Below are 576716 nucleotides of genomic sequence, written 5' to 3'. Positions count from 1 at the left end.
CTCAACATTCAGAAAACTAAGATGATGGCATGGCATCTAGTCCCATCACTGCATGGCATATAGATGGGGAAACAATGGAAACAAAGAAAGACTTTATTTTCTTGGGCTCCAAATCACTGCAGATGGTGACTGCAGCCATGAAATTAAAAGACACTTGCTCCTTGGAAGAAAAGCTATGACCAACCTAGACAACATATTAAAAAGCAGAGACATTACCAACAAAGATTTGTCTGGTCCAAGCTATGGTTTTTCCAATAGTCGTGTATGGATGTGAGAGTTGGACTATAAAGAAAGCTGAGTGCCAAAGAATTGATGCTTTTGAACTGTGGTGTTGGAGAAGACTCTTGAGAGTCCCTTGGACTGCAAGGAGATCTAACCAGTCCATTCGAAAAGACAGCAGTCCTGAATATTCACTGGAAGGACTGATGTTGAAGCTGAAACTCCAATACTTTGGCCACCTGATGTGAAGAACTGACTCATTGGAAAAGACCCTGATGCTGGGAAAGACTGAATGCAGGAGGAGAAGGGGATGATAGAGGATGAGATGGTTAGATGGCAGCACCGATTTGAAAGACATGAGTCTGAGCAAGCTCCAGGAGTTGGTGATGGATAGAGAAGCCTGGCATGCTGCAGTCCATGGGATCACAAAGAGCTGGACCTGACTGAGCGACTAAATTGAACTGACCCATTAAGGCAAGAGTTTCTGGTTGTTTTGCTCCCCACTATCTTCCCAGAACCTAGAAAACTACTCAGAATATAGTAGGCACTCACTAAATGTTTAGTGAATGGAGGACTGGATGCTACTGTGAGGTTAATCAATTTACTTTAAATATCAGCTGATAATATATGAAACAGTTTACATTCACAATGGTTTTAGGTAACACTGTCAAGATAAAATATAGATTAAAACACTCAAACCATAATGGCAATAGTCAATGTTTTATTGATCAAAGGTTGTTTTGTTTTTGTTCTTGTTTTTGTGGAATCTTAGTTCCCTAAGCAGGGACTGAACCTGGGTCACAGCAGTTGAAGTGTCAAGTCCTAAACACTGGACCACCAGGAAATTCCCTGATGAAAGTTGTTTTTTTTTTAATTGATATCCACTTTATCTGTTTGTCAGAAGTTACTGAGTGGTGGGCAGAAAGGGGGAAGAAGTATAAATGAAATAGGAGTGGCAGATGGTGACACTTGTTGAAACTGCATGGTAGGTACTTGGAAGTCCATTATACCATTTATGTTGTATAGGTTTGAAATGTTCCGTATTCAAAGATCTTCTACAAAACTATATTGAAGATGAAGAGGCACAAACTACTACATATAAAATAAACAAGCTACAAGGATATATTGTACAGAACAGGGAAAATAGCCAATATTTTGTAACTATAAAATATGGAAGTGAAAGTCACTCTGTCGTGTCCAACTCTTTGTGACTCCATGGACTATATGGTCCATGGAACTCTCCAGGCCAGAATACTGGAGTGGCTGTTCCCTCCTCCAGGGGATCTTTCCAACCCAGGGATCAAACCCAGGTCTCCCTTACTACAAGTGGATTCTTTACCAGCTGAGCTACCAGGAAAGCATAAAATGTGGAACATAACCTTTAAAAACTGTGAATCAGTATATACCTGAAATTTATATAACATTGTAAATCAGCTACACTACAATTTTTAAAAACTTGTATTGAAGCTTGTTTTCAAGTTGAACTGAAAAATAAGGAAAACGAAGCTTATCAATTTTCATGGTAGCCTGTGAGTTATTTGATATTTTAATGTCTTTCTCTACATTCACATTTTTAAACTCTGTGCTTTCCCCAGAAATTCTGCTCAGGAACACAGCCACCAGAAGTCACAGAATTCCCCCAAGTGAACTTTAAAGGTTTTCCTATCTTGATCGAGGTCGTGAAGCCAGGCAGGTATGAGACCAAACTGTGTAGAGCACCATGTCTGGGAAGGAGGATGCAGATCACAGCCTTTGGAGGCAGTCAAGGGATGCCCCTCCCAGGAGGGGTGAAAGCAGGTAACGGCACATTGTACACACCTGCAGCAACCTCCCCTGTTGCCTAGAACAGGACAATAGGCCTGATTACAGACCCAGCTGCGGCAAGCCAGTCCTCCCTCCTCCTGACTCATCTCTCTAAAATACAGCCAATCTACGACTCCAGGAATAGCTAAAACCCTTTACAAATAATGCTGGATCTGGCGATGAAAAAAACTTTTGAAGGCTAAAACAGTCCTGAAACAAAGAAACATCAGTTCTGCGTTTTTATACCCCTTTTTAGATCTCTAAAACCCTCAAAATTCAAAAGACACATAATTTTATACAAGAAATGATGTCTGTCTTACAGTATGGTGATCATTCAACCTTGATGATGCACGTTTTAAATTATTTCAGCATACGAAATATTTTTTCACGGGCTGGGAAAGTTCATTCTAATCTCATAGTCAGAGAAAGACCTATACCTTCTGAAACAGCATGGAAGAATATAACTACAGCTCTCACCTCCTCGAATATGACCAACTGAATTTTGAAGAGAGATTAGAGCTTCATGATTCTGCTCTGACATTCTGACCTCTAATCCATTTGCCCACCACAGTTCACCAATTCACTGAAGCCCTAACTTGAGGAAAAACAGAATACCATAGTTAGGTTCATTTAAACTCCTGACTGCTTGGCCAGTTATTACCTAGCGGGTACCTGATATGAAATTTTCCAAAGAAACTATTTAAAGTAGAGGTTTTAAAGATTGGTGACTAGCAACAGTAATAATGAGTTCGGCTATGTCTATTATCCACCTTATATATTTGTTACAAATAGTTGCAGGAAAATAATTTCAAAATGCCAAGAAGACATTATTTCATTTAAAGGCTTCTGTCACCACCTAACACCCATCAGGATGACTACTATCCAAAACATAGAAAATAACAAGATTTGTTGACAATATGGAGAAACTAGGATACTTCTGCTCTGTTAAGCGTATAAAATGACGTAGCCATTATGGAAAACAGTAGAGCAGTTCTTCCAAAAGTTAAGAACCCAATTACCATGCAATTACTGGATCAAGTATTACATGCCAAAAAGAAATGAAACAGTCTTGAAGAGATATCTATACACTCATGCTTACAGCAGCATTATTCTCAATAACCAAAAGGTGGCAGCAACCCAAGGGATCATCAACAGATGAATGGATAGACAAAATGTAGTATATACATGCAATGGAATATGATTTGACCTTAAAAAGGAAGGAAATTCTGACACATGTTATAATACAAATGAATCTTGAGGACTGTATATTAAGTGAACTAAGCCAGTTACAATAATAATAATGATAATGTATGATTCCACTTATATGGGTCACATAGAGCAGACAAATTTATAGAGACAGAAAGTAAAATGTGACTGCCAGAGGCTGGCAGAGAGGCGAGTTGTTGTTTAGTGGGTGTAGAGTGTCAGTTTTAAGAGATGAAAAGACTTCTGGAGACTGGTTGCACAACATAATACACTTAACTACTGAAAAGTATGCTTTAAAATGGATGTGATGGTCAATTTTATGTTGCATGCATTTTACCACAATTTTTTAAATCAAGAAAAAAAAAAGGCTTTTGTCTATCTAGTAGAACAAAGACTTTCTCCTCCTGGTTTCTGGAGTCTTGAAATCATTACTGACACTAGATGTACAGGTAGCCATGCTGTGACACAGCTTTCAGATGAATTGCTCCAAGGCTGCAGTGTAAATCACCTGGAATCACTGGAGCAGGGCTGCAGATGGCACTGAAGAAATCATGGTGGATAGAGCTTGATGAGGTGCAACCTTGAGAGACAGGGAGACTGTGTTTGGCTGCGTCCAATACCATAAAAGGCACCAGACAGAAAAAGTCCAAATCAGAGCTTTCAACTATCTTGGCAATTGATTACATACTCTATCAGCAAGGTCCATCATATCGACTGTACCACTCAGGGCAGGCAAATATGAGACTGTGGACCCAATTTTAGATTAAACAAATGCATCAGTGTTTATAGCTGGATCACCCCTTCCTGCCACTCACCCACCCCTCACACTCCTTACACACAGATTTACTAAACAGCAACTGTAACCAACTGCTGGGATACAACTGCGGCATTCTGGTGCCAGAAGAGCTTCCAGAGATAATCTGTCTCAAAGCAACCTCAATCACTTGGTATTAGCTGTCTTGAATGTGATGCTGGGAAGGTTCTAAAGTTACATCTGGGCTCAGTCGGAAACTATGACTTGATGACCCAGATCATTCAGAGAGGCTGAAACAGAACTGGGAATAAAACTACCTGTCCAGAACCTGTTCTGTTGAAAAGCAACTCCTCATGGATGAAGAAGCAAGTTGGTAAGCCATAAAATGGAATCTGCTTTACACACCCCTTCTAGGTTCCAGCTCACAGAACACGAAAGGACTTGAATGGGAGGAGAGAGGGGGGTAGTTTTGGAGTATCTTCTTCAATATAACTGTGCTTGAGTACTGGTGAGAGAACAGATCTGATATCAGTTTTCCATTATAGCCAGAAGTGGAAGCATGTTTTATTTTCAATAAATTATCCTACTACTGGATGGTACCAAAAACGAAAAGGCTCACCCATAATGTTATCATCTTAATATATTCATGCTGTTCATGGGGTTCTCAAGGCAAGGACACTGAAGTGGTTTGCCATTCCCTTCTCCAGTGGATCACGTATTAATATATTCAACTTAGTATTTTGGTATTTTCTTAAATTATTTTCTCCTATGCTTTTTTATATCATTATAATAATAGTGTAAATATAATTTTATATCCAGCAAGAACTCTAAGGGAAAATGTACAAAATTTTAAAGTGTAAATCCCTTTAGAATTCTTTAGTAAGTGATATGAGGATTCAAATAGTCAGATGTAATTTGTGGCACCAAAGAACTTATGATCTACTTAAGGAGACCAAAAAAATGTATAACATTTAAATATTCTTCAGCTCAATGATGAAGCCTATTCTCTATAATTTCTTGACTTCAAAACAAAAAAAAATATTTTTTTTTCATAAACAAATGGCCAAAGGGGACTTTAAACCTAAAAACTGAATAACTGAACAAAATGAACATCACAGGGCAATTTCAGGAATTTTGCTTAAGCTTCCTTTCTTCAAAGAAACATCTATAAAAACTGCTTTCCTCCATCTTTCATTTATTATTTCCTCCCAGTAGTAAATATGCTACACGTGCTTGTGGGCCAGCCAGCCAGCTTTTGGCTGACCTATATATCAGTTAATTTAAGATCAAGCCACCAAGGTAGTAAGCAGACCACAATGTCTGCTTCTGATGAGCTGTTATCCTGTGAAGCCAATGTGCTAAGGATAGGATTTCACAGTAGGGATTTTCCACATCCATGTTGTAGAAGAAATTATCTGTGGTGTAATAGATTTTTTTGCCAGACCAACTGAGTCAGCACTTTGTAGTGTCAATCCCTCTCCCCTCTAAGGTTTTAGATTCATGCTTATTCTGGAATCGACGCAGGCCAGCATGATGCCTTAGAAGTCATTCTTCAGACCAGAGAGGGCCAGGAGGGGCTCATGACATTTCTCACTCTTTTGCAGCCAGACCTGATGGGCAGCTGTCTTTAAAGGAGTTTCTCCCTTCAGGGTAAATTGCTTAGCCAACAAATCTGTGAAACACATCATGTGTATTATAACCTGACTTGTATGTACGAGTCTAAGGATTTCTCAAAAGCAAAGTGTAAAATCATGAAAAATGTTATTCATCCTTCTTTTGAATAAAGTGACTTGGCTACTTCTATTTGTATACCCAAGCCAAAATTTCTTTATAAATAAAGCATGGTGTGATATGAAGTTTATGTTTCAAAGGAAAAATCATTAATAATACTTTGAGTTTTATAATATCCATTCTATCCAACATAAATAAATGAACAAGCCCATAAAGAAAAATAAGTAATTTAACATGAAGCAGGGGGATGTTTCAGGTAAGTCAGATGTTGGCAGGGTAGTAACGTCTTTTATTCTTTTTTGGTACAATTCCTAGATTTCTTTAAAGTGCATGTAAATTAGCCTTTTGACACTTACATGTTCCCAGATATTTATAAACTCCCAAATCAGAACTGTTTTTGATACCTACTGGTTCTCTTCCAAATCATGTTTCATCAAGAGGCACACATTTCTGAGGCAGACCGTCACATCACTCAAGTCTTTCCCTCTCAATGACCGTTTTCACACACACACCTATTACAGATGAAAATTAGCAGAGAGAAACAAAGCTTTAAAACCACATTAAAACACAGGAGTCAGGCAGTCTTCTAGGCTCACCAGAAAGCAAACACTGAGCTGCCACCTACTATCCTTTACCCAACCTCAAATCACAGCTTTTCAAAACTGCAGTAAAATGCATATCATGGACCTTGAGATCCAAGAGAAACCACTGAAAACTGCAAATATCAAATCCTTGAAGGATAAAGATCGAGTGGTATTGGCTAGCTGATAATGATGCAAAGCTCACAGCGCCGTATATAAATATTCTTGGGAAGGCTTAAAAAGACATCAGAGGACTCCGATAGCATAAAATGGAGACATTTAACATTCAGAAAACAACATCATGGAATTACTAAAATGTTCACTTTAGAAGATGGCTGGTATAAGTGTAGAGGATCAACCAAACAAGCTGCATGCGTGTGTGTGTGAGTGTGTGTGAGTGTGTGTGTGTGTGTGTGTGTGTGTGTGTGTGTGTGTGTGTGTGTGTGTGTGTGTGTGTGTGTGTGTGTGTGTGTGTGTGTGTGTGTGTGTGTGTGCACGCGTGTGTGTGTGTGCTCAGTCATATCTGACTCTTTGTAGCTCCATGAACTGTAGCCCACCAGGCTCCTCTGTCCGTGAGAGTCTCCAGGCAAGAACACTGGAGTGGGTTGCTTCTCCACTCCAGAAGGTTCTCTCCAAGGGATCTTCCCAATCCAGGGACAGAACCCACATCTCCCAGGTCTCTGCATTGGCAGGCAGCATTCTTTACCACCAAGCCATCTGGGAATCCCAAACAAGCCTTAGAGGGTCTAAATCAAATAGATTCTTCCTTGTGCCGGTTGTATTAATACCTTCAAGGGATCACTGGAAGGTAGGTGGTCTACTGCACATTAGTATACTTACAAGAGCAAGTGTCCCTTTTATTCTACCCATATCTATAGTAGATTTATTTCTTTAAGTAAATATTTTTCTAAATATGACATTTGAGGTGCTTTTAAGGTCACTTTATGACTACAACACCCAAGAAAACACATTCCATTTTTTCCTAAGGTCATAAAAGAAACTAGAATAGAAAAGTGCAGAAAGGTGACAGCAATTATCATTTATTACACCAATAAATAAGCTTTGGTTTCCACAACCAAAATTAGAATTGAAGCCTAGAAAAAGCCTGAGCAATGACAAAGGAAAATGCGTTTCTCTTTTTCCCATTCTTTTAAGATTTCCAAAGGATCACTAACATGATCCAAGTAAACCACAGAAGGAAATGGGTGGCAAATGACAGTCATAGGATTACAGTACAGTAATACTAGCACTGAGAATTTAATGAAATGAAATTCTAGTCCCATAGATAGTAACAATATAGCAACAATATAGCAACTGCTAAGGTGTGGTATTAAACAGGCTTTCTTCACCGGCTCAAAGAGTCAGCCAAATGCCTGAATCCGACAAACTTGTTTTCAACCTAGAATGCATTAAATCTTTAAACATCCAAAGACAAAGAGAAAAAAGGTCTTCCAGTGTAGACTGAAAAAAAAAAATCTCTACACTTGAAATGCAAGAGAAGGGAAGCCTTCTTCGCCAATGTTTGCAGACTAGAATATTTTGAAGAAATATCTAAGGGTGCCCAAGCTTTAAAAGAGTGAGAAAGCCTTTTGCACTCACCCTGCCACCCTTTGCATTTGACATCTGTCAAGTATCAAGGAAGGAAGAACAAAAGCAAAAGAGAGAGAGAAAGAACACAACCCAGCAATCTGTTCAGGCTTTGCCTGTGTTTCTCATGGATCAGAATGTGCACAGAGATCCCTGTCTTTCTCCATGTGGTCAAGAATTGAGTAAATAAAGGGGAAAAGGGGGTTTTGAACATGCACTTAAAGAGGAGGGTTTTTTTTCTTTAAGACTTGGGGATTTCTGTGTGATGGTTGTTTTGTTGTTAAAAAGCAAGAGGTCTAATACTGAATTTCCTGATGTTTCTGTCACAATTCACACCATCCAAGGACCGGTCTTGGGGCCTTAGCTTTGCATCTATAATGAAGAAAGAGATCACCTCTGTCTTCAATCTCAGTTCTAAAAGGCCTTCAACCTGTACACAGGAAAGACCCTTTCAAGTCTAGATTTTACTATCGTTTCTCCTTCTGAGTCAAAACCATTGCTTGCATTCACATCCTCAGCCTCCTTACAAAAGTAACATGCAATTCATTTCTGATTCTCAGAAGTGAAATATACTAGGTAGGAAATTACACACTAGGATTACACGGGCAATTAACCAGCTTTGTCAATTGAAGTAGTGACAGCTGTTAATCATATCTTTTAATTCTTTTCTATTTTTTAATCTGTTATTATTACTCTTATAACAATTTTCTGATCTCTTTGCTTTCTCTCAATCTTTTTCTCCTTCAGAAAATCCTCAGTGAACTCTTCCTGACCTTCTTTTATGTTGAGTAATTTTCCCCCTGGAAACACTCGCTTCATTTCATTTCAGCCCTCTAGTTTCCTCATTCTAGCTCCCTCTGCTGATTGCAACCAATTTGTTTTCAAAGGTCCAGGCAGCTATCAAAGGAAAGCACTAACTCACACGCCTGCTCTGTAACCTCCAATGATGGTAGAAAAGAATATGTTTTTTGGTCAAACATGAGGACATTTTTCAGACCATATGGTCCACCCTTTTATTAAAATGAAAACTGAGTTGTTTTTTTTTTTTAAAGACTCCACTGAAAACAAGTGTACTGTATGATTTTAACATTCCTTCCATAACTAACCTTTATCACAAGACATCTGCAGGGACCTATTGACTTCCTGCTCTGATTTTAAGTCACTGACAAATCACATGATTATTATTAATACCATCACTATGCTGTGAAAATTCTGGACAGAAGGAGTGGGTTCAATAGCAGTTCTATTAGTTAGGGTTTCTAGTGGAAACAAAAGAATCCCCTCTGGCTAACTGAAGCAGAAAGGAGATTTTATTAAAGAATATTAGGTAACTTACAAAATCAGGGAGAGACTACAGGCTCAGGTTCCAGGAAAATGCCCCAAACAATGCCACAGAGCTAGCCTAAGGAGGACTTGACTTTACTGTCCCTGCACACCACCTCCAGTACAAATGCTATTTCTTGCCACCTATGCCACACCTGAAAGTCAGCTGCCCCCACGGCCTGGCAAACCAGAGAATGAAAATCAGCACTGTTCTCTTTCCTCCTGCTCTAGCAAATGAAAGCCTCACACAGACATTCTCACTGGAAGCCGAGCATCCCACACTTACTTTAAACGCAAAGAACACTGAGATTCATCATCAATTTCCCCAAATATGCAAAGGCTATTCAAAGGTAAATGAGCAGCCAAAGATCTCACAAATGGGGACTTCAGTTGCTAAATGAAAAGCAGAATTCCAGGCCCCTCTGGCTCCATCCCCCCTGGTCTTGCCCATTTTACTGCAGCACATTACACTCATAAATGACACGTTTCTGCAGTGAACAGAGAGAAATAAACATTCTCTCTATCCACACACATCCAGAGCAATAGTGGAATGTAGTAAGTCCTTAGCCAGACTTATTCCAACAACAACGAATGCTTACATATTTGCTTATGTTCAATCCAACAAATAACCGTCAAGTACTAGTTATATCTCGAGGTTGTTCTGGGTGCTGAGGGAACATAAAAAGATGAGTAAAATACGGTCCAACCCTCAAGGAATTTATAGCTTGGGAAGAGCAGAAAGATTTGGAGAATAAATGGAATACACCTTGACAAATACCACACAATAAAAAATATGTGCAATCTGTCAAGGGAAAAAGAGGAACAAGCAACTAACTGTACCTTGAATTAGAATGCTGGGGAGGTGGGCTAACAATCTTCGACTTACAAGTGCAAAAGAGTTTCACAGATGAGGAGAAAGGACTGTTCAAGCAGAGAACCTAGCGAGAGCTAAAGCGTCTCAGCATTCAGCAACGCCAGGCATGCTTCCAAGCAATCTACATGCAGTAACTCATTTAACCCACTCAACAAACCAACGATGCAGCTACTATTAACAGTCCTGTTTCCCGCAGAGTCGAATGCGGGTGTCCTGATGCCAGCATCCAAGCTGCTCTCCTGCAGTCGCCCAAGTACAGATACTGAGGTGTACAAGAGTACAGCGCATTCAACGTACAGCTGAAATGTGCTGTCGTCACTGCATATAATGGTTTGGGGGTAAAGAAAAGACTGAAAGATAAAGTTATCATTAACGGCCTTAAATTTAAATAGTTTGCTTAATCAGCAAGAGTTCCGATCAATGTGGCTTATCTTTGCCAGGACAACAGCAGTGAGTGGGGAGGGTAACCTTTTTTTTTTTTTTTTTAATATTTTCAAAACTGACAATAGAAAAAGTGGAAGCTGTGAAAAGCAGAGTGAGTCTTGCTCTGTGCTACAGTGGTTCCCAGATAAACTTTGGGGCCTGAGTGTGCCTGGTGAAAAGAGGCTTCCCTCCACCTCTAACAAACAGTGTTGATGCCCAAGGTGGCTTGGCTTGGGTAGGCACCTCTGTTCATCTTCATCCCTCACACCATATCCCTGGGACCATGATCACTTCAGAGGGAAGCACAGTAAATATTCTATTGAAGCCAAGTTCAGAAACCTTGTCACTTGAGGCACAGAAAATTAAGCCAAGCTACTTTTTTGAAAACCTCCCCAAACAGAATAACAATAATAGGAAAGAAGGATCAGCTGGTTTACTTATGCGACTCGTCCATCCCTGACGTCTGTGATCCTGTGATATGATTCCAATTTGCCTTCATGGAGGGCTGTCTGCTGAGCTAATTGTATGCACCCCTTTGTGCTCGCCTCTTATGTTTATTTCATTACAATATTTACAAAAGGACTTGAGAAATAAGTCACTATGCAAATGGAAGTATGAATACACGATTCAGAGGAATATTAAAATTCATTAACCTTATTTACATTCAAACTATTATCATGTATATTTGAGCACAGGGCACCTGCCAGAATAGATGTGAAGCCACATCAGCGTCCATTGAATAATCCATTCACTGCTTTATTTACCCGTCAAGTAAAGTAAAAACTTCCTCATCTTGGACACATTCAAAACCACAACCAAGCTGATTTAAATTTAATACAAATTTATTCATTAGCAGTTCTTATTTCTAGAGAAGTCTAAAACAAATTTCAAGTTGTCCTTTGGCATTTGGAGGCTCTATTTCCTTAAAGAATTTTTCTCATCTTTGTTAATTTTGAAGTGCTATGATTCTCTTATCATCCACTAGGAAATGAAGGAGACCAAGCTCATCATTTAAAAGACTGACAAGAAAAGACATATATGCATGACACCATCCCTCGCCTCCCCCACCCCCACCCCCACCCCAGTTCTATAAGAAAAGTAAGAATATAAAAGGAAGACAATCAAGTTGGTGGCTTGGTATTAGTTAGGCAAAGCAATCAGCTGGTTGGAATTTCCATTTTTTCAGTCATTTATTTGACACTATCTTGATCTAATTAGTGTATGGGCTCAAGTGACAAGTCAAAACAGTGAGCAGAGACACTGTGATGTTTAATGCCCTCTGTGGCAGTGGGAACTGAATGTGCCTCAGACAGTCTGCTTGGTTTCAGGTTACGTAGCAGAGAACACAACAGGAAAAACATGTAATGTTCAGGTTATACAGCAGAGAACACAACAGGAAAGATGTATAATGTATAACCACTGTCTGCTAGGGTAAATCCAATTAGAGGGCAGTTTTTCTGTTCTACCAATACCTTCATGGGTTTGTGAATCCAAGTTGGCAAGTGGGAGTTGATGAGAGATCAACACAACAGAGAGGTAATATTCTGAAGATCCAAAGGAGCTAATGAGAAGGGAAGAAGCTGAGTGCTGTAGGAGGCGAGGGTCAAAGAACAGCCCCAAAGCCAGTACAGCTGAAAAGAAACAACAGCAATTTCTAATAGGCCATTATTAACTGGTTTCTCGTGGGGTATTTAACATAAATACTTTCTCACCACTCTTATCTTCAGTAAAGTCTGCATGATCATAAGTGCTTTTTGTGTGAATGGATACTTAGGAGGAGTGTTTAGATTTCTATCTAAGTCAATGTGGGGCAGCCAAGAATCAGCATAAGAACCTGGAACCTAGAAGCAGAGGGCTCAGTGCGAGCAACAGGCCTGGAGAACATGTGGCATCTAAGAGCTGCCGCATAATCAATAATCGATCATAATCACATAATCAAGTCACGGAAATGGCACGTTTGAGCAGTGGCTCTCAAACTCTAACTTGCATCTGAATCACCTAGTGGACTTGTTAAAACAAATCCCTATGCTCACACCTGAGATTTTCATTCAGTAGGTCTGGGGTGGGCCCGAAGCTTGTATTTCTATCAAGTTCCCAGGTAATGCTGATGCTCTTGGAAGGGGGACCACACTTTGGGAACAATTCTCTCTAGCTCTAGAGATGGCAGGCACCCTCAGCTGACATCATATTGGCAATTATCACCTGAAAGCCCTACTAACCATAAGGCTGTAATTCTTAGTTCTTGATACATATTAGTATCACTAGGAAGATTTTTTTACATATCAATAATAATACCTAGGCCCACCCCACTAGTTAAAGCAAAATTCTCAGAGGTGGGAAACGAGGCCTTGATATTTTTTAAACGCTCTCCAGAAGCTGCCTGTAATGCCAAGATTGGGAGGTACCACCATAAGGTAACAATCAAAGGCAGAATCCTAGTAAGCAGAATCATGCTTTCTGGCACATGGAACTCTGATGTGGAGAATGGACAATAGGACACACTGGCTGGAGTGGACGAGCCCAGACTGTGAAAAGAAAGACAGCATTTAAAGAACCACATCACAGCCTCTCACTCAAAGGCACAAGAATAGCAGGCAATCAAAAGCAGAAGAGACTTTTTTAAGCCTGGAGATTAACATGGGTCAAAATAAAAATAGAAAGCTTAAGAAAACCTTTGGAAATAGCACCTATACCATAGATATCTACAGTGTCAACTATAGATGAAATAGTCTACAAGCCTTTGCACTAGAACTGTTCAAAAAAGAAGGTTAATCTCCTTAGCTAACTCTCTATACAGTTCTAACAACCATCAGCCTAACACCGTGCATACAAACTGAAAAGTGGGAGCTGAAGAGAGATAAACACAGTGGGGAGAATGTAACTGAAGATTCAAAGGAGTGAATAATTATGTGTGTGGTGGGGCAGAAACAGGGCATGGGGGTGTACCTGCTGATGTGTATTGTGTGTGTGTGTGTGTGTGTGTGTGTGTGTGTGAGAGAGAGAGAGAGAGAGAGAGTTTGTGTATCCCAGGAGAGTTGGAGCTAAGACCTAAGAACACCTAACTTCCAAAATTAGATGGCACCACCCCCTACCTTCCATCTAGTCACAACCTTTGATGGGCATGGAACCCATGAACCTCCTGTAAAGAACATGGGTTATGTGCACACTTTAAGGTCCAGACTCACAGACTAGTGCACCCACTTCAGAAAAAGAACCCACATTGGCTAAACAGTGTGGCTCTCCATAGAGCAGAACCTTCAGGAAAATATAATGGGAGAGGGATGAGAGGAGACACCTAGCCACCAAAATGACAGACTTCACAGAAGAATGCAAGCATCTTGGGAAAGTGATGGTTCTAGGTACCAAAGGAGGCTTTATTTGAATCACTTTATAGGCAAATTTTGAAAAGCAAATAATTATTGCATCAAGATTTTTATACATTATTTTTATACATTATTTTTAGCACAGGAACATTGTAATCAGGCAAAAATCATATCAGAAGCCAAACTATAAAGCAGGAAAAGACAGAACTGCTCCAAAGGGAAAAGGGGCCAGCCCTTCCCCCATACTGGTCACCTTCCCCGCTACTGTCCCTGAGAGTCCCTGCAGAACACACTTTGAAAACCACTGGATAACACATTTGGTATCATTAATCTGAATTTTTCACTCAGAAAACTGATCTTGCTCTATATAAGATAAAAAGGGAACTGTGAAGTGAAGATAAAATAAGAGCTTTTACTTTTCTTATTCTTAAATTTAAAGGAGAGGGAACTGTGGTTATTTTCACTGAACACTGGCAAATAAGGGGTTAGACTACTCTTTGGCTTCAAAGTCACGAGAGGTGCCAGGGGAAGAACCTCCAGCAGAGCTTAGCCCAGTTCAGAGAGCAGTTCTGGGGTCAACGTTTAGAAGGGCTGCCTTGTCAGAAAGCTAGTTAATGTGTCCTTGTGCACAAGCCTCCAGGGTCAAGTAAGTCACCACCCTACACCCTAGGCTTTTCCTCTCTGTGTATTTATTTTCTTAAGGTCAAAAGAAGGTCAACTCAGAAGTATCTTTATGCCTGTACATCGGAGTCAACATGCCTGTAAGCAGGTGTGGCATAAACTCTTTTACAGCTGGTTAGCTTCTTTATTAGATTTAAAACCTTGTATCACCAACCAATGTCTATAAAATAGAAGGTGTAGCAATGAAGGGAGACACGATAAAAAAGACCGCATTCAAGTCAGTCCTAATGAGGTGGATGAACCTAGAGCCTACTATGGGGTGAAGTAAGTCACTAAGATAAGGACAAATAGTGTATACTCATGCATGTGTATGTAATCCAGAAAGACGGTACTGATGAACCCATGTGCAGGGCAGCAAAGGAGATGCAGACATAGAGAACAGACTTTTAAACACAGTGGGGGAAGGAGACGATGGGACAAACTGGGAGAACAGTACAGAAACATACATTACCATAGGTAAAAGGGTGTGACACGGGGAGCTCAACGGAGTGCTCTGTGACAACCTAGAGGGGTGGATGGGGTAGGAGATGGGAGGGAAGTTCAAGAGGGAAGGGACGTATGTTGACCTGTGGTTGATTCATGTTGACGTATGGCAGAAATTAACACAATATTGTAAGGCAATAACCCTCCAATAATAATAATAACAGAAAAAAAAACCTTACATCACCAACCAGCAGGTCTCTGTAAAACAGGAGGTGGAGCAATGAAGGAAGATACCTGGGAACAGGAATCCATGCAGGGAGTACATCTGGCCCAGGAGATGGGTAAAATCTGAGCTAGAGATGCCCACCTGGAGCTATCTTGATACCCTGAACATCCCTGCCTCCCTCACTCTTCTCTAGCATTTTTTAAATTAAACCTTTAGTCTAACTCTACTCATTTTCCCCACTTAATGGTTTCCTCTTCTCTCTACTCCAAACACCATTTTCCATTATCTGGACTCCACAGTTTCAAAATGCTATGTCCTACCTAGGCATGTCCAATAGTGAAAATATTTCCAGATCCTGGGCAAGCTGGGACACTTTCCCTCACTTACTTTTCTTAGTCATGCTTTCCCTGCCATGCACTATTAAGGGTTGTACTCTCTCAGCAGTGAGAGTTAAAATATTTAATGATGCAAATAGTATGGGCACCCATGGTCCTACTGAATGTCAGCCCATTGGGTTTCCCTGGTGGCTCAGAGGTTAAAGCGCCTGCCTGCAATACGGGAGACCTGGGTTCGATCCCTGGGTCAGGAAGATTCCCTGGAGAAGGAAATGGCAACCCACTCCAGTATTCTTGCCTGGAGAATTCCATGGACAGAGGAGCCTGGTGGGCTACAGTCCATGGGGTCGCAAAGAGTCGGACATGACTGAGTGACTTCACTTTCACTTTCACTATAGTCTTTGATGTAAACACTCTGAATCCTCAACAGAATGATAATATTCTAGATTCCAGGATATAGGGTAAAATGAAAGTTTACTACTATATCTGTAGCTGTACTAGAGTTAAAGAGATCCAAGAAGACTTGTTCTCTTTTAAATACATCATTATAGAAGGATGTTATAATAAGGATTCAATATATATTAAGTAGTATTCACTACTCTCTTTTTAGCTGAGTTCATATTATTCAGATGTACCTCACAATTTGCCTTGATTCATGGACCTAACATTCCAGGTTCCTATGCAATATTGCTCTTTACAGCATCGGACCTTGCTTCAATCACCAGTCACATCCACAACTGGGCATTGTTTTTGCTTTGGCTCTATCCCTTCATTCTTTCTGGAGTTACTTCTCCTTTGATCTCCAGTAGCATATTGGGCACCTACCGACCTGGGGAGCTCCTCTTTCAGCCTCTTGAGAAACCTGTATGCAGGTCAGGAAGCAACAGTTAGAACTGGACATGGAACAACAGACTGGTTCCAAATAGGAAAAGGAGTACGTCAAGGCTATATATTGTCACCCTGCTTATTTAACTTATATGCAGAGTACCTCATTATAAACACTGGGCTGGAAGAAACACAAGCTGGAATCAAGATTGCCGGGAGAAATATCAATAACCTCAGATATGCAGATGACACCACCCTTATGGCAGAGAGTGAAGAGGAACTAAAAAGCCTCTTGATAAAAGTGAGAGGAGAGTGAAAAAGTTGGCTTAAAGCTTAACACTCAGAAAACTAAGATCATGGCATCTGGTCCCATCACCTCATGGGAAATAGATGGGGAGACAGTGGAAACAGTGTCAGACTTCATTTTTTGGGGCTCCAAAATCACTGCAGATGGTGACTGCAGCCATGAAATTGAAAGACGCTTACTCCTTGGAAGGAAAGTTATGACCAACCTAGACAGAATATTAAAAAGCAGAGACATGATTTTGCTAACAAAGGTCCATCTGGTCAAGGCTATGGTTTTTCCAGTGGTCATGCATGGATGTGAGAGTTGGACTGTGAAGAAAGCTGAGCGCCGAAAAATTGATGCTTTTGAACGGTGGTGTTGGACAAGACTCGAGAGTCCCTTGGACTGCAAGGAGATCCAACCAATCCATCCTAAAGGAGATAAGTCCTGGATGTTCATTGGAAGGACTGATGCTGAAGCTGAAACTCCAGTACTTTGGCCACCTCATGCAAAGAGTTGACTCATTGGAAAAGACCCTGATGCTGGGAGGGATTGGGGGCAGGAGGAGAAGGGGACGACAGAGGATGAGATGGCTGAATGGCATCACCGACTCGATGGACATGAGTTTGAGTAAACTCCAGGAGTTGGAGATGGACAGGGAGGCCTGGCGTGCTGCGATTCATGGGGTTGCAAAGAGTCAGATACGACTGAGCGACTGAACTGAACTGAACCTCACAATACCTACAAATACTCATAAACACACACCCAAAAAATTCCTATGATAAAATCAGATATTAATTTTATTCCTAAAAGTCAAATGTCCTAATCAAAAGGTTGACCAGTTTCCACAGACCATCTGTCCCACTCAGGCACTTACTCTTTTCTAACAGAAGCTGTTCTAGCATCAAATTCCTCTTTAACATGTACCTGCTTCCGTCTTCTGGAACAAAGAATTATACTATCGTCACGAAGAAAGGAAGGCTGAAGATATTCCCTTCCAGAATAAATTAAATCAGATTTATTTTAAAGGGTGCTTCATTTTTAAGGACTTTTCATGAAGGAAGAAATAGATCACTAATTTTGCCAGCTTTTAGCATAAGTAAATACACAAAGCTCCCTAAATATTATTTCCCTTTTAAGTGTGTGCTGAATTTAATTGTAGAGTTAACCTTTTGTAAAGTGTCTAAACCAGCAAATCTTCTTAGCTAGCCAGAAGGACCTATTTTCTATGCTGCTCCTCTTGTTAACTTAGAGACAAGAGTCAATTCGTTAAATGCTCACATTCTGGATTATTAGTGGCAAATCCCTTTTTTTAACTTTGAAGAGTCCTTTTAGATTAAAAAAAAAAACTTTAGCATGACTTTGAGTGCTCTTGTCATAGTAAAGATGAATAAAAAGAGGTCAGTTGCTTCAGAGTGAGTCTCCTCTCAGTAAGATAGATTAACTCGGGTTTAGAAACACGATATTAGAGGTTTCACTTAGGGCTCCTACATCTTACATGACATTGATTTAGAAAGCAGAATGCCAACTTCTTAATTTACCATCACAGGATATTCCCTCTGAAGATGGTCGCCAGGAGACCAAGTCACAAATCAGAAAGATGTTAATGACCCTAGAATGGGGAGCGGGGAAGGGGTTGGAATGGGACAGTCTTAGTAAGCCTAATGTATGGAGGTTAAAGTATGAAAATTAAGGTCACCGTGACTCTCAATCTTTAGCTTGCAGCAGAATCACCTAGAGGGCTTATTAAAAACACAGATTGCTAGACACAACCGACCCCAGCCCCAGTATTTCCAAATCAGTGAGTCCGCAATAGGAGCCAGGAATTTATACTTTTACAACTTCTCAGGTGATGCCAACACTAATCGCAAGCCCACAGTCAAGGGAACTGGATGAATCACCCTTGTCCATTGACATATTTGACTGTATAACCAGTATTGATATTTAGAACTAAGTCCATCCTCCCTTGAACAATGGTGAATTCATGAATTTTTACTCTCTCAATCAAGAATTCTTTTTCAGTCAACTATGGGACAGTTAAAGCCCATGTCACAATTCTCAAAAATGGAGTTTGTGCTACTTGTGCTTTACATTAAAGCCTTCCTGATGAAATTATTGGAAACATGCTCTTCTCTCATTTAAAAAGCATGTTTACAACAGACCTCTTAAATGTGCTGCTTGGGTCAGTTAATTCCATGCACTGAGCAATGGTTATTAACATCTACTTCAGTCTTCAGCATTTTACTAATTTCAAGGTCTGAAGATACCACCTGGGTTGGGAAGGATTACATTCATCTGAAAGTAACAAAAAGCTTGCTTTATAGAAGCCCTGACCACAAGTTTATTTTTTGCACATAATAAGAAGTCCAAATTAAAGTAGCCCAGTGCTGCTGCAGCTTTCCAAATCTGCTGTCAGCGACCCAGACTCACGCTTCCTGCTCTGCCATCCCTTGTATGTTAGATTTCGTCCACCTGCTTATTGCTTCATTGTAAAAAGATGGATGCTGCATCCTCAGCCGCAGTGTCATTATTCCAGGTCAAAAAAATAACAAAGTAAGGAAGAAACGAGAGTACCTATGTCAGAAACTGAAAAGCTTGCCAAGAAACCCAATTTAAACTTCCTGGGCTGGCACTATGAAAAATGACCGGCTCTAGTTGTTCAGAAAGGTGATCATTTTAGCTGGATACATAACCAGGCCTTTTTCCACAGAACTGGCATTCCATTCAAAAAGGTGAAGGGAAGAGCTCATTTAACAACGTAGGCTCCACTGCTGTTTTTTGAATACAGCATCCCCATCACAGACCCCAGCTCTCAGGATGTCAGGACAGGCCTGGGAATCCTCAACCTAAGCACACCATCACCAGACCAGGTCATAGAGCAAACAGGCAAGCACCCTTTTCTTCTTCTGTAAGAACTGCAAATTCCTTCAAATCATTAGCATGAAATATCAGTGTCACCACTGAGGCCCAAAGTGGTAGAGATTTGTAAACATATCTATGAATTAAGGTATTTTCCCATCAAACATTTCCACAGCAGCCCAAGGGCTCACCCTCCACGCAGGCAGGGTCCAGAGAAGGCATTTCAGTATTCCCGTGATACGCTGTGCGCCGGGGCACTGCAGTGGATACAGGCAGTTGGAAAACTGAGTAAGACATCATCCCTGACCTCAGGGAACTTAGAGATTAATTTGAGAATGACCAGAGTAGGAAGGAAGCGGGAGGACACACTGGATCTTATTCCTTTTACATTCATTTCTTCTCCCACTAGTGGCTCAGACAGTAAAGAATCTGCCTGCAATGCAGGAAACCCAAGAGATGCAGGTTCAGTACCTGGGTCCGGAAGATCCCCTGAAGAAGGGAATGGCAACCCACTCCAGTATTCTTGCTTGGAGAATCCCACAGACAGAGGAGCGTGGTGAGCTACAGTCCATAGGGTCGCAAAGAGTCGGACATGACTGAACAACTAATACTCACTTTCACTTCCACTACATAGGGAAGGCTGATTTCTCTGTGTAAGGGAACCAAAAGGTGGTACATCTGAGTCATGATGAAACAGCATTCCTGGCTCACCACAGCAGATTCACTGTCTGACTGTCATGTCTCTTTTATTCCCAAAAAAAACACTATCCTCCAAACCCAGTCTGGCATGATGATTCAAAGAATAAGCCCTGCGGTAAATGCCCAGCTCCGTACACTTAATGCATGAAGCTTGAGCAAATGCTTAACCTCTGCACCTTAGTCGCTTCATCTGAATATGAGCAGGATGATAACAGAGTTGATTTCAGAGGATCTATCTTAGGTTTCAAATGTATGGATACAGAACTGTGCTCAACAGAGACACACTAGAGGTGCATTAACTGGGACTTGTAAATAGCATCACATGGGAGAAGCGAGGACTTGCTCTGCACACAGTACTCTGTACTTATACTCTGCCTCAGGCAGTGTCTGGACCTTTTTTATAAAAAGCTCCCCAGATTTTTGCTCAAGAATTTTCCCTGAAGGATCTGTTCCCCATCCTAAGGCCTTGTCTAGAATCAGCCTCAATGGCATCAACGCATTTGTTTTCCTAACCAGAAGCCAGGGGATGGCTTCTCTTGTTTTTAACAATAAAAAGAGTCCACGTGACCCAGTGGACTGGGTCCCTCTCTTTAGGGGAGAGTTTCAGATACAAAGCAACTGAAGTAGAAACTTGCCTTTACTAGAATTCTTTTGACCACCCGAGTTTCATTTCCCCATGTGCTCAAACAAGGCCAGATAAGCCACTGAGTCAAACTGGCAGAAGCTAAAACATAAAGAGTATTGTTTTCATCTTACACTGGCATCTAAATTTAGACCTCCTCAACCAGGCTGTCCCACGTGGATCTGGCTTTCATACCCAGAGGTTTGGGATTTGGCTGCAGCTAATTCCAGAAGGCTGAGGGGAAGTTTGGGAGGCTCATCTACCATCATCAACCAGGGCCACGCAGGTCCAGCACTCATCAGCTCCCTAAGACATCACTAGCTCCCCAAGCAGGGATGATTTTCACAGTCCAGGGTAGCCCAAGATACAAACCAGAGACAATTTTCTGTGAGACTAACATATAAGAGTCCCTGCCTGCCAGCATTTCATGAAATGTTAGTCCCTTCCTTTCACCTTTCTGAGGCCAGGGTGGTGCACTCCTCTTCTCTTTAAAATGCCCACAGGACTAACCCTGCATCTTGAACACTGTGGGTATTCAACAAATATTTGCCATGTATATAAATGACTGATAATCCGACGGCCACCTCGGGTGCCATAGCTGTTGGCCGGTTATCTGAGTGAGATCTACCTTATTACAGTCCATTCCAAAACAGGATTAGAAACAGCCTCCACGGGCACACACAGGACCACGGCCAGGAGAATCTTGGCCCAGACTTCAGCATTCAGCATCACTGGGACCTCGCCTTGGAAGCCCGACAGAGAATCCCCACCAAGAGTGGTGCCAAGCCATTGTCTGATGAGGCCCTCAAGGATGCAGAAAGAAGGACTGCCAGGTTGGCTCAGCTGTTTGGATCTCATCAAACCACCCCCTCCTTGATTTGTCAGGTTAATCACAGCTGCCTAGATTCTCCTAAAATGGGAAAATTAAAGCACTGTAGCACTGCTCCATTATCCCATTAGGGATACACCCTATTCCCATTTCCATTCCAGCAGACAGACAGAAATGCTCATTCATCACCTTTAAAAAGTGGTAATTAAGGCCCGGACACTCATCTCAAGTTTTCTCTTTACCTTGAGAACAACTGCAAAACTGAAATTCCTAGCTATCACCTTGACAGAATTCCCTCCAAGCTTAGGAGGGTTCAGTGACTTGCCTTCTTCCAAAATCAGAACAGTGGTCTTTCTGATTCTCCTTTCTGGACCCTTTACCTTCACTTAGGCACATACTTCTCAGCCCTCGCGCACCTCATGGAGGCTTCCACATGGCTGTTTGGTGCCTAGATAGACATTTGACATTCATTTCAGCAGCTCAGAATCCAAACCCTTCCTATGGTTGGTATATTCCTATCTGAAGATTAAAATTCTCGGTACTTGCTTTCCTAATGTTATCTATAACTAGGTTCAAGCTTGTAACCAATCCAAAAGAGATCCATTCACACCAGACGAGACTCAGGATCTAGGGGGACTCAATCAGGAAAGGACAGAGCATTCCCCTCTCCCTCCCTCTCCCTCCCTTTCCCTCTCTCCCTCTGTCTGTCTGTCTCTCTCTCTCTCCTTCTCCCTCTCTCCTAGATACACACGTGTGCACGCACAATAGAAACCAGATTGAATCCTTGACAACAGTGAGGTCAGCACTTGTGCTCAGATGCTTAGTTTTGTCCAACTCTATGCAACCCCTGGACTGTAGCTCACCAGAGCCTCTGTCCATAGGGTTTTCCAGGCAAGGAAAAGGGTGACGTTTCCTCCTTCAAGGGATCTTCCTGACCCAGGGATCGAACCTGTGCCTCTTACTGGCCTCTTACTTGTCTCCTGCCTCGGTGAGCAGATTCTTTACCACTAGCACAACCTGGTTGTAATAAAAGCAATTTCCTGGTACAGAAGTGGTACAAACGTTTACATCTATGGCTTGGTGGCAGCTGAAGACCAGTTCTGGCTGCTCATTCTGGCAGATTTGCCTGTGGCATGGCATGATAGCCCTCCCAAGGATTCTATAATTTGCACCTACTATATCTTTTTGATAAACTCTTTTTCTGTTTAATCACTCAATATCTAGTGTTTGCAACAGAGAACTCTAATACAATAAATTCTCTAAACTGATGCTTTTCCCCAAAATCTCTCATGCTAGTGCTCATCTTGGACCCCTTATGGGTTGAATCTAAATCTTGATTCAGGGTACAACTTTCAGACACCCATTGAGCATACTGAGATGGTTCGAGTGAAGCCCAAACTCACCCAGCCAGTGAGTAGAAGAGGTGGAGCTGAGAGCTGGATCTGGGTTTTCTGACTCCAAACAAATATTTTTCTATATAGTTCTATTTCTCTCAGCACAAATAAACAAATCCCTCTCGAACTGTCAACCCAGCTCAAGTAAGTGTTGTATTTTATATTTTCTAGAAGCAATTTTAATGTTATATTAAAAGTATGAGCTGAGCAACTCATCCTTGCCCACTAAAAGACAAAAATTGTTGTTTCTCATTGTTACACAATGTAGATCACTGCTAATAACACAGCTTTACAGGCCACTCAAGGCAAAGCTTGTGCTAAATCTACAAAACCTTTTTCCTACTCACAGCTAATTGACTACTCAGCAGTGTGCATCTCTGCCCCCAATCACGGAGTTGTACTCTTTCCTAGAATCAGCTGTGTTTGTCCTGAAACCTATTTATGAAAATTGTACTTGCTATTGCAATTTCATAATTTAATAAAATATTGGGGAAAACCAATTAACTATTCATCTAAAAAGAATTTATTGTTTCAAAGGATTCAATAGGGACAAACTTGTGAGGAGGTTTATAACCATAAAAATACAGAAAACCATAGAGGTATAGAAAGATTTTCTTCCCAGAATGCTTTCCAACTATATTGGAAAGTTTGAATTGAAGTTCTCAATCTAGAGACACTGACACCAGGAATCATGGAAGATGCAAAATGGACCTGGTTTATGTAAAGCAGAAAAGCAAGTATTCCAATCAGCTAAACAGGACTTAACAAATGCCCTGAACCCATATAAAAACATTGAATAATGAATACTTATATGCCTGTTTTAAAGTACATTTAAATAAATTGTGTACATTATCATGAATCCTCTTTTTTGACTTTCCATTTTTAGCTGATTTTGTTGATTAACTAACCGTCTCCTGGGTCCAGTCACACCAGACAGAAGATCAGCTACTGTAATTCCACAATATTTGTGGTCCTTCTCCAGGCAGAGGAACCTACCTGTTCTGGATGATACAGTTACAGTCCTATGTTGTTTGATTCTCTGTTGCCTATGCCTTGATTCTGTTGCCTATGTTGTTTGATTCTATGTTGCCTATGTCAGGATGCTGTTGATTGAATGTTTCCAAACTATTTTTACTGGACAAGCCATCTTCCATGAGCTTCCTCTTGTCCATAAGACAGGGAACTAGGAGTCAAAGACCTGCAGGATCCTTCCCAGGGACTAAGATCTCTTAAAGAAATAACTGTTATGGTTTGTCCTATGCAGGAAGACAGCTCTGAGACAACAGTGGGTGATGCCAAGTTTACATCCAAATATACCAGGTTATAATTTAGAATTTGAAAAGGGTGGCAACATTTATGATCCTCTAGAGATAACCTGTCTTCCCAGGTGGTGCAGTGTTAAAGAATCTGCCTGCCAATGCAGGAGACCCAAGAGATGCAGGTTCAATACCTGGGTTGGGAAGATCCCCTGGAGAACGGAATGACAACCCACTCCAGTATTCTTGCCTGGGAAATCCCATGGACAGAGGAACTTGGCAGGCTATAGTCCACAGGGTCACAGAAGAATCGGACGCAACAGTGACTGAGCACTGCATAGACAAGAACAGAGATTGAGTAGGAGCATGCTCAGCTTTCCTTCTAGTGATCACTGGTCATGAAAGCACAGGATAACCAAAATCTTCTTCCAACATAATAATCCATTCACTCTTTCTTATTCAAAAGTTACTAATTAAGCACCTACTGTTATGCATTAATTTTTGTGTCCTCCTCAAAACTCCTATGTTGAAATCTAACCCCTTATGTGATGGTATTTGGAGGTGGGGCCTTTGAGAGGCAATGAGGTTGAAATGCTGTCATCATGGAACCCCTATGATGATATTCATGCCCTTATAAGAAGAGGAAGAGATATAAGAGCCCCCTCTCTGTCTCTGTGAACACATACCAAGGAAAGGCCATGTGAGCACATAGTGAGAAGGAAGCTGTCTGCAAGACAGACAGCAAGCCCTCACCAGACACAGAATCTGAAGACACCTTAATCTTGTACTTCTCAACCTCCAAACTATGAGAAATCAATTTCTGTTCTTTAAGCCACCAAATCTATGGTATTTTTTTATAGCAGTCTGAGCAAACTAAAGCACCTATTCAGTGCCAAAAACTACCCTAGACATTAGGGATGCAAGAGCAAATAAAACAAAATCCTGCTCTCATGGAGGTTAGATTCTAATGGAATCATTTCTCCTCCCACCAGTCTGTCTGCGAGCTCCTGGAGGGTACAAAGTGTATCTAAATCATCATTTTATTTCTAGCACTTAGCACAATGGCTGGCCGAAAGTAAATGTTTAAATAAAATTGAATCAAACTGAAGCTAACTTTCTGAGAATGAGATCTCACCAAACTTGGTAGTTATTTTTCTATCACGCTAGAACCTCTTCGGACTGTTCTTATTTCTCCAAATTTGATTTGATTGATATAACAACCTTGTTTGAATTATGCCTCCTCAACTGCACATAGACAATCCTATCTCTCAAGGGGGATTTTTTTCCTGCCAAAAACAGACTTCACTTCAGGAAATTGAATTTCAAAAGATTACATCATGGCTTCCAAAACAATTTTTAAATATGTCATGTTTACATACAGGAAACTTAGATCAGGAGAGCCAGCTCCAAAGTAAGCAGTGGAAACAGTCAAGATCAAGATATATAACAAGGGAATTCTGTCCAATCATAGTATAAAAAGAATAAATGTCAAATCTCCACAAACTGTATATAAACATTCTGTATGTATATGCAGGTATCCACATTAGTCATTTTGTCTTCTTTTCACAACAACCACTGTTGAAGCTTAATATTTAACATGCTACCACTAATTTTTATTTTTCTAGTTTATAGATATTTTTAATATGGAAATTTTGATTCAGCAAATATTTGAAGGCCTACTTTTTGCCAGGCATTGTGCTAGGGACTCTGAATGGGTTTAGGATATGTCATCATCCAGTTCTCACACTGATTTCTCTGAAGACACATATAGACATTGTCTTTTAAGTTCGTTTCTACAGGCAACTTCCCATGGCTTACAAGAAGAAAGTTCCCATGTAATTCTGGGTACTTGCTTCCCTATCACTCCTAAAAGAAAATTATTCTCTTGAAACAGTAGAAGAAAATTCAATCTGATCATCTGCATGAAATCTAATAGTCTGTTTGGGGATGTTGTCTTCCAGACAATTGTGTCATGTGCTTGTGAAAGTGAAAAAACAGCGCCCAGCAAGGCAAAACCTGTCTCTGAAGGTTCTGGTCTACCATCGCCTTGTCCTTTTAGGCTCCTAGGCAACTCACCTAGAGGAATAAAGACAAACTTCTCCACATTCTTGCGTGCTTACAGAGTAATAAGCAAAGCAAACTGCAATTTTAACAACAGTAGTATGAGTGCTGTTCTTCTTAATGTTGGTCTCAAAAAATAAATAAATAAGGTAGGCCTACAGGAGGTGGTGGGCTTCCCAGATGGCTCAGTGGTAAAGAATCTACCTGCCAAGCAAGAGACACAGGTTTGAGCCCTGAAGATCTCTTGGAGAAGGAAATAGCAACCCACTCCAGTATTCTTACCTGGGAAATCGCATGAACAGGGGAGCCTAACTGGCTACAGTCTATGAGTTCACAAAGAGCCAGACATGACTTAGTGACTAAAGAACAACACAAGAAGTGATACAACACCAAACATCCAACTGACAAACTGTCATCTAGAGTAGATCATCCAGATCTTCCCAAAACACACAAAACAAGACATATCTTCAAGAACTTCTTCAAATAGATGCTGATACAGCCCTAGCAGCAGTAAATCCCAAGGCCCAGGAGATGACTGGGAAGGTGTGGGGATTCTACGTTTCTCTAATTGCCATAATAATCATCAAGAAGATAAATGGAGAAAAATGCAATACATTTATTAGAAAAACCAATGGCACTGTGGTTTCCAGTCTGTGGACAAGGAGGCCTGGCGTGCTGCAGTCCATGCAGTTGCAAAGAGTCGGACACGACTGAGTGACTGAACTGAACTGAACTGAACGATACTGTGTCTCACAATAAACTCTTAGACATGGATGTCTGCTTACCTGAGCCTTAAAATGGCTCATCCAGCTTGAACCCTTTCAGAAACAAAACAGCAGAGAGTAAAACTCACTCATGTCCTGCAGACAGCTGCCAGCCCGTCCCTCATGGCCCTCACTACAGGATGCTAACTATATGGACAAAGAGAAAGTAAATGACATTTAGTTGAATGCTTTTTTAAAAAAAATTAAAGGGGCTTTCCTATTGTGCCATCTTTCCTCCCCACATGCTCGGCTCCTCTGGATGGAGCTATGTTATATAACTGCACTTATAAAGAGAGGATAATTCGCTGGACCCCAAGGAGTTACTGGAATACTGAGAGAATATGTCACGAGATGGACTCCAAAAGAGGAGCATCTGGTTGCCCCAAGTATAATGCTCATGGCAGAGAAATCACTGTAAATACCTTTAACAGAGACCAAATGTGTCCACTTCAATCCAGTATTTTATCACACACCAAGGGAATTTATCGGGGTGAAGGGAGAGAGGGAGAGTGAAGTCATTTTAGCAGGGCATGGTTCATAACTCTTTTATTAGGATCAACAGGTCAGGGATTTTAATAGCTGTAAGATGGAAAGTTAAAATCACTGTTATCCAGCTCCATTTAAAGAATGAAAACAGAGAAAACTGAGAAAGAAGAAAACGAGTCCCTCCGAAGCTGGGAGAAGAGGAGGGATTGTATTTAAAAGGTGATTTGGAGAATTAGAGGGGAAGGTTGTATGCACTTTTTTCGCTTAATCAAAATATGCTTTGGTGGGGGAAACAAATTTACCTAAAATTTCCCAAGGTGTACAATAGTCTGATCCTGATGAATTCGGGATTTTCTTACCCTGTCTCCAAGGAAATGAACCGAAGACTTTAGTCTTAGGAGAATTAGTTTGTAATAGCAGAAGTGAAATAATACACTTTTTCATAGGCGGACTACAATTATCAAATATACTGGTTTGCTGCAAATTAACAAAAACACAATGAACAGTTGGTAAGTCAAGTACATGTCTATACACAAACTGCCTGCATAATTAAGAATTATTTATTTTATTTAAATAGCAGTAAGCAGCCACAGGGCATGGATAAAGGATATTTTAGTGTACTATAAGGTACACCTCACTCTGATTCTGAGGAGGTTGGAGAAATATCATACAAAAAAGTCAACTGACTGAGTTCTGGGGAAACTTAATCTCAAAGGGAAATTCAGGCATTCCGTGAAGAGCCCAGAGGATCAACTAAATCTCTGGCATTTTTCCTTGTCAGGAGGGCAGAAAAAGTAACCATGTGCCACTGCCACTGAAGACCTTGCCCAACATCCTGGCATCACTTGATTTGGAAAATTATTCTGAACTTGGACATGAAATTTGACCACAACAACCACTTCACTCTCCTTCCTACTTCCTCAAGTGAGTCTGTTTTAACTGCTCTGAATCCACTCTCCAGAGAAGTCATTACCTATTAGATGTCTTTTGGACCAAGCTGAATGTTCTTCTACTTAAATGCTGCATAAGTGGAATAATAAGAAAGAAGGCCTGGCATATGGACCAAAACTGAGACTTCTCTCTGATTCCATCTTCCAAACTATTCTTTTCAGATCTAATTGTGCGCAGGCAATTTGAATCAGAAATAGCTTCAGTGTTTCCCCCACTGCAGCCCCACCATTCTCATAATGAAAGAGCTAACTGCCATCTTCATCAGCACATTGAAGCACGAAAACAAGCCAAACCTCACTGCAGATGATTGATTCAGCCACTAAAGGCATCAAAATCCTATAATAGAGCTGTCTGAACAATATCAAACGCCCACAGAGATGTGGTGGGGAAAGAACTCAGACCTAGCTCCTCAAAAACAAACCCTGTTTAATTGGAATCACCAGCCTCCTCGCCTTTGTCTTGCCCTCTCACCCACTACCATCATAAAGTCCCACCTTTGCCTTGCCCAGCTAGAGGAATTGTTTGATTTAATAAAGGACCAATACCTTGACCAGCGTGCTCCGGATACTTTCTATTCTTGAACACATATCTCCCAACATCTTTTGACTCTCTGGCAGCTGTCTTTGGTCTCTACACCAAACCTACATTTGTTGAATGACAATTACCAAACCTCAATTTGTTGAATGTCAATTCAGCAAGGCTCTCTGACCTCCACTACATCTGACATTTTTCCCTCTGAGTCATCTCGCTCCATTCATTGCACATGTCAACTATCATTCATCCCTTTGGCTATAGCCACAGAAAGCCAGGTCCTTCCAAACCCGAAGCCATCATCTTGAGCTGACTGCAGTGGTATAAACTGCTGCCCAGCATCCACTCATTTCCACCCATCCCTCCTCCTCCTCTTTGAGGTGTCAGTCAAAAGTAGGAACCTGTTTAGTGCCTGCATGTTTCTACTTACAATAAAGTAATCACAGTGACTGTTGTTAAGCCAGTCTTAGCCACATAGTTACAACTAGGTTTTGATGATGCGTCTTCGTCTAAGAATGCCAGTCTCAAGTGTGTTCTTATCACCTTGGAATGGGTATAAGGAGAGATTACTGCTGTCTTTGTTTAGTCACTAAGTTGACTCTTTTGTGACGCCATGGACAGCAGCCTACCAGGTTCCTCCATCCGTGGAATTTCCCAGGCAAGATTACTGGAGGGGCTGCCATTTCCTTCTCCAGAGCATCTTCCCAACACAGGGATCCAACCCACGCCTCCTGTGTCTCCTACATTGGCAGGCGGATTCTTTACCACTGAGCCGCCTGTGAAGCCCCAGGAAAGATTGGGGGGTGACAGAAATGTTCTATAAATCAGTTAGGGTAGTGGTTACCTAAATGTATACATTTATCAACAAACTACTTAAAACTGACACATTTTAGTATACACAAAGTTTACTTCAAAAAGGGCATTGTAAAAAAAAAAAAAAAAAACTATAAACAGATAAGTAGGTAGATAGATGATTGATAGATAAGTAGATAAAATGAAGTAAAACCAAACATCTGAGTGACAAACCATTCCCAATTTCCTAATTGTTAGAATTAGAATTTCCCAAACTGAACACAGTTTGGAATTTTTCTTTCATTCAGAAACTGTTAACGCAAAACTCTAAGAGGCCAGCATGTCATCTAAATCCGGCCAAGTGTTTGGTCAGACAGCGTGAGTTATTATCTCGACACAGCTTTAGGGAAAACTAGCAACCTAATTTCTCCTATATATACATTGCTGGAGGCAAGAAACTTGGTTTCACATGAGAATTTCCCAGAATCAGCCTCCACCACAATTCTCACTTTCAGTGGCTAGGGAGGGATTCCAAACCAAGGGGCAGGAAGTCAAAAGCCATGTGAAGAAAATTCTCAAATATAATGTTTATGGAGGAAACTAACATTTGTTTTCTTCATGTGCAAGGATAACCAAGGTGAGAGCCAAGCTCAGCTGCTCCTTATAAATCAGAATAACCCTTTCACTTTTACATAACAAAGCAGAGAAAGCAGAAAGGACAAGGCTGCAGGGTGGTGCTCTTATCCAGTGGGAATACTAAAAGGAATGGCAATGTTGACACAATGTGCAAGGTATATAAATCACATGGATTAGAAGTAACAAGGCACACAATTAAATGTAATATTGGGAAAGCATGATTCTTCTTTGACAAGGTTGAATTGTTCAATGTAAATCCTGGGAAGAACCAATATGAATGAGGAGGAAATAAAGAAGATCTGGAATGGAGTAGAGTATCTGAATATCAGATGTTACAGAGTAAAGGAAAAACACCATAAAATACTGTGTGTGTGATCAACCCTTGATTATCCACATTAGCAGTATATAGGAATGCACATAAATTTCAAAAGAGTAGGTGACTAAGAAATAATTTTTAATTTTAGAGGGCAGTCACACACAGGGACTCCTACATACACACAAACACACACATTTTACATTTCTCTGGTCTTAACATTCTTCACATCCCATCCTATTGTTCACAGTATGCATTCCCGCTGAAGTGGAAGAAGCCAGGCAACAAAAGATATGTGCACATTTTCCATGAGAATTTCACTGTATTCTTAGGATGGATGTTGACAAATGACTTTAAAGTAGCTCAAAGAGAAAGACATCATTCCTTGAAAATACTGCTCCTTTGCTCACATGAGCTAATATAACATTTATTTTTATTTAACAAGCTGGCAGCTTTCCAGCTATAAATTACAAAGTATTTCTAAACCCGTTGCAGTAAGGCATCATCAAGGCATTTCTTGACCATTCAGAGTGACTATTGCCTAACCTATAGAGTCATGAGAATCAATCTGATCAAGTACACTGTGTCCTTTCAACAATTAAAAAAAAAAAAACAACTACACTTGTTAATGTCATCATTTAAATACAACTTAAATACCCCAAACATTCACATGGAAATATACACCTGTCTTCCTAGACACACTTAGCTACCTAATTTATGTACCCATATCATAATGTATAAGTACCAATACACACCAGGCACGGTACAGAGCACTCTAAAGACATCAACTCACAACAATTCCATGATGTAGGTATTGTTACATTATCATGTAACAGAGAACTGTAGTTTACAGAGGGTAAGCACTGGGCAGAAAGTCACATGGCTATTAAGTGATGAAGCCAGGGTTCAGACTCAGGTCTTCCTAGCATCAACAAGACAAATCTTTAAAGATAACATTCCTTCTTGATCTTGCAAGGGCCAAGATGACACTTAGATCTGGAGTGTGTAAACTGTCAATAATACATCATTTAATGTACAACCCTCTGTCTCAAAACACTTCTATTAGGTTGGTACAAAAGCAATTGTGGTTTTTGCATTGTTGAAAGTTTCCATTTGATATTGAAATACATTCTTAAATAAGTGTGGTTATGTTATACATCATTTTAATGTGCATTTCTCACTTTATGTTTTTTTGCTAATGACATTACTTGCTGCTTATTTTATATTTATTTTAGACTATGGAAAAGATTAGACAAAAAGCACATTTGAGTGATTTTCTTATTCAAGTTCAAAATGGGTCTTAAAGTAGCAGAGACAACTGGCAACATCAACAATGCATTTGGTCCAGGAACTGCTAATGAACATACAGTGCAGTGGTGGTTCAAGAAGTTTAGAAAAGGAAACCAGAGCCTTGAAGACAAGGAGATAGTGACAGGATCCCAAAGCATGGATTTTTATGCTCCTGGAAGAAACAAACTTACTTCTTGTTGGCAAAAACATGTTGGTTATGAAGAAGGAATTCATAGGGCCTGGACTCCATCTTAGGCCTGTTCATGCTGATCGTGCTCGGCCATCTCTCCAATGGACTCTCAACTCTGTGTTTAGTGCCTATGGAAACGACAACAGAAGGATAAGACCCCCTCCAGACAGGGGAATCTTGAAGATCATATCCAGGTTACTCATCACCTAAGAGAACACATTCAATAATCACCCCTTCCTCCAGACAAGCCATAAACTTCTCTTTTTTTCCCATTTATTTTTATTAGTTGGAGGCTAATTACTTTACAATATTGTAGTGGTTTTTGCCATACATTGACATGAATCAGCCATGGATTTACATATGTTCCCCATCCCGATCCCCCCTCCTGCCTCCATCCCCACCCCATCCCTCTGGATCTTCCCAGTGCTTATTGATTATTGGTTAATTGTTTAACTGTCTGAGCACATGGCACATGAGTGATGGGGTTATTTGGGATTGTATTTACCCTTCCTTAGTTTATGTAAGTCTCAAGGAATTTGAGGTGGTGGGTTCAGACCGTTGCACAGCGGGTATAAAAGATTTTCACAAATGCTGGTCAGGGTCCTTAGCTAAGAGAAGACTCTGCCTTGGGCCTGCTGGTGTAATAAACTGCGCTATTACTTGCAGTAATAAGTGCACTATCTGCATTGTCCTTCTGAGTGAGTTTGTTTCCCAGAACGCGTGTCTACAACAGTTGTAACAGCTCCTATTTTGATTGCTAAAGATGTGTTTGAACCTAGTTATAATGATTTAAAATTCACGGTCCAAAGCTGCAACTGCATGAACCTAACAGAACTGTGCCTTAACTTCTAATGGGCAGAATAGTTCTTAGAGCTTCCTGAGATGCTGTTCCCAGACTGTAACCTCAATCTGGCTTGAGCAAAATTTTCCATTTCTTTCTAAGATCGACTGATGAAGTTTTCATGGACAAGAGCAATTTTTTGTTAGAGAAGCTGGTACATCAAAGTGATGAAGAACACAAACCAAGTAGCCAGACCACCTGGCTTCAAATTTCATCTCTGTCACTTACTAGCCTCCTAAGGAGGCTAGTAAGTGTGGCCTTGAGAGAGTTACTCGACTTGTCTTACTTAACTTGTTTAACTTAACTTACTTGTCTGTGCCTAGCTGCTTCTTTTGTAAAATGGGGATAACACTACTTAACATATCATGTTTCTTTATGAGGGTTACATTTATGTGTGATACTGGCATTGTGAGGATCTTTTTTTAAAGGTCTTTGTCTTTTCAAGAATTGTTTAGAGAAAAATATTTATGAGGCTAAGATAGGGGAGTTGGAGGGTTATAAACAAAAAAAAAAAAACTGATCATGATGGAATAATAGTTAAAAATGAAATATGAGTATGTGGGGGTTCATATACTCTCTATACACAGATACTCCTGTTTGTGTTTGGAATTATCCATAATAAAAACATTTTTTAAGTATTTTATGTAAAACATTCAAAATTACACCTGGAACACGGTAAGAACCAGATAACAGTTGGTATTATTACAGCTAGAACTGCATTTTCAAGGACTTATATGAATTTATTTTAATTCTATTTACATTTAGCCTCTTTTTTTTAATCTCCAGTACATAAGGAAGAGGAAGCATAAGCAGTATCTCTAATTGGCTTAGAAGAAAAGGCAAATGAAGCCATCCAAGGAACTGTCATCAAAAACAATGAAAGAATATTATTCAGATAAGTGTTGAGGTGACAAATTTGATTTAGTGTCCAGCTCCTAAAAGATTCCAAGTCATGAGGGGAAAAAAGCTTAAAATAGAGATTTCTATACATAATCTAAGTGGCACTGTATAGTAGAAAGAGGATAGGATGTGAAATCAAATAAAAATAATAGTAATAACAATACTAGCCCTCATGTACTAAGGAGGCATTTTGTGTGAGGTACTGTCACAAGTGGTCGACATGTATCACATCATTTAATCCTCTCAACTGTTGAACATATGAAGTGGGCATAACAACGTGCATGCATGCTCGAGCTCGGTTGTATCAGACTCTTTGCAACCCTCTAGACTTTAGCCCACCAGCCTCCTATGTCCATGGGATTTCCCAGGTGAGAACACTGGAGTAGGTTGCCATTCTCTTCTCCAGAGGTTCTTCCCAACCCAGGGATCAAACCTGCATCTCTTGGGTCTCCTGCATTACAGGTAGATTCTTTACCACTGAGCCATCGAGGAAGTTATCTCCATTTTGGAAGTATGAAAACTTTAGCTGAAATACGGTATCTAAGACCTGTCACATAAGACTGTGACTGCTGCAATATTTTTCATCCCCAAACATAACTGGCTCAGGGACTGAATTCCAAAGTATTTACCAGGCTGACAAATGAATGGCAGGCCCATCATCACTCAACCAGCTAGTTAACGGAGGAGCCAACACACTCAAGTCAACAGCAAGCTGACTCTAGAGCCCCTACTCACAATCACATCACTGTAGAAGACCCAGGTTCAAGTCCCCCTCCATCTCAGTTTATACTCTTAGGCAAGTCACCTCACTTTTAACCTGAGTCATTTCTATTGCTCCACATTTCCTGCTTCTTTTTGTCTAAAGCGACAGGTGGCACCCTTTGCAAACCTCAGCAGCTCCGAGTATTAACAACAGCCAGGAGGAAGCAGGAAATCAGTTAGTCAGTTCAGTCTCTCAGTCATGTCTGACTCTTTGCAATCCCATGGACTGCAGCACCCAGGCCTCCCTGTCCATTGTCAACTCCCAGTGTTTACTCAAACTCGTGTCCATTGAGTCTGTGATGCCATCCAACCATCTCATTCTCTGTCGTCCCCTTCTCCTCCTACCTTCAATCTTTCCCAGCATCAGGTCTTTTCAAATGAGTCAGTTCTTCACATTAGGGGGCCGAAGTATTGGGAGTTTCAGATTCAGCATCAGTCCTTCCAATGAATATTCAGCACTGATTTCCTTCAGGATGGACTGGTTGGATCTCCTTGCAGTCCAAGGGACTCTCAACAGTCTTCTCCAACACCACCATTCAAAAGCATCAATTCTTCAGTGCTCAGATTTCTTTTCAGTCCAAATCTCACATCCATACATGACTACTGGAAAAACCATAGCTTTGACTAGATGGACCTTTGTTGGCAAAGTAATGTCTCTGCTTTTTAATATGCTGTCTAGGTTGGTCATCACTTTTCTTCCAAGGAGCAAACATCTTTTAATTTCATGGCTGCAGTCACCATCTGGAGTGATTTGAAGTCCAGGAAAAAAAAGTCTGTCAATGTTTCCACTGTTTCCCTATTTATTTACCATGAAGTGATGGGACCGGATGACATGATCTTGGTTTTCTGAATGTTGAGCTTTAAGCCAACTTTTGCACTCTCCTCTTTCACTTTCATCAAGAGGCTCTTTAGTTCTTCTTCACTTTCTGCCGTAAGGGTGGTGTCATCTGCATATCTGAGGTTATTGATATTTCTCACAGCAATCTTGATTCCAGCTTGTGCTTCATTCAGTCCAGCATTTCTCATGATGTACTCACATATAAGTTAAATAAGCAGGGTGACAATATACAGCCTTGACATACTCCTTTCCCAATTTGGAACCAGTCTGTTGTTCCATGTCCAGTTCTAACTGTTGCTTTCTGACCTGCATACAGATTTCTCAGGAGGCAGGTCAGGTAGTCTGGTATTCCCATCTCTTTCAGAATTTTCCACAGTTTGTTATGATCCACACAGTCAAAGGCTTTGGCGTACTCAATGAAGTCGAAGTTTTTTCTGGAATTCTCTTGCTTTTTCTATGATCCCCAATGAATACTGGCAATTTGATCTCTAGTTCCTCTGCCTTTTCTAAATCCAGCTTGAACATCTGGAAGTTCACGGTTCACAAACTGTTGAAGCCTGGCTTGGAGAATTTTGAGCATTACTTTGCCAGTGTGTGAGATGAGTGCAATTGTGCGGTAGTTTGAGCATTCTTTAGCATTGCCTTTCTTTGGGGCTAGAATTAAAACTGACCTTTTCCAGTCTATGGCCACTGCTGAGTTTTCCAAATTTGCGGGCATATTGATTGCAGCACTTTCACAGCATCATCTTTTCGGATTTGAAGCTCAACTGGAATTCCATCACCTCCACTCTCTTTGTTCGTAGTGATGCTTCCTAAGGCCCACTTGACTTCTGAGTCTTAACAGTCAGGATGAAGCAGGAAAGATCTCAACAAACCCCAGATCTCCATGTGGTTGTTGTTAGATATTGCCAGTGCTGCTTGTCAACACACAGCTAATGCAGTAGCTGTCAACCCTGACTGATCTTACATTCATCAAGGGAGCTTTTAAACATTACTAATGCCCAGCCCCACTCTCAGACCAATTAAATCAGAATCTCCACAGATAGACTCTGTGCAGTGGAGTTTTGTTTTTTTTTTAATGTTCCCTAGATGACTCTCCTGAATCCAGTGCTGAGATGTGCTGAACTCTAAGGTGGAAGACACACAGCGTTAGCAGGGAGATTTAATGTAGAAGCTAAATAACCTAAATATTGAAGGAAACACTCCAAAACAGTTTCTTCTACTTCTGTTTATTTGGAAAATTAGAACTTCCCTGGTGGCTCAACAGTGCAAAATCTGCCTGCCAATGCAGAGATGCAGGTTCAATCCCTACGTGGGGAAGACCCCCTGGAGAAGGAAATGGCAACCAACTCCAGCAATCTTGCCTGGAAAACCCCATGGACAGAAGAACCTGGAGGTCTACAGTCTATGAGATCACAAAAAGTCGGTCACGACTTAGTAACTAACCAACACCACCAAGATTAAATAGGTTAGTGTATTCTTCATAAATTTACAAGATAGGCACGCATACATATGTATACATACATATATACAAACATATATGTGATGAGATTTAGCAATGAAACAACAACAGCAACACCTAAATGTTAGAATATTATTCATAAGTTTACAAGATAAGTATGCATACATTTGTACATAGGCACAAACATATATGTGATGAATACGACTGTGTGAGTGCATTACTGTTACACAACTACAGTCCTGTATTCTATGCATCAGGTTTTTGGATAAAAGTAACATCAAAATATCAGTAATACACCCATTCTACCACCATACACATATACACACTTCATGCTAATATTCTGTAAGGCTGGAACCTCACCTTCCCGTCTTTCTAAGATTAAAGAGCATAGGTATTTCAGCTGCTGACAAATGAAAATGTCTTGACTCAAGTATAGTCACATTTGAACCAAGGAAATGAATGCCTTAAAACTCTGCTGGGTTTTCTCTTTTCATTTAAATTAGAACATTTTAATTTTAACTTCTGTTTGATTTTTATATAGGCATATGTTCAATACTTTTTCATGTGTCACACAAAGAACTTAATGTGCACAACCGAAAAGGGGGGAAGGCCAACGTACTAAGATATTTAATATAAATTGAACATTCTTTCCACGATTTTCTGGATGACTTACCTCCATAAATTACACCCTTTGCACTATGCCATTTGTTTCCCCCAACTGTTTCTATATGGTACAATAATTACAGGGTCTGTTGAATTCAAAAGGGTTATTGAAAGAGCAAATATAAGGAAATGTAAAGAAAAGCTGCAGTTTGGTCTCTGGTGGTACATAAATAAAGATAAGTGAACAGGAATTTCCTGGAAAGGAAGGAAGACATCACGATTCTGTTCAGGCTACATTTCACACAAAGCTCTGTATTGGAAGACATGCACCTGTGTGCTCAGTCGCTGAGTCACGTCCAACTCTTTGCGACCCCACAGACTGCAGCCCACCAGGTTCTTCTGTCCATGGGATCCTCCAGGCAAGAACCCTGGACTGGGTTGCCATGCCCTCCTTCAGGGGACCTTCCCAACTCAGGGATCAAACCTGCATCTCTTACGTCTCCTGCATTGGCAGGCAGGTTCTTTACCCCTAGCACCACCTGGGAAACCCCAGACAGGCACCTAAGCCACCTTAAAAACAGTGTATGTTTCTCATGCCAGGTTTTCCTTATATAAGCAATAAAGAACCACAAAACAATAGGAAAGTCTGCTTGAATACCATTCTGATAGCATATAAGAACAAATGAACAATATATATATAAAACTTGAAGATAAAAATAAATGAGATTGGATAGATTGCCCTCATGGACCTGTGAGCTATTTGAATGTGAGTACACCCTTTACAATACTTCCAGTTTTGTCTTAATATCTTAGATGTTTAAAGCTGAAGTGGCTGATAAAATTGATCAAGTCCAAAAGCCAGCTATGGTTTGGTTCAGTCGCTAAGTCATGTCCAACTCTTTCTGTGACCCCACAGACTATAGTCCACCAGGCTCCTCTGTCCAGGGAATTTACCAGGCAAGAATACTGGAGTGGGTTGCCATTTCCTTCTTCAGGGGATCTTCCCCACATAGGGATCAAACCTACAGCTCCTGCATTGGCAGGTGGATTCTTTACCACTGAGAAGTCCTGACAGGAGAACCTGAGAAGTCCTGACAGGAGGTGCCAACAAAACCTCAGTAAGCGATATGCACAGCTTCAGCTTCTGCATCACTCTCTGACCGCCACTGGGAAGCCGAGGGGTGGATGCTGCTGCATACATACTTCCCTGCGCTCCGCACATACTGTGCCTTCAAGGTTGCCTCTGGTGTTCTTTTTCCTATATCAAAACATGGCATGCAGAAGTCGGGGAAGATGAGAAAGTAGGGGGAAAAAAACCACGCTATGGTTTTACCTGGACCTCAGCTCCCCTGTGAAGAATCCAGTGTACTCCAAACGCATTTATGCGGAAATTCTAAATAGAATCCTGATAGAATAAGAACTAAAATTATCTTATTGCCAAACAAAAGGCTTCTGCATTGAAATGTGACAGCTCGTTGCTCACGCAGCTTGTTGCCAGAAGGATACATACCGTTTCCAGCAGAAAATTGGTTTCGGGAACTCACCCAACAGCTCAGACACAAAATAAACTTCCCTGGCTCTTTGCAACAGGCCAAGGCCATTGGGATTCACCCCTAACACGTTCAACAGAGCCTTGAATCTCCTTCAGATTTAAAAACCCAAGCTAGCTAAACCAGATTATGCCTCAAATGTCAAAGACTGGCATTGCGTTCTGGGGCATTTCAATTTCTTCAGTGATTTTATTCCATAGAATTGTTCATGACTACAGACAGCATGCCTTAATTAAGCCCCAGTAGAAATGAATTTAAGCTCTCACCTGAGAAAATATATTCCACCATTACTCAAGAATGTGGTTTGCCACTGCAGGAATCATTCAGCGCTATTAAATACACAGGCTTTCCAAAAGTTGTCATTTTTGCCTTCAGAAAAGCACATGACCCTCCTAATTAGTTAGCATTTGAATATGGATAAAGAAATTCATGATTTGGTGGTGTTTCCAAAGATAGACTCTAAAATTTATTTCTTGTTTGTTTGTTTTTTAAAATTGCACTGCAGATGCAAACTTAGCAATCATGAAGCCTACTCTGCTCATTTTGGGGCTTCCCAGATGGCACCGTGGTAAAGAATCCACCTACAATGCAAAAGGCGCAATAGATGCAAGTTCGATCCCAGAGTTGGGAAGATCCCCTGGAATGGGAAATAGCAACCCAATCCAGTTTCTTGCCTGGGAAATCACATGGACAGAGGAGCCTGGTGGGCTACAGTCCATAAAGTCACAAAGAGTCTGACACAACTGAGCTCATAGTCTGCTCAGCTTACTGATTAGAAAAAAGGAGACCCGGAGGGGCCAACTGATCTGTTCAAATCATGCAGCCACCAAGGGCAGAACCAGAGCCCTAGTCTAACTTCCCTGTTTCCTTATGCTTCTGTTCAAAGGAATAGAGAAAGTATATGAAAAAAATAGAAAGTCTAAACTATGCAGATTCTCCCCAAAAGACAATATGCCCTTGCAGGTGACTCCCTGGGGCCTATCAAAAGTTGCCAAAGATTCCAGTCACTTTTCCATCTGAAAGGAAGGAAAAAGCCCTAAAGAACAAATGGAAAAATCATGAGAGAGTCCTGCTCAAGTCCCAGCCCCCCATAAAACTCTTAAGGGGTTTTTTTTGTTTTTTTTAGTTTTATATGCATGTATTATTTTAAAGAAAAATCTGAAACATAAAATCCAAACAGATAAATCAAAAGGCATGGTTAAAACTTTACAAAAACAGAATGTCTGTTTCACTAAGCTCTTTACTATGTTTTCTCTGAAATAATGACCTCCCTTATGATTAAGAATATTCTATTCAGGTGCAATCTTCAGGGCCATTTTTACTGCATTAGGCAACATATGCCTCTGTACTGTTTACTCCACTGAATTTAACTTTACTTTCTCACTGTAATTAGGAGCAAACACAAAGTATGAGATACCCAAGACTGCAGCAAGCTGGTGCCTGCTCACAGCAACTCACAAGAAGCTGTTATAGGCACCTCTTTACAACTCTACATTCAGTGGTTTAAGGAACAAGACAGCTAATCCTGGGTGGACCAACATAACGCGGGGCACAGAGAAGGCATGCAGAACTTGTGTCAGGCAAAACAAGGCATAAGACCTTGTTTAGGTTCCACCAGTTGCTTAGAATATAAACTTTTAAACCACAAAGAAAAGGCCCCAAGGCCTTGGTAGGATTCCATGTAACCTGAACCCTAGGGCCTGAGCAGCTAAACTCCTTGCAAAGGAAAAGAAAAGAACAGGGTATTGCACTTTGCAATGGAAGTGTAGGGAAGTCATCCCAATGACTCAAGTTCTGTGCCAGGCACAGAAATCATGGCCGAAGCAACGTGCCAGAAACACCATGCAGTGAAACACGGCAGCCAGGAATGCCCTGGGCAGCGGATGGCCGAGCCCAGTGACCCCAAGCACAGCCATAAAAGAGAGGTGACTGAGGCAGGCTCACTGTCACCCAAAAGCAAGAAAGCCCAGGGGAATATGTGGGAGAGAACAACTGGTAGGATCAACAAAGAAAAGATGACACATCTGTACCCTTTGGGCTGGTGTCATCAGGAGACACATCTGTTAAGTGGAGCATAAAGGATGGGAAGACGCTAAAGGGAAGCTGCGCTTTGGCCTAATTGTCCCAGACCTGTCCCCTCACATCCAAGTTCCCTGCAGCCTGAATGAGCTCATCCAAAGACTTAATGACAGCAAATAGTCAAATCAAAAACATGCATGTCCATCACCCACGTGGGGGGTCACTAGTCACTGAGACTGTCTGTGTACAGGAGTAAATCATCAGGCTCACAGCATGCTAATGACAATATTAAATGAGGTCCATTATGTCACTCTAGTAAAGAGTGAAAAAGGATTTTTAATTAGCAGAGTTCTGATAAATTCTATAGTACAACCTCAGTCAGTGCTTATGTGGAGAATAGGACATTTAGGGTCCATCTAGTGTCATTATATTCCCTATGGACTCCTTGGTGATCTTTATCCACCCAAGTCACCATAAGGGTGATATGAACCTATTGAACCTGACCATGGCCCATTTGTTATCCGTTGCTAAACATTACTAGTCTTGCATTAATTAAGGACACAGCATGTGAGTTATGTAGCATCCAATCTATAGGCAAACCATTCCATTCTGTCCTAAAGCTGCTATAACTTTCCAAAATTCAGAGGATGCACACAAACAAGAATAGGTTAAAATCACAACTGCTATTTACCTGACTTTCCCAACTGAGCCAGACAATAATAGACACGTGTGTGTGTGTAACAAATTTGAATATCAATTTCATTCATGCAACCAAACATTTCTTTTCTTATTACCCAATTCCTGAGGTATGAATAAGAGCTTAACTGAGAATAGAACTTGTTTATCTTCTCATTATTGATAGCTTTGGCTCCATTTACATCACTGGCGTTAATGAAAATATTTAGGACAGGAAACATGTTTAAATTTTATGAGATTTATTGGTCCAGTGTTATTTAAAAATTATTACCTAATACATTTCGTGTTGTGTTAATGGTGAAATATTTTGGCATTAAGAACAAAAGAAACTTTGCCTAAGGCTTTTCTCATTTGCAAAATGAACTAAAAAACAAAGCCCAACATTCTTCTTATTCCATTATCCCATTACAGGCTCAATAGGCCAATAAAAAGTATCCAGCTGGGTACATAGACTGCGATCCAACAGTAATTTATTCAGTTAAAATTCTTCCAATTAATCACCTCACCTCAACAATTTCCAACTCTTAGTTCATTTTGTCCCAGATAGACCCAGCCTAAATGACTGTTTTGGAAGAAAGTAACTGTTTCACAGGTCAATCAAGAAATTTCCCCTAGAAGATAAAAGGCAAGCAGATTGAATATGGAAATTTACCCAATTCCAAGAGAATCTGTTGTGTCCTGCAATAATTTGGTCTTACATCTGTGCCCCACCTAGGCCGGATCGGTCACCCAGTCATAGTACAAAACACCAAAATTTCAAACAATTTGCAAATACACTAGAGTTCACTACAGGTAGATTTTTTTTTTTTTTTACAGAACATTTTTACATTTTTTTCAATAATACATGTTCACTGTAGACAATTCAGAAAGCATAAGCAGGCAAAAAAATTACACCACCCATATTTTCTTTTTTTTTTTTTTCCATTTATTTTTATTAGTTGGAGGCTAATTACTTTACAACATTGCAGTGGTTTTTGTCATACACTGAAATGAATTAGCCATGGATTTACATGTATTCCCCATCCCGGTCCTCCCTCCCACCTCCCTCTCCACCCCATCCCTCTGGGTCTTTCCAGTGCACCAGGCCCGCCATATTTTCTTTTTATTATATTTCTAAGAGAGGTTTTATGAATGTTTTGCTCTGTAATTTTTCAGTCCTCTGTGTGTGTGTGTGTGTGTGTGTGTGTAAGATTCTAGAGATTTGAGTCTCAGAATACCTTGCCCACATTACTTGCTTTAGCCACATATATTCACTGATCTCCATCACACTAAGACCATATCTGGTCTCTATCTAAGAAAGTCTTGAGCTTAGAATCCTAAGTTTTGAGTTCATGATCTTCACTGTTTCTCATGGCCATAACTGTTACTGAAATTTTTGCCTAGATTATGTCCCCTTTACTCCTTATCCACTCCAAAGTTGGAGTCAACATTTTGAATCTGCCAGTCCTGCTGGCAGTCCTGCTGGGCTTGCCTGCCCTGCTGGACCCTTGGCGCTCCCAGGCAGGCCCTTTAGATAGCAGCCTTTGCCTTCTATTCACCCTCCTCTCTGGTCTCCAAGCTCCAGCACCACCAGGCTTCCTGCCTACATTCTCTGTCACTCATACCTGCATGGCACTGTCTCTCACTAGATCTCTCAACACTGCAGACTTCTGCGTTGGACCTTCCCCAATGGATCTACCTAAACTTCCAGTGTCAGCCCTATTGGTCTGACACATGCTTCACTAAAAGAAACCCACTTCTGACTCCTGGTATGTGTAGACAGTCTATTAAGGACTCTTTATTCAATGCTTGAAACCTGAAGAGATTTGTTACCCCTTTTTTCTGAGATCAGAATGAAATCACTTTTGTAGACCAGTATTTTACCAGCATGATCAATAATGCTAAATTTTATGCAGTTGTAAAACAAGTATAATTTCCATTCTCGAAAGAAAAGCACAGATACACATAGCTTATCACTTCACCTCAGACAGGAAAGACTGCTGCATGATTTATTAGTTCAGGGAGTTGTGATAATATTATTCAATGTCAATGATGTTGTAAAAACTCACTGGACTTGGAAATAACATAATGTTCATTAAGACACTTTCAACCTTGCTCTGACTTTGACCCTTTTGGTCTTATATGAGTCCATCTTCCATCTGCATTTCCAACTCTAATACCAACAGGTGCCACTAGAGAAGTTTGTATTTTTGTTTAGGAAAAAAATCAGTATATAATATAAACTTAACCATGACTATCTAAGAGCTTGCATTGCTGGTTGAATATTGCTATTTTCAGCTCACAATATATTTTTTGTTATAAAAAATCTAGGAAGTCCAACTTTGGACCTCTTAACAGTTCTCATTTCTTCTCATCTACTCTGCTACATTCTTCAGAATGCCCAAAGCAGTAACTGGGCAAGAGAAAACAAGTCTGGTTTTCTCTTCTCCCTGCAACAACTCTCCACTTTAAAAATAAACACCCAGTGCATGCACATGCACACACACACACTCACACCATGGACTAAAATTTAGATCATAAACTAGTCAATGAAAACCTAGCTAGCTGTAAAAGAAAAACAGCCTGGGAGTGGATATAAACATATGTTATTTCAGAAGACAAAATATAAAACAAGCTGGGAAACAACACCGGAGAAAAAGAAGAAAAAACATGTTTGGGACATCACCCTCCCCACTCCCTACTATAATCTCAAGGGAAGAGTAGGTGCCAGAGAGAATCTCCACAGAAATGTGAGTGATTCTGGACAGGAAGAATGGTTGACCATCTGTCTGGTGAGCAACAGACCCAGCAGGATGCTTGACAAGGCATCAACAGAGAGAAGGAAGGTCAGACAGGGCTGGGCAATCATCACTTCTGGTTTCCCAAGTGGAGTGGAGGTTTTGAGGCTTCTTGTGAACTTCAAGTAGGTACCTGGAAGTATCTGGTGAAATGATTCTGCTTGCTAGCCCCAGATGAGGCCTGCCAGAAGAATGAAAAAAAAAAAAATTAAAAGGAGAGGAAGGGAAGCAATGCTGTCTCCATAGGATCCTCTGCAATAGGCTATAAAGGGTACCAGTTGGACATCAAAGATCATCTATAATAATATAACACACAAGAGTCAATGTTGGATGTCATCCATGTCTCCAGAGTTGACAACGAACATCAACAGCATTAGCATCTGGGTAAGAAATGAGATTCAGGGAGTGGACAGCCTTTATGTTGCCTCACATACAGCATCCCCATAAACAAACTCCCTCTCTTCCTTCCACTGCCAGGTGATGGAACCTAGAGCCCAAAGAACTAGAAGCAAGACTGCAAGTCAGAGAAAGAGAAGACAGGGAGAAGGAGCTGTGAACAGCTAAATGAAAGATAGTATCACACAAATTTGACTGAACATTTACCCTAAAGCAAGATTTAAATTTTAGTTGACAAGAATACGTGAATTTGTGACAAGATTGTTATTCCACTGCCAAGTGAAAACAGCGACTTTAAAAGAAATCAAGTTATACTAAAGATATGGAGCTTTGATTTTTCCCACCTAATTGGTAATCATCTGTATAACTTCTGATGTCATGTACAAATAGAAATCAAAAGGAAGAACTGAGAACTGAGAAATTAGATGATGAATAGGATGAGATCACAATGACACACCAGGGAGAGTGTATTAGTCTGGTTTGAGACTGATTTTCTAGATCCAAGGTGAGGTCAAGAGCCGATTCTTCTTTGTCTAAGGAATTACACCCCTACACAGGACAGACTTTCAAAGCAAAGTAAAAGGACAAGCAGCATTTAATGCCTCTGCCCAACTTCTCAAATACAATGGGAAACAAAGGGAGTACCTCTAGCCAAATAGGGGAGGAACAGATCTTTCTCAACATTCCAGGCAAGACATCACAACGGTTTGGAGGTCACATTAAGGGAACAGACACAGTTTGGCAGCCACAAGTCCTCAGGAAAACTGGGTTCTTTATCATAAATCCAGTCAAAAAGAAGCCCATCAACAGGACCAGCAGACACCAGGGAGAATCACTGGTCAACTATGTATGTACTGCCTTCAGTTCAGTTTAGTTCAGTCACTCAGTTGTGTCCAACTCTTTGCAAACCCATGGACTGCAGCATGTCAGACCTCCCTGTCCATCTCCAACTCCCAGCGTTTACTCAAACTCAATGTCCACTGAGTCAGTGATGCCATCCAACCATCTCATCCTCTGTCGTCACCTTCTCCTCCTGCCTTCAATCTTTTCAAATGAGGGTCTTTTCAAATGAGTCAGTTCTTCACATCAGGTGGCCAAAGTATTGGAGTTTCAGTTTCAACATCAGTCCTTCCAATGAATATTCAGGACTGATTTCCTTTAGGATGGACTGGTTGGATCTTCTTGCAGTCCAAGGGTCTCTCAAGAGTCTTCTCCAACACCACAGTTCAAAAGCATCAATTCTTCGGCTCTCAGCTTTCTTTAAAGTCCACACTCACTCTCACATCCATACGTAGACAACTGGAAAAACCATAGCTTTGACTAGACAGACCTTTGTTTGTCTCCGCTTTTTAATATGATGTCTAGGTTGGTCATAACTTTTCTTCCCAGGAGCAGCGTCTTTTAATTTCATGGCTGCAGTCACCATCTGCAATGATTTTAAAGCCCCCCAAAATAAAGTCTTTCTCTGTTTCTATTGTTTCCTCATCTATTTGCCATGAAGTGATGGGACCAGATGCCATGATCTTAGTTTTCTGAATGCTGAATACTACCTAACAGGGCTCAGAGACTGGGCAACAGGCACCCTTGCAATAAAGCGATTGAGTTTAATCTGACTTCTTGAGTGGCCAGGTGTATTTTACATTTTTCAAAATCTGGAGTAGCCAGGCAAAGTTTTTAAATTAAAAACTCCTCAATCTTGCTTCAAAAATCAAAGTGAAATTTTTTAAGCAAACTTGCACCAGTCAACTTTATATTTAAGGTCTATGGAAGTCTATTACAACATAGGGAATGATCTGGAAATCAGAGAAAGGAAATCTCAATTGCTAGTAGAATTTATTTGGAAGGGTCTCAACCCCATGGAGGGCTGTCTAAGGGATCCCTAATTAAGATTCCTTGCACTGTCTGCCTAATTTCTTAATCTCATAGTACCAAAGCACTGTTGAGGATATAGGGTTATTTGTGCTGATAGATGTTTATATACAGAAAAAAGACATTTTAAAATTTCTTGTAATTTATTTATAAAAATATGTCTACCACTAACAAATCCCAGTTGACATATCAAAATGCAAAAATTAATATGTAGTCAGGCCTGTGGTCTGAACAAAGAAAAATAGGCTGTAAAGATATTGGCAAGTCAAACAAATATCTAAATAAGTAATCTTAATATCTGTATTACTTGTATGGCTCTCTAATTATACTTACAAAAGGGATGAAAGATAACAAATTATTTAATCCTATTTTCAAATGACTTAGAATCTTTATCTCCATTGTAACTTGCCAAAATTTCTAAGAAGATATCTAACTACACTCCACTTGGCCTCATTTAATTTTGAATAAATGTGTTTACCACCATGATTATAACTTTGAAAATACTGTTTTATAAATATTTTATCAACAAGAAGTTTTAGCACTCCCCAACCCACTGACTACAACAAGAAAGAACAAAACTAAAACCGTCTTCTTCCAGTTGGACAGAAGAAAAAATTTCCATACATATCCACATATTTTGACAAATGTGGGGAATTTATCTTGACTCATTCTGAATGGAAGCTTCTAAGTTCCAATTGTGAGAGACCTGTGAAAAACATTAGTTATCAAGCTTTTAGGATTAAAACTCAACCTGTTTCTTAATGTGTGATAACAATCTTTAAAATCTATAGATGATTCAGCTAATGTACATGGAAAAGCTAATGCAAGGTTAGATTAAAAGGTTGTTTGGTAGAGATTAGATGTACTTTTCTCCTATAATTAATAGCTTTAAAAAACAGTCATATCGTGCTCGCTTCAGCAGCACATATACTAAAAAAACAATCATACCATCCTACTCTGTCACACACATATAAAAGCATCAGCAATTATCTTTACCTCAGTTTGCATTTTAGGATTTAAAATTACTTGAACCTCCTCAGAGTGTTAACTTAAGAGAAAAATGAGAAAGGGGCATTATGACTTTCTTTAAAGGATAATACCTGTCTCTGCCCTACACTGAATTCTTTGAGCCCAATTTCAAAAACAGTAAATGGTACATGAGCACACAGACAGCCTTATGGCTGTAAATCACTTCCTACCCTGGGAAACTGAGGGGAAAGGAAGACAATGGTTCGGAAGAAAAGCACTAAAATAAAATAAAATTTTATGCCTGTTGAAGGGGTTTTTCAATCATTTCCAGAAATAACTGACAAAATAATGCTTCTAAATGTTTAAGCCAAATTAAATTGCTTACAAATCATGGTTGCCATGGTTTCAGATGCCCAGAATATGGTGTGTGGACTAAACACTGCCTTGCAACAAAAATGCCTGTGCATTAAGTACAAGACTCAAAAAAAAACCTAATTACAGTGTTCTCAGGCATTTGAAATCTTTCAAAAATAACAGTAATAATGATTAATAACAATTCTTCTGAAGTGTCAGCCTATCTTACCTGTTAGTATGACAGCCATCACTCATCTGAGTTCGCAGGCTTATCCTCACATTAAAAAGTAAACCCTCCATAGATGTCTAGGAGGGAACTAAACAGCGTTATGTTACTGTTGAAGAAAGTCACAGCCAGTCTCTGACCCTACAGGTAATCAACGCTCGATAAGAAACCCTCGATTTGCTTATAGTTTAAAGTTACTTTCCCAAGAGAATGTCTAGCTTCATGGTGGATTTAAAAAAAAATTTTGTCACTAAAACAGATCTCTATTTTCTCTTCCTTTATTTCCTCCATCCCACTCCAATACGGAGTTTTGGGGGACTTAAAATCCAACAGTTGATATGTCAACATTTATTGAGCAACACTATATTCAGACACTGGCTATAGTCCAAAAAGAGGTAGAGACCCTGGAAATGAGTAAGTTTATGGGACAGGTAGTTAGCATAAGATACATTAAATTTTGAGGTGCCCTGAGCATTCGAGCTGGATATACGAGTCCAGAGCTAACAGGACAAGTGGAGGCTAATGCATTGGAAGGCATCCTCCATTATTTAAAACTGCACACATGAGACTAGGATGAAGGAAGAAAAAAAGCAGTGAATCAAAGGCAGAACTCTGAGAAACATCCATGCTAAATGAGGTGAACAAAGAAAGAAAACCACAGAAAGGCTTATGACAGAAATGTCAAAAACTGTGAAGAGTGAGATTTTACCCAACTTGCTGCTGCTGCTGCTGCTGCTAAGTCGCTTCAGTCGTGTCCGACTCTGTGCGACCCTGTAGACGGCAGCCCACCAGGCTCCCCCGTCCCTGGGATTCTCCAGGCAAGAACACTGGAGTGGGTTGCCATTTCCTTCTCCAATGCATGAAAGTGAAAAGTGAAAGTGAAGTCACTCAGTCGTGTCCAAGTCTCAGCGACCCTGTGGACTGCAGCCCACCAGGCTCCTCCGTCCACAGAATTTTCCAGGCAAGAGCACTGGAGTGGGGTGCCAGTGCCTTCTCTGACCCAACTTGCAGGCGAACTTATTTCACAGTTGCTGGCAGAAGACAGGAGACTCCTGGATCAGGGATAAAGGACTTCATTACTGATAATTGCTGTGGCCAGAGTATCAGCATTTTCTTACACTGGTCCCCCAAGTACCAATTTCCACAAGATAGTGTATAGTACATCTCCTCTGCCTCTCCTAGGCAAAAAGTTAAAGAAAAGAAAAGGTCTGGTGAACTGGTAGGGAAAAGTCATTACAGACAGCAAAGCTAGAAAAACTGACCAAAAGGTGTAAGACTTTAGTCCAAAGGCTGGTCCAAGGTGACCAGAGTCACTTCCTGCCATGGACCAGAACTATGACATCCACCAAGCAAAATGGATTTCCTATATCTGTCAGTCGCTTAGGCAGACCACCACTGGGTTCAGCTCACTGAGAACAAAATCAAACCATTATAGGAAAACACCCTAGGTTTAGTTATAGCGACATCAATAATAGTGAGAAATCCTACCCAGGGACATTAAAACCCTTTTTCCGTCATTTGCTCACCATATCCCCAAGCCACAAGTACAATGATACATTGTCAGTACACAGAAACAAAAATGATCAAGCTGAAAAATCACACTTACGTGTTGAGGAGAGCTAGTCATCAGGTGCTCAGTCCAGCGGGGCAAATCACTGCCATGGTGACCACTGGCATAACCTTTCTTAAGCAAGGAGTCCTCTGGAAAAGTGCTTACAACATTTGCTTGGGGACTTCAAATATGTTTTAACCCCGTAAGTATCCTTAATGACTTAAGCATATGTGTTTTGTGCTTCACTAAGGAAGTTAAGATCTCTAGACATAGGTTTATGAGTTTGGGGCAACTCAAAGGCCTTTCCTTGTTGCAAAATATGACACTTCCAAGGAGATCTAATGATGCAAAATATAGCACTTCTATGAAGATCTAAACTGTAGTTTTAAAAAAATAAACAGATGACTAGCAGGAGAATCTAATTTGGGGTCATAAAAATGTATATTTTGTGTAATTATGTATGCATTTTTAATGACATGAATTGTACATAGTGTCTTATTAAACTATATTACAATTATTAAGACAACAAAAATCACTCAAATACTGTTCGGATTTGTCTCTATACAAATACGTGGTATATAAAGAAATCATACATAGTTTCATACCGTCTGTGAAAAAAACTAGTCACACATATATCCATTTTTAACAGTACCTTCTATCACCCAACACTTCAATTATGGGATTTTTTAAAAAATTCATAGAAGTCTTTCAATATCCTTTTATGCCCATGCTTCATAACCGATGTAATAGTCTCTCAAAACCCAGATCAGGATCTGCCCTGACATCACACCTCACTCACTGCTGCTGGCGCTGCTAACTCACTTCAGTCGTGTCTGACTCTGTGCGACCCCACAGACGGCAGCCCACCGGCTCCCCTGTCCCTGGGATTCTCCAGGCAAGAACCCTGGACTGGGTTGCCATTTCCTTCTCCCACTCCCACCCTAATAGAGCTTGTCACACTCTCCAGAAGTGATCACAAGTTTGCCTACTGTTATTTATACAAGGCTATATGGTAATTTATTTACTCAAGCATTTGTCTTCCCCACTATCTTCCCAGCAGGTTGGGACTCTTCCTTCAGCATCTTTGAAGGGGATGGGAGAGTGAGTACCGAATCATTTCCAAACCTAATAAGGCAAGTAAAGAAATTCCAGTGGAAAAGAGCCCTGCCATCAGAAAGGAAGCTTTTAATGAAGTTTTTTCTCCAACAGTAAATCATTGCTCCCTCTTGTCCCGTCTTCTTCTAAATATGCTTTTTTTCTAATTAATTTGTATGGGATTGAATATCTCCTGAGTGTCAGCAATAAGCATGAGATAAGCATTAGATACTATAACTATCCCCAAACGAAGTAGATTAGAAGCTTAGGAATGGAACCAGTGACTTTGAAAATACAGTGAGACCATCGACAAACTTGGTCACACAGGCTGCTGGGCAATCTGGGCCACAGAATTAGTAGTCAGTCCAGAGCTCCCAGAATCAGGCAGGGAGGCCTCCTGTGTGTATCTCAAAGTCATTTCAGAGGCTTTGAAAAAAGACTGTAAAATCCAATAACCCATAGAAACACAGGAGGCAAGGATGGAAAAATCTTAGCAAGTCATGATGGTCTTTGCTAATCAATCGAGAAAGAAAAAGCTTTATCAATTCTTACTATCATTTCTTACTAATCATTCAATTCTTCTTAATATATATAAATTCTTACTAGTCATTCTATTGGATGTTCCTTGGAATCTAAAAAAAAAAAAAGTGAAAGTCAAGGTGCTTGCTGATAAGTAACAAAATTAAAATGTGGAACAAGACCTCACCTAAGAAACAAAATAATTTGCAGCAACATGAATGAACCTAGAGATTATTGTACTAAGTGAAGTAAGAAAAAGACAAATATTATATGATATCACATATATGTGGAAGCTAAAAAATAATACAAATGAACTATTTACAAATAGAAACGGATTCACAGACATAGAAAACAAATTTATGGTTACCAAAGAATGGGTGGGGAGGTACAAATTAGGAGTATGGGATTAACAGATACACAACAAGTAAAATAGATAAACAACAGGGATTTATGTAGAGCACAGGGAACAATATTCAAAGTTGACTATATTCAAAAAGACTATATATATATATGGACTTATTGTCCATATATATACGGACATCTTTCACATGAGAGAAAGACAAAGTTTGTGTAAGAAAGTCTGAAAAGTCTAACACATTTGAAACAATTTTTCAAGCTGTAGTCACAGCATGTGCAAGGCCACATGTGCTGCTGCTGTGGAAATGTTTTTATACACCCTGTTTGTTGTTGTTTTACATTCACTTTAAAACTCCAAGGAAAGCCGGGGTAGGGATTAATGGTTCATAATAAATTTTACAAGCTTGGGCAGTGAAGAAAACTCCAGAGTGTTATGAGGTGTTAAATAAATTGAATTGGCTAAACTTTCTGCCCCATTGTCATGATGGCCTTTACACTTCTCACAATGTGGAGACAATTAGGTGTTAGCCTGGCTTGGAAAGATAAATGTCCAGCTCCCAGACAAGAGTGTTGATTTAGCATGTGTTGTGTGGCCACAGAATTCTTGTTCTAATCAATTCTGGCTTTGATGTTTGCAAAAAAAAATGCATATGAGTACGGATAAAGAAGCGAGACAGACAAAATGATGGCAAAACTTAATTCAAAATGCAAATATTTTCATTTTCTCCCTTATTATTGAAGTTTTCCTGCAGGGATAGTCATAAAAGGACCCCAGGGGCTGAACAGAACTGGTACAGCTGTTTTCAAATATTACTAAAAGCCAGTCTTCTATGCATTTTAGATGCAAGCTCAAAATGGATGCATAATTTTTATGCAAAACTCTTTGCCTATTTCGCTATAAAACTTGGTTTACCCAGGCTGCTCCCCTGTTCATTATCCAGTCTCCTTATCAACTCGTAACCGCATGCATCATGGAGAGGTCTACAGTAACAACCGAAACAGCAGGCATCCTTCGTGCGTGGGGTTATTCCAGCCCCATCCAAGTCAGTTTGTTAAGACAACACCATTAGCATTCTCATGGAATGGAGCCTAACACATCTGTGAATACCACTATAAAGTTTCTCTCCTACTGAAAAAAGAGAATAGAAGGATTAAAGCAACCCAGAACTTCTATTTTCATGGGAAGGGAAAGAAGCAGGACTTGTTTGGACTTCTTTTTTCATCACAATATATTTCTGGTCAAAATTCTGTCCACAAAGAATTAACTTTTTAAATGATTATTTAGTATAACTTTGTTTATAAAAAATAATAGATAAGATTTCTCTGGTGGTCCAGTGATTAAGATGCCATGCTTCCAATGCAGGGGGTGCAGATTCAATCCTCAGTCAGGGAACTAAGATTCCATATGTGGCATGATGTAGCAGAAAAATAAATAGCAATAATAGAAAAGAATAAATCAACCAAGTAAATGTAAGACTTATTTTGGGAGTAGACCCTCCCAAAATGGTTAAAGAAAACACAAATAACAACATTAATATAGCATCAAGAGATATAATACAAAATGTATATTTAAAATATTTTTAATTTCAAGATAAATGGTACAACTTCATATCTATAAACTGGAAAATCAGACAAAATGGGTGATTACAAAATACAAATTAACTAAACTGACTCAAGAAGACTTCTTAAATTTATATGAATTCATAAACCTAGAAGAAAAAAATTTTAAGTACTAAAAACTCTGCCCTCATAGTAAAGGTACCAAGATGTTTTTATAAGAAAGCATTACCAAATCCTCAAAGAACAGGTAATTTCTATGCCAAATGAACCAAGCAGCATTCTTCCCAGGAACAGAAGAATGGTCAACATTAGAAAATCTACTGATACACATCACTACATTAAGAGATTAAAGGAGGAAAAAAATATAGAAGTTTCTTTAAAAGTATTTGACAAATTTACCATTAGTTCTCAATTAAAAAAAAAACTCATTAAGCAAGGAATAGAAGGAAATGACCCGAATTTGATAAAAGACCTCTACCAGCAACCTATAGAAAATCTTATACTTAATTACAAAACTTAATAGTTATAAGACAAGTACTTCTACCACTGATATTTTTCTACACTGTTAATGACTTATGAGTCCTTGTTTTGAGCATACAATAATTCATATGACTGAAGGTGTACAGTTGGTCATGAGGAGCACAGATGGAGAAACTAGTTAGAAAATTCAAATAAGAAATGTATATTTTTAATATTCAAAATTTAGTATCTAAACCTTTTCAGGGTTGTTTTCTCTTTATAAGCCTGCTAAAGAAGCTCTAACTTCTCTAAATAGAATTCTCTGCTATAAAGTTATCTAAAAATTAAAGAAAATACATTTTCTTACATATACTGCTTGACAGGAATATGAGTCAGATGATAATCAGTACAGTAAGAAGCATTTTAGTGCCTCAAGTTCCATAGGAGCTCAGGTTAACTACACCATAAATTCATCTCAACAGACCTAATTCGAGGGAAATGGCATTACAGTAAGTGAACGGAACATAAGCTTCACAGGCACTGTGCCTTCCACGGAGTGGTTTTCATTGCTAACTGAGAATGCTGACTACATTTATTTTAATTAAAGTCTGTGACTTGTGTATAAGTAGAAGAACATTTCTTCAGTACATCAGTTTTACCTGCTTGGGATCTATACCAAAGGATATAAGGCTAGAAGAAAGACACCTAGACTATTCTATGTCTTTGTGACACAGCACCTCTGAAATAAGTATTACAAAAATATATATACAAGGTAAACATTAGCAATACTGGGTTATGACCCAAAGTATAAAATTATTACATATGAGTCAATACTGATATAAATTATTGAACAAAATTATTGAAAAAATAAATGAAAGGAAAAAAGATAAACTATAGATAAGAATGTCAAATAATTTATGTAGATACTCCATCCATAGGGAAGTGTAGCATAACTCTCACCCTAGAAGTGTGGGCTGCACTTAGTGACTTTGCAACTAGTAATAAAAGGGGGTAAGAGTAATTTTACAGTGGAGAAACCTGATAGATAAACAGTACTTCAGTTAGGTGATCAAGGTCAACATTAACAGTGAGGTCAAATTGATGGCATGCATCCTTGAAATGATAAGAATGATACTTTATCTACATGGTCTTCCTCCCAAAAACCTAAAATCACAGTCTAATCATAATAAAAATATCAGACAAATTCCAACTGAGGACCATTCTATAAAATACTTGTCAGTACTCCTCAAAACTGTCAAGGTTATAAAAAATTAAGAAAGTTTGTAAAGTTTTCATAGTCAATGAGCCTGAGATGTTTTGTCTAAAAGTTATGTGGTGTCTTGGATGGGATCCCAGAGTAGGAAAAGGATATTAGGTCAAAACTAAGGAGATGAGAATAAAGTGTGGACTTTAGATGATAACAATAATATATCAATATTGGTTCATGAATTGTGGCAAATGTACAATACTAATTAATGTAGGGTGTTAATAATAGGGCAAACTGGATGTAGAGAAATGAGAACTCTACTGTCTCCACAATTTTCCATAAATCTGAAACTATCCTAAATTTAAATATTTATTTAAAAACAACAATAAAGTACAGAGCAGTGATCTGTCCTCCTTTTTTATTTATTTCTCCAACAGCTCCCAGAAAGTGAAATGATAAAGTATAGCTTTGGCATTCACAAAATTAATATTCATTAAACACCTGATTAATAAATTAGCTGGGTAGAGAATTTTACTTTGGAGATGATTTTTCCATTGAACACAAATCTCCCTTATCTTCTAGCTTCCAGCATTGCTACTTTAATACTGATGTCATTCCAATTTCTAAATTTTTTTATCTCTAACATTTGTAGAGTACTCTTATTGTCCCTGGGTTCCTGAGATTTCATGATGCTGTGGTATTTTGCTGCAATTACAATGGATCCTTCAAACAAAAAATTCATCCCTTTCCATTCTAGGTTGTATATTATTCTGTTGATTTCCTCCCCTTCATTTTCTCTGTTCTCTCCACCTAAGGACACCTATTATTTTAGGTTTTCGATTTTCTTATCTGTTACCCATATTTTACCTTATTTTTCTTGTTTTCCATTTTCTTTTTCCTCTACTTTCTGAGATGTTTCCCCAACTTGATATTCCACCATTCTTTGAGTTTTTCCAAGAACTCTTTTTATTTTGTTTCTTTATTGTTTTTGTTGTTCTTTTTAAAAAATTACTTATCCTATTTTTGCTTCCTGTATGATATTCCTATTCTCCAATATTTTAATTGATGTGTTTTGAGAAGTTATCTTCTCCCTGAGTAGTCTGATGTCTCATGTTTGTGTCTGTCTTTCATGAAAGAGGGCTTCCTCTGATGCCTGGTAATTGTACATGTCTGCACATATTTAAGACTGGAGAGTCCAAAGTTAAAACTGGAATATTTTTCAGACTTTTTTAAAAAAGGAAATCCTGTTATATGCTACAATATGGATTCAGCTTTAGGACACTATGGTAAGTGAATTAAACCAGTCACAAAAAGATAAGAACTGTATGATTCCGCTGATATGAGGTATCTAAAGCAGTCAAACCCAGAAGCAGAAGAATGATGGCTGCTAGGGGCTAGGAGGAGAGGGAAGTGGGGAGTTGTTCAATACATACAGTTTTGCAAGATGAAAAAGTTCTGGAGGTCTACTGTACACCAATGTGAATGTACTTAATGCTACTAAGCTGTATAGTTAAAAATGACTAAGATGGCAAATTTTATGTTACCCGTTTTTTTTAACCACAATTTAAAATAACTTTTCTTAAATGTTGGTTAGAAACTCTGAGCACAAAGGTGGGACTGGTTTTCCATGGGCTTCAGGTCCAAGTGGTAAAACAACTTATTTCAGTGAAGAATCCCTGGTGTTAATGTCACAAGAGCTTTCTTCTCAGAGACCCACAGCCTGCTCAGATTCCAAAGAATGATTGCCCAAATTCCTCTTTTACAAAAAGGTTTGGGGCTGGCTGCCAGCTTTCTGCGAGGTGTGTAGGGAAAGACAGTCAATGATTTCAGCGTTGGGTGTGCAAACTTTAACTCCTTCCTCCCACTTTCAGGATACTAAGTCACCTGTCCTCAGTTGTGCTTGGGGACCTCCAGTGACTTTCCACGTTACCCTCTCCAGAGAATACATCTTCAGTCTTCCAGAATGTGAGAAGAGCAAGTCATCATATAGGTCTATGGTGTTGGGATATCAACCTGGCAACTGAACTGGGAGCTTCAAAATCAGACTACTTTCCTTGAACTTACATGTGGGTATTAGCTCTAATTTTTGAGCTTCAGAGACACAATGGTGCAAATCCATCTGTTACTCAACTTTACTGCTGACTTGAAATTCGGTTATCCCAAGTCTGCTTAGTTAATTCCCACTTTTCCATCTACTTACCAACTTCTCAAAGTTTGCTGTTCACTACTCTCCTGTTCTCTTATCTTTGTGTGTTTATGCTTTTAAAAAAAAGTTACTGTTGTTTTAAACAGGTTTGCTGTTTGCCAAGCAAGTGATGGCTATTGTATATATACAATCCACTATCTTCACCTAGAAAAAAATGGCTTGTTTTCTCCAGTTTCAGATTCAATTTCCTGTGTTGGGGTGATATAGTGAAAAGAGTAGAAGATTTAGATTAACCCTAGCCAGATTTTGAGTCTGACACTTTCTTCTTGTTATGTGAGTGCAAGTTAACTAACTTTTTATTCTCAGTTTTTCTGTTTATAAAATAAAGCTGACAGTTACAGGTTCATTTTGAGGATAATATGAAAAACATATGAAAAGCATATGTCAAATAATATACATAATACACATGTGAAAGATCAGACTTGCTTATAAATATTAATTTTCCTTCTTTGTCCAAGATTAGTTGTTCAATTGACCTTCCACTAGCAACTGTAACATTTTAATGGGACTTGGTTTCTATAATGACACCTCCAATCACTTACCAGCCATCCTCTCCAATCTGAGGTCCTCTCTTGATTCAGTTTTAGTTGGATCTACGTCTCATTTGGATGCTATGCCATTTAGCTGGAGTAGGGCAAATTTTAATTTTCTAAATTTTTATAAAAATGAGTGCATTATTTTTTAATCCTCTATTAAATCTGCTTTTACATTAATATGACATTATATTTTCAAAATTTCCCTTAAAAAATAAAATAAGCTTACATTAGGTATCAGGATCTGGAAGACCATGTATAACTTTAACTGTCTAAGGAGCCCACAGTGTTGTTCATTTCCTTGGGGGTGGAGAGCAGCTGGTTACTGGCCACCACATAATTACATTTTCTCCCAACCCACACAGTGATAACAAAACAAAACCATCTGCAGCAAAAGCATGCCAACATTTTACAATGAACTGGGACTAAGCATGACTCCATTTAGATGATCAACAGATTCAAAAAACAGCAGATTTGATTTAATTATTAATTAAATTTACAAATTTTTTTTAAGCACCTGTTATGTTCCAGGATTTGTCCCAGGTACTTGGGATACAGGATTCATAGTAACAGATTTAAATAAAGAATTCTTGCCCTCATAGAGTTTATATTCTAGTAAAGTAGAGAGAGAAAATGTAGTTAAAAAATAAATTATAAAGTATATTTTTTAGTAGAATAGGGAAAGGAGGATCAGAAGAACTATTGGAAGAGAGGTTGCAATTTAAATATAGGAACACCTCATTTTGTTGCACTTTGCTTTACTGCACTTCTCAGATATTGCATTTTCTACAAATTGAGGGTATGTGAACAACCTCCATCAAGCAAGTCCATTGGCACCATTTTTCCAAAAGAATTTGCTCACTTTGTGTCTCTGTCACATTTTGGTGATTCCTGCAACATTTCAAACATTTCAAATATCCTCACTTCCCAGGTGGCGCTACTGGTAAAGAATCTACCTGCCAATGCAGGAGATGCAGAAGGCTTGGGTTCGATCCCTGGGTCAAGGAAATTCCTTGGAGAAGGGAATGGCAACCCACTCCAGTATTCTTCCCTGTAAAATCCCATGGACAGAGGAGCCTCGTATTAGGGATTCCCTGGTGATTCAGAGGGTAAAGAATCCACCTGCAATGCAGGAGACACAGGAGACATGTAGGTTTGATCCCTGAGTCAAGGAAGATCCCCTGGAGGAGGGAATGGTTACCTACTCCAGTATTCTTGCCTGAAAAATCCCATGGACAGAGGAGCCTGGTGGGCTACAGTACAAAGGGTCACAAAGAATCAGACACAACTGAGAGACTAAGCATATATACACACATTATTATCAAATTTGTTACAGTGACTTGTGATCAGTGATCTTTAACATTACTATCGCAGAAAGATTACAACTTACTAGGCTCAGATGATGGTTAGCATCTCTTAGTAATAAAATACTTCTTAATTAAGGTATATACATTGTTTTTTAGACACAATGCTATTACACACTTTATAATAGACTACAGTATAGCATAAGTGTAACTTCTATACGCACTGGGAAACCAAAAGGTTCTTGTGACCCACTTCACTGCAATATTCACTTTTTTACAGGAGTCTGGAACCCACAATATCTCAAAGGTAGGGCTATACATTAAACATTTCTAATATATTCGAGGGATCACCACCAAATCAGTTACAGTTGTTTGGCTACAAGTAACAGAAACCAGCTCTAAACAAAAAATGAATGTGTTAAATGTATATCCGAGAATACACAAGATTGACAGTAAGACTGGAGAAACAAGCTGGAAAAGGTCAAGAATCAGGGCAGTTCCAAAGTAAGTGGATTTAATCAACATTCTTACCACAATACCATCACTGGAATGAACAATCTACCATCTTACAACATTTCTGCATTGGTCCAATCAATACTGGAAGCTTCACAAGGATCTGATTAATCTAGCTAGTAACACATGCCTACTCCTAGTGGGTAGATAATTTTCCAAAGGCAAGAAAATTTCTAGAGGAAGAGAGAATTCTTCAAAAGGAAATTAATTATATACTCTAAGATTCCAAATATATGATATTCTGGGAAAAGGCAAACAATGGAACAGTAAAAAGATCAATGGTTGCCAGGGCTTAGTGGGAGCAGGAGAGGGAAGGATGAAGAGGCAGATGGCAGAGAAAATACTATGGCACCATAATGATGCATGCATGCTATTATTACACATTTGTCCAAACCTGCTGAACGTACAACACTAAGAGTTAACTGTAATGTATAATGTAGCCTATGGACTTTGGGGTGATTACAGTGTATCAATGCAGGTTTATCAACTGTAATAAAATTACTCCTGTGGTGGGCAATGTTGGTAATGAGGGAGTCTATGCATATGTGGGGGCAAGGAATAGACAGGAAATCTCTGTAAACTCCCCTAATTCTGCTGAGAACCTAAAACTGCTATAAGAAATAAACCTTTAATTAAAAAAAAAATTAGCATGCTTATGCTAAAACAGGGGAAATGGGTGATGGGGAACCAAAACCCAAAATATGTCTACTACCACTAGTGCCCGCTCCTGAATTTCTACACAAAAGCAACAATCTGGTTGAAAGGAGACAATAGGGTATTTTTTTAATTTTACTTTATTTTTGACTGTGCTGGGTCTTCGTTGCTACAAGAGGGCTTTCTTTAGCTGCGGCAAGTGGGGGCTACTCTCTAGTTGCGGTGGACAAGCTTCTCATTGCACTGGCTTCTCTCGTTGCAGAGCTCAGGTTCTAGGCATACAGGCTTCAGTAGTTGTGGCACACGGTCTTAGTGGGATCTTCCTGGATCAAGGATCAAACCCATGTCCCCTTCATTGGCAGCTGGATTCTTACCCATTGCACCACCAGGGACGCCCAATAGCGTATTTTTTTTTTTTTTAATGCTGCATTTCACTAGCCATCTCACAGCTTTGACTTAGATTCTAACTCCATGTGGGTAATTTGAAGGGTTGCTTAAAATTACTGGCTAATTTAAGCTTCTCCAAGGCACAGCTGGGCCCCCTCTACTGACCACAACCCCAAAGACACTCCCTGGTTTGCTATAGTTTCTTTGACCTTATTCTGGAATCTCCAGTAGGATTAACCAGAGAGGTCACCACTAGAAAAATAACACAACAATGGCATTTAGAAATAAACCACAAACTGCATCCTAGACTGAACAACGATTAGCCAGTTGGATTACTCTTTAGGTATTTTTTATTATGCATGAAAGATGTCAAAACTTCTCAAAAGAGGACTCTGTTCCACGAAAGCAACAGCATAGATTTTAATCCCCACATAAAAGCAGACAAAACAACTACACACATGATAAAAAAAAAACCCCACAGACAATATTTATAACAAAGTGTTTTTACTTATCATACTGGCACTGGTTGTATTAGTATTACTATTCTGAGATATGCGTGTAATAAAGTATAAAACAAGCCAGTAATGAAAGTACATTGTAATTTTCTCACCTCTTAAGTCCTTGACAACCATGATTCCGAATGTCAAAGGAGATAAAGATTTAATATATGAGAATATAAGTAAAAATTTTGTATTTTCAAATTGGAATTGGAAGTAATAGTATGAACTCATGAGGCTTTTAATCTTTAAATATATATAGTATGTACTTAGCTATACCTGGCGGTTCAGAAAGAACCCACCTGCAATGCAAGAGATACAGGTTTGATCCCTGGGTTGGGAAGATCCTCTGGAGAAGAGAATGGTGACCCACTCCAGTATACTTGCCTGGGAAATGCCAAGGACAGAGGAGCCCGGTGGGCTACAGCCCATGGGGTTGCAAAAGAACCAGACACAACTTAGTGACTAAATAACAAATGACAATATATTAACATATAATATATATAACATATTAATATGTAGACAATCTAGATTAAACATATATTCATAGATATATTGTGTGTGTGCGTATTGTTACATTTAATTTTTAGCACTATTAGTCAGCTGAAAAGGTCTAAAAATACTGACCAACCCAGAAATGATAAGCAAACCTATTACATAAATGTGGTCTTGAAATTCTACTTCCTATAAGAGAAATCAAGGCTTCATGGAGAAATGGTTGATTCCAGGTTAGGAGCAAGAAATGTACCAGGTGAGGCTGGAAAATTTTGTCACCAATAGTAAGGAAGTTACCAATGACTCCTAGGATCATGTCAAAAGAACCTGGAAAACAACCTGAAGACGCTCCCAAAAAGCAGAGTACTTAATAATTATTGGATGTATAAATGCACTAGGTTTTCATATGTGTATAGATATATTTCTGGGCTTTTAATTTTGTTCCAATTATCAGTTGATCCTTGTCCTAATAATTTGTTTTAATTACTATATTAATTATAATAATATAATTAATTACAAATAATTGTGTCATTATTATTCCTTAAAATTTTCTTGACTCAGGATCACAAGTTTCATGGAAAAAAACACTATTGATATTTTCATTTTAATTTCATTGATTACAAATTACTTTAGAGACAGTTGTTATATGGCATTGGGTAATCTCACCCACGGGGCTTCCCTGGTGCCTCAGACAGTAAAGAATATGCCGGCAATGGGAGACCCAGGATCGATCCCTGGGTTGGGAAGATCCCCAGGAGAAGGAATAGCAACCCATTCCAATATTCTTGCCTGGAGAACTCCACGGACAGAGGAGTCCGACCGGCCACAGCCCAAGGGGTCATAAAGAGTCGGACATGACTGAGCAACTAACATTTTCACTTTCAACCTCATCCATAAACAGAGAATGCTTCTAATTTATCTAAATATTCTTTCATATTGTTAATAAAATTTTATAATTTTAGAAATAAAATCTTACACAATTTTTCTTAAAGTTATTCTTGGTTCCTTATCACTGCTGTTGCCACTGTATGTAAGATCAATATTCTAATTACATTTTCTAATTGCTTTTTGTCTCTGAATAAAATACCATTAACCATTCCATAATTTTATTGTAGCTAGTAACTTATTGAATTTTCTTATTGGTTCTAATTTTCTTGGATTATCTAGATAGATGATCATATAGCCTATGAATGCCAGCCATTTTGTTTCTTGTTTTCCAGTTCTTATACCTGTTATATTTCTTTCTTATGGCATATAACAGCAGCAGTCTCAGTATAATGTTTATATAGCAATCACTATTATTACCTAATAGTAATACCTCTACTAATTGGTTTTTCCAATGCATTTGTATTTTATTTACATATGGATAAGATCTTATATGAAATGTATACATAATAAGATTCAAGGATGAGTTTAAGTTGGAATGCTCTAAACTATAAGCAGCCTGTCTTTATCTAAATGTCAAAACCAAGCATCTACCACTAATATCTGGAAGTGCTTGAATGAGCCATTTGATGTCAAATAATTAACTATTTGTAGATCACAGCTCTTCTGACATGAACTGCAGTTTATCAAAGTACAAAAGTTCTGAAATATGTAGTTCTTTGAGATGCAAAAGAAAACATTCTTCAGTCATCCTAAATAAATCCCAAATAAGCAACATGGCTGACGGGCAGAGTGTAGTCTGTTTTCTTTTCAAATGTATCACCACCATGCATGATACTTGCCGTGCATTTGACATGCTTTTTCAGCTTAGGAGGAGCTCCTGGTTTGCAATTACATCTTATCTGATGTTAATGTCTTTTATTCCTGGAGTAAAATTAACTTACATATGATGCATTGGATCATGATAAGCAGTTGCAAGTTTTGTTTGCTTATATTTTATTTTTTATTTTTATATCTCTGTTCATAATTTTGCTTTCTTATATTATCCTTGTATATTTTACTTTATTATCAGTTATACAAATATCATAAAATGAGAATAGAAAATTTCTCTTTATTTATTACAATAATCTGTACACAGGTAATCTGTTTCTTGAGGGTTGTTAGAATTTACCCTTAAACCATCTGTGTATATTTTTCTACATGGGGTGATTTTATTTTACTCAATGTTGTTAATGAAACTTGTTCTGTTCTAGTATTCTATTTCTTCTTTACTCCAATTTGAAAACATTTATTTTATTTTATTTTTTTAGAAAATTGTTTCTTTAATTTAAGGTGTCAAATGCACTGGAGAAAACTGTTCATGATAATCTCTAATACTTGTTTAAATCCTTTTACCATCAGTAGTTTCCATCTCTCTAATGTTTTATTCTGCACTCTCTCTTCTGAGTGATATACATCATTTAGTAATCTTAGCAATGATACAGGAGAATTAAATTATGAGTCTTTCTCTGAAAATGTCTTTATTTCACCCTATCTCTTGAATGAAAATTTAGTTTGTCATAGGATTCTCAGTTGATAGTTTTTCTCAGCCCTTTAAATATACTGTTCATTATCTTGGGCTTCTATTTCTGGTAGTGTAAAATCTGTTGCCAGTCTAGCTATTGTTCCTTTGTAAGTAATCTCTTTTCTTTCAGGTTGTTTTGTGGGTTTTTCTCTTCTTTTTTGGCAAATTTACAATAACATCTCTAGTTGAAAGAAAGGAATTTAAAAATTAGGAACATGGAAGAGCTATATTCAACTAAAACAAAAGCAGAAAAATTTACAGAACTAATGAAAGGCATTTTCCTTAGATCAGAGAAATATAACATCACAACAGAATAGTTGAAAATATATCTACTACAAAGAATATTCAAAATATATACATATATCTAAAAATGAACATAAATTTTAAAAAGAATTTAGCAAGGTCACAAGATACAAAATCAATATTTCTAAATCAATTTTATTTTTATATGGAAACAGTGACAGATTTCATTTTCTTGGACTCCAAAATCACTGTGGATGGTGAATGCAGCCATGAAATTAAAAGACACTTGCTCCTTGGAAGAAAAACTATGAAAAACCTAGACAGCGTATTAAAAAGCAGAGACAAGGTCCATATAGTCCAAGCTATGGTTTTCCAGTAATCATGTATGGATGTGAGATTTGGACCATAAAGAAGGCTGAGCACTGAAGAATTGATGCTTTCGAACTATGGTGCTGGAGAAGACTCATGAGAGTCCCTTGGACAGCAAGGAGATCAAACCAGTCAATCCTGAAGAAAACCAACCCGAACATTCATTGGAAGGACTGATACTGAAGCTGAAGCTCCAATACTTTGGCCACCTGATATGAAGAGCCAACTCATCAGAAAAGACCTTGACACTGGTAAAAATTGAGGGCAAGAGGAGAAGGGGGCAATATTAGATGAGATGGTTGGATGGCATCACTGGCTCAGTGGACATGAGTTTGAGCAAACTCCAGGAGATAGTGAAGGACAGGGAAGCCTGGTATGCTGCAGTTCAAGGGGTCGCAAAGAGTCGAATACAACAGTGACTGAACAACAATGAGCAAAAAAAAAAATCAGAAAATAAACATTTTAAAAAGATGATAACACTAGCATCAAAAAAAAAAATCAAATGCCTAAAACTAAATCTAATAACAGAGAGGTAAGACCTCCATGCAAAAAGTACCATGGGCATGCTTTAGAGTATTTGATATCATAAAGATGTCAATTCTCTCCAAATTGATCTATAGATTACATGCAATCCCAATCAAAATGCTACCACTTAGGTGTAGGCTTGTTGTTGTTCAGTCTCTCAGTTGTAGGCTAGGAGTAGGCTAGAGGGTAATTAACTTGATTATAAAATAGCCAAAACCATCTTCAAGAAGAGGAACAAAATTGGAGGACTTCATTACCCGATATCAAGACATATTACAAAGCTACATAAAATAAAATGTTATTGGTACAAGAACAGACAAATAGACCAGTGGAAAAAAATTGAGTCCAGAAATAGACCTAGAAACTTGTAATACTGTGGAGAAGAAGTGATCTTTTCGATAAATGGTTCGAGATCAATTGTTGGAGGTGGGGGGGTAAATGTCAATGCCTACCACATACCACATATATATAAATACCCATTCCAAATGAATCGTAGACCTAATGTGAAAGGCAAAGCACTAAACCCCCAGAAGATTACACAGGAAAATGTGTTTCTGATCTTAGGTCAGGCTAGGATATTTTTCAAAGGAACATAAAAAGCACTAAGTAGTAAAAAAAGATCAATAAGCTAGACTTAATTTTATTTTATAATTTTTATTCATTTAAGTACACCATTAAGAAAGTAAAAAGACCAGCAAACTTGGGAATTAATTATTATTATTACTATTGCTTTGTCTTTGTATTTCAGTCCCTATTTCCCATGTTCTGCTTTACATAGTTAAATTTTTATCTGTTTTTTTTATAACTATGTCAAGCAAAAAAGACCTAATCAGACTCTTAATCAAATTTAGAGTTATGTCTGGAATCACTTGGACATAAAAAAAAAAGATACATGTTCATTAAACATGTGTGAGAAGAATCCAGAGAACACAGCAAACATACAGACTACAATGCTTAAAAACAGCCAACACTGAAGCATAAGATACTAAGTTGAGTAACCGTCTGAAAAAAATATCATATATATATATTGAAATTCTTTGAATAGAGAAAATAAACTGAAGCTTTCAACATGAACCATAAATCAAAAGTTATAAAGATAAATTATATATATAATAAAGGCACTGGTTTGTGATGGGGCTGCTTCTCATGTGGGCAAACCCTATGAATTCTGCTCCAAGATGAGTAACAGCGAGGATTTATTTATTTGATGATGATTAAAGATGTTCCCCAGCTGAGACAACTCTACCAGTTAGTAAAAAAAAAAATTTCAAAGACAGACACTTCACATTGTTGCATCTTTTGTAAAAAGTAGTTAACTTATTATTCTAACCTTCCATAAGCTATAGAGATGCAGTTAGCTGTATCATATTTTGTTCACAGGGCATAAATCAAACAACAGTAGTTACTGCTAAGAGCCAAATTCTTTATTTTGCTATGTCAAGTGTTTCATAAATTTTACTGAAAATGATACCCCAAGATAAAAGGCTCTGGTTAAAATTAATTTTTATTTAATATCCATCCTAATTATTTCAAATGTAGAAACAACATGCTGGTATTTCATTATGGTCAATATTTATATTCCTTGAAGGCCTAGGTACTTCTGGCTAAAAACAAATGTGAAACAGCTCTATAATTTGAGACTTTAAGATAGAGAAAAATGAATTGACTGAAATTAATCAAACAACTTTATAAAATATATATATTCCCTATACATCCCATTTAGATATATTCCATATACCTATACTCTCTATATATGGTTTATATATTCAGGAATCAATTACTATGTAAACAATTACACTTGTCTATACAGGCCAACAGTCTTCTATACCACCTTGGGAAATCTGAGCAAAAATTTCTTCCAGGTAAAGTGCAACTATTAAATGGCCTTGAAGTAAATCAATATGTTCCTTTCTACTTACCCTCTCTTCCATAGCAACAGAAGCAAGAAACAAAATAAGCCTATTTAATGTGCAAAAGATGTACCTTGCTTTTAAATGTTTCTAGTCTAGAAGAGAAGCCATTTTTATTTCAGCACCTTCAAGTCTTTAAACATTTTCTTACCCTACTCTATGTCAGTTTATATTCTTCATATATCAGGGTTGCCAATTACCCTGAATGAACATAAACATACCCTAGTTATTTAAAGTAAAGATAAAAGCAAATACCTTCAGGCCAGACTGCCTAGATTCAAATCCTAGCTTCATCACTGGCCAGTCATTTAATGTCATATGCCTTAGAACACTCATCAATAAAATGAAGGCAATAATAACAATTAATAATAATATCTTTCTCCTAGGTTTGTTATTGCAAACTAACCCAAGCCAAACTGGCCATTCCACAATCATCAGGTTCTTTTGGTAAACGATGAAAACCTCCTTGAAAGAGACTCCACAATTCGAAGTAAAGGGGAGGGCTTCCCTGGTGACTCAGGTAAAGAATCCACCTGCCAATGCAGAAGATACTGCTTTGATACCTGATCCAGGAAGAGTCCACATGCATGGAACAACTAAGGCCATGAGCCAGAACTACTGAGCCTGTGCTCTAGAGCCGGGAAGCTACAACTACCGAGCCCACGGGCCACAACTACTGAAGCCGTGCGGCCCGAGAGCCCGAGCTGTGCAACCAACACAATGAGAAGCCTGCACACCTCCCCTCGCCACAGCTAGAGAAAAGCTCATGCAGCAACGGAGACCCAACACAGCCAAAAAAAAAAAAAAAAAACGTAAAGAGGAGCACCTTCCCCTTCTCCACAATTTCCTCCTTGGTGGAATATTAAAAAAAAAGAATTCTTAGGCACAATTCTACCAAATGCCCCAGCAATTACTAGCAAGCAAACACAAGGATAATCACATAATCTACTGTTTTAAGTTTGAGAAAGCCCCACTCTGTGTTCCAGCCCTCCAACGTTCCCCTTGCATAAAAGGCTCACTCTGAGGCCAGAGCAACAGAGTTCTGATGGCAGGACATAACCTGCTCAGGAAAGGTAACAAAGCCCTCCATAAACCAAAGGAGTACCACAGTACCACACAGAGCTAAGTCACCTTGGGACAGAGCATGCACTCTGCACGTATGCCAGTTTATCAAAATGTGGAGAAAGTTCGGTTATAAAGATTATGAACTACAGATCTTAACATGCAAATGAAGAAAAAGAGCTTTACAGTGGGTTATGGAACAGATCCATACAGAATCCTCTATTGTTTATTCAGTAAATACTAAGTTGAGGTCTATTTTTATTATATTCTAAATGAAAGTTTCTGAAAGTCATGGACCTACCAAAGAGAACTTCAAATGAGGCAGGGTAAATATTTACTTGACATTACCATGTCCTTAGCACCATGCTAAGAGTGATTCAATATACAAAAGAAATATGATATTTTTCCTACTTTCAAAGGGCTTATAATCAAAATGAAGCAAAGAAACACAAGTGAAGTAATAGCAAAAGACTAATATTCTATGTATAAACATGTATACAAAATTTGTGTGCAAAATTTACAAATGCTTTTGAAAACCATGAAGAAAGAAGGTGAGGTTTTTCAGGGGAAGTCTCAGGCAAAAGGCAAAATCTGAGCAACAACCTTAAAGAATAGTAGGATTTAGACGGATTGAGGAGCAGACGTTCCCAAATCTGGATTTGATGTTGGAAGAAGTAGGATGATGTCTCACTGGAGCGATTTCAGTTGGGAGGCTCGATATGAATGGGTACATGGTAAGCTGAATAATGACTCACTGAAGAGGATCATGACCTAATCGCTCAAATCTGGAACAAGTCACCAAACATCATAAAAAGGACTTTGCATACGTGACTATGTTAAGGAACTTGAGGTAGGGAGATTATCCTGAATTTTCCAGCTGGGCCCAATGTAATCACGGGGTCCTTATAAGAGGGATGCGAGAGAGTCAGAGCGAGGGACACAGAGACGACAAAGTGCAGAGTGACGTGGCACCATGGGCTAAGGAGTGAGCACAGTCAAGCCTTTAATTTTAGCCCCATAAGACACACTTTGGATTTCTCACCTCCAGACTTACAACAGTCTGTGCTGTTTTAAGCCACTGAATTGGTGAAAATTCATTATAGCAGCTGGAGAAGGAAATGGCAACCCACTCCAGTACTCTTGCCTGGAAAATCCCATGGACGGAGGAGCCTGGTAGGCTACAGTCCATGCAGTCATGAAGAGTCCAACACGACTGAGCGACTTCACTTTCACTTTTCACTTTCATGCATTGGAGAAGGACACGGCAACCCACTCCAGTGTTCTTGCCTGGAGAATCCCAGGGACGGGGAGCCTGGTGGGCTGCCATCTGTGGGGTCACACAGAGTTGGACACGACTGAAGTGACTTAGCAGCAGCAGCAGGATTACAGCAGCAATAGGAAACTAACACAGGGTAAATGTGATGAGAGCCTGAGCTCAAGAACTTCTGGATTTCCCTGGTTGTGCAGTGGTTAAGACTACATACTTCCAATGTAGGGGGTGTGGGTTCAATCCTTGGTTGGGAAACTAAGATCCCACATGCTGTCAAGCATGGCCAAAAAACAAAAATCAGGCTAGTTACAAGATTTTTTCCCTAGGTAATGCAGAAGAGACTCACTAACTGAGAATGAATTGTCAAGGTCCTGTCCCATCAGACAAATCTGCAGTTCTTTAGGTCTATCTTCTCTCTCAAGGACTGCATTAATGATTTGTCCAGAGACCTCTATTTCCACAATAAAGCTGTTATCTCAAGCTTACTTGCTGCCAGAAAACTCAAAATCCTGATAAGAACCAACTAAAAGCCCATATACATTTAGAACTTGAAATCCTGTTTACATGCTTTGGGAAGCTCTTTATTCTTTTAGAGAATTCAGCAGAGTCTCTCACTGAGGGGAAATTATGCATGCAGTCCATAATTATGCAAGAGACTTCAAACATGTGACCTAAAAATTTAAGTCCAAAATTACACAATGAGAAGATTTAATTTGCCTTTCACTTACATTCTGTCATAGTCTAAATTTAAAGAGTCAAAATTTTAGCTACACAAAAATACAAAAATGGAACAGATTTTCATAGCTGAGCCCAAAACTTCAAAAAGACACCATATCATACGTAAAATGTGGAGATGTTTGCAAATATCTTTATATAAGATGTGTTATACAATGTGACTTGTTTTCCTGATTACCATAATTACCAAGCCTAGGAAAATATAAACACAAAAACGTAATAGCACCAGAGAAAATGGACGGTTGGTTTCGGTTACAGCTTCTAGATTGGTAGTCTTACCAATCACTTCCAGTGTGCAATCCAACTTTAATGGTACAAATAACATGACAAATCTTTCTTCCCATTTGACCTAGACCCACCAAGAAAGAGACCCAAATCTAAATTTAAAGTGAAGGGGACTAGGCAGCACCTTCTAGAGAACACTGGATCTCACTAGGATAGAATCAGTGTTTTTGAATGGCAGTTTTTAGGTGCTCTAGAACTCAAACAACTTAACTCACTGAACCCTACGGTACCATGTTACAAGTTTCAGTTAAACCTTGAAACCTGGGAAAAAGTAAATGCTGACCAGGAGGAGGTTGCTGAGTTGTGATACGACAACTCAGGATCACTGAGCGCAGAACTGAACATCTTTATGCTCCTTTACTTAACCCACAACTACTCCTTGAACAATTCTGAGGCATCCTGAAGTGATTAAATGATAGTTTACGTGTAAACTCCTTAGCACAGTGCTTGATACAGAGTAAGTGTTCAATAAATAACAGCAATGTGGAATATGATAATGACAGCGATTACTGGCATGAAGATAGAGGGTTGTGTCTGAGCCTGAATAAACTAGACTCCCCTACAACCCACCTCCAAGAGAAAAAGCCTTCAGCCTAAAGGGAAAACTTCCATAATGGCCTTTGGTCGCTGGAACACAACTGAGCTCTTTCCTAAGCTACCTGGCTGCCTTAAATACCATGATGGTTCTGTCACTACTGTTTCAGGACTTGAGAGCTGGTCCAGTACTATATGGCACAGGGAACTCTGCTCAGTGTTGTGTGGTGGCCTGAATGGGAGGAGAGTTTGGGAGAGAAAGGATACATATGGCTGAGTCCTTCTGCTGTCCACCTCAAACTATCAGAAATTGTTAATTGGTCCAATGGGCTTCCCTGGTGGCTCAGCTGGGAAAGAGTCAGCCTGAGATGCAGGAGACCAGGCTCCATCCCTGGGTTGGGAAGATCCCTTGGAGGAAGAAAAGGCAACACACTCCAGTATTCTTGTCTGGAGAATCCCCATGGACAGAGGAGCCTGGCCAGCTGCAGTCCATTGGGTCTCACAGAGTCGGACACAACTGAGGGACTAACACTGCACTTCTATTCCAATATAAAATTATATTTAAAAAAAAGAAAAAAACAGAGTTGGCCCAGGAGAAGCTACCAATTCAACCCTAAAAGGCTGCAAGAACTAACAGGCTTACTTTCTCATCTCTCTCATGTTCACCATAACCCAATATGTGTGATAAATTCAAAGATGCATGATCCAGATCACTCTTCAAGAGAGAACTTTCTCCTGATCTGTGATCAGCAGACAGTCTCCAACTGTTAGCTCTTTCACAGTCTGCCTGCACTCACGAGAGCTCTCTTACTGTAGATAATGCCTATACTGTGACTGAGCAAAGAGGGGATATAAAAGTTTGACCCTTTTGGCCCAACACAGGACAACTCTGCATCAATTAGCCTCGAGTTGGCCAAGGTTTTATCAGGTCTGCATCAAAGTCCAAATATTTTCTCTGCCCCTGCTCATTTCCTTCCTCAGGTGTTAATCCCTAATATGTTTCTGCAGCCCAAACTGACTTTCATTGTATAGAAGGTACCATAAGAGGAGAAAGGAGAGGATGAAATAAAAGAAGACTGTCAGATTCCCAAAGTTGTATAGGCAAGAAACAGGCCAATAAAACTACTCATCTGCAAATACACGCTATCCCTCATGAAGATGGATGACTCCAACGGGAGAGCTTCAAGTCCAGAGGGTGGAGCTGCGAACCGCAGAGAATTATTCCCAGGCCTTGAAACCTAATTTCATGGATGGATGAATCTGCATGGATGTATTTCGAAGTTGCCTGGGACTGGTGACTCCTTTATTCCTTCCATTTTCTCCCCTTTTGAACCGGAATGTTTATATCTATCCCATGCCTATCCCACCATTGTTTTGGGGGAGCAGGTATTAATAATCTGTTTTTCCAATTTCACAGATTCACAAATGGAGATGAATTGTATGGCATGACTACCCAGAACCTCATCCATAACTGATGAGATTTAGGACTTCTGAGCTGATGAGATTTATATGAGGTTTTTGGACTTGGAGTTGATCTGCAATGGGTTAACACTTTTGGAGGTGCTAGTGAATGTATTTAACATGTGGGACAGAAGTATAAATTTGAAGGGGATAGATGGTAGACCATGATAGAACAGTGGCCCCCAAAGATGTCCCTCCTAGTCCCCAAAATCTACAAATATAAGAAGAAAAGTCACTCTGTAAGGACGATTATGCTAAGGATCTTAAAAGGGAGAAATGTCTGGACAGACCCATCACAGAGCTCACAGCAGCAACAGAAACTAATACAAGTGCCCACCCAGGACACTTTGGAAAAATTAGCTGGATCTAAGAGCTTTATGTTAAATAGTAGCATGAGATCAACTGATTTCTGAATGTGAATCACATTTTTTTTAATAGAACTGACTTTAATCAGTAAAGCATTAAAATTTAACATAACACTCTGGGTACATAATATTAATTAACAGATCGTATCCGAATAAAGTGTCTGCATATATCTGAGACTGTAGTTTCTAACTCCAAGCCAATTATTGGCACCTTGCCAGCACCATATTACCTCTAGAAAATGGCCAATTACAAACCTGGATATCTCTACCAAGAGGATTGGAATCTCGTGTCCAAGTGCAAAAAGGAATCAGAAGTCTGTTCAACAGAGAATCACTGTCAAATCTTTCCAAGAAAATGGAGGAACAATTTACCTTCCTGTCCAATCCAGAATACCAAATCGAATGGGGAAAAAAAGAAAGTGAAAAAAAAGCAAGTAACTTTCCTTTTTCTAATAGTGTAGGAGAGGGACCTGGCATTTGTTTGGATTTTCTTTTCATTCTGAGCAGAAGGTCCTGGCAATAAACATCTGGAAGTTTGCCCGTTATGAACTGTTTGGTTTCTTTTCCCCTGTTTCATGAGGCCATGGTGATATTATACTCTTGGAATTCCTCCTTTCATCTGCTTCCTTTCCCCTGACAGTTCATAAAGGATGGCCACACTGGGAATGAAAGCTAAGCAGTTACTCTTAAAATATCAAGAGAATTTAGGCTCTGTACACCAGAAAGATAATTTTTTTCTAAGTTGTAGTAGTTTCAATTTTCTGGGGCAGCACCCAAACTCCCATGTGGTCCTATAAGATCTGATCTAATAACTCCAAGGAAAAAGGTCCACTAACCTGACACAAAAATTGCATATAGGCTTTTTTGTGCTGTTATTCTTAATAAAAACGGTTGTCATGTATTGGTTTTATACAAAGGGCTAAATTCTCTTTGCACACTCTCTATATATACTCTTGTTTAACTCTCCCCAGAACATTTTAGATATTACTGCCTTTGCTTTATACATAAGAAACGAGTTTTAAAAACTTAACAAATGTGTGCTGATCTCTACTGTTAAGAGGACATAGATGCAGGATTAGAACACTGGCCTAACTAAGCCAAGGATCCACAGGCTTAACCATTATTTACCTACTGCTTCCCTTCATTTCTGCATGAGAAGCAAGCAGTAAGCTTAGGATTTAAAATATTCAACAGGATAATGTTTTATTACATTAATTTGATAGAAAAAGTTCTTCATAATTCCTGCTAACCCCTGACCCTTCTCTGCATCTGGAGCTCTAAAAAATTTGGGCACGTTTATGCCATATGCAATTGTTATTGAAGATTATGTGCTGGTCTTCCTATCAGACCAGACAGACACCACAGGCTTCATGGGAGAGATATTAGATACTGTGATATTTTCTTAAGATGGCGGCCTGCGCGCATCTCTCTCGTCTGAGTATGTCCCAGGGTCCCCAGATTTATAAGGGTTTTGAAAGGACAAAGTACATGTGCTTTTGTCCCCAAACAGAGCCTGTGAAAGTGGCAAGTGTCCTAGAGAAGTCTGTCAGAAACTTCCATGACGAACATGGCGTAGGATAAATAGAACCAAAGTGGCCAATCAGGGTGAGAAAGCCGGAGATGGAGACGACAACCTCTGGGTCCTTCCCTCATTCCAAGAGGTCTGGCCACCCTGAGGAGAGGCAGCTCTGGAGGGACCCTGCGAGAGTTTGTCCAACAACGTGACTGTCATCTAGAGGACAAACTGACAGGAGAGAAGATGGAAGCTGTCTTTCAGGATGTCTGACTACAGAGGTGGCAACCAAAGCCAGCCCCCGCCTCCCCATCACCACCTCCCACTTACTGACTTTCACTCAGCAATTCTATTGGATTTAGACCCTGCTGTGCAGATGGAGGTAGGAAAATCCAAAACTAAGTTTATCTTGAACTGTTTGTCTCAGCACAATATGAGATTATACTCAGTTGAATGACATTTAGTTTCTGATATCTAATAGACAGGGGATTCCCCAGTGGTTCAGCGATAAAAGAATCCACCTGCAATGCAGATCATGGGGGTTTGATTCCTGGGTCGGGAAGATCCTCTGGAGAAGGAAATAGCAACCCACTCCAGTATTCTTGCCTGGAGAATCCCATGGACAGAGGAGCCTGGTGGGCTATAGTTCATGGGATTACAAAAGAGTCAGACACAATTTAGTGACTAAACAACAACAACAACAATAGAATGGAAACTCAAAATATAAATTAAATTATGAAGGGTATAAGGAAGGAAAAAGATAATTTCCCCTCTACCCTTCTGAGCTCCTAGTTGAGATCTCTGTAATAAAAGACAGACTAACAGGAGAAAAACAAATAGACATATGTACTCATATATACCTGGGAGATATCAGGGAAAAGTGAGTAGTAACTCCCTGAGATGGCTTAAAATTCAAGATTAAAAGCCCACCTTAATTGGGAAAGGGGAAGGGGCACGTGAACCTCCTGGGACAGAGTAAATTGATTTTTAAGCAAGATGAATGGGCCCTTGAAGAACAGATAGGACGTATAAAAGTTCAAGATAAAGTTTGTCTGGGTGTGGTGCCACACTGTGGTAAAAGTGGGTTTTCCTCAGTCGATGAAACTCTCAGGGAGGGGATTTATGACAGTTGAGTTCCTTTGGGAGGATTGGTCTTTAGGCAGAAAAGGGGAGTTAGGAGAAAGCCTCTCCCTGCATTTGCTGCTTTTAAAGTGCCTAGAGCTCAAAATAATCAATAAACCAAAGCAGCGTATTCTGAGGTAGATTGTCCTAAACTCCTACAGTCACAGTTTGGAGTGAAGTATTCTGCTACCCTGCAGGGGAAAAGATGAGATTTTCTTATACACATGAGCTTGTAACCTAAGAAAGATGCCTTAGTCAAAAATGATCATCAATTAGATCGTAAATATAAATTGTGAGAAAATAACATCTGCGTTTTTTATTTTTACTTTTAATGAAAAGTTTCAAACTACTCACAAAAGTAGAATAATATAATGAACTCCAGTTCCAGAAATTATCAAGATACTGTCAATCTTATTTCATCTATTATTACACACACACATACATGCACACATACTTTGCTGTGGAATATTTTATAATGAATCATAGACATCACATAATTTCAAGCAAAAACTTCTGCACGTATCTTTAGTAGGATTTAAAAAGAATTTTTTAGCATTACCAAGATACCATTATCACACCTAGTAAAATTAACAATAGTTCCCTAATGTAACATTTATACCTGTTCAAATTCCCCTAGTTGGCCCACAAACATCTTTTTCAGGCTGGTTTTATTGAATCAGGACCCAAACAAGGTCCACAGGCTGCATTCAGATAATAGGTCTCTTAAGTTCCTTTTAATGTGTAAAAATTTACTCTCTAAAATCTGTCATTTTTAATTTTCAAATATACAAGTACACATCTCTGGACTGAGATGAGCACTAAATTCACAAGCTTACAGGCTGATCTAAATGTGGGCTGGAGTTGCGCTCTGGCTCCAAGACAAACAATTCATCAGAAAGGGATCTGGCGCCCTCTAATGCTTTTTTCAAATTATAACTGTTTCTGATTCTCAAACCAATTAAGAAACAGAAAAATAATCCTGATGATGGAACTATTGTTCCATGCTGTTCAGCTTTGTAGCTGCATGTTTCTTATATCATACTACTATAAGAAAGGAATTATTTCTTCCTTTTGATAATGAAAGTTAAGTTACTAAATGCCAAGTACAGAGTCAATTCCTCATGATATTTTCTGTCATGGAAGATCATAGTTCATCATTCAAAGTAACATTACCATTTACATTACCATTTACAAAGTAACATTTACAGAAGAATATCTTGCTGCTATTTCCCAGATACCCCATTGTTTTAACAGCACCTTTCTTTCAAACTGCTATTGTTTTGTTCTATACATTACTGTATTTGAAGGGTTCATAGATGTTTCTCTAAAAGATATAAGACATAGATGTCTTATAGTTGTTTTTGAGGTTGCATAGGATGATGAAATATATAACAGAAGAAAGAGATACAATGAAAGAAAAACAGATTATAACAATCCTTAGAATTGGGAGATAGTAGCAAGCAGCACCAGAAGAGATATAGATGTTATTTATCAACATGTGCTAAATCAATATATTTGAAAATAATAATTGATTATACAGTGCTATAATTGATTTTTTTTAAAAAGGGCAAGAAAAGATACACCTAATCAAGTAAGACTTGTTTGCCTTGAATAATGTTCACATCTATGAGTTAAGTATATGGATAAGCATGCATTTGCTGCTAAAACATTAAGCTTTAAACATATTTTTGTTTATGTTTAAAAACTGTCATTGTTCTGCCATAAGCCACTCTTTAAAATGCATTCCTGAAAGAAGAGTGTAAAGCTGAATTAAAGTGAAAAAGAAGCAAAGCATAAATTATACCCATTCTCTAGCATTGAAACATGTATATTACCATGTGTAAAATAGATAACCAGTGCAAGTTCCATGCATAAAGCAGGGCACTCAAAACCGGTGCTCTGGGACAACCCAGAGGGATGGGATGGGGAGTGAGGTAGGAGGGGGATTCAGTATAGGGGAACACATATACACTCGAGGCTGATTCATGTTGATGTATGGCAAAAACCAGAACAATATTGTAAAGTAATTAGCCTTCAATTAAAATAAATAAATTATACCCATTCTCTTAAATACCAGTTGAACAACCCCCACCCCTCAACAAAGTCCTTCATATAGAAATTCTCAGAGTAGCAGTAACTTAACTATTCAAGGCAGGTCTCTTAAACATGTGAGAAATCTTTTCAACTGTGTCAAGCGAATGCCAAATTTAGGAAAACACTGCCACCTTCGAATTGTTCACAAAAAGCTAAGGTTCAACAACAAAATCCAATATAATTTTGATTAAACACGAATTCAATCTCCAGCCCAGCTCAAACCTGACTTGACTGCAGGCAATGTTGATTTATTCCTCACTCTCCAATGAAGCCTCAGGTTTTATTCTAGGAATGATAGAAACAGGACCAATAGATAATGTTTTTAGTGTTTTCATCACTCTCTATCAGGATGACCTTGGTTTCAACTGGATAGCTCAGATCTTGGGGAAATGGATGAGTGTCTGATTGTTTTATTTTTGCAATTACATGTTGAAGGGAATGAGAGCAAGACAGTGGACAGTCCCACTACAGTTCATTCTGAGGCCAGAATGAGGAATTTCCTCCACAGCTGGGTTCAAAGCAGAGACACAGGACTGAGGATAGTGGAAGGCTGCCCATGGTGGAGGGTTAAGTTGCACAGTCATATATCTGGGTTACCTTCCCACTCTAGGCCACTCCCCCACTGTCCCACCCAAGTAAATCTCAATGAATGACAAGAAAGTGACATCCCCCAGGTTGCTTCCAGCCCAATGAAGACCAGCAAGAGGGCCAGCACTGACCCCATGGAAACTAGGAGAGCCTGGTCCTTCCAGAAGGACCACTTCTGACTCATCCTCCTGACACAATGGGCACATCTCAAAAAAGAGCTGTCCAGACTATCAGTTCTCATTATCGGGGGTAGTTCTGTCCCATTAAGCTGCCCTAAACACTGAAACAACTGATGTTAGTGAACCATAAGGAGCTTCAGTCGTGTCTGACTCTTTGGGACCCCCAGGGACTGCAGACAGCCAGGCTACTCTGCCCACGGGATTCTCCAGGTAAGAATACTGGAGTGGTTGCCATGCCCTCCTCCAGGGGATCTTCCCAACCCGGGGATCAAACATGCATCTCCTCTGGCTCCTGCACTATAGGAGCATTCTTTACACTAAGCCACCTGGGAAGCCCGACTGAACCTTGACTTCCAGGCAAACACAGGGTTAGATTCCTGGTCACAAGGCCTTCATCAACACATCAACACAGAACCTTGTTTTACACGAGCTTCTGCTGAAAGCCACCTAGTTTCATATATGCTATTGATTCATTAACACTGAATTCGTATCCAGTATTTAAGTCATGCCTGAATGAAGTTTATCAACCACACGCCTTTTCTCAGTCAAGTCCACGGCAGCCTTCTGACATCGACGGACACTACACGGCACTGCAGCCACTTTAAAGGGCAAAATCACCCCCAAAGAGCACAGACACGTGAAAACCATGGCACTGAATACCATACAGAAGACACCTGCCGACAGTGACAGAGCTGAAATGGAAAACCTGTGCGCTACCGTGTCCCCGCCCAGCTGGGAACAGGCCAGCCGGGCCACTCAAACTTTGTGAGCTTGCGTGCAAGTTCAGGAATGGGGGTTGCACATACATTTTATGGCATGGACGAATTTGTAAATACAGAATCCACGAATAATGACAACGGACTGTGTTGTCTGAGAAGAGCAAGCTTCGTTCCTAAAGAAGCATCTCCCCAGGAGCTGGCCTACCTTGGAGCGAAGTGAAGACCGCCGAGTATAACACCAGCCAGCCTTCCTTTTTCACCTGCAGAAACTGCTACGGGGCCAGTGACGGGCACTGCTCTTAACCACCTGGATGACAAGGGTCGCTCTTACAAAAGAATGTGGATCAAAATTGGGCCCTCAGGAGAAGACATGGCGGCTCTCACGCATGCGCCCTCGAAAGAATGCGCCTACACGCTGAAACAGACATTGCATCAGTGCCTGATTGACTGGAGACGGAGAACTATCTGCAGACCAGTGAGCATACCCCCAAGAAACTCTCCTCATCATCAAGGACTCCTTGCCCTAAACCCTCAACATGTTCTGTCATTTGCTATAGCTGGCATTTCCTGAATTGCAGTTCCTCGGCTATGCCCAAATAAATTCCATTTCTGGTGATGTGAGTTTGCCTCAGTTTACCTCTTTATTTAGGCTGACATAATGAAATAACAGACCTCTATGGATAACTCATTAATTAACCAGGATGAATTCCTCTGGCAAACTGGACGGGCTTACCAGTTGGCTTTGTTTCAGGTCTGACCCTCCTGGTTGAGAAAGTATCCCTGGGATTGTAGAATCATAGACAGTAAGGACCCCAGAAAAAAGAAGAAAGGCCTTCTCACAACGGAAAATAATAATAATAAGGATTAGAGTCATTCATTTAAATAATTTTAAAGAGTTCCATTTTATACCCCATGTGATGGGACAGAATAGATGTTTAAAAAGGTTGTAAGCAAGATTTTCCCGGTGGCTCAGTGGTAAACAATCCTCCTGCCAATGCAGGAGACACGAGTTCCATCCTTGGTCCAGGAAGACCCCACGTGCCTTGGAGAAACTAAGCGTATGGGTCACAAGTACTGAGTCGGGGTTCTGGAGCCAGAGAACCACAACGGTTGAGCTCAGGTGCTGCAACTCCTGAAGCCAGAGTGCCCTAAAGCAGTGAGCTCTGCTTGCAATGAGAAGCCGGTGCACTGCAGTGAAGATAACCCCTGCTCGCAGAAACTAGAGAAAAGCACGCACAGCAAAAGCCTGTGCAGCAGCAAAGACCCAGCACAGTCCAAAATAAACAAATGCTAAAAAATATTTTAAAGGGGGCCTAAAGCAGTTTGCTATGTATACTGGTTGATGACATACAGCCAACAGCAGACTTAGATGCCAGCACTCCCTCTTCACATGCCCACTTCCCCAATCACAAAAAGAAAAACAAAATCCGAAGGGACAATTTGAGAACTACCAGAATCTATTAGCTGGTCCAAGGCCCCTGGAGGCTAAAAGCTGCAGAAAGTCACGTCCCTTAACAGAGCTCAGCTCTCTTACGGGGTGAGAGGTGGAGTCGCCTATTGTCATCAGCCTGAACAGAAACCACTTCCTCTTTCCCTGGGGCTTGGAAAATATTGAGACATTCTGATATTCCCTCCCAAGATTATGCTGTGAAACAATGAATCCTGATTCAGTTATACATTTGTACCTATGGGGAGACAAAAGAGGGCGTTCTCTTTTATAAGAGATATTTTGTAACATCAAGCAGTGCCTTCACATGCTGCTGTTTAGTCACTAAGTCAAGTTTGCCTCTTTGGGACCCCATTTACTGCAGACAGCCAGGCTCCTCTGTCCATGGGATTTCCCAGGCAAGAATACTGGAGTGGGATGCCGATTCCTTCTCCAGGGGATCTTCCCAACCCAGGGATCAAACCCATGTCTCCTGCATGAGCAGGCAGATTCTTTACCACTGAGCCACCTGGGAAGTTGTTCCTTCCCATGTTCCTCCTATTATAGATAAAGGCTTGAAGCAAAAGCAGATATAAAGAAAACTATTCAAATCATCTTATTATATTTATTCTGAACCAAGGCAAATTCTTTCCTCTGAGTGACAGTTATGACAGAAATGGCGCTCATTTACTACAGGGAGCCAAGCCTGGGTTGGAAATTTCAATGTATCAGGTCAAAACCTTATGAGGTCAGAGTTATTATTCCCATTTTGTAGATGTGAAAACTGAAGGCCCAAAGTCATCAGTCAGTAAGTAGCATTGCTAAAATGCGATCTTGGACTATCAAGCTGACCATGCTCTCAGTCTCTGTACTTTTGATTACCACATAGGCAGTGTTCTTCTGACACAGTGCTACTTGTAAGTGATGCTTACTAGCTCTAGCTTATAAAAAGAAAACAAAGAAAAATTTATTCATTTCTGAACATTAGACATTTAAAAAACAGAGAATATTAGTTAATATATGACAAAATACTAATCTTTTATGAGCGTTAAGTAGGCTGTACCTATCAGAAAACACATGCTGTAAATGGATAAGGAGGACATAAGATTAAATGTTGCAATGAAATTGCAGGGTAGGACAATTAACACCAGCCAGACAGTTGAAGGCTCCCAAATTTCACTAATCGCTGTAGACACATTAATCTTGTAGTGCCTTACAGGGCGGATTGAGGGCGTGGGGGTAGGCAGAGCAGAGCCAGAAAGGCCAGTTAGAATATTATAATGGCTCAAGTATGAGCTCATTCCAGTAGAGCCATTGAGAATGGAAAAAAGGGAAAAAATGCAAGTGATGGTATGGAGATAGAATCCAAAATGCCTGGTGAGGGAAGGGAATTGTGAGCTTTTCAGTCTAAGAGGTGCCTTGCCAGGGAGAAAGAAGGTGAGTGAGCTGTCTTATTTGGTTGACATTTTTTATAAACCTCAAACATCTATCTTCACCAGGAGCAAGTTGTTCCTCCCAATCTTCATATACGTCCCTGGAAAAGGCTACCATTTTTACATTTTATCTTTTTATTCTCAAGAAATTATTTATTTTAAACAAATTTCTCCAACAACAAAAAGAACCTTTTTTATATTTTATGTCCCTCTACTCACCCCCTCCCTAAAAGTCCCTACTCCTTAACTTAATCTTCTCATAATATCTGAATCAGTGAGATATTTGTTAGACTAATTTCCTCCCATCCTTAATCCATAGAAAATCAAAAGGAGGTATTAATATTCTACTCATATTGCTTTCCTCAGAAATATGTTAACTGTGGGATGTTCTTAATGTACTTACACAAGTAAGTGAATCTTCATAACTTCTCCAGTGAGCTCCTAGAGCTGGCAACAGCCAGATACCAGCATAGAAAGACCTAGTGAATCTTCATAACTATCAAATTAAGTCACAAGCAATCTTTGTCTTACTGGTGAAACCTAGTCAGGAGCTAGGCAAACGGAGAGAATTCAGGGAACATGCCTAGTGCTTTCCTGCCAGGGCAATAACTGGCCAACCTGCTTGAGTTTGTCTTGCTAGAATTTCCTACACGAAAGGAAATGATACTAGAATTGAGGACACATCCTAAAGAGAGCATTAGAGATATTAGCTTGATGATATTGGCAAATAGGAAAACTATGTAAAAGACAGAAAATTCCAATGAACACACGTTTATAAGACATTTATTTCAGTACAAAATCCTGTACTAAATTCTGTGAGGAACACAGAAATTGTTCATATATTTCATAATTTGTGGAATGCCTGCTTTGTGCCAGGCACTCTGTTATAAACAGGGGATAGATAAAGTAGAAAAAAGACAAAAATTTCTGCCCTTGGAAATTCCCTGGTGGTCCAGTGGACGACTCCTTGCTTCCTCTGCAGGGGTCACAGGTTCAATCCCTGGTCAGCGAACTAAGAATCACGTGCCATGGCCAAGAAGAAAAATCTTATAAGAAAAACTTATAAAAAATTTCTAATCCTAATTTCCCACGTAGTGGGAAAGTGAGACAAGAAACCAACAAAAAGTACAGTGAAATCCTATCACAGAGACAAGGGTATAGTGTATACAACAGGGTCCCACACAGAGAGTCAGTGCAAGGATCAGGAGTTTTTTGAAGGAAAGCCGTGTGTGTTGGTTTGTGGAGCTGCCGTCACAAATTACCACAAAGCTGGTGGCTTACAACAACGGAAGTGTATTCTCTCACGGTTCTGGAGGCTGAAAGCCTAAAATCAAAGTATCGGCAGGATCACGCTCAATCTGAAGGCTCCAGAGAAGGCATCTTCCTCGCCTCTCCCCGTCCCTGCCGTTCCCTGCCGTCCTTGGCCTTCCTCATAGCTGTGTCCCTCCACCCTCTGCCTTTGTCTTCACAAGAGCATGTTCCCCGTTTCCTCTGAGTCTCTCCCCTGAGTATCCTCTCCCCTTCTTACCAGAACACCAGTCACTGGGCTAACTGACCACATCTCCAAAGACCCTGTTTGCAAATAAGGTCACATGCTGAAGTTCCAAGAGGACATGAATTTTGAGGAAATAGTACTCAACCCTCTAAACCAGGCAAGAAACGACCTAGACCTGATCTAAGGTGGTAGCTACATGAATGGAACGGAGAAGAAACCCAGAATGACTCTTTGTTTTCCAGTTTGGGTAACACGTTGCTGCCAGCTCTAAGATGAGGTATCCCAAGCAGAGGGAGCTGTTCTTGGTCTTACCAAGTTCTTAAGATGATAACCACTACTTTTTTCTTTTTTTTTTTTGGCTGTGCTGCGTGGCTTAGGAAAGTGCTTTAGTTAGCCAACTAGGGATTGAATGCACGCTGTCATCAATGAAATCGTGGAGCCCTAATCACCGGACTGCCAGTGAATTTGCTACTACTATTCTTGACCATCTCTTGCTTAACATGTTTTCTAAAACTCAAGGACCCTGCAAAATAGGTATTATTTTCAGATTACAACTGAGAACACTGAAGCTAGAAGAATGAGGAACTTTTCCAGAACCACTCAGTTTGGAGGAGGTAAAAGATAAAAGGGAAAGGGTGAGTGAAGAATATGGAAAAGTTCCCACTTGAGTTTCCTAAGCCAATATTCATACCAGGAAATGGTCCTAGAGTAATGACATTTTGACAGGACAGTTACATTCCTTAAACTACTGTCTTTGGGGAGCTCCATACCTTGTCACTAACAAGGTTTAGATCGAGAAATTCTCAAGGCAAATTTGACATTTCCTTCCCTTTACTCCTTTATATATGTGAGTTTTCTACAGAGGAATGAAAGAATCTTGTCCCTAAGTTAGAAGTTGTATATAATAACTAAAGCTGTCAAAATTCAGTCATCCTTCTCATTTTGAAGTATGATTTTATATGTAAAAGCATTTTTAAGAGCCATCCAGTTAGTTCCTATATAGGTTATTAGTGGAAATTGAGAGATGCTCTGTTCTCAGAAAGGCAGTAACATAAAAGCAATACAAAATGCACTGTCTGTCCAAGGTTTATTTGTATTTTTAATTTCTGAATAGTAACATGCTTATATATTGACAGTGTACTCAGAACTTTAACTTCTGAATGGCTAAATGTAGTTAAAATTCTACAAATTAAAATTCCATATATTAAATTAAAATTTCTTATATGAAAAAGCACAAATATTCCACGATTTGTAAATAGGCATTATTTGGAAAAATGAAAATATTGGAGTAAAATCTTTACTGATGATTTGGCAGTGTTTGCATTCCTATATTTTATCCAATAAATGACCTCTTTTACAAAGCATTAAAAAAGAAATTCAGCCATCCCTAAACTTGGCATTCATCTACCAAACCAAGTACTGTCCTGTTCTCCCATCTCATCCCTCCATTGGACTAACATCCATACATAGGCTCTCATCCATAAGCTCTGGGAGCTTCTCCTGACACTCACTGAAGAAAATTACTCAAAACACGAGAGAAGGCAAAAAATAATTTTGTGACCTTTAATGCCATGCTAGACAAGCTCTAATAAGCCCATTTGTTGGTCATCTCTTTTGAGGAATATAAGTTCGTTTCACTTAATATCACAATTGATCAGGGCAATGACATTTTACAAGTCTGTAAAATTAGAAGTTTAGCTTCTTAAAAAACTGCTAAGGTGTGGTTATTTTCTGTTTAGCTGAGAAAACAACCTTCCAAGTCAGGTTTATGGCATTGACAAGTTTTGTTTCTAATTTAGCAATTTTTTTACTAACGTGCTTTCTCCTGCTGACTTTTAAATTTCATTTCTTATGTTCTTTTTGAATCAGTTTTGTCATTATGCTCATTTGCTCCTCAATAATAATGTAGATAAAACTTTAACACACTTTTTCCATGAAAATTATGCTAAAAATTAGGAAATGACTAACATATCATACGTAAGAACTGACTCTCCAACTCTACCCCAAGAGCTTCTGTGTGTGTTTAGCAAGCACTGCTGTAATGGCGTGTTTACTTTCTTTCTCTGCCAGGCTACATGTTGAATTCTTTTTTTTTTTTTACATGTTGAATTCTAAAGAGTCAGTGAACATTTCTGTTAACGTCACACTGTTGTCTCCAGAACCCAGAGGACTAGCACAACAAAAATCCCGGAGTTTCTTACTCAAATGTTTCAGAGTCCTTTCTCCTACTCTTTTCCTTTGTTCATCAAGAGCTGAAACTCACACATCTTCTTTTTTAATTTGATAATGGCTCTTATCACCATCTGCAGCCTCTTTGAAAAGTACCAACTTACTATCTAATTAAATGACAGGTTTTTCTCCCAATGGCAGACACATAAGAGGGTTTAGGCTTGACAACAGAACAGAATCCACATTATCTTCCTAGGTATCAGTAACTTTCAAAAATAAATTTTAATAACAATCACTACTACCATTTTGAAGATTAAAGAGTCAGTTTTTATTAAGGATAGAAATTGGTTACACAAGCATATTATAAGGAGAGTGTCACTAAATGAACTCTAAAATGGGCATCAATATGTAAAACAGCTGAAATAATAATCTTCTCAAAGAGAAGATGCAATGTGCATACCTGTAAACCAGTTAGCAGCAGTCTATCCAATCAAGGAAGGATCATCACTCTGACCCAGCTCTTTGCTGAAAGACTATTCTATTGGTGTTAAACTTGTGGTAATAATGAAAACCTGTGCAGGTATCCAATATAACTGCACGGTTATCAATTTATTAACTCAGCTTTAAATTCATCCTCTATGCCTGCTCAGAAACACATCTGGGCCCTTTAAATATTTTCCCCTTGTAGCTGACAACATGCTAGGCTTTCTCAGTAGAGGGCGCTGGAGAGGCATTGAGGGGAAAAAGTCTTGTTCCTACTTCAGTGGATTAAATTGGCAGGCTCTTCAGAATCCAGCGTCCCCCCATACCTACCCAGCTTCTTCAGCACAGGCAGCTTCTCCAACTTTAGGCCCTTGAAGCACGGGCGGCTGCTCCCGCGTCCAGCACCCCCACCCGGCACAGAAGGCCTCCCCCAACTCAGCAGCTGTAGTACACAGCGGCCAGCAGGAACCCCCTCAGGCATGTTGTAAGGGCGGGTCCCTGGTCAGACACTGTGAACAGGCTCTTCCAGTACCCTAGAGGATGGATTTCTAGCAAGATCCCCTGGCACAAACCCTCCAGCGAAGTCTGGATTTCAGTTCTGGGGTGCGTGGTGGCTAGGAGGAGGTTCTTCATTGGGTGCTCTATCTAAACTCCTTATATCTGCTATTCCTATATCTGGTAGAGATTTCTCTATTTCTTATAAGGCAGTCCCTCATTATTCCAATTCCCTGTCATTGCTAACAATTCTTTATCTTAAACTTTCCCTGTTCAAATTACTGTATGCCTCCTCTCTCAGGATCAGACCTAGACTGAGACAATACCCCCAAAAGCAAAATGAAAATCAAACACCTTTTTAAAGATACCTTATTGGGTACTTAATATAAACAGGAGTTTTCCATGACAAAAAGTTTAGCTGTACAGAAATGAAATAAGACATTTAAAGAAATGGAGATAATTTACATAGTTGGGATTTAGGTAGCTAAGAAAAAGGAAAGCTCATAGATTTGTCTTAAGCTTTTCTACTGCTACAAACAGTTCAAATCATCATAATCATGTTTGTTTATATTGAGATGAGCAAGATGTATGTTTTATAATCCTGGGAGGGTCTCTGCAGTGCCCCAGATACTGATAACTGGCTTAATGCTAAATTAAATGCAGGACAGTCACAGACAACCCAATGACTTACAAGTTTTACTTCCCTTCTTCAGTAAAAAACTTTCAAATCCTTCTGTCATCTTTAAGGAAACATTTCTCAATTGTTTAAGTAGCATTCAGAAGACTATGAAAGGGATAACGGTTCACTAACCAAGAGCATGGGCAAGTTACATTACATCAATGGGCACCGGTTTCCTCATCTGAGAAAGGGGGATAAAGACAGCTCCTACCTCACAGGGTTCCTGTCAGGACTGAATGAGTAAAGATATGCAATGCACTTAAACTTATGCCTAGCAAATAAGTGTTTGCTATTATTCGATCGTCCACGATCCTATTGCTGAAATGCTATTACTTTTACAATTAAAATAGACACTACATAATTTCAACAAGAGAATCAACATTTTATATAAGCACTTAAGCTAAGTAAGCGGCAGGAAAAATGTCCTGTATGTCCAGTATCGTTATACCAATATGGGATTTAGTCAAGTAGTGACCACCTACATCAGAAATACTTACCATCTAAGTAGCTTCTCAGGCAAGTTTTGCTAACATTTTAATTCTATTTCCAGTAAACATAAACTTTATAAATGTTAAGCTTATGTAACTTTATAAATGTATAAATATTGTCAATGGCATAATAATATTCAAACTTCTTATATGTTAGAATGAAGGCTCTGTTTAAAATTTATTTATTTTTAATTGAAGAATAATTGCTTTACAATATTGTGTTGGTTTCTGCCATATAACAACATGAATCAGCCACGGGTATATTCATGCCCCCTCCCTCTTGAACCTCCCTCCCACCTCCCACCCCTCGAGGTTGTCACAGAGCCCCAGTTTGAGTTCACTGAAGGCTATTTTTTTCCTAAGAATTTGGGGTTGCAGAAAAAGTGAGGCTTCCTCAAAGTTTAGTGAGTTTTTTAAGTTTTATACCTTAGATATTATCTTTGGGTTTAACTCTTACTGATGGACAGCTACAGAACTTCAGACAATGGTTTTTACCTTCCCAAATCCTAGTCTCTTCTGTAGCATGAGAATGGCAATGCCTATGGTGAAAGATGGTCACAAGAATTAAATGAGGTAGGCAGTTCCCTGCCAGTTCAGTGGTTAGGACTCGGCATTTCCACTGCAGCGGGCCCAGGTTTGATCCCTGGTTGGGGAACTAAGATCCCATAAGCTGTGCGATACTGCCAAAAAAAAAATTAAATGAGATAATGTGTGTCATGCGGGCATCACACATGACATCACCACTGCTCAGTAAGGGAAGGAATCAGTCAGCCCTTCTTGTTACTACTGCTGAGGATTTTATTACCTAACTTTTTGCCTTATGAATTCCATGACCTCTTTTTTAAACAAGTATGTGTCAGAAGGAGGTCCTATAACATCAATGTGTGTCTTATAGAAATTAACCAGAACCTGAAGGTAACTCGAACTTAGCTGCTCACATGCCAACTTAATATTTTTTTTCTCTTTATCTTCCTTTCCTTCTAAAATAAATGTCTCCTTTCTAAGCTCAAAGTGAAGAGCATGTGAATATTTCTCAATGAACTCTTTCACCTGTTTTTCATTGTTTGGCTGAGAACCACCTTGAGCATTCTTTATACAAAGTGTGGTAACTTCACCATCCACTGTCTCTTGACATAGAACATGAAATTTTCTCAGTGTGCTTTCATAAACTTTTCTCTTCTTTTTCAGGTAAAGGAAAGTATCTGTGTCAAGAACAAGACTTTCTCCTTTTTTCATAGTCTCAGGTGTCAACGACCTGGGTGGCTTTAAAGAGTGACTACTTCTCCGTGTACTTCCCCTGGGGCTCTGTCTATTCCTATTTTTTTCTAAAAGAAAACTTGCTTTTAATAGCAAAAATTCTTTGAGCTTCTCGATAGCCAGAAATGTTCCTTGAACGGAGATTCTTCCATTGGCTTCCAGAGGACTTAAGCATAACGTTGGGATTTCCCTTTTCAGGTCCATTACCAGACTTTCTAGATGGATTTGACTCCGAAAAACAGAAAGATCAAGAACAGCCGTTACAGAGCTGAAGACCTAAAATTAAACAGAGAAGTTAAAACAGCACCACCTAGGGGAAAGATTGCATAAATACATTCTTGTTTTGCCACTTTCTGTCTGCCCAGGAGCCGCCCTAGCCAGGCCTCCAAAGCCTCACAGTTTGGCCTCTTATCCCATAGCTGCTCATTAAAGGGGCCCCACAACCTATCAAGGCAACAGTTTTTGATTTTGGGGTTCACAGTTCCTCACTGGATTCCCCCAGATAGAGTTGATTAAATATTATTTAGAGGCAGAATGTTTTTTTGAATCCAAGTTTTAAGCAGAACGCAGATCAACTGTTCCAGTGGTGCTCCATGGATAGGGGTCCCTGGAGAAAGCCCTCCCTCCTCGTGAGAAGTTCATTGGATGGTTGCAGAGAACCCTACCTTTGTTACAGAATAGTTTTAAATCAGTGCTTTGAATTTTATTTTCCTCTTATTTCCTCCTTACTTGTGTCTTCAAAGCTCCTTTTTAATGTTCATCCAAATTGGTTTTTTACCCCACAAAATAAGTTTTTAGGTAGATGCCAGACATCATCCATGACAGTATAAGAGCTCACTGTCACTTTAAAAGTATCAAGAGCATCATAGAAAAACAGGAAAACAGAACAAGTAATAACCAAAAACCTTTCAGGACACAGGTTTGGCCTTTAACACTGACCCAGGTTAAGGAGCTTGCACTTTCTTTTCTAGAAGTCATGGGGGGAGGTGCTCTGTGCCTTCCGTGTAGGAGACACTTGGCAGAAAACATGGGATCTAGACGATTGGCATGCCTGCAGCCATCACACCTACCTTTTCACTGAAATGGGAGACTGTGAGTTGAGCAGATCCAACCATGTCTGCTAGACAGTGTTTCTTTTTTCTGACGACATTCTCTGCAACTAAGTGGAAGAGGGGCCATCAGAAAGGTTTGTGGCACAATACAGTAATAATTATTTTAATTAATAGTAATGGAGATGTTCAGTTCTTTTAAAATACCTAAGATTTTTTCCCGCTTTTCCTCTAAATTCAGCATTTAAATCCTTTTTCCTTCTAGTTTAACATATTAAAATTTATACATAATACATACATACATATATATATAAATCACATGTATGTTATGTATGTTACATACATAACACCTAAAAGTAAATCCCCCACCACTCTGTTCATTATAGTCATGAGGAGACTTCACCTTTCTGAATCCAGGGTATCACACTATCCCAGCTGGTTTTCCTGATTCACTGTCTGACCTGGTCAGTCCCCTTCACTAATTGTCCTTCCCTCCCCCTTCTCTCAAGGCATTGACATGCACCATCCATGAATCTAGAGGCGTGAACAGCTCCACAGACCCAACTTTCTCACCTATGTCAGGTATAAGCCAGGAAGAGAATGGCTCAATGTGACCTCAGATCCAAGCCATATTTCCCCAGTCCAACTTTCCCATTAATAAAGCAGTACTTATCTTGTTCATGAGATTATGGATAGCTTCTGTGGGGCTTTTTTCTGTATTTTACAAGTTTTCTACAATAAAGTGTATCACCTTTATCTCATGATATAGATGGATTTAAAATACAGAAAACAAGAAGTCTTTAAGACTTTTCCAGTTACTGACAACTCTATCATAAGGCACTTTCACATATATTCTAATGCACTATTGGCCACTTTTATATTCAAGAATAGAATTACTATTTTTTAAATTTAAACTTTACCAATCCCATGAACTATTTTGTTGTTGTTGTTCTTGTCGCTGCTATTGTTTAGTCACTAAGCTGTGTCCTTCTCTTTGTGACTCCATGAACTCCAGCACACCAGGCTTCCCTGTCCTTCACTATCTCAGAGTTTGCTTAGACTCATATCCATCAAGTCGGTGATGCTATCCAACCATCTCATGAATTACTCTACTGAAGTTCAATCTTTAATTTCATTCCAGAAGTATTTCTAAGGTTATAAAAATTTGATTTGGAAATACCTGTTTTTTCTTTGAATGTTACATAGGCAGCTCCCTTAGTTCTTGTTGGATATGTCACATCTTCAACAACTCCACCCCCATTATCAGTATCTTCAAAGTGAATCTTCACTAATGTGGTCAGTAACTGGTCATTAAGACCAATTGGAAGACCAGCAACTACAATTGTTCTTTCAGAAGCTCTGGATTCCTTAACATTCAAAACTGATGCCTGTGAAAGAAACAATAGGACACTTTTTAACTATATGATTCTACTTAATATAGGCAATATTACACATCAGTGGGAAAGGTCATTTTATTTAATAGTCTTTATTTAATAAAGGCCCTCTTGGAACTGATCAGATACCTGAAAAGAAAAATATCAAGGATAGGAGCCTGGCCTCACACCATATACCAGCATAAATGCTATACAAATTTTAGAGTTAAAATGTAAAAAGTAAACCCTTTTTTTTACAAAATGGAAAACATTGGTTAATATTTGTCAGATGTTAGAAAGACCTAAAAATTATTGTAATCACGAAGGAAAATTAAAAGAGAGTTTTCTAAATTAAAATTTTTTTAAAAGTCAAACTAATCACAAAATGTGGTAGTTTGGAGTTGACTGTATGTATCCTTGAATGTAGAGTTGAAAGAACATAAGACAGTAAGAAATACATTCTCTCTCTCTTCTTTTTTTTTTGGTCAAAACTAGGGGAAAGTCACCATAAAAAAATAAATAAATGAAACCCTAGCAATAATTTTGGGACTGCAGTGGAGTAAACCCTACCTTTCAGCACACATCTGAGATACAACCCAACCGCTGAGAGCACACGCTATTGCAGACCATGGAACCCTGGGCACAGAAGATCAGCTGCAAGCAGATCCTTCCCTGAGCTCACTCTCTGTTCAGTTCAGTTCAGTTCAGTTCAGTTCAGTCGCTCAGTCATGTCTGACTCTTTGCGACCCCATGGACCACAGCACGCCAGGCCTCCCTGTCCATCACCAACTCCCGGAGTCCACCCAAACCCATGTCCAGTGAGTCGGTGACGCCATCCAACCATCTCATCCTCTGTCATCCCCTTCTCCTCCTGCCCTCAATCTTTCCCAACATCAGGGTCTTTGCTAGTGAGTCAGTTCTTTGCATCAGGTGGCCAAAGTATTGGAGTTTCAACTTCAACATCAGTCCTTACAATGAACACCCAGGACTGATCTCCTCTAGGATGGACTCGTTGGATCTCCTTGCAGTCCAAGGGACTCTTGAGAGTCTTCTCCAACAGTTCAAAAGCATCAATTCTTTTGCGCTCAGCTTTCTTTATAGTCCAACTCTCACATCCATACATGACTACTGGAAAAACCATAGCCTTGACGAGACGGACCTTTGTGACAAAGTAATCTCTCTGCTTTTTAAGATGCTGTCTAGGTTGGCCATAACTTTCCTTCCAAGGTGTAAGTGTCTTTCCATTTAATGGCTGCAATCACCATCTGCAGTGATTTTGGAGCCCAAAAAACTGTCAGCCACTGTTTCCACTGTTTCCCCATCTATTTGCCACAAAGTGATGGGACTGGATGCCATGATCTTAGTTTTCTGAATGTTGAGCTTTAAGCCAACCTTTTCACTCTCCTCTTTCACTTTCATCAAGAAGCTCTTTAGTTCTTCTTCACTTTCTGCCATAAGGGTGGTGTCATCTGCATATCTAAGGTTATTGATATTTCTCCTGGCAATCTTGATTCCATCTTGTGCTTCTTCCAGCCCAGCGTTTCTCATGATGTATTCTGCGTATAAGTTAAATAAGCAATATACAGCCTTGACATACTCCGTTTCCTATTTGGAACCAGTCTGTTGTTCCATGTTCAGTTCAAACTGTTGCTTTCTGACCTGCATACAGGTTTCTCAAGAGGCAGGTCAGGTGGTCTGGTATTCCCATCTCTTTCAGAATTTTCCACAGTTTATTGTGATGCTCACAGTCAAAGGCTTTGGCATAGTCAATAAAGCTGAAGTAAATGTTTTTCTGGAATTCTCTTGCTTTTTCAATGATCCAACAGTTGTTGGCAATTTGATCTCTGGTTCCTCTGCTTTTTCTAAAACCAGCTTGAACATCTGGAAGTTCACGGTTCACGTATTGCTGAAGCCTGGATTGGAGAATTTTGAGCATTACTTTACTAGCATATGAGATGAGTTCAATTGTGCGGTAGTTTGAGCATTCTTTGACATTGCCTTTCTTAGGGAGTGGAATGAAAACTGACCTTTTCCAGTCCTGTGGCCACTGCTGAGTTGTCCAAATTTGCTAGCATATTGAGTGTAGCACTTTCACAGCATCATCTTTCAGGATTTGAAATAGCTCAACCGGAATTCCATCACCTCCACTAGCTTTGTTCATAGTGATGCTTCCTAAGGCCCACTTGACTTCACATTCCAGGATGTCTGGCTCTAGGTGAGTGATCACACCATCGTGATTATCTGGGTCGTGAAGATCTTTTTGTATAGTTCTTCTATGTATTCTTGCCACCTCTTTTTAATATCTTCTGCTTCTGTTAGGTCCATACCATTTCTGTCCTTTATTGAGCCCATCTTTGCATGAAATGTCCCCTTGGTATCTCTAATTTTCTTGAAGAGATCTCTAGTTTTTCCCATTCTATTGTTTTTCTCTATTTTTTTGCACTGATCACTGAGGAAGGCTTTCTTATCTCTCCTTGCTAGTCTTTGGAACTCTGCAATCAAATGAGTGTATCTTTCCTTTTCTCCTTTGCTTTTGGCTTCTCTTCTTTTCACAGCTATTTGTAAGGCCTCCTCAGACAGCCATTTTGCTTTTTTGCATTTCTTTTTCTTGGGGATGGTCTTGATCCCTGTCTCCTATACAATGTCACGAACCTCTGTCCATAGTTCATCAGGCACTCTGTCATCAGATCTAGTCCCTTAAATTTATTTCTCACTTCCACTTGGGAAGCCCATGATTATAATACACTCTCTGTTAACTTCTTATATTAATGTTTTAATTTATTCCCCAGCTCATTTAGAGAACTGGACCTATAAACTTCTCCCAATGCTTGTATAGGTAGTCCAGCCTGATTACACCAGAGCTCAGATATAATTTATTCCTAAATTATCCCCAAGGAGGACAGGATGTCTCATGGGTCCAAGTCATGGTTGACTGATCACAAAGATGTTTTGGTTTTCAGTTCAGAGGACTCTGTAAACTCAGAGTCAGACTTTACTGGCAATAGGGAAACTGCTTCTGATCTCCCCGATAAAGAAAACAGTCTAAGCACACATACAGTGTCCTATCCCAAGAGTACATTAAAATGAAAATGAAAATAGAATAAAAAAGAAAATAAATCCAGTTAAGGGGAGCAATCAGCAGCACAGGAGAGATTCCAACAAATTTCTTGAAGATGGAAAGACATAAAAGTATGTGGAAGGATATGACAGGGGAAACCCAGAGTAAGGAAGTGGAGGCTGCAATGGAAAGGGGACAACCTTCTTGGCAGAACCTCAGAAATTAAAAAAGGGATCAAAACCAGAATGATTAGTTGAAAAGCTAGCAGCAAGACAAAACTAAATGAACATTCTAGGGAGAATCTGACCAGCTAGTATGGGCAAACACCCCTCCCACCCTTTCTGGTATTTGAAAAAGCCCAAGCCTAAAGATCATCAGAAAATTAAAGCATGACATATTTGGAATAAATTACAGACTATAAATAAAGACTCTATTTGACACAGCTGTTAGGAATATTTTTTTGTAACTAGAAAAAGGAAAAATACACATGACATTGGACCAAAAGGAGAAAAAGTAATTCAGAATCTATTAGACCCTGCTGTAAACAATATTTACTGTTTGCATAATCATATGAACACTCTCATAAACTTTTAGATGAATTCTGTAAAAATCTTCAAAATTACTGAAGACTTAAATATGATTACAGAATAAAATGGAATCATTCAACCCTATCAATAGAAGAATAAAGACAAAACTAACAAAAGTTGAGAAAAAAAAAAAATCTGTACTTCTATTACAGAAGATCATGTAAATACTATCAAAATCTAAGTGTATTATGAAAGAAACAAAAATAGTCCATAGGGGAATTTAAAATACTATTAAAACTTCCAAACTTGGAAGAGGGGAAAAATCAAGAGTTCACTTCAGTGAAATCCTCATTTATCACAACAGGAATTCAATAGGAAATGACTAAAGTCAATGATAACTGATCTCTCAGTATCTCCTTTGATATTTCAACTGGTAGTTATTAAAATAGGGTGGCAAAAATGTACCTGCATTTCTTAGAATACATAATATCTTGTCAATCAGTTGACCAATTAACTAATCCAGTATTAACTAAACATGTGTTCTATCCCTGGCAATATGTTGGGTACCAAAGATTATACACACAAGTTATAAAACACCCGTTACCCTGAAATTGTTCCACCATAAACATAAAAATTTACTGAACATTTATTATGTGTGGGGCACCAGGATAGGCTTTAGGATTACCAACACACACACAAAGGGGACCTCCCTTATGGGTGAGGAGGCAGACACACATATAAATCATTTTAGCAGTGCTTGGTAGGCACAAAGAGAGGAAGGTCTTCTTCTTTACAAGAACAGACCAACACCCCAAAATGAGAAGGATACAAGACCATTCACAAGAAAATGCTAAAACACACAATAGAAGCCATTCGGAATTAGGAAGCAAGATTAATGCTGGCTAAAGCAGTCAAAGAAGGCTTCATGAAAGAGACCTTGACGGCTGAGGTCAAATTTTAATTAATGGTCAAATTTAATTAAAAATGCAAAAAGAGTTCACAGCAAAACAAAGGGACAGAGGAGTGGAGGATGCAAATAGCTTCTGTTGAGACAAAGAAAGCAAAGGTCCTTCGTGTCTCCTAAGAGGGAAATTCATAAGTGACTCTTTGTTATGGTAGGTACTTTCAATGGAACAAAACAGTTTCTTAAAATACTTGGGGACAACTAGATTGCACAGGAGACAGTAAAAATATAAAAATGTGTTCCTCCATCCTAGCCCCAAGTGTAAGATGTAATTATCTCAAAATAGTTCTAGAAGAGGAAAAAAAAAATGACAGACTATTCAGACATTCAGGGAATCTTGTTTCATATAAGATTTGTCTTGACTCAATATGCATCTGGCTCTAACAGCCCGTGGTTAAAGTGGCTAATGAATAAGCATACTTTTTGTCCTTCATCAATATCAAAGAAAAACTTTCAATCAATTTAAATTCACAGAATCTTACTTCCTCGCCACTACCTTCAGCAATACTAGTGTTATATTTCTTTATTCAAATGTCTAAAATTTATCTTTGAAATCAAAAGACGGCTATTCATCTCTTTCATCCACATTAAGAAGAAAAAGAGAGGTCTTGGAGATAGCCCTTTCAATAGTTATCACATGGAGATACAGTTTTTTTGAGATAAGAGCAACTTTCTGAGCAGGAGGTATCATGGTGATGGCATTTTCCCTGTATCAGTGATACGTTTTAAGAGACTTTTGACCATCCTATCAGAAAGCAAAAAGATATAAAGAAAAACTGAATTTATTTTTGTAAGGAAAGCACTAGGCAGAGATAATTAAATTTATCCACTTTGTTGACTTACATTCCTTTTCTTAAAATTGGTTTCATTCAGGTTTCCTTTACCGCCCCCGGTAAACAAAATCACACTTGAAACTCAGAACTGCTTTGGCGTTTCTCACCTGAAAGGGAAGGGCCCTGACACTGTTTTCAGGCGCTTGATGGAAACAAGGCGCCTGCCTGCTTAGTCGCTCAGGTTTGTCTCGCTGTGTGGGACCCCCCTGGACTGCAGACCTCCAGGCTCCTTTCTGTCTATGGGATTTCCCAGGCGAGAATACTGGAGTAGGTTGCCATGGCCTCCTCCAGGGGATTTCCCCACCCGATGGAAAGAACACGGAAGGCTAAAATCTTAAATTTGCTAACGGTTCTTGCTAGGCATCAGAGATGGTGACGACACAAAGCCCTTTGTGTCTAGAGAAAGAACTAAGGCCACAAGAGAAAGGAATTCCCCTGAGACACCAGGCTGCTTTCCCAACTTGTGTCCTTGGCTCCAACCCTTCGGGCCGGCCCTTTAACAAAGGAAAACGGTGGCCTCCATTTCTAGGCAATTCTCTCCGCTCCTGTTCCCCAAAGCGTGGGAGGACAACAGTTAGCCCTAACACGGCCGCTCCTGGACCAAACGGCTGTGTCCCGGCCGGCCGGCTGCGGTCAATTTCAGGAGCGCGCGAACTGCCCCCGGGCAGGTGCGGACAGGCTGGGCTGGGTTTGCCTCTGGGGTCCTCCTCGCCCCTCCCCCGGTCACCCCTCACTCGCCCGTCCTCCGGATCTTGGGGGACCGGATGACGGCACGGGGACCACTCCGCCCTGCAAAACCCAAAACAAAAGCAACTTGCCATGGCGGAGGAGAGACTCGCCTTCGGCGGCCGGCGGGGCCCAGAGCTGGGGGAGCCTGGGCTGGCGGGCAGGTTTTGGTTTCGGTTTTCTGTTCCCGCTCTCTTGGAGACCGCCCCTCCACCCCACCCCGCGGTTCTGCGATTTGGGGCCCTCGGGCGGGGAGCCGGGACCTAGGACAGCGGCTGTCAGGATGCCCCCGGTAGTTTTACAACTTTTGAAACCAAGCTGGAGAGCGGCCAGAGGATTCCCCGGCCGGAGTGCGGGGATTTTCCCCGGGGCTGTGTCCTGTGCGCAGTAGAATCTGAATGATCCTTCTTTACGCCCTTATCTCCCTAGCCCTGTTCTCCCCACGCCACGCTTGTTTCTCTTCTTGTCACCTATCCAGGGCCAGTAGCCAGGTGCTCAGGGCGCAGGATGGACGGCTCACTGTCCCTGCCAAAAAAGAGCTGACCACCCTGTCCACCCTGTGCTCAGATTCCTCAGCCAGACACCTATTGGGACACAGGGTATCTATATACATAGCTTCAGAGTCAAAGAGAGCATGAGTAAGAAAAGCAGGTGGCTGACTAGTATGCAGAAATCCAGTTCCACGACTAAGAAATACAGGCTGAAATCAGAACAGGATCGCTTTCTCTGAGGATTAGATTGGCAAAAATTAAAAAGTGTTGGTAATACCCATTGTTGCCCAATGTGGGGAAGCATCAGTGTTGTTGCAAGCCTAGACAAGGTACAAACATTTCTAAGGATTTTGGCCCCTCTCAAAAATGTAAAGTGCAAAAAAAAGAAAAAAAAAGTAAAAATGTATATATCAGAATTAGCAACTCCATTTTCAGAATTGAACTAAAGTTACAGTACACAAGAATAACTAAGATATTGTACAGAAATTTTAACTGTGCATTGCTTGTAATGCAATTTTTTTTTCAGACACTGGAATCCACCCAGTTTAACCAAGAATATAACTATTTATTATATGGCCAATGGCACATTTAGTGAGCCAGGCCTATGGCTATGAAGATTTTAAAACAATGAGGTAAATCTATGTGTAATTCCCTAATTTATATTTTATATTCAGATCCCTACACTTAAAAGCCCACTCTAATGTCTGATAAGCATGTAAAATTTAGTGAGAACTTCCTCCCGTTCTTCACTCTTGGTAAACTGTACTAGCACCCACCAAGGAGCTTAAATTCAAGACTCACTTGTCTTCCTTAATCCCTCTTTTCCTAGCTCGGTTAGTACATCCCATTAACTGCACACTCTCCAACTTTATTTCTACCACCCAAATCAACCCAGCCTTTAGGCCTTGTTCCCCTTCAATTCATTCTGGATACCACACCCAGTAAGATATTTTTTAAATGTACATCAGCTTTGATCACTGTTCCAACACTTCATTGTTTTTCCATTGCACTTTTTGAATAAGATTTACATCCCCACCAAGGGGGGTTTCCCCGGCCCTGCTTCTGCCTCTTGGCCTTGTCGGCTCCTCCCTGATATTCACTTAACTGCCTCACTTTCTTTGGAGCCTTAGCTCCAATGAGCCCTCTTCAGAGAGACTCTGATCATCGAGTCTGAATTTGTCCCCCTAGTTATTATTCCATCTTAATAGCACTCACCTGTTTCTAAAAGTATCTTCATACCTTTGCTTCTTTTTTCTTAACCTGTCACCTGCACCAACACAATACATAGTAGGGTAGTAGGAAGGGGGACCCCTTCAGGGCAGGAGAGTGGGCTTTTGTCTAACACTCAGAAATGAACTGTCCGAGGAGACACACGTGCTGACAGAAGAAGAGATTTTATTGGGAAGGGGCAATGGGGTAGAGAGTGAGAGGGTAAGGGAATCCAGGAAAATTGCTCTGCCATGTGACTGACAGTGTCAGGTTTTATGGTGATGGGATTAGTTTCCAGGCTCTCTGGCCAATCATTCTGACTCAGGGTCCTTCCCTGTGTGATGTGCATTGCTCAGCCAAGATGAAATCCAGCAAGAAAGATTCTGGGAGATTGGTAGGACATACGGGCTGGCATCTCCTCTCTCCTTTTGGCCTTTCCTGAATTCTTCCGGTGGGTAGTAGCTTGTTAGTTAAGATAACTCAAGCAAGGGCTTACTATCAGGCCTGGCCAGGGTGGGCAGTTTTGCTCAATGGTTTCCCTAACAGTAATACTGCTCACCAATATTCTATTTGTCCTCAATTTCATGTGGAGGGACTAGCCTTCTCCCTTTGATGGTAGACATGGTCATATGATTCATTCAGCCAAGAAATGTAAGGAGAATTGATATGTCTCATATTTGGATGGGAGAATTTCACTGCGAGTTTCCAATGCTGTCTTTGCCTTGGTGCTCATAGAAGCATGTATTGAAAGGAACATGTGTCAGTGAGCCAACACATAGAACACAGCTGCCTGAGCCCATGACAAAATTTACATGATTATGAAATAACTTTGATGTTTAAAACCACTGAAATTTTTTTTCAGCAGTATCACCTAGCATACTCTGACTAATATATCCAAGCCACTAGAATAAAAGAACACCATGAAAATATCTGGAAATCACACACCTGGTAAGGGATTTGTGTTCAGAATACACAAAGAACCCTTACAACTCAAAAATAAGATAACCTACTTTAAAACGGACAAAAATTGAATAGACATTTTGTCAAAGAAGATACATGAATGGCTAATATGCACATGAAAATGTGCTCAACATCATTAGTCATTAAAGAAACACAACTTAAAACAATGAAATATCACTCCATACTGACTGTAATCAAAAAGACAGATAACAGCAAATGTCAAGAATGTGGAGAAATGAGAACTCTCATGCATTGCTGGTGGGGAAGTAAAATGTTACAGCCATCTTTTAATATAGTTGATCAGTTTTTCAAAAGTTAAGCATAAATTTACCATGTGACCAAGAAAATTCACTCCTGAATAATCCCCCAAGAGAAATGAAAACATGCAAACACTTATAAGCAAAAATTCATAACATTATACATAATAGCCAAGAAGCAGAAATAACCTAAATGGCCATCAATTGCTTAATAGATAAATAAAATGCTTTATGTTGAGATATATATATATACACACACAAGGTAATACTGCTTGGAAATAAAAAGGAATGAAATACTGATACATGCTATAACAAGGATGAAGCTCAAAAAAATCCTGCTAAGTACAAAAAAACTATACACATAATGCCACACTTAACCAGAAAAGACAAATATGTGAAGAGAGAAAGTAGAAAAGCAGTGCCTTGGGCTGGAGGTGGAAACAAAGATTAACTGTAGATGGACGTGAACACCATAATCCAAGTTGGGATCCTTCCTTTCCAGGAAATAATGAGAGATCTCAGAACAGAGTCAATAATGCAGGGCCAACTCACCTGTGGAATCAAACCTGGCCTAGACTGACCCTTAACATCATATGTGCCAACTATTCCAACATGTATGTGCTTATAGCATTCTGGATGCACTACCCTGCAAAATGACTCCTTGGTATATTGAATATTCCAAGCTGAAGGAAATGGGAGGTACTAGAAGGACTTTCTGAACTTCTCTCGAAGCAGGTCATAAAATCCTCACGTGAGAGGTGCTCTCCCCGTACCCATGGGAAAGGAACTTCCTGATCTCCAAAGACAGAGAGACACAAAGAGGAATCTGAGTGAATAGGCTTCACTAATCTCCCCTCCTTTTACTACACTTAGCTGATGTTGTTTATTCGCTAAGTCCTGTCTGACTCTTTATGACCCCATGAACTTAGCCTGCCAGGCTACTCTGTTCATGGGATTTTCCAGGCAAGAATACTGGAGTGGGTTGCCATTCCTTCTCTAAGGGATCTTCCCCACCCAGGGATCGAACCCTTGTCTCCTACACTGGCAGGCAGATTCTTTACTGCTGAGCCAGTGGGAAAGCACACTTAGCTGATAATCTGTATCCTATCATTGTTCTCGTTCTACAACATCACTCTTCAACTCTAGCAAGGCGACACTCAGGTGTAACCATTTCTTCTGGTCTTAATTTCCTTATGAAGGTTCCCATGTCACATAAAACTGATATTAGATAAATGTGTATAGTTTTCTTCTATTAATCTGTCTTTGTCCATTTAATTTCCATATCCAGCCAGGCACCCTAAGAGGCTTAAGGAAAACTTGTTTCTCCACCACTGTGCCAGACTGTCTCTGAGGAAGCATGATTCCAAATGTGGCCAAATAATTCTGGCAGTTTATTACTAAAACTACATCCAAAAGAGAAACGTTTAACCTCTTATAGGCCCAGTTAGAAAGCCTCCTGTCTCACTACACTTTTTTCTGTCTCACAGCTTAAGTAAAATCAAATTGATTGACATTTTTCTGAATGTCATTTTTCTGTGATACCAGAAAAACAAAAACAAAGCCTATTGCTAGATATGTCACCTGTATCTTGATAATTACTTACCTTCATAAGATGTGGTATTCACTGTAAAGATTTCCAAAGATAGGATAGAAAGAAAATTATTTTTAAAGGTGTAGCAGTCAGTGCTGAAATGCAGCAGTGGGATAGTCCTTTGCTGCTCAATTTATACAAGTATAGACTGATGCCTACCTTTTCAGAAAGCAATTGTAGCCATAAATTAAGATCCTTAAAAGTTAACTTAAAAGCCATAAGTTAAGATCCTCAACATATCAGCCTAATAAGTATCACCTTATTAGGTGATAAGGTCAGCACTGCAGAAAAATATTGTGTAACAAGATATACAAGGGTTTATGTACAATTTACCACTTCTAAGTGTGAAAAAAATGGAAACAATCTTAATGTAAAACAATTGGGGAAATAATAGCATAGGATATATTCAGAAGATAAATGTAACATGATTAAAAAATGAAAAACTAGAAAAGAGGACATAAAAATATTTTCCATTATCCATGAGGGTAAACTTTTAATGATTTTTTATCATCTTCATTATACTTTGTGTATTTTTCAACAATAAGTGTCCTTTTCAAGTATCAACTAGATATCATTAATGCTATTCACTATACAGTTTTGGCTTTCTGCCTTCCAAGCATATGATGGGATTGAATATCCAAGTTCCTTTACAGTTGGGTGGAGCCATATATGTAGCTCTAGTTCAGTTGTGAATGGAAGGAACATATTTGGACCAAGAATTTCATTGTCAGTTCCAGACTCTTCAAAACTCTTTTTCTCTGGCATTGCATCCAGCAATAAAGTTGGTGGTCACTGAGTGTCCACCATGGGCATTCCTTTCGTTGACCCATCTGGACATGTAGCATGAACAGTAAGTGAATTTTTGTTGTTTTAGGTCTCTAAAACTTAGAGATAATTTATCACATCATCACATATTGTAACACAATTAATACAGAAATTAGCATTCTGAAGTGGAGTATTGCTCTGTGTGTGTGTGTGTGTGTGTTTGTGCACGCGCTCTGGTGTTCAGTCATGTCCTACTCTTTGCAGCCCCATGGACTGTAGCCCAACAGGCTTCTCTGTCCATGGGATTTTCCAGGCAATAATACTGGACTGGGTTGACATTTCCTCCTCCAAAGGATTTGTAGGGGGAAAAAAAGAAAAAGACAATCCACAACACAATCTAAAACACTTGGCTTTGGCTCAGAGTCCAAGCGGCAGATGATTAAAAAATAGAGATTAGGATGGTAGTCCATATTATGTAGTGGGAAAACATTTGGTAAAACCATGGAAGGCAGATAATGTACCTATTAGCTTGCAGTTTTGTTTTGTTTTTTAAACACAGTGTGAAAACCAGAATTAGTAGCTTATGTCTCAGTGAGTTTAACAAAGTAATGTAAGAAAGAAATGAGCTTTAGAAAGAATTGGCCAGTTTGAAAGCAAGAAAAATAGGGAGTAAAGTCCAAAACTATGGGAATTTGCAGAGTTGCACATACAATCCTTTTCATTCTTAAATGATAAAACTGAAAAGACCTTCGAGTAAAAAAGGCTGATTAGATCTTCTGCAAGGATAAAATCAGTGATCAAATCAAGGTTTAAATCTGAACAAGTTAGGGTCCCTCAGAGTAAAAATGGCAATTAAGGTTGTGGAATTCAATAAACACTTTCAATTAGACAAACTAATTCAGGGAAAAGAAACTATAAGTGGCCTGATAGACTCAAATCAAGTGAAGACAGGGAGAGAAGAAGGGAGCCAAAAAAGTAGAGAATTATAGCTACTCTAAAAAAAAAAAAAAGGGCTTCCTTTGCAGCCCAGCTGGTAAAGAATCTGCCTGCAATGCAGGAGACCCCGTTTCGCTTCCTGGGTCAGAAAGTACCCCGGAGAAGGGATAGGCTATCCACTCCAGTATTCTTGGCCTTCCTTGATGGCTCAGACAGCAAAGAATCTTCCTGCAATGAGGGAGACCTGAGTTCCAATCCCTGGGTTGGAAGGGTCCCCTGGAGGAAGGCATGGAAACCCACTCCAATATTCTTGCCTGTAGAATCCCCATGGACAGAGGGGGTGTCAAAGAGTCGGACACAACTGAGCACAGCTGAAAACAGAAGTCTAAGAAAACAAAACCTAAACCAAAGTTATGGCTGTTAGCATATGTAAGCTGACCAGACTCTAGTCTATTTTAATAGAGAAAAAGCCTATTAAGTTTTTTAAATATACCAGCTAACCAGCCACTGGCCCAGGTAAAGAAACTATGACTGTTCATAACTTTAAAAACTTGGTCCCAAACATTTATCATAGAAAGTGTACCAAGTGAGGAAGCTTTTCATCCTCCAAGAAAAATATATTATGAATGTCCATTCTAGATATGGCCCAGGAGAATAATGGAAAAAGAAGAAGGTCCAGGACCTATGAGAACAATAAGCAAGAGAAGAATTTCCAGGGAGTCACAGCCGCATCAAAAACCCCATAGGATTTCACAATGGCTCTGCCCCAGTGACGGCTTTGTACTTCCCATTCTTTCTTTTCCAAATGCAAGAGAGCAGTTATCTTATTCTGGTCCTACTATTGTCTGTGTGGGGGGCTCTCCAGATAAAGAGGAGTAACATTCAGACTTGATATAGAAATTTCCACATATCACCAAGAGTTTTTGCACCTTGAGTTTGATGTTACGATTGGGTGAAATTTGAGGATTTTTGACCTTGGAGATGGGGTGAGTGTATTTTGTGTGTGAAGAAGAGTGATCCAAATATTGATGACCAGTAGGACAGCACAGACTACCCTTATTAGTATTCTGGGCTCAGCTAGATCTGGTTCTTCTCATTTTTATAAGACAAAATTTTCTAGTCCCCTTATGTTTTAGTGAGGCCACGTGACTTCCTGGTCAGAGAGATGTGAGAGGAAATAACACAGGTCACTTTCGGGTCACAGCATTTAATTTCTGGTGCAAGACTTTCCAGACTTCAGCTTCCCCACCTTGATGATTCTGGAAGCATGCCTCAAGATGGGGCCTGAAGTGATCAGGACAGAGTCCCTTACCAATCTCTGCTGGATATTTAGCCTGAGTGAGAATTATACTTTTATTCTGCTAGGTCTCCAAGACTTGGAAGGTTGTGTTATCTGAGTGTGACCTAGCCTCTCCTGACTGATAAATCTACCAACAGCAAAATGCACATGTAACGTCACATACCTGTCTTTTCCTGACATATACTGACAAAATCTTTTCACACATTAGTAAGTGGTGCTAGCTGACTCTGGATGCACAATTGAAGGATTCTTCACATTATATGCAATATATTAAATAGTCAATACAGTATTTTTTGGTAAATTTTTAAAGAAAACTTTCCTCTTGTAAAATCTCTAAAACTCTGGAAATAAGCAAGTGCGTCAATGCTTGATTTCCGAGTTTCAGTCAGATCACACTAGGTGGAATGGTGAAAGAACCCAAAGGAAAAGTATAATTTTCTAGAATAAGTAACATATCAAAACGATTGTGAAAATTTAAAATGAAATGAAATTATCCATTGTACTGCCTAAAGAAGGCCCCCAGAGGAACAAAAGTGACAGTGTCCAACTTTGTTGTAAATATTAGAAAAAATTTATTTCTGATTGGCAGTCTGCTACAGACTCAAAATGACACCCTCTGTGCTATGAGACTGTGTCAGTCAAAATTAAATGAGGTTCTTTAAATTCTTCTTAATATTTTGGGAAGCTTGAAATAATCTTACTATTTCCAAAGAACAACCGACAAAATGAGAGATCTTATTTCCCCTAATGGTGAACACAGAGATCTATCATAAATTGCCCAGTTTTTAGGTACCATTTCTTATTCCAAAGAGAAATATCAGAGTAATGAATATTTCTGATGTTACTATAACAACTTTAAGGGCTTTCCCAATGGCTCAGCGGTAAGGGATCCACCAGCAATGCAGGAGACACTGGTTCCATCCTTGGGTCAAGAAGATCCCCTGGTGGAGGAAATGGCAACCCACTGTAGTAATCTTGCCTGGAAAATTCCATGGTCAGAGAATCCTGGTGGACTACAGTCCACAGGGTCACAAAAGAGTCAAACATGACTGAGCACACACACAATAACAACTTTAAAACCTAAAAATAAAATATCAGAAGCAAAACTAATATGTTTTCTCTTTAGTTTTCCCTTTTGTTTATTTTAGATGGCAGGCAGCATTGGATTGGTTTAGGTTTATAATCTTTTCTAAAAGCATTTCATTTCTGCCATCATTTTAATATGAATTTAATTCTGCTGTTGGCTCTTCATGAAACATATTAGGATTAAAACTGTCCAAATATTCTTTATCAAAGCGAATTTTACCTTCTTTGTTAGGAACCTTGAATTTTCCCATTTAATTTCTGCAAGTTAAAAACAGCATGATGCTAATAAACTCAGTCTCTCTCCAACTAAATTTTAAGCCCCTAACCGGTAGGTATGGTGCAGACATTCATTCCCAGCATCTCCCAAGATGTGTGATGAGTCACTAGCTTTGCACTTAACTCTCTCTTTATTCCAAGGTTTTCAATCCGTTAAACTGACTCCTTATATTATAAGTGTAAAAGAAAATTCCAGTATTTACAAGTTCAATTTGGAAGGGGGATGTCTTGAAAAGAATCAGGGGACACTTGGCATTCTGGGTGAAAGTTCAAGAGATAGGCCACACTCAGCTCTGAGAAAGACTTTGGGGCTATGGGATGAAATGCTGGACAAAGTGGAAACGTATTGCTCTTGAAGTTCCTTGAGAAGTCAGTAAAGTCTACAGAAATTACAAACTGCTAAATGCAACATTTCTTGGGGGAAATGTTAAGAGTCAAGTCTGCATGCCGGTGGACCTACAGCCAAAACAGACTGGAGCCCACAAGATTATGACAGAAGGGGCCAACATGGCGGGCGGACAACTGGATGACTTGCGGTTCTTTTCAACAGACATGGCATCCAGCCACAAAATCTATGAACGAAACTGTTTTAATACTGTTACTGCATTTGTAAACATGCAGCACAGTTGGAAACAAAGAATTTAAAAACACAGAAATATATTTTCTAAGAATGAACGAACACTGAAGAATTACATTTTTCGTTTTTTTTTTAAGGAAAGGGACTTTCATTTTTGTCAAGCACCGACAGGAAGTTGGGTTCAGGAGCTCTAATTTTCATAGATTCCATCAGTCTCTTCTTCAAAGTAGGCTGTGTGAGGCTGCCCGAGGGAACATTTGACCACCTCAACTTCCCCACCTCCATTCTTCTCCCGCTGAAAGTGAATGCTAACGAAATCCTCTACAGCTTCTTCATCTGTCGTCTGAAGGTCTTTCAGTCCAGTCAGAAGCACTGTCCTCTTAGTCACTCCTGAAAATACCTAAGGAGGAACACACAAAAATAAAAGATAAATAGCAATTTTCTAAGAACTTTGAATTGAAAAACTTTACATTTGTAAGCTCTGCTCAATATGTTGGACATTATCCTAAGAGAGACAAGGGGCCCCAGGAAGATTTTTCAAGGAAGAGAATATCAGTTAGACATTGAGTTTCAGAAAGATAACTCTGGCAGAATTGTGACAAGTGGAGGAAAAGAAGGCAACTCTATGGACAGAGGGACCAGTTAGAGAAGTAGTGAGAAGTGGAAGTGAAAAAATTGAGTGATTAAATGGATGTTGAAGGTGAAGCTAAACCAAGAGTTAGGCATGAGTTCTAGTTTTCAGGATGGCAGACTAGGTAGATCATGATGACCTTTTGAGGAACAGAAAACATAACCTTGCTATTAGGAACAGAAAAAAGCAGCAGGTTTGGAGTAAAGATAATGAATTCAGAGAAAATAAGAAGGGAAAACCATTTTTAATGCCCGATGATAGTAGATATATGAGAAAAATGTAGTTATGTCTTCACATACAAAAATATTGTGCCATAGTCTGAGTAATTTCAGTTTTTAAAAAGTGAATAATAAATTAAATAAGGTACAGTTTTACATTAAAAAGTATTTTTTTAAAGTATTCTTAAAATAGAAAAATTCATCCTGTACAAGCAGATATGAAGAAACTATTTTGATATCCCTCATTAATAAGATTCAAATGAAAACAGAATCATAACTTTATATTTCTGTGGGGGTGGGGAGTCAAGCAATTAGCTTCCAAAATGAAAGAAAAGAGATGACTTTACCTGAAACTTTTTCAAGTGTGTTTCTGTATATGGAGAAACTGTAACTCTATGGCAGTTTTGATTTATATAAAGAGGATAGTCTTTCATTTTCAAAATCCTGTCAGCAACTAGAAATAAATTTTTTAAAATTATTTTCTTCTTTATTATAGACATTTTCTTCTTTGTCATAAACATTTTTAACCAAAGGTAAAACTTCCTTCAAATAGAATGTCAAAGTAAACAGTGACTTGAGTGATTAATTTTTAAGAAACTCTAAAGTCCCTTTTAAACAATTCACAGTACATAGTTTTGAAAAACATAAGACCAAATGATAATGAGACTTAGATAGCTCCATCTATCTTAAACTGTCAGTCAATGGACAGTGTGCTACAAAGGCCTCAGATAGACCCACCTTGAGCTACATAAAATGGGATAACCATCTGCAAAAGGTAACCCAGCCACCCTAACAAAATCCAGTATTTCCCAATCTTTCAAGAAGTATACGTGAAAAATACAATTAGAATACTGTCTCTCTATCTTTATGTGAGAGATTTATGGAAAATTACTATATTACTATGATATATATAAAATTACTCTAACTGATACATGACATTCAGTAAACCTCTGTAACGATGTTAATCAAAGGAGGGGAGGGGTGCTGAATGTCATCCAGAAAACATGAATGCAGGTAAAAAAAATTCATCGGTTTTCTCCAACATAAAAAATAATCAGAATTATTTTTAGCAGCATTTTTCTCCTAGATGGGAAACAGCTAATGTGTCAAGATTGCATAAAGTTTAACAGAAACAGTTCTTAAGAATATCTGATCACTTATTTTCTCCTCTCACCAGTCCACCTTGATTCAGCCAGGTGGTACAGTGATTAAGACTGTAGACCCTTGCTGGTGAGAACATGGAGGAATTGGTACCCTGATATATTGCAGGTAGGAATGCAATGGTACAGTCACTGTGGAACGCAGTATAGCAGTTCCTCAAACATTAAATATAGAATTACCATATTACCTAGCAATTCCAGAAAGATTTTGAAAAACATTCACCTAACCATAACTACATAACAGGACAAAGGGAAGTTTGGAAATTTAAGGAAATGTCTCAATTTTTATTAAATTAATGTTCTCTATTATTTCAATTTTATTTAAAAAGCATGTATTTTTTTATTATGAAAAAAACCTAATCGGGCAATGGCTTTTAATTATGCGGTTGGATTTCTATCATATGTAATAAACCCAGGAGGAGCCCTAAGAACTAACCAGAGCAAGAGACTTTTTTTATTGAAAATTACTTGACTTTGGACACAGTGGGGGAAGGAGAGGGTGGGAGGAACTGAGACAGTAGCACTGAAATATGTAAAATAGATAGCGAGTGGGACGTTAACACAGGGAGCTCAACGTGGTGCTCTGTGGCAGCCTTCGGGGGATGGGGTAGGGGATTGATGGGAGGTTCAAGAGGGAGGGAACATATGTATACTTATGGCTGATTCACACTGTTATATGGCAGAAGCCAACACAATATTGCAAAGCAATTATCTCCAATTAAAAATAAATTAATAAAAAAGAAAGTCACTTGAACATATTAACAGAAGCAGCTGGAGAATCTTTTATTTTTAATCATAATAATGTAAACCTCCCTAAGATGATTTGATAAAAGTCCATTTCTACTGAAAAAGGGAACAGCTCTTCTCTCCATTACCCCCTTTTTCTTCCTGGAACGATTCCCTCCATCTAAGAGACCCTTGTCAATGGTCAAAAGAGAGATGGAAGAGACAGTTTTATATATATATATATACACACACACACATATAGATACATATGTGTGAAAGTGGTGAAAGTGAAAGTCACTCAGTTGAGTCCGACTCTTTGTGACCCCATGGACTGTATAGTCCATGGAATTCTCCAGGCCAGAATACTGGAGTGAGTAGCCTTTTCCTTCTACAGGGGATCTTCCTGACCCAGGGATTGAATCCAGGTCTCCCGCATTGCAGGCAGATTCTTTACCAGCTGAGTCACAAGGGAAGCCCTATATATCTGTGTGTGTGTATATATATATATATAAAATAAGCTTCCCTTGTGGCTCAGCTGGTAAAGAATCTGCCTGCAATGCGGGAGACTGGGGTTCAATCCCTGGGTCGGGAAGATCCCCTGGAGAAGGGAAAGGCTAACCATCCCAGTATTCTTGACTGGAGAATTCCATAGACAGAGGAGCCTGGCGGGCTACAGCCCATGGAGTCGCAAAATTTCTCTGCCACACACCCACGGTGTGATCTTGGGTAAACTATTTATCTTGCATGTGTCTTAGCTGCCTCATCATTAAAATGAATAAAACACCTACATTCAGAGTTGTGCTATGGATCAGAGGAGATATATGTATAAAACACCCGGCTCCATGCCTGGCAGGTGATAGGAAGGCACTAACATGGAGGGACTTGTTATTTCTAATCTTATTCTTAATAGTATTCAGGAAAATCAATTTCAGGACACTACCATTTTATAAGGTTGAAAAACCCCTGGTTGTTATGCTACCTAATAAATTCCAAATAAAAGAAGTAGAAAAAGAAATATTTTCAGACCTGGCAAAGCATAATTTAAACGCTAGAGGACTGTTTAACTCTCTGAGTGCCGGAATACCTCCACTTTCCACAAAGGCGATGAGGGCGCTCCGGGTCTGCTTGTCATATTCCACGTACTCCACTTCTCCGCCTCCGTTGCGAGACTTAGAGAAACTCAATTCTAGCTTGTCTCTCATCTGACTTTCTGGCAGTTCATCAGGAATGTCAGTAACGTTGATTTTCATTTTAGACACTGCTACGTGAACCTGGGAAATTGTTTCATGTTCAGGAATATGGATGAGAAGTGTCTGTGCTTAATAGCATTCTAAAAAGCTTTGATCACCGTGTTACCTGGAATTTGACTCCTGAATGTAACGGAACTGGGTTGGCCATCAGCATCACATTTTCATTCTGTACCTGCACATGATGGCGTTCCATTCTGATCACATTTTGGGCAACTGAAAAATAATTTGGTAAGTATTAATCTCCAATATTTCAATACATTTTTACACATGTGGCTTAACAAAAAATAATCCTGAATAGTTTAACTTTTCTTTAATTTTTTTTATTTAAAAAAATTTTTTGGTGTTTATTTATTTTTGGCGATGCTGAGTGGGGCTTACTGTCTAGTCATGGTACATTGGCTCTAGAGTGTGGGCTCGGTAGCTGTGGTGCTACCGACTTAGTTGCCCCATGGCATGTGGGGATCTTAGTTTCCAAACTAGGGACCAAAGCTGCATCCCCTGCATTGGCAGGCAGGTTCTCAACCACAGGACCACCAGGGAAGTCCCCGAATTTTCTTTAATTTTCAGGGATCTTATTTTTACATTTTTCTTAGGATTTCTACATGATAACAGTGTTACCACCATACTAGGATATATTAATGTCAAAATACATCTGCAAAAAATTACAATGGAGAAATTGAGTTCTAGATTCATCTCTTAAGAGATAGCTTGATGATTCTTTAGAAATTCAGTACAGTCAACACCCTTCCTTTCCACTGTTGACAGACTCATCAGAGAATTCCCTCAGTACATTAAAGCACAGCCAGAAATTTCTTCCAGGTTGAGTAAGCTGGGAAGACTTTTGTAGCTCAGTGTCATTCTGACAATTAATCTTATTTATCATTTCACACTTCTTCTTAATATGTTACAAGCACCATAAAAACAAATCTTTGTTCTTATCTCTGTCTTTCCCAAAGAATACATATTAAAGACCACATAGACTTAACTACCAAAGAGGGAGCCTTCATTTTTTTTTGGAAGGTGGGTCATGTTTAACAAAGAATTCTACTTTCACTAAAACACTCTTGAGTTCATTCATTGAAAAGTCAACAGCCTTGATAAAAACTGACCACAAAACTATCAAATCTAATTTATCCATGCAAATAGGCTCAGTAATATAATTTTGCCAAAAATCATTAGAAATCCAACAGCAACTATATGTCAGTTTAAAATGCATGTGGGTATGTGTTTTTTATAACTGTGTGACATGAGTTTAAAATATTTTACTCATTGATATTGGAGCTGTTTATTCTAATATGTCATGAAGACAAAAGATGCCCAATCCTGGGCTTATAAACTTCACATGTGTTTATGACAACCAGACAGCACACCATAGCCAGAGAAAGAGAGAAACAGGGCTGGAAAACAGGGCGTTGTCATGTGGGAATTCAGATGCCTTGTATCATGATATGACTCTAGAACGTGAATTATAGCGTTTTTGTTGTTGTTAATGACAACCGGCAACAATAACAGAGGATGCCAACTGTAAGTAATACTTAGATGATGACCTTTCCCTCCCAATCCCCCCTCTCCCTCGCCCCCCAAACCTCCAACATCTGGTGATCTGACGCAGTGAGAGGCACTACTGTGTTTCAACCCTTGTGACTCTGACTGTCAAAAGCCAACTCCCACTGATTTGTGTAGGAACCCAAAGTTGTCCCAGAGGAGCAGGACATCAGAGTCATGCCAAGGGTGGGAGCAGTGACACAGCTATCTCTGAAGAGAATCTTATTCTCAGCATCCCCAGGTAATATCTATGTGGGTTCCCAACTTCCCAAATCCTCACTTCCATCTTTCAGTTATATCCCAGTGACCACTGCCAACGGCCAACAGGGCTCCTGACCTCACCCTCCATCCACAGCTACGGGGGTGGAGCCAGGGCGGACAAAGTGTGTGCATACAGTGACCTGCCAGAATGCCTTTCTATTTACTTTCAGGCTACAGTAACTAACCAAGCATCAGGAGACATGACTTATAATCCTGGACTCCCAGTACCTGAGCACTGGAAGGGTTTGTGAAGACTATCTGATCCCACTCATCACTTAACAAACATGAGAACAGAGGCCCAGATGGTGGCCTGCTCAGAGGAATAATGGTCCAGGAGAAAGTACAAGGGTACTCGGGGTTTGGTTCTCAGCTCAGCAGTTTATCACCTGTATGGACCTTGTGCAAGTAAGCTTTTGTTTCCTTAGCTGAAAAATTTCTTAACATGGAGCAATAATGACAACTAACATTTATTAAGTGTTTATTATGTATCAGATACTGTGCTGAATATTTTTTCAACACTTCTCATTTGATATTCAAAGCAACCCCATGAGGTAGGCACTGTCACAAAGCCTGCCATAAAAACTTGAGATTTATAAAGAACCCAACCCAAACTACACTTCTGTAAAGAGGCAAAGGTGGGGACTTTCCTGGCAGGCCAGCGGCTGCACCTCTTTGTTCCCAATGCAGGGAGCCCAGGGTCGGTTCTGGTCAGGAAACTAGATCCCACAAGCCACAACTAAGACCTGGTGCAGTCAAACAAATAAATAAAAATATTGGGACTTCTCTGGTGGTCCAGTGGTTAAGAATCTGCCTTCCAATGCAGGGGACATGCGTTGGACTCCCTGTTGGGGAACTAAGATCCCACATGCTGCGGGGCAACTAAGCCTACATACCACAACAAAGATCCCGAGTGATGCAACTAAGACCCGACACAGTCAATAAATAAATAAAGTGCTGTTTTGGTTTGATTAAAAAAAAAAAAGAGGCAAAGCTGGCATTCAAAGCCAGATTCTCCTCATTAAGGTGTCCCCAGCTCTCAAGAGGGTTCCACACCATGGTAAACATCAGGTCCCACTCCAAATCTTTGACTCCAGAACACTTTTCATTCTCATGCCTTATGCACTTAGGTAAACCACTTAAACATCTGAGAATCTGGTTTCTTAATGATGTAAATAGTATCTCTATCTTAATACTTTTATAGAGTCATGTGAGTATAAAATGAGATCATGTCTGTCAGAACTCTCTGCTTTGCTACCTTGAAACATTATTACTAGTAGTATCATTTGCAGGTATCAGGAGTAGTATAAAAACGCTGGTATTGGACATCACAACACGGGTTTGATTTCTAGAGCACTCACTTTCTATGCTAGTGATCATGTTCAAACCACTCAACATTTCAGAATCTTGTTTTCTGGTCTGTAAAACAGGGATAATCATATCTACCTTGGGGCACCCCTATGAGGATGAGAGGAAATGATATATATATAAATTGTAAAGCAATGGCCAAATATCTACAAAAACTCTTTGGAAGTCCCAGTGCTTTCTTAAGGTAACATGGTCAAGCTTTTCAACATTAGTCATACCTTCTTCTTTTTCAAAGGTAATAAGTGCTTGTCCTTTTTGCAGCTCATAAGGGACTTTTGAGCTCACTTGACATGAATAGGAGATATTTGAAAACTCGCTGTCACTCTCAGGATTCTCCATGGATGTGAACTTTATCTTTGTTTCAGGAATATCCTCATTAATCTAATTCAAACAGAAAGGTTTGATTAAAATCAACACAAGAAGTAACTTAAGTCATTCCAATGATAATGTGATCTGATCATCCAGTAATTCATTCTCTACTGACTTCAGAACCCCATAGAATACTGAGTGTGGTCTTATTTAATATCACTAGTAATTGCTTCTTCCCAGAAAAGTACTCAGTAATCTAGTCAAATGCTGATCCTTTAATATTATTTCACAGATGAAATTTTAAGTATATAGTCTCTCACTTTTTCTAATCAATGTTTAAATTGGTCAATATTGTGTGTTATTTGGTTCTTAAGCCTACATCATTTCTGCAGAAAAGTATCTTCTAAACAACTATGCCAATAATAGGCTGTTTCACAAAGGAATCATTGCACAGTATCTTTGGTCTCATTGCAAAGAGGTATGAAATAGACGTGGTGCATACTGCAGTTACTTTGACAGCAAACTCAGGTAATGTCATCCAAAGAGAAACTCCTAAATTCAGTTCAGTGACTTAAAATTTATCAAATTTCAATTCCCCCTTCCTCAACACCTGTCCATCAACTTTTTAACCATTCCCACAACTTACGTTTATAAAAATGTGAAGGGATACCACTATCAAGATTTGTAAAAAAAAAAAGAAAAGAAGTCTGGAGGATAAAGTTAAGTGGTTATACTTAGGTGCTGAAAATCACTAGGATGAACAGGTTTTTGTTGTTTAGTCTCTAAGTCATGTCTGACTTTTTTTGCAACCCCTTGGACTACAGCCCACCAGACTCCTCAGTCCATGGGATTTCCCAAGCAAGCTTGGGAAATACTGGAGTAGGTTGCCATTTCCTTCTCCAGGGGATCTTCCTGATCCAGGGACCAAATTCATGTTTCCTGCACTGGTAGGTGACTCTTTACTACTGAGCTGCCAGGGAAGCCCTGAACAGACAGTACAATCACACATAAATGCACAAATGAGTCAGGTGTTTTCATTTCTATTTCTCATGGTTATTTTACATGTTGCAAGAAGAAGTGTTATCACGAAGAGATTAGAAACAGCCAATGAGTCATTTGGTCTAATCTGACATTTTTTCCATAATCTGACATGTCACTTCGGTAGAATTTCTGACTACGATAAGTCTGATTTCAAAACAATCTGCAGTATGAAAAGGCAGTGTTTCCCAGTAACAGAGAAACATCCAGTATATCCAGAAGTGTCAAGAGCTTTCCCCAGTGAGAGTTAGACTGCCTGCTTCTAGTCCTGAGTGCACCATGGCAGGGAGCAATGCACTCATGGTCCCTAGACCCCAGTTTTCAGTCCTCTGTGAAGTGGATCAACTGAGCTGGCTGGGTTCCCAAGGCCCTTTGGGTTGTAGGATTAAGTAATTCTAGCTCCATAAAAATTATGCAGGATCTTAACAGAGACTTCTCTAAACCTCACAAACACAAGAAACCTCACTAACATTCTACCCCCAACTTCAGAAATAAAAAGTGATAATGCTTTAAAGTGAGTATTTTAACAATCTGGGTTTTGATGAAGAAAAAAGGAGTGAGAGCTGTCTAATTCAAACAAAGGAAAAATTAAGAAAGAATTTAAATGATAAAGATACTCTTCCAATTTTTTTTTTAAACCATGAAACTCAGTTAAATTATTACTTGGATGAGGAGAGCAATGAAAGAACTCAGCAAAAAGACCAAGAATTTGATCCAAAAGTGACTGATAATGACCATCACTGGGGGCTGTGTGTGTTGCATTAATGTGCACGTGAATATTAAAACATGCATTAGCATAAACGTGTGAGTGAGTGAGTGAGTGTGTGAAGTCGCTCCGTCGTGTCCGACTCTTTGCAACCCTATGGGCTGTAGCCTGCCAGGCTCCTCCGTCCATGGGATTCTCCAGGCAAGAATACTGGAGTAGGTTACCATGTCCTTCTCCAGAGGATCTTGTGGACCCAGGGATTGAACTCAGCTCTCCAGCATTGCGGGCAGACTCTTTACCATCTGAGCCACCAGGGAATCCCAGCATAAATATATAGCAAGATGAAATTTTATGGAGGGATCATGCACCTGTGACCAGCACCCAGATCAATCATCAGAACAAGACCAACAACTCAGAAGCCCTCTGGGGTTCCCTTCCAGTTTCTACCTGCCTCTAACAGTAAGCACCATACTAACTTCTAACACTGTGATTCTGTGCTCTACTTAAGTCAAAGCATATGGTATGCCCTCTTTTTCCTTTTTCAGTTCAACACTGTGTCTATGAAATTCATCCATATTATTGCATACAGTTATTGCCTGCTCATTTTCATTGCTGTGTAGTATTCCATTATGTGAATACACCCCAATTTATAAATTCATTCTACTATAGAGGGAGAGTTGAGTTGTTTTCAGTTTGGAACTATTGCAAACAGTGGTGACATGAATGATCATAGTGTCTTAGAAATGACTTCTGTATCATTAAATTTCTTTTTCTGAAGAAAAAAAATAGCATCTGTTAAAAATGAGATACAAAAATAATTAAAGGGGTACCTGGGAGGTCCTGGCGGTCTCCTGTAACTCAGCTTCAAGTTTTTGGATCTCCTCCTTTAACTGAATATTTTCCTTTGTAATCTCACTAATTAATTTCTAAAAAATAAAATAACAGTCCAAATTTAAAGAGCCCCAGCCTCATTTTTCCAAATGAGTTAAAGAAGCAAAATTTCTCTCTCCGAACAAGGCAAAGAAAGACATTAGATAGTCTCAGAATAAATATGATCACATGAATAAACATTTGTTATACATCATTATGTGTTGATTTTCCTACCACTGCCAAGGATTATTATCTCTATCATACAAACAAGGAAACCACTTTGCATGCAGGACCAAAGTCACAGAAATGTTTATAGTAGAGCAAGGATTGAGACCCATGTCTTCTGAATCCTAGCTCAGTGCTCTACCAACTCGTTCCTAGCTATTTGTGACTCCAATATGAATTTTAAATTGCACCATAATTGTGGACATATGTTAATCTGGGGCAATTAAAGATTTTTTTTTTCCCACAGTATAGCTCAGGTAGTTTACAGCATAGCCTCCATTCCATCTTGGGTCTGATCATATAATTGTTAACAAAACTCTTAACTTCTAAGTGCAAGTCAAAGAAATGAGAGGAAGTGAAAAAGCAGTTAATGTGAGTTATGTAAGAGAAAGAATAGAAATGTGATTCTTCTTGTCAGTCTTGAATACTAGAAGTAAAAAAAAAAAAAAAAAAACTGAAAACCCTAATATTCTCCCAAATTCAAGTTAATGTTGGACAAAGACATATGAAACATGCCTCACTGCAAAACCAATAGATGTAAGTCAATTTTTAATAGTACTCAGTAATTTTTCCTTTTTACCTGGTTTTGTTTATCTTTCATAACTTCTTCAGTTTGCTCACATTCCTTAAGAACTTGTTCTTTGTTATCTTCATCAGCTGCCATGACTCCCTAATTATTACAAAAAATAAATAATTCACAAACTAGTACAGCCACTATGGAGAACAGTGTGGAGATTCCTTAAAGAACTGGAAATAGAACTGCCATATGACCCAGCAATCCCACTGCTGGGCATACACATTGAGGAAACCAGAATTGAAAGAGACACGTGTACCCCAATGTTCATCGCAGCACTGTTTACAATAGCCAGGACATGGAAGCAACCTAGATGCCCATCAACAGATGAATGGACAAGGAAGGTGTGGTACATATACACCATGGAATATTACTCAGCTATTGAAAAGAATGCATTTTAATCAGTTCTAATGAAGTGGATGAAACTGGAGCCTATTATACAGAGTGAAGTAAGTCAGAAAGAAAAACATCAATACAGTACATTAATGCATATATGTGGAATTTAGAAAGATGGTAACAATGACCCTATAAGTGAGACAGCAAAAGAGACACAGATGTAAAGAACAGACTTTTGCACTCTGTGGGAGAAGGCGAGGGTGGGATGATTTGAGAGAATAGCATTGAAACATGTATATTATCACATGTGAAACAAATCACCAGTCCAGGTTGGATGCATGAGACAGGGCGCTCAGGGTTGGTGCACTGGGATGACCCTGAGGCATGGGATGGGGAGGGAGGTGGGAAGAGGGGTTCAGGATGGGGAACCCAGGTACACCCATGGCTGATTCATGTCAATGTATGGCAAAAACCACCACAATACTGTAAAGTAATGAGCCACCAATTAAAATAAATAAATAAATACTTCAAAAATGGTACATACACACAAAGTCAAGAGGAAAAAATATCTTTTACCCTTTTATGGATAAAACATCTCTTCTTTGCTATATCTTTTCCCCTACCACCAAAGTCTTTACTATCATGTGAATTATATTCAAACAAATTCTGTACTTTAAATAACTTTCATATCTATAAATATTTAAAAGATTCTAAAAATCCCTTGCATTTTAATACCATAATAGAACATAATAGGTATTAACATTCCTTTGTAGTTCTCATCTCAATCATGATATGACGCTCCATTTTAAAAGACAATTATTTTAGTCCTCTAGACTTTTTCCAAAGGCTTTAATTTAAATATTTAATTCTCCTTATTATACTCCAAGAATGTAATGGAGTGAAAATATCTCCAAACACCTTTCCTCTATGATAACAGAGGTTTTCACAAAACTTCCCCTGAGTTCATGCACTTGAACATGAAGAAAAAAATTCATATTCATTTCTAACAATCTCTGATGGAAATGGCATTCTCTTCAAATATGAATATAGGCAAGAAGTCACATGGTATTTGTAGCACCTGTGACAAAGGTCACCAGGGCATATATGCCTCAAGGACTGAAGCCCTTGTGCCCTAGAATCCATGCTCTGCAACAAGAGAAGCCAGCACAGTGAGAAGCCCAAGCACGGCAACTAGACAGGAGCCCTCACCACACCTAGAGCAGAGCCCTCAGCAACGAAGACCCAGCGCAGCCAGAAATTAAGTAATTAACTATCTTTTAAAACATCACCAGGGTGGCAGATAGTTTCATAAAATAGTTTAACTCTCCTGAAACATTGCTTGTGCTTAACTCTGCTTCAAAATTATGACAGCTATTAAACTCATGACCATAATAATACAGTCTTATAATAAACTGTAGTATGCTGGTAAAGTGGAAAGTGAAGTACAGTGTTAGTCGCTCAGTTGTGTCTGACTCTGCGACCCCATGGACTGTAGCCCACCAGGCTCCTCTGTCCATGGGGTTCTCCAGGCAAGAATACTGGAGAGGGTTGCCATGCCCTTCTCCAGGGGATATTCCTGACCCAGGGATCAAACCCCAGCCTACTGGGTCTCCTGCATTGGCAGGAGGGTTCTTTACCACTAGCGCCACCTGGGAAGGTATCAGTATACTGGTATGCATCACTAAATTAAAAATTTGCTTTTTAAATAACACTGATAATTATATTTCAATATAATTGGTTTCCTTTATAATTCTCTATATTTTGTTTTAAACGACTTCAAAAATTTTTTCAGAAAAGCTCATAGACTTTATCAGACTGGCATCAAAAGAGTAAGAACTCCTACCTGCATATGAATTTACCGAAATGAAGAAGTCCTAGGTCAAATATGACACAAGGAATATCAGAATTATTTTTACTGTTTTAGAAGCATATTAATAATGTGTCTATTAACACAATCTTCCAAGATTTCAACTGATTAAATTCTCACTATCCCTATAGAACAAACAGAAAAGAAAGGTATTGCTCTTTAAAAATACAATAGAAGATTAGCAAAAAATTAATTATGGCTTAGTTTACTCAGTGTGAACCCAAGCAGTGTCCAAAAAATGGGTCATATGGTAATTCTACTTTCAATATTTTGAGGATTCTCCATAACTGTTTTCCATAGTGAATGCACCAATTTACATTCACACCAAGAGTGCACAAGGGTTCCCTTTTCTCCACATCCTCACAGCATTTGTCAACTTTTGTCTTTTTTATGATGGCCATTTCAACAGATGTAAGGTGTTATCTCACTGGGATTTCAATTTACATTTTACTAGGGATTAGTGATGTTGAGCATCTTTTCATGTTCCTATCAATCTTTCATATATCTTCTTTGGAGAAATGTCTTTTTAAGTCCTTTTGCCCAGTTTTTAGTTATTTGATATTTTGGTATTGAGTTTCATGAGTTCTTTATATATTTTGGATATTAACTCCTTATCAGATATACTGAGGCTTCCCCTGTGGCTCAGCGGGTAAAGAATCTACCTGCAATGAGGAGACACAGGAGACACAGTTTTGATCCCTGATTGAGAAGATCTCTTGGAGAAGGAAATGGCAGCCCACTCCAATGGACTGGATTTTCCTGTCTGAAAAATCCCATGCACTGAGGAGCCTGGCGGGCTACAGTCCAAAGGGTGGCAAACAGTCTGACATGACTAAGCACTGTACATTCACATACATCAGATATATGATTTGGAAATATTTTTTTCCATTCCATAGGCTGTCTTTTTACTTTGTTTATGGTTTCTTTTGCTGCACAGAAACTGTTTAGTTTAATATGGTCCTGTAACTTCACAGCTTCACTTCTGGAAATATATCTAAAGGAAAAGAAAATTCTAACTTGAAAAGATTTCTATATCCCGTGTTCATTGCAGCATTATTTAAAATAGCCAAGACATGGAAATAACCTACGTGTCCATCAGTGGATGAATGAATAGATAAACAAATTGTGGTGTGTGTGTGTGTGTGTGTGTGTGTGTGTGTGTGTGTGTAGTAATTATATACATTGTGATATTATTCAGCCATAAAAAAATGAGGAAATTCTACCATTTGCAACAACACTGATGGACCTTGAAGGCATGATGTTAAGTCAGACAGAAAAAGACAAATATTCTATGATCTCACATATAGTTTAAAAAAAAAAAAAGAAACCAAATAAAACTCATAGAAGAAGAAGATCAGATTTGTGCTTACCAGAGGTAGAGGGTGGTATGGAGGGTGATTTGGAGGAAAGTGGTCAAAAACTACAAACTTCCAGTTATAAGATAAACAAGTAATAGGTATATAATATACATCATGATGACTGTAGCTAACACTGCTATGATACAAAAGGAAGTTGTTAAGAGAGTAAATCCTGAGTTCTTATCACAAGGAGAAATTTTTTTCTGTCTTTTCTTCTTATTGTATCTATATTACAAGACGGATGTTAGCTGAACCTAATATGGTAATCATTTCATAATATGTGCAAGTCAAGCCATCATGATATAAACTTATACAGTGGTGTATGTCAATTATTTTTCACTAACATCAGAAAAAAAGCAGCAGCAGCAGCGGTCATGAAGCACCTAGATCTTGACTTCTAATCTATTTTCCAATGAAAGGATCTCCTTTGAGCAAAAAGGAGCCCTCAAAAGGGCAGGAATACACAAGATGAGCACAGAGCTCCCAGTGGCCAAAAGTACATAAACACGATTTATCAAATAAGTAAATATGTGGAGGACAACAGGAGCCAGGTTCTTCATTGTCAGAGAAGGTGACTGTAAATATGGAAAGGGGAAAAAAATAGAATTAATGCTATGAAATGGAACTGGAGATATCAGTATAATCTCATGATTTCTGATGGATTGATAGGAAAGTATCGAAATTTAAATATAGGTATAAGTGTGCATATGTGTGATATTTCCCAGGTCTGTCTGTAAAAGGGCCTGGAAACAAAGACAATAGCAATGAGCACATTTAGCATCCAGAATTTGGTTTTTAATACAATTCTCAGCTACCAGGAACCAAGTCTATTCAGAGAAACGGCCGCTTCTAGAACTGGGACAGGAAAAGTATAAGACAAGCGTCTTATACAGATGGCAAAAAAACACATGAAAAGATGCTCAACATCACTCATTATCAGAGAAATGCAAATAAAAACCACAATGAAGTACCATTACACACCAGTCAGGATGGCTGCTATCCAAAAGTCTACAAGCAATAAATGCTGGAGAGGGTGTGGAGAAAAGGGAACCCTCTTACACTGTTGGTGGGAATGCAAATTAGTACAGCTACTACGGAAAACAGTGTGGAGATTTCTTAAAAAGCTGGAAATAGAACTGCCATATGACCCAGCAATCCCACTTCTGGGCATACACACCGAGGAAACCAGATCTGAAAGAGACACGTGCACCCCAATGTTCATCGCAGCACTGTTTATAATAGCCAGGACATGGAAGCAACCTAGACGCCCATCAGCAGACGAATGGATAAGGAAGCTGTGGTACATATACACCATGGAATATTACTCAGCCATTAAACAGAATTCATTTGAATCCGTTCTAATAAGATGGATGAAACTGGAGCCCATTATACAGAGCGAAGTAAGCCAGAAAGATAAAGACCATTACAGTATACTAACACATATATATGGAATTTAGAAAGATGGTAACGATAACCCTATATGCAAAACAGAAAAAGAGACACAGATGTATAGAACAGACTTGTGGACTCTGTGGGAGAAGGCGAGGGTGGGATGTTTCAAGAGAACAGCATCGAAACATGTATATTATCTAGGGTGAAACAGATCACCAGCCCAGGTTGGATGCATGAGACAAGCGCTCGGGCCTGGTGCACTGGGAAGACCCAGAGGGATCGGGTGGAGAGGGAGGTGGGAGGGGACTGGGACGGGGAATACATGTAAATCCATGGCTAATTCATTTCAATGTATGACAAAAACCACTGCAATGTTGTAAAGTAAATAGCCTCCAACTAATAAAAATAAATGGGAAAAAAAAAAAAGACAAGCGTCTTGTGATGCTAGAAAGCAAGAAGTGCTCAAAGAATGATGAGAATATGTCACAAGAACAGAGTCCAGCTTGAGGGGGTTCTTACTGGAAAAATTTGGGAATCGATTAAGCAGAGAAATAAATAATGACAGTAATAATTAAATCCATTTAGTACTAAAGCAGATAGATAAATTGTATTTTCATGACAAAAGGACCATTTAAGTAGCTTAAAATACTTACCCATAAATATTGCTAACCAAATTCCAGGGCAATCTCAATCACTTAGTTGTTTTGAGTACTCACCAGTCCTGGCATTGACCACCCCTGAGGGAGATCAACAACTTCAGTAGGCATAACTATCAGCTTGCCCTTTTGCATTGAACATGTCAAGCTGATCTTAAAGAATATAAGCACCACAAGGGCAGTGATTTTTGTTTTGTTCTTGAAAGTATGTCCTACTTCATCCAGAACTATACTGGAACAATACCAAAAGAATGCTAGGGACATGGTTTGTATTCAAGAAATGATATTTTTAAATTGTGTTAAAGTTTCCTTACACTGAGCAACCTGTTCTTGAACTTCACATAAGTAAAATAATTTAGCATGTATCCTTTTATATGTACTAGAGTTTTGGAGATTTGTTCATGTTATTGCATGTATTAGTAGCTTATTCCTTTTTACTGCTGTGTAGTATTCCCTACATGGATAGTTCACACTTGGTTCATCCATCCTCCTGTTGGTGGGTATTTGGTTGTTTCCAGTTTGGGGTCACTATGAAGAAAAACAAAAACAAACAAAAGAAATACTTCCCCAAAAAACACTTATTAATTTCACAGGGGAAAAGAGCAAATTTGAGTGAAGAAGCCAGGCAGACGCCACCATAATGAAATAGTCAAAGTAAATAATGAGATACATCAAAATTATCTGACATATGATAGGCCCACCAAGAACACAGCAAGACTTCTGTGATATTCCTGCCAAAGATGCATAAACTGAATCTAAGAATGAGGAAACAGGAGACACACTGGCCTGTTCTCTTCAAAAGTGGTAAGCACATGAAAGCCAAGGAAAGACTGAGAAACTGTCCCAGACAGGAGGCTAAAGATACATCGTAACTAAACACCATGCATAATTCTTAACTCTGTTTGTTATACACGATCTTTGTGTTATACACTATATAATAGGGACAATGGGCAAAATTCAAATTAGATCGAAGGATTAGATGGCATTAATGTACCAATATTAATTTTCTGATCTTGATCGCTGTATTGTAGTTATGTAAAGAACACCTTTATTTTTAAAAGGAAATAAATACTCAAGACTTCCAGATTAATGGGTCATGATAGCTACATTCAAATAACTCGGGAAAAAGAAAAGTTGTTACTTGTAACTTTTCTGTAAGTTTGAAAGGGCTTAAAAAAATTTTTTAAGATACATATTAGAAGTTCTTATTGCATCAACAACTGCAGAGACTTTACAAGGGTATTCATCCCAGATCTTACACAATTTAACCCCAACTAGTCTTATTTAGACTAGATCTCCTGGACCAAGTTCCTTAACCATACTGAACACTCTAAGGGTTTCTCTTCTCCCTCCTGTCCCTCAATGTCACAACCTCCCTCCCCTACCAACCTTAATTTCCACTTAATGAAATCCTACTGTTCTTCAGTGTCCATCCCAAATTCCCCCCCAAGTTCCTGAAGTCTTTCTGATTCCCCCAAATGATGTTGCTTCTTCCCCAGTACCTCTTTGGGGAGCTTTACTTGGTTACTTATGTCATTTTCCATGACAAGATGGTCATGACCTTGAGGCCAAGGACTACATTCCCTCTTCCTTGTACCCATTCAGAGCACCAGTTCACAAATGGAAAACGCTTAATGTTTATAGGACTGCCTGGTATCTTGACTCAGGTATTTGTTCAGCTCTGGACACCTAGGGCATGCGATGTTCTATGCAATGTTCTCATTACACTTCCAGAAAGCAGAAACTGCAACATTCTTTAACTGCTTTTTAAAGTTTACTCTTAAATGCTTGTAATAAAAGCTTGCAATAATACATTTAGCCCATATAAATGGTCTACTACATAATATTCCATAAGAACTTGTTACAGCATATCTAGTATCTAGATACTTTCCCTCCTTGAGGAATGGGATGTAGAGTAATAGCTTTCCTTTTATGCACTCAAAAGGTAGGCAGAATAATGGCCTTTTTCAAGAGGTCCACATCCTAACCCCCATAATCTGTGAAAATGTTAGATTATGCTGCAAAGGAGAACTAAGGTTATGAACTTATGACCCTTATCACCCTTATGAATTAAGGGTGCTAATTTAGAGCTGACTTTAAAATATAAAGCTCTTCCTGGATTATTGGTGGGGAACAATGTAATCATCAGGGTCCTTCTTCAAAGTGAAAGAGGAAGGCAGAAGAGCAGAATCAGAGTGAGACGTGACAAGGGAAGAATAATCAGAGAGATGCAATGCTGCTGGTTTTGAGGATGGAGAAAGGACACCACTGAGCCAAAGGAGATGAGCAATCTACAGAAGCAGAAAAAATGAGAAAACAGGTTCACACCCTTAGCCTCCAGAAAGGCAGGCACAGCAGCTGACATCTTGATTTTAACCTAGTAACTCCCACCCAGACTTATACTGAAATTTTTTTTTTTTTTTTTTTTTTTGTAATTTGGCCAGGTTGCAGGGCATGTAGGACCTTAGTCTCTCCACCAGGGATCAAACCCACGACCTCTGCAATGGAAACACAAAGTCTAACCACTGGACGGCCAGGGAAATCCCCGTACATAATTTTAAGATATTTTGTAGCTTTTAAGGTTTTACTGAGTCCATGGTAATTTATTATGGCAGCAAATGAAAAAAAAAACAGTACAAATCACCTCCACCTGTTCACCACCTATTTCCCTAACATTCACTGTGGTGCCAGGACTGATAGAGACAAATCTTCCCATAGGCATGTCTGGCAGCAAAAACAAAGGAAATGAGGCAAAGAAAGGAAAAAAGGAGGTGGAGACGCACAGACACGATTGCTTCTTGTTGTTTTTTAATTTACGCGTGTCGCATAGATAGGGAAACATCACATTCTGTTTTTGGACGTCTCTTTAAATAAAACCCCTGTATGTTCTGAAAAATCAGGCAGGACTGCCAAACCCTGCACCTGCCAAGAGACTAAATCTCCTTAAGGAATCTGTTTTTCTAAGAACTTTCTCCAGAGAGACTACAGGAACAGTGGGGAAACACAAACCACTCTAAGTTTCAATTTCCTAAACGAAGCAAAGCAAAGGAGACGGGGTCAGAGGCCTGGACTGCAGGCAGAAGGCCCCGCGGGACGCGGGCAGGCGCGCCCCCTCGGCGGTAGGTGGTCCCCACGATCTCCGCAGCGGGCGGCGCAGGAGGGCGGCGCAGGGGATGCGGGCGCAGAGCCAACGGCCCCCCACTCTCCGCCAGGCGTTCCCACCAACCCTCAACCCCCACCGGAGAGCCCCGGCCCCGTGGAGCCCGTCTTGCCACCCGCGGCCTCTCCAGCCCGGGCCCAACGAGAAGCGGGAATGGCAGCGAGGGAAGGGGTCGCCCACTCACCCGCCTCGCCCGGCCGAGCGCCGCGCCCAGGTTCACGGAAACCTCGCCGGCGGCGCGGGTAGTCGCTGGAACCCTCGGGGCCTGGCTGGGGCTCCCTTGTCCGGAAGCGCCTTCAGCCTTTTCCAAATGGCTCGCCCGTTTGCTTCTTTCAAGAAAATAGAACAGTTTGCTTCCTTTAAAAAAAAAAAAAAAAAAGACAGAATAAAAGAAGGAGAAAGCTACCAAATGATGATTTTCTTTCAGTCTAGTCACTGGTAGAATACCATACCCGGTTCTCCAATGATTATTCACAAACAAGTTAAACCTATTTTCACTTTCGATTTTTAAAATGTGTTGGTTTCGTTTTTGTTTGGAGGAAATTTACTCCCAAAGTATTGCTGAAGTCTCCAAAAACACTCGTTTTAGGACATGTTTTAAAAACCACTCCTTCGGATGTGTATCACAGGACGTGTTTTTTGGAAAAATGGACAGAAACCAAATAAAGCCAAGTAGCAGTCTCTCTTCAGACGGTAACTCTCACTGTAATCTGTTGGTCACTATAACCTTAATCTACAAATCCTCACAGCCAGCACAAGGTCTACTTTTGTGTATTTCTTTTGTAACTTCGCAGGAAATTGGAAAAGTGTGGTGTTCAACTGATTTCTGTGATCCATGTCCCTTGAAACTTTTCTTACAATCTTTGGTATTATTGTGAAGCTTGTAAACAAATACTTCACTAGGTGTGATCTTTTTCTTTGAAATGGAAAACATCTGGTTTATTTTAAAAATGGCAGTGTTTCTGAATCCTGCGTAGAGAACCACCCCACAGCTGCACTTACTGTAAATAGGTCAGGGAGCAGATGCATGAAAATGACTTCCAGATAGAAATTCTAGTTAATAGTGCTGTATAGTCATATGTAAAACTGACATATAATCTGATAAAAGATTAACCAAAATCAATTCCTTTATATCAGGAATATTGATGGCAATCTAGTTCACGTTGGACTTCCTAACTGAAAAAAATAAAGTGGTGTGTAGACACTTGTACTCATCAACCCAGTCAAAACAGCAACAAAACGCTACCTGGTACAGCTTGAGAATTACTTCTGGTCTCCCTTAGAATTTTATTTTTTTATTTTATTTTTGGCTGCACCGTGAAGCTTGTGGGATATTAGTTCCCTGACCAGGAACTGAACATGGGACCACAGCAGTGAAAGCACCGAGACCTAACCCCTGAACCACCAGGAAAATTCCATCCCTTAAAATTTTAGAGAACATGAACTCTAGAAATTATTCAGTTCAAACCTCATTTCTTCTTCTATCTTATTTTTTTTTTATATAAGAAGATACTAAGCAACAGGACCATGACCACAATGGGACTCATCTAAGATTGACTCCAATATTGTTAAAGGACAAAGGATACAGATAGGAGGGAAGCCATTGGGCCACCCACACGCTGATGCTGAGCCATGGGTAACAGTCTGAACTCAACTCAGCTTCAGATTCAGGACTCTGCAAAGCACTGAGGTTCTGAAGCTAAATAGTCAGATCCCAAATATATTATTGTTAATAGTCATAATTGCGAAGATCTACTGAAAACACCTAAGCATTTTATAAACCTTTTCTGATTTGCCAACAGCAATATGAAATAAGTATTATCCCCATTTTGCAGATGAGGAAACTTAATATGCTGATCCAAATGTAGGCAATGAATCTGTGATGACATTAATATCTTTCTCTATTCTCAACCATGAAATCAAACTCTACATTGTGTTCTACGGGGCATGAAAAAAGAAGGAATTCTATGGGCACGTATGATTAGGAAATGCTGCATACTGGATTCACACTTGGGAGTTCATAATGCACATCCGCACATTAAGAGTTTTGAAAAATATTGCAGAGAAAAATTAAAGCATACATTTAAAAATTTAACTTGAATCTTGAATTTATCAAACTAACTTGACCTTTAAATTCTTTTTTATTTTTCAAGAAACAGCTATTTAAATCTTGAAAAGTTTCTAGTGGGGCAGTTTGAACTATGCTTTACTAATGATGGGGTCCAGGACTTGATTCCTCAAAATATGGCACCTTGGATATTGACTAATTTAAGCGGAAGGAGTTTGAGAAAACAATAGAAGCTCTAAGACAGTTACTCTGACCTTCTCCCCACTACTATCTTTCAAAGAACCTCCTGTAAGAGGTGCTGTCTCTATACCTGTAGGAAATGAGCATTCTTTCTCCAGAGACAAATGCACCCGGAGAAGAATCCTAACAAATCGGCTTTGCTAAGTTTTCCCCAGTTTACTTTGATTACCTCATATCCTCTAACCTATTATACTCTTCCTTGATTATCCTCTCTTCATCAAACCTAGCATAAAAATACTCAGGTCTAACTATTTCTGTGGGTCTTCATTGCTATTTTTTTTTTTTTTTTTGGCCATGCCACACAGCATGCAGAATCGTAGTTCCCGGACTGGGGATGGAACCTGCGTCCCCTGCAGTGGAAGTATAGAGTCCTAACTACAGAATGGCCAGGGAATTCCCATGAGTCTTCATTTCCTTTTGAAGACTTCTATGTCATGTAAAACTTACCTTAAATAAATTTGTGTGCTTTTCTCTTGCTCATCTGTCTTTGTCAATTTCATTTTTTAGACCTAGCCAGGATCCTATGAAGGTCAAGGAAAACTTCTTCCTTCTATCTATCTCCCTACCTGTCTACCTACTTGTATATCTGACCATGTCATGTAAATCTACACCGCCATGATGTGAGATGTATATTGTGTTAGAGATTTATCTCCCCACCAGATAGCAATGAACTTCTCCCAGGCTTCCCTGTAAATGCACCACCTCACCCCCACCCCCGCACAAACACATCACTGTTACCTTCTGTAGCACGTGTGCTATGAAGTGTGATACTAGGAGTAGGAGAATGCAAAGGAGAAAGCAGTCCCTTCTACCTCAAGGAGTCAGGGAATGTTCTCTCCACAGAAGACGTGAAGATTGAGCTGTCTCTTAAAGGCAGAAGCGACTTAGCACACACAAACACTCAAAGGCAAGAGGAAGTGAACTGAGACCAAAGTTCAGGTGAAAAAATCCCCAAAGAAAGAAACAACTCGGGAGGCACCAAGAGTTTAGTGGGTATACAAACCATGAAAAAACCACTTGATACCTCTTATGTTATGCTCTTTCTTTTAGAAAAGGTCTAGCACACCAAATTTATACTGCTGTTGCCATGATTTTGGTAATCCTGTTTGCAGTTCATGCTTGGGAAGTTGGAACATTTGTACCGTGCATGCCCAGCACTGTGCAGGGTACTGAGTGATACAAAGGAATTGTTATTGTTTAGTCGCTAAGTCGTCTCTGACTCTTTGTGATCCCACAAACTGTAGCCTGCCAGGCTCTTCTGCCCATGGGATTTCCTAGGCAAGAATATTGGAGTGGGGCGTTTCCGCCCCCGAAACCGTGCTGGTCCTGCAGCTCTGCAGCAAGCTGCAGAGTCAGGGTTCTGTTCTGCAGGATGGGGATTGTTAAAGTTGTCCAAAACAAGGCCTACTTCAAGGGATACAAAGTGAAATTCAGAAGACAGCAATAGGGCAAAACTGACTACTATGCTTGGAAACAACTGGTAATCCAAGATAAAAATAAGTACAACACACCTAAATACAGAATGATCGCTCATGTAACAAACAGAGATATTATTTGTCAGATTTCTTATGCCTGCCTAGAAGGAGATATGATAGTTTGTGCAGCTTATGCTCATGAACTCCCAAAACATGGTGTGAAGTTTGGCCTGACAAATCATGCTGCAGCACATTGTACTAGCCTGCTGCTGGCCCGCAGGCTTATTAATAGGTTTGGTATGGACAAAATTTATGAAGGCCAAGTCAAGGTGACTGGAGATAAATACAATGTGGAAAGCATTGATGGTCAACCTGGTGCCTTCACTTGTTACCTAGATGCAGGACTTGCCAGAACTACTACCAGGAATAAAGTTTTTGAGGCCCTAAAGGGAGCTGTCAATGGAGGCTTGTCTATCCCTCACAGTACAAATGGGTCCCCGGTTATGACTCAGAAAGCAAAGAATTCAGTGCTGAGGTACACCAAAAGCACATCATGGGGCAGAAAGCTGTAGATTACATGCATTACCTGATTGAAGAAGATGAGGATGCTTATAAGAAACAATTCTCTCAGTACATAACGAACATAACTCCAGACATGTTGGAGGAGATGTGTAAGAAAGCTCATACTGCAATACAAGAGAATCCAGTGTATGAGAAGAAGCCTAAGAAAGAAGTTAAAAAGAAGAGGTAGAACCGTCCCAAAATGTCACTTGCCCAGAAGAAAGATTGGGTAGCTTAGAAAAAGGCAAGCTCCCTTAGAGCTTGGGAATGGGCTGCCAAGAGTTAAACCAAACCACAATTTTCTGTCAAGATTTTTCAGATAAACACAATAATAAACTTACTGAACAAGCAGCAGAAAAAAAAAGAATATTGGAGTGGGTTGCCATTTCCTCTCCAAGGGATCTTCTCACCCAGGGACTGAACCCGAGTCTCCTGTATTGGATTCTTTACCACTGAGCTACTGGGGAAACTCACAAAGGAATTAGGTAACATCATGCTGGTTCTCAAGAGGTTTGGATTGAAATATCTAGAGTAAAGGAATGTTGCTAAGAAGGTAGATTTCAAATGCTCTCACCACAAAGAGAAAACGATAATTATATGACATGAGGGAAGTATTATCTATGGTAATCATTTGATCCTATATAAATGTAACAAATCAATACTTTGTATGCCTTGTTCATCTTAAACTCACACAACATTATCTGTCAATTGTATCTCAACAAAGCTGTAAAAAAAAAAATAAGTAAAATAGTAGACAACAGGCTTTTTACAAAGTAAAAGAAAATGAATATTCTATCCCTTACTATCAGGCAGGGCTTCCCTGGAGGTTCAGTTGGTAAAGAATCTGCCACAGGAAAAAAAAAGAATCTACCGCAATACTGTACAGTATTCTTGGGCTTCCCAATGCCGGAGACCTGGGTTCGATCCCTGGGTTAGGAAGATCCCCTGGAGAAAGGGATGGTTACCCACTCCAATATTCTGGCCTGGAGGATTCCATGGACTGAAGATAGTCCATGGGTCAAAAGAGTTGGACACAACTGAGCGACTTTCACTCACTCACTATCAGGCAGGCAGTACTATATAAAGAGCATACTTTTGGTATGAATTGTTGGTTTGAATACTAATTTCAAGTTACTGAAGTTTCCCAGCCTCATTTTTCTCCTCTGTAGAATGAAACTGTTGTAAATTAGATACTGATACTTGTCAAAGGCTAAACACAGTGCATTACCCAGGAGAAGTGCTCAATTAGCTTGACACTGGTAGCCCAGGTAGCTGTTACTATCTTTTTTTTTTGGGCCGCACTTCACCACGAGGGATCTTAGTTCCCCACCTGGGATCAAACCATGCCCTGGCAGTGAAATTGCAGAGTCCTAACCACTGGACAACCAGAGAATTCCTTGCTGTTACTATCTTATTTCTTTTGTGTCACCTGTTGCTGCTGCTGCTGCTAAGGTGCTTCAGTCGTGTCCAATTCCAATTCTGTGAGACCCCATAGACTGCAGCCCACCACCAGGCTCCCCTATCCCTGGGATTCTCCAGGTAAGAACACTGGAGTGGGTTGCCATTTCCTTCTCCAATGCATGAAAGTGAAAAGTGAAAGTGAAGTTGCTCAGTCATGTCTGACTCTTCGTGACTCCATGGACTGCAGCCTACTAGGCTCCTCTGTCCATGGGATTTTCTAGGCAAGAGTACTGGAGTGGGGTGCCATTGCCTTCTCCGTGCAATGTAAATACTTATCTCTAACTAGTAGTTAGATACAAAAATAGGAGTCAAATACTCTGGGCCCAATGTTATAACCCCTTTGAATAGGTTTTCATGTTAGTGTATGAAAGTTTGACTAAGTGAATAAAATATTGTGAGACTGATCAAGCATTTAGAAACAGAAGTTAATCCAAGTAAAATAACAATAATAATATTAAAAAAAAAAAGGGCATTACCTTCTTAAATCATGCCTGGGCCACTGACTTATCATATAAACATAAATGATCAGTCAGAAAGTTCTGTTTTTTGTTAAAGTATTTAGACAATAAAGCTACTGTCTTTGGAAAATGCTGAAAAGAACAAGTAATTGTTTTGCTCATGAAATAGATGCTCAGAAATAAACACTGATCCTTAATATCCAAGCCTGTAAGATATCAAGCAGTAAACCTCAATATTATATTATGGAAATTATTTTAAGGGAATATGAGAATATTGCTGACATTTTCCTATTTTGCTTACAAACCGAATACTGCTTCTGACAGAATTCTCTCAGGGTGAAGTGATAGAGGATAAATCCAACCATTTGGCTTGAACTTAAGATCACAGGGGAGGAAAAGTTTAAAGAACCTTGAGATTTTCAGAGCGTTTAAAAAGAACATAGCTTTGGAATGATGGAAAAATCAAGATATTATATTCTAAATTAATTATCACCAAAAATCTCAAATGAGAAAGAATAGGGCAAAGCATCCAATGCAGCTTCTCAGGGAGTTCAGTAGTTAAGAGAATGTGCATAAACATAGTGAAAACAACTAAAGAAATATGATAAGAAATTTAATTTGCTTGACTATCTGTGATTTTTGATTTGGGAATTTATAGTATGTTTTTCCCTGAGAAGCTGTATGAGAGGTTCTAAAAATTGTCACGTAGCAAGATTTGGGCTGGTGTTTGAATAAGTTGTTTCTGATTATTCCCCTGGCTTGAATATTTCTCTACAAGAGGTGTCAAGTCATGGCAACAAGGAAATTCACCAATCTATTCAGAGCATTAAAAATATATCGGGCAAAGAGCTCAACGTTCTAAGTTAAACTTGTTTTCTATTTGGTCTTAGTGTACCCAGTTATACGTAGGGGCATAATTTCCACTAAGATATATCTCAGTGTGGTATATGATTTCTGTTGAATCATGTCTCAAAGTCACAAAAAAGAAAATGTGTCTGTGGGTAAGAGAATGCCCTATATACCAGGACTTCTCAAACTTTAATGCCCATCCGAATCGGCTGGGGATCTTGTTAACATGCAAATCCTGATACCACAGGTATGGGGTGGAGGTTCTTCATTTGAACCTTGCCTGGTGATGCTGATGGTGCCATGCCTTAGCCTATTCTTTGAGCAGCAAGGCTGTAGGCTAACCAGTTCACTGAAGAACAAAGAAGGAGTGGAAGGGGCACTCCATGGCACTCTTGACTGTGTGGCTCAGCCAGGGAGCACAGACCTCTTCCTGTCTGCCAGCCTGTTGGCCTAGGTTCATGGGTAGAAAGCAAGGCATTTCCTGGTGTCCATGGTGGACAGGACAACAGCAGTTCCTGTCTTTCACGCCATCTATTTCAGAGGACAAAGTCTCCTTGTGTGCCGTTAGGCTGCCATTACAGCTACTGTGAAATGGAAAGGAAGGAATAAGCCATGAGGGTGAATGGGTCAAAATGATGCAAAAGTGGAAAGAAGAAGTAAGGAGAAGCCAGAAAAAAAGAACGGGACTAGTGTATCCAGGGATCCTGAAAGGATATTCTTTTCTTTTTCATTAAGTTATTCATTTCAATTCATTCTAAATAGTTTGCCCTGATGTCCACTGTAACAAGATAGAATGACTTCACACACAGGGCTCATTTTAATAACAAAATATCTGCATGGGGTAGTTTGATGATGTTGGACACATAAAGCCAGAGGTAATTCATCCCTCTAAATGCTTGAACTCCTCCAGAGAAATTATAAAGGAAAAACATCTTCATCTCCAATGAAAACAAAACAAAGAAGTGTCCTTCAGATCTGCTTGGTGACTTTATGAATTGGAATAGAAACATTATTGCCTTTGGGAGGTTGACCTCAGCTGTTTTTCAATCATTTGAAGAATAAGAACTCTAATTTTGGTGCCAATACTCAAAGTGAAGCTTTCTCAGGTGAATGAACAACAACTGGTAGATTGGCTTGTCGTGGAAATTGCACCACCTTAAAATCTCCAAGAGAACTAGGCATAGTCTCTGCTCTGACCCTTACCAGCTCTGTGAATCTGGGCATATGCGATGGATCTAACACAAAATAGGTGCTCAAAAAAATGTGAGTTCTGATCATGTTTCCTTGAATTTTCTTAGGTTTTGTTTCCTCAAGTTTAAAATTAAGATAATAACGTCTACCTAACAATTATAAGGTGTTTGGTGAGCTAATGTACATAAAAATGCTTTTTGAATAGTACATGTAAAAATAGTATTATTAATATTGGATTTTGAGTTGATTTTCAGAGGTAATTGTGAAACAAGAGGTAATTGTGAGATATAAGGTGACTGGAGATGGGAGAAATAACTAGAAAATTTAAATAAAATTTAGAATCTCATGGGGTCACCAAGGCAATGACTATAACCGCAGTGGTTGTTCATTGTACTTCTCCTGGTGTTCCAGAAATGTGCAATGCCTGCTGGGGAGGAACTCTAGACAGCCAAGATTTGCTTGATTGCTGGTCTAGATTAGATAGAACAAGTAAGAACAAGTCAGTCAAATAACAAGTTCAAGATTCATTCATATTCTTACTGTTTCTCCCAACTATTTTTTCATGTTACCTTATGAACTTTACATAAGACAGATAAATAATTATTGAGTGGTATTTTATGTGTGTGTGAGCTCTAGTCTCTATTCTACTGGGTCCCTGCTGGCTCAGATGGTAAAGAATCTGCCTGCAATGCAGGAGAACCCAGTTCAATCCCTGGGTCAAAAAGATGCCCTGGAGAAGGAAATGGCAACCCACTCCAGTATTCTTGCCTGGAGAATCCCATGGACAGAGGAGCCTGGCAGGCTACAGTCCATGGAGATCACAAAGAGTCAGACACAACTGAGGGACTAGTACACACACACACACACACACACACACACACACACACTGTCCTACTACCCTGATGATACCCCAAGCAGAGATACAGTTTTCCATGCTTTTCTTTACCGGCTCCTTTCTGTGGCCACTAACCTCATCTGCCCTCTCCTAGGGACACTGCAGATGGTCCAGGTTTCTTAAGACTTCACTTCAAATATTCTACCCAGTTTCATTCTGTGCCATAGCCATTGTCTCTTTTTCTTCACACCTCCTTGTATTTTGCAGATGTTGAGAACAGACATGTGGACACAGTGGGGAAGGAGAGGGTGGGATGAATGGGGAGATTGGGATTGACACATACACTCTACCATGTGTAAAATAGATAGATAGCAGGAACCTGCTATATAGCATGGGGACCTCTGTGATGACCTAGATGGGTGGGATGGGAGTGGTGGGAGGGAGATCCAAAAGGGAGGGGATTTTTCATGATGGCTAATTTACATCTAGAATTTATTTGCTAATGATTCCTTCGCCCTTTCATCCTACACACCCCTGCAAGATTATTCTTCTAAAAGTTCTGCTGTCATCATGTCATTCCACACCTTAAGCATTTTCAAGTGACATCTAATATATATAGCTCATACCCCAGAGCTCAAGACCCAGCCTCCCCCCCCATGCTCCCAGGCCCAAACTGTTTCCTCATCAAGCTGGCTACAGCTCATCTTTTCAACTTTAGCGTTCATTCATTCTTCTTCTCTGTATCCAACCAAATTAGTCAGCTATCCTCCAACTCCAGAATAGTCTTATCAATCAACTGGCTTTGTTTCTTTCACCATTTCCCTTTCCTGAGATATTTTCTGTTTCCTTTCAGTGATTTCAGTCATACGATGGTACACATGAACTTCTAACAAACACATATCATACCTTAAATGTAGTGATATGTAAGATATCAATAGCTGAACCCCTAGGAAAGCTCTAGCCAGAAGGCTGGAATGGTGTCTAGAAGATCTTTCGAGGCCAGGCATCAATCCTACAGTTACTGGATCCTAGAAGGAGGAGGGAGGAGGGAAATTGTTGGGAATTCCTGGTAGAGATACGGCCAAGGCAGTAGAGGCACTGGGGTGGGCTTGGGGGGAGACTGCAACCAATGACACAGAAATATTTCGTTATTTAACATCTGAGATGAAAACACCCAGGGCGCAGTGGCTGAACACGTGTCAGGCTTTGCTGTTGCATCTCCAAGCTCAACTTAAGTTCCTGCGCAACAACCCCAGAGGCAATGATCCCACCCCCTCTAAATTATTTTAGCATGTTTTACCCATACCACTGGAGAATCCCATGGACAGAGGAGCCCGGCAGGTTACAGTCCATGGGGTTGCAAGAATCAGACATGACTTAGTGACTAAATCCCCACCACCCATGCCACTTAATAGGTAGTCATAATTCATAGCCTTGCATTGTTCATTCTCTTTTGAGGGTAATCTTTTCCAAAACAAGAGTTACACTGTAACTCTGTCTCTCCCTAAATGTCAAATATTTCTTTGCCTTTTTTAGGCAATCACTTATCCTATATTTATTAATAAAAAGTGACCAAATGAGAAACTGGGGTATATATACACCATAATGTGGTCATTTCAAATGACTTCATTTATGAAGTGAGGGAGTTACCGACATCTTTAAGACTCTGAGAAGAGCTAGACACTTTCTTCTCAGAAATACCCACACAAAATTGCACATACAATTTCAGGCATCTCATATATCCCCTAAGGTCATTCAGAGGTTCCTGGGAGCCCATAGAATCTAGGTTAAGGACTGTGATTTAAAAAGAATGTTATAGAACCAGAACACGAACCTAAAGAATTAACTGGATTTTGTTTTGGTTTTGCGTCTTATAAGTACATTTATTCACACCATGAAGGAAACGGCCCTTATACAGGGGTACAAATGTTTCATGTTCCTGTCTTACAGAACTTGCTTACATTTACAGCCAGACCACATTTCACCCAATGTACACTCCAAGTAAAGCTGGTTAATGATGACTGTGAGCAGGCCTCGGACCTGAAGCTTTCAAAACTCAATTTCTTTTATTAGCACTCTTGATTTTATAAACAGTGAAGCCCATCAACCCTGTTCCTACCCAAATCTCTTGGTAAACTTGAGTCTAGTGGGGTTTCATCACGGATCCAAACCTTTTTTTTCAGTTGGAGGATAATTGCTTTATGATGATGTGTTGGTTTCTGCTGCATAACCACACGAATTTGCCATAATTATATATATATATGTCCCTTCCCTGAAAGCCTCCCTCCGCACTTCCGTTTCATCCTGCTAGGTCATCACAGAGCCCTAGGCTGGGCTCCCCGGGTTACCCAGAAGCTCTCCACTAGCTAGCTGTTTTACCCACAGGAGTGTCATACATGCCAATGCCACTTTCTCAATTCACCCTACCCTCTCTTTCCCCGACTGTGTCCACATGTCTGTTCTCTATGTCTGCATCTCCATTCCTTCCCTGAAAGTAGGTTCATCAGTACTATTTTTAATAAGGTTTTGAAGCATCTTGGAGCAGGACACATGGCTCAGGCCACAACAAGGCCCTACAACTACTAAAGACTTAACTTGGATGCTCCCTTGGTAAGCCAGTGAGAGATATTTAGACAAGCTCATCCTAGGTCACCTCTGGGATCACAGTATCTCAGTGCCGATCTCCTTGCCTCTACCTGGGAGGCAGAAGAGCAGCAGGACCCACATGCTTGTCGTAATGGTCCAGTCTCCCCTGGGAATGTGATACTGCTGACTATGGTTTCAGCTAAAGTGCACACATTGCCAGCTATACTTGTAGATGTCAGATAACAAATGCCAGTAACAATCTGGAGTGGGACCATCTTTGGTTGAATTCATTAACAGGTACCACTGGCCAAAGTATATCTAACTATGGAGGAAAGGAACATAGCAAAGGGCAAGATCAACTTTGTTTTAGATAGAATTTTGTTCAGCAGGAAAAGCAAACGTGGCACATAAACTAAAACATGGATGTGAAGTATAAAACAGTGAGATCATCGTCACTAGAACTCTGTACGGAATTGACTCCCACCGAGTTACGCGCCATGACTCAAAGAGATGGGACTTCCATCAACTCCCCAAGGTAGTTAACTTGCCTCTTGTAATAAATTTCTTTCTTTCTGTAAGAAGAGCACTTATTTATAAGGGAGCTCCCTGCTATGGTAGAGACATGAAAGTCTAGAAAAATTATACTTCCTCATATTTCACACTGATTCCCTTTACTTCTTGAAAAAAGTAGAAAATCTATATACTATTAATATTAATCTTTGGATTGTTTTTGGAGCTCACTAGTAGTATGAAGACATTATTAATAGATGTGGATAGTGAAGAGAACTCCAGAAGATAATAATATGGAAAAACAGGGCAGCAAATGGCAATTAAAATTAGAGCCAATCAGAAGGGATTAATTGAGAGACTGAGATTGATGTGCATACACTCTCTCTCTCTCAGTCGTGTTCAACTCTTTGCAGCCTCATGGACTGTAGCCCACCAGGCTCCTCTGTCCATAGCACTTTCCAGGCAAGAACACTGGAGCAGGTTGCCATTTCCTACTCCAGAGGGTCTACCCGACCTAGGGGTTGAAACTGTGTCTCTTGCATTTCCTGCATTGACAGGTGGATTCTTTACAACCAGTGCCACCTGGCAAGCCCATATACACACTACTATATAGAGAATAGATAATTAATAAGAATATATTGAACAGCATAGGGAACTCTATTCAACACTCTGTAATAACTTACGCAGGAATAGAATCTTAAAAAGAGTGGATATATGTGTATGTACAACTGACTCACTTTGCTGTACAGTGGAAACTAGCACAACATTATATATCAACTATGCTCTGATTTTAAAAATCATTAAATAACAATATTATGATCAACTAAAAAAATTAAAATTAAAATAAGTTTTAATTCACACACACACACACAAGATGTCCATCAACAGATGAATGGATAAAGAAGATGTGGTACATAAGTACAATGGAATACTTCTCGGCCATAAAAAAGAATGAAACAATGCCATTTGCAGCAATGTGGATGGAACTAAAGATGATCATACTAAGTGAAGTAAATCAGAAAGAGGAAGACAAATACCATACAATATCATTTATATGTGGAATCTAAAATATAACAAATGGACTTAACTATGAAATAGAAACAGATTCACAGACAGAGAAAACAGGTTTGTGGTTGCCAAAGGGAGAGGGGATGCAGAACGGATAGAGTGGGAGTTTGGAATTAGCAGATGTAAACTATTATATATAGAATTGATAACAACAAAATCCTACCATATAGCACAGGGAACTGTACTTAATATCCTGTGATAAACCACAACGGAAAATAAAAAAGAATGTTTATGCATGTGTAACTAAGTCACTTTACTGTATGGCAGAAATTATCACAACATTGTAAATCAACTACATTTTGACCAAAAAAAAAAAAAAAATTAGAGCTAATCTTTGGCTTTTTTGGCCAAAGACCAAAGTAATGTTACTGAGAGACACAAAAAAACAGTAGATATTTTCCAAGAACTCTTTGGAGAATTACATCAGTTCTCTGGACACATGTCAAGGAGAAGGTATGCAATAAAACAGGCTGTGACTCAGTGCAGCCCTGGTCTTCATCCACTTTGACAACTGTGATGGGATATGGAAGTGTCTGAAAAGGAGAAAATGAATTCCTCTATGTCATTCTGTATAGTGCAAACACTGTGATGACAGTGTGAGCTCAAGACGATCTCAGGTGGTTGAGGGAATGAGCATCATGAGAAGTAATTCCCCTGATCTTGTGCAGCTAATTCAACATGCTGTCAAAACCAAGCTACAAGAAGCAAGGAGTCATGGTGAGAAGGGTGGGATGGTGGGGAGAGGGGGAGGCAGAGTCACTTGACTGTCTTCTGCTGTTTCTTGATTTATGGCAGTCCCTGTGCAACGAGTGAAACATGCAACTTCTCTCCAACAATCTGTCTTGGTTATTGGGCACAGGGTTGAAGTAGTTACTAAGCCTACTGTTTTAGCACTCTTGTCTATTCTCTCCACCAAACGGCCATCTGGCCATTATCAGAAGAGTGACTAAGGGCTTGCCTTGTGCACAGAAGCAACCTGGGAATACTTGTTGAATAAGGTAATATGAATCAACTCATGGCCTTGACCACACTCTTTACCTATTTACACCACAGCCCTGGCCCTAAGATGACCTGCTTCCTGGGAGAACAGCAGCTATGTCTGAGAATAAAAAACAACTCAAAGAATTTTAGGCTGCCAAAATCTGGAAATGTTGGGAAACTTTCAAGTGAAATAATAGGAAAAGGCCTTAACTATGGGTTATAGGATTACTATTAGAAAATGTCTGGTAAGATGAATGGACAAATAAAATGCAGTAAATATGTACAATGGTGTTATCATTTTAAACAGGAAATAAATTCTGACATAAACTACAACATGGATGAACCTTGAAGGCATTATTCAAGGTGAAATAAGCTAGTCAAAAATGAATAAATATTGTATGATTCAACTTATATGAGGTACTGAGAGTAGTCAAATCCATAGAGACAGAAAATATAATCATGGTTGCCAGGTGCTGGGGGATGGGAGAAATGGAGAGTTTGATATAGCATTTCAGTTTGGGATGATAAAAAGGCTCGGAGATGGATGGTGATGATTACACAACAGTGTGGATGTACTTGATGCCACTGAAATGTAAGCTTAATATGGTTACTGGTAAATTCTACTTGGGCTTCCCTGGTGGCTCAGTGGTAAAGAATCTGCTTGCCAAAGCAGGAAGTGGGTTTGATCCCTGGGTTGGGAAGAACCCCTGGAGAAGGAAATGGCAACCCACTCCAGTATTCTTGCCTGGGAAATCCCGCAGACAGAGGAGCCTCCACCAGGACTACAGTCCATGAAGTTGCAAAGAGTCAGACGTGACTTAGCGACTAAACAACAACAACAACAAAATTCTATTTACCACAATTAAAAATAAAAATCGTAGTCCCATTTGCATGTTAGTTTTGTATAACATTGTAAAATGATGTGAGTAAAATCAATCACTGTTGTACTGTTTCCAGATTAATGGGGTAAAAAGAAGACTTATTTGTGTATCTGGCATTAAATTTCTCATGTATCTGGGAAGTGAGCTCAAGTTATTTCATACGGGAATTCAAGAAAGAGGAGACTCAGAATCCTGAAAGGACTTGATCATTCCATGAAAAAGTAAATGAAAGAGGAAGAGAAGACAAAAGAGGAAGAAGGAAGAAGAAGAGGAAGAAAATGACTCCTGACCTTGGCACTTTCATACAAATTCACTCCCACAAGCTTCCATCCACACTATGTTCCCAGCTTTGGATCCAAGATATAAATGCAACCAAGTTGAAATATGACATTCCAATCTAATTTCCCAGAACTCCCTTATACTAGTTTCTTCAGCCATTTCAGTCTGGTTAGCCTTAGAAATTCCTGTCTCCTCTCTTCATTCACAGAATCTCAGAGGTGGAGAATTCAGAGGTCATGTGGTCCAACTGTTAGACAGATGCTTGAATCTTCTCTACACAATTGTTCCTTCAGTAGGGCTGGCATCCTACTCAGTTGATCTTTCACTCATTTTTTTTAAGTTGGGCTCATAGACTGTTCTTACAAAAGAACTACTTTCAGGACAAAAAGAAATAAGCACACTCTAAGCTAAAAGTCAAGTTTTTATTACTTACTAATTTTATCTTAAAAGAATATTAAAATCCAATTACAAAACATTATGCCTATAGTGATCCCATTTTTGTCCCCTCCCAAATGTTGTCTGTGTATACCTAGTAAAAAGTCCCCACAGAAATATACAGTTTCTGTGCAAGTAAAATCATGGGTATTTGTTTATTTGTATCCTGTAATTTTTATTCAATTGAGGTTTATTATATTTTCAATAAAGAAGAAGAAAGTGTCTAAAAAAATATCTATAAAGTGTGTTTATTCATGTAAGTGAAAAGAATTGAAGTGGTGATTAGCTCATATAATGATACAATATTTGCAACACAATAAAAAACAAGAATTAACTTTGAAATGTACCTGGGAGAACTGAGTCTAATCAAACAAATGGAGTGAAGGAATTGGTGATGGCCTTCTGTTTCCAAGGACAGAGAGATTAGTATTCATAGGATCAAAACTAAACCATAATACATAAATTTGATGTTGAAGATAACACAATACAAAGGACTGAGGCATTATCTGAGACAATTGTCATTTTTCTCTTTGCTTGATTCTCCACCCCACTCCTTTATTCAATACATGTTGAACCTTAGGGTTTATCTTATATCACACCTGTTGTTAAGCCTTGAGTAAGAATTCAAAGATGACTAAGACACAATCCTTGCTCTCAAGGTACTCACACTTTTCCTATTTGGCTGGAAAAGTGCTCCAGTAGGCAACTTGATGCTGTCTTCGGAGACGTTTTCAGAAATACTTTGGTTAGGGGCTTTCCTAGTGGTCCAGTGGCTAACACTCCTCACTCCCAATGCAGGGAGCCCAGGTTCAATTCCTGGTCAGAGAACTAGATCCCACATGCTGCAGCTAAGAGTTCTCATGTTGCAACTAAAGTTCCACATGTGGCAACAAAGATTGAAGATCTCCTGTGCCCAAATTAAGACCTGGTGCAATCAAATAAATGTTAAAAAAGGAAAAAACTTTGGTTTACCATGTCCCATTGTCTCTGCACACCTCACAGTTACCTACAGGAAAAGCCCAGGAGCTCTTTCTGTGTTGGTATCTTCAACTTCTGATGTTACTGGTGTGGGCAGATCCTATGTACCTACGGCTGACCTGTTTTGGTGAGCTTTGGCCTGGACTTATTCAATATTTGTGCTTTTTTAATTTAATTGTTTTTAACACCAGAAACATTTTGTATTGGGGGTATAGCTGATTAACAATGTTGTGATAGTTTCAGGGGAACAATGAAGGGACTCAGCCAAACATATACATGTATCCATTCTCCCCCAAACTTCCCTTCCATCCCGGCTGTCACATAACATTGAGCAGAGCTTCATGCGCTATACAATAGGTCTTTGTTAATTATCCATTTTAAATACAGCAGTGTATATATGACCTTGCCAAAGGCCCTAACTATGCCTTCCCTCCTGCAACCATGAGGTTCATTTTCTATGTCTGTGAATCATTTTGCAAGTCAGCTTGTTTGTATCATTTCTTTTTAGATTCCACAATAAGGGATGTCATATGATATTTCTCCTTCACTGTCTGTAAGTCAGACAGAGAGGGGAAATTATTAAATATTTTTAACCTGGGCACTCTCTTCCTCAAGGAAAGACTCAGTATTTCCAGGGATGCCCTCTCTCCAAGGACACACACTTCTCCACCTTGATTTTCTGTTCAATAGCCATAAGCAAGATCTTTGAATCTTCTCCTACACCCTTTCCTCTCATGATGAATATAAGTAAGAGCTAGTAAGAAAGGTGAATAAAAGACTTAGATTCAATCAAATTACACTTGAAAGCTCTTATCCTCTCATCTGTTCATCAAATTCAGGAGCAAACCTCCAAACCAAAATATTCCCAAGTCAGCACACTTCTTCCCCTTCTTTAGAGCTACTACCACTGTCCATGGCACCATCCCATTTCTCTCTCTGGATATCTGCAGGGCCTCCTTACATGACTTCCTGTTTTCCTTTGTAACCCACCATGAGTTATTTTTTTAATAGATTCCAAAGGGATATTGCTAAAGCGTAGATTAAATCATGGCTTGCATGTTTGCTAAGTTGCCTCTGTCCAACTCTGCAATCCTATGGACTGTAGCCTGCCAGGCTCCCCTGTCCATGGGATTCTCCAGGCAAGAATACTGGAGTTGGTTGCCATGCCCTCCTCCAGGGGATCTTCCTAACCTAGCAATGGAATCCGCATCTCTTATGTCTCCTCCATTGGCAGGTAGGTGCTTTACCACTAGCACCACCTAGGACATCTCCTGCTTAACAACCAATAGCTTCCTATTGCATGTAGACTAGACTCCACTGCTGAAGTGACTTCCATAACCACACAGTACTGGTCATTGCCTGCTTTTCCCCTGTCATTCAACTCCATCACCGTGGTCTCCTTTCTGTCCCTGGAGTAGAGGCCAAGTTCATAATTGCCCCAGAGCATATTTTCCAGCCTTTCAATCTATCTGGCACACTTGGCCATTGATCTTTGCCTGATGCTTTCTTCACCTCATTCAGATCTAAGCTTTAATTTCACTTCCCCAGAGATGCCTTTCCTGACTTTCTTTTCTGGAAGCTTCCCAGTCTTTCTCTATCATATCACCTTACTTTGTTTCTGCAAAGCATTTATCATTATTTGATAATTTTCTCATTTATTTATTTATTACTTTATTAATCTGTTACTGTATCTAGAATATAAGTTCCACAAAAGCAGTAACTTTTTATGTCTTATTTGTTACTGTTTTGGGATTGCTGTCTGGCACAAAGTAGACGTGAAACAAGTAAGTGCTGAATAAAGTTGCTAAATGTGTAAGAGAAAATGATCATAGATTTGGTGAACTTAATATTATACCCATTACACAGGCTCATTCATTCACTCACTTATTCAAACAATTTATTGAATTAATTATATACCAGGTAGTATTTCAGAAAACAAAGACAAATATAACCAAATTCTTACCTTCCTGGATACTTAGAATTCCTATACTCAAAACTGAGGAATATAACCAAGAAAAGATTTATAATATCATGTCCTAAGTATTATATTAAAAACGTGCATAGAATGATTGGGCATGTGGGCGCTTCGATGGTGAGTGGGCTTTCTCTAGTTGCAGAGCCCAGGTTCCACAGCACTCTAGTTGAGGCATGAGGTTTAGTTGCCCTTTAGAAGGCGGGAATCTTAGTTCCCTTGCCAGGGATTGAACCCATATCCCTGGCATTGGAAGGCAGATCCTTAACCACTGGATCACCAGGGAGATCCAATCATCTGGAAGAATGAATTCACCAAATGTGTTTCAGAGAGAAGAGACAAAAGACAGAGAGTTGAGAAAAAGAATGGCACCTTTGGGCACGGTGGAAATATAGGTTACTATCAAATTGTAGAGTTTAAACTTTATTCTGGAGGATTTTAAGAAAGGGAGGACACTCTCTGACTTGCATGTAAAAAGACTACTCTTGTATCAGAGTAACAAATTAATACAAGGCAGAAATGTGGCAGAACACAGGTCAGAGGATGACAACTAGACTAAAGTAGGGGCTGAGAGAATGGAGAGGAAAGGATAGATTTCAGTGATATTTAGGGAGCAGAAATAGTGGAACTTGGGGATCAATTAGAGCTTTTCAGGTTATGAGGTCTATGAGGATGCAGGATTGATAAACACAACTATATCTGCTGGCACAAAGTATCTAAGTTCATAATAAATAAACAGATACATGAATTAGAAAAGGCAAAGTCTAAAGTCAGTCCCAGTTTCCAGTGTGGGCATCTGATGTTACTGATACCATTACCAATATACGGGCATGCTTAGAAAGAGGAAGATAAATTCAGGTGGAAATACTGGGTGTGTGGCACTTGCTAGCAAGTTTCAGGCTGTCCACATTTCCTCTGCATTCTGCTTGCAGATAAAATGGTTCCTTTTTTTAGTTCCTCTCTGTTTTATGACTCCTTCTTATCCCAAGCTAAAAGAAGCCATTTGGCACCTTTAGTGTTGTCATCAGCCATCTCCAGTTTACTAGGAAGAAGTTGACCATGTCACTAATTTTTCCACTGCGACATGATATCAGTTTCCTTTTTTGAAGACTTCCAGCCTCCACTGATAGTCTCCCTGCCATCTCGTTAGCCTCAGCCTGCTGCCTGATTCTCAAACCAGTATTTTAAGGTTTTGTCGTAAGACCAGCCCTACTCCTGTTTCAGTTATCTATTGCTCTATACATAGAGCAAAACACCCTATGCCGCCCAATTATTGTTTGAAACAACAATAATTTATTGAAAGAAAGAAATTGTAGTCACTCAATCAAGTCCGATTCTTTGCAATCCTATGGACTGTAGCCCACCAGGCTCCTCTGTCCATGGGATTTTCCAGGCAAGAATACTGGCATGACATGCCACTTCCGTCTCCAGGGGACCTTCCAGACCCAGGGATTGAACTTGGACCTCCCACATTGCAGGCAGACTCTTTACCTTCTGAGCCATCAGGGAATCCCTAATAATTTATTATTTCTTATAATTTCGCTGTTTGGCATGCTGGATGCTTTTGCTGGTCTCACCTGAACTATGGGCTTGCTGGTCATGTGACTCTTTCGAAGCAGAAGCCAGGCTGGCCTGGAAAGTCCAAGAAGATCTCACCACATTTCTGAGAATATCGTGCTGTCTGCCGACAAGGGAGCTCTGATTTTTCCCTACGCAATCCCACATTCTCCACTACGCTAATCTGGCTGTCTTCACAGTATGATGTTCAAGGCTAACCAGGTCCCAGACAGTGAAGAAAGAGACTCATTTCCTGAGGAAGTGAATGCAAGGTCATATTACACAGGGACATAGAAATGGAGAGACATGATTCATTGAAGGTCATTAGTATAATAATCTATCGCACTCATTCACCCCTGCATCTGTCATGATTGAGAAGCTGACCGCAGCAGCCAGCACCAACACAACACTGCTCTTGCTTAGTTTGATGCCAGTAAAAGGGATGATCTGTGTCCTGCCTGTTTTATTAAGTAACTATTTCTGTGCCAGTCTCATATGATGCATCTGATTGGTGTGATTTCCATACTCACCCAGCAGAAAGGACGCTGGAAATTATGATTTTGGATTCCGCATTAATATGGCAAGATTTCTACCATAGCTAACCATCAAAATATGAAGAATGTTTTCAAAAATTCCAGTTAGTCACAAATAACAGGTATTTTTCTCTCTAGTCGCAAAGTTGTGTCTGACTCTTGCAACCCCATGCAATTTAGCCTGCCAGGCTCCTCTGTCCATGGGATTCTCCAGGCAAGAATACTGGAGTGGGTTGCCATTTCCTTCTCCAGGGGATCTACCAACCCAGGAATCGAACCCAGGTCTCCTACATTGCAGCCAGATTTTCTACCAACTGAGATATAAGGGAAGCCCTAACAGATATCTGCTATCTACCAAATCCTTCAGTAAAGTATAAAAACATTTTATGACTTTAAGTGACGATGTTGTAGGAAATAAAGGAAAAGAGCTCTAAGTGGGATTGAGGCTTATCACATGCTTGCTGCTGCTGCTGCTGCTAAGTCACTTCAGTCTTGTCCAACCCTGTGCAACCCCATAGACAGCAGCCCACCAGGCTCCCCCGTCCCTGAGATTCTCCAGGCAAGAACACTGGAGTGGGTTGCCATTTCCTTCTCCAATGCATGAAAGTGTAAAGTGAAAGTGAAGTCGCTGAGTTGTGCTCTAAGCAACCCCATGGACTGAAGCCTACCAGGCTCCTCTGTCCATGGGATTTTCCAGGCGAGAGTACTAGAGTGGGGTGCCATTGCCTTCTCCTTATCACACGCTTAACTGATGCTTAAAGAGAGCAAGAGCAAATAGCATGTTGTAGAAAGTCTGTGCCCAAAACACCCAGAAAATGGCAACAAGCTGAGTCATGGTTCACATGTAACTTGGGGGAGCAGAGAGAATACAAGATTTCAGGCCAACATTTCTAGAGAAAAGTGACTCATGTTAAAAAGTAATTTTTGTAAAGGATACAGTCATAATTCTCAAAATATAAAATGAACACATATTTCATTGGAACTCATTAATTAACTAGAAATGCAGTAAAATGCTAAAAAAGAAAAACAAATAGGGAGTTCCCTGGCAGTCCAGTGGTTAGGCCTTGGTGCTTTAACTGCCATGGGCCCAGGTTCCATCCCTGGTCGGGGAACTGAGATCCCACAAGATATAGAGTATCAGGAATGCTGAAATTAATTAACTAATAAACACAAAACTGACCAATATCCACAGGACAATAATTGTATCTCCATTGGACAACTTTACTTACATATGTATCGATGAGAATAAGTTACATTACTGTCAGCTTTATTTAATTTACAAGGTTGTGAAATAGCTCACAGATAATGAAACACAAGGACATCTATAAAGTCCGTTAGAGTAGAGAATCAGTTAGTCACTCAGTTCAGTCACTCAGTCCTGTCCAACTCTTTGAGAACCCATGGACTGCTGCAAAGCAGGCTTGCCTGTCCATCACCAACTCCCAGAGCCTACTCAAACTCATGTCCATTGACTTGGTGATGCCATCCAACTATCTCATCTTCTGTCATCTCCTGCTCCTCCTGCCCTCAATCTTTCCCAGCATCAGGGTCTTTTCAGATGAGTCAGCCCTTCACATCAGGTGGCCAAAGGGTTGGAGTTTCACCTTCAGCATCAGTCCTTTCAATGAATATTCAGGATTGATTTCCTTTAGGATGGACTGGTTGGATCTCCTTGCAGTCCAAGAGACTCTCAAGAGTCTTCTGCAACACCATAGTTCAAAAGCATCAATTTCTCATCGCTCAGCATTTTTTATAGTCCAACTCTCACATCCATACATGACTACCGAAAAAACCATAGCCTTGACTAGATGGACCTTTGTTGGCAAAGTAATGTGCTGTCTAGGTTGGTCATAGCTTTTCTTCCAAGGAGTAAGCGTCTTTTAATTTCAAGGCTACAGTCACCATCTGCAATGATTTTGGAGACCCCCAAAATAAAGTCTGTCACTGTTTCATTGTTTCCCCAGCTATTTGCCATGAAGTGTTGGGACCAGATGCCATGATCTTAGTTTTCTGAATGTTGAGTTTTAAGCCAACTTTTTCACTCTCCTCTTTCACTTTCATCAAGAGGCTCTTTAGTTCTTCTTCACTTTCTGCCATAAGGGAGGTGTCATCTGCATATCTGAGGTTATTGATATTTCTCCCAGCAATCTTGATTCCACTTTGTGCTTCATCCAGCCCGGCATTTTTGCCTGATGTACTCTGCATATAAGTTAAATAAGCAGGGTGACAATATACAGCCTTGATGTACTCCTTTCCCGATTTGGAACCAGTCTGTTGTTCCATGTCCAGTTCTAACTATTGCTTCTTGACCTGCATACAGATTTCTCAGGAGGCAGGTCAGGTGATCTGGTAGTCCCATCTCTTTCAGAATTTTCCACAGTGTATTGTGATCCACACAGTCAAAGTCTTTGGTGTAGTCAATAAAGCAGAAGTAGATGTTTTTCTGGAACTCTCTTGCTTTTTCGATGATCCAACAGATGTTGGCAATTTGATCTCTGGTTCCTCTGCCTTTTCTAAAACCAGCTTGAACATTTAGAAGTTCATAGTTCACATATTGTTGAAGTCTGGCTTGGAGAATTTTGAGTATTACTTTGCTAGCATGTGAGATGAGTGAAATTGTGTAGTAGTTTGAACATTTTTTGGCATTGCCTTTCTTTGGGATTGGAATGAAAACTGACCTTTTCCAATCCTATGGCCACTGCTGAGTTTTCCAAATTTACTAGCATATTGAGTTCAGCACTTTCACCAGCATCGTCTTTTAGTATTTGAAATAGCTAAACTGGAATTCCATCACTAGCTTTGTTTGTAGTGATGCTTCCTAAGGCCCACTTGACTTCACATTCCAGGATATCTGGATCTAGGTGAGTGATCACACCATCATGATTATCTGGGTCATGAAGATCATTTTTGTATAGTTCTTCTGTGTATTCTTGCCACCTCTTCTTAATATCTTCTGCTTCTGTTAGGTCCATACCATTTCTGTCCTTTTTTTGTGCCCATCTTTGCATGAAATGTTCCCCTGGTATCTCTAATTTTCTTGACGAGATCTCTAGTCTTTCCCATTCTATTATTTTCCTCTATTTCTTTGCATTGATCACTGAGGAAGGCTTTCTTATCTCTCCTTGCTCTTCTTTGGAACTCTGCATCCAAATGGGTATATCTTTCCTTTTCTCCTTTGTCTTTCACTTCTCTTCTTTTCTCAGCTATTTTTAATGCCTCCTCAGACAACCATTTTGCCTTTTTGCATTTCTTTTTCTTGGGGATGGTCTTGATCCCTGCCTCCTCTACAGTGTCATGAACCTCTGTCCATAGTTCTTCAGGCACTCTGTCTATCAGATCTAATCCCTTGAATCTATTTGTCACTTCTACTGTATAATTGTAAGGGATTTGATTTAGGTCATATCTGAATGGTCTAGTGGTTTTCCCCACTTTCTTCAGTTTAAGTCTGAATTTGGCAATATGGAGTTCTTGATCTGAGCCACAGTCAGCTCTTGGTCTTGTTTTTGCTGACTGTATAGAGCTTCTCCATCTTTGGTTGCAAAGAAAATAATCAATCCAATTTCTGTATTGACCATGTGGTGATGTCTATGTGTAGAGTCTTCTCTTGTGTTGTTGGAAGAGGGTGTTTGTTATGACCAGTGTGTTCTCTTGGCAAAATTCTGTTAGCCTTTGACCTGCTTCATTTTGTACTCCAAAGCCAAATTGGCCTGTTACCCCAGGTAGCTCTTGATTTCCTACCTTTGCATTCCAGTCTCCTATAATGAAAAGGACATCTTTTTTGGGTGTTAGTTTTATAATGTTTTGTAGATCTTCATAGACTCATTTGACTTCAGCTTCTTCAGCATTATCGGTCAGGGCAATGTGATTGCCCATTATGGGTCAGGACGTAGATTACTGTGATATTGAATGGTTGCCTTGGAAACAAACAGAGATCATTCTGTTGTTTTTGAGACTGCATCCAAGTACTGCATTTTAGACTCTTTTGTTGACTATGATGGCTACTCCATTTCTTCTAAGGGATTCTTGTGCACAGTAGTAGATACAATGGTCATCTGAATTAAATTCACCATTCCAGTCCATTTCAGTTCACTGATTCCTAAAATGTCGATGTTCACTCTTGCCATCTCCTGTTTGACCACTTCCAATTTGCCTTGATTCTGGACCTATCATTCCAGGTTCCTATGATGTATTGTTCTTTACAGTATTGGACTTGACTTCCATCACCCGTCATATCCACAACTGAGAATTGTTTTTGCTTTGGACCGGTCTCTTCAATCTTTCTGGAGTTATTTCTCTACTGATCTCTCGTAGCATATTGGACACCTACTGACCTGGGGAGTTCATTTTTCTGCGTCATATCTACTTGCCTTTTCATACTGTTCATGGGGTTCTCAAGGCACGAATACTTAAGTGGTTTGCCGTTCCCTTCTCCAGTGGACCACATTTGTCAGAACTCTCCACCATGACCCGTCCATCTTGGGTGGCCCTACATGGCATGGCTCATAGTTTCATTGAGCTAGACAAGGCTGTGGTACAAGTAAAGAGCACAATGTACAATACTTAATTTTCCACTGAAAATGGTACCAGTAAACTTTTGCTCACTTTAAAGTCTTTCACATTATTTTTGGATCTTTTAAGGGAGAGAAAACCTGATTCTTGAGCTATGTAATTCCACATTTGCCTGTATTTCCACAAACATATTAAGGAAAAAAAAAAACAGAAATTTCTATTTCAAATTAAAATTTACAAAGTCTTGAGAGACACTTGCTTCTACTCTACTGATGAGAACAAGGTATTATCTACAAAACCATAGTTTAAAAAAAAAAATCAGAACACCTGAAATGAATACAATGTATGTCAATTACATGTCAATTTATATATATATATATCAGAGAACTAATAACACCCCCCAAAAAAATCCCTTAGGTTAACTAAATTATAGAAAGTAATAAGCCCATTCTAGAAGAGATGAGACTCACAGCTGCTTTCATTACTAGCAGACCAGAGAGAGAAGGAGAAAATCATAGATTAGACTGATGCAGTCAACTAGACTAGCAGCCTAACAGAGGAAGCCATTTGTTTACTTCAGTCTCAACTGAAGTCTCCACTCAAAACCTTTGGCATACAATAAAAATTTATTTATAAGACATATAAAGAAGCAAGATGTGACCTAATTTTGAGAGAGAATGTAGTCAAGAGAGCAAACCTAAAATTGAAACTATAGACCAGAGACAGGAACTTTAAGGTAACTATGTTAAAAATGTTCAGTGATTTGGTGGACAAATTAGATAATATGCATGAATAATGTATAATTTCTTTAGAGATGGAACCTACCAAAAAGAACTCATTGTAAATATCTGAAACAAAAAAACAAGAAATATCAATTTGACAAGCTCAACAGAAGTCTGCACAGAACAGAGGAAAGAATCAACTCAAATACAGGTGAAAACACAGAAAGAAAAAAAGAAAACAAAATGCAACAGTGAATCCAAGAGTTGGAGCAACAAATGGTCTAACATATATTATATGTACTGTATCCCCATAAAGAAAGGAGAAAGAATGGGGAAAAGAAGCATGTGAGGAGACAGTGGTCACGAATTTTCTAAGGAGTATCTGAGTTGGTAAACATGTGGAGGTTCAGGGAAAAAACCCTGGGAAGAGCTTGGAAGTTCCTTGCACCTTCTCACAAACTTTGTCCTATGTATATCTATCATCTGGCTATTTCTGAGTTATATCCTTTTAAAATAAACTGGACCTAATTGCATTGACAATGATTAGCTATGGAGACAAAACTCCCCTAACTTGGCCGGAAGGATTGCTTTCGAGCAGCATTGCACTCCTTAGCACATCTTTCTTTGCACTTCCTGCCAGAATTCTTGGCTCAGGTTTTGCACTAAAGCACAAGAACAGCATGACCAGGAACACTTTGAGAAAACAAAGAACCTAGCTGCCAACCTTATTCAGAACCGCATTTTCCAACCTGTGAATGCTGAAGTTATTTCATGGGTTCCTTGCATCCATTCAGGCACCAAGTCCTGTCTACATTAGAACAATAATACATCTAACATATCTAAAGAAAGTAACTGCAAAAGAAAATACAGTATATGATTCCATTTAAATGACATTCCCAAATAGGCAAAACTTATCTGTGATGAAAGAAATTAGAACAATGCTTACCTCGGGTTGTTCGAAGGGTATTGTCTGGAAAGGAGCAACAGGAAAAGTTTTGAGAGCTGGAAGTGTTCTATGTCTTATTTAATCAAAACTCATTGAACAAACCATCTAAAGTCTGTGCATTTTACGTAAATTATACCTCTACTAAAAGAATGATAAAGAAAAAATGTAAAAATAAGTCTTTAAAAAGTAATCTAGGCTTAGTTCTTAAAAACAAAAGTTGTCAACATTCTGAACTCTTTTAATCAATGTTAAATAAAACATATCAGTCTAACATCATCTTCTTCCAACCCAAGAACTTAGACATGGTGGTGCAAGAAATGAGAAAGATTCTGAATCACCAGAGAAAAACTATTTTAATGCAGTCAGCTTGCATGATATCATGTCTGACTAGAATACAGGAATAGAGGAAAGAGTTCCATTTTTCTCTAATAATAAAAATAAACCTAAGATTAGTCAACTACCAAGTAGAACATAATGTTGCTTTTTCTCTAACATTTTCATATTAAAGAAAAAAAGTCAGCGTTTCATGGTGCACAGAAGATTGTTTTAGAAAGATTTCCAAAAGCAGAATAAGAATTTTTATACTCTAAGTTTTAAAGGAGTGTTGTTTTATTTTAATGAAGTATAAAATCACTGAGTAAAAACTTATTAATATTTCTCTTTCCTTTCTTCCTCTCTTTTTCAACCTTTCTCTTCATGATTATTCTATCTTGATTTCATTAACAAAAAATATTGTTGTTCATTATGTAAGATACTGGTTTAGTGACTATAAACCAACCAACCAAATAAATAAAAAGCAGTAAGAGAAGTTTGTATAAAATAGAAGTTAATTTCTCTCCTACAAAACTTTGCAAGCACAAGGGTATGACAGCATCACAGTGTCAAGGATTCAGGTTTTTTACATTGTTGATCTGCCATCTCTAGGGTGCCTCCTTCATATATATTGTTCATGTCCATATGCCAGGTAGAAGAATTAGTATTCATCAATTCTTTGTATTTGATTGGCCAAAAATTAGTGGAGGACAATTAGCATACGGGGTCACAGTTTCTTCTGATTCTCCATAAGTTTGACCTTTGGGAAATAATTACCATTTATATTTATATTAGAAGGCGAGAAGTTTGGACTGCCATTCCAATAGGGCAAAGTAAAAACACCTCTTGACCCTCATTGTCATTACCCCAAAATCTCACTGGAATCATGGTAGAAAAATGCTTAAAAGAAAAACCTCAAAAATTTACAAGTATAGAAAGAATGGGAGAGGAGATAATAGCCGCTAAGAGACAGCAACAAAACAGACAGGATAACTTAGCAGACTAGAGGAAGAAGAAATGAAATGTGCAGCAAGAGTGAGGCTAGAGAATGCCAAGAAGCATGTGGATTAAGTCACCAAATCCTTTAAAGCCCAGAAATTAGAGCCACAGATTGTCTTCCCACCACAGGGGAAGCAGATGAAGTTGTAAACAAGAGTGGCTGGTGGTTGGCATAAAAGCAGTTCAACCACTAGGTCTCCTCACTATCCTGCACAGCCAAGAAATAGACCCTCCTCCTCTGCAAAGGGCCTTAGCGATGTCTCCAAGCAAAAGTGAACAGATAGCTTCATGAGCATGTTTGCCTACATGGAAAGCTGCCATGTAATTCTGCAGGAGCTTTAGAGCTGAAATAGCAATATAGGCAGAGAAAACTGAACAAATGGGGAAAAAGGCAAGTATTACCTTCAGAGATAGTGTCTTCAGAGAAAATACCCATCTTATACAGGAATGCATATTTAATCATAGTATACTTACCTGACTCAGCTAAAGAGAGCCATTTACGTATATGCATAGTCATAGTAGTATAAACACTTAAATAAATGTTTATACTTCAACTATATTGGGAGGATGAGGGTGGGAAAGTGTGGAGATGATAAGAAGAAGATAAGAGACCTAAATCTTTATTTTTCATAGTAGAAAACCAGTGGATAATAACTTAAAGTTAAAAATTAAGAAATAGTACTATAAGCATATTATAACAGAAATGCAGAGGTATAAATACCTAAAGAAACTACTGAAAGAATTTAAAATGATTGACATGAAGTAGAAATTAAATGGGTGGGGCAGATTAAAGAGAGGTCAGATAAGAGGTTGCTATATTTTGTCTTACAGAACTGACTTTGCAAACTCTGATAAAAATTTTAAATTAAATGTAGGGAATTCCCTGGTGGTCCAAGAGCTTCCCCCGGTAGCTCAGCTGGTAAAGAATTCACTGGCAGTGCAGGAGGCCCCGGTTCAACTCCTGGGTTGGGAACATCTGCTGGAGAAGGGATAAGCTACCCACTCCAGTATTCTTGGGCTTCCCTGGTGGTTCAGCTGGTAAAGAAAGCACCCACAATGTGGGAGACCCAGGTTTGATTCCTGGCTTGGGAAGATTCCCCAGAGAAGGGAATGGCTACCCCACTCCAGTATTCTGGCCTGGAGAATTTCGTGGACATCACAGTCCATGGGGTTGCAAAGAGTTGGACACAACTGAGCAACTTTCACTCACTGGTGGTCCAGTGGTTAGGACTCTGCACTTTCACTTGCTGAGGGCCCAGGTTCAATCCCTGGTTGGGGAACTAAGATCTTGCAAGCTGTGTGGTGTGGGCCCCACCTCCAATTTTTTTTAATTAAGAGTGTTGACTTTTTAATTCTAGCCATGCTAGTATGTATGAAGTGGTATCTCACTGTAGCTTTGATTTGTATTTCTCTGATCACCAGTGATACTGAGCATCTTTTCATGTGCTTATTGGCCATTTGTATATCTTCTTTGGATAAATGCCTGTTCAGATCCTTTTATTATTTTTTTATATTGCATTGTCTTTTTATCGGTGAGTTGTAAGAGTTCTTTATATATTTTGGATACTAGATCTTTATCAGATTTTGCAAATATTTTCTTCCATTCCGAGGGTTGTCTTTGCATGTTTAGTTTTGTAAGATATTACCAATCTGTTTTTCAGAATGGGCTTATCATTTTTATTCCTACCAGCAATGTATGAATGTTCCATTTTCTATGCATTCTCATCAGCATTGGTGTTGTCATTTTCTTTAATTTTAGCCATACTGATAGATGCATCATGAATTTCTAATTTTGTATTTTCTAATGACTAATGATGTTGAACATCTAAATGTGCTTATTTGCCAGCTATCTACTTTCTTCAGTGAGTTATACATTCTATTTATATGTTTGCTCACCTTCCAATTGGACTATTTTGGTTTTGGATGTTCTTTATCTAAGATACTAGTCCTTTCTCAGATATATGAATTTCAAAGTTTTCTCCCATTTTGCAGCTTGTCTTTTCATTTTGTTAACAGAATTTTTCCTAGAGCAAAGGAAAAAAATTTTTTTTTCATTTTGCTGAGGGACAATTTATTAGCATTTACTTTTAACAGATAGTGTTTTGGGGTCTAGTCTAAGACCTAGTCCTTTGATCTTGAAGTCTCTGTCTAGTCAGATTTTGAAGATTTTTCTCCTTTTTCTTTTTTCCTCTGAAAGTTTTGGTTTTACATTTTACTTTGAATACATAATCCATTTGAGCTAATTTTTAATAAAATGTGAGGTTTAAGTCTTGTTTCATGTTTTCACCTACAGATATTCTTTGGGAGGTATGCATGCGTGCATGCTAAGTCACTTCAGTTGTGTCCAGCGCTTTGTGACACTATGGACTGTAGCCCACCAGGCTCCTCTGTCCGTGAGATTCTCCAGGCAAGAATACTGGAGTGGGTTGCCATGCCCTCCTCCAGGGGATCTTCCCAACCCAAGGATCAAACCTGCATCTCTTACATCTCCCGCATTATCAGGTGGGTTCTTTACCACTATCACCACCTGGGAGGCCCTTGGGTGAATAATTATTAGTTAAATCCATTTCCCCTCTATCCTGCATCCACTAATCAATGTCATTTTAATTGTGGCTACAAAAGACTTGCATGTCCTCCAAGCTGCACATAGCCAAAACAATATGATGTTGCCTGAGCAGTTTTTCCACAAACTTGGAGTCATCTTCATTTAGCTTGAGCTAAGCAAAGAGTCAGCTGTGTGTGGTTCCAGCTGAGCTGCTTATGGCTGGATGAGATCACCAACCCTTCAGTTGGGCCCTCAAGAGTGACCACTTAGTGACCCTTGAGACACACAGAGTCCTGTAGCTCAGCCAAGCCTGTGAAGAACCATTTTTACTGCACTTTCCCCAACAGCTTTCCGCATGCTCTCCATGCCTCCGACTGCCCTATTGCTTTATTCTTTACCCCAGCGTGAACCACTGTGCATGCTCAGTCACGTCCGACTCTTTGCAACCTCATGGGCTGTAACCCACCAGGTTCCACTGTTCATCGCCTTTCCCAGGCAAGAATACTGGAGTGGTTGCCATTTCCTTCTCCAGGGGATCTTTCCCACCCTGGGATCGAACCCAGGTCTGCTGAATTGCAGGCGGATTCTTTACCACTGAGCCACCTTTATCCCATAAATGCCCTAAGCCCCTTACCTTCAGGGAGGCAGATTTAGGATTTGTTCTCCTATCTCCTTCCTTGGTCTGCCTTGCAAATCAATGCTTTCTTTGCTGCAAACCTTGTGTTTCAGGCAAAATAAATCTGGTTCGGTAACAAAATTCTCTTCCTAGTTTTCTTGCACTGAATTAACATTTCATGCTTGTCAAAAATTACTTGGACATGTTTGAGTCTATTTCTCTATCTATTCTATTTATCTATGTGTCTACCCTTCAGCCAGTGCCTCATTGTCTTGATCACTAGAGCTACTTGGTGGTCAAATTACATGAGGTAGTGTGATTCTTCTCACTTTAGGCATCTTCTTCAAGGTTGTTTTAGCTATTTTAGGACCGGTATCTTTCCATGTGCTTCCTAGGTGGCTCAGTGGTAAAGAATACACCTGCCAATGCAAGAGACCTGAGTTCGATCCCAGGGCGGGGAAGATCCCCTGGAGAAGGAAATGGCAACCCAGTCCAGTATTCTTGCCTGGGAAATCCTGTGGACAGAAGAGCCTGGCAGGCTACAGTTCATGGGGTCACTAAATAAAAATGACAACAACATTTTTCCATATAAATTTTAGAATAAATTTAACTAGGAAACTTACTGAGGTATACAAATACCCTAATTTTTAAATTAATTAACTGTATTATAATTTAAAAGAGCTATCTGCATGCATGCTAAGTTCCTTCAGTCATGTCTGACGCTTTGCGACCCTATGAACCGTAGCCCTCCAGGCTCTTCTGTCCATGGGATTCTCCAGGCAAGAATACTGGAGTGGATTGCCATGCCCTTCTCCCAGGAATCCTCCCAACCCAGGGTTTGAACTTGAGTCCCTTATGTCAGCTGCATTGACAGGCAGTTTCTTTACCACTAGTGCCACCTAGGAAGCCTAAAAGAGCTATCTAGAGAATACTGTTTGAGTCATATATTTGTATTTTTAAATTATTTTGAGACATATAGTGCAAGTTGGATTAATGCCTATGGCTGGCACTGATTGACTCTTTGGCATTACAGTTTAAAAGGTTGAGTAAGCCATTAAGTTTTTACATTGCTTCAATTAATGGGGGTAAGGAGGTGAAATGGCCAATTGTTTATAGACTTCTGGTGTCTAGCATGAACATGCATGCATGTGTGGTTTACTATAAACATGCTATTCAATCAAATTAACAAGAAAGAGGTAACCAACTCAACAGGAAAGTGCACAAAATAGTATAAACAGGCAATTTCACAAAAACATGAATGACTATCTAATAAGGATATCTAATAAATGCATTAAAAGCATAGAAACACAAATTAAAGTCATAGGAGATCTTGAGGGGGCAGGATCTTTCAAAATGCTAAACATGCACAGCCTTTAACCAATATTCTACTTCTGGAAATAGTTATTTTACAGAAAACATAAACACATACAGAAATATAGGGACTTGCCTAATGCTCCCATGGTTAACACTCTGCACTCTCCCTGCAAGGGGCTGGGGTTTGATCCCTGGTCAGGGATCTAGATCCCACATCCCACAGCTAAAAGAGCCTATGTGCCACAACTAAGACCCAATGGAGCCAAATAAATTAATATGTTTTTAAAAAAAGAAATGTAAAACTCAGTGTATCCAAGCTAGCAGTTTGTAACTTAAGTTCATAACTGCAGGACTCACCAAATTAATTGTGTTTAGCCATATCATTTAACACTCTGTAGTCACTAAAAACAATGGAGGATATCTAGGTATTTACATGAAAACACCTCTAAGGTGTATTGGATAAATGAAAACACGTCACAGAGTAACATATATAATAAGGCTACAAGTATCTAAAAATGTAGGTCTAAAAATGTGTAAAGACACATAGGGATAACACATACACTATGTATGAGAGGGCTTCCCAGGTGTCTCAGATGGTAAAGTGCAGGAGACCTGGGTTGGGAAAATCCCCTGGAGAAGGAAACGGCAACCTACTCCAGTACCCTTGCCTGGAAAATTCCATGGACGGAGGAGCCTGGTAGGCTACAGTCCACGAGGTCGCAAAGAGTCGGACATGACTGAGCGACTGAACTGAGCTGAACTGAACTGAATGTATAGGACTAATATGGGGCTTCCCTGGTGACTTAATAGTAGAGAATCTGCCTGTAATGCAGGAGATTCAGTTCAATCCCTGGGTCTTCCCAAACCAGGGAGATCCCTGGAGAAGGAAAAGGCACCCCACTCCTGTATTCTTGCCTGGAAAATCCCATGGACAGAGGAGCCTGGTGGACTACAGTACATGGGGTCTGAAGAGTCAGACATGACTTAGCAACTAAACCACAACTCATAGGAGTTATATAATGCTGGTCGACCAACAGTGACTTTGTTTCCCACTTATTAGACTCTTTTAGATTTATGCTATTTTTCAGGGATTGCTCCCAAATATTACTAAACAACTCCCTTGGCATTTTAGACAAAGGCAAATCTGGTGCTCATTAGTGAGTCATTTTCTTTGGCTCTCATAAAACAAACATGGGACTTCAGAGGCACAGAAGTGAGCATTGATCTACTCTTAGACTGTAACCAGCAGAGATTGTAAAAAGTCAACCATTGTTTCTGAAGGCAGGGTATACTGGCCATCTATTCCTGATGGGGTAAGAATTTTCAATTTATTTTCTGAAGACTTGTTGAATTTGTGTCTGTCCTTGCCAACTGCCAGCAGCCTCCAGTGGCACTTGTAAATAGTCTCCTTTTGGTTACCATGTTTATCAGTCAAGGCTTTTGTCTGAAAGTGACCAAAACAGCTGGCTATCTTAAGCAAAAAAGAAATTTATTATAAGGTCATCAGAGCTGACCGAATTGATGAGAGCCCAGATGGCCCCACTTGAGAAATGAGAATAATCTCAGAGTAGACTGTTCAACCAGGTTGAGCAACAGAAACCATGACAATGGTCACTCAGAGGACAAGGCCTCTGCCTCTGTGATAAACCTGACTTCGCAACCTTGCAGGACAAAGTGTAGGACAGTGTTCAATAGGAAGATCCAAAGCTATATGTCACCTGAATCTGTCAAGGTCAAGATGGTTACTATCTCCTGCTGAAAACACATGTATTGGGAGATATCTCAAAAGGTAGATGATAGGAGTGCTAGAAAAAAATAAACACAGTTTGCATGGTGGCCATGGCTAAAGGCAAAATTGTGGACTATTATTAATATTAAGTTGTTCATATAGTATTATCAAGCCTCAATGTTTTGGCCACTTGATGTGAAGAGCTGACTCATCGGAAAAGACCCCAATGCTGGGAAAGAGTGAAGGCAAAAGCAGAAAGGGGCGGCAGAGGGTGAGATGGTTAGATAGCATCACCAACTCAATGGACATGAATTTGAGCGAGTTTCAGGAGATAGTAGAGAACTGAGGAGCCTGGCATACTGCAGTCCATGTGGTTACAAAGAGTCGGACATGACTTAGTGACTGAACAACAACAAATGGTATTTTCACAGTAACATCAGAGCACAGTTGTTGAGTTATGCTGCTTTTTACAGGATCACTGATTTTCACATAGGAATAATAATATTTTCCCAGTATCAATAATTATGAAGTGGAAAGTGGTCTTGTTTCATTTGCAATCAATAAACAGCCACATATTGGGGAAGAAAGTGCTCTAAAGTATACAGATGGCAAACAACAGGCTATTATGGATCTCTTCTCCAGCTATAGAAAGTTGTAATTAGGTTTAAATAGGTAAATATGGCAGATTTAACAACTGCATTACTATTCTTTTCCTCCCAAAAGCCCACTGTGTGTGCTGTGCTATGCTTAGTTGCTCAGTCATGTCCAACTCTTTGTGACCCCATGGACTACAGCCTATCAGGCTCCTCTTTCCATGAGAATTCTCCAGGTGAAAATACTGGAGTGGGTTGCCATGCCTTCCTCCAGGGGAATCTACCCAACCCAGGGATTGAACCCTGGTCTTCTGCATTGCAGGTGGATTCTTTACCAACTGAGCCACCAGGAAAGCCCCCAAAGCCCACAAAAAGACACTAAAAGGATATATTTTATTATTTTATTAATTTTTAAATTTTGGCCCCACCTCTCAATTTGTGGGATCTTAGTTCCCCGACTAGGGATTGAACCCTCTCCCTCAGCAATGAAAGCACAGAGTCGTAATCACTGGACTGCCTGGAAATTCCCTAAATGGATATATTTTAAAAGATCCTTATCTAATATGAAGATTTTGGATGCTAGAAGGCAGACGTGAGAGTGCAACTACCTTAGCAAAACAAGGAGCTAAATCCTGTCTTAGTAGTGAGGGAAGCTGAGAACCAACAATTACACTGCATAGGGAAAAAAAAAAAGCTCAAAAATTGATAGTGCCATATACTTGCATAAGTGGTAGAATAGTGAGAAATGGTTGAAAGAGTGTTGAGGAATCATCATAACTGCCAGATCTGTACTCAATGCTGATCAACTGCTGATCAATGCTGATCACCATTCTCCTCCTGTAGAAGACTCAAGGTCTTTTTGGTTTTTGCATTTTTTCCCCTTTGAAGAGGGCAAAGTAGAAGATGTCTGGATAGGAAAAAAATCAATTACAATTAAGTAGACATGATGTACTTAAAACAGCGATTAAGTGGATATTTTCATAATGAATGATGAAGACCTGGCTTCTTTCCCTACTTGGTTTTTAGGTATGGCAGCTAGACTGTCTCTCCGAAGTAAATCATTAAAACATTCTTATCTGGGGAGCTGTTGGTTTTTAGTTGTTCAGTTGTGTCTGACTCTTTTGTGATCCCATGGACTGTATCCCGCCAGGCTCCTCTGTCCATGGGATTTCCCAGGCAAGATTACTGGAGTGGGTTGCCATTTCCTCCTCCAGGGGGATTGTTCTGACCCAGGGATTGAAACTGCGTCTCCAACATTGGCAGGTAGATTCTTTATCACTGTTCCACCTGGGAAGCCATCTAGGGAAATGGACTAGTCTAAAAGCTCAGACCTAAGCTATGTTTCACAAAAACACAGCTCAGCCAAGACATGCTAAAATGAAGATCATGGCCAACAAGATTAACCTGTGCACTCTAAGTCTCTGTTCTTTTTTTTACTTCCAATTCTTAAATATAAACAAACACTCAAAGGTTACCAGGAATTGAGAAAGTATGCAATATGAAAAACAATGATGAAAATATATGAATGCAAGGAATGTGGAGGAAATGGAGACTAAGCAGAGAGAACAAAATTCAAAATCTAACAAACCAATATCCTCACAAAGTTAAAAAGGATAGTATATCCACAAAATATAAATATCAACTATTAAAATCGTTCATTCCAGGAGAATAAAAGTGATGGGGGGAAGGGAAGGAATGATGGCAAAAATGAAAAGTTCAATAGAAGTGTTGGAAGGTAAAGTTATGTAAATCTCTGAAATAGTAAACAAAAAGACAAGTGTGAAAGACAGAGGAAAAGATCAGGAAAACTAGAGGGTAAGAAAGGAATTTCTAATATCTACTATATAGTAATATGAAATGCTAGAAAGAAAGAACTTGAGAAACACAGAAGACAACAAAATGATCAAGAAAACTTCCCAGTGTTCAAGGGCATAAAATTCCAGATTCTAAGAGCCCATTGTCCAAGACAATGATGGGAAAAGTCTCTCAAAGAAGACACAACTTTGTGAAATTTCATAGCACCAGAGAAAAAGAGAAGAATTAACGAGATTATGGGCTTGGGGAGACAGACACTTTAGGAATCAAAATCTCAGAAGCGATGTCATTATAATTCTGAAGAAGATAATTTCTAACTGATAAATATATAAATTATCAATCAAGCATATCAGTCAGGAAGAGGGTGCCCTCCAGGAGGATAATGGAGAAGGCCGAATAAAGGAACTGATTGTGAAGGTTCAAGCTGAGCCTATTACCTCCAGGGCACAAAGAGAAGAAGTGAATTACTAGCATGCAGAGGGTCGTAAAACAAGGGTTGCATCCCTTAGGAGAGGATGCAGATAATTGTCTCAAGCTGACAGGAAGGAGGCCAGGAAATAAAGGCCCCAACCTCCCTCCCCCTGCCTCCCTCCAGTGTTTCCCGTGGACCAGACACCCTGAAGATGAGGAACTCTTAACAAGGTCCTTTGTAAACCTCAACTCCCAGGAAACTAAGTAAGGTGAAAACAGGGAGAGTAAGTTATAAAGACTAAATTTGTTTAAATATCTAAAGTATTATTCTTTATAATAATGGCCATCTCTATTTATTTATTTATTTTTTGTTATCCTGGGTCTTCATTATGGCATGCAGACTTTCTCTAGTTGTGGTGTGAGGGCTCTCTAGTTGTGATGTGCAGGTTTAGTTGCCCTGAGCCATGTGGGACCTTAGTTCCCCAGCCAGGGATCAAATCTTAACCACTGGACCACCAGGGAAGTCCCTGATCATCACCTTTTAAACACTCAATATATCTTACCCTGGAGAAGGCAATGGCAGCCCACTCCAGTACTCTTGCCTGGAAAATCCCATGGACAGAGGAGCCTGGTAGGCTGCAGTTCACAGGGTCGCTAAGAGTCAGACACTGAACGACTTCACTTTCCCTTTTCACTTTCATGCAGTGGAGAAGGAAATGGCAACCCACTCCAGTGTTCTTGCTTGGAGAATCCCAGGGACAGCGGAGCCTGGTGGGCTGCCGTCTATGGGGTTGCAGAGTTGGAGACGACTGAAGTGACTTAGCAGCAGCAGCATATCTTACCCATTATTGTTGTTGTTACTGCTTATTCACTATCATTATCACCATTAACAGGGAACCATTAAAAGTCACATGGAATCAAATATTGACAAAGTTTCTAATCATTTTCTAAATTCCTTTCCTCTTTCCCTGATAAGATTCTTCAACACAAACACATAAGATATACAATAAATTTTATTAGCATAAAAATATTTTCTCTTGACTCCCAGGAACTTTTCAAATTTTTTCCAGATTTATTAGGGATATGTCACTTGTAATAAATTTTTATTGGACTTAGGGGTAGTGATGTGTAATTCAGAAGTAGTGTGACTAGGCAGGGATGACCACACAGGATTAAGTCAACACTACTATTTTCCAGGAAAATATTATGACTTGAACAGTATTTTCCCATGAAGGAACTTAATCAGATCACTATAGTGCAATGTTTTGCAACATAAGTACTATAATCCCCAGATGTGCTAAATAGAATGGTGTAAGAGGTTGGGATGGGTGGGGCACTTAATATGAAAATAATAGAATTGAATTGATCTCAAAATATGATTAGTTCAAACAGCAAATAACCAATATTATACAAAACATATTGTTCAATGTTTTATCACAACGGGATATAAATCTGAATAATAACGAGATGTCAATTTTGGTCTATCAAATTAGCAAAGATTTTAAAAATTATGTTATCTAGTTAGTAATTGTTGGCGTGGAGGAAAAATGGTACTCATACTGAAGGTGGCATGTATGAATGCAAACTTTTCTAGACAGCAAGCTGGTATTATGTATTAAAAGTCCTTAAAACCTTCAGACCTATTACAGTCTACATGAAAGAGACAGATATGAAAAAGATACCATACTATGAATAGTAGAGATGTGTTCCATGTGCTATGGGAACAGAAAAGTAGAAGAGTCAAGAAATTAACTGTTTAAGAGAAGCCAAGATCATTTCACAAGAGAGGGCATTCTGATAGGATTTTGAAGAAGTAATAAATATTTATCTATCACACAGAAACATTTTAGAAGTTAGTCACACTCCTCCAGAATTATGCATCCCCATGAAGAACCACAGCTGGAATCAAGATTGCCATGAGAAATATCAATAATCTCAGATATGAGATGACACAACCCTAACGGCAGAAAGTGAAGAAGAACTAAAGAGCCTCTTGATAAAAGTGAAAGAGAGTGAAAAAGTTGGCTTAAAGCTCAACATTCAGAAAACTAAGATCATGGCATCCAGTCGCATCACTTCATGGCAAATAGATGGGGAAACAGTGGAAACAGTGGCTGACTTTATTTTTGGGGGCTCCAAAATCACTGCAGATGGTGATTGCAGCCATGAAGTTAAAAGATGCTTACTCCTTGGAAGGAAAGTTATGACCAACCTAGACAGCATATTAAAAAGCAGAGACATTACTTTGCCAACAAAGGTCCATCTGGTCAAAGCTATGGTTTTTCCAGTAGTCATGTGTGGATATGAGAGTTGGATGATAAAGAAAGCTGAGTGCCAAATAATTGATGCTTTTGAACTGTGGTGTTGGAGAAGACTCTGGAGAGTCCCTTGGACTCCTAGGAGATCCAAGCAGTCCATCCTAAAGGAAATCATTGGAAGGGCTGATGTTGAGGCTATAACTCCAATACTTCGGCCACCTGATGCAAAGAGCTGACTCATTTGAAAAGACCCTGATGCTGGGAAAGATTGAAGGCAGGAGGAGAAGCAGACAACAGAGGATGAGATGGTTCGATGGCATCACCGACTCAATGGACATGGGTTTGGGTGGGCTCTGGGAGTTGGTGATGGACAGGGAGGTCTGGCATGCTGCAGTCCATGGGGTCGCAAAGAGTCGGACACAACTAAGCCACTGACCTGAATCTGACCTGATGAAAAACCATAGCAGCATGGAAAAACATACTCATCAAAGTGAGGCTTTCCACATGTCTAGAGAGGTGGGAGACAGTTCCTGACATTGCTTTTAAAATCATAACATAGGAACAAGTTAAGCAATTGCTCGTCTGCAGTACTCCCCACCCGTCAACCACCAAACACCTATAATCTGGCAAAAAAAAAAAAAAAAAAAGAACATAAAACAACAAGGCTAACATAGAGACAAATATTTAAGAAGCTAATGTGGAACTTATTTCAAGCAAAAGGGCAGGCAGGTTAGCAAGGAGTGGGTATGAGCAAGTACTGGCAAGTAGCCTGAGGTGCCACACTACCATTTATAATTATATTCAATATTTAAGAATAAAATAACCATATTTTATAACAAATATATTGATTTAATTGCTGTTCAGTTGCTCAATCATGTCCGACTCTTTGGAAGTCGGAAGGGAAGGAGAGTGGGAGGGAGGGAGAGGGTATTTGAAGTTGTTCAATTGCCAATTTGGTTTGCAGTTCTGCTGTCACCGCCACCCTGCTCTAGTGGCGAGGGGGAGAGGTACAAAGATCATGATAACTTCGGTGGAAGACTTTTTTCCTCAGAGGCCTTTTAAAATACAGATTTAGGACTTCCCTGGTGGCTCAGTGGTAAAGAACTCACCTGCTAACACAGGAGACATGGGTTCAGTCCCCAATACGGGAGGAACAAAATCCGTGTGCGCAACTCTACAGCCTACGCTTCGGAGTCCCGGAGCCGCAACTACTGGCCCACGCACCCTGGAGCCCACACTCCACAACAAGTGAAGCCACTGCAGTTAGAAACCCTCACCACGACTTGAAAGTAGCCCCTGTTTGCCACAACTTGAGAAAAAAAGCCCACACAGAAATGAAGACCCCAAGAAAACCGAAAATAAAAAAGTAAATAAAATTTAAGATGTTTAAAATGCAGATTTATGTTTTAATTTGTAAATGATATATCCTGGGACTAGCGTTCATGTAACATAACTGATTTTCCAAAATTAAAAATGCTATCTGGATTGTGATACTCTAGTGGAATCGTCAACACAGACTTCTTTGGAAAATGTGATATAAAGCCCCAAGGAGATTAACTGTTGTGTTTGTGGCAGGGCTTTTCCAAAACAGGCTTGTTTTCAAGAATGTTCATTTGCTCAACAAACCTTACCAATGTGACAATGATGTCCTGAAATCACTTTTAATTCACAGAACACTATCGTAAGAATGAACTCTTAAGATAATCTGAGAGAAATTCATTCTACCTAGGGAGGATAAAAGAAATTTTCATAAAGGAGAGGGAACAAAACTTTGAGTTACAAATAGATTTTTTTTTCTAGTTGAGGAAGGGGCAACATAGACGTATGTGGTACATTTAGAAATGGCAAATGTCAACACCCAAAAATGGCAAAATTCATGTGAAAAGCAATTGCAGGCCTCCAATACTGAAACTCTGAGCAGATCCAGGGGAACTGTGAAAATGAAACTTGTAAATATGTCCTTGTAATACTTGAAATGATCATAAAGTAGACTCATGAGTGCTAACATTCCTGATTTTTATTTCTTCTTCCCTAAGCTGACTCAATGGACATGAATTTGAGCAAACTCTGGGAGATAATGAAGGACAGAAGAAGCTGGCATGCTGCAGTCTGTGGAGTTGCAAAGGGTCAGGCACGACTTAGCGACTGAATAACAACAACAGAAGCAAAGCCAAAGGGGACAAAAAGCCCACAATTCTGGGATCTCTTGATCTCAAGAATTCCACATTCTTACAGGCAGTAGAGATGACCAAACTTCAGACATGCTTTCATGGTAACTATGAGGTGCATTGGAAAGGAGCATCCCTACACAACTGTTTCCTTGACTGTGTGCAAAGGTAACCTCACATAAGTCTGAGTATTATTTGTGTCAATTCTTAAAATTCTCCCAGTTTTAATAATTCAGCCTAACGTAAAAATGAAGTTCCAGAGGTAGAAATACAAATGATCAACAAGCCTATGAGACTATATTCAATCTCATTGTTTTAGGGTTTACTTAAGTAAATGTGAAAACTGTGGGGCTACAAGATATTTTTCAATGTCTCTCACACTTTTCATGTTTCTGTCCTTTTGCAATATTAAGCCCCAAGATAATTCTTCTTTTCTATCTCCCAGGTCTTACTCTGTCTTCAGTTGTGTCCATTCTGCTATTCAGCTCATCTAGTTTTCGTTTCAATGGTCATATTTTTCATTGTCATCATTGTTCATTGATTCTCTTTCATAATATTCTGTTCTTGTTTCATGGTTACAATCCTCTCTTACCTCTTGCTCTATAAATCCAGCTTCTACAGATGTTAACTGAGTTTAATGCTTCCCTTCGTGGTTGTGATTTTTCCTTTAATGGTTGATGATTTTGGTTTTCAGTTCCTCTGTGTATTTGAGATCCTACATTTACCTGTCTGAGAATTCTGCATCTGTTCAACAGAGTCTGCACAAGTTATCGTCAGGAAAGAGTTGAGTCTGATGCCTGTTTACAGTAGTTTATCTTCTGGAAATACCAGCTCATTTCTGAGGGTAAAAATCACCCAGGATACTGCCCTGCCTTGGACTCAAGTTCTCACCCCCACTGCTCCAGTTAGGAGGGGACGGTTCTGCTGGCTTCCTCCGGCAGGGCCAGGGCTGACCTGGTTGACCATTCTGGATGCTTCCTTAATCATACTAACGATTGCTGAAGAGATTCTTTCTATTCCTTACCATCACTGTTATGTGTTCAGAGCAATCCTGAAACCAGTCCCACTTTCGGCAGAAGCACCTTCCGCTTATGTATTTTCCTCTACTTAGCTAATCATGTGTGTTTCTCTTTGGAATTTTTCCAAATTTCTGTGTAATGATGGCATTTTCCCTGACTTTTAATCCTTCTATGAATATATTTTTCTCTTAATTTTTTTAACTTTGTGGCTGCTGTGGAATGGCTATATAGGAGAGATTTAAGGGCTACAATCTATTCCTGTGGAGGAGACTTAAATTCTTTTCCTATTTAGGTTGTTACATAATATTGAGCAGAGTTCCCCATGCTATACAGTAGGTTTTTGTTGGTTATCCACTTTAAATATAGCAGTGTGTACATGTCAATCCCATACACCCTAACTATTCCTTCCCCTCATCCCTCCCCCTGGCAACCATAAGTTCATTCTCTAAGTCTGTGAGTCTGTTTCTGTAAATTATTATTACAAAATTATTGTTTTATAAATAAGTTCATTGTATAATCTTTCCTTAGATTCTGCAGATAAGCAATATCATATGATATTTGCCTTTCTCTGACTTTACATAGACTTTTAAATATCAATGATATGCTATTGAGTGCTATTGAAACATGAGTAAATAAATAATTATTTCAAAAATTTGTATATATGTGTGTGTTCTTGTGGACTTCCCTGGCAGTGGTTAATACAGTGGTTAAGACTGTGCTTCCAATGCAGTGGGCATGGGTTCAATCCCTGGTCAGGGAACTAAGATCCCACATACAGTAATGATGCAGTAAACAAATATTATATATGTGTGTGTGTTCCTATATGTATTTATTTCTATTTGTTTATACTCCCAATAGTACCTAATGGCAAGATATACTAAATATATGGAAACACACACACATACATACAAACACACTTTGCCATTCAATTAAAAATCTCTTCCTTTAAAACAGATTGCAGTCTTTAATTCTCTCAAATAAATGCATTTAACTGGACCAAAGATTCATAGAAATTCATGAACTAGAGGACTCCTGAAAAAGAGTTGTGAAGGTTGAAAGAATTAAGGAAAGAAACATGTTGGAAATCGTTTCTTGGCCCTTAAAAGGCACCCTCTATAACTTCAGGATCAAATTCAAACTCCTTAGGTTTGCAAAGAAGACTTGGCTTGGCCTGCCTCTGGCCTCATCTCTGATGCTTCCCCATCTACTGCGCCCCTTTCCCTGATAAACTGGAGAACTTGCTGTTCTCCAAATGTGTCAGCTGTTTCCATTTCTGAGCCTCCGCATGTATTTCCCTTTGCTTGGAACATTTGGGCCCTGGCAAGATTTTCACATCCAAATATTAACACTGTTTAAAGATAATTCTTTGTTTAAAGACTCCAACTGATAATGTATTTATTACAATTAGCTACCATGTTTCATCCCACGATATGCAACATTATCTTCCTTTTCAAGGATGCCAGAGCATGATTTACGTGTCAGCCTCTCCTTGATCCTAAGGCCATCAATATCTCTGGAGCATTGGCTGTGCGGTGACAGGGTATTAGATAGGTAAAAAGACGTTCAGAAACACCTTATTATTCCTTCTCTGGGAGATAAGAATGATAAAATTATTGACTTCAATAATGATGTGTGAACAGGATTCAGCAGACTTGGGTCTTCATCCAGATTCTGATAAATATGAATTTAACAAGCCAAGACAATTTAATTTCTCTCAGCCTCAGTTTCTACACTGAGGATGCATCCTCTACATGAGGGTGTTAGAAAGGTGCTCCCTCACCTCTCTCCCAGGTTTCAAGTTTAGTAGCAGATCAAAGAAGTTTGTTTTTTTTTAATTCTGAATTATTTTAATTACTCAGTAACCAACATTATTATTAAAATACTCAAATAACACTAAAAGAAAAATGTTTCCCACCAGTTCTCAGAATTCTTCCTTCTCATTCTTTACACTGCTGCCCAGTACCCCAAGATATTGCCAGACCATCATTTATTTAATCATTCCTTTACTGATGTACATCACAGTCACTTCTATTTTTTTGTCTTATTATACAGAATATTAGAGGGGACATCCTGGTAAGAAGTTGCATATTTTCTAATGTATCTGCTATGCTTACAGCAAAAAGTCTGTGCTCTGAGTTTTGTTCCCACCATAAATTGGCTAGGAAGCATTAAAACAGAGTCTCCAGTGTATGCAGATAAAAGTCCCCTAGAGATGGAAGCTTAAGAAGAGCGACAAAGCACTTCCCCTTGAAGTCTGACGATTGTAACCTGGAGCTGGATGAATATCAGCTGTGGGCAGCCGCCCCCTGGAAAAGGATGTCAGGGCTGATATGTAGGGTGTTGACCCTCTTGAGGTTTGGGCCCAGGATGAGCACTGATGAGGGCTTAGAGAGGGGAGTCAATCCTTGAGAGAACCTAAGGTGAGCTACTCCGTTTGCTGAGTCACTGGAGCCGTAAAAACCGGAGACAACAGAGAATCCCTTATCTTGCTCCTCATAAAGCCCTTTGGGTCTTGTGAAAGAAACACGTGTAACTACTGGCCAGAGCAGGAGGGAGTCTAGAAGCCCCTCTCTTTGGCTACTATGGAGGCCGAGGGAAGTCAGTGACCACCCTGACCTGAAGAGATGCCACTAGTGAGAAGAGAAGAGGGGTACCAGGAGATAAGGTCCCTGCTTTCATGGATCTATATCCTAGCGGATGATGACAAATAATAAAGCAAATAAATGAGTCAAAATATAAACAAATACATAAATAAACAAGAAAAATATTAGATTGCAATAAGTGTACTAAGAATATTAGGTTGTGATAGATTTAAAGTAGGGATATTAAGGAACTTTTGGAGGTGATGGAGATGCTCTACATAGTTTAGAAAAAAAATTTGGAAGAGTTGATTTTCAATGCTGTGTTACTTTCAGGTGAACAGCAAAGTAATCAGTTATAAATATACATATATCCACTCTTTGAGATGCTCTACATCTTCCTTAGGGTGGTTACACAATTGTATGCATTTGTCAGAATTCATAGAATGGTATACCTTATAAAGGGTGACTCACCATATGTAAATTAAATCTTGAAAAACTGGACCTTTAAAAAATAGGATCCTATAATAAAAAGCTACAGAAGATTGCTTTGGGTTGTACAACAAAGCCTCACCTAGACAGTTGTGATTAAGTTGAAATTTGAATGTAAGGAAGAAGGTGAACTGGAAGGCAAGTGTTTTTTTTTTGCAAAATCTCTATGGTGGGGATGAGTTTTGCATACTCAAGTTAGAGAACAGTGTGTGAGGTTGGAGTAGTGAAAAAGACCCAGAACATGGGGGAGATTAGACACCAAGATCAAAAGATTAAGGCTATTTTTGTGCCACAGGAACACTAGGTTTTTAAGCAGGGGAGTTGTAAGTTCTGATTAATGCTTTTGAATGATCATTCAGATTTGTAGAGAGCAAGAGTGGCAGGAAGGACACAGGAGGCTATTAAATAGTCCAAGCAAGAGATTACAGTGTCACAGAATGAAAACATAGAGATAGAAAGAAGTAGATATAACACAATACGCTTCCATGCTTAGTTGTTTAGTCGTGTCCGACTCTTGGAGACCCCATGGATTGTAGACCACCAGGCTCCTCTGTCCATGGGATTCTCCAGGCAAGAATACTGGAGTAGATTGCCATTTCCTCCTCCAGGGAATCTTCCTGACCCAGAGATCGAACCTGAATCTTCTGTGTCTCATGCTTTGCAGGCGGATTCTTTACCTGTTTCACCCACCACCAGGGAAGCCTCCAAATACCGTATAACTGTATTATATTAGTTAGGGTAACAAGTAAATCCCCATCTCAGTGGCTTAGCAGAGTAGAATTCTCTTTGGTCTTCCTTACTGGTGTGCTTCTACTTGGTACATAGAGGATGAGGCTCCTTCTATCTTCTGACTGCACTCTCCCCCAGGGCTATGGAAGTCCTCCTCATTCAGTCATCAGATGGCAAATACATGGCCAACTGTGGGAGATTCTTACAACCTGGTCTGAAACTGTTATGCACCAAGCTAACCCACACTATGTTAACTAAAATCTAGCCACATACTCCATGCACCTAACTGCCAAGGAGGCAGCGAACAGTAATCTATGACTGTGCGCAGCTAGAAAGGGAACCTGGTTTGGTAATCATCAATCTCTGCTGCCATTTTCTTTCAGAGGTAGAGATCACAGGACTTGGGAAAGCATTGTGTGACACTGATGAGAGGAAGAGAGGAATCAAGAAGGAAGCCTCAGACATGCACACACTTCTATATTTAAAATGGATAACCAGCAAGGACCTACTGTATAGCACAGGTAACTCTGCTTAATGTTATGTGGCAGCCTGGATGGGAGAAAGGTTTGGAGGACAATGGATATATGTATATGTATGGCTGAGTCCCTCGCTGTTCATCTGAAACTATCACAACATTCAGTTCACATTGTTACCTGGCTATCAGTTCAGTTCAGTTCATTTCAGCTCAGTCACTTAATCATGTCCAACTCTGCAATCCCATGGACTGCAGCACACCAGGTTTCCTTCTCCATCACCAACTCCTGGAGTTTGCTCAAACTCATATCCATTAAGTCAGTGATGCCATCCAACCATCTCATCCTCCGTCATCCTGTTCTCCTCCTGCCTTCAATCTCTCCCAGCATCAGGGTCTTTTCCAATGAGTCAGTTCTTCGCAATAGGTAGCCAAAGTATTGGAGCTTCAGCTTTAGCATCAGTCCTTCCAATGAATATTCAGGACTGTTTTCCTTTAGGATTGACTGGTGTGGTCTCTTTGCAGTCCTAGGGACTCTCAAGAGTCTTCTCCAACACCACAGTTCAAAAGCAGCAATTCTTCGGGGCTTAGCTTTCTTTATGGTCCAACTCTCACATCCATACTGGCTATACCTCAATAAAAAATAAAATGTTCCCCAAAAAAGAAAGCCTCAGAATTCTCTCACTAGTGATGCTTGGTAACAGGGGGTAGAAGAACACCTAGGATGTATGCTTGATTCCTCACGTTTCTCTGGTCTCACCTGTTATGAGGGAAGATGAATGGAAGGAGACACAAAGATTTTGCCCATAGCAATTGAGCAAAACATAAAGGCAGAGCGGGAGGAAGTTATTCTAAAGGGAAGTTGTCCCTGATGATATAAAGTATTTCCCTGAAGAAGGGTGTACTCACCTGGCTAATTATACCTAATACTAAGTGAGCAGCCATCAGTCTTGGTGCGGCAAACAGCAGCTAGTCTTACCAGCACTGTTCATACTGAAGATGCTGAGACGAAGAATCTTCCTGGAGGGTTTCCCCTTCACGGGGTCAGAGGATGTGCAAAGACAATGGGCATGATTACTTTTAACTATAGCCCTTCCCACAACTCCCAGGTGAAGAATCCAGCCTACTTGATAGCTTTTTAAAAGGAAATTTTGAACTCTTTGAGGTCACCTTTTAAATCTTTATATCCAAACCTAGCACAGAGCATAATACTTAACATAAACTATGCCCTCTGTAAACATTTGTAAAAAATTAAATATTTACATGTAGGCTAAAGGTCAAGATTGGTTATATATAGCAAGTTATCTGAAAGCAAGGAAGTATGCTACACGACCTCAGTACAAATTTATGAACTATGGTTTGGCTTCAGTTTTGATCCCGTTATGACTAATCTCATTTTCCTTGGAAAGATGTTTAATCCTAAATCATCCATTTATCTAATTAGATGCAAAATGCTTAATTTTCTTAAGAACTTGTAAAAATTTAATATTCTGTTCTAGTCATGATTTTTTTTGGTATTCTTTATCAATTTCATTGTCATGTCAATTAAGTTAATGTCTTAAAATACATGTATATGAATTGCAACTTTTTCACTCATTATACAAACGATACATATTCATTGAACAAAATTTTACAAAATACAAACTAAAAAAAAAGAAGAAAACATAAAATGCTTATAACTCAACCATGCAGAGATATTTGGCATCTGTATGTATACCCTTCTGGGCTTTATATTTCATATATATTTATACATATCCCTCCTTTATCAAGATAGGATCACTCTGAACTTAATATTTCTGCACCTACATTTTAAAAAGCATTTAAAAGGCAAATTCCAAGTGAGAACGTTTTAAATTTATTTTCAAATATGTGTTCTTTGTTCCAGCTTGACACATCATGGTAATTTTTCCTAAAAGCAGATATAGGTAACACTTATTCTATGGACTTCAATAACACAAATGAGTCAAAATTTACCTAAAAGAGTTTCAGGTCAATATAAGTAAGGACAGCATAGCAGGGATTTACAACACATGTAGAATTTGAACCAGTTGATCGTTAAGTCCCCAAAAGTGAGTTCTGTTATTCTCTATCTAGAGTAAGGGAAGATAAGAGGTAGAATGGAGGAAGCAAGAGATTTCAAGATTTACCAGAGGTGCAGGGAACTGTGTGCTTGTAATGAGTGCATATGGGGAGTACTGATCAATAAATTTGGATGGATCAAAAGTCTGTCATACAGAGGGAAGTAAGAAAGAGAAAAACAAATGTCATATATTAATGCATATATATGGAATCTAGAAAAACGTATAGATGAACCTATTTTCAGGGCAGGAATAGAGACAGAGATACAGAGAATGGGCATGTGGACATGAGGGGAAGGGAGAGTGGGAAGAATTGGGAGACTAGGATTGGCATATATACACCACCATGTGTAAAATAGATAGCTAGTGAGAACCTTCTGTAAAACACAGGAAGCTCACTTAGTGCTCTGTGATGACCCAGAGGAGTGGGATGGGGGTGGGAGGTGGGGGGTGGAAGTGAGGTCCCACAGGGTGAGGATATATGTATACATGTGGCTGATTCACTTCTTTGTACAGCAAACACTAATACAACATTGTAGAGCAATTATACTCCAATAGGAAAAAAATTGGAAGACAGATCATACGCAAATTGGGGAGTTGTATATTATAAGGAGGCAGGGTGGGGAGGGGAAGGATATTAAGTACATTAATCATTACCTCCTTCTCTTTTGTTTTCCTCTTCCTCTTTCTTCTTCTGGCTTTAACTTTCGTATCTGAATGTTGCTAGATCTCCAAACTTCTGAAGTAATTCTTTGCTTTGAACACCCGTATACAGGTATTCGACCTACTCCAGTATTCTTGCCTGGAGAATCCCAAGGACAGAGAAGCCTGGCGGACCACATTCCGTGGGGTCACAGAGAGTCGGACACGACTGAAGTTACTTAGCACAGCACAACACATACACTCACTGCTTCCTAAAAACTAGGACAGGTTAAGTTATGCTAACAGTAATGAACAACCCCCGAATCTCAATGACATAAAACAATAAAGGTTTATATTTCACTCATGCTACTTAACATCAGGGACTTCCCTGGTGGCTCCGTGGTAAAGAACCTGCCTGCCAAAGCAGGAGACGTGGGTTCAATCCTGAGTCAGGAAGATCCCCTGGAGAAGGAAATGACAACACACTCCAGTATTCTCGGCCAGGAAATCCCAAGGACAGAGAAGCCTGACGGGCTACAGTCCACGAGCTCACAAAGAGTTGAACACAACATGTGACTTAGCAACTGAACACACATAACATCAGACTCAATCAGGGATCCACGTGATAGAGCAGCCTCTATCTCAAACATTTCCCTCCATGCCGGAGGGAAAGACAGCTCTAGAGAATCAGCAATCAAATGATCATCTCTGAGATAACACATCAAGTCTCTGCTCACATCTCACCAGCCACGAATAGTCACATCATCTCACCAAACCATAGAGTACATGCTACCAAAGTACTGCTGGAAGCTGAAGAACAAGAAATACTTGGCAGGTATTACTAATTACTGTCACACCATATGCCTACAGGATGTCAGTTTCAGATCTTTTTCTGACATCTGTTTTCCCATAAACTTAAAAAAAACATTGTTCTGTTCAGTGTCATATTCAGTTTCTAAAAAGCTTTTTGATATAAAATAGTTAAATGTTTCACTTTTCCATGTATTTCCCATTGTTCTACATAGACTCTATTCAATTCACTGGTACTGTTAAAGTTTGCAGCATTCCACCTAAAGATTAAGTATTTATTGAATAAATGAGTTTAAGAAGCCACATGTTTCTTAAACCTTGCTCTATGCCATGCATTAGAATTTCTCTCCAATTGTTTTAAATTGTACACTAGGGAAGTGAGTTTTATTTCTTTGATTGCCTTTATTCACATCATGGTCCATATGAAGCTCTTGGGGTGGGTGGAGAATTCCTATACTATAATTTCATGGCCTTACTGGCAATGTTCTTAATTATGTCCTCTAAGGACATATTTTGTAATTCACTGAGCTCCACCATTTTCTTCTCTTATCATCTCCTCTTACTCTTTCCTTCACTTCCGAAGATTACAAAATACATGATATAATCAACAAATTATATAATTTATGCTTTATTTTTAATACTATATGCCAAACAATTATGTTTCCCCACAACGTCTATCTATTCAAATGTATTCTTTTTAGATTATTATAATTAGACATGTGATTTCTTAGAATGTGTTTCTTTTTCCTCTCTTCTTCTCTCTACCACTTGATCCACATCCACCTGACACTTCATAGCTTTTCCCTGTTAGCTGAGGTTGAATATATCGGAAAGATTTTAAATGTCTCCTCTCTTCCTCTGACATTTGAAATTCTATCTTTAGAGTCTCTTTTTTTTAAGTTTGTGGAATAGTGACATCACCATACCTCTGTGCCACTTCAGGCAATCTTAAAGCTTGTTCAGTGCACTCTTAGCCCAAATCAAGTATGACAGTCTCCCCACCTTGTCTTTAGGTGTCTAGAAGGGATTGGGCTTATGAGCACTGAAACGCTGTGGGAAAGCGGTTAAAAGGGGAGCTGCCTCTGTCAAAAAACAAAAAAAAGAGAGAGAAAAGGTCCTGCTGGGCTTTCAGTGACTGGCAAGTACAGTCAAGAGATGGAAGGAGTAGGGGAGGTAAGGTGACATTTATCTCTAAAGGCTGAACACTGGACTAGCAAAGTCTTCTAGCCTTTGAAAGGAACTTTCATCAGTGTATCTTCTCTCAAATTCTCAAATACATCATGCGTAGTGTGTACTGGGGAGGGGGGGAGGGGTGGGCAGGGAAGGTTTGTTTTCTTGGGCAACTTTCAAGCTAAGTTCACAAACAAAACTCCTTCTCTCCTCTACCCTTCTCCCTCTGGTTCCCCCCTGAATTCCCACCCACACCCACAGCATCTTTTCCACACAAAACCCTCATTCTCTTTTTTTCTTCCACAGTAGAACTGAACACCCCCTCAAAACCAGAACCCACAAGATTAGGCAGTGTTTCCTCTTTGCTTAATGTAGGGTTTCCAAACATTGCGCAGAGATGGGGAGAACTGCACGGGGGACATGGGAGGGGGAGAAAGAAATCCTCCCCCTTTGATTGAGTTAATCCATTAAATGTTTACGCTAAACATTAATCCATAATCCATTAAATGTTTACGCTAAACATTAATCCATAATCCATTAAATGTTTATGCTAAAATAAGGTGAACATTTACACCTTCTCATACTTGGAGATTTGTTAAAATGTAGATGAATAAAGAAGGGTCTCTCTTGTTCATTATTTGGCCAAGTTAAAGGTTAATTTTCAACCCTTTCCTGGTAATAATTTTTGACAAATAAGGACAAGAGGGGACTGAGTACCTTCAAGAGATGCAGAAAGCACATGGGCAGAGAATGTGACCAGGCAAAGAATGGGAAAAGCTGTGACGGTTCAGTTGTTGCCTTGTGCAAGTAAAGTTATATTTATTTCCTAAGTCATGGCTTAAAATAGTCATTTAATTCCATTTTCCAGGGAAACATCATGGTTTGTTCCTTCCAACTATCTCTTCATCCTATTCCCACTGACCATGCCTGTCTTCTCCATAGTCACACCTACCTGGTCTAGACTGGATTCTTCTTGGCACCAAGCTTAAATCCTCGAAATTCTGTGGGTGAGCTGGTATATAATCATCTCATCTCTTATTTGCTCTGGGTCCAAAATAGAGATTTTTGAATCCTGACAGCTTTATCCAACCTCAGTGAGTGTCTAGTAAATTCTGTAACCTCAGCCTACCTCCTACAACTGCTCTTTCCAGGGGAGATGAGATCAGGGCAAGCCTTTGATATACAATGCAAAGATGCCTAAGAGATTCAAGTTAACTTTAGATCAGAGCAAGTCCAGAAAGCTGACCATTTCAAAAGATTAAATATCAAAGGAAAAACTAAGAAAGCATGAGAGAAATGAATATAATAGGAACAAATGGGAGCAGTTTAGTAGCTGGAGTAGAGAGGATAAGTAGCAAAGAATGACCAGTGAGAAAGAGATGTCAAAGCTGCCCCTCCCCGAATGGCGTCAATCAACAGGAAAGGCCGGGGAGCATCAGAGGTGTGAGGTAATACCAAGCAGGTTACTCAAAGACCCTGCACAAAAGGAGTGGAAAGTCTGGGTATTTTAAGGCATGGTGACTTCACTATGATAACTGTACCTGTTATTTTGATAATCTTCAAAGTTAGAGAGGGGAAGCTAGCACCGTATTTTAATTAACTTTATGACAATCTACTAACCCACCTTCCTCCCCAAATAACAAGGATTTGTAGCCTGGAAAATTTTGTGTTCTAATAAGATAGCCCCAAACTGCTTTAATGTCCTAAGCATCTGAAACTGAACTACTTTTTGGAAACATGATGTATTTACCTACCTTGGATCACAATAATCTAAGGACTGCAACAAACCCCACCCTAAGATAGAAGCAGACAGAAAAGAAAGTAAAGAAATCCTACAACACTGGAGACAGTTCAGAATTGGCCAACTATGCACACTTTTTGTTTCAAACCTTCTATTCAAGCTTGACAATGTTTAGGGGAAACTAAAGTATTAATAACACTACCAGGGTCAAGTTTAAGATTAGTGTTTAACCCCAAACCCCATACCACATTTGACTTACTGCAAATGAGATACTCAGGGTTTCTCTTAAAATTCCTACTGAAGTGTCTTTCTTTTGTTTTTTGAAATCACTCCTGAATCTGCACCAAGTTATAAAGAACTTCCTAATAGAAAAGTGTCGACAGACAGAATAAATGATCCCCTTTCCAAGTAAGTGGATTTTAAAACGTAGATGATCGTCCTATATCCGTAGTTTGAGTTGCCAGTGCAAATGAGTCAGAGGATTTGCCTCAGACAGTGAGTTAATTGTGTAACTCTACAGCAGAAAACGCCATTGGAGAGTGCTTGCTGACCTCACAGCTGAAAAAAAAAAAAAAAAAACATTTAAAAGATGTGGAAACCAGATGTTTCAGACACATTTCAGCCTCTGCTCTGAGAATTTATCCCGAGCAGCCCCTAACAGGACATTCCTTCTCTACGACTGAGATATGATCATCTTAATTTACTTATTTGTCTTTCTATGGGAAGAGGCTCACGGATGGGGATTCAAGAACGGAATTTTTCACAACTCCATATGGCTTGGTAAGAAACTTCACTCATGAGCTTCTTGCTGGGGAAGTCACTTCTTTGAATTCATACAGAAGTGAATCAAAGCTGTAAATCTTTCTCTTCTATTTAAGGCTGATGTTACCTAAGAAAATTGTTTGGGAAAAAGCTGATGGAGTGTATATACCATTTTTTTTTTTTAAAGTGTTCCTGCCTTCTAAAATTTTAGAATAGCTTTTTATAAAATGAACTGTTGAGTAGAAAATAGAGGTTTATAGTCCATATGAATATGTCCTTTAAAATTTTCAAAGCAGGTGTGGTATAATGGGGATAGTGTCTTTAACAAAATGAAGTTACTAATACATTATTTTGTTCTTATTTTAATGCATTTGCAGTCAGATTTCATAACAGGTAACCATAAGAGAATTATAACAGGTAAACTGGAATATAAAATAATTTTACAATCACTGCTCTGTGTACTCTGATCTGTAGTATATCTCATGTTTTTCCAAACATCTTTCGACTAGTTTTACAAAGCCATCTTGTAATGCAGAAAAAATGAAAAAAGCTTGTATTTCTGAATGCATTCTTATCACTTGATTTCTTTTGTTTAAGCTAGCCATTTAAATACTTTCCTACCTCTTCTGTTAGACAAGGAAAGTTTCTTTTGTTGTTTTGTTTTGTTAAATGTAAGGAAATGACACAGGCCTAACTGAGAATATAAACAATAGGACAAAAAAAACTAAATAGATAAAACCCCAAATGCTCCATAGAGTACTCCAAACACTGTTTTAATTCTCATGACACAGATTATTATTGCTTTATTGTTCACTGTTGTATCTGATGATGAAATTTTTTTGAATTGCTCAAGAAGAAAATTGACAGATCCTTATATAAAACAGAGAAATAAAGAGAAAGCAAAATTAACCTAGATCTTGATTTTATGCTTGCTAAACAGCACAGAGTTGTAGAATATCTTCCCTTTCAGCGTATTTCTTTCTGGTAATAACTACAGCCATGCGGATTTCATTAAAAAACTTGATTTGCAATGCACAGCCTTACCGCCTCTTTTTTCAGCTTGAGCCAGTGAACTACTTTCATGCTGAACAGTGCAATCCATTTGGCCAAGATGGGGTCTGGAATTTACTAGAGGAATGAGCAAGTCTTTCTGTTTATTTTCATTACACACCATTGAACTTGGGAAACATACACCTATTTGTCAGAAATGAAAAAGAGGATCATAAAGCTAGTAAGAGTTGAACCCAAATGGATAAACTGAAATTCTGTCAAATTCTCTAATGATGAAGTAAAATGGAGTTTTGGTTTTGTTTTTTTTTTAAGTGATGTTGTATATCATCAAAATAGAAACCTGGACAATAGAAGTTCTGTCCCAGAGGTAGAGGGAAGTAAACCCAAATATTTGTTAATAGTATGCTGCACATCTGAGGCCTGGAGTGATTGCATATTGCTTCAAAGTGGGACAAATTATTGACCAGTCAGCCTGGCATAAACTGTTTACAGTTGGTTAGGTCAATGTAGTATTAGAAAACTGTTTAAATGGGGAAGAGAGTTGAATTAGAAGGCAGGAATCTGCTAGCAACCATCAAGAACAAGGCACTTAAAATTCTTGGTCTCAGTTCCATGCTGGTAAAATGAGAAGTCTGAAGTAAGGGACCCTAAGGTTTATTTTTAACTCTTGTATATTCTAATTTCTTAAATAGTAAATTTTAAGACACATAAGGACAAGTGACTTCAACTAGTTTAAATGGAAAATTTAAAAATGTACAAATAAGCAATTCCTTTTAACCATTGTTTTGAATCTGAAAAAGGAGAAGGGAAAAGTAACATTATCATGAGCTCCTACTAGGATAGAGAAACAATGCTTATAGGTTTCATGGTTTGTATATTCCAAAAAATAACTGTCATTATTCCCATTTGATAGATGAAGAAACTGAGGTTCAGGCAGTAATTAATACAAGGTCACACAACTGGTCTATCACAGAACCAGAAGTAGAAATCAGAGCCAACCTGTTAGTGTTACCACTTAACTATTAATAAAAGGAAAAAGAAATTATTGGTTAAGCAGATTTTCAATTTTAATGAATGACAGCTAGAAAAATAATTACTTCTTCTGAAAGGTGGAACTCTTTAGATTAAGACTCATTATTCAAAGGACCATTTTAGTAGTATAAATTCTGAATTAAGAAATACTTTAAAATAAATCTGTGCTTAAAATATTCAAGTACACATGCCACGAGTTCTCAGCTTGTTCATAAGGAAAGAAAATGGGAAGTCTGGGTCTCTTTCAGGAGCAATGTGGAATATTAACATCATTTAATCCATTAAAAATTATAGAATAGACATTGCTACTATGTAAGTTATTATCTTATAACAGACAAGTTTCAAGAGGTACCAAAGTTTTCAGAAAAACTACTGGGAAGAAAAGTTAAAATTATTTTTTAATCTTTCTGTTTAATTTTTTCCCCCTCCAAACCTCTGTTAAAAGAAACTGAGGTATACTTAAACTTTTGAGTTTTCTGAGCAAAAATCCATTTGAATTTGGCAGCATCCAATTTAACAGCAGGAGCTCCAAGGAGTGGTACAAAATGCAAAACTTTCATAGGCAGAAAGGAACAGGCATAAGGAAGTTTTATTAGCAAAAAAGTAGGCTTTTGATGACTAAGTTACTTTCCTTTAGGGGAGAGTAGACGTCTATCAGGCAGATGATCTAACTAGTGATGATCAGGAGTCTTCTGACTGACTGGTTTAAGATTCCATTTCTGGGTAAGCTGAAACTATACTTAGGTCTTCATTTGGTGATGTGGGACTTAGCTTGCTGTCTTGGTTCTAATATATCAGATTTTTATTTGGGGAGTAAAATATAAAGGAAATTTTAGTTTGAGAAACACTGGGCAGACAAAATAATCAAATTTTTTCAAATCAAGATCTTTTAGAGAACAAATACAGTTCTAACATTTTTAAAAAGTAACAATCATCTCCATCACATATATTACTAAGTACTACATGTCTCTCTTCTCTACTAAAATCCTCAGTATCCCTGTACTTCAAAATAGATGTACTTGACTTACCCATTAGCACCCAAGTTGCTTAAGAACAGGGCTTGATTCCCCAGAACCTAGCAAAGTACCTCATAGTAAATTCTTAAAACAGCTACACTGGAAGCTGGTAAAAGTTGAGTTAATGAGGCTTTACCTATGAAGGACACTTGGAAAGTATGTAACTCTCAAAAGGACAAATGACTTTGATGCTCCTTATGTTTTCTGACCTCTAAGTATCAGACTGACTAACGTGCTGTGTATGTGTGATAGGCTTTTACCACATAAGGTATAAGAGCAGGATCTCATGAGTCTAGAAAAGCAGGGAAAATGCCAAGCAGCATCTCCTATTGAATTGGCATTGTCAACTTCAGCTTTGGGTAGAGAGTAAAGAACAGTATTTCTAATACTGCTGGATTCATATCTTGCTGCAAGGCTAGAAATATAAATTCTTGTTGGAAATGGTCTTAATGGTGGCTGATTACACCACCATTGGGTCGGGGTACACAGACTTAACAATAATCTTGATAGTCTACACAGAACTATTAGAGCTATGCTATGATTATTGTCCTGGGAATCTTTTCACATTGTTTCTATGGCAAAATACACTCCAAACTCAAAACAATCAATTGAAACAGTGATCTACTAGGAGACAGCTCATGTATGACTTAATACCATCTAAAATGTGCTGGGAACAAATGTGAACTGAAAAAAGACAAGCCAGGTAAAGAACTTAGGAACTGGTAGTTAGGTGTGCCCCACTTTTTCTCAGCTGTAGTTATATCTATTTTTCTTTTCTTTAATGCACTATTTGGTGCCTTTGGATTCTTTCAAACTGTTCGTCAGTTTTTGATTTGTTTACTAAATTCTCAATTATATTGCATTACTCATTTCCCTCAAATGGATATTTTGGCTTATTTTTCTCCTTCATTATGAGCCAATTTTCATTGGTTCTTTTGCCTTTGACTCTTCCTCTTTTCCTAGTGCTTACCTTTCCAAGTTTTTAAAACAAAGCCAAAGAACAAGTTAAAACTTAATCACCTTTGGATAGTGCAGAAATACAATGCTGTATTAAAACTTTCTTTTGGGCTCTCAGTTCAAAAACATAACTTAGTCTCAAATTTCTCTCTGTGTCCCCCCAAAATTCCCCTCATTCAAAATGTTTCCCAAAGCTTTCTAACAATGAAAACTCAGCCATTCAAGGCAGCCGACCCAGGGAACCCTTTGGCAGGAACAATAGCTGATGTAATCTTCCAGATGAGGCCACAAAATTTCCCTTGTTCGACAAGAATGGGTAACAGTGCATTTACGACATTTTGTTAATTCACAGAACAAGCAGCAGGCGTGTACCACAGGGAAGCGCGGTCCGGCAAATACAAGCTCACCTACGCAGAAGCGAAGGCGGTGTGTGAATATGAAGGTGGCCATCTTGCCACCTACAAGCAGTTAGAGGCAGCCAGAAAAATTGGTAACTTCTTTGAACATAATATTTCTTCTTTTCACCCTTGGGAAAAAAATTTTTCCACCTTCCTGCAACCTCTTATTAAGACTTACTTCTCCACCTCTGCTAACAGTTCCTCTGGCTTCTCTCATTTTCTCTGCCTACAGCTAGATGGTGGACAGTTTCTAAAACAAGCAAGGAGTTGGGGTTGGGGAGTTGGGGTCACCTCCCATTCAGAACAAATAAATTAAAGTCAAAAGAAAATGAAGATATCATCTCGATATCATTTAATTTCCTCATTAATTCTAATGCCATTGCTATTCATTTTTAATATTATACCATTTTATCTTTTCTTGATCTCTGTGGGTTTCCTCAGCTGTTAAATGATGTTGCTATGCTGAATCTTACAAAGAAATTCACTTAGTAGAAGAAACAGTGAATTTAGTGATTTTTTTTTTTTCAAGTTTTTCCTTTTCTTTTTTTACATTAAGTGGGAGAATGCATTTGTACTTTAGGATCAAAAGCCATGAGGAAAAGAGTTGTAAAGATGGAAGATACTGGGAAGTTGATGTCAGGACACCTGGTAAAAACCCAGTAATTAACAAATACTGTTTGCTTCTTTATAATAAAAGCTGGGGGTTGGGAGACGGCGAGGAGGCTGCTATTGTCTCTCCTGGATTTTCAGGAGAATCCAAAAGGCCACCTCCATTCAGAATTATCTTCTCCATTAAAGAAATCCCTTTGTTTATAGGAACATACCTGGCAAAACTCATGCAAATATTATATATTACCCAAGACAAAAATAAAGGTGTTTTCAAAAATGGCCCAGAGTCTTCCCCAGATGACTGTTCAGTCTATACCCACAGGGCTGTGTGTGACATAGTAACTGGAATGATGCATGCAAAAGCCAGAGCCATTACTAGCCACCAGGGACTTGTCGTCAAATCGTTCTTGGATGGTATTGGCAAATATTAAAAGAGCCTCCAAAGCTGAGCAAGGAAAACAGGGCTGAGGCTTTGTTTGAAATGTTGAGTGCTTTTATCTTTATTCAGATTTTTAAAAATATTAGCAATATCTTAATTGATCCTGAAAGGGACACTATCATTTGAAAAAGATGTTTTCAGTATTGGTGTTAATTTTAGTTATCTCATGGCACTAGTAGGGTCAGTTGTGAAAAGAAGCCAGCTCTGAAATTGGATTGTTTTCATATCCATGGTATTATCATTTCTTAGTCCATCTTTTTTTTTTTTTTTTTTTGCCAAGATATCATTTTCTAGTAAAAGTCAGATGTTATAAGAACTTTTATTATGTGTTCAAACTTTATTTTTTAAGAAAACCGGTTTTCCCCTTATATGTAAACTGGATTTCGGCAGTTAAGACACTGTTCCTGTTGGGAGGGGCCATCTTGGTTGAGATGACCTTTGCTCAGCTGAGGGAACATACAAGTTAAGCCATTACCCTTCCATTCTCTTGCAGGATTTCATGTCTGTGCCGCTGGGTGGATGGCCAAGGGCAGAGTTGGATACCCTATTGTGAAGCCAGGGCCCAACTGTGGATTTGGAAAAACTGGTATTATCGATTACGGAATCCGTCTCAATAGAAGTGAAAGATGGGACGCATACTGCTACAACCCACATGGTTTGTGGAAAACAGTAATTTTATTCTATACAAAAACAGTGACATGTTATGAAAAAGAAATGTCTTCTTCTTCCAGAGACAAATCAATTTAATGATAATTTAAAAAAATTTTTTAAATATACATTTGGCTGCATCAGGTCTTAGTTGCAGCATGTGGGCTCAGCTTCCCCATGGCATGTGGGATCTTGGTTCACCAGCCAGGGATCAAACCTGCAGGCTCTGTATTGCAAGCCAGACGTTTACGTACTGGACCACCAGGGAAGTCCCCAGTAATGGTAATTATTAATAACAACTACCATTCATAGAATGGTTATGTTGTGCCAAACGCTGACTTATGTCCCTTCATCCACACTGTCACTTAATGTTCACAACACTGCAAGGAGTTATTGTTATACTCATTTTAGAATTCAGGAAACTGAAAGTTCAAGAACTTAAGTACTTTCCCCAGATCAGACAGCTGATAATTAGTAGGCAAGTGAGATCTCAAATTTAGTTTTCTGTGCCAGGGAACTTCCTGAGCACAAAGGAAAAAAAAAAAAAGCAGATTATAAACTTATCACAGTGAATTAGTTAAAACTATGAAGTAGTATAATACTGCAAAATGTTAACTGTTCAAAGTTATCCTTTTAATAGAATGAGACAAAGGAGACAGAATAAACAAATTGTTTTTCCTAATTTCTTTTTGTGTATAAATTCTTAAATTTCCAAACTAAGCAACTCCCACTCTGTGTTTTTTTAAACTGGATATTCTAGTTATTATTATATAGTATATATTTTATTCATATTCTTTTTCCATGGTTGATTGTAGTCAGGAAAACTTTGAAGAGAAAATTAACTCATCATAATTACTATAAAGAGTAATTCTTGCTCCATGCTCTTAGAGAAAAAAGTAGACTGGGGATTTATTTCCCCCAGGATAATATTACAAACTGTTAGAACATGTCACAAATTATTTCCTATATTTATGATCATAATTATCCTCAGGTGGTATCCCATTTGGATCTACTTTATGAGAAAGTCTGTAACACAGTAGGAGAGTTACAGTGAAGTTCTAGCATAGCTTTATAGAATTTGTTATCGTTTAATAATATTAGTCATTGGAGAGCAGTTTCTCATGTTTGTAGCTAACCTATATCTCAAAATAATATGTATTCTGGTAGAAGAGAATTTTGTCTAGTGCTATCACCTACTCCCACTTGAGACAAAATATGAATAAATACTTACAGCGCATTCATATAGACTCTTTCAAACCACTTTGACATATGTTAAGCCTATACTATACTACATTTATGGAGTAGGAAATGGCAACCCACTCCAGTATTCTTGCCTGGGAAATTCCATGGACAGAGGACCCTGGCTAGCTACAGTCCATGGGGTTGCAAAGAGTCGGATCCAACTGAGCACGCAAACACGCATACAACATTTAGTCCTATATTTAGTCATTGTTAATAATTTATATTCCTCCTTTTCCTCTCTCTCCCCTCCTCTCTTCCTTTTTTTTTTTTGGTTGTGTTTGCAAGATCTCAGCTCCCCAACCAGGGATTGAATACAGGCCAAGGCAGTGAAAGCCCAGAATCCAAACCGCTAGGCCACCAGGGAATTCCCCCTTTTCCTTAAATATATTTATACAGGCACTTCTCTTTTTACTCTAACTTGGAGATACTGATTAATTAATAATCATTATTTTCCTGTTACTGTTATGATTTTTTTTCATTCCAATCGTTTTTTAGGGAACTGTGCTTCTCCCATTGCTAGTTCAGGCGGCCCCCAGTCCCCTTCAGGTTAACCACATCCTAAATGATCAGCATGTCACTGAATCTAAAAGTAAGCTGAGAATTGAGTAAGAGCAAGTCTCCTAGGATTCTGTACATTTCATTGCTCTTTTATAAGAATGCCAACTTAACTTACAAATTTTTGTAAGTTGTATTTATTTCTCATAGAGGCTGAGTACTTTTCACTCTAGGAAAATGTGTACAGAATCGTACAGGAAAATCATACAGAAAAATGTACGATTGGAATGAAAAAAATCATAACAGTATAAGGAAAATAAATTAATGATTATTAATTAATCAGTATCGCCAAGTTACAGCTGCTTGAAGCAAGGAAGAACAGGGTCATTCAGAAGTGTACAGAAGTAACCTTGCTCATTCAAGTTCTGACCATGTGGCATGATGCTGACTCCCTCCCGCATTAACACTTCTCAAGCAATTAGCAGTCAGTCCTCAAATTTATAAAGTCAGATTTAAGAAGTCTGCTTCATAAGTCTGTCATTTTCTAAATAAGCCAGAGATGAGGCAACAGTTATACGTAACATGAAATATAGAGCTGATAGATATAGCTAAATATACAACCAAAGAAGTTCAATATTTGGATTTTTCCCTAATCTAGTGATAAATAACATCAAAGATACAGGAGGCTGGGAATTTCCTAGCAATCCAGTGGTTAGGGCTTTGTACTTTCACTGCCAAGGGTGTGGGTTCAGTCCCTGGATGGGGAAGTAAGATAGTGCAAACCACAAGACACAGGGCTATATATATATACATATATATACATACATATATATAAATATTATTTCTATATAGATATTATATATATGTAAATGTAGGATGCTATGGGACAGGGAAAATCACTCCCAAAGTGGGCACTTGTTAGTCGCTCAGTCATGTCTGACTCTTTGAGAGTCAGTGGATTGTGTAGCCCACCAGGCTCCTCTGTCCGTGGAATTCTCCAGGCAAGAATACTGGAGTAGGTGGCCATTCCCTTCTCCAGGGGAATCTTATACACCCAGGGATCCAACCCCAGTGGCCTGCATTACAGGCAGATTCTTTACCATCTGAGCCACCAGGGAAGCCCCTTACATGCACATAAACACTATATATTTTATAATATTTAATAACACAATATGCATAGCTTATACTTTGCATAATACCGTTTAGCTACCCTCTATATTTATCCTCAGAATAGTGCTGTGAGGGAGGTAACAGAAGAGGCATGACTACATTTATTTTATCAATGAAGACACTGAGGTACAGACTGATCCCCGAGCTCAGACTAGGTTGCTGACCTTCCTTGTCACTCCCCAGCCTTTCTAAGAGCCTATTCTGCCCTGGGGACACAAGCTCCTTAACCTCTATGGTGTTAAGGATTCTAGCACAATTTTTTATCATAGTTATTTTAAAGAAGAATATTCTTGTAAAAAGCCTTTAATTGATACAATAAAAATATCTTTGAACACTACCAGAGTTACGACCGCCACACCACCACTCAGATTATTTTTTAATTTCCTGTTTCTATCATTTTTTTTAAGACACTAGACATTTAGTTGATATGGAATTAAAATGAACTGGGACCTTTCTATAGCTTTCCTTCTAGGTCATACTGCAAAATTACTGTTCTGGTAGAGATTGTTCGCTCTTATAAGAGATTATGGGACATGACAGAAATCTATGAAATGGTAAATGACTTGAAAAAATCAACATAGATATCTCCACCAAATCCTCAAATAGTATTAGAATTAAGTTGCTAATTTAAACCAGTAAAAGGAGTGTAGAATGATTATAAATTCTTCCTTTTAACTGGATTAGAATGACCTTCAAGTTCCCTAGCGGTCTTTATAAGGATTTTCCAAACAGAATTTATTGGATGCATTATTCTAAGTGTTCAAGTCCCTGAGGACACAGTGGTTACACCAGAGGACAAAACCCCTGTCATAGTTGGTGATGTAGATACATGTTGGTGAAGTAGGTATATGTTGGTAATACAGGTAGGTATATGTATCAATATTTGTCAAAACACATTTAAGTATGCACTTAAGATGTGTGCTCTATGCTTAAAATGTGAACAGAGCAAGAAATGTAAACAGGAGCACAATTATTTCTTTTTGCTACTTTACTTTTTTTAAAAAAATCACAAGTGGTCTATGTTTATTTTTGAGAATTTAGCAACTATTAACAAAAATACAGTTATTCTTCAGCTACAATTACGCACAATATACTATGGAGGCTATATTTTTATTCATGTCTTTATTTTTATTTCATAAAAAGTACTAAATAGATGGACATTAAGGAATGAATATCTTTTTAAAGTAGGAATCATCTTTTTAAAAGCTTTTTTTTTCTTTTCTCATTTCAGCAAAGGAGTGTGGTGGTGTGTTTACGGATCCAAAGAGAATTTTTAAATCTCCAGGCTTCCCAAATGAGTATGATGATAACCAAATCTGCTACTGGCACATTAGACTCAAGTATGGTCAGCGCATTCACCTGAGTTTTTTGGACTTTGACCTTGAAGATGACCCAGCTTGCTTGGCTGACTATGTTGAAGTATACGACAGTTATGATGATGTCCATGGCTTTGTGGGAAGGTATGTGTTGCGTCTCCATACAGGAAGCTAATGGACATCTGATATTTTGCATGATGCTTCTTTAATTTCTCCCCAACTGTCCCTACAATATTGATTTTCCAGTTTATCTATTCCCCTGCAACATCCTTTCCTTTCCTAACCAAGATTTTTCTTTGCAGTGTTAGTCCTAACAAGCCATAGTCAGCTGCTACCTCTATTTATGATTAAAATAGTGATAGCTACTTTTTGATTTGTTAAGTTGTAACAGTTAAATATTCTATTTATGTAGACCTCAAAATTTGACTAACAGGAGAAAGAAGATATATAGGATAGGAAATTTGTTGGGGTTTTTAAGTGTTCTGATTTCTGTCAACCTACTAAAAATAATTATAAACTCAGTAATTGTTGCCTTTCTTCTGCATACAAAGCATTGTACTAAGAATTATGATATAAGGTAAATAAGTACACTAGAGCCCCTTCTCTCATACAGTTTAGCTAATTATACAATGGATATCTTCTTAAAAATAGCTTTCTTTGTCATGAAAAAACAAATGTTCCTTTCCTCAGTATTTCTCTCCTGGTTTTTCAAGATGCTGGGACACAATATTTTTGGTGCGTGTTCTCACCCAATATCTTTGCTGCTGCTAAGTCACTTGTCCGACTCTGTGCGACCCCATAGATGGCAGCCCACCAGGCTCCGCCATCCCTGGGATTCTCCAGGCAAAAACATTGGAGTGGGTTGCCATTTCCTTCTCCAATGTATGAAAGTAAAAAATGAAAGTGAAGTCACTCAGTCGTTTCCAACTCTTAGCGACCCCATGGACTGCAGCCTACCAGGCTCCTCTGTCCATGTGGTTTTCCAGGCAAGAGTACCGGAGTGGGATGCCATTGCCTTCTCCGACCTAATATCTTTAATATAGTTTAAATTTTACAATACAAATTTTGCAACACTGTATGAAATATTATAAATTAAAGAGAGCACAAGTAGGTGTTTTATATATTCAGGTCCCCACTTAATGTGTATTTTAAAATATCTATCATCAATGGATTATCAGTTATCAATTCTCTATTATCCATGATAGTAATTTAATGAAGAAAATAGCAGTGGGGATAATTTAAAATAATAGACAATATCTTTGACTTTGACTTTGAAACCTGTAACTTAAATAGAAAGAAAAACAAAGGTGTTTCTTGCATAAATGAACAGCAGTTTTTGGATGGATAGTGTTTTTTTGTTGTTGTTGTTTTGTTCTTTAGCTGAGACTACTACTATGGAAAAAAAATATAAATAGTTTTTAAAAATAGTTTGAAGAAGACTAGAAGTAGGATCTGAGGAATTAAGAACAAAGTCTTTTTTGAAAGAATGGGCCTCCTACCTTGGCACTTAAGATAACATTTTTATTCTAAATCTAGTTTCAGAAATCAATTACAGTTCTAGATAAAATGGCTTTTTAATCTACAGGCTTATTTTTTATCTACTGGATTATATTGTGTGATTTACCTTTATGATAGACTTTCTCCTTCTCTGGAATAAACTACTTTTTCTTTAGAAACTAACAAAACCCCTTACTTTTTATATAATTATGTGCAAGCGAATTCCTTTCAAGCCATGATTCAGATAAAAATCACATCATCTTATAAGGTCCAATGTAATTTTTTCCTCTTTAAATCAGTCATAGCCTCCCCCCCATTCTTCTTTAACTGTGAAGAAAATGTCATGAGATTAACCAGAAACACATTTTTTAAATTTCCCAAATAGATTCAAATTGTCTACCACACAAAAAGCTTTGTAGACACACAGAGTAGAAATGCCACAATTTCCTTCCTAAGAGTCTCAAAACTGCAAGAAGTCTATTTGAAACAATATTTTAGCCTCTCTTCTCTCTTACAAGGGCTTTCCAGGCGGCTCTAGTGGTAAAGAACCCACCTGCCAGTGCGGGAGATGTAAGAGACCTGGGTTCAATCCCAGGGTCGGGAAAATTCCTTGGAGGAATGCATGGCAACCCACTTCAGTATTCCTGCCTGGAGAATCCCACGGACAGAGCAACCTGGCAGGCTACGGGCCACACGGTCCATACACAGAGTCAGACACATTGAAGCAACTTAGCACTCACGCAGGCTCTCTTATAAATTCTAGTAAAAATAAATAAACAATAAAATGTTGTAAATAATAGAAAAGTGAGCCATTACTTGGAGGAACTGGAGTAGGCAATGGCATCCCACTCCAGTATTCTTGCCTGGAAAATTTCTATGAACAGAGGAGCCTGGCAGGTTATAAGTCCGTGGGGTTGCAAAAAGTCAGGCATGACTGAGCACACACACACCTCTTAGGGGAAATACAAAGTACATCAATTATCAGTTAGTCACTTGCAAGAGCTCTATTATAATCATTCATGTGACCTCTCCTTTTTAAAAATTCTCTTTCAGATACTGTGGAGATGAGCTTCCAGAAGACATCATTAGTACAGGTAATGGCTCTAAACCGAGGAACAAAACTATGATTTGCTTTCTCAGTGTCACTGAAAGTGAACGATCCAATAGTTATTACTACATAACTTTTTAAAGTTGAGAACTGAAGACAGACATGGCTTGCTAGCTTGTAAAAGGCAAAGAACTATTTATACTTTAAAAAGTGTGTAGTCTTTGGTTACTTGAAGGAAATGCAGCCTGAGATAGTCTTGAGTCTGCAAATCCATAAATACTGCTATATCTTATAATTCCTATAAACGTGGTAACTAAAGGCCCAAACGTTTCATCGATACGATAAAGGATTGAAGTAATTTGTCAAGTTGTTAAAAATATCTTTCATCACTGAAAAAAATTTTAAGATGTATTTATTGCATTTTCACATTAGTACAGCAATCCCAAGAAAGTCTTATGAAGATCACAGTTCTGTTAGGTGTTTTTAATAGATATTACATGATAAAGGGGCTCTAAGGTCAGGTAAATTGGGGAAACATTGGGTTAAACAACGTCAAACAGGTTTCTTTGTTACAAGACGTTAGAGAACTTTTACTATGCTAATTACGCATAGTTAATCTTAAAAGCCTACCTATAGTGAGCAGTGTTTTCCAAATCTTTTTCCTCTTGCTAATTATTTTATGAGACTGTTCCTTGAAATGTGCGCCAAGAGATGTTCCAGGAGCAGCATAGATTTATCACAATGAGCAATACCACTGCTATTGCCTCAAACTGCTACTTTCTGGCTAATAACTTTTACTCTCTTCGATGTCTTCATTTTTCTCTTTATTTTCATCACTCGCACCAGTAATTGGCATTCTGGCTTGCTCTATTTTTCCTCCGAGACATTAAAAAAAAAAAAGTCACAATCTTCTGCAACTAAAAACACCAAAGCTACATTGAATTGCAAATTCCAAACAGTCCTTAAACTGAGATACTACAAGCTAAATTAGTCCCACACCCTAGCTTTGCAGTGCATGCAGTTTTCATTGATGAATCATTACAAGAGATGGAAATTCTTGTTCAATACTGGAATGATTAATGCTTAAAGTTTATTAATTCATTACTATGTCACAATCTCCTTAGGAAGAGTAATCTTTTAAACTTTTTATTTATCTCTTATTCTTTACTTGAGAACATATTTCATGTTAACAGAAAACTAAAAGAAGACACTTTATGAGATGTAGGAGGGTAGTTGGGAGGGGGGTGAGAATTCTATTTTTAAAAAAGTGAAACAGAGGGAGAATCCAAAGGCAGCCTGAAACTTGACATTTTTCTTATTTTGTCTAAAACAGACTCCAAATGTAACACCAAATAAGTGTTTTTCTGGCACAACTGCAAGAAACTAAAAAAAGAAAAACCCACACAATTTATTATTCAAAGAGAAACAAATCAACGGAAAGAACATAGTTAAATAAAATGCCAAAGATTTCGCAAAACAGCAGGAAGAATACACACTGATACAGAGTAATAGAAAAAGAATATATAAAATAAGTTTAAAGTACTATCCTCTCAGTCGAGATAATGCTGTTAACATTTTGATCTAGTTTTCTTAAATATGTGCTTACTCAACCGAGGATATTTATATTAAAAAACAAAAACAGAAAATAAACTAAAAACTACCCATAGTTGTACCACTTTAATAAAAGGTATATGAGGAAAGAAAGTGCCCACTCTTCTCCTCTCCCTACCCAAGAAAGGCACTGGACAACTACGTGGTGTCCATCTTTCCAGACGTCTTCCTATAACAAACAAACATTATATACATGGAGACTATGGAGTCACTTCAAAGTCACAGTAGAATTGGGAAGCCCTGTATATGTAGATCATTCTAATTCTTCTTAATGACTCTTAATAGGTGCCTAAATTTGTCATACACCAATATTTAACACCCTGAAGGCAGTTGTTTCTGATTTTTTTGTCTTTTGCTATTCAACATTTCACTCAGTTCAGTTCAATTCAGTCGCTCAGTCATGTCTGACTCTTTGCGACCCCATGAATTGCAGCACGCCAGCCCTCCCTGTCCATCACCAACTCCCAGAGTTTACCTAAACTCATGTCCATCGAATCGGTGATGCCATCCAGCCATCTTACCCTCTGTCGACCCTTCTCCTCCTTCCCCCAATCCCTCCCAGCATCAGGGTCTTTTCCAATGAGTCAACTCTTCAAATGAGATGGCCAAAGTATTGGAGTTTCAGCTTCAACATCAGTCCTTCCAATGAACACCCAGGGCTGATCTCCTTTAGGATGGACTGGTTGGATCTTCTTGCAGTCCAAGGGACTCTCAAGAGTCTTCACCAACACCATAGTTCAAAAGCATCAGTTCTTCGGTGCTCAGCTTTCTTCACAATCCAACTCTCACATCCATACATTACCATTGGAAAAACAATAGCCTTGACTAGACGGACCTTTGTTGGCAAAGTGATGTATCTGCTTTTTAATATGCTGTCTAGGTTGGTTATAACTTTCCTTCCAAGGAGTAAACGTCTTTTAATTTCATGGCTGCAGTCACCATCTGCAGTGATTTTGGAACCCACCCAAAATATCTATTTATTTGTCTGTGCTGGGTCTTAGTTGTGGCATGTAGGATCTAGTTCCCTGACAAGGGATTGAACCCTGGCTCCCAGCATTGGGAGTGCAGAGTCTTAGGCACTGAACCACCAGGGAAGTCCCCTAGATATTTTCATACTTCTACTTGTTAGTGCTATTTTTTTAAGAGTTAATTCCTAAAAGTGAAATTTTGGGATCACTTAGGGATGTTTGTGTGTGTGTATGTTGAGTTGAGTCTGACTCTTAGTGACCCCCGGACTGTAGCCTGCCAGGCTCCTCTTTCTTAGAATCTTCCAGGCAAGAATACTGGAGTGGGTTGCCATTTCCTTCTTCAGGGAATCTTCCTGACCCAGGGATCAAACCCACAACTCTTGTGTCTCCTGCATCGGCAGGCAGATTCTTTACTACTGTGCCACATGGGAAGCCATAGATGTGGATAGATGCCAGCAAATTAGCACTAGGCCCTACTGTGTCAACTTTTATTTCAACCAGTTGAGTAGTCTACAGGAAAAAATTTCTTTTCTCATTTAAGCAGCTCTCCCAAGTTTGAAAAGAGTTTGGTAGACCAGAGCATGAACTCTAGGTTCAAACCTGGTTCTGCCATTTAAAACCCCGTGGCCTTGGCCAAGCTACTCAGGCTCTCTGTGCCTCAATTTCATCTATAAAATGATTATTTTAATAGTATGCACCTCATCATGTTGCTGTGGAAAATAAGATGAAAGACACTTAAAGCTGTGCTTCACAAAAACAAACGTTAGCATTCAGTGTGTATGGGGGTTTTGCAAAGAAATCTGGATTTGTGATTTGGATTAAGAAGGCTTTTCCCACATGAAAAAGAAAAATATTCCTACATATTTCATGTAATGAATTTTTTCTTTTTTATTTTTGGTACGTGTTGGTCTTTAATGCAGGTAAAATGTAGTTAAGTGCTTTGTTTAAAAGAGAGATCTAGCTTTGTGGCTTTTTTCCTTTTTTTTTTTCTTAACAAATGCAAAGGTTTGTTGACATCATTTAGTAAATTACCCGTCTGTATCTCTCTGGTTTGAACTGCCTGCTGTTCTCCTGTAATTATGGATGTTCCTTCTACAAAGAAAACCTTTTAAAACAGAATAAACAAAATTCCCTGTAGGACGATTAGAGAGCCACAGGGAAAATCTGGAAGTCCTTGCTCCACCGGCAATGATACTATAGACTCAACAACTTGAAAATATAGTTCTGAATTCTAGGAGTCTTGTTCATGAATTTTTACATTCCCCCTATGAGAATGATGAGTCTTTGGACTGTCAGCCAAATTGAAGAAGAGTAACATCTTGGTTCTTCTGCATCTTCCTCCTCCCCAGGAAATGTCATGACACTGAAGTTCCTGAGTGATGCGTCAGTGACTGCAGGAGGCTTCCAAATCAGATACGCCGCAGTGGACCCTCCATCCAAATCCAGTCAAGGAAAGAATGCAAGTTCTACAAGTACGACTTCTACTGGAAACAAAAACTTTTTAGCTGGAAGATTTAGCCATTTATAAAAGCAAAAAAAAAAAAGACTTTCCGTATTTATGTTTCCATCTTTTGGAACACTTTTGATCTCACTTTTATATTATTATTATTAATGTTTATTTATTATTTTTCTAAATGTGAAAGTGATAACTGATAATTTGAGGAAAACTGGAAAATATGAAAAACTTTGAATGAGAAAATAAAATCTCCCATAATCTCCTTGCATAAAAATAGCAGACATTAAATTTATACATACTTTTAAGTCACTTTTCAATTCATAGTATATGTATATATGCATCTGTATGTATTAGTACTTCAAATTATTGAATCCTACTCTAGGTACAGTTTGAAATCTTAAATTTTTTTAACCTTGAACTTTATGGTATGCACATTTTCCCCTATCACTGAGTATTCTGCAAAAACATGATTTTGAATAACTGTAAAATGTCCATGGTATGATTGTCCCATACTTTCTGTAAACCTGTCTCTATTATGGGAATTATTGGTTGTTTTTATAAATATTGTTTCAATAAACATCCTTGAACAAATATGTATTTGGACATCCTTCTAATTATTCAAGATAGGGTCCTAGAGGTGGAATTACTGAGTCAGAGATTAATTAAAATGAAAAATTTTTTTGAGGTAGATCAGCTGGACTTTATGACACTGAATGGGATGGGTGGTAGGCTGGATGGCAGGTGGGCCATACTCACTCAGTAGACGAAGGTATCTTCTAGGGAAACTAGAAAGTGAATGGACTAGGAAAATAGCAGGTTTTAAGGACACATTAAGGGCACATTTCATCTCACATGCTAGCAAAGTAATGCTCAAAATCCTCCAAGCCAGGCTTCAACAGTATGTGAACCGTGAACTTGCAGATGTTCAAGCTGGATTTAGAAAAGGCAAAGGAACCAGAGCCAACATCCATTGGATCATCAAAAAGGCAAGAGAGTTCCAGAAAAACATCCACTTCTGCTTTATTGACTGTGCCAAAGCCTTCAACTGTGCGGATCACAACAAACTGGAAAATTCTTCAAGAGATGGGAATACCAGACCACCTTACCTGCCTCCTGAGAAATCTGTATGCAGGTCAGGAAGCAATACTTAGAACTGGACATGGAACAACAGACTGGTTGCAAATCGGGAAGGAGTACGTCAAAGCTGTATATTGTCACTCTGCTTATTTAACTTATATGCAGAGTACATCATGAAAAACGATGGTCTGGATGAAGCACAAGCTGGAATCAAGATTCCTGGGAGAAATATCAATAACCTCAGATATGCAGATGACACCTCCCTTATGGCAGAAAGTGAAGAAGAAATAAAGAGCCTCTTGATGAAAGTGAAAGAGGAGAGTGAAAAAGTTGGCTTAAAACTCAACATTCAGAAAACTAAGATCATGGCACCCTGTCCCAAAACTTCATGGCAAATAGATGGGGCAACAATGGAAACAGTGACAGACTTTATTTTCGGGGTCTCCAAAATCACTGCAGATGGTGACTGCAGCCATGAAATCAAAAGATACTTGTTCCTTGGAAGAAAAGCTATGACCAACCTAGACAGCACATTACTTTGCCAACAAATGTCTATCTAGTCAAAGTTATGGTTTTTCCAGTAGTCATGTATGGATGTGAGAGTTGGACTATAAAGAAAGCTGAGCACTGAAGAATTGATACTTTTGAACTGTGGTGTTGGAGAAGACTCTTGAGAGTCCCTTGGACTGCAAGAAGATCCAACCAGTCCATCCTAAAGGAGATCAGTCCTGGGTGTTCACTGAAAGGACTGATACTGAAGTTGAAACTCCAATACTTTGGCCACCTCATACAAAGAGTTGACTCATTGGAAAAGACCCTGATGCTGGGAAAGATTGAAGGTGGGAGGAGAAGGGGACAACAGAGGATAAGATGGTTCGATGGCATCATCGACTCAATGGACATGAGTTTGAGTAGGCTCTGGGAGTTGGTGATGGACAGAGAAGCCTGGCGTGCTGCAATTCCATGGGGTCACAAAGAGTCGGACATGACTGAGTGACTGAACTGAACTGAAGGGCACATATGAACTTTGTGATATGGACCTTTCTTTTTTTAATTAAAAAAATTGTTCTTAAATTTTTTGGCCACCCCACATGGCATAAGATTTTTTAGTTCCCAGACCAGCAATAGAAACTGTGCCCCTGCAGTGGAAGTCTTAAACACTGACCACCAGGGAATTCCCTGTGGTATGGACCTTAATTGGAGATGGGTCAGCAAGGCTATTTTTCTCTGACCATGTTCAGCTATATAAGGACAAGGACAGATTAGTAAGAGAGTATGAATCACCACAGTTGGGCTTTTGCCAAGTGACTATGATAAGACAGGGGTAAGGGAATAGAGGATGTAGGTCAGGAGGCATTGCAATGATAACTCAGGAAATTTAGATTCATAAAGTGTGAAGAGAAGACAGTTAGGAAATAAGGAATAGTAGAAAAGCAGTAGACTCAATGAAGTAAAGGTCTCAAAGGGGCTTAAAGGGCTGTTGAATCAGTATGAAAGGGGACACATTGGAGAGATACTAGGCTGTGGTCTGAGAATGAGATATTAAATTTATGGTAGGCAGAGCAACATTCCCCCTAAGATGCCTGTAACTTAATCCCCCAAACCTATGAATATGTTCCCTTACTTGGCAAGAGGGACTTTGCACAAGTGATTAAGTCAAGGATCTTAAAATGGGATACTATGCTGGGTTGTCCGAGTGGGCCCAATGTGATCACAAGTGTCCTTAAAAGTAGATGAAGGAGGCTTAAGAAAAGAGAGTCAGAGAAAATATGTGACAAGAGAAGCAAGGCCAGAAAGATGCAACATTGATGGCCCTGAAGATGGAGGAAAGGGGCCATGAGCCAAGGAATGTGGGTGAACTTTGGAAGCTGGAAAAGGTAAAGAAAGAAATTCTCCCCTAGAGCTTCTGGACAGAATGCATCTCTGCTGACTCACTGATTTAGTCCAATGAGTCCCCACTGGATTTCTGAACTATGGAACTATAAGATAATACATTCATATTGTTTGAAGCCACTGGGTATGTTATAATTTGAGGGGAGCAGTGATAGAAAGCTAATACACCTTTTAATCAATTTCATGCAGGCTTAGACACAGGAATAAAAGTCTAATTCTACATAACAAAGCATACACAAGAAGTTGTAAACAGAAGAGTGTTGTTTCTCTAAACTCAGTGAAATTAATTTAGGTAAACATTATTTAAGGCTAGTGTATCATTTCTGTTTGTATGTTCTCCTGCCTACATCTAATACTTTTCCACTTCCTTACTCATGATTTTTTTTTTTCAACCTTTAAAAAAATTTTTTTACCTCACATCCATAGGCTTTTTGGTCTTTTTTCCCATAGTTTTCAGAAATTTAAGGATAATTGACTAACAATATTATATTATTTCAGGTGTACAGCATAGTGATTTGATATTTTTATACATTACAAAATGATCACCATTGTAAGTCTAATTATCATCTGTCACCATACAAGGTTGTTGTTCAATTGCTCAGTCGTGTCCGACTCTTTGCGACCCCGTGGACTGCAGCACGCCAGGCTTCCCTGTCCTTCACCATCTCCCAGGGCCTGCTCAAACTCATGTCCATTGAACCGATGATGCCATCCAACCATCTCATCCTCTGTCATCCCCTTCTCCTCCTGCCCTCAATCTTTCCAAGCATCAGGGTCTTTTCTAATGAGGCAGCCCTTTGCATCAGATGGCCAAAGTATTGGAGTTTCAGCGTCAGCATCAGTCCTTCCAATGAATATTCAGTGTTGATTTCCCTTAGGACGGACTGGTTGGATCTCCTTGCAGTCCAAGGGACTCTCAAGAGTCTTCTCCAACACCACAGTTCAAAAGCATCAATTCTTCAGCGCTCAGCTTTCTTTACAGCCCAACTCTCACATCCACACATGACTTCTGGAAAAACCATAGCCTTGACCAGACGGACTTTTGTTGGCAAAGTAATGTCTCTGCTTTTAAATATGCTGTCTAGGTTGGTCATAACTTTACTTCCAAGGAGTAAGCGTCTTTTAATTTCATGGCTAGATTCCCCTATATCCAAGTGGTATAGTGAGAATATTATACACGATCAGAGATGGGTTATAATGACTTCTACAGATTTGGCTGAATCATTTACAAACCATTCTACTGAGATTTAGGATATATTTTGATCATATTCTAAGATCTATAGAAATATTTGGAAAGGAAGAGTTATATACAGATAACTTTTAGCAAAAATTTTAGTACAAAAATGAGTAAAAGTGACATAGAACATTTTTTAAAACATGATTTTCTTAATTCAATTTAGCATCTTTTGTATTTCTAATCTAATATTTTTTACATTCTAGAAATTTCACTTTATTTGAATGTTTTCAAATTAATACCTGCTCAGATGTATTTGTAGATTGTTTGTCTATTTTTTTTTCTTTGTCATGTTTATGTGTGGGTTTGGGAGGTTCTTTTTTAAGCTTTACTTACTTTCAATTGAATGTGATCTTGATATCAATATCATTCTCTGAAAATAAAACAAATTTACTAATATTTATATGTACTCATATTCAGTATTTTATTTGACATAGCATTCAAATTCATATTTTTTGAAGGAAATTTTTTGCAAGGGAAGTTTTTTAGGAATATGTTTTATAACTCATTCCTCTCAAAAAAATTTTCTTCCAGGCTCTGTTTATTTTGACTGGAAGTTGTTTTCATGTCTTGTATTGTTTGTAAATTTCTAAAATATATATCTACAGCTGTTTAATTTCCTTCTGAACAAATGCCCAGCAAAGAAAACCACAAGAAGAAATCACATCCCACAAAACCTCAATGTATAAAAGTAGATTCCCTAAAAACACAAACTCCTGGGCTTCTGCTGGGAAAGCCACATCCTTAAGAGTATTTTAAAAATACTGTTAAAAAATAAATAAAAATTTGACTGTCAAACAACTATAAACAGGACTATTACTTGCCTAAGTATTAATAACTTTACAGTTGTTCTCATGATGTCAAAAGAAAAGTTACACGGTATTAGATTTAACTGAATCGAGACACTCATTTAAAATAAAATTACATGTAGAATACAATACAAAAAATAATTTTCACATTGCTTTTTGAAATATTATCCTTGCTACAGTGAATGAGAATCACAAAACAATTATTATAGTGTTCTTTTTACTTCTCTATTATAAAACACCAAGTATTTTAGTAATGAACATTTTTTCAAATACAAACAAGAACACTTGAAATAACAGCATATTGGGACTTCTCTGGTGGTCCAGTGGCTAGAACTCCATGCTCCCAGTGCAGGGGGCCTGGGTTCTATTCCCAGTTAGGGAACTAGATCCCACATGCTGCAGCTAAGACCTAGTGAAGCCAAGTAAAATAAATGATGGTGCATTGATGATGCCAGTGGTGATAGCCTTGCATCTCACTCAAGAAAAGCCAAAGCTTCCCATGACTTAGGAAACCCATCTAAGTCATGATCTGGCCCCCCTCCCTCTAACCTCTTTCATCTCATCTCCTTTTTCTTCCCTCACCCCTCATCCACCATTATTTCATCCCAGCTACACTGATGTCCTTAGTGGGCCCTTTATTCTAAACATCTTCTCCCTAAAATTTCATATTCCCTTCCCTACTTTATTCTTATCCTTAAAAGTTATTGCTACTTACATATTTAATTATTTACCTTGGTTTGATCTCCTACTAGAATGTAAGCTAGTCACATGACAACAGTGACTTTTGCTAGGATTTTATTTGCTTGTTTCACTGTTTCTATCTATAGGCCCTGCAAAAGAGCCATCACATAGAAGATCCTCAATTAAATGAAGGAATGTATTAGTATTGGCTTTTATCTAGAATAAAATACAGTATATGAAATATAACTTGCTTAAAAGTCATAAGGGCTTCCCTGGTGGCTCAGCAGTGAAGAATGCCAATGCAGGAAACATGCGTTCAATCTCTGGGCTGGGAAGATTCCTTGGAGAAGGAAATGGAAACCCATTCAGACTTTTGCGAGTCCCTTGGACTGCAAGGAGATCAAACCAGTCAACCCTAAAAGAAATCAACCCTGAATATTCATTGGAAGGACTGATGCTGACACTGAAGCTCCAATACTTTGGCCACCTGATGCGAAGAGCTAACTCATTGGAAAAGACCCTGATGCTGGGAAAGATTGAAGGCAAAGGAAGCAGGAAACAGAGGATAAGATAGTAATATAGCATCACTGACTCAATGGGCATGAATTTGAGCAAGCTCTGGGAGAGAGCGGACAGAGGAGCCTGGCTGCAGTCCATGGGGTCCCAAAGAGTGGGATATGACTTAGTAACTGAACAACAGGTGCATGCATGCATGCTCAGTTGTGTCAGACCCTTTGTGACCCCATGGACTGTAGCCCACCGAGCTCCTCTGGAATTTTCCTGGCAAGAATATTGAAGTGGGTTGTCATTTCCTACTCCAGGGGATCTTCTCAACCCAGGCATCAAACCCACGTCTTAATTGCTTCTCCTGCATTGGTAGGTGGATTCTTTACCACTGTGCTACCTGGGAAACCCAAACAAAAACAACAAAATCATAAAGTCAAGTGGAAAAAGTATTAAGGTGTGGGCTATCATAAATAGTCTTACCATCTGCCAAGAATTGAGTAATACAAAGTGTATATTTTACACTGTATCAGTAGGGTCCAGTCAGGAGACTTGAAACTGCATAGTATTAAAATTTGAACAAGGCAAGTTTACATTAAGAATTATTAACTAATATAAGAGATTTTTTACAAGAAGCAATATATTGGCTTGTAGAAAGTAAAAATATAAAGAGATATCAGCATAAGTACAAAGAGCCACAAGCTCTATGAGATAGAGCATGCTTGGAAGAATCCCCCCAGGACTTAGACCCAGATCTTGATGGAGAGGGTAACATTGGCTCCTGGGTGGCAGAGAAGTCACAGTGGTATTGAAATCAAGCAGGACCCTGCAGGGTCCTCCCAAGTACAAGCCCTTCTATGTTCCCACTTCTTATTTATAGGAAAAACTTTAGTCTCCTAGGCCTTCCCTGAGTTCCAAAGAGCATACTCAAACAATTAATGATTAGAGAAGTGAGAGAATACAGAAAGGAAGGAAAAGCAATCAAGCCAGGAAAATAATACTAGATTGAACAATAGTTTAGTGATAAACAGAATCACAGGATTCCTAGCTTCTCCTCAAGGGATATAGATAACAATCTGATGTGTATCTTTGATTTTGCAGACGCTAAACTCCTATCCACCCACCACACAGTGGAGGATGTCAACTATGTGCTGATCAAAAGCACTAGATCCCAGGGCTTCCTAGGTGGTGTTACTGGTAAAGAATCTGCCTGCAAAGCAGGAGACACGAGAGATGCGAGTTCGATCCCTGGGTTGGGAAGTTTCCCTGGAGTAGGAAATGGCAACCCACTCTAATATTCCTGCCTGTAAAATTCCATGGACAGAAAAGACTGGTGTCCACAGGGTCACAAAGAATCAGACACGATGGGGCACACACAAAAAAAAACAGTGGATTTTTGTGAAAGAAGATGCTGAGATAAAAGTGCTAGACCCCAGACTGGTTGGAACCAGAAGACTGATTAAGATCCCTGAAACAAACATCAACCTGCTACCTCACTACCAGCCAATCAGAAGAATGTCTACAAGCTGACCACGTACCCTGTGACCCTTAGTCATAAAGCTGCCTGCAAACATCCTTGCCTGAAAGCCACTGGGGAGTTCAGGTCTTTTGAACATTAGCTGCTGATTATCCTTACTGGCATGCATGCTAAGTTGCTTCAGTCGTGTCTGACTCTGTGATCCCATGGACTGTAGCCCTCCAGGCTCCTCTGTCCATGAGGATTCTCCAGGCAAGAATACTGGAGTGGGTTGTACCCTGCAAATAAATGTTGTACTTTCCAACAGGACAGTGCATGTGGAACTTTCTGGAAAGCACCCTACTGGGGAAAGCTATTCATAGAGCGGTGTCTCATGGAAGACCCTTCATTACTCAAATCATTTGATGTGGGAGCTAAGGAGACCTGGGTGCTATTGGTCTTGAGGCACTGCAGGAGTTGGACGTTTAAGAAGCCCTGTGTACTCAAAGAACTTGCTGAGCAAGCACTGTGAAACCAGGAAGGAGAGCAGAAAGTGCTCCCCCATCTCTCCAGTGCTCTCCACTGACAAAGCTTAACATTGTGCAAAGATGCATAAATGACAAACCTAAAAAACATTTTTTTCTTTCTTTTATTCACATGTATGATGGAATATTTGTAGCCCTATAACATATATTTTATTACTTAACTCTTTCTTTTTTTAATTCTTTTTATTTGTTCATTTAAAAAATATTTTTTTGTTTGTACCCCATGGCATGTGGGATTTCAGTTTTCAGTTTTCCAACCAGGCATCAAAACTGTACCCCCTGCACTGGAAGCAGAGAGTCTTAACCACTGGACCACCAGGGAAGTCTCATAAAGGATAAATTTTAAAGGGTCCATCTCCATTTTCACAGAGCAGGCAATGAAATATTTAGAACTGAAAAGGAATGAACTGAATACTGGCACAATATCTATTTCCTAAAATTATAATAAATAGTACTATTTTACATACTCTTGAATTTTGGAAAAATGCATATTTCCTACCTGAAACCTATATTTTTAGGAGACTGTCTGGTATAGGTCAAGATTTTATTCCAAAGAAGTAACATCTGAAATATACAGGCTTTCAGAATATGTGGACTTCCTACAGTAAAAATGTCATCTGTGCTCAAGGTCTACTGGACAAATTCATTTAAATGTTATAAGTGATAGCTATATTGATAAATTTAGTGAGCTGTTCAGGAATGATAAATTCAAAGGTAAAAAGATGAAGGGCTTAAGAATTAGAAACATTTAATATTAACTGCAGCAATTACAAATATGTCTTATGTTGTCATTTTTGCTGGGAAGTGTTGATGTTTATATAATAAGTGTTCATAATAAGATCAGCTTAAAATAGTAAGCAGTACACTTTGAACAAAAGTCTAAGCTACATCAATTATAAGAAAACTTAGGTCCATTAAGAATTTTAGGCATGAAAATTGCCTGAACTTGAATTTTGTTTGCTATATTCTTAGGCTGTTAAAACATTCTCTTTCAAGTATTCTCAATAAAAGTTAAGCTTAAAAGTATTTTCCAATTGAATCCACAGTTTCCCCTTTATACGAGTTTATTCAATATATAAGACATAGCTCCTGCCCTGAAGTCAATCTGAAAATATAAAATAGCAATAGGCTTTTAATGTCACAGAGAGGGGTTTCCCTGCCTGTCCAGTGGTCGGGACTTGGCACTTTCCACTGCCGGGGCCACTGTTCAGTCCCTGATGGGGAAACTAATATCCTGCAAGCCCTGGAGCATGGCCAAAAAAAAAAAAAGCTGTCACAGAGAATCAGATTTGGAGGGGTGCACAGACCAGAGTGATTAGCAAAACACAGCAGGTTGAGTCTAGACGGTTGGCTGCCTTTGAAATCAACTTTTTCTATGTATATTTTTATACCTAATAAGTATGCCTCATCAACAGTTAATTCACATACTGTAGGCAGAAGCAGGAAAAATTGCCCCAGTATATGAGCTGTTTCTTGCAAAACCAGAAAGAGCAAGGTTAGAAAATAAAAATGATTAGAATTGTGAAGTGTGACGAGCTGACTTTTTCTTTTCAATTTAAAAGCTATATGTCATTAAATTTAAGAATGCTATGGAGGACAATGCAGTGCTAGATAAATGCTGGCATTCCAGCTACAGTTTCACTGCTATGGGGAAAAAGAACATGCTGCCTGAATGGCAGTATGTGCTGCACACTGGATCATCTACTTACATACCTCTTCATCTAGAGGTAAATAAGTCAGCTAAGATTTCTGTTTCTTCTTGTTTTCAATTTAATTTAATTTGGGGCTAGTATATCGGCTCATATTAATAAAACTTAAGAATTGACAGATGATGTATTATGAGTATCATTCTTTTGATCCTGTTTCTCCATCTACTCATTTCTACTCCTTGAGAGCTATTTCCAGTGTCTCAGATAGCCTTCAAAAAACAGTCTACATAAATATATGTATATTTTTAAACAATTATTTACTTTAATTTTTTTTTTTTAATTTGGCTGCACCAAATCTTAGTTGCGGAACTCAGGATCTTCACTCTTCACTGTGGCACTTGGGATCCTTAGTTGAGGCATGAGAACTCTTAGTTACCGCATGCAAGCTCTTTATTGAAGCATGTGGGATCTAGTTCCCTGACCAAGGATTGAAACTAGGCCCTCTGCATTGGGAGCAAGGAGTCTCAGACTAGACCACCAGATAAGTCTCCCACATAAATGCAAATATATATATTTGCATACACATATTTATATTCTATTTTCTCTTCCCCACTCCTTTTTTAGTAGTATATTATATACACTCATCTCTGTCTTAATTAACTTCATTTATGATATATTACACAAATAATACAATTTACCAAGTTTATGTGTGCAATTCAACGAGCTTTGGTAAATGCATATACTCACATAACTGTCACCATAAACGTGGTATAGAATGTGCCTATCTTTTAAAATGGCAACCTTGGGCCTCTTTGCAGTCTATCTTCTCCTGCCATCCCTTGGGCCCTGACAATAACTGAGTTTTTTTCTATCACTAGAGTTCTGTCTTTCTTAGAATTTCACTGAAATGGAATCATAGAGTATGTAGTCTTTTGTGTCTGGCTTCTTTCATTTAGCATAACTCTTTTGAGATTATTTCAGGTTGCTGTTTGTATCATTTCTTTTTATTGCTGAGTAGTATTCCATTGCATACAGTTTGTTGGTATTCATCAGTTGATGGACAAGTGCTTTCTCCAGTTTTTGGCTATTATGAAAGAAGCTGTTATGAACATTCATGTACAAGCTTTTGTCTTGACAGATATTTTCATTTCTCTTAGGTGTAAAAAATACTTAGGACTGAAATTCCAAGGTTGTATAATAAATTTACATTTAACTTATTAAGAATCTGCCTATTGCTTTCAAGATGTCTACCATTTTGCATTCCCAACACCAATGAATAAAAATTCTAGGTGGTCATATCATCACATACTTGGTATAGTGTTGTTGTTTTTTAGTTTGTTTGTTTTAGCAATTCTAGCAAACATTGAGTGGGTATTAATTTGCATTTCCCGATGGCTAACAATGTTGAGCACATTTCCATGTATTTATTTGCCATCTTTATACTTTTTATAGTTGATGTGCTGTTCAAATATTTTGACCATTTAAAAATTTTATCTGTTTGTCTTTTTATTATTGAGTTGTAAGAGTGAAGAACTAAAGAGTGTCTTGATAAAATGAAAGAGGAGAGTGAAAAAGTTGGCTTAAAGCTCAACATTCAGAAAACTAAGATCATGGCACCCTGTCCCATCACTTCATGGCAAATAGATGGGGAAACAGTGGCAGACTTGATTTTTTTGGGCTCCAAAATCACTGCAGATGGTGACTGCAGCCATGAAATTAAAAGATGCTTACTCCTTGGAAGGAAAGTTATGACCAAGCTAGACAGCATATTAAAAAGCAGGGACATTACGTTGCCAACAAAGGTCCATCTAGTCAAGGCTATGGTTTTTCCAGTAGTCATGTATGGATGTGAGAGTTGGACTATAAAGAAAGCTGAGCGCCAAAGAACTGATGCTTTTGAACTGTGGTGTTGGAAAAGACTCTTGAGAGTCCCTTGGACTGCAACGAGATCCAACCAGTCCATCCTAAAGGAAATCATCCTAAAGGAGATCAGTCCTGGGTGTCCATTGGAAGGACTGATGTTGAAGCTGAAACTCCAATACTTTGGCCACCTGATGTGAAGAGCTGACTCATTGGAAAAGACCCTGATGCTGGGAAAGATTGAGGGCAGGAGGAGAAGGGGACAACAGATAATGAGTGGTTGGATGGCATCACCAACTCAATGGACATGAGTTTAGGTGGACTCTGGGAGTTGGTGATGGACAGGGAGGCCTGATGTGCTGTGATTCATGGGGTTGCAAAGAGTTGGACACAACTGAGTGACTGAACTGAACTGAAGAGTTCTTTGTTCTAGATACAAATCCTTTGATGTATGTTTTGCAAATATTTCTATCAGTCTGTTTTTTCAGTCTCTTAATAGTAGTTTTTGGAAGAGCAAAGTTTTAAATTTTAATGAAGTCTAATGTATCATTTTCCTTTATAGCTTATGTTTTTTAAGTCCTATTCAAGAAATATTTACTTACTCCAAAGTTATTAAGATTTTCTTCCAGAAATTTCATAGGTTTTATTTTCACATTTAGGTCAGTTAATATGACTTAATTTTCTAAGTGGCAAATGGTCATCTTTCTTTCTTTCCTCGCACTAAATTGCATAGGCATCTTGTTGGAAATTCCATTGACTATATATGTATAGGTCTACTTTTGGCTTATGTTCCACTGATCTATAGGTCTATCTTTATACCAATACCACTTTCACTTGTTTACTGAAGCTTTATAATAAGTTTTGAAATCAGAAAGTTCTCCAAATTTATGCTTATTTTACAAATTTGTTTTGGTTATTCTCTCATTTTAATTGTTGTTTTCCCTTTAAATAGACCATGTTTCCATTCCTTTGCTTTGTGCTTGTTTACTGAGATTTGGGCATCTGAAAAATACCTTAGCTAGACATTTGGGGACCTATCAAAACTTTTCTGGGTAAGGATCTTCTCCGGACTTGTGCAGGTAACTTCCCAGTTAAAGAGGCTTGCCTCTGCTGCTTCTTGGGAGCTGATAATCTTCTTCTCCCTCTAGTGTCTGTCTGAGGTACTGCAGTCTCTCTGGTAGGGTGGTGGTGGTCAGTCCCCAGGTTCTGTCTCCCATTTTGCGACTCTATGGACTGCAGTATGCCGGGCTTCCCTGTCCTTCACTATCTCCCAGAGTTTGCTCAAACTTATGTCCACTGAGGCTTCCCTGGTAATTCAGCTGCAATGTGGGAGAACTGGGTTCACCTGCAATTCGGGAGACCTGGGTTCAATCCCTGGGTTAGGAAGGTCCCCTGGAGGACGGCATGGCAACCCACTCCAGTATTCATGCCTGGGAAATCCCGTGGACAAAAGAGCCTGGTGGGCTACAGTCCAAAGAGTCGGACCCGACTGAGCGACTAACCACACACATGTCCATTGAGTTGGTGATGCCATACAACCATTTCATTCTCTGTCACCCCCCTCTTCTCATGCCCTCAATCTTTCCCAACATCAAGGACTTTTCCAATGAGTCAGCTCTTCACATCAGGTGATCAAAATATTGGAGCTTCAGCATCAGTCCTTCCAATGAATATTCAGGATTGATTTCCTTTAGGACTGACTGGTTTGTTCTCCTTGCAGTCCAAGGGACTCTCAAGAGTCTTCTCCAGCACCACAGTTTGAAAGCATCCGTTTTTTGGCACTCAGCCTTCACTATGGGCCAACTTTCACGTACTATCAAAAAAAAAAGAGATGGGGAAAAACCATGGAAAAATCACTACTGGAAAAGCCATGGCTTTGTCAGCAAAGTGATATTTCAACCAGCAATGTTGATTCCAGCTTGTGAGTCATCCAGTCTGGCATTTCGCGTGATACACTCTGTTCAGTTCATTCAGTTCAGTCGCTCAGTCATGTCCAACTCTTTGTGACACCATTGACTGCAGCACACCAAGCCTCCCTGTCCATCACCAACTCCCAGAGTTTACTCAAATTCATGTCCATTGAGTCAGTGATACCATCCAGCCATCTCATCCTCTGTCATCTCGTCCCCTTCATCTCTCACGTTCAATCTTTCCCAGCATCAGGGTCTTTTCCAATGAGTCAGCTCTTCACATCAGGTGGCCAAAGTATTGGAGTTTCAGCTTCAACATCAGTCCTTCCAATGAACACCCAGGACTGATCTCCTCTAGGATGGACTTGTTGGATCTCCTTGCAGTCCAAGGGACTCTCAAGAGTCTTCTCCAACACCACAGTTCAAAAGCATCAGTTCTTTGGCACTCAGCTTTCTTTATAGTCCAACTCTCACATCCATACATGACTACTGGAAAACCATAGCCTTGACTAGATGGACCTTTGTTGGCAACGTAATGTCTCTGCTTTTAAATATGCTGTCTAGGTTGGTCATAACTTTCCTTCCAAGGAGTAAGCGTCTTTTAATTTCATGGCTGCAGTCACCATCTGCAGTGATTTTGGAGCCCAAAAAAAGAAAGTCTGCCACTGTTTCCCCATCTATTTGCCATGAAGTGATGGGACAGGGTGCCATGATCTTAGTTTTCTGAATGTTGAGCTTTAGGCCAACTTTTTCACTCTCCTCTTTCACTTTCATCAAGAGGCTCTTTAGTTCTTCTTCACTTTCTGCCATAAGCGAGGTGTCCTCTGCATAGCTGAGGTTACTGATATTTCTCCCGGCAATCTTGATTCCAGCTTGTGCTTCATCCAGCCCAATGTTTCTCATGATGTACTCTGCATATAAGTTAAATAAGCAGGATGACAATATACAGCCTTGACGTATTCCGTTTGGAATCAGTCTGTTGTTCCATGTCCAGTTCTAACTGTTGCTTCCTGACCTGCATACGGATTTCTCAAGAGGCAGGTCAGGTGGTCTAGTATTCCCATCTCTTTCAGAATTTTCCACAGTTTATTGTGATCCACATAGTCGAAGGCTTTGGCATAGTCAATAAAGCAGAAATATATGTTTTTCTGGAACTCTCTTGCTTTTTCAATGATCCAACGGATGTTGACAATTTGATCTCTGGTTCCTCTGCCTTTTCTAAAACCAGCTTGAACATCTGCAAGTTCATGGTTCACGTATTGCTGAAGGCTGTCCTTTATTGAGCCCATCTTTGCTTTGCATGATATACTCTATATATATGTTAAATAAGCAAGGTGACAGTAAACAGCCTTGATGTACTCCCTTCCCAATTTTAAAGCAGTCCCTTGTTCCATGTCTGATTCTAACTGTTGCTTTTTGACTTGCATACAGGTTTCTCAGAGGACAGGTAAAGGTGGTCTGATAGTCCCATCTCTAAGAATTTTCCACAGTTTGTTGTAATCCACACATTCGAGGCTTTAGCAGAGTCAATGAAGTAGAAGTTTTTCTGGAATTCTCTTGCTCCATGATGCAATGGATGTTGGCAATTTGTTCCTCTGCCTTTTCTAAATCCAGTTTGTGCATCTGGAAGTTCTTGGTTCACATGCTGCTAAAGCCTAGCCTCAAGGTTTTGAGCATTACCTTGCTAGCATGTGAATTGAGTGCAATGGTACAGTAGTTTTTCAACATTCTTTGGCATTGTTTTTCTTTGGGATTGAAATGAAAACTGAACATTTTCCAATCCTGTGGCCACTGCAGAGTTTCCAAATTTGCTGGCATATTGAGTGCAGCACTTTAACAGCATCATCTTTTAGGATTTTAAATAGCTCAGCTGGAATTCTATCACCTCCACTAGCTTTATTCATAGTAATGCCTCCTAAGGCCCATTTGACATCACAGTCTAGGATGTCAGGCTTTAGGTGAGTGACCACACCATTGTGGTTATCCAGGCCTTTAAGACCTTTTCTGTATAGTTCTTCCATGTATTCTTGCCACCTTTTCTTAATCTCTTTTGCCTCTGTTAGGTACTTACCGTTTCTGTCCTTTATTGTGCCCATCTTTGCATGAAATGTTCCCTTGGTATCTCCAATTTTCTGCCTGATATAACAAGCTGTTGTACAGGTATCCTTTTCAGCTACCCCCAACCCAGCATTTAATGTGCACACTCAATCTTTTCCCATCAGCACACTGAATCAGACAAGACAGAAATCAATCCCTTGGGCAGAAAAACCAGACCATTATATTCACTTTTTTGTTTCCCTTCCAAGGGAGAATCTAGGAGTTGGGAGTGCCAGTGCTTTAGTGGGGAGTAGGTGGGGGAGAGGGAGGAGCTAAGATAGGCAAATGGGAAGATCTTTCCTACTTGCTTCTTTATGTCTCTTCTTGGCTTTGCACTTGGCTGTTGCAGCCTCTTAACTGCTTTCTCATAAAGGCAATTTGGCACCATAATTGTGTTTTTTTAATTTTTAGATATTTATCTTTTTGTTTGTGACTGCACTGTCTTTGTTGCTGCTCTTGGGCTTTCTCTAGTTGTCGAGAGTGGGGGCTACTCTCTAGTTGTGGTGTGTAGGCTCTCATTGCTGTTAACTCTTGTTTGGAGCATGGACTCTAGGACGTGCTGGCTCAGTAGTTGTGGCACATGGACTTAGTTGCCCTGAGACATGTGGAATCTTCCAAGACCAGAGGTCCAACCTGTGTCCCCTACACCAGCTGGTAGATTCTGTGCCACTGGACCACTAGGGAAGTCCTGGCATCTCTACTGTCATTAAGTTAGTGGCTCCGTGGGGAACAAAGGCCTGGGATTTCCTGTTCCACCATCTTCTTGCTATCACTGCTCCTGTTTACATTCTTCAGTTTTGAAAACTCAAACTTACAGAAAAATTCAGACTACTATAATGAACACTCACCTAAATTGACTAGCAAAACTATGGCTAATATTTTCACCCATTTGCTTTATCTCTCTGTCTCTCATATGAACAAACACTGAACCATCTGAAGTTAAGTTGCAGACACATGTTTGACTCTAAATATTTCATGTGTATTCTTTAAAACCACATGATATTTGTCAAATGATGATAGGATCAACACTTGATATGACAGTGTCGAATTGATTGTTTACTATAGAAAAGAGTTTTTTTTTTATAGGACTTTTGCGATTGGCAGGCTTTTGGAAGCATCCATGAGTTAACGTCATCAATTGCTGTGTGGTGACTTAGGCTACTGTGGACTGTTTGGCACTCCACATCATGTTTACTGGACTGAGTTCATACCTGATAGGCTGACTTTCAGAAGTGAGGCCCTGATGCTGATTAGCTTGCTTTTAAAATCCATGTTCACTGAGGTGAGCTGCTGATCAATCGAACAGGCTTAAGACCAGCTCTGATGGTTACTTATAATTACGGCTTCTGAGCAAGCAGTAGTTTTCCAGCATTTGTGGGGATCCTTTTATAATCAGTCCTCTCTTTTCATCCTCATTCAGTCAAAGCTGAAAGAGCAACCAAATGTCTAGATTTTTACCACCATTTTTGTTGATTGTTCCTGAATGTTGAGGTTCCCTTTATGGAGATATGATTTTCAATTTGCACATTCATCATTGTGATTTTATCTTGCTTTTATCTTTGAATCATTTGCTGAATCACTGTTGGCCCAGTGGCTGGGTGGAATCATGTAAAAATTTGGACAACAGACCCTGAACAACAGTGATACAACAAATAAAACAATAAGTTCCTGTAATATTAAAAGGGAAAGGAAGATACACCATAGCCATGTACCAAGATTTTACATGAATTAAACAAGGAGGAATCAAACAAGGTCTAACAATTCACCAAGTTTACCTTAGTCAGTTTATCTTTTCTTTCAACTTTAGTTTTATCTCCCCTAACGTGTTATTCCCTATATGAGGAGAAATTTTAGTAATGGCACAGACTCTCTCCTGGCTAGCCAAAAAAAGAAAATTGAGGCTATTCTATTCTATTACCTGTAGGGCTCAGTCAATGTTAAGGAACAAATTTTTAGTTACCATTTGAAGTTGTGCTTGCGGGTCGGGGAAAACATTTTGGGGAGTCTTTTCCTACAAAAGGTTTTATCTTTTAGACTCTTTTTAAAGAAATGTAGTTCACTGAAAGTGCTGAGGAGTTAAACTCCTGGAATGAGCTCACAAATAGCCCTACAGATCATTAACCTTGGTTCTGGGTCAGCAATGAAGAGACTGACTTTCACAAAGGGAAAATAATCCAGGAGGTGTCCAAAGGGTATGATCAATCTAGAAGTTATAGATCTGTTGTTTTTCGGTGTAGTTATGAGAAACAATTACCACTAAAGCACAAGAATAATTATATCCCTCTCTTGCCACAAAAGAATATTTTTGTTCATTTATATACTACACATAGTATAATTTTATATAATCTATTATCTTATACACTATTAACTAATATATAGTGTATTACATAATAGTTATTAATATATAAGCTATATTATATATTATAATACTGTATGTTATAATATTATATAAATTTTTAAAATATTTAATTTTTATTATGCAACATACCTTCAATTACTTTTCAACCTGGCTGTATTAGCAAAGCTTAGGAGAACTAAATTACAGATTTAGAAAAGTGATTGTTTTTATTTTTAAGTTTTTTCTTTTCCAGCTTTAAAAAATACATTTATTTATTTAATTTTATTCCTTTCCAGTTTTACTGAGGAGAGGCGGTGGTTGTTTTTAGTAAAGTTTACATCTAAACACATCATTATTATTGGTTAGGGGAACATGATAGACTGAATAAAAAGTACAACCTTTCAATGAGTAAAGAATAAAAAGTATTATTATGTAAAAGTATTTAAGAAGGAGTGTGATATATAGAAGAGTATTGCTCCAACTGTCTTGGGAATTATAGTTTTTTTCTGATTTTCTGTTTTTTTGGCCACACAGCTCGAAGGATTTCATTTCCCTGACCAGGGATTGATTCTGGTCCATGGCAGTGAAAGCCCAGAATCCTGCTAGTCCACTAGGGAAGTTCCCCAGAGGTCTTGGGAAAACACATTTTACAGTGTGTAGCTACCAGTTTACTCTTAAGATCTTGAATCAGCAATCCACTTTCAGGAACCATCAGTTGCTGGAGGGTCTCTGGAGAATGTCAGTTTAGGAACTCCAATAGCTATAACTTTTCAGTTGTGTTAAGGTCTTTATATTTTTCTAGAGGATTGTCAGTGATATAGACAATAAGGTTTTGGAGTAAAGAACAGAATCCTGTGTAGCTAAAATTTACCCCATATTGCTGGATAAATAAGATGAAACATTCTATATAGGAAATTTGAGATCTAATAGTATTTTAACCATTGTGAGTGTTGTGGCTTTTCAACAGGCAAATGTTTTAACTTATCTAGAAAATAAATGTACTATTAATAGTACATATTCATAAATGATAGAGGGAACCAATTGCTATAATTCCTTCAGTGATCTCAAAGAATCTATTTAGGGCATGATCTTAGTGTTTGCCTTATTTTCACAATTTTTCCAGGTTAATTTTGTGTTGTAGTAGGGCATGAACTGGCTAAATCCTCTGTTCCTGGAAGTGTTCACATAATGGTTTGATTCTGTGGCCAATTTGTCCCTACTATGATGGGCTGTTTCATGGAAGATTCCTCAAGTGTTCATTTGGGGTGTTATTGGGTGCTGTCACATGGCCATTATGGATTTGCCAGACTTTATCCTCATAGATTAGATACCTTAATCATCCCCAGCGTTTATTTTCAGAATTTGGGTGTTCAAATTTTATCCACCTATGATGAACTCTTTAAACTTCTACATGACTTTATTGTTCTTATTTTTGTTTTTGATGATTTATTGATGTCCCTGTATAATGACTTTAATCAGAGAAATCTGTTTAGCATGACAATCTGTAAATGTATTTATATAGTATATGTAAAGTATTTCTATAGTGATTATAGCATAGCATACTCACTTTTGTAATATCTCTACTAAGAGTGTCTAGCTTTATGACAGCAATTATTTTAGCATGAAGACATCAGGTAATTGATGTATCTGTTATTGTATACCCTTTTGGTGATGGTTGCACAATCTGTGACTATACTAAAGCCACTGAATTGTACACTTCAAATGGGTAAGTTGTAAGGAATGCAAACTATCTCAATAAAGCTGTTAGAAAAAAAGGGAGGAATGAAAAGCATGACATTTATTTCACATAAAAGAATAAATATGAAAAGTTGCTCAAATTCATTATCAGAAAAAGGTAGATCAAGACCACAGCAAGATACTCTTTTACACCAGTGTTCAAAATTATCAAGTTCTAGAAAAAAAGTATTGAGCTCTCCTATAAAATTGCTTGTGGCATTATGAATTAGGACAGTACTTGGGAAAATGAGTTGGCATTGCCTTATAAAGTTAAATGCTCTCATTTCCTATGACTCAGAAATTCCAGTAAGTATATACCAATAGAAAGAACTTTCTGATGAGATTAGTAGTGATCTTGCATGCATGCTGAAATGTGTGAACATTTGAAAGATCCAAATTACTCAATGATTTAATATTTTTCAAATGACCAATGCAAACTGATACAAAATCATGCATGAGTAAAAGATCCATTCAAAATTCAAGATACACTAACGTATTTTAATGTAACAGAATATAAAAAGTTCATCTAATTTCAGATTCCACATCTCAGTGAATCTTTAAGAAACTACTGCTTGTCAAGTTTTGGTGTTACATAAAAGCAGAATATCCACAATTATTTGAAGAGGCTATAAAAACACTGTTCCTTCTTCCAACTGACTCCCTATGCCAGGCTGGATTTTCTTCCTGTTCAACAAGACAACACAGCACAATAAATTAAAGGCAGAATAGTTTTTGAGAACTCAGCTGTCTTCTGTTAAGACAAACAAAAAGTAAAACATAATGCTATACTTCTAATTATTTTCATAAAATCTTGTCATTAAAATATATTATTTATACTAACACATAGTGGACTCATTTTTGTTTTTACATGAATTTTAAAAGTAAATATTTTTAAATTTCTAACAAAACAAAACCAAAGCAAACAGCAGGAGAATATGCAGGTCAATGGCAAACATTTTCAAATGGTAGAGCTTCAAAGCAAAAGGTCTAGTAACCTTATTAAACTCCTCCATCTAGAGACGGCACCCCCTACCAAACTGCAAACAGGCCTCCAGTTTCTAACCAAAGACTTCCTGAGATTCTGCATGGTCGACATCCGCCGGGAGGGTCGTGGCTAGAGGCCAGTTCCCGAGAACAGACACAAGCCGCACGCACCAGACTGGCACGTGGGGAAACTGAGCCTGGGACCGCGGAGGGGATAAGGTGCAACGCACCCAGGGTGGGTGCGGCCATCAAGCTCCTGGCTGTCTGAGCTGCTCAGCCGGGGAAGGCACAAAACGCAGGCCCAACTGAGTCCATGCTTTTGTAGAATACTCGAAAACTGGAATCTCACGAGATGCAGGGCCTGCCCCATATAGAGCAGCCGGGAGCCTGAGCAGTGTAGATGGGGAAAACACACACCCGTGAGCGGGGGCAAACCCAGTGTGGCCAGAACACTGCGAGTGCTCCCCACACTGGCCAGTGACATTTGTCTGCAGCGACCACCCCCCCTCCCCGCAGCACGACTGAACAAGCGAACCTGAACCAGAGACCACCTCCACCCGCCTGTGTCAGGGCGGAAATTAGACACTGAAGAGACTGGCAAAGAGAAACCAAATAAACAAAGGGAACCGCTTCAGAAGGGACCGGTGCAACAGATTAAAATCCCTGTAGGTAACACTGACTACACCGGAAGGGGCCTATAGCTATCGAGAAGTGTAAGCTGGAACTAGGAGCTGTCTGAAACTGAACCAAACCCACACTGACTGCAACAGCTCCAGAGAAATTTCTAGATATATTTTTACTTTTTTTTTTAATTAAAAAAAGAAATTTTTTTCCTTTCTTTTTTAATTTTTTCTCTTTTATATTCTTTTAAAATTCCCTATTACTCCTCCATTACTCCTTAACTTTCATTTTCATATATTTTTACTATTTTTTTTAATTAGGAAAAAAATTTTTTTTTTGTTTTATTTTTTTTCTCTTATTTTCTTTTAAAGTCCTCTATTACTCCTTAATTTTCATTTTCATTTCACTATAACCTTGCAAAAAAAAAAGAAGCCCTATTTTTAAACCAAACTTCATATATATTTCTAAAATTTTTTGTTTTTGTTTTTAATATTGTATTTTTAAGAGTCTAACATCTACTCTAAATTTTTAATCTTTGTTTTTCAGTATTTGATATCCATTTTGGACATTTAAGAATCCAATGTTCAGTACCCATTTTTACTCAGGAGTGTGTTGATTACTCTCTCCCACTTTTGACTCTCCGTTTTCTACCTCAGAACACCTCTATTTCCTCCCTCCCCCTTCTCTTCCCAATCCAATTCTGTGAATCTCTGTGGGTGTCTGGGCTACGGAGAACACTTTGGTAACAGAGAACTGCGTAGATCTGTCTCTCTCCTCTTGAGTCCCCCTTTTCTCCTCCTGCTCATCTCTATCTCCCTCCTCCCTCTCCTCTTCTTCATGTAACTCTGTGAACCTCTCTGGGTGTCCCCTCATGGTGGAGAATCTTTTCACCATTAACCTAGTTTTATTATCAGTGCTGTATAGTTGGAGAAGTCTTGAGACTACTGGAAGAATAAAACTGAAACCCAGAGGCAGGAGACTTAAGCCCAAAACCTGAGAACACCAGAAAACTCCTGACTACAGGGAACATTAAGTAATAAGAGACCATCCAAAAGCCTCCATACCTACACTGAAACCAACCACCACCCAAGAGCCAATAAGTTACAGAGCAAGACATACCACACAAATTCTTCAGCAATGCAGGAACATAGCCCTGAGCGTCAACATACAGGCTGTCCAAAGTCACACCTAACACATAGATGCATCTCAAAACTCATTACTGGACACTCCGTTGCACTCCAGAGAGAAGAAATCCAGTTCCATGTACCAGAACACCGACGCAAGCTTCCCTAACCAGGAAATCTTGGCAAACCAATCGTCCAACCACACCCACTGGGTGAAACCTCCACAATAAAAAGGAACCACAGACCACCAGAATACAGAAAGCCCACTCCAGACACAGCAATCTAAACAAGATGAAAAGGCAGAGAAATACCCAACAGGTAAAGGAACATGAAAAATGCCCACCAAGTCAAACAAAAGAGGAGGATATAGGGAGTCTACCTGAAAAAGAATTTAGAATAATGATAATAAAAATGATCCAAAATCTTGAAAACAAAATGGAGTTTCAGATAAATAGCCTGGAGACAAAGATTGAGAAGATGCAAGAAATGTTTAATAAGGACCTAGAAGAAATACAAAAGAGTCAATTAAAAATGAATAATGCAATAAATGACATCAAAAACACTCTGGAGGGAACCAACAGTAGAATAACGGAGATAGAAGATAGGCTAAGTGAGGTAGAAGATAAAATGGTGGAAATAAATGAAGCAGAAAGGAAACAAGAAAAAAGAATCAGAAGAAATGGGGACAACCTCAGAGACCTCTGAGACAATGTGAAATGCCCCAACATTCGAATCATAGGAATCCCAGAAGAAGAAGACAAAAAGAAAGGCCATGAGAAAATACTCGAGTAGATAATAGCTGAAAACTTCCCTAAAATGGGGAAGGAAATAGTTACACAGGTCCAAGAAACCCAGAGAGTCCCAAACAGGATAAACCCAAGGCGAAACACCCCAAGACACATATTAATCAAATTAACAAAGATCAAACACAAAGAACAAATATTAAAAGCAGCAAGGGAGAAACAACAAATAACACACAAAGGGATTCCCATAAGGATAACAGCTGATCTATCAATAGAAACCCTTCAGGCCAGAAGGGAATGGCAGGACATACTTAAAGTAATGAAAGAGAATAATCTACAACCTAGATTACTGTACCCAGCAAGGATCTCATTCAGATATGAAGGAGAATTCAAAACTTTACAGACAAGCAAAAGCTGAGAGAATTCAGCACCACCAAACCAGCTCTTCAACAAATGCTAAAGGATCTTTTCTAGACAGGAAACACAGAAAGGTTGTATAAATGTGAACCCAAAACAACAAAGTAAATGGCAACGGGACCATAATTATCAATAATTACCTTAAATGTAAATGGGTTGAATGCCCCAACCAAAAGACAAAGACTGGCTGAATGGATACAAAAACAAGACCCCTGTATATGCTGTCTGCAAGAGACCCACCTCAAAACAAGGGACACATACAGACTAAAAGTGAAGGGCTGGAAATAAATATTTCACGCAAATGGAGACCAAAAGAAAGCAGGAGTCGCAATACTCATATCAGATAAAATAGACTTTCAAATAAAGGCTGTGAAAAGAGACAAAGAAGGACACTACATAATGATCAAAGGATCAATCCAAGAAGAAGATGTAACAATTATATATGCACCCAACCACATATGTAAGGCCGCAATATGTAAGGCAAACGCTAACGAGTATGAAAGAGGAAATTAATAGTAACACAATAATAGTGGGAGACTTTAATACCCCACTCACAACTATGGATAGATCAACTCAACAGAAAATTAACAAGGAAACACAAACTTTAAATGACACAATGGACCAGCTAGACCTAATTGATATCTATAGGACATTTCACCCCAAAACAATCAACTTCACCTTTTTCTCAAGTGCACACGGAACCTTCTCCAGAATAGATCACATCCTGGGCCATAAAGCTAGACTTGGGAAATTAAAAAAAAATTGAAATCATTCCAGTCATCTTTTCTGACCACAGTGCAGTAAGATCAGATCTCAATTACAGGAAAAAAATTATTAAAAATTCAAACATATGGAGGCTAAATAACACACTTCTGAATAACCAACAAATCATAGAAGAAATCAAAAAAGAAATCAAAATATGCATAGAAACGAATGAAAATGAAAACACAACAACCCAAAACCTATGGGACACTGTAAAAGCAGTGCTAAGGGGAAGGTTCATAGCATTACAGGCTTACCTCAAGAAACAAGAAAAAAGTCAAATAAATAACCTAACTCTACACCTAAAGCAACTAGAGAAGGAAGAAATGAAGAACCCCAGGGTTAGTAGAAGGAAAGAAATCCTAAAAATTAGAGCAGAAATAAATGCAAAAGAAACAAAAGAGACCATAGCAAAAATCAACAAAGCTGAAAGCTGGTTTTTTGAAAAAATAAACAAACTTGACAAACTGTTAGCAAGACTCATTAAGAAACAAAGGGAGAAGAACCAAATTAACAAAATTAGAAATGAAAATGGAGAGATCACAACAGACAACACTGAAATACAAAGGATCATAAGAGACTACTACCAGCAGCTCTATGCCAATAAAATGGACAACTTGGAAGAAATGGACAAATTCTTAGAAAAGTATAACTTTCCAAAACTGAACCAGAAAGAAGATCTTAACAGACCCATCACAAGAAAGGAAATTGAAACTGTAATCAGAAATCTTCCAGCAAACAAAAGCCCAGGACCAGATGGCTTCACAGCTGAATTCTACCAAAAATTTAGAGAAGAGCTAACACCTATCTTACTCAAACTCTTCCAGAAAATTGCAGAAGAAGGTAAACTTCCAAACTCATTCTATGAGGCCACCATCACCCTAATTCCAAAACCAGACAAAGATGCCACAAAAAAAGAAAACTACAGGCCAATATCACTGATGAACATAGATGCAAAAATCCTTAACAAAATTCCAGCAAACAGAATCCAACAACATATTAAAAAGATCATACACCATGACCAAGTGGGCTTTATCCCAGGAATGCAAGGATTCTTTAATACCCTCAAATCAATCAATGTAACACACCACATTAACAAATTGAAAGATAAAAACCATATGATTATCTCAATAGATGCAGAAAAGGCCTTTGACAAAATTCAACATCCATTTATGATAAAAAATCTCGAGAAAGCAGGAATAGAAGGAACATACCTCAACATAATAAAAGCTATATATGACAAACCCACAGCAAGCATTAACCTCAATAGTGAAAAATTGAAAGCATTTCCCCTAAAATCAGGAACAAGACAAGGGTGCCCACTCTCACCACTACTATTCAACATAGTTTTGGAAGTTTTGGCCACAGCAATCAGAGCAGAAAAAGAAGTAAAAGGAATCCAGATAGGAAAAGAAGAAGTGAAACTCTCGCTGTTTGCAGATGACATGATCCTCTACATTGAAAACCCTAAAGACTCTACCAGAAAATTACTAGAGCTAATCAACAAATATAGTAAAGTTGCAGGATATAAAATTAACACACAGAAATCCCTTGCATTCCTATACACTAACAATGAGAAAACAGAAAGAGAAGTTAAGGAAACAATACCATTCACCATTGCAACAAAAAGAATAAAATACTTAGGAGTATATCTATCTAAAGAAACAAAAGACCTATACATAGAAAACTATAAAACACTGATGAAAGAAATCAAAGAGGACACAAACAGATGGAGAAACATACCGTGTTCATGGATTGGGAGAATCAGTATTGTCAAAATGGCTATACTACCCAAAGCAATCTATAGATTCAATGCAATCCCTATCAAGCTACCAACGGTATTTTTCACAGAACTAGAACAAATAATTTCACAATTTGTATAGAAATACAAAAAACCTCGAATAGCCAAAGTAACCTTGAGAAAGAAGAATGGAACTGGAGGAATCAACCTGCCTGACTTCAGACTATACTACAAAGCCACAGTCATCAAGACAGTATGGTACTGGCACAAAGACAGAAATATAGATCAATGGAACAGAATAGAAAGCCCAGAGATAAATCCACGAACCTATGGACACCTTATTTTCGACAAAGGAGGCAAGGATATACAATGGAAAAGAGACAACCTCTCTAACAAGTGGTGCTGGGAAAACTGGTCAACCACCTGTAAAAGAATGAAACTAGAACACTTTCTAACACCATACAGAAAAATAAACTCAAAATGGATTAAAGATCTAAATGTAAGACCAGAAACTATAAAACTCCTAGAGGAGAACATAGGCAAAACACTCTCTGACATAAATCACAGCAGGATCCTCCATGACCCACCTCCCAGAATATTGGAAATAAAAGCAAAAATAAACAAATGGGACCTAATGAAACTTAAAAGCTTTTGCACAACAAAGGAAACTATAAGCAAGGTGAAAAGACAGCCCTCAGATTGGGAGAAAATAATAGCAAACGAAGCAACAGACAAAGGATTAATCTCAAAAATATACAAGCAACTCCTCCAGCTCAACTCCAGAAAAATAAATGACCCAATCAAAAAATGGGCCAAAGAACTAAACAAACATTTCTCCAAGGAAGACATACAGATGGCAAAAAAACATGAAAAGATGCTCAACATCACTCATTATCAGAGAAATGCAAATCAAAACCACAATGAGGTACCATTATACACCAGTCAGGATGGCTGCTATCCAAAAGTCTACAAGCAATAAATGCTGGAAAGGGTGTGGAGAAAAGGGAACCCTCTTACACTGTTGGTGGGAATGCAAACTAGTACAGCCGTTATGGAGAGCAGTGTGGAGATTGCTTAAAAAACTGGAAATAGAACTGCCATATGACCCAGCAATCCCACTTCTGGGCATACATACCGAGGAAACCAGATCTGAAAGAGATACATGCACCCCAATGTTCATTGCAGCACTGTTTATAATAGCCAGGACATGGAAGCAACCTAGATGCCCATCAGCAGACGAATGGATAAGGAAGCTGTGGTACATATACACCATGGAATATTACTCAGTCGTCAAAAAGAATTCATTTGAATCCGTTCTAATGAGATGGATGAAACTGGAGCCCATTATACAGAGTGAAGTAAGCCAGAAAGATAAAGACCAATATAGTATACTAACACATATATAATGGAATTTAGAAAGACGGTAATGATAACCCTATATGCAAAACAGAAAAAGAGACACAGGTGTACAGAACAGACTTGTGGACTCTGTGGGAGAAGGAGAGGGTGGGATGTTTCAAGAGAACAGCATGGAAACATGTTATATTTTCTAGGGTGAAACAGATCATCAGCCCAGGTTGGGTGCATGAGATAAGTGCTCGGGCCTGGTGCACTGGGAAGACCCAGAGAGATCGGGTGCAGAGGGAGGTGGGAGGGGGGATCAGGATGGGGAATACATGTAAATCCATGGCTGATTCATGTCAATGTATGAGAAAAGCCACTACAATATTGTAAAGTAATTAGCCTCAAAAAAATAAATAAATAAATAAATAAACTCCTCCATCTAGCTACCAAATGACACTATTCCAAACCAAAAGGTCTAATTACTTAGAACAAAGACCTAAGTGTAACAACCTTATGCGAGAAACTTAGTTAAACATCCCAGGCTAAAACAATAAACACAGTAACGAGAAGTCAATGAAGGTAGAGTTCAGGTGGTTACTGAAACTGACTCATCTGGGAGCTGACCCGACAAAGTTTGGACACAAGGGCTCAGTAAGAGCACCTGTTGAGCCAGAGCTTACCTGGAATAATGCAAAATCAGCTTTTAAAACAATCTTAGTGGAAATTCCAGAATTGCCAAGGGATAATGAGACTTCCATTGACATCTGAAATAAAAAGACAAAAGCTGAATTTACTCCTTACCATACATAGTAATGGAGAACTACGCTGGTCAGGCAGAATCTGAGCAAACCTAACTGCAGGACTCACAGGGTCTTTGGAAAGCATGGCGTTCAGGATGGGTGGGCTTTGAGAGGCATAGAAGGGTTGGCATGATCCTTAAAAGCTTGGTTACACAAGTGACTATTGTTGATTGGTTGGTACTCTAAGGCATATTTTTTGGATTGAGTTTATCCCTGATTATTTGACTTTTATAAGAAAAAGGCTTACAAAAGCAGGTTCAATGAAATGAATTGTGTTTATCAGCTGAATGTGTTCTCGTTGTGACTTGGTTCTGTTTTTGTTTAGTCACTTAGTTGTGTCTGACTCTTTGCAACCCCATGGTCTGTAACCTACAAGGCTCTTCTGTCCATGGGATTTCCCAGGCAAGAATACTGAAGTGGATTGCCATTTCCTTCTCCAGGGGAGCTTCCTGACCCAGGGATGGAACCCACATCTCCTGCATTGGCAGGCGGATTCTTTACCACTGAGCCACCTGAGAAGCCTGACTTGTTTTTATAGCTGCAGAAAAATCAATCTTTTTCTAAATTTGTGAGAATTTCTCATTCTGATTTTCTTACAGAACCATAAGACAGTTATCAAATATATTTGTTATAACATGTCTTTGTTCAAATTTCACTACTCCCTTAGAGAAAAAAAGATTTCAATTGAAGCATAGTTGATTTACTAGATGAGTTATAAGCTGGAATCAAGATAGGCGGGAGAAACATCAACAACCTCAGATGTTCAGATGATATCACTCTAATGGCAGAAAGCGAAAAGGAACTAAAGGACCTCTTGATGAGGGTGACAGAGTAGAGTGCCAAAGAATTGATGCTTTCAAAGTGTGGTGCTGGAGAACACTCTTGAGAGTCCTTATTGATCCATGATCATGCATGCATTTAGTTGTAATGGCCCTTGAATCATCTTTATTCTGAAACAGTTCCTCTGCTTTTCTTTGTTTCTCATGACCTTGTTATTTGAAGAACATAGGCCAGCTTTTTGTTTGACTTTGGTTTTTATAGAACACCCTTCTTTATAGATTTTTCTGATTCTTTCCTAATGGATAGATTTAGTTTATAAATTTTGAAAAGGCAATGGCCACCCACTCCAGTACTCTTGCCTGGAAAATCCTATGAATGGAGTAGCCTGGTAGGCTGCAGTCCATGGAGTTGCGAAGAGTCGGACACGACTGAGCAACTTCACTTTCACACTTTTCACTTTCATGCATTGGAGAAGGAAATGGCAACCCGCTCCAGTTGTTCTTGCCTGAAGAACCCCAGGGACGGCAGAGCCTGGTGGGGTCGCACAGAGTCGGACACAACTGAAGCGACTTAGCAGCAGCAGCAGTTTATAAATTATTGATAGGCACATCACGGAAGTGATGTTTTTACCCCAGTGAATTACCTCATGGAACCTCAGTGATACCAGTTTGTGCACGTTTTGGTGATTTTCATAGTTGTCTCCACTGTAAAGTTACCATTTATCTCTTATTTGCTAAGTATCTTATGAGGAGATACTTTGAGACTGTGCTCCTCCTTAGACTTTTGCTCAGTGGTTTTACCATTACTGATAATTATTGCCTGAATCAATTATCATGGTAGCAAAATGGCATTTAATAACTCTGTCATTCTGTCTCTTTCCTTTATTTATATTTTTAGTATCAGTATAGGCTCATGATTCTTATTTTATTCAATGGTCTGTGATTCCACTGTTCCAGATTCAGCCAGTGGGAGACCTTCAAGCTGGCTCCTGTGTCCTTTAAACATATTCCCGACATTTTTAAAGCACTTGTTACTTTCTTGCACAAAAAAGATATTTCAGGCTCTTCTTATACTTACTCAACCCAGCCCTGGTATTGGTCATTTCTCTAAGGATGTTTGGATCCTTTTAGTGAAACATTTTTTTCCCATTAAAATAGTTTGGATTTCACTACATATTAGTAAGTACACAGATCGTGGAATAGTATTCTACAATATAGTTGTATTTAATCTATTTAACATGCCTTCATTGATTGTTTCTAATCTTTTCTCTTAAATCAAACAATCCTGTGATGAAATGTCTCCAAACTTTACGAATGAGGATAATCATTTAGAAGTGGTATTTTTGCATCAAAGAATTTGTAACTTTGATAAATACTGCAAATTGTCTTTCCTAAAGATTGTACCAATTAACATTTCTAACAGTATCATGAGGGCCAAAAATGAAGCTTACAAATTTAGGCAAAAATTGTTTTATCCATAGTACACCTTGAGGACTTATAATTTTCAGTTATATTATTTTACTAGAATAGGCAGTTGAAGAAAAATCTCCTTAATCCAGTGATCAGGAAAAGTAGAATATTTAATCCTGCCCATGAGTAGCCCTGGTGATGAATGCAAACTGGATTAATTTTCTAAATTTGTGGTTATGTTCTTTCTCCACAAAGGCCTGAAGCATAACAATGAGTCACTATTCCTTTTGGCTGCTCAAGACTGTCAGTTTCAATTATCTGTGTAGCTCTTGAGCTTCTAAAGATTTGTTTTCTCTCCATAAATATGTTTTGAGATATAGGCAAATGATTTCTGCCATATATGGAGGGGTCCTTTCAAAAGCAGATATTTGTATTTCAATTACAAATAATATTAATAGTTAAAAGCTGTCCTATAAAAGTTAAAGAAAATTTGTGCCTGGAACACAGTAGGAATCTCAGACTTTGGTTCTGAAAAGAATAGTTCAGGGGCATATTAAAAATGCAGACTATTTTACTTGTCCAAGAACAACTGATTCAGGTCTGAGAGATACAGACCAGATATTTGCAGTTTGAGAAGCTTTCCATTTCATGATGCAATGATTCTGGAACCACAGTTTGAGACGTGAAGTGAAAGTCACTCAGTTATGTCCAACTCTTTGTGACCCCATGGACTATATGCCTATGGAATTCTCCAGGCCAGAATACTGGAGTGGGTAGCCATTTCCTTCTCCAGGGGATCTTCCCAACCCAGGCTGAACCCAGGTCTCCCGCATTGCAGGCAGATTCTTTACCAGCTGTGCCACAAAAGAAGCCCATATTTTGAGAAATACAGCATTAAGTAACTGCTGATGAACTGTAGTCTCATGCTTTTAATGTGGGCTAGAAAAACCATTTCAATGCAAAAGTGTTTTGTTGTTGGGCGAGTATTCATGGTTTTCTATTGTGTTTTATTTAAATCTGAGAAATGTTTCTATGGCTAATATTTTCTGAATATTTATAGCATGTACCCACTCATTGTTTAAGCATTTTTCATGTATTGATTTACATATACCTCCTAAGCCTATGAGGCAAGTGCAATTACTCCCATTTTATAGAAAAGGAAACTGAGGCACAAGAGGTCAAGTAACTTGGCAGTCACATAGTTAAGAAGTTGTAGGGTTAGGATTTAAACCTTAGTAATCAGCCTCTCTCACACTATACTGCCCCTCTCTTTTCATTTTAACTTGAAGGAACTCAATTTTCTCATCTGAAAAGGAGTTGACTTGGTCCTAAATGGCAGGAACCCTCTGCACAGTTCAGTGGAAAGTGTGTAGTTACATGTGCAGATAAATCCTTTGGTTAAAGGATTAAAAGACCTTTTAGTTAATATAATTATATAACATTGTGTAGTAGGTCTGAATGCAAGGGTAGTAGATTTCATGATGGTCATGGGTTATGTTGTTAGCTCTATATTTTTACTGTATAGGAACTAATAATGGGATAAAATAATCTTTTAAAATTTTTTCCATCTATTAATTATTGAAAAGTCCATCATGGGATCTCTTAGTAACATAGGATTAAAAAAGCTAAAAAGATCTCAAATTCTGCCCTTCTTTAAATGAATCTAGCAAAACAGTTATCACGTTGGGTAATGTTTCAAACATCTCTCAGAACCCTTATTGTTGTTGTTTAGTTGCTAAGTCATGTCCAACTCTTTGCAACCCCATGAAATGTAGCAAACCAGGCTCATCTGTCCTCCATTATCTCCCAGAGTCTGCTCAAACTCATGTCCATTGAGTCTATGATGCCATCCAACCATCTCATCCTCTGTCATCCCCTTCTTCTGCCTTCAATCTTTCCCAGCATCAGGGGCTTTTCCAATGAGTAGGCTCTTTGCATCAGGTGGCCAAAGTATTGGAACTGTTATACTTTACAATTTTTAAATGACAAAATTTAACTAACTCATATATTTCAGAAAAAATATGCAATTTTCAATCAATCAATGTATTCATGTAATAGTGAAAGTGAAAGTGTTAGTTGTGTTCAACTCTTTGCAATCCCATGGATCCTGTGTCCACAGAATTCTTCAGAAAGGAATATTGGAGTGGGTTGCCATTCCCTTCTTCAGGGGATCTTCCCAACCCAGGGATCGAACCCAGGTCTCCTGGATTGAAGGCAGATTCTTTACTGTCTGAGCTACCAGGGAAGCCTATTCATGTAATAAACACCAGTTAAATTCTTACTATGTGCCAGGATTTGTGCTAGGCATTAAATAAGGATATTTGTCATTTACTGAACTTTGAGGATGGTGTTTTTCTTCTCGTTTTACTGATGAAGACATGGAAAAGTTAAGCATTTTAGGGGTGGATCCTAAGTTGCAGAGTGGGAGAGCAGTATTTCACTCCTCACCTATTTGATTCCAAAACTGGGCTCACTGCATTAACTTTAATAATTTGGATTACAGATGGATATTTTATGTTACTAAATGATTATTAAAAGAGTTCTTTCAATAGTGAGCTTTCATAGGACTCTTACAATGTTCAAGAGTAAATCCACCATAAAAATCATATCCTATAGGGCAGAGCTCATTAAATCTTGATGAATGAATGTAGCTTAAACAGATTAATTTTGGGTTATGCAAAAATGGGTTCAATAAAGGACAGAAATGATATGGACCTAACAGAAGCAGAAGATATTAAGAAGAGGTGGCAAGAATACACAGAAGAACTATACAAAAAAGATCTTCATGACCCAGATAATCACAATGGTGTGAACACTCACCTAGAGCCAGATATCCTGAAATGTGAAGTCAAGTGGGCCTTAGGAAGCATCACTACGAACAAAGCTAGTGGAGGTGATGGAATTCCAGTTGAGCTATTTCAAATCCTGAAAGATGATGCTGGTGAAAGTGCTGCACTCAATATGCCAGCAAATTTGGAAAACTCAGCAGTGGCCACAGGACTGGAAAGGTCCGTTTTCATTCCAATCCCTAAGAAAGGCAATCCCAAAGAATGCTCAAACTACCACACAATTGCACTCATAAGTAATGCTCAAAATTCTCCAAGCCAGTCTTCAGCAATATGTGAACCGAGAACTTGCAGATGTTCAAGCTGGTTTTAGAAAAGGCAGAGGAACCAGAGATCAAATTGCCAATATCTGCTGGATCATGCAAAAAGCAAGAGAGTTCCAGAAAAACATCTATTTCAGCTTTATTGACTACGCCAAAGCCTTCGACTGTGTGGATCACAATAAACTGTGGAAAATTCTGAAGGAGATGGGAATACCAGGCCACCTGACCTGCCTCTTGAGAAACCTATATGCAGGTCAGGAAGCAACAGTTAGAACTGGACATGGAACAACAGACTGGTTCCAAACAGGAAAAGGAGTCCACCAAGGCTGTATACTGTCACCCTGCTTATTTAACTTATATACAGAATACATCATGAGAAACGCTGGGCTGGAAGAAGCACAAGCTGGAATCAAGATTGCCGGGAGAAATAGCAACAACCTCAGATATGCAGATAACACCACTCTTATGGCAGAAAGTGAAGAGGAACTAAAAAGCCTCTTGATGAAAGTGAAAGAGAAGAGTGAAAAAGTTGGCTTAAAGCTCAACATTCAGAAAACTAAGATCATGGCATCTGGTCCCATCACCTCATGGGAAATAGATGGGAAGACAGTGGAAACAGTGTCAGACTTGATTTTTTTGGGCTCCAAAATCACTGCAGATGGTGACTGCAGCCATGAAATTAAAAGATGCTTACTCCTTGGAAGGAAAGTTATGACCAACCTAGATAGCACATTAAAAAGCAGAGACATTACTTTGCCAACAAAGGTCCGTCTGGTCAAGGCTGTGGTTTTACCAGTGATCATGTATGGATGTGAGAGTTGGACTGTGAAGAAAGCTGAGCGCCGAAGAATTGATGCTTTTGAACTGTGGTGTTGGAGAAGACTCTTGAGAGTCCCTTGGACTGCAAGGAGATCCAACCAGTCCATCCAAGAGGAGATAAGTCCTGGGTGTTCATTGGAAGGACTGATGCTGAAGCTGAAACTCCAATACTTTGGCCACCACATGCGGAGAGCTGACTCACTGGAAAAGACCTTGATGCTGGGAGGGATTGGGGGCAGGAGGAGAAGGGGAAGACAGAGGATAAGATGGCTGGATGACATCACCGACTCGATGGGCATGAGTTTGATTAAACTCCAGGAGTTTGTGATGGACAGGGAGGCCTGGTGTGCTGCGATTCATGGGGTCACAAAAAGTCAGACACGACTGATAAACTGAACTGAACTGATACTTGACTACATTAAACTTCCCTAGTTTACTCTTTGAGCTTCACATTATTTATTTATAAACTCAGGAAAAGTACTTCATCTTAGAATCATTGTGAGAAATAAATGAGGCTATATATTAAAACATCTGGCACTCGGTAAGAAACAGTTTTTAGAAAAGCAATATTATAATTCTGAAATATGTTTAGTTCATAAACTGGGATTCTATTTGGACAGGTGGACAGATCTATTAGGTAGGAAGATTCATTAGGACCACAGGGACAAGCATGACAAAGGAGTCACTGACAGACATGACATAGCCTTGATTGTTGCTGACAAATATGTGATTAAATAAAGAATGGGGAAATTGGGCAGGAATACCGGATTGAGGGTGCAAGACTTTTATGTTCTGAGGAGAAACAGATACAGGATTTGGAGAGGCAGAGAAGATAGAAATTAGTTGAAGGAATAGATAAAGAATGGATGAGTTAATACATGGACAAATTAATAAACTAATTCAAAATATTCATTGGGTGTCAGGTAGTATAAAATTCAGTGGGAGCCGGTTCATGGTGGTCGCTTCAGAATTCCTATAAAAGAGAAGCTTGGGTATAGCAATCTAGTTGGAAAGATGTTGGAGAAGGGTCTATGTGGTGAATGAGATTTGTCTAGACTCTACATATCTTAGTATTGATACTTTAGATCAGACTGAGAAAATACCAAAGAACAGGGAGGGGGCAATGATTGAGATAATGGCTGGAACTAAAGCCCCTCAGGCTAACCCGCAACTCTTCCACTTCAGGCATATGTAAGATACTTTAACAGGTTTACATGCTATCTTAGCATGGAGATAACATTTAATTCTCCATTGGGATAAAGTAGGTAAGTGAAGGATTTCATTAAAAGGTATATTTTAGTTGACATTTATCACGCTTGAAAAATTGACTTAATGTTCTAAACACAAAGAACAGCATAGACCTTCAAAGGCACAGAAAATTTACAGATTTTGGCAGATTGCTTAGAACCTGGCTGAAGTGGGGCTCAGGCTAGAAGTGAAGCAGTGACCCAATAATAGGCTTGCATGTTATGCCAAGAATTTTGAAATTCATCCTGTGATTGATGGGAACTGCTAAAGGATCTCGGGTGTGAGAGTGACAATGATAAAATATTACAAAACATTTCAGGAAGAGCATGATTGTACACACTTGAAAGAGGAGCAAGATGACCACCCCCAACCTTTTTTATAAATTAGGAATTAGGGGGGAAAAAAAAGAACAAAGGCCCTATACACGAGGCATTGATATTCTAGTGGGGAGAAGCAGACAATAAAAAAATAAACACACAATGAAATATCAGTGTGGTAAGTGTTAGAAAGAAGAGAAAAGCCCAGTAAGCCACACCAGTATTGGGTGGAGGTACTGAATACCTATCTCAAGACAAAGTTAATGTTTTTTCCACTAATCTCACAGCCTTCATAAAAAATAACAGGATTTCAAGATCCTGTCTTTCCAACACAAGAGCTCCAACACAATACTGAAATCTCAATGCAATGTAATGCAAACCTGTCCATATATTTCATTCAGTCTAATAACCTTTCCCTTAAGTATCTGTGTTTTGCCAAAATGCAGAAAATGAGCAAATTCCCCTCCAAGTATTTAAGGATTTGCTATCAGACTGCATTGAAAAGCTTTCTCCTCCATTATGTCTAAAGTGTCTCTACATTTCATCCAGACACAGCTTTAAACTATTTCTTAAAATCTTTAATTTCCACAGCTTGGCTCACAAGGACTTGTCTGTCTCCTCTCCTTTCCTTCATCTTTTGTTTGAGAAACACGTTCTGAGAACTTGGTTTGGCAGACGCTTTGCTTGGTGCAGCTAACACTGCGCAGGGCAAACCACAGCCCTGAATTCAGTACAACTGATAGTTGTACACTGTGGGTAAGTAGAGGCTCCAGCCGGGTGAGGCCAGGGTGGAAAGACCAGTTGCTCTTGGGCCTTAGATGCCTATTTTAAAGTTGATACAATTTTGGGTGCAGCGGAAAGTGCTCAGAGGTCTATAAAATGGGTAAGACCTTTCATTCCCTGCTGGCTCAGACGGTAAAGCGTCTGCCTGCAGTGTGGTAGACCTGGGTTCGATCCCTGGGTTGGGAAGATCCCCTGGAGAAGAAAACGGCAACCCACTCCAGTACTCTTGCCTAGAAAATTCCATGGACTGAGGAGCTTGGTAGGCTACAGTCCATGGGGTCGCAAAGAGTCGGATACGACTGAGCGACTTCACTTTCTTTCAAGGACTTTCATTAAGGGTATAAGTAGGTTCTCCAAGCATTAAGTCGCCAAGTGTTAAGTGTTAATGAAGTCCCACCCTTCAACACCTGAGGCCAATTAGAAGAATGTAGATCCTAAATCGACTGAATCACAATATCTAAAGCGGGAGGGGGCAGGGGGCAGAAGCAGGCAGGGGAATCATGAATATGCTCCCGGCCATTGTTATGTACACTTAAAACATGAGAGCCTCTGGCCTCTCCAGCGTTTTCTTACTTGGCTTTTACCTGAAGTCGGTACTATTATCATCCATATTTTACACAGGAGGAAGTTGAGGCATAAAAAAGTTGATTAACTTGCCAAGATAACGCGGAACTAGGGTTGGAATCTAGACCAATCTAAAACGCTGCTCTTAAATAGCACAGTACAGTTAACTCCTGTTGTTAAATGATTTGTTGCTAATATTTTAAATAATGGACTTGCAGTTTGAAGATCCACTAAATTTAGTCTGGTGAACTTGGGCGATCCGCTTACATTTTGAATTTCAAGTCTTCAGAAGATTAAATTTGGCCCCAACCTCCCTCTCACCGCCCCCCACAAGGTGACCGGAGGGGCAGGGCGGGACAACAGGCGGGGAAGGGAGGCGATCGATGATTTGGGCGCTCCGCCCCCTGTTGGATTGGCTCGAGCCTCTCCCGCTAGGCCTGTTTTACTCCCGCGCGCTACGGCGCCTGCCCCCGCCGCCATCTTGGTCGAGGAGGGAGCGGGCCGCACGCGTGAGTAAACAGCCCCAACCGGGAAAGTCGAGCTGTGGCCGTGTCCGGGTGCTGCAGGGCAGCGGCAGAGACGACGCAGGCCTGTCCTCGTACGTCGGGGTGAATGCTGGGGTTTCAGTGCTAGGCGGCGGGGAACCCTCAGCCTGGTCAACCTCCGCCCCCTCGCGGCGAGACGCCTTGTTCCCCGGGCTTCTCCTGCCCCCCCCCCCCCCCCCCGCTGGTCTCCTCCCGCCCCCCCCCGCTGGTCTCCTCCCCCTGTTGAAAGCTGCCCGGGAAAGTGGTGGCGGGAGCGGGCTGGGACCGGAGCGTGGCGTGGGCTGGGTGCGTGTTGCTGCGCTCAGAAGAAGGTTAGGCCCTTGGGTTTGTGCGCCAGGGGCCCCGGTGTGGACGCGGTGGGAGCTGTGAGGCCGCGGCGGGAGCGCGGGTCTGGGGCCCGGACTCAGGCCGGGCCGCCCGGGTCTGTTTCCATCGGTCACCGGATTGTCTCCTCTTCCGGTCGGGCCTCAGGGTGGCCGACATGACGGCCGCGGAGCAGAGCCCCCTGGCGCCGCTGTTGGAGACTTTGGAAGACCCTTCCGCCTCCCTTGGAGAGCAGACCGACGCTTACCTGACCCTGACCAGGTGAGGCCTGTTGGGGGCAGGTGGGGGTGGGGCGCCCTGGGGGGTTGTGGGGGGCAGACCGTCCCCACAACCGTGCGGCTCGCCTAGCGAGTTTGTGTATTCAAGAAGCCTGGCAGCTGGCGCGGGGGACGCCGGGGTCGCTGGTTAGGCGGGGTGGGGTGGGGGGTGCGTGCTGGGTGACTTTCCCGGGTGCAGGTGGTGCTGCCCTGAAGGTGTCTGTTTGGAATGAGGAAGCCTGCACCAGTGTGTCTTGTAAGAGGGGGATTAAGAAAAGTTTGGGAGGGATTTGGCCAGAGTAGTGGTTTTTCAATGTAAGCCACCTGTATTTCGGGACAGTGGGAAATCCCAGAATTGGTTTTTTAATATAGAGCAATAACTTGAGTTTTATTTAACCGCAAGTGCTTCACACTGTTTTCTCCCCTGCAGACTGTATATTTCTGACTTATCTGTCGGTTGTTTGAAAATTGGTACAAAACGATACATGTTTAGTAAGTTTTAGTAAATTTGTAACTAGGGATAGGTTTCCTTGTTTCCTCTTGAGCTAGTGAAGCTGTCAAAACGTGTACTGTGGGGATACACAAGTTATTCTGAGGTTTATTCGCGCTGAGTTGTTTAGTCGCTAAACTGTGTCGAACTCTGCGATCCCATGGACTGTAGCCCAGTCTATCAGCCATTTGCGTAAACTTAATGTTCTTTCTGCTTTTAAGTCGTATGACTGGAGAAGATGGAAAAGAAATCATTACAGAAATTGAGAAAAAACTTCCTCAGCTATTTGAAGTTTTAAAGGTATGTATCTTTGTTGTAAATAGTAAATAGTTTTTTACTTTGTGGGGGGAGAAAGATTTCGCTCACTCAAGAACTTTGACTCTCAAATAAAATAACAGCAGGGTTATTATAGTACTGTTTGAGGACTTGCAATGTATCAAGTGCTGTCTAATTTTCTTGTTTTCTCTTAATCCTCCCTGTCAAGCTGAGGCTCCTCTTTTAATCCCCACTTTTCAGAAGAAATTGGTTTAACGTGTAAATTTAGTTGCTGTGACCACTTGAATCCAAAACTTGCACTCTTAATAGAACAGTGCTTCTAAATGATTCTGTAGTTTTGTCTTTGATCTACTGTGTGGGTAACATTCATTTTTTAATCTTCACTCACCCTTATTTCTGCCATTCTTGCTTGGTTAAAAAAGTTATTATGCTTATCTTGTTTGCTTGTTTATAGGGAGGTTGTGTAGTTTAGCATCAAACTGAGGATGTATATTCTTGTCCTCGTTTGAGTATACTGTGGCTTTCCTAAACACCTAACTTAATTTCCTTGTTTTTGGAATGAAGAGGTTGAACTAAATCTCCAAAGTCCCTTTGGGTTCTTATTTTTATTATCCTGTTTTTGTGCTTCTAAATGGAAGTAGTCTATCAAGATGTTTATTGCACACTTAAGCATTATTTTTGGCTAAATATTGAGGTATTGGGGATATTGCCTTGCCTAACCTTAAATATTCTTAGAGCCTTCAGTTCTTGTTCATATAAGCAGGAACTTTACTGTGTAGTAGTTCAAGACTTATCAATAAGTAAGCAATGTTAATGGTATTATCCCATTTTTCTTTGTCATTTTCCACATTCCAGTACTGTTTGATGTGATGAAGACATTTTATCATCTATTTGGTATTTGAGAGCATATAGGAAATCATTTACATGCAATTTGAATCAAGGTGCATTGTTTATAAATAGTTTGTAACTAAAATGCCTGATGAATAATTTATTTAGAAGCCTGTGGGTGGTTAATGATAGGATGATCAAAAGTTGATCACACGTATGCTAGCTGCTGCTTAGGAGATACAGTATTAGCTCTCATAGTCTTGAATGTGTAAGACTTCATCTATTTGTGATTGTCTGAACCGATTGCCTTAATATCCCATGTATCTCAGGGTTTAGTATTTTGGATGTTTGGTCTGATTAATTAAAAGACGGGTGCTCCAAGGAAGTGTCTGTTCTTACATATGACTACTAACATTTACCATTCTTCCTGGTCAAGCATAGCAAATAGTTGAGTATTTCTTGGATATCTGATTTTAGAAGCAATGAGGAGACTTAAAGATAGATTAGTTTGGAATAGGAAATGGTACCAAGAAAGATGCAAGGTTACAAGTAAATGTAGGGTTAGGAGCAAATGGCAAGACCTTTGCCTTTGACAGGTTTGAGATTTTATAGCTTTTACATGCAGATTATGGGGTTGGGCTTTGAATTCCAAATGGTCATGGATTCAGAATCTACTCTCTGAAGTATTGAGATGACATTGAAAGCCCCTTGCACTTCAGCTACTTAGTGAACGTTACTTCTAACTCCTCCTCTCTCTGTTAGAGGTGGTGGCCTATATTCTATAGCTGAATGTCAGCTTTTGCCTTTGAATCTTTGCTTACTTTATGTGAAACAGTTTTGTTCCTACTGTTACTTCCTATCTAGTGTCTTCACCATCTTCCATTTGTTGCCCCCTTTTTTTTTTTTTGCTTTCAGGTGTGCAGAGATGCTCTTTTTCTTTTAAGGAAAATTCTTACTTAGCTGATCTCCAAATAGTTTCCCTCTTTCTTTGTCAACCTGTATCCATGGTCTCTTAATCTTACTCCCTTTTAATCTACCCAAGGATTTGCTGGGTTTTGCCTTTAAAATATAATTTTGTTTTTAATCGACTTTTCCATCTAAAAATTCATTTGCAGTTGTACTTATTTGTAACAAATGTGGTTTTGTTTTTGTAGACTCACATTGCCAGTCAAAACTCAGAGCTCAGTAGTGCTGCTCTACAGGCCTTGGGGTTTTGCTTATATAATCCCAAAATTGCCTCTGGATTATCAGGTAAGTTTGTTGTGATGTAATATTTTTAGAGTTTATAGTTTGATATTGTTAAAAGTACTGCTACTTCTCAATTTCACAACCTGTAGTTTAGAGTTTGCTTTTGAGAATGAGTCTCTAGATTATATCATTAGATTAAATCATCATAGTAAAGTTTCTTAGACATAGCTCTAGCTTTGATAACTATAAAATTTGCTCTAAAAGAAAATACAGTAAGCCTATTTTAAAATGTTGAGAAAATCATCTTTTATAATAAACATACCTGCTTTGGAAGTTTATAATTAGATGGAATTAATTTGGGGAGGTAGATGGGTCATTTGTTTTATACAAGCATGTGTTAAGGAATTTGCTGTTAGAAAAGTTCTCTTACATAGTGGTAAATTAGATAATTTGGAGCTAAAAGTAGTAATGAAAGCCCAGGATCTGATGCTGTTCTGAGTTTTCTAGCATCCTTGACCCTCTGCATCCTTGGATGCAGAACTCCTGAATATGGAGATCTCAGTACTACACCATTTCATGTAAGGGACTTGAGCATCTCCTGGTTTTTGATATTCATGAGGGGAAGTCCTAGAATCAATCCCCCATGGATATCAGGAGGACTGTAATCCTAATTGTTGCTCTGTAAGTGGCTTGTCATAGTATAGGTGTGGGGATGATCTTTAGAGATGGGTAATTAGGAATAGGGAATAAAGATATCAGAGAGTTGTTACCATCTTTTTTTCCGAGTAAAATGTTTCCACTTATTTAATATATAGAAATGTTAGCAGTCTGAAGTAGGAGTTGTTCATTTTGTAGCAGAGATAAGGGATTTATAACATCTTGCCAAAATTGACTCATATGTTCAAACCTAATCAGTTGCTCAGTCGTGTCCGACTCTTTGTGACCCAATGGAATTGGAGCACACCAGGCTTCCCTGTCCATAGCCAACTCCCACAGCTTGCTCGAACTCATGTCCATCAAGTTGGTGATGCCACCCAACCATCTCATCCTCTGTCATCCCCTTCTCTTGCCTTCAGTCTTTCCCAGCATCAGGGTCTCTTCCAATGAGTCAGTTCTTCACATCAGATGGCCAGAGGGTTGGAGTTTCAGCTTAAGCATCAGTCCTTCCAATGAATATTCAGGACTGATTTCCTTTAGGATTGACTGGTTGGATCTCCTTGCAGACCAAGGGACTCTCAAGAATCTTCCCCAACACCACAGTTTGAAAGCATCAAACCTTATAATAAGATCCTATAGAAATATTTTAGTTGAAAAATTATTGATTTCAAGTCTACCATCTGTTTGCACTGAGTATGCCTTCTCTCTGACCTGAATTTTATGTTTTGGGAAAAAGTTCAATTATTAGCATAGGTTTTCTGGTCCTTTTCTCTGGATATGCATTTAATTTTATTGACAGTGATTTTTATATATTATGTTAGGGATTTAAAAGGATGTAAAAGATTCTACATAATTAAAATGTTTTTCTGCTTGTTTTTCAGAGATAAATATTCAAGAACTGCTTTCAAAACTGAATGATATTGTTAAAAGTTCAGATAAAAATGTACGTACTAGGGCACTTTGGGTGTTATCCAAGCAGACATTTCCCACTGAAGTTGTTGGCAAAGTAGTGAGTATAGTTTTTGTATATGTTTTCTTAACTACATGCCAGTTAAAAAATTGAGGCTTACTCGGTTTGTATTTGTTTCTGTCTTTTCAGGTATCTAGTATAATTGACTCATTAGAAATAGTATTTAATAGAGGAGAGATGCATTCTGCTGTTGTGGATTATGAAGCATTAAATGTCATTATAAGGTATGAGTTTGGATACCATGCAAATTAGAATAGTTTAGTAATTTAGAATTGAAGGAGTAATCTTTTGGGACTTGAATTTGAGTTAGATGTTGAAAGAAGGAAATGTCTTCTAGACTAAAAGTCTCAATAGGCGGAGGAAAGTAGATGTGCATTAAGTTACTAGGTTTCTTTATTTTTACTGAAATAATCTTAAAAATATCTCTGTTAAAGCTTTTGCAGAAGTTTAAAAAATAGACTTCTAAGTTGGCTGTAGCAGGTAATTTGAAAGTGAAGTGTTAGTTGCTGAGTCGTGTCTGACTCTTTGTGACCATATGGACTGTAGTCTGCCAGACTCTTCTGTCCATTGGATTTTCCAGGCAAGAACACTGGAGTGGGTTGCCATCCCCCTTGCCAGGAGATCTTCCTGACGTGGGTATGGAACCCGGGTCTCCTGCATTGCAGGCAGATTCTTTACCATCTAAGCCACCAGGGAACCCGGTATCAGATATTTAGGAAAGCATTAAAACAATTTCTAACAGCTCCTGGGGGGAACAAGAAAACCTATCTTCTTCCTACCCATCCTTGCTTTTCATAATGGATATGCTGACAACACAAACTACTGATGTGCTTTGTCTTAACTTGTTTTTCATTCTATAGTTGAAACTGTTCTTTAGTTGTTGAGCTATATGCTTTAACTAGTATTCTGATGCCCTGATTGATGTTCACAGTATATCATGGTTCTCTAGCTGTTCTCTCCTGTAAGAATATAATTTGTATAAAAATAATTATTAAAAGTTTTTTTAATCTGAAGAAAGATGATGTGTTTTCATTATTTGAAAAATTTATTAAAATAGTGAAGTCTAAGTTATGTTAGATCTATTTTTGTGTGTATATATTGTAGATAATATTCTAAAATAAATGGACCATACTGTGCATATTTCTGTGTACTGTTAACTTTCCTGGTAGTTTAGACATAAAGGTAGTTTAGAAATAAAACTACTTAAACTAATTTAGTCATTGATTTCTCCATTACAGACTAATTGAACAAGCCCCAGTTCAAATGGGAGAAGAGTCAGTTAGGTGGGCAAAATTGGTCATACCTTTAGTGGTTCATTCAGCCCAAAAAGTACATTTGCGGGGAGCCAGTGCTCTAGAGATGGGAATGCCTTTGTTGCTTCAGAAACAACAAGAAATAGCATCTATCACAGAGCAGCTTATGACTACCGTAAGTAATACTTAAAGGATTTTTTTGGATATTGCACTGTGAGGTTTTGCACCAAGCATAGGACTCATATTAGTGAAATTGCACTATGATGTAGGAAGTTCCTCTTTGAATTAAAACTAAGAATTGCTTGAATTAATGTCACACAGTTTACTTTAAGGAAAAGAGCTGTCTATTCAGTGTTAACTGCAATCCAGGCATTTTATTTCATCCCTAAAGAATGAAGAAATTGCATTTTTTGAAAAGGGAGAGCATTATCTATCTGATTCATCACTATCTGTAGTAGCTATCCCAGTAGCTGCAGATTTAAGGCATACAAGTGCGTGTAGTGTGTACAATTTCCTAAAGTTATTATTTGCCCAAAGTTTTAGGTTTTTCAGCCTTTCTTATAATATTTATTGAGTACCTGTTATATACTGGACATTGTTTTAGGTACTGTGTATAAAACAGTGAACAAAAGCAGTTTGTTGTGGAGCTTATTTTCTAGTGGGAGCAATAATAAAGTATGTAGTACGTTTAGTAAAGAGATTATGGGAAACAACGGGGACTGGATGAAAGTGCTTTCCAAGAGGAAGGGTGATGTGGTCAAGGAAGGAAAAAGAGTAGGTGATGTGAAGGTAATATAGGAGTTAGCTAACTGAATAAGGAGTAAACTTACTCATTCAAGTTAGGAGGAACCGTGGTAGCAAAAGGCCTTGTTCTGATATGCTAGGTTGTGTTCGTCAAACACTGGGCAGTATGATAGAGCGAATGAGGATGAGAGGGTAGAAGATGATGTCAGAAACAGGGCCAAGCCGCATAGGACCTTGGAGACCATTGTAAGCACTTGGCTTTTATTGCTTTATTGCATTGCTTGGTTTTAAAGCATCTGGATTATGTTGAAAACCATATTTGAAGGTTTTGAGTCTATGAGTGATACACATACAAACTTGGCTTTTAAGCGGATCCCTCTGCCTATGTTGAGGAAAAAATTCTATTCAGGGGTTGCATAGGAGTAGGGAACCTAGTTGGGAGATAATACAGTAATCCAGGCAGAGGGGAAGATTTCCACATTCTAAAACCTGGGATTTTGTTTGTTTAGTTTTTTAAAATTCAGGATTCCTCATGGTAATGCCTGAGTTAAAAGTAACTCCAATGTTTTTGTGAGATTTTTAACTGATAAATTTACTAATTTTTTAAGAGCTTATATAGGCAGTCCTTGAACAGCTCAAGTGTAACCCATGTATAATTTATAGTTGACCCTCTGTATTCATGGTTCCTCTGTGCCTTTGGATTCAACCAACCATGGACTGTAGTACTGTGGTATTTACTGCTGAAAAATATCCAAGTGTAAGTGAACCACACAGTTAATAACACACTTTATTCAAGTGTCCACTGTATAAAATTCTTAATAATAAATTTGAACTCAAATTTTCTCAGATGTATTACCCATGAAACTATTAATGTATTTTTTAAATTAATAGAGAAGTTAAAACATTATCATTTGAACTCTAGTGATATGCATGAAGTTTTTAGGGGAAAGTATATTGGTAGGGGAAAAGAAAGCTATATTGATGGATGGAAGAATGGCCAGATAGGTGATAAGACAAGCATAATAAAATATTAGTGGTCTTTATACTTGGACATTTACTATAAACTGTCAGCTTTGCTATATGTGTGAAACTTTCTGATAAAATATTGGGAAAAGTTACTTAGCTGAGACAATTTAATACTACATTCTTTTCAGGAGTCTTTTGGTAAATATTTTTGCTTTTGTTTTCAGAAATTACTTTCAGAACTCCAGAAACTATTTATGAGTAAAAATGAGACTTACGTGTTAAAATTATGGCCTTTATTTGTCAAACTTCTTGGGAAGGTAAGTTCACAGTTAAGGTTTTTATACACACCAGACCTTTTATTTTCTTAAGTTTGCATAGTATAGTTGGTTCTCATTATTGATGTGTGCCATATGTATGAACATTGACCTACTTACTAAAATTTGTAAACCCAGTGTCAGTATTTGTGCTGCTTTTGCAGTCAATTGTAGACATGTAGAGTGGCAACAGATTTGAGTCTTAGAGCATGCATGTTCCAGTCTGAGGTTGAGCCAGGGTTATGTTCTGCTTCTTTGCTCTAATTCTTGATGTCCTTTAAGCAGATGTCCATTTCATGATACATCTGGTGCCACATTTTTCACATTTTGTGCTTTTTCTTGGAGATTCCAGTTTTCAGTGGCCTCCAAGCGTAGTGCCGAGTGCTGTCTGGTTGCGAAGCAGGGAAGCCTGTTGTGCGCCTTAGGAGGAAAGGCGTGAGTTGTAGTGCTGTCTGCTGTGAGCTCAGTGTCCGTCAATCAGACTGTGTGTACTAAATAACTTGTCTTCAAACCAAACACACATGAAGCAAGGTTGTGTGTCAGGTGGTTGATGAAAATGTGATCAGAAGCTTGTAGGAACCTAATCCTGCATTTTCCCTAGAAGCCGTGGCACAGAATTTGCTAATACAGTATCAAGGCAACTTTATAGACCATAACTGGTGAATAATGAGAATTGACTGTATATTCCTTCTTTAAGCCTGGTTTTAAGGGGGAAGTTGATTTTTTTTTAATTGTGATAAGCATATTTATCAACCATCCTAAGGTATACAGATTAGTGATATTAAAAGCATTTACAGTTGTGTAAAGATCACCACTATCTATACCAAGAACTTCTCTGCCATCCCCAACAAAAAACTGTACATGTTAAATAAGCAGTGGTTCCCTCTGCCCCTCTTCCTGCAGCCCCTCATAACCTCTATTCTGCTTTTTCTCTGAATTTATTTGCTAATTCATAAGTTTTGATCTTGGTTCCATTTTGAGTTTATTTTTGTATGTAGAATAAGACAAGGATCCAGTTTCATTTTCTTGCATGTGAATATTCCAAGCACCATTTGTTAAAAAGACTGTTCTTATTGAATAGTCTTGGCATTCTTATTGCTAATCAGTTAACAGTATATGTGAGAGTGTTTTTGGAATCCCTCTTCCATTGGTCTATTATGTTTCTCCTTATGCTGTTACCATAGCTTTATGTTTGGTGGCTGCATCACATGGCACGAGAGATCTTAATTCCCCAATCAGGGGTCAAACTCAAGGCCACTGATTTGGAAGCATGGTGTCCTAACCACTGGACTGCCAGGGAAGTCCTCACTACCATACGCTTTAATTACTGTAGTGTTGTAGTAGGTTTGGAAGTCAAGGGAGTGAGTCTTCCAACTTCATAATTTTTTTTTCCAAAATTGTTTTGGCTAAGTAGGATTCTTTCATAATGAATTTTTGAGGGTAAGCTTTTATTTCTTAGTTGAAAAAGGCCTTTGGAATTTTGATAGAAATTACGTTGGACTTGTAGATTAGTTTGGATAATACTGCTGTTACAGTGATATTAAATCTTCCTATTCATGAACACAGATGGTTTTCCATTTATTTAGGTCTTCAAATTTCAACAATACTATGTAGCCTTTAGTTTTAAGTCTTTCATCTCTGATTAAATGTATTTCTAAGTATTTTAACTCTTTTAGTTGCTGTTATAAATGGAATTGCTTTCCTAATTTGCTTTTTAGATTGTTCATTGCTTTTGTGTAGAAACACAACTGATTTTTGTGTGTTGGTCTAGTACTCTGTACAGAGGGCCTGGCGGGCTACAGTCATAAAAGAGTCAAACTAGAAGTATTTTATTAGCTCTAGTGGCTTTCTTAAGAGTTTCTGTGAATTTCTGAGCCAGTTTTTTATTTATATCCTGTTCAGATTATGTGTGGATTATAATCACTTGTGACTGTTAATATTCTATCCTGTGTATTTTTTATTGGGATGCATTAGACAAATGAATGTTGCCTATAATTGTTTCAGGCAAGTAAAAAAACTTCTTAATGATTTTTCCTTTTTAGACCTTGCATCGAAGTGGGAGTTTCATCAATTCTTTATTACAGCTGGAAGAACTGGGATTTCGTAGTGGAGCACCCATGATTAAAAAAATAGCTTTTATTGCTTGGAAGAGTTTAATAGATAATTTTGCTTTAAATCCAGGTAAGTAATATTTTAAGATTGATTTTTGGTATGAGTTTTACTTAAGATGAAAAAGCTTTTATGATTTTTTTTTTTTTTTGGACTTCATTGAGTATTTTAGGGGAATAAATTTGTAGCTAACAATAGAATTTATAAAGGCCAGGCATTATTGAAAGTCACAGGTATAAAATTTACACTATTTGAAAAACTGAACAAAGTGACACACCATTTGTGGTTTTCTTAGTAAAGTCCAACACTTTTTTGAGCACTTATGTACTTCTCAGTTATCCTAATAGACCTCAGATGGTAAGTATTAACACTTTCAGAACCATTAAGTATTATCAAAAGTCACACAGCCAGTAGACTACAGCAAACAATTGTGATTGCTGTCGAATACAAGTATCAGTGACAGAGGAACTTTTTTTCAGGACCTTTAAGAATAGCACCTAATAGTGGGTTAACATTAATACATAGGAGTGATTCCTTTTGATGTTTCTTACCTTTATATTTTTATTGTCCATTGGAAGTGTTTAATATATGTATGAGAAAGTATTGTGCCCATAAGTGAGAAGTATGAGTCTACCTACTTAACTGTAGTTAATCTTAGATATAATTGATAGTTTATAAGATATGCTAAATAATGTTGATTTCATCCTGTTTTCCCTTGCAAAGACCATTAGTAATCCTTCTTTCCTTTTAAAATGTGTTTCATAATTATTTGCATTAACTACAACTACTTTTATTGAAAATATTGGCAGGCATATATTTTAATTGGAAATGTCACCTTTGTTGATAAGCTCTCAGTGTGAGGTATTGTATGGTTGGGGATTAAATCTACTGAAATTATAGATCTTTGAGTTAAAGAATAAAATGGGAGTGACTTAAAGAAGATCAATAAAATGCTGTCTGATTTGAAATAGGTCAAGATCTAGAGAGTCTGGCTGATACTGTGTATTCATGATTCATTAAGGCATCAGATGCTTGTCTTTCTGTTGTCATTGTCAATATGCCTTTGTTGCAGCCTATAGGAAGGAGGGAAGGCAGAAGGGGCAAAAATGAACTTCCAGAGAGTCAAAAATCTATAAACAACTTTCAGAAATTCCACATACACTTCTGCTTAAATCTCACTGGGACAGTAGCTAAATGGGAGACTAGATAAAGTAGTTTAAAAGTGGACACCTAATTCTAAATGAATGTGAATATTTAGATTTCCAAAGTCTCATGGCACCAACAGTTAAAATGTTTGATAAAAGTAATAACTAGTAGATTTTTTGAGATTTCCCTAGTGGTCTAGGGATTAAGACTTTGCCTTCCAATGCAGGAGATGCAGGTTTGATCCCTGGCGGGGAGCTAAGATGCCACATGCCACATGGCCCAAAAAAAAAAAAAAAAAAAAAAAAAAAAACCCCATACATAGAAGCAATGTTGTAAAAAAAAAAAAAAATTCAATAAAAACTAGTAAATTTTTTAAATGACAGCCTTTTTTGAGGTAAAAAATGTGCTCTATTTTGTGATCTATAAAGTGGGGATAATGAGAACACTCAAGCAGTTAGAGTTACTGAACATTTTAGCATTTAGGCTGGGCAGTGTGTTGTGAAGAGCTGCCCTGTGTGTCAGTGGGGGTTCAGCAGCATTCCTGGATGCAGCCCCCTAGACACCGTAGCTCTCTATCCCCACCTTCCAGTTGTAACAACCAAAAATACTGCAGACATTGCTGAATGGTGGGAAAATCAGCCCTGGCAGAGGGTATCTAATAAATGTTACTTAAAAAAAAAAAAGTCTTATTAAGTATTGTAACCTAACTGTACTAGAGTTTGTCAGCATGAAAATTTTGGGGAGAATAGGAATAGCTACTGAATTAAATTTTTTTTTAATTCTCTTGCTAAAGTAAAAGACTATTGTATGCTGTCATTCTTAAAATTTAATCTTTAGCTCTTCAGTGTTTTTACTTGGGTGCTTCTTTTCTTTTCTTTCAAGAAATACTGTGTAGTGCAAAAAGACTGAAGTTGTTGATGCAACCTTTGAGTTCTATCCATGTGAGAACAGAAACTCTAGCACTGACAAAACTAGAAGTCTGGTGGTATTTGTTGATGAGACTAGGACCTCATCTTCCTGCTAATTTTGAACAGGTAACATTACAGTGTTGATTATATTTGATGTGTGTTTTTTTTAATAGTATGTCCTTAAAATTTTACCAATCTAACTTTCAGTGCTTAGCAGACCAGCGGACCATGTTATATGTAAAAAATGTTTTTCACCCTGGCACAGAACTTGAGGTCATTTTCCTTAAAGGATATTCTCCTGTTGTCTGAAATGGACCTCTACAACCTTTTTAATCAATAAACACTCACATGTCTATTCTTACTCTAGAGGCATTATGAAAGATTTTTTTAAAGGAATTGCATATGACTTGGAATATAATTGAGGGTAGAGTCAGCATTACTGAAATAGAAATCATGTGCTACACTGGGTAGATGATACAAAGTTGGAGTAATTCTAATTTTTAAACCTCTTTCTAGGCTATGTAGTGACAACCAATCATTTAATACCCTTGTAGCTTTTCACTGTTACACATGAAATTATTCCTTTAGATTTTGATACCCTTGCTGGCATTTAAATTGAAGTTATTTTGTCTAAGTAAAAAAGGGTAGCTCTGATAACTACTCTTATTTATTTTAATTTATATTTTAATAATTTTTATTTTTGGTTGTGCTGGATTTTTGTTGCTTCCCATGGGCTTTCTCTAGTTGCAACAAGTGGGGGCTGCTCCTTGGTGCGTGGACTTTGCATTGCAGAGGCCTCATTGCAGAACACAGGCTCTAGACTAGTTAGTTGCAGCTCATGGGCTCTGGAGCCACAGGGGCAGTAATTGTGGTACATGGGCTCAGTTACTCCACAGCATGTGGAATCTTCCCGGACCGAGGATTGAACCCACGTCCCCTTCTTTAGGGACAGATTCTTATCCACTCTGCCACCAGGGAAGTCCTTAATTTATTTTTTATTAAAGTGTAGTTGATTTACATGTATTAGTTTCTGGTGTACAGCAAAGTGATTTAGTTACATACATATTTTTCATATTTTCCATTATTACAGGATACCCAATATATTTCCCTGTGCTCTACAGTAGGACCATGTAGTGTTTAGCCATCCTACATTTGACAGTTTGCATCTGCTAACCAAGTTCCCTGTCCAGTCCTCCCCCACCTGCTCCCCGCCTTGGCAACCACAAGTCTATTCTCTATGTCTGTGAGTCTATTTCGAAAATAAGTTCATTTGTGTCATTTTAATTCCACATATAAGTGATACCATGTGGTATTTGTCTCTTTTTGACTTAGTTGATAAGATGATCTGTTGGTCCATCCATGTTGCTGCAGATGCTACTATGTTTCTTTTTTTTATGACTGAGTAGTAGTCTGTTGTATACATATACCATGTTTTTTTAATGCATTCATCTGTTGATGGACATTTACCTTGCTTCCATTTCCTAGCTATTTATTACACATAGTGCTGCTGTGAACATAGGGGCGCATGTGTCTTTTCAAAGTATAGAGTTTTGTCCAGATAGGTGCCCAGAAATGGAGTTACTGGATCAGATGGCAACTCTATTTTTAGTTATTTGAGGAAACTTCATACTGTTTTCTATAGTGGCTGTACAATTTACATTCCTACCAACATTGTAGGAGGGTTCCCTTTTCTCCACAACCTCCAACATTTGTTATTTGTAGAGTTTTTAATGGTGGCCATTCTGACTAATGTGAGATGGTATCTCCTTAGAGTTTTGATTTGCATTTCTCTAATACAGTTAATGAAATTGAGCATCTTTTCATGTGCCTATAGACATGGAAAAATGTCTGTTTAGGTCTTCTGTCCATTTCGATTGGGTTTTCATTACTGAGTTGTGTGGGCTGTTCATACATTTTGGAAATTAAACCCTTGTTGATTACATCACTTGCAGATATTTTCTCCCAGTTGGTAAATTGTCTTTTCATTTTGTTATGCCTTCTTTTACTATACTGAGGCTTTGCTATACTGAGTACGTTTAATTAGGTCCCATCTGGGTGTTTGTTTTTTTTCTGCTTTTATTTCTGTTGCCTTGGGAAACTCACCTAAGAAAACATTAATTTATGTCAGCAAGTATTTTGCCTATGTTACTTTCTAGGAATTTTATGGTGTCCTGTCTTATATTTAAGTATTTAAGCCACATTGAATTTATTTTTGTGTATGGTGTAAGGGAGTGTTGTACTTCATTGATTTACATGCAGCTGTCCAGCATTCCCAACAGCACTTGCTAAACAGACTGTCTTTTCACCATTGTATATTCTTACTTTTCTTTGTCAAAGACTGATTGACCACAGGGTTTATTTTTGGGCCGTCTATTCTGTTCCATTGATCCATATACCTGTTCCTGTGCCAGTTATCATGCTGTTTTGATTACTGCAGCTTTGTAGTAGTCTGGGAAGGTTATACTCCTGTGTTATTCTTTCTCCTCAGGATTGCTTTGGCAATTCTGGGATGGTTCCATGTGGCTAATTTAATAGCAATCCCATTAAGTTGCTTTAGGTAGTATGGCTATTTTAACAATATTCTTTCAGTGCAAGAGCATGGGATATCTTCTCATTTCTTTTTTTTTTTTTTTTTTTTGTCTTTATACTTTTTAATTATTTTTGGCTGTATTGGTTCTTCATCACTCTGCTCGGCCTTTCTCTAGTTTTTGAGGAGCGGTGGCTGCTCTTTGTTGCGGTGCACGGGCTTCTCATTGCGACGGTTGCAGAGCACAGACTGGCGTGGGACTCGGTAGTTGGAGCACTTGAGCTCTAGAGCACAGGCTCAGTAATTGTGCATGGACCTTCCCATTTCTTTAAATCATCTTCAGTTTCCTTATATTAATGTTTTATAGTTCTCAGCATGTAAGAATTTTACTTCCTTGATCAAGGGTATTCCCAAGTACTTTTTATGATTTTAAAAGGGATTTTTTACTTTCTGTTTCTGATGATATTACTGTACAGAAGTGTAACAGATTGCTGTATGTTAACCTGAAATTGTATATACCTTGCTGAATTCGTTTATCATTTCTTCCTCAAGTATACTTGGGTTTTTTTAGCAAGTTCTTCTTTAATGCTTAATTGCTTACTATATTGAAGTTTTTAACCCTGTTCAAGCATGAACTGATTAAAATTGGGCATTGATTGTCAACATGTGATTGGGATCATAATTTTTCCAAATCCTACCATTATTAGTTCCTAGTTGGCTACATGTGCTCAGTCACCTATGACTCTTTTTCGACCCTATGGAGTGTAACCCTCCAGGCTCTTCTGTCCATGTGTTGCCATTTCCTTTTCCAGGGGATCTTCCTGACCGAGGGATTGAACCCCCATCTCTTGCTTCTCCTTCATTGCCAGGAGGATTCTTTACCACTGCACCACCTGGGATGCCCTCCTTGTAGGGTAATCTTACCCAACTGTCCCATCCATTCCTTGGCATAATCTACTTGCTGGCTAGATTTGACAGGTCTTGGAATAATCTTAGAAATGAGCTTTAAGTTGTCTTAGTTCATATTTTTTAAGGTGTTTTTTTAAAAAGCTTAAAATGGTCTATCTGCCAGTAATAGTAAAACTCATGTATATGTTATTTGTAAAAGCTCTTTACATGTGTAATTTTCCATCTGGAATGTAGAGCTGAAATTTATAAATAATATATATTTAGGGCAAATAAAATTATAATACGATTTTTCACTTTTCCAGATTTCAATTACTACCTTGTGCATCAAGGCTGATAAAATTTCAGCATACCAAGACAGTTGATACTGCTTCTTAAGGAAATTTAACTGTATTTTGTAAGACTTTTAAAAAAATGACATTTATGCAGTTTACAGATACAGTTCCCTCTGTCTCTCTTTTTCTTAATCCCAATAGGTTTGTGTGCCTCTGATTCAAAGCACAATAAGCATTGATTCTAATGTTTCACCTCAAGGGAGTTCATCTCGTGTAGCTACTACTCCAGGTTTAAACCCTATGACCCCAGTACACAAAGGTAAGAGGTAGACCTACTTGTTGCTGGTTTTTTTCCTGTATTTTTTTAAGACTTTGAATCAAGTTTTTGTTCCATGTAATTTACATAAAATTAATCACATAATTTTGGCTCTCATGTCACAAAATTGTTTTGGTTGTTTTCTGTATGTGTTAGGACTTCCCTGGTGACTCAGGTGGTGAAGAATCCAGTTACTGTCTACTGCTGTCATTGCATTATTATAGTTGGAGAAGATCAACTTTTTTCCATGATATTATGTGAAGTGCATTAGATCCTTAGGTTTGTTTTAGAATCTTAGAGTTATTATTAAAAGTAGCAGGTCTATTCTGAGTCAAATTTTATATTTTTAGAAATGCCTGCATATTACTATTTTAAGGTATAGGTAAATGCCTGCAATTTATTTTCATTTAAATGGTGTATGACACTCATCTTTTGTGTGTGTGTGTGTGTGTGTGTGTGTGTGTGTGTGGATAAGACTCTAATCTTGTTCTTCTTAACTTGGTATGTTTAGTTTTGTTCTGGGGCTGTGGCTTCCTTGACTAGGGATTGAACCTGTACTCTGCTAGGGTGCAGAGTCTATAATCAATTGGACCACTGGGGAAGTCCTTAGTAAGATTAGTATTAGGAACTCTGTTATGGGCTTTAAATAAAAACTCTTCAACTTTTATTTGAGAAACAAATTATTTAGTCTTAAAGGTACATTGCATTGAAATGAAGTAAACAAAATATATTTGAGTAACTAATCATACATAACTTAGCTGTTTTGTTTTTTGAAGGTGCTTCTCCATATGGAACTCCCGTAACCCCTCGGATGAACTTGAATTCAAATTTTGGAATGGCCACAATCCCCTCTATACAACTTTTGGGGCTTGAAATGTTGCTTCATTTTTTGTTGGGTCCAGAAGTTGTGAGTTTTGCTAAGCAAAACAAACTTATACTGAGCCTAGGTATTTACTTTTTAAAAAATAATTTCAATTATTAAAACAATTCAGAACATTGTAAATTGGGGTGAAGAAATTTTATGTCTTGATAGAAAACATAGCAGACCACCTAACATTTTATATTGGGAAATTTATTTCATAAAGCTTTGGTTTTGAATAACTGTCTTTTTTTTCTCTTTTAGAGCCACTTGAACATCCATTAATCAGCAGCTCTTCTTTTTTTTCCAAACACTCAAATACACTTATCACTGCTGTTCATGATAGCTTTGTTGCAGTTGGAAAAGATGCTTCTGGTGAATATTTAAGAGATTTTTATTGCTGAAACCTGTGTTTAAAAAGAAACTAGTAAATATTTATATGGTGCCACTTGCTTCTAGATTGTTACAGTAACCTTATGTTAGCCCATTTTGCAGATAAGGGATTGTGTTATACAGAGAAGTAAGTAATTTGTGCCTGGTTACATAGTAAATGATAGAGCTGTGATTCATACCTTGGCTTTGTGATTTTAGTATCTATACCTAAACCTCCTGTGTTCTAAAGCCTATCAAATAATGACGACACATTTCAAAAATAAGGTAGTTTGCTATTTAACTTGCTGGAAGATTTTTTCTAGTGGCGTTCAGATATCCTTCTGAATCTTGGTTTTTCCTCATATCAAAAATAAAAAGTGTTCAGTAACAGAAAATATGATTGATAGAAAAAATTACCCAGAGTGTGTTAGTCCATTTGAAAACATCTTTTTCTAAACAGAAATGAGATGATGGTATATTATAAACTGAGTTAAAAGGTTGACTGTTACAAGGAGAATTATATTTCAAAGCATTGCTCAGTTTATTTCTGTAGTATAAGTGTAAAAGGGGGAGCCTTTGTAGTTATATCTACTTCATTCTAAAGTACCTTTTATTTTGTTTGGCAGATGTAGTTATCAATGCTATTTGGAAGGAGTTAATTAGCTTGGTGAAGTCAGTTATTGAATCAGGTAAGCACTGTAATGATTAAGACTTTTATAGCAGTCAGTGAATTGTTTGGCTTTCATGTATAAACTTTATTTTAAAATCACTTTAAGTATTGTATCTTCTAGACTTCTATTTAATCAAATCACTTTAAAAAATTACTTTTTAATAGCTCTCTGAGTATATATTTTTACTTCTGAATTTACTGTATTTTCACCCCTAAAGATACATCTTTAAAACTATAACCCTTCTTGTGCTTTTGGATAGGTAACAAAAAAGAGAGACCAGGTTCTGAAGTTTTGACCCTTTTATTAAAATCTTTGGAAAGCATAGTGAATTCAGAAGTATTTCCTATATTGAAAACACTGGTAAGTATGATACCTGTGTGCTGGAATTTTAAAACCATACTCTGAAATTGAATTTTATTTTGAAGGTACTAGCACAGATCAAGATTTGGGAAGATGTTTTATATCAAGTATTTATCAGCAATTTAGCCCTGAAATAAATGCTGTCCCATTGGTTTTGGAGTCATTTGAAACCTTAATAAAGTAAATGATGACAGTGGCAACTCCAAAAATCTTCCAGTGTGATGAGAAAAAGCATAGGCTGTACAGAGAAAATGGGATAAGAAGTGTGAAACTTGAACTGAAGAAACTCAGATGAACACTAATTTTATAATGAGATTGCTGAGCTCCACTAATTGTTTCTTTGTACAATTGAAAAAATACCTAGTAATAATCTTGTAGAGCTTTTGCATTTTAACTGTGACCTATATAGTAGAGAAAAGAAAAAGCAAATTGGGAATACTTTTTGTAATATTTTCCCCAAATAATCTGCAGATGGAACAAATCATACCCTTACATAAACTTTGAGTCTGTTTCCTTTATGTGCCATGACCACAATATCTACTGTGACGGTAGGGGATAGTGGTTAATAGCTAGGCTGTAGTATGAGGTTGAACCTCAGCCTAACTATTGACTGACACTTTACCTACTCTCATGCCTTTCTTCTGTAAAGAAGAGATGTAGTAGTAGTTCGTAATTAAATGAGTTGATAAATGCAGAGCACTGTGGGCTGGAACAAAATAAATGTGTTTACAAATGCATAATTATCATTAGTTTCTGTTCAAAATGAGAGTATGTGAAACCATTTTCACTATTTTTGTCTTGTCACTATGTTATATACTTCAGGTTAGTACTTGTGTAATAATACATTTGGATGGCAGTTTGATAGGCTCTGTCACATTTGAGAGATGTGTCTTAGATCCAGCTTTTAGTTAGAAGTCCTTTGAATATTGGCTTCTGGCACTAGTGAGTACGTAAATGATTGCAGAATTTCTTTTTGTAGTATAAAAAATAGCCTCTAGAACCATTAGTTTTTAAAAAGTTTGAATAATCTTTGCATATTCGTTTATCAGTTAAGAATATGTCTATGTAGACTGAAAATTGTTTCAGTCAGGTGAAGAAAGTTCAAAGTATCTCATGGTATAATATCAATAATGTCATAAAAGAATAGATATATCACAGCCAGCCCAGGAAGTTATGCTCTCTGTGTACTTTATATGGAAAGTTAGGTCTAAAAAAACTCTAGACTGACAGCATTGATTATTCCTGAAGATAAGGAAGGACCTTTTTATTTTTTGTATCTCTGTACTTGAATGTTTTAAGCTAATGAGAATGTGTTTACATTAATGAGTGAACATTACTTATAGTAAATTGTTAAAACTATAGTTAATACTAATGACTAATATACAGTAAAACCTTTTGTCTTTCTTAGGTTCTCATGGAAATTACAATTAAAGGACTTCCTCAGAAAGTATTAGGTTCTCCAGCATATCAGGTTGCTAATATGGATATTCTTAATGCAAGTATCTTAGATGTAATGATATGATTAAATTAGCTAATTTTAAAAATCCGTGTTTTTTTAAGTTAGAGAAACTTAGATTGCAAAGTTCGAAGAGAATTGAATTTGAATATGCTGATTATATTAAAGGAAAAAAATCATAGACAAAGTATAGGTGTGCCTCAGAGATAATTACAAGTTCAGTTCCAGACCACTGCTAAGAGAGTGACTATCAGAATAAAGCAAGTCGCATGAAATTTTTGGTTGCCTAGTGTATGTAAAAGTTACATTTACACTATATTATAGTCTATTAAGTGTAAGTAAATAGCATTATGTCTTAAAAAAAACAATGTACATACCTTAATTTAAAAGTACTTCATTGCTCAAATTGCTGCTTAACCATATGAGCCTCCAGTGAGTCATAATCTTACTGCTTGGGGGTCCCGCCTCTGTATTAATGGCTGCTGACTGATCAGAATGATGGTTGCTGAAGGTTGGGGTGGCCATGGCAGTTAGTTTCTTAAGACAGCAATGATGTTTTCTGTGATTGATTCTTTCTTTCACAAATGATTTCTCTGTAGCATATAATGCTCTTGGATAGTGTTTTACCCACAGTAGAACTTCTTTCAGAATTGGAGCTAGTCCTGTCAAATCTTGATACTGCTTTATCAGTTAAGTTTATCCTGTTGTCATTTCATCAGTCTTCACAACATCTTCATGAGGAGTAGATTCCGTCTTAAGAAACCACTTTGCTCATCCCTAAGGAGCAACTCCACATCTGTTTACGTTTTATGATAAAATTGCAGCAGTTGAATCACGTTTTCAGGCTCCACTCCTAATTCTAGTTCTTTGCTATTTTTACCACATCTGTAGTTAGTTCCACTGGTCTTGACTTTAAGCATGCCTTCACTATTAAGTTTAATCATTTCTAGCTTTTGGTTGAAAGTGAGAGATGTGCAGCTCCTTTCACTTCAATGTTTAGAGGCCATTTTAGCATTGTTAATTAGTCTAAATTCATTGTTGTGTCTCAGGTAATGCAGAGGTTAGAAGAGAGGAAGGGAGACAAAATAATAGCTGGTCCATCAAGCAGTCAGGAAACATACTAAGTTTGAAAAATCGTGAGAATTACCCAAAATGTGACAAAGTAAACAAATACTGTTAGAAAAAGGGTTCCAGTAGACTTGTTCAAAACAGGGTTGCCACAAACCTTCAATATGTAAAATATGCCATATCTTCAAGGCCCAATACAATGAAGTATGCTTGTGAGGAATTAAATAATGACATATTGATGGAACTATTTTCCTGGATTAAAGGGTTCTAAAATACAAGGTTTCTCTTTGCTTTTATGTAAATGTAGTTTTGGTTACTGTTACAAGTTTTGGAAGCTTCCTAACACTGGCTTAGTTATAGTGAAATATATTTAATATCTGCTGGATGGTAGGTATTGTTGATCCAGCAAGTTTGTCAGTGTATATCTGGAATCTCTTAATATTCTTTAATTGCTTGACTAGATGGAACAGCTATAATTAAATATAAAGAACTTGATTTTTGTGTGTGGTTTATGAAAGTACATTTGCGATCATTTTTGTTGTATCCTAAGTAATTTTAAAATTCCTCACGCTTAAAAGGGTCATATTTCACATAATTGTAGAAAACAAGTGTAACAAGAAGAGTGTACTGTTGGTAACAAGAAGATTGATTGCCATCTTCCATCTTTCTTCAGGGAACCCCTGCTTTGTTCTTAATTCAGTTAATTTTCAATAATCTATTGGAATGTGGTGTGGAAGATGAAAGGTAATTTTAAACAAACTATTTATTTTGGAAAGTTTGTTATGAATATTCTTTTGAGTTATAGACTATTACAAAGTTTTTAAAAATTAAAGTTGAGATTCATTTTTGGGGTAACTTTGCTATAATGTAATTTATTTTTACAGAAAGTACAGTTAATGCATAGTTCAAAATTTTTTTCCATCAGGTTTTTTCTCAACCTGGAAACACTTGTAGGCTGTGTTCTTTCTGGTCCAACTTCACCACTAGCTTTCAGTGACTCTGTCTTAAATGTTATTAATCAAAATGCAAAGCAGCTGGACAACAAGGAGCATCTTTGGAGAATGTGGAGTATTATAGTCACCCCATTAACAGAATTGATTAATCAGGTATGATATAAGTCAGCTGCATGTTTTCTCATTTAATACCTTGCCTTTTTTTTCTTTCTTTGTTATATTAGCACATGAGTATATGAGTGGAAATTTGTATTTGAATGGAAGGTATTACATATTTTGCCTGTGGGATTGGTTAATTTTCTGTTCTTTAAATTACTTGATTTCTTTTCATTGTGTTTCTGTGTTATTCAAAAAAGTATAACTTAGTCCATTTTCTCTTATGATTAGAAAGCCAGAAGGCTCACGTGATAGATATGGATTTCCCTGTTTATATTTGGATTCTTTCACTTATACTATGGGGAATAATATGGACATCTTGACTTAATTATGTATTCTTAGATTTCCATGGTCAAATCATGTTGGTGATTACCTCAAAGCCATATAGTAGTTCCTAAACCTTTAATTGTCGAGTTGACTGACCTTTACATTTAAATACTTAAAAAAGTGATAGTATTGGCAAGGTATGGAGCTCAAGTTCTGTCACTATTAATAGTTCATTAGCAGCTTTATTAATCTTTAAATGGAATTATTCTTTGTGAAATAGTCTGTTATAACTTACAAAATGGAGTGAAGACTCTGAAGAATTATGTGATTAGATAGTAGCCCTTATTTTAGCTACTTGAGCCAACACTCCATTAAACATATTCCTTTGGAAGAAAAAGTTTATGGTTCTAAATGGTTTCCTACTGTTTGAGGTCTGCTAGAGGCCATTTTTATAAGTCCTTGCTTGAGTCTTACCTTCTGTGTAATAGTAAAAGATTCTGGAATCACCTCTGGGATTCTTTTTTAGGACTTAAAACACAGTATATTGTTTCCCAGGGTTTGCTTAAGAGATTACCATGAACTGGTGGCTTAAATCAACAGAAATTTATTTTTTAAAGCTCTTGGGGCCGGAATTTCAATAGTAAGATGTTGGCAGATTTGGTTTCTTCTGGAGCTCTAAAAGAGAGTGTGTTCCATGCTTCTCTTAGCTTCCAGCAATTGTTGATGTTGTGAATCCATCACTCCAATCTCAGCCTGTCTTCACATGGCTTCCACGTATCTTCTATTAAACTTCCTCTTTATAAGGACACCAGTTATTGGATTAGAATGTGCCTTAAGTCATCATGACTTCCTTATTGCATGGTTACATCTGCAAGGACCCTAATTTCAAAGATTACAGAGGTTAGGAGTTCACCATCTGTTTAACATCTCAACATTGGGGAGCACAGTTCTTACTACATGTGGTAAGATGTCACTCTTTAGGACTAGAATTAGATGGCAATTTGTCTAACTTCATTATTTTTCTTTTTTCAGACTAATGAAGTGAATCAAGGCGATGCCTTAGAACATAATTTCAGTGCTATCTATGGTGCACTGATTTTGCCAATAAACCATATTTTTCCAGCACAAAAAATTCCAGTGGTAAGGCATATTTTTACTTGAGGAATTTGCAGTTTTTAAATACTATGTTACTGTTTGTAATTAACTTCTGTAAGACTTTTTTATGACTTAAAATCAGCTTAGGAGAAAGGAAAGTGGTGGAGAGAGTGAAGTTCCTCTTGACCTTTGTTAATTGCTGGTATTGTGGCATTATTACAGTTCTTCAGTTAGAGCTCTGTGAAAGTGGGCAAACTTATTACCCTGTGCTAGTCTCTCCTGACACCTTAAGTGTTACTGTGTTTTTAATATGTTAAAGATGTAGTCTGTTAAGTTATTTGATATGTAGATACACATTTTCTAATTTTTTTTTTATTCTTAGGCCACCGTGAAGACCTTACTTAGGACTTGGGCAGAGTTATACAGAGCATTTGCTCGCTGTGCAGCTTTGGTGGCCACCGCGGAAGAGAATTTATGCTGTGAGGAGCTTGCTTCCAAGATAGTGTCCAGTTTGGAAGATGAAGGCCTTTCGGTGAGTTTATTCTGATACTGACCTTTTTTCCATTTAAAGGATTCTTTTCAAGTAAATAGAGATAATGTTTGTGAACTATCATTAATGCTTTTAGTTTATAAGTAATGAAGTTAAGGTATAAAACAGGTAACAGCTTTGCGAGACAACTTTGTGTCATTGGACTCTAAGGTCCATGTATCAGGACCACTTGATAGTGATGTGCTTTTACTACTCTGGTGTGCCTTTGCCATTCTAGATGAACAGTACAAGGACTTTGCCATCCTAGATCTTGCTTTTTCATACCTGTTAGCTTTTTTTAAAAATCTTTTAATTAAAATATAATTGCTCTACAATGTAGTGTTGGTTTTTGTCACGTCAACGTGAATCAGCCATAGGTATACATAAGTGTCTTCCCTCTTGAACCTCCCTCCACCTCCCATGCATCTTAAGTTGTTACTGAGCCTTGGTTTGAGTTTCTTGAGTTATTCAACAAATTCCCACTGGCTGTGTAATTTACATATGGTAGTGTATATGTTGGGCTTCCCAGGTGGTGCTAATGTTAAAGAACCTGCCTGCTAGTACATGTAATGTAAGAAACGTGGTTTGATTCCTGGGTCAGGAAGATCCCTGGGAGGAGGACATGGCATCCCACTCCAGTATTCTTGCCTGAAAAATCCCATGGACAGAGCCTAGCAGGCTCAACTGTTCATGGGGTTGCAAAGAGTTGCACACAACTAAAGCAACTTAGTAGTTTTCATGTTGTTCTCTCCATTAATCCCACATTCTCCTTCCCCACACCCTTGTCCATAAATCTGTTCTCTACATCTGCATCTCCATCACAGCCCTGCAAATAGGTTCATCAGTACCATCTTTCTAGATTCCATATATAGGCACTGATGTACGATATTTGTTTTTCTGTTTCTAACTTACTTCACTCTGTATAATAGGCTCTAGGTTCATCCACCTCATTAGAACTGACTCAAATATGTTCCTTTTTATGGCTGAGTAGTATTCTATTGTATTTATGTACCACCGCTTCTTTATCCATTCATTTGTCTATGAACATCTAGTTTGCTTCTATTTCCTAGCTGTTGTAAATAGTGCTGCAGTGAGAACATTGGGTTACATGTGTCTTTTTCAGTTTTGGTTTCCTCAGGGTATATACCTAGTGGGATTGCTGGGGCATATGGCAGTTCTATTCCTAGTTTTTTGTTTTTTTGTTTTTTTTTAATTGGATGATAATTATAATATTGTGATGGTTTTTGCTATACATCGACATTAATTGGCCATACACGTGGCACACCCCCCCCATCCTGAGCCCTCCCCCACCTCCCTCCCCCCACCCCTCTGGGTTGTCCCAGAGCACCAGCTTTGGGTGCCCTGCTTCATGCATCGAACTCGCACAGGCCTTCTCTTTTACATATGGTAGTGTATATATTTCAATGTTACTCTCTCACATCATCCTATCATTGCCTTTTGCTGAGTCCAAAAGTCTCTTCTTTACATCTGTGTTGTCTTTGCTGCCATGAAAGTAAAATTGTCAACACTGTCTTTCTAAATTTTATATATATGCGTTAATATACAATATTTTTCTTGCTCTTTCTGACCTACTTCACTCTGTATAGTAGGCTCCAGGTTCATCCACCTCATTAGAACAGATTCAAATGCGTTCCTTTTTATAACTGAATAATACTCCATTATGTCTGTGTACCACAACTTTCTTATCCATTCATCTGCCAAAGGACTCTTGGTTGCTCTTTCAGTTCTGATTTCCTCAGAATATATGCCCAGCAGTAGCATTGCTGGGTCGTGCGGCAGTTCTGATCACAGATTTTTAAGGAATCTCCATACTGTTCTCCATAGTGGCTGTACTAGTTTGCATTCCCACCAACAGCGTAAGAGGGTTCCCTTTTCTCCACACCCTCCCCAGCATTTATTGCTTGTACCAGTTTGCATTTGAACCAACATTGTAAGAGGGTTCCCTGTTCTCCACACCCTCTCCAGCATTTATTGTTTGTAGACTTTCTGATGATGGCGGTTCTGACCTGTGTGCAATGATGTCTCATTGTGGTTTTGATTTGCATTTCTCTAATCATGAGTGATGTTGAGCATCTTTTCATGTATTTATTAGCCATCTGTATGTCTTTGAAAAAATGTCTGTTTAGGTCTTTTGCCCACTTTCTGATTGGGTTCATTTTTTTGGTATTGAGCTGCTTGTGTATTTTGGAGATTAATTATTTGCCAATTGTATATGCTGTTATTTTCTCGCATTCTGAGGACTGTCTTTTTACCTTGCTTAAAGTTTTCCTGCAAAAGTTTTTAAGTTAGTTCCCATTTGTTTATTTTTGTTCTGTTTCTCTGGGAGGTGGGTCATAGAAGATCTTGCTGTGATTTATGTCATCAAGTGTTCTGCCTTTGTTTTCCCTTAAGAGTTCTACAGTTTCTGGTGTTATATTTATGTCTTTAATCCATTTTGAATTTATTTTTGTGTGGGTTAGAAAATGTTCTAGTTTCATTCTTTTACGTGTAGTTGATCAGTTTTCCCAGCACCACTTGTTGAAGATTGTCTTTTCTCCATTGTACATTTTTGCCACCTCTGTCAAAGGTACGGTGTCCATGTATGGGTTTATCTCCAGACTTTCTATTTTGTTCCATTGATCTATATTTCTCTTTGTGCCAGTACTATACTGTAGCTTTGTAGTATAGTATAGTCTGAAGTCAGGAAGGTTGATTCCTCCAGCTCCATTCTTCTTCCAAGAGGATTGCTTTGGATATTTGGGGTCTTTTGTGTCTCCATATAAATTGTGAAATTTTTTTGTTTAAAAAAAAAAATTGAATTTAATCTATAGATTGCTTTGGGTAGTATATTCATTTTCACTATATTGATTCTTCCAGTCTTAAGAACATGGTATATTTCTCCATCTGTTTGTGTCATCTTTGATTTCTTTCATCAGTGTTTTATAGTTTTCTGTATACAGGTTTTTTGTTTCTTTAAGTTAATTTATTCCTAAGTATTTTATTCTTTTTGTTGCAGTGGTGAATGGTGTTGTTTCCATAATTTCTTTTTCTGATTTTTCATTGTAAGCATATAGGGATGCAAGGGATTTCTGTGTATTAATTTTATATCCTGTGACTTTACTATATTTGTTGATGAGCTTTGGTAATTTTCTGGTGGCATCTTTAGGGTTTTCTATATAGAGGATCTTGTCATCTGCAAATGAGTTTACTGCTACTTTTACAATCTGAATGCCTTTTATTTCTTCTCTGATTGCTGTGGCTAGGACTTCCAAAACAGTGGTGAGGGTAGTGGTAGAGAGTAGGCAGCCTTGTCTTGTTCCTGATTTTAGAGTAAAAGCCTTCCTTTTTGTCACCATTGAGGATAATGCTTGCTGTGAGTTTGTCATATCTGGCTTTTATTATGTTCTTGAGTTTTTGTCATAAATAGGTTTGAATTTTGTCAAAGGCTTTCTCTGCATGTATAGAAATAATCACATGGTTTTTATCTTTCAATTTGTTAATATGGTGTATCACACTGATTTTGCAAATATTGAAGAATCCTTGTATCCCTGGAATAAAGCCTGCTTCATCATGATGTATGATTGTTTTAATATGTTGTTGGATTCTGTTTGCTTGAATTTTGTTGATTTTTGCATCTATGTTTATCAGTGATACCAACCTGTAGTTTTCTCTCTTGTGTGGCATCTTCATCTGGGTTGTGGTATCAGGGTGATGGTGGCCTCATAGAATGAGTTTGGGAGTTTTCCTTCCTCTGCAATTTTCTGGAAGAGTTTGATAAGATAGGTGTTAGCTCTTCTCTAAATTTTTGGTAGAATTAACCTGTGAAGCCATCTGGTCCTGGGCTTTTGTTTGTTGGAAGTCTGTTTGTTCCTGGTTCAGTTTTGGAAGGTTACACTTTGCTGAGAATTTGTCCATTTCTTCCAAGTTGTCCATTTTATGGGCATACAATTGCTCATAGTAGTGTCTTAATGTTCTTTTGTATTTCTGTGTTGTAATTTCTCCATTTTCATTTCTAATTTTATTGATTTGAGACTTCCCTTTTTGTCTTGATGAGTATGGCTAATGGTTTATCTATTTTATTGTCTCAAAGAACCAGCTTTTAGTTTTATTGATCTTTGCTATAGTCTCCATTTTTTTCCCCCATTTATTCCTGCTCTGAATTTTGTGATTTCTTTTCCTTCTGCTAACTGGGCTTTTTTTTTTGTTTGTTATTGTTCTTTTTCTAGTTGCTTTTAGTGTAAGGTTAGGTTGTTGATTTGATGTTTCTCTAGTTTCCTGAGGTAGCCTTGTATTGCGATGAACTTCCTGCTTAACACTTTCACTGAATCCCATAGGTTTTGGATTGTTGTGTTTTCATTATCATTTGTTTCTATGCATATTTTGATTTCCTTAGTGATCCTTATTAGAAGTGTGTTATTTAGCCTCCATATGTTTGTGTTTTTTACATTTTTCCCCCTCTGTAGTTGATAATCTAATCTTACAGCATTGTGATCAGAAAAAATGCTTGAAATGATTTCAATTTTTAGAAATTTACCAGGGCTTGATTTGTGGTCCAGGACGTGGCCTTTCCTGGAGGATATGCCTTGTGCAGTTGAGAAAATGTATGTACCACAGCTTCTTTATCCATTCATCTGTCTATGGACATCTAGTTTGCTTCTTTGTACTAGCTAATGTAAATAGTGCTACAGTAAACATCGGGGTTCAGTTCAGTCTCTCAGTCGTGTCTGACTCTTGCGACTCCATGAACTGCAGCATGCCAGGCCTCCCTGTGCATCACCAGCTCCTGGAGTTTACTCAAACTCATGTCCATTGAGTCGGTGATGCCATCCAACCATCTCATCTTCTGTCATCCCCTTCTTCTCCTTCCTTGAATCTTTCCCAGCATCAGGGTCTTTTCAGATGAGTCAGTTCTTTGCATCAGGTGGCCAAAGTATTGGAATTTCAGCTTCAGCATTAGTCCTTCCAATGAATATTCAGGCCTGATTTCCTTTAGGATGGACTGTTGGATCTCCTTGCTGTCCAAGGGACTCTCAAGAGTCTTCTCCAACACCACAGTTCAAAAGCATCAATTCTTCGGCGCTCAACTTGCTTTATAGTCCAATTCTCACAACACTAGGGTAGATGGGTCTTTTTCAGTTTCAGTTTCCTCAGCGTATATTGACGAGTAGTGGGTTTGCTGGGTAATAATGATGGTTTTATTCTTAGTTTTTTAAGGAGTCACCACATTGTCTTCCATAGTGACTGTATCAATCTACATTCCCGCTAACAGTGTAAGAAGCTTCCCTTTTCACTACACCCTCTCCAGCATTTATTGTTTGTGGAGTTTTTGGTGATGGCCATTCTGACTCATGGAAGTGACACCTCATTGTAGTTTTGATTTTCATTTCTCTAATAATGAGCAGTGTTGAAGACCTTTTCACTGTGTTTATTAGCCATCCATATGTTTTCTTCAGAGAAATGTCTGTTTAGGTCTTTTTCCCACTTTTTGATTGGGTTTTTCTGGTGTTGAGTTGTATGAGCTGGTTGTATACTTTGGAAATTCTTTGTCAGTTGTTTCATTTGCTATTACTTTCACCCATTCTGAATGTTGTCTTTTCACCTTGTTTATAGTTCCTTTGCTGTGCAAAAGCTTTTAAGTTTAATTAGGTCTCCCTTGTTTATTTTTGCTTTTATTTCCATTACTTTGGGAGGTGGGTCATAGGGGATCTTGCTGTGATTTGTGTCTTACAGTGTTCTGCCTATGTTTTCCTCTGAGTTTTATAGTTTCTGGTCTTAAATTTATATACCTATTAGCTTTTTAAAGTCTGTCCTTTGGAAGTTTGTGGTCTTAAAAATGTATGTTCCTATTCACACCTTTCCCTTACTCTATGAAAAGAAAAACTGCTGTCAGCAGTTTGATATGTATCATTCTAGAATAAACCAGTAAGTTACATATGTATATGCACATATATATATGAATACAGTGTTCTTCCCAATTGAAACTTATTGTATTTATTACTCTGAAGCATGCATTTTTTTTTTTTTATTTGAAAAGATTTGTAGTCCTTGATAGTGGTTACCCTGCTGAGAAGAGTAGAGATAGTTATAATGTGTCAGTTCTGATTATGGAATTTTGATACCATAGTATTTGTCAGAGTGGCTTTAAAAGTGTGCTGTTACTGGCCACAGAAACAGTGAACTTGTTGAATGTTCTTGTGATTTTTAGGGAAAAGCTTGACCCTTGGTTTTTGCCTTTAAATTCTTGTCTTGGATGGACTTATATTTTGTTCTCTTCTGAAGAAGTTTAGAATCTTCCTAAGTTTTATAAAATACCCTGTTGGGATTTTGCTTGGCATTGATTGGTTATATTGCATTCAGAGATTAATTTGGAAAATAATTTATATCTATAACATTGAGTTTTTCTGTTCAGAAATATTTTTTAGTTCTAAACTTAACCTAGTTTGATTGATTTAGGGGGTTTTATAGTTGTTTTTCAGCTAGTATAAATGGTCTCTTCCGTGCCTGTACTTGGTTACTACTGGCATATATGAAATATATACATTTCTGTATATTAAACCAATTTTGTGTCCTTGAGATTCTCGGTCACAGTGAAATTCTTTTAAAACATTGTAGATTAGTGTTTTAAGATTTTTGCAGATAACCTTCATTTGTGAGATTGGAGTTCTTCATTTTCCAATGTTTATATTGTAGAAATGATAAACATATATGTGACTAATAACTCCTTGTCAAATATGTAACCAATTAGTTACAATTTTTAGGTTCCAGAAAAATTTTTATCACAACTCTGAAGTTAAAGATAGGCTCATTTGTTCCATTTTCTGTAAAGTTTTTCATTTTCTATGAGAGTCCCTAGGACTGCAATGAGATCCAACCAGTCCATCCTAAAGGAGATCAGTCCTGGGGGTTCATTGGAAGGACTGATGCTAAAGCTGAAACTCCAATACTTTGGCCACCTGATGCAAAGAACTGACTCATCTGAAAAGACCCTGGTGCTGGGAAAGATTCAAGGAGGGAGGAGAAGGGGACGACAGAGGATGAGATGGCTGGATGGCATCACCGACTCGATGGGCATGAGTTTGAATAAACTCCGGGAGTTGGTGATGGACAGGGAGGCCTGGTGTGCTGCGATTCATGGGGCGTGCTGCGATTCATGGGGTCGCAAAGAGTCAGACATGATTGAGCAACTGAACTGACTGACTGACAAAATACACATCTAAGACTATTGGTATTTTTGGTACTGCTGCTGTTTCAGATTCATCATTTGATACTAATTTTGTTATTATCAAGCTGTTTTTTAAGTTTAGGGTTTTCTTTTTGCCTTTGGAATTTAGACATTTCACCAAGGTTGTGTCTTGGCATCTTTTAAAATTGTTCTTTTAAGTACTTGGTAGATCCTTTCAATTTAAGGAGCTGTGCCTTCATCTGAGGGAAAAGTGCTGAGGTCTTCAGGTGTCATCATCTGTGTCTCTTCTTTCTCTATATATCACTTTGTGTTTTGCTTTATTTCTGGTACTGCTTTCTGGGAGCTTGATATTTCTGTGTCCATTTTTCGGTTTAAATGCTGAAGTGTTTTATAATTTTTATTTTTACATTTAATGTTTTAAGTGAATATGATTTCCTCTTACCTTTGAGGGTATTTTCTTATGTTTCTGTTATTACCTCTTGTTGATTAGTTCTGTTGGTATTTAACACCCCTTCTTCATATTTGACAATAAAGGTTATATTGAGCAATATTATTAGCTGGAATGTATTTCCTAACCCAGGAGAGAACTCCTGTTTATCTGGCTTTGATAGCAAATTGTAGTTATAAGGAAGCTTTGCCTTGTAATTGTGATCAAAATGGAAGCATCTAGATCTTTAATATCTTTTCTGAATGGGTGTGTAGATTGTCATTTGGACTGAACCTTCCATGTGGTATTCGTAGGTTAACAGGCGAGGGGGGCTCTCCCTTCCCCTTCTTGGTTCTTAATATCCACTGGGGAAGGTTGTCTTTGTAGACCTGAGAATTAGTCCAGTGAACTGGACAAGTGAACAGTATTGGAGAATAAAGGAAGGGCAAATGTATAGAACTTTAATTTCAGTAGTCTTTCACCCATATGGTTTTTCTAATAAATATCACATCTTTTTCTCAGAACCCTTCCTTTGTCTTGTTACTCAGTTTCTTCTGTGAAAGCTCACTGGGGTTTTTTGTTTTGTTTTTGTTTTGTTTTGAGATGTTCTTGACTGGTTGTACTGGGATTTCCTTTGTTTTGTTTCATTTGGATCTGAGGAGGGAGATGGAAAGAATATCAGGGAGCTTAGCAGCTTTTTTATGTTTGTGTTTTCTGGCTTTAGTGAACACTTCCATTTCAGTAATGAGGGGAAAAAAGGTATAGTATTGAATACTTGGCACACAGCAGATAACTGGAAGATAGTCATAACCATATAGTTAATTGGAGAAGGAAATGGCAACCCACTCAAGTGTTCCTGCCTGGAGAATTCCATGGGTGGAGGAGCCTGGCAGGTTGCAGTCCATGCGGTCACAAAGAGTTGAACACGACTAAGGACTAACACACACACATATAGTTAATGTATCTTAAATGGCATAAGCTATGGTGTGTGTCACTGTGTGTCATACATGGGAGTTAGTGTTATATTTTTTATTCATGCTTACAAGTTTTATAAACCATGCCATTAGTTAAAAAGATTGTAATGTAATACCTAACTCCTCTTTTCCAGAATTTATTGTTCTTGGATAGGATCACTCAGATTATTACTGTAATGGTTGATTGCATCGACTTTTCACCATATAATATTAAATATCAACCCAAAACTAAATGTAAGTATTTTATTTGTTCAGTCAGTATTTCATAAGCAAGGCTGTCTGAATTGTATCAGGGCAAATCCTAATAGCTTTTCTCACCTCATTTTACCTACATTTAATGTTACATAACCACGTTATTTTGCTAGTTCACATACTTGCTGTCTTTCCCTCTCTCCATTTATCTCTCTCACCCACCCCTGCAATGTATAACTCCTTTTTATGATGCAGAAACAGATTTTGTCCTATTTAGAGATTGCCTAATAAAACAGATGATTTTACTTACTCCATCTGGTTACAAGGGATTACCTGGACAAAAAGCTTGAACTTAATTAAAATGTTCTTATTTGATAGCCTTATCTGAAATAATCATTGAATTGATATTAAATTGCATAGAAAATCATGGCAGTGGTTAATTGGTTATGTTTTTATAGGAAGTTTAAAATGATTTTAAAAGTGTAACACAGTTATTACTGTATAAAATTTGGCAACTGAAATCTTAAGTCTTATTTTCATAACTATATGCCTTGATTATTTCTAAATTATTTTGTAATATGAGCTGTTTTAATGTACTGATTGGTTCTTTGAGATTATATATTTTCTATCAGTGATTATAGATGATCATACTAAATTGAAAAGAACCTTCTAATAATGAAAAATATTTTGTTTCAAGGTTACTTTTCCTGTTTAAAGAGTGGGAACATACTCAATTTTCCTTTAATAAGATCTTTCTTTGAATTAGTGTAAAGATTTCTAGAACATAAAATATTTGCAGGGTTTTTTTTGTGGTGGAGGTAGTTTTTGGTGCCTTTTTTTTGGGTGTTTCTTTTTTTTTTTTTTTCCATTTATTTTTATTAGTTGGAGGCTAATTACTTTACATCATTACAGTAGTTTTTGTCGTACATTGAAATGAATTAGCCATGGATTTACATGTATTCCCCATCCCGGTCCCCCCTCCCACCTCCCTCTCCACCCGATTCCTCTGGGTCTTCCCAGTGCACCAGGCCCAAGCACTTGTCTCATGCACCCAACCTGGGCTGGTGGTCTGTTTCACCCTAGATAATATACATGTTTCAATGCTGTTTGTTTTTATAGTAATAGAAACTTGTTTGGTAATTAAAGCATCCCAGCCTCAAGTCACAGAAATAGATTTTTTTCTTTAGTCTTAGTCCCCTTTCAGACTGAGCAATACTTAATCTGATTACCTCTTTGTCAGGAAAATTAAAATTCTCTAAATACCTGAGCTATAGAAAGGTTATATAGCAAATGATATTAGAATATATTTTTTAAGCCCCAGAAGTTTGATAAGGCATAGATGAGCATCCCTTTGTTGAAAGTTTTACATGTTTTGTTAACTTCTGAAAAATTAGAATTAACTGAATATCATTTCTATCTATGATCTGTAAACCCAGAATTAGAAATGTTTTTTGTTTTCAATCCTTGTCTTGCAAGAGGTGTTCCTGGCTGTTTAAATTTATTGAAACTAGGGGAGATATCTAAAAACAGCCAGCACAAGCTGAGAGGAAACAAAATTTACAAATAGTTGAAATAAAATTGTTACTATTCATAAATATGCATCAGGATCACTTTGAGAGTTTTTGATAACTTTTACTTGTAATATTTGTTTTAGAGGAACATTGCAAAAATTAGACACAGACACTAAATATTTTTTACTAGGATTCCTCAGTTATCAGTTGATTCTTTTGTCTTCTTTTCACCCCCACTCCCTTTTCTATTTTTTATTTCCTAGAACATTTCACAGCACTTGTAAGACAAGTCTTTGATCTAAAATATTTCCCAATTCTTGTCTTTCATGACCGTTAGAAGTGAAGTAAAGGCAAGGTTAGGTTTTGAAGGTCTCTCAGTTGGGGTTTATCAGTATTTCCTTAATATTAAATTGAGATTTTATTTCTTTATGGGGATGCTACAGAAGTAATTCGGTATTTTCTTATCAGTGCATTATGTCAACAGGCATATAAGTCAGTTTGTCCCACTGTTGATGATGATAACATTTACTATTTGATTAAGATCATATCTGTCGGTTTTACACTATAAAATTCATTAGGAGCCACTTATAATTAATACATTAATGTTTTGTGGCAAGTACTTTGAAACTTCGTAAATATCTTGTTACTCAGCATACTTTGATTCATGAGTTTTTCATCCATTGATGCTTCTTGCTTAAAACACTGTTTCCCGAAGTAGTGGATCATATTGTGTCATTTAATTACATTAGTTTGCTTTAATTACCATTAATTCTAAAAGCTGTCACTGTTTAATTTTATCTTAGCACCACAGAGACCTTCAGATTGGTCCAAAAAGAAGAAGGAACCTTTAGGGAAGTTGGCTTCTTTATTTAAACTTATTGTGAGAGTGATCTATTCTTTTCACACACTGAGCCTCAAGGAAGTACATTCTGATACCCTCCTCACTATTGGCAACTCAATCACCAGCATTCTTTCCAGTGTACTTGGACGTATTTCTCTGCCTTCTATGATCCGGAAAATATTTGCAGCTTTAACAAGACCTCTGGCATTATTTTATGAAAACTCAAAGTAAGTATTTTGCCTTAATAGCTCTTAGACTTAAACATATATAACTAGATATGGGTAGCAAACTTTTGTTGTTGTCATATCAGCTATGTCGTTAAAGATCTTAATTGCTAAAGTTTACTGGAGAGAATAATATATGAAACTATGCTTTTGTTAAAGATACCTCAAATAATAAAATACGAGGTAGAAATTGGAAGTCCCTTAATTTTTCATTCTTAATCCAACACTCTTTTTACTTTATTGCATCTCTTTACAGAATTGTTAATACAAAAATCTTACATGTTAAATATATAATTTATGTGACTTGACATATTACTTAGCAGTTAAGTATCTGATACCCACTTAACCTAAGTATCTCATTGTTTTTAATGTCTGCACAGGACTCCGTGACGCTTTACCCAATTTCCTGTTGGACATGTTTTCTAGTCTTTTCTCTCATAACTAACAATATCACAGGTCAATATATTTGTACATAAATCATTTGCCACTATTCCTGCAGAACAGGGCCCTAAAATGAAATTATTGGTTCAAAAAGTATGTGCATTTAAATATCTGAATTACTCTCCAGAAGTTTGTTTTGTATTACCTTTTTCTGTTGAACCAACGCAAGCAGTATTTAGGAGAAAAACCATGAAAAAATCCCAACTAGCGTATTTTAAAGAAGCATTTTGAGAGAATTCATCAGTGTTCTTTATAGCAAGCTTATGTGGTTCAGTCATAATAACAGCCTGTTTTTCACAAACACAAAGGAAGCTTTAGGACCAGATTTAATGGAACTTCAAATTCATTAAGTTTTTTAGTCTTTTTTAGTCCTTAAACTTCATCAAAAATATGCTTTTTAAAAAGCATAGAAACAAGTGATTAGTAATAATACTTTGAGGTCTATTCCAGATGTTTTTCTTTAACTCCTATGTTAAAAGACAGGTTTGTTTCATGTTTAATGTTTGCAGTTTGACATTTTTTGTTAAGTCTTTGGGCACCTTTTTGTATCACTACACTTCTCAGTTTTTGGCTGCATTACAATGTTTCTAGGTTTGACGTTCTAAAATATAAATGGTACTCTGTTTTTCTTCTAGGTTTGATGAAGTTCCTAAAGTGTATAGTTGTATGAACAACAAGGTAAAAATAGATACTGTTCATAAAACATACTTTCATGAAGAAAAATTTTAGAGTTTAAATGTCTCCCTTCATAATTCTGCTGATTATTTTAAAGGGATATCATTATACTTTAATTTTAATGAACTTTTGATATGAAGTGGGTATAATCCAAGGATCATTCACGATTTAATAATATTGCCTTACACATTCCTATAATTCAACTACTCCTGTCTCATTCTTTTATGTTTGAAGGTAATTGGCTCCAAGGTTAGGCAACTATTAATCTCGTAATTTATGTGAAAACAAATTTCTTCTGTTAATGGAAAGTAAACTTGAATTGAAGCTGTTCTATCAATAAAGTAAGTTCTTGTCAGCTTATAAAGAGTATTATATATTGAAGGTGATGAGAGCTTTTAAAAAGCCATTTGAGGACTTCCTGGTGGCTCAGTGGTAAAAAGTCTGCCTGCCAATGCAGATCCTGCATCTTGCGGAGCAAATAAGTTTACATGCCACAGCTCCTGAGCCAGTGCTCTGGAGCCCTGGAGCTGCAACTGCTGAGCCTGTGTGCCCTAGAGCTCGTGCTACACAACAGGAGTCACCCCAACGAGAAGCCCGAGCACCACAACTGAAGAGTGGCCCCCACCCATTCTGTGCAACTGGAGAAAAGCCTGTGCAGCAACAAATACGAAGCACAGCCAAAAATAACTCAATAGAAATTTTTAAAAAGTCATTTTGAGTTTTAAAAATTGAAATGATAACATGCTCTGTGAGTTGTTTAGTATGCTTTGTGCTTTTATTTTTTCTCTTTCAAAAGTAACATTACAAAGTGTTACCCTAATGAACTTTTTCTTTTTCCTAGTTAGAAAAGCTACTAGGAGAAATTATTACTTGTCTACATGTCAGCTACACTGGAACTTACGACAGTGAACTTCTTGAACAGATCTCGCCGTTATTATGCATAATATTTTCACACAAGAATAAACAGATAAGAAAACAAAGTGCTCAGTTCTGGAATGCCACATTTGCTAAAGTGACGATGTTGATTTATCCTGAGGAGTTAAAGTATGCTAACAATAAAACTTTACATAGTTACTCTGTTCTGATTATGTAAATTGACATTTTGGTTTTAACATAAATCCTTATGTAGAATCACTGCAGAGGATTTCCTAGTTAAAATATTCTTATTTGGAGTACATGGTAATTATTAAAATTATTTGACCCTTTGCTTTGGTCCTTAGAATAAACTTAGTTTTAGAAACATAAAAAGCAGTTTCAAATTATGCTTAACAAAACGAGTTTCCAGCAAGGGGCAGGAAGCTGATGGCTGTTAAATCTAGCTGATATGTATTTAATGTGACAGTCTGCTCTTGTTTGAAATTTTATGGTAAAAATTTGGAAAGTTTGAGAAGTTCTTAAAGAATAAAATTCAGAAACTGAAGAGTTTAGTGAAAAATTCTAATATTGTCTGTAAATTTTTCCCTGTTTTATGGATGTAGAATAAGAAACAGTCTTAAGCTGGATGTGTTTTATCCCTTTAAAATTGTAATTGAACTGTTCTGTGCCATCAGTACTACTTAATTCAAAGTATATTTATTTATTTATTCATTTTTGAAGGCCAATACTAAAACAAGCCAAACAAAAATCTCTGCTTTTATTGCCTGGTTTGGAAAATGTTGAAATTATGGAGGAATCCAGTGGACCATATTCAGATACAGTAAGTTGGGGGATATGTTTTTATTTACTTTTATATGATGTTTGAGTCATTTATTAGATATCAGTGTAATTTTAAAAAGGACAGAAGCTTAAGACTGTTCTATTGAAGTGATAAAACAAGTAAAACCTGAACAGAAGAGTTACACAACATAGTGGTTTTGCATGCAGTTACTTGTGTGGCCTAGGAAACTTACAAATTAAAAGGCAGTAAATTTCACCACAGATTCTCATGTAAATAATACCTGATTCTTATTTGTTAATGATCTTTTAAAAAACTGGCACCTCATGTATTATTTTACAAAGATCAAAATTATTAAGATATGATTAAATGTTGCTTTGTATAAACTAGGAATTCTAGTTACTATTAAGAGCTACACTTCATTTTCTCATTTCTTTCCATTGAATTTCATTCCTTCTGTTAGAGAAACAAATCATTGATACCACATTTTCCATTTGGAACAAGGTTACTGTGGTTAATAATACTAGATGACTATAAAGATTAAGGAGTAAAGATAAAAGTACTACGTACTCATCAGGTAGAACACTCTTAGACATTTTGTTCTATTCAACAACAAATGAGTCTAGCTATTATTTGTTTAGAACCTGTAAGAGGAAACGTTATAGCTAAGTACTCTTATTTAGTTATGTTTTTTAGATAAAATTAAAATTCTCATCAGAAAATTACCTAGACTTTTTGAGACTCATTCAGTGTAATATGGCTCGAAAAAGCTATATATTCTGTTAGGAGGGCCTGATAGTATTTTCTGTCATGTGTGTTTTATTGTTTAAAGTGTTATAGTTTAGGTTTTTCTGTTAGAAAAGTTTCCAGTAATAAGTGGGCTATTTGAGTCCAGTAATTTGTTTTTAGAATATTTATTTGGTATAGCTTATTTTAGAATTTATTAAATTAAATGACGCAAAACTAATGCTATATAAGTTGTGACACCAGATTTATTTGCTGTTACTGTATTAGACAACGGCTTTGTTTTTTTTGACATGATCTAGTAGATTTGAATACTCAAATTTGAAACAAATGTTGATTACACTGTAATTACCAATGTGAAAAGGATAAATAAAAAACATTTGCACATAATGAAATTGTTTTATTTTTATACAGACAGAAAATTCACAATTAAATATGAAGATAAGTGGCATGGAAAGAAAATCAAGTGGAAAAAGAGATTCTTTTTTGGCACAAACAAAGGATACAAAAGACAGTACGAAACCACCAGCTAAAGTATGTTTTTCCAAAGTGTATTTAGTAGAACTCTTAAGATTCAAATATATACCAGCTTGAGAACATACAACTTCTAACTGGAAGAAAAAGCTGTTAAAAACTAAATGATGGGATTGTAGGGAAATATAGTTTGGCCTACAAAGACTATTAAGATGGTATGGAAATTTTGACACTTTGGGAAATGATTACTTCTTAGTAAAGTTACATCTGCATAGTACTGAGTGTTTATTTAGTATAATTACTCCAGGCAGTAACCCTCTTTAGATAGAATGAAACTAGATTTGAATAACTTAGGTAGGATGAAAGGAAAATATTTTAAAACTTCTTTTATTGACAAGAAAGAGAATGCCTACATAAGACATTTGACATAACCTCATATGTAAAACTATATATCTAATAATTAGTGGCAAATTAACCAAGTTTCAGATAGTCCTTCTTCTAAGACCTCCAGTAAAGGGGTTATTCTAGAATCTTGAGACCATGGCTCTGGGAAAATGAAAGAAAAATATTTTTAAAGAATAACTTTGACATAGTCTTGTAGCATTATAAAGTAAAATGAAAACAGCTGTGCTGAAATTTATAAAAGTGACATTGGGTACCAATATTAGTATGTCGGGCATATGATTTTGGCAACTTGAGTAGTTTGTGCTTCAACTTGAAATCACAGATGTACTTTTTTCCTGCCAAACCACTTGATTTCTGCATGTTGGGCTGAAAAACATACTTGCCCATGCTTCCCTGGTAAGCACACATTTGCCTACTTCTTCAGTTCAATTAAGTTGCTCAGTCGTGTCCGACTCTGCGACCCCATGAATCACAGCACACCAGGCCTCCCTGTCCATCACAAACTCTCGGAGTTTACTCAAACTCATGCCCATCGAGTCGGTGATGCCATCCAGCCATCTCATCCTCTGTCGTCCCCTTCTCCTCCTGCCCCCAATCCCTCCCAGCATCAGGGTCTTTTCCAGTGAGTCAGCTCTTCACATGAGGTGGCCAAAGTATTGGAGTTTCAGCTTTAGCATCAGTCCTTCCAATGAACACCCAAAGAGGTGTAATTTTATTTTCTGAGTATTTAATACAGGCAGAATGAAAAACTAGGGACATTGTACTAATTGTAATTATCCAGGAATGTTCTATAGGTTTGAACTTCAAACTTCCTAGTCATCATCAAAACCATTATCAGAGTACCAAAGAGAGATTGATTGATGTATTGGAAAATAATTTAGAAACTCAAAATGTGCATTTACTGTTTCAATTTCCAGTTGAAACTAGAGTCTTCAACTCCAAAAGCAAAGAGTGAAATGTCTTTGGAAGAAGAAAAGTCTACCGACTTTGTGTTTATACCTCCAGAAGGAAAAGAAACAAAGGAAAGAATACTAACTGAACACCAGAAAGAAGTACTCAAAACAAAAAGGTTTGTAGTACCTTTATCTTGAATTGAGTTTTCTGTGCTTAGATTTAGATTTCATGCAGCAAACCATAATTTTGAATTTAGGACTAAGATACTGGTATATTGTACTATATTTTAAATGTCAAAAAGATTGTACATAGCTACATTTCATAGTGTATTAGGCTATCTTGAAATGCACCAATGTTCCTAAACTGAATCTGTTTATTAAGGTCTTAAAAGATCAGGGAAATGGTTTCATGGAAAATCTGGGAAATAGGTATCTAAGACTTGATTTTATATTGTTCTTAAAAGGTAACTAGTTAAGCTTAGTTGTAAGAATATCAAATATTGAAGTTGTTTAGTGGCTAAGTCATGTCTAACTCTTTGCAACCTCATGGACTGCAGCACACCAGGCTTCCATGTCCTTCACTGTCTCCCCAAGTTTGCTCCAACTCATGTCCATTGTGTCGTTGATACCATCCATCTGTCTCATCTTCTGTTTCCCCCTGTTTCTCCTGCCCTCAATCTTTCCCAGCATCAGGGTCGTTTCCAGTGAGTCTGCTGTTTGCATCAGGTGACCAAAGTATTGGAGTTTCCGCTTCAGCATTAGTCCTTCCAATGAATATTCAGGGTTGATTTCCTTTAGGATTGAGTAGTTTGATCTCCTTGCTATTCAGGGTACTCTCAGGGGGCTTCCCTGGTTGCTCAAGCAGTAAAGAATCTGCCTGCAATGCAGGAAATCTAGGTTTGATCCTTGAGTTAGAAAGATCCCCTGCCAGAAGGAAATGGCTATCCATTCCAGTATTCTTGTATGGAGAATTCCATGGACAGAGGAGTCTGGTGGGCTACAGTTCATGCGGATGCAGAGTCAGACATAATTGAGAGACTTAATAGACACAATATTAAAGTTAGTCTTAAAATCTTTTTCAGGTGTGATATTCCTGCCATGTATAATAATCTGGATGTTTCACAAGATACTTTATTTTCTCAATATAGTCAGGAAGAATCTATGTAAGTATAGAAGTTGCTGAAGTAACTGATTTTCTGGTTCCTTATTAGCAGTATTCTAATTTGCACACTTATTTATTTCAGGGAAATTTCTACTTCAATTGAAAAATCAAAAGACTCCAAGATGATATTTAAGGTATATTGTTATTTTCATATTTTTGGGTTTTTCAAATCAGCTTTCCACTACTGAGTCTCTTATATTAATGTTAAGTTTTGTTCTATAATGTCTTAGCTCTCCTTAGCAGTCTTTAGCAGAATTATAGTTGTTCTGTGTGTGGATCTGTATCTCTGTGAGTGCATGTTTGTTTAAATGTATTTTTCTTTATTGAATACTTAAATTGGAAGCACAAATTAATGAACATCGCCTTTGGGATATTTGCAAAATGTTGAAAGTTGGATTGCCCTTGGAATTGCTAAAGTTTTAAACAGAATTTCTTCAGAAAGTCTGACTTGTTTGCTGGTTAATCTGTATATATGTGTACATTTTTGTGCAGGAGGAACAAAAGGAGAATGACATTGTCGTTCCTCAACATGTCATGGAAAACTGCGGTATGGATGAACATCTTGAAAAGGCTTCCCTTTTGAATAATGAGTGTGGTTCTATTGAGGAAACCAGTCCAAAAATACTGAGCAGTAATAATGATACCAGAAAGAAAGCTTTAATTGCTTCAAAGAAATCAACTGAATATGCATCTACTACAGAAAATCCATTTGATGTCAGCAATAGCTCAGTTTCTAATGCCGCCATTTCTGGAGCTCCCTTACAGCCTACAAGTCGAAGGCAATCCTTTATTACTTTGGAAAAGTTTGATGGTTCAGAAAATAGACCTTTTAGTCCCTCACCCTTGAGTAATATGTCATCAACTGTAATAGTGAAAAATAACCCGGAAGGCATGGCTAAAACAGATAATCCATCAAAAGCAAACAAAAGAGAAGTGGCTCTTTCCAAATCTGACTCTGAGAAAATAATGCATGGGACTAAGAGATCAAGCCGAAGGTCAAGTAAACCTGAACCAACAGGGAGTAAAAAGTCTAAACCCGTAGTGAGATCTGAACAAGAGAAAAGTACTCGAGAATCTGTTGATGGCACGACAGCCTTAGATAATAACCCACCTGGGTTGCTTAATCAGACAGAATGTGTGTTAGATAATCAGGTTCATCTCTCTGAACCTACAGTGGAGTATGAGGATACAATGCTTAAATCAACAGTGGAGAATACTGTATTATTAGAAAACAATACTGTAGAAGAGAGAACCTTAGAAAATAACTTGGAATCCAAAGAAAATACACCCCCAGCCATAATAACAGATCAGACAGTAAATGAGGATAATCATATTCAGGTAACTCCAAATCAGAAAACCCTTAGGCGATCTTTAAGGCGTCGTTCAGAAACAGTAGAACCAACCACTGATAGCCAAGATAAAGAAAATAATCATCAAAAAAGGGAAAGACGTAAAGAAGAAGAAAAGACTGTGCAGAAGAGTCCATTACATGAAAAAGATGATGTTTTACCTAAGCACAAATTGATTTCTGAGCAATGTGTACAGGAAAACTTAGCTGACAAAGGAAATAATATACACGAGAAGGCTTTTGGGGAGACCAGTGCTAATGCTGAAATTGATGAAAATAGAAGAAAGCCAGATCTTGAGAATACTAAATCCGAGGGAGATGGTGTGCAGGACATTGCAGATAAATCCTCTGAGAAACCAGTAAGGGGACGAACACGATATCAAACCAGAAGAGCATCCCAGGGTTTACTTTCCAGCATTGAAAACTCAGAATCTGATAGTTCTGAGGCAAAAGAAGAAGGTTCTAAAAAGAAAAGATCTGGAAAAGGGAGGAACAAAAGCAGTGACAGTGTTGACATTGAAGATCAAGAAGAGAAAATGGTAAATCAGGAATGTATAAAAGTTGAAAATCAGACACATGATTATAAAGAGAATTCTGAAGTAGACAAAGATATAGAATCTCAAATCTGTGAAAAAAGAGATGAAAGTAATACTGTAACTCTTCAAGATTCTACAGTATCTTCAGATTTATTACAAGTTTCTGATGATGTATTGAATACTTCTGAGGGAAAAAGTAACAAAGATGCAGAACATTCCTTTTCAAATCCTTCTGTACCAGAATCATATCTAAGGACTAGAAATGCCAATAAGAGGTTACATAAGCGAGATTCTATAGAAAATAGCGTGGTGGAATCCTCAAAAATAGGGACACCAGACATTTCTTTGCTTTCTGAAAAAACTCTTCAGACAGTAGAATGCCAACACAAGAGAAGTAGAAGGGTGAGGCGATCTAAAGGTTGTGATTGTTGTGGAGAAAAATCACAGCCTCAGGAAAAGTCATTTATTGGGTTAAAAAATACAGAAAATTATGATGTAAAAGTCAATGAAACAAAAAAGACAGATATGGAAACACCTGTATCTATTTCAGAAACTTCAAAAGCTGATCTGTACTCAGAGGTAAAACTTTTAGATGAGCATCACAGTGTGAATTTTCATTTGGATCTCAAGGAAGAGAATGATACTACTAATGACTCATTAATTGTATCTGAAACTGAGTTGAAAGAAAATACTACTCAAAGCTTTCTTCCTTCTGAAATGGTAAAATTTAAAGAAACTTCTGGTAGGGATTCTGAGGAAGCAATATTTCTAGAAAGCCAGGAGCCATCTAATAAGAAATGTAAAACTGTTGACCCACATTTAGATGTTTCCAAAGATATTTCTCTGAAATGTTTTACTTTGGACACCAAAGAAGAAAAGCCAGAGGCCACCCCAAAAGAGAAATTGAATACAGAGAACATTGTTAATGTTGAATCAAATGCAGAATCAAATCCAGAAGAAGTAGATGCTGTGGAATTGAATGTAGAAAATGATCAGTCTGAATCTGGCCTCTCAGAACAAAACATTGTCAAAACTGGTATTTCAGAAAAAGAAGTAACACAGGAAAACAGTGAAGGAATGGATGCACCTGAAAAACTGAAAGCCGATGAAGCAGTAACTGAGGAATTTAATTCAGCTCCTGATTATTCTGATAATCTGACACCTGTGAAAGTGAGTGCTCAGGTACAGCTCTCTGAACAAGTAGCAGTTGGGGAGCTAGGCAGAGGAAGTGATGAATCTGATCCAGGCTCATCTGAAGAAGTGAACACTGAAATAAAAAATTGTGAAAAAACAGTGGTTGGTGAGGTGACTACTGAATCTGACCATGTCTCTGAAACAGAAGATGAAGATTTAACTACCAAAGCTGCTCTGCCTATAGAAGCTGAAACAAAGGAGTTAGATGTAGAAGTCGATAGCTTTGTTCCCGACACACTTGAGATGATCACTGAAGAAGGAAAGGTTGACCCTAATAAAACTGAAATGAATACTGAACCTAATAAATTGGAGGAAACACAACTAGATGACAATCAAATGGTGGTGGAAAGTAATGAAACTTTACCGGAAGTTCACCATACTTCAGAGAAAGTAGAGGAGATACCACAACCTCTGACATCTGAAACAGGTGTTTCTGAACTGATATCAGAAGACAGTAATACATCTCCTCAAAAGCTAAAGGATATTGATCCTTTATTCATGTCAGCAAATGAGAGTCCTAGTGGCCTGCACACACGTTGTGTCTGGTCTCCTTTGGCTTCTCCATCCACCAGCATTTTAAAGAGAGGACTAAAAAGACCCCAAGAAGATGAAATCTCGTCACCTGTTCACAAGGTAGGGGGATTTGAGGCTGAATATTAGTCCAAGTTTAATTGGAATATTTTGGCCATATGGTTGATACTTAGTGAATGAGAGAATATTAGGCTTATATGACCATTCATTATGAATATATACTATGACAGGGAAAAGGGCAGGTAGAAGGCGAGATGTTGAGAAAAAAAACTGAAGCCCTTTAGGTATTCCTTTATTTCAGGACCTGGTGTCAGTTGCTCATTTGTGCTCAACTCTTTGCAACCCCATGGACTGCAGCCTGCCAGGCTCCTCTGTCCATGGGACTTTCCAGGCAGGGATACTAGAGTGGTTTGCCAGTTCCTTCTCCAGGGAATCTTCCTGAGCCAGGGGTCAAACCTGGGTGTCCTGCACTGCAGGCAGATTCTTTACTGACTGAGCTACCAGGGAAGCCTAACACTTAACTGTAAATCTTTATGCAACCATCACCATTTTTCACATTTTGCAAAATTGATAATCTCTCATGGTGATTTTTTTTTTTCTGCTCTTCTATAATACACAAGGAAACAGAAACCGATAAAGGAGCTTTAGTTAGCACTTACTGTGTGCTAGGACATTATGCTGTCTTGTTTACATTTAAGTCTTTACATAAACTTAGACCTTTTCTAATTTAAAAAAATGTCCTTAGGCTATGCCTTCATTAATTTCTGAATATGATTTCATTTGTGATTAATTTTGTTAATGTCCTCATCTTCACTACATTTTAATACTTTAGTTTGTACACATATGGATTACCTATGTATCTGCTTTAGTCTCTGACCCTGTGACTTGCACATGGTTTAGAAAGGAAAAGTTGCATGTGCTTTACATAGCTCCACTTATCCTCTATAACTAGCTGTTTTATAAAGGTACTGTGTGAGCATTCCTTAATTTTGAAATTGGACCTACCATTTACTGTGGAATATATGTGTTTATGTATACAAACATGTATATGTAGATAAAATCATACTGACACGTAATTTTGCCTTTAGCCAGCACATTGTGAAAACTTTCCCAAAATATACTAAAAACTTTTATTTTGAGAATTCAGAGATTAATTCTTAGGAAGACTTAATACTTGAGGGTTTTTGGTTTGCTCTTGCTTTGCTTTTGAGTCTTTTACCTTTTTTTTTAATCTTAGGTTCAAATAGGCCATAGAAGTTCTTAAAAAATTTATGAAGATGAAATGATGTCTTCAGTATACACTAGATTGTTAATACCAGTTAACTGTAGTCATGTTTTGTTTGATAGTAACTCATGTTTAATCTTTATTTACATATGATAGTTTTCTATAGCAGATATTTACAAAAAGTTCTCAATATTTTGGGAATAAAACATTTATATACATATTATGGTTTTATGTGCTCCGTTGGGTACTTTTATCAGATAGCTGAGTAACTGAATAGTTTAGAAAAGGCCAAATAACTTCAAGCTGGGCTAAGCTTTTGTTTTTTGTTTTTGTTTTAACAAAAAATCCCACCCCATTGCTGTGACTCTGGTACCCTCAAAGAATTAAGAACTAAGATTATTAAGGTATACCAGAGGCCAGTTAGTACTGTCTCTGCCTCTTTACCTCATTCTTTGTGGTCTGCAGTAAGCCTGTGAGGTTAGTAGAAATTTGTATACTTGTAACTGTTACATGCAATTTCATTAAGTTTCTGCCACTATCCTTTCATTCTCCTTGTTGCTGTACTTTGCAGACAGTTTAGACCATGGATACTTGGAATGACCCTTGGTCTTAAGTAATATTTGTGAAAACAATCACCAGGAACAACTGCAGCTATGTGCAGTTGGCTTCTAGTGAGATAAATTAGACCCCTAAACGTACATGCTATTTTTGGCTAAAAATGAGAATTTATGGTATTATTTTTTTTTAACTTTTTAAAAATAAAAACATGACTTAAATGTTTTTAGGTTCGCCGTGTCTCCTTTGCAGATCCTATATACCAAGCAGGATTGGCAGATGACATTGATAGGCGATGCCCTATTGTTAGGTGCCATTCTTCAAATAGTTCTTTCATGGTAAAAAGTGTTAAAACTTCACCTACTGTGCAATCTAAGGTAAGCTGTAGGCTTTAAAAAATACATATGCAAACACAGAATTGCATAGAGCAATTTGTCTTAATATTAACTTTTTAAGAAACAAAACTTTGTTTGGATATATTTTTCTTTTGTCTGCTTACTTGGTAAGCAGAGATGAAGAGAAGAGGTGGTAAGAGGCACTGATGAGCCAAGCAAGTAGTTGATCCAGTAGTATTATTACATTTTACATTTTTGAAAATTGTAAAATATGACTGCAGTCTGTCAGTTGTGAAAATAAACTTGTAAAATTATAGTTACCTAGGGTTCTGAGTTTTTTTTTCTCCTTTCTTCTGTCTAGCATAATACCACTTCAGCCAAAGGATTTCTGTCCCCAGGATCACGTAGCTCTAAATTTAAGAGCTCAAAGAAGTGTTTAGTAAGAAGTGCTTTAGTTTTCATGCAACTTTATATTTTCATGTTCAGTTATGTGACCTCTGTTTAACAGCTTTTGAAATTTATTCTAAGATTGCAGAAATGTCTAAGGAATCTGTGCCATGCCCAACAGAAAGTGTTTACCCTGCTTTGGTGAACTGTGTAGCACCAGTTGACATCATTTTACCTCAGATTACATCCAACATGTGGTAAGTGGTTATTTATATTGGTCTATACCTAGAGATGCCACTTTGTTAACAGGGATGTTTAAATGATCAGGCTTCTCATGTTTAGAATTGATTATCCATACTTTCATACATTTAATTTTAGAAGTAAATGAAAATACAGCTGGGACGATGATTGAGATAGGGCAGTAATAGAAGTATTGAACGGTTAATCTTGCTTGAGCCAGGCATATAAATAAGATTCAAATTTTGTTTTAAATGCACGATATCTATCCTCTGTGGGATAGGTGTGTCTATGTAAATTTTGTTATGATTGAGCTTAAATCAGGAAAATCAATTGGACAGGCCCTTACAAATAGAAAATATAAAACTTTGTGACATTTTTCCTGTTTCTCTTATCTCTTTAGGGCAAGAGGACTGGGACAGCTCATTAGAGCCAAGAATATAAAAACAATTGGCGATTTGAGTACCCTTACAGCATCTGAAATAAAAACTCTTCCTATCCGTTCTCCAAAAGTGTCTAACGTGAAAAAGGCTCTCAGAATATATCATGAGCAACAGGTAAAGACGTAGATGTTAAATTGTGTGTGAGTAAATGATCAAACAGTACAACTCCAGAAGTTTGCATTTCGAGTATTCTTGCTTTTAAAGCTCATATTGTATGATGCCTTAACTTCCTTTCCCCTGCAGTCAAGAGTAACTTAAAAGGTTGATTTATAATTCCACAGAGAAGTTTATTTATTTTGTACTGTTACTGTATATTACACCTCTTTGTTCTTTGAATTCTACTTTTCTAGCTCATCTTTTATGTCTACCAAATAAGTGGTTGGTTTCCTGGCTGCTGTTTCTAAAACCTAGATGTTCAAATCTAAACATTTACCCCTCCAAAATCTTGCAGATTTGTGGTTAACAGTATTTTGATTTTGATATCCAAAGCAGTTGTGATCAAATTTTTTTTTTAACTTGTTATTCAACTTTTAACACACAAACAATTCATGTTATGGACATTTGTTACGATTCTTACGAAAACTGAGATTCTTTTCCCTCTAAAAATACGTATAGAAAACTTTTTGTAAATCGTTTCAAAAGAATTTACAAACTCTTCTGAAACTCATTCAGAAACCTTTTATGTATTCATCAATAGGCAAAACTGTGAATATATAAAAAATGGAGTATGTTAAAGAGTAAAAATGGTGTTCTATTAGAATTTCTGAGATCAGAGTTTGCAGGCTACTGAAGAGTTCAGTATTCTTAAAAGTCCTTGATTTACTATTAGTTTTGTTTGATTTTTTAAAACGTTTAACCAGTTTAAGAAAAACAACAACTATTAGTGATTTGCATTTTTGTAAGATGAAGAGTTGAAACTGCTTTACTGAGGTACAGCCACATACCATAAAATTCACCCACCCAAAGCACACCGGTGGTTTTTTAGTACAGTCACAAAGTACCACAGCCTTTACCAAGACCTAATTTCAGAACATTTTTAATTCTTTTAAAAAATGAAACAACTTCTCTACTCATTCATCAGTCACTGCACTTCCACCCCCAAGGCAACTATTAATTTTGTCTCTCCTATTGTGGACATTTCATAAAAGGTGGGTTCTTATAACCTCTATATAGACTTTCGTGACTGGTTTCTTTAACTGAACATAGTGTTTTCAAGGTTCACAAGTATTAGTACTTCATTCCTCTTTATAAATAGTAGGTTGGTGCAAAAGTAATTGTGGTTTCAGACCTTGAATTCTAAATCATTATATTAATAACTAGGTTCAAACACATCTTTATTAATCAAAATAGGAACACACTTTTGTCAACACATTTTTCCCAGTGAGAAATGTTTGTTTATTCATGTAGTGTAAAAATCTATCCTTTCAGAATCAATGAATCCCTTGAAAATAGTTTCTGCCTACTGCTGGTTGTGTAATTGTTCTCCCTGCAAAAAAGTTGTTGATGCTTGAAGAAGTGGTAGTTGGTTGGCGATAGGTCAGGTGAATATGGCAGATGAGGCAAAACTTTGTAACCCAAGTTGTTCAACTTTTGAAGTGTTGGTTGTGCAACGTGCGGTTAGATGTTATTGTGGAGAAGAATTGGAGTCATTCTGTTGACCAGTGTCAGCTGCAGGGGTTGCAGTTTTCGGTATATCTCATCGATTGCTAAGCATACTTGTCAGTTGTAATGGTTTCGCCGAGATTCAGAAAGCTGTAGTGGATCAAATGGACTGCAGACCACCAAACAGTGATCATGACCTTTTTTGGTAAAATTTTATCTTTGGGAAGTGCTTTAGAGCTTCTCAGCCCAGCCACTGAGCTGGTCATTGCTGGTTGTACAAAATCCACTTTTCATTGCATGTTACAATCTGAGAAATGGTTTGTTGTATAATAAGAGACGACAGCACTTAAAAATGATGATTTTTTTTTATTTGCAGTCAGCTCATGAGGCACCCACTTACCAAGCCTTTTTACCTTTCCAATTTACTTCAAACACGAAACAACTGTAGAATGGTCGACGTTGAGTACTTGGGCAACTTCTCTTGTAGTTGTAAGAGGATCAGCTTCAGTGATACCTCTCAGTTGGTCTTTGTCAACTTCGATGGTCAGCCACTATACTTCTCGTCTTCAAGGCTCTTGTCTCCTGTGCAAAACTTCTTAAACTACCAGTGCACTGTACGTTCATGAGCAGTTCCTGGGCCAAATGCGTTGTTGATGTTGCGAGTTGACTGCTCTTTTTATGACTCATTTTGAACTCAAATAAGAAAATTGCTCACACTTGTTTTTTGTGTAATATCATTTCCATAGTCTAAATAAATATAAATATCAAGTAATAAGTCATTAGCAAAAAAAAGCTGAAATGCTCATTAAATGATGTATAACATAACCACACTTAGTTTAGAAGTCCAAAAATGTAATTTTTCTTGGCTGCCATGGCTATATTTCTGGACAAATTCATTAAGAAATAATATGAATTCCTTAACCATCTCTTTGGAAAAACACTACATAGTTATATTTTTGTGTTAGTAGAACCGTGGGTTCTTAATATTAGCTAGACTGTAAAACATAGTATGTCAGATTCTTTTCCAGTATTAGTGGTTTTATTATTATTAGTCCTGTTAAAAATAACTCAGTTTGTCACTTTTGTTTTTATTTTTACTTATCTTAATGCATAAATCAAGGTGAAGTCTCGTGGACTAGAAGAGATTCCAGTTTTTGATATTTCTGAAAAAACAATAAATGGAATGGAAAATAAATCTATCTCTCCTGATGAAGAAAGACTTGCCTCAGGTATATTTTAACAAAACAGGATAGTTTTATAAGATTGGTTGACTTTATTGAAGAAATATTTTGTTACTCTGCTTTTAGTTCTAATTTGAGCATGCTCTGTGAATTTTTTTGTGTGATAGTTGTCAAATACATGAAAAAAATAACTGATGACTTCAAGTATATCCAGTTGCTTTTTCTCTTATTGGCAACTTTTATTCTATTAAGATCTAAAATGAGGATATAAACTAAACATTGTGATCCAGTTATGTTCATGAAAATGAAGTAGTCAGGATTTCTTTAGTGGCACAGAATAAGCTATGGTAATTTTTCTGTAGCCTCACTCTCAATCTTGAGCAGGGGCTACCTCAGCGTGCACTCTTAATTTGAAACCTAGGCACTTAAATTTTTTATTAACTTAGAAGGAGATGCAAGTTAAGATGTATCTGGAATAGATTTTAATTGTGCTATTTTCTTCTCTTTCCTTTAGATTTAATTGATCCTGTTACTTTAGAAGCTCCGTTATCTAAAAATCTTGTTGCACAGATTAGTGCACTTGCTCTTCAACTAGATTCAGAAGATCTCCATAATTATTCAGGGAGCCAGCTATTTGAAATGCATGAGAAACTTGGTAGCATGGCAAACTGTATAATTAAAAATCTGCAGTCACGTTGGAGGTCACCAGCCCATGAAAATTCTTTTTAGTGTTTTAAGAGAAAATTGAAATTTTAAAAATCACTGGATTTGTTGACTCATAAAGTAAGTTCTGAAATATAGCACAAGTTTGGACTGAATGTTTGCAAAGTTGGTAACTTCAAATGCTAAAGAGCAATAGCTTATTAAGTCAGTTAAATTTTGTGAGTGAGAGCAATCTTTCCTGTATAACATATTTTCTTGGCTGCTATGCATAGTTTTTCCAGAACTTAAAGTAGTTTACTGAAATGTGAAAGAAGAAACTACAAGCAAAAGCATAAATTTTGTTTTATGTACTCATGCATATTTTAATGAAACATTTTATGTAATATATTTGTTCTAAGAAAAACTGAAAATTTTTATTTGAAGTTTTTGCTTAACTGATAAGATGTTTATACTTTCTTTTCTTTTCTTTTTTTTAAATTTGTTTATTGTGCTTGAGGTTTAAGAAATTTGTTCTTGGTAAAACACCCCAAATGAGAGGCAAAAGAATTTTTTGGAATGTTTTTCACAGACAGCAGCTTCATTTGGACAGCTTTCAAGAAAAATAATCAAAAGTTTCAACTTTGGGAGTTAAATAGTAAAGCAGAATTTAGTGATTCCATTCATTTGCATTAGCAAATACTTGTGCAGCAGCATTTGCCTGTGAAAATATACTCTTATGAGATATATACTATTCATTTAAAAATGCACGACTGTTTGTACATTATGTATAGATTAAGTCTTTAATTTATAAATTTCAGTCTTTGTTAGTTGCATGAGTGTTTCTGTAGCCTCTTGTGAATACTTTTGTTTAATAGAAACATAATTTTGTATATATTGAATACTGAGATATCAGTATGGATAATAGAAGTGCTTCGTGGGATTGCTGCAGATATTTGTAGGATTCTGTATCTAAAAATAAAACAACAAATAGTTTTGTACTTAGTTAATAATTAAACATGAGTTTATTTTCTGAATAAGCAGAACAAGTACTAGAAATGAGAAAGTGTTACATGACAACCTTGCTATTCATTCCCATAACCTTTTTTTTCCTTTTGGTTTGAAAGAGGGGATCAGCCACTAGAAATAGTGCCTCATTACATTTCTCTTCAATGGGGAGTTAGCTTGAGTATTTTCATTATAACTTGGATCATAAGAAACCTAGAGCTTATCTGCTCTTTCCACCTATACCTAAAGCAAACTTGGGAGAAATCTGAAAACTGTTCTTTAAAATACGTGAAATGTTTTATTAAGTTTAAAAAAATAGGGTGTATGTAATTAAAACATTTTTAATTTTACCAATTGGTACTAGTGCCTGCCTTTCCCATATTTGTTTCATCTTTTTAATAAATATCTCACTTGTATTTTCTAAATAGAATGAGTAATCTCAGTTTTAGGCTTAATTCAGAACTCACCCCTACTTGAAAAGGCACATATTCTTTAGCAACTTACGGCAAGTTTAATCCTTGTGTCTTGGTTAGCTTTATATCCAGAAGGGGACCGCCACCCAGTCATGATAAAAGTTGGTTTCTTTTTCATAATCTGTTATCATTACATTGTAAATATATTGGGGTCTAAGTTTGATATTTATATGCTGAGGATGGATGATTTTAAAAGAAAATCTGGGACCATTGAACCTGAAGGACTGTAGCTTGAATTTAAACACTTATAATTTTGGTTTAATTTGTTTGTCATTTATTCCCCAAGTACTATTTGAGTAAATAGGCATGTTTTGATTGAACAGGTGTTAGTAGAAGGGATATGTATGTATGTTGAGAGAAACCAGAATTAACTCATTTCCTGACCTCATATCTTAATATTTGTGTGAGCTAAACTTACTTCCTGGTGGCCTGAAGTTCTTGGGAAGGTGAAACAGTATAGCAGAAAATGTGACCAAAATGAATACCATTTACTTAAATCACAAGTTTGATGCAAGTGCAGATACTAATTTTAGAACATCCTGGTTTAACAAGGATATATTCTAAAATATTTAAAAACCAATTTGCTAAATCTTCAGTTGATATAGTTATGTGTATATTTGGGCTCTTTATTTTCAATATTCTTGCCTTAAAACTTTCTGCAGATTTTTTTTCCTGAATGTTTCTGGAAGAGCAAAAAGCATTAATATTCCATGATCAGCTCCGGTGTGTCTTTTTACCATTAAAGTTTTTTCAAATAATTTCTAATGGTTAATAAAACATGACAAACATTACTAAGAACACTCAAATGTCATTTTTTTATTTTATGCATTTATAAGGAATATAGTTGCATGCAGAACCATAGTATAATTTTTCATGTTCAAAAATGATTTTCCAGTATTTCAGTGAGCACATAATTAAAGATGCTTTGCAGTTGAACAAGTTTGAAAGCCATTGTTGAATAGTGGAGAGCTTTTGCTCTAGTTTCCTTGTCGATTATAGGATGATTTAGGTTAATAATGTAGTCAAAAATAAGATTTGAATATGAATTTTCCATGATTCTGTTCCTGTGCAGGTTGGTAGTAGTCAGAGGTGTTTTATATTTAAGAATCATAAAAATGTCAAGAAAATTCAGTTGTGTTTTGACTAAAGGTGAGAGTGAAGGCAAGAAAATTGGGAAAATTGGAAAAATGGGAGGGATATGTGGAAAATATACAAGTAGAGTTTTGTTTTGATTTTTAAAGAGATGAGTAGTTAAAAGTGAGTGCTGTTTTAAAGGCAGGCTTAGTTGAAATTTAACAAAAGATGGGAAAACTTAACTCATTTTTTTTAATGCCATTCCTTCCGACTTTGACTTTATAATCCACTAAGAAAAGCCTAGTTTCTATCTAGTATTCTTCATAACTGATTTTCTGGGAGATTATTTGTGAGCCAGGGTTAGAGGTCGTAAAAAAAGCAGTTGTTAATGTTATTAGGCTGGGGCTTGAGTCAGGGGAGTTAGCTGCCTGCTCGTTATTACAACATATGTCCATTTTATCCCTAAGCCATTAGAAAGGTCTTATACTTTGTATACAAACATTAGGATGAAGTCTTGACTTTTAATACAGTGCTTCTCAAACCTGCGTGTATTTGTTAAAATGCAGATTCTGATTCAGTAGGTATGTGATGAGAGCCTAATAGTTCATTTCTAAGAATCCCCATGTGATCCATGCAAATGCTGATGTCTGTGTACTGCATTTGTGGTCATAGGTCTAAGAGGCTTCAAGATCCAAATTAGCTTTTGATAACCCAGGCAGATTTATATCCTTAAAATTATCGCCACAAAATATAACAATTAGTCTCTTTTTAAGAAACTTTTTCAGATGTCTGAACTGAGGATTCCGACTGGTCTTGAAAGCTTCATATTAAAGTTTAAAAATTTAAATAAAATTGTTAAAGATAGGATTTTGCCTAATATGGGGCCTTTTAATATAAAAGTAAGTATTTTATGTTACCAAGAACCTGATTAAGCAGTTCGGACAATGTGGAGTCTTAGGAGTATATATGAATTATGTTCTGACGTTTTTTTGTTGTTAAAGGTAAATTTTTGTAATATTAGAGATGAATTTAGTCTCTAAATCTTGCCTTCTAGGTTATAGGACTTAGTTATTTTATTAATAAACATTGAAAATAGGCTATTCCTGACAAAGGTTAATTTGGCAGTGAAGTTAGCAGTGCTGTAATAAGTCAGTTCTGGCAAGTGTGCCTTGATACTCAGTTTACTGAAGACCTCTGGTGAGTGCTGTGACAGTATGTGATTGAAACTTCCTATTTTGTTGTAAAATGGAGTTGAAAGAGTTGAGTAGTCTGATGTTCAAAAATGAGGGGTTTTTTGGCATTCTTTTAAGATGATATTTTCCTTCATGTTTATTAAAAGTAACTAATTCTATTGTAAGAACTGCCCTCATCTAAAGCACTTAATTAAGGAAATGTCAGAAGTAATGGCTTTTAAAAACTGATTATCAAAAATTTATTGATTGTTCAATATGTAAAACACATCTGGTCTTTGTGGTTTTTCATGGCCCAGTTAATAGTGTCTATTATATGCCAGATTTTGTATATTGCTCTTTGAAAGTTCCATTAAAATCTGAGTCATTTTGATTTGAAGATCTGTAAATTAGATCTGTAGTCTAATACAATTATGAGTGTTCATTTAGTTCTTGGAATGGAATGTTAAATTTTACAGTATGATCTTTACCATTTTTTTTTTCTTTCTGTGCCAAGCCTTTCACCAAAGAACAGTTAAAACTAAGTGCCAAGCTGTAAATGCTTACTCCCCTGAAATATGCCATTAGAATAAAAGTTAACTTCTTTACCTGTGATTATAAAATTAAAGACAGTATTTTAAATTGATGTCACATGGAAGAAAAGAACCTCTGTAGCTTTTGGTTTTCTACTTGTAATAGAGGGAACAGTATCTTTATGCCACAGTGTACCATTTTATAATTGGATGAAACTAAGCTTATTAGCAAATGTACATGTTGATTGAGATTGATGCACTGATAAATGATGAATAGAAGAGAAAGATTGATTGAAATAGCAATAAAGAATTAGACCATTAAGTATAGAGAAACAGTTACCTTTGTATTTTGAAAGTAGCTGACAGCCAGTGGTCCTTGAGTTACTCTATATATAATACAGTATCATAACAGTTTATTAGTCCCTTGGGTAATTATTTAGAAATATATTATTTAATACTCCACCTCCCATCAGTAAATAATTCCAACAAAAGATTGACTTCTTAAATGGATGAACTGCATACAAGTAGAAAGCTTACTTTCAAAATAGTGTCATGGAACTGAAAATGGAGTGTAGAATAATAGCTGTTTTGATACTTAATTGAATAATTAACAGGTGTCTGAAGAATTTTTTATTTTTATGGAATGGAAATTTTCTATAAAAATGGAATTAAGAGTTGATTTTGATAATAGGAAACAAGACAGCAGTCTTAGCCTGCGACTTCTTTTTACATTTAAGGAACTAAGAATGAATTTTATGTTTTCTAAGTGGTTGAAAAGAAAATATTTTGTGACAAATTAAAATGCATAAAATTGTTTTGTTGGTAAATAAGGTTTTTTGGGGACACAGCCGTGCTTATTTACATGTTTGGCTGCTTTCTGCTATCGTGGCAGAATTGAGTAGTCTAAAGACTGGGTGGCCTGTAATAATGAACATAATTACATATTTACTACTCGCTGACCCTTAAATTGTGCCAGTCCTTGACATAAGCAATAGTTTTGTTCATATATGGCATGTTGTCAGTTTGGTTACTTCTAGCTGGCAGAATAGGGTTTTTTATTTAATTTCTATATCCATCATTTAGATTTTATCTTATAAAATGAGTTGCCTTGTTTTCATTTATGTCTTACTGTTGCTCAAATATGCATATACTACAAGATACTAGTATTTTTTAGGTATACCTTTTTCTCCTTAAATTCTTAAAACATTATTATGTGTTTGCCATGGATATTAAGGGACGTGATATGTGAAGGAAAGGCATCTGGCACTAATAAGTTAAATCACACCTGTAAAACAAATTGGGGGGGTGGGTGGGAGTTTGCTTTCTGTGTTGGTGAGTAATCGATTACTTTCAATCTTAAACACTACCTCTTGTGGATAGACTTGACTAATATGCACTTAGAAGAGAACTGAGAGAAGCCAAATCAGTCATTTATTAGCCCTATAATAATTTTGTTTTCATCACTTGATAAATTCTAAGAGAGCTTAGTTTTACATTCAAAAAGTATTTATATTTGATAAGTCGAATGGTTTAAGTTGAAACTTCACAGAAGTATGTGTTCATTCCTTGATTACCTGTACTAGTAGATGGGAAATAAGGGTACAGTCAGTTTTGTTTAATGTTTATACAATGTTTGAAGCAGGTACACCTAGACTAAAGTTGTATTTTCAGGTTCATTATGACTGGTTGAAGGAGAGAGAATCTGTGTCTGATCCACAGTAAAACTTTCATGATCTATTGAGAGTTGTCAGTTGCCAATCGAAACTGGATATTGGAACATTTTTAAAGAAATGCACTTTAATCTGAAATAAAATTTAAAAAGAAAAAAGTAAATTCTGGTACTTGTTTTTCTTTGGTGTTTGGGTTTTTAATTTTTGTTTGTGTGTTTCAGTGAGGCCTCCTGAAATTAATTAAATGGTTCAGACACCAGCCAGAAAATGAGTATTGTATTCCTCCATGACCATATGAACCATTCATATTCTTGCCCTCTTTTATGGCCTGTTTCTAACCAGAGAGGATCTCTTGTTTTATTCATAGTTTCAAGGGTTCCACACACTTCTAAAGTCATACTTTTAAAAAAATTGAAGTATAGTTGATTTATAATATTGTGTTACTTTCAGGTATACAGCAAGGTGGTTCAGTTTTATATTTATATATTTTATTTCAGATTATTTCCATTATAGATTACAAGATACTGAATATTGTTCCCTGTGTTACACAGTAAATCTTTGTTGCTTATCTGTTTTATGTATAGTAGTGTTTAATCCATTAATCCTATACTTACAGTTTATCCCCCTTCCTCCCTTCCCTCTCTGGTAACCATAAGTTTGTTTTCTATGCCTATGAGTCTGTTTTTATAGAGATTAATTTGTATTTTATAGATTCTGCATGCAAGACAATATTTGACTTTGATATTTCCTATTGTTTCAAATAACAATATTACATTCTTTATTACTAATATTGTATGTGATTTATATATATATATATATATATATATATATATACACATCTATATATTTACACACTACCTAATTGTAGGTTTGATTTGGCATTTCTCTAATAATTAGTGATTTTGAGCATCTTTTCATGTGCCTGTTCGCCACGTGTATGTCTTTGGAGAAATGTTTGTCCAGATCTTATGCCAATTTTTTGATTGGGTGATTTGGTTTTTTTGGTATTGAGTCGCATGAACTGTTAGTATATTTTGGAACTTAAGCCCTTAGAGGTGGCATCATTTCCAAATATTTTCTCCCATTCCAAGGTTGCCTTTTTATTATATGATGGTTTTCCTTTGATGTGCAAAAGCTTAAAGTTTGACTAGGTACCATTTGTTTTATTTTTGCTTTTATTTTGCTTAGAAGACTGTAAATTCATACTTTTAAGTAAGAAAAAAAAGTGTAAGACTTGGTGATGTTGAAAGATAACTGTCATTAGTTTACTATGCCTTCTGTAAAAATCAAAAACTGAAAGGCTTAAATAATAGAAATTTATTGTCTTGGTTCTGTAGGCTAGAAGTCTGAGATAAGGTGTCAGCAAGGATTGGTTCCATCGAAGGGCTATTCCATGCCTCTCCTTTAGCTTCTTGTGGTTTGCTAGCAATTTTTGGCTTTCCATCACCCCAGTCTCTGCCTTCATTTTTACATGTGCTCTTTGCTGTGTATCTCCAGACATAAATTAAGGAGCTTAGGGAGAGCAGTATTACTACAGCAATAAAATAATGACAGATCTTTTGCGTTTTAAAAAAGATACTCAACACTGAAGCAACAAGCCGTTATTGGTTGGCACTCCACTCTTTGCCCATTTAATGCCTTTGCCACAAACTGCCAGCCTACTGGATCCAGATGAGGAAGATCCTTGAAGTTAGGATTGGATCCCACAGCTATTTCTAAAACTTTATAAGCCAATCCATAAGGAAAGCTTGCTGAACAGTTTTGAGAAAGTCCTACAATTGTTCATTTTTTTTTAAATTGAAATACAGTTGATTTTCAGTGTTGTGTCTTGTGCATTTCTTTTTTCATTTATTTTTATTAGTTGGAGGCTAATTACTTTACAATGTTGTAGTAATTTTTGCCATACATTGACATGATTTAGCCATGGATTTACATATGTTCCCCATCCTGAACCCACCTCCCTCCCCATCCCATCCCTCTGGGTCATCCCAGTGCACCAGCCCCGAGCACTTGTCTCATGCATCCAACCTGGACTGGCGATCTGTTTCACCCTAGATAATATACATGTTTCGATGCTGTTCTCTCGTAACATCCCACCCTCGCCTTCTCCCACAGAGTCCAAAAGGCTGTTCTGTACTTCTGTGTCTCTTTCTGTTTTGCATATTGGGTTATCATTACCATCTTTCTAAATTCCATATATATGTGTTAGTATACTGTACTGGTCTTTATCTTTCTGGCTTACTTCACTCTGTATTATGGGCTCCAGTTTCATCCATCTCATTAGAACTGATTCAAAGGTATTCTTTTTAATGGCTGAGTAATATTCCATGGTGTATATGTACCACAGCTTCCTTATCCATTCATCTGCAGATGGGCATGTAGGTTGCTTCCATGTCTTGGCTATTATAAACAATGCTGTGATGAACATTGGGGTACACGTGTCTCTTTCAGATCTGGTTTCCTTGGTGTGTATGCCCAGGAGTGGAATTGCTGTGTCATATAGCAGTTCTTTTTCCAGTTTTTTAAGAAATCTCCACACTGTTCTCCATAGTGGCTGTACTAGTTTGCATTCCCACCATCAGTGTAAGAGGGTTCCCTTTTCTCCACACCCTCTCCAGCATTTATTGCTTGTAGACTTTTGGATAGCAGCCATTCTGACTGGCATGTAATGGTACCTCATTGTGGTTTTGATTTGCATTTCTCTGATAATGAGTGATGTTGAGCATATTTTCATGTGTTTGTTAGCCATCTCTATGTCTTCTTTGGAGAAATGTCTGTTTAGATCTTTGGCCCATTTTTTGATTGGGTCATTTATTTATTTTTCTTGAATTGAGCTGCAGGAGTTGCTTGTATATTTTTGAGATTAATTCTTTGTTTCTTCATTTGCTGTTATTTTCTCCCATTCTGAAGGCTGTCTTTTCATCTTGCTTATAGTTTCCTTTGTTTTGCAAAAGCTTTTAAGTTTTATTAGGTCCCATTTGTTTATTTTTGCTTTTATTTCCAATATTCTGGGAGGTGGGTCAAAGAGGATCTTGCTGTGATTTATGTCGGAGAGTGTTTTGCCTATGTTCTTCTCCTCTAGGAGTTTTATAGTTTCTGGTCTTACATTTAGATCTTTAATCCATTTTGAGTTTATTTTTGTGTCTGGTGTTAGGAAGTGTTTTAGTGTCATTTTTTTTTTTGGATGCAAATTTTTTTTTCCATTTATTTTTATTAGTTAGAGGCTAATTACTTTACAATATTGTAGTAATTATGGTTACGATAACCCTACATGCAAAATAGTTTCATTCTTTTACAAGTGGTTGACCAGTTTTCCCAGCACCACTTGTTAAAGAGGTTGTCTTTTTTCCATTTTATATTCTCGCCTCCTTTGTCAAAGATAAGGTGTCCATAGGTACATGGATTTATCTCTGGGCTTTCTATTTTGTTCCATTGATCTATATTTCTGTCTTTGTGCCAGTACCATACTGTCTTGATGACTGTGGCTTTGTAGTAGAGCCTGAAGTCAGTCAGGTTGATTCCTCCAGTTCCATTCTTATTTCTCAAGATTGCTTTGGCTATTTGAGGTTTTTTGCATTTCTATACAAATTGTGAAATTACTTGTTCTAGTTCTGTGAAGAATACTGTTGGTAGCTTGATAGGGATTGCATTGAATCTATACATTGCTTTGGGTAGTATAGCCATTTTGACAATATTGATTCTTCCAATCCATGAACATGGTATATTTCTCCATCTGTTTGTGTCCTCTTTGATTTCTTTCATCAGTGTTTTATAGTTTTCTATGTATAGGTCTTTTGTTTCTTTAGGTAGATATACTCCTAAGTATTTTATCTTTTTGTTGCAATGGTGAATCGTTTTGTTTCCTTAATTTCTGTTTTCTCATTGGTAGTGTATAGGAATGCAAGGGATTTCTGTGTGTTAATTTTATATCCTGCAACTTTACTATATTTGTTGATTAGCTCTAGTAATTTTCTGGTAGAGTCTTTAGGGTTTTCTATGTAGAGGATCATGTCATCTGCAAACAGTGTTTCACTTCTTTTCCTATCTGGATTCCTTTTCTTTCTTTTTCTGCTCTGAGTGCTGTGACCAAAACTTCCAAAACTATGTTGAATAGTAGTGGTGAGAGTGAGCACCCTTGTCTTGTTCCTGATTTTAGGGGAAATGCTTTCAATTTTTTTACCATTGAGGATAATGTTTGCTGTGGGTTTGTCATATATAGCTTTTATTATGTTGAGGTATGTTCCTTCTATTCCTGCTTTCTCGAGAGTTTTTATCATAAATGGATGTTGAATTTTGTCAAAGGCTTTTTCTGCATCTATTGAGATAATCATATGGTTTTTATCTTTTGATTCGTTAATGTGTATTACATTGATTGATTTGTGGATATTAAAGAATCCTTGCATTCCTGGGATAAAGCCCACTTGGTTCGTGTGCATTTTTAAGTTTAGTTTTTGTAGTGAAGTCTAGCATAGATTTGCTTTGTTGAAGTTTTTCTTTGTAGATCTTAAAACTATTAAAAAATAATGCTCATTCCATCAATGGTGTTTGTTGCAGAATTATAGATTTTATTACACACTAGTGTAACACCAGTTTATATTGACTATCAGCTTCATAACTTCAGAACTGGATTAGAAATAAAAGTATCAGCAGTCAATAAGCAAGGAATAGGTAAGTATCTGCCATTTTTTTAAAATGTGTTTAACATGTTTAGAACTCTTGATTTAGAAAAGAAATACTGTTAAACATTTTAATAATGGAGAAAGACTCTTGGTTGATACAGCAATATTATAACAATGCAGAAACTTTTTTAAATGTCTGTGCTGAAATCATTTTAAAACTCAGGAAAATTTTTTAATTATAAAAAAAACCTATGTGTTTAATGTTGTCTCAGGTTTTATGTGCAAGTCCAGAAAATAGAGGAAAGTCTAGTTTAATTATTGGATAGATTAATTGTACTAATATGTTTACTGGTGAATTACTCAGGTATGTGTAGAAACAAATGAAGGGATGGTACAACTGTAAATCATAACAAAAACTATTAGGCAGTTTGAGAACTCAGAATAGTGGCGAGTCTAAACTGAAATACTAACAAGATTTGTAGGTCCTGTAGACAGGATTGATGCTTTGAAGTGTCTAAATAGCTTCAACATAATTGGCTGGGAGCATGCCAGTCCTGCCAGTCCTCTGCACAGTGCCATACATCCAGCCTTCATCTATAGCTTGAACGTTCACAATGGCATCTCCATCTTTGAAGGACACCTCATCTGCATCAGCAGCCATATAGTCATACATGGCACGGAAGATTTTCTATCGGTAAGGACAAAAAAGGGAAATGTTAGATTTGCAACAATTAACCTAAACAGCTAATTTTTTAAAGTCTCTTACAACACCAAAAATTTAAGTTGCACAAAACAATGTGCAGCTACCACCAAAACTAAAAAGACGAACTAGGAGAAAATATTTGCAAATTGTATATCTAATAAGGATTATAGAGAGAGAGATATGTGTGTGTGTGTGTGTATATATATATATCTCCCTGGTGACTCAGATGGTAAAGAATCTGTTAATGCAGGAGATTCGGGTTTGATCCCTGGGTCAGGAAGGTCCCCTGAAGAAAGAAATGGCAACCCACTCCAGTATTCACACACACACACAACACACACACTATTCAGATCCTTTGCTGAGGATCTGAATTGTCAAAAGGAGATATACCAAGAGCTAACAAGCACATGAAAATACTCGACATCATTAGTCACCAGGAAAATGTAAAGCTACAATGTGATACCACTATGCACTGGAATAATAATTGAAAACAGGTACTGCGGAGGATGTGGAAAAATTGAAATCTTTTATAAACTGCTGATGGAAAAAGGTGCAGTTTGGAAAACAGTTTTGGAAATTTCTCCTATTTTAGATAGGTATATACCTAGAATTGCTAGGTCACATGGTAACTAAGAGGAATGAATGTATGTCCACACAATAAGTTGTATACCCTTATTCATAACAGCTAAAAACTGGAAACAGCCCAAATGCCCACCAACTGATGATGAAAATATTTTCATACAGTATAGTAATATTTGCTAATATAAAGGAATTAGTACTGATAAATGATACATGGATAAACCTAAAAACATAAAGCTAGTCACAGAAGGCCACATATTACATGATTTCATTTATATGAAATGTCCCAAATAGGCAAACATAGAAATTACATTAGTGGTTATACTAATGTTTTATTAGAGAAAAAGAATTTGAAAAATCAGCCAATAGTGCATATTTCTCTCACTTTGAGAATTTGGGAGCATACCAGAAATAAGATTTTCTGGAAAGCTAATGGTGAAAACAAAAAATACAGTATGGTGAGAAAGGAAAATGGGATGTTGCTAATCAACAGCATAAAGTTTCAGTTAAGCAAGATGAATGAATGCTAGAGACAACTCAACCTTGAATCTATAGTAAATGTACACCGAAAAATAAGAGGGTAGGTAGATCTCAGGTTAAAGTGTTCTCACAACGAAATTTTTACAAACTGTAACAGTTTAGAGATACAAATAAAATTTGAAAGTGCCCAAATTTTCTTCATAGGAGCAGCTACTGGTTAGTTATTTGGCATGAGACCTACATATTTTTCCCTAGCATTTTGAAACACACATATTCACATTCAAGGATAGCCCCCCCACATAAGTGGAATACTATAAATAATAACTTGTTCTTTCCATTTGATATAGCTTGGAGGTCTGTCTGTATATAGATTTATTCTGCTTAAGAGAATTCCATATTTTAATAATAACCACAAGTTATTTAGCCATTTCTGTATTTCTAGACAGTTAACTGTCATTCTGTATTCGTCCACTAACCCCATAGTGTTTGTCTTCAGGTGTCTGTCTTTGGGCTGAAAGTATTAGGTCAAAGTTACTTGCCTTTTAAGTTTTCTTAAAAGTTTGCTACTATAATAGAATACTTTTTTATAATTTGTATATTTCTGGTTAGTAGTCATGGTGAACCTCTTTTCCTTGGCCATTTTTGTTTCTTTTGTAGATGGTTTAGGCATATGCTTCCAGGCTCATTTTGAAGGGAAGAGGAATAATAATGTCAATGAATTTTGGATACTTCATGCAGTTTTAGATGTTAATCTTTTGTTATGTATGATTTCTCCCAGTTTGACATTTTTTTTTTCATTTATTTTTATTAGTTGGAGGCTAATTACTTGACAATATTGCAGTGGGTTTTGTCATACATTGACACGAATCAGCCATGGATTTACATGTATTCCCCATCCTGATCCCCTCTCCCACCTCCCTCTCCACCCGATTCCTCTGGGTCTTCCCAATGCACCAGGCCTGAGCACTTGTCTCATGCATCCCACCTGGGCTGGTGATCTGTTTCATTATAGATAATATACATGCTGTTCTCTCGAAACATCCCACCCTCACCTTCTCCCTGACATTTCTTTTTGTTACAGTTTTTTCCTTTACGTTTCTAGATTTTGGAACTTGCCGAGGAAGATTTTACCCTCTGCAATATTGTAAAAATAGTCTTTTTCTGTAGTATTTTACAATTTTGCTTTTTTTCCTCTGCTTATTTGTAACTCTTTTCGGGTCTGTTTTTGGACTTGTTTTAAAACTATTCTCATGCTAAATTCATATTTAATTATAATAGCTTTCTAGCATATTTTACTCTATGGTTAAGTCCTTTCCTATTGTCATTTTCAAAATCTGCTTCATCTTACATCTTTACTCTTTCAAATAAATTTTAGGATTAATGTATAAAATTTTTATAATTATTGTACTAGGATTTGGTTGGAATTGCCTTGAATTTATGGATTTATTTCTGGAGAAATGACTGCAAGATTCCCTTCCTGAACTATAATAGGTTTTAATACTTAGCAATCTTTATGTCCTTTAGTAAAGATTTTCTTCATACAGATATTGTTCATTTCAATAGTAAAGAATTATAATATTATGTTGTAATATTATGAAATGAGATCCAGGGTTTTTAAAAAATACTTATTCATTTATTTGGCTGCCCCAGGTCTTAGTTGCAGCATGTGGGATCTAGTTCCCTGACCAGGGATCGAACCTGGGCCCCCTCCATTGGGAGCTCAGAGTCTTAACCACTGGGCCAGCAGGGAAGTCCCAAGAGACCCAGGGTTTTAAACTGAGTTTTAAGATAGTCTGGTGAATTGGTGAACATGATTTGACTTATCTCTTGTACATATAAGGGAAGATATAAGGTATGACTAGATTACATGTGACGTGTGCATACACAAATACTATGGAAGAATGATTCCAAACAACAGATGCTTTGCTTTAAGATGGTGGGTGGGTCTGATGAGCCCACAATGATATTTTGCTTTAGTTTTTCTGTGTGTTTTGTGTGTGTCCATGTGTTTGTTTTAAATCACTGAATAATGCTCTTTAGTTACATGAGTTGTTAATGAAGGTTCTCTGATATTTATTACTGTTAACATTATACAAAATAGAAGTCTTGGTTTAAAAAAAAAAAGATCACACCTGTAACCATTATTTCACATATCAAAAAAGAAGGATGACTTGAGTAAGTGATGGTTACTTACTCCAGCAGTGGACGGATGGGATGGGATGGAGGATACCGTTGTCTGCTGGGTAGCAACTGAAGATGATCGTTGCTGTGGGAGCTCTGTGGTTCTTGCATGTTTGTAACCTGAAAGGAAAGGGGAAAATAGCATTAGAAGAAAACGTAACTAGATATCATTTACTCTGTGTTTAGCAATTGAGCAGCAGTGTCTTCCCCCCTAATTTAAAAAGAATGATTTCTAAGAAAGGAGGAATGAAAATGAAATAGCTAACTGTATGTACCTCTCCACAATTTTAGACTCTCATTAGAAGAAAAGGTTCAGACTTTTTTCTGTTTCTACTCAAAGCATCTCTTACAGTAACATCCAGTGAACTGACTCCCATGGCTATCGAGGTCAGGGCCATCCACTTGTACCTGTGGCGGTTGCAGAGAAGAAGACACCCCCATCACTGTAGGTGGAGAGGTGGGCAGCTTCTGAATGCTCTGACTTCTCCTCTCCACCACTGATGCTTAGCCCGCTGGCTGATCGAGACTGCTCCCGGCTCCGGCGCTGAGCTTGTGCTGAAGGAGGTAAGATCCATCAGAGAGGGGACAGGAATGAAATTTTCCTAGTAGGAATCCCTAATGGTAATTGAATCTCAGTTGTTTTTTTTCATTATCAAACAGTTTTTAGTAGATTTCCATGGATTAAACCCTCAAAACTCTATAATACAAGGTGGTCCTCATTTTCCAGTTGAGAGTTTAATCACCCAAGGTCCCCTAACCATTAAGTGGTATAGCCAGGCTTCCAATCCCTGAGTCTGTCCTTGACCACTGTTTCTTCCTTATAGCCTACTCATTTTCCTGGCTCACCAAAACGAACAGGTAGTAATGTTCACATTCAAATTCCACCTTTCAACTTCTCCAGAAAGTTCCCCTGATTTCCAAATTTATTTAGATGCCCTCTCTGTTTCCACAATCTGTGTGAAGACCTTTAAAACTGTTCATGTCAGGGTATAACTACTGATTTACTGGTCTCTATTCATCAGACTAGAGGATAAATTCTTCAAGATTTACAGGCACTACGTATTAGTTTACTTTTAACATGAATAAAGGGTATGAAGGCATGTGGCCTCTTGTTGAATGACTATCTTCCTTGCCATAAGGGAGTTCAGAAAGTTGCTAAAGGTCAACCCCATTTTTTCCCCTTTGCTTATGTATTTTATTTTATTGTCATTATTTCTCCAACAGAAAAATTTACTACCTGTTTTTCTTTAGGAAAAAAAAAATATAATGGGGACCGAAGGGGACTTACCTTGAGGCAGTGAAACAATCTTTTCCTATCTTGAACTTGTCTAGAAAGTGAGCTTGGCCCACTAGTCAAGGAGATGTTTTTATGCTGAATGAGCAACTCAGGAAATTGAGAGCCCTGGAGGAGATTAACTTTGAGTCTAAACGGCCCTGGCACTAGCCCACTAAATCGTGATGTTTATGTCATAAGCCTTTTGCAGCATCACATACCATTAATCATGTGTAAGCTTCGGGACTGAATATTGTCTTCTGCTGGATCATAGTCAAAAACTGAGCCAGGATTGGTACGCCAGACACGTAAACCTGAAAGGGAGATTAAGGGTCAGCACAGATGTTCTCCCACTCTGGTAATTTGGAGACCGAAACATGAACCTAAACAACCACAGGCAAATTGAATAATTTAAAGCTTATTTCCCCCCCCAGATCCCAGTTACCTGTAATAGTTTCCTGATCCTGGTCATTCCGTTTCTGTTCCATTTCTACCACTTTCCTCTGAATACCCCGGTAGCTAATGTCACTGAAGTCCTGTGTGTTCTTCTTCACTCTCTCAGTGATGGGGTCTGTCACCACCGGTGTGAAGCAACCCTTGTGTTTCTCAAAGTCTTCATGATATTTCACCTGAAATTTCATGAATTCATTTGGTGAAAATAGGATGGTGTGATCATTTATTTTTCACTTGTTCCAACAGGCTGCCCACCCGATCTGAGGGATTCCTGACTCACTGTTGAGATGTGGCGCTGGGTCTCTCTCACCCGTCTCATCTCTGGCGTGTCCAAGACATAGGCAGCTTTGCCTTGGATTTGTTTCCGGAAGCTATCAGAATAAAGCACCTGACAGACGAGAAACCATGGATGAGGGAAAGTTATGGTACCATTCTAATTCTGAAGTCTCAAAATCTTTCCAACAGATGGAAGTGAAGCATGAGTCACCTAAAAATTCCCAGCAAGCCCATGACAGAACTGTGAGCAAGAGGGTAGATGGGCAGGGCTTGAATGAGATAAAGGATTTGTTTTGACTCTGAAAACATAGCTTTCATTTTCAAAGGAGATGGGGCAAAGTATAATTTTGAAAGGAAAGGAAAAAAAAAATCGTTCTTGAATTTGCTGGGAATTGTAGCACCAGTACATTGGATGGTATATGGCACTAAATGTGATACATTTTAAAGAACTATCCTTTAAAATAAGTGATCATTTTTTGAAGGGTTATGTCCAGATTTTATGAACCAGTGTGCTAACACAGAAATCAAAGTCTCAGACATGAAAAACCCAAAATATCAAAGTCAGAGTAAGGCACCCATTTCATCGTATTACCTGTTTCATAAAGCATCTTAAAGGATTGCTGAAGATAGAGAATGTTAGGAAGTCAATATGTTACAGTCAGTTATATAAGACTACCTCAGAGTAAAAGGGAAGAGAGGACATTGGCAATTAACTTGTTATGTCTTAGTACAATCATTTGGAATTTAAAAGCATAGTTGTGTTAATTTTAGTGTGAATTTTCAATGGGATAAAAAATGCACATTTTTATGGTGTTAAAATGTTATTTTCAAGATGTTGCGTTTCTTTTTTCGTTTTAGTGTGTTTTTCAGTTGAATGAGAAAGACACTTTATGATGTTAAATTGTTATTTTCTAAGTTGTTGCACTACTCCTTTTTAGTCCTGGAGAATACCGAGCTAATGTTTTCTTGGTTGCGCTTAGCTCTCTCCATCTCTGGAGTGACCGGTGTCGGAGTTGCTTTTCTCATATTCTCTTTGTACAACACCTAGAGGAGCCAAGAGAGCATCCAGATATCAGAGAGCAGAAACCCGATTCTGAAAACCACCATCTAGCTGTTGTTACGGCTCAATTATGTCACACTCTATAACACCTCACAAAGAGAAGCCATTACAATGTTACGGTATAAAGCAAAAGGTGAAGAAAGGAATCAGTTCGAGCTGGCAGGGTTGGTATGGTTTTTAAGTGGGTAAAGAAGGATTTTAAAAGATAAAAGTTTGGAGGAAATTGGGAGGTAAATTAGTGGTATAACTATGTTTGCCAGGCTTGTTAAAGGTGTCACCGTCTCTTTTTCCCTCTCTCAAATACCGAGCTAAAGTTTTCTTGATTGCGTTTGACTCTTTCCATCTCAGGAGTAAAGGGTGTGGGGGTGGCTTTCCCCAGGTTCTCTTTGTATAATACCTGTGAGATACAAAGTTGGACCCGAAAGTCACTGGGAGGCAGTAGTCAGGCTATTCAATGTAATGCGATTTGGGGGAGAAAAACCCAGATTTTATCTACTACTATTAGTGAGAACAACTCAAGAAAAAGCTTTAAAAAACAGTTAATGGCAACAGTCAATGTAGTATATCGTTTAGGGGAGATTCTAAAAAAACTGGCATTTTGTTTGTTTTTAACCTGGGATGGAGTTAGGAGCAGGTCAAACGGCAGGGGTTACTTTGCAGAATGAAAAAGCACTTTTGTTTGTCAAGACAATACCGAGCTAATGTTCTCTTGATTGCGTTTGACTCTCTGCATCTCTGGAGTGACAGGGGTTGGGGTGCCTTTGCCCACATTTTCTTTGTACAAAACCTATGCGAGTCCAATGGATCCAAAAAGAAAAAAAGAATTACAGTTACAAAAGATTAAACAGAGGAGATCATTTGTTAGGAGGCTCAGGTTGCTAAACTATTTGGGCACTAAGATTAGATGGAAAGAAATGTTTCCAAAGCAAGCTAATAATAGTTACAGCACATTTCCAGAGTAGAACCCTGTCCTGAAATCCTTGCAGCCTAAAAGACAGAACTATAGTTTTTTGTGCCTAGTTCCAGGGCCCACATGGGAGACCGCCTTTACTCTACTACTAATCGATGCACGTCAAGCACCTGACAGATAATCTGTCAGGATTTAGGAGCAGGCACTTGAATAACACAGAAGGTGGAGGCTGCTCCCTAAATCGGAATGGGAGACTGGACCCGTCTGCCACACACATCAGGGAAATGTATCTGTGTTCTGCCTCTTGCTTTAATTCAGAACATCATCATCCTTATCAGTAAGTAAAAATGTTTTCAGTAATTACATCACTCATAGTGTTAGTCAATAGGAAACAACAGTAATGCATTGTGATAAATTCCCAGCCTCCCTGTCACTAGTGTCATTCTTGATGTCACAGAAGATTCGAGCCATGGCATTCAAGAGGAAGAATTCTATCAAAGAACCAATTCTCAAAGTTGAGGTCCCTGGACAACAAGGTTAACATCACCTGAGACTTTGCTGGCATTGCAAAATGTCTGGCCCCATGCCAGATCTACAGAATAAGAGACTGAGACTTGGGGTCCCAGCAGTCCCGTGTTCCAGTATCAGAGGAACCTCTCTAGTATGTAAGGTAATGTCCCCACACAAACCCCAATCCACAGCAATCTCTTTACATCCCAGAACGCAGGCTTACGAAAAGTACCTTACTTAAATTAGCATTTAAAGACCATGATAGAAGAACAGAAAGAACTAAAATTGGTAAAACAAAAAGTAGTTCAAATGACACTCCTTTTAAAGTAAATGGACAGTGATTTGGCAAAACCACTACTGGATCTTAATTTATGTCATTATGCCTGAAGGAGAGGATAGGGGTTATTTTTCCCAAGGTCTCTCTGTCTAAATCTGATGGGGTAAATTATAACCTAAAGTCAGCTGCAAAAAAATAAATAAAATCGCAATTTTGATGTTCCAGAAAGAATCCCGTCACACCTACTACTCCACTCCCCACTTTTCACAAATACATAAAACAAAGAGACCTTAGGGGTAATGGATAGAGAGTTAGGTTTGGGGAGAGAGGAGCAAAGGATGACTTGGAAAATCTGTTACTTCCTGATATTAGAACTTTAAAATAAGGGATTAAAGCAATGTTGTTATTCTGAGGTTAAATACAGGAGTAGCCCTACAAGGAAGAAGGATAAATGTGATTAAGAAATTCACAAAATTCCAGTTATCTTTAAAAAGTAGGATTAATATGTATTATTTTAAATTATTAAGTAGTTTTTTTTTTTTTTTTTTTTTTTGTCTTGCTGCAAGTACCGAGCTAATATTTTCTTGATTGTGTTTGATTCTCTCCATCTCTGGAGTGACAGGTAAAGGGGTTCCCTTGCCCATGTTTTCTTTGTATAACACCTGTGTGATAAGAAAGCATCCAGAAAAACAACCGTAAGTAACATTTCATTTGTTGTGAGACTTTAAGGGTGAGTTCAACATCCTTGTTATCAAATGACACAATAATCCAAGGAGCCAGGAGTTATATGCTGAGAAGATGCCACCAAAAACTTTAAGATAGCCATTCTTGGGATGAGGAGACTGACTTTATCTAGGATCTTTAGCTGCTGGGGAAAAGCTGTGGAGTTACCTTCCCAAATAATCACATGAGGATTTGAGACTGTTAGAATGTGGTTTTGTTGTTATCCAAGCAAACTAAAAGAAAAGAGGTTTTAAAAAGTATTTTTAAATGCCAGATGGAATAGAAATCAGAATTAGAAAAAGAATCCATAGTAGTACCACAGAAATGAGAAATGTCGTTTTGCTAAGTGAGGTATATTAGAAGCAAAGGAAGGGAAGTAGGTTTAAAAGGAGAAAAAATATTAAATATCAATTTCTTTATGAGGTTAAATGACATCTCCTTTTCCCTTTCTTCCCAAAATACCGAGCTAAGGTTCTCTTGATTGAGTTTGACTCTCTGCATCTCTGGAGTGGTGGAGACTGGGATTCCTGTGCCCAGGTTTTCTCTGTATAGCACCTGTGTGATTAGAAAGCATCCAGAACAAAAAGAGCGGTCAACCACTCCCCCCTTCTTGCAGAGCAGTGGCGAGTAGCAGGGCAGGGAGGAAGAGAATGAGTTAGAGGAAGGAAAATACCAGAAGCTTCTAGGTCCATCCTATAGGAGCCTAAAGACATCCTTAAAAGCAAGGGAATGCAGGAAGGAGCAGCAAAAACTTGAAAGTTTTGTTCCTGAACTAATCTTTGCAATGCTGAGCAAAGGAGAACACCACAGAAAGGAACCATGAGCTGCACCCCCAAGCTTGTTATGAGGATGGGAGAAAACAGAAAGGGAGACAGAAGGAGAACCAAGGATTTTGTTTTGGAAATATTGATCAACCACACATAGGGATATTTAGGTTTTATAAACATTGCGTATTTAAAAGTACATACACACAGATCTTCTTTTGTTGACTTTCAAAAGAAGTCAGATTTTTAGTTTGGGTGAAATATTGGGAAGAATTATACTTGAGGTAAATGGAGAACAGTGACAAAATGCTAAAAGAACTTAAAAATGTCTATACAAATACCAGTAGAGATCAAAAAGGTTAGAATAGGAAATGAGGCCAACAGTTTATATTTATTTATAGAACAAATTTTTGTAAACTCTACGTTCAAAGTTACCAAAGCAGGATAAACATGGGGGTTTAGAGACTGGGTATGTTATGTTTTTAAAGGTTGGAAAGTAATTATTGAACATTTTTTAAGTGATATTAATGTTTAACCAAAATGGGGAGACTGATTTCATGGGAAATGGCAGCATTAAGTTGTAAACAAGACATGTCAAAAGTTTTTACTGGAATAAGTTGATTAGGTTTTAAGATATAGCCATTAATCTTTTTAAAAAATGATTTTAAATTAGTTAAAGGGTTTTTTGTTTGTTTTTTTAAATACCGAACTAAAGTTTTCTTGATTGTGTTTGACTCTCTCCATCTCTGGAGTGATGGGAATTGGAATCCCTTTCCCGATGTTTTCTTTGTATAACACCTGTACAATATAAGAAAGCATCCAGAAAAAAACAAGAGCAGTCAAAACAGCCCTTTCAGGTATCATTTAAGGAGCCTATGAAATACAGACATCACACAGGAAAGACAAATTCACCAAGTCAGCCTGTCTTTTCTAGCACAGGTCTGGATGAGAACATGTTCCACATTTCCTTGGCTAAAGAGCCAGTGTATTTGATATTCAACTTTTATGCTAACTCATGTTAAATGTTGATTTTCTGTGTTAAAAATTAAGAAAAATTATTTCATAAAAGTACTAAAATACTTAGTGTACCATAGAAAGGTTATTTTTTAATTGGAGGGCAAATATTCATTTTCCCTACACAGAATATTCATTTTACAGAATAACACATATTTTAAACCTCAGGTCAAATCTATGCAATATAGGAAATAGGTCTTTGTTGTGTAAATTCAAGTTATACAGGTGGTTGAGTCTAAATACAGAATCTTCAAAGGTTCTTTGCACCACTGGACAATTTTGTCTAAACGCAACCTATGTAAAAATTAACACAAATGGTTACTTAAAGGAAGAAATTGTCCAGGATCATCAGGATCATTAATATCTCAAATAGATGTAAATAATAATATACCTACTCTAATATAGAGGAAAATAATTTTTAAATAACTTTGAAAATTAATGTAAACTTTTCCACAAGAAGGAATAATAACAACAAACCTATAGGGAAAACAGTAAATATAACATTCCAAAAATATCAATTTATACTGAAAGTTCAATAAAATCAAAAGATTGTTAGTGAATAGTAATCACAAACAAAAACAAAAAGACAGTGGGACCCAAGAAGGTTACTGATATTATCTGGAAGTTTGATTCCTTCACATAATTATTTCAATGAACAATTAAAAAACATTTTGGATGAAACCTCTTCCTACTGCTCTACTCTTTCCCCTCCCCAAAAAGAATCCAGCTAAGTTTTCCTAATGACTTGGATTCTCCATCTCAGGCATAAATGAATCTAAGATCCTTATATGAAAGCTTCACAGACTATTGAGTATTATAGTTTTTCAACAAAAATATTAAGAAAAACAAACTCATCTAATTCAAATATTTTTTTAAAAATCAGAAGGTCTGGATTTCTACTGATGGAATGTCTTGTTTGGAGCAAGTATCAAGATTCCTTTGGGTTCTGATTCTGAGCAATTTTCTCTCTTGGTGCCACTGTTTTACAGGTAGGATCTCTGTTAAGGTAACCCCTGTCCACAGCAAGGGCCATTATTTCTACCTGGGGCCTCAAGTCCTGTGTCTTGTCTTACAATGCTAACCCAGCCACATCAAATAAAAATAGTTCTAAGTAAATAAAAGCTATAGTATTGGGGGGTTTTGGATATCAATGAACTTCAAAAGTCCTATAAAACATGGAAAGGAACCTGTGAAAAGTTGTAAGGGACTGTTATAGGAAGTATAAAATGTTAGAATCAAATGGTAAGAGATCTGGAAAAAGGAAGAATTCAGTTGATGAGTATTTTTTGTTTTTTGTTTTAAAAGAATTTGTTAAGCTGATTATTTTTAAGGGACTAAAAGGAGTTTTTATAGAAAGGTATTATTATTTTTTAATACAAAGTTAAAGGAGCTTTCTCCCAAATACCGAGCTAAAATTCTCCTGGTTGCGCTTGACCCGCTCCATCTCAGGGGTGACAGGGACGGGAGTCCCCTTGCTCAAGTTCTCTTTGTACAGAATCTGTGTGTATAAAACCAATAATCAAATCAGCCTGGATCCATTGTTAAGGTAGGCTCTAAAAGTATTTTTGCTTGTTTGTTTTCCTAATGACATGAAATAGGCCTAAATAAATTTCAGAAATAGAACAAGTATAGATTATCTTTGGACATTTCATCACAAACAGTATGAGGTCTGTTTCATACAAAAAAGTGACATTAATACCAACAGAACTTTCAGATTACAGGCAGGAGTCACTTATTGGATTTGCCAAAAATTTCATTGAGATTTTCTGTAAGATATTACCAAAAAGCCCAAATGAACTTTTTGGCCAACCCTCATACATATATACACCTTTTCTCAAAGGCAGGATTAGGATTTACCAAATAGTGCTCAAGTTAACTGAAATTTATATGCATAGTGAGCTGTTGGTAATTCTCAGGAGACCAAAAAGAAAGGGGTTTGGGAAATAAAATAAATAAATATTAAAAGCTAAATAAATATTAGCGTTCAATGACCCTGAAGCTATTCCAAAGAAACCCATTTATATCTCTTGTGATATACAAAAAATAGCTGAGCCAAGTAAACTTGTATTTCTGAGTCACTGTGAATTGCTAAGTTGTCTTTGGAATGAAAGTGTTCAAGAATCACATTCTTTTAAGAAACAATGCAAACACAGAATACATCAAACAGAGCCATAATAAATACAAATAGAATTCTAGTTAACATTGTCCTTTTGAAGGCATGTTAGATTTTACTTTTGATTTGTGCCACAACAGTTAGAAACATCTACTGTTATTCAAGGATTTGAGGAAGGAAACACTAAGTATTATAGGTTTTTAAGGAATGTGATCAATAGCTATGTTTTAGGAAAAACAGTTAAAATTTCACACCAGAACTAAAATACTGAATTAGATTTGGGTTGAAAACTGAGATAACATTTGGTGTCATTTTCATTCTATGAATTTAGTATTTTTATAGTAAGAAAATTATATATTGGTAATGTGTTAAAAGTATTATTTTAAATAAAAATTAAGGGATTTTATATTTTTCCCCCTAAGAAATACCGAGCTAAAGTTCTCTTGATTGCGTTTGACTCTCTCCATCTCTGGAGTGATAGGTGTTGGGGTTCCTTTCCCCAAATTTTCTTTGTACAAAACCTGTGAGATACAAAAAAGTACCCAAAAGACATTCAAAACAAGCACAAAGATCAAAGAAGAGAGAAAACTGGGGGCGGGGGTGTGTGAGGAGGGAGTTTTAGTGAGTTACATTTAGTAAGAATACTACTTTAACTTGTTACTTCACATTTTAAGGATAAACTCTATTCTGCTAATTCTGGAAATGAAAAAGTACAGCAGAAAGCATTGAGTTATAGGATATGAATGTAATGATGAGAAATCTTGTGTTAATTCTCTTTACAGTATTTCAGATCTAAGTGGTCACACTGATCAGTCACCAAAAGGGTTAAAATACCATCAGAAAAGTGAGTCATTTTGTGTAAGACTAGATGGTCTTAGTCAGGTGGTAACACACACACACAACTGTTAAGATGTTATTTTTTAAAAGAATGATGGATTATTCTGGTAATTTTTTAAAATGGGAAGTCAAGTTTCTTAATTGATATATTTGTAAATACCGAGCTAAAGTTCTCTTGATTGCGTCTGACTCTTTCAATCTCTGGAGTGACAGGGGTTGGAATGCCTGTTCCCAGGTTCTCTTTGTACATAACCTGTAGAAGATAATTAGAACATCTAAAAAAGTGAAATGACCATGAATCCTTTGGATTTACACCTATATGCCAGCTATTTGGTGGACACTCACAGAAAGAATCTAGCTTTCAAACATGACATTTTGGAATAAGGAAGAAAATGCCACAAATATTCATTTTCTCTCTTCAAAGGTAGTAACTTGACTACCTTGAAGACTGTACTAAACTGTGGCACTTCTCTTTAGTCAACATTTAGTATCAATACATTCCTAAAATGCATTAGAAAGTGCTAATACATTCAACACTGAAAAACACATTAACCATTTCATAACACCTAGTATTAGTCCCTTGAATATAGTAGGTCATACATAGGTGGCTTGGTTTAAATTTTTCTAATCATGTGTACTCTTCTTTCAGGGTTAATGAGAATTTTGTTTTGTATTTTCTTCAGAAAATTCCTAACTGGTCTTTAGTCTTAGGTACCCCTTAATGTAAGGAGACTTGAATAGTTTATTTCTGCAGGAAGAGCAACTTTCTCTGAAATTTTTACTCAGTGCTGAATCGTGTAAATTAGTGTTTTTGAACAGGGAGAAGTCCAAAGGACTGTGTTAATGAAACAAGTGAGGAACTTCCAGAGCCTTTTGTCATCCTCATTCTACCCTCCCTCACAGTGTTAACAATTGACCACCTAAAGGAAGCAAGGAATTAAGTGGATGGATTCTATGTTGTACTAGAGCAGAGGCTGGGGAACAGCATGGAAAATCTGGGGGTTTGTGTCACAAATTAATTCCTAAAATCACTGCCACTAGTGCTAATATCTCTATTTTCCTAGGAAACTTTTCAAGATCTTTAACAATCTACCATCTTCGAACAAAGTTGTATTGCTTTACTGGGCAAGGCAACGGAACTCATCATGGACCACAGAACAAAACAAAACCAGAGAAAGGCAGGAAATTGGGATCAGAAGCGGCAAAGGTGATGCAGGCTGGCTTTCCTGGATGAGTGGACGTGCAATTCTAAATGCAGCGGAGCCAAGGTAGAAGCAGAGAATGCAAAGGGAATGAGGTGTAAAAGATATAGATGACTTGCAAGAGAAACAGCCAGTATTCTCTAATGGAAATTCAATGGGATTGAATTTCCTCCAGTGGCCAAGAAAACCTCGATCAAGATCCTTGCCTTTTATTGGCTATAAACTATTTCCTAAACTTCACACAATCTTTGGCTAGTAGCCAGCAGCTGCTTAGAAACTGCTTGTGGATGGGAAAGAGTGGCGAGTGGCATTGGGGGATAGGGAATGGGCAGAGGCGGGGCTAGCTGGACAGAGGTCAGGAGAAATGTGTGCTAGGTCTCCCAACATATACACAGACACCGTACACAGGTGTGTGAAATTCCTGTTAAGAGAACAGGCTTAAGATACACCTTTGTGGGTAAGATGACAGCCAGCACCTTCAGAACACACTGTATTTACTAGGAGAGAGCAGAGGACACAGGGCGAGGGGAGAAGGCTATGTAGACTTCACAAGGCTACCCAGGGTCTCCCGGATGGGGGAGAATATCCTGAGGTACATGCATGTACACAGCTTTGTTTTATATTTTACGGTTATAGGTATGTGTAGTTAACAAGATCATCTCAGTAACCTTATCACTACTGTCAGCACATTTTAAGGAACTGCACATATGATGATTAAACATGAAGCCAAGTCCCCTCTGCTCCCTGATTAATGTAAAGACAGAATTTCTTTATCTTGATTTTGCAAACTGCACTGCCCGTCGCAGGGCAGGGAGGGTCGTCCAAGGGGGTAGGAGGAGGAAGGGGTGATGCAGGGAGGGGCCAGCATTGGGAGGGGCCATTACCGAGCTGATGTGCTTCTGTGTCTGCTTGACGCGCTTCACCTCAGGCAGGTCTGGGATGGGCGTTCCTTGTCCAATCACCTCCTTATACTTCACCTGCAGGTATAAAAATGGGAACATGAGCATGTGTGTGGTTAGTCGCCCCACAGTGTACAAAGTCACGGTTTAAATAGCACAGCCTCTATCCTTAGTGGGAATGGGGCCACATTCTGATACTGGGTCAGAGGAGAACCATGTCAAGGACAAGGACACAGGGGTTCTCTATGATTTCTTTAGGGGTGGGGTCCACACTTAGGGAAGAGAAGGGGCTTCAGTCTGAGGTTTCCCATGTCTTATGCCACAGTTCATGTGCCCCGGGCAGACACACACACATACATATACATCTAGGAAGGGCCATTCTTTGACTCACAAGTGACAGTCTCTTGACCACATTCTAGTCAGGCACATCTGTATTGTCTTCCAACCTAGGTCTTAACCTTTGGACATCTTTATACCACCCAGTTTTAGCAAGAATCCTGCTAAGTCAGTTTAGCCAAAATCTCCCACCTGGGATATTTCATCCTCCTTAATATTTAATCAAATTCCTCAGCCCCAGCCCCGAGGTGAAGTCTGACTACCTTGATCTGCCATTTTAGCCATAATCCCCCCACCTTCACCTCCCTGTTTCTTCTGAGTGATATTCCATCCATCCACCCCTCATAAAACCCTACTTTCCCTTGTATTCAGAATTGAGCTCAGTTCTATATGGCGATCTCTTTTTCGCTATATTACAATTGTCCTGAATAAAGATCTTTTTTTTTTTTTTTACTAAACTACTGTCCAACTCTGGTTCATTTTGACACAGGGCTCTCCATTCTTCATGTCTAACAAGTACTCATGAAAACTGCCTTGACACTGCATTATGGCATTTTCCTCTTATTTTAGCAACTTCGGCTGTTTTGGTGACAAAATCTTTGAGTGCAGCTCAGCCATCAGTGTGGATGATCAAAGGGAGGCAGAAGATACTGAAAATGAATCCCCAGTGGGTGTCTTTACCGAGCTAATGTGGTCCTGGGTTTGCTTCACTCTCATCATCTCCGGTGTCTTTCCAATCGCCGTTCCTGGTGAGACATCCTCTTTATATAAAACCTGAGTATTCAGAATTAGGACAGTGTTACACAGAAGAAAGGAAAACACAACCATTCCTGGAGAAAGAGTAGGAAACATGCTTCTGTGAAAACAGAAGACACTAGAGAATGTTCTTAGGCAAGTGCTGGAGCGTCTTCTGCATCAGCCCCAGTAACTCACACACGTAGCAACACGCATCACTTTTCAGACCTGGAGATTTCTTTTAAGATTATCATACTGTATTAATACATAATGAGAAAAGCCAGAAAATGTTGATTAAAAAACACTCCAGTGTGAAACACAAGATCCATTAAATAAATATAAAGTCAGTCGGTTATTTTGGGAAAGGATAATAAATCACAGTGTCGAAAAGAAATCAATCTTCTTGGAGCAAGACAACACGTGTTACTGCCCTGGGATTAAAAGCTCCTTTGTTAGCAGATTTAAGTTGTTATTTCTAATGGTCTCTGGAGTGGTGGTTTTAGAGTGAATTATGGGGAATTTTAACAAATAACTGCTAGCATTAACAGGGGAGGTTAGATGTTAATTGTCTGAATCAATGTGAGGCTAGTATATTTTTAAAGAGACTGAAATTATTAGGTTAGCATTAAGTGGAAAATAAATGGTAAATATACCGAGCTGAAATTCTTTTGATTTTCTTTAACACGCAGTATTTCTGGTGTGTCTTGAACAACTGTAATTTTTCCTTTACTGTTTTTAAGGTCATACTGGTATTGGAGCTATGAGAAAAGAGTAAACATCTTGTTATGAAAAGAGAGAAAACATCTTAAGATTTCAACATTGTTGTATATATTTTTAATTGTCCTATATTGTGTAAGGGAAGTTAAAACCTTATATATATATATGTTTTTAAATGTATCTGCCACAATAATCATAGATAGCCAATGAAAAATTCAATAAGAATTTTGGAGAGAAACTGAACTTTAAAACCCTAAAAGTTTTTTTTTTTTTTAAATATCTCTTGCCTAGAATTAACTTTGAAAAAAATGTCACCACCTGGAAAAGATGGTGATGGTTCATATTCAACAACAAGAAGTCACTAACAAAGTGCAACATGATTTGGGACTGAGATAATAAGGTGAACCCGGAGGAAACTGGAACACACATCTCCTGGGCAGGGGTGGGAGGTGCTGAGGGCTACTGTAGGCTGGATACCCAAGCATGTGTGCCCAGAGGCATCCTCCTTTCCCCGGCCTCAACCCAGGTCCCAGTGAGCTGTGCCTTAGAATCAATAAAAACTCACAAGGCTGAAGTTCTTTTGGTTCTCCCGGACCCTCTGCATCTCCGGGGTGTCCAAAACGATCTCATAATATGACATGCACTTTTCTGCATCTTCCTTGTACTTTTTCTGGAAATAGATTCCAAGAAATAACGATAGTGAACAACACAGGGATATAGACCAATGGGACCTAAAATAGCCCTTCCTGCTCAGCTTAGGGAAAGGTTTGTTTTTTTGGATTGTTTAAGGATGTTAGGGAGTTGTAAAGCAGAACCCTCTGGATCAGTGAGTACCAGGCCTCCTCTTTGCAGAACTGAGCCCAGGATCCATTGTCATTACCCATTGTCATTTTGGTGGTGGAGAAGAACTGCGGTGTTGGAGAAGACTTGAGAGTCCCTTGGACTGTAAGATCAACCCAGTCAATCCTAAAGAAAATCAATCCTGAATATTCATTCATTGGAGTGACTGATGCTGAGGCTGAAGCTCCAATACTTTGGCCACCTGATACAAAGAGCTGACTCATTGGAAAAGACCCTGATGCTGGGAAAGATTGAAGGCAGGAGGAAGAAGGACAAGGGGATGACAGAGGATGAGATGGTTGAATGGCATCACTGACTATTCAATGGACATGAGTTGGAGCAAGCTTGGAGTTGGTGAAGGACAGGGAAGCCTGGCATACTGCAGTCCAGCATGCAAAGAGTTGGACACAGCTGAGCAGCTGAACAACAAAGGTGTCAGTGGCTAAACTGGCCAAGCAGAAAAGACAATGGCACCCCACTCCAGTACTCTTGCCTGGAAAATCCCATGGACAGAGGAGCCTGGTAGGCTGCAGTCCATGGGGTCGCTAAGAGTCGGACACGACTGAGTGTCTTCACTTCCACTTTTCACTTTCATGCATTGGAGAAGGAAATGGCAACCCACTCCAGTGTTCTTGCCTGGAGAATCCCAGGGACGGGGGAGCCTCATGGGCTGCCAACTGTGGGATGGCAGAGAGTCAGACACGACTGAAGTGACTTAGCAGCAGCAGCAGCAAACTGGCCAAGTGGCCGTATGAGAGAGGTGACAGCCCCTGAGGTTCCTGGCAGCGACAAAGGGATGCCTACAGTAAACTGGATGGAGCCAGAAAAGTAGGAGGGTTGAGAGCTATCAGCAAGGCCTCTTGAATGCCAGTCCTTGGTTGGTGACAAAGATATTGTCACTGAGCTGTGAGCAGGTATGGTTGGGCTCCTGGCTACAGGGGTGAGCCAGCAGGCAGGTCCAACAAGAACTTCTAGGATGAGGCCAGGAAAACTACATTCCCAGGTGTTATGAAGTATAGCCTGGTCAAGCAACTACTGCTTTCTAACTCAATGTTTAGAAGACAAGCAAAAAACTCTGATTTGGGGCTACTGAAATAAATTGCAGGTTCCTGATCAGCAGTGAAGGTTAAACCAAATGAGGATATATCTTGGAGTATGAAGGACATCATAATTTTCTTTATCTCTTTGTAGGAAGAGAGAGAGTTACCCATCAGGAAGAATCAGGGTTAGATTGTATGGTTAGTGTTGATGACATGATCTCAGTCTTGTTAAACTGATAATCAAATGTGGGTGATCGACTTTGTTTCTTCCAGATTTGCACACAAATTTTACATCCACATTTTAAGAGACTGATTTTTTAACTGTGGGTGGTAACTCATGCCTGTTTGAATGGCCATCATCAGAAAGACAAGTGATAGCAAACAACTGTTGGTCAGGGCGTGGAGAACAGTGCCCCACTGGGATTGTAAACTGGGTTTGCCTCTATGGAAAACAGTATAGAGGACCCACAAAAAATTAAAAACACAAGTACCACATGATCCAGCAATTCCATTTCTAGGAATATATCTGAAGGATATAAAAACACTAATTTGAAAAGATACCTGCACTTTGATGTTCATAGCATCATTGTAATAGTTGAGACATGGAAACAACCTAAGCCTCTATCAATAAATGATGGATAAAAAATGTGGTGTGTGTGTATATATTCAGTTCAGTTCAGTTGCTCAGTCGTGTCCGACTCTTTGCAACCCCATGAATTGCAGCACGCCAGGCCTCCCTGTCCATCACCAACTCCCGTGTATATATACACATATATATATATATATATATGTTTAATTGTGGCTGATTTGCATTGCTGTGTGGTAGAAATCAATGCAACATTGTAAAGCAATTACCCTCCAGTTTTAAAAAAAAGTTGGGCTATATATGTACAATGGAATAATATTCAGGCATAAAAACAAAATCCCACCATCTGTGATGACATGGGTAGACATGGAGGGCACAACACTAAGTGAAATAAGTCAGAAAAGACAAATACTGTATGATCTCACATATTTGTGGAATCTAAAATCAAACTCGTAGAAAAAGTGATCAGATTTGTGGTTGCCAGAGGTGGGAGTTGGGGGTGAGGTGGAATTGGAGAAAGGTGGTCAAAAGCGACAAAACTCCACTTATAAAGTAGTAGGGATGTAATGAATAACATGATGACAACTATAGTTAATACTGCTGCATGGTGTGTGAAAGTTAAGAGACTAAATCCTGAGAGTTCTCATCACAAGGAAAAATTTTCTTTTTTTGTTTTCTCTTCTTACTATATGATGGATGCTAATTAAACTTATTGAGGCAATCACCTCACAATTAATATAAGCCAAACCATTACACTTAATAGCTCAGTTGGTAAAGAATGTGCTTGCAATGCAGGAGACCCCAGTTCAGTTCCTGTGTCGGGAAGATTCGCTGGCAAAGGGACAGGCCACCCACTCCAATGTTCTTGGGCTCCCCTGGTGGCTCAGCTGGCAAAGAATCTGCCTGCAGTGTGGGAGACCTGGGTTCGATCCCTGGGTTGGGAAGATGCCCCGGAGAAGAGAACAGCTAGCCACTCCAGTATTCTGGCCTGGAGAATTCCAGGGACTTGATAGTCCATGGGATCGCAAAGAGTCAGACATGACTGAGTGACATTCGCAAACCATTACACTGTACACCTTAAACTTACACAGTGATAACATTCAATTTTATCTCAATAAAACTGGAAAAATAAATTTAAAAAATTATGTGTATGCATGTGTGTGTTCAGTCACGTCCAACCCTTTGTGACCCCATGGACTAGTCAGCCGGGCTCCTCTGTCCATGGAATTTTCCAAGCAAGAATACTGGAGTGGGTGGCCAATTCCTACTCGAGGGGTAAAACCCATGTCTCTTGTATTCCTTCACTGGCAGGTGGATTCTTTACCACTGGTACCACCTGGGAAGCCCTTAAAAAATTAGGAGTAGAACCATTTTAAGAGTTCTTCAGTACCTTAAAATTCTCTTCTTTATTTTAATTCTGATATAGGAATCTCAAATTTAACTCAAACTTTCATCATAGATGAATCCCTTTTTTACTGGCAAAATTGTAATTTGAAAGAATCTCCTTCAGTATTAGTGGAAAGACTTGTTCTTTGTGATTGGGGTCAATGTGTGATATCCTGATGAATGTCCTTACCTGGCTTGAAAGGTTCTTGACTTGCTGGGCATGAATGATCTCCGGAGTGTCAACCACAGAAGTGAAATTGGCTTTTTCCATTTCTGCTGATTGCTTATACTTAATCTACAAAAGGACCATCCAATAGTTGGGTGAATGTTTACAGTGCACACATTTGTTAGCTCAGTTTGAGTATTAAGTGATTAATATTTCTTTTCTAAAAGGATTCATTATTCAAAATAAAAACAAAAAAGGATTCATTCATCTGCTACTCAACAATTTTTTTTTTTTTTTCTTGTGTTTATAGCTTTATGCTAAGGAGTGAGATTCGGAAAGAAAGGTTGAGTCCTAGGCTTACTATCTAGTTGATTGGGGAGTGGGCGGGGTGAGGGCTGGTGAGAGTTGTGCAGGGTTTGGGAAAGGAGAAGGAGAGAGATAATCAATGGATAGTAAGGCATTGATTGTTTTTCGAAGAGCTGGGAGAAGGACAGATGAGAGCAGCCCTGGCAAAGGTCCTGGATCCTTTCATCAGAACAGATTCCACCATGCCATTATATGCATCTGACTGTAATTGACCGACAAGTAAGATAATAGAAGGAAAAAATTGTGTTCTTATAATCACCGCTACTTTTTTTTTTTTGAAAGACTGACATGGAACACTCACCTGACTGGCAATATCTGTAGCATTCCTGGCTCTCAGGAAGTCGGGAGTTTCATTGGCCATGGCATTCAGACCTCTTCCTTTGACTTCCAGCTCCAGATCTCTCTTATATTCTTTCTATAGTAGCATTAAAAGAAAATGTTACTTAGCTGTCATAGCAAGATAATAAATGTGCAGAGTGAATATAGATCCACATAACATGCCACCTGCATTGCTAGTCACCTTCACCATCCCTGGGGTAGGATGGAGTGGTGACGACAGAAGACCGCTTTAGAAAACTATTCTACTCATGCCAGAGCCTCCTTTGGAGCAATTTCTAGCATTCTCTGCTTAGAACATTAAAGTATAAAGCATATTTTAAATCTGGTTTGGTACATAAATGATTACACTTAGGTGTCCACCACTCCAGTGTGGTGTTTTTATTTAAATGGGCACAACAAATGTATCAAGATTAAATCAAAAGCTGGGCATAGCCACTATGGAAACAGTTACAATATCAACTCATCAGAAATCAAGATTTTTATGTAATGATTAATATCATGTTGAACAGATAATCTGAAATTCAAAAACTTTTTATCACTTTTTTAAAAAATGCAACTTGGCTAGGAAGGAGAAGATACTCAGTTGATCCTGTGCATGCAGTTGGCTGGGTGCCCACCTCGTTGAGGATCTGAGTGGCATTCTTTGCTCTTAGCATATCTGGTGTGTCTTCCATTTCACTGAGACCCTTCCCACGGATGCTTTCCTCTAGATCTCTCCTGTACTCTTTCTGTAGCACAAAATACAAGCAACAGTGCTCACAAGAAAGCCTGGAATGTTCCTCTTTGCTGAAAAGTCCCTCACCAAAATATTAAACCCCAAAACAAACAAAAACCTAATTTCAAACAGTTACAGTTTAGTCAATAAAAAATCAATAAAGGCAGGGCATAAGCTTCATCAGTTAATATCCAATATCAAATAAGAAACTAGAAATTAATAGAATGCTAAGGTAAGCACATTTTACTAGGTATTCAATTAAAAAATTAGGAGAATTAACGCAGGTAATAGATTAGGTGCTAGTATGAAACACATGGGAACCCAACTTGGAACCCAAAAAGTTAGGTGGTGGTGAAAATGGTAGGAATACATTGATGAGTGTCATTAGTGCAATTATTTGGATCAGGAGGGAGAGAAATGATCGAGTGGGCACTACCTCGCTGGCTATTTTGGTTGCATATTTGACATGTAATAGAGCTGGTGTGACCTCCAGGCCAGTCAGGTTTCTGCCTTTAATGGTCTCTTCATATTCTTTCCTATATTCTTTCTAATGTAAGTAGGAAGGAAAGACAAGAAAGAATGTTTGTTACAACTTATTTCTCAACCCTAGGAAGAAAACAATTACATTTTCTTTCTGTGTATGGCTTCTTGATCTTAGTTCTGCTGATAATCACACATTTGAAACATGATTGTTCTGGAAATATGCTGGGTAGAGCAAATTACTCAAGGGAACTTAGAGGCTGAGAACCTTTGGTGGCCTTTCATTTGCCCGTCTACCACTCCCAGGGGGGCTGGCTCTCTGAGAGGGGAAGGACGGATGTATCCCCAAGACTCAATCCATTGTCCTCTCTCTTGATGACACTTTTCTGAAGCAATAAAAGATTCTACTTCTGAATTAGAAGTGACTCAGGTGAAGAAAATAAAAAACCACTCAGAGGAAGGGGACCTTGAGGGCACCAAATGCAAATTTGCCCTTTCTCATAATCACAAGTATCATTCTAAATCACTGAACAAATAAGGTGCATAATGAAGTCCATTTGTTCACTGTTGGGGGGAAGGGCCACCACCTCCCCCATTTCTCAAATCCCTGGATGAGGTTGTATGACTGGGAGGCTTGGAATAGATATTGGGACTTGATTTTTGCCATTTTCAATTCCAACAGAATTTGACATCTACAGAAAAGTAAGAATAGTACAAGGATCTCCCACAGATGCTTTACCCAGGTTTACCAACTGTTTTAAACAATTTAAAATTTTCTGTTATCTGGCATTCTACACACCAGAAAGCACCCCAAACTACTACTTATATTAAAAGCCATTTATCTTTATGGTTGGAGATATGCCTATGGAGGTGAGGCAGAAGAAACCCAAAATAAGCCTGTTTCCTAATGAAGACAGACTTTCTCAGTTTCAAAATAACATTCATTCTTCTCCACTATTGTTTAAAATTTTAATTTTATTTTAGATGCCTCTGCTTACATTTCTAAATTAGGAAAAATGACAGTGACTTTTTTGATATTTTGATAAAAATCCTGGTTAAAAGAAAAAAAATCTTCCTTTCTGGGACTAGGCTTCCTATTAAGAGAACAATTCAAAGCCAACAGTGGGTCTGCATAGAGGGAACTGATTCAAAGAAAAAATTACATTACATTCAAAATTATTTCAGTATCAGGAACAGTTTGCTATGTCCTAATTCTGTGAAAAGGGTAGTTGAAATAAAACATATATGGTAAATGTTTATTATTCAGAACATTTTTTTATATATATAATGGAACCACAGGATTTGAGATGCGGAAAAGATTTTGGTAATCATATGTTGAATCCCATCATCCACACCTTTGGGATGACAACAGGCTCAACACTTGTTTGCATTAGCGCGATGGTATATTTGCTGCGTGGGGGTTTGTGCAGGACTTACCCCACTCTGCATCTGCTGAGACTCCTTGGCAGTGATGTACGTTGGTGTTTCAAAATCTAGCATAGGCTTCCCTCGTTCCTTTTCGTACTTTTCTTTGTATTTCACCTAGTGATAAAACCCTTATGAGATATCTCTGGCCAATTCTGAGACAGACCAGTTTAACAATAGCATTTTTAGTTGATACATTATGTCCAATTGGGTGGCATCTCATTGCCACTCAAAACAGTTCCCTGTCGTGTTTCAGAAAGTAACTTTTTATTTTGGCCTGGCAGGATAACACCATAACTGTCTGCAAGGCATGGTCAGGATTTGTGTTCAATTCAAGGAGACAAAAGGATCACTGCAGAAGAATCAGCCAAGACAAGCATTGAGACAAGGAAATAAACGGGAAAACTGCCCACAGAGAAGGTTCGCCGAGATTTGATGTGTATAGATGTGAATATTTTAGTCTGAGCATCAGCCAATATTTCTAATAAAAATCTTCACTCTTCCCTTGATAAGAACTTTTATCAGGGGCCTGGGGCCTTAATTTAATAGATAATGCATACAACTTTATTTACATATCAGTAACTCAACTAAGGTAATAACTGGTCACATATTCAATGCTACCAGTATAGATTGGTATGAAAATGAAAACCAGTTGATTAGTCATTGACTGAATTGCTAACAAACCTGACATTCTCAAAAAGACCCCAAGGCTATTTTACAAACACAAACTCTTCATCCTCATCACAGGGACCCAGGAATGGGAGGAGCCTATAGATATCCCTAATTTACACAGGAGACACTCAAAGACAAAAGCGTGGGTCACACAGCATCTTCATAGCAAAGTCCAATCTCAGCTCTCTTGCTTATGACACATTAACATAGAGGTCCAGGAACAGGAGCTGCTTTACAGATGAACTTTACAGATGATGGAAGGCACTTCCAGTAATTCAACCTTCTTGTTAATGCCCAATGGGGAAGGAAATAGCTGAATTTGTGAAATAGAAGGTCATGTGGCAGTGAATTCCTTCCCTGAGTTCTTTCCTGTGAGAATCTTACTTGTATAAATTTTGCAGTTTCTTCCACACCCAGAGACTACTTCAGTGGTGACCTGATCATATCACTCCTCTGCCCCAAATCCTCCAAAGGCTCCCTATCATTCTTAGTAATATTTTCTTTTCTTTTTTTAAAAAAAATATATTTATTGATTTATCTGGCTGTGTCAGGTCTTAGCTGCGGCATGTGGGATCTTTAGTTGCAACATGTAGGACCTAGATCCCCAACCAGGAATCAAGCCCAGGGCCCCTGCATTGGGAGCACGGAGTCTTAGCCACTGGACCACCAGGGAGGTCCCACTAATATTTTCTAAGGGGTCTGTCTCCCTGGTGATATAATCTTTATGCTTCCAGTCCCTGTGAGTAACCTGAATAACACATACTGCATGCCTACACACTATTTCTCCAATGTATGTAAATATTGTTATCATTCATAACATGAACATTTGTTTCCACATGTTGCTAAATTCCAAGCCCATAATATCCTTGGGCATTTTCACAAGCAATTGTTGCTACAAGTGTAACTACTGTCCTCTAGGGGAATCCATGAAAACTTTTGACATTGTAGGTGAATGTGCAGGAAAAAAGACAGTCTTGGTCAACTTACGATACTCTGTAATTCTGTGGCCTCTTTTAGATGAAGCTGCTCCAGATTGTCAGGTATTGTGTGGTAGTGGCCTTTACTCTTCTCATAGTTCTTCTTGTACTGGTACTGAGGGGAAGGAGGCCAAAAAAATGCACATTGATGGCAAAGCTGCTCCGCATTCTTATTTTTCTCTTTAGGTTGGATATTTACACAGCAGCAGCATTGAGATCAAATGAAAATTAGCAAACACCACATAGGGGGTTATAAAAACATTTTAAAGGATGAAAATACATGTTCAGTATTGTCAGTTAATAAATACAAGGATGTAAGCACTTAGATTATATGGCTTATTCAAAGTAGGCTTTTAAGAGTGAAAAGTTGAAAGAAACTATTCCAAGTGTTAAGTCTATGTTTTTAGGAGGAGGAAAGGGAGTGGGTAATTGGGAGAAAAGGAAGTTAAAATATTCCCCAAATAGAAGCATTTTTATAATCTGAGAGATGTTGCAGTCCGTGGAGCACTGGTAGATTAATATTGTCATTTGGAAGAATGCACTCAGAGAATAGACATGCTTTCGGTAGCGGAGGAGGAGATGCATGTGACCTCAAAGAAGGGATTTAGCTGTAAATGGGTGAAACAAGCTGTTTTTGGAGCAAACGATTGAGCTTACAGAGCTGGCAAGGTGGCTTGTATTCAAGACATGGTTCATTATCAGAGATTCCTTCATGTCAGTCACAGGTTTGTGAAGTTTCTTCAAATCAGCCTTATACTTAACCTGTGCCACAGTAAGGGGGAAAAGGAAATCATATAAATAGGAAATGGAAAATGGTACTAATGAAACCATAATAAGATATCTCATCCTGAAAGAAATGCTGGAAATGCTGATAAAAAACCATAACTCATTTACAATAGCCAAAAACGGGAAACAACTCAAGTATCCATTGACAGATGAAGGGACAAACACATAAAGTGGAATACTATTTAACCATAGATAGAATGAAGTTCTGACATACACTATACATCACGGATGAACCTCGAAAACATTGAGCTAAATGAAATAAGCCAGATCAAAAAAGGACCAATATTACATGATTCTACTTACATGAAATCTCTAATAGGCAAATTTATAGGGACAGAAAGTAGATTAGAGCTTACCAGGGCTTGGTGGGAGAGAGAAATGGAAAGTTCCTGCTTAATAGTTACAGAGTTTGTGTTTTGAGGTGATGAAAAAGCTTTGGAACTAATAGTGGTAGTTGGACAACATGAATGTAATTAATGCCACTGAATTACATATTTCAGTCAGTCAGTTCAGTCGCTCAGTCGTGTCCGACTCTTTGTGACCCCATGAATTGCAGCATGCCAGGCCTCCCTGTCCATCACCAACTCCTGGAGTTTACTCAAACTCATGTCCATCGAGTCAGTGATGCCATCCAACCATCTCATCCTCTGTCATCCCCTTCTCCTCCTGCCCCCAATCCCTCCCAGCATCAGGGTCTTTTCCATACTTAAAAATACTTAAAATGGCAAATTCACATTACATATTTTACTACAGTTAAAGAAGCACATACCTCACTTGCAAGATTATTAGCATCTTGCATGACTTTGTAGAGCTGGCTATCTTTTGGATTGTATTTTGGTGTCTTGCCCTTCTCTTTGTTGAAATTTTCTCGGTATTTAACCTAATAGCAAATGCAAAAATCCAAATTATTCCTGAATGTCAGTTTATTTGAAGGCTGAGGAACAGGGGAAATGTAAGTGCAAAAGAATATATGTTACGCATAAAGTGATCATATAATTTATTATCCAAAGTAGGCCACTTTTAAGAGTAAAAGGGAGCATTATTAATAATTATGTAGAGACAACAGGCAATTGAATATAAGAACAAATGACATAGTATTTGTTTTGCTCATTTTTATATTATCCAGGGGTATGAAAGATTCACTTCCTTTTGATGCAAGACAAAAATGCATGGGAAAAGGCTTCTGGCTAAATTCAGAGACATGATCTAATATATTTGATTTGAAGCATTTCAGTCTTCCTAACTAGCAAAACCAAAAGCATTTTAGGTCTATTACCAGGAGTTCAAAGAGGCTTTATAAATGATCAAGATAGCGAGAAGTAAGGAATCTGCTGAATTTAGGAGAATTTATTATTTTGTACTTTAGCTATATCATTTTAATTTTAATTGGCAAAATATTGGCATAACTTTTGAGTAAAAGAACAGAATTTGGGGGTTAATGGTTTTGATATAATTTCAGGTTAGAAGGAGGAAAGAAGTGAGATAAATTTAACATAAAGAGAAAAATAAGATTAAATATATTTTACTTGCAGAATATATATAAGAAGATGCAAAGGATTAAATAAATTCAATTTAAAAAATAAGTGTGATGCCTGGCACTAATAGTTGCTTAATAAATGTGATTTGATTGATGAAAGAGAGAGACAGTCATAATGCCTAAGCAAAATAGCTAAAGATGAGATTTACTTATAGGAATATTCAACAGAATAAACTGAAAGTGACAGAAACACTTACTTATTCAAGAACAGACTGATTCCTTTGACACTAGGATTAACACCAGAAATAGAACCCTACTAGTTACTTATTCTGGGCTTCCCTGATAGCTCAGATGGTAAAGAATCTGCCCGCAATGCGCGAGACCTGGGTTCAGTTCCTGAGTTGGGAAGATTCCCTGGAGGAGGAAATGGCAACCCACTCCAGTATTCTTGCCTGGAGAATCCCCATGGACAGAGGAGCCTGGCGGGCTACAGTCCATGGGGTTGCAAAGAGTTGGACACAACAGAGTGACTAAGCACAGCACAGTTACTTATTCTAGGAAGAAAGAAAAATGAGCTCTTTCTAGATGTTAGCCAGCTAAAAGGACAATATTTGATGCTCTGGGACACCTAGAGTTTCTGTTGCTGGTAAAATGAAAGACTTGCTCATTCAAAGTTAGCACACCAGAATCTGGTTGCCCAGATATTTCACACCATAGACACTTAAAATCAGTCCCCTCATGCTTCATCACTTTCTTTCCCCACGACTTTCCACATCCAGCAGGACAGGCACAACAGGAGGCCACTCGAGTGCTAAGAACAATGAAGTCTGCCACATTAAAGGAAAAGCATTCACGGTGCTAAGACATTTCTTTTGAACCAATCTCCAGTGAAAATGCACAGACAAAATAAGCATGCAGAGCAGTAGAGCAGGATGCGGGCACACTGCGTCAGACACACAATGGAGGAAGCAGAAACAGCAGAACAGAAAGACACAACATAAGCAAATGCTACAATGGCTCTTCTCTGGAAGGAAATTCACCCCCCAAATAAAATGAAAAGCCTGCTAAAGAAAGTCAGACGTGGTGAGCTGGTGTCTGGACCAAGAGAGAACTTTTCCTAAGGATACAGAAGCCCTAAGAATAGGGCTTATCCCAACAGCGGAGAAACACAGAAAAGCAAAGTCAGGTAGATGTGCAGAGGCAAGACTGGGGAAGAAAAAATGCAAAGGCCCATGTCTGATGCGAATAAAACCCATTTCTTTAGAAGAGTGCTAAAAACCCTCTATCTTTTAGAAAATAACTCACATCTGAAAAAAGTACTTGAAGAGCAGCTTTCTACTGGCCTTTCAGTTCATTTTTCTTCTGTTAATTTTAAGCAGATTTAAATTTCTAACTTTTTAATTAAAAAGTTGTGCCTCCTCTTTCCACAAGAAGGCCCCAAGCAAATGCAGTCGAGCATAACTACTGCCAGGAATATGAGCCACCACCGTCCAACCTTCCTTTTTGACTGAATCTTCTTAAGTACTACTCTATTTTGCATGATAAGGACACATATCAGATTCAGGACTTCAAGAATTCTTAGAAAGGTGTGGGATTAGGTGGGAAGTACAGTACCCACATTCATGCAATATGTGGAATGGAAGAGCCTTCTTTCTCTTGTTTACCAGGGAAACCTGAGATGCAGGGCCGTGTTGCAAATGGCAACATCAGGGGTTCAGAGAGTGTGGGAAAGAGGTTTTCAGTCAATTTTTTCAAAGTTCAATTGAATACAAAGATCTAACATCCAGTTCTACTTCTTTGCAGAGACTTGAACAGGACAATAATATTGGCGCTTCTAAAGACTATAAGAGCAGGTTCAAAAATTAGAACATTTCTTGCTATTGAGACTATAAGACATAGGGTGAAAACTACAACTGAAAACATTTTGAGCAGTTTATACTGTTGATTTGGAGTATGTCTGAACTGAGAGACCATAGTAAATAACCAGTCTTATATGTATTAAATGCCAATGACAATCATCAGCAGAGGCTTTCTTTCTGTGGTTGGAGATAAGATGCACAGTCTATTTTCACTTCATCCTTTGATCAATGTAAACAGCCTAAAGAGGTTAGTAGACCATCTCAAAACTACTCTACCTTCCTACTCTGGAGGTATGTTCCAGGGGGAACGTTTCATGCAGAAAAAGATGGGTGTGTGCAAAAGTATATCACCTGACAAATTTCCACAGCATTCTACACATTCCAACACAAGACCAACAGGAGAAGAGTGCATCTTGGTCAGTCCCCTGACCAAGGCTAAGAAGGTAGACAAGAGAAAGAGGAAGACAGAGATACGGGCTTGCTGGTGTTGGTCTTACATCACTGATGAGCACATTAGTTCTCTTAAGCTGCCTCATCATAGGGGTGTCATAAGATGCAGCGCCGTGCCCGTGCCCTCTCCTTTGGCCTTTGATGTATTCCACCTAGAGTGCCAGCAAGACAGCAAAGTCAGAATGGGCAGGGCCCACCAGATGGGGTCTCCTGGACCAGAGGCCTCACCAGGAAGCTGTCAGTCCTGAGGAAGCCTTTCCCAGGAAGTAATCCCAAGAAGGGGAGCTCATAACACCACCTGGTCGGGTGTCATTCTTCACATCACAGGATTCACCTGAAGTTAGAAATACAGGCCTCGCTCTTTTCAAAACCAGCGAAGTCTTCAAGATTTCAACTTGTTTTTAACTTGCTAATAATATGAGCTTGGAGATTTAAAGACACATTAAAAGTGTTTTAAATCGAAAAGTTCTTGTTACATTTAACTATTCTTAGCGATTCCACTACTTTTTGTGAGTGATTTCATATCTTTGTTTCAAGTATTTATACCATTCCATTAATTTGTAATAAAAATAATGCATTGGCATTTTAAATTTAAAAACTTAAAAAAAATCATATTTGCTTATCATTCGACATCTGAACATTTTGCAGAGACATTTTGTCTCTTCATAATTCCCATTTCTTTTGTTACCTGACATTACTACTTGTATCTTCCAAAAGATTGGGATTCCATGTTTGGCATGGCTGAAAGGCATATGTACAACCACCAAACGTATCCTAAACCTATTTCTTCAAACAAATACTTGAGAAAACAGTAAAGGAGAAGAAGATAAATAAATATTAAAGAAAAAAAAGAGGAGGAAGGCAGGATCTCTGAATTGGAGAAGAAATAAGATATTCTTGAGCTCGTCCTTCTGGAGTAAAACTTGCTCTCTGAAAGATCTGGTGGTTGATCATGGAGTCTCTGATCTAATGTCTGAAAACTTGTCATAACTCAGGAGTATTCTACATAATTAGTCTAACAAGGGAAATTAGGTAATGGGGCAATCAAGTTTGGGCACATTTCTGAGTCCACCTTCTCACTAATATGAAATCTGCTAGCATTAGGCATTCCCCCTCAGCTCCCTGTGCATACCTCAATCAGACACAACCCCAAATTGTAATTATTTATCCGTAGACATAGAGTCTGAGGACATTTATTCCCCCTAGTTCCTAGCCCAAGCTTTCAATATATGTTTGTTAAATAAAAAAGTTAAAGTGACTGTATCTGATAGAAATTTTCAAAGCTTTTCGTGATATAATTTTCAAAGCCCTGAGTGCTATCAAAGACCCTGTATCTCTTTGATCACTAATACTGCACTTTCTTCCTGGGAATCACTTTTTCCTGCAGGGTTTCTAAACATCTCCTCACATTAGAGCAACTGCTTGCCCACGTGTGTTACCTGGCTGCTCAGCTTGGCTGCCTTCTTGGCCATTTCAATGTCAGGGCGACCAAGCATGCTGAGTCCATGGCTGCCTTCCTTGCGGTGCTTGGCTCTGTACTCCACCTGAATCAAAGAAAACCCAAATGGACAACATGTTCTAGGTAGCCGGCGCCTTGTACTACCTGCTCGCGATGCATGGTGGACTGGCAACATTTTAACCACCCACTTACCTCGCTGGCCTGTTTGGCAGCCTGCGTGGCCTTCTTGATGTCTGGCCGATCGGCCACTGTGGTGTAATGCAGGTTTTCTTTCGCATCTTTTTTGTAAGCGACCTTCATTTGGAGAAAGAAAACATTTGCTCATATGAGAGACAGACTTTCTGAAGGGAACCTTTTTGATTAAAACCAAATCAATCCCACCACCACATATTTTAAACCACCAGATATAGAAATTAGGGTGACCCCTCACTGGGCCCAGGCCAGCATGCACCAGCGTGGGATCCCCTGGTGCAGGTGGGCCCCAGAGAGTGAGAAGAGGAACTCACATTACTCTGCTTCTTGGCCACGTCCATGGCATGTACCACATCTGGGGGCTCCAGCATGATGGAGTAGTTGGATTTGCCTTTCTCCTTGACAAACTTCTTCTTGTAATTTGTCTGAAAAGAGCCAGAATTACTTAGGTGAGGAGGGGAAGTCAGGAACAGAATTGTTTTACTAGAAGAACTGTGAGAAAATCTCAAGGAAAATCCATTGTTCCCCATTTTGCTGTCATTTTGGAACTGGGGTGTCTTGTCTGTATTCTAGTTCTTCTCTTTCATTTCTGTCCTGGTACCTGACATTGAGCCACATACCAGTCTTTAAAGAATGAGTTACAAGCAAAGCAAACTCTTTCATTCATCTTTTTAAAATAAAGGGAACCTTATAAGGCTCATAAATACAAATTATTAAATATTTATTATAAATACATGATACAATAATAAATACATGATTATTAAAGGATTATCCATAAGGATGTAGTGGGCAGAGATTAGGGAGATATGAAGACGTGATTTTGATTCTCTAAAATTGTTCAGCAGTTTAAGGAGGAGAGAGATGATGAGAAAGACAGATTTTCACTATCAAAGCTTCCTCCCTTTATTACCACTAGGGTAGTGATATCTTTATTGCCAGACAAGACATCTTATGATAAAACCCATGTCTGCCACAGTTGGCAAAACTGGAAAGGCAATAAATATTGAGTCTTTATTATCATTACTATTTTTGGTTGCGCCATGTGGCATGCAGGATCTTAGTTCCCCGACTGGAGATCAAACTCTGCATTGGGAGCATGGAGTCTTAACCGCTGGACCACCAGGGCAGTTCCTACTGAATTGTGTTTTAAGCCAGCGTTCAAAGTTCACATATAGGTACTGGCTATGAGTGAAGTGACGTAAAAGAAAGTGTGTGTGAGCAAAAACATGACTTTCAGTCTTTTGCTGGATGCTAAGGTAAAGTGGCATTGCTGCGGCCAAGAGTCCTGGGGCTGGGCGCTTACATCACTGACGTTCTTGGTCACTTCTTTGACATGAATAGTGTCCCGGGTCTCTGGCAGCGTCGTGTACGAACCCTGCGCCAAGTGCTTCTTCACATACTGCTTGTACTTGTTCTGGGAAAGCACAGAGAGCTTGTTACAGTGCCGGCCTGGGGCATCAGCCCGGGACAGAAGGCGAGCATATGGGCTGCCGGAGGGGTACCTCTGACACCAGGCCGCTGACTCTCTTTGCCAGGAGGATCTGTGGCGTGTCAGGCACGGCATGGCAGCTTCCTCTTTCCTTGACGTGTTTCTCTTTGTATTTCAGCTGCAGGGGTGAGAAAAAGGCATTTCTTCAGCTCCTCTGAGTCTCCTGCATATTTTTTATCAAGCTCCTGAGTTACTAAATAGAGCTGGGAGAGTAGTGTCATTGACGTAGTTAGAAACAAATTAAATTCAGTATAAGATTTGATGTTTAGAAATCTTGGGAAATACCAAAAAAAGATTTTCTTTATCTCGTGCAAGCTGAGGCTTTAATAACAATCAGAATGAACATTATGATGAATCTTTATATATGCAGCTTTAGTTCAGAGCACTTTGAAATGTCATTGGACCCTCCCCCAAGCCCTGGGAGGCATTATTAGTCCTCCTTTCCAGCTGAGGAAATAGGAAGCATAGGAAGACTGTGACCCCATGAAAATGAGTATGTTCCCTTATAGAGTCCAGCCAGGCCCTCAGATCCCCAGTGCTGGCTGGGAGGGCTGGCTCATGGAGCCTCTGTATCAGGCCCGGCCACCTGACTGTAACAGCTTCCCGCTGCTGCCACCCTGCTCCGCCAAGTCACTGCTGTGGATGGGGTCAGCAGCCCTCCCCAGTCCTGGGTGCCCTGGGGACTGGGCTTCAGAAGGCAGCCCTGCGTGAAGCCAGGCCTCTGGGAAGGCACCGCATGCTTACATCACTTTCGATTATAGAATTCTTCAGGGCCAGCACCATGTCTTTATCATCCGTGACGGAAAGCTTGCAACCCTTGAGGTACTCTCGGTCCAGCTTGTACTCAAACTATAACAGAAGAAAGGCAGAGGAAGCTGGAAAAGGGTTCCAGGCACAGGAGCCAGCTGGTATCTGGTTAAATTCCTAGGGAGTCTTCTTCTTGAGGGCACTATGAGGATTTGCTGCCAGGATAGGGGCAAGGGTTTCCTGGCTGGGTCCACCACAAGCTGAGCTCCTCCTTGCCAGCCCCAAGGCCAGGACAAAGCTTTCCTGCTCCTTCCCTGCCTCCCTCAAGAGCCATTATTGTTTGGGCTCAGCCATGTGAGACCAAGCTGTGTGGCCAGGTCTACTTCCTGAGCTTGCCTCTCACACTTCACAACCCTCCTGCCCTTGGATCTCAGACGAGCTAGGGTTAACACAGTGATAGCGGTAATTATGGATAATGAGGAACGTTTCTGCCCTGGGTATGTCATGCAGTTCTGTCTCTCTTATCTCACATCGCTCTGCTGCAGGGTCGACTTCGCAGCCTGGATGAAGTCTGGGCGGTCAGGGGTCCATTTCCAGTAGGCTTTGGTGGCTTCATACTGCTTCTTGTAGTCCAACTGTTTTTAACAAGATAGAAACAGGTCAGTTCATCAAGTGACCTGAATTCACACCCACACACGCAGCACAGAGGGACTCAGCTTGCATTTTAACATTTAACAAATCATGGTTCTTTATGCAAGAAGAGAACCCCAGTTTAAATTTCTATACAATTTGCGCAAATAGTTTTGTCATCCTATGGGACCCCTGGGCCTCAAAATAGAATCTAATAATTGCTAAAGGTTCCAGATGAAATGATTTTTCAAACTAACTCTGCCAGGGCAGTTTAATTATTTTGAGTCAAGTCCTTTTAACTTCTAACTAAATTCAGACAACTTTTAAAAAATTATTAAACATTTTTTATTTTCTGCCAGGCACTTCTCAAAGTGCTTCATAAATATTAACTCATTTAATCTTCATCACAACTTCATTAAATCAGCAGCTGAGGAACTGTCTAGAGGGGCTAAGTAAGCTGCCCAGGTAAGACAGCTAGTGAGCAGTGGATCTCAGGTTTAAGCCCAGGCAGCCTGACTTCATAGGGCGTGTATACTTGCTAGGTTTGCGTTTGAGCTGGAGAACTGGCTACCTTAGGCTGAGTCTGAGGAATAGAGAGTATGTAATTTCATTTGAGTGTCCTTGCCCTCACTATCAGCCACATTTCTTCACTCTTTTTGTCCTCCTTTTTCTTGGTCAATATATCATTGTGTACAGTAAGATACACATGCTTTCATATATTAATTTTGATCAAATTTTTTCCATTTCATTGTGAAAATTTTCAAGCACATGGAGAGTTGCCAAAAAAAAAAAAAAAGTTGCATGAATCTTACAGAGAATACCCATATACTCAGCACCTAAATTTTACAATGTACATTTTACTACATTTGCTTTGTCCCACATCTATTCTGCTACTTATCTCTCTGTCCATTCTCAGGACACCTGTAAGCTCCCTGTCAGCCCCTAAAGGCATTTCAGTTTGTTTACCCTAATAAATACAACTCTCTGTGGCACTAGTGGTCACAACTTGGATCTTATAATCTTTAATTATATAACCACATATATTTTTAAGAAGTCAATACTTATCTAAATGCACAAAAAATGTTTCTGTGGTTGAGGCCTTAAGATGCCCCAAAACACACAAAGAAGAATTAGCACAGAGAGGCGTGAGCAGGAGGAAGGTCTAGGTCAACTCCTGACAGCATCAAGCAGCTCAAGTGTTCTCTTTTTTCAGAAGCAGGCTCCAGAGTTTGAAGCAGGAGAAGAACAAAATGACTGGAGACACTTTCAAAATTGTAACCTTCATTTCAGAATTAAACTCCCATTTCTCAGTATCCTGACACAGCAGCTGAGTGGGTACAACATCCATGGGCCACCCTTGCTTTTTCCCACCTTTCCCTGGTGAGAACCACAGGAGCATTTAGAGGTCAGCGTTATCACTTATGCGCCGGGACCCAGCCCTTGATCTGGAGTCACTAGAATGCAACCACCTGAAGTGATGCCAAAAGAGGTCATGTGTCCTACAGATGCTGATGAACCCCTGTTAGATTTGGGGACTTACATTGGTGTTGACTTTGTAGGCATCCTTGGCTGCCTTGATATGAACAGCATCTGGCTCAATGGTACAGTTGGACTTAGTTCTCTGGTAAACTTCCTTGTATTTCAGCTGCAGGAGGAAACACAGGTTAATTTTTTAAAGCAGCCCACAAGTGTCTTTTAAAAAAAAAAATTAAAACTGTAACTATAGTACACAACGCTTCTTAAGACTGAATACATCTGTTGTGAAGAAATGATGCAGCCATCGCATCTAACAGACATGCACTTATCCTGTCTCAGGTCTTAGAGTCTACCCCTCAGGACACATTGCGTCTGTTCACTGAGTTACCATAGAATTTATGTCCTCTGAGCTTGTGCTGAAAAGAATAGCTGGATAGCAGTCTATGTGTTTTCCCTTACCCAGATCAGAAACTCGAGTCTAGAACATCTTGAAAACCACTGATGGAAGACAAGACTTCCCCCAGTGGCTCAGCCGAATGGGATCAGGCTTGTCCTTCCACACCCCTGTAGTTGTAGCTGTTATCATTTTATGTTGTAATTATTTGTCTACTGAGCTGAATCCTTTGCGGGCAAAGATGTGTATCATTCAGTATTTCATTCCCAGCAGCAGGCACTTAACAGACAACATATGAGCTCAGTCACTCAGTCGTGTCTGACTCCTTGCAATCTCATGGACTGCAGCCTGCCGGGCTCCTCTGTCTATGGAATTTGCTAGGCAAAAATACCAGAGTGGGCTGCCATTTCCTCCTCCAAGGGATCTTCCTGCCCTGGGGATGGAATCTGCGTCTTCTGCATTGGCAGGCAGATTCTTTACCACTAGTGCCACCTGGGAGACCCCCAAGGAACCAAATAAATATTTAATGAATCAATATACTGATGGATGAATGCTGTCATCAGTATTACCATTGCTAGAGCCACCACTAGTGAGTTTTGGTGGGAGAGGGAGAAACAGGGAAGGCTTAGCCTCTGTGAGCCCAACTGGTCATTTTTTCACCTTGAGCCTGGAATTTCTAGCTTCACCCATTTTTGCTCCTTTTAAATTTCAGGGCCCTGAGGCCTCATCTGGGCCTTCTCACTAATTATTGCAGAAGGATCTTAGGTCTTAACATGGTTAAATCTGAAATAAAACTGTCCAAAGGAAGCCACAGTAGTGCTTATTAAATTTGCCTGATCAAGTGAATCACAATTTTCTGCGCTTTTTCATAAATGTAGCAAATCAGTAGCTTTAGGGTTCAGGCCTGGACATCCATATTTTTCATCAGTTCGGGTTATGGTTATAATCAGAAAGCTTAAGGAAATGGATGCAGAATTGCTTCATTTTTTTTTTTTCCCACTGAGAGAGAATGGGCTGCTCCACATAGGGGATCTACCTTATAGATGTTTATGAATACCTAATGTTTATGTTTGAAGTGCCAAAACTTATTTTTATATGAAAAATATAATACGTATTTTTAAATGATTTATACATTTCTGCCTTCATAAACAGTGCACGGATATATTTAACATTTTTCTAGGCAACTCAAAGTCAATAGTGTGAACCCATTTGTTTATCTACCAAAGAACTCCTGAGCACCAGCCTCAGTCAGGGCTTTGGGGTAGGAATTTCCACAGTTGCTTTTACTATTCTTTATGATGCGATGCCCACAAAGCCATGGAGTTCTTTAACATATTAATCTATTTGTTACCCCAAATGCAAGGAGGTCAAACCAGTCGATCCTAAAGGAAATCAACCCTGAATTTTCAATGGAAGGACTGATGCTAAAGCTGAAGCTCTAATACTTTGGCCACCTGACATGAAGAGCTGACTCATTGGAAAAGGCCCCAATGCTGGGAGATTGATAGCAAGCAGGAGGAAAAGGCGGGGGACAGAGGATGAGATAGTTGTACAGCATCACCAACTCACTGGACATGAATTTGGGCAAACTCCAGGAGATAGTGAAGGATAGGGAAGCCTGGCATACTGCAGTCCAGCGAAGAACTGGACACAACTCAGTGACTGAACCACCACCCCCAAAATGATGACAGTTTTCCACCACAGAATCTAGCGATGTTTATCAAAATATATGGATATAATTTCTACTCAAATTCAAAGTATTAGGATTTAATGGCTACTTTGTTCCTCTCAGCAGAGATGAAGCTTACAGAGTCCTCATAGAGTTTATGGCCCACTGCATTTTTCAAATGGTCTCAACAATATCCTTCTACGCTACATGCTTTTCTGCAGTGTGACCTTCCCATTTGTTCACCCAGAGGAGGCCTGTCTCTCTTCACCCCTTGAATCTAGGTGTGTATACTCTGCCCAGCAAAATAATGCAACAGTGACTCTGTGTCAGTTCTAGGAGTGGCCCTCAATGGGCCTGGAAGCTTCTACTCCAGCCTCTTAGGACACATCCACCATGCTCTGAGACAGCCAAGCCACAAAGGCCGCGTATAGAGGTTCCTGTCTGTACAGTAGCTGAGTGCCCAGCCAGGCTTGATCAGGCGCCGGCGCTGGGAGCAAACAGCTCCTGGCAGTTGTGGCTTTCCTGAGCTGCCGCTGTCTGCCAGCACACGTAATACAGCATCTGCTCGGCTGTGCCCAGCCAGCCCACGGAATGCTCAGCAAAAAAGATGACTGCGGTCTCAAACTGCTACAATTTAGATCGACTGTTACACGGGTATAGATAATTGGTCCTGGGTTTGTTAACTCACACTAGAAAGAGGCCAAGGTGAGAGGGGCTGCAAAGCCACCCCGGTACTTACATCACTGACTTCATCTTTGACCTTCCGGACATGCAGCAACATGGGCGTGTCATGAATCGTGGTGTAGCCTCTGGGTTTCGCTTTGTTGTATTCCAACTTATACAGTATCTGAAAGAGATGTCAAGGCAGAAAGAGCCAACGTTCTGCATCTCAATTTATATTGCAATGTGTGTAAAAATATAAAGGGAGCATTGTTGCTATTGCCATTGAGTACACACAAAGGAGAGAGAGTCCCATAGACTCATCAGGTTTTCACGCTTTCTGCAAGCGCTCTCAACGCGCCCGTGCCTCTACAATGGGCTGTCTGCTGACTTGGCTGGGATGATACTTTACTCTAAAAGAAGAGTCCTGAGCACAGTAGGACATTCAGTGTCCCCCCTCCCTCCCACTAAATGGCGGTAGAGTCTTCCAAACAGGTGACCATCTAAAATGCCCTTCCACACTGGCAAATACCCCCAAGGTCAAGAAACCACTCAGTGCTCCCCGTACTTACATCACTGATTTGTTTGTTGACTTTTGTAGTACGTAGGTGTTCTGGAGTATCCACAATTGAGGTAAACTTGTCCTTTGTTTCTTCATAATTCTTTCTGTACTTGATCTAAGTCGTAGAGGAGAAGAGCAAGTCAACTTGAAGTAGGAGAGGGCCATCAGGGACTCTAGCTCTCCTTTTGAGACAGTCCCATGGAAAACAACAGGATTATTATATATATATCCCCATAGATGTGGGGGATGATGCCATGCTTTCATATTAAATCTTTTTGATAGCAATAGAGTAACAGAGTGAGAAGATAATAATAAGAATAAAATGATAGTTTCCATATATTATGTGGAAACTGAGCCCCAGAGAGGTTAAGAGGATAAGCTAAGGGCATGTGTAGAGTGAAATCTCAGAGCCAGGCCTAGACCCATGCTCTCTGGAGTCTCACAAGTAATGATTCACTCACAGTGAGCTGCATCAAATACATATTTTCTTAAGCTATGTTTTCATATCAGAGATGAAACAGATGAAAAAGATGAATACGTACAGTTCAAAGCAGTTATTTTAAAAGACATTCACTTTTGAAATTTTCAAGTCATGATTTTTTTTTTCATGCACATAAGCAGTTTCAAGCAGACACAAAGAGCGCAGCAAAATTCCATGCACAGCTATCTGATGATCACATCAAGATGAAAAGTTCAGGCAAATAGTATGTCCATTGGAAGGCATTCTCATTTCATGTGCAGGTCTGATATCAGACTAAAGTGATAAAACAAGTTGCTAATACAAAAGTAAAGTGATAAAACAAGCTGCCAATACAAAAGATTGATTAAAAACTTTTTGGGGGTGTGGAAACAATGGCATTATTTATTAACATTGTATCTGGTAGTTAGGTAATGACCACTGTCTTTTTTTTTTTTTTTTTGCTGCTTCAAATTTACCTTTCAACATATGATGGAAAGGTGATGGAGTGTGCTTCAGATGACCTTGTAGGAAGGCAAGGTGATCAGTAGTATTGTTAACATGTGTGCATGAGGACAGATGTGCTGAAATAACCTAACAAATACAGTATCAAACACAAGAGGGACCATGAATATGTCCAATATTCAAAGAGCTGCACCATCATCCTCATCTCTCCAAAATGGTAGAGTAGTCATTAGAAAGCAATGTACACATTGGATGAAAATTTTAGATATTCAGACCTTTTAAATATGGTCAAATGTAACTAAGATCCTTATCTCTAAGAAATCTATTTCTTTGGGGCAAACAGTGAAAAACATAAACTAATGTCATACCAATTTGGAAAACTTTGGCAGTTTGAAAAAGCCTCAGTCTTACTAGGAGTTCCAAAGGTGTCAGAAGACAGAGAGATGCTGGCCACTGCGGCACTGCGCTCGGCCACATCCAGAGGTAATTGGCAGGGAGTGGATGTTTATGCAGCTTTGTCATGGGAAACCAGCTTGGGCAGGGGGCAGGGAAGGAGACCAGGGAAAGCTTAAAGATGAATGCCCCCAAGGCTTCTCAGTCTCTTCTTCCCATCTCATCAGACATTACCTGGCTCCACATGTATGTGTTGTAGAGGGCAGTCAACATATCTGGACGCAGGATTTCATTACATCCTTGTTTCAGAAGCATCTTGGCACTAGACTTATATTTTCTCTGTTCATGCAAAGAGCAGTGAAGCACAAAAGAGACTTATGAAGACAGAAAAGAAGACGGCTCTATATCCCCATCACCTCTGAGTGAAGAGATGTAGGCATACAAACTTTGTGTTCTCATGTGTATGTGTGGGTGAAGACACCAAATGCATTATAATGCCAAGCAGGCTGACTGTCAATTTGCAGGTGACCATCAAAGCCTTTGTGAATGGGCGATAACAGAGCTAAACCCACCAAAATTGCCTCATAGAAAAGATGACATCATCGGAGTAGAAAAATACAGTAAGGAGTTCTGTCTTCTTTCCATTAATTTGTTTCTTTGTTTCTGCATTTGCACCTTAATTTGCATTTTGCACCTGCAGTTGACACACAGGCCCTCCAGAAGGATGAAGGGTGGAAGGACCTGGCTGTGCATCGCCTCTTCACCGCCGCACACATGAGGACACAGAGCGTAGACTGGCACACTCAAAGAGCTCGTGGGCTCTTTGGGTGGCTAGACAGATACTCTGGAACAGAACATCCCAATATCATAGGCAGAACCTATGACATCCTTGCAGCAGACGGGACGACATCTCATGAGAAACTGGAGCGCAGTCCTGCTTGGCCATCCAGGCGGCCCCATCACAGTACCTGACTAATCTGGTCGCCTGCGGTCTTAGCCAGCAGATGTCTAGGCTCATCGACTACCAGGTGGTATTTATCTTTCCGCTGCTCATAATCAGCTCTGTATTTTTTCTGCTCAAACATCATATCAAATTATAGCAAGAGTACAATTTCAAGGCTGTATAGAAATGTCCCAAGATAAACACTTCAGAGAGCCAGAAACGTGTCCTTTCTAGAGGTGGGCTCCCAAAGCATCCAGGATAATGAAATCAGGAAGGAAAGAGATCAAAAGAAGATCACCTGGAAAAGGCTGGGGCTTGGGCTAGATCAATTATGATACCCAAGTGGAAGCACCTTATGCCTAAAATGTCCCATCTTTATATATGATGTAATTAGCAATGTTGGTTTTATGACATCCTATATTGTATTTATAATAAGGCACTGACTAGCTATTGGCTTACTACTTAGTGCTGGTAGAATCAAAAGCATATTCATGGACACATTCTAATGCTAGTTAATTTATCTTATTATAAAAGAGACCTGGAAATACTTTATGAGTTAGAAAAATAGAAACAAAATATATCAAGACTGTCTTCCTAAGAAGTTACTGATAGTTTCTTCAGAGTCATCCCATCTGGAAATCTACTGAAAATAGAGCAAATTTAAAAAAAAAAAGAAATACATTGAAAAAAATATACCATTGGCTATACTTTCATTTTTTAGATTCATTTTACTAATTTTCTAATGTTTTTGAATTTATGTAAATCTGTAGAAAATATAAAGACAGGAAATTAAATGTAAAACCATCCAAACATATGTTAATTCATAGCTTGCTTATTTCATCATTTTAAGCTAAATTTAACTTAAACTATTGCAAAGTCAGTTCCACAAAAAACTGGGTAGAAGACAGAGGAATATCTCAAGTGCAAATGGACACTTCTGTGCAATGTGTGAGTAACTGTGGCAGTATGTCTGAATGTGTGAATCACAACTACATGATTAGGGCTGCCATTTCTGGGCCTTGGTAAGGGATACGAAATTAACTTTGAACTTATAGGTCTCCCAACTCTATAGAGAATCCTGCTGAAGGGAGTTCGGCTGAGAGGCACCCAAAGGGCTGTGCTGCCCCACGCCAGTGTCGGCAGAGGCCGTGCTGTGGGGTCGCACTCCACTCTGCACAGGCCCTGCATTTGTTCTTATTCCTGCTTTTGGCAGAGCCCATAACGCAGGGATATCATAAGTGTCTTCCCAAAGACTCAAAGGCTTTCCTGTCATTTTATGTGCTGCATGTTAATCAAATGTCACTTATAGACTACTAAGGGAAGTTAATAGGTTTAACCGGATCAGGTCATACGTACCTCATTCATTAGTTGAGTCGCAAACTTGAAATGCCTATTGATTGGACAATCAGCAACATACTTGAAATTTGACTTTGTCCTTTCAAATACCTCTTTATACTTATACTAGAGAAAACAGAAACATGGTTACTTGATAGCAGGTTGTGATTAAGAGTAAGACATGTGTGATTAATTCATTCATAGAGTTAACAAGTAATTACTAAACATACTCTATCTCCCAAAGCAATGAAGGGCATACCACCCCAATGCCTTGAAAACTAGCCCCCAAATACATACTTACATTGAATAGACATCAAATGGATCTATTCCCATATTGGATAAAAATTCAAATCAATTTCTTCTTTGTTTCAATATTTATAGTGATAATTATTTTACTTTGAAGGTATTTCCATGTGCATGTGAAGGCAGTTTTTAACTCTTTAATTAGAAGTAGTTTTCCAGGGATTAATCAGATAATTATTTTAGAGTAAGAATATGCTAGCATCTAGACGACTACCTGTTTTTAAATAGCCCCACGAACTAGACAATTTTTTAAAATTATCTCTAGGGATTGTAACAAAGAATATGCAACAGAATGAATATGGTCCACAAAGTCTAAACTATCTACTATCTGGCACCTTTCAGAGAAATTTGCTTACTTCTATTTTAGAACTCAAAGGAACCTAATCTGACTGCTTTATTTTGTAAGTAGGAAAATGAGGCCATAAAAAACAGTTATTTGCTTCAAGTCACATGTTAAGTTTGTGAATTAAAATAATCTCACTTTATATCTGCTGCCATATCAAATCACCCAGAGACATATTACTTGGAAGGAAATTCTGGAAGAGCCATGAGGAGTTGTACTGAGATGGCCTTTTATCAAATTCCAAGGAATGATATAAATAAATGATTACTGTTGTCAATGAGGTCAGCACTAAAATATTCCTGAGTAGAGTGAATAACGCAGTATGTGCTCCTACTTTAGGGGCTAGAAGCAAGGACAGAGATAGAAATATGAGAAGCTGTTTCCTCATTTCTAGTACTCTCTGTGGGCAGTGGCGTACACTGCATGGATGTGGCCATTATCCCTGAGTAGATCCATACCTTGCTGTAGAGAGTCTTGTTCTTTTCAGCCAGAGTAAAGTCAGGAGTATCATAGGCATAGCAACCAATGCCTCTAAGCCAGGTCAAATCTTCTTTATATTTTACCTGGGAGAAGAACATCAAAGAGTTTTAAGAACCTACCTCCAAATAGCAGTAGGTTAGGATCAACGAAAGTAGAACAAATAGAAGCTCTGACTGTGAGGTATATGGAATAATAAAGTACTGAAATAATTATTTAAGAGGTGTTTCCACTAACACTGACTTTTGCCCACTTTATGGTATATTGTACTGCATATTAGAATTTTCATTTTAATACCAATTAAAGCAATTCAAATTTAACAGGCATACTTTCCTAGAGAGTATATCATTAAGCTGGCAACTGTATTTTCATATAAAGAACTAAAATTTCTTTCTAAATGAGCATTGTTATGTGTCTTAATTGCTTCATGAAGTAGTCTCTCCAGTAGATCAAAAATAGGTTATTGTTTAGCTGAAGTATATCACTTCCAGCCATGTAATATGATGTTACACATTTAGAAGAAAAATTAGACTAATAAATTTGAATACATTTTTCTGTCTCCCAAGTTGAAGCTCACTTATTCAGCAATGAGTGTTAGGACTTAAACATCCATACACAAGAGCTAAAAGTTACTCAAGTTTCAATCAATTGTTATACAGTGTTTGTTTCATAAGTCATGTGGGCATATGAATTTATGTGTAAAAACAGATTTCACAACTCACATCACTAACTGCATCAGTGACTGCCCGATGGTGGAAATGCTCAGGGCGATCAGGAATGGACCTCCAGAATCCCAGCTGGCTCATGTAGTTCTCCTTGTATTTTATCTGTAAAACCACAAAGTTAACGTAAAGTTAACTTTATCCAAAGTTAACGTACAAAAAAATCCACTTGTTTCCAGAGAGTTTTAGGAAAGGGAGGTACTTTTAAAAATAATGGTGGGTTACTGAGTCCAACACAAGCAGAAAGAAGTAGGGACATACTTTGCTGATGTGGTCTGTGACAGTGCGATGGTAAACGATGTCCAGAGCATCCTTCACAGTGTGGTATTTCCCTTTGGTCTTTTGAAATGTTTCTTTATAGCGTAGCTGGTAAGAGAAAAAGCACATGGATTGTGGAAAAGTACCAAATTATATAATTAAGCTCTTTTAACCTTGAATTCTCTTGTCTTCTTTCTTATTTTTCTCTTGAATAAATTTGGGAGAGGTCAAAAAGCTCTTTCACATCCTGGAAAAGGACTTTAGGAGACAACTAATGAAACTTGCATAAAGTATGGAGTTTAGTTAAAAATAATGTACCACTATTGGCTTGTGACATATGTCCCATGGTGACGTAGGCTGTTAACAATAGGGCAGTGGGTGTAGTCTATGTGGGAACTCTGTACTATACTACTGCTACAGCTTTTTTATAAATCTAAAAGTACTTAAAAAGTTTATTTAGATGCAAAATGAGCAAACCAAAATCTCATTTGGGAGGAGAAAGGGAAAAAAGCATAACTTTGTTGAGCCCAAGACCTACTAGTGTACGTGGAAAAAGAAGAAAGATTCAGTGTTTAACTCCTGGTATTAAAATGTCTTCTCCATGGAGCAATCCTGAAACTTGATTTCATTACAATCTCTATCTCTGTGATGTTTCAAGAGAGATAGCTCTGACTTGAGCCTAGGAATATCACAGAAGAGTCATCTCATTTACACGAAATGAATACTTCTCTCAGCACACTTGTTTTCAACCTCAACAAACCCTTTTTTTCTGGATAGCTCAGCAAACACATATTGAAGGATTCCTTTAACTTTGTTTTTCAGATGGGTAATCTCTTAAGATTGTTTCACTCTACTTGTGGGGATAGCCATGGTAGATAGGCCGAGCTTAATGTGAGATACCACCCTTGTTACATTGGTGTAAAATGAGCTCCCGGGGCCAATTTCACTGTGTGGACATCTCTGAGAAGTGGTGATGCAAGTGAGTAAGTTTGGTTCAAATTAATATGCAACAGTAACCTTGAAGTGATAAAGATGGGGATGTCACAAGAAGACAAAAAATATCCAAGCAAATTGATTTTGAGGTTAGCATAAGATTTTCTCTGGTGGCTCAGAAAAATCTGCCCACAATGTGGGAGACCTAGGGTTAGATCCCTGGGTCAGGAAGATCCCTGGGAGAAGGGAAAGGCTACCCACTCCAGTATTCTTGCCTGGAGAATTCCCGGGACAGAGGAGACTGGTGGGCTACAGTCCATGGTGTCACAAAGAGCTGGACACACTGAGTGACCAGCACTTTCACACTTTATAACTTTCTCAGCTTATATTTTAAGCAAACTGACATGGCCTCTTTCCAACCAGCAGACTCCTTTTAGCTGCAAATGAAAATTCATGACAAAATTATAGAACTGAGATATTGTTCCAATTTGCTGTACCTTTTCACAATTCAGTTTAGGGATCACTGTAACTCGCTAAGATGTCTTGAAATCCCAAATTTATGTTGCTAAGTTGAGGGTGATGGGGTTGCTTGAACTTTCAGCTGGGTTAAGTCCCAACAAGTGCAGTCCTCCAGAGACCCCAGTTCAGGTAACAAGTGCAATGAATTCACAGTTGGGTTCTGGGACACAAAACTGATAAGGACTGGCCATCTACCCAGGGTTAATTTATTTTACACCTTCATTAACATAAAATCTCATTACCACTGAAAGGCACTCTTGTTTTTGATCTTATGGTATGGGAGATGAAAATCTGTCCCTCCTGATTCTAACAAATGTATCATTCACATGACTTAGCAATCAAGGGAAGAACAAATATTTTCTGAATGTCAACTAAGAGACCAGTACTGTTTTAAAAATGTGTACCATTGTCTTGAAATTTAGTATAATTTAATTATCACAATTCTTATCCTCATTCCAAATACAAGAAAAGAGTCTCAGAAAAAATAGGGAAATATAGAGTCATAGAGCAGGCAAATCACAGCATCGGGATTTGAAACTGTGTTTGACTGGCTCCCCGGGCAGCATTTTATAGATAAGTAACAGTTAGTCATCAAGTATCCCTAGGAAATGCTACCAAAGAATCAGAAGGGTCATATTTTTGCTCAGAAGAGTAACAAGAAAAGCAGTAGCTTTTCAGTATCTCTCAGCATTATTCTTAGCAACTTTGCCACATGGGTATTGTTTGTGCCTATTTGTTTGGCTTTTGTGTTTTTGTTTTTTTTTTCCTGATTCATGTTGTGAGGCAGGACTTTGAATTAAAGATGTGACTGTAATATCTCATGCTTCTTAGGTACCACCACCTTGGCTGCCCCCTCACAGCAGAAGGAAGAAAGCAGAGATGCATACATCACTGGCATTCCAGTAAGCCCTCTTGGCTCTGATGAGGATTGGCGTGTCTGGAACCGGAGTGTACTTGTCCTTCATCTTTTCATATTGAATCTTGTACTTGTTCTAAGAAATGAAGATGGAAGAGAGAGAAATTTAAGCTCAGGAGTCTTCATCCTTCCCAACTCACAACCATGTCACAGATCCAGCCTAAGGACACAATGGATAATGCTTGTTAAGAGAATAGCTCTGCCTTCTGTGTCTTGATATTGCTGAGCACAACTTCTAGAAAAGAGCTCTCTGATCAGCGGCAGCAGGTAAAGGTTTGAATGAAGGATCTGTTTTCTTTGCCCTGTGCCTCAGTGCTGAATTCCCAACTTACCTCGCTGACCATGTCCTTCACGTGTCTGGCGTGCTTCAGGGCTGTGGTCTGGTTTCCAGCGTGATGATGGGGTCTTTCTTTGGTGGCGAGTTCAACATATAGATACTAAATAATAAGAATAGGGGTCAGATGTTATAGAGGTGAAACTCCATACTTAGTATTCAGTCCTCTTTACTCATTTCTAACCCTAAAATGGAAGGGCAGTATCTACCTGTTATTGCCCTTTTGTTTGCTACATGTGTTTTTGTTTATTTCTTTCTGTCTCCTGTTAAGAAACACAGGTACACACTCTAGTTATCTAACATTCTTATTGCTGAGTATGGTTTAATCTAAACACGTGATAAAATGCCAACAGAAGAATGAGACGATACTGATAGATTCCTCAACATATTTTCCTCCATTTTTGCCTGAATGCATGAAATGTCATCTCATTTGTCTTTGGACAAAAGATAGGTTCTATGGAACAAATTTTTAAAATTTACTTTCAGCACCTGGAGTCCACAGACCACTCATCCAATGATTAAAATTGTATAGAACTTAGAAAAGATGGCATGGCATTACCTGCTCATGTGAAACCTAACCATAGTGACAACTGCCCCCAGAGAAAACAGCTTCTTGAAGTTAAAGGGCATGAGGCTGCATCAGGACCACCAAGTATGAGGGTCTGCTACTGACAGGAGTGGTCAGGAACACAGAACCACCCCCCTACACACACACACACACACACACACACACACACACACACACACACACACACACTCCCCGTGGTGCCAGCCTGGGAGGCTTCCTGAATCTTCATGTATGAACGTTACCTGGCTCTGAAGCTTCTGCCCTCTCTTGGCTCTTGTGAGGTCAGGTGTATCAGTAACTGAAGTGAAGATTGATTTCTGCTTCCTACCTGCCGCTCTGTACACCAGCTGTAGATAAAATAGTGATAACCATCATTCCGTTTCATTGACAGATTCTGTGCCCTGCAGATGCCTTTATTGCTGACTTCAGAGACAAAGCGGGGGCTTTCCCACTGCGACAACCTCAATTTCTGTCCAATAAACCAATACGTTATTTACCCTCTCCTTTTCTTTTTCCCCTGTATCAAAATTAGAAACATTCTGCAGCCTGTTCAAGTGCCCAGCCTCCCGCTATGTTCCTGGTCCCTTCTCTCATGCCATCTAGGACCCTGTTCCAGCAGTTGCCCCCGACTCTCTAAACCTTCAGCCCTGATTTTCCAGCCTTCTTCCCTTCCTCTACAAATGGACCCAAGTCCCTCTTTTTATCAAGTCTTTTCCAACTTCTGCCAAAGGCCTTATTTCTTTCTTTCACAACCAAGCAGACTATGTGTTTTTCTTTTCTCTTTTGATTAACTTCTCAAGGGAATAGTTTGGCTACTGCCCAACCACTCCAATGAAGTGAATTTCATTAAGACTACCGCCAACATTACAATTGCAAAATCCTAGAATGCCTCTCTGCAGCAACTGGAACTGCTCAGCAATTTCACTCCTGAACTCTGTTCTCTGCCTTCCATTCCCCTATTCTCCCCTAGGTGGCCTCCCATCTTTCTAGGCATCCCTCAGCTCCCTTCTATGGTCCTGCACTCCCCCAAAGACAGCTATTAGCTGGAGTTAAGTGTTGGCTTGGCCCCTTTTACCCTATACCATTACCAGAATGTACCCTATACATTCTGCTTGGATAACCTCATCGGCACCCAGGACCTCAATCATCAGTCTGAAATTGATGGCTTCTAAATTTTGTTAAATAGCTCCTTGATATCCCAGCCACACAGGCCAGAAACTTGGGGAGTCATTCTAGACCCCTTTTCCCTCATATGTACACCAAAACAGTCATGAATCCTGGACTCCTAACTTTGTGACAGTTCTTAAATATGACCTTCTTCTCCTTTCCCACTGCCAACGCCCTAGTTCAGCCTCCTATACCGCTTGTTACTACACATCCTTAAAAGCCTCTAAACCACCTTCCCAAATCCTCTGCTGGACACTTCACAGGGCTTACTTGTCTTTAACAAGCCTGAGAAAAAGATTTTCTTAAAGTTCAGAACTAATTAGGTCTTAATGTTCAGACTATCCTGCTCGGAAATAATTCTTCAATGACTTCTCATCAAGTCCAAGATCATTAATATACCAACCACATTAACCTGGCCTGTCTATCCTAGGTCTCCAATCTCATTTCCCAACAGTCTTCCATATTCCCCATGTGCTATCTGAAACTCGTCCCAGGTTCTAGAACTCATTATGGCCAATTTCAAATACTTTCTACCTAGAATTTTCTTTCCTGTTTTATCTGCCTGAAGAACCCCTAGAGTCCATACTGTCTTGATCATTCCTGTAGTATACTACTTATCCTATTGATGTCTGTTTCTTCTCAGAGATTATGAGCCCATGGATTGCAGAAGCTCAGTTTATTATTCTTTTATCACCTTGTATTTAGATAAAAGATCTGAAAAATAATAGCTCACTAATAAATATTGAGGCTATTTGGTATTATTTAATATAATAAGGCAAACAAGAAAGTCTAAATCGAGAATAAACCCTAATTTACCCTAATCGTGGATAAAAATGCTGGTTGAACAGATAAAATGTAGGAAATAAATAATATGTATATACATATGTATGTACGTGTCCATTTCCTTACATCTAAATTATATACAAGCACAGGTTGAAACAAAATTTAGCTCATTTGCTTGGGACTGTTTTTGGTGTTACTACTGAAAGAAAGGAGATAAATAGAAATGTATTCTTTCTCCCAGGCTAAATTTTTGAATAAACCAAATCCACAAAAGCATGGAATTTCATGGCTAAAAGAAGTCCAGATCATCATCTAGTCTAATTCTCTAGCTCAGGAAATTGGGGTGTTGAAGTGAATCAGATAAGGTCACATGACAAAATGGAAGTAAATTTGGAACCAAGACTCACCTCCATGCCGTTTCTATAATTCCCTTTGAAGTATATTTTCCCTGTACTTAGGCAGGCATTGTTTGGTATGCATTGTTTATGCTCCTTGGGACAACATCTCTGCTTCCCAGTACTACAAATAAATACGTGTCAAAAAGTTGCACAATTTAAAGACAACTCCAAAATCAATAAGTTGAACTCTGAGTCATCAACTTTTTACCAAGCCAGTGTTTCCAAAGCTTTCCTCATCTTTAAAAACCCCGAAGTCCTTGGGAAGGAAGAGGGTGAGATGAGTGGAGAGTAGCATGGAAACATACATGCTACCGTAAGTAAAACAGACAGCCAATGGGAATTTGCTGCGTGACTCAGGGAACCCAATCCAGGGCTCTGTAACAACCTAGAGGGGTGGGATGGGGAGGCAGGTGGGAGGGAGGGGAAGTATGTACACCTATGGCTGACTCATGTCGACGTATGGCAGAAACAGAACCAGTATTGTAAAGCAATTATCCTTCAATTAGAAAATAAACCCCAAAGCCCTTATTAAGCACAATTTGCAGGCTCTACCCCAGACCTTCTGAATCCAAGGTAGTAGTTCGAATTGGTATTTTCTCAAGCCAGGTCATTCTACAGTGCGGCAAGTGTGAGAGAAATTGCACTACTAAAAAAAAAATGCCTATTTTTCTTCCTCAATGTTGTTGAATAATATGCACAAAATCACACTAGGAATTGGGAACAAGAGAAATTAAAGTTTTAGATAATTCTGAACCCAGACAGCTAAGAGAAGTAAAGGTATTTCAGAGAGACCAATAAGCACATTAAGTTCCCAAACAACTTAATTATTTGGTGGCTGGAGGGGCGATGTAATACTTTAAAGCAGTGGTTTCCAGTGCTGGCTGAATATTAGAACTATCTATGGAGCAGCTAAAAGCACACAGATATCCAGACAGAAAATCAGAGTCTAGCGTGGGGCTTGGGATTGGAGTCCACTCAAGGGCAGTTCTAAAATATTTCAGAGATGATTCTGATACTTAGCAAGAGTGGAGAGGTACTTTTACAGAGGGGGGGGGAAAACCCCACGTGCATTCCTATCTGAGTGCTAGCACTGGTTGAAATAACAGAGGGAAGCAGTCAGGTAAGCAGACGTGCTCAGGGCAGCATCTGTAACTGCTGCAAGAGTGACATCCTCTGCCCTGGCTCACTCCGAGTCTAGGAGGCTGCAGCTCCTCTCCACCGAAGACAATGCTTGATTTTCCAGGGCTCCTCTAAGTTTAAGAACATCAGTCATTCCTAATCAGCACACATCAGAGTTACTGAGAAAGGAGAGCTAATGAAGTGACCTGACAGCTGGATGGAGTCTGATGAAAAGGTCACAAGACAAATTGGGTTGAAGGAGAATGGCCCACTGACCATTTATGTTTGTGGCATGTCCTTACCTCTAGGAAGCACCTTTTAGTCCCTGGCAAACATGGACATCTGTTATGACCAAAGCACTATAGGATACACATGGAAATAAGATGGGGGGCCAATCTTCAATGGACCAACATAGGTGAAAGGGTCACATCTGTGCACAGCCAACTGCAATCAATTGGGAGCCTTGGTGCAAGGTGGGGCAGATGAAAATGAAACCAAGTCTTTTGGAACTTGAGAGGAAAGCAGAGCAGAAAGCCATTGATAGCACTGCCATGGTTGGAGTCCCAACTGCAGGGATCAATGACCCAGGAAGTTCAGAAATAAGTTCAGTCTGGAGACTACGACAGTAGTGTGAGAGAGAAGGACTCTTCAATCTACAAAATCGTGCAAATGTTCAGCTATAGGTAGGGCAACTATCAGCAGCCTCATCTTATTAAAAAGGGGCAAAATAAGTAAACCGAGGCAAAGTGAGGTCAACCAACTTGTTTACACAGGGTGGCCACACTCTGTAATTAAAGGCAGAAGGGGATTTGGGCCTAGTACGATTGCCTGAAAAAAGACCACTTAGAGGAATGAGGCCCGTATGGTGACAGATCTCCGTACCTCGCTCAGATGCGTCTTCAGTTCCTGCACTTTTCTGTATTCTGGAGTGTCGAGCACCACCTTGTATTTGTCCCGCATCTTCCTTGCCTTATCGGTGTATAGGTAGTGAGACTTAAAAAGACAACAGTGGGAATGCAAGTCGATTAATTATTACTTCAGGAATTGCAAGTCGTGGTCATGCGTTCAAATGGTGGGCACATGCAAGCCGCGCTGACCCTCTCTGTGTCCTGGGTGTCTTCCCAGGCAGGACCAAAAACAATTTGTCATTTTACTAAGTTCACTATCTTTTACAGGAGGCATACCTCATCTTAAGTGAGTCATGATTTGCTCAGTGGGTTGAGGGCAAATTTCCCCTTAACAGAAGCTACAAAGATTCTTCCTGCCCAGCCTGTGAAGCTGGGGCGGGGTGGGGGGCACTCACCCAGAGCTTCCGCAGGTGCCGGGAGCGGACCATGTCTGGGGTGTCATACAGGAAGCAGCCCAGTCCCCTCAGGATCTGCAAGTCCTCTTTGTATTTAATCTGTGTCACAAACATAGAAACATAGCTGGTTGTGAGCAAATTCAAAACAAGAACAATTAAGACAGAGTAGTGATACTTTTATACTGAAGGACCTTCATTTTGGTTCAGCACATCCACCCTGTCCTCTGAGTTTGCTTGAACTCAAGGAAGTCACAGGGTTTTAAAATTTAAATTGCTAACACTGACTTGAAAAGAGGACATGGCTATTATTTTATTATTATATGGATGAAAAATACCATAGATTAAATAGACTGGTCTTTTATGAGAAGGAAACATTCAAGGTGAAAAAATAAGTGACAATAGGAAGTGGTGAAAGGGGCTGGGAGTAGTGGTAAGCAAGAGAAAGATACTAAATGTGACTAGGACAGAGGCCACTTGGAGTGAGGTGCTAGTAATGATTTGGTGTTGAATGTAGAACGGTGGTCAGCAATTCTTGTATCTCCCAAGTGGTTCTCTTACTACTTGGAGAAATGTGGGGTCCTACTTCCACACTATTTTACCTCCAAGCTGTACACTCAGTTTACAAGTACTCAATGCAAAAGGCTGCTCAAAGACTGGTTGGCTTCCATGTGGAGAGCAAGCTTGCTTCTTGTTAAGAGTCCCCCAGAAAGACCCTTATGAGACGCTTACATCGCTGGTGATGTCTCCCACGTAGCGGCAGTGAAGCACCTGGGGTGTGTACGGCAGCGAGATCATGTGGCCTTGCATCTTGAAGAAGTCTGATTTGTAAATCAACTACAGGGGGAAATGCCCATAAATACATAAATTAGAGACCAATGGTTGACCTTCACCCTTGGGTTCCATGGCCTCCCCTCTCTTTTATGAAAATACCCACCTCGCTGACAGCCTCTTGAGTCTTCTTGACTTGGCGGATTTCAGGAGTGTCGGGAGTGGTGTGGATCTTGTCTTTCAGTTTGTGGTATAGTTGTCGATACAGTCTCTGCATTGGAGAGAAAACCATTCCAGGTGTTTAGTGTAGGATGATGAGGGCATCTGTACATTAATCAAATATTTCACATATTTAAAGAGCGTGAAAGGCAAGATTAAGGTACAGAAAGTGATTGAAATTAGAAAAACATAGAAAATGATATTTATTTTACTTCAGTGAAAAATTTGAAGCACAGGCTTCCACTTTCTATCAGATGGCTGGAAAGTAGGGTTAGATATTCAAACCAATAGTTCATGTAGAAAACCATTCAAGCTCATGAATCAGACTAATATGCAACCTTATTAAAGATTTTTTTAATACAAATGTCAAAAGAAGGAATTAATTTGCATCACAATCTATGGATGGGTGGGTCTCAACAAAGGTATTACTAAATATATAAAAATATTGCCATAGGATACCAGTATCAAAATGATGACAGGATCCCCTTATTCCTTGCTGATAAATTAAAGTTTGTAGCTGAAATACAACTAATCCTTAATGCATTGCAAACAAAGCCATGGTCTTTGAAACTTCTCACAGAATTAATAATCACAGTACCTCGCTGGTAATGCTGTTGACCCTTCGGACGTTGACAAATGGGACATCATTGGGTCCAAGTGTGTACCCATATGCCTTCATGTGTTCATAAACTTCTTTGTACTTAAACTGCAAAAGCAAAGTGAGAATGAGATCTCTGATGGATAAACAAAGATTAAGCATCACATTTGTCAAATAGAAGAGGGTTGTCACTTTCATTTGAAAACTACTCTCTAAGCATTAAGTATGGAAAAAAATCATTGACAAAACTTCTACAATAATCTGTCTTGAAAATTATTTTGTTGGCTAATAAAGCCAGATCCAGAAAGGAATACAATTCATGGTTGCCTAGATTAAATCTGTTTGTAAGTTGGTAGGCAAAACACAACAAAAACCCTGTATTTTCAGTCCCAATATGGCTAGGAAATTAAGAATATGCAAAGCAGAAATGAGAGACTGATTTTAAGACTGATGGATGAACAATTTCATAAACTGTTTAAAAGAATGATGTTAGATAACTAAATCTGTGACTTTGCTTTGGAAACCATCTTACTGGGTCACTGGCTGTGGGACTTTGCTGGTCAGTAGGTTCAATTCCAGGGCTCTGGAGGGCAGTATGGAAGGAAGATCTCATTTTTGGGCTGATGGCTGGTTTGTGGTATGGCCTAAAGGCCAGAGTCACCAGGATAGACAGTGCCTCTCCCGATCTGCTCATTACATCCCAACCTGACACTAGTGGGAAAGGTTGCTAATGCCTGGGAAAGCTGCAGGTAACAAGAACCTAAGTACCCTCCGAGCTTTCTAGGAAGTGGGCACAGAAGGTCAGTCACAAGGCAAGTATCAGGGTCTTGTCAAAGGAACACATGGTGAAGTTGTATTTTTTTTATAATAAGATATTGCAGAAGGCAGACTACACTATTGCCACACAGCAGTAGTGCACATATGAAGGAGCATTTCCAGTAGGTGATTTGAGATAGTTCAGGATGTTTCTGTGTTAAGGCCAACAGAATTAGAAGCATTATGGCAGCCATGATCCCTGAGCCAAGGTAACTGAGTCATGAAGATAGAACCCCATGAAAGTCGTTTACTAACCCATCATGCTAACCAGGCACGCCTAGAAAATACACCACCTCCCTTCCCTGCTACCATCATTTTTTAAAAAACTCTTTTAATTCCATCTTTTTTTTGGCCTCACTGCATGACATGAAAGATCCTAGTTCCCCAACCAGGGATTAAATCTGTGTCCCTCTCAGTGAAAGTGACAAGTCCTAACCATTGAATCGCAAGGGAATTTTCTCCCATCATTGTATCATGCTGAAACTTCAGGGTGTGAGCAAGGGGATGAAAACAGGCTATTAATAAACATTAGTATCCTCCTTCCTACTTTAAGCCCCATCTCAACAAGGAGGAGACCACTCACATAGCTGCTCATGTATCGGGTGTCCTTGGTGTGTTTGAAGTGAGGGGTGTCGACTGGAAGCCTGTATCCAGTGGGCAGGGCATGCAGGCCAGCTTTTCGGTACAGATTCTGCCAGGATGAAGAAGAGCGAGTTAAATGACAACTATATCAACTGATGGATCTAAGTTAAACAAATCATTTCCAGCTTGTGTTAGGTTTTCAATCTACTTACACTCACTGAATAGATTTCAAGAAGGAGTTAAGTAAATTCTAAGAGTCAAGCAATGAATTAAATTCAGTTCAGTTGCTCAGTTGTGTCTGACTCTTTGTGGCCCCATGAACCGCAGCATGCCAGGCCTCCCTGTCCATCACCAACTCCGGGAGTTTACCCAAACCCATGTCCGTTGAGTCAGTGATGCCATCCAACCATCTCATCCTCTGTCGTCCCCTTCTCCTCCTGCCCTCAATCTTTCCCAGCATCAGGGTCTTTTCAAATGAGTCAGCTCATCACATCAGGTGGCCAAAGTATTGGAGTTTCAGCTTCAACATCAGTCCTTCCAAATGAACACCCAGGACTGATCTCCTTTAGGATGATCTCCTTTAGGATGGACTGGTTGGATCTCTTTGCAGTCCAAGGGACTCTCAGGAGTCTTCTCCAACACCACAGTTCAAAAGCATCAATTCTTTGGCACTCAGCTTTCTTTATAGTCTAAACTCTCACATCCATACATATTAAATTACTCAACGTATTTTTTTTTTAAAGAGCAATGAGTGAAGAGGCTTAAAGAAAATACTTCTATTTCTAAACATATGCCTGGTTCACAGAATAGCATCCAGCAATAATTTGGGAAAAGTAAACAGGCAGCCAGCGCCACCTCTGTGGTTAACCCTATGGGTAGCTGATATTCAAGCCATCACCAATCCTGAGATAGTAGTAATTATAAGACACATCTTTGGGAGCCCATAAATACAATGTCTTGATGTTAGGCTGTTGGGTCAGGAGGCTCATGTTCCATGCAGGAGGAGAAAAGGAGTTTCTATGATTTGAAATAGTCTCTCTCTCAGGGGAGGTATAGGAATTAAGACTAGTACTTGAAATATTAAAAAGCAAATTACTTTTAACATTCAATACAGGAGAGAGCCATTAAACCTGAGACCAATGTAACACTGAAAGTGAAAGTGTTAGTCGTTAAGCCGCACCCGACTCTTTTGCGATTCCATGGACTGTAGTCCGCCAGGCTCCCCTGTTCGTGGGATTCTCCAGACAAGAATACTGGAGTGGGTTGCCATTTCCTTCTCCAGGGGATCTTCCTGACTACCAGATAACAAAGAACAAGGATATTAAATATGTGAGTGGAATCTAGTTTCTTTCTCTTCTGAATTCTAACCGCAATCTTTAGCTTTATTTCTTACTGTACATGGTCTTTTATGACTAACATGCCTTGTCTTTGTCCTCTTGTCTTGGACTGTAAGCTTTTTGAGAGCAGAGATAGTTGATTGATCCTCTTCTATGTATGCATTTTTCCAAAAATGCCCACTGCTTGCTCTCAGCCAAGAGGGAAGACAGGCGATACACTGTTTTTCTTTTTTGTTTTGTTTAGCTCATGTGACTGGAGCAGTCTTTATGATTTACAAGGTCAGGCTGAGGATACCCAGGAGAGGCCACTTCTACAGAGGCCTGGTCCTCGTCCTGGGTTTCTGCCGGGCAGTCTGCCCAGCTCTCACTGCTCACCTCGCTCTGGAGCTTGTATGCATGAAGGGCCCGATCCAGATCCACGGTTTTTGTGGTCGGAGCCACTCTGCCTCTGATGCTGTGCACGTAGTCATAGTGGTAGACAGCCTGGATGCAGAGAGAAGCAGAGTGAGTGGACTGCACTGTGACCTCAGGGTTAAAAGAAGCAAAAATGCAAATCCAAGTCTCTTAATATAAAGATTATATATGCCTGCTCCCTTTGCCTCAGGAACTCTATCTCGAATACTGGGCCTTGTCCAATGGAATAGGGCCAGTGTGTGGATCCCACACTGAGAAATCAGTAGAAGAGTCAGCTCAGGCATATGAAAAGGAAGAACAGGCGTTTTACCACCACGAGTTCCACAATAAAAGGTTTTCACGTTCTGATTCACGTGGGGTTTAGTATTTGCTTATTAACCTGTGGGGTTAGTAAAAAGGGGGCAGCCTGCTCTGTACCACTGTGCTAATACACAGGAATTTCCATCCACTTTCCCGCTGCCCACATAAGGATGCTGAGGCTCAGGGGATTAAGTGCCTCTCTCAAGTCTATTGGATTACATGTGCTAGAAGCCTCATCAGTAACTGCAGAGACCCTCTTCTCTCCATCTCATCATGCATGCACATGTGCTAAGTCGCATCCAACTCTTTGCAATGCTATGGACTGTCCATGGGATTCTCCAGGCAAGAATACTGGAGTGGGTGGCCATGCCCTCCTCCAGGGGATCTTCCCTTACCAGTGAGCACTAAATGAATTAGAAAGCTGAGACCGTGAGGCATAAAGCATTGCTCATGACACAAGGATACAAAAAGCAACCTGGGAAGTTCTAAAACAGTAAGGATTTCATAAATGTGGATTACTTACAATGCCACCCCAGGAAACTAATAGAACACATCAGGTTTTAGGAAATCAGAGAAGACTCCTCAGTACCTTCTAAGGCACCAATACTGGTCTCCCCCTGAGAAACGGCCTGGCCCTGACCTGTCTTTTGTTCTTCCCACTCCTGCTAGTGTGGTGGCCCTCTTCTCCTCTCCCTGAAGTAACTTCTCCAGTGGGCACTTACATCACTCAGCTGTTTCCCACTTTTGACAGCCTGAACGTAGACAGGAGTGTCAGTAACCAACTTGTAATTGTTCCTTGTTTTCAGCACATGAGCTTTGTACTTGATCTGTCAAGAGAAAGAAAGAAAATAAGCCTGTGTTAGACCGTTCAGTAAATTTGAAATTTGGTTTTCACATAGAGCTTGGCTGCTTTTAGCTCATGGCATGCACTAGCCCTGAGTTTTATAACAATCAGCGTAATCAATGCTTATAGTCACATGGATTGTCTAGAGTCTTCCAGGACGCTTGACAACTGCCTTCCTAGAAATATTTAAGCTTTCTTACTAAAATCTTTATTATAGTATTACCTTACCTAGCAAATCCTCTCTTTACAAATAGATCCTGTCCATAGCATCACAGACTCCTAATAAATGAGATGTTTCTAACAATAGGAATTATGCACTCATTAATATATCCAAAATCATTCATAACGTGGTGAGAAGAACCAGGGGTCCCTTCTGTACCAGAGGACAATGGGACAGCTCATCTGCATTGTCTGCATTCCTGAGACATGGCCACTCTGCTCTTCAGCATCTTCCTCCAGGTCGGCCATCCTCATCACCATTTCAGACACAGTTGGGTGCGACAGTGTCTGTACTTGACGTCCTCTCCCCTTGACTCTAGACCACACGGGGAAGGAAGCATACTTGAAAGAACCAAAACCCAAAAAACAAGGTAAACTCACATCGTTGCGTAGATCGTAAGCATGCTTGGCGTGGAGAATCTCAGGAGTGTCCCAGACGTAGCAACCAATGCCTTTCAGCCAGGTGAGGTCATCCTTGTACACAATCTGGAGGTTGCAACAGATGGAGGGGGTCGGAACAAGAAAACTTGACTGGAACTTTAACACCAAAGACACAGACACGCTCCAGACCCAGGATGACTTTGCAGAACGAAAAGCAAGACATCATGCCCCGAGGCCATGGGTGTTCTGCAGACTTCAGCATGCAGAGCCCTGCTTCTAGGGACAGCTTGAATTCCTGGCAGACCCCTGGGTGTATAGGAGAGTGATTCTGGAAGAGGGCTGAGCTGAAGAACCAAGTGAGTCAGCCTCTCTTCAGGGGTCCGGGGGGGCCGCGGTGTGGGGCTGGGGAGGAGGACCTTCATAAGCAGTAGACTTACGTCACTGATCTGGTCTGTGACCTTCCTGACGTGACTGTTGACTTGCAAGTCAGGGTGGCAAATCCACTCGTGGAGGTGAAGGCGGTAGTCGATCTCACTGACTTTCTTCTGAGAATCCTTAGCGGTAACCATCTCTACCATGTCAGGCACTATGTGGATTTTCATCTTGTTCTTCTCATAAACAGATCTGTACAGGCGCTGTGGAGATAATGTAACACAGCAGTTACACAGGGAACTATGCCAGGGTCATGGCAACACGCGCCTTTCTTAGACACCACAGAGGTCAGGCACCACTTAGAGCAATAGGTTGGGGGCAGAGTGGGAACCGGAAGTTTCTGACACTTTCTACAGGTTCATAGGGGTCGGGGGAAGCAGAATGGGCTGAAATAACTCTCAGCTTCTTCACACGTGCACAGTCAGTACCATGCGCACTGCTGAAGAGAATGATGCTCTGACTTAGAGTTGGTGGTTCTGTTACTTGGCTTTTGAAACCAGCCTTTAGGATCACTTACGTCGATGTTAAACTTGCCAACTCGGAGGCACCGCGCTGTGTTCGGATCATCTTCAACACTTCTGGGTAAAGTGTAAAGAGCTTTGAACTTCTCATATTCTTCACGGTATTTGATCTATAGAGAGAAAATGCAAAGGAAGTAAAACAGTTTTGAAGAGTGATGGATCTATATTGTTAAATGAACGTGAGACTTAATTAATAAGAACCCAACTCTGAGACGGGCCACCTTTTGGTCAGCACTTTTCTGAGCTTGTTTCTCTGTCTGCGCCCAGAGGTAGGGGAAGCATGATACGTGCCATAGGATTACCCGATGATTCGATCAGACTATGTGTAAACATCCTGTAGATATCATTTTAAAAACTCCCATACCAATACAAGTATTTCTGCTGGTACTACAACTAATTTTAAAGATGATGTAATTTAAAAATGATCTCTTTTGTGATATTGGCTTTGTTTTTCTTAACCATAGTAAAAGATGAAAAATGTGCTCAGGAATTTCTTTGTTTTTAATAACTGACAAATCTGGTGCTTAACAGACTCAATCCTTGAATTTCAGTTTCTATGAGGTTTTCCAAAAATACAGTGCAACTAAATTCTATGGGAAAACTGATGTCTAGTTCTTAAGCCATACTGCCTATTAATGAATGTTTCTTTATTTTATGGACTAGGAGGAAAGGCCTTTACAGAGACTAGGATCCTCTCTTCTGGCATATGATAAAATAACAATTCTCTTACAATTCAGAGGCCCACATCTCGGTTAAGACAAAAAAAGGAAAGATAGGAGTATTTATGCAGAATTTCAGTAAAACTCTTCACTGATGGAAATCAAGGAAATTCCCATCAGAATTTTCCAGAACATTAGTTCACGTGTTCCTTATATCTAAGCGATTCCTCAGTTATAAAGAAACTAGTATTCAAAGGCATTTAAAAAAACTAAAGTTGAAATCCTTCTTTTAAAAATTAATTTCCCTATGTTTGATATCATTTCAAGAACAATTTGCCTGGAGAATCTTGCATCTGTAAGTTTTTTTCATGACTAAAGGAAAAAGCCTTTGCCGAGCTTTCTGAAAACTATCTACAAAAAATTCTCAAATGAAAAGCTTGATCCTTCGGGCTAGTCTGTTTGCAATCTCCCAAATTAAGTTAGTTCTGGGAAAAATCATATAGATATAATTTTTCCCTCTGGGTAAAAATTAATTCCATATATGTTGTCTAACCAAGTCTTTTTCTATACTGTGCATTTCCAGGCCCATTAGATGGTAGTGAAACCAACTTCCTGGGTCTCTAGCATTTATAGGAAGATTAAAAGAATAGAATTGAAAGATCAGGATGCACTGTCTTTAGTGTAGCAATAAGTACTCTTCTGTAAAATACTTATGTCAGAAGGAACTCTCAAAAACTTCAGGTATATATGTATGTGTTGATCTGCAGTACAAAATAGATTTCTCAGTGTGGAAAAAAGATCTGAGAAATATTGGTCTAAAGTATTACATAAAATGTTCAAAGTTAAGAGGTGAAAGTCTCTAACAGAGGCAAAGTTTCTGAAAGAAAACTAGGCTTATTAGAACTGCAATGAAATTTATAGAGAGTTTTACAATAAAAGGTTTTACTTAAGGCATAAAGGGTTAAAAGTGCTAAGACCTTATACTATATTTAAACAGCTCATGTGATTTAGGATTTTTTGAAAATTATGTCTATACCTATGAAAATTTTGTTTTTAAAACAGTTTCAAAAGATTTTTAAATTTTTATATTTCATAGTTATAAAGTTAATGATTTACTCTTAAATCATATATTTGGGGCTGATGAAATAAATAGTTACCACATTCACTGGTTTATTTTTCTACCAAAGGTCACATAATTCTATTAAAAAAAGCATGCATTTTATATGGGGTATTATGTCCTCTATTTCATTTCTGGCAAAAATATCCATATCCACCCATGCCATTTGCACATAGGAGCCCTAAAAGGTCACACTGGTGTCCTTCATGTGTGTGTGACTGTCTCTGGACTTTACAGCCCTTGAGAGGAAAAATATATGCACAGATTTTGTGACGACTGAGCGCCTGGAGTTTTTTGGTGGTGTGCCCCTTTGAAAGTGCTGAGCGCCCTTCTGGGCGCACAGGAACCAACCAGAAACATTCTGGGGGAGGAGAGCAGGGAAGGGCAAGGAATGGTGGGAAGGCTAATTGACTTACATGGCTGGCCGTGTACTTCTGGTTCTTGGCATGTGTCAGGGACACGGTGTTAGGAGGCAGGATGTAGCTGGTGGCTTTCACTTTATCCCAGGCCTCCTTGTACACGTTCTGTAGGGGTTAAAAATCTTGTGAACACAGAATAATGCAAACTGGATAGCTTCCAGAGGCAAATTTTCCCGGTTTCTGTCCTTCTCAGACATTCCCTAACAACCCCGAATCTCACTCTGTGGGAGCCAAGTGCTCCTAAGTAAATAACTGTTTTACTGACTTGTTCATAATTTCAGAGTCTGTTATTTTGTTCTCTCCCATAGCACTTATCACAGTTTGACAGTTATCAGAGATTTTGATGACCTATTCATTCCTCCATAGGTCTAGGATTCCTAGAGGATGAAAACCACTAATATTAAATAGACATATAGCAGGAGATAAAATGTTTCCATTTCTAGGTATTTATTTACTCAGGAGAAATAAAAAGCTATGAACACAGAAAGTGAAATGAAAGTTGCTCAGTTGTGTACGACTCTTTGCAACCCCATGGACTATACAGTCCATGGAATTCTCCAGGCCAGAACACTGGAGTGGGTAGCCTTTCCCTTCTCCAGGGGATCTTCCCAACCCAGGGATCAAACCCAGGTCTCCCACATTGGAGGCGGATTCTTTTCCAGCTGAGCCACAAAGGAATCCCATGAACACACAAAACCTATATGCAAATATATACAGCATCTTTACATAATTGTCAAAAACTGGATGCAACTCAGGTGTGCTTTTAGCTGTGACTGGAAAAACTATGGTTTAGAATTTTGTTTTGCTATAAAAAGGATAAAGTACTGATTTAGGCAGCTATTTGCTAACACGTAAATGCATTTTGCCAAGAGAAAGAAGACAGACCTAATGGCTACACGCCATGTAATCATATTTAAGTGACCTTCTGGAAAAAGTAAAACAATAGGGACAGGAAAAAAACTCTGTGGATGCCAGGGGAGAGGAGTGGGGCAGAAAGGGTTAATTTGGAGGTGATATAGAATTTTTCTGTATCTTGACTATAATAGTGAATACATGATTTTATGTATTTGTCAGTACTATGTACCACGAAGAGTAAAATTTACTGTATGCAAATTAAAACAAACAACCAAGAATCAGAATGGGGAAGGGAACTAAAATAGAATACAAACTGTAGCAAATAAATCTAACTGTATTACAAATGTATAACAAAGCTACAGTGAAGGAAGTGGTGAAGAAAACAACTGAGTTAGTTTATAAAATGGTATCTTGACTGGATATTCTAAGGCTATAGGCAAAAATAACTGTACACAAAACACCTTACTCTAGTTAGTAAGTTTGTTTCTCACAGGGGTGTGTGTTAGGAATTCTGAAAGTATTTTATATGCATACAAGGGTGGCACACATAGATAACGAGAGTCAATGTTTTCATTGGAAAGGAAATAGAAAGTTACAAGTTGGAAAAGTAAGTTACAAACAAGGAAAAGGTGAATGAACCCTGTGGTGCTGAATTGTATTAGACAACAATAGTTCCCAATAGCAAAGCTGAAACCATTTGAGCATCAAAATAAAAAACAGTAAGATTAGATTCTATCCCATAGAATAAAATAAATATCCATGAGCCTATACTGATACAAATAAACAGAGAAACTGACAGTGTAGAAGGAACAGCTGTTCCTTACAGAAGAATTCCAATTGATAAATGTAGAGGGGATAAGGGCAAGAGAAGACAACTGGTAGGGAACTGTAACAATTCTTGCAGGTAAGATCCATCAATGGATGCTAAAATATGTGAGAGAAAGTGTGAGGAGAAGCAGGATAATTGCACAGTCCCAAAGAATCTCGTCCAAGATAATTATTAATAACAAAGGTAAAAAAGAAAGTCTACAGTGGAGAATCCCAGCAGATAGCAACTTAAAATAAGTGATCAAGGTCATTCCCAGGTATTGATACCATGTACCACTGGCTATGATGGGCTGAGAAGGGCATATCACTTCTGTGCTATTCTTGCCAAAATTAGGAATACCTTAAACCTAATCATGAGCAAACTTAAGATCAACTCAAGCTTCAAAACATTCTACACAATAACTGGCCAGAACTCTTCAAAAGGGTCAAGATGAGAAAGAGACAAGGAAGAATTAAGAAATTCTCAGATACAAAGAGACTAAGGAGTCATGATAACCAAATGCAGCATGGGATCCTGGACTGGCATCTGGGACAGAAAAGCACTTTAGTGGAAATACTGTTGAAGTCTGGATAAAGTCTATAACATTATTACAATGTTTATTTCTTTTGTTTTGGTAATTGTTCTATGGAGAAAAGTACATGGGAATTCTCTTTACTACTTTTGCAATTTTTCTGTAAGTCTAAAATTATTTTAAAATGAAGTTTAAAAAATGTTTGATGAATTAAGCAGTTCAGAGGAGGAAAAAAGAGTGCCTCTCTTGATCTATAAGTCACTGGCCAAAGGAAAAGCTAGGGAAAAACAAGTCCAGGGTCAACAAAGAATAGCTCCAACAGTACCTGTTTGCACTAGGGAATGAGTTAGTGAATTTTTATCAACTGCATGACATAGAACAATATTCAAATTGGGGCTTATTTACTTGTACCTATTAGAATTTATAAGATAAAGTAGGAACTTAAGGCTCCAGGAAAAAGATTAGAAAGACCTTTGGGGGTAAGGTTGCTTGTTCCTTTTAATCTCTTATTGTCTCTAAAGGTGGAAAAGGTAACTCAAATACAGAGAAAAGAAAACTCAACTCACACTGCTAAACAGATCCTTCAGATTCTTGGTTCTGTCATAATCCACCGTTTCTAGAACTGTCGTATATTTGTCTTTGATCTGATGATAATTCTCTTTATATTTCACCTACAGACAAAGAAGATGGGTTATTTTCTATTATTTGACAACATGTAAGACCATAACAGCTTGTCCTGGGAGAGCTGTGCATGGAAGACTCACCTCACTGGCGTTAATGCCACTTTGAAGAGCAGTCACATAAAGTGGTGTGTCTGTGACCAGGTTGTAATTCTTTAGATTTTCTTTACCTGCTGCTGTGTACAGTATCTGTGAAGAAAAAGAAAAGTTACTGAAAATGGTAAAATGCAGGTCTGCTATTTGTGCCAACTTAGATGTACATTTCTGGGTTTCTGCTTTAATCTTAACAAAAAGGATAGGTTGGACAGTCCTGCAGACTTTGTACAGCTGGCAAAACTAAGTTTCTCTTGACCAAAAGTGGAGTCTGGATCTTTGCTAGGTCCCTCCTTCATCATGTTGTCTTTTCATGCTTATACTCTGTCCCTGACAACAGACCCTCAATTTCAACATCCATCAGATAGCTGCCCTCTCTGAGATGAATTTTTGCTGTGAAGTTTTCCAAGTAACTACTTTTTACTTCAAAAATTAAATACTTATGGTTAAGGTATGCATTTGGTTTCTACTCCCTGCCAGTCAACCTGATCAATTAAGGTATACGTGCTTGAGAGTAGCTCACTACGAAATAGCTCCCAGATAACAGTCTTATAAACATCTACAGCCTTCAACCACAGGGGAGACTCAAACTGAGGAAGGCCAGCACAATAGCCGGCCACCGGAAGAGGTTTTATTGGCAGGGGTCTTTGGTTCCCTTAGACTGTGTACTGTCAGAGCCACTTTTTCCACCTGGGCACAGAGACAGTCTTGCTATTACCTCACTGGGAGCATCATGGAGTCCATCAATCCACAGTGAGTTAGCTCGTCTAGGAATATGGCTCACCTGACTCTGGAGGTCATATGATTTCTTCGCATGGAGGATCTGGGGTGTATCCCAAACGTAACACCCAATGCCTTTCAGCCAATTCAAGTCATCTTTGTACACATTCTGCAAGAAAGAAGGAACAGTGAAAGGTAACTGGTACTAATTGAACTTCCAATCGAGCATTTGATTTTCTCCTGTTAGCCTTTGGCTGTGCTTAGTATATACTCAGCTGCCATAGGATGGGTTTTTCAACAGTTGGAAGGTCTTTAATGCCCCAGTCTAAAGAAGTTTAGGAGGAGAGCAAAAGCTAAGCCCAAGACTATTGGAGTGGGTAGCCTATCTTTTTTCCAGGGAAACTTCCAACCCAGGAATCAAACAGGGGTTTCCTGCATTGCAGGAGGATTCTTTACCAGCTGAGCTACCAGGGAAGCCCAGTGCCCTAGTCTAAAGAAGTTTAGGAGGAGAGTAACAGCTCAGTTTTAGTCTAGTGTTGAAGAGATTAAATAATTAACACAGGTGTCTCATTGCTCTGAGGGGATCTTTGCATCAAAAAAAGTTACTCCTGCCACTTTGTATTGAAAAGCAGCAGGGTCTAGGAATACAGAGACACAAGAGCATAGGGGCCCGGGCAGGGCTGGATTAAGGCTGTAACTTAATCAAGCTGCAGAAAGGACCTCATACATCACTCAAGATCTCCTGCGCGTGTCGGACCCGGACAACATTGGGTTCTTCTGGAAGAGATGTCCACTGGTGGAAGTAGTGTCGGTATTCCAAGTCACTGAGGATGTACTGGCACCTTTTAGCCAACACGTGATTCATCATATCTTGGGGGATGTGAACATCTGCTTTGGTGTCCTCATAATGTCTTCTGTAGTTCAACTAAAGAATGATACATATTTAAAGACAAAAATAAGAAAGCCATTAAGCTATTCTGATCAATTTTTTCTAGAGTCTTATTTTCAATATAGATCAATACCTTTAGATTGGACCAAGGTTATAAAAATGATACTTTAATATATTCTACTTCTTCAAAAATTTCCCATCCCTTTACTATAACACAGAGTAAAGAGGAACCAACCTTGTTTTCCCCTTTTTCCAAATACAGAGTCCTCACCGTGTTTGGAGGAATAGGGGGGAAAGGGTGAAAACTGATAGCTACCAGAGGTGTGCAAGGCTACGTGGCAGGGACGGGGAAAAGTCTCAAGACTGAGTCACTCCTCACTATCCCACCCCCAGCTGATTTTGAAACAAAGGGCAGATTATAAATAGGCAGAAGAGTAGTACACTGAGGTGTGCAAATCCTCTTGTTAAAGTCAACTTTGCTTACCAAGCTCCTCATTTTTTGGAAGTCCAGACAGTGAACCACGTTGGGGAACTCACTGATTTCTTTTCCAGCCAGGTAGTGACCCTTCAGCTTCTCATACGTCTCTTTGTATTTCAGCTGTGAAGTAGGTACGGTATTGAGAATCACTAGGACTTTCCAACCAGTCCTTTGCGGCTAGAAAGACTCTCAAACTTACGAAAGGAAAACGTCCTACTGACCTCGCTGTTCACAAAGTCAGCATGCTTGGCTCCCACAATGGGGATGTAGCGTTCGTCCAGGGTGTAGCCGTAGGCCTTGGTTCCCTCCCAAGCCCTTTTATACAGTATCTAGGACAAAGAAATGCATATCAACAAAACTTCGCATTCAACCTCTTTTAGGTGTCACTTGAAAGAAAATGGTAAAACCAAGGTAAAGTATTTATGTTTAAAGGCAAGGCCTAACTCTTCATTTACAGCCAACAGTGTGCCTACTTAAGAACAGGACAGAGTCTTTGGACTGGTTGCAAATTAAACCTACTGACCCCGAGACATTTTATAATAGAGTTTAACTTTATTTACATTTCTAATAAAAGTGAAAACAAATTTGCACACAGGGAGAGAATCACCAAAGATTGCTTCCCATTCAGCATACACACACACACCCTTTAGATAAGCTGAATTAAAATTTGGAGAGCAAGTACTCCACTTGCTGGCTGGAGATATCTGGACATCTATATATGATTGCTAAAAAGGGACCACCCTTTCCTCTCTTCTTTCTGTTGGTAGCTGCTTGGTCCTACATGTGCCCAGAAGTGATAGTGCTCTTGTTACATTATTGTCTTTTTAAAAAATTATTTATTTTTAATTGGAGGATAATTGCTTTACAATATTGTGTTGGTCTCTGCCATACATCAACATGAATCAGCCACAGGTATACCTATGTCCCCTCCCATCTCCCATTCCATCCAACCGCTCCAGTTTGTCACAAAGCGCTGGGTTGAGCTAGCTGAGTCATACAGCAAATTCCCACTGGCTATCTGTTTGACATATGTAAATATATTTATATGTAAATATACATTGCCTATGTAATGTATATGTTTCCATGCTTCTCTTTCAATTAGTCCCACCTTCTCCTTCCCCTACTGTGTCCACAGGTCTGTTCTCTATGTCTGTGTCTCCATTGCTGCCCTGCAAATAGGTTCATCAGTACCTTCTTTCTAGATTCCAAATTATGCATTAATGTACAATATCTGTTTTTCTCTTTCTAACTTACTTCACCCTGTATAATAGGCTCTAGGTTCATCCACCTTATTTGCACATCATCTCCCTCACTTGCAGACACTCCTGAAAGTCTTATCGTATTGATCTTTAGCTCCTCAGTGTCTCCCTCAATGCCTGGCACATCACAGGGCCTCAAACAATGCTAGCTGAATAAATACTACTTGCTCTGAATAATATGCTATGAAATAAGAATAAATACAACAAAATAATACATCTCCTTATAAGTTCAGTTGTTCATAAAGTCAACCAAGAGCATGAATACTAACAAAAGCTTAAAATTCAGAACTGAGTTGTACATCACATAAAATAGAACTTACGGTACTGTAGAGTTTTTCCATGTCTTTGGAGTGGGTGATATATGGTGTATCTGGAGAAAAGATATACTTGCCCTTTATTCGTTTATTAAATGTTTCTTTATATTTTACCTGAGGAGAGAAAACAAAAGAGAACCTTTGATTATTCTAAATATATATTTAAAGTTTCACAAGATTTACCTAGCAAAAAATATTTACATTTGAAGATTAATCAATGGGTTAAATTTCATATTTGATATAATTTATATTATAACTAACACAATGAAATGTTTGGGATAATAATTTAGATATTATCTAAAGGGGTACAGTATATGTCCTACTAGTGACTTTCAAGACATTCTCCCCCAAAGATTTTCTTATAATTTACTCTCCATTTTCTTTCAAACCATTATCCGGAGTTAAAGAAAGTCTGTTCAGTGACAGACAGTTAAGTTCCCAGTTTATATACCTTATTATACACAAAGAAAACTTACATCACTTTGATTGACTGAGTTAATCTTGGCGAGAACAATCTCTGGAGGATCCACCACACTTGTAAAGTTAGGATAGTTGGCAAGAGCATCTTTCTTATATTTTATCTGGAAAGGAACAGAGATAATTAAGATAGGTGGTCCCCTACAGGGTACCTATCCCCACATGGTAGGTAGGGAGGCCAGGCTTTATGCAGAAAGAAAAGGCTCTGCATACCTGATTCACCATTTCCTGGTTCCTGGTAACCCTCACATGGTCCACAGAATCCAGGGGGATCCAACCAATGCCTCGGAGCCACTCCAAGTCAGCTTTGTAGATATTCTGAGAGCAGAAAGGGAGACATAATGCAGGTGTAAATAACTCGGGCACATGATATCAGGCAGCAGGTTAGAAACAAATTTTTCAGAAGATTTTTAAGGCTTTCTCTCTAGTGGCTATTGTCTCATTGATTCAAACATGATTTCATCTGTATACCTGAGCAATATTTCTCATGGCTGTTAATATGAATGAGGAACTATGCAAGGTGGTTTGAGAGATAAATATAAAGAAAGTGTCTGAAGTGTAGAGAGAAGTTATCTATGAAGTAGACAGTGGTAGGTACTGCAAGAGGAAGACCACTTAGATGCTGCGGGAGTTAAGGGTAGGGAACCATTGTTTTCACCTGTGAGCATAAGACAAGGTTTTGCCAAAGAAGTTATAGTTTTAGATGGGCTTCATATACATGGCTATATAGAAATCTGTGGGGTATTCAGACAAAATAAAGGAAGCCACACAAATAAATGCTCACGTCTTGTAGGGTTGGGGGCCACCCCTCCAGTCTATATTTACCCTCGCCCCCACTTCCTGGATTCTCTCAGGCCACCACACACTACATAAAGAGGAGTTGCTAATCTGATTAAAGTTCCACAAAGGTTAACCTGCTGCAGCCACCAGTGAGATGGGATGTTCAAGTTCAGTACCTGTGCTGCAGGCAGAATCTGACATCCTGTTTTGGTAATAATGAGAAGACCCAGGTAGGGTTAGCTTCTTGGTGCTTCTGAGCATCACACTGATGCACTGTGTTTCTGTTTCCTACAGACTACTGGTGGCAGGGAGAGATCTTGATTCAGGCTTCAGGGGGAGGTGCCCTGAGATACATTCTCTCTCCCAGCATTGTCAACCTCTGCATAAAGGGCTTCTGGCCCTTCTGCAGCTCATCAGTACATTGTGTCCCTCTTGCCTTGATTCCTTGCAAGCAACTCCTTCATGAAAGGAAGGAGATGCTTGGCAAAGCAAGGAGGAGGCATTCCCAGGTCTTGACTACACTACCATGTAATACTGTTGAAATCCCAAATCAATGTCAATTCCCGCCCAAGCCAATGATTATTTTAAGTTAGTTGACAATTTTCCATGCACATGTGAGGAACTGTTGATGACAGAGATGGTACAAAAACAGATTTTTTAAAACTTGACTTTGAATGTTATTCAGAAATGCACAGTCAGTAGGAAAAGCTGCCCATTACCGCTCCCAACCTTTCTCTACACTTCATGTCCAGCCTCAGTTCCCTTCTGAGAGCAAATTATGTATTTATGGTTCTGAGTTTCAAAGACTGGAGGCTCCAAGTTGGTGCTTATGATTCTGAGTAGACCATATGCCTCTACATAATTAAAGAGACAAAAATCACTTACATCACTCTGCAGGTCATAGGCCTTCCTTGCCTGAATAACATCATTCTGGTCAGGGTGACATATCCATTGGTGCAGGTAATTGCGGTAATCAATGTCACTGGCAAGGGCCTGTCCCTCCTTGGCTGCCAACACCGACACCATATCAGGAGGTATATGGATTTTGGCCTTCGTTTTATGATAGTTCTCTTTGTAAAGTCTGTCATTCTGAATCTGGCCTGCGTGCTCGAACCAAACCAGTTTGGGATCATCTCTCATCGTCGGGACACCCACATAATGACCTTTCTGCTTGACGTGTTCAGCTTTGTATTTCAGCTGGTGGGAAGAGGAACAGAGATTCCATCAACTTAGACAAGGACACAAGGCAGAGGAGGCTCGAAACATCAAGCAAGCTCAGGACCCAGATATTTGTTACTCTCGCAAGAATAAATACAAAAAAAATTGAAATAGAGATGAAGAAATTTCAATTTAAAAATGGAAAAATAGACACGTAATTTTCTACATCTGGCAATAGCTTATTTGAAGGCTTAGAGATTTTAGGGAAGCAGAGAATAGAAGAAAAAAATAAAGACCTCAAACAATAGTTTTTGAAGAAGCAGAGAGGAAAAAAAAGATGAAGAATGCCAAGAGCCCACAGGAAAAGGACAAGAAGGGAGCAGGTACTCTGGTCATCCTCAAGGCCGGCCAGGCCTGCCAGCCAACAAGGAGCTCTCCATGGTGCTACGTCTTAGGGTAACTGGGTCCCTGTAAGCGCAATGGCCAGTCTTTGCAAAGTTCCCTCATATCAAATTAACTTACCTCACTCTGAACATCACCAGAATGATGGGCGTGAACAAACGGCACAGCATCTGGAGGCAAAATGTAACCGGTGGCTTTTTGTTTCTCCCAGCTTTCCTTGTAGAGATACTAAAAGACAGAGAGAGAGCCATGACAAAGGGTTAAACCGAGGAGTCAGAATAGAGGGCTAAGTCTCCTACAGGTATGCTATAGTCCTCCATCCTCACAGAAAGTGTCAGGCGTCCAGGCAAAATCCTTACCTGGTCCAGTATCCGGGCTGCCTCCTGGGCAGCATGCAGCTGAGGGGTTTCTGTGAGAGTGTACTTTGATTTTGTGTCATTCCAATCTTTTCGGTACTTAATCTAGAAATGAGAAGCAAGTTGGTAAGTTCCTTGATATTAAGAACACATAATGTTGTCCAAGCAACTGTTAGCATCAGTCATCTCAATATTTACAATCTGTATCTCAGACAGTGATTGTACAATGAGCATAAGGACGTGGAAGAGCTTTGGAAATGGCATCTTCCAAACCCAACAGATCATCTTTATTTAAAAATTTAACAGAGCCATTTTAGAACAATAATCATGTACTTACATCGTTCAGGATTTCACCACTATGTTTTGCTGTCACATAATCAACTCGGTCATCCACAGGAGTAAAGTTGAGAGTCTCTATTTTTGTGCGATATTTTTTCTATGGGAAAGAAAATCTCTTTTAGACAATCATTGTCTCTGGTCCTGAACAAGACATGCTGCATTTAAGGGCGTGTCTGTACTAGAAGTGTAGAATGTCATATTTCAATGGCATCTTTTTGGCAATTTGGCTTTCTTCTTAGCATTTTAGTTTTAAACAAATGAGTTGACATCTTATACCTTCCACAGATTTTAAGGTAGCAGGTTTGCTTAGCTCCCCAAATCATGTAATATATCATTATGTGTCCTCAGGTATGTGTGTTTTTCAATTTTCAAACTTCTCTCATGTGTATTGCCATTGAGGACAGAAGAAAATTTTCCATTTATACAATTGCAAGCATCACTGAGTGGTCTTACAGGTATTCTTATGGGTGTGGTCCCACAATGTGACAGGGACAGTACAAGATTATTTTGGAAAGGAAAGCAATTGAAATTGTAATTGCTGTTAGGGAATGACTGCATGTGAGCTGATGTACTTTTGTTTAGTCTCTTAGGAAATGTGCTGAATTGTCAGGATAAGATCTTGGAATACCTCATTGAAGATGTCTGCCATATGCTTGGCATGATTGACAGAAACAGAATCAGCTGGCATCCACCCAATCCCACGTAGCCATTCCAAGTCAGCCTTGTAAATAGCCTGTGAAAATAAGACCAGGAAGAAGTCAGTGAGTCTGGTCACATTTACTCTATTCACTGGTCCGATGGAGAAATGCAATTTAAGAATGACATACTCAAGCACCAGACAAGTAACATAAGTAAATTAATGATGTGGCGGCATAATAAACTGGGGGCCATGTTTGCTATTTAAAGGGGTTTAGCCTTAATTCAGCCCCAGGTCATGACTACCAATGGCTAATTCATGTCTGGAGCTGCATCCTGTAATTTTTTTCCAACAAAATGGGAAATCCTAGATTTGTACACAAAACCCCCTGATTTTAAAACCTTTTAAAACTTATTTCAAAATTTAAAAACACTGTGTCAACTAAATTAGCATATCTATGCCTATAACCTGTCTGTGGACTGCCAATATTTTACTTACAATTTAAACCTCTGTTGCTGCTTAAGTTCTGTAGAAATAATACTTTCAGAATAGTTGTCTTTAACGTGATACAATTAAGAACTATGTTCAACTACCACTTATTTCCTTATCCTTCATGGTACTGGTGATTTTGATACCATACTATAAATTCTAACCAAAACCAAATTCTTGGCTGTATAAAGACATGAAGTGATGATGCAAGATTTAATGACATAAACTTTCTGGGAGTCCTGGGAAAATGATGAAAGAGTTCAGGCTAAGAGGCAGCACACTCACATCGCTTTGCAGATCATAAGCTTTCCTGGCCTGAATCACGTCGTTCTGGTCAGGCATGCACGTCCACTGGTGCAGGTAATGGCGGTAATCAACGTCGCTGACCAGAGTCTGGGAGTTTTTAGAGTGCTCGATGGAGAGCATGTCTGGGGGGCTCTGGAACTTAGACTTCCATTTGGCCCAATGCAACCGGTACTCTCTTTCATTCTGAATCTTGCCAGCTATGAGCGCCCAGCGGATCTTGTTGTCGTCCCTGGCTGTGCGGGTGCCCACGTAGTGTCCCTTCTGCTTCTCATGATCAAGCTTGTATTTATACTAGAGACAGAAAAACAAAGCAGATGGATCACAGCGTGAACTCTCTGTGCACCTGGGGCCTTTGCATGAAAAACTGAGGAGTAAACAAGGCCACACTCACGTCACTGGCGATCTCCCTGGAGGCCTTGGCAGCCTGGATGGGGATGGCGTCCAGCCGAACGTCACAGCTCATCTTCATCTCATCCCAACCTTCACGGTAAAGTTTCTGAAGAGGAGGAAAAACAAGGTATTGTTCCCGGTTCAAACTCACCAGTGACTACAGGGGTTCAAGTGGAATTAATAACAAAGGGGTACAGTTTTGAAGTCCTAGAACCAGTTTACAAAAAGAGAATAGGTGAAAGAATCATTATAGACCAATGTCCTGGAGAACAAAATCATGTCTGGAATCCAAAGATCTGGCCTTGACAAGGTTTTCTTCTTCTTTTAATTTGAGTTATAATTTCAATATGGTTGTTTATGTTTGATGTAAAAGGGTTTAGGTGCTTCTTGTATTGATAGCACTGGGATCAGTTTATGTTCAGACATTAATGGTCTATTATTGAATTTCTTCATAATTCTACTTAATTCTTCATTTCAATTTTGTAATCTTCAGAATTATAAACTTTTTACATTCTGAAAAACAAGAGGGTTTTTCATTTGAACAACAACAGGGTTTTTCCCTCTCTACACAGTGTTTTTTTTTTTTTTTAGATCTTCCAATACAATTGTTGATGCATACTGTTTGAGAGTGTTAGATCTTTTTACTGAAGCACTGATTGGAGGTAATGGGCCATTTTCTAAGCGTAGCGCTGTTGTGTTTGTTAAGAGAGGTCAATGAAAATAGTGACTGATTTACAGATAACGTTCTACATATATGTTCACATTTAAGTGGATAACTTCTGTATTAACAATGTTAGAAATAGCAGTAATTTAAATGTATAATTCAGAAATCAAACCTATCACTATTGTTCAGAGCTTGAACAAGGCAGAAAGGAGAAGTGAATTTCAATTAGTTTCACGGTCTTTGCATTTTGAAAAATGAGTGCTTAGATAGGATCTGTCCTTGTAAGTATGGAAAAGTTTTATATGAATTTTCATTCAAGTTTTTGTATTAATTTTGAGTGGGCCTATTTTAATTCTTGACTTGTTTTTGTACAAAAGAAAGTGTTTTCCACATTTAAATGTATTATAATAGAGAATATTTAATGGAAATTTGTAATTATGTTATTTTAAATTTTTTGTATTTGTTTTATTACACATATTATTATACTATTTTTTCTTATGTGATACACTTTCTTTATGTGGTCAAATATAATTTTTATTTGAGCTACAAAAAAACTGGACTTAGGACCTAACTTCTTCACCTACTAACTGTGAAAATGTGGGCAAATTCTTTAACCTTTTTAACTCTGAACTTTCCCATATGATTAAAAACAAAATAACACTGTCTTACCCATGTGATTGGTGTCAAGTTTAAATGAATCAATTTAACATGAATTTGCTTGGTTACCCATAAAATTATATACAAATATTCTGAAAAAAGCTGCTTTCTAAATGCTAAAAATAACTTAAAATAGTGGACTTTATCAAGATTACAGTACTAGCAACACTATGTATAAAGAAAGTGAATATTTTGTTTAGTATTCAAATAGGATGTTTGATACCTTCCAAAACAGAAGTCATTCTCACTAGTATCTAAATTTAACAACTCTACTTTTGGCATGGTGTCAAATACTAGTCTTGCTTATATCATGATACTAATGGTGTGTGCATGCATGCTAAGTTGCTTCAGTTGTGTCCAACTCTGTGCGACCCTATGGACTGTAGCCCACCAGGCTCCTCTGTCCATGGGATTCTCCAGACAGGAACACCGGAGTGGATTGCCATGCCTTCCTCCAGGGGATCTTTCTGACCCAGGAATCGAACCCAAATCCCTTTATGTCTTGGCAGAGAGGTTCTTTACCAATAGTGCCACCTAGGAAGCCCAATATTAATGGTAGGGTTCTGGTATTTCCAGCTGAGAAACTTATCATGCAAAAGATAGCATATGAGACTTTCCAGAATTCTTTTTCCAAAGATGCCTATGGATTGGAAGGAAGAGGCCGATTCTATTCAGTGAAGAGCTGGCTGTCTCTCCATCCACTCACTTGGCAATAAGAGTGCACTGCACCATATACTGTACAAATTTTAGTCCAAAAAAAGCATCAACATTTTGCTTTCTTCCCATCCCTTGGAAAAATTAGCTCCTAAGAGGCTCATTAGAATAAAGTTGGTGGTGCAGTACAGCACATGGTGAGGAATCTTTACTTGGAAGACTCCTTTCACAAAGAATTTATAATTTTTTGAAAGATAGAAGGTTTCAAGCCATGGTGGACTGTATTAAGAAAGACAGTATCCTTCTTCTAAGGTCATACTGTTCCACACACAGAAAAATCTCTGTGATTCATGAAGGTACGACCTTTCTTGAACTTTCTTAAACTGTGAAGCTACCCGTGTAATTGAATTCTTTCATTTTATCTAATAAGAGTTTTAAGTTGATCTCTCCCTTTCCCCTGGCATACAATGGTTTATTCTGCAAAGGATGATAATTCTGCCTTTTTCTTTCTGATATTTTTCTCTTATCCTTACTCTTTTTTTTTTCCTTTTTTTATGGATGTGCCGGCTTTTCATTGTTGTGCAGGCTTTTCACTAGTTGAGGCGAGCAGGGGCTACTCTTTGTTGCAGAGTAATGGGCTTTTCATGGCAGTGCTTCTCTTGTGGAACACAGGCCCTAGGGCACACGGGCTTCAATAGCTGCAGTTCCTGGGCTCAGGCTCAGTCGTTGTGGCACATAGGCTTGGTTGCTCTGCGGGTGTGGGATCTTCCTGGCCCAGGAATTAACCTGTGTCTCCCGTATTGGCAGGTGGATTCTTTATCATTGAGCCACCAGGGAAGCCTTCTTATCCTTACTGTTAATTATTTTGGCATAAATGAGAAGCTTATCACTAAGCTACTTTCAGCAAATGTTAAAAAATGGTAATGAGCCTCTTGATGAAAGTGAAAGAGGAGAGTGAAAAAGTTGGCTTAAAACTCAACATTCAGAAAACTAAGATCATGGCATGTGGTCCCATCACTTCATGGCAAATAGATGGGGAAACAATGGAAACAGTGGCTGACTTTATTTTTTGGGGCTCCAAAATCACTGCAGATGCTGACTGTAGCCATGAAATTAAAAGATGTCTGCTACTTGAAAGAAAACTTATGACCAACCTAGACAGCATATTAAAAAGCAGAGACATTACTTTGCCAACAAAGGCCCATCTAGTCAAAGCTATGGATTTTCCAGTAGTCATGTATGGATGTGAGAGTTGGACTATAAAGAAAACTGAACTATAAAGAAAGCCAAAGAATTGATGCTTTTGAACTGTGGTGTTGGAGGAGACTCTTGAGAGTCCCTTGGACTGCAAAGAGATCCAACCAGTCCATTCTAAAGAAATCAGTCCTGAATATTCACTGGAAGGACTGATGCTGAAGCTGAAACTCCAATACTTTGGCCACCTGATGCGAAGAACTGACTCATTGGAAAAGACCCTGATGCTGGGAAAGATTGAGGGTGGGAGGAAAAGGGGATGACAGAGGACAAGATGGTTGGATGGCATCACTGACTCAATGGACATGAGTTTGAGTAAACTCTGGGAATTGGTGATGGACAGGGAGGCCTGGCGTGCTGCGGTCCATGGGGGTCACAAAGAGTTGATGCAACTGAGCTACTGAACTGAACTAGTGGGCATCCTTGGTTTACTCCTGACTTGAATGAGAAACTTACTTACTTGATGAGCCTTGCCTTTGATTTGAAATTTATTCTTAGTTATGACAAGAAAATATTCATTTATTCTTATTTTGCTAAGATTTTATTTAAAAACAATAAGAATGGATATTTGATTTGGTCACACATCTTTTAAAATCTAATAAAATGAGCATATAATTTTTCTCTTTTATTCTATCACATTATCAGTTTTCTGAATATGAAATACTTTTGGCATTCCTGAATGAATCCTAGTTATTTATCATATTCATGTACTATCAAATTTGATTTGTTAATATTTCATTTAAGATTTCCTCATTATTATTGGTCCACAGTTTTCATTTGAAGCACTTATCTTTGACAAGTTTTGATAATGGTGAAGGCTTTCCTTCTTTTATTAGGCTCTATAGTCATTTATTCCTTGAAGTTTGGAAAGAATTGCCCTATAAATTCATCTGGGTGATCCTGACATCAGAGAGGAGTGAGGAGAGGTCTTTAATAACCCTCTTCATTTCTTATAATATGTTTTTATTCTTTTTCTGGGGTCAATTTTAGTAATTTATAATTTCATAAAAGGAATCCCCTATATATCTGGGTTTTAAAATTAATTTAAATACAGTTGTGAAATGAATTCTAATTATTTTATGTTCATCTGAATCTGTCATTCATGCCCCTGTCTTGTTTGTGTCTCTTCATTCCTCTTTCATCATCTTTCTCCTTTTCCCTTCTCTCTTTTGTCATGTTGACGTTGCCTCACAGTAACTGGCCTTACCCAGTGATTCAGAACCAGGGATCTGCCCTTCTCCTCACTCCTGGCCAAGGGCCTCCTTACCCACACAATCTTCTCTTTCTTGGCTATGAAGAGTTCCCCAGTGATAGCTTCGTACCGATTGGGCAACTTTCCAAACAAAAGGGGAGTCTGTTGCAGTACTTACATTGCTCACGTTAAGAGCATTGGCTCTAGCAAGATTAATTTCTGGAGTATCTGGCATTATGTGGACTGAAGTTTTATCCTTGTCCCAAACTTCTCTGTACTTTGGCTGTGGAAAGAACAATAACAAAATTACTTCACAGTTTGTAATTTTGCTAGTTGCAGTATACAACTTTTGATTTTTTTGGTCCCAAATCTTTTCATATTAAAAATTTTCAGAATCTTTTCACATAAGTTACTCAAATTTGTTATGAAATCTGCATTACTACCTTTCATTTGTATTTTGAGATTTTGTTTAAAACTAGTAAGCAGTAACAAAACAACTATGTCAACGTCACTTACTAAAATCTTTGCTATCATCAATATTAATATTATCTTACAAATGAATTACCAGATTATTTAGCATTCCTTTATAACATGAACTAATTTTAATATAGAACAAAAATGTGACTCACAATACTAATATTTTCAGCATTTGATTTAGCGAGGACCACTTCAGGTGTGTCAACAATACTTGTGTACTTGAGTTTCACCACAGGTGTCCGATAGACACTGTCTCGGAAGATATGCTGGGCATTTTTGACTCTCAATACTTCCGGAGATCCTTCAGGCATCCAGCCGATGCCACGGAGCCACTCCAAGTCAGCCTTGTAGATGGCCTGGGAAAGGAAACCAAGTCAGGAGGGGCAGGTTTTTTTTTTTTTTTTTAATCTGTGGTAAAGTAAGAAAGCAGCTTTTCATGTTACATTTTCTCTCCCAGAAACAAAAATAAAGCTGAGCATGGGCCTAACAGAAAGAATTTCTCCTATGCACAGCAGTGTTTTGTCCTGCTTTGTCTTCTGTGGTGTGTGTGTGTGTGTGTTCCTGTGCATACACAAATTCTAGAAAGCAGAGTGATGCAGAAGGGATGCCCTGCTTGGGGGATCTGTGGGAGATTTTTTGAATATTTTGGTTATCATCTCATTAGCCAATGCAGACTTTGAAAAAAATAATAATAGACTCTCCAACAAGTTCTCCACACAAAAGCCAGAATGGTCTTTACAAAATTCATCATTCAAATCTGATGTCACAACATCCTCCCAACTTATGACTTCCCATTGGTCTCAAGATAAAGATCAACATGTTCATATAGACTAGACTGTGATGATGGCCGAGCATCAGTCCCTACTCATTCTTCCAACCTCATCTGACATGTGCTTCCCTTTGACCCATATGTTCTGACCACACTGGCCTTTCAGTTTGTGGTTTACATATACCCCCCTTTGTATATGTTGGTCATTCTGCAAGAATGTCCCCTGTGTTTTCCTCACTGAACCAACTCCTATTCTCTTCTCTTATCTCTAAATCAGCATGTCCCCAGAGAAGCTTTTCCTACCTCACTTTTTCATAGTGCAAGGACCACTCTTTTTTAGCCATCCCATTTTTGCTGATATTCACTAGTTGACATCTGTTCCTTTCTCATCAATGTGAACTTCCTTAAGTCAGGAACTTTGTCTTGTTCTTCTTTATTCACCATTGTGCATTTAGTGCTCAGCACAAGACGTGGTACATGGTCGATTTAATAATTATTTTTAAAGGGATAATTAAGAACTCAATCCCTAGTTCCACAATTTCGATCCCACTTGGGTTTTCTTTTTCAGCACTTCCTTTTGAACTTGGATTTGCGTTTTCTTGGCTATTTCAACATGTTTTCTCAGGAATATGTAAATGGTTAACCAGATAAAATTGCTCTATGTGAACACCAGTTATTAATTTCATTAAAAAACCATTGTGTTCTTCAGAAATAATATATTAGTAACTAATAGGATACAAATATCAAGCTAAAATAAGGAGTAAGAGGAGTCAAAATGCAGGGAAATTTCTACCTCAGTGAAGAAGGTTATATGTTTTAGTGTGTGAAGTATGACAGATACCCAAAATCTAGAAAGATTCTTGAAGAGGATTACATAGGTTTTGAAGCTTCCCTTTCTCATTCTTTAAGAACTTGATTGATATGCATTCTTTAATACACCCATGTTAATGAAGAGACTGCATTTATCTAGAAACTGGACTAAACTCACCAAATGGCAATCATTTCAAATGATGGGTATACTCTTCTATAATAAACTCATCTATTATATAAAAATATCAACTGAAGCTTAAGGGAAGTTCAGATAATTAAAAGAAGGAATTCATTCTGTACAAGAAACAAACATCCTGATGGAACTCATTATTTTCAAAGATCGAATGGTTAGAAAATATAAGTAAATCTTAAAATACTTTGGGCAAACTAATGAAACATGTTGTGAAGAATACAAAGTTAAGGGAAATGAGTGAGCTTAGAGCATGTTGCTAATCTTTTAAATTAATTTCACGAAGACAGCCCCTGTCCTTCTTCAACTGAAGAAACATGATATTTAATAAGCTACAAACAATGAATACATTAACAAAATCTATAGAAAAACTGTGGTAGCACCACTGACAATGAAGATGAAAACTTTCTGAATAAGCCCAGAAGTAAGGCTTGTGATGGACAAACTTAGTAAGATATCCCAGGCAAGTGCTCAGGCAGGGAGAATGTTCCTGAACATTGGAAGGAGTGACCGGGCAAAGCTGTGGAAGGCTGTCTTCCTGGGGAATAGTCACCCCGCCCCACCCCCAGGCACCACAGCAACAACTTACGTCACTCTGCAGGTCATAGGCTTTCCTGGCTTGGATCACATCATTCTGGTCAGGAAAGCAAGACCACTGGTGCAGGTACTGGCGATAGTCCACATCGCTTGCTAACGCCTGGCCTTCTTTGGCAGCGTTGATGGACACCATGTCCACCGGGATGGTAATCTTGGCCTTGTGGTCATTGTATGCCTTTTTGTACAGCCTGTCATTCTGCATCTTCAACACATTTGCTGCCCAGACCAGTTTAGGGTCTTCCTTGGCACTGCGACACCCAATGTAATGACCTTTCTGTTTCTCGTAAGCAGTTTTGTATAGATACTGGTGGATGTGAACAGAAGAAAGAAGATTTGTTTCTCCAAACTAACTTTTTCTGGACAGCCTGTTCAAATAATTCCCTCATATTACCCTTTTGGGGGCACTGTTTTCCTTTAAATTCTTACTACAAGTTTTATACTTGATACTCTGGTTTGCCTTCTACGTCTATATTCATGAAAACATTGTGAACACCTCAAAGGCAAGAACTGTGCTTCTGGGTTATCCTCCAGTATAGGATTGCCCACTGTTTCCCAAACTTCAGTCGTCGTGTGCCATGCTCACATGTTCTGCCATAAAGTTTTGTGACAATACTACTTGTACTTCATATTTTACCTTGTCAACCTGATTGCTTGCCTACATAAATATATTTTAAAGTTTAAACTTATTTGCAATTTTTAAAATTTATAATCCTATCTAAGTGGGCAAAATCAGTGTTTTTTTCTAGCACACATTAAAACAAATGTAACTGTCTTAAAAATGCTTGTCCATGTACTACATAAAATTATCCCAGGAATCACCTAGGCATGCTGCACTTCAAGAAACAATAGAATTCTTTGTGCACACTGGATCTCTGTAAGTGTTTATACATTAACTGATACTGAGAAGATATTGAAAAGAAAATAAAAATCTGTGCTTAAATATATGAAGTGTGGAAATAGGCAGAGAAGTAAAAGTCATCAAATTGTTGTCAAAGTTGTTCTTGAATTTGGAATTTTAAAGCAAGACACTAGTAACAATGCCCTTCATTCTACTTAAATATAATTCCTAGGGAATTATGTTAAAAGATTAGTACAGTTTTATCTCTCTGACAGTCTGTGAATTAGTGTTTGTTAAGGCCGAGCAAAGAGGAGCTCTCACATCACTGGCAATGTCCCTGGAAGCCTTGGCATGCTGGATCCCAATGGCGTCTGCCCTCAGGTCATAGCCGGTCATCTTGACATCTTCCCAAGCTTGCTGATACTGTTTCTGCAAATGGAGATTGCAATGCCACAGTCAATCTGAAGAGGGGGCTACTGAGTCAGCACTACTGATGTGTTCAAGAACAAACGTTAACAGTTACATTGAAAAATTAACTTTCCCTTAAGATTTATAAAATAGACTGGTTTCATACTGAACTTAAATTCTAGTACATTTTAATGACATTTAGTAAAATTCTCTTCCTGGATCTTTTCTTTTTTTTTTTTTTAAAGAAGAGGATTTAAAGGACAACAAATCACATGAAAGTGAGAAAAATTGTGTGTGCATAGTTTGGCCTTTAAAAATAAAAATCAATGATAGGCCACTAAAAATGAAAACTAAATATTACTATACATGCATATCTATGCTTTGATGTCATGTGTTTGGTGTAAACCACATTTTTCCTACTAAAAAAGACAAGGACGTATTATAAACACACTCAGGTGTGTGTGCACACACATACGGCACTTATTAAGGACTAGAAGTAAAAGGAATGTTAATGAAATGCCTATTGCTAAGTGCTCTCTGAAGCACACTAAGGAGAGGTTTGGTGAGGCAGAGAACATGGTGTGAAGCAAGTGGCTGTGCCCGGCCTTACATTGCTGATCTGCATGGCATTGATCTTGGACTGCAGCATCAAGGGAGTATCAGCTGGTACATTCACGTTCGCCTTCTCTTTCTCCCAGGCATCACGATACAATGGCTGGTAAAAAGGAAAAACAAAGGATTGTTGATTAGTAAATAAACCAATTACTACATGAGTAAAACTATAGGTATGATGAAAGTTTCTCTTTGGATGTGTTCAGATATAAATGTAAATCGCATTTTGTTTTCATCTGTGTTTTTATTCAGAAGGTGCCCAAAGTGACTTCAACAAGAACACATTCATGTGTGTTATAAATGTAAAATGAATCAGAAACATGAACTAAACGTATCCTCTTTTATTTATTCACATGTAATTATCTGGCAGATAAGCCCTCATTGCAGGTGACTGTGATAAACCACATTTTTAATCGAGTCCTGGCTTTCTTGGCCCAAATAACTATCATAATGTCTAATATTAGAGCTGCCTCTGGACTTTCAACTTATTCCACCATTGAATAGCAATAAAAAGGTGACAATTTTGTGGTCATGGTATTAACTGGTGGACCTGTACACAGGCCAAGTTTCAAAATGTGTTCAAAGTGTACATCAGAGTCTATGGAACATGAAGATGCCTACCACACTTATACTGACCAAAGAGTTATCTAAGCAAATGAATTGTGGATGCCGTTATTGATTGGTTACATGAGATTCTATCTGGATACATGCATGCTCAAGATTCAAGATTCTAATCCTGGTGTTAGCAGTTTAAAGTTCACAATTACAATTTTTTCTTTTCTCTTTTTAAAATTATGACAGTATGATAACATATTTACAGGAGACTTGGAAGATACAGAACAAAGTTACATATAGTTCTATTATATAATATGTTATTTCTTAAGTAGATAAATAAATCTTAAGTAGGTAAATTTTCAGTTGGAATTTCAATATCAAACTCTCAAAAATTAACAAAATGAATATACAGAAAAGTAGAAGGATATAGCAGATCTGAAAAGCATTATGAACCAATTCTACAATATTAAGATTTATACAATTTTCACACAATAGTAGGATACAAATTCTATTCCAGTTACCATAGACAATAAACCAGGAAACACTGAAACATATCCAGGGACATAAAATACCATGCAAAAAATTTAATGGTCTAAAAGTATTAAAATCATACAGAGTCTGTTCTGTTATCACTGTGGAACTACGTTAGGAATCAATATTGAAAGGTATCTGTAAATAACCCACATATTTTCAAGTGCGGTGTGACATTTACCAAGAGAGATCTTTGACTTAGCCATTGAAAGCATCAACACAGCTAAAAGACTGAAAAAACACAGATGGTGATTGCAGAGAAGAAAGCATTTAAATGAGAAATTAATGTCAAAATGAGAAATTAATATCAAAGATACTTTAAAAAAACATGTATTTAAAAATTAAAAGTCCATTTTTAAATGATGGGTGTATCTAAGAAGCCATAACAAAGAAAATTAGAATATAAAGTTCACAGTTTTTATTGAGACTTATTCAATTTGTCTGAACATATCATCAATTGACTTACCTCACTGATCTGTACAGAATTTATCTTTGCCAGAATAACTTCAGGGGTGTCAACAATGCTGGTGAATTTGAGGGCCTCAGGCCTTGTGCGATACAACCTTTCGTTCAGGAGATTCTGGGCATTCTTGACTCTCATCACTTCCACGGAACCCTCTGGCAACCATCCAATACCCTTCAGCCATTCCAGGTCTGATTTGTACAAGTTCTATAAGAAGGAGAGGACCAGAGAGCTCAGAAGAGTCAATTCATGTACTAGAGGATGATGCCAGCAAACCACACACAACCTCTACTTAAACCAGCTGCGTGGCCAGTGCCAGAAAACTCAAGGATCAACATCAGATGTTAACATTTGAGGGTTACATCCTTGGCACACATCTCTGCAAGAAGTTTAGAGGATCATATAGGAACTGGAGCAGGGCTGGCAACTAGCACTTGTGGAATGAGAGATTGCAATGACACATCATTTCGTTTTCACAGAAGACTGAGCTTCTGTGCTCACTACTTGAAGCCTGTCTTTGATGTGCCACTGGGGAAAACATCTCTAGGAATCTGAGATAAAAAGGTCCTTAGAAGCAGGTATGTGCTCAGTTGCTTGGTTGTGTCCAACTCTTTGCAAATCCATGGACAGTAACCCACCAGGTTCTTCTGTCCATGGAATTTTCCAGGAAAGAATACTGGAGTGGATTGCCATTTCCTCCTCCAGGGGATCTTTCTGACCCAGGGACAGAACCTGTGTCTTTTGCATCTCCTGCATTGGCAGGCAGATTCTTTACCAGTGTACCACACATATAATGATAAACAAAATACACACTTATATCTATGTACACTTCTCCATTTTTTTCTCTCTAAAATTATTTAAATATATATATACATAAATATATAAACATATATTTACACATTTTTCCTATATGTGTCAGATAAACTTGAAATCCAACATTTCCTTATGCTTACATCTGTTTCTGACATTTAGATACCTGATCATGCAAATGTAATGGATCAGGACAACTGGGATTGAAATTTTCTACCTAATTACATGAAATAAGACTGATTTTCATCTTGATGAATAAGGCCTTCTAAAAGAAGGAATGCTCTATAAGATATAAAATGTTCAGAAAAACTCCATGGAAATATACAGAATATGTTAGATTCTGTTAAGATCAGTATTTAAATTACATCCTTAGGGAATACACTGTGATTAGACACACAGACACACATCTCCCAGGAGTCTGGAGATAGGATACGCACATCGCTCTGCAGTTCGTAGGCTTTCTTTGCCTGGATCACATCATTCTGATCTGGCAGACAAATCCACTGGTGCAGGTAATTGCGATAATCAATGTCGCTAACCAGGACCTGGCACTTCTTGGCCTGAACAATGGACATCATGTCCAGCGGTGTATTGTGAATTCCTTTAGACTTCTCATAAGCTTTCTTGTATTCTCTTTCACTCTGAATCTTGGCAGCATGGATAGCCCATACCAATTTGGGGTCATCTTGCAGGGTGCGGAAACCCACATGGTGGCCCAGTTGCTTACGGTAACCTTCTTTGTATTTGTACTACAGTTATGAAAAAATAGATAAAAAGACATATGAAAATAATGTATGAAGAGGACTTTTCATTAAATGCTTTTGTAATATTTCTTTAGCCTTAATGTGAATTGGCTCAACATGGGCAGTCACTATATATTTCAGTTCACTTTAAGGAAATTAGACAGGACTATTTTAAACACTTTCATTGAAGACATGAGCAAGTCAGAAGGGATATAGTATGGTGGACAAGATTAATAAAAAAATAATAGCTAACAGTTACTAAGCAATCACTATATGTCAGACACTATTATGAGTGCTTCAAAGTATTAGGTCAATTCATATGAAACAGCTGAGTTCTTTAGTTAAAAATAGTTGAATAGATGCAATTATAACCTCATTTAATCCTCATAACATCTCTGTGATGTTGATATTAGTATTATCACATATTTCAAATGGGAAAAATAAGACACAGTGGGGTGGCAATCATTATTCCCAAGGTTGCCTGGCAAGTGGAAATTAGGTCAAATGGTCCCCAAGAGTACTGAAGGTAGCTGAGGTAGGAAAAAGTCATATGTGTGGTTCTGGAGACAGACAAGAAAGATGCATGTTTCAGGAACGGAAAACAAGGTTGATGGTTCAAATCAGAAGATGATAACAAAAGGCCTGTGGACGAGAGTTTCCACTTATTCTAAGTGTCTTAGGGCCAGAATAAGACAGTTCCTCTTTCCTATATTTGGATAACACAGGAATATTTGGACAACATGGGGAGAGAGAGAAACTAGGAATAAGGCAGATACTGTGGATTGACTATGGCTTTTAGAGATAAAAATAAGAAATAAGAAGGAAGAGACAGCTGGATACATAAGATAAAAAATAAAGAATTTGCAGAAAAGGAAAGAAAGTGGCTTAAAGATTTGGAGCTGGGCCTTGGTAGGATAATTGATTTGACTGCTGGTAAATTTTTAAATTACTGTTAAATGAACTTCAAATAGTTATTCAGAACATTATACATATGCCTCCAGCATAAGATCTTGTATATAAAATGTGATTTCAGTCTTAAGTCTAACATAAAACTTTCAAGTGATTTGTGTTTATGGAGAATGTCATAAAAATGTGGAGGATTAAAAATCACATTGTACTGGCTCCTAAATTTTTCCTGAGAATTTTGTATAGATTCTTCATGATATTTCACTTCTACTTAGAAACAACTTAGATGTGATTTACACATATACTTCATCTATGTTTACCTTAGTGTTTTTCATCCCATTTTAATATTTTAAAATAGAGTTTTTAGCACAAAACTTTTAAAGCATATCAAAACAAAGCAAAATTCTTGAAAAATCCTTTCCCAATTTGTTGGATAGAGTAGAAAACCCAGAATGAACTAGAAGGAGCTGTACCTCACTGGCAATTTCTCTGGAGGCTTTGGCATGCTTGATTTCAATGGCATCTGCTCTCAAGTCATAGCCTTTCTGCTTGGCCTCATCCCAGTCTTTCTGGTAGAGTTTCTGTTGAGGGAAAACACAGGTTTGCTTATAAGAATTGAAAATCAGTGGACAGACTCAAAGTAGTTATACTATGAATCATAAAGCACACTGCACATGATGGCAGCTTAAGAAAAAACAGTCACTTCTGAGTCCTTTCAATTATTGCCTATGTATTTTATGGATCACAGGGTACTTGTGATTATAATTTTAAAGCTAAACATCTTTTTTTTTTCATTTATTTTTATTAGTTGGAGGCTAATTACTTTACAATATTGTAATGGGTTTTGTCATACATTGACATGAATCAGCCATGGATTTACATGTATTCCCCATCCCGATCCCCTCTCCCACCTCCCTCTCCACCCGATTCCTCTGGGTCTTCCCAGTGCACCAGGCCTGAGCACTTGTTTCATGCATCCAGCCTGGGCTGGTGATCTGTTTCACCGTTGATAATATGCATGTTTTGATGCTGTTCTCTCGAAACATCCCACCCTCGCCTTCTCCCACAGAGTCCAAAAGTCTGTTCTGTACATCTGTGTCTCTTTTTCTGTTTTGCATATAGGGTTATCGTTACCATCTTTCTAAATTCCATATATATGCGTTAGTATACTGTAATGGTCTTTATCCTTCTGGCTTACTTCACTCTGTATTATGGGCTCCAGTTTCATCCATCTCATTAGAACTGATTCAAATGAATTCTTTTTAATGGCTGAGTAATATTCCATGGTGTATATGTACCACAGCCTCCTTATCCATTCATCTGCTGATGGGCATCTAGGTTGCTTCCATGTCCTGGCTATTATAAACAGTGCTGTGATGAACATTGGGGTGCACATGTCTCTTTCAGATCTGGTTTTCTCAGTGTGTATGCCCAGAAGTGGGATTGCTGGGTCATATGGCAGTTCTAATTCCAGTTTTTTAAGAAATCTCCACACTGTTCTCCATAGTGGCTGTACTAGTTTGTATTCCCACCAACAGTGTAAGAGGGTTCCCTTTTCTCCACACCCTCTCTAGCATTTATTGCTTGTAGACTTTTGGATAGCAGCCATCCTGACTGGCGTGTAATGGTACCTCATTGTGGTTTTGATTTACATTTCTCTGATAATGAGTGATGTTGAGCATCTTTATCTAAAGCTACTATTGCTTGAACTATTTGCATTCATCCAGTACAATGTGAAACTATCCCCTTACACATGGGAAATAAGAATCAACCGTGAACCTAGAAAACCTTCATCTAGCTACCATATAAGACTAGGTAAGATTTTTTCCTAATGTTGCCTTTTGACTTTTCAAAGGACTCTGCTAAAGGGATGTGACATAGATATCATACCTATCCTGCACTCTCCACATAATTAAAAGTTTTGATTTTTCTTATGGCCTTGAAATGTTAAACAAGAAAGTTCTGGATCAATCCAAAACCTATAAAGACAATAGAGACTGTTACCTCTTATACTTCCTTATGTAAGAGGCACTTAACCAGGGATTTCATTATTCTCAATTAGTATATGATGAAACTGAGCTATGGGCGTTGGATGTAGGACAATGACCTCCAGGTTGAAAGGAGGACATCAATAAGATTCAGGTATCCCAACTCTCACCGTGCAGGGACCCAGATGTGTATCTAAACTAAGGTTTGAAGGAGAAGTTCCATTCATATTGCCTTGGGAATGGTAGCTAAATAGAAAGTATCTGGCACCCCAAGCTATAAACACTTCTAAGGTGGATAATTCATCCATTATAACACATTCCATATGCCCCTCAAAGACATTTATACTCTATATTATGCCTCTTACATTGCTGATTTGCATGGCATTGATTTGAGCCTGCAGTATGAGTGGTGTGTCAGAAGGAATCCTTATGTTGGTTTTATCTTTATTCCAGGCTTCTTGATACAGTTTCTGTGGAGAGAAGGAAAATATTATTTTAATACAGTGATAGATATTTGAAACTTAAGCCTTTGCAACTATTTAAGCTGGAAAAAAGTTTTGTGCTATGGTTGCAATGGTTAGTTTTTTGTGTCAACTTGACTAGGCCGCAGTACCCAGGTGTTTTGTCAAATATTCTAGCTGTTTCTGTGAAGGTATTTTTTAGAACAGATTAACATTCATACCAGTAGACTTTGGGTAAAGTAGATTACCCTCTGTGATATGGGAGGTCGGGGGTGGGGGGGCTTCATTCCATCAGATGAAAGCTTTAAGAGAAAAAAGACTGACCTCCCCTGGGCAAGGGTAATCCTGCTAGCCAATTGCCTTGGACCTGTCTTCCTGGGTCTCCAGCCAGTTGGCCTATCTTGCAAACTCTGGACATGCCAGCCTCCACAATCACGTGAGTCAATTCCATAAAATAAACCTCTGTCTTATACATCTTGTTTAGCTCTGTTTCTCTGGAGGACCCTGACTAATACAATATTCTACCATTTAATGGGGAACATTATGCCATAAGTTTTGTAATAGGTGTTTGCTTTCCTGCAGTGTCATATAGTGACAGTTTTCATTTGAGTGCTTCCAAATCTGTGTGTGAGATAGCAGAAAGGCACACTGGCATTTGTCACAGCTCTACTTGGCATGTGCCTTCACTAAACTAGCCAAGAGATTCTTAGAGCTGCTCCCATCACTTTAGGTCTTTGAAGAGACACAATCCATTTGCTCCATTTGGGTGGCATCTTCCGAAGAGAAAGTCCCACAAGAGGAGAGCCTGGCAGTAGGATGGTTCTTACCTCACTCATTTGTAGAGAATTGGCTTTTGCCAGGACAACCTCTGGCGTGTCGACAATGGAAGTAAATGTCAAGGCTTCTGGGCGTGTCCTGTAGAGTCTTTCATTGATCAGGTCCTGAGCATTCTTCACCCTGTTCATTTCCACTGAGCCTTCTGGCATCCAGCCGATGCCACGCAGCCATTCCAGGTCTGATTTGTACACATTCTACAGAGACATTAGACCCAAAAATTGTTCTAAGTGTTAGACACAGCCCCCCTGAATTGAAAAGTAAGTTCATGGGTTTGAGGGGTCCATAAGCCCAAGAGATGGTGGTTCTAAAAAAGTAGGACCTGAGATTTTACATGACTCAGGGGTTTCAATATCCACAGTAATTTTTCAATTTTCAATATCCAGAGGAAAATATTTTTTTTAAAAAATAAGGGCTCTATTTATTCATTCATTTAGCCACATGGCATGTGGAACTTCCCCAACCAGTGGATCAAACCTGTGTCCCCCTGCACTGGTAGCACAGAGTTTTAACCAGGGAAATCCATGTTAAAGAAGAATTTTTTATGCTAGGCATGATTAGGAATAAAATGGTAATAATGCTAAATTTCATGATTCAATATTACAAAGAAATCATATAACTGAAAAAATTTAAAGATATTTTGTTGAATCTCATTCCATTTTCATCCCATAATAACTGACCCAAGGAAACTCTGTTCAGTGTTTTGGATATAGTACAATAGTGGCAGTTGTTTTAATATTCAGATAATTTATGTTAATCTAAAATATATTTTCATTGCCAGACAGTACAAAGGATGTGAAAAAAAAAATAATCTGGAATCTAGGCTAGGGAAAAAGGACATGACCTAAGCAGAGTTCTTTATCTAACATTCTTTGATTCCCATAATGTAACTCCTAAACAGAGGTTTTAACAATGTGAATGGTGCTCCCTGAGGTGGCACAGTGAACAACTCATGGGTCACTCCACAGAGGCACTGTCTGGACAATTAAGAAATCCATGTCCTTCCATTCCGCCTTTCCTGAAGTTCACGTTACTCACATTACTCTGCAGGTCATAGGCCTTCTTGGCTTGGATAATGTCGTTTTGATCAGGTAAGCATGTCCAGTGATGCAGGTAATTTCGATAATCAATGTCACTGACCAGAATCTGACATTTCTTGGCCTGCAAGATGCCTAACATGTCCACTGGGCTACTGAACTTGGTTTTCCACTTCTGGAACTCCTTCTTGTACTCCCTTTCACTTTGAATCTTCCCTGCATTCATGGCACACATAATCCTGGGGTCGTCTTCAACACTCCGGGCTCCAATGTGGTGGCCTTTGTGTTTCTCATATGCTTCTTTGTATTTGTACTAAAACACGAGAGATACAGGTTTAGAAGCCCAATTTTATTACCATATGCATGCTGACAATCACAGAGAATATGAAAACCACAAGAAATGGACAAGAGTTTTACCTTGCAAATATTTTGACATTTCTGAACAATTTTAAACTGTTTTGTGCTATCATAAAGGTAACTATAATCATATATCTTCACTGCTAAAAACTTTTTATGCAACAACTCTGACTACAATTTCAAAATGTGTTTTTCTTCTCTGGGACAGCAAAAGGAAACAAGAAGAAGAAGCAATTACCAAGTGTGACCCACCAGCCACACTACGGTTGTTCAGCAAGGTTAAGACCGAAGGGGTTAGACAGAGGGCACTTACGTCACTGGCAATGTCCCTTGAGGCCTTGGCACTTTTGATGGAAATAGCATCAGCTCTCAGATCATAGTCCTTCATCTTTGATTCATCCCATCCCTTGGTGTAAAGTTTCTAGATGGAGGATAATATACAACAGAAAAAGAAAAGTGTCGTAGAAAGTTAATAGGCCAATTCTAGTAAGGAAGGTGGTAAGATGGTAACAGGATTTTAACTAGTTCTAGACTAAAGGCTGAAACAACAATGAGGAAATCTCTTACATGGCTGACATTGGCAGAATTGCTCTTGGCCAGCAAGATTTCCGGGGTGTCTGGCATCACATGGATGGAGGTTTTGTCAGCATCCCAGGCTTCCGTATATAAATGCTATGGGGAAAGTAAGGTAAACCTCTTTGTTAAAGCCAATACATTGCAGTTATTATCAAATTTATTTCATTTAGCTGTAAGATAACCTTTTAAAGCTTATTTGGAGGTGAGGGAAGCAAAAAGGGGAGAGAGTAAATCAAGGCCATATTTAAACAGACATGTAATAGTTTTATAGCCAATGGAAAACAACATCATGATCTCAATTATTAATTCTTTTTATTCTGTGATCCTCAGGTTTACTCATAGAAACTTCAAGGATGGAGCTCAGCTATAGAACCGTGATATAGTAGAAATCCCTAGATTTCAGAGTCAATCCCAAGGTCAAACTCAGCTCCTCTATGTCTAAGCTGAGTGATCTCGAGAAAGGTACATAAGGCCTCACACTTGTCATTTTTTTTTGAGGCGGAGGATAATCATACCTTTCTAATTAAAGTTTTTTAAAAAACTTTATGCTTGTCTCTTTCCTTTAGTTGAGGTGAAAATGGTATATAACTTTATTGAGTATTTTTTGGAGATTAACTGTAACATATGTATAGCTCCTGAGTCATAGAAGGAACTCAACAAATTTTATGATGTTTCCTATTGTTATTTTCACGGTGGGTGCTCTGTTGATGAGTACAGTATAGAACAGACTTTCTGGAGTTTTAATACCCCAAACTCAGCAGTTTGCTATCTGAGAGCCAATTTCGCACTTTGCACTGAGCACACAATTTCATTGCCCTGATATTTGGAAGATATTCAGGCAGGTGTGGGAGAATTCAGAAAGGTTCAGTTCAACTTCAAATGTGCATACTAAGGGCCTACCTACTGGATGAAGAAATTAGCCCACTATCAATAAGCAGACTGCCAGAATTCTGGAGGAAAGAAGCAATCATCTATTTTGTGTAATAAAACTGAAAGCAGCAGTAACAGCTCACTTTCCAAAGTGGGATTTCCACAAGCAACTAACTTGAGATCTGCACTGACACTGCTATGCACAGTGTTTCTCAGACTTCTGAACAAAATGTGAAACAGCGGTATGTTTTTTATAAGATGGATCAAGAGACACCAGTGGCTTGAGACACAAATTGCATTTGTGGACGTCTCCAGGTCACTGCTCAGAAGAATGCGTGCTTTACCCCCAGAGAACTTGTTTTAGGCTGTGCAACCCCATGCACACAGAGAATGTGGGGTCAAGGTTAAGAAGAGCATGCAGGTCCAGCTAGGATTCGAGCTTTGTTGAAGGCCTACATGAGAATCAGGCCCATCACCTACCTCTCCTTTCTCTGGAAACCCTCCAGGACGTTTCTCACTTTATGAGCCCAGTATAAGGAAGGTATGACTCAGGCAACTGGCCACAGCTGAAGACTCACCTTGCTCATGTTCAGGGCATTATTCTTTGCTAGGACAATCTCTGGGGTGTCTGTAATGCTTGTGAACTTGAGCTGGACTGCAGGCTGGCGGTACTTCCTTTCACTCAGGATTTCTCCGGCTCTCTTCACATTCTCGACCACCACAGAGCCAATGGGCACCCACCCAATGCCTCTTAGCCACTCAAGATCAGCCTTGTAAATAGCCTGAAAATGAAATAATGTCAAATATTTGTAGAAATTATCTCCACAACCTGATATCTCATGATTTAGCATAGACAGATGGTGTATCATTTTGCAACTCATTTGGGCAAATTTCTGAAAAGACACAGTACTGTTTTACTTTGATGTGGAACATCTAGTTCAACACTTTGTCCCTGAAGGGGGGCAATGTCTACTCTTTTAGAGACCTATGAAATCTCTAATAATACGTGATTTCATTGATACAAAACCACTTTAAGAAAATTTCTGCCTGCCTCCCAATACAAAGTGTTTATTGTCTGATTTGATTGCCCATATCTGTTTGTATGGGAATAATTCTCTGTTAGAATACAATTTCTTCCTATCTCCTTGAGCAGTGACCTTCACAGCCATTGTGTAACATGAAGAAAGGATGAACATTACTGCATGTTGAATCAATGTGTTTTCTGGGGACAGCAAAAATGGGACCATTTTTCACATGATTTTATATTCATGCTTCTAAGCCAAAGAGCATATATATTTTTATTTTTAGCTTATCCTCAGTCTCCTTTCTTGTGTTGTAGTTCAAGCAAAAAAATATATTTTGTCCTGCTTTCACATTTTTTCCTTCAATTTAAATAATTGGCTGATGAAGAATTTTTCTTATAAGTAACAGTTACAGTTCTTTTTGTTTCTATGGCTTTTTGGGAAACTATTTTTTTAAATGCCACTACTTTTATCATTCTCCCAAAAGTGACTACTTATCAGAGCCTGATCAAGAAAACAAGGAGCTACTATGCCAATAAGGTAGTATGAGTCCCAAGGACAATCTATAAATTTTTATGCATAAAATTAGCTACAAGGGTATACTGTACAATGTTAGGAATAAAGCCAACATTTTACAATAACTGTAAATGGAGCATGTTTAAAAATTGTGAATCATTGTATTGTGTACCTGTAACATATAATATACTACAATACACTTCAGTAAAAAGCATATATATAAATTAGTACCTCACAGATTTAGTTTTTTCTGATACTCTAATTTTATTTTTAAGTTTTAAAAACTGAAGTATAGTTGATTTACAATGTTGTGTTAGTTTCAGGTAGACAGCAGTGATTCAGTTATATAACTGAATATAGATCTATATATATATTCTTTTTCAGATTCTTTTCCATTTTAGGTTATTATAAGATAATATAGCTCCTTGTGCTATATAGTATGCGCTTGCTGTTCATCTATTTTATGGAGTGTGTATCTGTTAGTCCCCAACTCCTAATTTATCCTTTCTCTTCCTTAGTTTAATACTTTTGATAACCATTTTCCAATGTGATTGGTTTCTTCTGAAACCAATGTGTGTGTGTATATAATTTTATGCTTTTCATGATATTGTCCTGAGAGGTTTTCCACAAGTTTCACAAGACTGCCAAAAGGTTCCATGGCACACAAAAAAGTTAGAATCCTTTCTTGAAACCTTGCTGAAGAATATTAAATCCACTCACATCACTCTGAAGGTCATAAGCCTTCCGAGCCTGAATGATGTCGTTCTGATCAGGCAGACAGGTCCATTCATGAAGTGGATGCTTATAGTCTATGTCGCTTACAAGGATCTGACATTTCTTGGCCTGCACCACCCCCATCATGTCCACTGGGCTACTAAACTTGGTCTTCCACTTCTCAAAGTCTTTCTTGTACTCCCGGTCACTCTGGATCTTGGCCGCGTGGATGGACCACATCATCTTGGGATCATCCTTAACATTTCGGGCCCCAATGTGGTGGCCAAGCTGTTTGCGGTAGCCTTCCTTGTACTTGTACTGAAGAAAAGAATAAAGATATAAGTCTAATGATAGGGACATCTTATTTATATCACATTTCATAGTTTCATAGATATATTATTTCTTTTGATTTTCCCCACCACTAATGTGAGAGAAAAAGATTAATATTATCAACTCAATTTTATAAAACAGAAAACTGAAGACTCAACTAGTCAAGTGATTTGTTCAAGGTCACACCCTAAGCAGGTGGCAGGGCTAAGATTAAAACGGAGAACTTCTGATTCCTAATATTTTTCCCGTCAACTAAACTATACTGCCTAGTTTACATTTGCTTAACAAGTAAGGTAAAAATATTTTGTACAATTTAAAAGAGAATCTACTTAAAGATGTGACTTTTTCTAAAAAAGTTTTGATAATGAATGTTTTAGAATACTTCCCTTGTAATTAGAATTTATAGTAAATTCCATAGTCAAGCATATGAGCTATGTTTAGAAAGTTTCACCAGGAAATACCTCCCTTATTTGCCCGTCAATGTCATTGAACTTTTAACCATGAGAGAGTAAATGTCTTGGGTTAACACTCTAATTTTAAAAAAAGTGTTACTCAAGAATAACCCTTTATAGTCCATTTTACCATGAGATGGTCATAGTGTGGGGTTCTCCAGCTTAGTAGCCAGAAACAGTTCTGATAAAGGAAGAAATGAACCGTATGTCTAAGGTCTGGGACACTTCCGGAAGAAGGAAAGTCCGGATTCGAATCCTAAGGAGCCCTGGTACAGCGTGAGGGTACTGGACACCCTCAAGAGATGTTTCTCATGAGATGTGAAGGACTAGAGAGGAGAGAAAAGTGGGTGTTGAGGAAAAGTTGTGTCCATTTATGAGCATCTTGGTAGGAGAACCTTACTAAAGGTCAACAAAGGATTAAAAAGAACTCTAAAATGTACCCATAATTAACATTTTCTCTTAATGCAAGAATAAATGGATAGTAGTGGGAAAGTTCACATTTACATTAGCTGATTTACATGTGCTATCAATGTCTTTAACAAAAATGTTTTTTCTTTATTACAAACATCTGGGTCATCAGCTGCTCAACTTCTGAGGCTCAAAAATAGAAGCCCGTTTTTAGTTTTCGTAAAATACTTATTTTTAAAGAGTGTAACTCCATCTTTGACAGATTAATGGGTATTGAACATAGTATCTTTTGTTTTCTTTTTCATTCGCAACTTTGTACATGGGGGAATCATTAAAGGAGACTGGGACTTGCAGGCTAAATTTCTGGCAAGAAAAGCTGTAAAAGCTGCTATTTGTAAACATCTTTGAGTAAGAAATTCACCTTCCAAAAATATCAACTTACATCACTAGCAATCTCTCTTGATGCCTTGGCTGCTTGGATTGGAATGGCATCCAAACGCAAGTCATAACCTTCCTTCTTGGACTCTTCCAAAGCAAGTTTATAGAGTTTCTGCAGAAAAGAGAATTAATCCATCATTGCTCCTTTCGTGAAAAATGAAGCTATTTATTATTAAGCTTTATCTGTCCTCACTTAAACTACAGAAACAGATCCACAGAGTTAAGTAGTAGTGTGGGTTTGCAGAAAACTATGTTTCATAGGTGCTCAAGCATTTTAAGGCACATTTTAAACTTTGATATTTTATTGATTAGCAAATCAAAAAAGTTTTTATGGAGGAATTAGTATCTGGTTGCTAAAATTCTGTTTTGCCAAACAAGCACATGTCAAAAAATCCCAACTGTTTATTATCACAATTTTAATATAAAAGAAAGGCCATCTTAATGCCAAAGAAAGAGAAAATTAAGTATGGCTATTTCTAAATGGAATATATTTGGATTTGAGAACAACTCAATGTGTTGTTCTTATTTTTTCCCATTTTTGCCATGGACTATCATCACAGACTATGATCAATCTGTAGATTAGGGTTTCAAAATCACCACTCTAATGAAAATGTTGGTTCTGAAAGAGATGCATAGGAAAATGCTTGCAAATAACATTAAATGGTAAGCAGAACACAATGAAGCAGCAAAAGAATACACAGTACAGCAACTCACTGCGTTCTAGACCCAGTGTCGACCTGCTAATAGCTGCTGAATAAAATAATGACTTGATGACCACACTGCCCATAGGGGCGTATTAAGGCTTTAGTAGTATAATCCCTTTTGGGATACTTATCCATAAGTATTTCATTCCATGATGTCATCTTCATAAAAGGCTGGTCTACTTTGTGAACCTACCACACAGCCCAAAATTGAATCAAGAAAACTATCTCTTGAATCAAAGGAGAACTATCTGTTTTAGTGACAATATTGCCTTGCAGTGCATACAATAAATCGGTTAAAACATTTCACAAAGGGAACTGTTATAGTAGTTCATTTTTGCCTTTCTCTTCATGATAAGATCAGTAGGTTACTCACATCACTGTAGTTGATTCGGTTGAGCTTGGCTAGCATGATTTCTGGTGTATCAGGCATGACGTGGATTGTTTTCTTGTCATTGTCCCAGGCTTCAGTATATAAGCGCTATGAAAAAAAAGATGAGAAAAATTATTTTGGAGTTCATATTTTTTGATTATGTGCCAGTTACCTCTCCTTTGTACAAAGCAGAAATAAAACTAATAAAGTTGCATAAATTCCTACTTTCCAAGTAGATAAATTACTATTTCCAAAAGAATTTAGCTTACTATCTCATTGAATCTGTTTTTACTGTGCCTTATGAAAACTTTTTTTATTAGTGCTAAAAAGTATGATTGGGTTGCAGTTTATAATGCCTGTAATTGTGAAATACTTACAGCACATGGTATTTTTAACAGCTTAATATTCTGAAGTATTTCTAAGTAACTATGGTGTTATAATGGGAAAATCACTTTTAAAGGTATCATAAATCCTATAGGAATCTTTAAAATGTAGTCACATATCAGAATTTTGACTTTGTTCTACGGTAAATTGCTACACTTGATGCTGAGGAGTGAAGACTCACCTTATTCATGTTTATAGCATTGTTCTTGGCCAGCACCTGCTCCGGGGAATCGGTTATGCTGGTAAACTTCAGCGCATCGGGACGCTGGCGGTAGATGTTGTCACTCAGTATCTCTCCGGCCCGCCTGGCTCTAACTACTTCCACGGAGCCAATTGGAACCCAGCCAATGCCTTTCAACCATTCAAGGTCTGACTTATATAAATTCTGCAAATCAACCAATAAGAAACACAGTTATGATAATAGTTAGTTTTCTTCAGATTCAGAGTCACAAAATGGATCATACTGTGAGAGAAACACAAAAAGACTGAACAGGCAAAGCTGCTATCTCAATTAATCACTCATTCATAAGCATTATTGACTCCTGAGTACATTTTTTTTCCTCTAAGCATTGCTTGGCATAGAGGATTGTACTACGAACAACAAAAGATCTTTCTAAAAAGTAAAGACACTGTCCTGCCCTTGAGGGTATTAAAAGATTTTCACTTAAGAGCAGAGTTTCTTTAGCTTTGAAAAAGATGTTCTAATAGCCCCCCAAAAAACCATATACTTAGACCAACACTGTAAGCACTGCAGTAACAAAAATTCTTACCTTTTTTTTTTTTTTAAGGAAAAGAGGTGAAATTCAATTATAGTCACGAGTTTCAACACACAGTAATGTTACGTTTTGCATATCATACTCTTGATATGCATTTTTAATTGAAATATAATTGACCTATATCAGTTTCAGGTATATGATATCATGATTCAATATGTGTGTATATTGCAAAATGATAACCTCAATATGTCTAGCAAAGATCCATCACTACACATACCTACACTTTTTTCCCCTCATGATGGGAAATTTTTAATAAACTCTGACCTTTATTTTCATCTTCAAAATCACAAAATATAAGGTATGTAATGGGGTGCTACAGAGAGAATATATTAGATACTTCGTAGTTATTGGCTTTCTTTTACTCTCAATAGGGCATGCTAACTGTACTATTAGAGTGCTCAGTCACTCAGTCATGTCCAGCTCTTTGTGACTCTATAGACTGTAGCTACTCTGCTCATGGAATTTCCCAGGCAAGAATACTGGAGTGGGTTTCCATTTCCTCCTCTAGGGGATCTTCCCGACCTAGGGAGCAAATGTGCATCTCCTCCGTCTCCTGCATTAGCAAGCAGATTCTTTACCACTGCACCACCTGGGAAACCCAGTATTATTATTATTGCACCATTATTATTAACACTAGGATGCAGAAGCAGCATCGGGGATACTCACATCACTCTGGAGGTCATAAGCTTTCCGAGCATGGATGATGTCATTCTGGTCAGGCAGGCAGGTCCACTCATGCAGAGGATGTTTGTAGTCCACATCACTAACCAAAGTCTGACATTTCTTGGCCAAAACAATACCAAGCATGTCCACTGGGCTGCTGAACCTGGTCTTGTATTTTTCAAAATCTTTCTTGTACTCACGGTCACTCTGCATTTTGGCAACGTGGACGGACCACATCATCTTGGGGTCATCATGTATCGCTCGGGCACCAATATGGTGGCCCAACTGCTTACGATAAGCTTCTTTGTACTTATACTGAAAGAGAGAACCCAGTAAACAAGGAGGAAGCACCAAGGGCTGGTCCCTGCTGCTCTCTCTGTGGTGAAGCTTTCCTACAAAATCCTCAGGACTTCAGGGGAGTTTCATCAAACCGGCTACTAGGATGCTCCACGTTGGGGCATGCTTTGTCTTAAAAAAGAAGATGCGGTGCTCATTTCACCTCCACAGAGTGACTCCATAGTGATTCCTTTATATTATGCTAGCAAATTATATGTTTTAACCACAAAAAAATGTGATGGAAAAGTGAACATTGAAAGAATGAGCTTCAGTTACAGTGACAAGTAGTTTCTCAGAAGTCAGTCATGCCTGCAGACCGTACTGAGAACATATTTGAGAGATGTGTTTATAATAGCTCATTAATTTTCTTCTTTTAAGGCATTCTGCATAATAATTGGCAAGGAGTAGTTTTAAAATGGGCAATTCTTGTTGGTAATGAGCATAGTGTTTCAGTTTTGCAAGATGAAAAAGTTTTGTACAAAAGTTTTTTACAAAAAGTTGTTGTACAACAATGTGAATATACTTATGGACTATATACTGAGAGTGGTAAATGGTTATTCAATTTTATTATGATTTAAAAGAAAAACCTACTGAAATGGATAATATTGCTACTCTTGGATTAATATTTAAGTAGTACAGGAACCTCACATATTCATTTTTAAGGTAAAGGAATATTGATTTTTGTGGACCCCGCAGCAAAGAAATATTTAACATTTTCGCTATTTTATGTCCTTTCTCAAGTCAAGGGGAAGAACTCAGTTAAACCTGTTTCTTTCCTGGCATCTTTGCCTTGAGTATAGCCTGAGGAGAGCTCATGAGGTTTTATGAGTAGCTCAACACATGACCACTTAAATTTGCTCAAGGTACTCAGTCTTACTAAGCAAGGACCAAAAGATGAGCATCAAAGGAACCACAACCCAGTGTATCTCTATGAAACTCGGACAGGTGACTGACTTGTCTCAAAGCCTCAATATATTTGACTATGCAATGAAGGCAGCTGGGTGGATGACGACTACAGAGACTCCCAGCTGTGTTCCAAGAGGGTGATGCCCTATGCAGGTGGCTGGGCTGTTGGTAACAGATGTAAGCACGTGATTAGCTCTTACGTCACTCGCAATCTCCCTGGAGGCCTTGGCAGCCACGATAGGAATGGCGTCACTTCTTAAGTCATATCCTTCTTTCTTGGCTTCTTCCATGGCCTGGCGATAGAGGTTCTGAGGAAAGAAGCAGTAACTTTTAGACACAGTGCTCACTTTCACTATAAAAATATATTAATATTTCCATCAAAGGAAGACTACTATTTTTTTAAATTAATTTTAATTGGAGGATAATTGCTGTTACAATATTGTGATGAAAGGAAGACTACTTTTGGGATACAGAACAAAAACTAGTATGTTCAGCCTTATATAAAAAAAAATTTTTTTTAAGATCTGTCTCTTCCTTTTACTTCCTACTTAGACAGTGTGCAAGTTATTTGTTGAACTTGAAATTTTACTTTCAGCAGGTTTAACTCCTTCAAATTTTACTCATTAGTTATTAACTCTGAAATGTTCTTGAATTGTTCAGCATTTGTTCTTTTCATGAAATTACCAAAAATGTCTGTTTATTTAACTGCAAATTTGAATCAGGATCAATTTTACCAGCAGAGAATATGATATACTAACAACACTACCATCATGAGCATGTACCTGTATTCTAACAGTGCTAAACTAAGGATTATCCATTGTTTCTGAATATCTTTGTTAATACTATTCGCTCTCTATTCATTTTGTTGATAGCTGGCAATTGCTAGCAGACAGAGGAACCAGGGATTTACGAGCCAAAAGGACAAAACTGATGAAATTATAATGATTTCTTTATGAATTGGCAAAATACCCACTATTCAGTTTCTGTGGCAAGACAGACGTACACAGAAGTTAGAACATAGGTGTTCCAATGGGAACACAGCTTGAGAACCACTGCATTAAATCATCTCTACCTATAGTATTAAGTCCTTTTCACTTGTGAACCATTACAAGAATTTAATTCTTAATTAGTAATAATTTTTAAATAACGTTTAGAGTTTGAGAAGGATGTAATTGAATGTTTTTAATGTGGATTATTAATGTGTGACAATTCACATTCTCTTATGTTGCAACTTTTTACAAGGAAAAGCTAACGTAGACAAGAATAAATTTAATGTATTTGAGATAAAATCCCAAGGGAGGGTATTTGTTCTTCAAAATTTCTAGAAATGTTTATTTTGTAACTAGAGAGTCAAATACTTTTATACTTAAATTTTCCCTTTGAACGATAAATTCTCAAGTTTGTCCTTATGTATAAGTGAGAAAAAATGTGCTTGAATCATTTTGTGGCTTCAGGCCAAACATATTGTTCTTTCAACATTGGAAAAAGAGGCAGGGCTTCAAGGAAAACACTTTTAGTATCATCAAGGCTATGTTTTAAAGAATGTCTAGTAAGGTCAAATATTCCAAGAGAACTAGAACAGGTAAATGTGAGTTTCTAGAAAAAGAAGATATGATTGCTTTATTTTGTTTACTAAATGTGAAGTGAAGGTATCATTGGTAATGGGTTGAGAAGAAATTCACGTGGGCCATTCTATAATCTTCAAAGACAATCTTTAGGGAATTAACATAATTATGCCATTTAAAAGAAAGAAATCCAGCTGAAAATTTGAGAAGTAAAAAAGATAGCCTAATTTCCTCTCAGCAGTCTAAAAAAAAAGAAAGAAACCTTACTTCATCTGACCTAATTTTAACAAAAGGGAGAGGCTTAAAAGCATCATTACTCTTTGGCATAGAAACTAACAGCATCTGCCTGGGGTGAGGCAGAACATCTGGGAAAAGCTAATCTAACAGAGAAGCTCCCTGGCCAAGAGAAAAATTGCTCATTCAAAAATGACTGAAGTCAAGGTCAGTCACATACTTATGATCAGGCTTGTCCTTGGGCCTTTTTATAGTGCTAGACAAAAGGAAACTGACTCCTCTTCATTTTACTTGTCATGCCTCTTCTTCAGGACTACATGATGATAGTCAAAAGTAATTAACAGGAGTAAAATAATGAATGTGGTCGGGACTTGAAAATGAGTACTTAAAATTTCCAGTGTTCTCAAACTAAAGGGAATTCCACCCTCTTTTTTTTTTTGAATGAAGATATACAAAAGCATGTAAGAAATCAACATTCATCTTGAATGAACCAGATAATTCTTGACCTTGATGAGAACAATTGGGTAAGAAACTGTTTCCTATTCTGCAAAGATATGTGATGACAAATTTAGTGGGGCTGGAGACAGTATGTTAAAAAATGTTTTGTTTTTTTTTATTGTTCTCACACAGTTTTGAGATGGATGAATTTAAGAATTCTTATTTCAGTTCTTGTAAATAAACTGTGGTTATTTTGAGCATACATCAAATAAACAGGCTATTTTAAGCACAGATTAAATAAATCTAATTTTCATGGTGACTTCAGTGTAAAGGGAAGTAATTAGTATTAAGCAGTTATTGTGTGCCAGGCTCCACCCAGGGCATACTACACATACTACCCTATCTAGTCATCATAAAAATTCTTCAATAGCCATTTTTATTTCATTTTACAGATGAGATAACTAAAGGAAAACTCACTGAACAAATTTTGAAGCAAGTACTAACCTGATAAGCAGCAGTAATTATTTTTTTATTAAAAATCACAATATGATTTAATCATTAATATTTGAGAGGTTTTTTTTCCCCCCACTCATGACATGGAGATATTTTTTTATTTATCTGTTTTTTCTATTTTTTTTTTTTATTGAAGCATAGTATGGATGTGAGAGTTGGATCATAAAGAAGGTTGAGAACCGAGGAATTGATGCTTTTGAACTGTGGTGCTGAAGAAGACCCTTAAGAGTCCTTTGGACAGCAAGGAGATCAAACCAGTCAATCCTAAAGGAAATCAACCCTGAATATTCATTGGAAGGACTGATGCTGAAGCTGAAGCTCCAACACATTGGCCACCTGATGTGAAGAACTGACTCACTGGAAAAAGACCCTAATTCTGGGAAAGATTGAAGGCAAGAGGAAAAGGGGGTGACAGAGGACAAGATGTTTGGATAGCATCACTGACTCAATGGACATGAGTTTGTGCAAACTCTGGGAGATAGTGAAGAACAGGGAAGCTTGGGATGCAGCATTTCATGGGGTCACAAAGAGTTGGACACGACTTAGCGACTTAACAACAAATAGCTGATTAAATAATACAATGCTATGTTATTTTCTTCTGTAACTATTTTTGAATACAAGGATACATATATTCATGATAGATTATAGACAAAAATAAATAAAACTAAGCTAACTGATCAATATGTGAATTAAACCCATAATTCTGATCTTTCTGCCATATCAGCAAAATCAACATGGTCAGGTTCAAATAAACAGTCTTACCTCACTATAATTTATTTTATTTTGTCTTGCCAATGTAATTTCAGGTGTATCAGGCATCATGTGGATTTGAGTCTTGTCTTTGTCCCAGGCTTCTGTGTATAAGCGCTGTGAAGGATAAAAAAAGGTTAGTGAATTAGGAAAACAATGTTTGTTGTAAACAGAGGTTTCCAACTTAACGATCATGACAAAGTTGAAAGCCAGCATCCTTACTATCTGGGCTGTGTGCTGTACACCAACATTCTTCAATCTCTTTGATATTACAACATATATATAGTCACTAAAAATAAGTGTAGGCTAAGGTATGAAAAGAAAATGTGTGTGTATTTTGTTACAAGACCACCTACACTTCAATTAAATTAAAAGCAAGTATTACCCAAGCATGTACACACATTTATATGTACTGAGGTTGTATCAGCAAATCCTTCCGATGATTTTATTGGCTACAGATGTACCTGTTATGCCATCTCTAGATTTCTTTTTGATAAATGCCATGAAGACTTGTACCTGACTTGTTTGTTCTATATTTATTAGGTAAGTATCAAACAAGAAAAAAAAACCTTGATGTCAAACACGTATAGTTAGACTTAAAACAATTTTAACACCAAACAGTTGTCCTACTCCTAACTCTATTTCACAAGAGATGCCAAGGCACAAATTTCTACATACATTTTGAGAATATCCAACCAAATCACCACACACAGGATGGCAATTGGATAAAAAAGATTTAGCTGGTCATAGATATTCTCAAGGACATACAGCCATATTTTATTTTCCCCCAGATTGAGGGCTCACCTTGTTCATATTGATGGCATTGTTCTTGGCTAGCACCTGCTCCAGGGAATCAGGCACACTGGTGAATTTCAGCGTGTCTGGACGCTGGCGGTAGATATTATCACTCAGTATCTCTGCAGCTCTCTTGCACTTGACCACATCCACAGACCCAATGGGGACCCAACCAATGCCTCTCAGCCACTGGAGATCTGATTTATAAATGTTCTGGTGAGATCAAACACAAAAGCAAGGATTACTGAAGCTGTTATGGCACTTGATTTCAAGAATGAATGCAAAGGACTGAAAAATGTGGATAGGCAAACTTTATGTCTATGTCTTTTAAAGTATGAAGCCCAGTTGGATACAGTTCATGGTATTATGCTTTCTCTAAAAGAAAAGCAAAGCACAGTAAATGAAGGGTGGGGAGGAAAAAAGCATTCTTTTTCTGAGGGCTTTACCTATCCTAGACCATCATCTGCATATTACTATGTATTACCATCATGAGCATGGTCAACAGTGGTGTTTAACGGGTCTCAGTACTCACGTCACTCTGGAGGTCATAGGCCTGCCGAGCATGGATGACATCGCTCTGGTCGGGCAGGCACGTCCACTGGTGCAGGTAGTTCTTGTAATCTATGTCACTGACCAAGGTCTGGCACTTCTTGGCCAGCACCACTCCCAGCATGTCCACTGGGCTGCTGAACTTGGTCTTCCACTTCTCAAAGTCCTTCTTGTACTCCCGGTCACTCTGGATCTTAGCCACATGCATGGACCACATCATCTTGGGGTCATCTTTGATGTCCCGGGCTCCAATGTGGTGGCCAAGCTGCTTGCGGTAACCATCTTTGTATTTATACTGAAATAAAAGTAGTCATTTAAAAAAATTAAAATGAATGAAAAGGGCTAAAAGTTTTATTAATATAAAACTCTGCTATTTTAAAATTGGTAATTCTTGTAGAGAAATGAATCATCTGAATATCAACTTATCTCCTCATCCTAAACTCTGACTAGTCTTCACAACAATACTCTAATGGGAAGCAGACCAAAAGACATAGTTCTGTGGTTTGCAGATGTTAAATCTCTGGAAATAAAGGCAGCAACACTTTTCAGAAAATCAACTGGAGTTAATATGGCCTTTTTTTCTTTTTTTTATCTTGGGCCAGTGAAATCATTAACCCAGAAGTTTTACACGTGATTTTGAGAATGCTACTCCTAAGTGCGCAGGAACCATTTCACCCCCAGCCCACTGCACCCCTCCCAAATGTGGCTCTGCTGACTTTCACTGAGTTACAGGACTCCTGAAACAGAGTGGCTTGTGTTTCCATCCTTTCGTACCTGGTCTACTGAAGACAAAATTTGGGTGAGGTTTGTTGGGATTCCTTGAGGGGGAAAAATAGGTTATATGACTACAAGAAAGTGGTTTGTTGGTGGTGGTGGCAAGAGCTGATTGTGGATTATCTTCTGTCCACTTTAGGGAACAACATCACACAAATCCTAGCATATATTTACAGAAGTCTAAATTCTCCACCAAAGGCACTTCTTTCAGAGACAGCAGAAAGAGAAATCAGGCTCACTATATAGTTGGTTTAGGATGTCATAAAACTCTTTTTTCATTTAAAAATAATTCAAAAGGAAGCACTGAAGGTATTTTTTCAAAGAAAGGGTTGGCAAAAATCCAGATCAGGTTTGGGGAAAGGCAAACTTTCCTAAACCTGTCTGTACCGGATCTTTTTCTTATATTGACCCAATACATGTAACCATGTTTTTTTTTTCCAGCTTTTTTCCTGTTATCTTCTTATTTCTGTGTGCTCTAAATATGCAGATGAATGCCTCATAATTATGGATACGAACAAGTTCAGTTCAGTCACTCAGTCGTGTCCATCTGTTTGCAATCTCATGGACTGCAGCATGCCAGGCTTCCCTATCCATCACCAACTCCTGGAGCTTGCTCAAACTCATGTCTATTGAGTCAGTGATGCCATTCAACCATCTCATCCTCTGTCATCCCTGTTTCCTCCCCCTTTCAATCTTGCCCAGCATCAGGGTCTTTTCCAATGAGTCAGTTCTTATCAGGTGGCCAAAGTATTGGAGTTTCAGCTTCAGCATCAGGCCTTCCAATGAACATCCAGGACTGATCTCCTTTAGGATGGACTGGTTGGATATCCTTGCAGTCCAAAGGACTCTCAAGAGTCTTCTCCAACACCACAGTTCAAAAGCATCAATTCTTTGGCAGTCAGCTTTCTTTATAGTCCAACTCTCATATCCATACACGACTATTGAAAAAACCATAGCTTTGACTAGACAGACCTTTGTTGGCAAAGTATTGTCTCTGCTTTGTAATATGCTATCTAGGTTGGTCACAGTATGAAAGGGCAAAAAGATACAAACAAATGTAGATTCAAATTCTTTGTTTTTTAACTGAAGTTTAGGATACTCACTCTGCCTATGGGGCCTGAATACTAAAATCTTTTGGAGTTAAATTATTAAAGGGCTTTACAAATGAAAGACTCCATTTGAAGCATAATAAATGTGCTTTAACTGACACCCAGAAGAAGAGTGCTGTTGTAATACTGATTCTGCCTTCCCACCCCATCCAGTCACGTGTATCTGTATATCCATGGAGCATTGGTACTCACATCACTGATGATGTCCCTGGAGGCCTTGGCTGCCACGATCGGGATGGCATCGCTTCGCAAGTCGTAGCCTTTCTTCTTTGCCTCTTCATTGGCGAGTTTGTACAGAGTCTATAGGAGGAAGGTCAGAGTTAAAACAGGTTTGACAGTGAAAGATTTGACGGCAACAATCTGGAGTTTATCAAGTGACCTATCACAAAATTTAAAAAAAGGAAAGTCTCTGGAAACAACTTTCTAGCGATATTGGAAAGTAAATAAATTATATTTTACCAAAAAACTCTGCAGCATAAGAAACAAATGAAATATATCAATGAGTATTAACATAGAATAATCTATTATTTGTATCATTATAGATTAATATATATATAATATGTAGGTTATATGACATATTATGTATATCAACATAGATTAATATAATTTAGTGATATAGATTGATGGACAAAGCATCAGTTTATACATCTTAAGTGAAAAAGAAACCTGTAGGATAATATGTTTAATATTACTCATTTGATAAAAAATAACATTTATATACTCATTCATTTGTTATTAAAAATTTTTGATAATCATGCGATATTTTATAATATTTAAAAAACAAATGAGGAAACAATCAAAGCACAACTTAAAGTTAACTTGAGTATGATCACAACTTTAAGATTCTAACTTTTGGCTGCCTCATATTAGTAAAACGTGCACCTATAAAATTGCATTTTACTTTAAAAAATAGTAATCAGCCTCATCAACGGAGAGTACTTTCTTCTCATGCCTAAGGTTCTCTTTCTATAAAAGGAGCTCGATTATTTCATTTCTGCCCTGGAGAGCTGCAGAGACTTCCTGATGTGTCCAGCTGGTGAGGAAGGGACAGCAGGGCAGGCCCAGCTCAACTCTGACCTGCTCCCTTTAGGAAACTATGCCCAGTGCCCTCCTCTGCATAGCTCTGTGCTCTAAGCAGGACTCACCCCCGAGGCAAGTGGAACTGCCTCTCCCACTCCAGCATAGCCAATACCTGAATGGGGAACCTAATTCTGGGGTTCACTTAGCAAGTTCATTTGGCTCTCATACAAACGTGTCCTTGATCCTAACTTTAGTAATAAAAGATGTGAGATTTTGACTTTTAGTTTCATTGCTTTGCTTTCCTTCTCAATTCCACTTACGATCCAGGTGGGAAAGGGGTACATATTACCAGAGGCCCCCTTGGTTGGGTTGCCAGATTTAACAAACAGGAAGATAGTATGCCCAGCTGAATTTGAATGTCAAATAAACAGCAAATAATGTTTTCATATAAATAATAAATCAGTATTACATCTGGTCATACTACCCCTTGGAAATGCCAAAAATACTCTCCAGTTGCACTGACTCACACCAGTAAAGACCATAAATGGAAAAGATAATGTGACTTCAGTTTGCCCCTGGAATCCTATAGCATATGATATTCAACTAGGGATGAAAGGTTGGATGGGCTGAGTGTTCACATCACAGATCTATACCCACCAGGACAGCTGAGATCCAAGATTCTTCATAAAAGTAAGTGTAGAAAACAAACTACAATGACAACCACAAGTATGGCCCCACAAGGTTTTGCCCCTACCTCACTGTAGTTGAGTTTGTTCTGCCTTGCCAGCATGATCTCCGGGGTATCAGGCATTATATGAACTTGAGTCTTGTCTTTGTCCCAGGCCTCTGTGTATAAGCGCTATCAAAGAATATGTTGATAGGAAAGAAAGAACATGTTGATAGAAGACCATTTGAAACAGAATTACAAAAAGTCAATTAAAGCAGGAATGTTATTGACCTAATTAGGAAAAAAATAAATCAAACTAAGATATAGAGTATTTAACTGAGGTTTGAGTCTTAATGATGGTTATCAGGGTCACAACTGAGGATAACAGAAATTACTTACAGGATTTCAAGTATGTCATTTAGGAGGTAAACATGACCCCACACTTGCATGGACAATTTTAACTCCACTAGTGATTAACGTCTCAGAACCTCTTTTTGCATCTTGGAGAAGCTTGAGGCAGCTGGAACTCACCTTGTTCATGTTGATGGCATTGTTCTTGGCCAGCACCTGTTCCAGGGAATCAGGTACACTGGTGAACTTCAGCGTATCTGGAGGCTGGCGGTAGATGTTATCACTCAGTATCTCTGCAGCTCTTTTACACTTGACCACTTCCAGAGACCCAATGGGGACCCAGCCAATGCCCTTCAGCCACTGGAGATCGGACTTGTAAACATTCTGTGAGGAGGAAAAAGACAGGAACTCTTTAGCAAGACTGAAAAATTTAGGGTCAACCTGCAAATAGAATCAATAATAAAGTACGATTCTGGTTGTTGCTTTCATAGAAAGCAAGCTCGTTGTATTAGGCAGACCAGCAGAGGAAGTATGTTCAAAAATGACCCAGAAAAGTAACAAAAAATGATCAAATATTTCAGGTTGTTAGGACAGAAGTAATTGAAATGAGTATCTTCTGTCAGCCAGTTCAGTGGGTGTTCACTCTGTGACAACAGGAAAAGAAGTTAACCCAGAGAAAAAGAAACCGCAGAGACATCCAGCTACAGGCTTTCAGTAAATAAATGTTAGGTCTAGTCAAATGAAACACTCTGCAGCTACTAAAAGCCATATTTTAAAGAATATCAATGACTTGTAGAAACATCATTAATATGATGCTAACAAAAAAATAGCACAGGAAACAAAATGTGTACTACATGAGCAGGAGAGGGCTTTTACGGTGGTTGGATTATTATTGCCTTCTATATGTTTTTTCTTATATTTCAAAAATATCTGTAATGCTCTTTTTTCTAAGCAATAAGAAAAGAAGTTAAAATATAATGACAGGACTTCCCTGGAGATGGTTAAGACAGTGCTCCCAATGTAGGGGGCGTGGGTTCAATCCCTGCTCAGAGAACTAAGATTCCACATGTGGCCAGAAAACAAAATTGAACAATAATGACAGAGAACCTCTGAAGCCCAGAGGCAGACCTTTGGCTATTTTAACACTGTTCAAGATTCAGGACCAAAAAATGATCATCTTATTGGTCCGCAACCCGGCTCTTCACCAAATTCTCAGGATGGGAAGCTTGGACTCCTTTCCAGAATTGTTTTTCCATGTCTTTATTTGACACTTTAAGTAATTTTTTCTGCTAAAGACTTTCATGTCCTTAGTAGGTATTCATAACTACTTCACAGTGGTGGAACTGGACCTTGCCCAGCTCATTTGAAGGATTTTTACCTGGAACGGCATCTAAGTAGAGCATACATGTGGCTCTTTTACTGTCTAGACTGAAAGCCTGTTGGAATTGCCTTATGCTGAGTAGTTACTGCCCCTTAAATAACAGCAAGAATGAAAACAATAACATTTTACATTATTGGATTGCTTAACTTTCATATGCTTCCCACATTGTTAAGACTATATCACTATGAGAAGGAGGGGATCTCAAAAGGGCACCTGACAAATGCAGGCAAGTGGTCTGTCAATGCAGTCACTCCATGGGTGACGTTAACTGTTTTTAACTACCTTCCTTGTGCAGGCAAAGCCTTCTTTGTAAAACACAGGGCCCTGCATCTTGTGGAAGACTACAGAACAGATGTGGAAGTTGCCACAGGTAGGCTACACAATTTCTAGGAACAACCATTCAGTGACTAATTATTGTTAATTCATGTTATTCTTCAAAGTCATTTAATGCTTAATAATTCCTTCATACATCTGTAAAACATATGCTGCAAAAAATGCACTTCTCACATCCAGATTTGAGATGTGCCTCTGCTTCGAATAGGTACTAGGTTCTGTCATTACCCTGTGACTGCTCCAGAAAGAGAGCCCTGCTGAGAAGAGAAAGTGCCAGGGAAATGGCCCAATAGCATCCAGACTCAGTGACTTGTCTTATTTCATAAGAATAACAATGAATCTTGCAGCAGTATTCTACTAATGATAAACTTAATTGTTTTCCAAGGAAGCTAAAAACAAATTCATGAGTAATTTTTTAAAAAACAAAAATGTGTTCTTTCCCCCTTAAAAGGATAAAATAAAAGGTCTCCCTGTGGTAGACCTGGAATTCCAACACTGCTTAATTCCAGTTTTATTTTTATAAGACCAAGTCTGGTCAGTAAACTTCACTTCCTTATAAAACCTAGTAATGTATCCACAATTAAACAGTAAAACTATTCTCTGATTCACATCTCATTCACTAAACAAGAAATCCTAGCTTGAGTAGCCCAGTGAGTTGTTTACAAAGGAGAGCTTTCATATGGTTCAAGTTTCTTCTGCACACAGCTCAGTTATAGACGCTGTACTCACGTCACTCTGCAGGTCATAGGCCTGCCGAGCATGGATGACGTCGCTCTGGTCGGGCAGGCACGTCCACTGGTGCAGGTAGTTCTTGTAGTCTATGTCACTGACCAAGGTCTGGCACTTCTTGGCCAGCACCACCCCCAGCATGTCCACTGGGCTGCTGAACTTGGTCTTCCACTTCTCAAAGTCCTTCTTGTACTCCCGGTCACTCTGAATCTTGGCCACATGCATGGACCACATCATCTTGGGGTCATCTTTGATGTCCCGGGCTCCAATGTGGTGGCCGAGCTGCTTTCGATAACCATCTTTGTATTTGTACTGAAATGAAAATGCACAAATCAGATTTTCATTAGAAGCTTTTAGAGGTCACAAGTCTGTACAAATCACCTTGCTTATATCACAGTTGTAGTTGACTTTTGCTAATAAGCAGTAATTCAAGGCAGTAGCCTACCTTTCCTCTAGAAGCTTATAGTGGGAATAAAATAGATGGAATTTATATGATCGTAGTGTATACCCCAAATCACCTACAGCCTAGTAATAATGAATAGTTCCAGAGGCAGGAGGTGCACCCAGTGGAGAGGCCATTTGGACCAAGGAACTTGGAGAAATGGGTTAGACACTAAAAGCATATCAGAAAAGAGATGCGCTCAGTGACAAGACGGGTTTAATAAGTAGTAAAATGATTGTCTGGTTTCTGTGAAGATAAAGTCAAGGTCAAGGACTGCCTGCAGCAGCAACAGAAAAGAATTTAACATTTCATAATGGATTCAGACATTCAGTGATGGTGCCAAATTTGGCATCATTTTGCAAACTGATTCAACTAGGGGAGCTGATGTAGCAGCCCAGCTGGTTAGATCACATTCCTAATAAAGTCATAGGTTCTCATCTCTCATGGACTAACAGTGTTTTTATTATTCCATGGCCAATGACATCGTCCTAGAATCCAAGTTAATTATCCAAAATACATGTTTCTAGTCACAAAGATAACTGAGTGAGAAAGTATAAATGGGTCAACAGAGGCAATATAGTACAGTGGGGAGGAATGAGATGGACTAGAGTTTCAACTCCACCACCGACTAAGAGTTTGACTTTAGACAAGTTGCTTAAGCAATCCACAAAACAGGGATAATCACAACACTTACATCCTAGGATAATTATGAAAAGTAAGTGACATAATGCATGTAATACTCTTAGCACAGATTTCTCAGTGCTTTTGGTTATTATTATTTTGGTATCTATTATTATTTGTATTAATCCACTTGTAGGAAAGGCCCAATGTATGTAAACTAAAGTGAGTCACTAATATGACCTTCCTACATAAAACACAGTGTATTACCATATTCCCAAATAGTGGGCCTTGAATTTTAGAGCAGTGGTCTGTTCTCCAAGAATCCCCTGAGGTACCAGGGAAGGATGATGGTTTTATCCTGTAAGGTACAAGCCACAAGCCAGGTGCTGTTATTAAGGGTGCAAGCTTGGGCTAGTCTGGTACTGATCAACTGTCTTCTCATGGTCGTATAAGGGTGAATTGTAATGATAAGTGTCATATGCATTTTTTGAATTAAAATGCTATATAAACCCAGGCCATGATTCTCACTGGGAGAACTTAAGTTTATGAGTCACTCTTTCCATCAGCACTGTGACAATATATAAGTACCTCCAAGCCTGCAGCTACACTCTAACAAATTCCACATGAACGGACCTTTCTCTATTCTTGGTGGGTCAGCTTTCACTGTTGCTACTGTGTCTTAACGGTTATAAAAATTTAATAAACATTCAATGTTTTATTTCCCTCAAAGCTAGATTTTAGAAAAATCCTACACAAATACATCAGGCTGTATTTCCAAAGGGCCAAGAAAGTTCTTTTCAAAGATTTTGTTCAGTGAAAATGTCCCTTCAGGCTGACCACATACTTGCAGTAAAACTGACAACTCACATCACTGATGATGTCCCTGGAGGCCTTGGCTGCCACAATTGGGATGGCATCACTTCGCAAGTCGTAGCCTTTCTTCTTTGCCTCTTCATGGGCAAGTTTGTACAGACTCTAAATTTGAGCAAAAAAAAAAAAATCCATTAGATGTTGACATTCATATCCAAATATTAACAGAGAACTAAAACAATTCACTAAGTTCTACACAGGTAGGTGCCTGAAATCATCTCACTGTTGAGAGTCCTATGCTTTGTGATTTTTTTGGCAAAGTTGAGTCTTAAAAATGATATCTATATGGAACATGGGACCTTTGTTTTTCATTTTTAAAGTTATGTTACATTAACTATATATAGAGATATTATTGTTTTAAAATTTTGAGTTTTAACAATGAATCAGTTTTGGAAAGCTGAAACGAATGGGTCTAGGTGGCAAAAGTGGACAGGAGGAAAACTAATTCAATCTAGATTTATTCTGCACCAACTCTGTGCTGTGGCAGGGCTTGGTACTTGAGAGGCAAAGATGAATATGACCTCTCTCACTTTCAAGGTTGCCGGAGAACGGATGGAAAGACTGATGCGGAACAAGCTGCCAAGAAGTCAAACTACAAATGGTGCTTTAGCCATGTTATTAGAACAAACTCCAGGAAGGAGAAATTGGTTCCAAATTCAAAGATCAGGAAGTTTTCTGCAGAGGGAGTAATCTTTGCATTGGACCTTGAGTGATAAATGTGGCTTCAATAGACTGAGATGGAGGTCAAGGGCACAGGGACTCGTGTGAATCAAAATACGAGGGATGTCAAAGGAGGTGGGGGCAGCGCCAGGCGGAGGAAATGGCAACACAGGACTGAAAAAAGTCAGGAGTTGGGCTGTGAAGGCCTGGCGATAAGTTTGTGCTTAACCCTATGTGAAATGGGAAACCCACAACAATATTTGAGGGAGAATGACATCATCAAATTTGCATTTTATCTTCCTGTCCTAAATGAGAAAGAAACACAGCAGAATTGAACTAAGCTAATAGAGAAAAGTCGGAGAAAGCAGACCAGTCAGGTGAGGCCCTCAGTTCAGGGCATTCTTCCCGGGCCTCTTTGAACCAACCGCAACATACAGCAGCTCTGAGCTTTTGCAGTAAAGACAGAGCTGACAATTCCAAAAATGCTGAGTGGCTAGTTTCAGGGGCCCTTTGCCGCTTAAAACACTTGTTCATATAGCACGTACTTTCCTGTAACATTACGGGACCTATCCTGCAAGTTTAGTTGAAAACTCACTTCTTTTTGAGAGTGGCACTTGGTGTTTTTAGTTTGGGATGACAATTTAGAGTTAGTTAGATAAGCATTAAAAATATAGTTTGTACCCCCCAAAAATAAAATGACTTAAGTTGGTGACAAATTAACTTAAATTCTCTCAGTTATATTCTGCAGAAGAGGAATACATGTTAAAACAGGCTGTCAAAGAAAGAATATTTTCCTGGAAAGTAGCAGAAAGCTGGGAGAAAGAACTAATACATCAGTGGACAGACTCTTGGATTCACAAAAATCTCCATAGGCTTAAATCAATAGGCTCATTCTAAGAAGAAAAAATTGCCGAGATATAAATGTAAGTCTGAACTGAAATGTAAGTTGCCAAATGGATAAATACAAGATAGAGGAAGTCGAGTTTAAGTCCATGTAAGTTGTGTTAGGGTTTTGGGTGACCCCAAGTCCCATCTGCACCAGCAGTGACATAGTCGCCAAGGACTCCTAAGGCACAGGATGAAGAAATGGAGGGTGAATGTCCAGAAGAGCAAATGCAAAGTCAACGGTAATCTACATTAGTCATTCCTCACCTGCAGGACTGTGTTCGGTTCTCAGAGTTACATTCTAGCAGGGATGTCAGGTGAGGAATGTCCAGGAACTTATAACAACTCTGAGAAGAGTACTATTATAATGTTAAACCCACTTTCCAGGTGGAAAAACTGAGGGACAGTGGGGATGTTTAGATTAGAAAGAGAACATGGGGTGAGTTGGTGGGGAGGCACACAGTAGCCACCCCGTCTCTGTGGGTCTTAGAGAATTATGTGGGTCTGCAGAGAGAAACCATTGACCCAATACATGAGAAGCATTTTGTAAAGGAACTGCCGGAACAAATGGGTTGATTTTTGAGGTAAGCATCCTGTCACTGAGGACACTTAAGCTAAGGCAGGATAACGGCTTATTGGGTGAGGACTCCTGCCCTAGAGCAGAGGCTGACCTCTCAGCCTAAACATCTGTGGTTCTAATTAAGAGTAGCATTGACACACATACACTTTTTGTTACCACGTGTAAAAATAGCTAGCTAGTGGGAAGCTGCTGCATAACACAGGGAGCTCAGCTCTGCTGTGCAATGACCTAGACAAGTGGGGGGGTGGTGGTGGGAGGGAGGTTCAAGGAGAGGGGATATATGTATACACGTAGCTGATTCACTTTGTGGTACAGCAGAAGCTAATACAATGCTATAAAGCCATTATACTTCAATTTAAAAGAATCTGTGGTTCTGATATGGGGCGGCTCTATGCTCACAGAAAACAAATAGGAAATGGGCTTGCTAATGTGTATATTGATAGGTCTCCTCTGTTTCTCAGTTATTTGATTGTACTGTGATTTTAATCCTTGACTTAAACCTTATAAAAATTGTAAATTTTGACCCTAAACTATAATTTAGGAAAAATAAAGCATGTGTGGAAAATAGGTTTAGCACAGCTATGTAACATATGTGCTATGTGCCAAGTCGCTTCAGTCGTGTCTGACTCTTTGAGAATCTATGGACTGTAGCCCGCCAGGTTCCTCTGTCCATGGGACTCTCCAGGCAAGAATACTTGTGTGGGTTGCCATTCCCTCCTCCAGGGAATCTTCCTGACCCAGGGATTGAACCTGCATCTCTTATGTCTCCTGATAAGGAAGAGATAAATGTATTTTGGTATATTGCCAATTTCCTAACTTAAATTAATAAAAGAAGAAAGTATAGTTAATCTTCTGGTTACTGCTTTAATTATCAGTTCTTAAAATTTACACTGCCTAAATGATAATTTGTGCTACTTCAAGATTGATGCTTAGGATGGTAATTGAGAAATGCAAGAGTTGGTACTCACATGCAGCAAGAAATGGCATTCTCTACAAATTGGTCATTTAGTATTACATCACCATGGAACAGATTAATTGAAATACGAAACACCATGCATATGTCATAGAATTAGCATCTGCTCCCACCTCACTGTAGTTGATTTTGTTCATTCTTGCCAACGTAATTTCTGGTGTGTCTGGCATGATGTGGACCTGGGTCTTGTCTTTGTCCCAGGCTTCTGTGTACAGACGCTAGCAAGGAAAATACAAAATGTCATCAGGAAAATAATTCAGTGTATATTTCATAGAAATTTCAGGGCCACAAGAACTTTAGAAACAAAGATAACAAGAGGTTATGCATTTTATACACATTATGTATTTTATACCTATCTTCAAGTAATCAGTTCATAGTAGAACAGATATGTATGAGTGTCTTCTGATACTCAGAATTGTATGTTAACAAAAGGAAATTTAGAATATCTTATGCAGAGATGATTTTCCATAAAAATGTGCCATTTTATCAAAATCATGAAATAACTACTGAGGTAAATGTTAAAATATAAATGGCGTAGATATTAGATATGGATAGGTATATATATAGAGAAAGGCAGACATATCTTTTGTTGCTCAATTCTCTATTTCTTTCTTTTCTTGATCATGTTTCTTCTCCTTTGGTCCAGCTTTAGGAGTAATGACTCTCTGAATTGTGAAGCCTCACCTTGTTCATATTGATGGCGTTGTTCTTGGCCAACACTTGTTCCAGAGAATCAGTCACGCTAGTAAATTTGAATTTGTCTGGAGGCTGGCGATAGATTTTATCACTCAAAATTTCACTCGCCCTCTTGCATTTTTCCACATCTAAAGAGCCAATGGGAACCCAGCCGATGCCTCTTAGCCATTGGAGATCTGACTTGTACACATTCTGTTAATACAAATAGTAAGTATTTATCTCTGGTTTGGGAAAACATTTTCATCAACAGGACATGAAATAAAGTAAGAACACTTTTGAAAATGTAGTTTGGTGGACAGACAGGGTATCAGACAGTATTCCTTTGTGGTCTGGAGGGTTTGACATTGAACACTCACAGAAAAGAAGAAATGTTTTCCCCCACTTGCAGGGGCTGGAGAGGTTGGTGCCACTTATCCAACAGATGTTAATTCACTGATTTCCCACCTTTGCATGTCATTAGGATCCTCAGTACTCACGTCACTCTGAAGGTCATAGGCCTGCCGAGCATGGATGACATCGCTCTGGTCGGGCAGGCACGTCCACTGGTGCAGGTAGTTCTTGTAATCTATGTCACTGACCAAGGTCTGGCACTTCTTGGCCAGCACCACCCCCAGCATGTCCACTGGGCTGCTGAACTTGGTCTTCCACTTCTCAAAGTCCTTCTTATACTCCCGGTCACTCTGGATCTTGGCCACGTGCATGGACCACATCATCTTTGGATCGTCATGTATTGCTCGGGCACCAATGTGATGGCCAAGCTGCTTACGATAGCCTTCTTTGTACTTGAACTAGAAGAAGAAAATTACTGATGGTCACCTAGTATAACTTTTAGTACAAAGATTACTAGGCTCAGATTTTCCTATTCATTAAAAATGCTTTCCCCCTGAATATTTCTTGTCTGGAAAACTCCACGGACAGATGAACCTGGCAGACTATAGTCCATGGGGTCACAAGAGTCCAACATGACTTAGTGACTAAACCACCACTCCCGAATATATAATATGTGCATCTGCATCCTATAAACCATAGAAAAAATAAAGCTTGTATATATGTATACAAAAAGAAAATAAAAATTAAGACATTCTGCCATTTAGTGATAACTGCTGATGAAAATGACTTTTTGTGGGGGGGTGTGTGCATGTCAGAGAGACAGTATATTAATAAAATTAGAATGGGGTCATATTGTACATGGGTTTGTGTCTGCTCATTTCAGTTATTATTTAAGCATTTTCCTATGTCATTATATGTTCCCTTGTATGTGTCCAACCCTTTGTGCATGGACTATAGACCACCAGACTCCTCAGTCCATGAGATTTTCCAGGAAAGAATACTGGAGTAGTCAGCCATTTCCTCCTTCAGGGCATCTTCCTGTCCCAGAGATCAAACCCAAGTCTCCTGTGTCTCCTGCATTGTAGGCAGATTCTTTACTGCTTGAGCTGTCAGGCAAGCCCATGTATTCCCTACAAACATGATTTTTAATGGCAGCAGGTATTCCACTATATTGTATTATAATACTTTTAATCCTTCTGTGACTGTTGAACATTTTTTTTAAAAGTATGACAGCTACTTCCCATATTTTGGATATAAAGAGAAAATATGCTTTTGACTTCACAGACAATAGAAATAGAAGGATAAACATTTCTAGAAATGTAAGCAAATCCATCTTTTAAAGTAAATAAATATCCAATAAGTATCCACAGCCAATCACAGGATGCAGAGATAAACATACGATTCACGTGAATGGTTGGACTATAAACAGAATAATGTGTTCCATTCCTTCAGAATCTCGTAGGTTTACTGGTTCACAGTAAATGCCTGGGTTAAGAAGGGATCCTATGATGAGTTCAACTGCATATATGTCACTTTGTTTGCCGCTGATGTGTAGTCGCTAAGTCATGTCTGACTCTTTGCAACCCCATGGACTGCAGCCCGCCAGGTTCCTCTGTCCATGGGATTTCCCAGGCAAGAATACTGGAGTGGGTTACCATGTCTTCTCTGGGGGAATCTTCCTGACTCAGGGATCAAACCTGAGTCTCCTGCCTTGGCAGGCAAATTCTTTACCACTGAGCCACCAGAGAAGCTCTGTACGTCATGTGGCAAAGTCAAAAGGCTGTCTGAGCTATAGTAAAGCAGCCAATACTTTTGTTCAGCGGGGAATGGACATTATTTCGAAATGCATGTTGCTGTGGATTCAACCACAGCTAGAAGTTAGCCTTTATGTTGACAGTTTCATTACCATTATTTTAAACTATTTACTTACAAGATACCATTAGCTAAAGCCTTAACCTCACACTTGCTCTGCTACGTATCCTTGAGAGAATCCAAAGCTGAGCAGAGAACTCTGCAGGCGCACTTACTTCACTTGCGATGTCTCTGGAGGCCTTGGCTGCCCTGATAGGAATGGCATCTATCCGCATGTCATAGCCTTTTCTCTTGGCTTCATCTAGGCCAAGTTTGTAGAGTTTCTGAAAAAAGACATAAATCTTTCAAGTCTGATCTATAAAGTACAGTGTAAGAAAAAAAATGATCACGCAGCATGAACACGTTGCTTACCTCACTGTAATTTATTTGGTTTTGTTTAGCTAGCAACACTTCAGGAGTGTCTGGCATAATGTGGACAGTGGTTTTATCTTTATCCCAAGCTTCTGTATAGAGGCGCTGGAATAAACAAAAACAGGTGTGACTAGCTCAGGTCAGTAATGAATCTAGTTCTTAATGAGAGTAGAGAGTCTCCTCTATGAGTCAGTACTTGTGACACCTTTGGGTCTAGATGTCACATCAGTAAGAAGCGCAATACTTACTTTAAAACCACTTTGAAAGTGAAAGTGTTAGGTGCTCAGTCGTGATCAACTCTTTGTGAATCCATGGACTGTGGCCTGCCAGGCTCCTCTGTCCATGAAATTCTCCAGGCAAGAATACTGGAGTGGGTTGCCATTCCCTTCTCCAGGGGATTTTCCCAGCTCAGGGACTGAACCCGGGTCTCCTGCATTGTAGGCAGATCCTCTACCGTCTGAGCTACCAGGGAAGCCCACTTAAAAACCACTTTATGGCCAAGCAAAAGAAAGGAATGTAATTTTTCTTTTATAGAAACAGATTTCAGTGTTTACACACACATACAAAAATTAACATCCACCTCAAGTTAAAGAAAGGACTTACATGGTTCATGGTAATAGCATTGTTTTTTGCCAAAACCATTGGGATGGAGTCCATAAGGCTGGAAAACTTAAATTTATCTGGGTGCTGACGGTAAACATGGTCACTCAAAATCTGGCTAGCTCTCTTGTTCTTCTCATCCTCAAGAGAGCCACTAGGTAGCCAGCCAATGCCTCTGAGCCACTGAAGGTCAGACTTGTACAAATTCTGAAATTTTAAGTGATAGGCCATTAAACAGAAGTATAATGATAGTCCCTAAAGATATAAAATTTTGTTTTATATTACATTATAAAATACTACATGATACATTTCAATGCTTGAATTCCCTGGGAAATTTTAAAATTTTGGTATTTCTTGGGAATCTACAAAATATTCACATTAGAAACAGATTTTGAAAGACATTTGTAAACAGAAGAACACAGAGAACATCAAAATTCGACTAGATCAATAATCTGGAGGTTTCTACCAAAGCAATGGGTGCTTTGCTGGTGTTTTCCTTTGTGAAATTAATGATGCTTCCAGTATTTGTGTGACTGGATAGAATGTGGACGTCAGTCCAGGGAAGTAGAATTCAGATGTGGAGGGAACTTTGACACTTAGGAAAGCAGACATGGTTTTTATTGGCCAGTAAAGAATCTTAGACTCACGTCACTCTGCAGGTCATAGGCCTGCCGAGCATGGATGACATCGCTCTGGTCAGGCAGGCACGTCCACTGGTGCAGGTAGTTCTTGTAGTCTATGTCACTGACCAAGGTCTGGCACTTCTTGGCCAGCACCACCCCCAGCATGTCCACTGGGCTGCTGAACTTGGTCTTCCACTTCTCAAAGTCCTTCTTGTACTCCCGGTCACTCTGGATCTTGGCCACGTGCATGGACCACATCATCTTGGGGTCATCCTTAATGTTTCTGGCTCCAATGTGGTGACCAAGTTGCTTGCGAAAACCTTCCTTGTACTTGTACTAAAGGAGAAAAAAAAAAACGTGTCTTAGAGTCTTTTGAAGATTAACTTATGTTACTCTTTGTGGTGAATTACAAAGCACATTAACTCCAAATATTTTCATAAGGCTAGAGAGCCACAGATTTGTTTTTTTCTTTTTTTTGATAGGAAAGATTAAAGGCTAAATCCAGCTACAGATTCCATACATAATAAATACATCCTTGAGTTTATTCTTGTCCCATGCTGCATCCCTGGGATCATTTCACTATTTTTAATTTGTTACTTGGAAGACTCTGTTCAATTGAAAATTAAACTGAGACTTTTTTGAAGTGAAAATTGCAATCTAATCAGTACAGAGAAAGGATAAAGTCTTACTTCGCTGGCAATTTCCCGGGACGCTTTAGCTGCTTTGATTGGTATGGCATCAACGGGAAGATCGTAACCTTTTTTCTTCAACTCCTCATAACCCATTCGGTAGAATTTCTGTTAAGAGATGAAAATCAATTTGAAAAAAACTGTTTCCCATCAACAACTGCAGCGTAATGAATCCAGTGTGCTAAATATTTTAAGAGTTCATAAGAATAGCTTCTGAGCTCTAGAATACTCAAATGTAACTGGAAATTGTGCCCATTGATTGCTGATGATCTTGTTTTAAATTCTAAAGCTCTTCAATTACCTAGACCAACAAAGTTAAATGATAGCTCTTCCCAAATATTTATGAGAATTAGACAAATAAATTGGGAGGTAAATGAAATGAAATATCATCAAGGTGCTGTTTTCCAATTAACTTTGACTGTTTCAATAGAAGTTTTCGTTAGAAAGAGCAATGTCTTTGCCATCTAACACTAGAGTCTATTTTACCATATAGGGCTGTCCAAAAGTAGGGTCCACATTTTTAGGCAAGAAACAAAGCCCTTCGTAATTTTTACATGTAAGATTTTTTTTGAGGAAAGTTTAAATATCGTATTTTAAAAGTTTAAGTGAAATAATTTCTTTCTTCAGATTTGTTACATAATTAAATAACTGAGAATATAATTTAATGCACTTCATTCAGAAACCAGATTGTTTAAAGTACCTATTGACTTTGGACTTGTTTTTCTATTTTAGTCCTTTGTGGTATTACTTCAGTACATTATTTAAGGTCCTCATATTAGAATTTGTTGTTAAAGAATTAATTTTTACATCTATAAAACTTCAGGAGGGTATACTATGACAATAAAAATAAAAATGAAATTATCCTACAAAAGTTTTTTATGCTCATCCAAATTTTATTGGAATTTCCTGTGTGTCAGGCACTATAGTGGCTAAGCACTGTAGATCCAATATAATATGATTTGTCTCTGCCCCCACGAAGTTTCTGTCCACACATGGTAGAGCTATACAGACCATTACAATATGACAACGTGCGTAATAATGAACCACAAGGAACAGACAGCACATCCTTCCAACTCCATTCAACAGAGTTATTGGGATCCATCCAGTTATTGGGATGTTCAAGCTAAAAGCCGTTAAATGAGGACTCTTAAGTCATATGAAGTTTGTTAAGTAAAATGATTTGAGTATTCAAAATAGCCTCCAAATAAATTCACTGCCTCAGAAGCAATCAAAAGGAGCTATCTGAAAATACATGTTTCATTTGGAAACTTACATCACTTGTGTTGATTAAGTTTGCTTTAGCCAGAATAATGTCAGGTGTATCTGGCATGATGTGAACTTGAGTCTTGTCCTTGTCCCAAGCTTCTCTGTAAAGTATCTAAAATGAGACAAAAGGGTTTTTCAGTGGTGTTCTTAGCTTAGTTAGTGACATAGTTAATGTCAAATAGTGTTACTAATTCATCTAAATTAAGCATTATAGTAGCATAAGCAGAAAATAGGTATAGCATTTCTTGACTTATGAGACACAGTTGACTTTCAAAATACAATTATGGATTACCTTTTCAAAGTTGCAACTAACCCTGCCTGTAAGAAATCAGCCCAAGTAGTTAAAGCCTTTACCAACATCATCAAACAGAGCAGCAGTTCTCCACATTTTGGGATTATAACAGTCTCCCCCAGGATTTAATTAGGAGACAGTCTTTATCTTCTGGCTTCCCGGGGGCTCAGTGGTAAAGAATCCGCCTGCCAATGCAGGAGATGCAGGTTCAATCCCTGATTTGGGAAGATCCTCTGGAGGAGGAAATGGCAACCCACTCCAGTATTCTTGCCTGGAGAATCCCAAGGACAGGGGAGCCTGGTGGGTTATAGTTTATGGGGTTGCAAAGGAATCAGACACAGTTGGGCATGCATGCATCTTATCTTTTGGAAAAATGACACATTCGGGGTATGTCTAGATTTTAGGGAGTCTCATTTCCTATGTGGTTTATCATACAGTTATACCTCATAACTGTTTGAGGGGATTAGGATTCCCCCAAAGGATTTTGTATGAGACTCAAAGTTTCTTGTATGTCCCAGGGTCATTCTCTTTTTTCGACAGAAAACAAAGGGACCCAAACAAAAATCTCATTGATATATTATAACCACGGGGTAAAAGTCTGATGAAAAATAGTGTGCTTACATTGTCAGAGAGTCTTCCCACAAGTTACTTATCAATTACAAAGGATAAAATAGTAACTAGACAGTAGAGAAACCTCTCAACACCATTTCGCCCAAGCGATCAAAGCTAAAATAACCAGTAATAGGATAGATTGATATCATGTGCTTCCTCCCATGCTGTGCAGAGGAGGATGCAACATGTGCTATCCTGCCAAAAATACAGAACCTGAGTCTAATCATGAGGAAACAGTAGATAAACCCAAATTTACAGAGATTCTGTAGAACAACTGGCCTGCGCTCTTGATGAATATGAAGGACTTGTAATGCAAAGAAGTGAGAAATTATTTCAGATTAAAACAGACTAAAGACATGACAAATAAATTCAATGTGTGGTCTTGGGTTGGATCCTGAATCAAAAAACATTTTTCATTTTCTTTAAAGGACGCTTGCGGTAAAATTGAGTAAATTATGTACACTAGTGTTATTTTAACACTACTCTTCTGATTTTGATCATTGCACTATGGCTATGTAAGAGAATGTTCTTATTTTTAGGAAACACACTGGAGTATTTAGGGATAGAGCAGTATCAGGAAACAAAACACACACACACACACACACACACACACACACACAAACACGTAGGAAAGAGAGGGGGCAGGGGAAAGAGAAAAAGGCAAATGTAACAAACGCTAATTGGTGAATATGGGTGAAGATATACATATGTATATGCATATACATGCACATATAAATTATGTGTACTAAGTTCAACTTTTCTGCATGCTCAAATTATTTCAATATAAAAAACTTTAAAGTCTCATTGGTTCCTTGGACTTGTCAATTTCCCTTTGAGGCATGCTGTGTGGGGTGTGAGGGGCTGGCACTTTTCTCCTTCCTGACAAGCTTACTATGGTCCTGGTAACCCAAGGACCTCAGGACTACAACAAAGCAAGGCTTCTGAATTTCCTTATACCTTTATCCTAGACCTGGACTAACCTTTATGATTGAGGAAGATCAGAATTTCTCAGCCTCAGAACTATTGGTGGTGTTTACCGGAAGATTTTTTGTTGTGGGTGGGCTGTCCAGACTTCAATCCACTAGATTCCAGTAGCATGCCTCCCTCAAGTTATGACAAGTTATGAGTGTTGCCAAATATCCCCTGTGTGTTGAACTGTCCTTAGTTGAGATCCACTGAGTAGGCCTATTCCAATGCCATGTGTCACTTTCACCTCACGGAAAACAGAGTGTTAATAATGTTTGTTTACACTGAGGTCGATGAACTGGTCTATTCAAAAGGAGAGACAGCAGGCTCCAGGACCCCAGGGGCCCTTTCCTGAGGCCTAAGGAGGTCAGTCTCCTCTAACAGGGGCATACTGTAGAGGAGGTCTATCCTGAGACTTTGATGTTGATAGGCTTCATGATGCAGGGTTTTTCTATTGGCCACCATATTAGTTCAGAACTTTATACACAGCCCCGTTTCACGGAGAAACAAGAAACTTTTCAAAAGGGGGAAATAATTTGTAGACATTTGTTGCCTTATCAGTCACCTGATGGATTCAAATTGCCATCATAAAAACAAAAAAATGGGAACATGAACATTCCTAATAAAACTCACAGGTCAGCAATTACTATAAATTTTGGATATCAAAACTGCAAGAAGTCTACGAGGGGCTGATTGGGCAGAGAGGAGTCACAGTTCATCAAATGCTTTTGTTGTGTTGTTGTTTGGCTGCTAAGTTGTATCTGACTTTCGTGACCCCATGGACTGTAGCCCACCAGGCTCCTCTGTCCATGAATTCTCCAGGCAAGAACACTGGAGTGGGTTGCCATTTCCTCCTCCAGGGGATCTTTCCAACCCAGAGATCGAACCTGCGTCTCCTGCACTGGCAGATGATTCTTTACCACTGAGTCATCCTGAGAAACTATCAAAATGCTTACTATATGCTAATTAAGGGCTTACATATATTCTATAAAAACTAACATATATGTAAAATATATAAAATGTTATATATATTTAGATCTTTCCCAAGACCCAAAGAGTTATTATTATAAATCTATTTAAATGTTCTTAGCTCCAAAATCTTAGTGCACATAATTCAATGCTCTGTAATTTTCAGGGTTATGCTTCTAACTGAGGAAGGTAGAGTAATCTTTCCCTTCTTTGCATAGAATTACTCTACACATCTTTCATTTATTTTATTCAATAAATGCTTACTAGTATGGGCACCTAGTATCATACTAGACACTGGAATCAGTGCTGGAGAAGGAAATAAGAAGGAAATGGAAGATATATATATATTTATTTATATTTGTATTTATATAATCTATTGTGATTCAGCTAAGTGAACTGTATTAAAATCACTTGAAAGAAAACATATTCTTTATGACATTTCCCCTGTGCCTGTGTAAGGTACTCAGAATCTCTCCTTCTAATACACTGTACATCTGGGTCTTCAACACACACAAGTTTCAAATAAAGAAATATGTTCAATAGTTTTCTTGTTATGCTTTGGGTAAATAAGCAAGCAAGCTTTGGGTGACAAAAATTGATACTAACTCGTTTTACAAGATCCACTGTAGGGTAACTGATAATTCAAATGAAATAACAAAATAAAAAATTGATGCTGTGTGATGCAATGCTGTGTTATGCTACTAATTTATTAAGCAAATACTGTTGAGCAACTACTGGGTATCTGGCAGTATAGTTTCTTTCATCTCCGAAAAGGTACTCACATCACTCCTGTTTTTGGCATTTGTCTTTGCCAGAACTATGTCCATGGCGTCAGGAATGCTGGTGAACTTGTTTGTATCCGGAGGCTGGCGATATTTCTTCTCACTGATGATTTCTGAAGCCCGTTTGTTCTTCTCTGCCTCCAAAGAACCCAAGGGACTCCATCCTATGCCTTTCAGCCACTCAAGGTCAGACTTATACAAATTCTGTGAAAATACAAGGCATGTCACAAAAATTCCATCCTCATCTGGACCCTTGACTCAAACAATTCTATGCGTTTCAAAAAAAAGGTATGTTTTAGATATTCAATAATAATTTGTCTATCTAGTTTCTGTCTCTTTATGATTAAATGATCACTCATATGAGATATGAAGTACTATACATATAAACTATGAGATTTAGTAGAAACTGACCTGACTCTGTAGTTCATAAGCCTTTTTAGCTTGGATCACGTCATTCTGATCAGGCAGACACGTCCACCCGTGCAGGTAGTTTTTGTAGTCCACATCACTGACCAAGGCCTGACATTTCTTGGCCAGCACCACCCCCAGCATGTCCACTGGGCTGCTGAACTTGGTTTTCCACTTCTCAAAGTCCTTCTTGTATTCTCTTTCACTCTGCATTTTGGCTACATTCATGGACAACACAAGCTTTGGATCATCTTGCAGACTCCGGAATCCAATATGGTGGCCGATTTGCTTGCGGTAGCCTTGTTTATATTTAAACTGAAATCAGAGGAAACAGTTCTCTTATTAACACAAACACAAGTTAAACTCTGTTTTCTTTGTTTGCGTATTTCCAAAACTGCAATGAGAATTTCATTTAACTTGGTAAGAAATGTGAAAACTGGTTGATTCATGCTCAGATATGGCAGAAACCAATACAACATTGTAAAGCAATTATACTCCAATTAAAAATAAACAAATGTAAATTTTAAAAAGAGGAAAGAAAAAAAAAGAAATGTGAAAGCTTAAGTAGAGGCTTCTGAAAAGACATAATGTAGCTGAGTATCAGGGCAGGTTATGATGAGAAATTAAATTCAACTAGAGGCAGAAATATATGTTGGAATGTGCTAGACATTATGTATGCTGACTCTAGGGTAGCATTTGATAATGCTTATAGGAATAATGGGAAAAGTATAGCTAAGTGGCAAAAAAAAAATTGGGAAGATTCTGGACTTGATGAGCAGGCCTAATAGTGTAGAATAATTTATTAAGCTGCAGGGTTTTTTAGTGGTTTGCCATATAATTGTGTCATATAAACTTGTCTTGTTCAGGATCTATTCCTCTGTTGCTCATAAAAACTGCCAAATATGTTAGAATAGAAACAAAATTCCACAAGATCTCAACATACTGCCAAGATAGGTCAAAATGAAATACATAAATGTAAGAAAGTAATAGTGAAATCCAATATTTAGATTCAATTGGGAAAAACTGCATTACTGTTGGTGACAATGACAAGAATAATAGTAATAATTGGATAATAGCATTTACTTGATGCCAGATGCTGAACACACATTATACTTTACAAAAGTACGTTCTACTCTCTCTTGTTACCCAGCTTCATGGTTATGTCTTATTAAAAATGCTCAGGAATTTACATGGACCATCAGCTCAATGTGTGCAATATGACAAAATTGCTTTTTAAAAAGTATATTTCTGAAGAGATTCTGTAGGAGTATAGATAGAGGCAAATCAGAAGTTCATTTGCTCAGCCTGACCTGAAACAGTAACGCAATACCAAGTTTTAAGATACTCTGTTTTGAGAAGGGTTTTGAAAATATAGAATATATCACAAGTGGAATGATTTAAGGACTTACAAAGCTAAAAACCAAAGGAGAATAAGAAACTTGAAACGTTTGAAGGGATATCAGGTGAAAAGGGAAATATGCTACTCTGTGGTGTTCTAGAACACACGTCTAAGGCTGACCAGTAACATGTTTAAGTTTGAAATAAGGAAATATGTAATGGCAATTAGAAATGATCCAGCAAAGAAACAAACTGCCCTGAGAGACACAAAAAATTTTATATTTGTAAATATTCAGAGACCTATTAGAATGGAGAGAAGACCTATAAGAAAGGAGAGAATGATGTTGAGTGGGAGATTAGATTAACTAAACATTGTTATCTTCTAACTGTAAATTCTGTTATTCTGACTTATTAAGTATTGATAAAAATAGCTCTAATCTCTTTAGGTGGCATAGATACAAGAACCATTTGAAACTGAGAGGAGATAAAATCTCTACAATGGTGGGAAATTCATTTAAAGTTAATTCAATTTTAGGGTAAGATTTCAAAAATTTCCAACAGACTTACATGAAAATAAATGTTGTTTCTTAGGAAAGTATTGATGCAATGTCTTAATTTCCTAAACTATCTTTACCTCATAGGGAATTCTAACATTAAATGAAAATGAGTTTACTTTCTGGGGACCATTCAGACATCACTATTGCTTTAGGTTCATCATTGCATTGATTCATTTTAATGAGATATTGACCTGCAAGCCAGAGAGTGGGTAATAACACATCATCTAATTAATTTCCCAACACTTCTGAAGTGCCACAGATTAACTGAATTAGAGAGAAATTTCCCTTATAGCCTTAGAATTTATTGTCAGATTGTGTTTAGACATGGTTTCTCTCCAAATCAAATCCTTCTTTTGCTTTGATTTAAAGATTTTGATTAAGAGGCTGTGACAAAATTCTGGTAATTTATTCTCTATAACTGAAATTCTCCAAAGTTTTGGTGTTCAATTTTTGGGGTTAACAAAATGATATGTTTGAATTTGTGGAATCTCTAAGTTGAATATTTATAAAAATTTAATTGACCAATAGGAACTGTATCCAGTTTTTTCACCAAATTTACTACCCTTTCCAATCATAATTAGAAGTTGCCTTGGCAGTTGCCTGGCAGTCCAGTGGTTAGGACCTGGCGCTATCATTGCTGTGGCCGGGGTTCAATCCTTGGTGGGAGAACTAAGAGTCCACAGGCTGCATGCAACCAGGAAAAAAAAAGAAAGTTGCCTTGAAGAGCGAATATCCTTGTTTTATGAACTTTCTACCAGATATTCAGGGGAAAGTTAAGTCCGCTGTATGTTAAACCTAAATTCCTGCCACTTCCTGTATTTTCTACACCCTGAGCCAATTTATTATAATTATAATATTATATTATAAAAGCAAGGATGGCCTAAATAAAAAGAAGTGACAGTGAATTTTAAATATGTGAAAGAAAAATCTATTAACATCAGGTTGTTGAGGTTATGTATTGTCTGGCACTTTGAGTTTGTCTAAAATAGACAAATAGAAGACAGGAAAATTGTTTGCAGGCAAGCAGGAAAACAAAGTTTTTGGTTCTTTTGTAATGTGTAGAAGCAACACAACCTATAATGTGTCTTATAGGTTCTCTGGCTCAGTCTCTACTCAGGAAGCCCCTTTTTTGATATTCAATCAGTGAGAAAGAAGAGTGGATTGGGGTAAGTGAAGAGGATAGGAAAAGATGAAGGAGATTGCATCACATTTTGAAAGGTGAGGACTATCTGTAAAAAATCATTACCAGCACACTAAAGTACTAGATTCAGACATCAATATATCCTCATAGAAGTCAAAAAATACTTACATCACTAGCGATGTCTCTGGAAGCTTTGGCTGCCTGCACAGAAATTGCATCAACTGGGAGATCATAGCCTTTTTTCAAAGCTTCTTCCCATCCAAGTTTATAGAGTTTCTGAAAATTAAAGAAAATATTTACCATTATTCAGTATATATGAAAACCACAAAAGATTACTGAACAGAAGTTTACCTAAAGAGTAGACATCAGATTCTAACATCATCTATCTTATCTCTAAAAATATGGATAAAAAAGAATATAAGCTGTTTAACAGAGCAATGACTTAGCATCAAGTGATCTGGCATCAACTTTTTTTTTTTTGCCTCTGAGACTCACTTCCCACTACCTTGGTATTAATAGTATAGTTGAGTATGGCTTTTTCCATTCAGACATAATGTATTCATATCAGGTATATTAGGTAGATTTCCTCTACAGTTAAGTACAGTCTAGGCCTACTAATTTGAATATAGATATTAAAGTAATTGATTAATAAAAGGTCAGGTAACAAAATTTTAATTATCTAATGATAAAAGTCATAGAAAATGAAATGCCTTTTGTAAGGTGCAAAAAATAAGTTAATCTTTTTGACTCAAATTCATTGAATGGATGCATGTACGTTCAGCTGGACAATAATAAAAAGAGCTGAAGGTCATCCAGTGCTTACTGTGTGCCAGGCACTGTGATGAGAGCTGTGCATGGAATTCCTCATTTGGTCCTCACAGCAATTCAATGTCATAGGCACTTTAAAGGTACCAATTTTAGGAATGAACAAACTAAGGCTTAAACCCAATATTACACAACTCATAAATGGGAAAGTCAAAGCTCATACCAGGTCTGTTTGGTGTATTTTTCTTTCAATAACTTGAGATTTATTGATTTTTCTACACTGTGCCAAACACAGTTAGTATTGAGATAAACAAAAGAGGCACAGTACCTACCTCCATGGAATATATAATCACAGTCGTTCACTTGCTTCTAACCACCATAAATTTCAACATCCCTCTATTAACCACTTTGAGTCATTCATTTCCATAGCTTCAGCATTTACATCAATTATATACCATGACATCATTTAATATGTTTAATTATGTATTTTACCTCACTGAACATTGTTTGATTTTGCTTGGCTTGTAAAATATCTGGTGTATCTGGCATCACATGAATCTTCGTTTTATCTTTGTTCCAATCAACAGTGTATAAGTACTAGAAAGTTAAAAAAAATGCATTTAAAATTGGAATAACTTTTTAGGTCAAACAAGAAATTAAAAAAAAAAATAACATTTGAATGCACTCAACTTTAATTAGGTTAAATTAATTTAGTAACTAAAGTAATATATAATTCAGAAAAGACACCAAAAATAAAATCAGACTTAAAAAATAAAAGAAAGAATTATTTCTAACTCAATTAGAAAGGCAAGGGAAATAAAAATAAGAGGTAGGGAGCAGAAAAAAATGGTGTAGGGGAGTGCTCTGGTACTGTTTGCCACTGCATAGCAGTGATGAGTCCAAATTAAAATTTCCCAAACAAGAACCAGAGGCTTCGAGCCCCACCTGGCTGGGAGTTTCGGGGAAGGGTGGCGGTTCAGTTTACCTTGTTCATGGTGCGGGCATTCTGCTTAGCAAGGACCATGTCCATGGAGTCATTCAGTTTTGTGAACTGGAAGTTGCTAGGATGCTGCCGGTATTTCTGGTCACTGGCATATTCAGTTGCTTTCTTGGCCTTCTCCACTTCTAGGGAACCAGCTGGACTCCAGCCAAGCCCTTTGTACCATTCATTGTAGTCCTGCTTGTATTCATTCTACAAAGAGAGGAAGCACGTTCCTCATTATCAATTCAGACACAAGAATGTGGCATAGGAGCCTGTCATCTCCCCTCTCACGCTAGGAACGCAATCATCACTCAGAAAGAAGATCACTTACATCACTCTGTATGCGATTCATATTCTTGGACAGCTGGATGTTCATGGCATCAGGGAGGAGAATATACTTGTGAATCAGGTGCTTGTAGTTGGTGTTGGTGATATTGGCTTGGGCGTCCTTGGCAGCCGTGACGCTGAGCATGTCGGCAGGGGTGTGGTAGCTGGTCTTGGTCTTCTCATAGTTTTTCTTGTACTCCCGCTCCGATTGCATTTTGGCCACTTGCATGGAATGAACTAATTTGGGATCATCCTCAAGACTGCGGAAACCAACCATCTTCCCCCTCTCCTTTTCATAATTGTGTTTGTATTTATACTGTGAAGAAAATTTGAATATTTATTCAGAGAAATTCCCTTGACCAGATATCATTCTAGTGTCAATGTTCTGTATTTCATAAAAAGTGATATTTGTATAGAATTCTGCAGTTCAGAGAATACGTTTTTCACATTTATTTATGTAACCTGATACAACTATACATTGTGAGGTGATGGCAAAGTTATTCTTACTGCCCCCATTTTATAGATGAGTAAACTGAGACCCAGAGGGATGAGTGACTTGCTAAGGTCCCTAAGGATTAGAACCTTGATCTTGTGATGATACACCACACTGATTTCTGCTCTTATGCTATTGTTAAAAGGGACCTGTAGTAGGTAATAAGAGTACAGCAAATAAGAAAAAAAAAAAGCAGACTGCTCCAAGCAGTTTAAAATGTTGCCCCAAGGAATCATCCAGCCAGTCTTACACTGATGAGAACAGGCTCAGTTATGAGACACACAGTATACTTTCAGGGTGGCTTTATATTTGTGGAGTTCTTTTTCAGATTCTCCATACTGGTGTAGTGGGGAAAAAATTTTGCTATTTATCACCAACTTCCCTCTATAGTGGGGAGATCCTGATACATGGAAAGCTTCGTATTCCACCCGTCTCTCCTGGGTTCAGGTGTGCAAGTTAGGGCTTATGATCTGGGAGAGCCAAATGACTCCAGCACAATAGAGGGAGAAGAATATGGAGTTCTTGGGATGATGCAGGAGTGGGGTAGGGATGGAGAGGAAGAAAAGATGAAGAGCGGAGAAGGTGGAGGAAAGAGAAAGTATGCCTGGGGGATGGCTAAGGAAAGAGTGCTCTGAATGCACTCTTCTCACTTCCCCCAAATCATTAATGTTCACTGTGAGTGGATTTCTTATTGAAACAAACAAATGCAAGAAGTGAGTCTCATTGAGATGACGTGTTATGGCAATGGTAGGGAGGCACACCAACTCTCTGGGGTGGGGGGAAGGCCCAACTTATAATATTTGCCAATGTCTCTGGTGTAAAGAGTCCCATCACAGCTGTTATCAAGCTGTCAATAGTTTAACAATGGGTTTGCAAAATTCCTGATTATTTCATAATCAGCTATCATGAGAACAAAAGATCAGCACCCCAGCACAGCCCTTTCTGAGACATCCTGTTAGGAAGACAGTCTACGAGGCAGTAGGCAAGGACAACACAAGTCTTCATTAAGAAGACTTAGTGAATGGCTTTGGATTTCTATAGGCTGCGGTCTTGGTGAGGGAGACCAAAGTAAGTTCATCCAGATCTCATGAGTCAGGGAGCTGACATCTAAGTTGTCATAATGTGACTGGCATTCTATTTTTTTGAAATATCCAAGAAAATACGAGAGCAAAGTTAAGACATGTTCATAGAACATAATGGGGCTACTGTTAGGAGGCATGCTTTTTTTTTTTTTCTCATGTTTTACTCATTCAGTGTTTCTAGAACTCAGCCCTTATTATTTTGGTGGGATAGAAACCCCCAGTCAGGTGACTGCTTTCCTTTAGACTTACATCACTTGCAATATCTCTCGAGGCCTTGGCAGCTTTGATAGGAATTGCATCAGTTCTGAGATCATAGCCTTTCTTTTTAGCCTCTTCGAAAGAAAGTTTGTAGAGTTTCTGGAAAGAGAGGCAAAGGAAACAGTTTTATTCTTAATAGGAAAATCTGAATTTATTTTCAAAGACTAAACTGGCACTGAAGTTAGAAATGTGAAAGTCCAGTATATTCTTATTGATGCATTTTGTCAAATAAGAGTTAAGAGAAGAAAACAAAATAGCTGTGTTTTTTCATCAAAATACTTTCACTATTTTGCAATGGACATTTTTATGTGTATAATTGTATGGATTCTACAATCCAAAAAGAAGTCAACTATCCCAAATCCCTATGTAATTCAAACAAACAAAAGAAAAAATACCTGGCAAGATTTGAGGGTTTCCAAGCAACTGGTTAAGATGAGAAAGGAAGTGAAATAAAACCCCTATGCAGTTTCTAACAGTACATGTTGCACATTCCTTATGGGGCTTGACCTAAATTCTTCAAAATGTTCTTCCCTCTTCATTTAACTTTTCCCAATACTCCCTCTTTAGAAACATTTCAAAAGCTTGGTAGAAGGACTCTAAGAAAGTCCTGGGATTCACTCTTTATCTCTTACCCTGGGCTCTAAGCCATTCTCTTTAATTCTCCTAGTCTGATAAAAAGTACCTACCCCTAGAACAAAATCCAACTCCCTTCGAATTCCTAACTGCTGGGTCCAAGTTCCATCAATAGGCCTATTCCTATTCTTATCAAAGCAAGATGAGAAAGAGAAAGATGCTCATTTGTGGAATCCCACTCATTTTCAAAACATTCACTCTCAAAATTGAAACATTAATCTGTTACTTTGTTTTTACTAGTTCAAATGGAAAGAAAGATGACAACAGGGGGAATCTTACTTACATCACTCATATTAATTGCATTTGCCTTTGCCAGAATAATCTGGGGGATATCAGGCATGATGTGGACTTTGGTCTTGTCGGCCTCCCATGCTTTTTTGTAGAGGTACTGGAAAGTTAAAAAAAGAAAGAAAGAAAAAGAAATCAATGGAAGTTAATATTTAAAATTTTTAAAGTCAGTACATACATATTGAAAGTGAAAGTGACAGTCGCTTAGTCGTGTCCGACTCTTTGTGACCCCATAGATTATATGGTCCATGGAATTCTCCAGGCCAGAATACTGGATGGGTATCCATAATATTTCCCTTCTCCAGGGGATCTTCCCAACCCAGGGACCAAACCAACCCAGGGACCCACATTGCATGTGGATTCTTTACCAGCTGAGCCACAAGGGATGCCCAAGAATACTGGAGAGGGTAGCCTATCCCTTCTCCAGAGGATCTTCCCAACCCAGGAATCAAACCAGGATCTCCTACATAGCAGGCAGATTTTTTACCAACTGAGCAATCAGGGAAGCCCCATACATACTTATTATTTTACACAAATATCAATAATTTATGTAGTTTTGTTAGCTCACTCTTATATTTTTAAAGTTTAAAAGAAAAATGTGCTCAAACAAGATAGTGGAGAGGATGTAAAATGGAAAGTAAAATGTCCTGTCTTCCTATTTTACAGCCTGGATATAGCATTTCCATCTTAGAATTTTCTAGGCATATTAAAGTCCACATATAGTCCTTTTGAAATATAAATGAAGTGATATATATTATTCTACATCTTGCTTTTTAACTTATTATAGGCTAGACATCTTTTAGCCTTCTTAAAATAATCAACTTCACTCATTTAAAGAGCTGCGTGGTATTCCATGAAGAAGTGCCACCTAATTGATTTAACCAGTTCTCCATTGATAGACATTTAATTTGTTGTTTTCATTTTCTTCTACAGTAAGCAATGATGCCATAATCTTTGTGGTGATTTGGAGATGCACCACCCAGATACCCATTCAAAGAAGGACTTGGTGCCTCAACTGTTTGCAGACAGTTTCCAAATTGTCACCTGCTTCAGGGTTTTGCTGCCTCACTCAAGAGCACATCTCCCCGGTGGCCACATTCAGGGATCTTCAGAGTTGAGGTACAAAGTCCTGGCCATTTTACCCAGCACAGGACACTCCTAACAGGCTGTGTCCACTCAACAGCCCTCTGTGGCACCGACCTAGGCTTTGTAAGGCCAGCATCCCAGTTGGACCCCTCTTGCCAGGTCTGCCTCCCACGGGTACTGATCCCCGAAAAATGCCCTGTACTTCAAATTCCACCTCAGCATCTCCTTTTGGAGACCCTAATCTGCAACAAATACTAACATGTATTTGTACATATGTATATCTTTGCACTTACATGAGGCCTTCTGAAGGGTATTGGGTGGATGAATTTTAATTTTAATTAACACTAGCAAAAAGTAGTTTACATTAACTTTCTTTCCAATACTGTATATCACACAGGTTTTTAATTTCTGGAAATCTTGTAGGTGAAAAATGCTATCTCTTTGTTTTAGCCAGGTTTGATTTAAAAAATAAAAACAAATCTTCTAGAGTCTTCTTCTAGATCAGGGGTTGATAAATGTCAAGAGTCAGATAGTAAATAATGTTAGGTTTTGCAAGTCACAGAATCTCTGCTATTAACTACTCAATTCTGCTATTACAGTGCAAAAGTGACCACAGACAATATGCAAATGAAGAGCTGTGGCTGTGTTACAATGAAACTTTATACTTAAGAAAGCAGTAATTTTCTGATCTCTTCAAGACAAATACAACCAATCAGAACTATGCAGGGATGAAAATGTTCTGGGTCAACCAACGCAACTCCTAACCACACAGGGCTATCAACCACTTGAAATGTAACTAATGTAAATGAAGAACTGAATTATTATTATTTAATTTTAATTGACTTAGATTTGTCATCACATGTGGCTAGTGACTATAGTATTAGGCAGTGCAATTCTAGTGGAAAGAGCAATGCTTATTCCTCAGAGTCCTGGCTCTAGTCTAGACCAGGTGATTCACCTGTTGTGTGTCTCTAAGGGAGGTACCTTGCCTCTCTGGGCCACACTTTCCTCAGCCCTGCAATAAAGGGATTCAACCTGATGATCACCAAGATACTTCTCAGTGCTAGTATTTGCTATTTCTATGATTCTCATCTTGGCATCAGTAGTGTAAAATGATAATCATTAACACTGGAAAAATGAAAAAGTGTTTAAAAAATAAATGTATGTTTATGATAGTTTATAATTCTATATCTTAAAAGGGACACTGAGATTTGTGCCTTGTGTTGACAAGTCCCTTTCAAAGAGGCTGATCTTCTTGACAAATTTCTATCTCAGAAGATTCCAGAGGATTTACTCGGAAACTTAGCATAATACAGCTCTTTCTACATCACTTTCTGCAACTGTATCATGTTAGGTCCAAATTATTTTTCCCCTTTTTGGTTAATCAATGGCATTTCTAGTTGTGATCTGCACAATATAACCAATGCTGCTGTAATTATTCTGTTATCTGCAACTTGAAAACATGTGTCCAAGGAAAAAGGGTAAAAACAAAACAGGGTGATGTGCTTGTTTGCTTGTTGGTCATGAAATCAACTAATTGCTAATAATGTCAAATTACAGTGAGAATTTTCTAAAGACTGGAATCATTACTGATCCAAGGAACTAGTGGTGGAGAGCAATTACTCTCAGGATTGGCCAGAGAAGTCTCTGGCTCAGAAATGCTGCTACAACCATGTAATCTAGAAGTTTTCTTTTATTCCAGCAAAGAGTAAGGAAGCAAGGTTGGGCTGCAACACATAGCTGTTATAAGCCCTACAATCTACTGATTCAGCATTATGAACTTCTACTCAATTTCACCTTAAACAAGTAGGACTCATTTTCAAGATTTGCATTAAAAAAGTCTATACTTACATCTACTGGGTAGCGTGGTTCATTAAACATTTGAAGAGGGCACTTTATTAGGACTAATTTCTATCTTTTTCTTTAACTATAAGACCCTTTTTTAGAGGAAACATTAACTATGATGCTATAAAACTATTATTAAAACCTGTAGATTAAACGTAAGATATTCCTGGCTTATTTCTGATTCCTGTTAAACACTACATTATTGAAAGACTTACTTCATTCATAATTTTTGCATTATTCTTGGCCAAAACCATGTTCATCGAGTCCATCAAGGTGGAGTACTTCAAAGTGTCTGGATGCTGGCGGTACTTCTTTTCACTGATAATCTCCATGGCTTTCTTATTTTTCTCAGCCTCCAGGGAGCCCAGAGGGAGCCATCCAATGCCTTTCATGTAGTCAGCATAGTCAGCTTTGTACTGATTCTGCAAAAGAGGAAAAGTTTGAGGATGAGAAGAAATCACAGCTTCTTAGAATCATGAGCAGGTATTTAATATTCCATAAGTTCCCCTTCAGTTTTCAACCAATAGTATATTCAACTTCAACTACTTATATCCCTAAATTTCTTTTTCACATTTCTTTGCATGAGAAATTTAAAACAAGCAGTAGTATCTTTGTGATTTCTCTCAATACCTTCATAAAGAAAAAAATGCTAAGAAATACCAAATAGATCAATCTACCATGTGACTACCATCTCAAGAAAGGTGACTATGCTGGACTAACTCTTATAAAAACCTCCAAGTCCCCTTGGCTAATAGATGACTCAGGGGACCCCATTTCTATCTTTAGCTATAAGCCTTTGAGCAGCCACCACAGTTACAACTCCTTCAGGTATGCCAGAAAACCTCATCAGTACTTTGTGCAAATTGCTTCCCTCCTCTGTTCTGACATTTCCCTCTATAACTGTACCATAGTTGCTTTCACTCAGATACTTATGTACCCCTCCAACTATAGCTCAGCTCCTACATTTCTAAAAAAAAAAATATAGGCTTGGTGTGGCCTGCCTTTGGTTCATAATTTAAATTCACTTCTCCCAGCCACCAAAGGGCCTCTGTAGCTGAATTCTTGGTTTTCCACCCTTTGTACCTTCCTCACATTTACTCTAAGAGCTGTTTCAGCCATCATCTCCTATTTCATCAGTAAGATAGGCAATTAGAAGGTCAGAAATGAAAGCTGTTTGGGAATGAGGGGCAATAGCTCTCAAGTTATCTGACTTTTTGCTTCATCTCTTATTCCTTAATCAGGAACCACAAAAGGTATGGGAGCTGTAGAAACTGCCAACTTTCTCAGCTATATGTATTTCCTTCAACAAATTCTTTCTGAAGCCAAATTCATTTGCTGTTCCTGAATCTAACATCCAGCAATGCTCACAACAATAATAGATCAGATTCATTCCTTTGTGTTTAAAAAAATTCAATCTAAGGTAAAACATGAAACATCTTATTGGGAAATTACATATGAATTTCTTTTTGGATTTTCAAAATGTCATGACTTAGAGTCTTTCATGATTTGCTTATCATCTCAAAGTAAATGCTCTGCAAGCGTAGCTGTCACGTACATCACTCTGAATCTGCATCATGTTTTTGGCCAATTCCAAGCTCATGGCATCAGGAAGCATGTTGTAGGTATGGATCACATTCCTGTAGTTGGCATTGGTGGCCACCTCCTGAGACTTCTTGGCAGCCACCACACTAAGCATGTCCACTGGGGTGTGGAAGGATGTCTTGGACTTCTCATATGCCTTCTTGTACTCCCGGTCCGACTGCATCTTGGCCACCTGCATGAAGTGCACCAACTTGGGGTCGTCCTCGAGGCTCCGGAAGCCAATCTGTTTGCCTTTGGCTTGTTCATAGGCTTGCTTGTACTTGTACTGTGGATGGAAAAGGCACATGGACATGAGACAGTGAAGAAAAGAGAACAAAATATAATTCACTAGATGCCATTAGCTTACTCACAGGTTTAGGGCTACTCTAGAAAAGGAAGATGTGCTGGGGATGGCAAACCACTTTACTTCAAAGCAAACTTTTTCAAATTTCTTGCCAGAATTGAGTCCATGAGGGAAAGAATCATCTCAGAGTTAATCAAAGAGAGGTGCAAATAAGTTGCTTTAAGGAGACTTAGAAAGAGGCTTTTCCCACTCAGCCGTGTAACCAATGGAAAAGGCTGCAGGGCACCATTTCTCTACATTCAGGAAAGAGCCTGGTAACGAATCTTCTGGGTAAAATGTATAGCTCATATCCCGATGTTTGCTTAGAATTGCCCACTAACAATTATTTTGGGGCTTCCCAAGTGGCACTAATGGCAAAGAACCTGCCTGCCAATGCAGGAGATGTAAGAGAAGCAGGTTCGATCCCTGGGTCAGGAAGATCCCCTGGAGGAGGGCATGGCAACCCACTCCAGTATTCTTGCCTGGAGAATCCCATGGACAGAGGAGCCTGGAGGGCCACAGTCCATGGGGTCTCAAAGAGTTGGACACAACTGAAGCACATAGCACAATTTTAACAAGACCCTGTTACCTTTTACATTAAATAATTTACACATGATTAGAGGGTCCTTGGGCTGGGTCGAAGGGACGTGTCTTGTGTATTACAAAGGATGGGGGTCCCACCAACACTGAACAGAGCTGACTGTAGCTCCTACATACACACAAGCTTGGCTCATTTGCTTTTTTCCTTTATATTAAACAAAGCCCAGAGGAAGCACTTACATCACTGGCAATGTCTCTGGAGGCTCTTGCAGCCCTTATTGGGATGGCGTCAGGCCTCAGATCATATCCTTTCTTCTTTTCTTCTTCCCAGCCAGCTTTGTACAGTTTCTAAATGACGAAGTAGAAAAATGCCAGCATCTTAGTCAGGTTAGAATGGGGATGCTGATTTTAAAGTGGCTGGCATGAGACAGATATCCCACAAATACTAGCTTCCTTCAGCCTCCCTGCCCCTCATTTTTGTTGCTGTTGTTCACCTACTTACATCACTCAGGGTGATCTGGTTTACTCTGGAGAGTAAAATGTCTGGAGTGTCCGGCATGACATGAATAGTGGTCTTGTCTTTGTTCCATTTCTCAGTGTAGAGCCTCTGCAACAAGAAAGGCCGCACATGACTATGCAGCAGGACGAATCTGCAGTGTGCTATCACAGTGTGAGGGAGAGACCCACAGTTCCAGGGCAGAAGAGGGTCAACTTGATATTGGAAAATGAAGCAAACAGCAAGAAGACGGGCTGATGAGACTGAGCACATGAGTTTAAAAAAACCATCAAATATGGGAGCCCTCTTTCTACTGAAACAAATGCATTCCTGCCCCAACCACACACTACAGGGGGTTTTGTGGGTCCATCACACATTCAGCATGGTGTTGATAGCCTGGGGTCAGTATAAGTTGGAGCCCCCTAGATACACCAAATCTAGATACCCTCCCACCACCATGGCCATGATCATCAGAAAGATGAAAACGCTGATGAAGGTCAAAGGGGCGATGCCCAGTTCAACGGCCCGAGCACTGCGGGAGTTCTGAGGCTGAGACCAGCGGGTGAGTTCTTACCTTGTCCATAATCAGCTTGTTACTTTTGTTTAGAGCTTGCTCCATTGTGTCCATGGCATAGGTGAACTTCAGCTTCTCGGGGTGCTGGCGGTATTTCTTCTCACTGAGAATCTCTCCTGCTTTCTTTGCCTTCTCTACCTCCAGTGACTCTAACGGCATCCAGCCAATCCCTTTCATCCAATTGGTGAAGTCAGATTTGTACAAGTTCTTTACAAGGAAAAAGGAAATTTAATTGCAGAGAGAGTCAAGGCTTGGGTTTCTTTAGACAGATTTGTCCATTTTTTAAAAAAAGGATAGGGGGATGGTGAAAATAACCCATATTTTATTCCCTACCATCCTTCAGAAAAAGAAATTAATTCTAAAAGTGAATGTATTCATGGTGGTTTTGAACAAACAATCCTGACCCAATCTCTTTAAAAATTTAAATTTCTTGGGGGAAAGTTAACAAAATTTTACATTGGAAGGAATATTATATAGCATCCATTTGGACCTCTTAGTCTTTCACAGAATACATCATATACTGGGTCTGACATCTGAAGTTTTAAAAAATAATATAATAACCAAAGAAAACTATATATATATATAGTTCAAATGAGTAAAATCCTAAAACCCCCAATTCTGGAGAAGATCCCCAATTACATTGAGTCCAACCAGGTTTAGGATGGAGTGAGCCACCAGTAGACATGGACAACTCATTCTATGCTGACAATCTGATGAATGCTACGTACATCACTCTGAATCTGCATCGCATTCCTGGAGTGCTCCACGTTCAAGGCGTCAGGCAGCAGGGTGTAGTGGTGGAAGGGTTGTTTATAATTCATGTTGGTGGCAACCTCCTGAGATTTTTTGGCTGCTGTCACGCTGAGCATATCCAAAGGTGTGAGATACTTGGTCTTGCTGGCTTCATAGCCCTTTTTGTACTCACGATCTGACTGCATTTTGGCTACATTCATGAAGTGAACCAGTTTAGGATCATCCTGAAGACTGCGAAATCCAATTTGTTTGCCTTTGGCTTTCTCGTAGGCCTCCTTATATTTGAACTATAAGGAAAAGAAGAGCAAATGGAAGTTTGATAGGGTAAACTGTAGGAAAGTGTTCAATTGAATTTATATCACAGGTTAAGCGATAGACAAACTGTCTGAATCTACGTAACATCTAAGTTTTTAGTATTTTTAAATAACTACCAAAATATTTCCAATGGATGTTCTTGGGATCTGCTCTGGGTATAATTAAAAATGGAATAAGTTACAACCTATATCTATATTAGTCATAAGTAGATTCTCTGAATATGCTCAAAGGTTCCTAAAAAGTTTATTAAGGATTTGGTGTACATAGTTTTTACTATGTTTCTTTGATTAATTTGTATTACCTTATTAAATATTTGCATAATCCTGAGTAAATTTCAGCAAAGACATTATTAAAATTACTATACTAGACTTCAATGAATAAGTTTCCTAGGTGGCTCAGTGGTAAAGAATCTGCCTCCCAGTGCAGAAGACCCGGGTTCTGTCCCTGGATTGGGAAGATCCCCTCGAGAAGGAAATAGCAACCCACTCCAGTATTCTTGCCTCCGAAATCCCATGGACAGAAGAACCTGGTGGGCTACAGTCCATGGGATCGCTAAGAGTTGAACACAAGTTAACAACTGAGCACATATTTGCATAATCCTGAGTAAATTTCAGCAAAGACATTATAAAAACTAGCATACTAGACTCCAAGTGAATATGTTTATACTATGTCAAGGTATTATATCAATTCATATAGAAAATAAAAATTTGCAAAAAGCAAATTAAGTAAGTAAATAAGTAAGCATAAAACTTACAACAGAGAACTAAAATACTGTCATTTGATCTATAATTCTTCCTGGTTTTCCATAAGTCACCAGATTTTTTTCTTTATGGAAATTATAAACTATTGTATTCTTTTAAAATACTGGGAGACTTTTTTGACTTAGTGGTATTTCAGTATACCAAGGTTTTTTTCTTAACAAAATCCAAATAAAAAGTTGTTTTCACATTAATAATAATAATAATAATGAGAATTTAAAGTATTTCAGAGTTTAAAAAAGTTATCCTTGGTAACTGAATTGAGCTTTTAAATATTTTTAAGAGAAGATAAAAAAATTGGTACATAAGATATTAGGAAATATTTTTATATTACAACCTTTATTTGCTTTCTAATATAGCTCATATAACCTCATACACCATATAAAGATTTGTAAAATACAAAGAAAGCTTGCTACTTTCAAATTAGACTTACATCGCTAGCAATATTCCTTGAACTTTTTGCAGCAACGATGGGAATGGCATCTGGTCTCAAATCATAGCCCTTAGCAAGGGTTTTCTTCCAATCTGCTTTATAATGAGACTTGGAAAAAAGGAAAGATTATTTTAATATAATTAAAAGAAAAATTAAACAGGATGCCAAAATCTTCATGATATATCCCTTTCTATTAAAAAATTCAGAGTTAGGGCTCTTTTTCATCTTTTAGGGATCTACTAGATTCTTTTTAAAAAATATATCAGTAAACTATATATACAGTATGATCTCAACTGCTGTAAAAATTGTATATGTTTGTATAAAAAAACCCAGTGGAAAGGTAATGCTTTGAATGTGGGATAACAATACTCATTTTTTTTTTAATTTTCTATACTTTTCAATTTTTCTATAATAAGCATGTAATGCTTTTATTTTCTTGTATTTTTTGTATGAAGCATTTTAAACTTACACAAAGATGTGGATAGTAAAATTAAAAATTCAGACATAGTATTACCCTGCTTTAATTAACCTTAATGTTTAAATATTACTTATAAAAGTAGGAAAAAACTTTTAAATAAATCAAAAGCATAAAAATGAGTACTTAAAGATTGTTTGGTGACAAAAGAGAGTCTAAAATGTTAGGAAGAATGACTAAGTCATCCTTTAAGAAATGAACAATTTTATCCAGGTTTGACTATGTCTTTAAATTAGAATTTACCAATTTGATTTAAAAGCAAAATGAAATAATTCATAATAGTACATTTAAACATCACCACTAATTAAGTATCCAAGAGAGATGCTGCTGCTGCTGCTGCTGCTAAGTCACTCCAGTCAAGTCACATACAAAAAAAGACTTTCTAAAGAAAATTGTGCTGAACATTTTTAGAAGTTTAGCAAATAGCCAAAAGTCAGAGATAGCAATACTTACAATTACTACAGATTGTGCACCCCTGATTTTCCAATGTTCATCCCAATTTCTTTCACTTTTTATTTTATTAATTAAATTTTTTTTCACTTTTTAAAAAATGGAACACAGACTACTAGATTAATTTAACAGCTAATGAATCATAGCCCACATTTGGGAAAACTCTGCATTAAATGAAATGAATGCTACCTCCAGCCTCATATTCTCTGATAAGAATCCAATCTGGAGACTACTGATTTGCAAATTGGTCCCTGTACAAGGAGGGCAAGGAGAAACTTAAGGAACAGGCTAAACTCTCCAGCTTGGTAGGTAACAGGTTTAATAAACAAGGGAACTTAAACAGATGTTTGCAACTGCCCACCGGAGCCATACTAGTTTATTTAGGCCTCAACTAGATTCAGCCCAAGTGGTCTCAACAACACTTTGGTCTCTCAAGGCCGCGTCCTTAAAAATGGCTCCCACTGTGGGAACAGTGGGCAGAATGTACATTCCAAGAAGAGGAGCAGGATAAGGAGCTTCCGATTGCCCGGGTCCAGCTCCAGGGTCACCCGACAGTCTCGTCCCCTCGATGATCTTCTCCAACAAAGACTCAAAGGGCCCACACTCAGTTGGCTCCCTCTAAAATTCCCAGAGCTGGAAAGGAAAGGCCCCTGTGTGCAATACTAAGACAGGCACGCGGCCAAATACTCACATCACTCATGTTGAAGGCATTGACCTTGGCTTGAATAAACTGGGGCACGTCAGGGTCCAGAGTGTACTTATGCTTCACTTTCTCTCCCTCCACCTTGTAGTTCAGCTAAAAACAAAGGAGGCCGCACGCGAACTGTATTAGCTAACATAATGGAAGTTTCATCTAGCACACGTTCCTTTAAAAAGGAAGACTACCATTTGTGTTTTTCCATTCACAAGGCAATTAGCTACTCTATCATGCAGAGGAAGTGTTGATGGACATATTCATTCACTCATTCCACCAATATTTATTGTACAATGGTGTGGGACAATTGGCAGTGTAGTAGGTCCTTGTGTTTAAAGTGTTCAAGTTTATTTAATAAATAAATAAATAAATAAAAGCTGACCTTGGAGCTTATAGTCCTGCATGGAAAACAGAATAAACACATAAACTGCAAGGTGGAGCTAGAATTTGTGGTGTAAAGAAAATAACTTTAGGAAAGAAGCAAAAGGGGACATCAAAGGCTCTCTAGAAAGGTAGCATGGATGCTCAAATGTGAAGAAAGGGGAAGGGTCTGGGCAGAAAAGGAGCATTCAGAGTCCTGGGTCTGGAAGGGCACAGCCAGCTTGAGGGACTGAAGGTCACAGAGGGCTCTGAGGGGGTCCCAGAGGGATTAGACAGGAGGAGGGCAGGGCCACAGAGCTGAGGGCCTTTTCACTTCAGCCAAGTTAACAAGTCTAGATTTGGAGTTCGAGGAGAAGTTACTGACAGGCTCTAAGTATGAGAAGGACATGATTCATGTTTTAAGACGGTCTTTTGGGTTGTCATGTGTGACCTCAGGCAGGGAGTCCAGATAATGGATTCTTGTAGTTGTCCACGTGAGACAGATGGAGGCCAGAACTAGGGCTGGCGGCAGCTGAAAGACGGAAGTGCCCCAGCAGGACGGCTGAGAGAGTGGGGAGGTGACCCGGCAGATGCACTGGATGCATGGGTTCACACGGCGAGGTGTCAGTGGTGGCTGCCGGCTTTCCAGCCTGAGTAACTAGGGAGATGTTGATGGCATTTACTGGGACAGGGAGCTCATAAACTGAGTGTAGGGTTTTCCTAGCTAAGAGGAAAAACAGTGGAAAGTGACACTTTGTCAGTGCAAGAGAAGTTGCAAGAATCTATACCATTTAGTGCCACTAAAATTGAATTAATCTTGAAACATCTGTGGTAATGTGGGACTGGTCTGAGAAAAAAAATCCACAGTTAACCCTCAAATCCAAGCCAAAGAATGCATTTCCCGTCTTCAAATACATCTGGGACCAAACACACATAATTTCTTCCCTCCTGTGTTTTCTGTTTACCTCTCTCTTTCTGGTGGAGGTATCGTAACATGACTCTGAACTTATCAAATGGGATGAAACACAGCATTGTTATTAGCCTCTGAGGAAGAAAAAGGGTCCAGATAGACCTGAGCTTAGAAAGGAGACTCCTGATGGCTCTGGAAGTAAACCACTTCACGCCTCACTAGAGGCCTCTCTCAGAATATCAGGCTATGTTTGGGTTTTTTTTTTTTTTTTTTTGGCAAAAAGATCAAGACATTAGCCTTCTTTTCATTTGCCTAGGTAGAACTCTTGCAACTGAGAGCAATAAATATCGGGTTTGCAATTCAGACAAGGTCACAGATGATAATAGTGATAATTTCTTTCCACATCGATAATGTAAGGGTCTGCTTATGAATAACATAGGCTCTCCACATTTGGAAAATAAAGCAAACTTGGAACATCTTTCTTCTCTCCTCCCGGTTCTTCAAGTCCCAAGCTGCTTCAAAGGTAAAACCCTTTGAATATAGCTCTGAAAGCAGCTGATTTAGTAACACAGATGCACGCTCACGGATTGAGTTAGGGACGGTGGAGTAGCTGGTCATGGGATTATTCACAGACAAAAGACATTTGAGGGGAAACCACTTACATCACTTAGCTGCTTTGTGTTGTGCTGAGCCAAAACCATGCCCATGGAATCAGGTACACTTGTGAACTTGATGGTATCTGGGTGCTGTCTGTACTTTTTCTCATTTAATGCATCGCCTGCTTTTTTGACCTTCTCAACCTCCAGAGAACCAATTGGGATCCACCCAATGCCCTTGAAGAAGTGGTTGTACTCATCTTTATATACATTCTGTAAGAGAGTAATATCAGATGAGAAGATATCCTAGAGCACACTCAAGGGATGTTCCAGAAATCTGCAATATTATCCAGGGGGAAAAAAAGAGCAGCCTGTCAGCATGCTTGTTTCTACAGTGGTGTTCTTGGCTGTCTGCCACAGAGCTTCTTACCCACAATTTGATCATAAGAAAGAGCAGTTCTGTCATTAGAGTGCATTATACATTCCAAGAGGGAATCTAGGACACATATTTCCACAGGTACTTCTTTAAAAATGTGCCTCTTTTGACAATAAATTGGGCTTTCCCCTTGATTTCACCGAAAACTCCACTTTTGCATTTTACCCACACTGTCCACCTAGGCCCCTCTGTCTCAGTGTGAGAGAGACATTCTCACTGAGCAACAATAAATGAACACCATTTCTTCCTTTTACCAAGGACAATTTTTACAAAAACCTGGCTCCTGCAGCAGGAAATGCCCTGAATATTAAACACCTTCCTCATGTAGCTCTCCATGAATCACACGGCAATCACAAAACCTTCTTGGTTCACTATAGATGACTCGCTATATAGAGACACAGGCATGAGAGAGTGACTTTGAGTTAAAACAAACAAAAAAACCTTTCTGAATTCAGAAAGAATAGAGAATGCTCATAGTTTGCATTGTACATATCACCACTGAAGCAGACCCACCAGGAGCAACCATTCCCTCTTGTTGAGAACCAAGGTGGCTTATGTACTTAGTAGAATATGGAGCTATATTTGATCCATAAGTTAGTAAAGATGTCAATGATTGTGATGAGAGCACAAATAGCTAGTAAAACACAGCTTGCCTACCATGCCTTTCTTACTGTTTCAATGATGACTGTGTATTTTAAAGTGCACTTTTCAAATATCTTATTGTATTGCAAAGTCTAACTAAAATAGGAAGAAATGATCGCCCATTTATTATGAACATCTCTAGGTCTGCTGTATCACACATACTCACATCACTCTGAATTTGATTCACATTCTTGACATGCTCAAGACTCAGAGCATCAGGGAGGTATGTGTAATGATGTATCGGCTGCTTGTAGTTGACGTTGGTGGCAACATCCTGGGCCATCTTTGCAGCCGTAATGCTAACCATGTCCCCAGGGGTATGGTAGCTGGTCTTGGTGTTTTCATAGTTCTTCTTGTATTCACGGTCAGACTGTAACTTTGCCACATTCATGTAATGGACCAGCTTGGGATCATCCTGGAGGCTTCTAAAACCCACTTGCTTTCCCTTTGCCTTCTCGTAAGCTTCCTTGTATTTATACTGCAGAGAAAGAATTTGGTTAGCCAAGTCCTAAGCACTGGGAACATTGGGTGCAACAAGTATGTTCACACACAAAGAATATTATCACTTTCTGAAAGATTATGCAAGAAATGCATTCCATAACCTCCACCCAACACCCTCCAACCTGAGAAAGTTTAGAGTGAAAGCATTTATTTCCAGCAGTGCTAGGTTATAAATGAGTGTCATGATAAATTCAGGACCAGTTTCTTTTCTTTGTTATGAATTCTATGATGATTTGCATGTTAAACTTTATATAAAACCCACTGAGTTTTCATACTTAATATAAACATGACACATTCCAAAATGTAAGACCAATCTCTCCTGATTTTCCAAGGATATGAATTTTCCTAACCCAACATGTTAGTTCACATCACAGAATACTAGAAATACTTTTGTTTTATATTCTGATTGGCCCAGTGATATGTACACAACAGGTGCAGAAGAAATTCTGAAGAACTCTACATGAAAGATGTTTATACTCATATCTCTTTGGGATGGAGGATAGAAAACATTACTATGTTGTCTCAGGTTAACTTCATATGGTTTTAAAAAACCCTCTTCTTTTTAAGTGGCATCAACTTGGGTGCTGCATAGGCAGGTAAGTAGCTGTGTTTTCACCCAACCCCATTTCTCAGCAGCTACTCTCCTAGCTCACTGCTGAAGCAGTGCAGATGAATTGAGGAACTGAAGAATAAGGGAGGAACCACTGAGCCCCTTCCCGTCAGTAAAAACTTAACTGCAAAAGCTCTGCTGTCCAAGGTCTCTCGTGGTTAAAACTGGCAATGGGGTATAGATTAAGTTATACTCTAGGTAATAGGTCAAAACCTCAATTTTTATGTGCAAGAATTCAAATCTACCCAAACTCTGAAGATGTTCTGTTCCTGTTGTTTAGCACTGACTTATAAACAAGAGTTTGGCAGGCAAAAGGATTATCCAGTGACTTCTAGACATATTAGAAAAAGTTCTATGTAAGGGCTAAAAAGAGAAATGATAATGTCATATTTTAGACCTTTACTTTCTCCTTAAACTGGATTTCATAGTGATGGGCAAACCTTTGAGGAACACATTTTCAATAACCAGCCCTAAATGAAAGGCTGTGGAATTCTTATACACTATCTTCTACATGGTCTGTACATGTGGCTTCTTTCTTTTCTTTTCTCAAACCAAAACTGTAGCCTTTTTGAAGTTTGGGGGAGAATAGATACATGTATATGTATGGCTGAGTCCTTTACTGTTCACCTCAAACTACCACAACATTGTCTGTTAATCGGCTATACCACAATACAAAATAAAAAGTTAAAAAAAAAAACTGTAGCCACTGGAATAGGGCATGACAGTGAAATCTATGGGTGTGCATGCTTTTGGAAAATTTTGTTCTTCAATGATGGGAAGAAGTGTATATTTTTTCTATTACAGATGAAATGGGTATCAATTCTACTATAGATGAAATAAATCAAAATTATATTCTAGAAAAGTGGGTTTTTCCCATTTGGTTTATAAAATCTATCCATTTTATCTAACATCTTCTCAACCTTCTTAATACAATTATAATGCAGACAGTCATCTGAATTTATTGTGTTAGTGTCAGTCAGGGTGTTCTCCTTGAAAATAAATGTGAGCTGTGAGGGAAATGTGTCAGGGAAGGTAATTTGGGTTATGAATCAGAGGAGAAAGCTGCTTTCAGATTTATGACAGCTGTACCAAGTAGGGTCAACCAAAAAGAATCACAAATTGTTGAAAAAGTGACAGGTTTTCAAAGCAGTATTTGTGGAGAATTTCAAGGTCATTAATTCAACATATTGTTTTCAATGTGGTATCACTTTAACAAGCACCCATTTGATTACTTTTTAAAAAGGCAATCCACCAATATTTCACCCGGAGGTTTTACTCACGTCACTGGCAATATTTCTCGACGCCTTGGCTGCAGTGATGGGTATAGCATCTCCCAGCACATTGGTGCCCTTGGCTATTAAATCATGCCAGTCCCGTTTATAACACACCTGCAATGGAAAAGGAAAAAGAAGTTGGCATGCTGTGGGGTCATTCGCCACAGTGATTCCTCAACAGCTGGGATTGTTTTGTTCTTTCCCAGAGAGAAGCTAGAGGAATCTCCTATAGCACACACTGACTTTGAGAAGTCATGCTAATGGTAAATCAACTATATTTCAATTTTTAAAAAGTCACTTTAGCAAAATGTCATACTTTATACAGCTAAAATTATTAGACTCTGTACTAATTATTCACCCAAGTCTGGTTTAGGCACATACTGAAGAGGGATACTGAGAAACTGGCGTGGATCCAGAGGAGAGTAATCAAGGTTCTAGAAACCACAGTATGTGAGGACCAACTGGAGAAAATGAAATTGTTCCGTCTTATGAAAGGAAGATCCAGGGAAGACCTGTAGTTAGCTTTAAAATTTTTAGGGTTGTTGGTTTAAAAAAAAGCATTTATCCTTATTTTTCTGGAGGATTAAAAACTTCCTTCATGTGCAAAACTAGGAAAATGAGAGGAATAGGGGTTGAGGTCTAAACAAGGAAAAAGGCTATCCCCAAACAGTTGTCCTAGTACATGCTAGCTCAGTAGTAAAGAATCCGCCCACAGTTCAGGAGACACTGGTTCAATCCCTGAGTGGGGAAGATTCCCTGGAGAAAGAAATGGAAACCCACTCCAGTATTCTGGCCTGGAAAATCCCATGGACAGAGGAGCCTGGTGGACTATAGTCCATGGGGTCGCAAGAGTTGGACCCTACTTAGCGACTAAACCAGCACCACCACCACACTTGAAAAGGCCAACTCAAGAAGTTCAGAACAATCATTATGAGGTATGATCTAATGGGGTTTTAGAGAAAATTGACCTAAATTGTCAAGGCCTTGTCATACTCTAAAATTCTATTATTTTATTATCAGGTCTGCATTTCACACCCCATCAAAACCATACTTACATCACTTAAATTGTAAGCATTGCACTTGGCCTGAAGAAATTGAGGAAGATCAGGACTCATCGTATATTTATGTTTCACATCTTCTCCTTTAGCTTTGTATAAAATCTACAACACACAGTCACAAAAATAAAATGTATTATGGATGGTACAAAAAGGAAACTATATTAATCACATGCTTAAAGGAGTTTTTCTTGGCACAATCTCCCATTATTTCTATTGTTTAAAATGATCAAAGACATCATCCTATTTTAAGAAACAAGATCTTGATATCTCAAGGAAAACACAACAGCCTCTGTATTAGAGAGAAAAAAATCCTAAGAAAATTGAAATCTTTGCTTGCCAGAAATGAATAGAAAATGAGTTTAAATGTGACGAAAACCCATGAAGAAAACAATTCACTAAAGCCAGAAAAAAGTCATTTTTTGTTAGTAGAGTTAGTAGTTCTTATAGTCTTATGTTTTGTTTTTTATTCTTAGAAAAAGTTAGCTAGAATGAGTCAATTCTGCTAAAAAGACTTTCTATTATAATCATATCAGTAAGGCACATGATAATTGTCTCATAATGTAAAGGTGCTTACATGTAAATCTAGCATATACAAAAGGTTTACCACATCAAATTTGCCCTATTTTGTCATTTTAAAGATGTCTGAAAGACATCAAAATGTGTGGCACAGGAATCATACTGTGTCTTCCTCTTGATAATTTTATTTAAAAAATTGCTTAATTTCTAAAACTAAAACAGAATCAGAATCTCAAGCAGGTTTTTCATCTCTTATCATTTATTGTATATACCTCCACTTCTTTAGCATGGAATACCATATGGAAACCTGTGTACATGTATCAGAAGTAAAATCTGAAATGACTAACATCTAAATGAATCCGCAAATACAAAATTATTCCTTGCAGGAATCTAAGAGCTATCTTCACTTCTTCCTCACTGCCTTTAGAAACCATCTCTACTAATTCTGAGAATCTCATTAATTTCAACTTCTAAACATTTCCTTTCCCACAGTTATTGCTGAGTTAAGCTCTAATAAGGCTTCTGTTGAATTTCTATAGCAGCTTTCTAATTCATCTCCTTGCCTCCAATCTTTCCCTTCTCCAATATAACCTCAGCATTTTTTGCCAACTACTTTTAAAACACAGATCTCATTATAGAACTCTGTGGATTAAACATCTTCAGAACTTCCTGTAACCTGCCCACTGAAGTCCAGACTATGAATTAGCATCAAGACCCTCAATAATTGGTTATAATCCTGCATTTTTCATCCTTCACTGTCCTTCGCATTCACTAGTTCTTGACAGCCATGTTTTTCATTTTGCCAGAGAAGTGGCCTTTCTTATTCGCCAGAAAGGCTCTGGCAAGGAGTTGCCCTCTCCCCTTGTACCTACTTAGCACCTGCTTCTCCTGTAACATTTGTCTCTCCATATGGTGATGCTGTTTCTACCCATGCTTCTGTCTTATACTCTTGTTCTGTATTTGTTTTATCCTATATCCTACTCATCTTCCTCTACCTTTATATCATCAGCACAGAATACAGTGGAAAGTATTCAAAAACATCCATTCATTAGTGAGTGTTTTTGATGTCCCTTTATTACTCTTCCATACACCAAAATTTCCTTTAGATCTATCGTTAGCCAGACCATATACATTGTTCATGGACAGGCAGGCAAACACTTTACTAATCTCCACCAAGACATAAGTAAAGTCTCTCTAATAATTGTGTATGATGAATTCTGAGGTGCAAAATCAACTACTCGTGTATTATTTCACTGTATTAATATTTTACATATGAAAAGCAAATATAGAAATATTTATATAGAATGGACTATGATGAATTTGCCACAATAAGATGTGGGGATTTAAGAACAGAATGTTTTGTACTATGTCAAATTTATTCAATAACAGAATTTTGAGGCAGTTAAAAATGGAAGATATTTTAAAAAGAAAGGTAAAAAGTAAAATAGAAAATGTTAGTATCCAAAGTAAAAATAATTATAATTTTTAAATACAATAATAATTCTAAAAGGAACAGAATAAAATTTTAAAATGGCAAGCTGATTTTTTTAAAACCTCCCTCCATTCTCCTGCATGCTCAGTTTTATTGTACTCACATCACTGACTTGCTGTGTGTTCTGTTTTGCCTGGACCATAACTGGGGAGTCCACAATGCTGGTAAATTTGAGGGTATCTGGATGTTGCCTGTACTTCTTTTCATTCAGGGCATCACCTGCTTTTTTAACTTTTTCTACCTCCAGACTGCCAATGGGTATCCAGCCTATGCCTTTCATCCAGTTGTTGTAGTCTTCCTTATAGACATTCTACAGTGAAAGGGGAAGACAGGAGTGAGTGCCTCAGGCAGTGGGTTCTCTCACAAGGCTCCCACCTTACAGGGAGACTGTCTTGTGGAGTCAACATCACTTACATTGCTCTGTATGTGCATCATGTTTTTAGACAACTCCAGGTCCATGGCATCAGGCAGGTAGGTGTAGTGATGGAGTGAATGCTTATAGCCGACATTGCTGGCAACATCTTGGGCTTTCTTGGCTGCCACAATGTTGACCATGTCATGGGGCGTGTTGTGTCTGGTCTTTGTCTTCTCATAGTCTTTTTTATACTCCCGGTCCGACTGTATTTTGGCCACATTCATATAATGAACCAGTTTAGGGTCATCTTGGAGACTTCGGAAGCCAACCATTTTCCCTTTGGCCTTTTCATAATCTTTTTTGTACTGGAACTATTGGGGGAAAAGGTGGGTATATTTTTTAAGTTAGGAAGATTTTACTGAACATTGAGCCCATGATTTTGAAGCAACTGAGCTCCCCAGAAATTATTTTCATAACCAAGCAATTTGATATTGGCCTGTATATATTTGAAATGTAGCCTGGTAAAATTTAAATGCTATAGAGTCTGTTTGGTTGCCTGTAGTTGCTTCTGCCACCCAAGAGAGGTTGGGGTGGGGATGTTACCATAATTCACATCAGTGACAAAGTAAAACAAGTTCTTTCCACTTCGACAGTGATAGAGACAAATGAAAATTTCAATATTTGGACTCCTCTGGTGGTTTATACTGTCTGAACCACCAGGGAAGCCCAAATATTTCACAATCTCCACCAACTGTACTATGCTTCTAAAACCAAATACCTGGCTCTTTTAGGAGCAGTAGTAGACGAAGAATTTTACTAGTAATAGTACAGTTTTAATGAGTCTTTGGATATTCAAAAGGAGACCCAGAACAAGTAGTGTGCAACACTAACTGGCTCTGAATAATAAAGTGGAGAGAACTGAGCTTCCTTAAGGAGACCTGGGAAGAAGGCCAGGAAGCTGAGCAGCAGAGACATGAGGGAAGGTTTGTGTGAATGTTGGGATGGGGTGGCTGGAAGGGAACACCACAGAGAAAGGGGGTCAGTGAGAAATCCTGGAGCAGGGCTTTTAGGACATGGACTTCGATTATTCAATCTTAGTGTATTTACATTGGGGCAGTGTTAACTTCATGTCAAACAGTCAGTCAAGTTGTACTCGGGATTCGGAAGGATCCTAAGCAGCAGCAGCAGCTGTGTTTCATTTCTGGATTATGCAGAGGAGAAAGAATAAATCCAGGGAAGGAGAGCCCAGCTGAGCCAGAGCAAAACCATCCTGTGCCCATCAGGAGTGTGAGGTGGTCAGAAAAGGTAAAGCCTCAGGCAAAGAAGCAGTGGTGGGGAGGGCATCCCACTTCCAGCAGGACAGCAGGAAAGGCCTTGAGGCCATTTTATTTAAATCTCACAGAGAAGTGACTTCAGTTCCCCTCTGGATTGAAGTAAGATAGGAACAGAAAAACAAGTCTTAACCTTAATGAAACCTAATGACTGATTATCCTTCCTTATGTCTCAGCTGGTAAAGAATCCGCCTACAATGTGGGGAGACCTGGGTTCCATCCCTGGGTTGGGAAGATCCCCTGGAGAAGGGAAAGGCTACCCACTCCAGTTTTTCTAGCCTGGAGAATTCCATGGACTGTATAGTCCATGGAGTCACAAATAGTCGGACACGACTGAGCAACTTTCACTTTCAGTGACTGATTATTAGGGGCTCTGACACTGGAAGTCCATTCATCAGTCTGTAGAAGCAAAGAAGTAAAAAGAGATGTACGGGAAAGAGAGAATTCATAGAAATTAAGCAAGTTTTGAGATAAAAGTTTACCATCAGGAGGTTATGATGATGTAAACATCAAGTAACTTCTTTATATCTATCAGAGGAATGACATGAATTTGTGCAGAATTATAGAAGAGAATTTAAAATTAGGGGGCTTGATTAGAACAGATCAGTCAAGGTTATATGAATCCTTACCCCCAAGAAAATTCAGATCTGTTTAGAGAACTTTCCTTCCCGAATAGTTTCAGCCTGGAGTGCTCCAAGTCAGGGACAGCAGACGTGGTGACTTGGGTAACAAGCCCACCAGCCCACATTTTCTGCTTACACACAGGAGACCACCAGTTGGACTTACGTCACTTGCTGCCTGGCTGGCTGCTTTGGCAGCTTTGATGGGAATTGCATCAATTCTCAGGTTGTATCCCTTCTTGCTCAAATCTTTCAAGTCTGCTTTGTACATATTCTGTAAGAAAAATATCATTTGAAGATAACTCAGACCACATGCGGAAAAGGCTTAACCCCCTGTGAGCAGCTGAACCCACATGCACACCTCACTGATATTGTAGGCATTGACTTTAGCCTGAATGAACTGGGGCAGGTCTGCTGGCAGATTGTACTTGTGAATAACTTCCTCTCCTTTAGCTTTGTAGGCAACCTGAAAGGGAATAAAAAGCATAAACAAACAAAAAAAAGTACAGGAAATTGTTTAATGGCACAGGAAAATTTCTGAGCAGATCACACTGCATAGAGGAGTTTTTATGAAACACACAGAGCCATCCCCATATTCCCTTGAAAATATCTGTAGGCATTAAGGTCTCCTATGCCATTGCACAGGGTCTGATTTTAGTGCCAGTTTAGCCTTGGCAAAAGTCCCTTGGTATGAGCTAAGAACCTCCAGATTGAGGTGGGATACCTACTAAGGAGCCCAGGGAGGTGACCCAATGACAAAGTTAACCTCCAGACACTTTTTTGAGGATAGGAAAAGGTAATAGGGTAGGATTCACCAACTACCTATATTATACCTTGTGGGCAGTGAGTGACTAATGGAACCTAAGGGTAGTTTTTACTAAGCATGACTTTTGTCTTAGCTCTGACTTAAAATAGTAACTCCTCCATATGATGTAGTATCTATGTTCACTTTCCTAATCTTTCCTAGATACAGGTTTGTGTTTCCGGTTATCAAAGAAGTCCCTCTTACCTTGTCCTTGGAAAGCAACATATAATTGTGCTAAAAAAAAATTGTCAGCACAAAATACATAAGCTTCTAAAGATAAAATAGGGTATGATTTTATTAATGAAAAGTTGAGGGATTATATTGTTGCTCACATACTCAAGTCTCTTTAGACTGTGTGATAAGTACAGGTGATCATTACATTTGGAATACACATATATTTGTATTAGTTAACATTTAAATACAGAGAGAATTAGCACTTACATCACTCCTCTGGGCCTGGTTAATCTTAGATTGTACTATAATTGGAGCATCTTCAATTGAAGTAAACTTGAGAGTATCTGGATGTTGGCGATATTTTTTCTGTTTGATGAATTAAAAAGAGAAAAAGAATATTACTTTCACCAAAGGCTAATATGTATCAAAATCTTACAAATTCATTTTGGAGGGACAAGAACTTTTCCTGATTTTTAAAATGTAAAAATACTAGATTCTTTGCTGGCTTGGGTGGGCGCAGGGGGAATGAATACAATACAAAATCCAGCATTTAGAGAAATCGTTTTAACTTTCAATTGTTTGGGGACAGTACAGACCAATACAACTTTCAGGAACCTACTTCACTCTCTTAATTTATTGCTCATGATATGAAAGAAGGCACTGTCAGCTCAGTAGAATCCTGAAACCTCACAGATATTTCTAAAGGATTCACAGAAAAGAGGCAAGGACAAGTGGTGTAGCTTTACATGACACTCAGAAGCTCTCAGGGGTGCCATTTTCCCTGTCACTCCATCAGCAGCTGAAGTTGTCCAGTTGAGGAACTAGGGCAACAGCTCTGGATTATGAACAAAGAAGGGAGGACTTTTCACTTTGCAAGTCTTAATGTGGATAATCCATAGATTATCACCAAAGTGCTGAGGAGACACAGGAGAGGGGACAGTGGGAAGGTGTCTCAATTGGGAGCTATCAACATCTAGCTATCCTCATTCCTATATTCTTTTGCTAGTTCTCTTCCTATGTGCAAATGATATATAATCCCTCTCTTGTGTATATAGAGGCATCCCCTCTTTCAACTTGAGACTTCTGAAAACCACCAACCCAGAAGAGCTCTATCTGAATGATCTCTCTTGAGTATATAAAGGAGTTTCTATCCAAAATGAACAAACAGCAGTACAAAACAAGAACAAAAACTCGGGCGTGGAAGACAGGCCTCACTTAGCACCTCTGATCCTACTTTGTGTGGTCTGCCTTCCTGGATGACGGACTCACCTGACAGCAGCGGTAATGTTCAGCTGTTGTCAGAGAAGGGACTGTTTAAGAACCCCAGGATCACCACTGTTTCTTTTCAGACTGAATAACAATATATACAACCACTTCAAAGTCATCAAGAAGATGATAGCACAGGGAGCAATAATACTTCAAAGAAAAGTATTTCTATAATTGTCATTATATGCATAATTTACAATCACCATATTTTGGGGGGAAAAAATCCATATGCTCAGTTGGACAACCAAAATGTAATATAGCCATACAAAGGAATACTGTTAATAAAAACAAACGTATTTTGGACACATGTAGAAATATGGATGAACCTCAAAAACATTATGCTAAGTGAAAGAATCCTGATTCAAAAGATATTTCTAGAAAAGACAAAATTATAGAGATGGAAAGAAGATCTGTAATTGTCTGGGTATAATTGAAAATGGGTGTGGGGATTTTGGGGGAAAAAATTTAGCATCTTAAAATTCAATTGTGGGTCTGACACCACTGAATATATGCCAGCAGCCAACTCCCTCCTAACTATTTTGAAGGCAAAATATATGAGTAGCCTCCATAATTTCAAATATTCTTTTTCCTGCTGGCAAAACCATTCCTAACTAGAAGGGGAATCTCATGAAACCCAAGGCCAAAATTGAAGCAAACTTGAACTATTTCATCTCTTGATACATCCAATGGCCTAACCAAACTTCCAGTCCAGCCTCCCTTGACCATGATGATTTCACTCCTGTTTTATGTATTTCTAAGTATATTACTCATTTAACTAGTTTGCTTCTGGAAAATAAAGATGCATTTACCATTCAAAAAAGAATCTGGTTGTGGGGATGGCTATACAACTATATGGATTTAATAAAACTTGTCAAGGTGTACACTTAAAATATGTGAATTCTATGGCATGCAAACTATACCTCGATAAGGTTGTTGAAGATATTTCTGCCATAAATGGTTAACATAAATGACTTTGGTGATGTGAAGGGGTACAATTATCTACTGAGATAATGCATACATGTGATAATTTGGTTTCTTCCTGTAGCAACACCACCAGAAAATGCGAGGTAAAGGAGGCCCTTCCCATGGTTTGGGGGGTTTAGCATGACACATTCACAGCTCTTGACACAGAGAGGTGATGGATGTACCTCATTCAGAATGTCTGAGGCTCGCTTTGCCTTTTCCATCTCTAAGGACCCAAATGGCACCCAGCCACAACCCTTCATCCAGCTGTTGTAGTCAGCTTTGTATTCGACCTAGAACACCGAGAGAAAGGTTACACTTCTTTATTCAGAGCCATCCTTATTTGTAAAATCATTAATATTTTCCCCCCCAAAAAATGATTTCTGACCAGGTTCCTTACTCCATGCATTGAAGTTATTTTAAACATTTCCTTGGGGAGAGATTTTAAGTCTTTAGGTTTTCACTGTTCTTTCTAGTTGGCATATATTCTCCTTCATCCTCATTTCCCAAGTATGTGGAATTATAATTTCAATCTGAAAAATGCTAAATTCAAAACTGTATTTCAAAGAACAAATGAAATTGCTATATTTTGATCATCAGATCTGTTTGCTCACTAGAACACTAGTATTGTGTTTCTATGTCACTGAAGGCCATACTGAAGATGGATAATTTTGCTCATTTGCTGATAAGACTTGATAGTAATTATTTGTACTAAGTGTCTACACACATTGCCTTCATGTGTCAGCTTAAGAGTGTTTCTCCATTAGCTAACAATGCATTTTAAAATAGTTGTATTCAATAATTTGCTTATGGAGAGCAGTTATCATTTGGAATTGAACCTATCTGGGGGACAGTTACTTGATGCTATTAAAATAATAACCTACTCTTAACCAACTCTTGTTGTCTGGCTATAGATGATACCTAAAACATATGCTCTAGATACAAAATTTAGATCAGTGGGGGCCTTTCAAATGGAATGAAAAATCAAGAAACCATTGGTTCCTGCCTTTGAGAAAACTGATCTGTTTGGGAGGAAGAAACATAACAAAATGAAACAAAAGGATAATAATGCATAACAATTTTTAGTCATGAGAATGTAAAATTGTACAGCTGCTATAGAAAATAGTATAGAATTAAAAATAGAACTATTTTATCATCCAGAAATTCTACTTCTGTGTATATACTCAAAAGGATTGAAAGCAGGGTCTTAAAGATATTCACGCATCCGTGTTCATTGTAGCATTATTTGCAATAGCCAAAAGGTAGAAACCACCAAAATGTTCACTGACAGATGAATGGATAAACCAAATACCACATATACATGCAAAACAGAACACTATTCAGCCTCAAAAAGGAAGGAAATTCTGACACACACACTATGAATGAACCTTGAGGACATCATGCTAACGGAAATAAGCCAATCAGAAAAAGGCAAGCACTGCATAATTCCATTGATATGAGATCTTTAGAGTATTCCAGCCTCAAAGAAAGTAGAAGGGTGGTTGACAGGGACTGAGGGGAAGAGGAAATGGAGAATTATTTAATGCATATAAGATTTAATTCTTGTAAGATGAAAAAGTTCTGAGATTGATTTTACAACAGCGTAATTAACTGCTGTTGAACTGTACACTTAAAAATGTTAAATATGGCCAACACTATGTTATGCATATTTTACCATTAAAAAAAATAGAATTGTTAGGACAAGGTGTTCAATTGTATAGTTCAGACAAATCGATTTGCCTAAAGTTTTGATCTGCAGGAAAAAACCCAGCTATTATAAAAAGTAATATGATAAATCATACACTTTATTCTCAGACAAGATAGCAAACTATATAAAAAATTACTGACTGATGAATGTGATAATTATGCTAATGGTGATGCTAATACTAGCAAATGTTTATTGAGAATTCACCAGGGCCTGGCACCATGCTAAGAGTATTTTGAATGCATTTAAATAATCAAAACCAATTCTTTTGTATTATTCCAATTTTATAAGGAGGACTCTAAACTCAGCAAGGTTGATAAGTTTACCGAAAGCAATGTGGTGGGGTGCCTGCCAGCCCCAGGCCTTTCTAACCCTGAAAAGTGTGCTCTCATAGAATCCCCAGGATCATTTTTCCATCACATATTTGCTACATACAGAAGACAGTGCAGACACTTATGCGAATTGCCAAAAACATCAGTAAGCTTAGAAACCCTTCTCAGTTTCTACCTTAAATAGCAGGAATAGAGGAAATCTGGTTACTCACATCGCTCTGCAGTGCATAAGCCTTCTTGGCAAGGTCCACATTAACGCTGTCAGGCGGGTAGCTGTAATTGTGTAAGAGGTGCTTATAGTCCACATCACTGGCAATTGCCTGAGATTTCTTAGCATGAGTGATTGGGAGCATGTCAAGAGGTGCCGTGTAGATAGTTTTTGACTTTTCATAGTCTTTACGATATTGACGCTGTGAATAAGAAATTACCAATTATTAATACAAATCTTCAACGGATTTGCAGAAAAGCAGAGATCACTATTAAGCAATAAATACAAGTTAGAGATATAGACCCAAACATCTAGTGAGTGATTTTTTCTTAAAATTTGATATGTTTCACTTTATTGAACGCCTCTCCCCCCAAATCATACATGGACAGATCTTCTCAAATCTTTTTTTTTTTTAGATCAAAGAGGAACTGTCAGACATTATGAATAGGCCACAGTTTCTGCTTCAGCCAGCTATATTTTATTTTAAAATAGGGTTTTTCAAGGACCACTAGTAAGCATTATTTCTACCAAGTTAATAACTGTTGAAGAGTTTTCCACTAAAGAAGTATTTCTTAAATTGTCAAAAATTATATGACAATCACTTCATACTTCTGATTGTGTAAAATTGCTACTTTGTAAATAGAGCTGTACACTTTGACTTCTTGACTTTTCTAAAGTCATCTTTATTTTTTTTTCATTTTTTATTTATTTATTTTTTTCCATTTATTTTTATTAGTTGGAGGCTAATTACTTTACAACATTGCAGTGGTTTTTGTCATACATTGAAATGAATTAGCCATGGATTTACATGTATTCCCCATCCCGGTCCCCCCTCCCACCTCCCTCTCCACCCGATCTTTAAATGAATAGTTACTGATTTTTCAACCTGAATATTCTAATTTGGACAATAAATAAGCTCCACTGAAAACCCCAAAGGTTTTTGTTCATACTAAGTTTAATTTTGGCTACAATTTAAAAGAAGCTTCAGATTTCAGCAGCTACAAGACCTCAAAGGAGAAAAATTCATGAAACTGAGGCATGAAAGTAACCTTGGTCTTTACGTACAGTGTTCTCATAAACCAGATGTCCTGACTGGGCCTCAGAAGGAAATTTCATTGGCTGGTTTTCTGGAATGGCTGGAGAGGGTGCTAATTAGGTCAAAGCCCAGCTTCATCATGTTTGCTCAGCAATTACCTTAACAGAAAAATTCTGGCCCAGTACCCTTAGGAACATTCTAAACCCATTATATCTCCCTATACTCACATAAGCGCTAAGACAGTGATCCAAGCTAGCAAGTATGGATGTGCATTATAAAGTTCCTGTAGGAATTCCTTCTGCAAATAATCTGATCTTTTAGCTTTACTAGGGAATGTAATCTTCCTTTTAATCTTTCATGGATAGTCAGTTTCATAGAATAAATATATCTCTTTAATTGTAAAATCTAGGCCCTGGTTTATGATGATAAAATATGGCCACTTTCTGATGGCATGCAAGAACACTGAAAAAAATACAGTTTGTCTCTATTAGAAATAAACAAACAAAGCAATGATGTAATAGCAGTTGGTGTGTGGAACTGCTTTTGATTAAACTGTTTTGGTCATGTAGCTTACATGATCTTAGATCCCTGACCAGGGATCAAACTCATGCCCCGGCAGGGAAAGCACAGGGTACTAACCACTAGATCACCAGGGAATTCCCTCAACTATGTTGTTCTAACTCTCTTGTTCAAATTCAAATCAGCTCACACCTGTCTGTACATATAAAATGTTGTCAAAGACCCAAATGGCTATATTTTTAAATTGAAGTATAGTTGATTTACAATATTAGTTTCAGGTGGACAGCATAGTAAGTCAGTAGTTTTATAGATTACACTCCATTAAAAGTTACAAGATAATGGCTATAACTGTGATAATTCTGTGCTCTAGAATATATCCTAATTGTGTATCTACTTTATACATAAGCAGTTTGTATCTCTTAATCCCCTCTATCTTGCCCCTCTCTCCCTCCTCCCACGGGTAACTACACGTTTGTTTTGTTATATACATTCATTTTATTTTCTAGATTCCACTCTCAGGTGATATCATACAACATTTGTCTTTATCTGACTTATTTTACAAGCATAATGTTCTCTAGGTACAACCATACTGCAAATGGCAGAATTTCATTCTTATTTATGACTGAGTGATACTCAACAGTATACATATGCCACATATGTTTATACATTCATTTGTTGGACACTTAGGTTGCTTTCATATTTAGCTATTGTAAATAAGACTGCTAGGAATACTGGGATGAGTGTATCTTTCTGCACTAGAGTCTTCCTCTTTCCTAGGTGTATGCCCAGGAGTGGGACTGCTAGATCATATGGTAGCTCCAGTTTTAGTTTTTTAAGGAACCTCCATACTGTTTTCCATAATGGCTGCACCAATTTACATTCCCACCAACAGTGTAGGAGAGTTCTCTTTTCTCTATATCCTTGCCAATACTTGTTATTTTTAGACTTTTTGATGATAGGCATTCTAATAGGTGTGAGGTGATATCTCATTGTTGTTTTAATTTGCATTTCTCTAATAATTAGCTGTTGTTGAACACTTTTTAAATTTTAAATTTACTTTTTAATTGAAGGATAATTACTTTACAGAAGTGTGATGGTTTCTGCCAAAAATCAACCATGTTGAACATCTTTTCATGTGCCTGTTAGCCATCTACATGCCTTCTTTGGAAAAATGTCTATTCAAATTTTCTGCCCATTTTTTTTGGATTGTTGCCTTGATACTGAGCTGTATGAGCTGTTTATATATTTTGGATGCTAACCCCTTGTGAGTTATATCATTTGCAAATATTTTCTATTTCATAGGTTGTCTCTTCATTTTGCTATGCAAAAGCTTTTAAGTTTAATTTTGTCCCATTTTTTATTTTGTTTTTATTTCTTTTGCCTTATAAGACAGATCCCCAAAAAATATTACTACAATTTATGTCAAAGAGTGTCCTACCTAGGTTCTCTTCTAGGAGTTTCATGATTTCAGGTCTTTAATGCATTTTGAGTTTATTTTTGTATATGGAGGGAATGCTCTAAATCTCACCCTTTCACATGGTTAAAATGAAAGCAAAAGATATAAACACCTTTCTCTTTCATCATGAAAAACTAATATTTCATGCTATGTTGAACATTCTTAACCACTCTTAAGGGATTCTCTAAGCATTTTAAAATATAGTATATATTATAATTTGTGATAATGTATGTTTGCCTCTCTATGCTAAAAATTTTAACTGGAAGATGATAGATGGCCTAAAGGCAATATTTACGGAATCTATGAATTCTCTGAAAGGTAAAGGTGCGAAAAAATCTCCACTTTTCTAAAGAGATGGTCCAAATCTTTTATCAGATTCTCAAATGTAACTGTAACTAATGGTATATTTTTCTTAGATCTAGGCCAATACTAATTACTAAAGTCAATAAAGAGCAAAGTTTGCTATACTGATTTTTATCTCTGACTCATGATTTTTCTTTCAAAATAAGGTCACTTTTTAAAACTTAATAATTTTAAAAGTTACTTTTCAATTAGAAAATATGAAAATAACTTAATGTTTTCCAAATGATGCTAAAAATTATACTCAATATTCTACTAAATATGAGCACATAGGTCTTTCAAAGTGAAATGGTAATCAAGTACAAATAATTTCTCTCCTCAAACGAGAGAGGTAAAAAAACTTGGGGAATCATTCTCCTTTTAAAGTTCTGCTCAGCAGTTTGTTATGAACCTGATGCAATCCTTTTACATCACTATCCTTGGCCATATTAACTGGAACACAATACTAAAAATAAGACGGATTGAGAAAAGCACTCACATCACTCTGGTTTTTGGCCGTCTTCAAAGAGTGCAGCATCTTGGGGTCGTCATTAATACTGAGAGCTCCAATCATCTTTCCCTTGCTTTTCTCATAGTCTTTCTTGTACATCACCTGTAAGGACATCACACGAGTCAGATCCCACTCACCAGGAAGCATCGCTGAGGCCCCCCCGCCCAGGTGCCCAGGCCATACTTACATCACTAGCAATCTTGGTGTTGGCTTTGGCTGCCAGCAGGGGAATGGCGTCCACCTTAATGTCAAACTTCTTAGCCTTGGTCTTCTCCCAGTCATGCTTATAAATATTCTGGACAGAAAAATTTCAGCACAGGAATTTTAAGAACAATATCTAACACAGATTAACTCAGTAAAAATTTTAAAACAGATTAAAACTTTGTATATAGAGACTTATTTTACCTATTTAGTGCTGTATTTACCAAATGATAGTATAGCTTATTATCTATCATCTGGCTTCTTTCCTCCACCACAAGTATAATATACTCTTTCCACTGCTCTGTAAACTTTCTAAAGACTCTGCTATGTTGATACATAAAGGATAATATAACATGACAACCAACTGGAGAAGGGGAAATGTGACATTTCCTTATGAGAATATGAGAGATCTTGTGAAACTCTAGGGATTGGTGGGGAGGAAGGCTGCGGGTGATTGAAAGAATGTTTCTGATAGTAACAGAGACTATGGAAAAAATGAAATCTAAAGGCTAACAGAGTCTTAAGGGCATTTAAGTTCAAAAGCTCCACTTAGCACTCTGGCAAGCATCTCAACAGTTGTTTATTTGCATAATTCCTAATCTGGTCTTTTTAAGCATTCATAATATTTCCTCTTCATGCATACACCAACATGCATGGTACTCACATCACTCAGGTTATAGGCATTGACTCTGTGTTGTATAAACTGTGGAGCATCTGCTGGTATGTGGCACTTGAACTTCTCACCTTCATGCTTTGCCTTGTAATTCAGCTGAAAAGCAATTAGAGAATAGCCAAACAGATCAGGGTAGGAGCTTCCTTGAGTTTATAAAGGAGAATATATATAGCTAAGTCATTACTATCCTTTTTAGAAAAATGACTCAAAGAAATAGTCTATCTAGTCAAAATCCAACTTTGGATCCAGACTCTCACTTCCTCTTTCACGGACGCTGGTATAAAACAACTCTGGGTTATCATTTTGTAAATGCCATCACAATGTATATATGGAAATCTCATTGACCTCTGAGGTGTGCCTTGAGAACATGAACACTCAAAATCTATGTAATTGGAGCACTGACAAAAATAGTAATTCTAAATAGAATGCTAGAACAGTTTAAAAGATACATAAATTCTTACCAAAAGTACAAGATATGGGACTTTATTTGAAATTTTTAAAAGGTGACATTAGGTGGAAGGAAGAGAGTGTAAAGAAGGAATGAAGCTGTTGAATTGGAGTTAAAGGCAAATGCACTAAGAAGAACCATGCATTTCAGATCCTTCAAGACAGAACTCCTGACCTCATCAGGACAACGAGAAGAGAGGGTGGTTCCTGGGCGCCATGCCACTTGCCGAGCTCAGTTGCAGCATTGATGTTATTAGTATTTGAAAGTAGTGAAAGTCACTCAGTTGTGTCCAATTCTTTGCGACCCCATGGACTATATACAGTTCATGGAATTCTCCTGGCCAGAATACTGGAGTGGGTAGCCGTTCCCTTCTTCAGGGCATCTTCCCAACCCAGAGACTGAACCCAGGTCTCCCGCATTGCAGGCAGATTCTTTACCAACTGAGGCACCAGGGCAGCCCAAGAATATTGGAGTGGGGAGCCTGTCCCTTCTCCAGGGGATCTTCCCGGCCCAGGAATGGAACTGGGGTCTCTGCACTGTAGGCAGATTCTTTACCAGCTGAGCTACCAGGGAAGCCCAAGAATACTGGTGGGGGTAGCCTATCCCTTCTTCAGGGGATCTTCCCAGCCCAGGAATGCAACTGGGGTCTCCTGCACTGTAGGCAGATTCTTTACCAGCTGAGCTACCAGGGAAGCCCAGTGTTAACTAGTTGTCCTTTACTGGGGCACAAAATATTAATATGCTGGGAAAAGTTGCACATGAACCAATATGTCTTTTGGACTACATTGACACCATTCCTTTCTTTTTAAAATGTTGTTGGTATTTAATTGCCCCTTACAGTGTTATGGAGAAAACCATAATTCCAAAATATATGTGCAACCCAAAGTTCATCGAAGTACTATTTACAACAGCCAGGACATGGAAGCAACCTAAAGGTCCATCAACAGAGGAATGGATAAAGAAGATGTGGTACATATGTATAATGGAATATTACTCAGCCATAAAAAGGAACAAAATTGTGCCATTTTCAGGGACATGGTAGGACCTAGAGATTGTCATAAAGAGTGAAGCAAGTCAGAAAAACAGATTAATCATATATTAATATGATTAATTAATAAAGCAATATTTTCATTAATATATTAATATGTTAATATATTGATATATTATTGTGATTAATATATAAATCATATATTAATATATAATTAATAGATATAAATCATATTAATGCATGTGTGTATAATGTAGAAAAATGGTAGACATTCCTTTCTTTATGGCCCTCCAGTTTCATCCATCTCATTGATTGAAATTTTATATTAATTCTTGTTTAAGTTTAGTATATTCCATTTCTTGTTACCACTGCTTTTCCTTCTTCTGATGCCATCTGGTCTGTCCAAAGTCGGCAATGAAAAACTTGCTTTACCATAACATGTGGGCATTGTTGGTCTTTCATTTGGTTCCTTGTTGTAGCATGCATTATTTTTGGAATGTGGAAGTCCTATGCCAAGCTTTCATAAAAATTCCGAGCACGTTTTGCAATTAGTTGTCTCTACTATTTGCATTACCACCATCATTCTGAGGTTACACCTTCTTCTCCACACCTCATTGCATTTTATGCTTGAAAGTGACTTTTGGATAAAGACAGCCCATAAAGGTGATTGGGAGTTGATTAATAACCAAGCATTTGGGGCATTTCACACTTTGCATTTCCTCTGCATAAGCTGCTTGTGTTGAGCTCTTGCCAGACTGGATGTAGCGATCCTGTGAATTGTCTTTCTTTGGAGAAATTGTCTGTTGGGGTTTTTGACAATTTGATATGTTCTTTATTTTTTCACATTTCAAGCATGACAAAGTTTCAGCCGATAGACTATTTTGTATTAATCTTTTAGACATTCCTTTCTTTACCAACTGCACATGAGGTAATTCATGTTACTAAAAACCATGTTTAAATAGGGCAAATGGAACATTACATCTTCCTGTCTTGAGGAGCACATGCTACTCCCCAGGATTTAGCTGTGTTCACACCTGGCTACTCAGGGCTTCCCTGGTGGCTCAGTTGGTAAAGAATTTGCCTGTAAGGCAGGAGACCTGGGTTTGATCCCTGGGTCGGGAAAATCCCCTGGAGAAGGGAATGGCTACCCACTCTAGTATTCCTACCTGGAGAATTTCATGGACAGAGAAGGTTGGTGGGCTACAGTCCATGGGGTTGCCCAAGAGTCGGACATGACTGAGCAATGAACACATACCTAGCTACTCAAAGTGGGGACTCTCTCCAGGCCTACCAAATCAGAATCTCCATTTATCACCCACATACACGTCAGTATTTGAGAAGCACTGTGCATGGCTGGGTCATTATACTTGAGACCTCCCCTGACTATCTAATCCAAAGTGCACCCCCGTCACTTTCTCACACATCATCTGATTTGAATTCTATATTATCATCATCCTATGTTAGTTTTGTATTATTGTCTGGCATCTTTCTTGTTTCCATGCTTTTTCTTTCTGTAAAGCCTTTGTTGGCAAACTCAGGAATGGGAAAAACTTGCCTTGTTACCTAATCAAGTAGCTATTTTTGTTGTTGTCATTTAAGTTGCCTTGAAATTTTAGCATGCATTATTTTTGGAATGTGAGAGATCCTAATGAGCAAATTCCCACTAAAAATCGAGGAGTTATTGCAGAATTATTAGTCATTCTTACTATTGTCTGACACCATTCTTCCTGAGGTTACAATTCAGTCTAGCAGCTTCATTTGCATTTTACCTTGCAAAGTGGCATTATTGGAATAATAGACGAGCCCATAAAGGTGAAATATGCAGATGCTGACGTCTAATAAGCAAAGCATTCTGGGTCACCCACACTTGCATTAATCAGGGCACTCACATCACTAAGCTGCTTGGTGTTGAGCTGGGCTTGCAACAGGACAGGAGTATCAGTGACGGCTGTGAATTTGGTCTTATCTGGATGAACTTTGTAGGTGTGCTACAAAAGAAGAGGTCTGTTAATGAAATTTCATAATGTTTCTTTAGATTCTTGTTCACATACACAAGAACATGTACAAAGTTTCCAGCCAGAAATAGACTGCATTTTGTTCTTGAAAACTTGGTTGATGCATTCTCACTTCCTCTCTCTCTACCTCCCTTCTCTCCTGAAGTAGGCTCCAAACTGGTTTCCCTGCTGCAATTCAGCAACCAGATTAGCCTCCCCCTGCTGAAGCCTTACAGTGACTCGCCACTGGACTCGGGTTCAATGTAAAGTGGGCCTCCCAGCCCTCCCCTACAGAATCCACCTTCCTCCTTCATCTCCTACCATTTTACCTCTTACTGCTGTCTGTAACCTGGTACATGTCAGTTACCTCATCCTTTCAAGTCCTTACATGCTGAGAGTATGTCTCTTCTCAGGCTGTTGTTCCCACTGCTCTTCCCTGGATCTTGGCATGGTTATACAGTCTTTGCCTTAGACCTTCCTTGACCTCCCAACCTATGGTATCCATCCAGTCTCCATCACCCACATCATTCTATTTTAACCCTATAGCATCAGTTTAGTTTTCTGATCTATCCTTCTAGTTTCTATGTTGTTTATCGTCTGTCTCTCCTTCGCTGAGAGTATGTCTCTTCTCAGGCTGTTGTTCCCACTGCTCTTCCCTGGATCTTGGCTTGGTTATACAGTCTTTGCCTTAGACCTTCCTTGACCTCCCAACCTATGGTATCCATCCAGTCTCCATCACCCACATCATTCTATTTTAACCCTATAGCATCAGTTTAGTTTTCTGATCTATCCTTCTAGTTTCTATGTTGTTTATCGTCTGTCTCTCCTTCTCAGATGCATACTGAACAAGAACCAGCCCAACTTGTCCCATATTCTTTCTCAGCACCAAGGACAGTGTCCGGCACATGCCAGCCCATCATGTAAAATATACACCTATCTCTTACAAATCACCATGTTCATTCTTTCCCCAAAAATCATATGTGTGTGTGTGTGTGTGTGTGTGTGTAGATATATGTATATACAGACTAGTGGAAATAAAGGTTTATAAAACCTGAAATCATTTTGTAAAAAATAATTTTCTTCACAGTAATTTTTATATTCCCCAATTCTATCCAAAAAATAAAATTTAACATCTGCTAACCATTAGATGCTAGCATTTAAACTGCTGAATTGACCACTAGATGGCACAAGAATGCCAAACACAATCTCAAAACTTCAGGGCAGCTGACTTACATCTTTACACTTGTCCAGCTTCTTGATTGCTTCGTACTCTTGTGTTATTGTCTGAGGGAAATAGCATTTCCCTTTATCTTCTTCATATTCTGCTTTGTAATTTTTCTGTAATGAGAAAGAACAAAAACAGATCATGATATCTATTGTCCCCAACAATGTTACTGAGAAGCATGAAAAATTGTCTTCAAACTTACATCACTGTTCTGAGCTGAAACTCTCATGCAGTGTACTTGATATGGGTCCTCAAAACTGCCTATATAATGTCCCAAAACATTCTGTACATATGAATCTTTATATTTAGCCTGAAAAAGAAAACATATGTTTTCAAACTCAAATAGCTATTTATCAGACAGGAGGAGAACCCTCAAACCCGAGAGGTAACTGTGGCCTTTCGAACCTCACTGAAGTTCTTCAGTAGGGTATCAAGTTGATATTTAGGAGTCTCACAGTAATTCATGCTCTTTGCCTTTGTCTTCTCATAGTTTTCTTTGTATAATCTCTGTCAAAGGAAAAAGAAAATTAAAAAACAAAGAAAATAGAAGAATATATCTCATGGAATAGAAACTATTCATGTCACTGCTATACTTTACTGGAATGGAAATTTTTGTATTTCTTCAGCATTTATTTTCTACAAAGCAGAAAAGCAGAATAAATATGGTAGGGGCTCTTGTCTTATATGATCTAGTCTGCAGTAACCATAAATATATTCACAGTACTTATCCTAATATTTCTCAGCCAGAATAAATCACAGCTCACCAATGTTGCCGTCTAAGCAACTTTTTATCTTAAAATATTTTTTCCCACTTGAATGTGTTTGAAGGAAAATGATTCTTTAAGCATTGGTATGAAATATTGTAAAAGGTATAAAGTGGAGTTTCAATACTTAGGCACAGTTGTAGAAGAGTATTCCATTCAGTACTGGACGAAAACACATCTTACAATACCTCTGGAAGCTGGCTTTTATCATTAAAACCTAAATTTCACTTTATAACAGTGATATACAAAATATGACTTTTCTGTGTTATTGAGTGCATCATGTAGTACTTCACATTCTCTTTTAATTCTTCCATAAGTAAATCCAAAAAATATCCTCAATAAAGACAGTGATATTTATAAGTGATATAGAATAGGTAATATTTCTTCTTTGCTATGAATTAGAAAAGCAATTTTTGTAAAAAAATTATTTTAATAAAATATTTTAAGTCTTTAATATGAGATGAGTATTTTATAAAATTCTTAAAATACTTAAGCTTCACTGAGTTTTCCCTCCTTTGTCTGTAGCCTGGTTTTCTCACTTCTTGTCTTTCATTTTTCTGTATATATTTTTGTCAAGTACCTAGAGTTAGGTCATGGCATGGAATGAATAGCTGTTTAGACATACTGAGATACTGAGCTCATTTCCAGAAAAAACAATAAGGAAAATGGTATTGTTAGTGACATTTACCTCCTAGTAAAACAGAAGGCATTAAGGGATTAAGGGAAGCTTTACAATACTCTCTGGTGTCTCAAAGTACAGAGACATCATAAGAATGAGGAAGTTAATCATTCTTTACCACTGGGTTTTAATGTTTGATTTGTCAGCCTGAATCTGAGATTTCATTAGGCTAATGTCTCATCCAAGCTTATGTTAAACAGTAAGTACAGCCACATCTAAAGACATGTTCACAAAAGCACTCACATCACTCTGGTTTTTGGCCGTCTTCAAAGAGTGCAGCATCTTGGGGTCATCATTAATACTGAGAGCTCCAATCATCTTCCCTTTGGCCTTCTCATAGTCTTTCTTATACATCACCTATAAGGACACCGTATGAGTCAGATCCCACTCATCAGAAAGCATCGCTGAGGCCCCCCCGCCCAGGTGCCCAGGCCATACTCACATCACTAGTGATCTTGGTGTTGGCTTTCGCTGCCAGCAGGGGAATGGCGTCCACCTTAATGTCAAACTTCTTAGCTTTGGTCTTCTCCCAGTCATGCTTATAAATATTCTGGACAGAAAAATTTCAGCATAGGAGTGGGCAAAAATGATATGCATGCTATCACACTTTATAGACTTAAGGATAACCCAATACCCAATAGTTTGTCTCAATATAAAATAGACCATTTTCTTTGTTTAAGAAATTTTAGATCATTCATTTTAGACAATTCTTAAGATGAACCTTCCTGTTCTCCAAGGTCAAGCTTCTCTACTCACCATGAGAATACTTCATTACATTAACTTCATTCTAGTTATCATACTAATATTTGATTCCTAACACTGAATATTTTACAGAGTAGCACAAATAATCCATAGTTTACTTAGTATTATATAAAGGTACCATTTTCATTTGATGTCAAAGTTCTCTGAAAAGGTTATTTTACAAATCATTATATTCACTGATGCTAGATAATTTTAGTACTTATTTATAGAATTGTTGAAAAAATTGAAATCCTCATGGGTCACTTGACTTTTCTATAAAATGAAGTTTGGAAATGAAAAGTAGCAATGGATACCTGGCCTTATGCCTTCTGAATACCCTGTATCTTTGTCAGGGCAGGTTCTCTAACATGTAGAAATGAGTATTGTTTGTGTGATATAAGGGAAATTATAGGCTTGAGAAATAAATGAAATCAAATTGTATCTTAAATATCAGGCCCTGAAAGAAAATTATAGTATAATATAAAAGAATATATGGCTAAAAGAACTAACATTAAGATTTGAGATTAAACATATATGAACAGTGACATTTTGAGGGTTGCCTCAAATATATTAAAATTGTCTCATTGTGTGAAGCTACTTATAAGATTGCTACACACATTTTATAAGGGGAGTTCAAAGTTACCCTGGCAGAGGGAACATGATATAAATGTTAATCCTTATTCTCATCTTTAACGCCAAAATGTTTGTTCAATGAGGCAGTTCAAAAGTAAAAGCATAGCTGTCAGTGTAACAGAAGGCCTAGTGCATGAGAAACTCACATCGCTCAGGTTATAGGCGTTGACTTTGTGCTGGATAAAGGCAGGCGTATCTGGAGGTATATGACACTTGAACTTTTCGTTTTCATGTTTCGCTTTGTAATTTAGCTGAGGAGGGGGGAGGGAAACAACGAGCAAATTAGTCCTCTATTCAGAAGAATTGTTACAAAACACAAAAGAAAAAAATCATGTGGAGTACATTTCATAAAATGTAAAATACATTTTGTTAAATAACAACTGACAGAGTTGTCACGATCAAAAGAGAAATCCAGGGTGAGGGTAGGCCGCCTTTCTTATCAGCACCTGCGTGTGGATCGTTGATGCTGTTATCACATCTGGCACCATGGGAGGACCCTAATGGAGGGAGGTGGCACTTTTCATGCATACAAGCTCCCCTCCTTAAATATCACAGTTGGTCCTGTAGATTCTGAGAGCGTCAGCCTTTCTTCCTCTCCGCTGTCATTGCTCACGCACTGGAGAATATTTTCTAACAAGCCTGATTATGTCCCTTCACATGCATGATGGTTTGTGCATATTCTAACTGAAGCTTTCATTTCTGGCCATAAATCTACTCAAGTTATTTTTATTTTCATTTTTTTTAGTTCAACATAAATTTAAAAATTCACACTTAAAATTCATATGTTAAAATGTATCTCAAAGACTCCATTTCCCAAAAATAAACTTGCACAAGGGAGAGAAATCCCATGTACTGAATACCTGCTCTGGGCCAGGATGTGTACCATGCACATATTTCCTTTCATTTCATCTTCAAAACAAGCACTTATTATCAAAGGGAACTGTGAGGTATAGAGAGATTCAACAGCTTGCCTGGGCCCCCAGGCCCCCAGGTCATAAAAGACGGAGCTGGAATTTGAATCCAGTTTTCCCGGGTGGCTCAGACAGTAAAGAATCTGCCTGCACCTGGAGAAGGAAATGGCAATCCACTCCAGAACTCATGCCTGGAGAATCCCATGGACAGAGGAGCCTAGCAGCCTATAGTCCATGGGGTCACAGACTAGGACATGACCGAAGCTACTTAGCACATTGTTTAGTCACACTACTTATACAATTTGAAGATTCCAAAGTTGTCAAAAGTAGACAATGAAACAAAAATAAAAGCAAAGAATGATATTGCTTTGTACATTCATTTTAGCCTTACGGAGGAAAATACTCCCTACTTCGAGAAATACAGTTATCCAGGTAGAAAATTGATTCTTCCCAAAAACTATATCCCTTTGACTATGAAAACAAGTAATTCTCTCCAGGTTTCAAATGTGTTATATATTAAATTATATCTCTATAGGACACTGCTAAGGTGAATTTGTGATTGACTGTCTTTTCTGAATGAGTGGTGTGCACTGTGAATGACAGAATAAATCTGTAGGAAAAAGATGGTATTAAGTTTGTGCTTTTATTACCACTGCTGGTCTGAAAATGCTTCAGTGTCATAGTTTTGAAAAATATTTTTACATGCATTATTTTATTTGACCCTTATAAGGATCCTGTAAGTTTGACGATCCTTATTGACATCCGATTTTAGAGATAATGAAATGTGACTCAGAGAGGTTAAATGACAGAAGTTATTTTATCCTGCTAGTAAGAAGTCAAGATGATATTCAACCCAGGTCATTATCCCTGCTCTTTCCATTATATTTTGTTCTTTGAGTTGTACGATGTTCATAAGCATAAGCATATTTCCCTGGAATTATTTGTAGCCCTTCTTCAATAAAATGTAACCAAAAAAAAAAAAAAAAAAGAATCTGCCTGCAATGCAGGAGACCTGGGTTCAGTCCCAGGGTTGGGAAGATCCCCTGGAGAAGGGAATGGCAACCCACTCCAGGATCCTTGCCTGGAGAATCCCATGGTTAGAGGAGCCTGGCAGGCTAGAGTCCACGTGGTCGCAAAGAGCTGGACATGACTGAGTGACTAACACTTTCACTTTCACCTTTGTCTGACCCCCAGATTCGGTGCTCTCCAGTGCATTAAGCTACATTTAGTTTCTCTTCTACAACTCCTATTGCAATTGTTATCCACCCAAGAAGATGCAAGTTAAGTAAGTATTTTAGGTGATTACAAATGTATACAAGTTAAACTCATTAAAACTTACATAGTGTTCTTAACATAAACGTGACAAGGATAAAAATGCTATTTTATAAATGGATTTCAAGTACAGAGCTATGATATATCATTCCTCAAAACTGGATTTCTTGGATATTTAAGAGAACTTACATCACTCAGCTGCTTGGAATTGACTTGAGCTTGCACCAGAACAGGAGAATCAGTAACTTGAGTGAATTTTGTCTTATCTGGATGGACTTTGTAGGTGTGCTGTGGGAGAAAAGAAATCAGGTTTAGTGTAGTATCACTTGTCAAAATCTGAGCTGGCCTATAGGCCAAGCTGGCATATCCCCATCCCCCCAAAGAAAAGAAATTTGTAGGAAATAAAATACTTTTTTTTTTCTAATTAGACTGTAGTTTTTTGGGAGGATGCTCTTACATCTATATAGGAAACTGTCCCATGTCTTCAGATTCCTGATTACTTTTCTTTGGGAAAATGAGCTAGAATTAACACTTGAGTCATACTATTTTCCCTGTGGTCACCCATATATCTATTAAAAAGTAAATTGTGTTTCTTATAGTCTCCTGCTTACATTTGTTTGCAGAAGTGTCAAAACTGTAAAAATATCTTGACCACTAGATACTGTGAAGGTTGGTAATGTTCATAGTATATACCACAGACTTACATCTTTACATTGATCTAGTTTTTTGATCGCTTCATATTCTTGAGTTATGGTCTGGGGGAAGAAGCCTTTACCTCTGTCCTCTTCATATTCTGCCTTGTAGTTTTTCTTCAAGAAAAAGAAATGAGACATAAGGATGCGACCACTCTACTCATGCCCTGAAAATGTGCTACTTGGAAAGTCAAACAACTGCCTTAGAACTTACATCACTGTTCTGAGCTGCGACTTTCATGCAGTGTGTATGATATGGATCCTCATAGCTGCCTACATAATGTCCCAAAATATTCTTTAAGTAGGAATCTTTATATTTAGCCTGAAAGACAAAACATATATCATTTGTTTATTGGCAAAATGATGGGTCTTCACCTTCACAGAGGGAATGACTGGGGCGGAGAGGTGTCTTACATCACTACTGAAGTTGTGCAGAACTGTATCAAGCTTAAATTTGGGCGTCTCACAGTAATTTATGCTCTTTGCCTTTGTCTTTTCATAGTTTTCCTTGTATAGTTTCTGTTAAAGGAAAGAAAAAAATCAATTAAAGTGGGTTCCTATCACTCCCATGCTGATTATTATTGCACTAGTATTTTCCACACTAAACAAAGGAAGAAGAAAAAAAGATATTACCTGTCAACGGTCTTAAAATTAACAATCACACATTGGGGTGTCGTAAATGATTTAAACCTTTTCTATTAGCAATCATTATAAAGCCTAAATTTTTAATATGCTCCAAAAAATTAAGAAACCAATATATTGCCTCAGACAAAATCCTTAGTTGAAGAGGTGCTTGAGTATTTCTGACTTACTGCTTTTTCTACCTGTCAACTGACATACTCTTTCCTCACTAATGATGCCCTGAGAAACAGGAACATTTTGAGCGACAGTAAATTTTTCATTTTTAAAAATCAAACCTTCATGGAAAAAGCCTAGCACACAGGGAAATACACACTCTTCTTCCTTCTACCAAGGAAAAATTCCTTATTATATGAACAGACTGTATATCTTAAAAATAAGGTATATACAAACAGTCTACCAACACTTCTCCTCTGCTAGACTTATCTTCAGCTCTAACCATTATTGGATTTTACAGGTCCCAACTGATAAAGCATATCATTGTCATTTTTTTCATGCTCATTTAATTTTTTATTTTATCTTGGACTATAGCCGATTAACAATGTTGTAGTAATTCCAGGTGGACAGTAAAAGCAATCAGTCATACATACACATACTGGTGCTGTTCATTTTTAATATTTTTATATTGTTGTCTTTTTCAACAAAATGGATTTGAGCTTGGGTTTTTATGTTCAGTAAAGATGACCTTCATTCAGGAAACAGTGCTTTGCACTGATTTCCCAGTAGAGCTATTTGAACAGATTCATTTCTATCCTCTCACCTGCCACATCACTCACCCCACCTCCTCAGTCACATGCACACATATCTATGGTGCTTATTTAACTCAAGGGGCAAAGATAACTAACCCACACATAATCTCAAATACTGGGAAACTTAACACTACCTAATCAAAAGGGAAATACTCAACTGACAGTATGTTCAGTCTCTTTATATACATAATCAAAGTGGCCTTGAGCTGTGAGTCTTCTAATGCCAGGCCAATTCTCACTTATCTAGTGTATTTGAAAGATAGTGGGTTAGACAAGCTCTTAATTCCACTATTAGGAATTCCTGTGAAGACTGAGGGAGCCATCTTTTCAGTTTTGCTCTCTGCAAATGATGGGTTCTGGGGTCAAGACCTGAGTAGAAAGTGGTGGAGGTTAGGGAGAGAAGTTGTGAAATACAGGATATTTCCCTTCTGTCCAGCAGCAGGCTTGAAGAACACAAGGGTGGGGCACTAACTGACTCCAGCTCCTAGTCCTTCCCTTTCAAAGTCTCCTTCTGCCTCCATCACAATCACAACAAAACTCCTACAATGTACTCTCTGCCCACACAACGGCACAGGCTCCTGGAGTTTCAAGGAAACGAGGATTTCCCTGCCCACTGAACTAGTCCATAGGCTCCCCAAATTGACACATATCATACTCAGAGACACTAATGCCTTCCTGTTGTTAGCTCCAGGGAAACTGCTACCCCATAACCTTCAAGTATTTGCAAAGTTCTATTTGCATTTAGTCATTATAGAAGGAGAGAAATTTCATCCCTCTTGTAGCTCAGGTTAAAAAAAAAAGCACTTTTGACAAGAATATACTTACATCACTCAGGGCATCTCCTGCCGCCTTCAGCTGCCTAAGCAGTGGGTTTTCTGAAGCAGGAAGTACATTATAGTCTGCTTTTCCTTTATTCTTTTCATAGTCTTCTTTGTATTTTACCTGTGGGAGTGAAATAAAGTGATAAAGTAACTGTCTATGTTACTTTTGTTCTCGTTCTCTTTTACACATATTATGACATAGCTCCATGAATAAATTTTCTCTTCAGAAAACTGGCAGCTTGACATTTCGTAAACAAAATATTCATAGTAACTCATAACAGCAGTGGAGAAACTGCATACATTTTCAGGATATCTTTTCTTCCCATCATTTATTCATTCAAAAGTATCCATAGGACATCACTTATGCACCTGGCTCTGGGACAGATTCAAGAAACAGTAATACACGGTCCCTGCCCTCAGAGAGGGAGGGAGGGAAGGGGACAGAAATAATAGAAGAAAGATATACATCATAATAATGACAGTGCATCATGTCCTAGATACCTGCTGCTCCAGAACCCTCATTCAGCTCTTAACCTCCAGCTGCCTATCTGCCAACACATGTTTAAAGAAAAATCTAGAAGCATCATCAATCTAGCCTTTATGCCTCATCTGTGACTGTGTGTGTGAGCACATGTATATTTAATGTACATGTGGGAGGAGGAGGAAGGGGTAGGGACTAGATAAATGGTGACAGCCTCATCTTTTCCTCTGCCCTCCCTACTTTTCACCTTTAATTCCAGCTCCAACAGAAGCTTAAGTAAGGGCACAAAAGCCCCACTCAGGAGCATGTCCAAAGGGAAGAATGAGAAAAAAAGAAACTGATCCTAACCTTGACCATGAGTCCCAGTGCCATTTATTTCTTCAAGCAAAGTAATTTTGGAATACAGACATGTTCAGGAAATCCTAGATAATCTGCCAATATTTAAGAACCTCAGAAAACAATCGGCTTGGTCTCCAAAGGCGGGAGACACACAACTGAATCAGATGTACCACCCCTACAGCCCACGTGGGGGACTCAGAGGATGTTCTTCAGAAGTGGAGGATGTAGACAACCTCTTATAGAAGTATCTATTTCCATGACCAATGGAAACAACTAGAAAGGAAATTCCACAGACCTACTATCCCTGTACCTGCATCTGGGATTCACATCTTCCTCTCCTATTTCAGGAAAAGTCATCCCCTGCTCTTAGCACCAGGTCCCTGCCCCTTTCTCCTACTCTAGGAAAATGCTCCAGCCACTCTCCCTCCCCTCCTCAATATGATCTCATTTCCCCTCTACACCTGATTTTTCTTCTATCAGTCTAGAAACATGGCATTTTTGTCTCTTATCTAAGAAAATTCCCTCTTCACCTATTTATCCATCAGCTACTACCCCTTTCTCTTCTTTTCGTCTCAGGAGTCAAGTACACTCATATTCTATTTCTCTCTTTTCATTCACTCACAAACCCTTTCTAAACACTCAACCAAATTGCTCTTATTAAGTTCACCAAACACCATTCATTGATAAACCCACTTAAGAAACATTTGACACAATAACTCACTCCCTCCCCCTTTCACCATCTTCCCAAGACATCCCTCTTACCTAACTTTGTTTCTACCCCATCTCACTGATGTCTTCACAAGGAAGCACTCCAGAGTCCAATCCTTGTAGTGTAGAGTTTTCTCTCTACATTTACTCCCTTGTGGCCTCCAGTCTTATGACATTAAATATGATTCATATGCTACTGATGCCCAAATTTATACAAACTTTCCAGATATCTCCCCTAAAATGGCAGACTCATATAATCAACTGCCTACTTGACATTTACATTTCTCAAAGGCATCTCACAATTTACAGGTCTGAAGTTGAGCTCATGTTTCCCCTGCAATAAGAAATTATCTACTCCTTCCACCATCTTCCCTATCTTGACAAAGGGAAACCCTATCCATCTAGTTGCTTAGACCAAACTTTTCTCTCATATCCCATATTCAACTCTTCAGCAAATCAGGTCAGCTCTAATTTTGAAATACTTCTCATCCCTTTTCCGGCTACTCTCCTGGTCCGAAACATTACCGTCTTGCACCTGGATCCTGAAATAGTCTCCTAAGTGACATGATCTTCCTACTTTCACTCCTCCTGCAGAGCCAAGGCCAGGCTTATAATCAAATCTGATTGGCTTTGAAGTTGTTGCTCTTTCTAGAGCTTTAGAACACCTGTTGCTGTTTGGTCGCTAAGTTGTGTCCAACACTCTTGCAACCCCATGGGACCCCCTGTAGTTCACCAGGCTCCTCTGTCCATGTATTTCCCAGGCAAGAATACTGGAGTGGGTTGCCATTTCCTCCTCCAGGGGATCTTCCTGACCCAGGGATTGAACCCATATCTTCTTCATTGCAGGCAGATTCTTTACCCATGAGCCACCAAGGAAGCCCCCTTTAGAATGCCTAGGAGTAGACTAGTTACCAAAGTCACTCTATAGACTATATGAGCAAATCCACGGATTCATATGTCTTATCAGTGACTAGATTTTCACTAGTTAATAAGAAAATAGAAAAACAATGGTAGTCGCAAGTGTAAGAGTGTCTGTATTCAAAGAACGCTGCCAGTTGCCTTCTCTTGAGAAATTCTTTTGTCCTTTCTACTTCTGGGTATCAAAAGGTCCTTTAGTCTATGAAATACTGAAGATGGTAGCTGAGTATTGTGAATTCTCCTACATGGCAATTTTTTAAAAAAAAATTGGTAGCCCTATTATAATCCCCAAATATTTTCTTATTGTTCCTGTAAGAACCTTTCCCCCCATTATATACAAAAGCAAGAGTTGTAAGAAATTCCCCCACACTGAGACTATATCAAGATCAATGAGAGAATGTCCCCATACCTTGCTAGCTGCCACCCCAGCTTGTTTATTCACTTTGTACTCTGGGGTTTCGGTCTGCATGAAGTAGATCTGGTCTTTCATATTCTCAAAGTCTTCCTGGTATTTTTTCTGTAAGACATGAAACATGCTGGAGAACTGCTGTGGGAATAACTAGGCCAAAGTCTTATATGGGAGGACAGAAGCCACTTGGAGACATTACCCAAAGCCATGCTCCTCTTAGCTTCTGCAGGTCAGATTACAGTTACAGAATATGGTGCTATCACTAAAGCCATTAGCAGCTTAACAAAAACTTGGAGCAGTTATAATAGGTTGGAAGACAACCTCAAAGAAGGAGCTCTCAAAGGCCAGAGGCAGAGAACTCAAAAAAAGAGAAAAAGAGGTTTCTTATGTTTTCCAGGGAGGAGATCTGGGAACAGACTAATCAATTTCACAAATGTACCGTTTGAGTGCCCAGACACAGAACAAATCAAAAAGGGCCTCTTTCATCTGTACTCACCATGACACCATATTGTTCCAATGAAAAAGGAGGCAAGAATAATGGAATCCAATCAAAACAATGCTTTGTAAAAGGAAGGAAAGATGGTGGAATTTCTTTCTAAATAGGGACCCTACACAGGTCTTGCCCCCAGGAAGAGTTGTCTGGATTGAAACGTTCTGGTACCATTTCAGGAGCAGCAAGTGGCTAGATGTCATACAGGAAAGGATCAACCTCTCAGCCCAAGGACATCTGGCTTGGATGGACATCCCTTCCTACTTACTGTGCTGATGTTATTGGAGTTCATTCTGGCAGTTGCAATTTCAAAGCAAGGTGTCTCACTCCATTTGCCTTTGACTTTATTTTCATAGTCTTCCTTGTATTTTTGCTAGAATGGAAAAAAAATAAAGAAAATAAGACAAGCAAAATCTGAAAATTGACAAATAAGGCAGCAAATTAAGTGGTAGTGGTCAGCTTTCAAAAATATCTCAACCAGGCCCTTCCTGGGTGCTTAATAGATGTTTTCAAATCTCCTAGTATAGTGTTTCTTATCCCACAAAAAAGTAGTTGGATGCAGGGGATAGAGGTATCAATCTCCCCTTTGTTGAGTTTAAGGACTTAGTTCACAAAGAACTCACAGATGGTCCCTGGTGTTTGAGGGGAGAGAGAGTCAGAAGCATCTTCCTTCTGTAATTCATGGTTATTGATATAATAAAATCACTCAACCCCAGATTTTCATGCCAGATGAACTTAGCCATTAATTTCTGAGCTTTATTGAAAACTCCTAATTATCCAGATAGCAGCACTACAACAAAATTTGGCTTGTAGGCCAATGAATAAGACTTTCTGGTTTAGACTTAATGAAATTTTAATGAGAACTGACAATAAAAAAATTAAACTGCTACCCCATATTAACTCCCAAACACCACACTACCTGAATGCTATACTGTGAGCTCCTTGGTGAGAGGAATTATATGTTCTTCATTTTTGTATCCTCAAAATCTAACACAAAATGCAGCATGCAGAAGTTACCTCACAAATGTTTTTTTGATTACACTAAATTGAACCTAGTCCATGATTTTTTGACTACTTTGGCTTGAATGTTCTTGAAATGGAATTAATCCAGCCAACCCCAAGTTTGGGACACAAGTCAGAGATGAGTTAGAGCAATTTTTCCAACTTGGCCAATAGAATGTGTCAACAGACATAACCAGTGGGTCTCAAGGTGTTTGCATACCCCCACCATACTCTTCATACTCTTAAAAAAAAAAAAAAAAGAAAGTGGTTTTCTGGGATGCCTTTAAAGAATAAGTACCAAGGGTGAGAGAGATGCAGAGCCAGTGAATTTAAGTTTAAGGAAATCTGGCCCTCTCTCTAATGCCCTATATCCTTTCTTCTCAAAGGTTGCCATTCTAGATCCCAGTTTCTCCTTTCAATTGCAGACCTAGTATCAGCTGGAAATTCCAACCTGAAATCTTGTATCTTTCTTGTTGTGAGTCTAGAAGGAAGCAGAGAGGCTCAAGGACTTCAAGAAGCTCAGTGTTGCTCACAGAACTCCACCTGCAGTAGTTGTGGCGTACATGGTGGACACAAACAGCCCTGCCTGCCTACACATCTCTACAGAATGCTCTGAGCCAGGAGGAGGTGCTGGCATGCACTTGATGACTCTGGGCAAACACATAGGTGAGAGAATTGATTCTGAAAGGGATGATAAGGCAGGCTGGTAAACAGAACGGAACAGCAACATAACCACTACAGATATGTGTTCATTATGTTAACATATGAACTGAAGGCTATAAGACCTGGAAATCCAGGTAAGACTGGGGTGATTACTTATCACCATGGTGGATAATCTGATGACCTTCATCCGCAGCCCTCCTTCCCTTGGCTAATACTGTTATTCCACAAAGCAACCCAGCCCTAGCAATGCTTTCAAAGTACTCAATAAATGTCTCTGCATCCAACCAAATGTTGCAATCCAATAGGCATATAATGCAAGCCACCATGGTAAATTTTCTAGTAGCCATACTTTAAAGTATAAAAAAGGAATGGGTTGGAAATTAATTTTAATGACCAGCAAGGATCTACTTTAAAGCACATGGAACTCTGCTTAATGTGGCAGCCTGAAGGGAGGAGAGTTTGGGGGAGAATGGAAACATGTATATGTATGGTTGAGTCCCTTTGCTATCCACCTGAAATTGTCATAACATTGTTAATTGGCCATACCCCAATACAAAATAAAAAGTTTAATAAAAATATATTATCTTACTTTATACAATAGATGCCAAATAGTGTCAGTTCACAATAATCAATATAAAATAATTAGTGAGCTATTTTACATTCCTTTTGTCACAACAAGTGTCCAAGATCCAGGGTGTATTTCATCCATATAGATTGAATTCATATCTTCACATTTTAAGTACTCAATAGGCACATGTGACTGGTAGCTACTCTGTTAAAAGTGCAGCTCTCTAAACTAACCAGCAAGCTAAACATTAGCAGAGAGACTGGTTATAGAGGAGTTCAAAATAGATTTTTTAAAATAATTATTAAGTACTCACTCTGTATACTCAAATGAGGTAGAAGAATGCTGCATTAGTAAGATTTCTTTTAAAATATGCTTTTAATAAAATTTAAGATAGATTTTTCTTTCTAAATGAATACTCGAAAGCAATTTTTTATTTTTATTCCAAAAAAGAATTAAATTGTCCTTCTGTCCAATCTTATTTACAATATCAACACTTTCAAGAGGCCAACTCTTTGTCAATAGTTCGCTCAGTTAATTTCTGCTTAGCCCTGCCTGGGCAAAATTTCAGGCTCATGGTATTCCTATCAGTGAAAATTTACTGTACTTACTAGATCTTTTCTCCCAAATAGTCCTTCTTCACACCAGTAGGTAATCTATAATATCAGACACTAAAAAATATTGCTGAATGGACTTCATCATCCATAATTTTCTTCCTTCTCCTTTACTGAAGACGTACCTTCCCCCAAACAAGATAGAAATCTTGATATCCCATCAAAACTCAAGCAGACCAAACTAACAGTCCACAAAGGGCAAAGGAAAATATTTAAAAGCAGTAGTATCCCAAGAGAAAGTGGCCTGATTTGGGCCAAATTAAAATAGGAATTTAGCATGGACCTATACATCAGTTGAACATCTGTCTCTCTGCATTCCCTGTCAGGGCTGCATTCCTCAGAGCTAGTTTACCAGACTAAATATAGACAGACTAAGCTGTCTGCCAGGCCTAGGAAATTATGAGGTTCAGTGCTCAGGGCTGTCTAACCAAGCTGCCTCTGAGAGACCACTCGTACGTTCTTATTTTCTCCAAGTCTGATTCTGAGCATAAAACTCTACAGGGTCTGTACTGAATTAAAACAATCAGATTCTTTGTGGAAATCTGCGGTTACTTGGTTACTCTGTTAATATCCGTCTCATAAGTCAGAATGTGAAAGGACATCAGGATGTGGATTCTGTTCTCAAAACACACTTTCCCATCTATCAATCACTGAGTCATCCAGCTGACCAAGTATTTATTAACATGGTTCCATGGTGTTAATGGATGTGTTGTAGAGTTTTCAGAGTCATAGGCAAAAATACTCCTAGTGTTTGTGTTGCGTTTTTAGGTTTATCTTAATTACTTTCTCTGATGGTTGGGTTATTCAGTAATTTTCAAGGGAGACAGTGTCTCAGCCCTATTTACTTACCTTGCTCACTTGATTAGTTACTTTCTTGGCAAATTCTATATCTGGAGGATCTGGCAGAGATGTGAACTGAGTCTGCTGTTCAGCAAGACCTTTTTTGTAGGCAATCTGACAAAATAAAAGACAGGAATGCTCATGAATCCATTTCCCACATTCCATTTACTGGCATAAAAAAAAAAAAAAAAGACTATTTTCCCCGTTATTTGAAATCTTACATTTGAGTGTACCATAATTCATCCTTTTGGATGTTAGAGGCCCTTACTCTCAGCTTTACTAGTGATTTCAATTTCTTTGAGTCTTCCTTCTGTAAGATTACTGGCCTTCCATTCGTTTCCACACCATGGTTTACAACTAATATTATTCTCTTAACCAGCATCCTCAACTCCCATTCTCTTGTCTTTACATCACACCTGCTCACAAACTCTCCACACCCTGGATCAAGTCAACCACACAACTCGGCTGTCCGTGATACCCAGGATACTGAGTGCTGCTGAGGAAAATCACACAACTATACGGATTCTGTCAGGATAACACCATGCTGCTGCTGCCGCCGAGTTGCTCAGTCGTGTCCGACTTTGTGTCCCCATGGACTACAGCCCGCCAGGCTCCTCTGTCTATGGGGATTCTCCAGGCAAGAATACTGGAGCAGGTTGCCATGCCATCCTCCAGATAAGCAGGGTTAAAAAGGACACTAGAAGAATGTGCAGAGGTGGGAAAGGCAGCTTCTTTCACTGGCTGCATGGTTTGGAGGGAGCACGCCTGGTAGAGCTCAAATCCTACACTCAGGGTGCTGCTCCCTTTGATAGCCCTGAATTTTTCCTCTATCAGTTACCCCCCCTTTTTTTTGTTACAGCTTCAACAGCTCTCTCACCACGTCTATTCATTATGCATCCTTTTGGCTCCTGCTTTTTTTTTTTCCTTCACTACTGACTCCTCTTTTTCTTCCATCAGTCTTGACCCCTACCTCCAACAATAAGAACTATCCACAGATCCCCAGACACATGAAGTCCTTTCACTGAACCTCAGACCTGCTGTTCCCTTTCCCTGGAAGCTCCAACTCCACCCTCTCCCCATCTGCCTGCCAACTGTTACTCATTCTCCGCATCCCAAGACAGGCACAGTTTCCCTTCTTGAGTCTTTCTTGCCTTGATGACCTTCTCCTGGGATCTCACTCCACTACCCTTACCCTCCTTTAAAAAAAAAAATCAGATGATGCTGTACCTGCTTGTTTACATATCTGTCCCTCCTTGGACGGTGAGCTCTGGCATGGCAGAAAACACAACCTCTCATTTGGGAACCCTGTTCCCTGTCTAGTACCTGACTGGAGCAAGGTTCAATAATTGACTTCTGAGTGTGCGTTTTACACACTGAGGCCATCGGGGGAGGTTTGAAGAGCAGAATTCTCCTCCCAATTCTTCTACTACTCAGCCGTGAGACTTCTACAGGTGATTTCTCCTTCCATGTGGCTGTATCTTTTTTTATAAAGAGGTCGTAGAGTTTCAAAGTCACAATCATCTTCTTCATACTTTAACCAAGTCTGTGTGTATGCTTAGTCACTAAGATGTGTCCAACTCTTTGAGACCCCATGGTCTGTAGCCCTCCAGACTCCTCTGTCCATAGGATTTTCCAGGCAAGAATACTGGAGTGGGTTGCCATTTCCTTCTCCAGGGGTCCTTCATGACCCAGGGATCAAACCCATGTCTCCTGTATTGCAGGCGGATTCTTTACCCATTGGGCCATAATCTAACTATATCTTATTCTAAAAATATCTACCTAATGCCTGTAACAAATGCCTTCAAAAATTAAATCAACTGGGACACAAAAGGCAGAGTTTAAAATGTATTTGTAGTATTAATAATTCCATGGCTTACTTTCTTTTAAATAAGAGAAGACTTACTTTAGGCATAGGGCAACCTGTATTTTCTGTGACTGGCTAAGCCCTTAAGGAGAAAGCAACATTCTACTAGGAGGAATGCTTATTAAGTGTGACATCCTGTCAAGAGTTTTCTGAGAATTGGATCTAGAAGTCCTAGTTTCTCAAGAACCTTTGCTTAGAATTCTGTCTAGTTAGAATTCGGTACTCTGGATCAACTTAAAGACTCTCAGTTTTTGCAAAGTATTTTGTCTCTACTTAGGTAATTAGAAAAACATGGTAAGTTGGGTTAGGAGGGACAAGGAGAGGGAGTCTCTGAAACCAAACCCTTCGCTCAAAATCCACAAGCTTAGCCAGTGGCATGTTCAGTGGACAACATCTTGCTTGGGGCTCTGTGCCTAATAATTGTAGATGTCTGTGTTGCTGACAACAGTATTAATAGGCATGCTGGTAACCTAATACTTGGCCTACCACAAAAATAAAAGCCATATCTCAACTGCCAAGTCTTTCTGAGGCAAGAAAAGGAAGACTCTACTTCATTATTATATGTCCCTCTTTCTTATGTCTTCTATTGAGATATATATTAAAAAAATGTGGTCAACTTTGATTGTTCAAAGACCATAGCACTAGAGTGGCATGGAGGTGACCCTTCATTTCTCCCTTTTATGGGTAAGAGGAGACATCTGGTGATTAAATGCCTTCTTGGAAACCTCTCCCTAGGTTTACATGACATAGTATTTCCAGGTTCCCCTTCAACTTCTCTGGTCATTGGTTCTGTCTTCTCTTGGCCCCTACCCAGGTGTCCTAAGAGTAGGTGTCCTCCAGAACTCTGCCCTTGGCCATCCACCGTCTGCCTCCCTCATACATTCTCATGTCTGCAGTTGTCACATTTTAAAAATTATTTGACTCTCAAATATTAATCTCTTGTACTGATCTCACGCCTGTGCAAATGCCTTGATCTGAATGTTTCTTCCATTGTATCAACTCTATTTCTCTTTTCACTAATGCATTGTTACCACCTGTACCCCTGTTCACCCAGACTCCAGGACTTTGTCACAAACTCATGGGTATTTCCTTTCTCACCTTTGTCTCCAATATCTAAATGTCATTAACACTTAAAAACACTTAGTACCTTCAGATTCCTTTTTTCCTCTCCTTTGTCTCCATCATTCTTCTGATTTGTCTATATTACTAAAATAGTATTCTATAAATTATGATGTTTTCTAGCCTCAATACACCATATGGTCCATCAAAATTTCTCCAGATTCTACTTTTATCAAGTTATTTTCCTCTCCAAAATCTTATGATATGGTAGGCAACGAGAGACATCATATCAAAATTATTTTGTCTGATTTTCAAGGTCCTGCTACCTATTTCTTATAAGTGCCTGCCTAACTCAGCACCCAGAGCATTCATTTTTTTTAAATTATTTTAATCAAAGAATAGCTGATTTACAATGTTGTGCCAAATTCTGCCATATAGCAAAGTTACCCAGTTATGCACATATACACATTCTTTTCCATTATGGTTTATCACAAGAATCATTCACTCTCTTTGTCTCCAAAAACTCCAGACTCACATCATGTATGTCCCTTTGTCCAGCACTATTTCTCCACAAAATGCCTTTACTGTTTATCACTACTTATTCCCTCTGGATCACCACCTCCACACAGCTTTCTCTGATTATTCACATATTCCTGTCTTAGCAAATATCACACTGTAGAGTTTGTGGGTTTTTAAAAAATTTTTCTCTTGTTGTTGGTATATATCACTTTCATCTTACCAGCCTTATTTTAAATTCTCAGGGGAAAGGATGAAAATTTCTTGTAATTTTTCATCCTGCCAGGTATGCATGAATAGTGGTCTTCTAATTTAAAAAATTATTGATCATTTGATAAAGGCCACACAACAACATTGTTTATTCATGAGATACAAAGCCAAAAAGCTCATCTTAAAAGAGAAGTAGAAGGTCCCCACATGTTAAAACTGATGACTTTTACTAATGGCTTTAAAATTTTGTTACACTTATTTTCTAGCTTACCCTATAGAAGGATAGGATTATATCTGTTATAGTTTCATCAGTTATATGAAAACTAGGATAGAAATATGTCTATTAAACTTAGTTGATATCAAGTGATAGAACTAAAAAAAAACAGACCTCAAAAGTTGGAGATACCTTCAAATGAGTATGTATAACTCATATTCATATGTATAACTGGACAAGATGGGTATAATCAGGACAAGATGGGATCTTAAGATGCACTGGAAGTAAATCTTGATGAGTATCAAAATGCCAAGTGACCTAAGTCCATATTAAATGTAAGAGGTTCAGGGTCTATTGAATATAAGAGAATAAATGTCTCATTCTCTAATACAGTTTCCTTGAAGATTAGAGCAGTCTTATTTTCAATATGGCTTTTAGCAGATCAAGATATCAAGAAATAAAGTACCTCAAAACAAGGGCCATCAAAACAAGGCTAAAGTTGGGGTCTCTGCTGCTGCTTTCAACACTAAGGATTCTATTACTCCGTTTAAGTTCCCCTAATAAAGTTTTTAAGGTCTAGGATACTAAAATTCTGGCCAGTAGGGCGGCTGATTTTTTTTTTTTTTTAACTAACTCTAAAATATCCCCTATGTACGCTCTATGGGAGGAGCTCTTTGTGAAACAACCACACTAAGATGTTTGGACAAGTAGATAATCAGAAGAAGGGGACTACCACAGTTCAGACATACAATTAGGACAGCAAGTCAAAATCCTTCATAACATTGTTCACTCAATACATTCAGGAAGTGGCTATAATCCCAAAAAGTTTTTTTAAAAAAGTTTTTTTGTCACAGAGAAACTTAACTCCAGCCAAGGTGATGGAAGGACACATGTTCTAGCGGAAAGAACATTGGTCTTGGGATCACAAGACAAGGCTTTTGATCTGAGCTCTGCCACAGACTACTAATGTGACCTTAGACTCAGGTTCCTCACCAGTAAGAGGAGAGCATAAGACTAAATAATATCTAATATAAATTATAAAATCTAGTTTAAATTAGACATCATAAATTATCATTTGAAATATATTCCTCTGCAATAGTAGCACTTTATCCTTTTTTTTTAAAGATTTTTTTTGATGTGGACTATTTTTCAAAAGTCTTTTTTTAATTCATTACAATACTGATTCCGTTTTATGTTTGGGTTTTTTTTTTGTTGGCCATGAGGCCTGCAGGATCTTAGCTCCCTGACCAGAGATTGAACCTGCACCCCTTGCATTGGAAGACAAAGTCTTAACCACTGAACTGCCAAGGAAGTCCCAATAGCACTTCGTCTTTTTAAACGAAGAGTTGCAATGAACTTCTGGCTGGAAGAAGTCTGTCATAATTCAAGGTGTCCTGATTCCACACTCCCAAATGTGCACACTGCACTGCACTTACGTCACTGAGAGCTTTCTGGGCTTGGGCGACCCTCCTCAGCTCCGGGCTATCGTTATATGGATAAAACAAAGTTTTGTCAGCTTCCCAGTCTTCAGTGTATAGTTTCTAAATCAGAGAAAAAAGTTATGAGAATGTGAGAACACACTGACTTGAAATATATACTTCTGAATTCATCCATCAATGGCATATAGAACCCAGGGCAAAGGGAGAGCAAAGATAAGTGGAATCTACAGATTCCATTCAATATAAGTCATATTTATCCATAGCTTACCCGGCTTCTTCTGACATATCTTATTTACTACAGAGCAGATGTGTCTCATTGTGTTTCATCTTTGACCTTACCTGCCTTCTGCAACTAGTGCTAAGGAAAGTGTAAGGAGCCAGGAAGCACTTAGCATAATTTCTGTGTTTAAACCTTTAATACAAGTGAGAAATTAAACCTTTAATAAGAGTGACAGCCAGGCATGTCCAACGTATAGTGCAGGCTCTATACTTTGTGGGTCTCAGAACTGGTTTTCAGGTGCATCTTTTTTGGGGGGGGGGAATGTGGACAATTTTTTTTAAAGTTTCTATTGAATTTGTTACAATATTGCTTCTGTTTTATGTTTTTGGTCTTTTGGCCATGAGACATGTGGGATCTTAGCTCCCCAGTCAGGGATCGAACCCTCACCCGCTGCATTGGAAGGTGAAGTCTTAACCACAGGACTGCCAGGGAAGTCCCCTCAGGCACATCTTTGTTTTCCCCATGCACTCTTCCCCAGTTGTTCAGACCCTCTCCTCCGTTAGGCCCAGGAACATTTTTTCTCAGTTCCTCTTAGCCAGCCTGATCCCCACAGCCCCACATGCCTCAAGGCTACTCACAAAATGGCTGGGGAACCATGTTTTAGATTAGGGAGAGTTTATCCCGTCTGTGTGATGTGGGCGGGGGGACACAAGAAGACAGAAGTAGTGACAGGGCAGAGGCCCCTACCTTACTGAACATGGCTGTGTTTTTGACGGCCTGGACAAGTTCAGGGGCATCAGGAGGAAGCAGGTACTTATCCTTGGTGTCTTCCCAGTTCTGCTTGTATAAAACCTGGACAGAAAGAGCAGATAACTTGTGGCTTGATGTATCCCCCAAAGGCATGAGTGTTAAGAGCACAAAGAAGAGAAGAGTCGCCCACACTCAAGTTGTCCTCACGTGAAGGCCACTAATGTGCTACAGTGACACCAGCATCAACCACAGGAGTGTTGACCAGGTCAACATCCCTTGATACTTTCCCTGCATTAGTAAGCTTTCTCTTGAAAAGTCTAATGTGGTCAGTTGAATCACGATTCTGATTCTCTATAGGTTCTTTTCAAAGGTTGAAACCTGTCAGTCATTGGCTGAACTTGGATGGTAGATGTGTTTGACTTAGATGGTATTTTTTTTTTAAGTATTTTAAATTAGTTGCTTACATTTGAAGTTTGGAGGTTTCTCATTAAAAACTCACCTCCCAACTTCTTAAAAAGAAAAAAAAAAAGACTCTGGAGACACTGGGACTGAATTCTATAGATGGAGCTGAGGTCCTGGGCTTTCCAACCCCCATAGCTTCGATGGTCCACGTCAGTCACTAGTACAGACTGCCTGACACGTGTGACTGTTAGATTCCACCATGCCTGTGGGCTCACGTGGAACTGATGAGCAGGATCTGGCCTGTTCAGTTTTCTCCTCCAAGGCCAGGCAGTTATAATGCACATGCTACTTGGTATTCCAGCCACCCATACCACAAACTTGTTACCTTACTGACTTGCTGCGACACTTTCTTTGCATGTTCAATGTCCTTTGCTTTTTCGTCGACGTGACAAATAGTTTTAGCAACATCGCCATCTATTCGATACTTAACCTGCCAAAATAATGCACAATTAGAACTCATAACAGGCATGAATATATGAGTATATTAAAGAATATCTTATAATAAAGAACATTGACCCAATCACTCTATGTCTTCAACCAAAGTCAAGTTTCTGCCTTTTAGGTAGAAAGCTGTGAACTCCAACTATCCATAGAGAACCTGTATTCACTGATTGTCTGTTTTCCCGCCCAAATTTCAGCCTCCCTGTACACCAGAATGGACAGTTTCAGTGAGTTGGAACTCCCATCTCATACCACCTTTAATCCAAGCTTTTAGAAGTCTCTTTAGGTTCACTGTTTAGAGCAACATAATCTATGGCCAATGCTTCTTCTGTATTTTTAGACTGGCTCACAGTCATTTGACCCCTTATTCTCCCTACACCTATTTAAAGCCCTCTATTCCCAGTGGTAGGGACATTTCTGAAATGACTCTCTCCTCTATTTTAGCAATCTGGCCCACCTCACTGAGTTGATCTTGAACTTTCTTGATTCTGCGAAGTTCTGGGGTATCGGTTGTGATGGCATATGGCTGCCCTTTTGCTTTCTCATACTTCTCCTTGTATTTATTCTAAAAGAGATATCAGATTATTAGCCTAAAACATGACAACACAGCAGCAGAAATTACAGTCTCAGATATACATCCTGTCTTATTTTAATCCTGCAAGTTATAACAATTATTGATTATAACAGCTTTGTTTTTGTCCCCTACTCTGATTCTCAACAGAAACTAAAATAGATATGTTAATTGTTCTTTCCAAGCATGGCTGAATACTGGAGACAGTAGAAATTTTATTGTAAACTATTGTCTTGGAAAAGCCCTCAAATGATTTTTTCAATATTTTTATTGTCTGAATTAACACATGAAAAGGTGGAACCTCAATAATTTTAGGAAACATAGGAATTTAGTCAAGTCTAAAAAGATTTGATTGCTAATACAATGAAAAAATATTCCATTCAGAAGTTGCACCTAAATCTCAGTGATTTGGATAACTGAGACACCAGCTGAATTAATGGGAAGTATAAATTATGAAGAATTTTGAAAAGGAATGAAATTTTATTATTTCTGCTAAATATATGAGTTATTGCTTTAACAATAATATGCATAATTTATCATTATTAATTCTTCAAGAAGACTCTTGAGTGGAATAGTCAACAATCTAAATTATACTACTATTTCACTTCTAACCACTTTAAAAATATTACAAACCTTTGCCAACATTTTGTTCAGACTATCAAAAATTCTAGGATATTACTGTTTGAATTAATGAGGTGTTTATGGCAATAAATTGACAATAAATTTTTCTGTCTTTGCTGAATACTACAGTGATAAAAGAGGCAAGATAATTTTGTTTTTAAAAATCTAAGTCTTAGAAAACCTAAATTTTGAATAATACAAGACTCTGAAGTAGAAATTTACCAAATAGTCCCCAGTAGTTAACATTCAACCAGAAATGAATGCTTATTGGCCAACCACAACATGCTTTTGACATAAGCATTAATTCTATATAATCCGATGCTCCCAAGTACTTTTCATCTTTTTTAAGCTTCCAGAAGATGTGCAATCAGGCCACCTAGTGAGACCGCAGTCTACCCTGGACAGTCAACAAGTTAGCTCCATTTAAAGGGTTTAAATCTGTTGCCAGTAAGTGTAACTTACAGAATTGGACATGGAAACTTAAAGACAAGCATCTTCAAGAGCAGTGATTCTCAGTGTGGGCTGCGAATTAGAACCTGGGCAGGTTTTAAAATCCTCTACAGGTCCCAAGCCTGCCTGGACCAACTAAACTAGAACAACCTGGGCATCGGTAGTCTCAGAGCTCTTAGAATTTTAGGGAATTTCAATGTGCAGCCAGTTAAAAAACTTCTGTTTCAGGTTACAGTAGAACACGCTGATCCTCAATTTCAGATAAGTTTTCTTAGTCTGATTGTGGTTTTACAAGATCTTTTTAAAAAGATCACATTTTAAGATCTTTTTAAAACATCACAATCTTTCTTACTCTATACCTCCTAGAGACACTGTTAGCTAGTCTATTTGAGAGGCACCATGCTCAGATATAGCATAAATAAATGCTAGTTTATGTGAACTGATTTCAACTAAATCTATATCTAACTCTATAAATCTGTAACTCTGATTTCATTGTTTTAGACTGGCAAACAAATTGTGATTAAACACCAGTAAATTCTTTACACCTGGCCTTATGCTTATTTTGCGGGGATAATTTCAGTAAGGATGCTTTCCCTGATGCTGGCTGCAATGGTGCAAGTAAATTACGTGAAAGCAGAATTCAAGAGTTTTGAGACATTATATTTCTGTAAAATAAGTTTTTTCTCATACAATGTTGAGAAACAAAGTCCAGCCAGCATCCAAAACACAGCTGGATGAGAACAGTGATTTCTCAGTAGTAAAACCAGATAAGTAGAAGTTTTTTTAAACTTACTGTGCTAAAGAGATCCTGCATTTTCTGACTGTGTGCAATGTAGGGGGTCATGAACTTTGAAGGGTCCACCTTCTTTCGAATAACCCTCTTCCTCTCCACCGGCTTTTCAGGTACTGGCTGTGCCAGGGCCGGTCTGGAGGTTTCTGATTGCTCATAGTCAGATGTCCTTGTTGTCGTAGTTTCGTAGAATTCTGTTATTGTCTGAAAATTTGGCATGAAGTTACATCAAAATTTGACAATGTTATGAAGGTAAAAACTGTAATACTATGATCTTGATATACATTATTCTAACTTCAAGTCAGATTGATATTCCTGGTGTTATTAATACTTCTTCATATCTAAAACAGGCCAAAGCAGGAAATCACATGCTATATCCATATGAAGGCACATTATGTTACATAAATCTGAATGCTGACTGTGTAAGATTGCCTGGAACAAAAAGGTTACTTCTTACCTACTTGCAACATTGCCTTAAAACTCCATTTGCCTAAAGGAACACTTGAAAATAGGATAAAAACAAAACAAAAATATTCTCAATCATTTAAAAATCTTCTTAAACTGCATAGTAAAGTGAAAGCAAACTGGGATCAGGGAACAAAACAAATGAAGACAAATAAAACTCAAATTCTTGACTTTAATATTAACTTTTTAATGATTCTAAGAAAAAGTTGCTTGTTCTTCAGGTGTTTAAGTATTCTGTTATATGAGAAAGAATGATGAATTTGAAAAAATGAATCACATCAATAATACAAGTGATTACCATTCTCTTGGCTTAGTCAGTTAATTAAAGTGAACTAGAGTGCCATTTACACTAATAAATGCCTAGGTGAACACGAATAATGATGACAACATAATGGGGTAGTTAGCTTCATGACAGTATGTGGTAGGTGGGAAATTGCTGCTTGTTACAATAGACTTTATAGTGAAAGAAACCAAGGTCCAAAGTTTGGGTCTAATCCAAAGTTTAAAAATATGTAAGAAAAGAAGATAAGCAGTTAAATTTTCAATGCATCTCACAGTAAAATTTCCTTCACAGCTTATATCATCTGTACCAAACGAAGAGTTCCAGCATCAATTAGGAAAAAAGAGAAACCTAAACAATAAGGAAATTGTACATCCATGACATACACCCTGATTTGTGTCAGATCCCTGCTAATAGATTGCTCTCTGTCCCTTATTACTGACGTATGGTTGATGGTGAGAAAGTAACCAGTTTACAAAATTTACAGTTGTTAGTTCTTATGCAGGTTTCAGGGTTAGCCATCCACATCACCATGTGTCATGCTTAAGAGAAGCAGCTCCATGCAGAAAATTAAGCATGAGAGAGATTTCAGCTTGGGAAAAAAAAAAAAAGTCCCAGCTTAGAATATTTATGGAAATGACTTTCTCAGAATTCCTAATGTGCCAAACTCTAAGTAGCATTTTATTGTATCATCAAGGACAAAGGCTTGGAGGCTCCATTTCTTTTGAGCAGAGTTGGTGCCCAAGAAGTTATGACTCTACACAGTGAAACTGCTGGTCCCCACACAAATCTCAAGTCCAAGGCCCCACCTTTGTTGCAGAGAGTGGTGACAGCCAATCGCATTATTCTAATAAGCATCACCTACACCAAAAATATCACCCAAGTAATGGGGGAACCATCCCTAGTCATTTTGGATATATTGAATAGTAAAAACAGGTAACATTCATACTTATACTGCTGGCTGCTGGCACATAGGTGAGTGACCTCCAGATTCTCCCTTTTGCCAGCTTGGTAGCCCTGGGAGTCAGAGAGGAGAAAGCTTTCTGCTTCACTGAGCATGCAGCCTGTTCAGATGCGGGCTGGATCTTACCTTCCCTGGTACGTCTTCATAGACTGTTTCCTCTGTGTAATACTATAAATAGAGAACAAAGGTATCATTAGAACCAAAGCAGGAATCACCTCTGCTTTGCCTCAGTTGAGCCACTTAGTTTATTTCACTAGTCCAGCTGGTTTTCAACATTGGTGGGAAGGAAGTAGATGGCAGGGGCTGCTCCTATTTTGGAACCCATTGCAACTATGGGAAACATCAAAGTAGCCACAGTGAAACCATCAGACTGGACAAGGAGACGCAGGGTGATGAGAAAGGTATCTGAGGATGGCTATTTATCTGTTGAAGCTATTTTGCTTGAGAAATAAAATGTTTTCTTATGGTACTCTCAGAGTTTGCTGAGAATATAATAACAATATCTTGAGTGAGTGAGCTGGGCAGAGAGCAACTGTGATAAAAAAAAACTATTTGCTGACTAACAATTAAAAAAAAAAACCTCAGAAACCTCAGTGTGAATAGAATTTTAAAACATCATCCTCATGAAAATGATAGATCTGAAAGCATATACACATCTTAATTATCCCTATATCACCCTGATGACTAAGTAATAAGAGTTTCAGGCGAGGGTGGGATGTTTCAAGAGAACAGCATTGAAACATGTATATTATCTAGGGTGAAACAGATCACCAGCCCAGGTTGGGTACATGAGACAAGTGCTCGGGCCTAGTGCACTGGGAAGACCCAGAGGGATCGGGTGGAGAGGGAGGTGGGAGGGGGGACTGGGATGGGGAATACATGTAAATCCATGGCTAATTCATTTCAATGTATAACAAAAACTACCGTAATGATGTAAAGTAATTAGCCTCCAACTAATAAAAATAAAAAAAATAATTAAAAAAAAAAGTTTCTTCTGGAGTTATGAATAGATCCCTTCTGGTAACATGATGGTCCTAAAAGGGGTGCTACAATGAGCTTCCTCATCACAAAATGTGGGTAAGTTAGGCAGCAATTTGCCACTGATGGCTCTTAGGTGCCTTCAGGCTGGATCTGAAATCAAATCTACTTTTGTACTACTTCTGACATCACTAGCAATAAATAGATGTGGATAAGAACTGGCTGACATTTTGTTTCAGATGTGTAAGGAGAGTGGAATCCTGCCCCTAGCATCACCCAGCTTTGCTGGATGAACAGAAGGAAAGACCGGTTTAGGCCAAGGCATACAGAAAAGGGATAAAATGAAACCACTTGGCTCATTTTCTCAGTTAACAAAATGAGTAACATTTTATGCTTCATTTTTTCTTGACCACCAAAACATATACTTGGGAGGGAGGGGAAAAAACAGTGAAGGCAAAATTCCCCTCAGGGGCCTCCTTTCTTTTGCCCTTGGTTCAGTGATCTCTCATCAAATTACTTAACTATGGTCCGGAGGCCACATGCTCTGTTTCACGTGCAATAAAATTAGCATAAAAGTTGCTTAATATCTCCCTCTCTTATGCTTCCTCTGCTCCTGTACTATTTTTCTTTTTAATTTTTGAAATCTAATTTTGTCTCTGTGTCCTTACACATAGCAACAGAAACCACAAGCTCTTACAGGACAGAGAATCTCTTTTATGTGCTATGTCTTCGTCACATGGGAAATACCATTTGGACACTTTAGGGAATGCTGTTTGATGCTGATCTACATGGAACCTTTTTTTTTCCCTGGTCATATAAAACAGCAGTGACTTGAAAACAAATTTTCAACTAAAGTGAATGATTCACAACTATTTTGGATTTTCTTAGCATCCAAGTAAAAGCAGCTCTTTGGTAGCCATCCATTTTTACCTTTGCTAAGCTCTCATCATTAGTAAATATGTCTTAGAAAAAAAGCTTACCAAAAAAGGCAACATTATCCAAATGGTTGGCATAAACTTGTAAGCCAAATCTTTGTTTTAGAATTGTGCCACTAAATAGTATGATAGAAAGGAAAAGTCAAAGATGTACTAAGTTTAAGTTTGACTACAGAATGACAGTACAACTTTATTCAGGTGTCCAAGAACCCCAGGAGAAATACTTTTAGAGCTAGTTCTTGTTTTGTGAATTCTTCCCTATTTCCTTAAATCTGCCACGAATCCGTTCTTGTGGCATCTTTTGAGGTCAGAGAGACCTTGGTTCAATTCTCTCTGGCAGAAAGCTATTAGTTTATCACCTGCTGGTCCCAGAAACAGAGAACAAAATGGCAAGGAAAAGATGCCTAAAAATAGCCTCCTCCATTTTTATGACATCTAGTTAAATCCTTCAAATCTAGCTCTAAGGGCAATTTCCAATGACCAGTTAACACTATTATTTTAAGGAAGGCAAGGCGTATTTAAGATGGAGATTAAAAGGTATTCCTGGTATTACCATCATACAGAAGGCGATTTATAATTGTGTTAGTGCTTGACAGTGATTATTCTGACCAGCAGGGATATATGTGAAATGTGCACTAGTGAAAACACTGGACACTGAAGATCTGGCCTTTGGCATTTGAATCAGAGAGGTTGAATGTTATACTGAATGAAGGTCAGTCTGTTTTTTCCTTCATATCCTTCAATAATAAAAGCAATTATATTTTTAGAATAAAATAAAATTTTCTTGATCTAAGAATAAACTGTCACATAAAATAATATTCTAAAGATAGATTTTGGCATGTTCATTTGGGATTTGATTCTGGGTAACTTAAATTTCACTCTTACTAAAAAGCACAGATTTTCAAAACTGCCTCCATGTATCTTGAGCATGTAAAGAGATTTTCACATGTTTAAATCATCATCGTTAATTGGTAATTGTTAAGGACTTACAGATTCCAATGGCAATATATTTACATGGATGCTAAAGGCAAGAAGTGGTAAAGAAAAACCACAACATAATAAAAACTGAAATGAAATAAATATAAAGCAACAATTTTATAAATCATGTCAGATATCCCAATAACCTTGAAGGAATTTTTCAAGATGCCCACTATGGTCTTTTGTTCTTTTTCAAATTCAAATGCAAAAGCTAGTCTTGTTCCCTTGGGTAAATAGGATGGAGTTGGTGGGGAAGTATGGCTCCAACTGTCACTTGTGAGCCCCATGATTTTTACAGATTTGTGTGTGTGCACATATACACATGTATAAAATCTTACATATACATATATATGTGTGTATATATATGATATATATATATAACTGAACACTTAATCCATTTCACCCTAAACATAGATAATTAGCTTGCTGAAGCAAGGAGTAAGTAGCTCTTTTTCCCTCTGTGGCTGTGCAAACATTAAGAAATAGGATTCAGTTCTCAGAACTTTCTCTTCATTTCCTCTGTCCCTTTGGCCACAGGGGCTGAAGTGGGGAAGAAGGAAGTTTCAGAAGGGAGTTGAAAATCCATCTTTACCCCATACTTTTTTGTGCATGTGAACTTAAAGAAAAGCAAAAGTGAGTAACAGTGATACTTTTTTTCAGTTCTAATCCCACATAATTATAGTGAAACAGAATGTAAAATACTCCTTTTCTTATGCTTTAACAATGACTCTTTGTGAAGTTATAATAGACAACGTATTTTTCAAACGATTAATTCACCTACACGGCTTTGACTATCGTCACATAAAAACACTCTTTTGTCAGAGTCAGGAGTTTTAAAAATCTTACCTCCACCACCTCCTCATATTCTTCGTCATCTGCCATTTTCCCAGAGTAGTAGTGGCACCTACAAACTTTTCATATTCCAGACAAACGATAATCCATTAGAATCTATCCCCAGGACTGAACCCCCCTTATAATATTATAAAAAGAGAATTAGAGGCTAATCTGTTCTATATACTCATGTATTTTTGCAGGCTAAGTGAGAGGAGATACGTAAATTCTGGTCTTAAAAAACAAGCTTCAAATTTCTCGATTCCATCAGGAATGTGCTTCATATTGCTACTTCTAGCTGTATGATCAATCTAGTTAAAGTTGTAAAATGAAGCTGAGGGGACAGAGTGAGAGGGTTTGGAGTCAAAGGAACAGAGTATTTATGTTTCCAAATACTTGGAGGAAAAAGATACCTTAAAGCAAAATTTTAAGGAAAAATTATAGGGAAAGTTCAACTTGGCTTTCAGAAAAAAGTTGGAGTTTTCCTGGTAGCGCCAAAATTCTAAGAGGGCGGCCTTAGGTCTCCATCCTGTTATACCACATTGTATGCAATAGAGCCTATGCTTCAAATTAGAACACATAAAAATAAATCTGTCAGTGGACTTGAAAAGAAAAAATAGAAACCTCAAGGCAACGGGGTTATTTTCTTCCCAAACACCATTGGCTTGTACGGATTTTTCCTCTTTCGTTTCTGTAGCTCTGTTCAAACCTGAAAAACAGCAAATGGTTAAAGCATTGACTGAAGTTCATACGAGATGGTAGGTCTTGGGCCCAAGTTGCTAATTCAGGAACCAGGGAAGGGATCTCCCAAGGCCTTCTTTGACGCCAGAGAGGAGGACTCTCTCTCTCTCTCGGTAAAAGTAGATGATGTTTTGAAGCAGCTGTCCCTTCACCCAAAGATATTTGCTTGTAAACCAATACCCCAGCTGTGGCTGGTTTTGTTAAGCTAGCAAAACTGCCACTCCTTCTGAGTCAAATGAAGTCCAGTAGAACCAGATAAATATAGGAACGAAGGACATAGATCTTTTTTCATACTAATATATTTAGAAAAAAGGAAAAACAAAGGCAAAAAAAAAATTCGTTAGACAAGATAGCCAACTCAGTCAAGAAGAAAGTTGGTTAGTATAGGACTTTAATTACACACTCACATCAGGTATAAGTAAGACCTGAGCTGGGCCATAGGGTTATAGACTTTCCTAGTCACGTTTGCATCACTCATTTCCCAGTTAAGACGCAAATTTTGGAAAACACCTCAAGGGAAGTTGTAAAACATTTCCTAAAAGAATATTACAGAAAAAAAAAAAAGCCATAAATTGGCCTTACCTTCAATCTACCAAACAAATTTCCTCAGCAGCAAAGCCTCTCCCAACTCTCCCCTCCTGACAACCCCAGACAAGAGCCGGTGTGGAGCATGGGCTCTGAATTATCATGTGGCCGGAGCAGCCAATCAGATCCCAAGTCGCTCAAATTTCAGAAGCTAAATATACTAAGTGATCTTCTGAAAACCACCTGTTCATCAGTTCCACTAAAGGATAAAGGGTAACAAATTGCTTGCATAGAAGTATTCAAATGTAATGGAATTTTACCTAACTGCCAGCGTAAGGGGCTCAAATTGAGGTTTAATCTCTCATTTCCTACCGCTCTTTGTTTAATATCATATTCATGCAAAAGAACTTAGAAGAAAATCAGCATGACTTTGAGGGGCTTTAACCCTCCTCTAACTGTTTTCTTCTCAACAGTTTTTCCATCTTCATGGAGATAAATAAGCTCACTCTTATACAGTTCACCTGGTGAGCATGGTAAGCTACAGGTGTTGATATGAAAGAAATAGAGGGATAAGATCCAGAAAACATCAAGTTGGTAAAATCAATTTTTTTAAATGTAATAAAATGAAGTGATAGGTGAAAATACTTCGTGGAGACGCTAAATAAGGTACCCATAGGGTGTAATTAGAGAGATTAGGCCTCATCATTTTTCTATTACTAAACCAGTGAGGGGAATGCCAAGATCATACTCATTACCTTCTCTCTTTGTAAGCAAGCCTAGCTGCTAGGAATACAGAGCCTCCCTCAGATGTAACTAATTGGGTTATTGATTTCTTATTTATTTCAGATGACTCTGAGAGGCAAAATATGAATGCAGGTACAAAAGGGCTCAATTTTTGAAGAGCAAGAGCAAATAAAATGGAGATCAGTAAATTATTAGAAAATAATGCTCTATTTGCAAGTCAGAGGGTAAGACACTGTACAAAATTATCCAACAATTTTTTACCTGCAGCTGATTCTCACTGGCTAATGTCTTTCCACTCCCTATTCTAAGGCAAAACTCAATAGGTCACTTGGATCTTAATGTGGATTTGAAACTAAACATATTGCTATGGTTTTTTGGGGCAGAGGTTAAATGTTAGGAAGAAATCTCACATTTCAAACGTACGTACCTCTCCCTTTTCTGTGATTCATATGGTAGTAAAATTTGATCATCTTTCCATTTGAATTAATTATACCTGTTGATTTCATTTATTTTCACAGGTTTTCTCACCAAGGAATACTTGTGTGTAATATGATCATTTACCTGGAAGCTGCAAACTAGAAGAATGATGACTTACTATTCAACACGTGCTTTTTAAAAGATGGTGTTACATTGAAAGATAATAGGGATCTTTTAAAAAAAACATAGTACAAAAATATATAAAGTAAAAAAGAAGTATAAATTAATGCTTATCTGGAGTTATGACCTCAAGATGAAAGAACCCCTCTATTTTTCAGGCCTATTGAGGGTCAATTTTGTGGAAGAAGAATAAATTGATACCTTGATTTATCAGTAGCTCCTTACGTGCCTTTCACATAAGTGCTCAATAAACGTTAACCATTATTATTTTAGAATTATTAATACATTTTTAAACATTTTATTGGTATCTTTACTCTTTATATTAGACTGAAATACTAACTTACTGTGAAACTTCTGAAATCAGACTGTAGTCTAAGAATTCATGAATCAGTAGGAGTTTGGCTGTAAGACTATATGTTGTTGTTCAGTCACTAAGTTGTGTCCAGCTTTTTAGCAACCCCACGGACTGTAGCCCACCAGGCTCCTCGGTCCATGGGACTTCCTAGGCAAGAATATCAGAGTGGGTTGACATTTCCTTCTCCAGGGGATCTTTTCAACCCAGGGATCAAATCCGCATCTCCTGCGTTGTCAGGTGGATTCTTTACCACTGAGCCACCAGGGGAGCCTGTAAGACTGTGTAACTGGCTACAACACAAAGCAGGGTACGGTTAGGTACCAGTAGCAGAGCGTCAGATGATGTTTTCTGAAATACCAAAGTTTAGGAGTGTCATGTCTGGAGACCATAAGAGATTTTATGGAGGAGATGGCATTGTAATAGTTTCTGTTGTTGCAGTTCGATTTCATTAATTATTTTGGCCAAATTATATCTGCACATTATTTAAGAATCAAATAGTTTTGCAAGGCTTCTTACTAAAATCAGTGCCTCCTGTTTCCATCATTCATCTGTTTTCCCCACCCTGGAGACAATCACTTTAACACTTTTAGTGGAATCATTTGTTATTTATCTCTACACAGTTAACAAAAATGTCTCTTATTTTTTTGTGATTTTTTCCAGTCATTGGTATTATCTGTCAGGTTCCTACCTTGGAAGATGAGGCTTTAGTTCTCTTTTATAATAAAACCCCACTCTAACCCAGAGAAGGCAATGGCAACGCACTCCAGTACTCTTGCCTGGAATATCCCATGGTCGAAGGAGCCTGGTAGGCTGCAGTCCATGGGGTCTCGAAGAGTCAGACATGACTGAGCGACTTCACTTTTACTTTTCACTTTCATGCATTGGAGAAGGAAATGGCAACCCACTCCAGTGTTCTTGCCTGGAGAATCCCAGGGACGGCGGAGCCTCATGGGCTGCTGTCTATGGGCTTGCACAGAGTTAGACACGACTGAAGAAACTTAGCAGCAGTAGCAGCCACTCTAACCAGACACAAGCCTCATCTCCCATCTCTATACTCCCAATAAGGTTTTATTTATGAAATTCAGAATTCAATGTTTACATTATTATGATTAAGAAAAGGCTGTTCACAGCTGAACCCCATATATTATGATTATTTTTCTTTTCCTGCCCAACAGTTAATTTTTATGCAAATTCATAGTTTTCGGTTTTTTTCCCCTGTTTTTTCTCCATTGGCTTCATTTTTCTGGATAAGCAGTATCCAATACAACTTTCTGCAGTACTGAAAATATTCTAATACTACTACCAAGATGGTAGCCACTAGCCACATGTGGTTATTGAACACTCAGCACATGTCTAGTGTGACTGCAGACCCGAGATTACATATTTTTTGTTTAATTTGTGCTGAAATAGCCACATGATGGCTGGTGTTGAACAGCACAATTCTAGAAACTTGTCACTACCTCAAACTTGCTGTCTAAATCTGCTCTTGTCCTTTTCAAAGACATCAAGCAGCTTGTATGCTAAGCGGCTTCCGTCGCGTCCGACTCTGCGACCGTATGGACCACAGCCTGCCAGGCTTCTCTGTCCATGAGCTTCTCCAGGCAAGAACAGTGGAGTGGGTTGCCATGCTTTCCTCCAGTGGATCTTCCCAACCCAGGGACTGAACCCGAGTCTCCAGCATAGGCAGGTGGCATTCTTTACCACTAGCGCCACCTGGGAAACCCCAGAATTCTATAGTTATATTCATCTTAGACCTCTCAGGGAGCCATCTGTTCCATCTGGCCTAGTTTCTTCTGTAGCTGGTGCTAAGGACTTATTCTGAACCCCCTTCACTGTTATTCTGGGGATTATGTGGATTATAATATGAAAATTACCATTCCTTTACTGAACTAATATTTATTATGTGAAATGTAAGAGGCACTGTTCTAGGTTCTTCCACATGCAGCAGGCATTGACTGAGCAATATATATGTTCCACTGCTTGCTTATTAACAGAACCAAAATTTAGTTTCAGACACAAATACACTAATTTACAAAATACACTCCTCTTCAACTCCTTAAATGTTAGGGGAAAACTGTGATAGTTTTGCCAGTAAGATTTAAGTGCAATTCTAGAGAATAAGGCTTCTGGGAAAGGAATGATTTTATTGATGAGCAGGGTCAGATTCAGCTGGCATGCACTGTTTTCCTCTTGCCATTTGTCCCTTCTCTAGACCTAGAACACAGGTATAATGTCTAAGGGCAGAGCAGCCACACTGAGACTATGAGGGTATAAGTCATACACTAAGAAATGTAAAGCTTTTAGAAGGGGCCTTAGTCCTTAATGACTTAATTTTTATATTTCATAATTATACTTCAACAAGTTAAATATACAATTGCACAAATAATTACATTGTGATTATTTTAAATGTGCCTGTGTATTATGTATAATTTTTTTTCTATTTTGCACTTTGCCACTAATAAAGTTGGTTATTTTTTCATGCTTGTTGACTATTTGTATCTTTTATTCTGTGTATTGTCAGCCCATATCTCTCCATCTACACTGATTTATAGTCATTCTTAATATATTATAGATATTGACGATGTGTCTCTTCTGTATGTTGTGAATATTCTTAAGTTGTTTGTGATGTCTGTGGCCATAGAGATGTTTTAAATCCATATGCAGTCAAATCAGGAAATCCTTGTCCAGCTTTGACACTACTTAACAGGTGAATTGAATTTAAATGCCACTTGAGTACTTCTTGAATTAAATTGGATGTCTGTTTCTAGAGTCTAGTGTTTTTTCTTGTTTCGCTTTCCATCTACTTTCTGGAGTTTTGCTTTTTTAATTTTTTGTGTTTGTTGTGACTTTTAATATATAAAGAAAACTATATAAAACTTATGTGTGCATTAGTCACTCAGTCATGTCTGATTCTTTGTGACCCTATGGACTATATCCTGCCAGGCTCCCCTGTCCATGGGATTTCTCAGGCAAGGATACTGGAGTGGGTTGTCATTTCCTTCTACAAAACTTATGTGTACAATTTAGCAAACGGGGTAAAGTGAACATTCATATAAATATCACTCAGGTACAAAAAGGTCATCTGTCCTGTCCTTGAGAGTAATAATTTCCTTGCTCTTATTTTTAATTTTACCACCTCTGTATGCACTCCTAAACAATTTAGTTTTGTTTTTAAATTTTACATAATGGATTCATGCTATATGCAATTTTTATAGTGTAACTTTTCATTGAACATCGTGTTTGTTGATTTTTAATTATATAATAATATTTGTGTGTGTGCTTGTTACTCGCTCAGTTGTGTCCTACTCTTTGTGACCCCATGGACTATAACTCGCCAGGCTCCTCTGTCTATGGAATTCTCCAGGCAAGATTACTGGTGTGGGTTGCCATTTCCTTCTTCAAATAAAAATGTTTACTATCGTGTAATACTGCAAATATTTTATCATGTGACTCTACCTCTATTTATCCATTCAGCTGGTGAGGAGGAACTGAGTATTTCCAGCTTTTGTCAGTTAAGAACAAAGATGAACCTTCTTGCACAGGTGTTCTGGTACTCATAGACAATTAAATGACCAGAGTATGTAAGTAGGCGTGTAAATTATAGGTCAAAGAATATGCTAATCTTCAGCTTTATTAAATAATGTTACCTGCTTTCCAAAGCTGGTACCAATTTATATTCTCATCAGTCATGTATGCTTTTAACCTGTCTATAGTAAGATTAAGCTTTCTAAATTTTGTCTGTCTGATGGCAATGTAATAATTTAATCTTGTGGTTCGAGTTTGTATTTTCATCACTGCTAGTAAAGTTGAACTCTTTTTCATATGTCTAGTAGACATTTGGATATTTTGTTGTTTTTTTGAGAAATATCTGATGAATTCTCTTGCCCATTTTTCCACTGAGTTGTTGCGCATTTACTCATTGATCTACAAGCCCTCTTTATATGGATATGAATCCTTTGCTAGTTATGTGTTGTAAATATCTTCTCTTCTTTATGGTTCTTTTCATTAGTTTCACGCTGACATCTGATGAACAGGAGTTCTTAATTTTCAGGTAATTAACTTAATAATTTTCTCCACTGTGACCAGTGCTTTCAATAAAAAAATCTTTCTACCCTAAGATTATGAAGATATGTTCCTATATACTCTTCTAAATACTAGGAATTTCACCTTTCAGATTTATGGTTAATCTATCTGGAAATTATTATTTTTGTGTATAATGTGAACAAGAGATATAATTTTACTTTTTTCCTATGGATTGTCAATTGTGTCAGTTTTCTTGAAAATTCCACTGTTTCCCTGCTGGATGAAATTCCTCCTCTGCTAGCAATCTTATCCACATATATATCAGTTCTTTCCAGACTCTATTCTACCTGCTGGTCTACAATATTACACTGTTGTTTTTCTATAGCTTTATGATCTGTCTTGATGTCTGGAAGAACAAGTCTTCCCACCATATTATCTTTAAGAGGGTTTTGGCTCTACTCATCTTAGACATTCTAAGTAAATTTTAGAAGCAGCTTATCAATTTCCCTAAAAAGCATTCATTCAACTAATCTATTTGACTCTTTCTAAGTCAGTATCACACTGTTTTAGTTCTTGTAGCTCTTTTATATGTTTTGGTATCTGTAGGGCAAGTTGCTTACAGACCTCTAAAAATCATCTAGATACTCTTATCCTTTGGTTTTTTTAGAAGTTCTGAGAATAAGCTTATCGAGTTCCATGAAAATTGTCCTTGGATTCTCTTTTTAATAATTGCATTGAATTTGTAGATTTATCTTGCAAGAATTGATACTTTATAATGTAATCTTCCCATCTAGATTTTTTACATTCATCATTAGTTTTATGGTTTTTGTTATAAAGATCTTACACGTTAAATAAATAAGCATGTGTGCATGCTTTGTGGCTTGTGTCCAACTCTTAGTGACCCTGTGGACTGTAGCCCGCCAGGCTCCTCTGTCCATGGGGATTCTCCAGGCAAGAATACTGGAGTGTGTTGACATTCCCTTCCCCGGGGGATCTTCCCCACCCGGGGATTGAACCCAGGTCTCCTGCATTGCAGGCAAATTCTTTACCACTGAGCCACCAGGAAAATAAGTGTATTCCTAGGCATATTAAATGGCAACCCACTCCAGTACTCTTTCCTGGAAAACCCCAGGGACAGACGAAACTGGTGGGCTACAGTCCATGGAGTCACAAGAGCTGGACACAACTTAGTGACTAAACCACCACCAGGAATATTACAGCATTTATTTTCATTGTGAATTCAATTTTGTATAGACTTTCTGGTAGACACTATGTATCAAGTCCCTCTTTTTATTCCTGTTATTGATTTATCATTTATTATCCTTAATAGCTTTTTAATAAAACTTATTAGGACTTTGAGAAAGGTAGAAATAAATGTCTGTGCTCAATCAGCTGTCTTGAATCCAATGCATGGACACAACAATTTTGAGTGAATTTTGGATAGAACTTTCAGAGCCAGAAATGATAGGAGGAAGAGCATTAGTAGATAGTATGAACAAGCACATAGAGGTGGGAAAGTGTATGACACGTTCAGGGAATGAAGATTAATGTGATTTAGGTCAGGTAAGGTATATGTAGAGAAGTAATGGAAGACTCTAAAATAGCAGTTATGTTGTGAAGGACCCTGAATGCCCAGCTAAGCAGTAGAAAAATGGAATGTTCCAACAATGTCATATTGCTATTCTCTTCTACATAGTGTAGAGCTTTAAGTTAGTGAGACAGTAGTTAAATAAATATACATCAGAAACACATTGCATGTACAATTAAACACATTCAATTGTGAAACATGCAGATTCAACAACATAGCAGGATATATATGTATGAAATGGAGCTTTCTCAAATTATCAGAACTCCCAGGTGTTATTTGCTTTTCAAAAGCCATGTCAGACACACATTGTCAGACACACTAAATTTCAGCAATATTCCCTACTCACCCTTCTAAATTCTCCTTCCTCCTCTTACTGAGTTTTCCTGCAATCAGAACCCATGAAAAACACATAAACATGGAAGAAGAAAATATTTAACGTTAACTTACCTTCTGGCCCATTTCTGGGTTCCTTCTCTCCTGTCCCTGCTTTCTAGGAGGACTTGGCCATGGGTTTATCTTTCAAGTGAGCGCTCCATTAAGCTTCCTTGTTTCTAGAGTCTTGGCTTTGAAGCAGCATGTCTCTGAATCTCCTCACTGAACTGAGAACAGCCAAGGGTTTTCTTTGCTTTCCTTGGGCGCTTCTCTCTCCACAGCCTACCCCAAATTGTCCTTTCAACCCACTACCCATGGTTATTCAATTGTTATGGAGTAAATTAACAGAATTTACAATCTACTGCCCATTTCAAACCAAACTTTGCCAATGGATGAGTGTCAAAAAAAATGTCAGCCTTAAATTGCTGACATTCCTAAAGAGTTTCCAACTTGAGATATAAAGATATTAATAAAACAGCAAAGCTGGTTTTCTTGTGAACTTACTCCATAGGCAGTACCTCCAACTCTTGCCCTCACACACAAACATATGTGTACGTGTGTGTGAATCCTTTCACGCATATATAAGTATGTGTGTGTGTGTGTTTCTTTTTGAGGGAAATGACTTCCCAAATACTAGTTTGAATATACGTCATTACATTGTCGTCTTGTTCTTAAAAGTAAGATCTAGTGTTCAAAAATTATTCATTATGTGTATTTGTGTATATGTAAATATAGAGGCAGCTATAGAATTTACAATAGGAACGTGTAGCTTAAATGACAATTTTTAAAATTAAATATACATTTCCATGTATTAGTTTTCATATTTATTGGTCTTAGGGGAGGTAGCCACTGTATCACTTTCTAGTTAGCAAGAAAAGACTGTGTGAAGGAGGTGGGGTTTTATGAGGTCCTGTGTATGCCAAACCAATCCACCTAAGCCATCCTTAGACAATGATTTTTTTAAATCTTTTTTAAAAAAGTTAACCAGTTCCTAATTCTCTGTGAGTTCTGAGCAGTACGGGACTGCATAACTCACTTGACAGAGTTTGAACCAATATCTAACTCAGCTGTCTGTCACTGTCAGTGGGATCAGGACAATTCATTTCTCAAGAAGGAAAGTGATGAGGAGAGAGTTTGCCAGTAATGTTTTTATGAGCACTCACATAGCATTGGAAGTTGGATGTTTGACAATATAGAAAATATGGGCAGGTAAACAGTGGACAATAGTGGTCCAATTGATTCTCAAGTGCAGTGTAGTTCCAGGAAGACCCCAAAATGCAGGTATGTTCCTGAAATCCAGTTCATCATGGGATGGGCAATCAAGCTGATCTATTGAACACAGGTGGTCTGGAAGTCACAGGAAAACAGGATCAATTCAATCTTCTTCAGTGACTTAAGATATTCTTTAGGGAGGACAAGGGTAGCACTATGGACCCTGATTAAACAGGTAATCTCAGATCCAAACTGCAGCCTAAACGGCTGCACTCCTGGAATCATCATTTCAGTAGACAGCTGCCTAGAGTGGGCATAATTGGTACCTGGTTCCTCTTGAGAATAGTTTTTTTCCCAAAATGGAAGCTTGTACTATAGAACCTCTCTATGATTTCCTTTTCTCAAAAGTAACCAAGAAAACTGGGACTGGTCTTTCCCCAAAGACGTTCTTGAGAATCATTAGTCTTACAAGTTGGTCCATGAAAAGAGGGTTCCATTGTCAAGAAGTATAGGAAGTGCTGAGCTTTCTAACCCCTCAATGCTATTTGCAGGCACATTCTATTGTAATGGCTCTAAGAAATGGCCTCCAAGGAAAAGAAATATACTGGTTTCTTTGGTTTTACCTTGGATGTCTGAAAATTACTTGACCCAGAACAATATATTTATTTTGTTCTGCTGAATATACTTTGCAGATCCTGACATTAAGACTTGTCCAGAGTGGCAATTCCAGACCTGCCTCAGTCTAAACAAACCCTGGGGACCGGCACAGAAAAAAAAACCAGCTCCCAAGGCTGAGAAGAGAGAGTTGGTTTACTAACTTTCCCATCTCTGACCTGCATGCAATTTAATTGAAAACTAACTGTATTACTCTTGAAAATCCTCCCCCTGCTTCAGGACTCATTTTCTTTATCTGTAAAATGAGTGAGCTCTATGACCCTTTCAGCTCTGTGATTGCATGAAATACCTTCCTATGTGTGAGGTTCAGTTTAGAACTTGACCTCTCCACTGCTCCTTGGGCTGCTGAGCGACAGACAACACAGCTAATCTTCCATAAATAGATGTTCCATATCTTGGGTCTCAGGATAAATTTATAGCTGAAGATTGACACATAGTAACTTTCAAACGAGACCAATTTGAACTCCATGAGAAAACATTTTACACTATTTAAAAAACATTATATTACATTATAAAGCAATGGTATATTTTTAATTTAACAAGTATGAAAGCACAGTCCTGACTTTTATTTAAAAATAAAAAATGTTTAGAATTAACCAATACATACCAAGCAATTTCTCCAGACAGGTCAATGACCAAGAGGCATTTCAATGCACCTTAGAGCTATCCCAGGAGCCACTAGGGTTAAATATGACTTTTTAACCTAGAAAACTTCTATTTGTTTCCTCCTGTTCTTTATGAAGGGCTTCCCTGATAGCTCAGTTGGTAAAGAATCTGCCTGCAATGTGAGAGACCTGGGTTTGGTACCTGGGTTGGGAAGATCCCCTGGAGAAGGGAACGGCTACCCACTGCAGAAACCAATAAATGACTTTCCAGTGTGGTTAGTACATTTCTTGATTGGTTACAGGTATGCCTTATTCAACCATCCTAGGGGTTTAACAACTAGCAGAAACGTTTCTCTATTATTTTGCTTAACTCTGAATGGTGACAAAAGGGTCTAAACACCAACTGATCTAAAAATAAATCTAAGGTTGCAGAGGCTGAGCAGGAGCAAAAGTAAAGTTCAAACCTGATTTAGATGCCCAGGAAAACACGGCTTTCAAGGAAAAATACTTAAAGAAATACTGCTTAATTTTAAGTCATGGTATTTCCAGCAAGAAACTATGAGATAATAAACTAGCAATGTATTAATTTCAAGTGAGTATCCAAAACAAAATTCTAACCCTATCAGTTTGGAACTTGCTTCGTGAAATAAGCAAAAAATAGTTCTATAGATAAGGGGTAGGTCAAGAACAGTCCTACACATAGGGAATAGGTAGAGACCATTAGCTTTAAAATGCATAATTCTCAGAGGCTAACTACCTGGCGTCCATAGAAAGACAAAGGAGTCCTTTCTCAGACCTCAGCTCAGTTCACCTTCCTGACTTTCTCTTTATCCAGATGCACAAAATAGAAATAAACACCAAATTATAAACCTGATTGTTGCTTTGCCATGCCACCTAAAAACCCAGACTGGGGGCCTCTCAGAGACCATTTTGGGCTTTCAGCTCAAGAAAACCCACAGGTGGTGTTTTATCAATGTACAATCTCTCCCTTGGCCCTCTGGACATATTCCACCATTTCTAAAGCCTAATTTGCATCTCTCTCCCTGAGGCTCTTTTCCTCAGGCCTAGAGGAAGCTATACTGCCCAGCAAGCTGCAGACCTCTGTGAAAAGAAATTAGCATACCACACTGTTCACCAGCTACCACACTCAATTGTGACTGTCAGGAGATTTTGTATTAATACCCCAGTCCCCTCCCACCTTGATAGGAATAATTTTGAGGCACGTGTTTTGCTCTGATCCCAGGTTCCCTGTGACTTAACAGTTCTGCCTTCCCTTCCTTGTATTACATGCCTTCCTTTACTGGAGTTGTTTGCAATTCTTAAATTGTTGTTTAGTCCTGTCTGAACTCTTTGCGATCCCATGGACTGCAGCACGCCAGGCCTCCCTGTCCTACACTATCTCTCAGAGTTCACTCAAATTCATGTCCATTGAGTTGGTGATGCTATCTAACCATCTCATCCTCTGCCTCCCTCTTCTCCTGCCCTCAACTTTCCCAGCATCAGGGTCTTTTCCTGTGAGTTGGCTCTTCACATCAGGTGGCCAAAGTATTGGAGCTTCAGATTCAGTATCAGTCCTTCCAATGAATATTCAGGGTTGATTTCCTTTAGGATTGACTGGTTTCATCACCACTTCTTAAGTACTTTCACTTAAATCCATCTTCAGTGTCTGCACCTGGGAAAATCCACACTAAGACATTAGTATATCCATTTCACAATGAGGAGGGGAAGTTCTCTAAAACATTATATGTACTACAAAGGCGCATCTTTGTCCAGGAAAGCTTCTTCCATCATGCTCAAGCTCTCCAGAGGCCACTCCAGTGGGCTCTTATGATTGCCTTGCCTGTGCCTTTGAGGCCCCCCCCCCCCGAAAAAAAGCCCCCTCCATCTTTTCAGCTAATTTATGTCTAAATCTTTTCTAGAAGCTACATCAAAATATAACTATAGGGACATCCTGGTGGTCCAGTGGTTCGGACTCTACACTCCCAACCCCTGGTTGGGGAACTAAGATCCTGCATGCTACAGCAAAATAAAAAAGTGACTATCCCATTCTCTAGGGTAGTTTCCAAAGTGTGGTCCCAGGACTAGCAGCATTAGGATCACCTGGTAACTTGCTAGAAACTCACATTCCTGAGTCCCTACCCTAGGCTATTGAATTAGATTCTCTTGGGTAGCGGCCCAGCATCTTTATTTTAACAAACTCTCCAAGTGATTCTGCTGCATGATAAACTTTGAGAACTGCTGCCCTCAGAAGTATTTCCTGCCACCCACAACCTAACTGTAAAAACCTCCAACTCCAGCTCCCTGCCCTATTTCACAGTTTTTCGAACTCTCTTGCTGCCTCCTCAAGCTCTCTCACATGGACCTCTTTTCTCCTTCTCCAATGCAACTGGTTTAATTCAGGCCAATCCATATTTCTCTCTTGAATTATCAATTCAGTCCCCCAACTGGTCTCCCTGAATATGTGCCTCCCATCTATTCTCCATCAGCCCTTAGGTGTGTGTCTAAAATGCAAAGATATTGTGTCCCTTTGAGTGCTTCAAATATTTTCATTGCTGCCTGTCATCTGAAGGAAAGTTTATGACCCAAGACCATTGGTGAATTGGATTCTGCCTAACTTTTTCTGGATTTCAGACACACCAAAGTACGTACAGCTTACCTTCCCATTCACTCCCTCAAGAAGTGGCTGAACCACCTCCGTGACAGGAGCATTCCTTAAGATCTTAAAGACCCCGCTAGTGCTCCTCCTTAAACGAGCCATTCAGTTCAGTTCAGTCATTCAGTCGTGTCTGACTCTGCGACCCAATGGACTGCAGCGCGCCAGGCTTCCCTGTCCATCACCAACTCCTGGAGCTTGCTCAGACTCATGTCCATCGAGTCAGTGATGCCATCCAATCATCTCATCCTCTGTCATCCTCTTCTCCTCCTGCCTTCAATCTTTCCCAGCATCAAACAACCCTTCAAGTCAATCTCTGCTGCAGGGATGAAGACAGGAGGGAGGAAGGGGGCCAAAGCTTGATTTTTTTTTTTTCCACTACATTTTCAGTTGCTTGAGGTAGGTCTTACCCCTCAGGGACCAGTGAGGGCATTTGGCTTCTAGCCCATTCTGCATTCACTATCTTTGGCGCTAGGATTTCTTTTGTCCCTAGGAATTCCTTTGTCCCTAAACTCTTTGAGATGAATTCCTCCTCTGTAAACTTGAGATACATGCTTGCTTTGTGTGAAACATGGGGCTGGTCGAGGCTCAAATGAGAAAACGTTTATAAGCTTTGTAAGCTCTGAAGTATGAGACAAAAGTAAGGTATCACTGTCAAATAATTGTAACAATTACACTAGCCAACATTTAGTGGACATTAATTATTTGCCAGGGTTCATCTGAGCATAAACTGCACCATTTTATTTTATCCCTTTAATGACCCATGAGTAAGATACTACGATAATTCCATTTTACATAAGAGGACACTGAGGCAGCAGAAATTATAGATAACCTGCCCAACATTACTTAGAAGTAATGGAGCCATGATTCAGACCCAGGTACAGTCATTTCAGAGCCCAATTTCTTAACTCCTATATGCTACTTCTTTATGAGCATGTCCATGACTGTAGGGATGTGACATTATTCAAAGGGCCTGACATAGTCTAGCACAGGCCAGTTAAACTCACTGTACAGGGATCAATCTATGGCTTGATCATCCATCCATCCATCTACCTACTCACTGGTCACTCATTCACTGTCCTCCTTGGTGACTGGAGTGGGTCAGAGCACCTGAGTACAAAGACATTACACTGTGACTCTGAGCAAGTAACCTACCTGCTTTGCACCTTGGGTTACTTTCCTGTAAAACGAGGAAGACATTTGTACTGGCCTTAAAATTTTGTGCAGATTAAGTGAAAGAATTTATGTAAAACATTGAGCACTGTGCCTAATCTATAGTAAGTATTCAATCAGTGTTGGTTATTATTATTATCATTTCTCTGGGGGCGGTAGCCGTGTGGTCAGGCAAAGCAATATTCTCTACCAAAATGTGAAGAATGCATTATAGGAGCCATCACACGTCTCCAGAGAATGCTTGCAGCACTGAGAAAATTGTCTTGAGCCCTTGAGCTGTCTTTGGGTCAACAGACAAGAACAAACAGGCTTAAGACCTGGGGTTAACACAGTGCTGAATGTGGAGCTCACTGCTGCAAATAGCAGCCACCTGCAGGCTGGACAGAATGTGTCCACCCTCTGGCGAGGAGCAGGCAGGATGCAGACAGGAGCGGGCAGGAGACAGCGGGCACTGCTCTGAGTCAGGGGCACGAGGGTGTGAGGAAAGCTAAGCCAGAGCGAAAGCAGTGTGTGTTGGCTCAGTGGGCAGAAGGGAAGAAAACTAAGCACATTTCAATCAAAAGTGGCTTCTTTCTGAGAGGGTGTGGGGGCTGTGCTATCTGTGGGGTCCAGCCTCATTTTCACAAAGGATCTCAAGAAGAGGCCTATGAACTTAAGTTTAATAAGGTAACACAATAGTTGACCAAGATAAACCGACAGGATTAAAATGAGTCACTGTTCATCAAGGAACTGAAAACTTGGATCCCACTTCTTAGAGTACACTGTAAATTAAGATTTTGAAGTTAAGTCCTGCAGTTATCTTGTGAATAACATAATTATATTGCACTCTGTTTCTGTGTTGTAAGTTAATCTGTTGATTGAAAACATTCAAAGTGTCCCACAATATTGATAATCTTGCAGTCCTGTAGCAATGCTTTTTAAAAGCTGTTTTTTAAATAGATCATGACTCTCCAGAGTGAAAGTGGAACAGACCAGGCCCTGAGTTTCCTGAAGCTTTATATTACTTCTACAAAATGAACCTCAGGATGTTATGGATTTGTGTGTCTCCCAGCCCCACCACCCCCCACAAAGGTAAATTGACCTTCTAATCACCCAGGATCCGAGAATACGACCTCATATGGAAGCAGGGTTGTTGAAGATGTGACTAATGAAGTGAGGTTGTAGTGGAGTAGCACAGACATTTAAACAGTGTGACTGGTGTCCTCGTAAAAAGATGAGTGACACATAGGAGAGTTCTATGTGCAGAGATAGAGTCACAAAGGAGAAAATGGCCACACGAAGGTGGAGGCAGAGACTGGAGCCATGTTCCAATGAGTTGCTCGATGAGCCAAGGATTACCTGCAAACACTAGCAGCCAGAAGAAGCGAGAATGGATTCTCCACTACAGCTTTCTGAGGGAGCCTGGTCCTGCCAGCACCTTGATTTCAGACTTGCAGCCTCAAGAACTGTAAGACAAGTAAATTTCTGTTATTTTAAGCCACTCAATTTGAGGGACTTTGTTACTACAGCCCTAGGAAACTATTACACAAGGTTACATCTTCCCTCTGCTTTCACAGACTCTGGTCCAGGCATCTGTTAGAACAGGGTCCCAAGTGTTGCCTTATGTTTGTCTTCTCCCATTAGGCTATAAGCAGGGATTTATTCATCTTTAACTCAGCATGTAATAGTTGTTGGATAAATGCATATTTAACTGAATGAATGATTCTTAAAGAGCCTCTGGGGTTCACCAGGGCTGCTGGCCCACCTTCCACCTTCAGCTCTTGAATACTGAACTATTTTCCAGATTCATAGGTATACAAAGGTGCCAGGGATGAGAAACCAGGGCAGCAGCAAATGGCCCTGGAGGACACTATAGGATCTGATACACTAAGTTGTCCACACAGCTTTGATCTCAGATTCGCCCCTTACCTCTGACCAGCCTCCAGCCATACACTTTCGGGTCTTTTTAAAAGTAAGTTGATTTGCCTGGGAAACAACTCCTTGATATTAAAAATGAGTATCACTTTAATGTTCAATACACATGTAGGAGATATTAGCTGTATTCAATACTTCTCCTTCTCCATATATTATGCACACACATATGCACACACACACACACAAGTACATGTGTGTGTAGGTGTATGTGTTAATTTCTGATAACAGCCTTTGAGTTGATATTCAATGACCTTTACAACTAGGCCACTACTGTATACACAACCATTTGGTTGAAAATAATCATGATATCATTAACCATGTCAGTTCTGGAAAGATGAAATATGTAACAAAAGGAAAACAGTAAAACAAATAACCCATTTAAGGTTATGTGTTTCCAGAAGTACTGGACATTTTAAGTTCTTCAAAATGTATAACTTCAAAGACGCCCAATCTGTACTAGAAAAAGTTGTATTTTGTTATTTACCCCAGATGCAAATTGAGTTATTTCTAACAGAATCGTCGTGACTTGAACACCGGAACCATCCAGCCAACCTCAATAGTTGCCCAGAGGATCAGATGGGAAAGAGAATGACTGTGTGCTCACCATCTGTTCGCCATATGCCCGAGAAAAAAATTCAGAAAACCCATGTTCTCAGGGCCCCTGGCCTTCGAATCAATCACCTGCAGGAGAACTGCCTCCTGCCACTGGCTACGCTGACCACGCTGCAGTAAACCACCATCTGATGATCAATGCTCAGAACCTTGCTTGTCTAGCACAGTGGGACACACAGTACCAGAGAGAACACTGACCCATTGAGGGTACACCTTCACATGCCTGTCTTTTAGATGTGATGCTTGGCTACCACGGACCTTCCTTTCTCTGAATCCATACTCTGGCCTACCTGTCAAGCAATGTGAAATCCAGTAGTTTGCCAGAGGGTTAACAGAGACTGTGCTTTTTAAACTGGGGTATGTTACTCAAAATTAGTGATTGATACAGAGCATACTTTTGAACATTTAAAAATATTCTTGGGACCCTAGTGGTTAGAAGGAATTTTTCTTGGGGTTGCTCCAGGAATAGCTGACACAGAATTTCTCCATATCCTCCTCTTCTTTACATATTTGAATTTTGCTCCTGATAAGCAAGCCAGATTTTTTTTTATTATTATTTGAATGCATTATAGTAGCTACTCTGTAAATAGTTATTGAATGACCCAGAAGATTCAAAATATATGTGCTTAGTGAATTTTGGATTAACAAATGTTAAATAATGTCACTGCTTAAGAATGCAAACCAGACTAAATAGATCTAGTCAACAAAATCTATAGGAATGACACACAGGTGACAATCTTCCTCTTGGTACTGCTTTATGGGTATTTCATGCACCATCAGCTAGTCCTCCTGTGGATGAGAGAGGAAACTCAAAGGTCTTGAAATCCTTTTACAACTATTAACAGCTTCATAGAAACAGATAAACCAACCAGCCAAACAAAAAAGATTGGAGATATATATAAATATATATAACTGATTCACTTTGCTGTACACTAACACTACATTGCAAATCAACTATATTCCAATAAAAATTAAAAAAAAAAAAAGCTAACTCATCAACCACATGTAGTTGAAACCATAGAGGACCCCACACAGAGATCTGGGTCAATATGTTACAGTTCCTATCACCACTAGCTCAGTGGATCCCCTCTTTGAGATTCATCCTCAGCACTACTCAGAAGCTAGATATGTCTCAACAGTATCTCCCCTCTGCTAGAGGACAATGGGAAGGTCTGGCAACCTGAGCACTAGTGGAAGCCTTTGAGGCTGAAGTTCTGAAAGTTTCCTCTGCTTTTTGGCCACATGGGTTCCTGAACGTGCAGCCATGCCTATTTTTTAAATTTTTAAAATTAAAAATAAAAAAAGTAGCAATTTTATTATTCTTAACATTCAAATGTATACACACACACAGATGTAACCAGGGGCTGTAGTCAATGAAGATGACATCCATAGGCTCATGGACCTAGCTTGTGCTGGAGACACTGCTGGATCAGCAAGTATGACTCTGCCCCCTCCATCAAAGCATGCATCCAATGAACATCTGCTGAGTGACAATTAATGTGCTAGGCTTCCCTGGTGGCACGAGTGGTAAAGAACCCACCTGCCAATGCAGGAGATGTAAGAGACACGAGGTCAGTCATTGGGTCGGGAAGATCCCCTGCAAGAGGCATGGCAACCCACTCCAGTATTCTTGCCTAGAGAACTCCATGGACAGAGGAGCCTGGTGGACTACAGTCCATAGGGTCACACAGAGTCAGACAGGACTAAAGTGACTTAGCACACGTGCACGCAATCAATGTGCTAGGAATGTGGATATGTGGATATGGTGATGACTGAAAAAGACAAAGTCTCTGTCCTCTTGAATTTACATTCTGGCAAGGAAGACAGACCACACACAGTGGACAGATCAAAGTTGTAACAGGTGAGGGCAGAGTGGTGAGGCAAGCTGCTGATCTGGAGAGCCACGGAAGTTCTATGATAAGGTGAAGTTGGAGCCCAGGTCTCAGTGAAATGAGAGAGCCACATGAATGTCTGAGGGAGACCATTCTGAGCAGAGGAGGCAGCAAATACTAAGATCCCGAGGGAGGGACGTGCCTGACCTATTCAAGCAAGAGCAGAGCCAAGGACGCAGGAAGAGATTGATGGAGGAGATTAGCAAGGAGCGGTTCATGTTAGGGTCAGATCCCATGGGCCCTAATTATGCTTTTGGTAGGTTCTGAGTCCGGGAGTGACAGCCATGTACACTGAACCTCATTGATAATCCTGGAAAGGGCATTAGTTCTAACAACTGGGTGTCCTTGGCAGACTTCTCAGGGGTAGCCAGAGAGTCAGCAATCCTTGTAGAGGATGAGTTCTGATCCCAGTATCTTGGATTGCTGTCATTGTTCAGTCACTAAATCATGTCCGACTCTTTGCAACCCCCATGGACTGCAGCACATTAGGCTCCTCTGTCCTCCACTGTCTCTCAGAGTTTGCTCCCATTCATGCCCATGCTATCCAGCCATTCATCCTCTGCTGCGCCTTCATCCTTTAGCCTTCGATCTTTCCCAGCATCAGGGTCTCTTCCAGTGAGTCGACTCTTTGCATCAGGTGACCAAATTATTGGAGTTTCAGCTTCAGCATCAGTCCTTCCAATGAATATCTGGGGTTGATTTCCTTTAGGATTGACTGGTTTGATCTCCTTGCAGTCAAAGGGAGACTCTTACCTGGAGAACCCCATGACCAGTATGAAAAGGCAAAAAAGGTCTCTTAGATCCTATGGGGCTAATTCAAGAGTGGGAATCACCCTGCCCATTGTTTCTCTCCTTCCTCCTGCTGCCCGCCCTGAGGAGCTGTTCCTCCTCAGTAGACTTCTGGGAAAGGTAAACTGGGGAGAGGAGAAAAAATGCAAAATGCAAGTCATCCAATTTGAATCTTTCAACTTGGTTCAAGCATAGGGAAAGAAGGATGAACAAACATCTGATCTGAGGTTTGGGAGGTAGCTGATCGCATGTCCATCAGTAGTATCTGTCCTTTTTGTTTTATATTCATGAATCCAGGCCCACGCTGGCCCTTTTTATTTATCAGTTTATTTTATTCTATTATTTCTTTTGTTTATTTTAGAGGGTTCACCCTCTGAAAAGATGTACATATATATCAGCCCCCGCAGCTATGCACCCTAGAGACACTGAGGCCAGGAGAGCAGTGGTTTTCATTCTTTTCTTTCAAAAAATTTTATTGAAATAATGACCAACGGTACTATGGAAACGATTTATCTACAATATGTAATCATTCAGCTTAGCAAATATTTTTAAAAGTAAGCTAAGAGACAAAAAATAGGCATTGCCATCAACTGCATCTGTGTTCTCACAGAGGAGAAAATACAACAGTAAAGTGAAAGGTGGGAGATGACAGGGCCTCTCTTGTCATAGCAAATAGTGAACTCACACTTTGAAAATACAAGACGAACTGGAAGGCATACCCTTTCCAGCCTCCTGCCTGCACTCATCAACTTCACAAGTTTTCCCAGGAGCCCTACCAGGGCTACTCACCTTCTGCCTCCCTCCCCAACCTTCTCCTCTCACCTCCACCACCTCTCACCTCTCTGCACCACCAGAGATGGAGGGGAGCTGGGGGAAGGAACCCAGTTAGCAGCAGAGCCCGGGGCTTGAAGTCCAGGGGTCCAAATTCTCCTACCAACCCTTCTGTCTTTGATTCATTCATATCCTCTCTTCCTTATAATAAACCACAAGGGAAAACTCAAATGACATTCAGTAAGTTATTTCCTGCTTCAACATTCAAAGTTCAGGCCAAGAAAGGAAGGAAGTTTAGAGCTACTGAGTAAACATTGGTGCTAAAGCCTGCAAGGCAAGGATCCCTACCAAATGTGACCAATGAAGACACTGGCCATCAGAAGGAAGGAACATGGCTGTTTAGCTGCAGTGCTGGTGGCAGAAAGCTCTCTCCTATGTGTGTGGCGGGGCTCCCTCGCTGACCCGCCTGCTTCAGACTCTCTTTTTGAGTGTCCCCAGCACTGTGATGCCCCAGGACCATGGTGAGCTATAGTCTCAGATTCTTCATGAGCCATGAACTGTCCCTCATCAGCATTGTGGCAACAGCCCTACCTTTCATTCGGGGCTCAGGGTATGTGGGTTGTGGGTTGAGGCAGAGAGGTGCTTCCTGGAATGATAGCTCATCCAGATATCCATCCTTTGAGGGTTCCATGGACTGAGGGAAACTCCAAGCCACTCACCTTTCCTAGGAGTTGTTCTCATTCCCCCCTCGTGCGTCAACTCACAGGCAACAGGAAAAGCAGGTGGCTTTTCCAAGCTAGAGATCACTGGGCAAGACCACCTTTGAGATTAACAAGCCCACCTAGCGCCGAGCAAAGGTTGGCTTGGAACTGTACATTCAAGCACCAGAGTGAACCAGCCAGGCCTGGAGAGGTTACCTCACTTGTCTTTTCTGCTTCCTCCTCCCATCATACACACACACACACACACACACACACACACACACACAGAGTTTTATTTTTTGATCAGCAGTAGGTAACCTCAGGGTTGGAACTTGGAAACAGGGTCACAGGTTAATATTACGTACATGAGGGATTAGGCAGAATCTGAGCAGCTTCAAATGGTGGAATGAGACTCAGTGGAGGGTGAAGCAGGTCACAGAGGTAGATTGGGGGTTAACATGGACAGGCATTCTTATAACCAGAGCTGTCTGACGAAGGGGCAGCTGGCTTGGTAAGGTGATAGTTGCTGTAACTCAAACGGTACAGAAGATGGCTACAAAGCCTCTGACTAGGGATGCTGGGGGAGGCCTCAGCATGCCTCAGTCCATCTGATTCTGTGACTCTAAGAGATCTCGAAATAGTTCACTTACTGTCAACTTGCATTGAATCATTTTGCTGAATCACCATTTCCTAAAGTCACTATGACTCAGACAGGGTTTATAAGCAAAGCTTTTATCTCTATATCCCAAAAGTGCTCAGTTTGAATCTGTAAGAAAGAAGATAAATTTATAAACGGGGGATTTATTTTTGCCTTTCAAAGATACTTACATATATTTCTCACATTTTAACTCTCTCATGTAATATATTTTTTTAAAAAGTTCCTACGGAAAGCATGCTTGGACACCCTCAAATGTCCTCAAAACCTAGGGAGTCAAAAATTGATGTCCCGGCTCTCTGAACTAGCCAGATAAATCCTCTCATTAGCCTAAAACTCTCTGCTCAGCACTCCAGACTCATGTTACACTTGTCTGGGGTGACAGAGTGAACTCACTAACCTTCTTCTTAAAGAAGGAGGGAAATATTTGCCATTTCTATTGTTAACCTGTTCTGTGACCTTGGGAAACTTACTAGCTATTCCAAGACTCAGTTTCCTCATGTGAAATAGAGACTTTAATAGCATCTATCATACAGAGTTACTGTTAGCATTAAATAATACATGTAATATACTTGCAGTATCTGACACACAGCAAAAAAAAAGTTAGCTACCATTATTATTCTTAAAATCATGGAACTTTATTAGAAATTACACAAATAAAAAATATATATACACAAGTGAAACTATAAATCAGTCATAAAAAAGAATGAAATTTTGGCATTTGCAACACCATGGATGGACTTGGGAGGGCATTATGCTAAGTGAAATAAGTTAAACAGAGAAAGACAAATACTGTATGACATCACTTATGAGTGGAATCTAAAAAATAAACTAGTGAATATAATAAAAAAGGATACAGACTCACAGATATAAAGAACAAATTAGTGGTTACCAGTGGGGAGAGGGAGGAGCAAGATAGGTATAGTGGTTAAGAGGTACAAACTATTATATATAAAGTAAATAAGCTACCAGGGGGATTTCTCTAGTGGTCCAGTGGGAACCTGTGCTTCCCCTGCAGGGGGTCTGTGTTCAATCCCTGGTCAGGGAACTAAGATCCCACATGCCATACAGTGCAGCCAAAAAAAAAAAAAATAAGCTACAAGGATATATCGCACAACTCAGGGAATATAGCCTGTCTTTTATAAAAACTATAAATGGAGCATGACCTTTAAAAATTGTGAATAACTATATTGTACACCTGTAGAACTTATGTTATATTGTACATCAACTATATTTTAATAATTTTTTTTTTAAATACTAAGGAACTATGCCTTAAAAGGCTCTTTCACATTAAAAAAGTCTGAAGATAAGCAGTTTTGGGCTAGCATGCAGCTCCCAAGCGTTATTAATAACCAAGAATTATTAATTAACAATAACATTAACCCAGACTCCTATGTTTTCTCTAGAAACTTTAGCATGTGATACCCATTCTCAAATCACCTCCTGGTCCAAGATGGTTGCTAGAGCTCAAACCACCTCATCTGTATTTCAAGAAGTAGGAAGACAGGGGAAAGATAAACATGCACGTTCCTAGTTTCTGGTCTCTGTTTAACTTTGCAAAGGTTACTGAAGCTCTTAGAGTCAGAGGCCAGAAAAGGCCTTTTGGACAATCTAATGCGGTCTGATTCTCCATTACACAGATAGGCAAACTGAGATAAACTGTGTCTATAGATAAAATATCTTGGCCCAGGTAGTGTCAGAAGTACGGGACTGAAGAAATCTGAGATGATTAATAACTCTGGTGGACCCATCAACTTTCCCTCTGTGAGCAGCCCAGATTCAGACTCTCCAATCAAGGAAAGCCAGTTCTAAGGAATTTACAGGCTAAACAAATCCAGACTTCTGAAGGCCTTAATTTAGAAATAGGGACCCCCAAGCCTCAGCCTCGCTTCCCTCTCCCGCCTTCAGCCTGGCCCCTATGGAGCATTCCCAATATCTAAGCAGATAAGCCATTTTATTGCCATGTCACATTTACAGTTTAGGTCTTGCTGTTGTGTTTTCTTTTCTCAGATCTAGTTCATGGACTAAATAGAGAGGTGACATCAAACAGTTGAGCAAACAGCTGTCGGAAGCCGCCTCTGAGCACTCTGGGAAAGCAGCTGGTCCCCCTCCAGTGACACCCAGGGGCAGGCTCACACCAAAAGATCATGGCTACCAAACAGCAAGCTGGCTCGGAGGCGCCTGGGACGTGACATCTGTTTGGAGTCCACTAATGCTGGTTTTACTCAAGAATTTTTTGTTTTTCAGGGCAACCATGGATTATTATGACTACCAACATTTGCTGTCTATTGAATAGACATGGAGAAAACAGAAAAGGCAACGTGTCCATCTTCAAGAAGAAGCTGGCAAACATGCTACATGTGGGCTGGGAAGGGGGTACATTTCATTCCACAGCCCTTGGAGGCCTCACACATCATACAAACCCACTTACTCGTTCCCCAACTGGGTCAGGGAAGTGCTAGGACCTTCAAGGGCACCGAAGGTGTGGGATGGGGGAAGAGGGTGTTGGCCATAGGCCCTGAGTCAGGCTATTTTATTTCCAACCTCTTTTATTTCCAGAGGGTCACATGTGCATAAATTGCAGCCAAGACAGTAAACTCTCCTACAATAAATACAAGTGACTACAGACTACAAAGTGAACTAAAAAACACTCACTCTGAAAGACTCCAAAAAATGACTCCAGTCGGAATCTTCATAGCACCACGGGTTTTATAGAAAAGTGGAAGGAACTTTTAATATATTCAAATCTAATCTCCCTGTCCTCCAAACAGCATTCCTGTTAGATAAATTTTAGTGCCTGTTTGAACCATTTCAAGGTCTGAGATTCCTCAGTTTTTTTGAGGCAGGTTTATTAGTAATGCTCTGCTTTGGTTCTGTAATTCCTCAATAGGGAATCTTTTAAGTAGCAAGGACCCGTCCTAGAGGAAGAAAGAGAAGAAAGAATCAAATTCTGTATGGCATAAACAAAGTCAAAAGAAAACAAACTGGTAAAACAAACAAACAAACAAAACCCTGTGATACATGTAAGAATGGGGTTAATTTTCCTAATACACAAAAGAACTTATATAGCAATTTGATAGAAGAATCAAATTTTAAAAATGAGAAAAGGCTATGAATAGGCAGTTCACAAGACGAAAAAGGACCAGTAAGCAGATGAAAAGAGCTTTTACTGCAAACATTATTCAGTTCAGTTCAGTGGCTCAGTCGTGTCTGACTCTTTGTGACCCCATGGACTGCAGCACACCAGGCTTCCCTGTCCATCACCAACTCCCAAAGCTTGCTCAAATTCACGTCCATCGAGTCAGTGATGCCATCCAACCATCTCATCCTCTGTTGTCCTCCCGCCTTCAGTCTTTCCCAGCATCAGGGTCTTTTCAAATGGGTCAGTTCTTCGCATCAGATGTCCAAGATACTGGAAGTTCAGCTTCAGCATCAGTCCTTCCAATGAATATTCAGGACTGATTTCCTTTAGGATGGACTGGTTGGATCTCCTTGTTGTCCAAGGGACTCTCAAGAGTCTTCTCCAACATCACAGTTCAAAAGCATCAATTCTTTGGCACTCAGTTTTCTTCACAGTCCAACTCCTACAAACATTAGAGAACTGTAAATTCAAGCAATGAAATGCCATTTTTCACCAATGCTTGACTAATGTCAAATCATCTGATAATACCCAACAACATGGGGAAACACACTCATTCTTCTTGAAGAACAATTTAGTTATGACTATTGAAATTTAAAATGAACACAGCCTTTGAAATTTAGTTCATAAACATACTTTTTCAAGTGCATAGAGATATTTTCAGCAATATATGTAATAGAGGAATGTTTGCAATAGAAGAAAGTAAACAACTTTCTATTGATAAGCAACTGGGGTAATAAGCAGGTACATCTAGCATGGAATACTCAGAGCTATTAAGTCAAATGAGGCAGATTTACATGGGTAAAAATAAAAGATATCTAAGACATATTAAGGGAAAACACAAGGTATAGAAATGTGTGTATGAGCTTATTTATGTAAAAATTATATATGCTTGCATATTCATAGAGATACTCTGCAAGAAGATATAAAGTATTAGCATTAGTAATTATTTATTTGAAAATCAAAATACACAAAGGCAATACTGTATCTCACCTCTGGATACATGCATATGTAGCAAGTAGTAAACATGCATGGAACATAGACATAAAAAAATAGTTTAGGCGGAAAGAGGATTGAAACTGGCAAGGGGCCCATAAGAACTTAAAACTATATTTTAATGTTTTGTTTCATTAAGAATACATCCATAATGTTCTTTATAAATATTTGAAGGGGAAAAAAAATAAAAAAGACTCATTTGACTCAAACATCCATTAACCCTTATAAAATCTCTTAAAATAATCAGTGAGAGAATGATGACTCATTTTTTTTTAATGTGAAAGCCTGTAGCAAGTATGGATTAATTTTTCCTTGGAGAAATTGGATCTACTTGGTAGAACATTTTTGTACTAATCTTGTTTACTAGATTTTTCTATTAATATAGTCTGAAAAGAAGAGTTGTGCTTTCACAGCATGTTTGTTGTCAAAGAGAGCTGGTATTTTGTAAAATTGCAACTTTTTTTGTGCTGGGAAAACAGTCTTACCTTTCTCACCCCACTTTGGAAATCTTTCATGAAAATTACTGGATCTTTTATAGATAGACCATGGGTCTCCAACAAAATTTTCTGGCAGATACTGTTTGAAACTTGTGCAGAGTGGGTCTTTATTTTCAGAAGTCAACATGTTAAAACCATTCTCAGATATGCACCATGGAATTTGCCCTTAAATATCCTTAAACATGCTCTTGTTCACAGATCCCTATGACACCTTCAGGAACCTGGTGCAAGATGATTCAGAATCTACCACCCTGATTTGCTCTGTCAGAGCAGAGGAGGGCTCAGTGACTTGCACTAATGGCCCTTTTGTCCTTCTGACTCAGGAACTCACAGTGACAGGAGATCATGATGGTCCTGACCAATGAAATGTAATCATTAGTCAAGTGCAGGTGGGAGACAGTTCTTGCTTTGGATACGAGTGAGTGGCTTACCTCTTGTAGTGTACACATATTACTCTCGGAGAATGACAACTGAGTTTTAAATGCACACAATGGATTTTTCTCTCAAGCACTGTGCCATAGATGCAATGGTGAATATTATCTAGCGAGAGGCTCTCATCTAAAAGTCACTTTTTAGGAGACAATTTCCTACCCGGAAAACTGTCTTCAGTAGACAGCCTAGTTGGCTCGTTTCAAATTCCTAACTGAAAACCTGCTAGACACAAATTAGCCAAAGGAAGTTTTCATAATAAGAAGAGAAAAAATGATCAGCATTACATACTCTGTCACAAACATACCCCAAGAACAGTATCTTTCTGTGAGATCTTTGATGGTGTCTCAATAGATTCTGTTCTGAGATTCTCTGCTGGCAGAGAACTTTCTGGCAAAGTCTGCTACCCATTTTTTTCTCCCAACCAGGCAACAAGGCTGCTTTCCTTCTGGTGTTTTCTGCACATGCTCTGTGGGTGTCTACCTTCTGTACAGATTCCATCTTGCCCCTCATCCTATGGCCTTAGCCATTAGGGCACACCAGGTCTCCCTGTGGTTCCAGGTGCTAGCAGGTGAATGAAGAAGCCTTAGGTCAGTAGGCACAGCTCTTTTCTGCAGCTCTCACCATGAGCCTTTCTTACTCTGAAGCTTTGCATTATTTTTATTATCTAATAGCTACAACATATCAAGCCCTATAGACTCTAGACCTCACTGTCCAGTGCAGGAGTCAAGAGCCTCATGTGGCTACCAAGCACCTGAAAGGTGGTTATCTCAAATTGAGATGTGCAGAGTGTAAAATACCCAATGGGTTTTTAAGACTTTAAGTATAAAAAAAGGTAAAATTTCTTATTAACAATTTATATGTTGATTACATGTTGGAATGATAAGATTTTGGATACACTGGGTAAATAAAATACATTATTAAAATTAATTTTACTGTTTTTTACATGTAGCTGCTGAACAATTTAAAGTTACACATGTGGCCCACATTATATTTCTATTGGATGACGTTACTCTGGACAAGTGTTCATCCATCCATCTCCATCAAATATTACTGACGGCCTACTACGTTCAGGCACTAAAGCAGGTACAGATCCATTGGTGGGGTTTGTGAAGTATGCCAAGCCTTTGCCCTCATACAGTAAATAAGAAGGCAGAATGATGGATAATCACAGTACAGGTTAGGTATGACAAAGAAATAACCTCAGTTCAGTTGCTTAGTCGTGTCTGACTCTTTGTGACCCCATGAACTGCAGATTGCCAGGCTTCCCTATCCATCACCAACTTCTGGAGCTTGCTCAAACTCATGTCCATCAAGTCAGTGATGCCATCCAACCATCTCATCCTCTGTCACCCCTTTCTCCTCCTGCCTTCAATCTTTCCCAGCATCACAGTCTTTTCAAATGAGTCAGTTCTTCCATCAGGTGACCAAAGAAACCACCAGAGTATCGCAATAGATAATAGCAATGGTGAAAGGCTGGGACCAGTTTATGTGGAGTGGCCAGGGAAGATTGCACCAAGAAGGTAACACTGGTGTAGAGACCTGAGGGTGATGTGCCAGACGCATGAAACCCAGGAGGAGGAGGACTTCAGAAGAGAGAAGGGTTGGTACAGACGCTGAGGGTCCTGGAGCACCGCTGCTGAAGGGGAACACTGGATACCATATGAGGCTGTTCATGGAAACATGCACGCCTGACAGGTCAAAAGGAGTTCCGATTTTACTCAAGGCAAATGGGAGGCCAAAGAAAAGATTTAAGAGGAGTGGCAGATTGATCCATTTTATGCTTAAAATACGTGGGGTTTTTTTTGGCAACTGTGTAAAGAATGGATTGGAAGGGACAGTGGAAGATTCTGTAGTTAAGAGGCAATTGGAGCAGTCCAGGCTAGCAGGGTGGTAACTTATTCTAAGGTGGTGGCAGCAAAAAGTGCTCAATATATTTCACTTGTCCAGAAGTCTTCCAGGCTTCTGGGCTCAAAGGGACACAAAGATCATCAAATGCAAATGAGTAACTAGGAGAGTTCAGTTCCCTTCTTGATGTTTCTGAGGAGCACCAGAGAGGAAGTTACATTTTCCTGGCGGTTCCTCACCACTTGTTCCTGGTCTCCGCTCTAGACACAACACTTGATCCCTTATCAACGCCTGCGGGACGCCCCAGCCTGTCCCAATTAATCTTTCTCTTGATTCCTTAAAGCAGTGTTAATTCAAATCTAAGGAAGCTGTAAAGCTCTACTAAAGACACAGGAAAGGGTAACAAGAAACTGGAGCACCAAAGAAAAAGCAGCCTTCACTTTATTATCTACCATGCCTGTTGGGAAGAGCACTCTGGTCTTACTGCTTTTCCCTCTGGTTCCAGGGAGAAAATTTGAAAATCCCATTGCTCCATTTCTCAGAGCAAACTACGTTTATACCCACTCTATTCCAATCTCTCCCATCCAGCTGGGTCTGGACTTTGCCTCTCAGAAGTAGATGGCCCATCAATATCCTTTCCTAATCAAAAGCATAAATTTTCCTCTGTTGAGGACCTTTCATGTGGAAGCATCTGAAATTAGGTTTTAAAATCACATTTTCTTTCCTCCACATTTGTATGATCTTATCTAATTCTCCTCAGGAAGTAGACGTTACAACCATTCATGAAGAAAAGTGAAGCTAAATGAGGTGGCCGAGAATAATTTGCTCCAAATCTTACAACCAATCAGGGATGGAGAGAAGACAGAAAACTGGATCCAGCTAAAACCCTGGCTGGCCATCGGCAGCCTACACCACCTCTTGGCAGTGATGGCACCCAAGGGCAAGGTCATTTTTCTCCTCAAAGCACCATCACCTGCTCCCCTCCCTTTTGGGAATCCACTTTTTGCCTAGATGTCTAGAGATTCAAGGACACATCTTGCAGAATCTGTATGTCTTTCCTCAGTGAGTGAAGGAAACAAATAACCAGAAAATGGGCAGAAGGAGGTAACTGTGTAGATAAGAGGCCAGGAAAATCAAGAAATTAACACCTTATAGCCTTGACTTTTTTAAATCACAAAGCAAGGTTGTCTGCTGAGCTTGGGCTAAGGAAGGTAAGGAAAATGGTGGACACCCTAGCTGTCCACTGAGGCGCTATAATACCTCACATGGGCGAGGAGAGGGGGCACCTCCTGTGTGTGGATTTAGGTACTTTAGGATGCACTCTGTACAAAATGGGATTCCCATCTGTTACTCAGTTATTATCGTATCTACCATACTCAGGTAAGGGTATTCCACTGTTAAGAGATAAAAATTTCACCTTAACCAATGGAAAGCCATTCTAATACCAAGCACTTTGGAAAGTTCCTGGTGTTAGCGAGGGGTCCAGGGATTAGTTATTCAAAGTTAGTTATTAATATATTGTTGTTTTGAATAGGAAGTTCTCTCAGAAATGCCTCTCATATCATATACCATAAGCAACTGTGTCAACATCTGCTCCTTAACTCTGAGACTTTCCCTTTTCTAAAACTATTCCTTGGGTCTAAAGAAGGCACTTTTGAAAACTGCAATTTTGGATTATCACGTCCCACAATCTTGTTTAGAGGCAAGTGTTTTCTCATATAAATTCTCTTGACCTCTCTCGAACCCTTCCCCAAACCCTCTGCATGCAGTTGTTGGGTCAGGGCCTGTCACAGACACCATGAGAATTGGGCCTCAGCCTTTCAGGGAAATGACACCTTTGTTTTACATGAGAGGAAAACTTTCTTTTTGGAGACTTCCCAACACTGAATCTTTCCTTAGCTTTTGCAAAACCATATCCAAAGTTTTAGAAAAAATTCACAATAGCATTGTTTGGCATTGTTTTCATACTCTCTCGTTTCCCTATACCTGTTGTTTTTATCTATTTCTGTTGCACCATGAGACAGCAAAGCTGAGGACGTTCATCTGCATCAACAATTCAACGTCCCTCTAAAATAGAGTTCCATACTACTACACTATACTGACATGAACCATTTAGGAACTGCTGTATTTCAGAAAGTAGGGACAGAATGTTTGATTGAATAAGTACTTATGTATCCTTAGTTTTGTCTTATTCACAGTAAGATTGAAAATTCACCCGTTACAAGGCCTTAGGTGATGTGGCCTCTCACTACCTCTCAGACCTCATCCCCCATCCAAACCTTGTAGATTCTACATCCTACAAATATCTTGCACACACGTTTTCCTATGAATCTAAAACCTCTTTAGCCACCTATTTTGGCTCACCTTCTTATCCTGACTCCACAATACAATCCACATATATTGCACTACTTTTGTCCTCCGAATAGGCCATATACTTCTATACCTCCTTATCTTTCACAAACTTTCTCTGCCCCCAAACACTTTCTTCTTCACCTGGTTAACTTAAGACTCTTAAAACAAAGCTTAAACGTCACTCCCTCACCAAAGCCTTTCTTGACCTCTCTCCCAGTCTGAATTAACTGAGTTAAATATATTCTTTATGGCCATACTGTTGTCAACTTGTCAAAGTGCACTACATGACAGAGGGTTGTTGTCTACAAATCCCATTGTTCTCAAGGTTTGTGATACATTGATGACCAGGAAGCAGCTCTCCAGCCAGGGACTGTATTTCCCAGCCTCCCTTGCAGCCTGAGGTGGCCATGTGACCAATTCTCGCCAATGGAATGTGAGCAGAAATCAGGCATGCCACTTTTAGGGCTGAAACAGTTTAAGCAGCAGACATACCTCCTCCATTGTCTGCTCCTTCTTCAATCTTGATGCAATTGACAGCAAGGCCCAGGGGATAGGTAGCCGCAAGACGGAAGGACCTGGCCATCAAAATGGAACACCTTGGACAATTATGGGAGAAATAAACAACTTCAAGGAATCTCTGACTTATTTTGTTGTAAGGAACAGTTGTTGTTGTTTTTAAAGCATTGGTTTACAGGTAAACAGTAGATCTGTAGAAAATTAGTCAGTTGATTTCAGCACCATTTGATCATTTTATGGGACTTTTGGTTCTTGTATACTGAAAGATTCAATGGGCTTATTTAGGTGGTTCTGTATTTGGAGTAGAAAAGAATAAAGGTCTGGACAACTAGAAAATTCTCTCAATACATGTTAAAGTTCAACTCAGAGCTGTTCCCTACCAACTTACTTTTTAAACAATATCTTAAATCAATTTTAATACCATTTTTGTCGAGTGAACTAGGAATTCAAGAAACACACATCCAGAACATTATTAATTTAAATGCATAATCACTAAGAAACATCTATTTTAAATGTTCTCACTGTTCTGCTAAATCTTTTAAAAACGATACTTGGTTTACTAGTACTTCTGTGATAAAGTAACTGATTAGTATTAAATAACTTGAATGGCAATTCTGAAAGACATATTAGTTAAAACATTGTCCTAGACTTCAGGAAGGAATAAAGTTTCAAGCTCAAACCAGGAGAACCTTCCAAACATTTGTTTGTTTGAAATCTGAAAGAAAGAAACATACATACTGGTAACAAAAATGGGAGAGGGAATGGAAAAGGGAAGGCTATTCTGTTTAAGGAGGTTGTTACTTTAAGGCCCAAGAGTACTGAATCAATGGTACTAAAATTTCATAGAATGGAAGAAGGAAGCAAGAGGTGAGTAGTAGGGAAGATAAGTTTTTTCTGAAAGACACAGCACATTTCAGACACCTGAACACTTCCATAGTCTAAAGAGAAAGCAAACTGTCAGAAATAGACAGGTTTGGAGCCCATTATACAGAGGGAAGTAAGCCAGAAAGATAAAGACCATTACAGTATACTAACACATATATATGGACTTTAGAAAGATGGTAACGATAACCCTATATGCAAAACAGAAAAAGAGACTCAGATGTATAGAACAGACTTGTGGACTCTGGGAGAAGGCGAGGGTGGGATGTTTCAAGAGAACAGCATCGAAACATGTATATTATCTAGGGTGAAACAGATCACCAGCCCAGGCTGGGTGCATGAGACAAGTGCTCGGGCCTGGTGCACTGGGAAGACCCAGAGGGATCAGGTGGAGAGGGAGGTGGGAGGCGGGACCGGGATGGGGAATACATGTAAATCCATGGCTAATTTATTTCAATGTATGACAAAAACTACTGCAATGATGTAAAGTAATTAGCCTCCAACTAATAAAAATAAATGGAAAAAAAAAAAAAGAAATAGACAGGTTTGGTAAAACCCTCAATGACTTAAGAGTAGCTGAGTGGTGGTGCATCTGGAGGAACTCGCACAATACAGGGTAAAAAAGAAGTCAGGAGGCACACATATAAAAAAATATCCCAAAGAAGAACCAAACTACATAATTGATACATAATAAAAGAGAAAGATGCTCTAGCATAGATTTATTTCTACATATCTTGGGCCAGAAACCTTACAACTAGAAGCAGAAATACTTACATGTGGTATGTTAGATGTTTCTAACATTGCATAAGTTATTTGCTTGTAAGTCTTCCCCACGAGATTAAGCAACCTGCGAACATATGTGGCTTCATTCATTCTCTATGTCTCTTTCTCCTAGCACCATTTCTAAGACATGGTAAGTACTCAGGTTATCTACTGAATTTCATTTTGCTATTGTATACAGGAAGTTGAAAGATGCACTTTTGGACATTAGAGAAGGGGAGTGAGGAGATACATATGGTGTCAAAAAATCACTTGTAGCTAAAATATTGTCCTAGGAAAACTAGCTATACACTTTACAGATTTTGGGCCAGGTTGTTGGTCACTGAATGCTACTCACTTCATTTGTTTCCTTTGAGCCAAGGATAGGAATTCTGACTCCTTGCTTTCATGCTGTTGGGATTGTGCACTATATGCCTGTCAGCCTTGCTCTGTGAGGAAACAGATAACTAATAAATGTTGCTGAAACATACTTAACAGTCTTAGATGAAATTAGTAATGTAGGTTTAAATTCTAGCCACTTATATTCTTCCTGTCAGCCTTTCCCGAATTCTTAATGTGGGCTATGCAAGCTGGCTTGGTTGCACTTTGAACACACACACACAAAAAGCACAGGTTTCCTTTGACTTTAATGAATAGACTTCCAGCTCATTTCCTTTAAAACACTGCCCCTGAATTGCTAATTACTTCATGGTCTTTTTTTAAGTACACTCTCCTCCCAGACTGACAGAGCCAGCTGCAGCACTGTACTGTCTATGGAAATGATATCATCAGCACTCTGTCCTTGAATAAGACCACAATCATTACATGCGGCTCTTTTTCACAGAGCAGGAACCGAATATATGCTTGTTTACAGCAACAGTGCTCACAAAGTTATCAGGTTGGCACTCTAGCAGTTAGCAACTTGAAATCAAAACAAAGGTTAGCATGAAATAACTGAATCCTCTTTTAAAGTCAGTCGTTTTAATTTTAATATATTACTAAGATTTAAAATGTTAGCTTGCTATGTTTTCTCACATTCAAATTCAGCATAATTTTGATAAATCAGCTGAAAATTTTTATTTGCTTATAGTCATTATTCATTAGATATATTTCTTATACCTCTCTATTCCAATTTTACATCAAAATTATAACATACTGTTTAATTACAATTAATTTGGTACTAATTACAAAACAATAATTATTAAATAAAAATTTAATAGTTACAACTAAGTCATTTTTATACCTGGCGTAAAAGTTAAGACTGCTTTCCTGCAATCCCATTCCTTACAGAGAGCATCTGTTAACCACCCCTATGTATCAGCTTTGCTTTTTCATGGATGGGCTCTTACATGTATTCATTTTAAGGGGTAGCAAATAATTTTGCCTGAATTAAATGAATTTGTTAATCAAATGATAATATAAAAATAAAACATTTGAGAGCCATACTACCATGAAAAATGTATAAACATCTTTTATTAAAGTAATATTATCATCTTGCAAATATTAGCAAAGCATTCCATCAAACTATAATTTTTAATTTGGTTCTCATTTATTAAATACAAAAAACAGGCAATCTTATAATCTGAAACAAAGATTTTACATTTTCTTAAAAAAATGATTCTCTCTCTAAAATATATCTTTTGTACAGTCAAAATGTTAACACTATTTACAAAAGGACTATTAAACATTTAAAATTTATCTGTCTCTAGTAAATCAATCTTTTCCATTTTTGTCAATTATTTTCCTACTTTCAAAAAGTAAACACATTAACAAATTCTAAATAAATGTTAAATTTTAATTAATTTGGAAATTAATGTTTTATTATACTTCTCCCCTTTTTCACCTAGTAAATATGGAAACTTGCAGAAAATGCGCAGAAATAAAACATCAATTTTAACCTGTTTTCATTTGACATTCCAGAGAATATCACTTAAGGAAAAAGTTTCATTGCTAAAATGACTTTGAAAAGTAAGGAAGTTGAGGTCTTAGGAAAGTGTGTATGTGGTAGATCTAAGTTTATAGCCCAGGTGGTCGTTCAGCCCACTGTTTGGCTTCCTGTTGCTGTTGTCGCTAAATTGTATCCAATTCTTTTGCGACTCCATGGCCTGTAGCCTGCCAGGCTCCTCCATGGGGTTTCTCCAACAAGAATACTGGAGTGGTTGCCATTTCCTTTTCCAAGGGATCTTCCTGACCCAGGGATCAGACATGCCTCCACCACAGCCACCAGGGAAGCCCATTTGGTTTACTCTACCATCCCACATATACACTACTACTTCAATCTCCCACAATGTATCTTTTTTTCTAAGGCACTACATTTTGCTTGTATCTTTTGAAAAATAACCATTTGAATGGGTCTTATCTATGGTCAGGAATCCTTCAAAAGCAGTAAAATATCCACAATAGCTAAGAGAGTAGTTCATATCTTTATATACACAATGACTGATGAGAATTCTATCAAAATTAATCAACCATGCAACTGGAGTTTGCAAGTGGTATTGTATCCATGAATTAATTTTTACTAATCACTTGATCTCTCTTCAAAACGCCCCAAATGCAGTTAAAGAGAAAACAGAGTTGCATATAAATTAGAAACATTTTAGTATTTTTCCTACCCCATTAAGATGATTTTGTAAAAACACAAACAAAAGTGATCCAATGCTGTTTTCTAAGTATTAGTATAACACACTCAATATAGATATCTGGTGTACAAAAGCATAAAGAACCAGAAAAATATCAACCATAATGCTATCATCTTACCACAACCTGTAATACATACTGTTGGATATTATTTTCTTCTCTTTTTCTATGCTTTTTTCCTAAGCATATAGTTGAGATTATACCAGATGTAAAAGTTCATTTTCACCTGTCACAATCAAAAATTATTTTCCCACACTGAAAATCTTCCTTGCAAAAACAAAAAAATTAATGGCAGCGTGTTTCATTTTATAATTTAACAAATCCTTAATATGCTGGACATTAATGGATGGACCTAGATCTCTTTTTGAATTAATTAACACAAGACTTTCAACACTTTTTACTTTTGAATTGTATTCAATGTATAGCTCAAGTAGGGTCCTACAAAAATGCAAAATCTTAAAAACAAAGAAAATGCAGGCTATATATTTCAGTAGGTTGAAAAGCCAATAATGTCCTCTTTGCTGATCCTATCATATTAACTACAGTTTATTGGGGGAAAAAAGGAATAGTCGCTATCATCCACTAAGGTACATATAAAAATATCCTACAACCATTAGTTATAGTTATTTTTCATCTTCTCCATAACAAAAATTTTTAATAAGACAAATCATAATGAAAGCCTAATATATCCAACCGAAATTTTTAATTTTTCTGAAACTAAGATACCACAAAAACAGGTAAAAAGATTAATGACATGGCAAAGATCACTATACTTTAAAATAACTTTCACAATACTTTGGCTACCTGATGCGAAGAGCTGAACTCACTGGAAAAGACCCTGATGCTAGGAAAGACTGAGGGCAAGAGAAGGGGATGACAGGATGAGATGGCTGGATGGCATCATTGATCCAATGGACAGGAGTATGAGCAAACTCTGGGAGACAGTGAAGGACAGGGAAGTCTGGTGTGCTGCAGTTCATGGGGTTGCAACAAGTCAGACGTGACTTTCACACAAAGTGGTAGTAAAATGTACAAAGGAGTTAGAAAATCTGTATAATATAAATGCCCAAAAATCTGTGAAAATGTTCACTGTCATACCTTAAACATACGAGAAAGGTTTCACTTTTGACTTAGAGATTAGGTAAGAATTTAAAAGCATGAAACAGTAAGTGCTTGAAATATACAAAGATGTGTTTCTGCAACTTAAAAACTTGTTCATCAAACACAATTTTTTAGAAGAGATAATGATAAGATGGGAATTTCAGTCACACTGGGAAAGAGTACATTCTATATTATTAAAATGAACCTAAACTTCCTATAAAACAAAGAAACTTTAAAAGAAAAATAAGAGACTAGCATTAAAAGCTGACAGTTGTAGACGTAACACATTTGCAGGAAAAAGGATCACCAAGGCATCAGATCACTAGTCTATGTTAGATGATAAAAGTATTAGAGCCTCGTGGCTCAGATGTTAAAGAATCCGCCTTCAATGCAGGAGACTCAGGTTCAGTCCCTGGGCTAGGAAGATCCCGGGGAGAAGGGAATGGCAACCCACTCCAGTATTCTTGCCTGGAGAATCCCGTGGACAGAGGAGCCTGGCGGGCTACATCCATGGGGTCACAGAGTGTAGGACATGACTGAACAACTTTCACTTTCACTTCCTCACATTAAAAAAAGATCAGCTGGGAGTATCTTTTTTTAGGTCTTTTCCTTTCTATTCTTCCCTCAAAAGTCAATGGTTACATTACAAGAGGATTAACAAGTAAATTTTGCACAATAATTAAAGGTTAAAGATTGCAGAAAACTTGCGGGTAGAGAAGCTCTGTACTGCCCTTGGGCGAGTCAGGGAGAACTAACTAATAAACACGTATCACAGCCTGAAAACACCTGGAAAGAGCAGGCCGTGAACCGCCTGTGAAGAGAGATGAACAGGTTAACAAACCTTACTATAATACAAAATGTCTTCAGATGGAATTGACCAGCATGTGGGTACTCTTTTGGGAAAATAATTGGGCAATATGTAAATAATGCTTTTTAAAAATCGACACACCTTTGCTCAGCAATTCAATCTGTAAACTGAATAAAAAACAAATTCAAGTATTAATTGTAGTATTTGTAATAAAAAATAAGGAACAATTTAACAACATTTAAATGATTAAATAAATTACGATAATCCAAACAGGCAAACACAATATATCCATTAAAATAATGTCTTGTATGTAAGAGATGTTTATAGTACATTGTGAAAAAATTACAGGGTTTTAGAATTCTGTATTCAAAATACTGACTCAAATTTATACCCATTTCAAAGTGTTGACAGTGGTTTTATTAGAATGATGGAGCAATGAACGATTTTAATTTTCTTTTTGCTATTATGTCTCTCTTCTAGTTTTTACTCAAAGAAATCATGCATTTCTCAACTTTTTTACATTCACAAACACTTTTATATGCTAAAAAGATAATTACAAAAATTAAAGGGACAAATGGGAAAACCAAATGATCAAAGACTAATATATTTACTAAAGAACTTATTCCATTCACAAGAAAAACATTAAGATTCTAATAATAAATGAACAAAATAATAATTAAGAAGAAACTGAAGCATGTAAGAAAGATAGTCTCAATAATCAAATAAGTGCAAAATAAGACAACATGCTTATCCTTTTATTAGAGTGGAAAAGGCCCCCCTCCAAGTATACAATATTAATAAAGTACGGAAAAATAGGCGTTCTTAAATCCCATCAAACCATTTAATCCAATAGTTTCTTTCCTGGGATTCCAGCCAAAAGAAATAAAGGAACACTCCGAACTATGAAAATAACTTTCAGTGGAAGCTGTCCATCACAATGTTCCTTATAAAAGAAAATAATGGAAATACAGGCGAACATTATTTGGGGATTTAAAGAGTAGAAGAATTCAAACACTGGATCTATTTCAAAGAGACTTTATCCATTTTGATATAGAATGATATGCTAGAATGTAAGACATGTAGTGATATGAAAAACTCGTTACTCAGGCAGCCCAACTCAAGCAATCCCCAAAAAGTTAGTGTAAGTCATAAGGAACACATTCAAAAGGACTGCCAGAGGCTATTTTCTATTGTGAAAATATCACTCTTTTCATGGGACAAAGGTTATTTACCACCAAAAAGGGGATATTCCAGATGTGAAAACTAAAAAAAGGAAGGGCATAAAATATCAAGACGATGATGACCCAGACCTTTTCCCAAAGGAGCTGTTGTACCATTTATTATTTCAATGTCTACAGATGCTAAACCACAAACTCTGGTGCATTCCTGACATTCCTAGATGCAGAGTCACACAGATCTCAAAGAAATAAAATTTGTACATATCTATTTGTTCTGCATGACGCTTTTAGGCCATTTTTAAGGAAATAAGTCTTATTTCTATTAGAAGAACTAGTTAGAAAAATATATAGTCACTTTGAATACCTTTTGAAATAAGGCAGAATTAAATTAAAAATTGAGATAATTAAATTAAAACAATTAAATGAGGTAGTTCTATGCTACAATCACATAGGTAAGAAAAATTCATACATGGGGGAGCACAAAAATATTAATGGTTTGTTCACTGATTTGTCAACACACATAAATTGGACACCTGTTATGTACTAGGGCATTGTGTTCAGTGCTGAGAGACATAGATTGGTAAACACAGTGGTCTAGAGCTTATATTTTAGGAGAGAGAAAGACCAATAATCAGATAAACATGCATGTGGGAATGTTGCTCCTGCCATCCATAACTTTTTGCCTCCTTTTTCTTCTGTTTACTATCAACCATTCTCATGAATGTTCACTTTAAAAATTTCAGTTAAAACAAAAAGACTGGACTTGCCTCACATGGTAAGACAAATCAATCACACAAACTGGTCACTATTTATCAGGTTCATTCATGTCCAATTCAAATAGCTAGAAATAAAAGATAGAATACTATTAATTGACTAAGTCCCAGAAAAAGGGTTCTAGACATTAGGACAAGCATCTTTTTTTTTTTTTCATTTGCAGAATAACAACTGTCATACTTTTTCAACTGCCCCAGTGATCTCAGTCCTGGGCAGTTAACAGAGCTACCATCACCAAGTCTACACACATTAAGACAAAAAACCAGAATGAAAACACTGACAACATTGGACATGTGAATAGTAATTATAATTAACCTTTTCTAAAAGAAAAGGTATTTGTAATAATACATAATAGGGTAACAATTTAACTCATCTTTTTTTTTTTCTTTTTACTCAAAGCATAAAGCAGAGACAATACTTTATACCAGGTTTACATGCAACTTAAAAAAAAAGTTAATATACATATTAAACATGGAAATTCACCAGTAAAATCGTATTTGTTATTTCCCCTCAAACATACCTTAACATTATTTCTTTATTTCATTATAAACAAGGTCCTACAATTGGTCACCTGACCCAGTGCCTTACATTTCTGGAGCTTGACATTTCAGTCAGTTATGGACACAAGAATGATGTTACAAGTATAACGAAGTAACACATTTGCGAAAAAGCTGACTGCACTATTTTACCAATGGAAAAGTCCCTACATCATCTGCCATGACGTCCAACATGAGCACCAACATAAGTATCCCCCAGTCACCCGCAAAGTTGTCTTGTCAGGAAGGTCCAGAAGCATTACTTCCCTACGTAACTAACATATCAGCACTGATGAAATACAAAAGCACCCAAGTGCCCTAAGATCATCACTTTTTGGGACATTTCTTGAATGTAAAATTTTCCTAGGATACAGAAAAATACAAGTTAATAAAATGACAAAGAGATAAGAAAAAATGTCCACCTCTTCCTTGCATACAAAGCTTGAGTCAAAACCTTGTATGATATCAGAAAATTTAATACAATAAACCTAAAAATGTTCAAAAAGTTTCTAATTTGGTGTATTAAATGCAGCTTCAATTATGTCAATATACATAGAGCACATATGCCAATATACAGAGACTAGTTGGAACACATCCTCATTTAGGTTTCTCTAGGAAAATACAGTAAGGAAGATTAATATCTACAAGGAGAATCTGTCATATTTAAAAATCAATAGTTAATTAGTAAAATGTATTTTAAGCACAAATTAAAATCAGTATACATTTTCCTCATCTCTAGCAACCAAGAGAGCCCTCACTGGACATAATTACAGCTTTCTTTTCAATGTGTTATCTTGAACATTAACCTAAAAAATATCTTTAAAAGTGCTCTGCAGGTATCACTTCCTCTTTAAGGAACCATAGAGGGACATAAAGTAAGAAAAAGCTACTCTAATCTAAAGGACTATTTCAAGCAAAAATAATTAGAGGAATTCTTTATATGACAAATGTAAGACGCCTGGGAAGAGAATAGTATATAATAATTAAAATTATATATACCTTTCACTTTTCATGCAAGATTGTTTAAAATAGAAACAAAATATAATTGTAAATCACTGAAAAAACAGTCAAGTCTTTGCCCCTGGAGTTCACAGTCAACAAAGAGAGAGGGAGAGGAAGGAAGGAAGAAGGGAGGAGGGAAAGATGGAAAAGAAGAAGGAAAAAGAAGGAAGGGCGGGAGGGAGAAAGGAAGGAGCAAGAAGGAAAGAAAATGAAAGAAAAAGAAAAAAAGAAGATGAATATGAGAAACATAACAGCATCCTATCAAATATTTTATTTTTCAAGAAGAATCTAAAGAGGAAGGATTCTGGCGTGCATGCAGATGAAATGGCGCAAGATCTAAATGCTATGACAAAATTACCAACCACTAAGTATGAGGAGAATTAAGAGGCTACTCTTACACAGGCAACAAACTTTTACTAAGGTTTTAAAACACACAATATAATTTTCTGTGTGTGAAAACTATTTTAAAAAACAGCAACAGAGTTTTTTCTAGTTTCGGCATTAACGAACACCGGAGTCGGGATATTTGTACTTGGAAAGAGGAAAAATGGTTCTGCTCGCGCTTCCTTAATCTACGGTTTATTCAGGGTTAGGATGGGTATTTGCATTTTCAAGGCTTTTTATTCAAAGCAAAAATTATGACTTAAAAACCCTCAAGGCTGTATCATCAGTAAGCCAAGCACATATAATACCATAGAAAACACATATAATTTATTAGATGGACTTAAAAATCAACACAAACCAATTTTAGGCACTTGTTGAGTACAGACTATGGGAATTCTCTACCGAAGAACATAATATCTAGCAGGCAAGACCATAAAGATTCAAACCTTAGTTTTCAGAACAATACACAAGGGCTAGACAATTGATAAGATATATTGCATAATTAACCCAACTGTATCCTGTTACAATTTCTTCATAATTCCATACACAATTTTAGGGTTTAATAGAAGCAGTCACTCTTAAGCATCCGAAGTTTTAAAACTCTTTCTTTCCTTTACTCCACCACGCCGGTCTTAAATACCACACATTCTTTGTGGGAGCATGATATAGAAGTATTGTTTTTATATAAGCAGAACTTTAAAAAAATTATTTTCTATATTAAATCTGCATCTATAGTGTCATAACATGATGGCTGATAATTCTGATGTTTTTTAAAGTTCATTTCAACAGGTTTAGTTTGTAACAATAAGTGTCTCATTGCTAATTCCTTTAGATAGTTAATATTTACCTCTGTTCTTTAAGTAAACGTGAGGGGGAGAAATGGATGTGGTTTATGATTTTAAGGATGTGGGGATGGCTTCAGGTTAAGCACTACATATATGATTTGGTTTGTTGTCTTTCTCTTCATACTCTTTGTACAGACATTATTCAACACATACCTCATTTTTGGAATGGGAAGAGAATACATGTATAACTTAATCCCTTTCACATCTAACTAGCAGCTCAAGGAGCTGGCAGTCTAGGTACTTCTCTTATCTTTCTGAATCTACTTTTCAGTGTGAGAAGCTAAAATTAAGAAGTATTAAAATGCTAAATACAGTATAATTTAAAGGACTCTACTGCAGGCATTTATGTGCTGTGCACACAGCAAGCCAGTTTGTGATGTACTCAACAACTCTGACAATACTCTCTAATAAGCAAAGTGCAAATCAATGAATCAAGCCAGTGGAGGATAGCACAGGACCAGAGAACCAACTTAGAGGCTAGCAGTTTGGAGAATAATGGATATAGGTAAAGTTGAGAATATCTCCAGGACCAAGAGAACATATCTTCGTTGATGGGGAAAGGAGTGCAGGGGATGCTGAGCTATGGGAAAGCCAATCCCGAAGCAAGACGTTCCAGATTATACTTGGACAGTGGCAGGGTTCAAAGTTAAGTCATGCAAAACCCGGCCTTGAAAGATGAATTCATTTCAGGATACAACTGGGCAATTGAGAGACGATAACCCCAGAGTTCACAGATAGTCTGGGATGTGCTGCTATCCCCTATATACAAAGTAGAACACGACAGATAAATTCCTGAAAAGGCCTGCAGAGAAAACTAGAAAGTTGTCTACAGTTTTTCTATTTACACTAATATAGACAAATTTTGAGGTTGTCTGTACTGTATGTGGTTGCTGTAGTCACAGCAAGAAATGTGAAGTGCCTAAGAGATGGGCCAGTAGAATCCCATTTCCAGGCATTGTAGTACTATACACTCAGACGAGAGAGACAAGAGTGTCTCAGGGACTTCCTGCCTTTGCTCAGTGCCCTGCACTTCTCTGATCCCACTGTCACTACCTACCAGGCACTTCTTCAAGACCAGAAAACAGAAACTCTTTTCTATTCCATGCCGTGCTTCTAAAATCACTTTAACTACCTGCATTAAAAATGCCAGACAGCAGGTGAAGCACTTTTTTATTCTTAAGGCAAAATGTCATATTCCCTACCCACTTTCCTCTGCACCCCAAACCACCAGCCTTCAATGCATTCTTTGCCCATCCATGAGGGCCAAAGAAGACAGAACTGGAAAATTTCAAACAAGGATCCTCATCAGAATGTGTTAAGATATACTTTCTAAATGCTACATGACAAAATTAAACATATTTAAATGCATTTAGCAATATGGTTCCTTTTATCACGGTATTGAGAGAAGTTAACACAATTTTCAAAATTAGTATCAAAGATAGGATATTTAAATCCAGTCACATGAACAGAGGTATGGAGCTTTGTTCTTTCCAAAGTTGAGCATGATAACCCTAAATAAGATGTTTGTTTAATCCAAACATAGTATATTAAAAAACCAAAAACAATGCCCTTTGCTTAATTCCACTTAAAAACTACATATAAATTGCCAACATGACTATTCACGAGGTGCTCCATGTTATTTGGAAGTAATACTGTTAAAATGATTTTGATGTATTTTCACATTACAAATTAAAAAAATTTTTCTGCTGTAATTCTGGTTTTATGCACAAGGATAAAGGTACCCTACAGTACATGGGGTCACAAAAGTGTCAGATACAACTTAGTGACTGAAACAACAACAATAAAGGTACCCATCTTATTTCTAATGCTTTGCCTAGAGGGTAGGATATAACCAAAAAAGCATGTTTTATCAATGTGGTATAAGAGTACATGCATTCTAGATGATGCCATGTCAATCACTACACCAATTGTGACAAGGTAAGACGCGCTTTAAACATCCAATTAAGATTAAATTTTGGCCAACACCTTCAAGACAAGGGACGGACTGTGTGGGTATACAGCTGAACTGATGTGGCGGCAAGCCAAGGAAATAAATTATAATTACTCAAATTGAAAGGCAAAAAGGATAAAAGATGTAGATTGGCTGGGTTACTTTACAGAGTATTTGTTTCTGATGACACTGCAACATCTATAAAATAGATCTGGGTTTTTAACATACAAGCAATTCCTTATAGTGATTTGAAAGTGTGAGGATATATGAACAACTAAAGTTAGTAATTTAGGATTTACTTTTTAAAAGGAAGTTGACAAATATTAAAGTGTTATATTTGCATTTTGAACATAATATAAATATAGAGCAAAATATAATTTTAAACACTGATCTCCCATGCCTGACTTGGATTTATATAATGAGTATTTTATATTTTATAGAAAGGAACTTTCCAAGTTTTGTCAGTAATTATAGTATGTACTATTTCTCATCAAAATCTTTGAAATTTAAAAGGCTGGTATTAAAAGTTATTTTTTTCCCTTGAATATTCTAAAACACGCCAGTTTTGCACTAGTCATCAGATTTTCAGGGCATGAAAGATACACCAATATAGTACCCAAGAGTATGTTTTAACACATTTAGGATAAGTTTGCTTACAGTCACAACAGAAATATCTTAAAGATTTTCAGGTGGAGAAAAAAGAAATACCCGAGTAAACATATAAAGTTTGGGGGCTAAGTTACTTCTTAATAAAATACATTATGTTGGTCAATTTTTAAACCAAATTCTTAAAAGCATTAAAAAAAATTCGTATTTTGTAACTGTCAAACAACACATTCACGTGGTATAAAGATGATAAAAGAAAACTTAGACACAAATAAAACCTCAACCTACTTCAACTCCTAAGAAATCAGGAATTTTCAAATTATCTTCACTGCTTATAAAATACGCTTCACCTTTCATCTCAAATTCACTTTAAATGCTTGACATATAATTTGGTATCTAAGAAGATTGTAGCTAAATTATTTGACAATGTTTATGGCGTGATACTTCTCTTGGTAGACACATATCACACAAGTTTCCAATTAATGCTGAAAAAAATCACTTTATAATTTTAATCACAATTAATGACTGGCCAATTAATGGATTAACAATTCACTCAGTAAATTTAGATGGCATAAGGTCCAATAAAGGGAGCAATCTGATAACTGCTCAGTGTGCTATTCTGTCCACCAGTAATACTAAGTCAAGAATATGACAGACACTCCACTCAGCTAGATTACAGCTTTCCATGTATGTGATTTGCAGTAAAAAATCAGGGACACAATGTGAAGCTTTGTCCTTTTTTTTTTTTTTTTAAAGAGCAGCTCAATGGTTTGGGGGTGGGTTAGTATGACACAGAGAACATAGGGGAAGTACAAGATGGCACTCACCATCAATGCCAGTACTCATCCCATTATATTTGTAACTAAGGATATTAGTTTCTGTGTTATTTGCTTTTCTTTAAGAACATGATTCAAAGCCATTAACTCGAACTTGAGGTATATACACAATACATACACAACCTTATGCAAAATACTTTTCATAATTACATTTTAAAATATTGGAAACTGAGTATCTGTGCTGATTTGTATTTTGACTTAATGGAACAGGAAGAGAACAACATTCAACAAGGGAGGGTCATACTGATAATAAAGCTCTGAAAGTTAAAAAATGTCTTCCTCTCCCTTTGTACTTACCACAGGCTACACAGTGTCCTGAGAGGATTCATTATGAGAAAAATGTCAATCACAGCTTTAAGACCTTGCTTTGGAAGGAACTAATGAGAAAGCAGATTGAAAGGTGAAACTTCATCTGTGTTTTCAAATAAGTGGTCTTAATTTTTCTTCTTATAGAAAAAGTTTAAATGTTTAAATCAGTTTATTATAAATATATCTAAACCATTAATTTTTGCAGCTTTCAGGTAAAGTCCAGCACTTCATTTACACAAAGTCTATGAGAAGAGGTCAGTAGAGATCATCTAATCTTAAGTCGTGACATCATCCATTCAAGTCCTTGGCATAACCTATAAAAAAATAAAATATCTTGATCAAATTCTCAAATAAAAAGCTATGAAGAGCAAACTAAAAGGAGATACAATTTTTTATCTATATAAACAACAAAGATTAGAAAAAATCAGTAATATTCAGTGTAGGTGCTATCCTTTCATACAGTACAACTGTACATTTTTGGTTCTGTCTCTACTGCATAGAATACTGCCTGATACATAAAAGAAGCTCAAAAATTACATAGTGAATGCTCATAGAAAGTAATTTAGTAAGAAGTACCAAAAATGCTTAAAATACCAACACTCTATACCCTTTTTTCTACTTTTAGAAATATATCCTAAAAAAGATAAAGACATGTTTACGTATTATTACTGTTCATGAAAGCATTTTTAATAGGAAATACTAAAATCTAGATGTCTGGCAATAGAGAAAAAATTTGACAAATTATGTAACATTCATATGATGATGTATTAAAAAATTCCTTTCAGAGATTGTTTTACAATATGACAAAATGCTCACAATATAAATGAAGAAGAAATGGCAGGATATTTAATATATAGTAGCTATTAAAACAAAGTATGCACGTAGTATTTGTGACATCTATGCAATAAAAAAATCTGAAGGAAATAAAGTCTCATATTACTAACACCAGTTATCATTGAACAATGGGTAATTGAGCATACTAAAATATAGAAAGATATTTATTGTGGTAAAAGAATCTAAATGTTTATTTAGCAAGAGGGAAATGTACAAAATGAAGGACTGTTAATGAAGCATCAATCAATATCTATTGAGGAGGTTTTACAGATACGAGAAACAATGCTACCACATTAATATTTAAAAAGCCAGAACTCAGATTTTTGTGCCTAAGTCTAAAAATGTAGACAACAGAAATAGAAGGAAAAGAGGGCAATGAAGTAAATAAACGATTGTTTCGATATAGGCCCATACTTTTTTCCTGTTAATTCCTTACCTTTAAGCTACTCATAGGAAATGATACAATAACAAGATGAGTAAATTAATTAATTCTACACTGTTAAAGGTACAGGAGTTACTTAAGAGCAAACTAGAAACTGCACTAAGCACTTAATATCCAGTATCTAATCTTCACAGCACCAGGACCAGAACCCTTCCCATATTACAGAGGGAGCCTGACCTTAGAGCGCTGAGCAAATGACAGAGGTAGGAGTCAAAATGTCACCAATACTAAAACCAAGACTAAGGTGGTCAGATTACACAGCAAACAACATTTCCCCTAAACCAAACATTTCCATTTGCTAACTCTTGTAAATGGAAGACCACATAAACCCAAAACTGAAAAGATGGCATCATCTGCTGATGTGCCCCTTTAAAAGTAAAACTGCCAGAATTCAAAATAGAGGGTGGTGATGGCTGTATCACACTGTGAATGTACTTAATCCCATGTACTGTACACTTAAAAATGGTTAAATTACCAGTTTTATAGTATATATATTTTGCCACAAAAATTAACTTAATAAGTAATGTTCTTAATACATTAAAACTGCCAGAATTCGTATGTATCCTAATGATGTATTTTCCACACAACTACTCAAAGTATAGAAGTTAAATCTTCTATCAGTCCTAGATCACTTATCTTTGTTGTCAGATTTAGTATTACAATCAGTGCTTTCACTTTATTTGATAAAGATAATACAAATAAAGATATACCGATATCTATATATGTATCTTATATGCGTATACGTATATAAACTATTTGACAAAGAACTATGTAGAAGATATTCAAAGAAGAAGATACTCAAATGAGCATGTGAATAGTATTGTCTGATTTTTTTTTTAGTGAGCAGATTTGCTGTTTTGAGGTTCTAATAACTATGCTCCTCCAAATGTCTGTAATCAGGTAACACTGCCTTCTATTTCACTAAGATTTGGCTTCATCTCCAATTTAGTTCTTAAATTTGGGGGTGGGGTTCTTCAGGGGCTAGAAAAGGGCAGAAGCTTGAGGCATAGATATGAATTTACCTGCAGTGGCAGAAATTCCCTTACTTTTAACGTCACAGAGAAGGGTAAACCAAATACTGAATTACTGACACTATTGAGCTATGCCTCATATATTATATGTTCTATATCTTACCTATAACAAGGCTGACAAGCTCTGCCTGCTTGAAATCCTTTCACCCCTGGGCATCAGACTAGGGCAAAATTCTACTGCAGGCACCACCTTTCCCTCCAGGGCCAAGGACCCTCCTGTCACACTCTCTTATTTTTTGAAGTGCAGGAACTCCCTTTTGGCAACATTGATGGCATATCTGCAAACTGGTCCCTCATGCAAATCTTCTATTTCAGCTTTTTTATGCATAAAACATGAATTTAAAATAACTACATGACTGTTAGGAATAAATGATACGCTCTATAGAAAGCACGTAAGGCACAGGACATATCAGCAAGTGCCAAGTCCTTTCTTAGAATGCAAGCCTCACCGACAGCACAGGAACGATTTCCTGACTTGCATGGACTGTGTCTTACATCTCTCCCTCACAAAGTTCTGTACATGGTAACCTTAAATATTTGATTTTAAAAAGAAATACATGTTTTATGGAGAACCCACTCCAGTATTCTTGCCTGGAGAATCCCATAGACGGAGGAGCCTGGTGGGCTACAGTCCACGGGGTCGCAAAGAGTCGGATACGACTGAGCGACTTCACTTTCACTTTCAACCCTCAGCTGAGAAGTTTCAGCTCTTGTGTTTGCTATTGATTGTTTTCTTGAGTTCTCAAAGACCTGTGACCATATTTTTTTTTAAGTTGCCTGTTTTCTAATTGCATCACTTTACACACTGTTGTCTAATAATATGTGGTATTTAGAACGCCTTCTTAATTATTTTGAGCAGCCATTGCCTGTATTTTCTTAGCACCTCCTTGGTTTTCTTACGTGAACTCATCTGACAGGGAAATGCAGCTTTTTTGTTCGCCCTCTCTGCATACTGGAGCGTCTGAGTCAGTGTTCTAACTAATCCCTGATGGTCTCTGAGCTACTGTTCTACCAGACTCAGTAGTTATGTACTTCAGGAAGTTTTCGGTAGAATTGGTCCTATTAGGAGACTCTTGGTGTCACCTTTGTTATCTTAAAAGCTGGTCCCTTCACTGAGGCTCTTAATTTTTTGAAAACTTGATTCTATTTCAGCTGAAAATTGGCAAGGCTATTTAAAAGATTGAGGGAAGCCATTTAAGAAATTGAAAAGTAATCGCAAACAACATTGGGTAGTTGTGACTTTCAGTTCTGTATCAGTTGAATTTTTGTGCTCTTTTCCCTGTGTATGTGGTGGTTCTATTTTTCTCCAATAAAACTTTTTATTAAAAAAAAAAAAAAGAAATACATGTTTTAAAGCTAAATACATGTTATTCATGAAGACGACATCTCACCCCTCGCCGGTGAGAGCACAGCATGCCTGGATGTGCCACTGGTGATCTTTAATAGAAGTTAGTTTCAAAAACTGGGAGATTTCTGCTACAGTCATGCATCCTTTAACATCTTGTTTGTTAGCAAAAATCAGCAATCCAGCTTTCCTTAGGTCCTACAAAAGCAAACAAAACTGTAAAGGTCAGTTCATTTTTTCCAATACTTTCCAATTTAACAGATTATATTTGATAATCTGTGTAACCTAAATTTTCTCAACTACTTTACATAAAAGTATCTCATAGCTCTTATGATGGAAAGTAAACATCAAATGGAATGGAATACATTTAATCAATCTATACCTGCATGTATTTACATATTTCTTATAGTCCAAGATTACCTTTTTATGGTCCCACGTGCTCTATTTAACAGTCACATCTTCCTATTTAGTACATGTCTAACCATTCCCCCAGGATTCCCAAGTGGCTCAAAGGTAAAGAATCTACCTGCCAATGCAGCAGACAGAGTTTTGATCCCTGGGTCAGGATGACCCCCTGGAGGAGGAAATGGTAACCTACTTCAGTATTCTTGCCTGGGAAATCCCATGGACAGAGGAGAGACTGGTGGGCTAAGTCCATGGGGTTGTAAAGAGTCAGATGTGACTCCGCAACTAAACAATAACCACCCCAGCCCCAATTACTCTTTAGCGTGGCACTCAAGAGCTTTTCAAAATTCTTGCCCAACCTATACTTTAGGTAGAGCTTTCTTGGTAAACCTAAGGAGAGTTATGGACGTCTCCCTCATAAAAATGGACATATGTATATATGTCCAAAAAAGTTTTTGTACAATTTTAGGGTGTTCATAGATACTCTAAAGTCCATTCGTGAATACTGGGTTAAGAACTCAACTAGTGGACTGAACTGTCATAAAACTCTGCCTATATATTTTAAGAGATACAGAGAAAACTGAGATACAGAGAAAACTAAGGTTTTGGTGCTATGTCTGCAAGTGTTCCCAGCTCTGTGGAATAGCATCTTCTTTTCAGGGATCTCAGTGAGAAAATTTTGGTTTCAATCATGCGTATGTGTGTTTGAAGCAAGAGTCTTCAGTAGGGTTAAACAGACATTGTTCCACATTATTTACTCTTGCTAAAAGACAGTCTTGGCTTTTCATTCTTTCTGAAGTAAATAGACAACAGAAGTAGTAAATTTCTTACTTGGTTAAAAGGACTTCTGCTGTATGCTTTACATCAACATCGGAGACTGACTTAGTCAGAGTGCCCTCTGCAGGACCGCACTACAGTTCTACAGATAAGGACAGAGTTACCTGAACAACTTAGTCAGGAAAGGGGTTCTCTAGAACGAGGGTCCCAAACCTCCGGAATCGAATGCCTGATGATCTGAGATAGAGTTGATGTAATAATAATAGAAATAAAAGGGCACAATAAATGTAATGTGCTTCAGTCATCAGGAAACCATCTCTTTCCCCCTCCATGGGACTGTGGAAAAATCGTCTTCCACAAAATTAGTCCCTGGTGCTAAAAATGTCAGGGACCGCTGCTCTGAAAACATTAAGTTCTAAGAGTTCCTATTCATTGCTGTGAGACTCAGGGAGCTCAAACCCATGCTCTGTGACAACCTAGAAAGGTGGGATGGGGTGGGAGGTTCAAAAGGGAGGGGACATATGTATACCTATGTGATTCATGCTGATATATGGCAGAACCGACACAATATTATAAAGCAATTATCCTTCAAATAAAAATAAAATAAAATACTACTCCTTCCCCGAGAGTGTTCCAATTCGTTTCACCTATAGTTCAGATCACCTGTCTATTTATATAAGGCAAAAAGTTGAAGGGATGACCTATCACTAGTGCTCATATGCATTATCAAGTATATGAAGTTTTTTCTCTTATCCTAATTGGAAAATGGAACACTTATCAACAGTTGATATATGGCTGAATCATTGAGTAGATGGACTTTCCATGGGATTTAATTCCTATCTTCCTATCGTTTAGGTTTCACTATCTCTTCTTGCCAGCGTTGTGTTGAAATCTTTATATAGGTCATGCCAGGTAATGCTGGCATGTTCAAGGAACAAACCTTAGAAATATTTGACAACAGAAATATTTGGCGCAAGTTAGGACACATAGTTTGTACTATTTATAGTAACCTATATTCATCACTTTTAGTAACAAAATTATTTGGAGAAGCCCTTAGACTGAAAATTGGTAAACCTAAGAAACAGAGCCAGGTACTGCAATGTCTAAAAAAAAAAAGAAAAAAACCCGCATCGAATGTAATTTTTCTAGATATTAAAGGCTCAAATTTTATGTAAGGTTCTTGATTTTTTTTTAAGCTATGTTATCTACATTTAATTATTTAGGAAAAGAGGAAAATCAAGTCTTCCTTTACTTTTTATTAAAATAACCTCACAACAAAGTATGCATTATGCTAATAGTAGAAAAGAGATACACTGGATTAAGGCTGTTGACTTAACAAGAGGTCAAAGTACAAGGTAAAGAGTGGTGATCTTTTGTACATCACTCATTTTAAACACTTTGAAAAAGTTCTGCTCCACACCACAGACTTCTGTTCTTAAGAGTCTAAAAATAGTTTTTAGTTTAGTCAAGGAAATGAACAGTAGCACACACAAGACACACTTACTTATCAGCACTGTCTATATGCCATATATAGTTGTCAATTTGTTTCTCAAACTCCATTTGTAAAGATAATTACTAGAAGTTGAGTCATTCTGAATAAAATTCATCTATTCTTTTGTCTTTGGAATTTTTTTAAAAATTCATGAGTTTCAACGTTTTTGCGCTTCATTTAAGATGAAGCTTTCAGAAATGTATTTAAATGCAGTCGTTCTGTATTTCATAACACACAGAATCATTACTGGTGATGATAAGAAGACTGTTGTTTATTGTGGTATGCATGAAGCACTTGACTAACCCATGTTGAAATTTGGTTTTCACTCCTAAATTCTCATCCTTGAGCTGGAAGCTCCTCCCCAGAATGCTGCCTATTGGCTGTTCCTGACCCTATTAAGTAACTTAACTCCAACTTCCAATTTCACCTGTAATTCCCTTCTTTTCTGGTAATCTCATCCCTTCTCCTTTCACTTTCCAGCTAGGCTCTATTTCTGGCTTTTACTATTTTTCCTAGCGAATAGCCTGAATGATGTGAATGCTTAAATTCAAAAGCTCATCAAGTCACATAAACTATTGGGCCTCAGTGTGCTAATCCATAAAAGATGAGGTTAACTGATCTATGCAAGTTAATGACTCAACTCATAAAATCCAATGACTCGGTGAGTTAGAGCCCTACTCTCTGGACTTTTTATAATACTGATGCCCTACATATTAGCCAACTGGAGTAAGAATCAAATAGGAAGGCTACCTGTTAACAGAGTAAAAAATATAGTCAAGAGACAAATACATTTTGCGTCTTACTTTTCTTTCTCTAAAGCCTTCATAAAACAATAGAACAACTCTTTGGTAAAAACTGAAGAATGATTCATTGTTGTAAAATGCAAAGGGGAAATTTTAAAAATCCTTAGCCCGTGCTTCTTTTATTGTTTACTCTTTCTCAAACTAGAACTGAAAATTGTTAAATACAGGTACAAACGCAAGATAAGTTTTTTTTTTTTTAATTCCAAAGGATTTAACAACTGCTAGAATCAGTTCAAAATAGCATCTTGGTCGGTATGACCACCACAAGCAAAACAGGAACTTCAATTTACATAACTACCTCACCAAGTTTCCTTACATGTGAAACATACAAAATTCTTAATGAAAATCACAAAATCAAACCACTGAATCAATATTAAAATATAAAACTTTATTACAAAGATATCCCAGTTTCCTTAAGCTTTATTAAAATTCCACTCAAATAAAGATTATAACACATTTAAGTATTTACTATTCTATTTCCACCTTCGAGTTGAAAAAGTAACATTTGTGATAAAGGGCGAGCAAAAATAATCAGATGCCACTATAGTTGGCCTTCCTTATCCATGGGTTCTGCAGTCACAGATTCAATGAACCTCAAGTTGAAGATACTCAGGAAAAAAATTCCAGAAAGTTCAAAAAGCAAAACTTGGATTTGCTGCATATTTTCATAGCATTTACACTGTACTAGATATTATAAGCAATCTACAGATGACTCAAAGTATACAGGAGGATGTGCATAGGTTATATGCAAATACTGTACCATTTTATACAAGGAACTTGAACATCTTTGGATTTTGGCACCTACGGGCATCCTAGAACCAAACCTCTGCTAACACAGAGGTACAACTCTATTACAAATAATATATGATTTTATAGTTACTATTATCATTACTGACTATATTATTCAGTCCACTTAATTCTCAAATTATGTTAACAGTTATATTTCTCAAGAACTGAGAAAATGTGGCTAGTTGTATAGTTTTGTTCAGTTGAGGGAAAAATAGCAGAGACTAAAGGGCAACAAATTTAAGTATTAGTCAGATAACTGAGTTATAATCAGAACTTGCTATGTGTCTTAGAAATAAGACACTATAAAGTCTTAATGATAATCTTCTGTATGATTAATCTATTTCAAATGAAAAATGAAAGCCATTTTAGATCTTTTTGTCAGGGAAAACTTCTAAACCAAATTTATCTAAGATAAATGGAGTTAAAAATCTACAACTGACTCCACAATCTTTCTACTGCTTCCAGATACACTTGGAAATTGGAAAGTGTCAAAATTACAATCTCAGCAGATAAAATTATTTTTTCCAAAAATCTGAAACAGTATCCCCATGAGAAAATAGAAAGTAAAAATGTGATAGAAATATTCTCCCAACACACATCTAATGCCAGAATCCTACTTACCTCATGGGCTAACATTTTATAGAGTTCTTCTCTAGTTACAGAAATCCTTTCTCTGTCTGTACTGTCCACAACAACTATTACAAACTAAAATAATTACAAAAAAAGTCATTAGTGGTTACATAATTTGCTATCTGTAAAATTTATCAAGTCTTTATTTGATTTACAGTCTAACAACTATCAAGAAATTAGAACCTTATGGTACAGTATTACTGAAAACCAGAGATACCCACTATACATTGTGAAGCCTAAAGTTCTAAATCTTTAATTCAAACATATTTACTAATTTTTAAGAGAAAATAAGACAATATGATGTCATCATTCTATTAGAATATTCTGCTAGTAAACTAAGCAAAATATAACATGTTTGTTTTCTAAATTAATATCTTAATTCTATAGTATCTTAATTAATATCTAATATCTTAATTCTATTTTCACTGTAAGTCCATAAGACAAAAATATTATTATGGCCCTAAATTTAAGTTACTTCTAGACAGATACTATTTATTAATGTCAATTAAAAAATCTAAAAGGGCAGGTGTATGAGAATAAAGTAATATGAGAGTTAAGCTAATTTTAAAAAAAAATCAACAAATTGAAAGAATAACTCTGTATCTAAAACCATGCCGTCTTCTTATATGAGTGGTCCCTGCTACTGCAAGCACAGCTCCTTCCTGAACTGACGGTAAGACCGGCACCAGAGATGCAAAGACTCATACAGGAGCCGTGCGGGACTGAGCTGCAATGCCGCTCCTTCAACTCCGTGAGCACCAAAAGGCACCAGCGAAACAGCAGCAGGTAAAGTCACTCTACAATGGCACTGGTTATGCCCAAGTTACTTCTGACTGCCTAGTATTAGTATGCACTACATATTGTTTAGAATGAGCTTTTCATTTTCAGATAAACCACTTCATTTTCAGGATCTTTTCTATTCTTCAGATTTCATCAACCACAATGCAGATGGATAAGAGAACTGATACTTGACCTCTTCTCTCATTAAGACTTTACTGATATGTGGTTATATTGCTCTAAGACATGTCCTACTCTAAACCTTTTAACAAAGCCATTGATTTTCAAGATGTTGGCATGAATTTATAATACATGCAGCATTTTATATGGAAATACTAATCATATATATACTCCTCCTTCTCCAAAGGACATATCACATTCTTAACAGAGTGTTAGGGAATCAGGTCATCAGAGACAATTAATAGTGCCTCAGTGATATCATATTCATCCATATATACAGTTGAAAACTTATTAACTTATAACCAGCACTATAAAAACAAATGTCACAGCCTTTAATCTTACAAGGTCTATACAGTGAAGCTCTCAAATGTCAGAAATTTCCTCTTAGCAAATAATATGTAAACAAAACATATGACTATATCTAAACTGTTTTATAATAAAAAGAGTTCTTTAATGTGTAATTGCATTGCATAAAAGAAAATACATAGTAAAATTTTGAACAAGGATTCAAACCACCAAAGTCCTCTCATTTAACTTGGATTTCCTCTATGCAGACAAAAGTAAATAGTACAAGAGAAATGAAGTTACAAACTGAAATGGAGTTCTTTAGAAAAACAATTATTTACAACAAGCTCTGGGATCAGTATAAAATCAGACTAATCAATCACCAATTCTTCTTACACAGGTTCAATGAGAATGGATGTACAGAACAATGACCCTGAAAGAGGGAACTAAAGATTCCATTATGTTTAAAGTCTACTTATATTAACATACTGTGATATTTCAAAAAGATAACTTTAAGAGTTCATATCTAGAAAGAGTTTCCCAAGTATTATATTCACAAAAGACTTAGTATATTAAGAAACATACCTCTGTGTTAGTATAATAAGTGTTCCAGGAAGAACGAAGAGATTCTTGGCCACCAATGTCCCACATTAGAAAACGTGTATTATTAATCACTATCTCTTCTACATTACTTCCTATTGTTGGGGACGTATGTACAACTTCATTCATAGAACTGGGGGAAAAGTTCAAATACATCACAATTAGCAAAGAAACTAGATTGTCTGAATATTTTTCAACTAAGGGAGAAATCAGCATAACCTCCTTTTATATTTTATACCCAAATATCCCCTTTCCACGAGGTTTATTAAGAGTGAACAAAAGGCTCACTACTGTATATACAGCACAGGGAACTCTAGTTGGAGCTCTGCAGTGACCTAAATGGGAAAGAAATCCAAGAAGAGGAGATATATATGTATGTGTGGTGAGTCGCACAGAGCAGAAACTGACATGCCAGTGTAAAGTGACTGTACTCCAAATTAAAAAATAAATGAATAAAAACAGGATACTATATATTACACATACAGGTGGGATTTCCCAGGCGGTTCAATGGTAAAGAATCCGCCTGCCAATGCAGGAGACGCAGGCTTGATCCCTGATTTGGGAAGATTCTCTGGATAAGAATTCTCGCCTGAGAAATCCCATGAACAGAGGAGCCTGGCAGACTACCATCCACTAGGTCACAAAAGAGTCGGACATGACTTAGTGACTAAACACCACCACCACCACCACCACACATAAATTATGTTCAGAAGAATACTAACAAATACACATACTGGACTGTCTATGTTGAAAAAACTACTATATTCCTGGAATCACAGATACGAACCATCCCTAATTTTAAGATGCGCTCTTTGGTAAAATTTGAAATACATCACTATCACGTGTTGTATAAAAACAATAAAGCTCTTTGAAACTTCAAAAAAAAAAAGAGTGAATGAAAAGTTCAAACAGAGGTAGAACTAGGTAGTGGACTTGCTAGAACACTTTGTAGTTTCATTCCAAGAAACTACAGAAACAAATATTTGTCTCCTTTCTATAAGCAAAACAACTGAACAACACTCAACGTCCTATGAAGTTCCAGCTCTCTAGAAGCAGTTGCTTAAATTGGGTTCCTGGTTCATGGCCAACCTGCCTTCTTACAGAGTAATGTGGACTCTATAAAATTTTTTACTGCTTTCGCTAATTAAGTATCACTCAGGCAGAGAAAGTAACTAAAAACAAAAAGATACAATTTTTTAGGTAGTTAGTACTTACAACTGGTAAAGGATGGTAGTTTTTCCTGCATTATCCAGCCCAACAATGATAACTTTGTGCTCTGAAAAAAACAAACAAAAAAAAAACCACAGTGATTTATTAATCAAAAATTAAAAATTTTCCCATTTCATCTACTCTTTTCAGCCATGGTATAATTCAGTGTACGGCATTTTATTCCTGCTTGTAACACAAAAGAACATCACAGCAAGAGGAGAATTATGCTATTGGTCTAACCCCTCATTCTACATAGAGAAGTTTCACCCGTCTAAGAAGCCAGAAGTATTACATTCTTTCCACTCCTTGGAAGCCAACTCTCAGTCAACTATCCCAAATGCAAGCACAACAATTTATGTAAGACTTAACGTGTTAATGTTTCACACTGGACCAAGTTACTTAAGTTCTAAATGTGAATTTAAGGCATTAATGGGGTATGTACAGGTGAGCTGGGTGAATGGCAGGAAGAAAAAGGGCAGCCTTTTAAAGCTGCTGTCTGCAGGCATCTCTAAGTATCTGAGCGCGTGTGAACCATAGGGTTCTTCTAACCAAATTTAAGGACCTATGGCTATGGTGGCAGTGACTCCCTGGCCCCTTGGCTTCTACAGATCACTTTTTTCTCCTCTGTTTCTTTTGATTTATTTTTTTCCACAAGCTCCTTTTCCTTGGGTCCTCCTTCACACACTCAGGCTGTCTTCTTTCATTCCTTTCACATTTTAGCAAGGTATCTTGGGGCCCATCTATTGCCACCCAGTCTAAAAATGACTCCCACAGACAGCAGTGCATGGAGGAAGCTGATCTCCAAAGATGGTCTCTGGATATTCATGCCCCCTTAAATCCTGGCTGGTCCTAAGACTTGTATTTAACCAACAAAATGCAGAAGTGACTGTGTGACTTCCACACCTGGATCATCTCACACCTTGCAGTTGCTGCCCAGCTCTTGGCAAGTCCCCCTGGAGTAAGCCAGATACCAGGTAACAAGTCCAACCACTCCAAGATTGCCGTGCACATGAGTGAGGAAGCCAGGGAGATGCACAGTTGCCCTCACTGTTCTAACCATTCCAGCTGAGATGCCAGACACAAAAAAGCCACCGCGGATATGCAGCCAGGTGGGGCCGGGGATGACTCCAGTTCTAGCTGCCATCCAGCTATAATCAAATGAGCCCCAAGCCAGAACTTCCTAGCTGAGCTCACAGGGCCATAAGGGACAGTAATAAATAATTCCTTTAAGTCATCAAATTTAGAAGAATTGGCTTATTACACAGCAACAGATAACAGACACAAGATGGGAAAACACATGTGGTTGTGTGACGCTGAGCAAATGACTTATTCCTCTAATCCTAAATTTCCTCACTGTAAAACAGGGAGGGACAATACTATCTTGCACGGTTATATAACTAAGACAGCACTTGGGCAGTGCCCACTACCAAGAAAGACAGTTCCTAATCCATGTTCCCAAATCTTTCCCAAGCTCCAATCTTAGTGGATAGATACAGTGTCCCTCAACACATCCCCAAACCCAATTTTCAAACCTTTTCCTGATTCTATCTTACTTGACTTGCTTACCGGTATTAGCATTATTTCAGAGGCCTTTGGAGTCCCTCGGCTGCAACATCTAATTTGTCACTAGGCTCTATTCTCCCTCAAAAATACACTTTGAACCTACCTCCTCCCCACTGTCCCAGCTGCAGTCCTCCTCATCTCTTACTGTACTTAACGGGACCATCTCCAATCCATCTTCCTGTTGTTTCGTACACTATAAAGCTGGCAATGCTACTCTCTTATTTAAACGATGGCTCTCCACCTTGACAGGAAGACAAAGTACAAGTTCTAAGCCTTGTCTATAAAGCCAGTACCAAATGAGTAGGCTTCCGCTTTATCCCTCACCATGACCACCAGGCATCTAACCTGGAGTTCAAGTTGTTCTTCCTACACAGGCTGCCAACTACGTCCACAGCAAACATTTCTCTACCTCTACTCATAGTGTTTGCCTGTGCTGGAATTATCTTCTCCAACTCTCCACTTCAAGAATTCCTACTAATCTTTAAGGTATAGCTTCCCAAGAAAAATCACTTTCTCCTGCTCTTCTGCCACACCTCTAACAGAGCACTTATAATGATTTACACGAACACTAATCATCTCAGTTTAATGAGGCACCCTTCAAGGGTACTTTCTAGTAACTGCAACTTTTCTGGTATAATAAATGCTGAATTAATATTCATTCTATAAATAAGAAATGTTAAGGATAAAGGAGCTCTTCAAGAAAAAGCTTTTGCAATCAGGTGGTAGATGTTTTCCAAACACAACATTTACCATTAAGAGGAATTCCTAATGCTATATAGGTACTTCCTGTTACACAAAAATATGAAGATCAAGTAAACAGAAAAAAAATTGTTTTAAATAATATACTTCAGCAGGCCAGTGCTTTCTTTTTTAGGCTGCGCAGCATGTGGGGTCTTTGTTCACCAATCAGGGACTGAACTTGCACCCCCTGCAGTGGAAGTGCAGAGTCTTAACCACTGCACCACCAGGGAAGTCCCAGAAAGTTTTAATAAAATCAATTTTGTCCAGTCACTCATAACTTTGAAGAGCAGGCAGCTTAGAACCACTAGCATCCTAAAGTGACGTGACCATGCTCTCCCAACAAAGGTTCTTAAAAGTGATTTTAAAAATGCAGGGCCTAGTCTATCTCTTTAAAGATGACTAGGGTGAACGAAGTGAGAAAATGAGAACTACCTGACAAGTGCGATTTCTTCCTAAGGAAAAGTACAGGGTGACTGGATTAAAATCAGAAGACTGCTTGGGGAGCACTGGCTTCCTCAAAGGGAATGCTAAAAAGGCAGTGGCAAATCCATCTTCACAGGAAGGTCACACCTCAACAGGGCTAGACTACTGAATCCTTGGAGCAGGTGACCTTTATACCTGGGAAGTTTTTTAAATGGCACGGCAATTTTCCCTGACTCTATATTTTTCTATGTCCTCAAATTGAGCACTCCCCTTTTGGCGACAGAGATCTTCCTCAATTCTAGTAATACTAGCAATTATAAACATTTTAATACAAGCAGAATTCACATTGGGCTCTTTTCTGACCTCTGACTTAGATAGTTTCCCACTTGAATAGAATGCCAGTTTTTAATAATATAATTCATAAAACAGCTTATTTTTAAGTTTCAGGAATGTTATTTTGTCAACCTCTTTGTATTAGCTGCAGGACTAAATGTAGACAGACTTGCCAGTACTCAGGAAGAAAATACAATTACCCTGACCAATGAGAGAAATGGTACTCTAAAAATGATACAAAATTAATAGGGGCAAAACCAATACAAATTTAGGCAAGGATCTATGATACATAACTGCACAGTAACTAAAAAATGTGTGTGTGTATGTATCTTACACAGAGAGATCACAAATACAATAGCACTATCTCTGGCAAGGTCCTTAGTCCCTAAAGATGGTTAAACACTTATTCTAACCATGCTGCCATTTTTCAAAATATTTTGCAATTTTCTCTTGCAATTGCTTTCAGAGCCTGAGATACGCTGTTCTGAACATTCCCAATGGTCGCCGTTTAACCCCTGAAGATGAATTTGATTTTAAAAGGGGAGGGGAGTCACATGGTATCATCTCAGTCATAAGGTAAAAGGCAGTTAAGATGAGTGTTACAATTATTAACTGAGGTGTGATCCCTAAATGATATGATTTTAAAATGTGCCTCTAAAAAAATTCTAAAAGGAGTTAAAAAAGGTATTTTGAGTAACAGTAGGACTTAGCAGTAGATAACTATCTGGCCTCCTAGGGTAACTGCTTTTAGCAGAAAACCCTACCTGGCTTTGTTTTTCAAGTGGCCTCCTTAATTTAGACATGCCCCATAGGACTTATTTCTTGATTTCAAACACATTTTCTACCATTTCTGTGAGGAAAGACTAACTAGGCAAAAAAGAAAAAAAACTAAAGGAGGATTCTGTGTCATACCTGACCACAAGATGAACATGATAAAGTCAAACTATTGTGAACCAACCGTTGTGCAATAAACACGTACACTGAGATAAAGCGGATGGCAGAAGAAGTTCACAGCGGGATTTCATCTTCTCCTGACACAAGTGAAAGATAGGATGGGGTAAACAGTTTCAAGACACAATGTCTTTTACACGCCACTGAATGAATGAACTAGAGAATCAATAAGATGAAATTAGGTCACATAATTTGGTGGATAAAGATGTAAAGTCTTGTTAAATCTTTCTTCACTAGTGCCTAGAAATAAAAGCAGCACATTGGGGAGAGAAGGCATAGTGGATGATACAGGGTGAGAATTCATGTCTGGTGTGGGAGAAAATAAACAAGAGAAAAGAGTGTCAGAGATGTTCAGAGAGGAAGTAAAGAAGAAGCTCAAACCACTCTTTATACTGGAAACAACCTCCCTCTTCTAACTAATTTTACAAACTAAGTGAAAAACCGTCACCTACAAAAGCATAAATATGCAAATATTCCCCCAAACTCTTAAGACATAAAGCAGATTTCCAACGTCAATCAAGGAAATACAAGCTAACATATTTGAACACATGAAGGTTTTTTAGTAGCTAAAATATTTTAAAAAGAAGAAAGGATCTCGCTTCAAATATGTGCAGAATCCAGAAAACCTCTGGGGAGACCCATGTTCTGTGGTTCAGTCTTGAGATCAGGACAGTCCAATGAGGCCACAAGCCAGAGGTCCTTCACCTCTTCATCCCTAAGACCCATAAGCCACGTTCAATACCAACTTATATCTACTTCCTCCCAAGACTTGTTTTTCTCTATTTGAATTTTTGTGTTTTTACAATAAAGCACCATGGCTATTTTCAACAGCTTCCTAAGTCTGAGGTAAAGCATGTGGGTCACAGTGAGAACTATAAGATTAAGACATCATTGTGCAATGGGCTCAAAGATAAAGGTGCCAAGTCAAAGGTGAAGATTTGGTTTATCCCCCACTATAGTGTTTAGATTATTCACACTTTCTAATAATCAGCCTTCTCTGAATAGCCTTAGATTCTTTCACCACTGTAACCTGTTTCTCTCACCACGGGGATGGAAGAGACTTCTATGAAAAACACATATTCCAGCTAAAGTGTTACAATGCACTTCAAAACAAATACTACATAGAATCTAAAATACAAAGTATATATAAGAGACAGTTATTATGCGAAAATGTAACAAAACTTTTGGCTGTTTCAGTGCTTTGATGCATGTGATTTATGACAAGTTTACTACTTAGTATGATTTTTCTTTTAGAGTATTTATGCCACAGCATTCTTGCAGTTTTTCAAATAAGTCCAAACAACTGTACACTGTCACAGTACCTGGATGGAATTTTGCATTGTCACCTGGGCTTTAGTCTCCCAATCAATACTTGACTCTTTTGTCATGAAAACGCTTGTTTCCCTTCTTTATTTCCTTCTGATATACTCAGGCAGCCTACCAGTTCTATTTACTGACAGGTTCGAAAAGTCAATAGTAGTCCTGCCAACTACCCGTCAGCAAATTAAGCGGGGGGGGGGGGGGAAGGCATTGTTATCTTGGAGAACTTCTGTGAATCATACCAAAGCTAGAAAACACAAATACTAAGGCAGACAAACTGAGAGTCAGCCTGATTCTTCATTCTCACTTCATATTCAAACTAAGTCCCATGGACTCTGTTTCACAAGGAACAAAAAAATCCCACTTCTGTCAGGCATACCATAGTTTTCACAGGTCTTAACACAGAATCTAAATTAAATCATGTACTTAATAAAGTATGAATGAATAAATCAGATTTGGAAGACATAAAGGTTAGAAGGGAGATAACCAATAAAGTCCCCCATATTAAAAATTCAATTTGCAAAATCTAAAAGCATCATCAATTAAAAAAACGAAGTCTGAAAATACACTTGCAACTTATAGCAACGGTAGTGAAGTTTCGGCTGGCAGTGGGGGGACAAAAAACTTTGCTGAATGAAAAGCAACAATTATACATGACAAAAGTAGAGATCCAATTAGGAAACAGAAACCACATAGCAATTTGAACTTAAAAAGAACTACTCCAGAGGACTGGAGTAATGAGGGACTGGCTAACAAGAAGTAACAATAAAGATTAAAGGGATGACAAACACACAGCGCTTTCACCACCCCAGGGCTGAGACAGGGCTTCTCCCCACAACTCCCCAGGACTGAGATGCAGACCTTGCTGAGGGCTGGCCATGGCTCACTGAATGTCAGAGAAGTAGCTGCGCGGACTTGCCGGGGGGCTTTTCTGGAAATCCTCCCTCTAGCACGCTGGGGAAAGCTGTTCACTGGCAAGTGTTTCCCTGGAGGAACTCCATTCTGAAAGCAACTGAAGTGGGTACTAGAGGAAGCTGCTGTGACCACTGGACAGTGCAAGAGCCAGAGACTGGAGGAGTCCACATGCGCAAGCAGCAGACGGCCTGCTGAGAGGCACATCGCATCCGGAAAGAAAACCCCCTCCTCTTGCGGTGCCACCTACCAACAAGGCTTAACACCGCGCCTTTAAAAGACAAGGATTTAAGGGTTCAGTCCTGTATGCCCAGAGCACACAAAAAAGGTGAGTCTGGAGCTAAAATTTCAGTGACCGGCACAGTTCACCCCTGTGGCTACTCAGCTTCTGTAGACACTCGTTTACATGTGTGAATTCCAACACGATGCAAAGGACAACAGAAGCAGAGGCGGCTTTCCCAGCACCTGGCCCGGCGGCACCAGCAGCTTCTTCAGAACTCATTCACAATGGGTCATTCCTTTTCTGTGAGCTCATCAGGAGAATGCAACAGTGCTCCCCATGAGGAAACTTCATAACTTCTTTCACAGTTCACATGAGAGTCTCAAAGTTCTTCCTTTTATCTAACATGAATCCTTCTTATACAAAGAAGTTTTTGTTAGGTTTCAAGGGCACCAACTCAGGCACTAGATGATCCTGGTTAAAGTCTTAATCTAAAAGGGCTTCCCAGGTGGCACTAGTAGTAAAGAATCCACCTGCTAATGCAGGAGATGCAGGAGACTCAAGTTCAATTCGTGGGTTGGGAAGATCCTCTTGAGAAGGAAATGGCAACCCACTCCAATATTTCTGCCCAGAGAATCATATGGACAGTGGAGCCTGGTGGGCTACAGTCCATGGGGCAGCAAAGAGTCAGACACGACTGAAGCGACTTAGCACCAAAGGTCTATCACTTTTAATCGTAGTGCCTGGAACAAGTTACCTAATGTTTCTTTGTCTTAAAAACTGGAGATTATCAGGCTCACAGGTTTCTTATTAAGAGTAAATCAATTAGGTGAAGGCTAAATCAACTGCATGAAACACATAGACCCTAACCTTGCAAGTCAATATTACCTGCTATTATTTTATCTATAAAGACGAAGTTAGCTTATCTCCCCCGGAGAAGGCAATGGCACCCCACTCCAGGACTCTTGCCTGGAAAATCCCATGGATGGAGGAGCCTGGTAGGCTGTGGTCCATAGGGTCGCTAAGAGTCGGACACGACTGAGTGACTTCACTTTCACTTTTCACTTTCATGCATTGGAGAAGGAAACGGCAACCCACTCCAGTGTTCTTGCCTGGAGAATCCCAGGGACGGCGGAGCCTGGTGGGCTGCCGTCTACGGGGTCGCACAGAGTCGGACACGAATGAAGCGACTTACCAGCAGCAGCTTATCTCCCCACATAAAGGCAGGGGGTCTTGTCTGTTTTGTTCTCTGTCTACCCCACCTGCATCTCTTGTGTCTCTGGTGCATTGATAGGCAGGTTTTTTACCACTAGCGCCACCTGGGAAGCCTTCTACTAGACACCCCAGCACAAAACAGGTGTTCAAAATACTTATTCAATGAACAAATGGAGTACTAATCATAAGCCCCTCTATACTAAAAGATACTAGCGGCAACTCTTCCAAGCCCTAAAGTTGTAAAGACTTACAGTTTAGTAACTGAGAAACAGCAATGGGGACTGGGGGTGGGGGTGGGGGTGGGGGCGGAGAATTCACAGGAAAAAAATGATGCCAATCACTTCTTTAAGGCCAGTGTCAGCAAAATATTTCTGCAGTATTTACCAGTTGCATCATCTAAGAAAATCATTCCACTGGTACCTCAGTTTCTTATTTTCAGGAGAAAAGAAAAACTACTTCAAAGGACTGTAGAAACTTTAAAAAAAATGGTATATACAATAGTATCTAGGACAAATTTTGTACCCTATTAATTTAAGTACCACATAAATGCAACCTCTGGGTTTTCAAGTCTGAGCAATATACAATTAGTTTTCACTATGTACTCAACCTAGCTAAGCTTAAACTGAAAAAGTTGGTCTAAAGGGAGATAGAGAGAGATGTCACACAGTTTGTTTCATTAGCATAGCAAATTGATATCCCTCAAAACTTTCTTCCAAGAGTTTATGTGAAAAGAACATAGGGCTGTGTTCTGTATCTTCCAGAGGTAAAATAAAGTTTAATACACAACTAAAAGACCAACAAGTACCTGACGGATTTAAAGTGACCCTGCTGATAAGACAATCACATCGTTTAACAGGAAATAGTTTATTCATATTTTCATAATACTGACATCTGAATTTTTAGAACTTCATTAATTTCTTACTATTTCCCAATACTGAAAAAAAGGTCCGGTCAAAAATTACCACAAAACAGAGGTAATAAGAACACTTCTCAGTGATTTTTAGTGGTAACAAAGCAATAATCATTATTTAGTACTGTCAAGTAGCTGCTGGCAAAGTTCTAATTCTTTCTTCACTAACAGAGACAATTTTATCATTGACTCAAAACAGAAAGTGGAGATACCTAATTTTTCTTGCAGGACTAGAGATCAATGAGCAATCTTTCTAAATTTCACAGTAGAGTAGAAATACTAGCTTTGCTAAAAATAATACAAAACTACCGATTTAAACATTAAAATAGACTATCTACTATAAGTACCACCAGTAACACGGCAATGTTAAGTTTCAATTCTTAAGACCTACAGATTAAGTTTTCAGGATTTGTGGGCTCCATGGTCATACAGTCAAGATTTCCTGCCACTCTAGGTGAGACCCAGATGGACAAAGGTTAAGTGACTGGTTTCCATTCGCCCTTCTCTCAACAGAAACAGCTAGCTAGAGACAGTGTATATTAGAAGGGGCTTTCTCCAGTTCATGAAAATTCTCCACATCATTTGAAATGTTGCTCTCCCATTTAGTATCATGAGATCTACACTATCTTTTTTTTTTTTTTTTTAAAGATAAACTAGAGATCACAAGTTCCAGTTCTGCTCCCTTCCCATTGCCTTCTTGTAGGAGCAGCTGGATCACCAAGGAGGAGGCAGGGATGGTTGCACATAATAGATGCCACCATTCATTTAAGTCTTTACTGGAAATTTTTGGGTGTGTGACAGTAACACCAGCTTCACAGGAGGAAAACACAAAGTTATTGACAGCCGGGATGATGAATCACCCAACTTGAGTTAAAAAGAAAGTACATCAGTAACTATTTTGTATCTTAATGGCTATGTTGTCTTTCTGTTAAAATTGCATCCTCTTTCCCCGAGTTTTACACTTAGTTTTGTTAACAAATTTCAATAAATCTGATAAGCATTTCAAGGTAATGTTTGCGTTTAGATGAACTGAAGCATCTCTTTATGATAATATACTCCATATCTGGTAACTTACTAGTCACTTACAGTTAACAATGTTTCACATGATATGATTTTTAAGTGCTTTCAGTGGTCACTTTTACATTTTAAATACAGCCATAAAAACCTCCACTTAAATAAGAAACAAGAAACACGAGTAGGAAAGTGACCTTAAGCTTAACCTTAAACACAGATACAATTCTGGCAAAAGGAGAGAAGACCATCACTACTCAGGATGCAGAAGAATCTTTCCAAAGCGGGGGGGGGGCAAGGAAGGCTCATAAACCTGAATGTACTGGCTAAATCAAAAGAGATTTCCCGTGTTTTCCGCATTCTGCAATCCTCGGTCGCTCAGGGGTGCGTTTGGGGCCACAACTTATAACCTTCATCCCAGAGAACCCCAGTGCTTCTCCGTGGTGTGCAAACCCAATCGCCGAAGGTAAAAGGACGGAAACGCAAACCAGGCTGGGCCACTCAGGGGCGTCGAACGTGGGGCAAGAAACCTTTTCCACTCCCAACAGAAACCGGAGCAATGGGTGTATTTGCGGAATGGGTTTCTTAGGAAGGTCTCCTAAGACAAAAGGGCAGCGAGTCGGGAACCATTCCCGAGTTGGGAGTGGGATCGACCAGCCCCAGGCCCGCAGCCGCAACAGCCCGCACCCAGCGCAGAGACCGCGCGAGACCGCAGCGCCCACATTCCGGAAGTATTCGGAGACCCCGCCACCCACCCACCCACCAGGACACGGGTGACCCTCTCCCCCACCCTTACGCGCTCGGCCCGAGCCCCTCACCCTGGTGATTGAACAGTCTCCATATCCTGGTGAAGAGAATTCCCATTCTCGGGCAGCGGACCCCTCTCCAGCCACCCGGGCCGCCTGGCCTCCCCCGGCTCAGGCTCAAGGGGAGGAGACAGACGCGCCGGAGCCTCCGTCGCTGCCGCTGCTGCTGCCGCGCTGGCCGTAGGCCCGCTTCCTAGGAACTGGAGGAAGGCCGAAGCCCAGGCCGCCGTGCCGTCCGCGAGGCCCCGCCGCTGCCGCCGCGGCTCCCGCCTGGCTCGCGGACATCGCCGCCGCGTTGTCTGCGACGAGCCTCGCGGGCCACCGTCCTTCCCCAGCTCCTCTGGCGGCTGCGGCGGCGGCGACCAGGCGGGCGGGGGGGGGCGCGGGGCGGGGCGGAGGGGACGGGAAGGCGCAGGCGCGCGGCCGGAGGGGCGGGGCCTGGGAAAGAGCGCCCGCCTGGCCCTGGTTTACTTGTCAATCTAAGGGACCTGTAGGCCGAGGGACTGAGCCCCGGGGTCAGGCAAAGCGGGCTTCGGGTTGGGGCAGGTGGCTCTAGACTGCTGGCTTTGGCGTTTTTTCTACCTTTCTTCCACAGAGCCATAGTGTGAGCAAGTCAGCGAGTGCCCAGTGCTCTTCCCCAACCTTGCTCGCACACTACATCAAAAGCCCCACCTCCTAGCCTTCAAAGATATGGATTCCATCAGGGTCTTTGAGGGAGGCTGAATACCTTTATCCCTCAAATCTCGATGCCGACACCCAAAAGGATGGCTTTACCTAAGCAGTGGGCTTATGGCCATCCTGTACTTCAAGGTTGTTCCCTTTCCAATATCCCTCCACTTGCAAATTAATCTTGCCCAAAACAACGATCTTGATTTGTTCACTCTGAGCTTTAAAAATGTTTACTGGCCCCTAAAGCCGTTTGAGCAGTGAAGTCCAAACACCTTACAGAGATACACATTGACGCCACAATTTGGCCTCAGCTGTCCTTTCCAGCTGTAACTCCCATTATTACAAACTGGTTAAACAGCTGGTGAAATGTTCTCTCTGCTCCTTTAAGCTTGCACACCTTGAACAGCTGTGTCACCTACCACACAAGTGTCACACTGTATTTCATCAACCCTTTAGTGTGGGATACTTACTTAGCTGAAAGCTAGAATACAAGTGAATCCTTAGGCAACACATCAAACTTCTTGTTTACGTGTTATTTTTTTTTAGCTGGGCACAGGTTACTTAACCTCACCAGCCTTCCATTTTGACATATGGAAGCAGAGGGTTTGTCTCTAAGGTCTTTTTTCAATTCTAGATCATCTGATGTCTATGACAATTAGTCTGTATTTATTAGAGTCAAGAGATGGGAAAACAAGAAACCAAGGTTATTTACTTCTTCTCTTCCACAATGAAAAAAGAAACAGCACCAACCCCTTCTATCCTCTTTAACTTTGGTAAAAAGGAGCAGAAAGAAAAAGGTAAGAGAGCTGTAAAAGTGATTTGGAACTGCTCTGTCCCCCATCTGCAAGAGCTGAATGAACTGAAACAAGATCAACAATGAACTCCACCTTTCCACCCCATGTTTCCTAGTCATACACTACCTCATCTCAATATATAGAAAAATAACCCATTTAAGGAAGATATTAAGACAGTCTACAGTTTTTCTTAGTTGTCTGAGCTAGAAATCTTGTACCTATAAAACAAAGGGCAGCATTGAAGACTGAAGCATGTCTCCTTTTAAACAACTGTTCAAGAAAAACTCCTTTGGTTTCTTTTGGGGCTTAGGGTTAAACAGCCAAAGTTTATAGGAGACATATGAAGGGAAAGCAAATTACAGTGTTAATTTTTTTATGGATTATGGATTTAATCCATTTAAATTTCTGAATTGTTAGGTTTATATTTACATAATAAAGTACTGTTTAGGAAAACAAAAAAATTACATCAACAATTTATATTAATTCTCTTTAATATTTCCATTCTTGCACACTGTAGGTAATGCTTTTGGCAGCTCTAAGACTTTTTATAAACTCATAAATCTCTGTCAACTTATTAAATGGATGTCATATCCACATTAACTTGGGAAGTTAGGGCTTCATATTTTATAAACCTACATTATTACCCGGGAGATGGTCTCCCAGCTTATTTTCTAAGTATCTCTCAAAAAAAAAAAAAAAAAAAAGGGAGGACAGGGAAAAGAAGTTTTCCTAATACAGTCTTGTCCAACTGTAGGACCCATGGGTGAAATACAAATTTGGAACTACTATAGATGTAATTGGGATTACTTCTTACTATAGAAGTAATCGGGAATGTTTGTTGAATGGTATGAAACTGTTTGTAAAAAGACTTATTATGAGACTTTTAAAAGATTAATTTATCATGACTATAATGATGGGCAAAATGTCGTTGGAGAGACTTCTGCTTCCATTTGTAAGAGAGAGAGATGGTCTTGAATTACACTCCCACCACTAATAAATAGGAAACTGTACAAAATATAGAAAACAACTGTTTTCAGATATTGGCCAATACCCAGCATGGGACTGAGATCCTTGATAAGAGACACAAATGAGGATAGTTTTATTATTACGTGGATTTCTGCCTGGAGACAATTCTAGCTAGCTACAGTGGGAGTGGAAACTCAAATAGAGTCTGGCAATCTCCTGGAGATGAAAACAGAGAGATCAAGGCTACTGCAATCTGTGAAGCAGAGTGATTGAATGGAAGAAGCTATCCAGAGAAAATCTTCAGAACTTTCCATAGGTTGAGCCTTTGAGCCTTTGGCTGCATTTCAGTCTGTATGTGTGTAATGCAAAACCAGTACGAGGCTAGTCCATGGAGCTAGTCAATAATGACCTGAAAAAAACAAGTACTGAGGAGCTGGAAAACAAGTAATCTCCAGAGTTAACAAAGGGCCAGCGTGAGTTCTCTTCAGCTGGTGTGAGGAGGAGACACAGAATATATAGTAGATACCCCAGAGGCCTTAAAGAGGAGCTAAATTAGCCTAAGGATAAGTCTTACTCTGCGTTTGTGAGTTAGTCACTCAGTCGTGGCCAACTCTTTACAACCCCATGGACTGCAGCCCACCAGGCTTCTCTGTCCATGATATTTTCCAGACAAGGATACTGGAGTGGGTTGCCATTTCCTTCTCCAGGGGATCTTCCCAATCCAGGGATTGAACCCGGGTCTCCTGCACTGCACACAGATTCTTTACCAACTGAGCTACAAGGGAAACCCTAGACCAGTCTTAAAGGAGCTTAAAAACAAACCTTGAAAGGATCAAACTAATTCACAGTTGTCTATCAAAGCAAGTCCAACATTCTTTACAGATCAAGATGACAAGATCAAGTCATTCACAATGGAAAATTTACTACCTTGAATTCAATAAAAAATTAATGGACATTCAAAGAAACATGAAAACAAGACCCATAACCAAAAGAATAATCGCTCTACCAAAACAGATACAGGCCCAGGGAAGTTAGGTGATTGCTCCAAACCCATAGCTTGTTACTGCTGGATCTAAGCTTTGATCCCAGCCAAGGTTAGAGGCCACAGTCTAACCAGTATGTTAATCTGTATGTTGTATGACAGGACAAGCAAGATGCTTCCCTCTACAAGTATCTCATTAGTGGAGATGTAGTGATTGGCTTCAGGCATAGGGCCAGGCTGATGGAGTGATTGCAGTGAGCTGCGATTCTTCCAGCTGGAACTTGCAGTTTGTTGGTGGAAATGCCTTGACAGTTGGGGCAGCCTTATTTAGTACATCTCCAATAACTGAGATACCATTCATTCAGTCAATATCTATTGTATTTCAGCCATGGTTATGTAGGCCTCAGATGCCTACCAGCTTAAAAGCATCTAATATGTGTATTTTTAGATAAAAGTACTTCAGAGAGAAAGGTTACAATGAGCTTCGGTTTATTCATTTTAGTTGTGTCTAATAACCTATGCTCTGCCTATTTTCCATGGGGATGGAGGGCAGATGGAGCAAATGTGATAATGCTTGTGAAATAATTTGGCTATAATAAATCACTGTATAATCCCAATACAGTGTTAATAATCAACATAGACCACATTTCTTTTGAACTTCTTATGCACTGAGAGAAAAGTCAAGTGTGATCAAGTCATAGCACAGACAACTGACAGCCTGTGAAACGTCATGTCATAAGCTACATGCCATCCATGGAATTCTTACTAGTGCAAAATACCTTTGGAAACTCCTGAAAATTGTTAAAATAATAATATAGAGGTTTCTTGTGAACAATACAGTTTATTGTTTGTTTTTCCATATTCAATCCTATTTCATACATATATGGTAATATATTCTGTTTCACACATGGTTATGCATTTGTGTGTGTATGTGTATGTATTTAACTACAAGCTCTTTCCCAATATATTAATAGTACTTCTCTTGTGATCACTCATAATACCTAGCAGAGTATTCAGGAAACAGTCATTTAATTGAATCTGTGTTTCGAGGCTAAATCTTTAGACTTTTTTTTGTTTAAGAGATAGAGGAATATGCCTACTGATTTCCAGTATATCTTCAGTATATCTCCAGAATAATATAAAGGAGAGGTATAACGCTGGTTTCAGTGTTTTTTTTTTTTCATTTATTGTATAAAAGAAAAAAAAATTAATGCAGTTGGTTTGTACACATTTAAATTCCATAAAACAAATCCATAGAAATTAGAATACTATATGCATGCACTCTGCATTTTCTTTGTTAAATGTTTTGGTTCACAAAAATAACAACACATTTTTTTTTCTTTAAAGCCACTAAAGCAGAGGGAGAACAAATCATGCAGCACTGTACACATTTGCATAGTATATTTTACCCAGCATGCCTTGTAGAATGCTACACATTTACCTATATAAGGAAATAATAGGGGGTAAATTATCAAAATAAATCATTAAAATTTAAAGAAAGGAAAAATACTGGATAAAGGTATTTTTTGTTGTTGTTGTTGTTTTGTTTGTTTTTCCACTTTGTAGCTGGAAATACAGCAATAGCTTGGGATATCAACAGCTCTTGGAATAGTAGGGAAATCTTTTTACATCAATTTGCCATGTTTACTTTTAGTATTCATAAGTTTACCTGTTTTTC

General features: G+C 38.4%; 6 protein-coding genes, 1 long non-coding RNA gene and 1 pseudogene across 25 annotated transcripts; 3 read left to right on the top strand and 5 right to left on the bottom strand.

Annotated features, from left to right (window-relative positions):
* Positions 1-88130: 88130 nt before the first annotated feature.
* Positions 88131-98027, bottom strand: RBM43 (RNA binding motif protein 43). The gene is made up of 4 exons (XM_020911305.2): positions 97844-98027; positions 91451-91658; positions 90292-90380; positions 88131-89497 (listed from the first exon to the last, which is right to left on the bottom strand). The coding sequence occupies exons 1-4, from the start codon at positions 97844-97846 to the stop codon at positions 88766-88768; spliced, it is 1032 nt and encodes a 343-aa protein (XP_020766964.2). The 5' UTR covers positions 97847-98027; the 3' UTR covers positions 88131-88765.
* A 9166-nt stretch (positions 98028-107193) lies between these two features.
* Positions 107194-127400, bottom strand: NMI (N-myc and STAT interactor). The gene is made up of 9 exons (XM_070476225.1): positions 127299-127400; positions 127031-127203; positions 118084-118173; positions 117239-117334; positions 114574-114736; positions 111291-111397; positions 111019-111205; positions 108396-108502; positions 107194-107599 (listed from the first exon to the last, which is right to left on the bottom strand). The coding sequence occupies exons 3-9, from the start codon at positions 118165-118167 to the stop codon at positions 107390-107392; spliced, it is 954 nt and encodes a 317-aa protein (XP_070332326.1). The 5' UTR covers positions 118168-118173; positions 127031-127203; positions 127299-127400; the 3' UTR covers positions 107194-107389.
* A 3126-nt stretch (positions 127401-130526) lies between these two features.
* Positions 130527-131416, top strand: LOC110148976 (large ribosomal subunit protein uL18 pseudogene; annotated as a pseudogene).
* Positions 131417-180941: 49525 nt separating this feature from the next.
* On the top strand, positions 180942-198639 carry TNFAIP6 (TNF alpha induced protein 6). The gene is made up of 6 exons (XM_020911266.2): positions 180942-181153; positions 185504-185641; positions 187091-187252; positions 191384-191612; positions 194019-194059; positions 197942-198639. The coding sequence occupies exons 1-6, from the start codon at positions 181060-181062 to the stop codon at positions 198118-198120; spliced, it is 843 nt and encodes a 280-aa protein (XP_020766925.1). The 5' UTR covers positions 180942-181059; the 3' UTR covers positions 198121-198639.
* A 19245-nt stretch (positions 198640-217884) lies between these two features.
* On the bottom strand, positions 217885-235840 carry LOC139038063 (uncharacterized). The gene is made up of 3 exons (XR_011490985.1): positions 235671-235840; positions 226255-226338; positions 217885-218522 (listed from the first exon to the last, which is right to left on the bottom strand). It is a non-coding gene; the product is annotated as an uncharacterized lncRNA (long non-coding RNA).
* Positions 235841-235868: 28 nt separating this feature from the next.
* Positions 235869-294291, top strand: RIF1 (replication timing regulatory factor 1). 6 transcript variants are annotated; one of them, XM_070476221.1, is made up of 36 exons: positions 235870-236001; positions 236420-236533; positions 237241-237319; positions 239278-239374; positions 240850-240977; positions 241068-241162; positions 242177-242366; positions 244126-244218; positions 246258-246396; positions 248353-248504; positions 252288-252405; positions 253179-253349; positions 253526-253636; positions 254260-254322; positions 254564-254664; positions 256073-256135; positions 257862-257932; positions 258114-258294; positions 259597-259704; positions 260042-260191; positions 268907-269006; positions 271279-271543; positions 272617-272659; positions 273498-273700; positions 274253-274352; positions 275469-275588; positions 276851-277002; positions 277909-277989; positions 278071-278122; positions 278481-281699; positions 283608-283754; positions 284074-284151; positions 284241-284356; positions 284740-284893; positions 287502-287610; positions 288077-294291. In XM_070476221.1, exons 2-36 carry the CDS (start codon positions 236430-236432, stop codon positions 288289-288291), a joined length of 7368 nt encoding a protein of 2455 aa, XP_070332322.1. In that variant the 5' UTR covers positions 235870-236001; positions 236420-236429; the 3' UTR covers positions 288292-294291. The 6 variants fall into 6 exon arrangements, with proteins under 6 accessions (XP_070332325.1, XP_070332322.1, XP_070332320.1 ...); XM_070476219.1 differs by having other exon boundaries at positions 256073-256159; XM_070476220.1 differs by having other exon boundaries at positions 235897-235912; positions 256073-256159.
* A 4381-nt stretch (positions 294292-298672) lies between these two features.
* NEB (nebulin) lies at positions 298673-504071 on the bottom strand. 13 transcript variants are annotated; one of them, XM_070476218.1, is made up of 165 exons: positions 503965-504071; positions 503266-503350; positions 502657-502721; positions 499046-499087; positions 497214-497414; positions 495236-495343; positions 494663-494767; positions 493873-493977; positions 492903-493007; positions 487613-487717; positions 484188-484292; positions 483430-483537; positions 480579-480695; positions 478780-478884; positions 478580-478687; positions 478378-478482; positions 477863-477961; positions 475637-475741; positions 474559-474666; positions 474360-474473; positions 473079-473180; positions 472876-472983; positions 472682-472786; positions 471344-471442; positions 468010-468114; positions 467332-467439; positions 467133-467246; positions 463288-463485; positions 461224-461331; positions 459077-459175; positions 458192-458296; positions 457997-458104; positions 455939-456250; positions 455628-455834; positions 453514-453618; positions 452465-452572; positions 450240-450551; positions 449062-449268; positions 447127-447231; positions 445511-445618; positions 443980-444291; positions 443252-443458; positions 442684-442788; positions 442422-442529; positions 441273-441584; positions 439933-440139; positions 436782-436886; positions 435857-435964; positions 434037-434348; positions 433709-433915; positions 433216-433320; positions 432127-432234; positions 428926-429237; positions 428515-428718; positions 424901-425005; positions 423628-423735; positions 422963-423274; positions 422319-422522; positions 421716-421820; positions 421520-421627; positions 419639-419950; positions 419151-419354; positions 418580-418684; positions 415366-415473; positions 413436-413747; positions 411173-411376; positions 410729-410833; positions 409147-409254; positions 407055-407366; positions 406532-406735; positions 405740-405844; positions 402428-402535; positions 400989-401300; positions 399728-399931; positions 399166-399270; positions 398093-398200; positions 396467-396778; positions 394787-394990; positions 393330-393434; positions 393076-393183; positions 392407-392718; positions 391362-391565; positions 390439-390543; positions 388559-388666; positions 386874-387185; positions 385630-385833; positions 384076-384180; positions 383379-383486; positions 382212-382523; positions 380006-380209; positions 379555-379659; positions 374957-375061; positions 374545-374856; positions 373762-373866; positions 373132-373230; positions 372798-372899; positions 372559-372666; positions 371764-372075; positions 370312-370416; positions 370098-370202; positions 369628-369735; positions 368270-368377; positions 368055-368168; positions 367409-367606; positions 366746-366850; positions 365953-366057; positions 365755-365859; positions 362991-363098; positions 360795-360908; positions 360283-360480; positions 359846-359950; positions 359124-359228; positions 358063-358170; positions 356352-356459; positions 354953-355060; positions 354302-354406; positions 354097-354201; positions 353368-353466; positions 352947-353057; positions 348840-348944; positions 348028-348132; positions 347667-347771; positions 345331-345435; positions 345070-345174; positions 344329-344433; positions 343246-343350; positions 341915-342019; positions 341181-341285; positions 339642-339746; positions 339149-339256; positions 336411-336515; positions 334771-334875; positions 334238-334342; positions 333507-333611; positions 333308-333418; positions 332319-332429; positions 332005-332106; positions 331793-331897; positions 327337-327447; positions 326439-326543; positions 325792-325896; positions 324145-324249; positions 322664-322774; positions 322130-322240; positions 321475-321588; positions 320832-320936; positions 317355-317459; positions 316726-316830; positions 316019-316111; positions 314987-315079; positions 313061-313153; positions 312492-312584; positions 311356-311448; positions 309642-309734; positions 308635-308727; positions 308019-308111; positions 306447-306539; positions 306057-306149; positions 305644-305736; positions 304697-304804; positions 304409-304592; positions 304185-304277; positions 303099-303245; positions 302704-302810; positions 298673-299435 (listed from the first exon to the last, which is right to left on the bottom strand). In XM_070476218.1, exons 3-165 carry the CDS (start codon positions 502690-502692, stop codon positions 299262-299264), a joined length of 22572 nt encoding a protein of 7523 aa, XP_070332319.1. In that variant the 5' UTR covers positions 502693-502721; positions 503266-503350; positions 503965-504071; the 3' UTR covers positions 298673-299261. The 13 variants fall into 13 exon arrangements, with proteins under 13 accessions (XP_070332319.1, XP_070332310.1, XP_070332309.1 ...); XM_070476209.1 differs by lacking the exons at positions 306057-306149; positions 341181-341285; positions 499046-499087; ... (1 more) ...; positions 503266-503350; positions 503965-504071 and having other exon boundaries at positions 497214-497444; XM_070476208.1 differs by lacking the exons at positions 308635-308727; positions 341181-341285; positions 499046-499087; ... (1 more) ...; positions 503266-503350; positions 503965-504071 and having other exon boundaries at positions 497214-497444.
* Positions 504072-545381: 41310 nt separating this feature from the next.
* ARL5A (ARF like GTPase 5A) lies at positions 545382-571995 on the bottom strand. 2 transcript variants are annotated; one of them, XM_070476205.1, is made up of 6 exons: positions 571640-571995; positions 561229-561289; positions 559999-560146; positions 558163-558246; positions 553295-553473; positions 545382-549937 (listed from the first exon to the last, which is right to left on the bottom strand). In XM_070476205.1, exons 1-5 carry the CDS (start codon positions 571683-571685, stop codon positions 553318-553320), a joined length of 495 nt encoding a protein of 164 aa, XP_070332306.1. In that variant the 5' UTR covers positions 571686-571995; the 3' UTR covers positions 545382-549937; positions 553295-553317. The 2 variants fall into 2 exon arrangements, with proteins under 2 accessions (XP_070332306.1, XP_020756067.1); XM_020900408.2 differs by having other exon boundaries at positions 553322-553473; positions 571640-571994.
* Between the last annotated feature and the right edge of the window lie 4721 nt (positions 571996-576716).

Source organism: Odocoileus virginianus, chromosome 13 (assembly GCF_023699985.2).
Source record: "Odocoileus virginianus isolate 20LAN1187 ecotype Illinois chromosome 13, Ovbor_1.2, whole genome shotgun sequence".
NCBI classification, from domain to species: domain Eukaryota; kingdom Metazoa; phylum Chordata; class Mammalia; order Artiodactyla; family Cervidae; genus Odocoileus; species Odocoileus virginianus.
This window is presented reverse-complemented; position numbering and strand designations above follow the sequence as displayed.

Excerpts from the sequence above, each read along its gene's own strand:
- RBM43 (XM_020911305.2), bottom strand. Across the intron at positions 90,381-91,450 it reads AACATTCAAAGAAAAAACAG|TTGCAGAGAATGTCGTCAGA; the intron begins GTATTTCCAAAT and ends TCTTCCACTTAG. Across the intron at positions 89,498-90,291 it reads TCTCCCATTTCAGTGAAAAG|GTCTTCAGCTCTGTAACGGC; the intron begins GTAGGTGTGATG and ends GTTTAATTTTAG.
- NMI (XM_070476225.1), bottom strand. The coding sequence starts at position 118,167 with ATGGCAGCTGATGAAGATAACAAAGAACAAGTTCTTAAGGAATGTGAG. Across the intron at positions 108,503-111,018 it reads CGCCTTTGTGGAAAGTGGAG|TTGCTGACAGGATTTTGAAA; the intron begins GTATTCCGGCAC and ends ATTTATTTCTAG. Across the intron at positions 107,600-108,395 it reads CACACTTGAAAAAGTTTCAG|GTATTTTCAGGAGTGACTAA; the intron begins GTAAAGTCATCT and ends GTTCCTCCTTAG.
- TNFAIP6 (XM_020911266.2), top strand. The coding sequence starts at position 181,060 with ATGATCATCTTAATTTACTTATTTGTCTTTCTATGGGAAGAGGCTCAC. Across the intron at positions 185,642-187,090 it reads AGAGGCAGCCAGAAAAATTG|GATTTCATGTCTGTGCCGCT; the intron begins GTAACTTCTTTG and ends ATTCTCTTGCAG. Across the intron at positions 191,613-194,018 it reads GTCCATGGCTTTGTGGGAAG|ATACTGTGGAGATGAGCTTC; the intron begins GTATGTGTTGCG and ends ATTCTCTTTCAG.
- RIF1 (XM_070476219.1), top strand. The coding sequence starts at position 236,430 with ATGACGGCCGCGGAGCAGAGCCCCCTGGCGCCGCTGTTGGAGACTTTG. Across the intron at positions 260,192-268,906 it reads TGGAAGATGAAGGCCTTTCG|AATTTATTGTTCTTGGATAG; the intron begins GTGAGTTTATTC and ends CCTCTTTTCCAG. Across the intron at positions 269,007-271,278 it reads ATATCAACCCAAAACTAAAT|CACCACAGAGACCTTCAGAT; the intron begins GTAAGTATTTTA and ends ATTTTATCTTAG.
- NEB (XM_070476218.1), bottom strand. The coding sequence starts at position 502,692 with ATGGCAGATGACGAAGAATATGAGGAGGTGGTGGAG. Across the intron at positions 409,255-410,728 it reads ACAAACTCAACTACAGTGAG|ACTCTGTACAAACTCGCCAA; the intron begins GTAGGGGCAAAA and ends TTCCTCCTATAG. Across the intron at positions 372,900-373,131 it reads GTGGTGAAATCCTGAACGAT|ATTAAGTACCGAAAAGATTG; the intron begins GTAAGTACATGA and ends TCTCATTTCTAG.
- ARL5A (XM_020900408.2), bottom strand. The coding sequence starts at position 571,685 with ATGGGAATTCTCTTCACCAGGATATGGAGACTGTTCAATCACCAGG. Across the intron at positions 561,290-571,639 it reads GAGACTGTTCAATCACCAGG|AGCACAAAGTTATCATTGTT; the intron begins GTGAGGGGCTCG and ends TGTTTTTTTCAG. Across the intron at positions 560,147-561,228 it reads ACTACCATCCTTTACCAGTT|TTCTATGAATGAAGTTGTAC; the intron begins GTAAGTACTAAC and ends CTTTTCCCCCAG.